The 576,716-nt window shown below is 43.5% G+C and overlaps 2 protein-coding genes and 1 pseudogene across 2 annotated transcripts; 1 reads left to right on the top strand and 2 right to left on the bottom strand.

Annotated features, from left to right (window-relative positions):
* Nucleotides 1-106,868: 106,868 nt before the first annotated feature.
* TMEM167A (transmembrane protein 167A) lies at nt 106,869-132,068 on the bottom strand. The gene is made up of 4 exons (XM_083151843.1): nt 131,910-132,068; nt 114,760-114,869; nt 110,267-110,301; nt 106,869-107,277 (listed from the first exon to the last, which is right to left on the bottom strand). The coding sequence occupies exons 1-4, from the start codon at nt 131,910-131,912 to the stop codon at nt 107,207-107,209; spliced, it is 219 nt and encodes a 72-aa protein (XP_083007969.1). The 5' UTR covers nt 131,913-132,068; the 3' UTR covers nt 106,869-107,206.
* A 36-nt stretch (nt 132,069-132,104) lies between these two features.
* XRCC4 (X-ray repair cross complementing 4) lies at nt 132,105-473,021 on the top strand. The gene is made up of 8 exons (XM_083151842.1): nt 132,105-132,255; nt 205,530-205,693; nt 214,877-215,067; nt 303,658-303,824; nt 305,099-305,242; nt 307,863-307,972; nt 358,561-358,720; nt 472,555-473,021. The coding sequence occupies exons 2-8, from the start codon at nt 205,552-205,554 to the stop codon at nt 472,664-472,666; spliced, it is 1,026 nt and encodes a 341-aa protein (XP_083007968.1). The 5' UTR covers nt 132,105-132,255; nt 205,530-205,551; the 3' UTR covers nt 472,667-473,021.
* A 22,664-nt stretch (nt 473,022-495,685) lies between these two features.
* On the bottom strand, nt 495,686-495,821 carry LOC146045069 (U2 spliceosomal RNA; annotated as a pseudogene).
* Nucleotides 495,822-576,716: the final 80,895 nt, after the last annotated feature.

The following is a 576,716-nucleotide window of genomic DNA, read 5'->3' as shown; positions in this document are numbered from 1 at the left end:
CGCCCCTTGTGTTGATCTTTGTTATTAGACCAACATAGCCTTATGATAATTTCTTAACGCATATAAAATAAAGTCCATAAATTTTCAAATATTTATTAAAAAGTCTCTTGTTCCACACAATGGGGCAGATGTATTAAGCCTGGAGAAGAGATAAACTGGAGATAAAGTGGAGATAACTTCGAAGAGTTAACGCACCAGCCAATCAGCTGTGTTTGAAATATGACAGTTGGGATCTGATTGGCTGGTGCGTTATCTCCTTCCACTTTATCTCCAGTTTATCTCTTCACCAGGCTTAATACATCTGCCCCAGTGGTAGCAGTTGTTCCAGAATATAACAAGATGTACTTTGTTGGTTTCAGGTACTTTAAAATAGCAAATGTGAACACCCAACGCGTTTCGTCCCCTCGTGGGATTTCATCAAGTGTTTTGAAACAGATTGGGAATTATTTCGGACAGCTTTCACAGGAGGAGTGTATTCACAATAAGGTAAGAGGGCCTTTTATAAAATTGAGGTGCTCTATTACTTTAAATTTCTCATTTGGATGATGAGTCAATGATTAGGGCCCATTACTTCTCATAAGTGGCCATATCCCATGTATTATCATAAGGCTATGTTGGTCTAATAACAAAGATCAACACATGGGGCGCCATCTTACGACTGTACTCCATACTTCCTCTATCCCCCATCCAACAGGGGATCTTGTAAGTTAGGCAGCCTCCACAAAGTAACTGTTAATTCTGTGGCGCGAAACAGGAGTCTGTTCTCGAAACATATATAGATATACGCAAAGAAGTTCCGCACTCTCACCAACACATGTACAATAGCGGGGTGCTTCCTCTAAGTTGACAGCAGGCTGTACCACAAATAAACATTTTGTATGGCCAATGTTGGTCCAATCAAGGGCACTCACCAAATATAAAGTAAATGAAAAAAGTTTATTACCAATCCATCTGTTCAATCACAGAGATTCAGTCAGGGGTTGACGTTTCGGCCACGTATGGCCTTTTTCAAGACAATACAGCAATTGGCAACTGTTCAGCTCCAGAGACCAGGTACCCTGGTCTCTGGAGCTGAACAGTTGCCAATTGCTGTATTGTCGCCAGAGGGAGTCTCCCCTCTGGCGAGCGCCGATGGACAGGGGCTACACTGAACTGGGACGCGCATGCGTCTCACGCGCACACGCGTCCCAACACTCTGTCGGTGGGTCAGCGGCATCCTACCCGTCTCCACTTCAGCGAGATAGGCAGGGTTGGGGGGGGCGGCGAGGGGGACCAGCGATGGCGGCGGAGACCCGGGGGAAGCTTTGTTGACACGGGGCGTGCAAGCGTCACGTGCAAACTGGTGGCGGGAGCCACTGCAAAGTTTAAGCCGGCTCTATCTGTACATGCTCATTGCCAGGGGTTCAATGCTCGTTGCCATGTGGGATTACATGCTCATTGCCAAGGGGGAATACGTTGCTCGTGGTAACTGGGGGACAGCTGCCACCGGGCAGAAATGACAGCCATTGACAGCCAGGCAGAGAGCAGGGGGCTGTATTCAGAGCACTGCAGGTCCCGGCTATTTGAAATAATACCCCTTTCACACCAGAAAATGCAGGGACTGGCCCCTTTTACATCAGCCTAGTCCCTGCATATTCTGGTGTGAGGGGGACAAACCCCCTCTTTAAACAACCAGCTGTATCTTCGGAACCAACTGACCCATTTACATGTATCTTATTGAAAAACGTTTAAGTGGGCTTCGAATGATTTTGGTCCAGAGAAATCTGTCCTCAAACAACATGAACAGCCATGAAAATACATTTCAGAAATGAAAAAATCGGTTTACCCGCAATATCTCTAGAACCAATGAACCCATATGGACCAGCCTGGTATCAGATTGAAGGCCCAGCTATCTGGATTTGACTGAGATCAACCTTGCTTCTGTGATGCTGGAGGGGGAACTGGCAGCCATTGGAACCGGGTGGGGGTGTCCCATGTTATGGAAAAACATTCCAGATTTGCCTGGCGGTATCTCTGGTTGCCAGGGGGCTAGCAATGCGAGGCCAGGCTCATTGGAAAGCCCTGGTCCTCAGCTACAAAATGGGCATATTTGTATAGTGGGCCTGGAGCTGTAGCTGTTAATCTGGTCCTGGGAATTAGTACTTACAGACAGTGAGTGTCGCTACTAATACAGGCTCAGAAATGTTTCACTGTACAGTAAAAGGGAGCTGTTGCTGCTGAAACTTTGTACACCACTATAACTGTAATCCTGGGCATTCAACAATATTAGCATTATCTTTTGAGTCCCAAGTGAATGTGTCAAAATAGGTGTGAAAATTGCTAAGCAAACATTTGTATTCATCACAATGACCTGTAGGGGGAAATTTACTAAAGGATATTTGTAAAAAATAGGTGTGTTTGTATCCAGAAATACAATTATTTTTGACATTTACTATCCCGAAAATACGTCAATTCGTATTCGTATTGATAGCACATCTATACGACTATGAATTGCCGTATTTTCGGAATAGTAAATGTCAAAAATAAGTGTATTTCTGGATACAAATATACCTATTTTTTTTTTTACAAATTTCCTTTAGTAAATTTCCCCCGTAATGTTTACCTTTTATAGGAAATATAGGGTGACATTTAATAGGATAAGAGATTCAGAAAGTGAGAGATTTGGTAAGAAATCTCCATTTTTTTTTTTAAAAGCGGCAATCATTTACACTGCAAAACCAGTTTTATTTTGTGTAATTAAGTGCCGCTTTAAAAAGAATGGAGATTTCTTACCAAACCTCTCACTTTCTGAATCTCTCCTCCTATTAAATTTCCCCCATAATATTTTTTTACACAACATTTTTTTATTTGAATATATAAAAATAATTGTGAGTGACGCTGGCATTTTTTTAAGGATATTTTGCACATCTCTCACAGAGCTGTTGGCACTCATAGGGATAAAGAAGAAATCTCTGTGCCTCCTAAGAATTTCTGAGGAAGGACACCAATATTTAACACATTGTTCTGATGCAAAAGTCTCCAGTAAGAGACACATTATTGTAGGAGCTCTGGAAGAACTCTCCCATTTCGTGAGAAATACATTGAGATAGAATGAACAGTCTGCTGTTACTCTACATATGTCTGTTTATTATGTTATTCACCCAATCCATGTTATGTTTATGCTCTTGTTCTCCAGAACCCTACAAGACCTGTCTTGCTTTTTTTTAGAATCCGGTTATGTTAATTTTGATTAAGCAATTTATAATCTAATATATTATATATACAGCACCTTCACAAATACTTCTATTCTATAAAATCGAAAATTGTATTTTGACATCTGTTGTAAAAAAAAAAAAAATGAATTGTTTTGCTAATTTTGATCAACTCTTTGGATTCAATGGAAAAATCCAAACACGTATTCACTATACTGCAGTTTTCTAGCAGAGAAATAAGACCATGCAGCTTCCGTTCATGTCTACTGAAATAACTATTTCATTTTTTAACAATGTGTTGTAATTACCTTTTATGTTTGTGCTTTATGTGTTTATTGCCAATGGCAGAATAACTTCGTCTTATGCTCTATTTTTAAAATAGAATCATTTTGTGTTCCAAAGCAAATTTAATAACTTTTAGGATAATTGAAAGAACAACTAGGTATATGTGTCACCTAAAAAGGAACTTGTATATGAGGGTCTCTAAACCAGATGTTCTAAAAAATAGTTTTGAGTGAATATGTTCCATCGCATGCATCATTGTCGGAACTCATGCCTTTCATCATGGTGGATAAAGGATGTTCTGTAAGTTGACACAAGATAGAACATAATTCTTTTATGAAGAAGGATCTTACTGTTCCTTTAAGTACGCATATATATACAAAGCCTTTAGTGTTTTACATGGCTTACCTGCCCTCCTATTATATTACTTTGATAAAGCTATGAGGGCATTGCAAGGATTGGGGATAATGGTTTCTATCTATTTATCTATATTTCTATATCTCTATATATCATCTCTCTTCGAATGGCTAAACAACTATTATCTTTGAGTCCTAGTGGCAAAATGAAGAATAAAGGAAGAATCAAAAAATTATTGATTGATTGGGTGATTGATTGATTTACTTGATTGTGGCAGGCATTGCCAACTGTATGGTCCACTAGAGTAGAGAATAATATTAAAGTCTTTGTGAGGCCTATTGGCAAAAATACAATAGCAGAAGAATCTACAAATGATTGATTGAATGATTAATTGTGTTAGGTATTGCCAACTATATGGCCCTTATTCTCTAAGAGGTGAGACCTAGTTGCAAAAATACAATAAAATGAAGAAAAAAAAATAAATGATAGACTGATTGTGGTACGAAACTGTATGGACCACTAGTGTAGAAACTGACCAGGTTCGCGGCTGTGCTGAAAACCCTTTCTGAGTACACACTGGAGCAGCTTAAGTAATGTGAATCCATTTTGTACATGGGCCTCAAAAGTGCCTTTTCCTTCCAGTAGTCAAATGGACTATGTTACATCCCAATTTGTATGCTGTAATTTAAATAATCCTCCACCATACTTTGGATGTTGACTGTATCAAATGGAGTTATGTTAGATGTGTCACTAATTTTGGGTAATTATTTTAGACCCAACCAGATGTCAGATTGTTGTGTTTACTCCTCAGCATCACTACTGTGTATCTTAGGGAAATATTTTCCCGGCAGTAGCAGTTACTGGAGAAACGGAAGGAGGAGAAGTGGTTGTGTCATGGAGGACTTGCTCTGTCAACTTGCTCACCAGGAGCTCCTTGCACCTCTTAATATTTGGGTCAGTTGGAAAGAAAGACAAAACATATAACATAAACCTAGGATCAAGCACAGTCACCAAAATGTAGTGATCTAATTCAATAGATTGAGAATCCTCAGATCCTGGTGAAGCGGATAAAGGACTTGAAGTACAAGTGTGACATACTTAGTGGAATTGTTTCATTTAATCTCCTCCAACTTCTTGAGCAAATTCTCAAAATGCTAATTAGGGGGCACACAGGACAGTGTCTAAGCTCACTTCACAGGTGACTATTTTGAATGGTGAACAGGGGTGTAAGTATGGCGGTACTGGGTGGTACGGTGTACCGGTAAACAAATACCCCCCGAACTGTGTAATGCGCATGCGCGCATATGTAAGTTGCCGGGGTGTGGCCTCCGCCACCACGCCACAGCTGATTCCCTTCGGAGGGGAGGGGTGCGCATCGTCCGTCTCTCCTTCCCCTCCCTGCGTCACTGTGACTGGGCTGTCAGCCCATTCACCGCTGTCAGCCCAGTCACCGCCGCTGCACAAGCCCAGACAGCCTCTGCAATGGACTGGTCCCGGGCGGCCTGCCTCTGCAATCAGCTCAGTGTAGCAATGACATCACTGGGAGCCTGGGTGCAAGAAGAGGTACAGTAGGACTGACTAACTGCTCATATGAACCTTCTCCATTTGCACAGAGCTGCCCTTTGGGGGTGTGGGGGGAATTAATAATTGTACCCATTTTACTACAGCACATTGTCTGACAACCCTACTCAAGGTGAGTGTCAGACGTTTTAGAATGCCTGCCTGCTGCTTATCCTCATGTCATTGTGTTCTAAAGTTTTGTCATGTAGTCACTCCCCCTAGTGTCATATGACCACGCCCCTGACCATGCCCATTTTGCACAGTACCACTGCCGTTTTTCCCTACTTGAACCACTGATGGTGAATGGTTCTAACACCTTGCAAAATACGGAGTAAGGTACAGTCCCCCTGCTCTCCCAATTTCATGGCTTTTTCTGTAGCTTTAGTTGGCTTTTTGGACATGGAGTTAGTGCTGACCTATTGGAACTATATATAGATGTAGGCGCATTCATCCAACTCACAACACAGCCACACAGGCACACATGCCGGGAGCGTGACTGTGACTTGGCATGTGAGATTGCAAGATATCCGCACCCTTGACCAAGGGCATAACTACCATAGGTGCAAGGTGTGTAGCTGCTATGGGGCTGAGTGCTGAAGGGGGCCCATCTTTACTGTCTAAGTAATATGTTTTACATACTGTACATGCATCACCATCAGTTGCTAACTAGGGGGCCCTTAAAGACTTTTGCTTTGAGGCCTACGAATATCTATTTATGCCTCTGCCCTTGAATGCATCATAGGAAGCCTATGGGGTGCATGCGTAATTATAAATATGTGCACATATACATGCACGCGACCCGCACTAAATGGATCGTGGGTGCGCCTAGATGCAGCCAAGCTGGGTATGGCTCTGCAGGTATGTGTGTGTGGCTAGACAGATAGATAGGTAGACAGGCGGTACTTCATTTTATGACTTAGCAGCAGATCACAAAACCCTATTACAGTAACGTTGTGAGTACATAGATGGTTCCATTCATTAATCTCTGAATCGGGCCCACCTTTCAGAAAATATTTTTAAAACTTAACTGTTCATGAGAAAACCAAATAAATAAATATATATATACATATGTCTATGTACTTTGTTTGCTAAATCCGAAAGCTTGCACTTCTGGCGTTGACTTGATTCCTTGCTGCTAAAACCGATGGGTGCCGCCCTCATGGACTGGTCTGTATGAATATTTGGGGCTTGTGCACCGCGGTAGCTGTGAATACTTTATCCATTAGGAGGGTGCCGGCTAATTGGACTTCTATATATATATATATATATATATATATATATATATATATATATATATATATATATATATATATATATAGCAGTGTGTATAGCTCGTAGGACAGGCACTGGCTTATTGAATTGGTAATTACCTGTAACGTGTGACTTTGAAAGGTCTTTTGGGTATTTTTGGTGTCAGATCTGCATGACCCCTTGAAAACGGCCCATGCAGAGTACACATTAAACAGGTATTCCAGGGAGTTATTTTGTAGTAAAGCATATTTCTCAGAATTCAGGCTCCCTAGAAAGTGTTAAAGTTCATAAATTACCCAATAGCTACAGGCTGCATATTATTCATTATGACCCACATATATCACAAAAATTAGGCTACACTGTAGTTTATGGAAACAATCTGAGACTTCAAAGGCCACGTCCCCTCCAGTGATACTAGAAGGAAGTAAGAGACATGAAAGACGTGGAAGCTATAGAGAGGCAAGAGGAAATGCAGTGCAATGGGTCAATGCAAGGTCCAATGTAATTCATTTAAAACTTTTTTTCTTTACTTGAAGCATCTGAACTCTATAACAGCTGTGCATGAAATCAGATACTTCTCAAATAACTGATGAGCGTATCAGTTTCATTTAATCTTATAGGTCTTCTGAAAACATTAAATAAGTGGGACTGCTTGGAGAGGTGGACCGAAACAGAATTTGACTATTTATTGAAAACATAAGTGTTAACTCTATCAGTGATTAGAGCGAGCTTAGGGGGATCTGGCGGTCGTGAATTGCTCATTGGGTCTTTCTGTTATCTCACAATCTTTGTGCAGCTGAAAGGGTTTAAGATATTGCAGTATTTGTGCCTGACCACAATGTTAGAGTTATTGCTAAACATTTTCATACACAAGGGCAAAGCTCAAAATTGTTTAATGGGGATGCTAAGATAATGTCATGCAGCATCTCAGCTTGAATCATTTACTTGCTGGAGGATAGAAAAAAAAATACATTTTGGATAATTTAATGTGACTCACCAAGCTAACTAATGGTAGTGGAATTAGGAATGATATACGTATAGTATAAGCAAGCTATACTGTATTATTACTTAGTCCCTATCTGCTCCTACCTCCAATCTCTGTCTTCACAGGTCACTCTCTCCATATCCAGCAAGTTTGAAACATATAGTTTTTTGGTGCTTGTCTCCTAGCACTGCACCCGTCGGGTCCCATCGTATACCTTAACTTAAGGTATGCGATGGGACCCGACCGACACGATTTTCGGGCTTTAAAGACGTTTTTAATACAATTAAAAGATCGGTCGCATCGCATGCCATTATAATGGAATGCAATGCGACGCGACCGACCCGATTTTTACATTGGACCCAATGTAAAAATGGTCCCTGAGACCCGATTTTACATTGGACCCAATGTTAAATGCCCACCCCAGACCCGATTTTGTATTGTAAACCCACCCTGATGGTTAATTATTATGTCAAATGCCCCCCCATTGTTAATGCAATGCCACGATCAACGTGAACCCAAAGCGTGGCGAGCGCAGCGAGCCCACGAGGGGCGGCGGTACGCGTCCTCCAACCTTTTCATACCCCCACTATCCACGTCAGCATGGAGTCGATTTTATATAGTGTGGCGAGCCCGGAGCGTGGCGAGGGGACGCATAATACGTGTGAAGTAATGCGCTGGGCTCGCCACGCTTCGGGGCTCGGTGGCTTGCTGCGCTCGCCACACTATCTAAAGTCAACTCCACGCCGATGTGGATAGTGGGGGTATGAAAGGGTCGGAGGACGCGTACCGCCGCCCCGCACGGGCTCGCTGCGCTCGCCAAGCTTCGGGTTGACGTTGATCGTGGCGTTAAAAATGGGGGGGCATTTCACATAGTAATTACCCATCAGTGTGGGTATACAATTAAAAATGGGGTCTGGGGGGCATTTAACATTGGTTCCAATGTAAAAATCGGGTCGGTCGCGTTCAGACCCGATAGCATACAATTGGTGGCGCCGTGCTAGGAAACAAGTACCCATTTTTTTTTTCACTTTCTGGTAAGGAGTAATTTGGCCCATCTAGTTGCCTCTAGTGGTCACTGGCGGTACTTCACCTCAGAGGTGAGGAGTATTTAGCCTTTTATATATGGGTGTGGTATGGGTATATGACAGTCGGGATTCTCTGGTGCCAGGTTTTTATTTTGTGAGGGTGAAACACTGTAAACAATGTTGTGGTTTTTTACACACACACACACACACACACACACACACACACATTGTCATCTGAATAAGGCTCACATAATCAAAACATTGGAATAAGTAACTGCTAAAATGTACAGTATACAGTTAAGAATCATCACTATCTACTGCATTCATGCAATCAGTGGGTCTGCATATAGTGTAGCCTTACAAATTCATTTAGAATGACATTGGACGCACTATGGAGCAACATACAGTAATGATTACATACAAAAGGTTTAATAGGGGATCCATGCTCTTAAGAGTCCTGCCAAATGCCATTTCTGGGTATTAGAGGTACCTTAAATGGGTCTTCTGATAAGCCACATCTTAAATGCTTAATTCTTCATTCTTTCTTTCTTTGCAAAGCATAGTTTGTCATCCATTCTATGCACAGGACATTCATCAAGAGCACCCAGGCTGTGAAAGGATACTATGTTATGTCTCTCTATGTTCAGTGACATTCAGCATGTTGCTCCATGCACTGCCCTCCATCCTAACCATACCACAGAACCTTCGACACTGCATGATCCATTGCTGCCGTTGACCTTGTTGAGTAGATGAGGAAAGATTACTTAGTGCTGGTGGATCCCTATTCTAAATGACCATAAGCTATGAGTTTCATAAGATACTGGAACATTAAACACACCTTCAGAAGTCCTTGTTGCCAACAGTCCAAAGGACTTCCTGAATGTTATGAACCAGATAAACACAGATTGCAGAACACTGTAAACTGTACTGTATATAACAGTACTCAGAATGGCATAAATGTCCTGGTTTCAGCAAATGCTGCAATGTTTCATGGGCCGATCATGCCAAGGAACTGCTCACTCTATATGACGTTTCTGACCTCCCTTGGTCCATCGTTGCTGTAGACCTCTTTGAATGGAGGAGTAAAGAGCATTATGTCAGCGGATTCATTTTTCTGTACAGGGTATACCACACAACCTGCTTACTGACAATGCCATGTAGTTCATGAGGGGATACGGCCATTGGGTCTACAGCAACTAGGTCGACAAGCATTAGGTCGACACCACTAGGTTGACAGGCAGCAAGGTCGACGTTGGTCTAGGTCAACATGGGTCAAGGTCAACATGGGTGTAGGTCGACAGGTCATCAGGTCGACACAAGCATTAGGTCAACATGGGCTAGGTTGACAGTCAAAAGGTTGACATGTAGTTTTTCACTGTTTTTTGAGTCGACATGTTCTGACAGGTAGTATTTCATGCCCTACCATCCACTAGGGCATGGTGGGAGAATACAATAAGCGAGGGTATGCGGTGCACTTCAAACTGTGTCCATGTTGACAGTGTTGACATTTGAGTAAAAGAACAGTGAAAAACCCCATGTCGACCTTTTGCCTGTCTACCTTGCCCATTTCGAACTAATGTTTGTGTCGACCTAATGCCCTGTCGACCTACACCCCTGTCGACCTAAACCCATGTTGACCTAGACCCATGTTGACCTTGCTGCTTGTCGACCTAGTTGCTGCAGACTGAACAATCCCAACCCGTTCATGAGTAGCGAGTTCCAGCCTTTCACCGGTGAATGGGGCATCTCACATGTCACCAGTAGTCCTCGCTACCCACACTCCAAAGAACTAAAACTAACAAAAAGGTACATTCTGCCAAAAAAATGGTATAAAGGTGGTTCTTTGTCTAGCAGCCACTCCATCATTCTCTTCACCCAATAAGAAGGTGGGGAGGCTTCCAAGGAAACATGAGTCCTTCCAGCCAGGAAATCACTATTATAAACCATCAACTTAGCCGCAATACTCCACCATGACCTTTCATAGGGCTACACAAATCAGACTATATAATGGGGACACCCCTTTCATTGTTAACCCTTCATCCTCAATTATTTTGAAACAGCCTAGTGCAGAGGTTCCAAAATGCATTTCTCAAGGCACCCCAACAGTCCGTGGCTCAAAACAGATGGTTCAATTAAATTGACTGAGGTACTGATGAAGTCACCTGTGGCCTTGGGGTGTCTGGACCGTCGTTAGGGTGCCTTAAGAACCGTGTTTGGGACCATTTGGTCTAGTAGTTTGAATTCCAAAAGGCATATAAAATGCCTTCTGTCTTACAAACACATTGTACAATAAAACATATAAAAACATTTGGCTAGGTCAGGATGGACTCTTCTTGCATTTAAATCAATTTGACACTTCAGAAACATAATACGCTCCTAAAATGCCTGTCCATTCACTTGCATACAATTCTAGGAAAACCTCGGATTTAATACCGATGAGGGCTGTCTGATTTTCCAAGTATAAGACTAATAAAAAAAAAGACAGTGGCGTCATTGCAAAAGAGATCAAATATATTTCTGAGAGTAGCCTAAAAGTATGAATTTGTGAATATCTTTTTAGGTACTTCTTTACTTTCACGGCGCCACTAGATCGGATATCGCGGTCATCGCGGGCATTGAATGCACTAAAAAACGGCCGCGACGCGACCGACGCGATGCCCGCGATTTCCCATAGAGATCAATGTTAAATTTCTCAATTGACCCGATTTTACTGTTAAATGCCTCAATTGACACGATTTTTCCATAGGAAACAATGTTAAATGGACCACAGAGGCCAAATAGTCACCGTAAAGTGTGAAATGGCCCCCACATTTTTTAACGCCACCCCACGATCAACGTGAACCCGAAGCGTGGCGAGCGCAGCCAGCCCGCGAGGGGTGGCCGTACGCGTCCTACGACCTTTTCATACCCCCACTATCCACTTCGGCGTGGAGTTGAGAATAGAATAGTGTGGCGAGCGCAGCGAGCCACCGAGCCCGAAGCGTGGCGAGCGCAGCGAGCCCCGCGAGGGGACGAGGATACCTGTGAAGCCCGCGAAGGGACGCGTTTACCTGTGAAGGTATCCGCGTCCCCTCGCGGGGCTCGCTGCGCTCGCCACGCTTCGGGCTCGGTGGCTCGCTGCGCTCGCCACACTATTCTATTCTCAACTCCACGCCGACGTGGATAGTGGGGGTATGAAAAGGTCGTAGGACGCGTGCCGCCGCCCCTCGCGGGCTCGCTGCGCTCGCCATGCTTCGGGTTCGCGTTGATCGTGGGGTGGCGTTAACAATTGTGGGGGCCATTTCACACTTCAGGGTGGCTAATTGGCCTCTGTGGGCCATTTAACATTGTTTCCTATGGAAAAATCGTGTCAATTGAGGCATTGAACAGTAAAATCGCGTCAATTGAGAAATTTAACATTGGTCCCTATGGGAAATCGCGGGCATCGCGGGCATCGCGTCGCACCCGATTTTTAGTGCATTCAATGGCCGCGATGCCCGCGATTTCTAGTGGCGCCGTGAAAGTACAGAAGTACCTCTTTTTATGTAAACCATAATGTTGTATAATATAATTAGGTATATGCTTTATTATACTGAATACAGTGCCACTGTTGGTATCATTTCCCTTTTACTTCATGAATATATAATAGTTTCAGCAGTCTGTTGCCTTGTGCTGGTATCCATCATTTTTAATAGCACTGTTGCTGTAAAGTTCTCTGTCCCTGATGGGGATAAGAGGCTACAGCAGTATAACCCAATGTACCTCACGTTTGTCCTGTGTTATTGATTGTGTGCATTCTAACAGACCCCACTTTAAGTTCTCATCTGGAGAGGATTGCAGAGACCAGCTTTTTACAGCGAGCCCTCAGGGACAATATGTTTGGCCACAAGAAGTAACCAGGATGTTTTCTTAGCCAGATGATCAATGACACATTCAGCGGGAGCATGCAGGGAGCTTAGAAAATGGAAATGCAAAGGAGATCATTACCTCAGAATTATTCTATGCCCTTGGGTGGCGTACACTACAAATATGGAATCAATAGAACTGTTACATACAGTATGTCTTCATACCATTTACCATTACTTATTTTCTGAAGGAAAACTGCTCCCTGTTACCATTTAGTTCAAAGACTGTTCTTAGATTTTATTTGTAAAAATCTGAAGAACAAAACTGAGAGTTTCCCATAGACTGTAGTTCAGCCTAAGGCACTGTGTAGTTCATCTTTTCTGCTGTTGTGCGGCTAGTAGCCTCTGCATGTTGTGCGTGCAGTTTACAAAGCCTGCTGTGACTTGTAGTGCAGCAACTGCTGGAAAATGATTGCTATCATGACATCAGTGCCCGCCCCGAATTGTCCATCTCCGGCCAGAATAAAAGTCAGTCTAGAGCAGATTGGCTTTTATTAGTGAATGGGAGCCACCATCGAATAATTTGGTACTCTTTACCTAGATGGGCGCCCGTCGTGGTGATCGCGGGTACATTTATGTCTGGCCGCGACGCGACCGACGCGATGCCCGCGATTTCCCATTGAAACCCATGTTAAACATGGAAATCGCGTCGGTCGCGTCGCGGCCGTCCATAAATGTACCCGCGATGCCCACGACGCGATGCACCCGATTTCCCATAGGAATCAATGTTAAATGGCCCGACCGACGCGATTTTACTGTTAAATGCCTCAATGGACCCGATTTGGCCATAGGAATCAATGTTAAATGGGCCACAGAGCCAAAATAGGCACAATTAACCCTTAAATGTCCCCCCAAATTTTTAACGCCACCCCACGATCCACGCCAACCCGAAGCGTGGCGAGCGCAGCGAGCCCGCGAGGGGCGGCGGTACGCGTCCTCCGACCTTTTCATGCCCTACTATCCACGTCGGCGTGGAGTTGAGAATAGAATAGTGTGGCGAGCGCAGCGAGCCACCGAGCCCGAAGCGTGGCGAGCGCAGCGTGCCCCGCGAGGGGACGCGGATACCTTCACAGTTATACGCGTCCCCTCGCGGGCTTCACAGGTGTCCGTGGCGACGCGGACACCTGTGAAGCCCGCGAGGGGACGCGTTTACCTGTGAAGGTATCCGCGTCCCCTCGCGGGGCTCGCTGCGCTCGCCACGCTTCGGGCTCGGTGGCTCGCTGCGCTCGCCACACTATTCTATTCTCAACTCCACGCCGACGTGGATAGTAGGGCATGAAAAGGTCGGAGGACGCGTACCGCCGCCCCTCGCGGGCTCGCTGCGCTCGCCACGCTTCGGGTTGGCGTGGATCGTGGGGTGGCGTTAAAAATTTCGGGGGACATTTAAGGGTTAATTGTGCCTATTTGGGCTCTGTGGCCCATTTAACATTGATTCCTATGGCCAAATCGCGGGCATTGAGGCATTTTACATGAAAATCGCGCTCAATCAGCCTTTTTAACATTGTTCCCTATGGGAAAATCGCGGTCATCGCGGGTAGCAGATTTTTATGTACCCGCGATTTACCCGCGATGCCCGCGATGCCCGCGATTTTTACCCCCGACGCCCGCGATTTCAATCGCTGGCGCCCATCTAGGTAAAGAGTACCAATAATTTTTCTCCATTGCGGCCACTTGCGAGCAGACGTGTATGCGAACACATCCGCGTGCATTATAGTGAGTGGATTTTGGCGTTCAGCCGGGGCGTTACCTGCTTGCTTGGCAGCAAATATACGCTGCTTAGCTAACAGGTCTGAATCAGGCCCAGTGTTTGGGTTGCAGTCTCCTTCACCCACTCCCTTTCAGTACAATCTATCCTGCCACTTATACATAGGGTCTGAGTAATTCATTTGTTGCTGGAAAATTACAATGTATATTTCTGGTACTGGGCTCATTATAACCCCAGCAATGCAGTTGTATTTAAATCCTCCCCTCCCCACTGGACCTCTATAAATCCTTCAAGGGTTTATTACAAAGCCTTTGCCAATGTTTTCTTGTGTTCCTCCTGTGCGCACTGCACAACTCCTTCATTCTCACTCATAGTTGCAACACCCATGTTCTGATCATTCTGGTTACTTAACATTCTGTTATTTGGGATTTTCAGGGTGAGTTGTCTCACAAGGTGGGATCTGGTTGACTCGCAAGGATGCAAATTTGCATCCAAGTGAATTAACCAGAATGACCCCCTTATTCTCTGGGGGGCTCTAACTCTTGGTTCCCTCCACCCAGTGTCCTCCTTCATAGCAAGGGTGTTATTGATGAGGAACAGCCAGCCAACCAGCAGAGGTCCTCTAACTGCACCCATGAGCAATGGAACCTTCTGGCTGTTGGGTACAATACATGCATAAAGAGTGCATCAATGGCCATAGTGCAAAGGGATTTGGTCAGACTCCCAACAGTCAGTGAGACCCCGACAGTCAGAACCCTAATGGATCTCAGAGAAAAATGCAGGTGTGGTGTTAGTGTTAGTCACTAGGGGGAGGGTTAGGTTTAGGCTTTAGGAGAGGGGCGATTAGAGTTAGGATGCGAGAGGGATGGGTTAGGGGAAGGATTAGGGGTAGAGTGAAACTACAGTACTTACCACAATGTGTTGTGATTTCGCTGACTGTCGGGATCCTAACTGCCAAGATTTTGACCGCATCCCTTTGAATGAAACGATGACTCTTTGCTCTTCGGGAATGACTCTGGGGCCAAGGAGGATGTTAAGTTGTTTAAGGCAAAATCTCCAGAGAAGCCAGGATTTCATGCCCAACCCATTTCAAAGACTTTATATGCAGCCCTTAATACTTTAAGTCAGGGGTCACATACCCACCACAAGAGATCTAATGTATAACAGAAGTTATTTTGATGTAGCACTTGAAAATGGGAGAAGGGCCTTATTCTAGTTCACTCTTTCTGACAAAATCCTTCTTAGATGGACAAAACCATGTGCACTGCAGGTGGGGCATATGTTACTTGTGCAGAGAGAATTAGATTTGGGTGGGATTTTACTTCAAAGTGAGATCTATATTGCAGTGTAGAAATAAAGTAGTCAGTATTTTCCTTGCACAGAAACAAAATAGCTCTCTCAAATCTAATTATCTCTGCACATTTTACATCTGCCCCCCTGCAGTGCACATGGTTTTGTCCAGCTAAGAAGGATTTTGTCAGTAAGAGTGAACTAGAATAAGGCCCATAGACACAGAGGGAAGGGGGTTGTATATGTCTGGCATAACATATTGACTTATGATCATACAAGAGTGAAGCTGGAATATGAAGATATCCTGCAAAATGAATTAGTCCAACAGGATCCAGGTGCCCTAGGCGAATACATGTGTAGCTCCCCATATAATGCTGCTTAACATAAGGACTCACCGGTCATACTGCCATGTGCATATAATGAAGGATATACAACTGGCATGTAGGAATGAATGCTTGAATGCTTGTGGTGTGTGAAGGAGGCTTTGGCTTTAGGCTGCCTAGCTTGCGCTGTAGCACAATGTACATAAAGTAATAGTTCCATCAGTAAGTTGCATTGGTACAGCCATTTGGAAGTCAACTTAAGAACTTTATCCCCCACAGTACATCAGGACAAGTGACAGCTAACAAGCATGGAATAAATTAGGCCTTCACTTAATTCTTCAGCTGTCACCTGCAAGGCGCTACACCTGCACTGTTGCTACAGTGTAGCATAGGCAAATGCAGTGGGGGTTGCCCCTCATCTTGGCGAGCAGATCGAATTATAACCACAATAGCAATAGTAAACTGCAAAAAATTATTACTAGATCTAATAGGCGTGCGCAGCACATTTTATTAGGGGGTGCACTGTCAAAGAGGTGTGCCTAGCACCACCTATTGGGTGTGTCTAACACTGACAATCAGGCGTGTCTACTGAACCATCATCTATTGTCACTCGCTACAATATAAAACATCTCTCAGCCACACCATTATATCCTGCCTATTTCAGCCTTAATCTTCTAATTACCCTGTGTAACAGTACATGAAAATAAAGTCAAAACATATATGGATGACGCAGGTACAGTATGTAGTGATATGACAATAGTCTAGTACAAATAACAATGCAAAACACACATAATTGATTGATGGGCGCTTCTTTTAATGGAATACAGTTCTAAAAAGCAAAAGTCTTTGGTAAAAGGTAGCGGCAGGGAGGTGTTCATAAGGGTGGGCAAAGCATTTGGGGTGCCTGTGCACCCCTAACACTCAATGTGCGCACACCTATGCTAGATCTTCCAGCACAACATGCACTTTGAACACAAGTAGTAGCAGCTTTTTCTACCAAGTTTGCTGTGTGTGTATATCTGAGCTCATAATCAGTTCATTGGACCGGAGAGTAGTTGCCAGGAAGAAGAGACAGGCACCTTTCCATGAGGTGGGAGAATATGTGCTTAGAAAGTGTAAGTCTGTCTCCTACCAGTTCTGTTATTTTTGTGTATTTATTTATCATGGGATGTTTAACATTTTGCTAACTACTTATGTTATATATATTATTTAAATATGTTTTGTATAGCTTATACTATAGACCATCTATAGTTTTATTAATACTGTATTCCATACACTATCCAGTGTATAAAAATACCAATTTGTTATTGACATTGACATGCATTAACAACCCACTGAGTTTAATGAAAGTACAAGATTGGTAGGCAACCAGGATAACTTTTTACTTTGTTGCAACAATGTTCTAGGTAGCTGTATAACATATTGTTGTCTAAAACATTGAAACAGCATGGACGGTGTAATAGAGGCATGTTCAAACTATGGCCCTCCAGCTGTTGTGAAACTCCCATCATGCCTTGCCACAGTTTTGCTATTAGGGAATGCTAAAACTATGGCAAGGAATGCTGGGATGTGTAGTTTCACAACAGCTGGAGCCATGCCTGGTGTAATGCATTACTGCCTCACAGCACTGAGGTCATACTGTAGGTTTGATTCCCACCATGGCTCTAACTGTGTGGACTTATTGGAGTTGTGGAGTATATTCTCCCCTTGCTTGCATGGTTTTCCTCCTACAATCTAAAAATATACTGGTACTGAAGGGTAATTGGCTCCCAACAAAATGAACCATATAATGAATGTGTGTGCATTCACATGGTGAAGGGAATATAGATTGTAAGCTCCATTGGGGCAGTAAATGTTCAAATATCCTCTGTAAAGTGCTGCGGAAAATATGGGGAGGGGGTGCATGTTTGCCGTAATAGCCGCTGTATTGCACACTGAAAGGGGAAGACTTTTACAAAAATTAAACAGCGCAAAAATAATTTTGCCTTGAGCTCATGAAGGAAACTGGTCCTGGTCTCTACATTAAAGAATCTAGTGAAAATGAGTGAATACTGTGCTTTATCTAAACACATACATGGCCTTATTCAGAGATGGTTGCAGAAATGCATGCAGCAATGTCTCTGGGTAGGATAGCCATCTGCGACTTCATGCAAATGCCACTACACAGTCCTTCCCTTACTAACATGTGCTGTACACTCAGAAATACAGATTGTTCTGTCCTTTGACGATACCTTCAGTTGCACCACCAAAACTTACACCAGCCCCATGCAGTGGCTATAGTCCTGATTCTATGCTATGCCAGTGTATTTACAGGTAAGCAATTTTTTTGCTACTGTGCATGTTTGAAAAACCAAGGAAAATCTCACTGCGCATTTGCAATATCTCCTGAGAAGAGTTCTGTCATGCATGAGCATTTGTGGGTGGAGAGAAGGAGGTGGCTGAAAGTCTTTGCAAAAAGAGACTGGTCCGTGGGTTTGTTATGAATCTCCCATAGCTAGCACATCCATGAACTAACCTCTTTTTTTTTCAGGGGTGTGTCTGTGAATGTGGCTGCATTCCAAATCGCAGAACCACAGTCTCAGAAACCATTTTTAGGTAGAAAGTTGAACCAGAATTTGTGCAACTGAGGACTTACTGGTAATGTTATGTCGATATTGGCGTGTTTTCAACCCCAGCGGATCTCCGCACAAAGCAGATTAGCATAGTATGAGTGGCAACGTGCACAGTCTGCAGCACACTAGTTCCAGTTGAAAGTCTGTAGGCAGAAATTAGTATATAGCAGGGTTGCCGACTTTTTCTGTCTCCTCTCCGGGAGAAGCCCGGAGAGGAGACTTCCAGCTGCAGTTCGGGGGGTGGGGCTTGAGCGTTACATCATTAAGCCCCGTCCCCAGTATGTAAAAAACCCAATTCATGGATCTCCGTGGAGGGGGCGGGGCTAAAATGACACGATTGTGGACATTTTAGCTCCGCCCCCTCCTCTGAGACCCGCGGATTGCCGCATTTAAACCCAGAGGTATGGGGGAACATGCTCCAATCGGGGGGTGGCGTAGGGGTCACCCAGACCCTCCGGGAGGGTTGCCCACTTTTCCGGACCCAATTTTTGGGATCCTCCCGGCCATTCCGGGAGGGTAGGCAACCCTGTTATATAGTATACAGTATATTAGAACTCTGTGCATGTGGTCATTTGCAAACAATCTCTTAATTACTGTATACGATGATCGCATTGCTGCGGCTCAGAACAGAAACATGGTATTGTTAGCTATTTCTTTGCATGCTTAGGTCCGATTCTACCTGGGTTGCTATTAGCATGCAAAGGCTTGTTCAGATTAATTCTGACATCCGATTAAATGTTGCCGAAAATCATGTCAAACTTTCACCAATTTCTTTTATGCCTGGAAAGGAGATGCTTCATTATACAGTAATACAAGTTTGCCTCCTTGGCAATCCGCTGGTAAATACATAATGCTGGCAAAGTGGCATATATTGTAAACACATGGGTTTTCAGACCATCAAGAGGGGAACGTCAACTAAAGTTTAAAGTAAACATTTACGGAAAGGAAAGCGCAAGAATAAAACAGGAGGTTTTGTAAACAATCCAATCTACATGTACTCATATTTATGTCATTAAACCTCATCTGAACAAAAGATGCACTTTTTCTTCATAAAGAACCCAGATGGTTTGGAAACACAAGATACATCATGCTTATTTGCTTATTTAGTGACAGTATATGTTTAAACAATGCAGTTTTGTTTTACTTTTTGAGATTTATTATGGTAGACATCTGCTATTGACTTATGGAAGACAGACCTAGCGATAGATTTTTATGAAACAAAGCTGTAATGGTTTAACACTTTCCTCCAGGACCCAACCCATAGATGAAAAGTACACTTATTTAGAAATACAGTGATCGATAATTAATTATTAGGAATACAGTAGGCAAGCCAGCAGCTAGGGCTGCTTGATCCTTCGACAAAGATTAATCAGATTAATATAAGTATCTCATTCTAACAGACAGTGGGGTCAGGAGGTGCTTATAGCGGGAGATAGAGTTTATGTATTTCTACTATATTTTTGCCAAATACACTACAAGACAGATTCCTAAATACTCTCATGGCCAGACTAAGCTGCAGAGAAATGATGTATCATGTCTGACCATCATAATAATGTCAGCAGTTGGAGTGAAATATTAATGGGAAGGGCCTGGAGCACACATGCCTTTATACTGCAGGGGAATAGGGATAAGTCTAAATATATTTTCCTGTCTAAATAAAACAGAAAATAACTGGAGCAAATAAGAAAAGGAATAAAGGGCAACAACAATAATACTAATCATTTTAGAAGTAGCAACAACAAAAATAACTGGTGTTATAAGAAATAATAATATTAATAATAACAAATACAACTATAACAACCACACCAGAAATAATAATAATAATAATAATGACAACAAGAAAGCCCCCCATACACGGTCTGTTAATCGGATCCGTTGTGTGCTTAAACAGCACACATCGTATCGGATCACATCCCTTGTGCATGCTTTGTGCATGCACTGCGATCCGATACAATGTGTACCTAGTACAAAAAGTATGTGCAGCACATACTTTTTGCACCGTACTATGGCCCTTATTCAGATCTGATCGCAGTACAAATTTGTTCTCAAAATGGGCAAAACCATGTGCACTGCAGGTGGGGCAGATGTAACATGTGCAGAGAGAGTTAGATTTGTGTGAGTTATTTTGTTTCTGTGCACGGTAAATAATGGCTGCATTATTTATACACTGCAATTTAGATTTCAGTTTCAACACACCCCACCCAAATTGAACTCTCTCTGCACATGTTACATCTGCCCCACCTGCAGTGCACATGGTTTTGCCCATTTTGAGAACAAATTGGTACTGCAATCAAATCTGAATAAGGGCCTATGTGATGCACGGGTGCGCGCATCGCATAGTACAAAACGGAGCCGGACACAACGGAGCATCTATGTGCTCCTTAATACTAATTTTAGAAGTAGCAACAACAAAAATAACAACTTTAACAACGACACCAGTAATAATAATAATAACAAATACAACAACCACTCCAGAAATAATAATAATAATAATAATAAACAACAACAATAATACAAATTTTAGAAGTAGCAACAACAATAATAACAACAACAACTTTAACAACAACACCAGCAATAGTAATACCCCTTTCACACTGCACTTTTAAAATGGTATATTGCCGTTTTTTTTTTATTTTAAAACGTTTAAGGCTGCAGTGTGAAAGTGCCAGAGTTGATTTACCGGTTAAAGTTAACTGGTATTTCAACACGTTTAAAAAGCAGAGTCCTACACGTTTCAAAGCCGTTTTTTAGGCAGTGTGAATGGCTCTATTTCTATGGCTTGAAACGTGTCCCTTGGGGGTTAAACGGGTTGAATGTGTGAATGGTGTTAAATGCTTTTTAAAACGGTTTTCACCTGCAATGTGAAATGTCTTAAGGTTCAGACCCGTTTTAAAGTCCCATTTAAGAATACAGGGTCAATACCCGTTTCTGCAATGTGAAAGTAGTATTATAGTAATAAAAATAATAATAATAAAAACGACAACAATAATACTGCTTTCACATTGCAGAAATGGGTAATGACACGGTATTCTTAAATGGGACTTTAAAACGGGTCTGAGCCTTGAGACCTTTCACATTGCAGGTGAAAACCGTTTTAAAAAATCATTTAATACCATTCAAACATTCAACCCGGACACGTTTCAAGCCATTGAAATAGAGCTGTTCAAACTGCCAAAAAAACGGCTTTAAAACGTGTAGGACTCTGCTTTTTAACCGTGTTGAAATACCGGTGAACTTTAACCGGTAAATCAACTCTGGCACTTTCACATTGCAGCCTTAAACGTTTTAAAATGGAAAAAAAACGGCAATATACCGTTTTAAAAGTGCGATGTGAAAGGGGTGTTATACTAATTTTAGAAGTAGCAAGAACAAAAATAACAACAATTTTAACGATGACACCAGTAATAATAATAATAATAATAATAATAATAATAATAATAAATACAACCATAACAACCACACCAGAAATAATAATAATAATAATAATAATAATAAACAATAATACCAATTTTAGAAGTAGCAACAACAATAACAACAACAACTTTAACAACAACACCAGCAATAGTAGTAGTAGTAGTAATAATAATAATAATAATAATAATAATAATAACAACACCTATAACAACACCAGAAATAATAATAATAATAATAATAATAATAATAATAATAATAATAATAAGTATGACAACACCAGTAATAATAACAACTATAACAACGACACTATTTGTTAAAATAATAATAATAATAATAATAATATTTTATTCTTCCCCAAAATAAAATATTATTTGGTTAGAAAGGACGCTTTTGAATCTGCCAAATATTTTTTTATATAGATAAACACACTACAATGTGGTTAAGGACACACCCTAATGGCATTATCAAACTAACAGGAGATGTAGCAATAGTTCCATCAGCCTCTCCATTACCAGTAGAAAACATGCATCTGTCAACTGGTATTCAGAGAAACTGCCTAAAATTTGTGTGAATAAGGAATAAAGCATCTTTTAATAAATCAAAGGAAATCTTCCACTACGTTATGCAGCCAGTTGAATCCCATACAAGAAGTGAAAATTTGCCACACACAACCTTTTCCAAAGAATAGTATACATGAAATCAAAGAAAGTGTGTGATGGCTAGACAGTGCTGGAAGAGTGTGGGAATTACAGAGCAGGAAAATAGGGTGCAAAACTATATACATATGGAGTGCCTCTCAGCCAGCGTCGGGCTCGCCAGATCGCCCCCCTCTGGTGAGATGGTGCTCCATCTTACTGGGTGGCAGGGACTCGAACCCTGCCAATCTCCACTTCTGGGAGATGGGAAGGGTTAGGGGGGTTCAGCGTGGAGCATTCGGGACCGGCGGGGAGCTCCATTTGAAAGGCAACTTCCGGCCGCTGGTGGGGGCTCGCGGTTGACGATCTGACCTCCAGCCCCCGGATGGAAGAGACCTGCTCCATCTCCATCCATACATGAAATCAAAGTAAGTGTGTGATGGTCAGACATTGCTGGAAGAGTGTGGGGATTACAGAGAAGGAAAACAGGATGCAAAACTATATACAGATGGAGCACCTCTCAGCCAGTGCCGGGGCTCGCCAGATTGCCCCCGCTGATGAGATAGTGCTCCATCTGAATGGGACACGTGACCGTCCTACACGCACACACGTCCCAGTTACTGGACACGGGGGACGCGAACCATGGCTGTTTCCACTTCAGGGAGATGGGCAGCGTTAGGGGGGAACGGGGAGGTGGGGGGCAGATGTCAGGGACCTGCGGGGAGCTCTGTTTGAAAGGGAGCTTCCGGCGGCTGTCAGGGGCTGGCGGTTGGCAATCTGACCGGCTCCATCTGAATAAGAATTCAGCTCCATAAGTAGCTGAGGACATTTTTGTTATAGGCAACAGAAACTCACGCTGCAAAATGCAGAGCATCAACATCATATGGCAGACGCTCTGCCTAGGTGGCACTTACCAATGTACTCAAATGGCAGAAAGAATAATGCTGCTGCTATTAATATTGCAAATGGATTTAATTGATACCTACCACTTACAATTTCATTTACCATTTTCTAACAAGTTCATTGAAGAAATAAGGAGAATAAAGGTCTACCATAAAGCATCTCAATTAATATTGCCAAATCAGTAGTGATTATACAGGCCACCAAGCTTCCATTGGATCCAGGCCAGAAGGCAAAGTCTTCCTCCACCACATCTCTGAATTTACCATGTCCCAACAAAATCATGGCTCCCTGCTTTTTACATGGATAGCAAGGTTCTAAAGACTATAACCCATCTTCCTATTGTTCTATAGACTAGCTGCGGAAGACAGAGTCACACGAATTTAGCTGCCAACTTATCTTTGTGGGAAAACTACAAAATATTTGTGAATCGTTAAAAATCGGGATTGGTAATATTCCCTGATCCAGGCACTGCAATAATCCATCTAATAATCATAACCGGTGATACAGTTTCATGTAAGAAATAAGTTTATCATGGGTTTGCAGCAAAGACCTCCATTAAGAGAATCCCGAGCTCTCACTGTTCTAAATATGGCTACTTATGGATGTATCAAATGTACAGAATCCTGAAGATGGTCTGTGATATAATGGTCTGTGCCTCATAAACATGTACAGTGCTAACCATGTGTGTAATAAACCGTAAAGTATATTAATTAATTCCCTTTTCCTTTCCACTAGCAGGTAAGTGTATTAACTGTAGGAATGTCCATGGCAATGTTTCTTTCTTTTATATATCAGGTATTTTATTTTACAAGTTAAAACATTAAAAGATATATGAAATAAACATTACTTTAATACAGTAACAAAGATAGTTACGATTATGACGGACACAAACACAGAACTATAAGTCAATTTATATATAGATATTCAACATAGATATACTGTTACCATTTTCACTTGACATCAAAATGACAATAATATCACTATTATATGCTTAAATACTACTTTATTATTGCGCAATAATATACCTGCTGCAGCTGTAAACTTTTACTTAGTCTCTCTATTTATTAGGTAGTGATTATAACCAAAGCAGCTATGTCTGTTTTGTAGATTGGAGTCCTGCACTGAGTATCCTGGCAATGGGCTTACTGTATTTGTAATCCACAAGTGAAGGTGAATCAGGTAATAATTGCTGGCTCTCACAATGTAACAACACTGTAACAACACTGTATATATCCTCTCTCCACTTTTCTTCATATCCTTTGCCAAAGCATGTAAGTCACTGTAACATGAAGCCAGCTGTATAAAGTTTTTACACCATATTGCTTATTACAGTCACTATTTATCCATCAAATAATATTAGTCAGGGAAAATGACTTCTTCTCTCCTTCTGATGAGGAAGCACAAAAATGTCTGCCTGTTGTACAGTTATCCTCTGCAGTAACCGCAGTCTCTGTGTTACCCCTGCATTAGGGTGTTAGTGTCTTTTAACCTTCCTGGGATAGTACAGTACATCTTTCAATATATACATTTGGGTGAGAGAAGCGCGTATTACAGCCTTTCTAAGGTAAATGTCTCTTTTCTGTCTGCAGCTGTATATAACCATAGATTACTGCAGCCTTTCTGAGGTAAATGTCTCTTTTCTGTCTGTGGCTGTGTATAAAACTTTAGTTCTATGAGGTAAAATCTCCTTTTCTGAGGTAAAATGTCTGTAAAATGTATACAGCTGTGTAGGTAATTATAAGAACACCTCTTTCCTGGGCTGGTACAGGTATGTACTGTATGTATTTTGGGGCTGGACTCACCACACCTCTCCTTTTATCATTTACAGTCCGACAGGTGACAGCAATAACTTGAGAGGGAATCCCAGCAACTGATGAGCCGTCTCTGCATACCCCCAGTAAGTATAAGCATCCTCCATGCTCCCTCTGTCTGCCACACTCTTTCTGCCTGGACCTCTCCACACCAACTGCCCTGTCCAACTCTTCAACCTCCTTCTGACATAGGTCATGTGACATGCTACAGACTTTCTGTGCAGCTGCCGAGGATGCTGGGAATTATTCACCACTCGAAGAAAAAAGAAGAAAAGGATTCCCAATTCGAGGCACTCATTCAACTGATATCAAGTGTATTAATTCCCGTTGAGAGTATCCACCGACAAGTTCAATGTTAAAATATACCTTTTATTTATATTGATTAAAAATAGCTGCAAGCCAGCGAAATATAGACAAACATATATAAGTGCAAATTCATAGAAAATAAAGTGATTAAAACGTTGCACTGTGTTATTGTTGTATTTTGTTCTGTCTATCTTAGTATAACCTGTGAAGGTTTTCTGGTATTGTGGTTGTAGATGAGGTTACTGTATGGTTGAAACAATGTTGCTAAATGTTTGGTATCAGACCATTGCAATACATTGTAACCACAGTGTTTTAACTATATGTGGTAACCTCTCTTATCCACTGTCTGTGTGATCTTGAGTATAAATCGCTGCAGACCCTCCAATCTAATATGTTGGTAGGTGGCTCTATTGTGCTTGGTTGTACTGTAATTTACAGCGCTATACTTAATAATGTATATTCTCAGCAATCAAGATGATTGGATAATAGGTGTAATACCGCTTGGCTGAGTGAGTATATTAATTGTAAGTGTGTATTGTAAGGGGAATGTATAGTGATAGCTATAACGTATGTCAAATATGTTGTCCCATTTTATGATTGCGCAATTACCAAAAGCGCACCACACTGGACTCCTGTGAAGCAGGCTAATGTTCACCTAAGTGCCTCTAAGGACACATGTTAACATTGCTTGCAAATATTAAAAGGTGGACTGTTTGTAAAACCTTTTATACTGGTGTTATATACACACTGTGCAATTTAATATTGCTTGTTGTAACCTTGGAGTCAGTTATGATCTCGGCGATCAGGACAGTAAAAAGGATTGGTATAATACCACTTGGCTCAATATGTGTAGTAGTTATGCCTGTGTATTCATAACTGGAAATACACTATGATGGCTGCATCATGTATCAAAGGTTTAATCCTTTCAATTATTGCGTGTTTAGCGAGACCACAACGCATTGAACTCCTGCACACAGGTTGATATTCACCTAAGTGCCTCTAAGGACACATATAGACAATAATTGTAGTAATTGGAAGGTGAACTATTGGTAACACCTTTAAAGCTGGTGTTAGATACACACTGTGCGATTTGATATTGCTTATTAAAGCCGTGGAGCCAGTTATTGTATATTACTAGCATCAAACGGCGAACTGGTACACACTAATAGTAATAATAACAGTGTGAGTTGTTGGTGCTCTTATATCTTAGCACAAATATATCTATAATGCCTTTATTAAATCAAGCAACAATTTATTTATTATTGAAGTTCATATACGTGTGTGCGCTATTTAGCGCAAATTGCCATTCAGTTGATGCTGCAGATCTATATATATAGCTCATGGCCCCATATACATATTTAGTACTGTGGTAATATATAATTGTGCTATCACTAGTACCTAATGGTTTTACCCTATATACACACCATACAATTAATTGATTGCACGTGCAGTGGAAAGATCTCAGTATAAACTTATTCTGTCAATTAGTGTTCATTTTGCGACTTAGGTTACCACGGCAGGAAGACACAACATAATGTACATATACTTGGGATAATCCCATTATAACACAGTGCAATAGAAAGAATTTTTAAAATGAAAGAGAGAGAAAGAGCAGCATCACTCCTTGGATCGTGGAGTGAGCTGCCTGCCAATGCGCATTTCGCGTCAGCTTTTTCAAAGGCCTTTGAAAAAGCTGACGCGAAATGCGCATTGGCCTTTGAAGGCCTTTGAAAAAAAGGCCTTTGAAAAAGCTGACGCGAAATGCGCATTGGCAGGCAGCTCACTCCACGATCCAAGGAGTGATGCTGCTCTTTCTCTCTCTTTCATTTTATATTTTATATAAGGTTGCATGTGTGTGTGTGTGGGGGGGGGGGGGGGGGGGGGGCTCCAATATGCATCTTGCCTCCTGGCAATTGGTACAAACTTCCGCCACTGATGGGAAGAGATATTAGGGGGGATAACTTAATTCCACTGAGTCACTAAGTTAAGGTGCCCATACTTACTTACAGATTTATCTTCAGATCTGGCTGGTTGGAACAAAAACATGGTTATGGATGAAAGACGGTTTGTCAGTTTTCCAGCATTTCCAAGCAAATGGTCAACTGTCTCAAAAAGATATAGAAAAGTCCCAAGGCACAATCACAAAGTCCCTGCTGCCGCAATATTGATGGAGATTCACTGCAGTTTCTCCCTTGTAGAATTTGTAGAAAATAATAATACTGAGGGCGCTTGACTCCAATGTATAAAATCCACAATGAGGGACATCCTGACGGGAACACATAAACTACAGATCCCGTCATAAAGAAACCAATATAGGAGTCCATATACTACTCCAACTGTGAGTAAAAGTACGCATCTTCGCCATCTTCTTTTGTATGGATAATTCAGTAACTTTTTGAATAGAGATAATTTACACATTGTCCTATACATTCTTTTCCATAATTCGATCCATCGACATCGGAGTCAAGCGCCCTCAATATTATTCTTTTCTACAAATGGTCAACTGTCATTTGCTCTCATCCAGTGGCGGCTCATACCTTATTTGGGGAGGGGGTCTGCCTCTGGCCGCAGCGGGGGTACCACGACTCAGGCACCCCCTCCCATTATTGCTGCCGCCGCTGCCACTGCTTCCTCTAGTCCCATCCCCGGCGCCTGTGCTGTGATGACAGACGTCGGGACTGGCGCATACGCAGTACAAATATGTCTACTGCGCATGCGGCCAGCTTCTATGGGCTGCTTGGGCAACAGCCCATAGAAGCAATCTTGGTCCCGGCGCCTGTTCAATACAAATGACAGGCACTGGGACCAACACGTGCGCAGTACCGATATATGTACTGCGCATGCACAATCCCTGTTTTTGCACATCAGCCCGCACAAAGGCATTCCGGAGAAAGGGAACAACTTCCAATCGGACTGTCTTTGTGACTGGCAGGTCGGACTCCAAATTGGAAGTCACTGCCAGTCACAGGGAAGCCAGTGCTGTCTCAAAAACTGCATCTGGCTTCACTATAGTGGCAGATTTTACCTGGGGGGGCTGCAGCCCTACAGCCCATAGGTAAAAACCGCCACTGCTCTCATCCATAACCATGTTTTTGTTCCAACCAGCCATATCTAAGATAAATCTGCATGTGTATGGCCACCTTTAATTACAGGCAAAAGTTGATAGAAACACTTGCCAAATTACACGAATGGTCTATCATACGTGAAAGCTTTCTTCAACAGATCTCTTATAGTAGGTGCTTTTCTAAACCAAGGGCTTAATTCATGTCTGTTCCCAATGGGCCATTATAACACATTGGAGTAATTATCGGTAGATGTGCATGCTCAGAGGTATGTCACTAAGGCCCTTATTCTGATCTGTGCGGCCAGATCAGAATATGCGGCCAGGACCGTGCAGGCGAATCCCCGCCTTCCATACGGATCGCCACCTCCGTCCGTACGCGGATATGTGGCGGTCCGCATGAAAGTGGACGGGGATACGCCTCCTCCATCTTTGGAGCAGCCCCTGCATTCGATGGTCGCCGAACATCGAATGCAGGGCCGCACGCTCCACCAGCGCCCGCCACCCTAGACCACACGGACACGTATAAAATCATGTATGGGGGCGGGCAGCTGACATCCGGCGATGTCAGATGCCCGCCCCCTACACATGCGTCACGGCTTTATTACCATGCATACGCCCTGCGTTTGCATGGGAACGCCCATGAAACGCGGGGCGTATGCATAGGGTAATGAGGCTAAGTAGCCCTTCACGCCCCTCTCCGCCCCCTGTGCGGCGTCTAAATAATAGGTACGGCGAAACCGCCTGCACATGCGCAGAGTGACCTCTGCACATGCGCAGTCGGAAACCATCGGCGGTCCGACCGCATGCGGAAAAATCCGCACCGATCAGAATAAGGGCCTAAGTGATCAACAGGAATTCACCATTTGGATGTATCAACTGGGAGATTAAGGGGAAGATTAATAAAATGCAGGCGTGTTGTGGCCCTTTTCGTGAAGCATTTATGCTATTAACTGCAAGATTGTACATGCTAAAACATAGTACAAAATAGTATGTGTGCCTCTATTGCTATCAACCCTTAGCTCTGATGTTCCTTGTTTTTGCATGTAGGCTGCAATTGAATATGCAGTTGAGAATGAGTTTGCTTAGGTGGGTCTCTCGAGTGCTCAGATGCTACCCGGCATCCCGGCATTAGATTGTGCATGCCGTCTAACCCTTATAATCCTGGGATTGGAAACTCCAATCCTGGGATTGAAATACCATTTTGGGCATCTTGGGGCCAAATCCCAGGAGCCCACCAATCCAGAGATTGGCCACCCTACTTATGACCAGTTGCATTAAGTCAGGCTTGCCTACCCTCCCGGAATGGCCGGGAGCCTCCCGGAAATTGGGTCCTTCTCCCGACCCCTCGGGAAGGTGGCGAAGTCTCCCACATTCTGGTAATTGCCCCCGCTCCCCCCCCTTGCCCGCTGGTTTAATTACCTGAAATCGTGGGGTCCGCTGAGAGGGGGCGGGGCTTAAATGAAGCGATCGCATAATTTTGCGTCATTTAAGCCCCATCCCCTCTCCACGGCCCGCAAATCACTGAGTTTTCCGGCATGGGAGGGGGCGGGGCCAAGTGATGCCCCGCCCCCCTGACGTGTTGCCTCTCTGGTCTTCTCCCAGAGAGGGGAAATTGAAAGTAGGCAAGTATGCATTAAGTGCATGTGTTACAAAAGTGAATTCTCTCTCCTGGCAACAATAAATATGTAAGGAACACTTTTAGATTAAAGAATGCGGGTTAAATTAAAGGACCCCATACACCATGAATGCTGGATCGGCAGCTTACTACAATATTATATAATACAGTGCCATACTGCAGCATTTTCACTTATTTACCAGATTTAGATTTATATCTAAATTCAACTTTAGAATATTAATCACCTTAACATAAACTTTCATTCTTCCATGCTCAGGAAAACTATGCATAACCAATGCCACATGAAACTATGCTGACTACGTGTTAGCAAATTATTTTATACAATATATTGTAGAATTGCTTCCAGCAGAAATGATTTAAATAATGCAGCGGCCTCTGAGACAGATCCCCAGCCCATCATTTCAGGCTTATAATATTGTTCCCTTTCTTGAAGAAAGGTACAGGTTTTGACTTCCATTAATCTTCATAAATAAGTAAAAATAGTGATCCATCAGTTGCTGAACTTGCTACCTGTTTCCTTTTGAAATATTTTGTCAATCATGGCATTTCTATGATGAATTTTCAGATAGCATAGCACTCTTGTTTAACTACAGTGGTTGCCTTTCATTATTAAACATTTTGTGCCTCATAATGTGAATGTAGTTCCAGACTCTCGCTGGGAACGCAATGTGACTGGAATGCTGTATCTACTATCCGTCAATATTGTGAATATTACAAAACTATAATATAGCACTGCCCCACTACTCTGTAAGGAACTCTGTAACCATAATCATTCTCTCACCTACTCAGAGGCAGATATACACCTCATGGTGTCACAGGTAAGACTGGATGAGGACTCGAAAGAGCTTGGAGTACTGACTTTGAGGTTACAATGACAAATGTAGCAGGTTTAAGATAAGTTTTATCTTATGCACAATAGAAAGTCACAAACGGTGGGCTGCGGAGGCCAGGCTGATACGCATAAAAGTGAAAAACATTCCCCCATATGCTGGGACTTGGCGAACCACAAGTCCCAGCATGTGGGGCATTAATGGGCCCCCTTGGACAGGACGGAGGCTTGCTGCATGCTGCATAACATTTCCCTGGGCCAAGGCAATTATGCTGAGGAAGGCATTCTAGTAGTCCTGGAGGAAGCTGAATCTACACAACCTAGGGGAGTTAGAGTGGGGATGTGATTCGTGATGAGCTGATATGGAAGAATTTCTCAGGTATTTAGATTTATTACATTTTAATATAATAATTTATTATTAAAACATTTTTATACCATTAATGTACATTATAAAAATACTTTAACATTTTCCTAATGTTTAGGGGAATTAGGCCCACCCCTAAGAAGTTCTGCCATACCCGATAGTTGATATCATGCATACATCTTGGTAAGTATGTTGAGTGTCAGTGTCAGTTTGCTGGTATGTAGGATAGGATTTGAAGCTGGTAGCCATCTTTACCAGTTGGTTGTCCATTCTTTCATCACCTTCATCCATTCCTCTTTGCCTTATTCTTTACTATAATCTCTGTTCTTTGGTGGGGCACAGTTAGGGTGGAATGAGCTACAAACCATGCTCAAGCCTGTGGTCTATGGGTCATGGTGTGACACTTACCCATTAAAAGATGGTTGGCATGACCTACCTCTGCTGGAGGACATTGGGTGCCTGTCTCTGTGGACATGCTCATACTGTGCCATAGGAAACAGTGGTGTGTCCTTCATATGGCAATTTACACCTGAGACACTATTTTAATCACCACATATTTTTTTATATTTTTTATTAGATTTGGCTGCAGCTGAGCATCCTATAGCATCCTTCTTTGCTACCCATAACGGAAATGGATATTCATTGTCTAAAAATAAAAATAAAAGCTTTGATCTTTAATACAAAGCAGTTGGTGTTTGTGTGTTTATTTCTGGTTTGATAAGCTATGGTACATTATTCTCACATATAGAACAACCACTGAAAGAAACTCCAAGATTGACTTGATTTTTTGTTCCCTTGTAAAGCAATAATGACTAGTGCTCCCACCAAGCTGCCTGGCCTGGAATGAGAGGGAGAAGCTTCTCGTTAAGTGAAATTCAATTAAACCATTGCAAAAAGATCACTTTTTTGTTGTTGCAGAAATCCAGCACAGATCATTTTTACTAACATGTTTAACCCTATCATTTCTGATGGCTCAGTGACATTGCCCTTATTCTGGTTGGCGAATGGCAGTCCGCCCACCCCCCATTCGCATGCCGTGCACGATCGCATGGCTTGCGAATGGATGTTTTACATAAACATCCATTCGCAGGCAGAGGGGAAACTCTCACAGCTTTCGATGGTTGCCGACCATCGAAAGATGTGCATGCATGCATATATAAAGTGACACTCAGGTCACTTATATATGCACAATTGTGAGGAACTGGGCGGGCAGCTGACATCCGGTGTCCATGTCACCCGGCGATTTCCATGGGAAATTTTCATGGGAACGCCCACAAAATGCTGGGTGCTCCAATGGGCGAGTACCCTGGACCGCCGCCCCATGCTAGCCCCCCCCCCCTCTGCCCACCTTCTGCAATGTTGTGTGCGTGCACCCAGTGATCAGTCTGTTCGCCCTGGCCACACGCACCCTGCATCTATGCATGCGCAGACGCCCAGCATCGGCCCCATGCGAACAAAGGAGAGCTTGCGAACGGACCAGAATAAGGTCCTTTGAGTATAGCTAAACAATGCAGAACAGCTATTTACTGTATGTAGAAATGTCCACAATGAAAACCAATGACATAAAGGTAAATAGTTATTTTGCTCTGAACCTGAACTTCAAGACCAAAGCTTCGACCAAGACTTGGTTTACACTAAAGTAAAGCTTTCAATTATCTCCTTTCAAGTGGCCGTGAGAAATATACTCATTATATATCTGCAAGTTAAGACTAACATCAGTTCTTCCTGCTGAAGTCATTGTATATAATATATTGTTGTCTGTAAAATCCTTACATTGATCAGATAAGAGGCTTCCACACTAACAGGCGTATCCATTCTCTCCACAGTTTACAGAATATTATCCCACTATGATATCCATTACAGAGCAATATATACCTGTCAGCTCCTTTCCTAATCAGCCTTTTTTCATCTGATTTAATTCATTACAATGTCCGATTTTATTTACATAGCCCCAACTTCCAAAATGTGGTTTTCAAAATGAAATCAGACACTTTGTCTAGAGTGATACGATGACAGTCGTTACCGCAAACATATGGTAAAAGAACATCAGAATGAAAATTAAATATCATTTCTATTTAAATGTGTAGACAAAAATGTATTAGCTATTGCACATGGAAAAAGTTCAATCCAAATGTAGACTTTTCTTTTTATTATTATTAGTATTATTATTATTATGCCTAAAATGTGTTTCTATGCAATATATGAATGGTCATCGGGCTATGTAACACGAGCCTATTTTTTGGTGGTTGGGGGGGAGAAATAGTTCTGTTTTATGTGATAACACATGGGATCTGAGATAATGTCTTGAACCCAAGTGTTATCATGGATCCGCAGGCTGGTTATAAGGGAATATGATTCGGTAGCCTGAAGCACCCGAAGCATAATCCCAGATACATGCCGGGCTATTGGGCCTGTGGATGTTGCAAATTGAGAGGAGGAGGTACTCATAAATGAAAAGCCTGATCAAGGGGTACAGGAAAGAAAAACAGGTTGGGAACCACTGATTTAGAGGATAATAATATCCCCGTTGGCAACCAAGAAGCAAAGGATTCCCCCAGTGGAACTATGCATAAACTGATGTTTCAGCTATATGGAATTTAAGTATAGATTTAATATGCTTTAATACAGTTTGCATAATTCATTACATTTGTATTAGTTTCTGGATGGTAATAATGTGAATAATAGTGTTACATAGCCATGTGCATGACCTTCCAGTTAGTATATATGTGGTGGTAATCATGAGGTTATAAATAAGTCATGTTGTAGAAGAGCAATGCAGCATTTTACAGTCATTATTTTGCGCAACTTATTATAACTTACTGCAGAAAACTAATGATAAACACACAAATATTTATTATTGCCTTGTTCTTTTTTTATTGTTTGCCGCTTACTGTATATGTGCAGTGCAGTGGGAGATGTGGGCAGGGTCAGCGGGCGAGGAACGCTGGGGAGCTGCAGGGGGAGAGCTGCAGGGGGATGCTGGGGAGCTGCATGGGGGGGGGGGGGGGCGGGCATGGTAAGTTGATAAATAGGCAGCGGTGCTGGGGGCCGCCGGAGAGCCGGGCAGGGGACACAGACGCAGCACACGGGGGACGCCGGTGAAGCAGCGAGGGAACGAGGGAGCTGGGCAGGAGGATCAGGGACTCACTCTGCAAGGAAAATAAAAACAAGACAAATGAATGGCCAGCCAGTGATTGGCTGAGAGCTCTCTCAGCCAATTGCTGATTGCGCATCGGGTCGGACAGGATGTCTAAACATGCAATTTGGGCCGATTTCACAGCCAGATTCATCCGAATCGGGTGAAATCGGGCCCAAATCGCATAGTGTATGGGGGCCTTAAGGCTAGAGGAGAGGATGTTTGCCACCCGGCGAATTAAAGGTTTCTTTATAGTAAGGGCAGGTAACTTATGGAATGCTCTGCCAGAGAGGGTTGTGATGGCTGACTCAATGGATACATTTAACCCCTTCCTGACAGAGCTAGTTTTTGCGTTCCTGACAGAGCCATTTTTTTCAAATCTGACATGTCTCACTTAAGTGGGGATAACTTTTTTTTGCTTTTACTTATCCCAGTGATTTTGAGATTGTTTTTTCGTGACACATTGTACTTCAAATTAGTGGTAAATTTGGGTCGATACAGTCTGTGTTTTTTTGTGAAAAATACCAAAATGTCGTGAAAAAATGGAAAATTTAGCGATTTGCAAAATGTTAAATTTTCTGCTTGTGAGACAAATAATCATACCACTCAAAATAGTTAATAACTAACATAGACCATATGTCTACTTTATGTTGCCATCATTATTTCAACTTCCTTTTAATTTTTTTGGACACTAGGAGGCTTACAATATGAATAGCAAATTCTCAAATTTTCAAGAAAATTTCAAACACTGATTTTTTTAGGGACCAGTTCAGTTCTGATATGACTTTGAGGGACTTGTATGTGAGACACCCCCATAAATGATGCCATTTCAAAAACTGCACCCCTCACAGTATTCAAAACAGCATTTTGGAAGTTTGTTAACCCTGTAGGTGTTTCACAGGAATTAAAACAAAGTGTAGGTGAAATTTCAAAATTTCATTTTTTTTGCAGATTTGCAATTTTAATACATTTTTCTAAGGAACACAGTACATTTTACTAGAGAAATGTGACTAAAAATTGATTCCCCCAATTCTTTTGTTTTCAAAAATATCCTATATGTGGCCCTAGTGTGCACGTTGACCAAACCACAGGCTTCATAATAAAAGGAGCACCTACTTGATTTTGGAGCCTCCTTTTTATGAGATTATTTTTTAGGCACTATGTAGGTTTCTAGGCACCATAAGATGCTAAAATTTAGGAACCCCCCCACAAGTTACCCCATTTTGCAAACTACACCCCTCAGGGAATTCATCTAGGGGTATAGTGTACATTTCAAACCCCCAGGGGTTTCACCAATTGTGGTACAACTGGGCAGTGAAAATGAAAAATTACATTTTTTACACAAAAATGCAGTTCTGGCTCAAAATTTTTCATTTTCACAAGGAATGAAGGAGACAAAGCACCCCAAAATCTGTGCCCCAATTTCTCCCGAGTACCGCAATGCCTCACATGTGACCAAAAAATACCAGTTGGGTGCATGGCAGGACTCAGAAGGGAAGGAGTGATTTTTGGATTTTGCAGCTCAGATTCTGGTGGAATTTTGGTGGGTGCTATGTCGCATTAGCAAGACCCCCCAAGCACCAATACAGTGGAACCCCCCCACAAGTGACCCCATTTTGCAAACTACACCCCTCAGGGAATTCATCTAGGGGTATAGTGTACATTTCAAACCCCCAGGGGTTTCACCAATTTTGATACAAGTGGGCAGTGAAAATGAAAAATTACATTTTTTTACACAAAAATGCAGTTCTGGCTCAAAATTTTTCATTTTCAGAAGGTATGAAGGAGAAAAAGCACCCCAAAATCTGTGCCCCAATTTCTCCCGAGTACGGCAATGCCTCACATGTGAACAAACAATACCAGTTGGGTGCATGGCAGGACTCAGAAGGGAAGGAGTGATTTTTGGATTTTGCAGCACAGATTTTGGTGGAATGAATGGTGGGTTCTATGTTGCACCAATACAGTGGAACCCCCCCACAAGTCACCCCATTTTGCAAAGTACACCCCTCAGGGAATTCATCTAGGGGTATAGTGTACATTTCAAACCCCCAGGGGTTTCACCAATTTTGATACAAGTGGGCAGTGAAAATGAAAAATTACATTTTTTTACACAAAAATGCAGTTCTGGCTCAAAATTTTTCATTTTCAGAAGGTATGAAGGAGAAAAAGCACCCCAAAATCTGTGCCCCAATTTCTTCCGAGTACGGCAATGCCTCACATGTGACCAAAAAATACCAGTTGGGTGCATGGCAGGACTCAGAAGGGAAGGAGTGATTTTTGGATTTTGCAGCTCAGATTCTGGTGGAATTTTGGTGGGTGCTATGTCGCATTAGCAAGACCCCCAAAGCACCAATACAGTGGAACCCCCCACAAGTGACCCCATTTTGCAAACTACACCCCTCAGGGAATTCATCTAGGGGTATAGTGTACATTTCAAACCCCCAGGGGTTTCACCAATTTTGATACAAGTGGGCAGTGAACATGAAAAATTACATTTTTTTACACAAAAATGCAGTTCTGGCTCAAAATTTTTCATTTTCAGAAGGTATGAAGGAGAAAAAGCACCCCAAAATCTGTGCCCCAATTTCTCCCGAGTACGGCAATGCCTCACATGTGAACAAAAAATACCAGTTGGGTGCATGGCAGGACTCAGAAGGGAAGGAGTGATTTTTGGATTTTGCAGCACAGATTTTGGTGGAATGAATGGTGGGTGCTATGTTGCACCAATACAGTGGAACCCCCCCACAAGTCACCCCATTTTGCAAAGTACACCCCTCAGGGAATTCATCTAGGGGTATAGTGTACATTTCAAACCCCCAGGGGTTTCACCAATTTTGATACAAGTGGGCAGTGAAAATGAAAAATTACATTTTTTTACACAAAAATGCAGTTCTGGCTCAAAATTTTTCATTTTCAGAAGGTATGAAGGAGAAAAAGCACCCCAAAATCTGTGCCCCAATTTCTCCCGAGTACGGCAATGCCTCACATGTGACCAAAAAATACCAGTTGGGTGCATGGCAGGACTCAGAAGGGAAGGAGTGATTTTTGGATTTTGCAGCTCAGATTCTGGTGGAATTTTGGTGGGTGCTATGTCGCATTAGCAAGACCCCCAAAGCACCAATACAGTGGAACCCCCCCACAAGTGACCCCATTTTGCAAACTACACCCCTCAGGGAATTCATCTAGGGGTATAGTGTACATTTCAAACCCCCAGGGGTGTCACCAATTTTGATACAAGTGGGCAGTGAACATGAAAAATTACATTTTTTTACACAAAAATGCAGTTCTGGCTCAAAATTTTTCATTTTCAGAAGGTATGAAGGAGAAAAAGCACCCCAAAATCTGTACCCCAATTTCTCCCGAGTACGGCAATGCCTCACATGTGACCAAAAAATACCAGTTGGGTGCATGGCAGGACTCAGAAGGGAAGGAGTGATTTTTGGATTTTGCAGCTCAGATTCTGGTGGAATTTTGGTGGGTGCTATGTCGCATTAGCAAGACCCCCAAAGCACCAATACAGTGGAAACCCCCCACAAGTGACCCCATTTTGCAAACTACACCCCTCAGGGAATTCATCTAGGGGTATAGTGTACATTTCAAACCCCCAGGGGTTTCACCAATTTTGATACAAGTGGGCAGTGAACATGAAAAATTACATTTTTTTACACAAAAATGCAGTTCTGGCTCAAAATTTTTCATTTTCAGAAGGTATGAAGGAGAAAAAGCACCCCAAAATCTGTGCCCCAATTTCTCCCGAGTACGGCAATGCCTCACATGTGAACAAAAAATACCAGTTGGGTGCATGGCAGGACTCAGAAGGGAAGGAGTGATTTTTGGATTTTGCAGCACAGATTTTGGTGGAATGAATGGTGGGTGCTATGTTGCACCAATACAGTGGAACCCCCCCACAAGTCACCCCATTTTGCGAAGTACACCCCTCAGGGAATTCATCTAGGGGTATAGTGTACATTTCAAAACCCCAGGGGTTTCACCAATTTTGATACAAGTGGGCAGTGAAAATGAAAAATTACATTTTTTTACACAAAAATGCAGTTCTGGCTCAAAATTTTTCATTTTCAGAAGGAATGAAGGAGACAAAGCACCCCAAAATCTGTGCCCCAATTTCTCCCGAGTATGGCAATGCCTCATGTGTGACCAAAAAGTGGCAGGACTCAGAAGGGAAGGAGTGATATTTGGAGTTTGCAGCACAAATTCTGGTGGAATGATGGTGGGTGCTATGTCGCATTAGCAAGACCCCCAAAGCACCAATACAGTGGAACCCCCCCACAAGTGACCCCATTTTGCAAACTACACCCCTCAGGGAATTCATCTAGGGGTATAGTGTACATTTCAAACCCCCAGGGGTTTCACCAATTTTGATAAAACTGGGCAGTGAACATGAAAAATTACATTTTTTTACACAAAAATGCAGTTCTGGCTCAAAATTTTTCATTTTCACAAGGAATGAAGGAGAAAAAGCACCCCAAAATCTGTGCCCCAATATCTCCCAAGTACGGCAATGCCTCACATGTGACCAAAAAATACCAGTTGGGTGCATGGCAGGACTCAGAAGGGAAGGAGTGATTTTTGGATTTTGCGGCTCAGATTCTGGTGGAATGAATGGTGGGTGCTATGTGGCATTAGCAAGACCCCCGAAGCACGGTGAAATTATGAACCTAATATTCCATAGATGTGTGGTATATTTTAAAACACTCCTTTATACATAGGCCGGGTTTGTCGGGGCAAGTGTCACACTGGAAAATAGTTTGCTTTCTTATTCCCTTTTTATAGCAAACTTTGCACCTTTTTTGTGTCCTGCCCTTTTTTCCAGTGGAGGGGATTTCATCAGGAAAATGCTGCCCTGGTACAATACGGGGGCCAGTACTAGAAGTACTGGGGCCCTCTGCCTGCTGGTTCCCAAATATTAGGCCCTTTATGACTTCCTCTTGAAAGTGCATAAATGTCCCCCTCTGGCCGGTAGAACGGAATAGCACGTAAGCGTTATACAGTGCCATCTGGATGATATACACGGCCACCTTCTTGTACCAGATTTTTGTTTTCCGCAGGGCACTGTACGGCTTCAGTACCTGATCTGAAAGATCCACTCCGCCCATGTACCTATTGTAATCCAGGATACAATTAGGTTTTGAGGTGTGGGTACTGGTACCTCGTACAGGGACGGAGGTGGTACTGTCTCCGTGAATTGTTGTCAGTATAAGGACATCCCTCTTGTCCTTATATTTGACCAACAACATATTTTCGTTGCATATTCCCCTGCTTTCACCCCTTCTCATTACTTGGGCAATGTGCGTTTTTGGGAGGCCTCTTTGGTTCTTGCGCACAGTACCGCAAGCTGCTGTACCTCTTGAACCAAGGGCCTTAAACAGGGGGATGCTAGTGTAAAAGTTATCCACATAGAGGTGATAACCTTTATCCAGGAAGGGGTGCACTAAATCCCAGACAATTTTCCCACTAACACCTACGAGGGAGGGGGGGCATTCTGGCGGTTCAATTCTTGAATCCTTCCCTTCATAAACCCTAAACCTGTGGGTGTACCCTGAGGTGCTTTCACACAGTTTATACATTTTTATGCCATACCTTGCCCTCTTACTGGGAAGGTACTGGCGGAATTTAACCCTTCCTTTAAAATGTATAAGGGACTCGTCGATACAAATAAATTTTTCAGGGATGTACACCTCTTCAAATTTGGCACTGAAATGATCAATGACCGGCCTGACTTTGAATAGCCGGTCAAAGGTGGGATCATCTCTGGGTGGGCACTGTGCATTATCGGTGTAATGTATAAATTTAAGAATTGTCTCAAATCGAGTCCGGGTCATGGCCATACGGTAAAATGGAGTACTGTACAGAACATCTGTACTCCAATATTGCCTAATTTCTGGCTTTTTTACTATGCCCATATGAAACACCAGACCCCAAAACGTCATCATCTCTACTGCATCTACAGGGGTCCACCTAGCAAATGATGACGTGGGGTTTTGAGCAATAAACTGCTGGGCATATAAATTAGTTTGGTCCACCATTAAATTTATAAAATCATCAGAGAAAAATAATTTGAAAAAGTCAATTTCTCTGAGACCTGTGGAATCAAATTGGATTCCTGGCATGGCCAAAAACTCAGGAACCTGGGGCTCAAAATTGTCTGGTGGTGGGGTCCATACGAGATCAATTGTTGGGGGGGGGGTCTCAGCTGCTCTACGGGGGCGTCTTTGAGGGGGTCCCTCATCACCAGAGGAGGAAGAGGAGCTTAAGACGAATCCTTCAAATTCCCCGCTTGCATCACTGGCTGTGTCAGAGTCAGAGGCAAGCATGGCATATGCCTCCTCCACTGAATACATTCTCCTGGATGACTGGGAGGACATTTGGGAGGACATTTGGGAGGACATTTGGGATGCCATTTTTATTTTTGTGTTACTGGTAGTGAAATGTTTCAACACGTGTATAGTGTAGGGGGGGGTACAAACTTTATTTCAACCTGGGGGGAATGTAGTGTGTAATGTGTATGTAGTGCAGAAAAAAAAAATACTTTATACCAAAAAAAAAAATTGAAGGGGTTAAAAAAAAAAAAATTGAAGGGGTTAAAAAAAAAAATTGAAGGGGTTAAAAAAAAAAAAGGTCCTGCGCCAAAAATTGAGCACAGATGTTGGTCAGTAACGTCTGTCACTGAACAGCGCTCAAAGGCAACAGGAATTTGATCAAAAAAAAAAAAAAATAGATCAACCCTGTGTCGAAAAAGCTGATCAGTGATGTACGTCACTGATCAGCGCACAGTGGCCACAGGACACCCACAAAATCACAGTGTGTGTAAAAAAAAAATTAAAAAAAGACCACACAGCACCCACAAAAAAAAAAAAAAGGTGATCAGTGATGCGACACTGATTACCAGTGAGGGGCAGCAGGTGCACAACCTTTGGTGCAACTGGCAGCAACTGACAGGTATATATAAAAAAAAAAACCTCTGCGCCCCCAAAAAGTTGCTGATCACCTCAGATATGGTGATCAGCACAAAAGGCGGGGGTAGCAGACACAAAATATACACTCTCTATCACTCTCTGTCACTATCTCTCTCTATCTCTCACTATCTATCACTATCTATCACTATCTATCACACTGCAGCAGCAGCACTGACAGTTATATGTATAAAAAAAAACCTGCACCCCCAAAAAGGGGGGGTAGCAGACACAAAATATACACTCTCTATCACTCTCTGTCACTATCTCTCTCTATCTCTCTATCTCTCACTATCTATCACTATCTATCACTATGACACTGCAGCAGCAGCACTGACAGTTATATATATAAAAAAAAAACCTGCACCCCCAAAAAGGGGGGGTAGCAGACACAAATCTCTCTATCTCTCACTATCTATCACTATCTCTCACTATCTATCACTATCTATCACTATGACACTGCAGCAGCAGCGACAGTTATTTATATATAAAAAACCCCTGCACCCCCAAAAAGGGGGGGTAGCAGACACAAAATATAGCTCTCTCTGTCACTATCTCTCTATCTCTCTCTATCTCTCTCTCTCTATCTCTCTATCTCTCTATCACACTGCAGTAGCAGCAGGAAGTCTCAGGAAGTCAGATCCAGGAAGCGTCCAGCACGCTACAAGCAGTGATCAAGTGATCAGGTAAGGTATTTGCAAGGATCAGGTAAGTATTAGCAAGGATCAGGTCAGTATCACGGCAGATAGGCACGGTGACCGCTCTGCACGCTACTCCAGACCGGAATGGCGTCTGCAGCGCAGTCACCGTTAGTTTAAATGTCGCGCCTTGGCTGTGATTGGTCCGTGGGTCCCACGGACCAATCACAGCCTTGGGGGCAGGTGGGGTGAGGGTGGGGTGAGGTGTCATCGTCACCGATGACCCCCTCATGCCCCCTGACGCCCGGCGGTGATTGACACCTGTGTTACCGAGCGTCTGATTCGCTGGTAACACAGGAAAACGCTGTAATTGGCTGTTCACACTGAACAGCCAATCACATCGATCGCCGACGGGGGGGCGACATCGCAGCCCCCCCTGGGCATGCAGGGACATGTCTGCTGTCAGGGACAGCAGACATCGTCCCTCTGTCACTGCGTCTCGAGACGCAGTGACAGTTTAAAGTCATGACGTACATTTATGCCATGTGTCGGGAAGTACATCCCGGCCATGACGTAAATGTACGTCAAATGTCGGGAAGGGGTTAAAAAAGGGTTAAGGGGTGTGTCGATGCCGCGGCCATCAATATATATTCAATATCGACGGCCGCTGTGAACCAAAAAATGGTCACAATATTCCTGTCTTTTTCCCGCCACTCCTTGTAACCACTTCCAAATTTTTCTGATTGTCAATCACTTTGCAAATAAATTCTTACTGTGACCACCATGGCAAATGTGGCCAATAACTACTCAACCGTAGAAAATTCTGTTTGGGTTCATCTCTGAATCAAGCTCCCGGTGAAGCAGTATGATAACGGTGTACACAGACGCATCACCTGCATGCAATTATTTTACCACTGCACCACAACATCTCCATGGATGATTTTTAATCTTGCTGGAACCACATCTGGACTATTACAAGGACTTTTTCTCATTAAGGACTGATCTAGGCACTCAACTTGGGACTCCAGGTGAGAGCAGCCAGGTTGGCACAGCTGAGGAACATTACGAGGCGTGAGCCATCACATGGGGCGGGATGGAGGCAGTATGGGAGAGTGGTGACTGCAATCATATCATCATAGCCATGCCCCGATTATACAATACAGATATTGCCGTCATTATACAGTGGGGGTGTGGCTAAAATGACACATGTCATTGGCCACCCGGATCGCCCATTTTGGCAGCTGGTCAGGGGCTAGAAGATGATATCGGGAGACTTGTCTGTTCTACCAGGGGGCTAGAAGGGCCTACCTACCTACCTATTTTCTGGAGCCTCACGCCAATTTGGGGAGAGTAGGCAAGTACTGCATGTGCAGGCATTTGGGAGTGAGGTGGAAGATAGTGCTTCCCGCAGAAAACGGTTCACATGTTACATTTGCCTCACCTGCAGTGCACATGGTTTTGCCCATTAGAGAAAGACTTTGCTTTTGCGATCAGGTCTGAATCATGCCCATAGCGGGTGTTTTTTTTTCAGTTGTTTACTTTTATAAAAAAAATTCTCCATGCCATTTTTTAAATAGAATAAACATTTCAACTATGTACTGCCATTATATAATGTTCAGGGTTTTTATGTTTTGTGGTGATGACGAATCAGCAAGCCAGGAGTTTATCCCGTTAACAAGCTGTCCCCATATTCCTGTGGCATGACTCCAAACCTGATAAAAACTGTTGGTGTTTATTACCTTTTTACATTTTTTCCTGCTGACTCACGGCAATTCCTTCTATTTCCTTAACGGAATTGTTTGCTAAATGTGCAAAAGCAATACACTATACCAAAGGTGCACTTTGTATGCTTGTGATCATAAGTAACCACAAAAAATGTTGCTTATATCCTTTAAAAAAAAACAGCAACGGACAAGGTCTGCCTTCATGTCTTCACTAGCACAGCATTTTTTTCCTGACTATAAAATCCCCGGGTGTCTCAGTGTATATTAATCCAGGACAAAGTGTACAAAGCCTGTGTTACAAATGTAACTGTTGGAGTGTTAGTACTACATTTGCTTTGCCAGAAAAACAAGTGGCACACAGTAGTTAAGCAAGACATTGGTTCCCCCAGCAAACTGAATGCTATTAGTAACCAATCTTGAACACTACATGATAATCGAATTCAGAGATATTGGTTACATATACCTGCGCAGGTGTATGATATGCCCCCAAGCCACGTCAAGGCTTCTCTGTATATTGGGGGCCCTAGCGCTATATCTAGGTGCAGGGTGCGGCACCCCAAAACTATCATAAGCTAGGAAGCCTAGTGCGGCATGCCAGAGAGATACTATAGTGTTAATAAAAAATAGTGATAGGAAGCCGAAGCTATATATATATATATATATATATAGAGAGAGAGAGAGAGAGAGAGAGAGAGAGAGAGTAAGTAAAAAATGAAATGTAATTAAAATGAGAGAGATAGTGTTAGTGAGGGAAAAGTGTTAATAGAATGTAAGGGCATGCCGCACTAAAGCCACCCAGCCCAACCAGTCCAGGGGCACCGCACCCCACACCACCGTTACCCTAAATTGGGTCTACGATTAACCAGCAAGGAGCCACATGATAATGGCTCCTTACTTGATCTATCTGAACTAAGAGCTGCCTATCTTGGAGCAACCCCAGACTACTCCATGTGGCATATCAGGACCCACATCTCCTCCTAATATGGGCTCCCTTCTGCCTCGAACAACACACATACAGATAGTGGTAGATGCTCAAATTAGTTCAGTAATACTACTCAGGTGCATGAGGGAGGGGTTAATACTGGTTAAGTAAAACAAGATATTGGTTACATATACCTGCGCAGGTGTATGCTATGCCCCCAAGCCACGTCAAGGCTTCTCTGTATATTGGGGGTCCCTAGCGCTATATCTAGGTGAAGGGTGCGGCACCCCAAAAACTGTCATAAGCTAGAAAGCCCAGTTGCAGCATTGCATGTGGACCAGAATAAGGTCTAATATCCTCATATCCAGAAGCTGCTCAGAGAAAGTCACGTTACTGACACAGTTTGCATGTGGCCGCACAGTGCAGCATCTCAGCATGAGAAGAAATTTACATATTTGCAATGTTTAAATCAAACATTACCAAGAAAGTAAGAACTGTGCTTGATTTGTGGCTCGGGGGGACGACAACGGGGGGGGGGGGGGGGGTACTGTATGCTGCTTTGTGCAGATTGCACAGATAATTCTGTTACTCCTTACAGTTATGCTGCATCAAGTGTCATTAGAAATACTGTATATAACACGACTCATATTAAAGGACTTTTCCCTAACCCTGGGGGAAAGAAATCAAGCGTTTATAAAGGAATGCCTAATGTGGAGAGCTGGCCCGGTGAGAAGCATTGCCGGGAAGCAGCAGCAGGGGAGCATGAGGTGGAAGGAAGGGAGCACCGAGCACAAACTTTAGGGGATGTGTCTATGAATGGGGGGAGCAGGAGAGCACACAGTGTAGGATGTGGTTGGGGACAGGTTAAAATGAATTCATTGTTCAACCAGTGCCTCTCCCTAGTCACCCTCTGTCAACCCCCTGTGGCCCCTAGCCAGCCTCCATTACCCACTGCCTTCTTGTCACTCTCTGCTATCCTTTGTAACCCACTGCCACCCTTTGTCAGTGAGGCAGTGATGGGATGATGTCACTGAGGCAGAGATGTACTGCTGCCACTGAGGCAGGGGTGTGCTGCTGTCAATGAGGCAGGGATGTGTTGCTTTCAGTGAGGCAGGGGTGTGCTGCTGTCACTGAGGCAGGGGTGTACTGCTGTCACTGAGGCAGGGGTGTGCTGCTGTCAGTGAGGCAGGGGTGTGCTGCTGTCACTGAGGCAGGGGTGTGCTGCTGTCACTGAGGCAGGGGTGTGCTGCTGTCACTGAGGCAGCGGTGTGCAGCTGTCAGTTAGGCAGGGGTGTGCTGCTGTCAGTGAGGCAGGGGTGTGCTGCTGTCAGTGAGGCAGTGGTGCACTGCTATCAGTGAGGCAGTGAAACATCTCTGCGCCTCTTCAGTCCGAGAGCGGGTACCACAGCAGCCGGGAGCAGCGCGTCTGCCGGAGAGGATGCCGATGTCGTCGCCGGGGACCAGGTGAGTAGGATTTCCTTCCACAGGTACCCCTGTGGACTTCATCGGACCAGCCCCGGAACCAGGACCAAGGCCCCGGAACCGGACTCTTCAGCCCTGGAGCCCCGGAGCCCCAGGACCAGCCCTGGAACCAGGACCAAGGCCCCAGAACCGGACTCTTCAGCCCTGGAGCCCCAGAGCCCGGACCCAGGATCCAGGGACCGACCTACGGGCTCAAGGTAGGTAAGTATCAGTGTGTGTGTGTTATGTGTGTATTAAACTTATTTTTCAGGGTGTCAGTGTGTTTTATTTAACTATTTTTTGTACTGTAGAACTACAAGTGCCAGCGGGCCCTTTAATGCCCCGCATGCTGGGACTTGTGGTTCTCCAAGTCCCAGCATGCGGGGTAGGCTTGCTGGGACTCATAGTTCGACAGTAGAAAACAATAGTTTTACTTCTATTTTTTACACTTTACATCAGTCCGATGCCCACCGCCCAGGGGCATCGGGGACAGCCCCGGACTTTCAGCATGGGCTGGTAAGTCCTGGAGGGGGGGGACCCCTTCTTTGGGGGGGTCCCCACTTCCCCAGGACCCCTGCCCATGCTGACCAGCCAGGGGGTTAATGCTTTGGCCGCGGGACCTTATATTATAAGTGTCCCCCAGCTGTGGCATTACCCTGCTGGCTGGTTGGGTCTGGTGCTGGTTCTTAAAATACGGGGGACCCCTAGTCATTTTGTCCCCCGTATTTTGGGAACCAGCGCCGGACCTTGAGCCTGGTGCTGGTTTCATTAAATCAAGGGAACCCCTATTTGTCGGGGACCCTGATTTTATGTCACCAGCACCGGCTCAATGAGCCCGGGGCTGGTTATGCTCGGGCGGGGGACCCCGCGCTCGTTTTTTTTTTAAAATTTTAACTGTTTAATTTTTTTTTAACACCAGAACCCTGCACAGAACATTGCGATCTGTGCAGGGTTCAGGCTAATTCGCCCATCAGAACCTGGTCTGATTTTTGGGCGAATTATAGACACACTTTATACAAATCGCATAACATTAAATATGCGATTTGTATACTTTTTCATGTGAAAACATCTGGATGCGATGTGCTGCGAAAAGCAGCCATCGCATTTCCAGTGTGTCCAACTTGTTGGCCAAAATCGCACTTTTTTCACATTTTCGCAGCTCATTAAATATGCGAAAATGCAAAAAAATGCGATTTCGGCCGTTTTTGCGAAAAAACTCGCAAAAGTCTAAACTTCTCATCCCATAGAATGTCACCCAGTATGTCAGTAAGACATTGCCATACCCATACACTTTGCTTTTAATAACTCACTAAGGGGGAAATTTACTAAAGGAAATTTGTAAAAAAAAATAGGTGTATTTGTATCCAGAAATACACTTATTTTTGACACTTACTATCCCGAAAATACATCAATTCGTAGTCGTATTGATGTGCTATCAATACGAATACGAATTGCCGTATTTTCGGGATAGTAAATGTAAAAAAATAAGTGTATTTCTGGATACAAATACACCTATTTTTTACAAATTTCCTTTAGTAAATTTCCCCCTGAGGTTGAGTATTCCCTTTTTATTTGCTCCATATATTCTCCAAGTATTCATAAATAAAAGACTTAAATCCCTCCTCCACACAAATCTGCCACTGATATTTAGCTAATTACAGATTACTCTGTACTGCTAACTACAGATTTCCTCAGTGGTATGGATGAGCGCATGTGTTGGTCCAGCCTTTGTAGAAGTTGTTATTGTTTAAGTGAACGAGAGGGAATATTTACTTAAGATCGTATATCTTTATATTGCATTATAATGAACATTTCCTGCAACTGTTGATTAATTATCCTATTTTCTAAATAATCACTTCCTGATTTCTGAGCAATGGCAAAGGCTAGAAATTACTTTCTAATTAATTTCAATTGTGTGGGCTTTAAGAGTCAAACAACGTTCCCATATAGGGAATACATTCACTAATTACATTTTAAAAGAAACACATATTAATGTAAATACATGTACTGTAGCACATTTGATATATACAAGACTATTTCCTCCTTTTAATTGGATTCTTTAAATATTTTACCTGAAATTGGAATGCTTTCTGTTTTTTTTTTTTTTTTTACTTTATACAGGAATCTGAGGATATGTTTACATAAATATATACATTTTCAGTGGTGGTGGTCAAGAAGAAAAAAAGCCGGTACTCTTTACCTAGAACGGCGCCCATCGCGACCATCGCGACCATCGTATGCACTAAAAAATGGGTGCGATGCGATGTCCGCGATGGCCGCGATTTCCCATAGGGATCAATGTTAAAAGTCAGATTGGACGCGATTTTAGTGTTCAATGCCTCAATGCCCGCGATTTTTCCATAGGAAACAATGTTAAATGGGCCACAGAGCCCAAATAGTCACCCTAAAGTCTGAAATGGCCCCCACAATTGTTAACACCACCCCACGATCAACGTCAACCCGAAGAGTGGCGAGCGGCGGCGGTACGCGTCCTACGACCTTTTCATACCCCCACTATCCACGTCGGCGTGGAGTTGAGAATAGAATAGTGTGGCGAGCGCAGCGAGCCCCGCGAGGGGACGCGGATACCTTCACAGGTAAACGCGTCCCTTCGCGGGCTTCACAGGTATCCGCGTCCCCACGCGGGGCACGCTGCGCTCGCCACGCTTCGGGCTCGGTGGCTCGCTGCGCTCGCCACACTATTCTATTCTCAACTCCACGCCGACGTGGATAGTGGGGGTATGAAAAGGTCGGGTGGCGTTAAAAATTGTGGGGGCCATTTAAGACTTCAGGGGGACTATTAGGGCTCAGTGGCCCATTTAACATTGTTTCCTATGTAAAAATCGCGGCCATTGAGGCATTTAACACTAAAATCGCGTCCAATCTGACTTTTAACATTGATCCCTTTGGGAAAATCGCGGGCATCGCGGGCATCGCGTCGCACCCGTTTTTTAGGTGCATACGATGACCGCGATACCCGCGATTTTTTTACCCCCGACGCCCGCGATGCCAATCGCGGGCGCCGTTCTAGGTAAAGAGTACCAAAAAGCCAACTACTATATTGTGCAATGTTAAGTTAACCACCAGAGGCAGCATTTCTCTTGTGCATAAATGTGTGTTGGTTTACCTGACACTGATGTTAGAAAGTTAGGCCGATAAATTAAATTTTCGATAGAGAATGTATTGTGCTTCTATGCTTTATAAACAATTACATGTGACCCACATAGGGTTGGAATGGCCCATAGGAGCACAGAGGAAACCACCATTGGGCCCCACCAGTGGCTGATTCTTAGTAAACGTTGTTTGGCACAAATGTGGGTAGAGGGTGACAAACTGGTGATATGGGTGGCTACTTTTTGGTAATTTTTCCAGGGCCTCTTTAAATCTCAAATCAGCCCATTCCAACAGGGAAGGTCATTGTAGTGGAATTATCAAAAATTCACAGACACAACTCCAGGAAAGACACAAGGATGGCTGCAACCATTTCCAGCTCAGAATCCTATGTGGGGGGGATCCTTCCCCTTTAACAGACCCCACCTCCTCAACAGACCCGCCTCCATGAAGGCATGACGGTTGTTGAAACTTCCCGGACTGGTTTTCCGACCCAATCCGGCCCTGGGCCCACTGCCTGTGGGCCCACCTCCACCTCTGGGTTCTATACCCTATTCTAGTGCACCTGAATTAAACATTATACATGTGAGATATAATTCTGCAAAGGACTATGGTGCATTTTGGCAGTGCATTGCTGTTATTAATATGACACATTTTCATGCATACACTAGTAATGTCTGCTAAATATATTTTTATCAATGGGCCCTCACCATGCACTCTCCGATAGGTAAATAGCTCTGTGGAGGTTGGTCACTCCCCACTGGAGACTGGCCACATCCTTAAGTAGAAGCCTCTACCACAGCATTCCCCTGATGGCCCCTTTATGTCCCAGTCTGACACTGGGCCCACGCACAAGCAATGAGAAGAGCAGATTTCTTTATGAGACATACAGCCACTGGCAATCATTATACTATTTTAGATCTACAGGGGGAAATTTACTAAAGGAAATTTGTAAAAAAAAATAGGTGTATTTGTATCCAGAAATACACTTATTTTTGACATTTACTATCCCGAAAATACGGCAATTCGTATTCGAATTGATGTGCTATCAATACGAATACGAATTGCCGTATTTTCGGGATTGTAAATGTCAAAAATAAGTGTATTTCTGGATACAAATACACCTATTTTTTACAAATTTCCTTTAGTAAACTTCCCCCACAATGTCTAGGTCTACAGTCATATGGTTGACCACTAATGGTCAACAGTCAAAAGGTCAACAGGGTCCAAAGGTCTACAGGTTCCAAAGGTCAACAGTCAAAAGGTTAACAGGGTCAAAAGGTCATCATGGAAAAGGTCGACAAGAGTTTTTCATGTTTATTTTATGTCTATGTCAACATAGGTCGACATAGACACCGCCTAAGTGTACTGTGTCCCCATGCATGGCTCACCATGCTTGGCACAGTATTATATTCTCCCTCCACGTCGTAATGGATGGTAGGGTATGAACAAGAATGCATGTCGCCATTTTCCATGCCAACCTTTTGCCCATGTTGACACTTTGACTATGTTGACATTTTGGCTGTTGACCTTTTGTCTGTCGACCTTTGGACCCAGTCGACCCTTTGACCCTATCGACCTTTTGACTATTGACCTTTGGACCCTGTCGACCTTATGACCATCGGCCTTTTGTCTGTTGACCTTTGGACCCTGTCAACCTTTTGACTGTCGACCAATAGCGGTCGACCTTATGACTGTAGACCTAGAGTCAATCTATCATGAGTCCGGATACCTTGTGCATAGGCCTTTAGAATGAGAGAACATGCCAACATTTGAAAATTAGAGAGATTGTATTGAGGTATTCCAGTATCAATATCAATAAATGTTGTAACAGCAAACATAATAAATGAGTTAAAAAAAAACCTGGATGCATTTATGGACACAAAGGGAATGTTACAGTTATTTGCTAGCGTGATATAAAATTAGATAACTCGATTGACTAATATATATTTTTCAACCTAAATTACTATATTACTATGTAATATTGATAGTAATAGATACTTCGGGCGATACCCGTGGCTTCTGATGTCTGGTGTCTTACAATCGTCTGATGCCAAATGAGAAAGTGCACATAAGGAAGAGAGGAAAACAATATTTAAGATTTATGAGCATATGTTCTGCAGGGGCGGATCCAGGAGAAAATGACAGGGGGGGGCACCATGAGAGGGAGGGGATGGGGGGGGTACCAGTGTGCCCGCTCAGAGAGTGAAGAGAGAGAGAGGAGGAGAAAAGCGAGAGGGGGGAATGATATTATACATAGACCCTGGCCTTTAAAGTACACAGGCCCAACTTGCTGTCAAAAGTGAAGGATGTAGTAGTGTGTCTGCCGAAGGTGTGTGCGCTACGGAAAAGGGGGTGTGACCACGCAAAAGTGAGTGTACCTTGAGTGTAGTGTACCACTCCATATACCACTTCTACACATTATGCAACAAAATAGTAGACCCCATTATGCTTGCCCCTTACACATGATGCCACATGGATTGAGCCAAAATTCACATAATGCCACATGGATAGAGCTAAAATTCACATAATGCCACATGGATTGAGCCAAAATGCACATAAATTACACAAACAGGGACATTGTGCTCCAAAGGCGCGTGTCAAAAATGTACACCATAATGCCCATTACCGTTAAGCCACACACCATAATGTCCATTACATATTATGCCAAACACTGTACTGCCTATTACAAATTATGCAACATAAATGCTGCTTACCTACATGTTCGTTGCCAGGGGTTCCATGATCGTTGCCAAGGGGGATTACATGTTTGTTGCCATGTGTGATTACATGCTCGTTGCCAGGGGTTTTATGCTTGTTACCATGTGGAATTAAATGCTTGTTGCCAAGGGGGATTACATGACCGTTGAAATGGGGGTTACATGGTCATTGTCATGGGGGTTACATGGTTGTTGTCATGGGGGTTACATGCAATGTTCCCTCTAATTTTATGAAGGCTGTGTGCGACAAAAGATTTTGGCTGTGCAACTTTGGAAGGAAATTTAAATTTTTGTGCGTCACTTATATATAACTGGAAAATGACGTTCAGCATTTGTGTTAACTTTACTTCAAAATGATATTAAACATTTTAACATTCAAAACACAGCACACAATGTAGTTAATGGGTGAAACACACATTAATTGAGTCCACAACTGCAAAAAGGGACCACTGCTGCTTTGTGCACTCTGTTGTAATGTCTGTGCGCACGCTCGTCGAGTTGTGTGCGCGCGCACGTGCGCACAGCTTAGAGGGAACACTGGTTACATGGTCATTGCCTTGGGGGTTACATGGTTTTTGCCATGTAGGAATAAAACAATGCTGGTTGCCAAGGGGGAATATATGCTCCCAGTGATGGGGGACAGCCGCTGCCTCCGGGAAGAACTGTATGCACTGACAGCCAGGCAGAGAGCCAGCGGCTGCCCGGCTGTATTCACAGGGCTGCAGTCCTCTACTCCTGGCTAATTGAATTCCCCTGTCATTTCTGACACACATTCCCTTCTCCTAAGGGCGGCGAAACCCCACACGGCCAAGAAGCCATGCCGCACACAGAAGTTTACAATGGTGGGGATGGCCACAGCCCGGCAGCCATCCCTTCCAGTGGTGACGTCCGGCTGCAACCGGGCGGCTGGGCCGTGGCCATCCCATTTCAATGGACACAATCCTGTCCATTAATAACTACTGTGTCAGGCATGGCTTTTGGCCGTGCAGGGTTTCGCCGCCCGGTGTCAGCCGGAGCATGTGAAACAGCCCTAACAGGGACAGCCACCGCAGGGAAAGATTGTATGCACTGACAGTGACAGCTGGGCAGACAGAGAGCCAGGGGCTACCCAGCTGTATTCACAGTGCTGCACATCCTGGACTCCCGGCTATTTGAAATCTTTCGCTGCCGCTGCAGCAGCACGAGATTTCAAATAGCCAGGAGGCTGGGACGTGCAGCACTGTGAATACAGCCAGGCAGCCTGGCTGTCAGCACAAACAGTCGTTCTGGCGGCTGTCCCTGTTAGGCGTGCTGGGTGCCCCCCCCCCCCCTAAATCCGCCCATGATGTTCTGTGAAACTACATGGATGTCCTTTAATGAACTAACCACAAATGAGTAAAGTATGACTTTTTAGAAAAGAAACAATTTAAAAGTGTTTCTTTGTATGTGTGTATGGTTGAGCACTGATCCAATAGTTCCTCTGTTGGATTGCAGTGCTTATTACAGTGGCATACACTATTGTATAATGCAGTGGTTCCTAAACCTGGTCAAGTACCCCCAACAGTTCACGTTTTCCAGGTCACCTGTGGATTTTTAAAATGTGACTGTTGGTGATATACACCCAGCTGGGTGACTTGGAAAACCTGAACTGTTAGGGGTACTTTTAAATATTCACATTGAAATGAAGGGGCGGCCATTGATTGGCTAATAAGTAGTTCCCCATCAACTTCAGGAGGTAGACTTATGGAAGATGGTGGCCTCCACCACACAGGAGACAATGCCAGCCCCATACTGCCAATATTGCTGGCATTGCCAGCACCCCCACACTGTCAACACCAAGGAAACCCCTACACTGAGTACACTCCAGCAGAACCAAGACCGCCGACACCCCATGTCACAGTGAGTACAGTATTGGTGTATCCGACCTATAACGTGTCCAAGGCACAATGTATCTGACCCACACTGTATCCGATCCGCATGGTATCCAGTGCGCACTGTATATAACCCGCACTGTATCCAACCTGTGCTGTATCCAACGCACACTGTATACAATGCACACTTTATCCTGCACTGTATCAAACCCACACTGTATTCCACACTGTATTTGATTCACATTGTATGCAACCAGTACTGTATCCAACACACTCTATATAAAACTCACACTGTATCCTACCAACATGTATCCACCCAACACTGTATCCAACCCACACAGTCAGTTTCATGGGGGTGCCAGTGGCAGGGACTGCATCAGAAGAACCAGTTACTGGCAGTCAGATAATGCAGGGCTGCTAAGAGGTCACTTGCTGTGTCTTTGTTGAGTTGGAGTAAAATCTTGTGAACTGCAAGGGTGCAAATACTCATTTTTGCTTGGCTTGCAGTCCTGTATGTTTTCACACACTGCATGTACCTACTGGTAACTCTATTATTATACTGCATTTCTGAGTTGGGTTTGGTTGCCTTTCAATAACCAAAAATTATCTATTGCATTTTTTTATTTTCCCTCTGAAAAATAGAATGTTTTTCCTGGTGTAACTTGCACCTGATTAGCTTCAATTATGGGGGCAATTCAGAGCAGATAGGTCAGGACCACATTGATTCCCCCCCCCCCCCCCCTCCCCGCGAATATGCTCATGTGCAAACCTCCTTAGCCAATACCCTGTATGAGTTTCACACTCGCCGGGTGCGGTCGCACACTGATGGGCGGGCAGGGGCCGGTAGGGGGGTGGATGCAGGAGACCACCCAATGTTTTATGGGCATGCCCTCAAAAAGGTGGTGGCACCCATGGAAACGCTGGGCATACCCCTGCAAAAGCAGGCATGCCCATGCATCCTGGTCACATGACATCAGCGTCTGCCCTTAATTCGGCGGATAGCGGCCATCTGAAAACTAAGTATAGACATTTGATGGTGAGCGACCATGGAATGATTTTTCCTTTGTGTGGCCGCATGCGAGTGGATGTGCATGCTAGTGCAGGGTTTGATCAGCGGGGGGTGGGTTCTGCGGGGCAGAATTTAACTATGTCGTGTTGGAACCTGAATTGCTGTCCAAGGTACTGTATAAATTGATGTGTTAACAAAAAGAGGTTTAATATTTGTCCTGTATAGTCATAGCTTATACAGTTATTCTTGTACATATAGTGCAAGCAAAGGTTCTATCTTCTTCTTGTTGTAACCAGCGGTGCAGCCAGACAAGTCTCCATGGCAAAAATATGAGGGAAAAGGGGGGAGGAGGGATAAGTTCCGCACTGAATTCCTTTTGTTCGCCTCTTATAGGCTGTATCTGCTTTCTCTATTGATTTTTTAATTCATTAAACTGTTATATTCAAAAAGAAGAAAGAGATGTGGTGCTACCCGTCTCTAAATTTTAGATATGCGTAAAATGGGGAAGGGAACAGTAGAGATGGAGTGGGTGCACACTGCAGATATCTATATAAGGCGTCCAACTAATAATAAACACTATAAAATGTAACTTTTATTTGATATCTCTTTATATATATATTGATTATTTATATCAAATAAAAGTTACATTTTATAGTGTTTATTATTAGTTGGACGCCTTATATAGATATCTGCAGTGTGCACCCACTCCATCTCTACTGTTCCCTTCCCCATTTTACGCAAGTCTCCATGGCAACCCAGCATCTCTGGGAACATCCTCAGAATGATGAAAATAAGGCCATGCCCCTTTTGGTATATGCTGCGGCAGTGGCGTAACTATAAATTTTGCTCCCCCCTGCCAAAAAGTTTGTGGCGCCAAAGACCCACTCCCCCCTCCCCCCCCGGCTCCTCTCTAGCGTGTGATGTCGTCACGCACATAACGGAGAAGCTAAAGCAGAAGACCAGCAGACACTGCTGCTTCCCTTGGATCCGACGCATCCCATTCCGCCCTAGCACGCACATCCGCCCGCCCATCCTGTACACAGTAGCCAATAGCCGGCTCTGTGTACAGTCAATTGAATCAGTGGGGGGATTTGTCGCCTCAGCCATGACTGCACCCGCGCTGCAGCTGACTCGCCTCCAGTGCTCGGCCAGTGGGCAGCGGCAGGCAGCAGCATGTCAGTGCGTCGAGCGGGTGCTGGCGCCCACACAGAACCCGCTGCCACTTGCTCCCCAAGCGACAGCTGGGGCTGCCTTACAGTAGTTACGCCACTGTGCTGCGTATATTCATTGTACTGGTTGTCATTGACCTCAGTGACATTTCTGCTGGCCAGAATCTCCTAGTTACCCTGGCATTCATTGATTCTTTTCACAGCTTGTTAGCCTTTAAATAAATTGGTCACTCAGCTTATTTTTTAATGCAGCAGATGCTCAGGTGTGTCTAGCGGCTGTCTGTTTAAAGCCACCAAAGTGCTGCAATACAAGTATCGGATGTGATAAATCGGCCCTGTGAGCTTTGATTCACTATGGTGCAAATGATTGTACATTTACAAGAATAATGGTAGTGCAATTTGTAAATTCACCCCACTTATAATATTAACACAGTGCCAATTTCATAGATCTAAGCATTCAGTTTTGCAACATCTGGCAGTGACCACAATACTTATGGCCAATATGTTACAGCCTGCAAGTTGCCAGATCCATCACGATTATGGCCAGTATATTTACATAATAATTTGAAAAGCAAAACAAGCTTGGTTTATTTTTCTTTAATTATGCTGCTGCATTAAATGGGCTAAAATGCTGGAATCACTCCGGTTCCGGCAACTCAATCCCTAGAACATTTGGATTGTAGCGGAACCCTTTGCCATTATTCTTGGTTTTGTGAAATCACTTACCAAATGACCTCGGAAAATAATAGACATTTACAGTAGGTCAGTATTTTTAGGGCTGAGGCTAGCATGGGTTTGCCAATGTCAGTGAAAGCCAGTCGGAGAAATTGGCAACACCAGAAAATAGTAAAAATATTTTCTACTTAACCACTTAAGTGGGTGAAGCACTTGTATCTAAACGGGACACATAGGATATCCCAGTGGTGGGAGCCAGCCCCCCCCCCCCCATACTCACCAATGGGGATGCTGTCTGTCTGTAATCTGGCATCAGCATCTTGATTCTTTCTGAGGTTTCAGTACAAGTCTTCTGACAGCAGTTGGGATGCCAGCGGCGGTATACTGACCACGAGAATGCTGCCCCCATCCCATTTAAACCTATCCAAAATGGTTTTATTAATATATTTCTATCTCGAACATTGGAGCTTCAGATCATCACTATCAGAAAATTGGTAACATTGTTAACATCACAACTTTAATTTTCCCATGTCCAAACTAGGGTGGCGTTGGAAAGGGGGGCTTAATTTACATTTCCACAGTGTTCTGCTAATGTCGACATCTGCTGGGTGGGGGTCCTGCCGTGTTGAACAATCAGCAGAGATTGGCAGTACAGCAGACACAGGGGGAGGGTGCAGGAAAGCAGAGAGAGTGGGAAGGACCTGTGAGAGTGGGAGGTAACTGTGAGAGGGGGAGGTACCTGTGGGAGGTACCTGTGAGAGCGGCAGCTGTGGGAAGATCCGCTTTCTGCAGCCACCCTGTTTCTGACGTGGTGCCCAATGCATTTATCAACTGCATTCTATTAAATGATAATTAGAAGTTGATTGATTGCTATAAAAAAATTCCCCATTTGTCCAAGTCTCCACTTTTTAGTGGACGCTTGACCCCCCCATCACCAAATCCCCTTAATAAAAATAAAATGATTTTTCTCCCCTTCGGTAATAAAGTCAGTCAAAACTGACTTTTATTTATGCAGTTGAGCACCGAATATGGGTTGCCCACCCCTAGCAGGCAACGCCACCCCTACGTTCCCAGGGGATGCCTATAAAATGCTGGCAATTCCCCTGCTCCCGCCCCCTATCCACCCCATCTGGAGCAAACAGCCTGGCAGGTATGAAACTCGCCAAAGCCATTCGCTCCCGGGGTATACGGATGCACATAAACATGGATGCTCACACCCCAAACATCGGGGAAGGGACCAAATTCAGCCCGCTTAGTCTGAATAGGCCCCTATATGTCTATGCACAGTGATTCCCCGTATTGGCTGGTTCCCCACTGATATCACAATGGCTCCGCCTTTAGGGTGAAATTGCTGACTGTCCTTTGGATCCATATCACGGTGCTCCTGGTTCATTTCCAGTGACTGAAATACATATTGCCACTGAAATATACTCCTAGGTTTGTGCGCATTCTCAATTCCAGCCCATCCCAATATTCGCCCCCGCACTATTAGTTCCGCACATCTGCACTTTATTTGAAATGTGTTCTACAAAGTTAATATATAGGAAATAAAATGAGAATTCATTTTGTAAAATCATGTTATAAATACTGGATTATATCTAAATATCAAACAATGCAATCTGAACTGGCGTACAGTACACTTGGCACAGTACACAAGATGCCACTTCTCATTAAATACTTACATTTGGACTTTGCCATAAGTTTTTTTTTCTATCACATTTCCACCTTTTATTTTTTTATCATTTTATTTGGCAACAAGATCAAAACAGAAAATCAATGCAATCAACCAAATTCAGAACTGATCCCGTGCCAGGGTGGTCTATTACACCGTATTGAGGTTACATTATGTGATTCAAGCGATATTAACTAAATGAAATTATAATACGACTTGGAGAAATATTCAGTAGATGCATGCAGATTTTTCTTTTGTCTGTAGAAGTCCTAAGAGCCTATTTGAATTTAATATGACAGAATACGCCACAGGATTTACATATCAAAACACAAAAGAACATGTATTCTGGAACTGAGCAAATCCACCTTTAGGAGAACATTTTTCCTCTTCTTGTGTGTCCAGTACTGCGGTGAGACGAAATGTGTTTCCTATTTTGTGTTGGCTAAGGATGTATATGCAATACAATTTCCTATGGGGATTTCAAGTCTAGGATTCATGTGAGAAAGATATTCAAGTGTTCTAACTTACTTTTTTCTGGTTCTGGAATATGTTGGCAGAACAATTTCTGGTAAATGCATACAATGCTGCAATGTTACAATGTACAATGTATGCAACCATTTAAGAGGCCCAGTGTCAACCCATCTCTCCAAAACCCAGAGAGGAGCATAGAAAGAAAGTGCTAATTAGCACGGTCATTGGAAATATTATCCCAGAGGATGAAATGATGCACATTGATTGGACAAAATTTCCACTTAAGTCAAAATACTCTGTCTGTATTTTATAAGTTGTAGCACATTATATCACTTGTTTGTGTTGGACCCTTTTAAAACATTGGGGTTAACAGTTAAATAACTTATAGCGCATGTGGTATGAGTTTACAGAATCTACACATAATGATGTTTGAAGCCAAATGTTTACATTGTACAGAAAAACAAATTATATCTAAAATGCTTAAGGGGGTCAGTGAGTTTTAGCACACAAGGGGGCTGCAGGGGTGGACACACTTGTGACCAAAAAATAATCTCTAAAAAGCTGCATGTAATACAGGTTGAGTATCCCTTATCCGAAATGCTTGAGACCACGATCACTTCGGAAAAGGGATTTTTCCATTTATTTCTACATACTTACCTGGTTCCCCCCCGATGGTCCCCAGGCGTCCACGGCGGCCTTCGGTGGTCCCAGGGGTGCATTGCACGAGTTTGCAGGTGCGCTGGTGACATCACTGACATGCCTGCGCACTCCTGCAATACACCCCTGGGACCAGAGATGCCGCAGAAGAGGTTCCTAAAGCCCGCCGTGGATGCCGGTGGACATGGTAAGTATCAAAAAAGGGGCAGGGGAAAAAATATTCTGAACCACCACAGTTTTTGGAATATTTCGGTGTTTGGATATTCAGATAAAGGATACTCAACCTGTAATGGCATATTTACACCTGGATGCTGACTTGAAGGAAACTTGAAGGAATGAACCTCGTAATCTGGGTATATCTGCACCAACTCTCTGGGACCCACTTTGGACTGCAGTATGTATTATGTACAGTAAATAAAACACTTAAATAAAACAGCGCAGTTTATAACTTGGCAAATTTAAGTTTCCAAACTGCGCTCAACAAGGTTCTACCACTGAAACACAAAAAGATTGGAACTTTTAAATATTGAGGCGCAGGGTATACTCAGAAATTGTTTGGAGTCTTCTTCCTTGATATGGTTTTTGATCTCCATTTTTCAAGTGTAGATGAATATCCGTGAATAAAAGATATGTAATAAAGATAATAAAAATAAGTTTCAGCGTGTGTTCAAGTTATTGTGAAATCTTATAGTGCCACACTGTTAGTGCTTTTCAGTGATAATAGAATTAATCGTGCGTACCGGACTCACGTTTAAATGAGATGGTACGAAACATATAAAGGTATCTTTTCATGTGATAGTGAATCAATGGTGTTCCTCTCTTTGATCTGAGGGTTACTTTCTCCGATGTCCTCAAACAGAAAAGGAAAAAATACAAAAATGTGTAGAATTGCAATGTACAGAAAGTGATTTGATTTGTGAGGTGCCAAGAACATTAGCGTACCTCACTCACCAAAGTGTATATATATTACACATATCAAGGTATCTTTTTTCAGATATGGGCGTACCCCTACTCACGAAGTTATTTGTGGTATTCAAACCCTGAAAGGTTTCTTTAATAGTCCCCCGTTTTCATGTATCCCTTGTTGGTTCACTTTTCCAGAAGTTCTCGGAAAAAAACAATATATCATGTATCAGAATAGTTGTGATAAACGCATAAATGGGGTAGAGGTTCTTTACCCCTTAATAGTGGTAATATTTATAAAGGAAGATTTGATGGGCGTACCCCAACTCACACTTGAGTATGTAGCAGCCCGCTCATCAAGGTATCTTATAGTGTTCAAAAATAAGTTCAAACCTGTCATTTGTAGTCTACTCTTGCTTACTTCTGTCATTGATGATGATGATGTGCATGAAGCTGTAGTTCAGTGACTCTGTGTTAACTCGGCAGACAATCTGTTGACTCTCAGAATCTTGTCTTCTGATTCTATTGTGGTTTGGGATCTGCCAAAACTGTCTGTAAAAGTTATCTCCAATTTCTAAGTGCATACTGATGGCATAAGGAAATTCTACTCACTGTCTCCGTGGCTTTCTTTGCTAGTTCTCTAAAGGTAAGACCAACATTTTTGGCATTATAATGGTCTGTCTATTTTCATTTTCTTGCCATTATGATAGCAGTATACAGCTTTCTGTTCGATTTTCCCAAAAATACTTCCGAGAATGTAATAAAAATATGTTCCAATACTGTTTTCATAGAGACAATGGGTTTGTGCTCCATTAATCATAATGAAAGACAGGAAAACGGAGAAGGGCAGAAGGATAGAGATGAGAAATGGAGGAGGGGGAAATGGGGGAAAGGGACAGACATAAGACAGGAAAAGTGGGAGCCAGCACAGGGTCAGAGATGTGACACAGGTGTGGAAACAGATATAGAAGGGTGGGGTAAAGGAACAGATGAAAGTTGGGGAGAACAGAGGGGGTTATTCTGGTTCACTCCTTCTGGCAAATTCCTTCTTAAATGGACAAAACACTGCAGGTGGGGCAGATGTAAAATGTGCAGAGAGAGTTAGATTTGGGTGAGTTATCTTGTTTCTGTGCAGGGAAAATACTGACCGCTTTATTTTTACTCTGCAATATAGATCTCACTTTGAAGTAAAACCCCACCCAAATCTAACTCTCTCTGCACAAGTAACATCTACCCCACCTGCAGTGCACATGGTTTTGTCCATTTGAGAAGGAATTTGTCAGAAGGAGTGAATCAGAATAACCCCCAGAGTGAGGGGACAGATTAAAAGTAGGTGGGACAGAAGTGAGATATGTGGGTGTGGATGACAGAGATGAGAGATGGGGATTACACACCTGCAGCTCCAGGAATGATAATTAGTGACCTGGTAAATGGCGAAAAACTTAAGGATTTCGGAAGTACAGGTTGAATCTCCCATATCCAAAAAGACTTGGGACCAGAAGTACAGTATTTGGAATTTAGTTCTATCTATATGTTGGAATATTTACATAGCATAACAAGAAATCTCGGAGATGGGACCCAAGTCTAAACATGTAATGCATTTATGTTTCATATGCAGCTTATACGGTGCATATAGTTAGTATACATCGAACCATAAGAAAGCATCTCAGTCCCTATCTCGGTCTTTCACACTATATTCTGAATTTCGTAATATTTTGGATATCAGATTTCCGGATCCACTTGCATGCATTTTAAGAGATTTCTGAAGAACATCATTAAATTCCTCTAGCAGACTAAACATTGTACAGGGAATGAAAAATGAATAGCTGAGTATATTCAACAGGAAAATAGCCAGTGCTTAGATTGAGAACAGCATATTCAGGGTTGAACTGAAGTGTTTGGGCGGATCACTAATGGGAACGTCACATACCCTCTCCTCAGATGCAGAATGCGAAGATTACAGGAATTGACTACTACAGTTAAATCAACTGGTACTATGCAGCTAACAATAAACAAACAGAAACTTTTAAAAATCACAAGGGATGTCTGAGAGCAGTTAGTTTAGGAATTGGTGGGCGCGGTGCTTTCAGAAAGGGGAAAGCCTAGGAAGACACTCACAATAACAAAACTGCTTTTCATTTGAAAAAAGGGTAAAAGATTTAAAAAATATATGTAAAAACAAAGACGTCCTTGGATAGCTAAATACTGTTAATACTTGGATGCTGTGTAAATGTCTGCGGGGCTAGCAAACCTAAGTTTCTGGATGAAAATATTATCTAAAAAGTACTTAGAGATAGGATGGCATTAAAGTGGCCTTTAATCTATAAATCAAAATATTCCAAGAATAATAAAGTAAATTCAATATACAGAGAAGTGATTTCTATTTATTTATTTGGAGGTAAACTTGGAGGTATATTAATGAAAGATTGTATTTTTCAAACATACAGATTCTCTGCTGCTTTGAGGGTAGGATTTAACCCCTTCAGTGGCAGATTTTTTTTTAAGGAGCACTCCCCCAAAAAACAAACAAACTGTGTTTCCAGGGGCCGGGCAGTGCCAAGCACTAGATCAGCCGCTGTCCGGCCCTGCCCCTGGATACCTGGCCGTGTGCAGCATGAAGTTAGCAAGGTCATGCCGCACACTGCTGGGGGGGAGGAGGCGGGGCCGGGCCGGCAAGAGGGAGCGCAAGCAGTGGCATTCCCGAGGATTTTTCAGGGTTGCCAGGCTGGGCACTGGCGCATAGCCTGGAAAATTCTCGGGAGTGCCAGCAAAGGGGTTCAAATCCATGCCAGATTTTGTGTACATTACTATTGCAATTGTATATCCATTCCTAAAAATGCTTAGAAGCAGCAACCTTGGCCCTCAATCCATGCTATCAGTCCTTGAAGTATAGTATATTCATGCTTTAGCACAAGTTACCTACAGCCAATAGCAGTTCAGTCATTTTGATTTAACAGTCTGTACTCAATCATGTATATTCTTAATTCCTGGCCTGTTAGGGGGAATTTACTAAGAAGACCAATCACGGCTGATCCCGCGCTCGAACGGGTATGACTAGAATCAGTCATGATCTACCCAAAAATCCAAATGGAGAATACGGCTAATTTACAAAGCTGACATTTTCTACGGATTTGTACTCTCCGATGTTGAAGTGATTCATATTTGGCTGCAGAGTTTCCCGGCAGCCAAATTACGGACGAGCCGAAGCATTGCACGGATCAGTAAGATCAGTCAAAAAATAGAAAAATAAATAATGATAAAAAATGGCGTGGGGTCCTTCCCACAAATACGGGAGTAGGGTTCCCTGTGTTTCGGAAACCAGCAGCAGCTCAAACAGCTAGTAGTGTCATGCTACAGCCAGGGGACACTATTTGCATTAGGTCCCCTGCCAAAGCATAAGCACCCGGGCTGGTCAGACCAGTCTGGGTATCTGGGAAAGTGTGACACCCCCCCCAATAAAGTGGTCAGCAACTCTGGCTGACCACAAGGTCACCCCCATTGAGGGCACTTGCGGTCAGTATGAGTTGCCGATTCCCACCATCGCCCTTGTACGGGAGGAGGGCGGGTAGTTGACATCAGCTGCCCGCCCCCTGGCACCCGCATTGTGGTCAAATTACCCTGGGAACACCCAGCATTTTCATGGGAACGCCCAGAAAAATGTTGGGCATGACCCATAACTATGCAAGTCGACGCATCCATCGCACAGATGACCTGCACATGCACATCACCATCACTAACCGTTGCGAATTTCCAACAGTGAGCATCAATCACAATGACCTCCTATATGTAAATAACATAAGATGAGATGTAAATAAAATTAAATAAATTAAAATGAAATAATGAGTAAAGGTTACACTTTTCTGTAATACAAGAGGTGGTTTTGCAAGAGGTGGATCACAACAGCTGTCATTACTAACTGATGTCGTGAAAAAGGCTCTCAAAAGAGCCGAAACGTGTTGACAGGAGACTCTGCTGGATTTTGATGAGGTAAACTTTTAAACAATTCAATAGTCAACAATATTTTTGTGCTTGGATGTCTGTTTTGCCTCTAGTCTAAAAAAAAATGTCTAAACCCTTGTTGTTTGTATGTATTTAACTTATGTTTTTGCTTATGTGAACAAATAAATACTTTTTATCTGATATGGTATATACTGATACCCGTTTTTTCTGATTTTGGTACACTGTATATGGAAACACATGGGAAATAATATTATGGTACTCTTTACCTAGCACGGCGCCCACGATCTTGATCGTGGGCATCGTGAGGTAAAAAATCGCGTCGGTCGCGTCGTATGCGGGCTAAAGATGCCCGGACGCGACCGACACTATGTACACGATTTCCCCATTGAAAACCATGTTAAACATGGACATCGCGTCGGTCGCGTCGCGGCCGGCCATAAATGTGCACACGATGGCCGCGACGCGATGCCCACGATTTGCCATAGGAATCAATGTTAAAAGGCCCGATGGACACGATTTTCATGTTAAATGGCTCAATGGACCCGATTTTACCATAGGAAACAATGTTAAATGGGCCTTAGAGCCCAAATAGTTACCCTGAACTCTGAAATGGCCCCCCCAATTGTTTACGCCACCCCACGATCAACGTCAACCCGAAGCGTGGCGAGCGCAGCGAGCCCGCGAGGGGCGGAGGTACGCGTCCTCCGACCTTTTCATACCCCCACTATCCACGTCGGCGTGGAGTTGAGAATAAAATAGTGTGGCGAGCGCAGCGAGCCACCGAGCCCGAAGCGTGGCGAGCGCAGCGAGCCCCGCGAGGGGACGCGGATACCTTCACAGGTAAACGCGTCCCTTCGCGGGCTTCACAGGTGTCCGCATCGCCATGGACACCTGTGAAGCCCGCGAGGGGTCGCGTATAGCTGTGAAGGTATCCGCGTCCCCTCGCGGGGCTCGCTGCGCTCGCCACGCTTCGGGCTCGGTGGCTCGCTGCGCTCGCCACACTATTCTATTCTCAACTCCACGCCGACGTGGATAGTGGGGGTATGAAAAGGTCGGAGGACGCGTACCGCCGCCCCTCGCGGGCTCGCTGCGCTCGCCACGCTTCGGGTTGACGTTGATCGTGGGGTGGCGTCAACAATTGGGGGGGCCATTTCAGAGTTCAGGGTAACTATTTGGGCTCTAAGGCCCATTTAACATTGTTTCCTATGGAAAAATCGGGTCCATTGAGGCATTTAACAGTAAAATCGTGTCCATCGGGCCTTTTAACATTGATTCCTATGGCAAATCGGGAGCATCGCGTCGCGGGCATCGCGGGTACATTTATGGCCGGCCGCGACGCGACCGACGCGATTTCCATGTTTAACATGGGTTTCAATGGGAAATCGCGGGCATCGCGTCGGTCGCGTCGCGGCCAGACATAAATGTACCCGCGATGCCCGCGATGGGCGCCGTACTAGGTAAAGAGTACCAATATTATAAGATATGTATGAAGATCCATAAAGATACCTTGACACGATTAAACCACACCTGTTCTCCTGTGAGTGTGATATGCCATTCAATAAAACATTTTGAGAAAAACAAAGATACCTTGATACCTCTGTCTTTAAGATTAAAAGTGTGAGTTGGGGTAAGCATTCTATCTGATGGTCCCTAGACACATATCTGGAGAACCTAAAGATACCTTTATACACAGGTGTTTACCCTAATTGATGCAAGTAGGGTACACACATCTCTCTCATAGGAAAAAAACCTTTTCATCTCTTTTTAACTTTACAACAATACTGCACATTGCAAAATGTCTTTTCTCCCCTTCACGTTGAATACACTGATGGAAAATCTCAAGTTAGTAGGGAAGGGACACATACCAACGTAGAAAAAGATACCTTTATGCTATATCCATCATACCTACCATGAGTCAGGTACGCAGCCCTTGAATCCTGGATTGTAAACTATCCCTTCACTTAAAGATACCTTGATGGGTTTTACACAGAAGAATCATATGTGAGTCAGAGTAGGACTCAGTCACCCCTATCACTATAATGAGAAGTTTTCATCACGATAAGAAGTTTATTACAGAGACATTTTCCATATCACATCTACATAATAATTTTTTTATGTTTGTAACGATTCACGATCGTACTACACATTTGTGTTTAATAATTTTTGTTCATTATTCTATGGAGAGGAACCATTGCCAAGGAAAAATGAATCTTCACTTCTTTTCATATTTCATCTCCTTCCATACAAGCAATGTATACATATATATATATATATATATATATATATATCTCCTATATATTTGGCTACATCTGTCACTCAAAGTGGGTGTCTGTGTCTATAACGCTCTGTTCCTGGACTTTCCTCTTAATGTGTGATTGCCTTCATCTGTGCTGAACACCTTTCTGAGAAATTAACCTGTTTAAAACAGGTGATGGCAATCATACATTAAGGGGAAGTCTAGAAACAGAGCATTGTGTCCCTCCTGGAGAGGGTCATGTTGGGAGGTATGTGACAGAGAACCAGCCCAGTGAGCCCACAGACAGTGCCAGACACCCACTGCCTTCCCATGTTGCCCAGCACTGCTACTCCACAGCCACCAGGTGAGCGCCCCCCTCCCGCGATTTGCGGCAAAACCTCCCCCCCCCCGTGCGCCCCCCCCCCCTCCCGCGATTCGCGGCAAAAACACCCGCTCCCCGCGACCCCCCCCCTACCGCGATTCGCAGCAAAAACACCCCCGCGACCCCCCCCTCCCGCGATTCGCTGCAAAAAGAACCCCCCCACGACCCCTCCCGCAATTCGCGGCATAACCACCACCCCGCGACCCCCCCTCCCGCGAATCGCGGCAAACCCTCCCCCGTGACACCCCCCCCCCGATTCGCGGAAAAAACACCCCCCCCCCGCGACCTCCCTCCCGCGATTCGCGGCAAAAAGAACCCCCCCCTTGCACGATTGCCGGCACCCCCCCTGCGACCCCCCTCCCGCGATTCGCGGCACCCCCCCCCCCGCAATTCGCAGCAGCCCCAGGATTAAATGGCACATGCAGAACACTGACATGGCTATGGTCGACAATGAAAAAGGTTGACATGAGTTTTTGAAGATTTATTTTAAATTTTTTAAATTTTTTCATATTCATTGTCATGTGTCGACATGGACACCAATGAAGTGGCACACTTATGTCAACATTTACATGTGTTGACCTTTCTGTGTTGATTTTTTTCTTGTGGCGATTCGCGTCACCCCCCCGCAACCCCCCCCCCCTCCCGCAATTCGCGGCAACCCCCCACCGGAACCCCCATGAACCCCGCTCTCCCGCGATTCGCGGCACCCACCCCCCGCAACCCCCCCCCCTCCCGCAAATCGCGGCACCCCCCGCGATTCGCGGCAGCACCAGGATTAAATGGCACATGCAAAACACTGGCACGGCTATGGTCGACAATGAAAAAGGTTGACATGAGTTTTTGAAGATTTATTTCATTTTTTGAATGTTTTCATATTCATTGTCATGTGTCAATATGGACACCAATGAAGTGGCACACTTATGTCAACATTTACATGTGTTGACCTTTCTGTGTTGATTTTTTCTTGTGGCGATTCGCGTCACACCCCCCGCAACCCCCCCGTGATTCGCGGCACCCCCCGTGACCCCCCACCTCCCGCAATTCGCGGCAACCCCCCACCGGAACCCCTGTGAACCCCGCCCTCCCGCGATTCGCGGCACCCAACCCCGCGACCCCCCCTCCCGCAATTCGCGGCACCCCCCGCAATTCGCAGCAGCCCCAGGATTAAATGGCACATGCAGAACACTGACATGGCTATGGTCGACAATGAAAAAGGTTGACATGAGTTTTTGAAGATTTATTTTTAATTTTTTAATTTTTTCATATTCATTGTCATGTGTCGACATGGACACCAATGAAGTGGCACACTTATGTCAACATTTACATGTGTTGACCTTTCTGTGTTGATTTTTTTCTTGTGGCGATTCGCGTCACCCCCCCGCAACCCCCCCCTCCCGCAATTCGCGGCAACCCCCCACCGGAACCCCCATGAACCCCGCTCTCCCGCGATTCGCGGCACCCACCCCCCGCAACCCCCCCCCCTCCCGCAAATCGCGGCACCCCCCGCGATTCGCGGCAGCACCAGGATTAAATGGCACATGTAAAACACTGGCACGGCTATGGTCGACAATGAAAAAGGTTGACATGAGTTTTTGAAGATTTATTTCATTTTTTGAATGTTTTCATATTCATTGTCATGTGTCAATATGGACACCAATGAAGTGGCACACTTATGTCAACATTTACATGTGTTGACCTTTCTGTGTTGATTTTTTCTTGTGGCGATTCGCGTCACACCCCCCGCAACCCCCCCCGTGATTCGCGGCACCCCCCGTGACCCCCCACCTCCCGCAATTCGCGGCAACCCCCCACCGGAACCCCTGTGAACCCCGCCCTCCCGCGATTCGCGGCACCCAACCCCGCGACCCCCCCTCCCGCAATTCGCGGCAAACCCTCCCCCGTGACACCCCCCCCCCCCCCGATTCGCGGAAAAACCCCCCCCCCCTCGACCTCCCTCCCGCGATTCGCGGCAAAAAGAACCCCCCCTTGCACGATTGCCGGCACCCCCCCTGCGACCCCCCTCCCGCGATTCGCGGCACCCCCCCCCCCGCAATTCGCAGCAGCCCCAGGATTAAATGGCACATGCAGAACACTGACATGGCTATGGTCGACAATGAAAAAGGTTGACATGAGTTTTTGAAGATTTATTTTTTATTTTTTAAATTTTTTCATATTCATTGTCATGTGTCGACATGGACACCAATGAAGTGGCACACTTATGTCAACATTTACATGTGTTGACCTTTCTGTGTTGATTTTTTTCTTGTGGCGATTCGCGTCACCCCCCCGCAACCCCCCCCCCCCCTCCCGCAATTCGCGGCAACCCCCCACCGGAACCCCCATGAACCCCGCTCTCCCGCGATTCGCGGCACCCACCCCCCGCAACCCCCCCCCTCCCGCAAATCGCGGCACCCCCCGCGATTCGCGGCAGCACCAGGATTAAATGGCACATGCAAAACACTGGCACGGCTATGGTCGACAATGAAAAAGGTTGACATGAGTTTTTGAAGATTTATTTCATTTTTTGAATGTTTTCATATTCATTGTCATGTGTCAATATGGACACCAATGAAGTGGCACACTTATGTCAACATTTACATGTGTTGACCTTTCTGTGTTGATTTTTTCTTGTGGCGATTCGCGTCACACCCCCCGCAACCCCCCCCGTGATTCGCGGCACCCCCCGTGACCCCCCACCTCCCGCAATTCGCGGCAACCCCCCACCGGAACCCCTGTGAACCCCGCCCTCCCGCGATTCGCGGCACCCAACCCCGCGACCCCCCCTCCCGCAATTCGCGGCACCCCCCGCAATTCGCAGCAGCCCCAGGATTAAATGGCACATGCAGAACACTGACATGGCTATGGTCGACAATGAAAAAGGTTGACATGAGTTTTTGAAGATTTATTTTTAATTTTTTAAATTTTTTCATATTCATTGTCATGTGTCGACATGGACACCAATGAAGTGGCACACTTATGTCAACATTTACATGTGTTGACCTTTCTGTGTTGATTTTTTTCTTGTGGCGATTCGCGTCACCCCCCCGCAACCCCCCCCCCTCCCGCAATTCGCGGCAACCCCCCACCGGAACCCCCATGAACCCCGCTCTCCCGCGATTCGCGGCACCCACCCCCCGCAACCCCCCCCCCTCCCGCAAATCGCGGCACCCCCCGCGATTCGCGGCAGCACCAGGATTAAATGGCACATGTAAAACACTGGCACGGCTATGGTCGACAATGAAAAAGGTTGACATGAGTTTTTGAAGATTTATTTCATTTTTTGAATGTTTTCATATTCATTGTCATGTGTCAATATGGACACCAATGAAGTGGCACACTTATGTCAACATTTACATGTGTTGACCTTTCTGTGTTGATTTTTTCTTGTGGCGATTCGCGTCACACCCCCCGCAACCCCCCCCGTGATTCGCGGCACCCCCCGTGACCCCCCACCTCCCGCAATTCGCGGCAACCCCCCACCGGAACCCCTGTGAACCCCGCCCTCCCGCGATTCGCGGCACCCAACCCCGCGACCCCCCCTCCCGCAATTCGCGGCACCCCCCGTGATTCGCGGCAGCTCCAGAATTAAATTGCACATGGAAAACACTGACATGGCTATGGTCGACAATGAAAAAGGTTGACATGAGTTTTTGAAGTTTTTTTTTTTCATTTTTTGAATATTTTCATATTCATTCTCATGTGTCAACATGGACACCAATGAAGTGCCACACTTATGTCAACATTTACATGTGTTGACCTTTCTGTGTTGATTTTTTCTTGTGGCGATTTGCGTCACACCCCCCCCACCCACCCCCCCACAACCCCCACTCCCGCGATTCACGGCACACACACACACACCTCCCCCGCGATTCTCGGCACCCCATCCCGTGACCCCCCCCTCCCGTGATTCACGGCACACCCCCGCGACCCCCCCTCCCATGATTCGCCGCAACCCCCGCCCCGTAACCCCCCCTCCCGCGATTCGCGCCACCCACCCCCGCGACCCCCCCTCCCACAATTCGCGGCACCACCCCGCGTTTCACCCCCCCCCCCGCGATTCGCGGCAGCACCAGGATTAAATGGAACATGTAAAACACTGGCACGGCTATGGTCGACAATGAAAAAGGTTGACATGAGTTTTTGAAGATTTATTTCATATTTTGAATGTTTTCATATTCATTGTCATGTGTCAATATGGACACCAATGAAGTGGCACACTTATGTCAACATTTACATGTGTTGACCTTTCTGTGTTGATTTTTTCTTGTGGCGATTCGCGTCACACCCCCCGCAACCCCCCCCGTGATTCGCGGCACCCCCCGTGACCCCCCACCTCCCGCAATTCGCGGCAACCCCCCACCGGAACCCCTGTGAACCCCGCCCTCCCGCGATTCGCGGCACCCAACCCCGCGACCCCCCCTCCCGCAATTCGCGGCACCCCCCGTGATTCGCGGCAGCTCCAGAATTAAATTGCACATGGAAAACACTGACATGGCTATGGTCGACAATGAAAAAGGTTGACATGAGTTTTTGAAGTTTTTTTTTTTCATTTTTTGAAAGGTTTCATATTCATTCTCATGTGTCGACATGGACACCAATGAAGTGGCACACTTATGTCAACATTTACATGTGTTGACCTTTCTGTGTTGATTTTTTCTTGTGGCGATTCGCGTCACCCCCCCCACCCCCCCGCAACCCCCACTCCCGCGATTCACGGCACACACACACCTCCCGCGATTCACGGTACACCCCCCCGCGACCCCCCCTACCATGATTCGCCGCAACCCCCGCCCCCGTAACCCCCCTCCCGCGATTTGCGGCAACCCACCCCGCGACCCCCCTCCCGCGATTCTCTGCAATCCCTCCCCTCCTGCGATTCGCAGCATCCACCCCCCCACAACCCCCCCTCCTGCAATTCGCGGCACCCTCCGCGACCCCCCCTCCCGCGATTCGCGGACACCTAAGTTGCAATACAGGGCATCTTTCATACAATTCTAACCATATTTCTCATATACAAACGTTCACAAATTAAGGGGGCGCAGCCCCTTACGACGGTGTGAAGAGCGCCCGTAGGGCGCGATGAATCACCTAGTATATATATATATAGCTTCTGTTTGGAGGTGCGGCACTCGAGGCATAGGTAAAGAATCAAGTAACTTGATTCAGTGTACCGCATTTTCTTTACCTATGCCTCGAGTGCCGCACCTTCAAACAGAAGCTATCTACTATCGTAGTGAGGGCACCGGGTGAAGTACTGCAGTGTGAAGCGCTACGGTGCCGTCGTGTGTGCCGGACTCCTGCTCCCTATATATATATATATATTTACACGGCTTTTGTTGCCAACTCGGAGTGCTGCCCGTATGCAATTTTATATATATATATATATATATATATATATATATATATATTTACAGTGTATAGTGTCATAATCCGTGTTTGTTTTTGTGTGTAACGCAGATGTTGTGTTTTACAATTCAACTCTTCTGGGTGGACAGGAGGACTGTCTATTTTTCAGGAGCCTCCAGGCCATTCCAGGAAAGTAGCCAAGTATGCACTGTGCAGTTATCTATTCATACAAAATAAAAACCCTGTGAAACGTCACTTCAAAGTAGAACTTTGGGACTAAGGGCCTTATTCTGGTTCACTCTCAGAGGCAAATTCATTCTCAAATGGACAAAACCATGTGTACTGCAGGTGGGGCAGATGGAACATGCCTGAGAATTAGATTTGGGTGAGTTATTTTGTTTCTGTAAAGCGTAAATACTGACTGCTTTATTTTTACACTGCAATATAGATCTCACTTGAAGTAAAACCCCACCCAAATCTAACGCTCTCTGCACAAGTTACATCTGCCTCCCTGCAGTGCACATGGTGTTGTCCATTTGAGAAGGAATTTGCCAGAAGGAGTGAACCAGAATAACCCCCCATGTATCTGCACTCAGTAATAAATTACTGTTCATCAATATAATCCATGTGATGTCACTTTGGATTTCATCATGGTAACTATGGAGGTTATTTTGGTTGACTCGCAAGGCTGTGAATTTTGCATCCTTGCGAGTCCACTAGACGCCGCCGGCATGGTCACCCGGCCCCTCGTATGCTGCAATCCCCTGCAGGCATGCAAATAGATGTTTTGCATAAACATTCATTCGCAGCCTTGCGCGCAAGGACAAAATCATTCGATGGTCGAATGATTTTACAATCCCTCGCAGATATGAGACACCTTTGTGGTGTCTCAGATCTGTGGGCGCCCTGTGCGGGAAGTTGGCCGGCAGCTGACATCCACTGCCATCAGCTGCCCACCCCCCACACCCGCGTCATCGGGGACTTACCATGAGAACGTCCACCGTTTTCATGGGAACGCCTATGAAACATTGGGCATTTCCATGCGGGAGTCCCCAAGACCGCCTTCCCATGCCCACCGCCCGCACTTGTGTGCAAGTGCACCGTTGTGTGCAAGCTTCTGGCGAGTCATCTATTTGCCGTGGCTGCTTGTACACAGTGGCTGCACATATGCATAAATAACTATGCGCAGTTGCAAAAAAACACTCCCATGCGAGTACACGGAGGGGATCGTGTTAATCAGAATAGGGGCCCATAGCAATTGTCTGGCAGGATATTTAGAGTGATCTAATTCTGACAGTATTTTGCATTGAATTTATTAGTAATAGAGGTGTCATAGTAATAGAGGACATACAGTAAAATTTGGTATCCATTACCTCTATAGCTCATGCAGGCCAACTACAGTAAGTGAGTCTTTGTGTGACAGCGAGCAGAAGCGGACCTGCAAAGTGAAGCTGATACAGTTGCTAATAGGCGTATCTATGGAACTGCCTTAAGGCAGTTGCAAATATATACCAATGATGTTGAAGGTCACCTTTGATTCATTTTTGAGGCTGCTTATACTGTGCAAACTTTTTCTGTGTGTATTTTAAATATCTGATGTCTTTGCTGTAACAGGGTGGGCCCCACTCCCTAACCCTTTGACATCATGAGGTCACATGAAAGGGGCCTGGTGGCCGTCTCTGGGAAACAAAGCATGGACTGCTTTGGGCATCTCTGCAGCTAATGACTACAGGGGTCCCATGCCCCTTTCATGTGACCTCAAATGGTTCTGTCTGCTGTACAGCAACTTAGAAATGACTTCTGAATCATAGCAGGACCTCCTATAATCATGCATCATACATGGAGCTAAGAAGGAATTTCTAAGCAATAGAACCCCCCACACACCACCTGTTCTGATCTATGATCGAGGCCAATTGCGAGAGGTAAATTTATTAAACAGAAGGCCCTGTCTATATACAATATATCCTTTTGCAGTGAGAGCAATACTATATGTTTTGCTGTCCAAGGTATAAAATTTAATTATTTTCCTCAGCAAAAAAGGATTGTTTTGAAACAGCATAAATAACCACGGAGTTTAGCCTTTGGTTGAAGTGTGAATTTCATATGTGCAGCCAACAGCGATTCACATCATCTTGTCTACAAACGGTGTCAATTAAAAACATTACTTGTGGCCAAGGGCTGAGTAGCATGGATTTTTTATGTTGGTATTGTCCAAGAAGAGAGTCTCAGAGTCTCAGAACACCCAGGCCTCAATGTATTCAACAGCCCTTCTTAAATCTTCTGCTGTATTTACAGAGCACAAATATGAACTGCAAAGACAAAGAAATGAATGTTTGCCTACTAACCCGGGATGCAGCCTAGATGACTTCTTTATACGGTGAAAATCTCCCTGTTTCCCAAGAGACTCTTCTCCTGGCAGCTCTTGCCTACCATACGGTGGGGCGTGGACCGCCATCATACCCATGGCACTCAGGGGGTTATTCTGGTTGATTCGCTTGGATGCGTATTTGCACCTTTGCGAATCGACCAAACCCCGCCTTGCGTCCACCCATTCGCAAGGGCGACTCCTTCTCAGGGGCCTGCGAATAGATGTTACACCGTAACATCCATTCACAGGGCAGGGGGAACCTCCCACATTTTTTGATGGTCGCCGACCATCGAAAAATGTGGAAGGTGCAGGCATATGTAAGGTAGCTCTGTGCAACCTTACATATGCGTGCACGTTCAGGGGGAAGTGGGCGGACAGCTGACATCCAGTGATGTCAGCTGACTGCCCCCCAGCTGTCTGTTATGCCCGCATTAGCATGAGAATGCCCAGCGTTCTCATGGTAACTCCCATGAAACGCTGGCTGTTTCCATATGCTAATGGTGCTGGCCCGGTACCCCACGCCCCTCTCTGCCCCCCCCCCCCCCGCACGCTGTGTTGGGTGCGTGCAGAATGTTCGCCGTGGGTGCATGCGATATGGGCTTGTGTACTAACACAACATTGGTCCCAGTGCGAAGGAAACGGAATAAGGTTCTCAGTTTGGAGCTGGGTTTGGCTTAGAATTTAATTTCCCCATCAATATAATCAAGTCCTGCCCTTCTCCTATTTTCTTCAGTCGGAACATTAGTATGAAGAAATGTAATGACATCATACAGTATCTGCACTGTATATTATTTGTGGGGTATCCAAGAAGTCCTGTTTTGTATTGTCAGGGTGTGGGAATAAAGTAAAGGCCATCATACACTAGTGCGATATGGCCACTTTTAATACATTGCTGCGATGGATTGCATAAAAAGTGGCACATTGCATGTCATTAACCTGCGATTGCGATGTGAAGCGAGTTCCCATGCGCCTCGAATAGCAGATCCTACCATGGGCTGCCATGAATATTTGTCATAGCCCATAGCCCCTGCTAGGATTGCATAAAATACATTGGGGTAGATGTATGAGTCAGCGATAAGGGAGGAGAAGAGAGCAAGAGGAGAAGTGGCCCATGGCATCCAATCAGTTGCTCTGTATAATTTTATATTATGCCAATTATAGATGTTACTTCAGTGCTGATTGGTTGCCATGGGTCACTTCTCAACTGGCTGTCTTCTCCTCCCATATCACTGCTTCCTACATCTACCCCATTGTATGCAAAAGGACCACATACAGGGCCTTATTCTGATTGGATCGGTGAAACGCGCGTACGGTCCGTCACACCGTGCGTTTTCCGTACGCTTACGGTGAACGCAAGTCCGCCCACAGAACAGCCGCACACGGACGGTCACAGACACCGACAATGGGGAGTGGCGTACACTTGAGCATACGCCACCGTGCACGGACGGATCTCCCTCTTAGCCACCGATACCTGGCGTATATCTGAGCGTACGCCACAGTGCACGGACAGATCCAGTCCATTTTCCCACCGACACCTTCCGTATATCTGAGTGTACGCCACAGTGCACGGACGGGTCTCTTGCCTTTTTCAATGGAAAACTTGGGAAAAAATATACAGATTGTATGCAAAATAGTGGCCATGGCCTTAGGACATTGCTCCACCATCGCAAGTAGAAATTGAGTCCAAAAACATCATTGTTGCTCTTAGACATGTTTATGTGTCTTTTTCATAGTAAAAAACTGGTATGTTTGTGTTACAGTGAAAAAGTTAACACATGTCGACTCCTGTGAATTGAGTGTCCTGCTTTTTAAAGTAAAAAAAAACACTTTCTGAATGGGTGTAGATAGTTATAAAATAACTACAGATGGGGCAGGCCTCTTCCTTGCTGGCGAATCGCCAGAACGTCAGCGCTGGCGATCCGCCAGCAGCCTGCCTCAACATCTGACTGAGACGCGCATCTCAATCTCCGTCAGCAGGGCGACGGGAACCCTGTCCGTCTCCGCCTCAGGGAGACGGACAGGGTTGGGGGGGGGGGTGCGGGCAGGTGGCGGGGACCCCGGGTTACCGCCGACAAGCCGGCGGTGACCTAGGGGAGCAGCTGGAAGTGCCGTCGGAAGGGGACGCTCGCGCACGAGAGGCTATGCAGATGGCGCTGGCGGGGGATGGCGGCTGGCGTCGCCATCGCCATCCCCTGCCAAGATGGGACCTGCCCCATCTGTACCTGGACATATATAACCAGGTATTAGAATGAATATTACCTAAAATACACCAACTTTTACATGTTGAGAAGTGTAGAAAGATACACTTCCAATGTGTTTGAGGGCTGTGTGTGGGTTGCAGGTAGTGAAATCATGGTTTTCACTTAATAGCCTGCATCATTGCTTATTACATTCAGGTGTATGTGTTTGACTAGTAATCAGCGTTAATTAGCAGACCCAGGCGTCCGCTCTCATACGGTATCTCTAGGGGTGGTCTGGAGCACTCTTTGGCGTCCGCCTGTTTTTGGGCCAAAATGCACGGTGCATTTGCCGATCGAGGCGGTTGTGGCACCATGCATTTTGTGTACACACCCCCGTGTACGCCCATGTTTACGCCCAGTATTCCTCATTATTCTGGCTGCTACCATAAAAACGCCCACATGCCGCCCACAATGACTACGCTCTTGCGGCAGGTTTTTTTTAGCACGGAGAGACCCGTCCGTGAGCGGTGTGCGGTTGCCGCACATGCGCATTGCGAAAGATACACATGCGCAGATGAAAAAAAAGCCAGATCCGACCGTGTACGGTCCTACCGCACCAACCAGAATAACCCCCACAATGTATCTTATGCTGCCGGCAGCTGTCGGGTGAGATCGCATGATATACTGTACCTCACGGTAATGGATGGGGGCCTTAAGTGAACTTCACAGCCGCCTACCTTCATATGACTTTATTGTCTTGTCATGTGCACATCTTACAGCAACTTTTACTTAATATATCAGTTTCTCAGGCAACTCTATAAAAAAAAAAGTAATTTAATTTATATATTTCTGAATGTCTTCTTAAATTGTGTAATTATTAGCTGAAAGTCTTTTAATTGCCATGGCTCCCGCTCAGTTCAGTTGAAAGAATTGAAAGAAAGAGCAAAGAGTAGTAAAATACCCTATTGTGCTGGTTTCACAAAGCGGTTCACAGCCAGCAAGTAAGCAGTATGATGAAACAATAGCTTCAGGCCCAAACAATGCGGTTTACGTGCGGAATTCTCAATGCACAACATTAAATAGCAAGGCTTCTCATGTAGTAATAACCCAGTCAGTCAGCCTTAATATTAAAATCTAAAAATGCACTGAAACATGTAGCATTTTGTACTTTTAAATAAGTTTGCATTATTGATTTTATAAAAGTCAAACAAAGATTTATGCATAGAAAAAAAAAAATTTTTATAGCGAGCTCCAGAACAACAAGATAAACGGATAACTCAAATATCATCCATATTGACCACCAACTACAGACTAGGGGCGTACACACGGAGCGATTTTGTGCTATTTTCTAAGCAATCTGACTAGATTGCTTAGAAAGTAAGCACAGATCTCTCCTTGTGTGCCCCAAGAGATCATTTATCTCTTGCTAACTACATACCTCCCAACTTCCACAGAGACGGAGGAGGGACAGATGGATGCACGCCGGAGACGCGCCGAAAATTTCAGGGGCGAGGTCACGCCCCCGTTTTGACCCTATGGGGGCATGACCCAGAGGCTCTGTGAGCCTCTAGCCATGCCCCCAGCCCCCTGGCTGCGGGAATAGACACTGTGCGCATGCGCACAGCATTTATTCCCTGCTGCTCAGCAGCAGACAGGGGGACTCCCAACAGCCCCCCCCCACCCCTCGCCGCGGAACACTGCCAGTCGCGGGAGGGACGCGAGAATGTCCCCGAAAACCGGTAATCGGGACTGTTGGGAGGTATGTAACTAAGGGCCTTATTCTGGTTGGTGCGGCTGGGCCGTACGCGTACGTTCCGGGGTTTTTCATGATCTGCGCATGCGTACAATCGCCAATGCGCAGGCGCAAACACTCCACAACGCTTACGGACGGGTCTCTCCGTGCGAAAAAACCTGTACGCGAGAGTACGGGCATTGGGGGCGGCATAGGGGCGTGTTGAGGGGAGCGGCCGAAATAATGAGGGAAAATGGGCGTAAATATGGGAGTACACGGGGGTGTGCACCAAAAATGAACGGTGCTACTACCGGCTAAAGCACCGTTCATTTCGGACACAAAACAGGCGGCCGCCAACCGCCAGCTCAGACCACCCCTACAGATACCGCATGCCAGCGTGCGCCTGGGTTTGCTAATTTACGCAGATTACTACTCAAACACATACACCTGAATGTAATAAGCAATGCTGCAGTCTATTAAGTCCAAACCATGATTTCACTACCTGCAAGCCACACACAGCACTCAAACACATTGGAAGCTTATCTTTCTATACTTCTCGACATTTAAAGGTTTGTTTAATTTAAGGTAAGAATCTTTTTAAGACCTGCTTATATATGCTAAGGTAGGTATTTGTTAAAGGTATACACATTCACTACGTGCTTTCATAGACTTTACACAGTAGCACACTCAATCTACACAAGTCGACATGTGTCAACGTGTTCACTCTAATACAAACATAGGTTTTGTATTTATGATACAATAACATAAACCACATCTAACACCTACAAAGTATGTTTCAGCAATGTTTTAAGCCCATGCCCACTATTTTGCACACAATCTTCAATTGAGTTAATAGAAAACAATAATTGAATAACAATTACAATAATTAATTAATTGTCAGAATTGTAGTTGAAAGGCAAGATTTGCAGGTCCATATATGTGAAGGGTATGCCAGCGTACACGGACGTACGCTCACTCTCACGAGCGGTGACATAAGCTGAGTTTTCCATTGAAAACAATAGCGACCCGTCCGTGCAAGCTGGCGTACGCTCAGATTTGCGCAAGAAGTCAGCGGGAAGACGGACAAGAGACGTCCGTAAACGGTGGCGTACGCTCTGTTGTACGCCAGTTGTCGGAGTCTAGGGGCTGATCCGTCCGTGTACGTTGGCGTACGCTCAATTGTACGCCACTCCCCTTCGACGTTGTTTCTGGCCGTACGTATGCGGCTGATTTGTGGGTGGACTTAACCCCAACGGCCGCGTACGGATAGCGTACGTTAATTGTGAACGTACGCACGTTTGGCCGCTCCGATCAGAATAACCTCCTAAGTCAGTACATGCAGTCAGAATCTAGTCAAATTGCTTAGCAAGTGACTGCAAATCTCTCTGTGTGTACAGAATGAGAGATACTAATCGCAATCTCTCATTCTGAACCACTGCCGTGCCTTTTTTTGCTTAAGCAAAATTGCTCAACAAAATTGCTAAGCAAAATCGCTTAGAACAAATCTCTGCACCAGGAAATTGCCTACCCTAAATAACTTAGCAAAATTGCTTAGCACACATCTCTGCATGTGTATGCCCCTAAGGGGCAGATTTAACATTGTGTGATACTCTGCTATGAATTTTAAATGATGCTCCATCTAACACAGCTCCTAACTGTCATGTGTTTGGAATTTGTAAATAAATCATCGAACACTCACATCGACCTTTTCATTGTTGACCTATTGTATGTGTCGACTATTAAGCATGTCTACCTTTTTCAGGTGTTGACCTCTAGCATCTGTTGGGGAAGTGCAGCACGTTCCCCAACAGGTATAGCGTTGGGTATAGCGTTACCCAGAATTGCTGGATTACGGAAATGCTTGCAATGAGCAAGAAACCTTGTCAACGAGCAATGTTACAACTGGCAATAAGCATGAAACACCTGCCAATGAGCATGCAGGTAAAAAAATAACCCCCATAGCCTGAAAATGACATGTGAACTTTTATTACCTCAGAAAGCTACACCTACTCAAAAATAAGTTACATAATGTACCACATGGAAATATTATTTTCTAAGTATTTTCATTGTTATCTAATTCCCAAATTTTCTTGTTACATCACAACTATTGGCAGCTCCTGTCCACAGCTGATGGAGCCGTTACATAACCTTCACACACTGTAGGCAACCAAGTACAGATTATCCTCCTACGTATAAGGCAGCAGTGAATGGCACACACCATAGACTGGCACATATAGGGCCAGATGCACTAAGCTTCAAAAGTGGTAAACAGCCAGCCAATCAGCTCCTACCTGCCATGTCACAGATTGTGTTTGAATAATGTCAGGCAGGAGCTGATTGGTTGGTTGTTTATCACTCTGAATTGTATCACTTTTGAAGCTTAGTGTATCTGGACCATAGCATTATCAGATGACCGTACAGAACAGTATGGCACATAAGGCGTTGCTAGCTACAAAAAAGTGTTATCACTACCACACAAACAAGAGACACGATTATGTAATAGTTAAAAAAAATAGAATCAGCTGCTTATTATTCAGCATTTAGCATGATTGAAACACACGATATTCAGTGTACTGTATACAAATGTTTAGCTTTCAGCACTTCCAGATCAGCAAATTCTAGTGAGCTACAGTATTGCTGTTGGGCTGGTACACATATGCCAGGGTTAGGCAACCTGATAAACTGCTAGGGTACATGGACAGTCACGCTAACCTTCTCATCAGTAATACATTGCTACTATTCATGTAAGCAAAGAAAAAGAATACTATTTGTAATAACATAACACTAACATTAGGCATTTTGGGCAAGTGCAATAAATCAGGGTAGCCCCCCCCAGCCTCCCGGAAAGGTGGGCAACCCTCCCGGTTTCTGGGGGACCCCCGCTTCCCCTCCCTGTTCCCGGCTATCTCACCCCTGACCACAGTGTTTAAATAACTGGATTGGCCGATCTCCGATGAGGGGGCGGGGCTAAAGTGGCAGAATCGCTGCTTTTTAGTCCCGCCCCCTCTGCAGCAATCAGCAAATTGGGTCATTTCCTTAATGGGGCGGGGCTTAATGACATCACGCACAAGCCCCGCCTCCCGAACGCCTGCTGAAAGTCTCCTCTCCGGGCTTCTCCCAGAGAGGAGATTTAAAAAGTCGGCAACCCTGCTATAAATTAGAAAGCAAAATGATCTAATAAGAATGGAGGCAAGATCTAGGGCTGCAGGGGAAGAGAGATGGACATCACAGGCCTACAGCATGCACTTTGGGCCTGATTCAGACCTGTTCACTAAGCAGAGTATGTTCACAGCCCAGCGAACAGGTAAACGCAGCCTGCCCAAAACACCCGCCACCCCCCTGCCAGTTGAAAAAGCATTTGATGGTCGCCGACCATCGAATTATTTTTTTTCCAATTCACAAATAAAAGTCAGTCTAAAGTGACTGTTATTTCTGACGGAGATGACAGAAAAGGGGGCATCCATCCGCCTGTGTTCCCAGGGGAACACCCAGCGTTTTCACAAGGAAGCCCATAACATGCTGGGCGCTCCCTTGCACCACCACCATCTGCCCGCTTCCCTCCCCGGCCCGTGCGAAGGCCTCGGCGAGTGTGATACTCACCGAAGGCGTTCACACAGGGGGTCTGCCCGTGCGAATATTCATGCATGCGCTGACTGATCAAACCTGAATCAGGCCATAATATGTAAAATATCACACTTTCCAATATAACTGTAGCACAGGAGGGGCTGTGGCCAATGCTACTCTGCCATTGTGGACCTGGAGTTATAGGCTGTAATATATTATATGTTTTCCACAAAAAAAACGGACCCGTCCATATTCACACCACAACCTGGACCCGTGCTAATAGCGGGTCTTCCTTTTGCCAGAGTTTGTTTACATAGACCAGCTACCACAGCTCCACTGCTGAGGGCGGGAAACGTCAGTTGAAAGACAAAGACCGTGGCCTCAGCGCTCCCACATAACAGAGACCATCACCTCCCCCTCCCTGCCCCCAAAGGGCTGCTGACTGTCAAGCACGTGATGTCTGCAACTTCACTGCATACAGGTCCGGCACATGTGCAATATACTGAACATCAGTACATGCCTGATTCACCACAGTGCGACCGGACCTGAATCCGACCCCGGTTTTCAGCCTTAAATGCATCAAGTTCTACACATACAAAGAAGAGAATAATAAAGTGGAGGGAGATAAAATACTAACCAATCAGCATCTAACTGTTATTTTACAGGCTGTGTTTCTAAAATGATAGCAACTGATTGGTTGGTACCTTATCTTTTTCCACTTTTTCTCTCTCGTTTGTCAGATACTATGGCTGACCAGTTATGTTATTATAGTACATCACAAGGGACAGGTGGGCCATCTGGCAATTCTGTAGAAGAACCATTGTCAGATAGGCCAGTTCGGCTGTGAGAAGGCCAGGCCAATCATCTCCATTTACCAGTGCACTGGGGCATTGGAAAGTTATTTAATTACCTTGAATGTGACATATTTGTTTGCATTTTTGTTCCCTTGCCTTAATAACATAGCTCAAAAAGAATTTTGTTTTTAATGTTGGAACATGTAATTTCTCTTTCCTAAAATATTATTTTTTAGTGCCAAAGTTGGCTGATACCATAGCGGTTTACAAAATGCATATTTTACAAGCATATTTTCAGGCCATGATTTCTGTGGCGGTATTGTGGTGAACCCTACAAAACACAACTGCATTCCAAAAACGATAATTAATGTTAAAAATTGCAATATCTGAATACCATGCAACATCTTCAGGAAACTGTGAATTCATCCCGCACACTTCCTTAAATTCCTAAATGGACAAGTAATTACCTAAAGCTGAAACATCATAAAAGACAACTCAACCATAAAGAGTTACATAATCAAACCAGAATTCACAACATCCTTACTTAGCACAACACTGAAATTGTTGTTGGAAAATGCTTGACACTAATTCACTAAATATAACACATTGGGCCTAATTCATGCGCATAAATGCAATTGCGATTTACTAGGCTATGGAACCGCTATTGTTGACAACCGAAGCTGCTGCTCAGGAATGAAAGAGATGCCCACGAAAGCCATCATAAACTTTCACTAAGCATGTCTATTACTGTACTGTAGGTCCCAATAATACCGGCCCTTTCACATCAGAAAATGCAGGGACTTACCCAGGAATACAGTCCAGGGATCAAGCGGGAACATTCCTGGGTTGGCCCCTTTCCCACCAGCCTAGTCCCTGCATTTTCTGGTGTAAGGGGGAGAGACAGCGCTGGGAGGGCACCTATGTGCAGCAGCGGGTCTGGGTAGGGGGTGGCGGGCAGCGGGGATCTGGGCAGCTGGGAGCTTGTAGCGCTATTTGCCAGGCGGCGGGGTGGGAAGTGCTGCTGAATTTTAAAACTTTTTTAATAGACTGGCAGGACGCTGATTGTCTGAGAGCGGCCAGCCAGACTTTTCAATATGTTTTCAAATTCAGCAGCGCTTCCTGCCCCGCTGCCTGGCAAATAGCGCTACAATCTCCCAGCTGACGCTGCCCAGATCCCCTGTGCCCGCCACCCACTGCCCAGACCCCGCTGCATGCCACCGGGGTCAGTACCTTTCACACCAGCCAGTATCCCGGGCTAGCAGGGTTGAAATCCTGCCAAATTTTTCCGGGAATTTGGCCATCACCAGTGCTAGTTGTGGGTTGTTCCCTGGCCAAGCTAGGAATTTTGACTGGTGTGAAAGGGGTATAAGAGATATTGAAGAAGTACCGAAGTTTAAATGATGATGTTAGTTTCAGGATTTACAGTTGATGCAGTTTGTCGTTCATCATGTTCCAAATAGCAAAATCAAGGTCTTAAAAGCTGTTATATACAGTAAATGACACACTCACTGCTGGGGGGCGGTGTTAATGCTTTGGCTGGGGTGGCCATGTCAAGTGTTGCAGCATTACCCCCTTGCTAGTGAAGCCTGGTGCAGGTTATTTAAATATGGGAGATCCGTACATAAAAAAATGTCCTTGTATTTTTATACAAGCACGGTCCGCTCTTTCGCCTGTTGTATTGTAGACCCCACACATTTTTTGTTTCTGATTTTTATCTCTCCTTTACTTTTACATACAGAGAAGAACTGCACACAACCCAACTTATCTGTTCTGGCTTCTGCCAAAATGCTGCTCACAGGCACAACTTTTGCACTATTAAACGCTACTAAACTCGTCTGCATACACCATCGGCAAACACGATTCAGTCAAAAAACATTCTTAGTCCATTTGAGTGCTTTATCTTGAAAAACTCCCAGCGATGCCCAGCATGTTTAAACTCAGAACAAACTCAATTCTTAGGAAATATACCCACTCGGTTTGAGATTCTTCTTTCCAGAGATTCTCTAGTACTCCAGCCACCACTAGTATACTGATGTATATTAGTTCACATACAGAGCTGTATACATCTCACAACGTGACCACCTCTGTGAGCTTACCTGGCCTGCTACTAGTCATCATCAGTGTATATTTATACACAGGTGTCCACATACATCTAGCCTCCTTGCACTTTAAACAACCCTTCTAGTCACACCATGCCATGGCTTGACTTGGTAGTGCCATCTGTTCATGAGACTTCTGCCATTAAAAAACATCTTGTATTTGCAAACAAAATGCTACACTAAAGTGTTTCTCTAGAGAAACTGTAACGTAGCATTTTGGATTCAGATACAGGCATGGTCACACACAGAATAGAATATAGGCATGCTGCATATCATTTAAATCAGCAGAAGCTGCTTGTGTGTCTTAGTCACATTATAGAAACAGAGTTTTATAAGCACACACTCATGCAATAGGCATCTCCCACTCCTAATTACTCTTTTGGGTTAATAAAATAGCTGGTGCAAGTTTCCTCTTATAGTACCAGATGTACTAAGCTTAAAAGGGATAAAATGGAGAGTGATAAACCACCAACCAATCAGCTCCTACCTGCCATGCAACAGGCTGTTCTTGAAAAATGATAGGTAGGAGCTGATTGTCTGGTGGCTTATCACTCTCTATTTTATCACTTTTCAGTGCTTAGTACCATCTTGCCCATAATGACAACGGGTGTGGTATAGCACACCGACAGTCGGGTTTCCGACAGTCATTACCCCAACGTCGGAATCCCGACTGCTGGGACTCAGAGAGCGGGGTGAGCGCAACGAAGCCCCATGCAGGCTCACTGTGCTTGCCACTCTACAGGCACAGTGTGTCGCCACCTATCCTATTCTCCCTCTATGGGAGTCCTGGACCCCCACAAGGGAGAATAGCCGCTGCCCACCTGTCGAGGTTGTTACAGTTGGGATTCTGACGTCAGTGTAAGGACTGTCGGAATTTCGACTGTTGGTCAGTAAAAGTAAAACTGTCTATGGGCGCATGTATGCTTTCAGATCCATACATGCAATACAGGAGAATTTGCATCTTACTTCTGTTCAACTATGAATCAGGTAACGAAGAGGCGTTTGGTAATAGCTGAAAAAGCAAGGTCATTTATAACTTTAGTTATGCTCTATTAACTGTATGGAAATCCATTATCCAAAATACCTAAAGCAAGAAGTGTAGTTGTAAGGTTCCTTAGCTATGTAAGGAAAATGTTAAATTGAAAACGATTTGTAAATAATTCAGACATCTCATCTATTTTACGGTATTTTACTTGAAAATACCAATGTCTTTGAAGAAACCCTAGCTGACATTAAATTAGCCGCATGAAAAGGAGAAGGCCAGAACATTAAGCATAGGTTTGGAGCCAAGTCTCACATCCTTTGTTGCCGCTGCGTAAAGCACATTATACCATGAACAAAATAAAATGTGTGTTGAGCTCCAATAAAGTATTTAATCCTCAGCGGTTCTGGTTACTGGAAAAGCGGAAGGTGGACTCTGCTTCAATAGCTAAACAGGCTTCATTGTGTTATATACAAACTGACTTAGCCTTCACATTATAGATGTGACTGAACATACCGTAAGAAGGGAACAGTATACACAGGATAATGGCGTTACATGTCATATGTACTCCGAGTTACAATTATATGTTGTATGTATATGTGGAAAGTTATTGAAATAATGTTTTTGCTAGGCGAGCGAAAGTGGACTTTAAGGCTGTGTATGGGAGACCCCACAATATATTCTCGCCAACAATATCCTGCTGTGTAACAGACAGAGTCAGATTTAGACCTCAGGGAGCCCCAGGCAATATAACAGTTTAGGCCCCCTATATCAAACGCGTGTGGTATATGGTCCCGACAGTCGGGATCCCAACAGTCATTAGCCTGACGTCGGGATCCCGACTGGCCGGACTCAGACAGCATGGCGAGCGCAACAATGCATTTAATGGTAACCAGCTTGGCTGCAGATGATTCTACCCTCTGTCCTAGATTGATTGATATTGTCGTAGGTAACCAGCTTGGCTGCAGATGATTCTACCCTCTGTCCTAGATTGATTGATATTGTCATAGGTAACCAGCTTGGCTGCAGATGATTCTACCCTCTGTCCTAGATTGATTGATATTGTCATAGGTAACCAGCTTGGCTGCAGATGATTCTACCCTCTGTCCTAGATTGATTGATATTGTCGTAGGTAACCAGCTTGGCTGCAGATGATTCTACCCTCTGTCCTAGATTGATTGATATTGTCATAGGTAACCAGCTTGGCTGCAGATGATTCTACCCTCTGTCCTAGATTGATTGATATTGTCATAGGTAACCAGCTTTCTACATACTTGGTCTGGCTGGGCTGCAGATTATTACACCTCAGGTGCTGGATGTATTTAAATGCTTTGGTAATTGATCATTCTGCACACTGCTTTAGATATCAGAAATGTGTTTTTGACTAACTTAATTTTGCAAGTTAAAAAGCAAATCTCTGTTGCCTATGTGAAGGGAGGAATATCTTATAACTCTTAATGACACATGCTATCTTGGAATGCATGGATGTTTATGTAAGCCCTTTTATTACCATTCATTGTAGTAGGGGGGTTGGGATTGGGTGGGGAAAGTCCAATTAATGAGTGCAGATGCATTTAATGGTCATTACATAGGCTGTGGCCGAATAGGCTGTGTGCATGGTTTAGCTGTGTGCATAATAGTTTTGAAGTGCATCATTTTTAAAGTGCGGCATAATTTAAATATAACTGTGGCATTATACTGGCGTTACACTGAAGTAAAACAGAAGGACAGAAGCAACAACTGAGAAAACCAAAGACTGCTTTGAGTGAGTTTAATTTATTCTCACAACATACTACCTGTGGCTGCTTAATTTGGCAATTCAACCATAATATCATCATTTTTACATCTGCAAACAACTTTTACTATCACTGTTAATGCTTGTATTTGCACTGTCAGTTTTGAAAATGCCAAGCTGTACCTCTAATGACCTCACCTCTCCTGCTCTTCCATTGATTTTAGGTGTCCCCCAAAATTTTATTCTTGGCCCTCTTCTTCTCTTTCTCTATACGTCCTCTCTGGGTGAGCTTATGTGCTCACTCGACTTCCACTATCACATCTATGCTGATAACACTGAAATCTACCACTCCTTTCCTAATCGCTCTCCCTCTATCCCCACTCATATCTCCAACTGTCTCTCTGCTGTCTACTCTTGGATGACCCAGCTCTTTTTTAGACTTAAAATATCAAGGACTAAGCTGACCTCTTCCCACCCTCCTGCATAAAACCTGACCATCTCTCCTACTAACCTGTTTATGCCCATTTCTTTCCCTTCTGTGTCACCCCTGTCTGTCTAACCCTCCCCTTTAGAATGTAAGCTCTCACGAGCAGGGCCCTCTCTCCTCATGTGCCTTTCTTAGAATATATAAACCACTGCCACCCTGATGATTGCTTCAGTGTCCTGTCCCCTGATGCAACTATCCATATTAACCATGTACTTGTCCTAAATGGTCTTGTGCTGTAATTTGTTATGTGTTTTTGCTAATAGCTATGCTCTGTAAAGCGCTGCGGAATTTGTGTGCGCTATATAAGAAACTGTTAATAAATAATAAATAAATAAATTGTGGGCTCGCTGCTCTCACCACGCTGCGGGCACGGTGGCTCGCTACGCTCGCCACCTATTCTATTCTCCCTCTATGGGGGTAGTGGTCCCCCACGAGGGAGAATAGCCGGTGGCGCTCAGGACCCAGAGTATTGGGTTTTGACTGTCGGGATCCCAACATCGAGGAAATGACTGTCGGGATCCCGAGTGTCGGGAAACTGTCCGGCACCCTCTCAAACTATCCATAACACTACATTTTTGTTAGTGATTCATGTACCTTACATTGGGGCAGACGTATTAAGCCTGGAGAAGAGATAAAGTGGAGATATGGTAAAAGGAGATAAAGCACCAGCCAATCAACTCCCAACTGTCATTTTCAAACACATTTCATTGGCGGTTGCTTTATCTCCTTTCACCTTATCTCCACTTTATCTCCAGTTTATATCTTTTCCAGACGTAGTACATCTGCCCCATGATTTGTAAACGATATATCAGTCACTCAGATGAACGTCCAATACTGTATATCAAAAGTGTGTACCCAGATAAAATGACTATGTCTGACTTCCCATGCATACTGTACTCTATAGATACTATTAGAGATAACCCCAAATACTACACTACAGACACTCTACAAGGTAACCACAGGCACAGCGCTAAAGATACTGTGATGTATATATAATAGGTTGTGAGTTGCTGGACTCCGTGCGAGATTGCCCATGGGAATACACACAGATGATCAGCGGTGGGGATGCCAACAGTCATAAACCCAACACTGGCATTCAGATAGAGGGAATCCTGACTTGGGTCCGGTAAGTATACAGTATGTACCTTGCTCCCCCTATCCCTCCCTTTCTACAGCCTAATCCTATCCCTCCCCACTAGTGCCTAACCCTTGTACCCACAGCCCTAAGCCTCATACCCCACAGCCTAAATCTACCTGCCATGCCACACAGTCTAGCACTCCCTTCTAAGTGCACAATCCCGAGGCTTACAATGTGTTATTACCTTTTATCAGTGGTAATAAGGAGCACGGGGAGACATTTCCAATATAATTTTTATTATTTCAGCAAATATTCCAGTTATATTTGCTAGACAGCGTATTATATAATATAATCTGATGGACCACAGTGTAGAGGGTATAGTAGCCCGACAGTCGGGATTCCAACAGTCATTAGTCAGACGTTGGAATCCCGACTGCACAGCGTGGGGAGCGCAATGAAGCCCCTTGCGGGCTCGCTGCGCTCGCCACGCTGCGGGCACGGTGGCGAGCTGCGCTCGCCACCTATTTTATTCTCCCTCTATGGGGGTCGTGGACCCCCACGAGGGAGCAGTCGGGATTCCGACGTCGGAGGAATGACTGTCGGAATCCCGACTGTCGGGGAGCCGTCCGGCACCCTCAAGGATTTCATGAAAAAGAAAATAATTAAAATATGAATAAATACAGAAGAAAAACAGTGACAGTGCAAGGGCAGGGCAGCTCATTAACCAGATGATAGAAATTCTACAGTTTTATTCTTTCCAAATATTGATGAAAGGGCAAATGATTTAGCACCAAACAGGTCTGAGATGATTAATCTGAGAAATACACACGACCACTCATTTAGATACCCTGGAAGTAAAAAAAATAGGAAATGAAGATGGACATGAGTTTAATAGGTAAGATGGTACTTGTGTATTAGCAGGGCACCTGGCTAGGCTATGCTGACAACGTACCTTAGGCTACATTGTCAGCGTAGCCTAGCCGGGCGCCCTGCTAATATGTGTGTAGTGCATTATACATACCTAACTTCCTAATGTCCCTGGCGCCAGCGTTCCCCTCCGGCATGCCTCTTCCATGATACCCCGGCGGCAGCGTTCCCCTCCTCCGGCAGTCACTTGTCACTCTCCGGCATCAGCAATGTACGTAATTCAGCGTACTGCTGCTGGGGGAGCATCACATGGTTTCCCTGCTCCCCAGCGGCACTACGCTAATTGCATACAATGCTGCCGCCGGGGTGTCATGGAGGAGGCTGCCAGAGGAGGGGAACGCTGCCGCCAGGGTGTCATGGAGGAGGCTGCCAGAGGAGGGGAACGCTGACACCGGGGTTTTATGGAGGAGGGGAACGCTGGCGCCGAGGACATCGCTGCGGGGATCGTGATGGATGTTAGGTAAGTATAATGCACTACATACACACTATCAACACACATTTCACCCACTAACACAATCATATCCCCACTATCCACGTCATACCCCCAGTATCCACGTGGGCGTGGAGTCAATTTTATAAAGCGTGGCGAGCGCAACGAGCCACCGAGCCCAAAGCGTGGCGAGCGCAGTGAGCCCAAAGCGTGGCGAGGGGATCAGTCAATTGCCACCACCCATCAGTGCCCACAACCATGCCCAAAGTGTAAACTCTAATCAGCACCCAACACCCACATACCTGGGAGGACGGAGCAGTGGAGTATCAGCTGCTCTTAAGAAGCTGGTAATCCCTCCAGCTCCACCTGCTGGCGCCTAGAGGCAGCTGCTTCTCAGTAAGAATCAGAAGATGCCGACAGTGTTTGTTCCCTCATGCACATAAGGGCTGGATATCTGGGGGCCCATCCACGGGAACCTTGGGTCCCGCCAGGCCCTAAGCAGAAGCCTAAATTACCTAGTGATAAATCCGGCTCTGGTAACAAAGTATACATACATAAAGAATTCCAAACAATGCCTTTATTAGCCAGTATATATATTTCCATTTTATTATATTTTTTCATAAACAACACTAGAGGAGTTAAAAGTATTTAAGAATAACATGGTGGTATATTTACTAGCCTGCATGATTTCAAAGGCACCACTTTGACGGATGATTTTAAATACAGCAATTGGAATAAATAGTAAACAAGCCTGGTTTAGTACATATTACTATTGCCATTTTAAAACAATCAAAGCTGCAAATAATCACCACTTTAGGCAACAAACTATTTTGTTAATGAAACCCATAGTCAGTTGGACTTCAACAGTTTTTAATGAACTTAAGTGATATAATTATAAAAGCATACTTTTTTAGCATGCTGATGATATACCTATTCATTTTGCACTCAAAAAATGGTAAAGAAACCTCCTTTTGTGAAAAAGATGCTTGTAAAGCATTTCACACACTAAGGGCCTTATTCTAGTTCACTCTTTCTGACAAAATCCTTCTTAGATGGAAAAAAACATGTCCACTGCAGGTGGGGTAGATGTTACTTGTGCAGATATAATTAAATTTGGTTGGGGTTTTACTACAAAGTGAGATCTATATTGCAGTGTAAACAGTGGTGCAAGTAAGATTTTTTTCTTGGTGGTACTGATAGCCTCCACCAAAAATGGGCGTGGCCATGTGTCATGAGGGGGCGTGGTCACACAAAGCCAGAGGAGTGACTAAATGACAATAGTAGCATGGCATCAGGAGACAAGGAATGAGAAACAGGGAATGACTGGGGGTGGGTTAGCTCTTGCTTGGGGGAGAGCAGGACAGCTTGTGCTTACAAATGTGGAGCCTGCTCTTCATGCTGTCAGCACCGCTGATGCCTGTCAGTGTGACAGGCTAAATCAGCAGTAGCCGATAGCTGCATCCATCACCAATCATAACGCTGGGTGGGCGGGCTGCGGATGCATTATATTTACTTAAAATAAAAATAGAATTGACAGTGGGTCAGGGGGTAAGTGGTACTGCGTACCTGCAACATATTTCTTACAGGTACTCCGTACCACGCCGTACCCCCTTACTTGCAGCACTGAGTGTAAAAATAAAGCAGTCAGTATCTTCCCTGCACAGAAACAAAATAACTCACCCAAAACTAATTATCTCTGCACATTTTACACCTGCCCCCCTGCAGTGCACATGGTTTTGTCCATCTAAGAAGGATTTTGTCAGAAAGAGTGAACTAGAATAAGGCCCTAAGCTCAGTTCAGGTGCAGTCATGTTCGGCTATTCTGCTGAACTCTTTTCATATAGCCACAAGCTATTATAGTAACCTCCAACCATGCTTTGATTTCTTTTTTTTTTCCAAAATAGTTTTTATTAAAGGTTTTGTTCCGTTAAGAACGGAAGGGGAGGGGGGTACAGAATAAAGATGGGGGGAGGGGGGGTACAATCCAAGGTACATTGACATATATAAGAAAAAAAACAACACTGAATGTTATAAGGAACAATAATATTGTATGGAACGGCAATGGAAATAATAACAATAATATGATACATTTTCTAATATGTATACGTATACTATAATGATTCTCCAGTAGGTTAGGCCATATCAAATAATAGACTTGCCCCTTCAGTTGAGGATATATAATCCTGCCAACAAGACCATGCCCTCATTGTAGAAGAGGGTTTAGCGGAGGAGGGTAGGCCCATTGTTTCCATTTGGAATGAATGGTGAACTTTCCTGACAATTTTACAGATTGGAGGGGGTTCCGTTTTTTTCCAATCCTGGGCTATTGCCGCCCGTGTGGCTATGAAGAGGTGGCCTAATACATAACATTTGAGGTGGGGAATATCTGATGGATAAACATGGAGTAGCAGCGGGAGAGGGGACTCTTGGACCAGGACCCCAAGGATTTTTGAGGCAAGGTCGAAGACTCTCCTCCAGAGTGATCTTATTTTCGGGCAGGCCCAGAAAATGTGGAAAGTGTCTCCTATATTGTTACATTCTCTCCAACATAGATTTGAGATTGAGGGCCAAATTCTGTGCAATTTAGCAGGGGTAAAGTAAAGGTTATGTAAGAGTTTAAAATGCATTTCTATGTGGTTGCTGCATTTAGATATCTTATGTGATGTAAGATAGATTTTTTCCCACTGTTGGTGGGAGAGCGAGAGCGCCAGGCTCTCTTCCCATTTTGTTTGTATAGAGGATTTAACCTCAGGGGTATCGACTTGCAGCCCAGAATACCAAAAGCTTATTGAACCCTTGGAGTTACCCATAGCTAGTTTTGTTAGGATATTTGGGGGGGGGAGTAGTATCGGCCCTGAAAGTCTTATAACGCTCTTAATCCAATGTACAATTCGATTATAAGAGAATAGTTCCCTGTCCGGGATGTTAAATTGAGTTTGGAGCGATCTAAATGGGGTTATGGAGACACCGTCTACCAATGTAGCGATAGAGTCAATGCCGCAGGCCATCCAATTGGATAGGTTTATATTAGACATTAATTTCGATAGGGCCTGTAGGGAAAGAGTGCGGGGAGGGAGGGAGATATGTTTTGGGGATATCACTAATGTGTCCCATGCGGAGAGAGAATCGGAGATAGATCGTACTTTAGTAATTAAGGGGGGTCTTAGTTGGGAGGGGGTCCATAGTAAGTCCATTAGTGATATTTGGGAGAACATCTGGCTCTCCAGGTCCACCCATTGTTTTTTGCCTGTGGGGAGGGACCAGTCATTTATTTGGGCCACAAGGCAGGCTTGTTGGTATTTCCTTAAATCCGGGACTTCCAGTCCCCCTTGTCTGCGCGGTCTAGTTAAGCTCTTGTATGCTATGCGGGGGGGTTTTTTCTTCCAAATATATTTCAAGATTATTGAGTAAATTTGATTAATGGTTTTCTGGGGGACTTGATATGGAATCGCACGGAAGAGATACATTAGTCTTGGCAGTACCGACATCTTAAAAGCAGCAATCCTGCCGAGCCATGATATCTCCAAGCTATACCAAGCTTTTAATAATGTATCTATCTGGGATATTAAGGCGGAATAGTTGATTTCTGTAGTGGTGGCTAAGGAGTTGGGGATGTTAATTCCAAGGTATACGATGTAATCTTTCTTCCAATTATATTTGTGATTCTGTTTAAATTTGGAGAGTTTATCAGCACTCAAATTGAATGGTAGGGCCTCGGTTTTGGTCGTATTAAGTTTATAATATGATGCTGAGCTAAAGCGATCAATTATGTCATGGAGGGCAGGTAGGGAGGTATCCGGTTTTGTTGCTAACAGAAGAATGTCATCAGCAAATAAGCTTATCTTATGGCTGGAGGAGCCCACTTTTATGCCGGGGAAGTCTAGGGATTGGCGGATCTTCATTGCGAGCGGTTCAATTGCTAAGACATACATGATAGGGGACAGGGGGCAGCCTTGTCTTGTTCCATTGGAGATCTTGAAGGGGGACGATGTGAAGCTGTTACTGTGCACAACCGCATTTGGCGAACTATATAGAGCTAATATAGAGGAGAGGATAGGTCCATGAAGGCCAAACCTTGTCAAGGACTCGGTGAGAAAGCCCCAGTGTAGCCTGTCAAAGGCCTTCTCGGCATCTAATGATAGGAAAATCGCTTCCTCTCCTTTATGAGATACGTATTCCGCTAGGTCGAAAACCCTTCTAGTATTATCGGTAGCCTGGCGGCCTTTAACAAAACCTACTTGGTCCTGATTAATCAATTTGGGTACCAGGGGGGGCATTCTGTTTGCGATTAATTTAGAGAAAATTTTTGAATCAGTGTTAAGTAAGGCTATTGGTCTATAATTTTGGCAGAGTGAGGGGTCTTTTCCCTGTTTATGTATTGTGATAATACGGGCTTGTAGCATTTCATTTGGGAGGGAACCAGTGTCTGTAGCATAGTTAAACAAGGTGGAAAGGGATGGGGCAAGCTCATTAATATATTTTTTATAAAATGTGTTGGAAAAGCCATCTTGGCCAGGGGCCTTCGCCCGGGGGAGGGATTTGACTACTTTTATAATTTCTTCCTCTGACCATTTTGCGTTAAGGGTTGCCAATTCTTCTGGGGTGACTTTGGGAAAATTTAGATCTTCTAGGAATGAGGATATTAGATTTGGGGTGGGTTGGGGAGTATCAGGGTCTGAGTTGAGGTTGTATAGGTTGTTATAAAATTTAGCGAATGCTGCTGCAATATCAGAGGGGTTTAAAAGTTTCCTTCCGTCTTGTGTTTTGATAAATTTAATTCTGTTTCTAGTTTGGCGGAGTCTGAGTTTATGAGCTAAAAATTTGCCTGATTTGTTACCTAAGGAGTAGAATTTCTGTTGGAGTTTGGAGTACGCATACTTCATGCGAAGTAGAAACAGTTTTTGAAGTTGATTTCGGATAGACACTATTTCTCGTTTCAAGGCCCTAGATGGGAGGGATCTGTTAAGGGACTCAGCCTGAAGTAGTTTCATCTCTAACTCCTCTTGGTTTTCTAATCGTTGCTTCTTTAACCTGGCTCCTGTTTGAATGATAACCCCTCTAAGGACTGCTTTTAGTGCGCACCAGTGGGTGGGGATTGAGGTGTCAGATGTGGAGTTAAATTCTAGATATGAGGAGAGAGTTTTTGAGATAGTTGCCAGGGCCTCGGGGGAGTCTAAAATATAATCTGGGAGTCTCCACGGTTTAGGAAAAAATTGGGCAGGGTTGGGGTTCCATGTCCAGGAAACTGCAGCATGGTCAGACCATGTAATTGGCACTATATGCGATTTTACAGTGTGTTGTAGTGCCCATTTATCCGCTAGTATTAGGTCAATACGTGAGTACGTGTTGTGAACATGTGAGAAAAAGGTGTAGTCCTTAGTTGAGGGGGATTGTGTACGCCAAACATCATAAAGGTCGAACTCATTAAGTAGGCGACTAAAAGTGAGAGATGTACGAACACCCGGGGGAGGTCTGGACGAGGCTTGGGATTTATCAAGTTTTTCATCTAACACCAGGTTAAAATCACCCATAACAACTACCCGGCCCTTCCGGGCTCGATGGATTGTCTCAAAAAGTTTTCGTAGGAAGGTAATTTGGTTAGAATTAGGGGCATAGAGTGAGACCAGGGTAATCTCCACGTCATCCAATTTCCCCACTAGGATCAGATATCTTCCATCTTTATCTGAGTGTTGGGACTCTACTACGAACTGAACAGAGTTATGAAAGAGGAGTGCAACACCGTTTCGCTTAGCGGGGCCATTTGAGAAATAACCTGTGGGATAGCGAGTGTTGTGAAACTTGGGAGGGGCAGAGGCCAGGAAATGAGTTTTCTGAAGGGCTATTATTTTGGCCTGTTCAGCATGGAAGGTTTCTAGGGCTTGTCGTCTTTTATTTGGGGAGTTTAGGCCGTTTACGTTTAAAGAAAGAAATTTAACCATTGGGAAGTAGAAACCAGCTAAGTCTTGACCTAAAGGTGGGTGAGAGAAGCTTGTACCCCATACTAGGGAGGAGGCATGGGGTAGGGGTAATACAGGGGGAGGGCAAGGGAACAAAAAGACAGAGAAAGAAGGAGAGGAAAGAATAAGCCCTGGGCCCAGGGCCACATTGTTTGTCACAAGGAAAGGGTGGTGACAAAACAAAGACCATTGGGGGGGTGACCTCCAATGGGTCTCACACAACTTAATACACAAAAATGGCAGATATAGATATATATCAACTGTGATTAACGAGCGGGAGTAGTTTGTGGATCTATGGGAGCCTCGTTAAATGGTAAAGCTCCATTACACACAAACATACTTCAGCTAACTATGAAAAAACAGCAGTAACATAAACCAACTTGCAAAAGGTATAACAGTTAACGGTCCTGGTGGGCGGCTCACACCCCCAGGCGCGAAAAACTGCCTAGCCGGGGGGAAGGCAGCCGGTCCCAGTAAGGAACATACAAACGATATGAAAGGGACAGTTACCACCGGTACATCTAGTATGTGATCGGTGCTACCACGGTCTTACGTTCAGGTCGGTGACACTTGAGCTGGAGCTGTAGCTTTGGTTTGTGCGATCTGGATGTCCCATTCTTCAAGAAGTTTCACTCCGGCCTCAAATGAAGTGATTACGAATGTTGAAGAGTCATAACGAACAATCAATTTCACCGGAAATCCCCACCTATACTGGATATCATTGTCCCTTAGAGCGGTGGTAATTGGACGATATGAGCGTCTCTTATCCAGGGTGTATTGAGAGAAGTCGGGGTATATTTGTATACCTCCCAAGGTGTCGGAGGTGTCCATACTTCTAGCTGCCTTGAGGATATCTTCTTTCACGTGAAAAAAGTGGACTCTTAGGAGAACGTCTCGGGGAAAGGAGGTAGAGTAGCCACTCCGGGGTTTGGGTAGGCGGTGGACACGATCTATGATTAGATCTTGCGAGGACGCCGAGGGGAGGAGCTTCTGGAAGAGTTTGGTGACATAGCCTCTCAGTTCTGAGGGTGCCACTGAGTCCGGGACTCCCCTTGTCTTGAGGTTGTTCCTCCTTGACCTGTCTTCGATATCCGCTATCTTTTCACGTAGAGAGGCTACTTCACTTTGGGTCTCTGAGTGCGATGAAAGGAGTTCATTGTGGGAAGTAACCAACTCCTGCATTTTGTCCTCCAGGTTTTCAGTGCGACTTGTGATGCTCACTATATCAGCTCTGAGGGACTGGACGGAGGAGTCCAAGCCTGAAAGGATATCTGTACGGAAGGCTGAAAACAGTTTAAGCATCGTGTGGGTCGTTAGAGGAGCTTGTGGATCAATATCCACGTCCATATCCGCTGATGTGGCGGAGGTCGAGGATGTATGCATAGTTGTAGGAGTGGGGGGTTGTGCTGGAGCACTCGAGGAGGTATTTCGAATCGGGGTCGGGATTTTGGGGACTTGTATAAGCGCTGGTATTTTAGAGGCCCTGTTTCCTCTTTTTGATGGCATTATAATGGAGCTATGGTAAATCGTAGAGGTGTGGGTCCCAGAAGGGGAGGGGTCTGGGGTCTGCTGGCGAAACTGAAGTGTTATAGAGGACCCGGAGAGAAGTCGGAGATTAGCCGCCCATGGAATACGTGGCGTTGGTTATGGTGTGAGACCCATTTAGGCAGGTGGATCAGAGAGCCATCAGTAACAAAGGCCTATTCATCAGCCTGAACTTCTGCTGGGTGGCAGCCCGGCCTGCGGCGCTGCCCAACCAGTAATTGCTGCCTGATACACTGGTGGGAAAGGCGTGGGGTCGTATGTACTCTGTGGGGGGATACCGGTGGTGTTGCACAGGTTTTGGGGTTAAGTGTAGCTGTGGGCAGCAGGAGGGGTCTCACAGCCTGTCTGTCCCAGTTGTCTGCTTGGGCACCTCCCTGGCTCTGCACCGCTCATGCACTGTATAAGCTGGGGGTAGGTTGGTATCAGGGTGGGTCTGTGGTCTCCCACCTAGACCTGTTGTGCCCAGTGCATAGGGCTCAGTGCCTCCTTATAGTGAGGTGGACTAAAGCTCCTGTGTGCTGCTGGCCGGATCCAAGATGGCCGCCGCTGCAGCTATGAGGGAGAAGCGCTTGGAGCTCCTCACTCCTTATAGCCCTCCACGGGCTCCAGGTCAGGGGGGTGTCACTGGGGCAGGGGGTCACTGGTAATCTGTGCGGTCTGAAAGGTCCAGAGTGATTTTACAGTTTCCAAAAAAACCAGTTTTTTTGGAAACAGTAAAAAAGCAGGGTCCTACCCGTTTCAGACCCGGTATTTTGGCACCAAAATCGGGTCTGAAACGTTATTTAGGACCCAGCCAATAGTGGTCCGCTCTGTGCATATCTAATGAGCGGACCACTATTGGTCCCCCACCCCCAATTGGGCAGCGCACGAAGGGAATGATCGCACTGGGGGCAGGGGGTCCCTGCAATGTATGTTAGATCAGTGGATGGGAACTAGTAGTACTAGTACCCCCAGCGCGATCATTCCCTTTCCTGCGCTGCGCAGGTAGGAGAGGGGGAGGGGGGACACACAGCCCCCCCCCGGCTGCTGCTTATCTCTCAGGATACCCATCTTTTACAGCCCATATCCAGGAATAGGCAGCTGACAGATGGCAGCCGGGTCCAGCGCTTCATGCACTCCTAACTGCCAGGAGGGGGTTTAAGCTCCGAGTCACAGAGCTGACATGGGCGGTGCACCTGCACGCCGGGGGGGAGTATCACTACAAGCATCCTCTGTGATACATATCTCTGTGAGACATATGCTGCGAGACATATCCCCAGCCCCCCCCCAACTGCTGCTTATCTCCACCAGACCACTGGTTTTGACCCTGTATTTGAAAACTTTCCAAAAACGGGTCTGTAAAAAAAACCGGCATTTAAACGGTAATATACCATTTAAAAGATGCGGTGTGAAAGGAGTTTTACCTGGCAGACCCCAATACTCAAACACTCAGCGAGCATCTTCGTCCGCATACTCATCTCCATCTTTGGCCACCAGCCCCTTGTAGTACATTGATCACGTCCTCACTATTAACATCTAAGCTGTAGTGTGTATTGAATTGTGGTGCCTTTTTTACCTGTACTCTATTTTGTTAAATATTTACTGTAATGTTAAGTTTTGACTCTCTGTACTGCTCCATTGTATTGCCATTGTGCAGCACTGCAAAACACTTGTGTTGCCTTCTAAATAAAATATAATAATACTGCCACAATCTACTGTAGGCACCTCAGTCCATGCTTGGATTTCCACTTCTACTGTACACTAAACATTTTTTAATGAAAAACAAAATTTGCAGCCAACTGCATCACCTTAACCAGCCCTCCCAACATGACCGTCTCCAGGAGGGACACAATGCTTTGACTCTTAATTTATGATTGCCATCACCTGTAGTGAAACATCTTTCTTATCAATTAACCTGTTCAACACAGGTGATGGCAATCATACATTAAGAGGGAAGCCCAGCAGAAGAGCATTGTGTCCCTCCTGGAATGGGTCATGGCGGCCTTAACCCAGGGATAGCCAACTCCCATCCTCGAGAGCTACCAACAGTTAAAGTTTTCCAGGTCTCCTCACAGAATCATAAGTGAAGTAATTAGCTCCACCTGTGGACCATTTATAATGTCAGTAATGAGTACACCTGTGCCCCAGCTTGGTGATTTATAAAATGTGAACTGTTGGTAGCTCTCAAGGACATGAGTTGGCTACCACTGCCTTAACACCTATGCAACATATCCCAGCCCAAAATTGGAGCCGTTACTTTATAAAGCAATCCTGGAACCCGGCATTCATCTGAGAGGCAGGTGGAAAGTGATATTCGAGTTTTCTAGAATTTCATGTTGTTTGTCCTTCAATATTATTGTATTAAAAGGGACCTGTATTTACTGTACACTGGGCCATTTGTCAGGCCTTGCTACAGTATCTGTACATTGTATTCTGTAGTGTCATATCCATCCATGGCTACTCAGCCTTAGTGAAGGAATTGCCCCCCAGCAGTGAAGCAGTGTAATTACATGCTGTTAATCCTTGTATGCTAGTAATAGCATGATTAGGATACCTGGATGGCTTGACTGCAGCAACAATGAGCGAGGCTACATCTGTTAGAGAATGAATCTAGTGCAATCGAAACCAAGACTACAAGTTCCTTCCATGTGCTCTGCATTGCTTGATGAGGCCGCTTGGTGCGAGCGTGGTAATTTGTATGGTAATTTGCCAATGATGCAGGTGCGGGGGGAAGGCAGCTGACATCAGCTGTCCGCCCGCTTCCCTCACAGGCCGCTCACAGATGTAACACATCAGAGAGGTTTCTTTCATCTGTGAGCGCTGTAGCAATCATTCGATGGTCAGTGACCTCCCCGCATGCAAGCTGCAAATGGATGTTTATGTGAAATATCCATTTGCATGTGTGCGGACCTTCGTGCAGGCGGCGTTTGGTTGACTCGCAAAGCTGCGAATTTTGCAGCTTTGCAAATCAACCTGAATGACCTCCTAAATGTGGTTATTGTCCATCTGCATGTAAATCTCAAAAATGTGAAGCCAGATAGAGCTAAAATGGCTTATTGATCATCAGAACTGCAGTATGTATGGGCAACCCCAAAAAGCCCAAGCACCTGTCTAATCAGATCATCTTGCCCTTCGCAATGGATTACTATACTGTATAATAGTATAATGTATGCAATTGGAATTTGGAGAATTTACAACATTTGCTGAATACAGGAATTTAAAGTACAATTCTGTACCTGGTGAGAATGTCTATTTTGAGTATACTGTATTTCCTCTTTTATTTGCATTAGAGTCATTTATGACTATTTGGGTAGAATGTGCCATTCTACAGACTTTCCCATTATAAAAAGGTCTTCTTTCTGGATACCAAAATACACACATATGCCATAACATTAAAACCAAGCATCTACTATGGACTCTAAAGTTTCAAGTGCTCTTACTCCCCCATTCGCCTGTACGGACCACTGCAATATCTCCACACTGCAGAGTTGCCTATGCTCCGGACATTTAGAGATGCTCTTCTCCTTAGCTTGCCAGGATCTAGCTGTTTAAAATACCTTTTTCTCTCTCTAAATGAATCCCCTGACTCTCTTAGGGCCTTATTTTGGTTCATTCTTTCTGACAAAATCCTTCTTAGATGGACAAAACCATGTGCACTGCAGGTGGGGCAGATGTAACATGTGCAGAGAGAATTAGATTTGGGTGAGTAATTTTGTTTCTGTGCAGGGAAAATACTGACTGCTTTATTTTTACACTGCAATATAGATCTCACTGTGAAGTAAAACCCCACCCAAATCTAATTCTTTCTGCACAAGTAACACCTGCCCCACCTGCAGTGCACATGGTTTTGCCCATCTAAGAAGGATTTTGTCAGAAAGAATGAACCAAAATAAGGCCCTTAGTTCTCCGGGAGGCTCACAGAGCCATCACCAGGGGTAAAATATTTAGTATTGCCTCTGCAAAATGGAAAGAGAATAGGGTACTTATTGAGCTTTTGAAATGTCATCTTCCACTTGCTCATTCTTCAATGCCAACGTTTGCTTTATGGTAGCAAATCTTTCATTGACTGCCTGACAATATGACTGCATGATAAAATCCTACCCCCTTATGGTGTCTAACTTTCTTCTTGCCTTCAAAAAAAAAAAAGGGGGGGCCCAGTTTCCACTTGGCATTGGTTTATGAAAAAAAAAATGTATACGTTTAATAAATTAAAAATAAAAACCCACCTTACGAATATTGTGTGGACCCCCTTTGTGCTGCCAAAACAGTTCAGACCCATCACAGCATGGACTCCGAAAGAGATCTAAAAGGTGCCCTATGAAATATCTCACCAGGGCATTACTAGAATATCCTTTAAGTAGGGAGTTGGAGACTCTATGGCTAAGACTTTTTTCCAGTACATCCTACAGATTGAGGTCTGGGTAATTTGGAGTCCAAGTTAACCCCTTTAAATCTTTGCCATGCTCCCCATCCCATTCCTGAACCATGTTTGCCATGTGGCAGGGCACATTAACCTGCTGAAAGAGGCCACTGCCATCAGGGAATATTATTGCTAAGAAGAGGTGTACTTGTCTTCAGCAATGTTTAAGTAGGGTTATACATGCAAAAGTAGAAATCACATGAATGCCAGGCACCAAGGTTTCCCAGCAGAACATTGAGTACAGCATCATATTCCCGTGACTGGCTTGTCTTTTTATACATAGCATTCTGCTTTCATTTCTTGCCCTGGTAAACCATGCGCACACAACTGGCAGATCACAATGTAAAAGATATCACGCGTCTTTAGACCAGGCCACCTTCTTCCATTGCTCCATGGTATAGTTATGATGCTCCTGTGCCTGCTTATTGTAGGTGCTGTCAGTGGTGAACAGGGTTCAGCATGGGCACTGTGACCGGTGTATAAAGCACTATGTACTGTATTCTGATACTATTCTTTCACAGCATTAACTTTTTTAGAAATGTGTGCTACAGTAGCTTTTTGGTGTGATAGGACCAGACAGGACTGCCTTCGTTCCCCATGTGTATCATTGAGTCTTGGCCGCCCATGAGCCTGTCCTCAATATAATGGTTATCCCTCCACTGACCAGTTCTGGTAAACACTAAACACTGTAAACCGGGAACACCTCACAAGCCCTGCTTGTCAAAGCCACTCAGATCCTTCAACTTGCCCATTTACCCAACTTCCAACACCATGCCAGTGGTTTTACTGTTATGGCTGATCGGTGGTGCATTTATTATGCTATAGCTAAGACCATGTTTGTGCCATGGTAACTATTATACGCTAGTTGATTTAATAAAAGACCAAACTAAAACAAGCAACATTTGCAGTATGTTGTAATTTTTCTCTGAGTAAGCACGTTGGGTTACATGGACAGCTTCTATATCCCAGTGGGCATATGTTCCCATATAAAATTGATTTTAAACTCCTCCACATTTCAAGCCTCACCAACAACCAAAGCCAAGATCCCATAAGACAAAATGAAACAAGTATAGTGTTGCCTTTGGAATGAGAGGGAATTTCTATTCCAGGGTCTTATTTTAAGAGGATAGGGTTTCATTGCAAATCACATTCTTTATTGATATCATTGCCATGTCACCACAAATCCACATCTGCAGTATGCAGTGACTTCATTTGTTTACATCCAGCACTTATTACATGGCATATAACATTTCAAATGATAAGAGTTACAGCAATTAGGTTGGGGGGGGGGGGGGGGGGGGGGGATGGGTGAGGACTACACCCCCATAGAGGTGAGATCCCAGTTTAATGAGATGACAGAAAAGCAGGACACACAGTATTTTCGACCGATCGGATTGACCAATCGTTTAAAAACTTCCCGAGTGTGGGCATGATCACAATCCAATGCAGGTACCCGCCAGTCGCTCAACTAGTTTGTGGATCCCTTCAGAAGGCGGAGGGATTAACAACCTATCATGCACTATTTGGCAAACAACGTTCCATGTGTAGGCATGATAAACGATCTGGCAATGAAGGGTTACAAGATTTGCTGCTGACTCATCTAGTTATCTGATCGTTTACTCTCAATCTGTGGATGTGCATGATATTGTTTGGCCAGGGGTGTTCTGGATTTCAAGGGAAATTGTAGAAGAGATTTGATTAGTCATAAAATCTATCCATGTATGGGCACCTTTAGAGATTAAATCTTTTAGAGCAGATGGAAGAGTCACAACATAATATGCTACATAAATGATCTTTATAGTTCACTAGTCATTACTCTGCAATACAGTACATGTTTAGGTAGCCTGTAGATAAATTCTTATTGCCTGGAAATTAAGTATTGCTAAATCCATGAAATAGTTTTTCATTACATAGTCTAAAAGGTATTAAATTAATAAAACCCTATGTATATAAACATTTCACTTTAGATATTGGGGCTTATGTAAAAGTCTTCGAGCTGAAAGCAAGTCTGCCTGTATTTTTAAAGCAGCAATCACTTAAAAAGCACAACCAAGTCTGTTGTTCCTTTCAAATAATTGATGTTTTTAAAAAGCCTATATATAATAACAACTCATCTATACTCTCCATACTAATAAACTATCACAACTGAGAATCCCCAATATGAACTTCACCACCTCCTTTTGTTTAAATGGTGGAATCTGCCAATTAGAACTTAAGTTCTCTCACGAGCAGGGCCCTACATTTTTTTGAATGCACTTTCGTCCCCTCTTCATCCACCAGTTTTGGGTACAAAGGCTCTAACACAACCCACTGTCTGACACAATAATTTTGGTAATAAAGCTGGATTAGCTTAGATCAAATTTACCTTGTAGATATTTATAAAGGTTTCTTTGCACCAATTCAATTAACTCCTCTGGCAGAAGTAACAACCACCAAGAACACTACCTTCTAGGTCATCCATCTCAAAGCAACTGCAAACAGTGCATCCATCAGAGCATGACGCGTGAGATTGAGGTCACGGTGCCACAAATGCTTGGGAAAAAACAAAATGATCAAATCTTCTGAGGCCATTTGTCTCCAACAAAACACAGTGCTTGTTTTTGTACTTCGAGTGAGGACTTACGTAGTTCATCATGTACAAACAAAAGAACATAGGGAAGAAGGCTAAATTATGTTCCATCTGGGGCATTTTTTCATACATGTATCTCTACCAAATTTATGCGGTAATGAATATCATTAAAGGGGGAAAACATAACAAAGAACAAAAACAAACCAGCCAGTAGGGAACTATATGACAACTTCAGTTATGGAACTGTGGATTAAAATAATAATAATGATCTGCATCTCCACACTGAAGGCTCTAATTCATCTATGGTTTGCATACAACTAGAATGGGTCCCGCATCGCTGCCTGCAGTGTCCATTAAAGCAAAACCTGTTTGACTAGGGTGCATGTTTCCCCCTGTTTTTGGGAGTGGAGAGCTCAGGGTCTACATCAGGCATGTCCAACGTTGGCCCTCCAGATGTTTTGAAACTACACATCCCAGCATGCTTTGCCAGTTTTGCTATTAGAGAATGCTAAAACTATTGCAAAGCATGCTGGGATGTGTAGTTTCAAAACATCTGGAGGGCCAACGTTGGACATGCCTGGTCTACATCTTCCAATGCATATTTACATGCCTAGCTGGGGCAGATGAGGTGGCCACACTGTAGGGGCATTATATATTGATATTATTAATAGACTTGTTTAAATATATACCATATTACACTATAGTATATTTCAGCAACCAAGTTCCACTAAGCTGGCTTGTTCTTTAAAAGTGTGTTGATGCTGCAAGATGTAGATATAGTATAATATATCTACCAATTTATTATCATTTAGTACAAGGCCCCTGACTCCACTTCTGTGATATGAGCAAAGTGCAGTTTTAACTTACACACTCCACTACATAAACCCTGATGCACCTAGTTTCTGCTTTTAAGCCTTTCTGGTCTGGTTGGGTGTACTTTTATTCTAAATTGGTAATTGGACCATTACAGGGCATACACATGAGGACATTTCTAAGCGATCTGACCAGATCACTTCGAAATGAAGCACAAATCTCTGTGTGTGTGTGTGTGTGTATGCCCCATAACGATAACGATTCACGGCCCCATGCAACGCTATAGCCAGGCTAGATATTTCAAGCATGCTTGAAATATCTAGTCATCGCCCAAGTTCTCTCTATTGATAACACGGGCAGTGACAGATCGCTCAGCACACATCACTGGTGAGCTAGGCGATCTCTGCTGAGCGATTCTAGATTGCTCAGCATTAATTCGATCTCAACATCAAATGTAGTCTTGCCTAGTCCTATAGGGAATCTGTGTTTTTAGGCATATAACCTGATGGAATCCATCTAACGTTAGTAAAATTAGCCCTATGGATAAAGTTGGGTGAACTTTCCTTTGCATTCTGTGAAGAGAAAAACCGTGACAAGTTTCTATTTACTTTGACCCATTGCCTTCTGGTTTGTCCATAATATCCCTTATTTAAGGGAAAGTTTGAAAATAAAGCAATTACTATCATTTCGTGTTCTTGACTAAATTGCGAAGGTCTTTGAATTTTTTTTTTTTTTTAGATAACATCGGACAAAACAGACAAGAAATTAGTTTCTAAAAACAGGTTATCAGTTTGTTTTTATTAAGTAAATCAATCTGTGGTAAATGGAAAAAAAAAGGGTTTATACAGTTTTGAATAATTTACTGAGGCTTTCTCTAATGGTGGTTTCTTTCACAAGAACAATTTGACTTTCATATTTTAAAAACTATAAGACTTTAATTGTGCACTGACTGCAAATGTTCTCCAAATCCTCTGTAAGACCATCTTGGTCCCTAAACTTTCATACTCTCAGCGCTTCAAACGAGAAATTCTTTATAAGCATAATGGTCATGAAGATACAGAATCCACGAGAATACAAACAAGAATACAAGCGGAGGTCCTTCGGAGACTATTGCATGAAGAGTATACTGAAAGCCATCACAACACAGCATACGGCAACGTATGGACTTTTCCGTTCACCTGGGAAATAAAATATACAAGAGAGAGAGATGAAATAAATTGTCAAAATTTAACCCCTTCCCGACATTTGACGTACATTTACGTCATGGTCGGGATGTACTTCCCGACAAATGTACGTCATGACTTTAAAATGTCACCGCGTCTAGAGACGCGGTGACAGAGGGACGATGTCTGCTGTCCCTGACAGCAGACATCTTCCCTCATTGCCCAGGGGGGGCAGCGATGCCCCCCCCGATCGGCGATCGTTGCAATTGGCTGTTCAAATGTGAACAGCCAATTGCAGCGTTTACTGTGTTATGTATATAACTTTGACTCTGCTGCCCCCTAGTGTCCAAAAAAAATAAAAGAAAGTTGAAATAATGATGTAATAATAAAGTTTACATATGGTCTATGTTAGTTATGAACTATTTTGAGTGGTATGATTATTTGTCTCACAAGCAGAAAATTTAACATTTTGCAAAATGTTCAATTTTTTTACGACATTTTGGTATTTTTCACAAAAAAAAAGACTGTATCGACCAAAATTTACCACTAACTTAAAGTACAATGTGTCACGAGAAAACAATCTCAAAATCACAGGGATAAGTAAAAGCAAAAAAAAGTTATCCCCACTTAAGTGATACATGTCAGATTTGAAAAAAAGGCCTCTGTCAGGAAGGCAAAAACAGGCTGCGTCGGTAAGGGGTTAAAGGCAAGTCATCGCGCTACTGTACCTTTTATGTTGCAGAAAACTATTCAATTTACAGAAGACAGTGTAAGCTTTAGACATAAAAAGCCTAGTTTTAATAAAAGTGCCCAGGTCAGCACAAATGGGGAGACTTATTCAAGATTAAAAAAATGTTTTTGACATGTGAGGTCACCTTGAAATATATCATGTGTATGTCGTTCCCTTGTGTGCGAGGCGGCATGTCAATCAGGGCGATAAACATTATGATACATGGCTATAAAACCTAGTGAACTAAACAATCTGTGATGAATTTAGACAGGCAATGGTATGGTGTCGAGCCAGACTGTGTTTGAGGATATTTATTCAGAATTCTGTTTGAGTTGGCAGCGGTACATTGTTCTAATGAATGTGCCGATTTATGAAAAGCAATTCTGGTCCATAGATCATGCGTGTCAGACCAGTGCTTTGGGGGCTGCATGTGGCCATCTACTTTCTAGTTTGCTGCCCCTGGCAGCCTTCACTACTTTTAAGTGAATGTGATTTTCACCAAGTGAAAACGTTTAACGTTATCTATTTTAGGGATCTACCAGCTGCTCTACCAAGACTGAGGTTTTCAGATGGTTTTATTTAAAACTGTGGCTCAAAATGTCAACATGTTCTAATGTAATATGGAAAAAGTCAATCATACCAAATATAAAAAGGTAAGATAACACACAAAAAAATAATCTGTTCAAAAAATGTGCACAATCCTACTATAAATCAGGTCACACAGAACTATACACTGAAGGCACGTATGGGTGCATACCGGATTTATAACTTGTCATACGCCAAGTATATATTATATATTATTATGCTGTTGGATTAATTTAACCCCAACTGTGGTAAACCCATATCTGTAAATGCATCACTTAATAATATATTCACCACCCTCCATCACAACCACTGTTTAATATATATATATGCACTACCACTATATGCCATAAGAATCATGAAATAGCATTCCAGGTAAAAAAAAAAAAAGGAATTTGCCTCTGCGAGGGAACCAAAATAAGGGCCATAGTGTATAAGTGCTATTAGATCATTGTTGTGTTGTGCTATGGTGAGCATTGAAGGGTAAGAGCTGGGTAAATATGCAGCATTTATATCAGAATAAAACTTTAGAGTGTGTTTTTCTAACAAAGTTCAGCTCTAATCTCACTGTATTGAAGAAACAAGATTTGGTACTTGTGTATTATCACAGCGCCAGTTATGTAGTCAGGGTAGTGTCCCTGTCAGAATCAGCGTAGTGTTCCCGCGGCCAGCGTAGTCAGCGTCCCTGTCAGTATCAGCGTCGTGTTCCCACAGCAAGCGTAGTCAGTACGTTCATGGCTAGTCAGAGCTTACGCAGTTAGCATAGTCAGTTAGCGTTGTGTCACCGCTTATTACATTGTGTGGAAACCATTGATAATTTTTACCCTGCCTGACATGACAGGTGTGAATGTGTTCCTGAAACACCCCCACTATTCACGTCATCCTGAAGTGTGGGGAGCCCTGCGAGGGGAAGCGGTACGCGTCCTCCCGTCCCATTCATACCCTCACTATCCACGTCGGCGTGGAGTTGACATTATAAAGTGTGGCTAGCGAAGCGAGCCCGAAGCGTGGTGACCGCAGCCAGCCCTGCAAGTAGACGTATATTACTTGATGTGTATTCCGTGTCTGCTCACCACGCTTCGGGCTCGGTGGCTTGCCACACTTTACAAAAAGTCAACTCCTTGCCGACGTGGATAGTGGGGGTATGAAACATTTGCCTGTATGTAACATAGTGCACTGGCAAATGCGTCCTTTATTGTGCATGAGACGCACTTGCACACCGCACACCCCCTTTTGTGAACGAGACGCATGCGCTACCGAACCCCTAACCCTGTCCGTCTCCCTGAAGCGGCACACGGCAGGGTTGCCATACCCTGCCACAAGAATTACTGAGACGCTTATGCATCTCAGGCAGATGGAGCGCCTCTCCGCCGGTGCCCGCATGATCGCCTGTCTGCCAGTGCAGGGGATCTGGCGGTTACCGGCGCTGTGTGAGAGGCACTCACTAGGCTTGCCAGGGACAGTACGGTGACTACGCTGCCTGACTGGAACACTATGCTGATTATGCAGGGCTGCCGCGGGGACACTACGCTGACTACACTAGGCAGTCGTTGGGCTACGCTGACAACGTAGCTTAGCCTACGCTGAAAACTTAGCGTAGCCTGGCGCAATGATAATGCACAAGTGCCCAAAATTTTGCAGGATTTGACCCTGTAACTACCCGTAACAGAAAAGAAGAAAAAGATGACTTACCAATCCGTGCGCACTTCCAAAATATGCCAAGCACACTGCAACAAAACAAAGGAGAAGATGATGTAGAACTGTAGGTGGGGCAGCAGAGACCTTATGAAAGACCTTATGTACTGAAGCCATTGCGTGCCATAAAGATTTTATACAAATGGCGATTGATAAGCAGCCAGGAGTGACATGAAAGATCAGAAAAGGAATACTGTACATAAATAAATGTAATCGCTGCACTGTAACATGTTGGATTATACACGTTTTCCAGTAAAAAGTTATGTCTCCATACTCAACACATGTGCAAACCTGCGTACATTCCCCTCAGCACCAGCCCTGGTGACTGCCTAAATCAGAGCTCATGTAGCCCTTTGCTCCAATCCATAACCTGCTCCTCCTCCTAGGGTGGTGCTTTCCAGATCCAGCCATCAGGGCACCCTAACAGTGCATGCTTTCTGTGTCTCTACTCCGAATAGGCTCGCACATTAAAAGAGCAGGTGGTTGTTATTACTTTCTCTAGGATTCCACGAAGCCTGGAAAACATGCACTGTTGGGTTGCCATGAGCACTGAATTTGGGGAGCACAGTTTTAGAGGGTTCATCTTTAACCTCCACCTTTTTTGTGTTAATTAAGTGATCCTAAATCTCCCAAGTGGAGCCCTGGTTTCTAACGACTTTTGGTCTTTCGAATTACCAGTCCGAGCCTAATAAGTTGGAAATAAAGGAAGGATCCCAGTAATGTATTATATCCACAATATTTGCTTTGGTTTTTCCTTTAAGCTGTTGGACCTACACACAGTGTCGGAGCTAGAAATTTTGCTCCCCCAGCCAAAAACCCAACACACACACACAAACTGCACATACCTATGGTTTGCCCATTCCAAAAAAGGGTGTGACCTCAATGCAAGGCCTGTTATGCTCATTAGACAATATGTCCCACACCATAATGTCCATTACACATTATGCCCCACACCTAATGTCCATTACACATTATAGCATACATCGTAATGCCCCTTACACAATATACCACCCCCTAATGTTCATAACATACTATGCCACACACCGTAAAGCCTATTACATGTTATGCTGCACACTGTAATGCCCATTACACATTATGACACACTGTAATGCCCATTGCACATTATACCACACACCTTAAAGCCAATTACAGAATTAATGGATGGGATGGAGCCGGAGTGGGGGTACCTTTTGCCGAGGAGAAAGCGAGGGAGCTGCCCAAAATGATCATTTTAAATACCTTTTTTTCACCCTGGGAGCGACCTCTCGTTGAGAAGGGGCTACAGACTGTCGCAGACTGACACAGACAGTGTACCCAGCGGGCACGGGCTGATCAAGATAAAATGGCTGGGAGGGGGCACTGTGATTAGGTGTAGCATGGATGCCGTTGGGGGACAGGGTGAGCTGCAGAAGGGGAGAGTCAGGCTGTGGTAGAGGAAAGTTAGGTACTAAGCAGAGGTATAGACTGCAGAAAGGTTATGGTTAAGCACCGGGAGAGGTTTAGGTTGCTGGAGGGTTAGAGTAAGGTGCTGGAGACGGTTAGGTGCTGGAGACGGTTAGGCTGCGGAAGGGTTAGGTACTGGGACGTAGGGTTGTTGGACTTAGATATGGCCACGGTCTTTTATCCCACCTAAAATTTAACTCAAACCTTAGTTTATTAGAGACAGTGTGCAGCAGCATCATCATAACTGCACATCATACCCAACAGAGGCGCAGCACAAACATGATCCCTGTACTGGGGATGTCACTGTACATGGGTGTATGCAATCACAGCACAGCCATAGGGTGAATAGCCACTACCAGGTCTACATGCCAGCCAGTGACCGGACAATGCGGAGTGTCAGACTGCCGGCACTGTCCAACACACGCTCGCCCAACATTGCCCGCCCCCCCTCACCTCTAACTGCTCAGCTGCATCATCTTGAGGTGTTCCAACGGCAGCTCCGTCTGGGAGTACCCAGCCTGGTTGGTTACTAGGAGGGGAGGGGGTCTGGATGCTCCGGCCATGTGGTGTTGAATCACAAGCCAGTTGGAGCTTGCAGCCTGGCAGCCAATCAGGAGCCCCTGCTGCCAGACTGCAAATTCCAATTAACTTGCAGCCAGCGCCACATTTGAAAAAACCCTGGTCCGTTACGGCTGTCTGTATGCTGGGCTGCCCAGCGCCCTGCTTTCTGTAGCGCCGTACTCGGCTACAGGGACTGGTCTCTGCTGCTTAAACAAGCAGCAGCTCCCGCGACTGCATGTCGGACCTGCGCTCCCCGCAGACTCCGTCAGCGCAGCTTCCCCAAAGCCCCAAGGTGTAAAAATGGGTCTGCGGACCCATTGTTATGCCACGGTTAGGGAGTCAGGACTTAGCAGTCGGAGACGGCAGCTGTCAATCACACAACAGCAGGGAACCAGGAGTGCCGTGCAGCACTGCCTGTCCCTGCAGCAGCGACAGAACAGCCTCTTTTATACTTCACCCTGCACGCAGTCCGCGTCGGCTGGATCCCCCAAGCCACCGTGGTGGTGCCTGGCTCACTATTGTTACACCACTGCCTACACACCACTGATAGCTGCATGATGTGAGATTGGGGAATTTCAGCCTCCATCACCATCAATGGCTCAGAGACACAACCCTGCTTCACCTTCCATACCTAACATTCTTTCCTTCAGAATGACTGCTTTGAGGGTCAACTGCACACCTGTCTAGCCATATCAGACCCCTTCTGGTTCTCTCTTCCCTAAAGCTCTCTTGTATTTACTGTGCAGTAAAACTTGTCCCAGATCATATTTCCATTTCTTAGTGGTAACTTCTACATGGTAAGTTATAAGGAATTATTTTATTTATTATAGTTTTTTAAGCCACAGGAGCTCAAGGGTACTAAGCCATAAAAAGTGATAAAATGGAGAGTGATAAACCACCGACCAATCAGCTCGTACCTGTGATATTTTAAACACAGCCTGTGACTTGGCAGTTAGCAGCTGATTGGCTGGTGGTTTATCACTCTCCATTTTCTAAGCTTTTCTTCAAGCTTATTACATCTGGCCCCAAGTCTTAACAGCAGATCAGGAATCCGATCATTGTCCCAATAATCATATTCCCTTCCATGTAAAGTTTAAGTGTATGCTGCTGGCACTGCATTCAGAATAACTTCCCAGCTGTTTGGGCTACATATGAAAGGTTACTATAGTAATTATTATCATATCGTTGTACCCCCTTGATATTTGTTTTAATGATTTTAAATAGCTATTGGTTTATATATGCTTGTGCACCGACCCTTCCAAAACCAGTACAAAATTCAAGTTCCAAACAAAATCGCCAAAAGGCGGGGAACATATATATATATATATATATATAAAAAAAAAAAAAAAAAAAAAAAGGGGGTTCACAAAGTAGGCCTCAATTAATTTACATATTAAGCTGGTGTACAGGTATAAGTCCGGATCTCTACAGCATCATCGGTGTCTCACTGCTGGTTTGCAGGAACGCCATTTAATAAGAACGAACACCAAATTAGAGCTGCCAGTTAAATGTTAAACTCTACAGATGCCACTATGCATGGCTTAGGGCATGGGTCTTCAAACTGTGGCCCTCCAGATGTTGTGAAACTACAAATCCCAGCATGCCCTGCCACAGTTTTAACACTCCTTTATAGCAAAATTGTGGCAAAGCCTGCTGGGATTTGTAGTTTCACAACATCTGGAGGGCCGCAGTTTCAAGACCCATGGCTTAGGGTTTCATCATAATCCAATAGTACACAATGGACCTCATTCAGATTGGCTCGGTAAACCGCAAACACCACAACTTAGCGAGCCAACCTGAGACGCCTCCCGGCCGAATACACGCCCCCCAGCCGAATCTCCTCGCATGAGCCGCTAGCAGGAGAAATCATTCAAAGGTTGCTGGCCATCGAATGATTTGTCCTGCCTTTGAAAATAAAAGCCAGCCTCAACTAACTTTTATTTATGAGCACCGGGACAAAGACAGGACACTGGCTTGCCCGCGTTCCCAGGGAAATGCCCGGCGTTTCCATTGGAACGCCCATGAAACGCTGGGCGTTCCCCTGTCCGGAACAGTTATCGCCCCAGCCATCCCTCGCTGCAGCGAACAGCCTGGCAAACGTGTTACTCACCAAAGCCATTTGTTTTGGGGTTTGCATCTGCGCAAACCCGACCATTGGGGCTGGGCCGAATTAGGATCGCTGCGACTGATCCTGAATCTGCCCCAATATTCTCATTTCAGGGACATTAACAGTTATTGCTTTTTGCCTACAAGTAAACCAGGATAAGGTAGACCTCTAGTACCCGCTTTCAGCAGAACATAGGAGTGGGCAGATTATGTACAGGGAAACCATCAAGCAGAACTGAGGACAATGAGGTTTAGCTTCAGGATGTGTTGATGTAATCAGTGAACAGGCTTAAAAGATGGAGTTGAGGAATACAAATCAAAGAAGCTTTTGCCATTCACAGAAATCAGCCTACACTGAGGCGACATTCTAGCTCACTTACCCAGTTTTATTTTTGTCTAGTAGGTTGGGAACCATGGCTCGAAGATAGGCGCACGTGCAAATCAGCAGCAGAATCACTGTCAACAAGCTCTGGAAGTTAAAGATGGCCGACTGCCAAAAATAGAAGATTAAAACATTAGTAAAATAAATGACCATGGTTCCACATGTAATCTGACAGATATATTACTATACATATTACATTTATATTCGTTATAGCTTTTATCCAAAAATGTTTCATCCAAACTTTTTGAAATGTTGCAACAAACAAGAAAGTGGACAGAAACAGTGCCACCTGCCTTTCACATTTCCCACGCTCCCCAGTCCCAGCAAGGGACCAACACGGGTATCATAGTTGAGGGGGAGGGAATGAGGCACGGGTTTATAAAAGTTACTCTACTATAATTTAAACTTTATATAAAAGGCAGACAGTAGGATTACACCTAAAATTTCAGATAACACCCAAATGAATAAACAGAATACGGACTGCTCTATTAAAGTACTATGGGCCAGGTGCATTAAGCTTCAAAAGTGATAAAATGGAGAGTGATAAACAGCCAGCCAATCAGCTCCTACCTGCCATGTCACAGACTGTTTGAAAAATGTCACACAAGAGCTGTACACACATTAAAAAAATCTTAGCAAATTAGCAGTGGTTCCTTATCACTGCAGCTGAAATCCATTTCTAAAATAACAGGACGTTAACTAATTACCTCCTAATTTATACATTCTATAACCGCAGAAACCCATGTTGTGAGGGTTAATATGAATCTGTAACAAAAGGTATAAGGAGTGTTAAAAGGTGATCACAAGTAACAAAGATAAAGGACTATCCTTTTCACGAAACAACCTAGAGGTCAAAGATCTAGAAACACGAGATAATTCATGATTCTCCACAGCCTGACTGTACATCACTGCACTCCAGCATAATACCTTGCAATTACTGGTCAGATATATAGGCCCGGGGGAAGCAGATCACTTTCATTTTGACTTTGTTTGACCTCACTTATACTGCGCTAGAGGTTTGAAATGAAATTTAACCATTGGATATGCTCCGAAGACAAAACATTAGCATTGCCCCAGGCACCGGTTGGAAAGTTGTCAAGGCTATGGATACTAGAAGCCAGCTATCAGGGCCATTTTTTCAGAGGCCCAACCAGGTCTTTTATCTGATCAAGGATAAATATACTTCTGGATTCCATCTCCATGCCCTAATGTATCTTTCAACACGAACCAGCACAGGAATGTGCATATGGTGGATGTTATCAATAGATACCCTCCTCTGCATATTTAATTCCCATATTAGCAAAAGAAAGAGAACCTATGTGTACTAAAACACAACGCGGTTCTATTAAAGTAACTACTGTAGGAGGTAAAGGTAGTCAGAGAAACCCAGGGGAGGAAAAACATTATTTTGCAGCTCGTAAACTATATGACGTCTGTAGTAAAATAAAATGGTGCCCAGATTGACAGTTGTGTTCAGGTAAGTTAGTTAAAAGGTATAAGAAAGTGTAAGCCAAAATGAACAAATGTGTTTTTTACAAATCAAATACGACATAAAAATAATAATTTCTAAGGAAGAGAGAGGATTAACAGTTATTTGTATAGCACAGGCCTGTTCTAGAACGCTTTCCAGAGAATCTTTCACACATTCACCTCAGTCTCTACCCAAGTGGTCCCTACAACCCATTTTCCATGCCACAAGTACTGGACATATAGCACTCACTACAGAACCTACCAGTAGGTGTTAGAAATGTGGGAGGAAACCCAAATGATTTCTACCCTAGTTGGTATTAAACCCATGAGCCCAGTCCTGTGCCACCATGCTGCCCAATCCATACATACATGTTGTACACATTGCAGGGAAAGAGCTGTGTAATGTGATATATGTCAGCAGATAAATATTATCAAAACGCCATTTATGTTTTCTAAGGGATCAGGAAAATCAGCATAGGGTACAGAAGTGTGAGATGCTGGAAAAATGTGGAATCCTTCCAGGCTTCAAGAGAAATTGTGGAACAGAAAGCATAGTAATCCGCCGCATTTGATGATGTTGTTAAACAGATTGGTCCAGCATGTAAAACGTTTCCACATGGGGACTTCTTAGAACTTTTTTTTACTTCTGTACAGTGAGATAAAACGGTAACCTTGTTACTGTATGTTCCCATGTCTCTAGTCCTATAGACTGTAAGACTAAACTTTGGCTACAGCGCTAAACAGTCTAAACAAATAAATCCGCTACCCAGAACAAGTGACTGTGGGTACATGTTGGGGTATATAAATGGGGCCTGATTCAGACAAGAACGCAGATTTGTATTGCTATTCAGTGATTTTCACAGATCTGCGCATGCTCCGGCTTTGAAGCTGTGATCATATGAGATTGCATTTTCAGTGCTTGCCAGGGGCAGCAAAGCAGCATTGCAGGGGGGGGGACATGGCGTTTTGTGGGAGCAGTCCGAACAACGCAGGTGTGTCCAGACCACTTGGGGGAGGGGCCATGGCAGCTAGGCTATGCAGAACAAGGGCTGCCATTCAAGTGCGAGTGCCCACAAATTAGGGTACATCGCAGGGAGGGACCTGGGGCAACCTTGCCCCTGCAGCATAGCACTGCCAGTTTGGATTCTGAACTCTGAATCAGGCCTAGAGGATGGCACTCAGAGAAGGAGGCATTTGCACAGCAAGTGAATCTTTAAACGCAGCTCCTGTGCGAAAATATGCTAATGCGGCGGGATTCTTAAATAGAAAGACATCAGCTGCCAGATCCCAGTGCTGCATCCAAACACTCCATGCCGGATCACCATCCCATCAGAATGGCTGCCACCTGACCACTTGCGTGACCAGTAAATCCGGACTGAAGGACACACACTGGCCTGACAAGTCCCAGTTTTCTGGAAACGCAGGCAGAAAGAACCCCTGCTAGCAATGGCTTCAGCATGCCAATGCCCATAAAACATTTGGTTTACATACATCTCTGATTTGGGGAATGAGAGGGGTATAAAATGTACTAACATTTACAATGACTGCAGTTTTCAGCCGTCTGGCACGTAACTGGTGCGCATTGTGCATATCAATGTACATACAGATACAGTGTCGCGGGACTTCTATACTCAGAGTACTTTTTAATGACTTTTTCTTTCATTTAGCTTATGGAGTTCTAAGCATCTAATAATAGCATATGAATAATTATATTGTGACAGGCATATCGATGCCTGTCACAAGTCGCTCGTATAGGACCTCTGTCTTTTGCCTTTTCACCGTCTCATGAATTAAATCTCTACTAGCATACTGAGTACTTAGGATTAGTACTTAGAAGCAAATTAAGACATGAATTTAAGAAAGTCAAAGACATCTGTGATGCGCTAAAGAAATCTTGAAAAAATCCTGACAATACTGTACACAATCATTTATTTATACAGTGAATGACCCAATAATCTAATCTTCTGCAGAACTCTTATGTTTCCCATATTCAACTGAGGCCTCACATATCGCTCTCCAGAAAGCTTTTAAGAGTCTCTCAGTTTCCGATCACTCTCCTTCCAACTTCATTGCTCATCTCACAAACCTTCTCCCACTTCAGATTCGTACGTGTGTGCCCAGGAAGTCGTGCAGCTCTTATCATGAAAAGGTCAGTGGGAAACAACAGTCATAGGTGTGACCAGACAAGACACCTCATACATATATATTTATTTGTGCCAGGAAATGTAACACGCACAAAGCTTTGTGTATATTTATAACTGATATAGGCACTACATTTTTTGGTGCACCTTCAGTCACTACAAAAAACTTTAAATAAATAAAGGCCCCCCCTGTACAATGCAGTCTTAAGAACAACCACAACCCCCCACCACCACCATATATAGAAGCCCCCACCCCCCTGTTGTTTGGTGGCTACATTCCACCATTACCAGAAGGGCTCAGGAAGTGGCAGAGTTTGCAAAGGTGACCACAGTGTTTTTGTTTTCTTTGTTGGGTTTTCAAAGCTGGCGGTTTCTAGAATGAACACTATTGAGTGTGGAATTCTTTATGGAATAACTGCAGAATGTACAATAATAAAATAAAGATAAATAATGCTTCACAAGTGACATTAGAAAGACGGGTTGGTTCGCCCTTAAAGCATAGATGTAATAGACGGATAGTGTGACTTGCAGAGTTTGTATCTAGTACCTGCCTAAACAGCCTCTCCTATGGGAAAGAGGGCTATACGCAGAAATACATGATGTGCACTTCCCCCCTTATAATCACAATCGGCCTGTGGACACCGGGGTTTACCTTGCACAGCAGGAAAAACATTTCACACTGGATCATTTAAACCAAATGACAATGTTGATTAAAGTTGCAGTAGGGACTTGCTAGGTGTGTAGAAGAGTACTGTAGATATATCTAGGTGACGATACTATGATAATAGTTCCTCAATAGGAAACAGCTGGAATAGCAATTTATATAATTATTTCCCACACGTTTTGGAGCACACTAAAACAAAACCCCTTTAACTCAATCCACTATTCAAAAACAATGACTACAGTACAATCCTGTTAGCATCAGATGTGAGAAGGGGGGTTCCTAAATATTTTAAACATATTAAAGACTACATTAGCGTGCACTGCAGTTTTATGAAGACATAATAAAATGGAAGAAAAATTGCCCATTCTGCCACCATTCATCAAAGTGAACAATGTCATTTCAGAAATAAAAAGAAAATAAGCCTTGAATGAGACAATAAACAGATGTACAAGTGTGCATTGTGTATCTTGTCATCACACCCACTACAGCTGGTGATAGGTGGTATTACATATGATCAATTCATAGCATCTAGCCACATTAATGAGGAAGTAGCCGAACTGTAAACCCGGCCACATCAGCATCATTACAGAGCTCTCTGGCTCATGCAGATAAATTGCAGAAGCTTTGTCCCTGCTAGCAACAAGGCTTATTTTCATTTAGCGAAAGGTTGGAATAGCGCTAATAAATATTTTACGTATAGCACTATATATGAGAAGAAAAGATTGGCAGCCTCCTCCCCCCTCCCAGACGGGATGCGGTCACCACAAGAAAGGTCAACACTGGAAGGTTGACAGGCAGAATGTTGACAGGGTCCTTAGAATGACTGGCGGAAGGTCAACACAGGTTTTTCTTAAATTTTTCCCCCTATGGTTCCAGAACAGGCGGTAGTTCATGCCCTACCATCCACTAGGGCATGGAGGGAGAATAGAATAGTCCTAAGCTTTGTGCGAGCGAAGAGAGGGGCTGCCGTACACTTAGACAGTGTCCAGAACTAGACGCCTACAAAAATCTAAAAATGTGTCAACCTTCTGCATTGTCGACCGTCAGCCGGTCAACCTAAGGACCCTGTTGACTTCTGGTGTCGACCTAACGATCCATGCCCTCCCCGACACAGCAGCCACTGTCCCTCCACACTCTACAGTACAATGCAGCGAGCAACCAACTAATAAAAGGACGCTGCTTTGACACTCGCATAAAAACAGACATTCCAGAGATTGCAATTAACATCATAATATATTATTTGGGATTTGAAATGGTATAAATTACATACACTTTCAGGAACCCAACAAGTTACTGTAGTTATACTTTGCTTGGCTGTGCCTAGTTCTGCAGAAAATAAGATTATGTTAACCACAAAAGACATAAAAAGGCAATCTGGTTGAATTATACCGATATCAATTTAATTAAAACAGTCTGTGATTTAATACAGCGCATAAGGTTTACAAATAGTCTAATGTAGATTACACAATAGCAGCGGCATTCATTGAAAAGATGAGTTTAGTCACCACTTTCCCAGACTAAAGGCCAAATCTCAATCGAAGTGCTGTCATAGTGACATAAGAAAGTGCAAAAGTGATCTTATCCAGACTTGTAATTTAGCCTGTGTCACAATACACTAACAGATTCATGTTCCACATATGCTATATTCAGGTATCAATTGAAATTACAAAGTCCCCAGCAATAAAACTTTATTATCACCTTAGAAGTAGAACAGTGAATGTTGCATAATGTGCTACAATGCTTCACCTTCCATCCACACTCCACTACCACGGGCGCCACTGACTAGACATACTGGGGCCAATTCAATTAGGAATGAGGAGGACACATTACAGTTGTAATGGTGTAGAAGCACTGGCAACAGAACTGGCAATCCTTGCGGCCCAATCTTTCCCCAGCCTCGTATGTTTTTTGTACGTAGCTCTATGACCATATAGCCACGCTTACTTGCCATTCACTCTTCTCTACTGCAGCCACCATGAACTAGACACATTCACGGTCTACTGATACACCATGGTCTAAGACCAGGGTTGGGGATTCTTTAGCCCTCCAGTTGTTGTTGAACTACACAACCCAGAATGCCCTTCAATCTCTTTAGCATGGCTGAATAGCAAATCTGTAGCAGGGCATGCTGGGGTGAGTAGTTCAACAACAGCTGGAGGACCAAAGGTTCCCCATCCCTGGTCTAGACTCATTCACTTACCTCTACTACAGCCACCAGGGTCTAGACACAATCACTGTCCTCTTATGCAGCCACATTGATCTAGACACTCTCCTCCACTTTGGCCACCATGGTTTAGACATAATCACGCTCTTACGCTAGAGTCCCCATAGGCTAGATGCACATTCTCAGTGTTCTCCCCAGGACCTTGATCACAGAAACACTACAGGTGCGTACACACGGGGCAATATGATCGCCACGTGTTTACGCACCTGTAGTGTTTCTGCTCAGTGTCCCGATTTCATCTGTGACCAGATATGGTCGCAGATGAAAATGTCACACTGCCGGAAGAAGAGGCAGGGTAAGCCGCTGGTCGGAGGAGCATGCTCCTCTGACCAGCGACCATTCAGGGGCTGAAAACAGGAGCACGCAGTGGGCGATTTATCGCCGGTGCACACTCCCACCGCTGGCAATATGATCGCTCAGCGAGCATATTTCCAGCGATATTTGCAATAATCACCCCCGTGTGTACGCACCTTAACTAACATCTTCCCAAACTGTACAGCTGTTAATCCATTTCAGTGTCCACCCCTTCCCCTCCTCACCAGATCTCTAGCACTCACCTTCCCAATCCTCATTAGATACCTTCCATACACTGTCCATCCTGTTCTGAGTTAATCCCTTATGTGCAGTGTGACAGCAGTAGACCAGCAGAAACATTACTGTGCAAAATTAGAGAGTGCAGATGTGCGCTTCGTAACTTATGCTGCATATGCACATCTTTTTCCAGGTGCACACTTTGGGGCATATGCAATAGGGTGAGAGTGTGCCAGAGGTGCGGGATGCTGCCTGATCTCTGACTTTTATAAAGTGACAATCATTTTCGCCTGGTAAATGAATGGCGCTTAAAAAAAAAACACACACAAAAAAAAAAAACAGGGTTTGGATGGCAGCCACACGTCCGGCAAACTCGAACTGTATTACATCCTGCCGATGGTGTAAGAATGTAATAGCAAATTGCCAAATCAGTGGCCAGTGAAAAGTTGCAAATGTTGCTTGCTGTAGTGGCCCGGTATGCAGGTGCAAACATCCTGGTGTAAAGAGCACAATGATGATGATGATGATGACCGATTGGCGGCACGCAGTTAAAACACCTGATAATTCAAAACCAGTAAAAGTGCGGTAACAGTGTTTGAAAATTCACGTTAATAAAAAGTATGCCCCATACTCAGTTGGGAAACGAGAAGGCTGTAACTATATTCTAAAGTAATGTAAAAAAACAAAATTAGAATTGCTTATTTACGACTGCTTTGCTTCACGGTACATGGCACTTGCGTGCTTATATAGGCACCATCTAACCAGTAACTGTAATGGTTTCATTGCATAGCACTTTCAGTACTCAGAATAAAACCATGGATATAATGTCATAGGCTGCGATACTTTGAGCCTGGAACTTTGTGCAGGAATTCTTAAAGCGTCAATCATTTACAAGACAAAACGATTGCTGCTTGAAAACTATTTTAGCTCAGTGCATTTCTGTTCTTGGTTTAGTGTGGTTTACCTCCAGAACCTTGTCTCCATACAAGTGCATTTACTTGTTTGGGCTTGCCTTAACAACATGGTTTTTTTTTTCATTCTTGGGATGGATCCACCAGTGGATTTGGTGGTGAATGATAGGGAAAGAATCCAAACAAAGGAGAAGATAGTGTTCTTAGTGGAGGGGAGACACAAAATTCTGCTTGAGGAAGGAGCAGGGCTGGGCTGCAATGAAGAAAACCGTTCATCAATCGTGCCATACACACTGAGCAATGGTGGATGAAAAATTACAGCTTTTTTGGAAAACATACTTAAAAAAAACAAGGCAACGGACTATCTCGCTGGCAACGATGGGGGATCGCGCATCATCGCTCGTTGTCCGTCGCTGGGGCATAAACACTAGGCAACTTTGAGCTCCAAACAGGTGATAAAACGAGCGATTTTAAGCTCAAAATCACTTTGTGTATGTATGGGCCTTAAGGTTTACTGATAAAATAGATATACTACTGCCTTCTGATAGAAAGTGCCAATACTATAAACTGCTTTCAAAGGATAATTCTTTATCGTGTCAAAAACAAACACATTTTGCTGACACTAAAGAAGAATTTGTTTGTCAAAAGTTTTTATACTACCCATATTTAAAAAAAATGAACATTTCTGCATTGAGCGCACAAAAGAAAATATTCATCCATCAACGCACCAGCCGTAACACAAAGTGAGCACAAAATAACTGACCCAGGGTGAGCTCGCAGCCCTTACAGTGACATCTGGCAGATATTTCACTTTCTGCAATTTCTGCCCCCTCATCCTTCCGTTGCTTCCTGCTTTCGTGAGATTTCAAATACCAATAAAACGTAAACATGCATGCAAGTAATAAAACTTAATGTTAAGTTATTGCCCATTTGTACATTGCCATCCTACAAGCTATGCCTTAGCGGGCCTCCTCTGAAATTACCCTTATCCACCAAAGCAGATAAACAGACTTCGCTTCCCCAGTAGTAAGAAAGCCACACTGATTTCTGTAAGATTTATAGCTTATAGGTAGGGGGTGCTTCACTTTGCTTCTGATCACAAGAAAATGAGCAGGCATTGCTGACTATGAGGAGTCATACATTACTAATCCATCTAGGTTACTAGCAACAGCCTTGCCTTTCCCACCAAAGACTAGCCTGCGACCCCACCATCTCTTCCAAGGCAGCCTCGGGCCTCATCTAGCTTTGTTAATGCTGTACCATAAATATAAAGATTGCGGGCAGTATTCAATGCTCACGATTCACCGTTTTTTCTTTTCTTTTCAGTGAATCCGGCTGTTTTCACTCCTTGTGGTGAATCTTTTTCACTGAAAATCTGATTCACCCTATTCAATGTTCACCGAAAGCGAACCGTGAATGCCGGCCAGTTCTCCATTTCATGCTTGCTGCATTTCGCTGGTGTATTTCAATGGGGTTTTCACTGGGATTCGCAGAGAGTGTATTCAATGCTAGGATGGAGAACTGCTTTCAGCATGATTTTCGCCATGATTTACCGTTTTGCATTCAACATCTTTTTAAGGTGAACTGGAAAGTGATCTTTTAAAATAAAGGTTTTTTTTTTTTGGTGGGGAAAAAAAAAAAAAAATCAGTAATTTTATTCTGCAGCACATGAATATAAATGATTTTTTTTTACACATTCGCCAGCAGGGGGCGGGGGCAGCTTGTGCTGCCTGTGTCCCTGAGAGCCCTCCTCCCCCCACATATTCCCGCACAGGCAGGGAGGCTTCCATCTCACCGGCCTGCCGCCGCCCCCCGGCTCCCTGCAGCGGTTAAAAATCACCGTCAGGGGCAGTGAGCCCCTGCAACGTTGAATAGGGTGACAAGGAGGGCTGGCAGCGAATGCTCCAGCCCTCCGGAACACGGCAAATGTGCAGCGAATCCTAAACAGGATTCGCTGCACATCGCGATAATGATCATTGAATACTACCCTTAATATTTTCTCTAGAGCTCACCGCTTTACTGCTAAAAATTACTTCCGCAACTTATGCCAAAATGAATCACAACCTCCCTTGTAACCTACTTCACAAACTTGGATACTTATCTTGTCCATATTTTAATCATGTGTGCCAAATATGTTATCAATGAACTCATCTCTATTCTTAACTCTCTCCTGTTGCTACATAACCCTCAAACATTAGTAATAGCCATGCTACTAGCACTATTATTTATGCATCTAAAACAGGATACTACTCATCGCATTTCCACCTGTTTTATTGTATATTCACTTACTCCTTTTGGAATTTCTGATCTGAGGAAAGCTAAACTCCCTTTATATGACTTTATACGCCCTGCTGCATCACTGTGCTGTTGAGGTCAGTAACTCCTGCATTGTCCTAGACTGCTCATTTACCATTTTCATACGCCACTGTTCCTTGTTCAAAAGATCAGAAGAAGCGACCAATGACCAGCAGTAATGCGCTTAGACATTGTTATAGACCATACACACTGGACGATTTGAAGGATTTGTCATTAGGAACCCATCAGAATCAGATAAATTGTTTAATATCTTGACTAACGTGTAAATAGCTTAAGGGACTTCCCATTCTACCTTCAAACTATTTGATCACACTGTATTCTAACGTCAACATACTGTATCCTCTCCTCTGAAATATCTACCTGCCCGTGACTGAACCTTCTATGAGAGATAAAAAACAAACACAAATGGATTCTGAGCGCAGATTGTCGGATTATGCACTGCAGCTGTCTCTAATTAAGGGGAATACCGAACCCCTTAGAGATTATAGAAAAAAACACAAAAAGAGAATGGAGGCAGCGCTGTGCAAAATCACTTTCCTTGTTTATTAAAAAGTAACATTAATACTTTAAAAATAAGAAATAAAATAGTATGACTATAAGTCAGCAATATTAGCAGCCATCAACAATATCACAAAATTTCACAAACTAAGCAATCCCCTTCAGCTGATTAGTATCATGTGGTTAGTTGTATGCATGCAAAAGCGTTTAGAGTGATCACTATATGGCGTTTTTAGGATGGTTAGTAAATAGCTCAGTCCAGTCCCACCAATGTGCACATGGTACCTTGGATATGACCGCATTCATTTGGAAAGCACCAGCGGTCGGAGTGTGACACCTGGGTCTGATAGCCCTCTCTCCCCCACCCAGCGCCTGGACTACCATAAGTATACTTAAAAATCTGTTATACCATGTGCACATTGGTGGGACTGGACTGAGCTATTTACTAACCATCCTAAAAACGCCATATAGTGATCACTCTAAACGCTTTTGCATGCATGCAACTAACCACATGATACTAATCAGCTGAAGGGGATTGCTTAGTTTGTGAAATTTTGTGATATTGTTGATGGCTGCTAATATTGCTGACTTATAGTCATACTATTTTATTTCTTATTTTTAAAGTATTAATGCTACTTTTTAATAAACAAGGAAAGTGATTTTGCACAGCGCTGCCTCCATTCTCTTTTTGTGTTTTTTTCTATGAGAGATGTATCTAAACTTACACCGTTAGAAAGTTGGAAACAACCTCAATTGTATTATACAAGACTTGGGAGCATCACTATCCTAGAGTAGCAAGGAGAGCCCTCTAACTAATTGAGCACAACCTACTTACATTTAATATATCTGTAATATCCAAACAACACCTTTGCCTACATTTGCCCTCCTATAGATGTCCGCAAAATAAATCCTCATCTTTGTCACTCTCTGTTGTGATGTTCTTGAAGTACCACAGCAGACAGCGACACCCCAGGGGGAAGGAGGAACTGCAAGGATTTTACAAGGAGAAGGGTGCTAGAATGAACACTACATAAGAGGCCATGCATGCTTTGCTGCTAGATGCAAATGGAGTTCCTACAACTATATATCCAAATGGAATAACTTTACTACTGCCCTAGACTTGCTCACGATTATCTGTTCCCCTCACCTGTTTTCCACATTTAAATTCCCATCTTACTTTATTCCAAAAATAAAGGAACTGGAAATCATTGAAAACTTAGTATTAAAATAAAGTAATGATTTGGGTTTGTTAGAAACTGCTAGCATAAGTGATTGTACTATAACTTATCTAGAAGAACAAAAAATAAAAAATATAGTCCTTGCTTATGGGTGATTTTAAGTGATAATTAGGAAAACAGTCTAATAAAGGAAAATACTTTAGGCTGCTTGGAATTAGTGTGGCCAGCTTGAGACCAATAAAGCAACTTGCTCAGGTAGCATACACCCTTTTGTGTTTAAGGAAATAGAATCATAAATAAAATCGGCTACAGTACAGGTAGTAACTGAATCCAGCCTCATGTCCTTTAATAAATGCATACATTTCTGAAATCTGTTTGTGAATTTTATATCAGCACCTTATACGGGTGCCGGACGGGGTCCCGACAGTCGGGATTCCAACTGACAAAACACCGACAGCCGTCGTCTATTTTCCCTCATGGGGGTCCATGACCCCCATAGAAGGAGAATAGATGTCTCGCGTAGTGAGCCACCTTGCCCGCAAGGGGCTTTGTTGCGCACGCCATGCTGTCTGGGTCCGGCCAGTTGGGATCCCGATGTCCGGATAATGACTGTCGGACCCCTATACCACACCCCCTTATACTGTATGGTAAGAAGACTACAGCGCTTTAATGCTGTGTACATACTTTGAGATATTGTGCTCGATTTTGACTATATAGTCAAAACCGAATGGACATCAAGGGTGAGATTTAACAGGATGAGAGATTCAGAAAGTGAGAGATTTTGGAAGAAATCTCCAGTTTTTTTTAAAGAGGCAATCATTCACACATAAAAATCAAACTGGTTTTGCATTGTAAATGATTGCTGCTTTAATAAAACTGGAGATTTCTAATGCTGTGTACACACGGGGGCGATAGGGGCTGAAATCGCTGGGAATATGGTCGCTGGCGACCATATTGCCAGTGATGGGAGTGTGCCCTGGCGATAAATCGCCGGGTGCGCGCTCCCGTTTTCAGCCACGTTCTAATCGCTGGTCGCAGGAGCCCTTCTCACTCCCATTAAGTGTACAGCCAACAGTAAAATAGACTGTGCAGGCAAGACTATATAGTACAGATCTGTAGTATATAGCCCAAAATCGAAAGCATTTTGTTTGCCATTCGATTTGATCCCAATAGAGCATAATCTCTATGTACAGTGAGATTTGTTGGATCAAGCAGCACTTGCTGGGGGAAACATACAATACATTGTACGCTAAAGGACCATATAAAGCTGCCGGGAAACCACCACAGGCACTTGCTGGGGAATCACATGCGAGGCTGCATGAAATACCTCAGATTAGTGTAGGGGGGCCTTAAATGTCCATATGCTCTGTATTTGAGAACAAGCCTATAGGCAATTCCTGGGGCCCAGGCTGGGAGGGGGTTAAGAGTCTGCTGTCAGAGAATGAGGTGAAGGGGACCGCTTCACTCACATACACGATAACCTGTATGGCTATATAATGTGTGTGATGGATGGTCCCCCGGGGATCGTCAGCTCTGCATACATCGGGTGCCATGTGGCGCCTGGGGATCATTACTTGAATGTGACAGTGTAAGTAAAGATGGGCTTGAAAATAATACTTAGGGGTAAATTTACTAAAGTTTCTAACAATGAAAATAGGTGATTTTCCCATAGCAACCAACCTGATTCCGTCTATCATTTTCTAGAATGCAATAGAGAAATTAAACAGACTCAGATTAGTTACTATGGGCAACATCCTCTCTTTTCATTTTTAGAAGCTATAGTAAATTTGCCCCCCATGGCTGGGGTGGCCACACCGGTCCTCTAGATCTACCAACAGTTTCTTTACTGTAGTGTTCACGCTAGCTATTTTTTGCAGGATGCCACAACCTGCCCATTTTTTTAACTTGTTAAACCACCCTGCCCTTTAAATTGATTTAATGTGTGCCATTCTGCTGCCCCCCACCGCCGTGCTGACATGCTGAGAGCAGTGGGGAACAGGATGTGGCTGAAAAGATGACAGCTGCTGTGAGCAGAGGAGGTGAGCGGCCTGTCAGCACGGCAGAGGGAGTAGTGTGTCAGCTCTTCCAGCCACATCCTGTCCCGTGCTGATACCCCGCTCACCTCCTCTGCTGAAAGCGGCGCATCAGCTATTCCAGATACCCCCCCACCACTTCACATAAATCATGGGGGGTTGTTGGCCCTAAAAAAAAAAGCTAGAGTGAACACTGTACCCATCTGATGTCTGGCTACACCAGAGGCAAAAATATGCAAAACTGGGTAGTAAGGACCGACATTTCTAAACGGTTACCCTCTGGAACGCAAAGCAAACCAGGTAGATGCTATCGTTGTACCACTTGCAGTTCGATGGTGCAGTCAAAAACATTTTTCCACAATCACTCAATGTACAAGAACTTATGTTGTTTATCTGCCAAATGCCCATATTCCCTTTGATTGCTGTCCAACATTTGCCAATCCCTTGCTGTCTGCTCCGACAGCTCAGTGTTAATTGTATGTGCTTTTTATATTGTTGTCTCTTGGTGTTATACTGCAGTTTGTTTATGTGTTTACCCTTCTACGTAGCGTACACCGCTACAGTGTTACCTAGAAACTATCGTGACTGAAGGGAAACCCGGATGTATGAGTCTCTGAGAACTCCATCACGTGATCCATCATTCCAGGAGCGCTGGTCTACTACTGGCAAGCGGCGTGTGGAGACGCACAGAGTTCAGTTCCCATGATGAAGGTATTTAGGGAAGTGTTTTTTGCCTTGAAAACGGAATAAAATCCTGAAAACGTAGGCTGCACCTAGTATGTTTGAGTCACTTTTTGGAATCTGGAGAGAGTGCCACCTATATACAGTATGTGTGTGTGTAACAGTAGCGCACGCAGGGTTCCTTTGGAATACCTAGACACCACCGACATAGGAGAGACAGGGCACAATATTATTAAACCCTGAGAATCCATTAGAAATGCATAATTTCTGGGGGCTTAGTAACATCACGTCTGCTCTCCATCCCATTTATAACATGCTGCTGTAGCTATCAGAGGGGGTAGATTTATTAAGTGACGATCAGGGGAATATGCGCTATCCCCGTGCCTTATGACAGGGGATAGCGCTTCCCCTGATCTATGACACCCGCTGAGCGGGTGTCTAGCGTGCGGCGCTGTGGGGCAGGAGGCATAGTGCAGCTACGATATTTTGTATTGCGCGCCTGCCTCCTGCCTGATTTATGAACGGTCAGCATCGCTGACCGTTCCGGCGCCTGCAGCTATCGACTTCGACAGCTGCAGACGGCGATGTTCTATGCCCACAGCAGGGACAGCGCTGTCCCTGCTGCTGGCTCTGGGGATCTCGCGTGAGTAGCGAGCTCCCGCGCATGCACAGTCCATCCGGCCAGGGAGAAGCAGACAGCGCGTCAGTGTTAACTGACGCGCTGTCAGCTGGACGAGGCATCGCCGAAGGGGGGAGTTAGCGCTCCCCCGCTTTGGCGGCAAGAACTTAGTAGATCTTGTCGCTGTCCCCTCCTGCTTTGCCTCAGTAGCGAGAAGTGTTATAGCAGCGCTTTTAGCGCCGCTATAATAAATCTACCCCAGACTGTGTATACAGTATGTAGTATATGTTTATATGTATGTAAGTGCAATGTCCTGCATTTCACCTTCCTCCCATCATAGTGGACTGCACTTAGGGGTAGATTTATTAACAAACGATCAGGGGAATATGCGCTATCCCCGTGCCTTCTGGCAGGGGATAGCACTTCCCCTGATCTAGGACACCCGCTGAGCGGGTGTCTAGCGTGCGGCGCTGTGGGACAGGAGGCATAGCGCAGCTACGATATTTCGTAGTGCGCGCCTGCCTCCTGCATGATTTATGAACGGTCAGCATCGCTGACCGTTCCGCCGCCTGCAGCTATCGACTTCGACAGCTGCAGACGGCGATGCCCTATGCCCACAGCAGGTACAGCGCTGTCCCTGCTGCTGGCTCTGAGCTGCGCTGGGGATCTCACGTGAATAGCGAGATCCCACGCAGTCCAGCTGGCCGGGGAGAAGCTGAGGCGCTGTCAGCTGGAGGAGGCATCGCCCGAGGGGGGAGTTAACGCTCCCCCGCTTCGGCGGCAAGATCTTAGTAGATCTTGTCGCTCTCCCCTCCTGCTTCGCCTGCTACGCCGCTATAATAAATCTACCCCACAGCTACAAGCACAGCATACCTTATGTAAAACTAAATCCGCAGGATGAAGTAAAATATATCACTCAGAAATGGCTTTTTGAGCAATATATCTTTACTATTTATTTTAGGGTGTGCACTCAATATTGTTAACGATGCGTGTGCCCTCGAATCATTAAAGACCATTGATGTCTGCTGAACATGCCGGTTAATTTGGCTATATAGCCACACAACTTGTATGTTCCCTGGGTCCCGGTGATATCACTGAACAATATATAGCATTCCAATATCGGTCAGTGTTTAGTCAACATCAGCCACCCGTGGCTGCGGATGATATTATTAACTATATCGACAGTGTCCAGGGTCACCTAGTGTGTATGGGGCTTGACACATTAGGCATGTCATTATAGCTGGATAACTTTGGCAGCCCCTGTACAAGGTACACATTTATTGGTACTTCCTCATCTTTGCAGCCACCGCTTATGCCAGTTACGTTAGCCTATTTCAGAATAGCTCTGCTCGCCACAATTTACTAAAGGTGGAGTGGACACAGGAGGGTGGCATGGACCACCGTACGCTACGCAAGTACTGTAGCGTAAACGGTGGTCGCAAAGATGAGGAAGTGCCCATTTATTGTATCACTACATTTGTGAGAAATGCAGATGGTCAGACTCTTACAAGTAACCTTCTGAATGTGTGAGTAACTTATGGATAGTGACAGATGGATAGTGACAGATGGGGTTGGATCAGGAACTTTTTCAAAGCAAATACTGGAACATGGCAAAGCACAGTGCAAATAATATATACATACTACAATATCAATTTAAATGAGCAGCCGTGGCAAAACATATAATAGCCAGCACAGTACCTGATGACCTGCTAGCTACTAGTGTATCCTTTATCACTTTAGTCATAGTCACACCTACTAAATAAATGCCACTGGTGTACGCACTGCTGTAATGATACTAAATGAACCTCACTGCAATGCATAGAACAACCTGATATACATTACACTCATCACGGCATATGCACTTACAGAAGCAACAACTTACCATGGTGATCCCTTCACAGCCACATCACACACTTCCAAGAGAGTCGCTGCCGTGATGTCACCTCCGTCTCTCTTCGCTGGAGTCGCCGAAATAGCCGTCTCGGACGGCCATTTTTCCGTAGTCCAGTTGTCACGGACGCCTAGGCAGTTGGCGCATAGAAAATGGACGGCGCAGCAGACGCGTTATACAGTATTACACTCGGATTCGTTAGTCTGCTCTCTGTTGCTATGCGCTATGATGTCACATATCTCATGGAATTTCTGATTAGTCAGAAGAGCATTAGGCGGCTGCAGCTGCCCTCCCCGGTACCCGGAAGTGGGACGTTGCGCCGGTCAGTCGCAGTGAGGTAGGGGAAACGTGTTGTTATACAGAAGCCGGCGTCGCCGCTGTCATTGTATACCGGTGGCTGCACGGCATGGGCATCCCGGTGCTAGTGTTTTAGTGGTATCTGGGCATGCTGGGAATTGTAGTTTCACAGCTGCTTCTCATAGTTCTAGCATAGTGTTTTAGCTAATCATTCCGAAACAAAGAGACCCTGATCTGCCCACAGGTCTATGTTACACATCGCCATCAATATTCCTAACTGTAGTCCTCTATCTATTCTAATCATACCTGTGATACCAAAGCATTTGGTTATGATGTTGCATACATGCCAACTATTTCAAACTCCTTCCTGGTAAATTAGGAAAATAAATGTAGCGATTTGTGTCTCCATGAAGGAGTGATGCCTAAATTATGAGATTTTTTCCATCTTTTAGCACCATCGACTCAAAACAGAGACACTACACCACCCAAATCGTAAAGTAGTGTACGAAACTAGTGTGTGATACATATATTTATTTGTTTTGGCAAATAAAACATGTTTTGCACTGCAGACTTTGTTTACAAATAAATTGAATTAACATTTCCTTACATTTTTTTTTTTTATCTCTTCATAATATCCACCCTTAAGCTCCGCACACACTGAGCAATATGATCGCTGAGCAATGTTGGCTTAATATTGCTCAGCAATCATATTGTTCAGCGTCCTGTTTTCATCAGCAACCAGAGATGGTCGCTGATCAAAACAAGACTCTGCCTGCGGAATCCGCTGGTCGGAGGAGCATGCTCCTCTGACCAGCGTCCACCCAGGGCTGATCGCGGTAGCACGCCCGCAATAGCACGATATAGGCTAGAATTGCCCCATGTGTACGGGGCTTAAATCCTTTGAGTGCCAACGTTGCTGTGAGAGATGTGCAAAATATCTGCTAAAATGCCAGCGTTGCTCACAGCAACTGTTCTTTTTTTTTAGCGCATTATTCAACAAAGCTTCAATTAATTTAATTTTCCGGCAATAACTTATGTGATTCATATACCTCGACTATTACCCTGGCATCTTTAGCAGATATTTTGCACATCTTTCACAGCAAGATTTGTCTGTCCAATCTTGTGTAAACAAAAATCGTTACTTATGTATTAGAAGGGGGCCCATTACGTAGTTTGCGTAGTGGTGTATTGAAAATACCAATACACCACTATGCTGGCTACGTAAACTACGTAACTTACGCAAGCTACATAAGTTACGTAAACTATTTAATTTACGTAGTTGGAGCTGTGCTAATACATAATGGTTCATATCCCCACTATCCACGTCATACCCCCATTATCTACTTGGGCGTGGAGTTAATGTTATAAAGTGTGGCGAGCCACCGAGCTCGAAGCGTGGCGCGATCCACGTCCCCTGCATTATACTTACCCTCAACGATGTCCCCTTGGCTCCCCGCAGTCGCGTCCTCCATGACAGTCTCAATGTACGCAATTAGCGTAGGACCGTTGGGGGAGCAGGGAAACCATGTGATGCTCCCCCAGCGGCAGTACGCTGAATTACCTACATTGCTGCCGCCCAGCCAGGGGGCGTCTCCCCCTGCCCCCCTCCGTCCGGCCGCCGCTGAAGCCCTGCCATCTGCCCTTCATGGAAACAAAGATGGGTTGGGCTGAAGCGCTGCCTCTATGTATAATAGTGTAATAAAAAAAAAAGTGAGGAGAGGTGATTTGTAAGATAAATAAATAAATGCTTTTATTTGAAAAATGTGCAAATAATCACTGTAGAAATGGCATGCGTGATGTGAAAATGGTGTTCCCAGTCGTAACTGGAATGTCTTTTCTTCAAAGTGAATACCCGTCTGTCTGTCACTGTTTAAGAGCCCCGAGGGGAATGAGGGTGTCAACGGACCCCTTTAAACCATAAGCCCAACTGGGCTTATGTCTCTTTAGGCAGTTAAGTAATGACAGTTTTCTGGGTCAAGGGTGGTAAAGTCTGGCACAAAGGTGCTTAGTTTGCAGAAGTGTGGTATAGTCTTGCACAGAGTGCTTTAGGTATGCAGGAGTGTGAGGTAGGTACGTAATGGGATTCAGCGAGGTGCGGCGTCCCGCTTGCTCGCTTCTTACCCTGTGTGTCCTGTAGCTGGAATAGCCTTCCGTGCTCCTGCTGTGCTGGGCTCTACCCCTCTGTATGCGCAGCTGCGCAAGATGGGGGAGCCTGTCCGTGGGTCTGGGGCGACGCCGCAGCGCTCAGGTCCCCGTTTGTGGATGTGTGCCTGCCCGGCTCCACTGGCGTCCGTCTGGACGCGACTTCCGGGTCTCAGATCTCGCGAGATCAGCGTTGATACCCGGAGTGACATCAGACAGTGCCGGTGCGCTCGACTCGCGCCGGAGGAGACTTCGCCGTCGTTCTTTGATCTGCAGGGGATGTCGCTTGATGTAAGGTGCTGAATGCCTTGTGTCCAACGCGTTTCGGCCAGTAGGACTTTTTCAAGGATATCATCTGCCCTTCAGCCTGCCAAGACAGCCGCAGGTCAAGCCCCCACCGCCCGCCCTTCAGCCTGCCGAGGCCGCCGACAAGCCCGCCGCCCGCCCTAAGTAAGTATAGCCACATATTAGCAGGGCGCCCCGCTAGGCTACGCTGACTACGTAGCCTAAGGTACATTGTCAGCGTAGCGTAGCCGGGTGCCCTGCTAATACATAAGTACCCCCAAATCTTGTAATGTATGGAAGCAAATAACAGTCAACCAATCACTCCCCTATGCTGAAAAATTGCTAAAAACGATTTCTCGGATAAATACATTTAACCAGTTTCTCTGAATGACCATTGTCTGTTTTCCAGTGTTTGAGTGCGAATGTTCGATTCTCATATGCTGCCATGCATTACCAGATATTTGTTCCCACCAGACAGATTGGACAGATACATCTTTAGGGGGAGGGGTTGTAGTAAGATTGTTGTAGTAAGATTAATGAGCTGCAGTGTATCTACCCATCACTCACCTGGTAGTGGGTGGGATGCAGGCGCTTTGTCTATTCTTTCAGTGGGCGCCGGGAACTACCTAAAATATATTGGGTGAGATTTAATAGGATGAGAGATTCAGAAAGTGAGAGGTTTTGTAAGAAATATCCAGTTTTTTTAACGCGGCAATCATTTACACTTCAAAATCAAACTGGTTTTGCAGGGTAAATGATTGCCGCTTTAAAAAAACCTGGAGATTTCTTACCAAATCTCTCACTTTCTGAATCTCTCTTACTAATTTTATTTTCATATTCTGCTGCTGCTGCTCACTATGGGCCTTATTCTAGTTCACTCTTAGAGGCAAATTCCTTCTCATATGGACACAACCATGTGCACTGCAGGGGGGCAGATGTAACAGGTGCAGATAGAATTAGATTTAGGTGAGTTATTTTGTTTCTGTGCAGGGTAAATACTGACTGCTTTATTTTTACACTGCAATATAGATCTCACTTTGAAGAAAAACCTCACCCAAATCTAACTCTCTCTGCACATGTTACTTCTGCCCCCCTGTAGTGCACATGGTTTTGTCCATTTGAGAAGGAATTGCATCTAAGAGTGAACTAGAATAAGGCCCTGTGTGTTCTGGGACAGGGAGCTCAGCAATTTGTACTAGCAACTACTCAGTTTGAAAATATAAACTACAGTATGGGGTCCATTGAGGATGCAATAGAGAAATGATAGACACAATCTGTTTGGTTGCTATGGGCTATATCACCTATTTTTCATTTGTGGAAGATTTAGTAAATGTAGACCTCTTGCTATAGTTAGCCTGTCTTTTTTGGCCCTGCTTTTAGCTGTATGCCTCTAGGGAAGTGATTTCAACCTTTTTCAACTTGTCAAAGACACATCGTCAGTCCCCCATGTGGAAAAACACACACATTGATCATGACGGGGTTTTTTTTTTTTAAAACACGCACACATTAACCCCCACAAGGAAAAAACACACACATTCACTCCCATATAAAATAATGATCATGCATGATGGCCCCCACTTAAAACACATTGTTCTCCATGTGAGAAAAATCCCATTGGACCCTAGGTGTACAAAAACACTCACATTGTGCCCCACATAACCCCTCCCCCCCCCTTAAAATACATTGGCCACGTTCAACTTCCTCACCACGGTGTAAGTTGCTTCTGCCCCTGGAGTAGCACTAATAACCGCCTAGACTCAGAGGGACGAATTACATTTTTTTTTTACATGGCCGCTACTAGAAGGCACTCTATTGCAGCAATTCTATTTGGGCACCAAATTTGTGTACAAACTCTGCACTTCTTTCATCCAAACAGTAGTTTGGATGCCCAAAGCAGGACTTTAGATGAGTTAAGTCATTTTACGTGGCTAAACCTTCTCTCTTTGGGTGTGATGTGTTATATTCTTGTGCACCCAAACAACAATTGCATTGTAACATCTGTTAAAGCATCTAAACATTCCTGTTTGGACAGGAAAATTAGACATCCAAAACAATTGAATTCCTCCCACAGCTTCTGTCCCATCACTGTGCAGGAGATACCAATGCTTCCTGGGCCCAAAGTTAATTGTACAACTAGCTATGGTGTTCTGAGTGGGCATTGCTGTGTCCGACAGCACAAATGAGAAGTCACAGTGGTTGAAAAACGCTGATCAAAGACTTACTAGGACTTAAAGTTCATGGTAATTATAATGTGTCACAGAACATCTCAGAATATAGTAATTTTGCTAAATTTTTGAATAATTTGCTAATATTATGCAAGAAAACCCGCCAACAAGGCATAATGCTGGAAGGGGAAGCTGCTTGGCTGGGCAGGTCTATTAGAACATCAGTCCATCTGGCATTTCCTGAACTGCCGGACGGCTAGACCTTACATGGTTCTGTGCCATTTTTACAGAACATAATCTTAAGTAATATAATTAGAAATTATTTAGCATCCTGACTTGCATATAAAGCTCTGTGTGCATGCACTGTTCATTATTTAAAACATTTCTATTTGTGTACTAGCATGAGCTTAAGCCAGCTTTTTTCAACCAGTGTGCTGAGGCACACTAGTGTACCTTCAGCTGTTTTCAAGTGTGCCACCAGATCTAGGGATGTCCGCACCAATTTACATTCACCATTGCCAGTTCAGCTGTTCACCAGTCTCGTGAGGGCCATTGTATTTTATTTTTGTTACCTGTGGGGACCAGTGTGGTTGTTTTTTCATATGGGGTCATTTTGTTTGTTTGTTTTTTTCCCTGTGGGGCTTAATGTGTTTTCCCCTGTGGGGGTCTGATGGTGTGCATTGGCAATTTGAAAATCTTATTTGTGTGCCGCTATAACCAAAACAGACATACTGCAAATCCTGGATTTTTTGTGTGCGTACTTTAAACTGGGTTCATTCAACAGTTTACTGAACAGAAATGAGTCTCAAACTATTTTGTATAGGGATTTTGAGAAGGTCGCAGTGCAGCTTTGTCTATAGTAATTGATCAGTCTATAACTACATGTGACAGGAGCTGACTCTAAAGGTGCGTACACACGGGGACGATTTTGTGTAATATCGCGGGAAATATGGTCGCTAAGTGACCATATTGCCCGCGATGGGAGTGTGAACCGGCGATATATCGCCGGGTGCGCCCTCCCATTTTTACCCCTGTAGTGATCGCTGGTCGCAGGAACATGCTCCTGCAACCAGCTGATTACCACTGCCGGGCTCCCCCCGGCAGTTTCTTTTTCATCAGCGACCATCTCTGGTCGCTGATGAACAGGAGAAACTGAGCAATATATCTCCACCGTGTGTATGGGGCTATGGAATTACTGGCTAATATACTGCAGAGAGGGCTGTCATTACTATCCTGGCTTTTGCAGCCTAAGCAAAGTTCTGCTCAACAACTTGTCATCACAGTGAGAACCACAGCCCACCACAAAATTTTTTGTAGGTGCAGGACATTTGGGGTGAAATGTAATAGGATGAGAGATTCAGAAAGTGAGAGATTTGGTAAGAAATCTCCAGTTTTTTTTAAAAGCGTCAATCATTTAATCAAACTGGATTTTGCAGTGTTAATGATTGCCGCTTTAAAAAAACTGGGATTTCTTACCAAATCTCTCACTTTCTGAATCTCTCATCCTATTACATTTCACCCTTGTGCTGCACCAGGGCCAATATACCTAAAGTTATCTGCACTCAAGACCACTCACACCAATAATTCCATTAAAAGTACACTTTCGGTTTTATTAGAATATAGCGGACAGTAATCTGTTGTCCACAAGATGCCAACAGTGGTATTAATTCATATCCCACTGTAACCCATTATTCAATAGATATTCCTGATTTCTAGTTTAGGAAGTCTTCAAGGTTTTTCAACAATTGTATAGAAGTGCAAAATTTCCTTCATTGAAACCTTACTTTTAGTTCTAATTTATTTATTCTTCTGTGTGGTACTCCGTGTGGTTAGTGTCCAACTTAATGCTATTGTTATTCACAAATATAATTTCAATATTGCAGTATAATTAACAAAATATTATTTGTAAAAATCTTGAATGGATATGAATTTACCAATACTGATCTAGGACTAAATTCCAGAGGTGCAGGACTTTTGTGCGAGTCTACCCGTTGTTCTAAAGCAGCAATCATTCACAATGCACAACCAACCTGCAACACCGTTACCTGCCTTCATGCGTTCCAATGCTCCTTGTAATTGTAAAATATCTCTGTATATAGTACATTTGTCACTAACCACCCATCTCCTCCTAGATGATGGTAATTTTCCTTAGTATTTGGCGATGCAGGTTGAGTATCGCTTTCAAAATATCCCTTATCCAAATTATCTCAATGTACTTTTTTTTTGTTGCTAAAAACCTACCTGGGACATGATATATAACTGGCACTAAATATGTGCAAGAAAGTGATTGCTTGGCATTCAAATTCAGTACCGGAGATAAAACATAAAGTTTGTGTACTAAAACCTTGTTTCATGCACAAATAAAATATATTTTTGTGCATTTCATGTGTTTGAAGTGCTTATACATCATAGATGCAAGATACTTCATTGAAGAATAATCCGTTACCCAAAATGCTTCTGGTCCCGAGCATTTTGGATAAGGGATACTCAACCTGTAATGCCCTGTTTACACATATCAAGCGAGACAGGGCCTGTACTATTTTGTTATTTCTCCTTTAAAAATTATGTTGTGTAATTAATCTTCAATGTTCTATTTCAATAGTATTGTGAAATGTTACAAAATTAATTGTTTGAGTGCTTTAGACCCAGGCATGTCTCAGCCTTTTAACTAAGGGTCCTTACCTATGTAAATAGCAGTGATCCGTGATGCCAAATGCGACCTAGCTGGAGAATCAACAAAAATGCTGTAATTCTAATTGCAACTGGTAGTGAGTATGATGTCATTGGGGCCTATGTGCTTGAATCCCAGACCATTTTCAATGCTTTTCAGTAACATTTGGCTGTCTGCCTGAAAGTGGGATGCTTAAGGTCCACACACACAGTTGGTGATTTTGAGCTCAAGGTAGCTCACTTTTCCCATTTTGAGCTACTTTGTTCTGAAAATCGCCTAGTGTGTTTGGCCGGGTGACGAGGAATGAGTGCTGATTCCACCTTCGGCTTGTTTGACACACCAAGTTAATCACTTTACATAGTCTCCTACTATGGAAAGTGGTTTACCCCCGTGAAAATTGCTCAGTGTGTATGCACTGAGCAATTTATCGATTTTTTAATTTTTTTATTTTATTACATTGCTGATGGGCAAAATTGTCCAGTTTGTAGGCGCCTTTACTCATACTTGCAGACTTTTAAAATAGCCTCTCCCGGAGAAGCCTGGAGAGGACAGCCGGATCTCCTGGTCAGGGGGTGGGGACAAGACTGATAACTCAAAGCCCCGCCCCCAATCTATGCAAACACCGCAATTCATGGGTCTGTGAGTAGGGGCAGGGCTAAAATGCAAAATGACGCGATTCAAGTTATTTTAGTGCAGCGGGACATGCAGGAAGACCTGCCCACCTTCCCGGGGGGGGGGGGGGGGGGGGGGGGGACGACCCGATTTTTGGGAGCCTCCCGGCCATTCCGGGAGGGTAGGCAAGCATGCCTTTACTGTGTGTGCACTATGAAACACGTAATTTCCTGCCATTGTTTGGATTCGTCTGTGATTTGTGGTGTTTTATGATACTGTATCTCTTCATACTGGATTAAGTTATATTTATTGCTTAGTGACCCTTTAAGGACCTATTTTGAAACTTTGCTGTATTCTGCGCAATATATGAAGAAAGATCCCAGCATGAACAGGTATACTGAGTCATGCATTCTGATCTCATGTCTCCCATTCTGACGGCAAGGAAGAACCAGATGAGTCACTGTGTATGATGATAGTGAGGTCAGATTAAGTTTATTAGTGATATATAACTGTTGGATGGCTTGCACCAGTGAGTGAGTAATCCGCTGATGTCTGGAATTTTATACTACGCTTATTAGGATGTGCACTTGAACCTGGAAGATTTCCTCAGTAAACGGCATTGTAGATTGGGAAATCTGGATTTTTTCAAATTTATAATCTATAGCAATTGTTCACTAGCTGCAATAATGGATATTAAGATTAATTTAAAGAATATATTATTGTGAAACTTTTGTTCTGTGTTATCACACAAGTTGGTACTTATGTAGTAGCCGGGCGCCCAATTAACATACGTACGCTTGCTCAAGGAAATCGCATCGCATGTCCCGTTTTAGTGCCGTGCGATCCATGCGATGTGATGCAATCTCAGTAGTTTATATGGGTGGAGTATGGATGGACATTTGTCAGTTACCATAGCTATGCTTTCAGAATAAGCATAAGCTATGGAAATGGCGTAGTCAGTCAGAACTTGCGTAAGTGTTCCAGGTCATTGTCAGAATCTAGTGTTCCCTCTAGAAATGAGGGCGGGCAGGGCGCCGCAGCGCAAGGGGGGCAGACCGGGCCCGCCGACGTCACAATTGTGGGCGGCCCCGGGCAGCGATGTCACGAAAAGGGGCCTGCCCGGGCTGTGACGTCACAAAAAGGGGCGGGCCCGACCGGCTCCGTCACTAAAGGAGGCGGGGCCGGCACCGCCGAAGTTACCGTGCTGCCGGGGAAGCCCTGGGAATCACTGTCTAAGGCGGCGCTGCGCTTCCTCGTGCACACAGCCAGGGCAGGCACCACGCTGTTTTAGCGGGGCGCTGCTAGCAGGGCAGGGCGCAATTTGCCCTGTAAAAATCGGGCAGGGTGCAGCGCCCCGCTAAAACAGCCTAGCTGGAACACTAGAATCATTCTGAGGTGATTAGCTGACAGAGATGGCTGCTTCAGTCAGTGCCTAGAAGGTGACAGAGGTGACAGGCGTGGCAGGTGAACGACTGGCCATGTTTACCTTGCCTAATTCTGAGGAGGATGCTGTGCTGTTTTTCCAGCGACAGCAGCTGCTGCACGTTACGCAGAATTGCGTGAACGGCCATACAATGCGCCTGTCAATGAAGGAAAGCACGTGGCGCTGGCACATAAAGTCATGCAGGGGAAAGGTCAGTCTTCAGCGGACCACTGGTTCCCGGAGTGCCGGTTACCCTTCGTGACCCTGGTCTGCTTCATATACTCCTGGGCAGAGGAGATGACCAGTGTACTGTACTGCGAAAGGGAGCTGCAGGTGTTGATAAAAACAACTGTGCAGTACAACAATATGATGAGGGAGGCATGTGCCATGGATTTGCTGTCCCAGCCGCAGAGGCAAATTGGCGGCCCTGGCATGATAGTGGAGGTTGACGAGAGCCTCTTCGGCAAAAGAAAATACCATGTTGGGAGGATGCTGCCTCAGCAATGGGTGTTCGGCGGTATCTGCAGGGAGACAGGCGACTGCTTTCTAACTGCAGTGGAAAGGAGAGATGCCACTACGCTGATGGCTGCAATCAACTTACATGTGGCTCCCGGGTCTGTCATTTATTCCGATTGCTGGAGGGCGTATAATTCAGACCAACTACAGCAGGCAGGTTATGAACATGCCAGGGTCAATCACAGATACAATTTTGTCGACCTAGACTCAGGGGTACACACCCAAAACATAGAGTGGCTGTGGGGGGCCTGCAAATGGAGGAACAAACAACACAGAGGAACCTCCAGACAACACTTGGAGTCGTACCTCCATGAATTTATGTGGAGGAAGAGTTTGGGCGCTGACAATCCCTTTGGCCGTATTTTGTACGCTCTGACCCTCCTGCCAAAGAAGAATTCAGTGGCTTCACAGTGACTGTTATTTTTTGGTTCTTTCATCTTTCATTATCTTTATTATTGTTATTTATATTGATTATCGTTTATATATGGCATAAATTTTTTGTCTTTCATTTTTCATTGATTAAGCATTACTAAGTAAATTTACAGTTAACCGTTACACATGTCCTCATTACTGTGTCAGATGTGTTGTATGGCTGGTGTGAATGTGTTCCTAAACCCCCCCCCCCCCCACTAAACACGCCACCCCAAAGCGTGGCGAGTGGCGGCGGAACGTGTCCTCCTGACCTTTTCACACCCTCACTATCCACGTCGGCGTGGAGTTGATTTTATATAGTGTGGTGAGCGAAGCGAGCCACAGAGGTCGAAGCATGGCGAGCGGACGCGGTTTACTTTACATGTTTTCAGTGTCCCCGCACTGGGCTCGCCACGCTTCGGGCTCGGTGGCTTGCTGCGCTCGCCACACTATAGAAAAATCAACTCCACGCCGAAGTGGATAGTTGGGGCATAAAAAGGTCGGGAGGACAGGTTCTGCTGCACTCGCCACGCTTCGGGGTGGCGTGGATAGTGGCGGTTTGCTGCGCTCGCAACAGTTTGGGGTAGCGTGGATAGTGGGGGGTGGCTAAAAATTGTAGTACAGTTAATGCCATCGCACCCTAAAAAATTGCATGCAATCGCATGCGATTTTTGCATGAGGTATAATGGCATGCGATGCGATAAGCCCGCGGCAAAAGAGCAGTGAATAAATGACTTAGTAAGATCGCATTGCAGTGCATCGCACACATCATATGGCACTTAAAACGGGTCATGCGATGCGATTTCCTTACGCAGAATAGCCCACTAAGCAAATTGCTTAGTGGGCGCCCGGGTACTACATAATTACCCACAGGTTCTATTATTATTATTATTTATTTATTTATTTATATGGGGCCACAAGGGTTCCGCAGCACCTAACAATACATGACTGCAGATACAAATAATGAATTGCAGTACAAGACAATCTAGGATAAGTACATGGTAAGTAAAGACAGTTGCACCATGTGACAGGACACTGAAGCAATTAATAGGGTGGCGTTATATATAGCATTTTTGGTCCTGACGACGGGGTAACACTCGAAACGGCGTTGACCGCCTCACAATAAATATTTATTTAACTTAAGACCTGGAGTGACGCCTTACCAATCCTTTCGTTATATATATATATATATATATATATATATATATATATATATATATATATATATATATATATATATATATAAGCACATGAGGAGAAAGGACCCTGCTTGTGAGAGCTTACATTCTAAGTGAGAGGGACAGACCGATAAGAGTCACACAAAAGGGGTAGAAGTGAGCATTACAAGAAGGTTAGGAATAGAGATGGCTGGGTTTTATGCGTGCTAGGAATCAGGGTGTGGAAACCCAGTTGCGGATGCCCATCGGTCGTGTTTACCTCCTTCAAACTAAGGCTTCACCTCTAACAGCCACGTTTGTTTAGGTCCGCCCGAATCCGATGCCGTCAGGTCTTATGAGGAACAAGACTGCTGTAGGAGCCCGAGCACCTTAAGGAAAAGTCGGCCCACACATTGACCCCTCAGTACATGGGGAAGTATGAGCCCACAGTGCAACAATGCACAAGATGATACCTAGGATTCACAACCCCAAGAATACTGGTGGTGCACGAGCTATTACTAGTATACACACAAAATCACTGCTGTCAGTGGCACAGGTGGTCAGTAAAATAACCCCAGCAGTATTAAGTCCCTAATGTAGGGAACGCAACAATGCATACAGATGATATAAGCAGTAAATAGTACAAGCGCTTGTAGGAGAATATTCCTGACTTATCTGATATAGGTGGAAAAGAGAGCTCTAGGACAGGCAGAAACACGCTGTGATGGAGAGACCAGCAGGACATCGGGAACATGCTGAAGAGACAAAACTAGCTAGAAGCTATAAACAGCGCCCGTCAGCAGGGAGAGCCGGGTTTTATTCAAAAGAAAAAAACGCCCTCAACTGATGTCAGCCAGAGTCCCTGCCATCACACGGAAGACAGACGTTTAGGTAGATGCTTCCTTCCTGCGGCCTAGCAGCCGCCAGAAGGATATGGCCGCCGGAGGACCCTGCTGTTGAGGCACCAGCTTGGACACCACCCCTGGATCCCCAGGCACCAACAGGCAGCGGTGGGGGGACCAACTGCCCTCTAACAATGTGTGAGAGTGGGAAGATGAACAGCTCAATCTTAGACATGTTTAGTTAAAGAAAGCATTGGGTCATCCAAGAAGAGATATCAGAGAGACAGTTGAAAATACGAGTTAAGGTGGCCATACATCTACAGATTTATTGTCCGATATGGCTGGTTGAAACACAAACCTGGTAATGGATGAGAGCAAATGCCAGTTGACCATTTACTTCGAAATGCTGGAAAACTGCCAAACTGTCATTTAGATACTACCAGGTTTTTGTTCCAACTAGCAAGATCTGACAATAAATTTGTAATTGTATGGCCAGCTTAAGGTGAGAGGGAGAGGAAAGGTAGATGTGGGTATCATCAGCATAAAGCCGATGCTGAATTTGAATGAGTGAATTACTTCACCCAGTGAGATAAGAAGAAGAGGACCAAGAACTGAACCTTGGGGAACACCCACTGTCAGTGGAAGTGCAGGGGAGGTAGAGTCATTAGGGGTACACCTGTGCATTTCAAAACTGACAGTACAAATAGAAGCATTGATGGTGATGGTGAACGTTTTTGCTGTTGTTAAACAAGGTGTTATTACGGATGAATATTCTGATTAAGTAGCCAGAAGTTGCATGTTGTAGGGTTAAAGTGAACTGATCCAAAATAGTAAGTTGGTTTTCAGAGTTGTGGTTGATATTTGTCCTGTTTCACTACGTTTTCAATTATGCACCACTAAGCAATTTAAAATAATTTAGTCCAACATATGAGGTGGAATACTCTGCTGCTCAGATCAGTATATACATTACATGGGAAGAATTCTAGATCTTGATGAAGTTTGAAGATGTTTCACTTCAGTTGGTAGCTGGTTTCCTTCAGGCTGCAGTTATGTAATTGTTATCTTCCCACTACTATCTAAGACAGAATTGTCACTTGTGACTTGAGTTATTACTTACATAGTTCCTAAACCACTATGTAAATCTTTTCATGTTTAAAAATTTTGTTATGTTGCGCCTAATAAGTAAGTGTGAGGGTGATTTACTGTGATACAATCCTTTATGCAGATTTTTACATACTGCAGGATACACAATAATTTTTTTATTAACTTCTAGAAAATGTTTCAATGATGAAAGGCGTGGCTTTGCAGAGAAAGCAGCATTCAACAACGTTTTTGGTAATCACGCTTGCCGAGGTTTTGCGTGCAGTGACTTTGCAGCTGTAAAATATCTTCTAGTTGTAAGATGGATAACAGCTGTTAAAGGATGTTTAGCATACCCTTGAGAACACCACTGTAAGTGTGTCTTAATGCTCTGCCACACAAACAAACTATAAAACCTCTTTGCAGGTTAACAACATTGTGATAACAGACTGGAGCTCATTTTCAGGCCATAGGTTATTAAATGGCGGAAATATGCGGCACACCATCTGTTAGGCAGAAATTCTTCATCTCTGCTTGTTCAACCTTGGGGGAACTTCAATAAATGCGTTACACTTGGTTTGTAGTGCCTTTGCATACTCACCCTCTATCATTGCCTGAGTCCCCTCTGGCTTTCCAGCAAATATTGTTTTCCCATGTATTTAGTTATATATTTATTTGGCAGAACAGAATTGATATTTTAGCAGTTACTCATGTCAAAGTATAGGTTAAAATAATAAGCTTAGTCTCCTGTATACAAAATGTATTATTTATTTAGTAACATTTTCTTATACTAGCCTCCAACCTTTCAAGCGTTCCCTGAAAACTCACCTCTTCGGGCAATCCTATCATATTTAAGTACCACACGCATAACCCTCTGAGGCACTTATGTATTATACTTTTGGACCTGCAACTTGGTGGGACTGCTATGCTATTACTGGTGCCTGTCCTTGTGTTTCCCTCCTATGTCCCTATGGATTTTAAGCTTGCAGCAGGGCTCTCCTACCTCCAAGTCTGTCTGTTGTTACCCAGTTTGTTTTATCACTGTCTACTATTGTAAAGCGCAACAGAATCTGCTGCGCTATGTAAGAAACTGTAAATAAATTATAAATAAAGCTCCGCAATTTCTGTCACGCTTTACAATTAGCAACATTGATAAAACTGGGTAGTTACAGACAGTGGCCGGGTGTGTACTGACGTAATATCACTTCCGGTACGGACTATTGTGACTGGGAGCAGATTGTAAAGGGTCCGACAGAGACCCTATAACTATGCAATAAACCTATTCAGGTACTTGTATGTATAGAAGCTTGGGATCATAACAATGGTTCTGTATATTTATATAGCTGCCGGTAGGGGAAGTTTAATATGGGGCACAATGTGCCCCGTAAGATAGGTTCCTAGGTACAATATCACCAGGATGGCTTCCACTTTTGGTGGAGATTGATGTCATTTAGGTCTGTTTTGATACTGCTTGGCTGTATGAAGCGCTACATCACTTCCCATCACCTGACTGGGGTAAAATAATAATATAAATACAAATTAGAAAGAAATATTTAGTTTTAAGGAATTATAAGGGTTTTTAAACCAGAACCTCTCTTTTATCTATAATGTGCCATTTCCCTATACATTAAATAATGTACGGATTTGATTATATATATATATATATATATATATATATATATATATATATATATATATATAAATAAAAACAAAATAAGCTCTGTGACCCGGTTATGATTAGCAGGGTCAGAGTGCATTACAGCTTTTGAGGACAAATGAACATTTATACAGTGTTTAATTGAAATTCTTACATATATATCATCTGATATTTTTATTTGTGGTCTGTCTCCATATAATTATGTGCAATATAGTTTGTTTTAAATGGGTGAATCAATTAATTAAGCTAATTAGTCCTGAAGGACTCTGGGTATAAATAAGAATCCAGAGCCATGAGCAGCATACCTTGATAAAGCTGGTGTTTAGTCGAGTGAAACGCGTCAGTATTTCCCCCTGACTCCTGCTTACCACCATTGGACCTACCTGCTCAGTGTTCTGACCACTTGGACCCCACAAATATTGGATGTCTTTGGCTAAATCCTCCTGGGACATTTGGATACTATTTGCTGTGAGGTTGTAGGTTGGCTACAGTCACCAACAAGCCACTCCCTCAGGCAGCTTCCAGGATATTTTACTGAGAGGTTGTAGGTGGGCTACAGTCATCTAATAGCCACTCCCTCTGACAGTTTCCAGTAATATTGCCGTGTGGACTCCATCCAAGATTGGGACTGCTGCTAAATGTGGACAGTGCAGGTTATTATTGGTTCATCATTTATTATTTTCAGGATCAGGAAACCTTTGCTGCTATTGCTATTTTAGGTGTATATTGTTAAATATGTTTTATTAAAATTTTATTTTTTATCTGAATTGATTCACCCTTTCTATCATTTAAGCGCTGCTATCAAATCTTTGTCTTTTTTGTGTACTTCTAGGGGACTGACCATCCCCTGTTTAGCAGCTGCTTTTAGGGATGTAACCTGTGATTTTAGCTTTCTGGTTTTCTCAACCAAGTGTTGAGACCACTTTCTTTTTCTAAAAAGGTAAGAGAGCCCTGCTTCCAAGCTTGCAATATATGGGGAAATAATAATTGATACAAAAGGATATGTGTTCTTCACTGTAGCAAGTCCACCAGATTGCTAAGGTTCTTGGTGGGCTGTATGATATGTGACCCAGCAATGTTGACCAGGGGTCAGGAGGATGGAAGGTGAGAGAAAAAATAAGTGAGCATGTTTGTGCTGTACAGTGGGGATGTAATCGGACAGGAAATGTTTATGATTTGACAAGCCTGTCTGAAAAGCTACGTTTTCAGGGAACGCTTGAAGGATTGGAGACTAAAGGAGTCTTATTGTGCATGGGAGGACATTCCACAAAGTGGGTGCAGCCCAAAGAAAGTCTTGCAATCGTGGATGGGAGCAAATGATGCGTGTGGATGAAAGCTGTAGATCTTGTGAAGATGGAAGAGGTCTGGTTAGGAGATTTATTGAGATGAGAGAAGAGATATACTTTGGTGTAGTCTGGTTTATTGACTTTATTTTATATTGAATATGGTAGAATACACATAGCCAATGGAGGGGCTGACAGCAGTTTTGCAGTTGATGAATGTCTGGCGAGGAAGATTAGCCCGACAGCTGCATTCATGATGGACTGTAGTGGTGAGAGTCTGTGTAGGTAGGGTAGGACTAGTAAGGAGACCATTGCAATAATCAATGCAAGAGATGGTGAGAGCATGGATTACAGTTTTAGCCGTGTCTTGTGTAAGGTATGGTCGTATTCTGAATATGTTTTTTAGATGCATGTAGCATGGTTTTGAGACAGATTGAATGTGAAAAACAAAGGATAGTTCAGAGTCAAATAAGACACTTAGGATGTGAGCTTGTGGAGTAGGATTCATTGTCATATTCTCAACAGTGATAGACCTATCAGGTTGGTAACTACTATTGGTTGGTGGAAATGTAATGAACTCTGGTTTTTAAAATATTCAGTTTATGGTGGCGAGATGACATCCAAGATGAAATGGCAGAAAGGCATTCAGTAAAATGGACCAACACAGATGGAAACAGGTCTGGGGTGGAAAGGTGGATTTGAGTATCATCTGCGTACAGACTCAAATCCAAAAGAGCTGAGTAGTTTGCCAAGAGATGTGGTATAGATTGAGAAAAGCAGAGGACCTAAGACTGAGCCCTGAGGTACACCAAATGATAGAGGTAGTGAAGAGGAGGTGAAATCAGAGAAATGCTTGGGAACAGCAGTATTTTGGGATTTTTTTTCAAATTCTGGAATATGTGCAAACCATAATGAGATGTCTTGGGGAAGTCTAAGCACAAAATGCATTTATGTTTCATATACTGAACACCTTCTACACACACAGGACCTTATTCAGGTACGTTCGTACACCCACCCCGTGCGTTCGCATATATGCGTGCACCTTTGGCATCATTCGATTGTTGGCAGTTCCCCCTAGCCTGCGAATGGATATTTATGTTAAACATCCATTCACAGTCAGTGTGGGCGAACTCGCGGTGTGAAGGGGGGGCGGGGTCTGGTGTACTTGCAAGGCTGCGAATTTAGTCTTGCGAATCAACCAGAATAACCCCCCTCCCCCACAGTCTGATGGTAATTGTATACAGTTTTTAAGTGAAGGTAATGAAACTAATAATGCTCCCCTTGTATATGATGAGCTGATGTTTTTAAAATAGACAGCCTTTATCTCCTCAATTGAGAGAGGGGTGAAATTAAGTGATAGGTGTTTGTGTAGAATAAGCAATTGACTGATACCTTTGTACATTAAGTTATAGCTGGCAGTAAGAGTGTTTGTACGTAGTACTAGTGCTGGTGTGTTAACTACACATTATGGGCAAAATGTACTAAGCCCTGAAAAGTGAGAAAATGGAGAGTGATAAACCAACAGTCAATCTGCTTCTAACTGTCATTTTCAAACCCAGACCGATCATGGAAGCTAGGATGTGATTGGCTGGTACTTTATCACTTTTCAAGCTTAGTTGGCTCTCTATAAAAGGTGTGGGGGTGTTCTCTGTACAATGGGATTTATATCACAATACGGGCCAGATGTATTAAGCTTCAAAAGTGATGAAGTGAAGAGTGATATACAACCAGCCAATCAGTTCCTACCTGTCATTGTTGAAACACGGCCTGTAACAAGGCAGGTAGGAGTTGATTGGCTGGTTGTTTATCACTTTCCATTTGATCACTTTTTGAAAATTGATACCTCTGGCCCTAATAGCTTATGAATACAATGATATAATGTGTCCTGGAGGCTGTTTGCTACTGTATGTGTGATAAGAGTAGTGATTTGTTGCATGATGATGTAGTAAAGGATTAACAAGAGCACTGAGAGAGCTGCCTAAATTAAGTCTATATATCCACTAGCAGTGTAATGAATCTCTAAACTGTGATGTGGAAATCAATATGCATTTTTTAATATCTATATAAAGAATTATAATGATGTGCTCACAGTATATTACCAACAAATTAGCCTAAGCCTCTCTTGTACAGTAAACATAAATTGTATTTTGAAGAAGGTTCAAATCCTCATCCACTGGTGACTGAAAGCTTATAAATGTGCAGCTTAATAAATTATAAATCAAAATCTCAGTATGAATCCTGCTATTGGTCTCTCAATAAATGTAGGTTGATGTGAAGTGTGTAAGTTATTCCATCTGAGAGAGTTGCTGCAGGTTTGTCAGCTGTACTTTCCTCTTGCAAATTTTCCATTCCTCCACATCCTAATGGTGTTCTACTGGATTGAAATCTAGTAAATGTGGAAACCATTCTAGTGCACCATATTCCTTGTCATGCTCATGGTTCCACTTTTAGATTAAGTACTTTGTGATATGATTGGTAGACTTTAGCCATAAGGCCATAAAAATAAATAATATTGTTCAGGTTAGTATAAAGTGGCTTAATGTGTTCCATTTGCCACACATTTATACCCACACCAACAGCCTGATTCGTTGACGCAAAACAAGAAGGCTAAATGTGTTCATTTTATGTAAGCCAAATTCTGGTGCCTCCATTTGTAGATCACATCAGAAGTGGAGATTTGTCAGATCAGTCAACATTATTTACAATTTTTAACTGTCTAGTTTTGGTGAGCTGAAGATCATGTCCGGTTCCATGAGTCTTTGCTAGCACAAGAAGTGCCATGATGTAGTGGCTGTTGCTTTTCTCCAAGTTCTGTTGTACATTGTATACAGACACCTAGCCCTTGAGTTGTTCCACCATGTGGCTTGCTTGATTATTATGACTGCTCATGTAAGAATGTTTGCAAACCATGTTTATGTTCTGAAATGTTTTGCGTTGCAAGTCCCTTTAACCTTGTTTTGTTCAAACTGTTTTTGTTCGTGTAAGGTGCAGCAGACCTCTTGTGGCGCCATATAATCATATATATTATTTATAGAAGGTGATTTTTCGTGATCCTCCCTTTATCTCCCTTCATACTTAACCAAAATCTATAAATGATTTACCATTTGAAAGATTAAGTTCTCCCTTTCTGATGAATTTATCATATTTACGCAAGAGTGCGCATTACTAACGACAGCCCTTTCTGACCATTATTGTGACCAATATCATCTAGTGTGTATGGGCCTTTAATGTTGGTCTTTTTTTAAACTAAGGGATCATAGTTTTCATATAAAAAATAGTTTTAGATTTAAATATTGATTTCCTAAATTTCATAAAAATCTGAGACAGTCGGGTTGGAAGCTGTGATGGTTTGGCATGGAATGACTCCACATTATCTCTTGTTAAGTCTTAAAACTGTGCATCTGCCCCGATGTGTTTCGGCTGAGAATGGCTATTATATATAATGTAAGAAAATGCTGGAGCTGTTGGATATGTGCAATCGGAACTTGTTTCCTAGCACGGCACCCACTAAGCTATTTGCGTAGTGGGCTATTCTGCGTAGTGAAATCACATCGCAGGGGCCATTTTAGGGCCATGCGATGTGCGATGCGATTTTCCTATGTCATTTATTCACTGCTCTCTCAGCACTGGGTCTCCGCATCACATCACATCTGCCGCAAAATCGCATGCGATTTTTAATCGCATTCGATCGCATGTGATTTTATAGGGTGTGTGATGCCATGACATTAGCTATACAATAATATGATTGTATGTCCCAAAAATAGTTTTAACGCACCCCCTCACTATCCGCGCCACCCCGAAGCGTGGCGAGCGGCGGCGGAACGCGTCCTTCGACTTTTTCATTACCCCACTATCCACGTCGGTGTGGAGTTGATTTTATATAGTGTGGCGAGCGCAGCGAGTCGAGCGGATGCGGAATACATGTAAAGTAATCCGCATCCCCTCGCGGTGCTCGCTGTGCTCGCCACGCTTTGGGCTCCGTGGCTCGCTATGCTCGCCACACTATATAAAATCAACTCCACGCTGACGTGGATAGTGGGGTAAAGAAACAGTCGGAGGAAGCGTTCCGCCAACCCTCGTGGGGCTCGCTGCGCTCGCCACGCTACTGGGTGGTATGTATAGTGGGGGGGGGGTGCTTTAAATCTATTTTTGGGACATACAATCATATTATTATATACCTAATGTCATGGCATCGCACACCCTATAAAATCGCATGCGATCGCATGCGATTTTGCGGGACATGCGATGCAATGGGATGCGATATAGTGGTGTACAATGGTAAAAAAAAAATACATGAAAAAAATCGCATGCCGCTATAATGGCCCATACGATGCGATTTCCCTACGGTGCCGTATGTAGAAAATCTGGGCGCCGTGCTAGGAAACAAGTACCGTGCAATATTATACTTTCTTATACGTGTATCAGTCTTTTCACAGAAAGTAAACAAAAATAATAATACAGTGCAGCCATCATATGGTAATGTACTATTTGCGTACCCATGTCCATTCTTAACACATCCTTCATTAATAACTATTTACTGTCAGAATTTGTACAACAATAATTGAATAAACTAAAAGTGCATTTCTAAAATTTGATGCAGCATTGCTGGCAATGACTGCTAATTGTATTATATCTTCTGATTTCACTCAGCTAATGTGGAAGTCTCTTTCCTACTGACAAAACTATAACTATTTCTGAGCCTGTAAATATTCATAGGGGGAATTTAATTAAGGTGGGGGTTTTTTTTGGGCTAGCCCAAAAAATGGACTCTCTGTTTTCAGATGATTTTTAGTCCTGTTTAGCTGCAGTTTTCCACTTTAAAAAAAATATATATATCAGCGAAACATGACAAAAACATGTGGAGCAGCAAGTATTTTTCAAATGTGCCGGATTTTCCAACAGTCGAAATATTCATTGAATATATTGAATGTAAATTTCACCTAAAAAAAGATGTTGTTCTACCCGGATCCTTATCCAATTACTGATTGGAATGGGCCATCACTGCCCACTGTTTATCTAAATTGTGTCTTTTAGATGTACAGTATGTTGTGGACAAGATCTTACAAGATAAGTAGTGTATTCACAGTGAAAATGGAAATCTATTTATTCACAGGAAAAAAAGTCAGCAGATTTACATGCATTAAGGGACTTTGCAAGGCTCACAAAGGGTATACTGTTTGCAACACGATGACAGACATTAGAGGTCATAATCTGAGAAAAAGGAAAAGGCCAAGGCTAGGTTAAATGATGTAGAGAATTATTTATAGAAAACCCCTGAATATTTCAGTATTGGGGAGTTAGGTAGGAGTTAAAATCAATGTGTTGGGTTTTTTGAGTGCCAGCTGCTTCTGGACCAACAATTTGACCAGTCTATTTACTAAAACTGGAGATAAAATAGACGGAGATCAAGTACAGTACCAACCAATCAGCACCTGTAATTTTATAAACCCAGCCTGTAACGTGGCAGTTAAGAGCTGATTCGCTGGTACTTTATCTCCATCCAAGACTTATTGAATAGGCTACTAGGGGCCTTATTTAGAGTTCATCGCCAATGCAAAATGTTTCTTAAATGGGCAATACCATGTGCACTGCAGGTGGAGTAAATGTAACATGTTTAGAGAGTTAGATTTGGGTGCCTAGCGACACACTTTTATGCATAACTTATATGCATAACTTGACTTGGAGGATAGGTGTATGTGGACACATCTGTATTTTAATATAGTATATAAAAATCTTACAAAATACAAAGTAGAACATACTGTACTATTATATTGTTGCTTAATGGTCTAATTCAGTAGAGGACACTGCTATCATCAAGGAGATGGAAATGTAATCCTGTCCCTGTGCAAGCGAGGCAGAAATACAATACGTGACTTAATACAAATATTACAACAGCAATTTTATTATGTAGTGTACATCATCTCTTGAGTCCATTAAATTTGGTGTCAAATGATCTTTGCAGAATATCTCCCACTGTTTCAATTGCATAATATCATAACAGTGCTCATACATTTGCTGTAGATGTAGAATGTCAGAATGAAAATGTATTTTCCAATTGCGATTTAATTTTATATTTTGAAATAAATTGAAATGAGAATATCAGTTAGGTTCGTGTTCACATACTGTATTTCCTTAATTTTATTCTTATGCATTTATTTAAAATACATTATTTTAATAGTGTCGTTTATATTATTGTGTTCTAATATCTTATTATTGACTGCATAAAAATAATTTAATTTGTACAGTAACCCGGGAGTGAGCCACAACTTCCCCTACCCCTGTAATAACTTCCATTCTAATGACCGGAGCCTTGCTGACTTCGCTGTGGTACTCAGGGTCACTGCTCGCAAGTGGCCTCCATCTGCCCCATGTAACTTCTGGGAAACAGAACATTTGTTGAAAGTTTAAATCTGCTGAAAGCATAGGTTGAAATTCTTAATTTGTTCCACAAGTTCCTCTGGATAGTGCTGAAAATGTAGACTTTTTTTTCCCCACTACCCCCTGGCTGGGGATAGATTGAGAAACAAAGGCTTTAATCAGGATGCTTTTTTTTATTATTTCTCAAATGGATTTTTTTTTAGATGAGGATTAGTAACATTAGATTTGACCACTGGACAAGATGTTCTTTTCTTTTGTCAGGTCTGTGTATTAATAAATTGGTAACATATTTGATAGAGTATTTGCTTTGCATGGTTGATATAGTAATTATGAGCGTAAACCCATAAGGAGCATATCATATATTGGGTATCCTGCTCCAAAGAAGCTCCTGGATACTGTAATATTCAGTGTTGCTAATAGTCACATGTGGCAGGAATCACTGTACATACACACAGCAGTACATGTAGATCCCGGGGGAGCGCAGCAACAAGTACAATCAAGCGCAGATGCTTGATGTAATCAGATGAGGGAATTACATACAAAAGGACAGGTAATTTGTATTCTAACTTTCTGCTTTATTGCTCTACACTATTTTCAGCAATAGGGATCATTACGTAAAACCTGATGTACAGTATATGTACAGGTAAATCTCCAAAGTTTTTGTACTTTGCATCTTTTCTATCGGCACAGAAGCTGCAATGCAAATGTACAGATCTGGGGCTGCAGTGTCGCTCGCAGTCACCCAAACACTGCAGCAGAATTTCTAGTAAATGAGGGTGTCAGACATGTTTTCTAGGCATGCTATAACCAGTGGCTGTTTGATTTAGCCGGACATCCTTAGTAAACTGAGGGTTAATGAGGGTAATGTCTGATGTTCATGCTTCATCCTCAGATGCAATGATGTATCAATGAAACAGCAGTGATCATCTTTTAACTCCGCACACTCCTTGCGGCTTTTGCATATATTTTAGCACAGCTGCTGTGTACAAACATGAGTACGTCCACGGTTGTTGCATACTTTCCTTTTTACAGCCACCCTGTTACCTCCACCCAATGTTCACTACCTGTCACTCACTCTGCGAATAAATCCTCACTACTTTCTCCTTCACTAAACAGTTGCCACGTGTTTATAGTGCAACAAGCGCTCTACATAAAAAGTTGCTCAACTATTCAAAGGTCTATACCGCGTTCAACTCTGAGTCATACCTGTCTCCTTCACCCAAGGGTACTCACCAGTATTGATGAGCACAGTCTGTTCATTTGATATCACTGATATGTATTCCTAGTTGTTGACTGAAGTGACAGTGTTATGCTTAAGTTTGTGCTTATCAATTGTAAATATGAGTTGCAAACATACAGTATACAGATGTACCCTCTTTCTTCTTGGCATTTAATAGGATTAACTAAGAAAGACCAGTCACACTAATCCCCTGTTAATCCCCTTGCAGTATTGTTCTCTTTATTGCATTGCAGCTGAGAACAATAGATGAAAGGTAGCATTTTCTGCAGAAACTTAGTCAAGATGAGCCTGCTCTATCTGTATATATGAGTAGCCAGCATTGGCTCCTTCCTTCTTGTAGGAGAGGTGCTGCCCGTAGAGGAGACCGCCAGCCACTGCCAGCCAGTTCCCAGCACCTGAGCAATAGATCTGGCAGACGACAGGGCCTACACATGCACATAACTAGTGGTTATGCATTGGCAGCTGCCCGTAATAGCCAGTTAGCACAGACAATGAGACAAGGACTGGCTTCGCACAGGAAGCCAGCTTTCTGTTTGGGCGGTGGCTTTCTCCATGCAGTTCCTCATTCCTTTCTAGAACAGAAGTAGTGAATTGTCTCTCAGGAGATAGGAATGACATAACCATGCAAACCAATAGCTCCCAAGCCCAGGATTGCTGCACTGAATGTAAGCTCACCATGCCAGGCATCCAAATGTTTCTTCTCTATGGGTTAACAAGCCATACTGAGAAGGGGGCAAGGCACTTGTGTAGTTTCACGGCGCCGGAAGTGCAGAGGCTCGCGTGCCGCTCTAGCTATGAAACTTGGCAGCCTGCCAGGTAGCGTAGCGCTGCGCGTGCCAAATGTAATGAACAGACAAACGGGGCTTAAAAACAGACAAACGGGGCTTATAAATCGCACACCCCGGCACATCGCACACCCCGGCACACCGCTGGTGTTCCCAATGTAGACTCTAACTTGTTTAGACGCGCGCGGACAGCGTTACGTAGTCAATCAGGGAGCTACGCAGTTTGCGTAGTCAGTCAGTCAGCAGTAGCCCTGTATGAGACACTGAGGTGAATGTGTTCCTGAATCAGACTCACTATCCACGCCCACCTGAAGCGTGGCGAGCGCAGCGGTACGCGTCCTACGACCTTTTCATAGAGTTGAGAATAGATTAGTGTGGCGAGCGCAGCGAGCCACCGAGCCCGAAGCGTGGCGAGCGGACGCGGATACCTTCACAGCTATCCGCGTCCCCTCGCGGGCTTCACAGGTGTCAGCGGCCGCTCGCCACGCACCGAGCCCGAAGCGTGGCGAGCGGACGCTGACACCTGTGAAGCCCGCGAGGGGACGCAGATAGCTGTGAAGGTATCCGCGTCCCCTCGCGGGGCTCGCCACGCTTCGGGCTCGGTGGCTCGCTGCGCTCGCCACACTAATCTATTCTCAACTCCACGCCGACGTGGATAGTGGGGGTATGAAAAGGTCGTAGGATGCGTACCGCCGCCCCTCGCGGGGCTCGCCATGCTTCGGGTGGGTGTGGATAGTGGGATTTACACGGTCCACAGCTGTGGCGTCCACTAGTGGCACTGAGGGTGGGTTTCAATAGTGTTCCCCTAGGGCCACCTAATTTTCGATGCTTTTGCGTCTAAATTTAGATGTACCCCTTCACCTAAGTAAATCCAGACGCATTTGGGTCTGGGTTTACAAGCCCCAACACCTTTGCGGCTTGCAAGGCGCCTGTATTCTAACGCTTTAGCGTCTGAATCCAGGCTTTCCGGCTTCTTAGCGGCTATCTATGCGACTCGAGATTCAGACGCAGTTGCGTCTGAATCTGGCGTACAGTTTAGAAGCCCCGGCATCGCTGTGCCGGTGTGTCCACTTTAACATACCCCCGTTGTCAGCGCTGCCCAGACGCTGCCTATTTCACTGTGGAACTACAAGTGCCACAGTGACAGTGACCTCTCAGCGCCTGGGCAGCGCGCTGCTGCTGCCCGGCGCTACGCTGTCAATACAGCTATACGCTGTTTACGTAGCTGTCAATACAGCTAGAGCGGCGCGAGCACACTCTGTCTGAGCTAGAGCGGCACGCGCACGGCTCTGGCAGGCTGCCAAGTTTTATAGCTAGAGCGGCACGCGAGCCTCTGCACTTCCGGCGCCGTGAAACTACACAAGTACGGGGGCAACAAGCTCTATCTTTTACCTCAAGTATATTCTCTTCAGCCTTCATTATGCACCCAGGATAACAATTGCAGCTTAGGAAGGTTGTGGATCACAAGGTCGACGGTGTCTAGGTTGACCGCAAAAGGTCGACATGCACAAGGTCAGTATGGGAAACACTTTATGACAGTTTGTACATTTGAGCACAGGTACCCCCACTTAATGTACTGTGTTCCCTAGCATGACTTGCTACGCTCGCAATGCTCCGGCCAAGGTGCCTTGCTTTGCTATGGCTGCTCTTGCCACACTTTACTGTTTCCAGTCCTAGTTCACGTGGGTGGTTAAGTATGACGGCTCAAAAAATATGAAAATCAAAAGTTTTTCATGAGTTGACCATTACCACATCAACCTTTTCGTTTTGTTGACCTAATACATAAAGGCAATTAGTGGACGGCCTGTTGTCCTAATACATGTCAACCCAATCTCCTCAGGAGTCCCCTAAACCAATCCTTCAAAATAATATGCTCAGTAATCTGGACACCTGTGTGTTTGTGGGAACTCTGAAAGCAATGTAATACAAGTCTAGAGCAGATCACTGCCAGTAATCTATTAGATTAAGTGTTCCCTGGTCTGATAATGTCTAAAATAATCTGCTATTTAAATTATAATAGCGTTAATGAGCAGGGGAGAGCCTATGGGAAGAATTTTGGACAAGGTTTTATTTTTCGCTTTACATTTCCCCATATTTAATGGTTGTAATATAAAAGGTAATTTATTGTAACAACTTTTTTTTTTTTGGTAGCATATAGTTGACCTGGAAAAAAAAATAAGATGAAATGTTAAAAAATCCAAGACAAAAAAATTTGAAGCATCTTAATATGTGAAAATCGTTAGGGTCGTGAAGGGGGCAACATTCTAGGATGCTAGGAGCTAGGGTGTACAAAGGATTTACACTGCATTTATTACGTTGTGCAACTGCAGAGACCATATACCCCTCTCCAGTTAGACCTTGTGCCTGTTAGGAGACTGACAGATTTGCAGATCCTTATGTGTTTAGCATTACAGGTCTGCTCTCAGGGATAGCTCTGAAAAAGTAATTGAATACAAGGTTCCTCTGTAAGTATCTGATTACCAGAAATTTATTATGAAGATTTGCAGAGGGAATACAGTTCACAAAATACAGGCAATGATCCAGAACACTTCTAGTCTCATGGACCTTATAACTATTTCCCTTCAACTTCACAGGTCTCTTGCTGCTTCTGTGTGGCCAAACAAATAACTAACCTGTCATCGCATAGGGGAAAGTGAGTGGGGAAGCTATTGCCAGACTTTCTGTCTATTCAATTGCTGCGTTAATGAGTCTCATAGCCCAGGGGACAGCTAAGAAGTAACGTTACTATCCTTCTAGGTATCGGAACTGAAGGTCGGAGAGCTTCTGGCTCTTTTTGAAATACAGCAATATTGAATTTCCAGTATTCTTCTGGTGGCACTTCATTATTTCCTACGGCTATTAGCAAAACGTGCTCTGTTCACCTTATAAATAATGTCTGACTGTATAACATAAAATATTGCTAACCAATTTAAATATCCGTGCTTCTATTAGAGAGAGCTTGGGCTTAGTGCACAGTAAATGAGGAACAGACCAAACTGGGTGTTGGACAGCGACTATGTTTTTATTCATTGTGAGGAGTGTCCGAAAGACAAGACTTCTACAGATACTGAGCTAGGGAGCGACAGAGAGGCCAAAGGGTAGTGGTGCTTACACCGATTTCCAGAGGGCGTCTTGCATGTTTTCACCAGGCTTGTGCACCGTAACCAAATCTTCGCAACTCTACACAGTGTAGAGTTGCACTCATTTAACTTGCTCTCCGCTTGTGACTGAGTAGGCATACTAAGCAGATGCAAGAGTACCCTTTATAATGATGGAGGCTCTGAAATTCTATGTTCATATAAGGGGCAGTAAAGCTACAAAATGCATACAACTTGCGTTAACTCAGTATTTATCTGAATTGTCTAATAGGTCTCAAATAGGAATCTGTATCTCTTAGTGTATTATTCAATCCCGGGACACAACTGTCGTTCCGTCCCGACAGCCATGACCCTGCCCCGTTTTCATTTTGCTCGGCAGCATATCGCTAGGCGGGATTTAATGTCCCACCCGACATGTGCCGATAGGCGGTATTTCATGCCCTACCATCCACTATGGCATGGTGTGAGAATAAAATAGTGTGCCGAGCACAGCGAGGCACCATGTTCGAAGCATAGCGAGCGGCTGCAGTTGACTATATCCATGTCGACTGTTGACATTCGGGTAAAAAAACAGTGAAAAAACCATGTCGACCGAATACATGTCGTCCTAACGCATTTGTCAACCTAAACCCATATCGACCTAGACACATGTCGACCTTCACCCATGTCCACCTAGAACCCCGTTGACCTTGCTGCCTGTCGACCCAATGGTGTCGACCCAATGACTGTCGACAATACGATCCACACCCCTCAAAAGCCAGTTTATTTTTGCAGTGCATGTTGTGGCCCCTAAACAACTGCCCGGCCTAGGTAACCATTAGTCCCTGGGTACCCATTTCATCTTCTGTTGTCTACTAGATTTTTGCATATTCCAGCTAAGCATGTGCACATTACAGTACTATGTAAATTATACAAGGAATGGTGCTGGGTTTAATATTATAAGGTTTTTTCCATCAATAATGAGTCTGTCGGACATCTGTTTCCCACATTGTAAGTAGATAAATGGTCTCCTTTTACAGGACACCTCTATTTGTACAGTATCATTACATACACAAGTTAGTCTTTTTTATTTGCACATTATATAAATTCAAATAAACATTCTGGTCTGTGCAGTTTTGTATATTTCCGATGCAGGTATGAAGTTTTACAATTGTTTGTTATTTCATCTAAAATTAACTATGGTGATTTCTGGGGACAACTAAATGCGCCATAGTTACATTTACTGCTTTTAATCCTCAGACTAGTGTGATGCAATTTATTAGGATTAGACTGTTTAGTAGTTTTTTTGACTCGCTTAGTATATAGAAAGCAATTAATTACATTTTTCATGTTTATAGTTTGTTTTACTACAGTATATTCATAGTCTGAATGATATGGCAGCTCCACCGTAAATGTAATATAAATACCACCTGTGCCCTGCAGGTGGGGCAGATGTCACATCTGCAGAGAGAGCTAGATATGGGCGAGTTATTTTGTTTCTGCGCAGGGTAAATACTGGCTGCTTTATTTTTACACTGCAGTTTAGATTTCAGTTTGAACACACCTCACCCAAACGTAACTCTCTCTGCACATGTTACATCTGCCTCACCTGCAGTGCAGCATGGTTTTGTCCATTTGCAAACAAAATGTGCCCTGCGATCAGGTCTGAATTATCCTTGTGTATGGTGCCAGCAGATTCAGATAGATTAAAGCAATCTGAATAATGTATGTATTTTAAAACTGGTTGTTTCAGGAATGAGTGCTACTGTACTGCTATAATGTTGTTTCAAATGAAAATGATGGGGTTCCTTAACATGCTGTTCACTAGGCAGGACAAAGGGAGCGTCATTTATAGTGGACTATACGAAACCTTGAATATTATGGGACTATTGGATTATTGTGGTCATTTTTGCAACATGTAATCAATATTATATAGCGGACTCATCCCTAAATGATACAGCTAATATTTGAGACAGATAATAAGACAGGGTATCCGGTCCCTGTGTCGACAGTCACTAGGTTGACCACTTATACAGTGTCCATGCCGACATATGTTGACCCAGACACCAAAACGTGAAAAACTTGCGTTGACCATGCCCATGTCCACCTTTAGCGTACATCTACCTTCTGTCAATGTCGACCTATGGTATGTCAACCTAGCCACTGTTGATTCAGTGATCGATTTAGTAACTGTTGACCCCCTATACCAGGGGTACTCAAACTATTTGCTCTGGGACCCCGTCAGACAATAAATATTATTACAGGACCCCAGCAAGTTACCACAGAATGGCCGCCACATGTGTGGTCAGTGAAGTGAAGTACCCGCTATTGTGACAGGGAGGCAGTGGGTAATGAGGGGATGGAACAGGGGGTAGGGGGATAGAAGAGGGAAGCAGTGGGTGTTTACTTAATGAGTTATCCCCTGTCTCCCCTCAACAAACACAGTCTGATGGCCAGCAACATGGAGTCGTGACCCCATGCTGAGGTGGTCGGGACCCACAGTTTGAGAACCGCTGCCCTATACCATAGCCCTAAGGCAGATCTAATGCTGTTACTGGAAGACGTTCAGAAGGCAGTAATCATATTGTATGTGTGTGTGTGTGTGTGTGTGTGTTTTGGGTCTCTGGAAACAGGGAGCAACCTGGATGTCTGTTTCAATTGTTTTTCTGTTGTGTAATTCACGAATAGAAAAAAAAACGAACTTTTTTGGTATTCTGTGTTTTGACCCAGAGGTGATCTTATTGTTTTTTCATTATTAATTTCAGACATGATCTATGTGAGACAATGTACCTATATAAATTAGTAGGGCGTGACATAAACAATGACATGCAAGGAAGACAGATAATGCTATTTAACTGATAAAATCCACATACACTACACAAAAATGAAAGGGAGTATACTTAATATTCACAGGATCTCCACACTTTGTCAAAAATATATTACTTTCTGTTAGGATGCACCGTGACAAAATACCTAGACTACATCTGGAACATCCCCAGCTGTTTGACAAATGTTTTTCTTGGTACTCAAGGGGTCAAACGGAGAATTCATTGATGACCATACACAGTATAGGAACATCATTACATGAGAGCTTAAGATGGACTACAGAGACAGGAATATAAGAAAGGAAAACCTGGGGTTTTAATAAGACAAAAAAATCTAGGATGTTTTTAGATAAACCCTACAACAGAAGAGACTCATATAGAAAGGAAAATAGGTGGAGATGCGATAAGGTACTGTATATGAAAGATCCATTAGGGATAAAAAAAAGCATACAAAAGGTTTACATTCCCATGGAGAAGGTTCAGTTATCAACACAGACAAAAAGAGCTGTAATTGAGATATTAAAGAATAATGTCAATTGAGAACAACATGGATAAAGAGGAGAAGGGAAGTGCAATACATCTAAATCTAGATCTGTTCAAGTGGCTCATAATGCCGCAGATGGTAAAATGGAAAGAGAAATATTTTCAATTTAAGATCCCATACAATTTACTAACATTGCAGACTATGGCCCGGAAATACAACCTGAGAATTCGGCAAATATACTAAGCTGACGAATTTAAGGATTCACATTTTCCAATGGTGAAGGCATTCGTATTTGGCTGCAGAGTTTCCCAGCAGCCAAAAAACGGTGTGATCCCCCCCCCCCCCCGAGTATAAGCAGCCCTGGGCTCTTTGAGTTGATGGTTTCATAGTAGAACTACAATTCCCAGTGGCCCATTATTGCCCCGCATGCTGGGATTTGTGGTTCTCTACAAAAAAAAAATCAGCCGAAGATAGCTTTGTGCCCTGGGGGGGGGGGGCACCTCTTTATTAGTGGGGTCCCCAGGGACCTTACTGGCTCTGGCATGGCAACGCTGGCTGTTGGAGCCCAGAGCTGGTTATTAAAATACAGGGGACCCCAATTCTTTTTGTCCCCCATATTTTTGTAAAAAGGACCGGTCCAAATGCTGATTATAGAAATATATGGGACCCCCTAATTGGTTTTCCCCTGTATTTCTGCGACCAGCACCACCTCAAAGACCCCACAGCTGGTAATACTGGTGAGGGAGACCCCATTGTGTTTTTTATTATTATTATTTATTTTTCCTTAATTTTTACACAGAGACGCCTGCACGGATCTGACTGATCCGTGCAGGCTTCACCTAAATACAGATGGAAAATGTTTTGCATTTTCCATTCGTATTTTCTGCCAAATTCAGCAGTATGAATGTTAGTAAATGAGCTGACCACCATAGAACTCATGGCCATATACGGCGAGTTCTATCTATGGCAGGGCTGGGCAACACCGGCCCTCCAGATGTTAATGAACTACACATCCCAGGATGCTTTGCATTAGTTTTGCTATGTGGCCATGCTAAAACTGATGCAAGGCATGCTGGGATGTGTAGTTCATCAACATCTGGAGGGCCGGTGTTGCCCAGCCCTGATCTTATGGTGTACTAATTCATAAAAATTGCAAATCACTCAAATTCGGTTATTAGTAAATTAGCTGGGCACGGGGTCCCGGGTGTATTTTTGCTTGAATGGATGCATTTTTACCCATTCAAGCTTAGTAATTTTCTCCAATGGTTTCACAAGAAATTAAGATATGAGAGAATGGAATAGAATTTAACCCCCCAAAGCAAATTGAACCAATTTGATACTTATATACTGTAGATGTTAAAAAAATATGTGTACTAGTTAAAGCTCAAAAGATACTTTGTAAACCATAGGGGTACATAGTGAGGATAGTAGTAAATGTGCAATACCTGAAGGAAAAGAAGGATCAAAACAAAGAGATTTCCCAGATGTGGATCTTTTATGGTATGTAGATCACATAATGATCAAAAACAAATTAGAAAAATATATTTCTAGTTATTCAGTAAATTCTTATGTTCTGAATTTATGACATACAACAGCAATAATTGAGTTTAAATTAGTGCTATTGTGGCTTCCAGTATATTGGGAGAACCCCCCAAAAAGCATAAAGATAGGTGCTGTGAATATCTACAAAATCTAAAGAAAGGGTTTGAAAATACTTATCTAAACACTTTAGGACAAATCTGTCAGCTCCATTAAAGGAATTAGTAATATTGTAGGTATAAAAAAGGTAGGGGGCAATTGGAGAACAAAAGGCATTGAAAGTACTTTAGCCGGAGCAGAAATTAAGTTTTGTTTATGAAGCAAATACAGTATAACTGGCAAGATTGAATAGTGGTTTTGAGTTCAAATGTTTTTATTTAGGTTTTTTTATTTTTATAAATGCCGGAGTCCTAATTTAACCTAACCCTTTATTTTCCTCACCAGTAAAAATAACATATAGCCCCATGATATTTAAAAAGGGACTTGTTTGTCTTATTTTCATTTTTCCAGGAGATAGTTTTAATAAGGTATATATCACTCTTTGGTGTATTGTATATAATATATAGCTATAATAGGGGTAAATCTAAGTTTTTCACTAGATATGTCATCTGGCATTTAAAGAAGTTCAATATGCTCCCCCTCTCTCTTTTATTATTGACAGTCTATCTCTTTATGTTGTTTTGCGATGTAACGGCTTCCATTCCACGATATGGAATGCATAAATGCTCATGTACTGAACCACTTCTGGGAATCTGTACAATAAAGAATATTGCAATGATGTAGAGTGCTAAAATATTTAACGTTGGATCAATTGAATAAAAAGGAAAAAATAATTGTTTTAATTATACAGGTTATAATTATATATATATATATAATAATATATTATAACCTGTATAATTAAAACAATTGTTATAACTTTTTATTCAAATGATCCAAGATTTAATATTTTAGCGCTCTACTCCTCCCGTTTCCTACTTTTGTTCATATTAGTTGGAAACTGACCTTCCCCTGAGTGAGCAGCTTGACAAACACCCCTGCTGGCGCCTGATTTACCCATGGTAAATTTTTCTTGTGCACTATATAGCGACTTGTGTTCCAATCTATTTCTAGGCACCTAAACAAAAAAGGATAATGCAATTATGCCACTTCCGGTGGAAACACTATGGGTTCCAAAAGGTAGAACTCTATAAATGGAATGTGTTCCACACTGATGAATTCAGGACATCTGTCTAATCATGCTCTAAAGGCAATTTCTTTCTAAATAGCAGTTTCTAAAAGGAAGGGAATAGAGTATATACTCTATTCCCTTAGAAAAGAGCACAATATTAAATAAAGTTATCACTATTGTTTTCCATCCAATATTATATTTCAAGGCCTATCCATGTGTAAGCAGCAACTCTGTCCAACTGGGAACAGGAAGTGTGGGTAATAATTGCATTAAGGAATAAATATGTTGTTTGGGAACCACCTTAATACACCCTGAGGAAGACGCTTGCAGTTGAAACACATTGGTGGATTTGGTGACTTTCTGTGAGTAGAACCTGATGTTTTAAGATCTTGTTACCCAGGGAGAGGTTTGATGCCCAGACCTTATATCTACTTCTTTCTAGCATACTATTGTGCCTTTTCAGTATGCCTCACATTGTACTAAGATAGTCTATTGTTTGTTGTGTTTTTTATCATTGTTGTGTAGAATAAATTTAGTAGTTTTATGCGATGAAGAACATTTTGATATTGAGAATATGTCACTACCCCCTGTATTGTCACATTGGCCTAACTGGGGCCAAATAATGGTAAAGAGTATATATGGGTGTGGAAGATGGAGCCGCATTCAGTTTTCCGGTGATCAGTACACCAACAACGGTTTCCCGACTGTACAATGCCCTACAGTCGGGATCTGGACTGACAGAGGCTAATCTCCCTTGTGGGTGTCCAAGACCCCCATAGAGGGAGAATAAAATCGGTGACAAGCAACCAAGCACATAAGGGGATACGTTGTGCTCACCCCTCTGTTGGAATACCGACTGTCAGACCAGCATGCCACTCTTGTATATACTACCATTAGAATATTCTATCGGTTTTTCTTTGATGTGTACCCACTGATCTGCACCATGAGAATTGGTCTTTATTTTAAAGTAATCAAGGTATTCAATTGAAGCATGGAGGAATTTCTGATTTGAAGAGCATTAGGAAACATTTGGGACATGGATATTTTTATAATAAGTTGAAAAAACGTAAAAAAATAGGTGCTTAGGCACAGGACCATTGCAAAAGCATTGAGAATTCCTCAGAGCTCAATGCAGCCCATTGTTCAGAATAAAAAACTTATAAAGTTACCGCTACACTGCTATATGAGGTTGCCAATCTAAACTTCATTGCTGGGTGAGAATCGTTCTCCTTAGAGAAGCTACTTTTAGGCCAATAGTACCATAGATCAATGGACAATGTAGAAAAGTCTACAAAGATTTCACCCCTAAAGCCTCTATTCAATTCCGTGCCAGAGTTTTGTGACAGTCAAAAAAAGATACTCGTCTCCATTATTAGGATACATTTACATTTGACCTATTCATTGAAAGTGACAATTTTTTGACTGCTCAAAAGCCTAGCACGGCCGAAAAAACACATTGATCCACGCGTTTTCGTTGAAATTGCATCAGTTTTTGACTGTTTTTAATCACGTTTCGCTGATGCAGTTTCGACTCTGAAAACATCCGCACTTGAATACTAAAGCCAAAAAAAACCAGACTTATTTGAATACCATACAAATACCCTGCTAATGGCACAGCTGCTGACTTAGCGTTGCTGGAAATCCAAAAAACACTTGGGTTACTCAGGTCCAGCAAAACTACTCTGCCATGGTTAGTGAAACTGCGCCTGGGCAGAAAACGTGGCTGTTATCTGAAGTACTTCTGTTTGCCTTACCCAAATGCCAGCAGCATGTCTTTGTTGCTTTTGAATATATATATATATATACACACACACACACACACACACACTCACACATTTTATTCTAAGAGAGGAAAGAGCACATGAGGAGAAAGGGCCTGCTCTTGAGATCTTACATTCTATAGGATAAAGATTTTAAGTTATACCAAAGCCAACCATGTGCTGTACTTAAAAATTCATTCTTTGGGGTGTATTCAATGCCGCGGCGAGCGGGTTAAACAGCGAGGATTGCAGAAAACCAGCGATCCTCGCTGTTTAACCCCTGCACCGGCCGCTCGCTCTATTCAACGTTCCGGGGAAATCCTCGCCGTCACAGGACAGCGAGAATCCCCCAAAACAGCGAGACCCGCGGCTAGTGCAGGAAACTCGCTGTATTTAGCCGCGAGTCTCGCTGATTCTGGAGCCGCATACGCCAATTCCCCCTTGCTCAAAAAATGGAGCGAGGGGAAATTGGCGTATGAGGGGGCTGTGTTGAATACTGTCAGGGTGAGTGGTGACAGCGAGCAGGAAGCTCTGCTCGCTGTCACCACTCGCCCACAGCATTGAATACCTGCCAAAGTGGTAAAATAAGAGAAAAAAAAGGTTCCCAACTCATACACAGTGTTTCTTTTTCTTCAGCTATTCAATCATCATATCGTGAATTGTTTTGAAACAAGCATATTTTTCTGCATTTTTTAATTTTCTAACACTTTGATGAGCTTTGGTCAAACAGTGGAATATATATATATGCGTGAAAGCGATTTTTCTGCTTTTGGAATTACGTATTTCAAGGTTATGAGAGCAAACTTTGTTTTAGAAATATTTTACGAACGAAGTTATTTCCCAGCTACTTTTATAATTTAGCAAAAATGTAATATCTTAAGAATAGAACAACATCAAAGCTCACTATGTTTTCTGATAACTTTTTAGAACTTCTTAATTGATGGAACTGCCCTTTCAGACACTTTAGTAGTGAAGATTCCCCTTGCTCCTTGACCCCTATTAATGCTATGTCACGGTGATCCAGGACAATATTTCATGAACATTGAAGATCGTTATAAATGTAGTTCTTGACCTTTTGGCACCTCCTAATATCTCCAGCCTGTTAACAGATTTTCTGCTTTTCTGTAAAATGCCAGTAATATATAGAAGCATTGTTTAAATCGGTAATGTATTTATTATCCTATAGATGACCCATGGTATTTAAACGAGTCACTAGGAGACCAAGAATATTGTGAGAGGTGTGCTTTTAGCTGGAAATTACTTGCCAGTGAGTCCCTTCACTGCCAAATCAGTGTGGGTATTGCTGTGTTTAGGAATTCCAATCCCTGGGCATTTTTTCAATCCCAGGATTACAGGGATTGGCCTCCCTAGTATTAAAAAGAAAACCCCAATCTACCTGCCCCGCACATTTACTTACACCGGTGATTCGGTAGTTGGGGGTGGGAGTGGCAGAGCAGACAGGACTCCCTGGCGATGAGGCCGGACCTGGAGAGTGGCCAGAACTGGTGAGAGGCATCATAGGGCGGTCGGCCGGCTGTGCGTCATGAGCTCTGAACACGTCACACAGCGCGCAGCCAGGCACTGTGTTAGCGAGAGCCGGCAGTCTAATCCCGAAATGCCAGGATTGGCAACTCCAATCCCAGGATTCAAATCCTGGCAATGTTGGGGCCAAATCCCAGGATCCCGCTGATCCCTGGATTGGCCACCCTACCCTTGCTGTACAGCAGCCTGAACTTTTTTTTGTTGGGTGGGGGGGTATTTATATGCAGCACAGGAGGGGGGTACCACACACACGGCAAAGCCTCAAAAAACATACGGATTAAAAATAATCCTTTTATTTTGGGGTTATTTATTATATACAGGTGGTACAGGAGAAAGTACCACATACACGGCATAGCCTAAAAAAATTAGACAGATTAAAATAACCCTTTTATTTTTATTAGAGTGTACACTGGACTGTCACTGGACTTAATGGCTGTACCACTGGACTTAACGCCAGCACTAGACAGCACGGTACCATTGCATTGGATTTATACAGCAGCACAGGACACCAGCAGCAGACGGCACAGTACCACAGGAGTGGACTGCACAGGACACCTCACCAGCCACACAGAGAGACAACCTCCCTCAACCCTCTCCAATGCCGTATTGAAGATGGCGGTGGTTACATGGGACTTATATAAAGTTTGGATCTTGCAAGAATCTGACGCCAGGATGATGACATTTTTGCCTCATTCTGCGAGCCCAGCTTGGCAGGAAATGCCGAACGGTAATCGGATCGCAGTTATTTTCCCTGCCATTCGGTATGGTCCAGATTTCAGAAATCCAGAAGCACTCATCTCTAGTTATAATATTAGCTAGTTAAGTAGTTAATTCAAGTTGTTTATTCATGAGAACTTATATTCATTCTAACCTTGACTAGTACCTGGTTAATATTGACTTTCTCAAAATACAATTGTACCTGCTCATCCTGCAGACAAGTTATATTAAACGCGACTCGTGAAGGGAATATTGTACGTGACTATTTGGAGTCATGTGTATGCATACGCTCCCATTGAAATCAATGGAGTGGGCGCACGCTGCGAATAAGCACGGCAAGTTGCATATGATCATTGCCACATGCATACGCGCAATGACAGGTAATTGAATATATGTACAATGAACTGGAACGCATCTGTATGTTAATAGTGAGAGTCTACTGGGAATATAAGTTTAGTATAAGGTGACGTTCAAAAAGATGAAAAGGTGTTGCAAAGAGTTGTAGTCTGGCATCTTCCTACACAGGCTCCAGTCTTCATGTGTATGACTTTGCAGAACATCTTGGCAAAACTCTAATTCTTTTGAGTGATCATTTTTGTTTCTTTTCTAACCCTATTACTTTTACTAATTTAATAATTGACAATGTGCTTTCAATTACCTTATATAACAACATTCAGGTGAGGCTGTGCTGTTGTGGTGGAGGTCTTTCTCTCCTAAATGCTTTCCGTCTTGGCGCTGTGACCACCCATGAGGTTCAGCTAAAGATTTATTGTTTCTTATTCCTCAGATTCTAACTTTTTAGAGAGCCCGTAGTACCTGTCTCTGAGCCAATTTTTTTCTTCAATCTATCTAAGCAAACCACCTTTTATAAATCTTCCCTGTTTGTTATTCAATGCGTACTGGCACTTTGAGATTGGTGTTCTATATTTTGTTAACATTCATCATGCTAACATTCACAATGTCGACATGGTCACAGTTTCAGCACTCAAAATGTCAAAACGAATAAAATGTTGACAGGATTAGGATGTCACCAAAAACTTGAAATGTTCCTGTTGGTCTAGTTGTGATTTATCTGTTCTAGATGCTCCAGTGATGTTTTCTGGGCCTGGCTGATGTGGTTTTCTGGTGGATCCTGCAGAGCTTCCAGCAGTGAGAATGGCTAACCCTAACCTTAACCCTCCCCCTAATATCTTACTCTAACTTCCCGTTCTATAGGCTAACCTGCCACCTACGGGGAAATTTACTAAGATGTGTATTCTACTTCACATGTGATGTTGCTATGGGCAACCAATCAGATCAGGTCTACTATCTTCTAGAGCAGTGGTGGCCAACCAGCGGCTCGCGAGCCGCATGCGGCTCGCCGCGCTGTAAATTGCGGCTCCCATCCCGTCTGCAAAGCGGGGTTTTGAATTTGGCGCCAATTCGGCTGCCAAATTCAAACCGCTGCATCGGCGGCCAATAGGAAACGGCCGCGGCGAGCCAATCAGCGCTCGCCGCCCTTTTTCCGCCCTGCCCCCGGCGTCTGACATCAGACGCCAGCGGGAGGGCGAAAAGTCTTCTCCACGCCGGCGGAGCGCAGGAGCGCTCCTGAAGACGCGAGAAGCCGCCGGAGGATGGCGCAGAAGACGGCGGCGGGGAGAAGAGTTCCGGCGCCGCTGAAGAGGCCAGAAGACGCCGGGATCTAGACAGAAGATCTCCGGCGCCTTCTGCAAGAAAAAAGAAGATGGCTCCCAGAGAGGCCAGCGGGGGTGGGAAGCAAAAGAGCTGACGAAGCTCCCCCCAGCGGCCTCTCCCAACACCAGGTAGGGGCCTTTGGCCTCCTACCCTCCATCCACCCTAGACCACCGGGTGTCGGGCACTAGGCCCGTGGGCAAATTCAGGCCCTTCTGGCCTGTGTGCGCATTAGTCGGGCCCTCTTGGCCCGTGGCTCATTTGTTTGTTGGGCCCTCCTGGCCCTTTAGTTAGGAAGCTGAGCCCTCCAGCATAGGTGTTGCACTGTGGGCAACACCTGTGCTGGAGGGCCCAGCTTCCTAACTGTGGGGGCATATGTTTGGCACTGTGGGGGCATATGATGTTTGGCACTGTGGGGGGCATATGATGTTTGGCACTGTGGGGGGCATATGATGTTTGGCACTGTGGGGGGCATATGATGTTTGGCACTGTGGGGGGCATATGATGTTTGGCACTGTGGGGGGCATATGATGTTTGGCACTGTGGGGGGCATATGATGTTTGGCACTGTGGTGGGCATATCTGGCACTGGGGGCATAAAGTTTTGTCATGTGGCCACTCTCCTTGTGTCATATGACCACGCCCCTGACCACTCCCCCAATCACGCCCCTTTTTGGCGCGCGCGCCTTCGGCATGATGTTGATGTTGGCTCTTTGGCTTGACGACTGATAATTTTCGGCTCTTTACCTCTGACCGGTTGGCCACCCCTGTTCTAGAGGGTGCTAAATAAATAATAAGTAGCTTCTGATTGGTTGCCCATAGCAACATCACATGTGAAGTAGAATACACATCTTAGTAAATTTCCCCCCAAGTGTTTAACTCTATCCCTCCACCTAGTGTTCCGTGCAGAATGTTGACAATAGGTTCTGACATTATAACTTTTTGACTGCATCCCAGTTGGGACCACATTTATTTTGAAACGATGGGGCCATTTCAGAACCTTGTTCTTGTCCGAATTCAGCCCAGTCTCGATGGTCTGCGCATGTGCATAGGCTGTAATGTGCAGACCCTCGCAGTGAGTGCCTTTGGCGACATTTATGCTCGCCGGGGCGTTCAAACAGTGATTGGTAGTCAGGGGGCATTCTGGGGTGGACATCTGGTGTTTCATGGGTGCACCCATAGAAACGCAGGAATTCCCTGGCCTGCTTGAGGTGGACTGATGGCGTCAGTGTCCGCCCCCAATTCGGAGAAAAGTATCCTGGGCTACTTTTCTGGTGCGATCAGAGAAGTCATTGGATGGTGAGCAGCCACCAAATGTTTTCTACTCTGTGCAGACGTTTGTAAGCGCGGATGTGTAAGCGTACACATCCGCTTGTAGTATAGCAAGGGGATCCCAAAGGGGGGGAGGGGCACGCGTTCACCAGGGCGGCGTTAACATGCTCTGAATATACGCAGCCTAGCGAGCAGATCTGAATCAGGACCAATGTCCATCGCAGTCTTGACTGCATTTTTTGACCCTGAGGTGGCAGCATGTTAGATTGTAAGTGATTGATATCTGTATGATGGGCTTAATTCTGCATGCATCGCTAATCTGAGAGGTTGCAGAAAGATCATGCTCAGACAGAAAGACAAAATGCCCCATGCTTATTTGGGAATGGATTGCAGATTGCTACCCACGCACAGACATAAACGCAAATCCCAGAACATCGAAGAGTCTTTTGCCATCTGTGCAAATGTGAGTTGTTCTGAGGCTGCTACTAACCTGTGACTGAGACCAGTGGGGGGGAGGGGGGGGGGTACTATTTGCCTGGATTTGATAGAGAAGCCCAAGGCATGCTACCCCTATCCCCTGTTGCTGAGAACCAGGCTGTAGGATAGAGGACAGGTTGCCATTTTTTAAAAAATGCTATAGAGTAGACCATTATACAGTATGAGCCTTTATCTGCAATTCTGCAAAATAAAATGTAGTGACTTTATTAGGATTTTATCTAAAATATCAGCTTGCTCCATGTACACACTCAAAATCAGTTGTAATTGTAAGCAAGATAATAATTGTACAGTATGGTGCAGATGTGATGCTGTGATCCAAGTACTGTATTTCACTTTTCTCACACAGAAATGTGTCACAGACCAATTTTTTTTTATCATTTCCAAAATATGCTGTCCTCTACTGTTTTCTAATACTGTATATATAGTTTTTAAACCCTTCTAACTCTCTCCCTATCACCAGGAACATATGATTTGTCACACATTCCCTGTAATTCATCACACATCCTCACATGTAGCCATCAGTGTTCTGGACAGCATTGGCCATATTCCTTATTTTTCTCCCTAGTGTTTTGGTGTGTCCACTGTCACTCTATCTCTCCCTCTGTGTTCTCCAGTCTCTTATTACTCCTCCTTTCCTTAATTACTGTCTTTTGCTCCCCAATTGCCTATTTTGCGTCACTTCCTCTTTTATTTCTCTCTACCTCTTTTTTATGTCTTTTTTTTTTTCTCTTCCCCATTTCAACACTTTTCAGGTTTCTTTCCTTCGTCCTCTTCTTCAACGTCTCAAGGACTACCTGTTGGGAGAGGGAGTCCTGTGTGTGGGTTACAGGAAGCTGAGGGCTGGCATGGGGACGGGACAAGCTGTTGGGCGAGGGTCTTTGTGCAGGTTGTGGTGGACATAGGGCAGGCTGTTGGGGCGGTGCTGGACTAGAGTGCAGGAACTATTCCTCAGACCTTGAGCCTCCATCATTTCTTCCTCAACATCCATGACACAAGAGGAGGCTTAAGTTCAATTGCAGCAACAGACTTTTAGTCCCTCTCTGCCATAATTGCGTCTCAAGCTTTGTGTGTCTGCCTGTCTGTGTGTGTGTGTGTGTGTGTGTGTGTGTGTGTGGGGGGGTTATTTAAATCTGAGACTTGATCCTAAGCCACCGGCCACTCCCAGGGCATATTATCATCAAATCTTTGCACGCTTCCTTAAATGTACTGAATCTATTAGTGTTATTATGCACAGTAAGATAGGCTTACGTATTAGATAAATGTGTGCATGTAATAGCCAAGAATGCCAAGATTATATTTAGCCAACTTCCTGTGGCTTCTCTGCACTTGTCCTGGACAGACAGCTACCAGGGTTATAGTGTAGACTAGATAAAAGTGATATTTCTATGTTGTGATTGTGATAAAAAAAAGAATAACTTACTGGGTGTCTGTCATGTTTGGTAGAGTATTTTGTCATATGGGGCCTACACCTGGGGCGATTTCAGGGCATTTTCTAAGTGATCTCACCAGGGGGGCAGATTTATTAAGCTTGGCGAAGTGATAAAGTGTCTGCTTTTTATCACCAGCCAATCAGCTCCTGTCTGTGATGTTACAGGCTTGGTTTTAAAAATATCAGGTAGGAATTGATTGGCCGGTGATAAAAACCAGACACTTTATCACTTCACCGAGCTTAATAAATCTACCCCCAGGTCGCTTATAAAATGCCCCTAGATCCTAGTGTGTAGGGGCCATAGGTATGCGTGGCCTCGCTCATGACTGTCACCCAATGATTAAGATCCTGCATGCAGGATAATGGGGCCTACACATGGGGAGATTTTGCTGAGTGATCTGAGCAACTCAGTGATGTGCCAGCGCTGTGTGCTGAGTGATCTGTCAGGGTCATTGTTCTCCGGTGAGAACACTGGCCCTGACCGGCGATTTGAATTCGATTTATCCAGCATGCTGGATATTAACTTTAAGGCGATATGGCAGTGCATCGCTATAGCTATGGCCCCTACACACAGAGTGATGTAGGGACATTTTATAAGTGAAGTCAGAACTCTTAGAAAATTCCCTGAAATCACCCCGTGTGTAGGCCCCATAAATCTAGTGAGATCACCGGTCAGGGCTGCTGTTCTGTGTGTTCAGCGATTTTGCTGAGTGATCTACAGTACATTGCTCAGATTGCTTAGTGTATAGGCCCCATTAGTGACAGTATGCTGCAGCAACTTCGTCTGCTATCTTCATACCGATAGCTCGCATGCATTTAAACAGAATTGAAAAAGCTTGGTCTTCAAAAACTATTTCCTGAAGCTATAAAACTGGGAGATTCACGTAAATGACTAAAGCGAAGGACAGTAAAATCTTTTACTTCAGCACAGTGCCCCATTATGGTGTAGCAGATGTTCCTGGATATCCTGTCCCTACAAGTGAAATATTTTGCTCTGTTTGTGAAAATTAGAACCCTCCGTATATAGTATGTTCTTGGCACCTATTGTTTTGGATGGCCCTGCTGTGGATGTTCAGCGCAAGATCCACTAATGTTTTGATTTATGGGCCTGTAGTGAGCGTAATGCACACATGTGTGATACCGGCTCTGTGCTTATTAGTGTTTGCACAGCAAGCCTCATTCGAAGAGTCTTCTAGGGTCACGTGTCAATATTCAGAGCAAAGTTGCAGATTTCGATCGTCACAGGGGACAATTTTTTGGGGGACAGACATATTGCATGTCAGTGTCAGTCAACACATGGTGGAGACACTTTTATGCATGATTTAGAATTCTTGCATCTCAATTGACTTGACTATGTGTCAGAAGATCTTAGCTGTGCGTTTGTTGGCTTGTCACAATTCTGTGCATTAGCGCTGTGGGCCTGATTCAGAGGTGAAAGCAATCTCAATCGCGATGCAGTGGATGGATGTTTTACTACTATGCATGCACCAAAGCTGAAATTCGCTCGAGCAGCGATGGATTATCAATGGTGTAAACAATGCGGATTTATGAAGGACAGGTAGTGGGCCATTGTTGGAGGTAATGGGGGGGTTTGACTAGAAAAACGCAGACATGTCGAGACTATATTCAAGGTTTGTCCTAATCATCCACCAATGCGACTTGGTACGCAGCTGGAGAGGCCCGGCGTCTGGTGAGACAATCATTCTGAGGCAGCACTAGGGTTACTCAGAGTTTTGATTATGTGCCTTATATGCTGCGCCAGATTTCTCCAATTTTGTACATAAGCAGCGTCTCTATTCAAAAGACAGTGTCTGAGACATATTTTCACAAGTCTTTGCGTACGAAATTGCAGCTGCGTATGCAACGGTGTGCACCCCTGAATCAGGCCTATACACAAAGCTTAGTGCTTCGGCAGGCATTCCCTAAGAACTCCATTATATTTTGTCAATCTGTAACAACTGGAAAGGCAGTAGGCACATTTGACACAAAGCATGTCCAGGGGTGTAACTAGTTATTTGTAGGCCTCATAGCAACAGTTTGTAAGGGCCCCCTATTTAGCAAATGACTGTGATAAATGTATGTAAAACATGTTACTTAGAAAATAAAGATGGGCCCCTTAAACTCTGGTCCCCATAGCAGCTGCACCCCTTGCACCTATGGTAGTTACGCCCTTGCATGTGACAGAAAACATTGGATTAAATTGCATTTTTCGATCCCTGGTGTCCAAGAGCTCCTGCACGCCTTTATTTTTTTATCATCTTTTATTTATAAATTTTATAAGAAGAAGAATAAGATATACATACAAAAAAAAAAAAAAAAACATAAATAAAAAACAAAATACATAGATACATAAATAAATATCACAAAGCAATAGTTGCCTAATAGACAAAAACATTCAGTCGAGTATACTAATATAGTTAAGCATATTTGGATTGGAGCATGGAGAAGGTTATTTATGGTTGATTGTAAGGAAGTAGCCCTAAATATGATTTTGATTATGCTATCCAAGGCCTATCTCTATGGTATAACCCCGATACAGGTTGCACGTCTTAACACATCAGTGAGCACGCAAAAAAGGGAAAAAAAAAAAAAAGGAAAGAGGGGTGCATAAGTGTAATAAAAGGGAGAAGAAAAAAAAAAAAAGAGCATGTTACCAAAATTGCACCATCCTTCTACTTGTCAATATTGCATATAACATTTCACAAATTGTCAATAGTGCATATAATATTTCACATAACGCATAATCCTCCCGTTTACCTATATTAGAATAATATGTGTAATATTTTTCCCATTATAAGTGCATTTCTTTGTGTTTCTTCATTCTAACCATCTATCATGTGAGTTCTAAGTATACCTTAATTAAACGACTTACAATATTGCTGCTTAATTGTGTAGTTTAAGTGCTAACCGTTCATCTATCGAATAAATATTACTTGCCGGACAATATCCGGGCAGACACACAAATAAAATATTAAAAAAAAAAAAAAAAAAGGGGAGGTGCAATAAGTGTTATATAAGGGAAAGAGCACATTTTACCAAGATTTCTCTTTCCTTCTAATTACCAATAATGATATTACACATATCTCATAGTCACCATAATTTACTCTATATACATAATAAGTGTTAAGTGCAATACTTTGAGGCTCTCCATTTACCCCATATTGCATTGTGTTTACTAAGTGCACCTTGATTAATCGACAAATAATATTCTTGCTCAATTGTGTAGTTTACTAATGCTAACCATTCAGCTATCGGTGGGCCCGTGTTTGCCATCCAGTATCTGGAAACTAAGACCTTTGCAAGAGAACACAAACTACTTATATATGTTTTTAGCGTTGTCTCAATTCCATCAGAATGCAGAACATTCAAAATACAGCATTTACTAGTCAAAAGATCCCGTTCCACCCCAGTGTGGACAATAATATTCTTCACCTTCTCCCAAAATTCCAACACGGGTTGACATTCCCATAGTAAATGGAAATAAGTACCTGGGGAGGTCTTACATCTATTACATATTATTGAAGATACAGAGCCAAACTTGATCAGTCTAGAAGTAGACATATATGCACGGTGTAATACATAAAGTTGAATTTGTTGCACTTTTATGGAGGATGGGGCCTTGGCATATGTTGACAGCGCAACTCGCCAATCATCCTCATCCAGGGGACCCAGGTTCTCTTCCTGCACGCCTTTATTAGTGCCCGTTTACCACACGCGTGTGTGAGGCCTTCCCAGTATGACCAAAACAACTGTGGCCTAAAACAGATTCAAATTCTGTATGCCAGCTTTCATACATCTGCCAGTAAGATAAGAGGCTATCTGAGAACATCCTGCAGCTAAGCCTTTTGTGCATCTATGTTCAAGTGCTCCTGCTTTTTGCCCCTTATTTTATCTTAAACTTTTAGTTTTTTTTTTTACTCCATATTTATCAGTCACTTTGCACATACTAAAAAGGGCTTAGCATCGTCTTATCACTGGCCCGAGTGTCTGCAGAGGGATTCTCTTTTTCATGATCTGTCAAAACCGACCTTTCAAAATGACTTGTATCCTGTACTGTATTGTATGGAGGAGGGCATTCCCCGTGAGGACAAAAGATCTCTGAGAGAGGCCTAACATCCTACTGGCTCGTCTAAACCTATCTTCATGATATCCTGGTATAAAGGAGGCTAATACAGAGCAGGCACAAGACGTGTGTAATAACGCGATAAACTGTGCCACATGGGCGCTTATTATATAATGTTGTCTTAGTGGTGACAGAAGATTATGCTGATGGATGTGTAGCTCACTTGACTATGTACAGTCGGGGATGTATAGTCACTGATGCTAAATATAAAGGTGAAATTAGACATGGCTGAGTTTCTATGGACAGCATTTGTTTCTTTTTTTTCTTAACCATTTGTGTGCCAGCATTGCTGTGCGAGCCTCAATATATCGGCTAAAAATCCAGCATCGCTCACAGCGACTGACCTTTGGGTGCAATATTTCACTAAACTTCAATGAATTGTCTTGGCTGTATTTGTATTTATTTATACTAGTGTTCATTCTAGCATCCGCCATCTTTGAAAATCTATGCAGTTCCTCTTCCTGGGGCGTCGCTGTCTGCTGTGGTGCTTCTAGCACAGTGTGGTCTGTATATCAGCACTGATATGCAAACCAGACCTGTGCTAGAAACACCACAGCAGACAGCAACACCCCAGGCAGGGAAGAGGCATTGCATGGGTTTGCAAATATGGCGGATGCTAGCATGAACACTATATACTAAAAGAACACTGGCATTTATAGCGGATATTTTGAGATTCTCTCACTGCAACGTTGGCACCCAAAGGGTTAAATATTCCCCATTATGTATCTTAAGCCACTCTTTCTATTACCGGAACCTCTCTACAGACCGATGCTAAATGTAGTGTGTATTGGACATAGGCCTTATCATAGAGCAGGCTGAGCAAAGCATTCTGGGACTTCTAGTCCCATAGTATCTGAAGCATGGCCATAACCTTCCATAGAGCCATGGGAAAGTAATGCTCTTCTGTAATATATGTAACTCTTTTTATTCCTTATAATGATGATCACTTGCATGAGACAATCCAGTTTTGTCCAAGTACAGTTGCCATTTCATTCTACATCTGCCCAGACACTGGATGAATTGTCCATTTTGCTGTAGACTTTGTCCTCTGATAAATGGCCATCTTCATTGCTAAATTCCGGAGCCCACTTCCTGCCTTTGCCATGAGATTCTGCGAACTCCTGCAGCCACTCCAGTGTCTGAGGCCCGACTTGTAAGTGTCACAGACATGTCTGACAATGCCTTGTTACATTGCCACAGCCGTGATACAGGAAGCCCGTGATACATCCATCATTTACATATCGGTTGTATTAAACAAAAAAAATGGACACAAAAAAGTGCATATTAATGAGTTCCTTTGTTCACCTCATTTACATAGTGATCTTTGTGGGTTTTGACCTATTCCTAATTAGCTGTTTTCCTGTACATTACAAGGGAGTGAAAGGAATTTTTATGAATGGTTGAAGCTTAATGATAATATTTATTTATTTATTTACAGTTTCTTATATAGCGCAGCAGATTCCGTTGCGCTTTACAATAGTGATATTTAATAATATTTAAGTTATAAATAATAGATCAGCCTTCACCATATACCGTAAGATAGTTTTATATTAAGTTATGATGAATACATTCGTGTAGTGATATTCTACAGCAGATGTCTGCAAGAGAACCAACAGTTTGGGAAGAGCATAAAGCGCTTTGTTCCGTGTGGAGCAGAGGTCACATAACCTATCAGCACTTCATATAAGAAGGAGACTCTCTTAAGATAGTGCCTGCAGGTGGGAGCGCACTAGCCCTATCCAGTAAGTGTAAATCACCAGCTTATTCAATCTTTCACATATGAAGATTGGGCTTATCTTCAGAATTCTGTATCTCTTTTTTTCTTTTGGCTCGCGTAAGCTAAATTAAGTAATGTTGCAGGCAAAAGGAAAAAAAAAATCAGCTGTTAGCTGATTTGCAATTGACAGAGGTTTCAGCTGAGAACAATTGCCTTATACAGTGTCTTCTGAATAAACAAGACATGTTTTAAGTTACAAAGAATATTCTATCTTCCAGTGAATAGCCGCAGGGTAGTGCGGAAGCCAGCACTGTAAGATCTACTGCAGCTATGTATAACAAAGTGTCATTGATTGCAAAAATTAGTTTTCTTCATTAATATCCCTTCCAAATTGCAATGGCTGCAGGTGTCTCGGAACCTCAACATTCAAACATGTTCAAGGCTGCCGCTTAGAAAGGGCCAACTGTATATGTGTAATGAAGCAATCAGCCTGGGGTTTCTTTATTTGTCAATGCTGTAGGGCAAATATTTGAATTTAAGAATTGTGCAATAGTATATATGGATAAAGTGTCAAGTGTATATGACTTCGCTATATAATGCAGTGTCATAATTATTAAAACATCTGTAGCATGTACAGTAGAATGGTATTTCCCCAGTTGTTGTAAACTGAAAAGTCTACTAATTACACAGAACATAAATCCTATTTAAGATCTGAGGAAAGCACTTAACTACCAGTGACGTAATAATGGAGCTAGCATGTACAGGGAGTATTAAGGAAGCTGATGTTACAAGCACTTAATATGCCTAGAAGAGGTGTCTGTATTAAATAGAGTCAATTTGTGCTATTCATTAATAAGAGTAACCAACATGATTAGATTGCTAATCCCCTTTCACATATAAAGGCCCCCATACACTACAGCAACAGATCGGGCCAAGAAATCAGCCCAAATCGGACGCATTTGATGTCCCATCGGGTCCAATGCGCGGTCATGTGTGCATAGCACCAAAGTCGGCGGTCGAACCTGAATGCAGGTCTGACCTCCGACTCGGACTCCCCTCCCCTCCCGGCGGCGGGGAACAAGGGTCTTGCGCGATACATGACATGTGAAAGGACCACATAAGATGTATTGCATGCGATCCTTCCACCACAGAGGATCGGATAGCCACACTGCTGCGATACGTCACAGTAGTGTATGGCCAGCTTTAGACTAAACTCTTGCTTTTGAATGTGAACGTGCCTCGACATGGGTCCGGCTTATAAGCCTAATTCAGAGATAGATGCTAATATAGATATAATTGTGATTTTCTCTGCAATGTTACTGCAGATATCAGCGAGTGAAGCTGCCACCCAGAAATGAGAATAGTTGCCCGCCAGAGCAATTGCAAATCATCTGCAAATGTGTACACATTTGCAGGCAATACACAAGTTCAAGGAACATCGGGCTTAAGGGTAGACCTATGGATGCTGGCTGTGGCTGTAGTGATGCAGGCACCATGTTTCTCTGCATGCATGTTTATAGTTGACATCATATACACGTCCCGAATACAGCTATGGCACACTTGCATTTTTAAAACTACTCCCCATTACCTCCCCCAGGTGGTCACTTCTTGTCAATCACTGTGCAAATAAATCCTTGGTGCATGTGTAATGCGAATGCAGCACATGTGCAGTGCACAGATAATCGCTCAGTACATTGGCATTGCATACCTCCCAACTTCCGTCCGGAGGAAATAGGGACACGCGCCCGAAAAGGGGGGGGGGGGGGGCGTATGCAAATGAGGGCGCGGCTTATGCTAATTAGCCGCGACTTCATTTTCATACGAGAATAGACGCTGTGCGCATGCGCACAGCGTCTATTCTACTAGATTGGGGGGTCTCACAACTGCCACCCCCCGCAGCGGGACAATGCCTGCCGCGGGTGGGACAGCGGGACAGGACCCGAAAATCGGGACTGTCCCGACGGAATTGTGACAGTTGGGAGGTATGGCATTGCATACTTTTATGAATAAGGACCTATGTCTGAAAGGGTCTACCCATATTGACCACAACCCTGCTCTTTTTTCAGGGTTTTTCCAAGGACTTTGGACCCGGGCCAATGTCCCAGCTAAAGTCTGAAATATGTGAACTGGGTCTTAATGACCTGGGTCAGGCTTAAAAGAAACAAATTGGTCAGGGCAGCAGCGCTTGGATGACATCATCTCCAAGTGCCCACTGATTACAGGAAGGCCTGGATGACTGTAAGACCTGGGTATGGTGTGATGTGTGAAATCATGGGAATAACCTGGTTTATTACCCATGTGTGAAATGGACAGCCCTGGTCCTAACTGGATTGGAGCCAGGATTTTATATTAGATCTAATATTGTGTAATGATGTGTTGTGCAAATAACTTCTTATCATGTATTCACAGAAGTTGTCTAGCTAATTAGGGGTATATGTCCTATTAGCAGTACATTCAATCACTATCAGTGATGCCGTCCTGTGTTGCCGCTCATGTTCGCTCATGCACAAAAGCCCTTATTCAGATATGAAAACCATGTGCACTGCTGGTGGGGCAGATGTAACATGTATATAGAGAAAGAGTTAGATTTGAGTGTTATTTTGTTTCTGTGCTGGGTAAATACTGGCTGCATTATTTTTACACTGCAATATAGATTTCAGTTTCAACACACCCCACCCAAATTTAACTCTCTCTGCACACGTTACATCTGCCCCACCTGCAATGCACATGGTTTTGCCCATTTTGAGAACAAATTTGTACTGCGATCAGATCTGAATTAGGGCCAAAGTACAGATAATCAGTCCTTTACTGCATGGGACAAGGCGATCGGACCTGAAAGACGTATATTGATACTTATGAGACCTGGACCTCAAGGCTTAGAACTACAAAGAATCCTTACAGTCCAGGTTTTAAATATTTCTATGCTTGAACATAGAAATCAAAATGTCCGAGGCAGTAATTGTCACCTGTGCTCAAGCATTAATATCCTTAATAACAGGGCTGTCAGAAAACATTGAGGACTGAAAAACTGCTCTGAAGTCAGCTATAAAAATGTGCCATTTCGTTACCCAATCCCCGAACTCAATTTATATGATTAAAATACCCCAAAAAACTTTTCTTGGGGATGTGTAAGTAGAAGTCTTTTAGAGAAACCTCTATTTCGATGTGCAGATGTTAGTAAACCCCCATCTATAAATGCTAATGAACCAAATGATTACTGCCACTGTATAATGAAATGTATGGATGTACAGGCCCATTGTGTGTTACATAGATTTGGCAATGGAAGGAGGTTGCACTGAATGGGTGATGACAGACCAGGATATGCTTTGTAGTTTTATAAGGCATCGTGAATCTGTCTCTGTGCAGACAGTGGTTGCAGTGCAGACGCCTCTTGCAAGAGGCAGTAAAGTCAGTGCCAATATCATCACAGTCACATGAAAAGCAGTGCTTGAATGGAGTTGTAATGTGTATCGACAGGAATAAAAACTCATGACTGGGAATAGATTAATAGTTATAATAGTTAACTACATCTTTAATAAATATAATAATTAATGTATTTTGAATCTTACGTTGCACCAGCGGGATGCAGCTAGTGTCCCGGCGGTCGGAATCCCGTCGGTCAAATCCCGGCCAACCGAAAACCCAGCACTTTGTCATTCTATGGGTGTCCACGACACCCATAGAGGGATAATAAATTAGTGTGCGAGCCCGCAAGGGGGGGGGGGCGATCCATGTCCCCCCCTTGTCGGGATTTCGGTGGTCGGGATTTTGACCGCCGGGATTTCATGCCGATCCCGCACCAGCATATATAGAGAATCCTTACTTTAAACCATCTATTTCTTATTATTTTAGTTTCGTACCTTGAGCACGGATATAAACTCCTTGTCCCATCGAGCAAAATTGGTGCAGTTTAAGATCTGAATTATTAGGTACTTGTGACTTATCTGGGCGCCCGATGTTGAAATTGTATGCCATTACCCTAAGCATGCGATTTGACGCGATTTCCCTTCAAATTCCCTTGAAGAGAAAATCGCGTTGCATTGTATGCTATTGTATTGCATGCGATGCGATTTGATGCGATTTTAATATGTACAGGCACCCAGATGCCTGTTTCATATGTGAAATGGCCCCCCAGACCCCATTTTTAATTGTATACCCACCCTGATGGCTAAATTACCCCCATTGTTAAAGCCACCCCACTATCAACGCCAACCCGAAGCGTGGCGAGCGCAGCGGTACGCGTCCTCCGACCTTTTCATACCCCCACTATACACGTTGGCGTGGAGTTGACTTTATATAGTGTGGCGAGCCCGAAGCGTGGCGAGCGGACGTGGTTACCTTCACAGCTATACGCGTCCCCTCGTGGGCTTCACAGGTATCCGTGTGCGCTCGCCATGCTTCGGGCTCGGTGGTTCGCTGCGCTCGCCACACTATATAAAATCAACTCCACGCCAACGTGGATAGTGGGGGTATGAAAAGGTCGGCGGACTGTTATTTAACAGAATATGTTGGCATTGTATTGTTAATAAATCCTACATAATAAAATAAAAGCTGCTCCTCCCTTCTATGGGGGGGGGGATTTCAATTGTGCCTGCCGGCGGACGCTAGATGCCGCCTGACAGAGAAGAGCGATTCAGTTGTTGCTCGATTCTGGCACGCACATCCACTGGTGGTGACATTTACTTGTATGTTGTTCCGTCATTTTCACAGACTGGTAACTGTTAATATATAGAATCAAAGCCTGAGATAAGCACCCTGGAATGAAAGGATGGACAGAAAGGACCATAGTTTCTGACTGTGGGTGGGACAACACTGGAGATATACTGTAGATATTTGAGAACAAAGATGGTGTATTGGCCTGCTCTGATAGATTACAGTTTAGAGGAGTGGGAGGTGAACAGGGCAGCTATGAGGGGGGGGGGGGGGTGTAAGAGATATGACATTAGTTAAGAGTGCAAGAGGGATAGGGTAAGAAGATATATGCTCCCAGCTGGCTCTGTGACTAATAATATTCTTTAGATTTTGCATTTAGCCACTTAGGTTTTTGCTCTGAGAACAACTGACTGGTTCATGGGGAAATTAGAGGGGATGTTCTTAAAAGAGTTCTCAGCAGATGAAATAGTAAAAATTCTTCAGCTTGATCCTTGCAGACATCAAAACGATGCCACTTTACTAGTTGAGGGGGGAAAACATTTAGTGGGAGGACATCTTTAATAGAACTTCTAACTTATTCCGCAACCTTTGAAGGTATTAGTCTCTGTGGGGCTCCTCTTCTAATAATTCTTTTTTTTTGAACGTTGGATTCTTATATGTGGTGGAGTCACAGTGAGCTTAGGTAGCTTCCAAATGTATGTATGTATGTATGTATATATATATATATATATATATATATATATATATATATATATATATATACAACCTAGATGTGTACAAATGTGTGACCTCATTAGGCAATTGAGTTCTGTCTGAAAGGGACACAAACTGTATAAAAACAGTCCTTTCATTCTATTTTGTAAGTACAGGTTTAGCCACCTATATCTCATAAACACTTGAAGTACTTAGATGAACCCTTAGATTAAGAATTTATTCCTAACACAAGTTTGGCATGACCTGTTTACTTATACCCTGAACTCGCTCATGTAGCCTATTCATTTATGTCATCAGAACGCTCTACACCTTATTGTGTTCATTTGTTTAGAGTTTAATCACAGTGTGTGCTCACAGTTGGTGATTTTTTGGCCATGGCTAAATATGGGGTTTCCCTGTGACTAGCAGGGGCCTCTTTTTGGAAGTCCTACCTGCCAGTCACCTGCAGGACAGGAAGTCCCATTAGAAGGGGTTTCCTCCCTCTGCGGGTTGTGATTAGCAGAGAGCTGGCTTTCTACGGGAAGCCAATCCCTGAAAATCGTCAGTCCATTCCAGCTTCTATGGGCTGTAGCCAATGCTGCTTGTATCAAGCGGAATCTGTCCCAGAGGCTCCAGAGTCTTTCCACCACTGTACGTAGGACCTGCTCTGGTGATGCTGCCTCATGGAAGTGAAGGATGAGGAGGATCACATAGCAGACAGGCAGGCATTAGTGACAAAAGTTGGAGGGCCCGGCTGTTTTAAGTGGCTCGGGACCCCTAAAGGTGTAAGAAGTGTTTTTTATTTTGCCCTTGCACACTGACCACATCATGGGCCTAATTCAGACCTGATCGCTGCTGTGTGAATTCACACAGCGGACGATTATCAATATACTGTGCATGCGTCTTTGCCGCAATGTGCGTGCGTGTCACCTGCTAGCAATATAATCTTGCTACTTTTTTCCTTCACTAACCATTTGCAAGGTGATTGAAGCCGGCGTTTCGGGGTGGTAACCGACGTTTCATAGGAGTGCCAAGAAAAGACGAAGGCGTGACTGAATAAACGCTGACGTGCTTAAGTGTTTTAGGGCAGGTTGTGTGACATCAAGTCCAGCCCCGATTAGGCTGATCTCATTGCAGCCGCCCAGTTAGCCCAGGGCCATGCAGTGCTTGCAATGAGTGGTGACCGGTGGGAAAATATTTTGAGATTGAGCATCTAACAAATTGTTTTGTACATGTGTGCTCAGCTGTGAATTCTCTAGCGTTACACATCTATTCGCACACTGTGCACATACATCGCAAGGAGAGATTTCACTACAGCAGGGCGGCGTCTACCTGATCACTGCAAATTCGCTGCCGTGCGATCATGTCTGAATTAGGCCCAATGTTATGATAGGGGGGCATTGGCTCTAGCACAGGGAAGTCCAGCACTGCGTGGAGCATCTTGAAGTCACTCGGGGTGGGATGTACCAACCACTTGCGGCACAAGCCACCAACTAACCTATGCGATTAGTAACCCAAAGGGCAGCTCTCCCGATAAAAGCCTTTTGCGATGGCCGATGGCCCCTGGACTTCCAGGTCTGTGATACGGGAGTCCCTCTTCACATGCACAGAGTGATGCCGGTTGCTTTGTGAGATGCTGGGAGGGTTCCGTGTCAGCTAGCTCACACAGCACTGCGGAGAGAAGCCCATAGACTTCTATGTTGTAGCTCAGAGGTTGCCAAACCGGTCCTCGAGATCTACTAACGGTCCATGTTTTCCAGGTTACCTAGCTGGTGCACAGCTGTAGTCATTACTAACTGTCACATTTTAAAACATGCTGCATTCATTCCTACTATAGATCCACAGGTTGCCTGGAAAACATGCACCGTTGGTAGATCTTGAGGACAGGTTTGGCCACCCCTGTTGTAGCTTGTGCTATCTCCTGCACCAGAGCGCTGGCGATGGCCTTTAGTACATTCAGAAATGTTTAAAACCCCCCTAAAACTTGGATTCTACCACATTTCATCTTTGGTACATTCCGCCCTCAGACAGGCTATGCAGTCACAAACAGCCCAGAGCCCTCTCCTAGTAATAGTCTTATCCATTCCTACTGCCTTCCTATATATACTGTAAGCATGGATAAGTATGGTTACAGTATTGTGTAGAAATTGCGTGTATTACATTAATACACATACGTAAATGAAAATACCGTTTTGCTTTCTATGAAAAAGAAGCCATCCAAAACTAACGGAACTATTATAAACCAAACTGTATTGTGATCCTAGAAGGCTCCTTTGTGCGGCTTCATGAAATACTTATCCAGCTTTCAGCTCCAATGAAAGTAAATACTGTTCCCACAACAGCTTAACTGGTTGCATGTTACAGCAGGATTTAAGGAAATCTGTTTATGTTGAGCATCACTGAGATTATAATATAAACACTGTTGCTTTCTGTGAAGCAAAGGAAATAAATTGGATGTATTTTCAGTTCATTCAGGACATTTTTACTTAGTCTGCCTCGCAGCCACCATGACTTTTGTTAAATGTGTAAATCCTGTTAAATGCGACAGGTCATCCTCTCGGGTCATGTGTGTCCTATGTTCCTAGGAAACACTGTTTTCTTTATGTTTGTATGTATAACTGTCTATTCCCGTTCTATGCTGTAAACTGTGCAAAGTTTTGCACCTTTGACCTCTCAGCTATGTGCCACTGTATGTGATTTATATTATTCTTCCTATCTAATGAATCTTTTATTATTGTAAAAATACTTTTTGTCTCCAAACTTACGTTCTTCTTCCAATTCCTCCACTTTACAGAGGAACAGGAATAACTGAATGTGATGCCTCACATAATTTACGAGGCTGGATTGAAAAGTAATGCCTCCATCAGGGCAAGTAAGGGGGGGGGGGTCAAAAGGGGTTAGTACCCCTGGGCCCCCCTCTATCTAGGGGCCCCCTGTGGTTGGCATGTATTTAAAAAATATATATATATTTTTTTAGCTAAAGGTTTTGTGCATCGTCGTGGGGTAGTGCTGCAGCTTCACCTATCTGCCAATGTGACAATGATTAATGGCGCTGAGCATCGGGAGCCAAGGCACACTGACTGCACAAGTGTGCAGTTCATTACTGGGAGTTGGCTAAGTCTCTTGAGACTTTGCACAAGAGGTCAGAGGCTGATAGGCTTGTGCTGAGCTCTGCTTGGTCCAGCTCATCATATGCTTCTCAGGCCCATGGCGGGCAGCAGCAGCCTGGTCATGGGAGGGTTTTTAATCAGAGGCAGTGCTGAGCTGAGACTTGAAGTGTTGACCCTTAAGGTGCTCTTTCATCTTTGGGAAGAGGTGAAAGCTGCAGGGCTCAAGGTCGGTGCTGTACGATGTTTAAATGTGTTCAAAAATAAAAAGAATTATAGCCATGGAGGCATTACTTTTCAATCCTGCCTCGTACATGGATTTGCAGTATATGTGCAACAAATGTTACCTAATAACCAGCATCCCTCTATATACCACATGCTTGGAGTAGGGGATAGTGGTGGCAGTAGATTGGGTGGTGGTGAGTGAGGTTGTGATTCTCCAACGACAGAAATGAGGATGGTGCAGAGAGGGAGGATATTATAATACATGTAATGTGTTTTGTTTTCCGTGAACATTGCTGTTCACTATAACATTTTAACAGTGCTCAGAGCGACTGTTCTTTTAGTATAAGTAAATACAAATACAGCCAAGTCAGTTAATTGAAGTTTAGTTAAATATTGCACCCAAAAAATAGAACAGAGGCATTGAGCGAGGCTGGCAATTTTTGCGGATATTTTGTGGATCTCTCACAGCAACGTTAAACTCTTAAACATGAATTAACTTTAGTTTACTTTCAGATATATTTAAATATATTTATTTGAACAAAATAGATTCCTTGTGTACCCCCTCCCCCCACCCCCATCTCTATTTGCCACCATTGTTCGTGTTACTAATGTAGAGTTGGAAACAAATTGTATGTACAATTTTTTTTATATTTACTAGTATTCAATGTTATACATGTTATATAGTGTTCATTCTAGCATCCGCCATCTATGAAAACCCATGCAGTTCCTCTTCCCTGCCTGGGGTGTCGCTGTCTGCTGAAGTGCTTCTAGCACAGTGTGGTCTGTATATCAGCACTCATATGCAAACCAGACCTGTGCTAGAAACACCACAACAGACAGCGACACTTCAGGCAGGGAAGAGGAACTGTATGGGTTTTCAAAGATGGCGGGTGCTAGAATGAACACTATTATATATATATATATATATATATATATATATATATATACACATATGGCTGCGTATGTAGCTGATTTGCTTCTAGTGGTCTTCATCAGTGCTCCCTTGTGCCTGACCTGTACTAGGTATAACAGATACACCAGGAAACAGGCATATTAACACTTGCATCATACTCTGCATAACCTTTCTCTTTCAATGGTCCTGGTGACACAGCTTCACATTGGGATGTAGGAGGGTCCGCAGGAGCCAGGCACCTATCCTAAAGCTTTTGGAGGGTAGGCTCCTCCCCTACTGCATCTCAGATTCCTCAGTTCGTGTTAGGTGCCCACTGGAGTGGGTGCTATTCTAAAGGGCTGCTGGAGCAGCCGAAGGAGTAGAGTTAGTTAGGATTTTTATTATTTTATTAACTTCTACACTAGCTAGGTAGGCACAGTGTGAGGATTCTCATTAGCGAATCCTCACACTGCTAGCGCAGCAGGAGCTGACAGAAACGAGTCCTGTCAGCTCACTGTGCACGAGGGAGACGCTGTCTGGCCTCCCTGTGCAGCGCTTACAGCTTCTTTTAAGAAGCTGCCTGGGCTCCGGAGCGCTCTGAAACCGGCTTCACGCTAGGTGGGGATCATGGGGGACAGGCGCTCCGTGATGGCGGCGGCCATTTTCTGCGGAGCTTACACACTGAGCTCCTATACTGAGAGGACAGCAGTGTTGTTACAGGCATGTTCCGAGTGGTCCCCAGCTGAGGGGGAGATACTGGAACGAGGAGATCCTACAATGGGAGCGGCTGTCTGGGGGTAGTTGGCGCCAAAAGTCACAGACCCCGCAGCAGCAGGGACTTGGTCCCTTCCCTCACTCTGTTTTGGCGCCATTCAGATCGCTTGCAGCGGAGCTGAGCTGGCTTACTGATCCTGACAGAGTGATTGGATTTCCTGGGCTTCGCTTTCCCCATTCTGAAGACTACAGAAAGCTAAGTGACTGAGTACACTGTATATAATGTATGTACATTTAATGCTGTGACTGTGTTATTGAGAACATCATGTCTGAGCAACAGTCTGTGGTTTTGGGGGAGGGAGCCTTTAATGCATTGAGCGCTTGCAGTGGTTGTACACTGAAATTTGTCCCTAAGGGGGGCTTTTGTATTTTATGCGCTGCTGTGAAACCCATGGGGAGTGAACCCCAGAGGGTAGTGCATCGGACCTTGCGAGGGCTGAGTCCCTGAGACAGGTCTGAAAATGCTTTGGTGCATTACTGGACAGGCAGAGTGATGGCTGGTAATTTCCCTAGACCAGGGCCATTCTCTCAGCAGTCCGTCCAGCTCTTTGCCTCGGACCCAGACAGATCCTGACTTATACAAGTCATGCAGGATACTGCTATGGGAATCTGCAGGTTTAAATTACTTGTTTGACAAGCTTTATGGTTATTCTGGGGGGACCCCTAAAAGGTCTTATTCAGTGCCATTATTAGCTGCTGATGAGGAGGGAGAGTACACAGACATACCCTGGGTTCAGGGTGATGTTTCTGAAGAGTCCTCACCCTCAGGGGTGGAGGATTTGATTACTGCTGTAAACAGGCATTGAATTTGTCTGTGAAGTAAAAACTCCTGCTAAGGTTGTTTTTAAGAGACAGCGTGAGGGAAATGATATCTCTCTGCAGACAAGGGTTTACAAGATTTATTGGAAAACCCCTGACAAAAGGCTTTAGATGCCAAAATAGATGGTTAAGCCTGTATCCCATGCCTGAGGATCATGCAGACCTCTGGGAAAATGTTCCAGTGGTAGAGGCTTCTGTGGTATACTTGTCAAAAGCCACTGTGCTACCAGTGCAAGCCTTCAAGCAAGCAAGTCCTCTGATTGGCTTCAGTCTGGGTCTCTAAGGCCAGGATTGGTGGGTCAGTGACCTGTGCTCTAGTTGACATACTGTTTTGTGTGTGTTGTTACTATGCAGAGAAGTCTAATGCTGCTGCAGAAATGTGATTCAGGCTGAGCAGGAAGCTCTCAAAATGGCTGCCAGAGTTTCCTCAGTGTTTGGAATGCCAGGAGAGTGCTCTGGCTTATAGCTTGGAAGGCTGATAACAAGTCTAAAAAGGCTTAGAGGCATTTGCTTTTAAAGGAAAGCTGTTATTGGTTTACAACTGAAAGAGATTAATAAGCAGGCCACAGGTGGAAAAAAGCACTTTCCTGCCTACCCCTGCAGCCAAAGCAGACATCAAGGTTTTCTGCTTTCAGGCCATCCTTTCGGCCCTCCCCTGGAGGAGGTGCGTCCTTTTGAGGACAGTCTTTTAAGGGATAGTCTCAGTCCTCCAGGGGCAAGGCCCCAAAGTCAAAATTTGGTTCTTTTTATAAGAAACCAAAGGAGAGGAAAAATCCTCCGCATACTGCCAGGGGTTTTGCCCGGCGGTGTTTAAGGAGGGGGGACGTCTGTCACTGAGAGACGCAGGGGCACTGTTAGACCGGAAGGCTTGGGTTAGAAATATAACCCAGGGTTAAAAGATTCCCTTCAAAGTTCTTCCACCGAGAAGGTTCATTCCTACACCACTACCAAAGGAGGCTCGGCTCCGTACAGCTCTCTTGGGAGCGGCTCATTCTCTTTTAGAGAAGGGTGTGGTAGTCCCGGTCCCCAGAGCGGAGGGAAAAAAGGCTTTTATTTCACTCTGTTTTTGGTGCCCAAACCAGACGGGTCTTTCAGCTGATCCTAAACTTAAAGGCATTAATAGCCATTTGTGGGTAGACCATTTCAAAATAGAGTCTCTACGGTCTGTGCTGCTAAGCCGGGACCAGGGAGAATTTTTAGCGTCCATGAAGGTCCAGGACGCATACTTGCAGGTTCCTATCCACCCGGAACATCAGGCACTATTGGGGTGTGCAATAGGAGACCTTCTCCTGTAATTACAGGCGTTGCCTTTTGGTCTGGCCACAGCGTCAAGGGTATTCACCAAATAATGTCAGAAATGGCGGATGTGCTTCGACTGAGGGAAATCATGGTTATTCCATTTTTGGACGACCTGCGGTTTAAAGCGGAGTCAGCAGACAAGTGAAGAGTCACTTGGCAGAAACCATCAGGTTTTGCAGATTCACGGCTGGCTTTTAAATTTACAAAAGTCTCAATCGGTGCCGTCACAGAGACTCCAATTCTTGGGGATTGGTTTGGATACCCAGTTGCATTGGGTGTTTCTACCAGAGGCATAGGCCAGGGATCTGGCTGCCTTGGTACAGGAGATCCTAGGGTCTCAGAGCACAGCAGTATGGAGGTGCCTCAAACTGCTGGGGAAGATGGTGGCGTCTTTCGAGATGTTACAGTTCGCCAGGTTCCACTCTAGAGTGTCCCAGTGGAGCATTCTGACAGGCTGGTCAGGGAACACTCAGACCATGAGGTCAGAACAAATGGTGTTGTTTTCAGAAACTCGATCCTTCCTAAAATGGTGGATGGAGGTGGATTCCCTTCAGGGGGGTCGGTCCCTGCAGTCCTGGAGCTGGTTGGTAGTCACTACCGACGCCAGTCTCAGAGGCTGAGGGGCAGTAGTCGTGGACCTGCGTCTGCAGGGCTTGTGGACTCTAGAGCAGAAAGACTGATTCTTTACAGTCTGCCTTACTGATCAACATCGTGGAACTGAGGGCTGTGTGGAAGAGGTTTTCTCTGGCGGGAGAAAAGATTACAAGAGCCCCTTTTAGGCATTCAGACCAACAACGTCACAGGTGTGGCGTATCTGAATCACCAGGGAGGCACACACAGCAATCTGGCCATGTGGGAGGTGTCCCGAATCTTCTTGTGGGCGGAACAGAATGTTCTAGCATTATCAGCAATATTCATACCAGGAGTGGAGAATATAGAGGCCGACTTCCTGAGCAGGGAGAAACTGATGGAAGGGAAATGGAGGCTGAATCCACAAGTATTCCACTAGATTACAATAAGGGGGAAACCCCGGATAGGGACCTGAGGGCATACAGGTTCAACCATCAGGTACCCAGGTTTTATGACAGGACGTGGGATCCACTGGCAGAAGCAGTGGATACCATGACTATCCCCTGGGAGGGGAATCTTCTTTATGATTTTCCGCCAGTTTCAATGCTGGCAAGAGTGTTGAAAACAATACAGGCCCAGACAATTCCAGTAAGTTTAGTGGACCCAGATTGGCCAGGGAGATCCTGGTACTCGAGGCTTCAGAGATTCTCTGTGGACTCGTGGCGTCTACCTCTGAGGTCAGACCTTTTAAAACAAGGACCGTTCAACCAGCTGGATTCAGCTAGATTAATTTTGACGGTCTGTCTGTTGAAAACGCCATTTTGAGGAATATAGGATTCTCAGAGGCGGTGGTTAACGCAATGAGGAAAGCCAGAAAGTCAGTGTCTTCTGTAAATTATTTTGGGGCCTGGAAGACCTATATTTGGTGGTGTGTAAGACAGAGGTCACGCACATCGAGATTTAAAATGGCTAAATTGTTGGAGTTTTTTACAGGAGGGCCTTTCCTCTGGGTTAGGCCTTCAGTCACTCAGAGTACATATCTCGACGGTGTCAATTTCTTTCCAAAGAAGGATTGCGTTAGAACCAGAAGTACAGACCTTCCTGCAGGGGGTTTCTCTATTGAAACCTCCCTACAACCAACCAGTAGCGCCAGGGGAATTATCTCTGGCTCTGGAGTACCTTAAAGAGGCGCCTTTTGAGCCGTTAAGGTCGGATGACCTTAGTTTCCTTCCTTTCAGGGAAGCTGGTATTTTTGTTGGCGGTGGCGTCAGGAAAAAAAAAAAAAAAAAAGAGTATCGGAGTTGATAGCTTTGTTCTACAAGTCTTCCTCCCTTATATGTCATGATGATAGGGCTGCCTTTCGGACAGTACCCCTAGATTTTTACCAAAAGTAGTCTCTGCTTTTCATCTAAATCAGGAGATTGTTCTGCCTGTGTTTCAACCCCCAGAGGGTTAATAGGAAAAGGGACAAATTGAGGAATTTGGATGTTGTGCGCGTATTGCGCGTTTATGTGGACAGAGTTAAGAGTGTCAGAAAGACTGATACTTTACTGGTTTGTATGACATACACAAACTTAGTTGGCCTGCTTCTAAGCAGACCATTGCTAGGTGGTTGCGCTCTGTTATTGCGTTTGCATATACTAAAGTTGGTAGGCCTGTACCGGCCAGGATTAATGCGCATACCACCAGGTCGGTTGCCACCTCTTGGGCGGTTCGACATGGGGCAACAGCTGAGCAGGTTTGCAGGGCTGCCACTTGGTCATCTGTTCATACTTTTGCCAAATTCGATAGGTTCCATGAGTTCGCGTCGGTGGACGCATCATTCGGGCAAGCAGTGATGAAAACTGCAGACCTGAGCGTACCCACCCAAAAGGACCGGCTCTGGAACGTCCCAATGTGAAGCTGTGTCACCAGGACCATTGAAAGAGAAAAAGGGATTTTTGTAAGAACTTACCGTTCGAATCCCTTTCTCTGATATGGTCCTGGTGACACAGCGATCCCTCCCTTACGCTCAGTAAGTATGCCAGTGTTCATGATGTTTCATGTTATAATTGGTTGAAAAGTTAAATTTAAAATTGTGCATATAATATGTGCAGGTGTTTGTACTGAGTTAATGTATTCCAGTGGCTTTGAAAGATTGAACTGAGGAATCTGGGATGCAGTAGGGGAGGAGCCTACCCTCCAAAAGCTTTAGGATAGGTGCCTGGCTCCTGCGGACCCTCCTACATCCCAATGTGAAGCTGTGTCACCAGGACCATATCAGAGAAAGGGATTCGAACGGTAAGTTCTTACAAAAATCCCTTTATACTTGAGCTGTTAGTAACTCCGTAAACTTCACCTAATACCCCTTTCACACCAAGAAGCAAGTTACCGGGCTAAAGCTTTTCAACACGGTAATTTGCTGAAAAACCCTGGGTTTTTCGGTGGTGTGAAAGGGTCAACACAAGTCTTAAATCCTGCCACTCCGACCCTGGTCAAGAGCATGGTCGGAGTGCCAGTATTTAAGACCCGCGATGACCCTTTCACACCACAGAAATTACTAGGTTGAAAAGCTTTAACACGGTAATATGCGGGTGGTGTCAATGGGGTCCGATTGCAGCCGGCAAAATGACCCGGGACTCAAAAATGCCGGGTAATTGCCGGGTGGCCGGTGTGAAAGGGGTATTAGTGAGTACACCTCATTGCCACCCAGTTATGCCGCCCATTCACATAAGTGTACATAAGTCAGAGTAAATATGACTCTGCAAAGCCTCTACTTGTATGCACATTGTTTTGGAACGCTCAATTCTATATCAGCCCTCATGAGCCGGACAAATGTGTATTGATAGGATAGATCATACAGATCTCTGGATATAGAGAGATATTACATAGGGTCTATTTACTAAGCCTTGGGCGGACATAAAGTGGGCAGGGCATCAGCCAAACTGCTCCTCACTTTCATGTTACAGGCTGTGTATGATAAAAGACAGCCACCCCTGCATACGCTGTTTCCTCCTCGCTCCATAGAATAGGGTGAGCTGCCGGCGAGGGGGTTAAACAGTGAGGATCGCTTGTTTTCGGCGTTTAACCCCCTTGCCGGCTGCATCGAATACACCTCTTAGTAAATAGACCCCTTAGTTTCCTGTACCTGTCTCCTACAGTACATATCACTAGTATGCATTCAGGTCCCGTCGCTGGTGTGGCGCATGCCCTAAAGTAGCGATGTTCACTACTATTTGCATGCGCAGGACTCGTTCTCAAATGGATACTGTGATGTAGGAAGCAGACCGGCACCAGTGATTGACAGTGTGATGGCATTTCCTGGGTGATGATGGTCTACATTTTTGAAAAATGGAGGTGTGGTATTGCCGTTTACTGAGAGCGAAGAGGAAAAGGATCTTTGTTTCTTTGGTGGAGATTTCCTGTGATGGTTAGCTTATGGGTGCCGCAATCCACCTGATGGTGAGTCAGTTATCAGAGGAGGACTACTTGTAATAGATGCCTCCTTATTTTGCCCTACAAAGCAATGCATTAATATACAGACCACAACTGATTTAGGCCCATAGACTTCAACTTATATTTCAGTGACCTCATTACATAGAAGGAATATAAATATGGATTTTACCCCCCAAAAAAGTTATAAAATGGAGAGTCATAAACAGCCAGCCAACCAGCTTCTAACTGCTATGTTACAGGCTAGGTAAAAAAAAAATGACAGAGCTGATTGGCTGGTCGTTTATCACTCTCCAGTTTATCACTTTTTTAAGCTTGATACATCTGGCCCATTATCTCACATATGTTACACATTATCAAGACTTTTACTGCCATACACCTGACATCTGATTCTGTTTTTCCAAAACATATCACACATCTGATCTTTCTGGGTAATCAGAAAATCTCTTCGCTCTGTCTTTTGATCAGCCCAGTAAGTTGAATTGACTTTATAAGAAGAGTAGCATTGTTTTTAGAAGATAAATTACTTTCACAGATAAAAAAAGAAAAAAAAAACATGGTATATCATGTGAAAAATATTTTCGTCATTTCTATATTTTTTGTTATTTTGTAACAATAGAGAATGCTACTTGCTAAATTTTGTACAAAACATATGTTTTCCTGCAGACCATTATGGTACTCTACTCTACAATGAGAAGCCTCTCCTGATTGACTGCCTGTATATATAGCTTGGTAAAGCTTGACTCATTTGGGACTAGCGAGTTAACCATTTTTGATGGGGCCTGGGGTGTTTTGTACGTGTTTTTTTTTATTTTTATTTTTTAAACCGACTGGACTACGCTTTAAACTCGGCACAGAAACCTGAAAAAGATGAAAATTGACTAAAAACAATTCTATATTGATGGACGAATCACACATGCTATTTCCGCCATATCAATATACCACTATATTAAGGGCTTGGACACATGAAACATTTACAGAAAGGGGAGGGTTAGGATCATGCTGCGGGAGAGAGGTTCGGGATTAGGGTCATTGTCTAGAGAAAGGGCTAGGCTTAAGCTATGGGAGGAGACAGTTAAGCTTTAGGCACTAAGGGGAGGTTTAGGGTTAAGCTAAGGAAGGGGAGGGTTAAGGTTATGCCTTAGGGGGAGGGTTACAGTTATAGTACAGAAGGTTAGGCTACTTGAGGGGATAGTTAGATACAGGCACTAGTGGTTGGGCTTTGGTGGGGGATGTTAGGGTTAAACACTGGTTGAAGCATTAGTTAGGCTATGAGAGGGTTAAGGTTATGCACCTTGGGCAGTGTGAGGCTTATGCTGTGGGAGTAGAGAGTTAGGCTATGTTTGGGAGGGTTAGAATTAGGCTACGTGAGGTTTACGCTATAGGAGGGGTTTTATATTTTTAGGCTTTGAGAGTGTTGATACAGTATAATGAATGTCAAAAAGGTCACTGTTAACATACTACATGTTCACTATTCTACTAGGTCAACATGATGAATGTCGAATATCACACCCATGTTTTTTTTTTTTTATTCTTTTTTTAATTTGGGATGTTTTACCCATTTTTTTCCTTTAAGTTTGAATATGATGTAAAGAAAATTGTCAAGCGCCTAAAAAAAAGGGCACAAAAATAAAGAAAAAAAACCCCTTTGTGTTGAGTGCCTGAAAGAAGCCTTTTGTGCATATGAGGTTTCTTGTAGCTTTTAAGTAGGGGTTAGTATTGTGATATTGAGTGATGAGATTAAACTCTTCCTACTGGTCTCTGAGTGATGAAACAATTGTTCCAAAGTAAAATAAATATAGTAAAGGAAAGTCTTTACACCAGAAGTGTTGGAGTCTTGTCGTCTGTCCCTTGTTTATTTGTGTGATATTCAATACCCTGGTAGAACTGTTCTCAAAGTCATTTAAAGACGCCTGGGGATCAAATTGCAAGACACACAGTTGGCCAAGATTATATATTGACCAAAAAACGTCTTTTCACACAAATCACTGTGTATGATTATATCCTGTCAACCCCTCTCAAATATATCAAATCACACAACCATAGCGAACAAATTCTAGCTTGATAGTCTAATCAGTAGCTCATTCATTTAATCTTCCTAAAACATACACACTGTGCTGTCACATATAAGCCCAGTATTGCAGAGCCTGTGACCCCTGAGCAATTGTAATATTCACAGTGATCTGTGACAATAATATTTATTTAATAATTGATCTGATTTTGGATTGGGTGGTTCTATCAGCGTACTGGTACACCACTTTAAATAACACATTTTTGGGGGTATTCAAACCCAGATGATATTACTGACAGGCAGAAATATTGTCCGATTCCAACCAGATTAGGTTGAATTGACATGTGACCTATTCAATATCCGTTTTTCCGATGTTGGAATGCATTCTGACAATAATTTTTTTTTGTGAAATGTTTTTATTGAGACATCAGGTGCCAAGTCCACAAATAATTGAAATAATATAACAGTACAAATGTTGAGAGTTCTAGGTTATATAGACATTGGGCAGTATTCAATGACAATTTACGCTATGTGCAGCGAATCCTGTTTTGCAGGGTTTTGGAGGGCTGCAGCATTCGCTGCCAGCCCTCCCTCTCACCCTATTCAACACCGCAGGGGCTCACTGCCCCTGATGGCAAATTTGAACACCGTAGCGAGTCAGGGGACGGCGGCAGGCAGGGAGATGGAAGCCTCCCTGCCTGCCCCAGAATGTGTGGAGGGAAGGAGGGCACCCAGGGAAACACAGGCAGCAGAAGTTGCCCCCCCCCCCCGGAGAACTGGCAGTGGACACAGGTAGGGAGCCACTGCACTGCTCCCGCTCCCATATGTAATGAGCGGGAGCACTGCTGTGGAATGTGTAAAAAAAATTACAAAATTTTTGCTTTAAGCATGCCCCTTCACTGAAAAGATATTTAGATTTTTTTTTTACACCAAAAGGTCACATTCCAGTTCACCTTAAAAAGATGTAAAATACAAAACGGTGAATCATGGCGAAAATCATGCTGAAAGCAGTTCTCTATCATAGCATTGAATACACTCTCAGCGAATCACAGTGAAAACCCCATTGAAATACAGCGAATTACAGCGAGCATGAAACGGAGAACTGACCGGCATTCACTGTTCCCTTTCGGCGAACAGTGAACATTGAATAGGGTGAATCACATTTTCAGTGAAAAAGATTCACCGCAAGGAGTGAAAACAGCCGGATTCGCCGGAAAAAAACAGTGAATCGGGAGCATTGAATACTGCCCAACGACATAATTTATCCTTGTGATGACAACAGAACCACAAATTAAATTACACATATCACTTCTTAAAAGAAAAATTACACAATGTACAGTAAATGTTTGTCATTCACATTTTTTTTTCAAAATTGTTTTTATTGCATAATATGGAGTATAGCAACAAAATTTATCATTGAACAACTTTATATAATGCATACATTTTAATTTTTTTGTTTCCATAAAGCCAGCAATGAGTACGTATAAGGAGTCAACATTTATATAATAAAAGATTTGAGTATGAGTTGTCAACAATAATAAATGTACAATAAAAATGTATAATAATATACATACAAGAAACAATTTGTTTAGATATACAATAAATCAGTCATGGCTGATGGAACATATAAGAAATCGGTACTCTTTACCTAGAACGGCGCCCGTCGCGGGCATCGCGGGTACATTTATGTATGGCCGCGACGCGACCGACGCGATGCCCGCGATTTCCCATTGAAACCAATGTTAAACTTTGAAATCGTGTCGGTCGCGTCGCGGCCGTCCATAAATGTACCCGCGATGCCCGCGACGCGATGCTCCCGATTTCCCATAGGAATCAATGTTAAAAGGCGCGATGGACCCGATTTTACTGTTAAATGGCTCAATCCACCCGATTTGGCCATAGGAATCAATGTTAAATGGGCCACAGAGCCCATTAACCCTTAAATGTCCCCCCAAATTTTTAACGCCACCCCACGATCCACGCCAACCCGAAGCGTGGCGAGCGCAGCGAGCCCGCGTGGGGCGGCGGTACGCGTCCTCCGACCTTTTCATGCCCTACTATCCACTAGGGCGTGGTGTGAGAATATAATAGTGTGGCGAGCGCAGCGAGCCACCGAGCCCGAAGCGTGGCGAGCGCAGCGAGCCCCGCGGATACCTTCACAGGTAGACGCGTCCCCTCGCGGGCTTCACAGGTGTCCGTGGCGAGGCGGACACCTGTGAAGCCCGCGAGGGGACGCGTCTACCTGTGAAGGTATCCGCGTCCCCTCGCTGCGCTCGCCACGCTTCGGGCTCGGTGGCTCGCTGCGCTCGCCACACTATTATATTCTCACACCACGCCCTAGTGGATAGTAGGGCATGAAAAGGTCGGAGGACGCGTACCGCCGCCCCTCGCGGGCTCGCTGCGCTCGCCACGCTTCGGGTTGGCGTGGATCGTGGGGTGGCGTTAAACATTTGGGGGGACATTTAAGGGTTAATTTGGCCTTTTTGGCCCCAAATCGGGTCCATTGAGGCATTTAACAGTAAAATCGCGGTCAATCTGCCGTTTTAACATTGTTCCCTATGGGAAAATCGCGGTCATCGCGGGCATCGCGGTCATCCCGATTTACCCGCGATGACCGCGATGACCGCGATCACCGCGATTTTTACCCCCGACGCCCGCGATTTCAATCGCTGGCGCCGTTCTAGGTAAAGAGTACCAAGAAATCTTTAATAAACAAGAGTAAGGACATAAACCATGGTGTGTCTGTGTTGGGTTTTTTTTGTTTTTGTTTTATTTTATTATGAAGAGAATAGATTCAGATAATCTATCCATATGTATGTACCATGGCATTCACAAACAATGAGACAGAAAGAAAAAGGGGGAAAATAAAATAAACTACAGAAAATAAAGCTTTAGGAGGAGGAGGGGGGGGGGGAGGGGAAGGCCATGCGTGTTCGGGAAGACTTCCCCACATTACTATTGAACAATTGGTAGATCCTGCAGAAGCAGTCTGGTCTCCTACCAGCGAGTTGTGTGGAAGCACTTATGTATTTGTCTTTTAGTTTCCACCAGCAATGTGTCTATATAGCTTTCCCACACCTCAAAAAAAGTTTTGTATTGTTTTCCTTATGAAGGGTTGTTTCGGTCTATTCTAGTTTGAATATTTGAAATAATTTTTCTTTAAACATAGAGATTGAGGGACGTATGACAGATAACCACTGCTGTAATATACATTTTCTCACCACTGAAGAAACATACAACAACAGCTTCTTACACCCGACCCAAATCTTTGGAGTGGCTGGCTAAATCCCAAAATGGCCCATTCTGGTGTTAACAATAAGTAATTTATCAGATGATCTTTTGCAAATTGCCAAACTGCCAACTAAAATCTTTGGATAGCTGTACATTCCCATAAACAGTGATACAAATTTGCATCAGAATGGCTGCACTTAGGGCATGTTGAAGAGTCGGTTAAGCCCATCAAGTTACAACAGTGAGGAGATAAATACCCCCTATAAAATATTTAAAAAAACCTATCTTTGTAAGAAGTGGCCGATATAGTTTTTGTAGAGTACAATAAGGTCTTTAGAATACTCTTTTCTTCTAGATTGGGAAAGTATGTCCGCCACTTAGTGATACCTGTTCGGAATTGACCATTATAATGAGGTCCTTTTAGTATTTGGTAAAAGTAAGTTATGGCTCTCCTAGAGTAACCTACATTTAAAAAAGCTTTATCAAGTTGGCTATCCCAATCAGCGTCACTTAAAAATCTTATTACCTTTTTGATAGTGTTGGGCCTGAAGAAAAGCTAGATTACACGGTGGCAAGAAATCATAGAGGGATTTTGCCTGAACATAAGTGTATGGCTTTTTTCTTTCTTGATTTGCGAATTGTCGGACAGAGCACAATCCCTGGGAGCACCATGATCGAAATGGTTGAGCAAAGTGGACATTGCCTAAAAAAGGGAGATGTAAAGAATATAAAGTATGTAGTTTAGCTTTATTACGTATCATATGCCATGTAGACCATGTAGACATAAGGGAGGATTATCTAGCATTTGTTGAGGCACTTCATATTTAGGCAGGTATAAAAGAAACGTTAAATTTAAATTAGGAAGAAGTTGCTGTTCCAATTTATAATTAGAATATTGGTCTTTATGATGGAGCCAGTATTTGATGTATCTACATATGGCTGCCTGATTGTATAGTTTAATATTCGGAAAATTGATCCCCCCGTACACTCTAGATATTTGCAGTATTTTTAAGTTAATCCTCAACTTTTTGACCATATGAAATTTCTGAAAAGATCCGTAATTTTTTTTTTTTATCAGATAAAGTGAGTTGGAGTGGAAGGACTTGGAGTGGGTACAGGAGCTTTGGAAAAGTAATTCATTTTTATCAAATTGGCCCTACCCAAATATAACAATTGGAAATGTTGCCAGCCCTCTAATTCTGCTGTTATTTTTACAATAAGTGAAGTTATATTTGTGAAATAGATATTATGAATATTCTTGGTTAGTGTTATTCCCAAGTATTGTATTTGGGATGAAGCCCATTTCAGTCCTCCAAGAGAAGCGCTTGGGGTACTCTTTACTTAGAAGGTCGCCCATCATGGCCATCTCGGGCATTGAATGCACTAAAAAATCGGGTGCAATGCGACCGACGAGATGCCCGAGATTTCCCATAGGGAACAATGTTAAATGTCTCAATTGACCCGATTTTCCTGTTCAATGCCTCAATTGACCCAATTTATCCATAGGAAACAATGTTAAATGGGCCACAGAGGCCAAATAGGCACCCTGAAGTGAATAATGGCCACCCGAATTGTTAACGCCACCCCACGATCAACGTCAACCCGAAGCGTGGCGTGCGCAGCGAGCCCGCGAGGGGCGGCGGTACGCGTCCTACGACCATTTCATACCCCCACTATCTACGTTGGCGTGGAGTTGAGAATAGAAAGTGTGGCGAGCGCAGCGAGCCACCGAGCCCGAAGCGTGGCGAGCGGACGCGGATACCTTCACAGGTATCCGCGTCCCCTCGCGGGCTTCACAGCTGTCCGCGTACCCTCGCGGGGCGCGCTGCGCTCGCCACGCTTCGGGCTCGGTGGCTCGCTGCGCTCGCTACACTTTCTATTCTCAACTCCACGCCAACGTGGATAGTGGGGGTATGAAAAGGTCGTAGGACGCGTACCGCCGCCCCTCGCGGGCTCGCTGCACTCGCCACGCTTCGGGTTGACGTTGATCGTGGGGTGGCGTTAACAATTTGGGTGGCCATTATACACTTCAGGGTGCCTATTTGGCCTCTGTGGCCCACTTAACATTGTTTCCTATGGAAAAATCGGGTCAATTGAGGCATTGAACAGGAAAATTGGGTCAATTGAGACATTTAACATTGCACCGATTTTTTAGTGCATTCAATGCCCGAGATGCACGAGATTTTTTACTAACGATGCCCACGATCAAAATCGTGGGCGCCGTTCTAAGTAAAGAGTACCGCGCTTGGCTTATATGGATGACTGCCCAATGCTATGGCTTTTGATTTTGAGAAATGAATCCCAAATTCCGAAAGTAAACCATAGTGATTGACATTCACATTTCTAATAATTGGTGCCTCGCCCTCCGCCCACCACAACCCCCACCCCATACCTGCCGACTTTTTAAAACTCCTCTCCGGAAGAAGCCCGGAGAGGAGTGAAAGGGGGGAAGAGGCTTTGTTTTGGGGATGGGGCGAGGCTTATGTCACCAAGCCCCGCCCCCATGACAGGCAGCCGCATGAATTTGTGGGTCCGTGGATGGGGGAGAAGCTAAAATGACACGATTTGCGACATAGCCCCGCCCTCTCCCCGTGGACACGCAAAATTCAGAGTTTTATACTGCGGGGAACGAGGGAGCAGGGGCTGAGGCGAAAATGCGGAACTTGCCCACCTTCCCGGCCATTCTGGGAGGGTAGGCAAGTATGCCCCACCCATGAAATATAGAATATTGAAGATCAGATCTCTTTCTCCCTCAATATACAAGTGAATTGGGGAATTATTTACTGCTAATTGTATCATATACCATCATGAATTTTTTAAGCTGTCATGTATTTGGGTTTTCAAAGGAGTTGCCTATATAGATTTACCACATTTATTTATTATAGCGCACACATATTCCACAGCATTGTACAGAGAATATTTGAACATTCACATCAGTCCCTGCCGCGGTGGAGCTTACAATCTATATTCCCTACCTCATGTACATGCACATGCACACGCACACGCACACATATTCATCATAGTGTGTAATGGTAGAACAAGTAAAAGGAAGAGGGAGTCCTGGTCACCAATGGTTGCAGCTAGTGTATGTATGTGGCCTGTATTCTCCTGAATATATGTCTTTTTTTTGTTTCATACAGATATACTTTGTAATCAAGGGACATGGAGAAAAAAAAAGTGAGAAAAATCACTGTCACGTCTGACCCAGAAGCTACTTATTTTCTAAAGATTGGATGGGAGGAAGATTTGGGCAAAGGATTTGATGTGACACTGTGTGATGGCCACACTGCATGGGTTGGTGCAGGTAAATCCAAACCATAAATACTTTTATCAGACATCAGCCATTCAATATACTCTCAGTACGTTCTAAAATGTATTTCGTTCTTGTTTTCCATTAATTTCTTTAAATTTGAACCATTGGTAACAGATCAATTTCACTGATGAAGATAATAGTTAGACGCTGATGGGTTGTTATGGACAACATCCCTGCTTCAATAGAACTCACATCTTAGTAAATGTACCCCTATTTTCAGTATATCCCCGTACACTTGCACATAATTTTTTGTGCCTTCATAGACAACTAAGGATACTTGCCTCACAATCTATAGGCAGCCGTTACTGCTGCCCACAAATGGGAAACGGGATGCAGTTACAATCCCGGCGGTCAGAATCCCGACCGCCGAAATGCCGACACATTCTCCCTCCGTGGTTGTCCACGACACCCCTGGAGGGAGAATAAATTAGTGTGCCGAGCGTAGCGAGGCACCGGGCCCGCTGCGTGGCGAGCGCAGCGAGCCCGCAAGGGGGGGCGATTCACGTCCCCCCTTGTCGGCATTTCGGCTGTCGGCATTTCGGCTGTCGGGATTCCGGCGTCGGGATTCTGAACGCCGTGATCCCAACCGCCGGGATTCAATACTGAATCCTGGGAAACACATTGGGTGACATGTAATAGGATGAGAGATTCAGAAAGTGAGAGATTGGTAAGCAATCTACAGGTTTTTTAAAGCGACAATGGTACTTATTTAGTTTCATGGCAGCCGATATTTTGGCCGATCCGATTTTTTTTATCTGTTCATAACCCCACTATCCACTACGCACCAAACTTCGGGCTCGGTGGCTCACTGCGCTCTCCACACTATATAAAATCAACTCCATGCGTAGTGGATAGTGGGGTTATGAACAGGTAAAAAATTGCATCGGATCAGATCGGCCGATATATCATCCGATATTGCATCTGATATATCGGCCGATATCGCCGTGAAACTAAACAAGTACTGCGGCAATCATTTACACTTCAAAATCAAACTGATTAAGCAGTGTAAATGATTGCCGCTTTAAAAAAAACACAAGATTTCTTACCAAATCTCTCACTTTCTTAATCTCTCATCCTATTAAATTTCACCCATTATGTAGAAGTCCAATTTACCGTACTTCAGCAATGACTGGCTTCACAGTGCTGATGGTTGTATTTTTTTAGGGATTGTAGGTTTACTGGAGTTCATTAGGAAGTATGACCTTAGAATTGAGAAAGAGGTCACCAGTTCACTGAGCCAATGAGGTCTGCTATGACCCATAGTGGTATCATGTGACCATGTGACTTTGCAGGCCTGCTATCACTTATGTGACAGATCTCTTAGTGTACAGACCTTCCCAAACTGGGTATAGGTCATGGATTTCTTTAGTTGCAAAACTATCATTCCTTTTGCGTTCATTTTTAAATATCTTTTCCAGTAAAAAAAAAATCCCTTTCACGTAAAGCTGAGTGAACCTAATCATATTGGTCAAGGTCACTTCAAAACTTTCTGAGGAAATCATCACATAAACATAGATGGGCTATAAAAGGACTTTGACTTATTACCCTGTCATTTTTCCAGGTGTGGAGCAAAAGATCGGCATTGATTAGTTTGACCATCATTAGTTCAACACCATGAGCTAAATGTAATAGCCTTTGAATTCCAGAAGGGGTATGACTTTTGTGCGAGTCTGCGTTTTTTCCCTTTTTTTAATAGGCCATCCTGGGTTTGCCTTATAGATGATTGCTGCTTTACAAAAATGGTAAAAGGTTGACAGGGTCAAAAGGTCGACATAGAATGGACAACGCAAGATTTTTTTCTTCTTTTTTTGTGTCTTTTTTATATTTAAACATATCTAACACACTCACCATGCTTCGAGCAAGAATACTATTCCCAATCGTAGTCCAGATGATAAATGATGAAAAAGTTACAATAAATACAATAAAAAGCAAAAAAAATCATATGTGTTTCGACCATTGTCATGTCAACCTTTTGACCTTTTGACCTTTAGTCCTTTAGTCCTGTTGACCTGTCAACCTATCATCTGGAATCCCACACACCACATTGACCAGCTTCACCACAACATTTAGAGGTGACCTTGACCAAGCTGGTTAGGTCCACTTATCTTGTCCTAAATGGAGATTCTTCGCTGGCTCAAACATTCCTTCAGTGATTACCACACAAACCGCTACCCCTTCACAGGGGTACGCCCAATGTTGCTATGGGCGCACCCACCATTTTTGTGTGCATGCCCAAAAACCGCTGAGCAGACCCCAACGACTGCCCCCTGCCTGTTCATCATTTTGCAAACAACCCAGCAAATGTAAAGGTACCTATAGACTTCAATTTCGGGCCGATTTTACCCGATCCTGACGATTCGGGCCAAGAAATTGCTTCTCTGACACCCTGCCCTCTTCGCTTTCAGTACAACTTTGGAAATGCTTCGGATGTACGACCTGGACCCCCCAATTCAACTTTAACCTGCACTATCCCCACCCACCTGATGCTTTAGCTTGCAAATGAATTGTTCATTATTATTATTTTATTTACCTGCCTGGTCTGTTGGAATTTTGACTGCTGCCTTTCTTTACTCAATTGTCTTGTTTTGGGTTTTGAGTCTACCTTACAGTATTTTTTTTCTATTTTTCTTTTATGGTCTCCATTTTACTGAATATCTGTATTGTGATGTAGATACTGTATGCAATTATCTGTTTACATTTTCGTATCTCTATGCAATATTTGTATCCCCAGTATCCCTTCCCAAAATGTCCCAAAAATTTTGGGAAGATGATGTAATTAATAGTGATGTGCAAGTTCGGATTGGGGGAATTCAGAGACCCCCGGACACCCCCAATCCAGACTCCCTCTCTGAGCTTGTTCGGGAATTCCTTCCAGACTCGGAGTGCGGGTCCCCGGACCTCATGAGATCCTGCTGTCTGATCTCCTGAGATCCAGACTCAATAAAAGGGCGGATGGCTGGGCGCCATCTTCACTCCAGTCTAGGAGAGTGAAGAGGCAGCATCCTCTCTGCCTGCCTGCTTGCCTCTCCGCCCACCTGCCTGCTATCCCGCCTGGCCATCCTGAAAAGTCCAGTGAAAGTGCTTATAGTCCCGTCCAGTGATAGTGCTTCTAGTCCAGTCCAGTGATAGTTCTGTATAGTCCAGTCCAGTGATAGTTCTTTATAGTCCAGTCCAGTGATAGTTCTGTATAGTCCAGTCCAGTGATAGTTCTTTATAGTCCAGTCCAGTGGTAGAGTTGTATATTCTAGTCCAGTGATATTGCAGTATAGTGCAGTCCAGTGATACTGCTGTTTTGTCAAGTACAGTGATAGTGCTGCATAAGTCCAGTGGCACTGCCATTAAAGTCCATTGGTACTGCTGCATAAGTCCAGTAATTTTGCCATCAAAGTTCACTGATACAGCTGTATAGTCCAGTCAAGGGATAGTGCTGCATAAGTCCAGTCCAGTGCCACTGCCGATAAAGTCTATTGGTAATGCTGCATAAGTATAGTAATACTGCCATTAAAGTCCAGTGATACTGCTACAAAAGTACAGTGATACTGCTGTAAAAGTCCAGTGGCACTGCTGCATAAGTCCAGTAATACTGTCGTTGTATAGGCTACTCCAGTGATAGTGCTCTATAGGCCAGTCAAGCGATAGTGCTGTATAATCCAGTCCAGTGATACTGTCTTTAAATATTAGAATGTGTATAGTTGCCTGCACTCACTGCATGAATTATCACCTGCCCTGTGCCCTCAGTGACCCCCCGCTCAGCTGGCACTGGTGATGTATATGTGTATAAACACTGCGGCACTCGGGACTTTGACAAAGAAAACAACAGATAGCTGAGCTACTGTGGGTTTTGAGTCTACCTTACAGTATTTTTTTTCTATTTTTCTTTTATGGTCTCCATTTTACTGAATATCTGTATTGTGATGTAGATACTGTATGCAATTATCTGTTTACATTTTCGTATCTCTATGCAATATTTGTATCCCCAGTATCCCTTCCCAAAATGTCCCAAAAATTTTGGGAAGATGATGTAATTAATAGTGATGTGCAAGTTCGGATTGGGGGAATTCAGAGACCCCCGGACACCCCCAATCCAGACTCCCTCTCTGAGCTTGTTCGGGAATTCCTTCCAGACTCGGAGTGCGGGTCCCCGGACCTCATGAGATCCTGCTGTCTGATCTCCTGAGATCCAGACTCAATAAAAGGGCGGATGGCTGGGCGCCATCTTCACTCCAGTCTAGGAGAGTGAAGAGGCAGCATCCTCTCTGCCTGCCTGCTTGCCTCTCCGCCCACCTGCCTGCTATCCCGCCTGGCCATCCTGAAAAGTCCAGTGAAAGTGCTTATAGTCCCGTCCAGTGATAGTGCTTCTAGTCCAGTCCAGTGATAGTTCTGTATAGTCCAGTCCAGTGATAGTTCTTTATAGTCCAGTCCAGTGATAGTTCTGTATAGTCCAGTCCAGTGATAGTTCTTTATAGTCCAGTCCAGTGGTAGAGTTGTATATTCTAGTCCAGTGATATTGCAGTATAGTGCAGTCCAGTGATACTGCTGTTTTGTCAAGTACAGTGATAGTGCTGCATAAGTCCAGTGGCACTGCCATTAAAGTCCATTGGTACTGCTGCATAAGTCCAGTAATTTTGCCATCAAAGTTCACTGATACAGCTGTATAGTCCAGTCAAGGGATAGTGCTGCATAAGTCCAGTCCAGTGCCACTGCCGATAAAGTCTATTGGTAATGCTGCATAAGTATAGTAATACTGCCATTAAAGTCCAGTGATACTGCTACAAAAGTACAGTGATACTGCTGTAAAAGTCCAGTGGCACTGCTGCATAAGTCCAGTAATACTGTCGTTGTATAGGCTACTCCAGTGATAGTGCTCTATAGGCCAGTCAAGCGATAGTGCTGTATAATCCAGTCCAGTGATACTGTCTTTAAATATTAGAATGTGTATAGTTGCCTGCACTCACTGCATGAATTATCACCTGCCCTGTGCCCTCAGTGACCCCCCGCTCAGCTGGCACTGGTGATGTATATGTGTATAAACACTGCGGCACTCGGGACTTTGACAAAGAAAACAACAGATAGCTGAGCTACTGTGATGTTTCAACCTTTATTAGGCTTTTTTCAAAACTATTATGGAGAACTAAAATTTGGAGGATACACTAGTGAAAGAACAAGAACTTCCCCCTAGTGCTGATGCTGCTGCCACTAGTCATGATTACATACTATAGAACATGAAATGCCATCAATGTCATCTGCCAAGGCCAATGCCCAATGTCATCGTAGAGGGCATGTAAAATCCAAAATTCAGTAACTTGAAGAAAAAATAAATGTAAATCGTTTGAAGAGAAACGTAAGCTTGCCAATATGCCATTTACGACACGGAGTGGCAAGGAACGGCTAAGGCCTTGGACTATGTTCATCTTGACTAGTGGTCCAGCTTCACACAATGATCTAAGCCCTCCTCCTCCCCCCTTTAGAAAATTAAAGAGAGTTACAGTAAGCTGTCATCAAATACACTGCAAACAACTGTGCCTTCTAAAGACATGGTATCACAAATCCCCAATGAGGGTGTTGGTGGTTGTGATGCCTGACCTTCTCATCACTGTATGGTAAGAGGTGGTTCCTTCCACCATTTGCACGCACTCTACATATGCTGGAAGGAGTACCCACAGTGCAGTTCCTGATATTGATATTGAAGGTGTCACTGTTGAAGTACACCAGCAGGAGGATATTGATGTAGCTGAAGCTGAGGAGGAAGTTGACAAGGAGGATGCTGATGGTGATGTGGTTTACTTAAATGAGGCACCCGGCGAGACAGTTGTTGTCCATGAGATGCAAAAGGCTATGCCTGAGAAGAAGACCAAAAATTTCACCTCTTTGGTCTGGAATTATTTTTATCCAGATCCAGACAGCAATTGTCTTGCCATATGTAGCTTACTGTATGTTAAGCTGCAATAAGCAGAGGTATGGCTGTTGGCCACCTAGGGACATCCTCGCTTACACATCACCAGAAGTTTGTTCATAATTCACTATTTAGTTCAGAAACTGTGGCCAGAACCATACGCAGTCCAGGGACACCTAAATCCCTTGATCCTGTTGTATCCAAGTGCCTGAAAACCACACCAGCAAGTCACTCCTCGTCAATTTCCTCCTCGATCAGATCGGAGGTAGTCCTGCAGGCCATGTCACTTCTCATCAATTTCCTCCTCGATCCAGATCGGAGGTAGTTCCGCAGGCCATGTCACAACCAGCCTGACTCCTCTTCTATCCAGGATTCCTCTGGAGCATCCTACTGTTGCTGCTGGGAGTCGTTAATCATCCCCGAGGGGAAGTGGGAACACCGCTGCAACTTTCACTAAGCAATTGACTGTCCAACAGTTTGCGATGAAGATGAAGTACGACAGCAGTCAACCTTTCTCAAAGCAGATGACTGCAGCCTTGACATCTATGTTGGTGTTAGACATGCGTCTGGTATCTGCCATCAGTGGAGTGGGATTTAGATGCTTGATGTAGGCATTGTGTCCCCGGTACCAAATCCATCTAGATGCCACTTCACTAGGCAGGCGATAACCAGGATGTACAGAGATGTCCGAAAAAGTGTCCTTAGTTCCCTGAAAAACGCAGTTGTACCCACTGTCCATTTAACCAGGGACATGTGGACAAGTGGTACAGGGCAAACTAAGGACTATATGACTGTGACAGCCCACTGGGTAGAAGCATCACCTTCCGCAGCAGCAGCAGCACCAGTAGCAGCATCTCCAAATTACCAGCTCGTTCCAAGGCAGGCAATGCTGTGTATCACTGGTTTCACTAAGAGGCACAACACTGACAACCTCTTGGAGAAACTGAGGGAAATCATTGCACAGTGGCTTACCCCACTTAGACTCTCCTGGGGATTTGTGGTATCAGACAACACCAGTAACATTGTGCGGGCATTACATATGGGCATTTTCCAACATGTGCCGTGTTTTGCCCACACAACAAATTTTCTTAAAAGTGACAGGGGCATGCAGGAGATGCTTGCGGTGGCCCTCACTTTCACCATTCTGCTACTGCCTGCCAAAGACTGGAGCACCAACAATCCTTCCTGAACCTGTCCTGCCACCACCTCAAACAAGAGGTTAAGATTCGGTGGAACTCCACCCTCTATATGCTGCAGAGGATGGAGGAGAAGCAAAAGGCCATTCAAGCCTACACAGCCACGTATTACATAGGCAAAGGAGGGAGGATGCACCTGACTCAATCACAGTGGAGGCTGATTTCCATGTTGTTCAAGTTTCTTCAGCCATTTGAACTTGCCACATGTGACGTCAGTTCCGACACTGGCAGCTTGAATCAAGTCACTCCCCTGAGCAGCTGGAGAAAGTGAAGGAGGAGCTAAAGCATGGGGATTCGTGCCACTCTTAGATGGGCCACATGTTTGTGCTGCCCACTGGTGTCGCTTAGCATAGTCATCCAGCTACCTCAGTGCAGCCTAAAACCAACATTGTGAGGTATGAGGTATTCAGGATAGACTGGAAATGAGAATTAATGTTATTGAGGTTAATAATAGTGTAGGAATAAACACCCCCCCCCCCCTCCCCCCAATTTCTGCAATTTTTATGTTTTTAAAAAAATAATAATAATACAGATCCGAAACACGAAAGGGTGGTGTTTTGGAACAGATCCAGATCCAAAACACGTCCGGAGATAGAGACCTAAAACACAGAACACTAAAAGTGGGCAGTGCTCATGCCTTGTAAATAAGAGCTCCGGTACTTTAATCAGTATTCATTGTTATGTCATTACCACATTTGCATATTATTTATTATATTAGACTTTATCTGGTTTAAATAGCATTTTATTTACATCATTTGAAAATAAGAAAAATACAGGTAGACCATTTTAGAAACAGTGGGTAACTATAAAGGCCGTGGTAGAATTTTTTTTTTTTTATATATATTTGTGTAGGGGTTGAGGAACCAAAAGTATATCACGTGTCATGGCAAAACCATTAGTAATGCCAAGTTTACTATTCACTTTATGCCAAGAAATGCCAAGTTTACTATTGTCGGTATTCTCTGTGTGTAAATGAAAAGTATAATGTTTGAATAGTGATATAATGTGGTATAATGTTTTAATTGAGACATTTCGAAATGAAAGATTTCAGCTATCCACAGTTTCTTAATGCCACTGCTTTTTGGACTCTAAGAGGGGAACGATAAAGCGCGCAAACACTGAACAATATCGTTAACTGATGTCACCCACTGCTATCATGCTTCGTTGACGATATTGGATATGCGACACAGACCGTGTTAACCATGCGCAAGAGCACACCTCGTTAATGATATTTAGCATACACACTAAGGGATTTTTTAAAGGATATCGCTCAGACGTGGGTGGCGTGTCTCAGGTCCCAGGGAAAGTCCCAGTGATTTTTCCTAAAATTAATTTTGAAGGGCAACACATTTTAACAACAGTTTAACAACTAGTCCAATATCATCCATAAATTAATAATGTTTGCAATTCACCATGTACTGTACAAACCAGTAGACGTAAGTATGAGCACCGTGTAAATACTACTGTGGTCCTTGGTAACATTATCTTTTACTTTACAGTAAATTGTATATTGGTACATTTTCCAACATGTATTTAAGCATTAATGTTCCAATTCATCACAGCAATCCTTTTGAACCAACCATATAAGTATAGTTCTCTTTCACATAGCTTCTAACGCTTGTTTTAGTATAAATACAGAGAAGAGATTTTATAGAATAATAGAAGGATATGGGAGAGGAATCATTTGCAATAACATAATATAAAGCTGTATTCTCTGTGCTTTATGCTGCAGTTTGCCAGTATTTACGTTACGGAGATGCAAGCCATCTGAGCAGCGGAAGTATGACGCAAGTTAACCTACATGGTAGAAGAGTCACCGCTCTTGTTTTCTTTCCTGTCTATGAATCTTATTGCTGTAATCAACGTTAAAGTGATTTCAGAGCACCTACAAAAAAAAAAGCCTTGTTCTGTGAGCTAGCATTATACAAACGAATATGAAATTGATGCAGCATGCAAAGGACCAATGGAAAAGAACCAAAAATGAGGGTTATTCACAATGTTCCAAGATCACAGAATAATGGATTGCCAATTTGCTCACATCTGGAACTCTTACCTCTTGAATGTTCTTTTTGTCTTTTCAAAAAGCGTCGGAGGAAGATGTGTCCAGGGAAGCAGCGGATATGGAGATGGAGCGGCCAAAATATGTTGAAGAGTTAAAGAAGGCCCTGATTACTGCGGCACAGCCGGCTAACAAGTACAGCTTTGATCTTGTAAGAGATGGAGACGCCCCCGAATTGTATTGCTTTACGTATGAGAAAAAATTAAAAGATGTTTCGGTAAGTAAAACATTCAGTAGTAATAGTAGTATGGTCCAAAAATGGGACTTAGATTATGGGACCATACAGGCTGGAGCAGAAGTAGACATATGTGGCCCATGCCTAACCTCATCTCTATGGGGTCTATTTCTGACCGCCACCTCACCTTTACCCTGGCCACTTCTCACTCTTGCCTCCTCTGGCACTCACTCTCTCACCTGGTCAAGAGGTCTACTAATCTCCCTAGCTTTAATTGTGTCCTAAATATGCACCCTTTTTATTAATGCTTTACAGTCCACCAATAACTCACCAGCCTTATCCTCTACCCCTCCACCGTGTATCCTTCCCACCGCCCCTTAACTCTTCACCCTTCCCCTTAGTAAGTAAGCTCTCCCTGGCAGGGCCTTATTTCCTTGTTCTGCTCCTAGCACTATCTTTGTCACCAGTGCTCTGCTCCAATGGTGCAACTTGTGGGTTGTGGTCCCAGGTGCAAAAAATATAATTTGGGAACCCGTCCTTTACCCCAACCCGAGTTGAAAATACGCAACACGGCAGTGGGTGACAGGGATAGGCCTAGGGAGGCAGATTGTGACAGATAAAAAACTTAGTCCTCAGGGGCCCCTGTGCACTGCACCGACTGCACCAATGGTAATTCCACCTTTGCTCTGCTCCCTCCATCTGTTAGTCACCCATATGTTGGGTACAGGGTGTCTCACCAGTGTATTCTTCTTCAGTCTACAGCGAGTTGCGGTACTTTTACCTGTTACTTGTCCTACACAGTCTGTGGTGTTATAGTAATGTTTTGTACCTATGCTATGGTTAGCTGTTGTGTATTGTACTTATACTCTGCTATTCTGTTATACTGTGGTGCCTTGTAAACAAAATATGATAATAATATTATGTAGTTGAATGGTTGCTGGAAAGCCAGAGGCCGCCTCTTTCTATCACATGGCTTTTCTAATCCGATTTTATGCCATAGCTTTTTGGTTTGGTATTTATTCAAAGAATATGTACAGTCCAAATTGGTGAGGCAAGCGGTAACAAAATTAATGATTCCTTTAATTAGTCAATAGAACAAGGCACAGAAATGTACAACCAGTTCAGAATTTCCATCTGTATCAATTGCTGGAAGGAATTACCTCGTCGTCAGATGTAACGCCGATTCCAAGATTAGTCACAACTGGGGGTGTTTTGGATATTGTCCCTGTTGTGTTGTAATCAGAACGAATTCTACCAAGTATAATCACCAATCTGAAGTAGCATTATTTCTTGTAGCACTTTGGTTGCTTTGTGTTATAGTTACATATGAAGTCGTTTATTGCAGAGATTGGTGCACCATGGCAGGAAATTTGTTTCTTTGCAATTAACGTGAATATAAACCCAGAGTGAAAGCAGAGAGACTGGCGCTGAGTTGTACAAATAAACTGTAAAAAAAACACACAACCACCCCCCCCCCCCCAACTTCAATAATATGTTCCGCTGCTGATTCTTAAATGAGGAAAATGTCTTAATCCTCAAATAAGTAATATCAGAAAGTGGGAAGAAAGCAGCGCTGAGTTACATACAAATAAATAAATTCATTAGTGACCTGGCCTCACATAACAACCCACCATTTATTACATAATATATCACAAAAGTATTCCAGCAAAACGGGTAGGGATCATTAGGTCACCACAATGTTGATCGACAGTCATTAGGTCAACACCATTAGGTCGACATGGAGAAAGGTTGACACGCATGAGGGTCAGCATGACTGTAGGTCAAGATGGGTTAGGTCCACAGGGTCATTAGGTCTACATGGGTTAGTTCAACAGTCAAAATGTCAACATGGGTTTTTTTAAAAAATACAAAATTTGTCCCGAATATCGACCCAGTCGACATGGTCACTGAAACTTAGCACCGCGTCCCCTCGTATGGCTTGTTGCACTCGGCACACTATTTTATTCTCCCACCACACCTTAGTGGATAGTAGGGCATAAAATACAGTCTGTCGGCACATGTTGACTCAAACAAAATGTGAAAAACCCCATGTCGACATTTTGACTGTCGACCTAACCCATGTCCACTTAAATGCATGTTGACCTAATGACTGTTGACCAACATGCTGGTGACCCAATGACCATATCCCAGCAAAAACTGGAGGTATAATACTGTAGATCCATTTTTTATTATTCCACAACCCTAAGGAACTTTGCACTTGTATTATTAGTAGACATAGAAATTGTCCAACAGTGCCATCCCTATACTGAGAATACTGACAGGCTTCCCATAAGTACCCTAACGTGCTCTACGTGATGCCTAGCCCCGGCTGCGTTTTCTTTTCCTCACACTGTAAATTATCTGCTAAAGCAGTTTAACCTATAAAATCCAGGGAAAGTGTCTAGAGCTATGGGTTAATGTGTTTGGCCCATGCGTGCTAAAGGCACTTACTGCCTGAATTACGATGCCTCGCAATTGTGCAAGTTCGTCCCCTTCCCAATGTATTGGGGATTGCACATGCGCTATTATGCACATGTGTAGCCACCTTTGTGAATGGCTTCGGCGACTTGCAAAGTTGCCGAGCTTTTCGCAATCATCGGGGTGGGCTAGGGGCGGACAGCGGGCAGGCGCATGTGTGTCCACAAAAACGGTGGGTGCGCCCAGAAAAACGCTAGACATCCCCATGCGAAAGCAGGTGTGCCGATGCCTGTCCCGTTCTCAGTCGCATGCCGCAAATAGTGGTCAGTCAAGACTGACTTTTATTTGCGAACAGGGGATAAAAATCATTTGATGGTCGTCAACTTCGCTGCATAGCGAGCTTTACTGTATTAGGGCCTTAATTCGGATAATGGGGTATCACGGATGGTGTAATAGTTAGCATTACCGCCTCACAGCGCTGAGGTCATGGGTTTGATACCTAACATGGCTCTAACTGTGCGGAATTTCTATATTCTCCCTGTGCTTGCGTGGGTTTCCTATGGGGTACTTTGGTTTCCTCCCACAATCCAAAAATATACTGTTAGGCTAATTGGCTCCCAACAAATTAACCTTAGAATGTCTGTGTGTGTGTGTGCGTGTACATGTGGTAGGGGATATAGATTGTAAGCTCCACTGGGGCAGGGACTGATGTGAATGTTCAAATATTCTCTGTAAAGCGCTGCGGAATATGTGTGCGCTATATAAGAAACTGTTAATAAATAAATAAATATCTGCTCAGTCTTAAACAAAAATTTACATTAATTAACTGACCAATTGAATATGGCCCTATGAAGCTTAGATTGCCTTCTAGTTGCGCCATGTCTTAGCATGATTCGGTAGCGCTGTGCATCTTTGCATGTGACTTTTTCTATTACAATGCATCTTATTGTGAAACTTGGTGACTAGGATGCTTTTGCTGATTAAAATGTCATGCAGCATTCTTATATTCTGTGTGCGGCCGCTGCTGTCGCTGCATATGAAATGCTACGTCAGTGTTTTCCATTAAAAAGTATGCCTATACAGACGCGATCACACACCGAATATAGGCATGATGCATATCATTTTTATCAGCAGAAGTGGTGTGTGCATACTATGAGCACTGGTTCGCAATAAGGCAATTTACAGCGGACAAAGTTGCACACAAAGACAAGTCACACTGAGCTCACATGTTGTGTTACACCAGTTTACCACTATACAGTCATCCCCTACTTTCTGTATAGTGGGATCTGCAACATACTGTTCTTACTAAGTGTATTTAATGTAAAAATATAGTAATCTGCCATATACTAATAGAAAATAATATTCAACAATTATGATTATTAATCTCAGACAACTACAGTATGTAGTAACGCATAGTTCCGCCATTTGTTTGTATAGCAACAGTAACACAACCGAGCATTGTCTACACAATGGGGCAGATGTATTAAGCCTGGCGAAGAGATAAACTGGAGATAAAGTGGAAGGAGATAACTCTCCAGCCAATTAGCTCCCAATTGTCATATTTCAAACACAGCTGATTGGCTGGTGCGTTATCTCCTTTCACTTTATCTCCAGTTTATCTCTTCCCCAGGCTTAATACATCTGCCCCAATGGGCCTTATTCTGGTTCACTCCTTCTGGTAAATTCCTTCTTAGATGGACAAAACCATGTGCACTGCAGGTGGGCCAGATGTAAAATGTGCAGAGAGAATTAGATTTGGGTGAGATATTTTGTTTCTGTGCAGGGTAAATACTGGCTGCTTTATTTATACTGTACACTGCAATATAGATCTCACTTTGACGTAAAAACCCACCCAAATCTAATTCTCTCTGCACAAGTAACATCTGCCCCACCTGCAGTGCCCATGGTTTTGTCCATCTAAGAAGAAATATGCCAGAAGGAGTGAACCAGAATAAGGCCCAATATCTCTGAAGTACTGTGTAGATAGCGTGCACCATGTGTCCTGAATAATGGTCCACTCTTCCTTAATATTTGCCAGTGGTGGAACCCTGGCATTGATGGCACGATAACATGCATTTCACATGTCGTCTTTTGTGTTCAAATCTGGCAAACGAGGGGGTCAGCTCATGATGAAGATGTCAAGCCCAGAAGAATGCTCCTCCTGCCATAATCATATAGCTACATGCCTCTGGGGGGTGCATTGTCTTGAGAAATGCATGACATGAATGGACCAAATGATCTGTCAGGAAGGTTAGGAAGCTTCTGCCAATCAGTGATGTCTGCAGATGCATTAGTTGTCCTTTTATGTGCCAGCTGAAAACGACCCACGCCATAACTGCGCTGCCGCATACCTCCCAACTTTAGAAGTTGGGAGGTCGGGACGTTCGCGCGGAAAGGGGTGTGGCCTCAAGAAAAGGGGCGTGGTCTCACGAGGTGACGCAAACTCCGGCCACGCCCCGTTTTCGCCGCTCGTCGGCGCTGAATAGACGCTGTGCGCATGCGCACAGCATCTATTCTTGGCAAGCTGGGGGGCTCCCAACTGTCCCCCCCCACGCGGGACAATGGCGGCCCCGGGCGGGACGCGGGAACGTCCCCGAATATCGGGACATTCTCGCGGTAAGTGTGACAGTTGGGAGGTATGCTGCCGGCTGCTATACCATTTCAGAGCCCCTGTCCCTGCTTATGCAGGGACATACATGTGACCAAAGGGTTTGCCTACTGCAATGTGATCCTGGGTGGTAGATCCTGCCCAGATCGCAATGCATAGGCAATAATTTAGTAAATAGGCCCCTTTGTGACCGTTGTTTACAGAGATATCATCCTATATGAAGTACTTAAGTTATGGAAGAGTTCCTGTACTGAGAGGGTCTGGTAGATCTACAGTGTCTATACTGTAGTTATATCCCAAAAGGTTGATATGCAATAGGTTGACACGGCCAAAAGGACGACATGAAAAATTGGACACATGACAAGGTCGACATGAGTTTTTTTCATAACTTTTTTCTTGACCCGACTATACATTTGGCTTAGAGGGACAATATAATAGTGTTCCTAGCATATCGAGACACCGCACCCGAAGCATGGTGAGCGTAAGCGTTACAATAATTGTGGGTCCATGTCAACAATTGTCGACATTGTCACCAAAATTATTTGAGAAAACCAACTCAAACTTTTCATGCGTCTACCTTTTTCTTGTCAACCATTTGACCTGGTTGACCTTGCCTATGTCCACATTTTCCATATCGACCTTTTGACTATGTTGACCTTGACCCTTTCGACCTTGCCCGCATCCACATTTCCCATGTCGACCTCTTGACCCTGTCGACTTATTGCATGTGCAGACCGGGAGCCAGATAGCCAGATTTATCTTCTAATACCTTCAGTCCCATATTGCACAACATGGTCTGGATGCCCAATGATTTGGTTCCATCTTTTCTCCGCACCGAGAGGTCATACAAGGAGAACAACGAATTCATGTTTGTGAACATCATATTTCCCATAAATGACTGACGCTGTTGTACATCTTGATTGCATGTCACAAATGAACATGTAACTGAACGATCCCGAAACGCATCCCTTTCTGGTTATTTTCCCTAGAACATTTCTTTGTTCACATGAATTACAATATAAATAATCCACAGGAAATGGATGTACGGTATTTTCTTATTGTCTATATTTGTTTACTTGCTACATCAGAAAACAAAGAAATCCAGCATGGGGTTCTGCTTATGGTTTAACATATGTTTCCCATGAAGATGTTCTTATTCATGCGCTTGCACTTCAGATGCGTAGAAGGATGATGGTTTAGTAACCTATATATATCATCTGTAAGAAAATGAAAGATCTGTGGGCTTAATATTAATTCTGACATTATAGAGCTCTCCGGATTAACAACTGTCTCTTTTTCCACCACTTGAGTAACACTGAAATATAGAACTCTTCGAAACCGTTTCAGTTTGTTTGCTTTGTAGTTTGGTAAGAATTCAGATGAACCCTTTTCGGATGTACTGTCTTCTATCATGCTTTGTTATGACCATACTACAGCATTTGAAGCCACTATACAGATACATATCTTGTACTGCAGCTTCGGGTGCAATGTGCGTAAGACAGTAGCAGCTACGATATGTGCAAGCGTAAGTGTACATCTGTGGCACAACATTCTGAACCTCTGGGTATTTTTTAGATGCTCTCTCATCTGGTTACATGCGCTACCCTGCAACAGGTAGCCTTAGTTGTTAACATTCATACAGAAAAGCGTCTCTCTTCTATTTTCTGCCCTGGAAGGCTATGAGGCATTCTCTCATCCATCGTATAATGCCCCTGTGGCAAAGATTGGAAAGCAGAAATTGATAACTACCGATTACAGGACACATATTTTTTTCACTGGCATACACTGATAACACGCACCAGCATACTGTATGCAGACAGCTATTATATGCACCACAGTGCACTAACATTGCAGTTTTTGCCTATTATCAAGTATTGTGACTCTGCACTGAGGGGCAGATGTATTAATCCTGATGAAAAGATAAAGTGGAATGTGATAACGCACCGACCAGATATGGCCCCATAGTGCCAGATACACATATGCCCCCACAGTGCCAGGTATGCCCCCACAGTGCCCGAAATACATATGCCCCCACAGTGCCAGATTTACCACCAGCAGTGCAACTCACCATTGTTGTTGCTGCTGCTATCACCATCTGCTGCTGCTGTTGTTGGGGAAGGGGGGTTGAGGGGGAGAGCGCAGTACGCGTCTCTCCTGCCTTCACCCCCTGCTGTCTGTCTCTGCCGCTGACCCCACCAATGCTTCTGAGGAGACGAGAGGCTACTAGCGGATCGCATGCATCTCCTTACCTCACTGTGTCCACTGTCCATGTGACTGGGCCGTCGGCCAATCATACAGATGGGGCGCGCGTGCACAAGACGCTCACGCGCCCCCTGGGCAACAGAGCCTTCCTCCTGTCCCTGCCATCGCCCTCGCCGCCCCTAGCGCCCCCCTAACCCTGCCCGTCTCCCTGAATCGGAGACGGGCAGGGACGCGCAGCGTCCCCGCCGAAAGACTGGGACGCGCGTGCGTGTGAGTGAGTTGCGCTGCTCATTACGAGCCGATCCCTCAGCCTTGTGGTGTACTTACGGCTATAGCCAGCCAGACAGAATTGTAGGCGCTTGGATTCACTTAGTGTATCGGGTGTATTGACATAAGTAGGAGATAATAACAGGTGGTTGGTTGGTTGGAGTCCCCAAATTGGTGTATCAGGTCACAAACCCCTTCTCCGCATCCAATAGCTGGCAGTTTCATTCAGAAAGTGAATTGATGTGATTCTCAGATCAGTATTTTAAAGACCAATGGCCAATCATTTGTTCAATCAGGTACTTAATGGTTTGTTCCTTCTCAGCAGGTTTTAATGTATAGTGCAACCCTGAACACTTATAAAGTACATACAGTATATAAAGATTTCTATAAAACCACCTTCTATTGCATACAAAAAATATATAACAATACTGTACATACAAAATCACAAGAAATCATGGCATCCCCTAAAGCAACACTACAAGGAGTAAATACACTTTTGTTTATAAATAGACTATCAAGTATAAGTCAGTCTTTGCTAGAGAATCCTCAGTATCTTGAGCCCCCTAGCTCAATGGCTAAGCACACGAGTCTACACTGCAGCACGCAACCTTAGCACCAGATAAAGACCCACCATCTCCACATAACAATTTTTATTTTTTACTTTTTTTGTTATGGTAATTCAATTTAATAGAAGAGTTGTTAAGTATATAAATTAAATACATTTAAAATAAATGTTGACATTATTATATTTTATAATATAACCAAGAACTGCATCTGTAGAATCCCATAGAAAATAAGATTATGCCTTTATTTTCATTGTACATTAAGAACATTCCCCCCTAATCAGTTGAATTTTAAGGGTCTCCCCTTTTGTAAAAGGGGCCGCCTATAATTGTACTCACTGTATTCAGAATTAATCTATATATAAAAGGCTAACTGTCACATGCCACCGTGGCAGGACACGGCGGGTACGGTACTCACCCGTCCGTGTTCGCCATCGGCTGGCATGCATTCCGTGGGTGTCCAGGGGCCCGCGAGGCCGGGGACACCATCTTGGATCAGGGCAAACCAGTGATTGGCCAGGTTGTGGAGGTTTCCCATTCCACTGTTCAATGGGCCTATGGCAGCAACCCTCTTGCTATAAGGAGGGCCTGCTTAGGGCCTTCTGGGTCAGTGCAAAGTGTTCCTATGGTAGTTCACTTCCTGGAAGCCTCCTGACTATCATAGTGCCTAAGCTCACAGCCCTGTTTGTCTGGTTCTGCAGCACTCTTTCAATCTCCAGCATCCATTCTGTCTGACCGCTCGCCTAAAGCCTTCCTGGCCTTGTTGGACCCAGCAGCATTCCTCTATCTCCGGTAAAACCTTCCTTCTCCTCCCAGTGCCTCTCTCACCACCGTCTGTTTATATTTTTTCAAGTAAACCTCACAAGGACATTGCCATTATTTTTGTTACAGACTGTATCCACTTTCCTCCAGGTTCTCAAGCAAAGACTGCTCCTTTACGTTTATCGTTATTATTATTATTATTATTTATTTGTCAAAGAAGTATTTGACATATTTATGTTATCCCTATATGAGTTTTGTTTTTTTATTAAACCTGCACATTTCAAACCTCCATCTTCTGGTCCGTCCTTAGTCCTTGAAAACCACTTAACTCCATCAACATCACCAGTTGTGACAGCTAATTAATCCTTACCTTTTTGAGGTGAAGTACCACCAGTGACCACCCCACTCAATGGACCAAATTACTCCTTAACAGAAAGTGAAAGCAAAATGATCTGTTTCAAACTGGCTGGATATGGACAGAGTGAGCTTGGAGGTAGGAGCCGATAGGGACTAAGCCGTCATTTTGACAGGCTTTTAAACTAGTGAAGTATAAAGAAAATACAGGAGCCTGGCACCATAAAAGTGAGTGTCAGGAGGAGTATGTAGTAAATTTGCTGTAGACAGCTAGTGTTACAGGTATTGCCACTGTCACTATAATGCAAGATTAGAAATTAGAGTTTGGAATAGAATCGGTACTTGTTTCCTAGCACGGCCACAATCGCGGGCATCGCGGGTAATTTTTAATGGTCTGCGATGCGACCGACGCGATGCCCGCGATTTCCCATTGAAATGCATTGAAAAAGTCAAAATCGCGTCGGTCGCATCGTATGCGGCCAAAATAAGCATAAGATGGTACCGATGCCCGCGATTTCCCATAGGGAACAATGTCAAATGCCACAATTTACCCAAATCAACATAGGTAACAATGTTAAATGGGCCAGAGACTCCAAAAAACCCCCCTGACCAGTGAAATGGCCCCCCAAAAATAGTTAATGCCACCCCACGATCAACGTGAACCCGAAGCGTAGCGAGCCCGCGAGGGGCGGCGGTACGCGTCCTCCGACCTTTTCATACCCCCACTATCCACGTCGGCGTGGAGTTGAGAATAGATTAGTGTGGCGAGCGCACGCGGATACCTGTGAAGCCCGCGAAGGGACGCGTTTACCTGCTCGCTTCGGGCTCGGTGGCTCGCTGCGCTCGCCACACTAATCTATTCTCAACTCCACGCCGACGTGGATAGTGGGGGTATGAAAAGGTCGGAGGACGCGTACCGCCGCCCCTTGCGGGCTCGCTGCGCTCGCCACGCTTCGAGTTCACGTTGATCGTGGGGTGGCGTTAACTATTTTTGGGGGGCCATTTCACTGGTCAGGGGGGTTTTTTGGGGTCTCTGGCCCATTTAACATTGTTCCCTATGTTGATTTGGTTAAATTGAGGCATTTTACATTGTTCCCTATGGGAAATCGCAGGCATCGCGTCGGTCGCATCGATTTTTTAGCCCGCATGCGATGCGACCGACGCGATTTTTTTACCTGCGATGCCCCAGATCAAAATCATTGTGGCCTTGCTAGGAAACAAGTACCCTAGAATCTTTATTTACATTTCTGCCATTGTAGAAATGTTGTTGATAGTGCTGTTGCTATAACTGTGCATATAGAGGGTTAATGTTCTTCAGTTCGGTTCATCAAATATATTTGTTTCCTATTTACACACCAAAGCAATGTATATTTGCAAATATGCAAAAAGACATGTTCACAGCGTATTATAAATTACGTCCATATGTTTTTCTGCTCTTATCCTATAATGAAGAAAAGGCTCAGCATATAATTAGGGTGAGTTTGTTTTAAATAAGTGCATGTGCCATGAAGACAACTTTTATTAATTAACCTTTTTTTTTATGCAACAATTTCATATTATACCGCAATTACAGAGAATATTTAATCATCTGTCCCTACTCAGTAGAGCGTCCATTCTACAGTCAAAACCACATGCATACCATGTAACTAGTTGGCCTACGCCAGGCATGTCCAAACTGTTGTGAAACTACACATCCCAGCATGCCTTGCCATAATTTTACCATTCCCTGGTAGCAAAACTGTGGCAAGGCATGATGGGACTTTCACAATAGCTGGAGGGCCATAGTTTGGACATGCCTGGCCTATGCGTATTGCAAATAAATATCTTTACACATATCAGTCGTGTCACAGTTTGACTGAAAGGAAGCCAGCTTTTAGGGTGGAATTATGGGGTTTTCTGGATTTGTTTCTGGAAACAAAGGAGCTTTTGGTGTGGGTCTCTGGCGTCAGTGATGACCAATTCCAGCCTGTTTCCTTAGTAGATTAGTGGAAGCTCTAGATTTAAACTCTTCAATGTAACGGTTTTGGTGAATGGATCTGCGAATGCATCACTATTTACAAAGCATTCGCAATTTTGCAATAAGCGTTTAATCTTTCTTTCTGGGCGGTGACTTTTTGATTGCAGGCAACTGCTTTTTCTCTTATTCGCAATCCATGCTGAATGTGTCCCTGTATGTGTTGGTGTGTCTGAGGCAACCATTGCACCTGGATGAAAGCTATGCTAATATGAGGCATACTGTACATACAGGCATGTTACTAAGGTGGCTGTAGGTCTGGAGGGAAACAAATAGTGGCAACAGTAAGAACAATTCTAATATTTCTGCAGGCTGCCTACCATGAGTTCACGGGCTGCAATGTGTCAGCGTATAATTCTGTGGATTGTATATCTACACTGGTTTTATATACTGTAGGTTACAGAAATGTAAGATACTTTCTATGTGCAGTATTCCTGTCGCACCTATTTGCAGCAATGGTCCAATGTTTTTTGGCACCCTAGGCAAAACTACTCCTACAGCCACCCACACACCAATACAGACTTTCTAGAACCTCAGGTGAAAGTGTGGAGGTGGAGGCTTACAAAACTTCGACAAGGATTCCTCTCAGTCACCCTTCATTTTGGGATAGTCAGGTGCCCTCTAGATTTTGTAGCCCCTGGGATAATTTGCCTAATGAACACGGAAATGATGACATCAGAACTAATTGTTTATGCCACATAACTGACCCGAAAGAAAACAGGTAGGTGCAACTGACCGAGGGCCATATTTACCAAGCTTCAAAAAGTGATAAAATGCAGAGTTGTAAACAACCAGCCAATCAGCTCCTATCTGCCTGTTACAGGCTTGGTTTGAAAAATTACAGGTAGAAGCTCATAGGCTGGTTGTTTATTTCCACAACCAGAAAATTTGGGACCCATTGTTTTTCCAGGAGTCTTTGGGCCAGATTCTCTAAGCTTCAAAAGTTATAAAATGGAGAGTGATAAACAGAAAGCCAATCAGCTCCTACCTGCCATGTCACAGACTGTTTGAAAAATGTCAGACAGAGCTGATTGGCTGACTGTTTATCACTCTCCATTTTTATTAAAATACAGTAATAAAAAGAAAATACTTATGACACAGAATATGTGTCTTAGGTACAGTATATTCTTTGGGGAGTATTCAATGAGGTTTTTCAGGATGTGCAGTGAATTCTGTTTAGGATTCGCTGCACATTCGCAGGGTTCTGGAGGGCTGGAGCATTCGCTGTCAGGCCTGTTCAACGCCTCAGGGGCTTGCTGCCCCTAACGGCGATTTTTAACCGCTGCAGGTGGGTGGCAGCAGGCAGGGAGATGGAAGCCTCCCTACCTGTGCCAGAATGTGGGGGGGGGGGGGAGGGCTCCCAGGGACACAGGCAAAAAAAAAAACATTCAAAATTTTATATCAATCAATCAAAATAGCATGCCCCTTCACAGAATAAAATTACTAATTGTTTTACACCCAAAAAAAACCCCGAAACCCTTTAGTTTAAAAGATCACATTCCTGTTCACCTTAAAAAGATGTCGATTGCAAAACGGTGAAATCATGGCGAAAATCATGCTGAAAGCAGTTCTCCATCCTAGCATTGAATACATTCTCGGCGAATCCCAGTGAAAACACCATTGAAATACGCCAGCAAATTGCAGCGAGCATGAAACGGAGAACTGGCCGGCATTCACTGTTCGCTTTTGGCGAACAGTGAACATTGAATAGGGTGAATCAGATTTTCAGTGAAAAAGATTCACCGCAAGGAGTGAAAACAGCCCGATTCGCCGAAAAAAAAACGGTGAATCGGGAGCATAGAATACTGGCCTCTGTATTATTTTAAACAAAATTGCAGGGGGAAGCACTGCCTACCCTGCCTCACCTGACTGCACGTCCCTGGTAAAACTTTTATATTGTTTTTTTTTTCATAATCTTTTAGTGTTAGTATTCTCTTAGCTTTATACTGTATAATACAATAATTTCAACAAATTTCACTTTTTATTAAAAAAAATCCCATATCAGATACAGTATATGACACTTTTTTTTAATCATGTTTCTTCATCTTGCGTGAGAGTTCATTTATACAAAGCTTTGACGGCAGCTGTGCTGGGGCTTCAAAAATGCTTCCTTGCCAGATTTGTTGTGTCTGATTTTGTGATTTTTTTTTTTTCCCTTAAAAAAAAAAATACAGATTTTGGTATACTGATAATTACTGTTATTTTCCATAACTACGCTACCATCCTGTTATTATGAATTTTTTTTAGCTGCTGCAATAATATATATATATATATATATATATATATATATATATATATATATATATATATATACTGTATATTAGGAATTCTCAAGCTGGATATTAAAAAAAATAAAAGTGCATTATACTATAGCACGAAGGGTATGTATGTACGTAGTTACTATTTTGATGTGAACATTTTACAGTTAGGGTAAATTAGTTTACATGCATAATGCCGACATCTTGAACGTGTCTGCATTATGGAAGAGTCAACATTGCAAACCTTAATATTGTGACCCTGTTGCGTTGATAGTGGGGGTGGTACAGCCTCAAAAATGCCAGTTGGGGGCCATTGAACATGTTTAATACTAATTCCAATGCATTTGGATGCTTTTCAGTGCAAAGTCGTATGCGATCGCATACGATCAAATCGCATGCGATGCGATCGCATGCAATGCGATTGCATATGATTTTGTCAAAAACGGCCAAAATCGTTAAAAATCATATCGCATGCCACTATATATGGCATGCGATGGCATGCGATGGGAGCCCTGATACTCCACAAGTACCGATATTTGTATGCCCCATAGCAAATAAGGGCCCCTGTTTTACTACCCAATGGTAAAAAAATGTATATATCACATGTTACTTTGACGTATAAGGTAAGCCCCTTTTAGCTGTGGTCCCCATAGAAGCCCCACAGAAGCTGCACTCCTTGCACATATGGTTATACCCTTGCATTATAGGGCCCTTGTGACCTGGTGGGCCCCAGACAGGCACCTAGGTTGCCTTGTGGAATATCCACCTCAGGCCATATTAACATTCTAGTGTCGACATTCTGAAGATGACAGGAATGCCCGAACTGAGGGGACGATTCAGACACATTCATTTGGCTCCAAATTCGTCCCCAAAGAGTGAACGGGGAGTTTCACACTCGCCGAACCCTTCATTCTGGGAAGGGATGAGCGTGGGCAGCAGCAGCAGAGGAATTCCCAGCATTTTATGGGCATCCCAACAAAAACGCTGGGCGTTCCCAAGTGAACGCAGGCGTGGCGATGTCTGCACAGGGCAGATGGCTGATGTCACATGACTAGACCAGGCATGTCCTAACTGTGGTCCTCCAGCTGTTGTGAAACTACACATCCCAGCATACCTTGCCATAGTTTTAGCATTCCCTAATAGCAAAACTGTGGCAAGGCATGGTGGGACTTGTAGTTTCACAACAGCTGGACATTCCTGGTCTAGAGTGACTTTTATTCCTCGTGTCAATACACCTTTATCTGGTGATGTCAGCTGCCCGCCCCTGAGAACGTCTATGAAACACTGGGTGTTCCCATATGCCAATGGGGCCGCCCCTCTATGCCTGCCACCCATGTACTGAGTGCGTGCACCTGGCAGTCTGTTCGCTGTGGGTGCACTCGCCCTGCGTATGCACATGCGCAGAAATGCAAACATCGGTCCCTGTGCGAACGGACCAGAATAAGGGCCTTTATCGCCATATTACTCGCCAAGGATAGTACATCTACAGTACCCCTTTATACCTCACTGTATGTGTATGATCATGCAGTGTGGTTGTGTGTGGAGCTCTTTCATATGTGATTGCTTCCCTACTGGGAGTAAATACCACCCTCTCGCTATATAAAACTATTCTGAAAAATGATTTAATGCAACCAGTTCAGGGGCCGGTACCACAGACTGCTTTATTGTGTTCAGTTGGTGTGCAAAGGGCATGTCAAGGTTGTAAAAGCACCACAGATGTACTTGTAATTATTGACCGGTGGCATAACGCTTGACATATTTATTATCTGCACACTTAATAGACTTAGGGGAATACACAATAAATTCTGCAAAAGTGAAGACAGTTTAAGCACATCTTTTGTGTAAGTGCTTCATCTTGTTTGGATTTTGTATGGTGATAATTTAAGGAAATAGTATAAATATTTAAAATAAACTTTAAAATGTACATTTCCACACAGGAAACCTAATATTCATTGTTCAGTATTTCCTAGAATCCCAATGTTCCCTTACCTTCCTGTATTTCTGTGTTAAAAAGTAATAATCTCACTGTAAGTATACACTGCATTTAGGCATAGTTGCCTACTTTGATGGTCTCTCTGGGAGAAGACCCGAGAGGAGACTCTCTGCAGATGTTCCCGGGGCGGGGCCTGCGGTTATGAAGCCCTGCCCCCATTCTGGTAAATGCTGTGATTCGCGGATCATAGGGGAGGTGGTACTAAATGACGCAATTTGCATCATTTTAGCCCCGCCCCATCCCCCGAAGAGCCATGAATGCCGGCATTTGACCGGCAGAGGGAGGGGTGCGGAGCTGGATGTGGGGAGGGGACCCTGCTAATTGCAAGAGTTTTGCCCACTCTTCTGGGAGGGGGACCTAATTTTTGGGACCCTCTCAGCCATTCCGGGAAACTAGGTAAGTATGCATTTAGGGGGTAATTCTGGTTGGTTTTCAAAAGCAAACTCCTTCTTTAATGGACAAAACTGGGCACTGCAAGGGGGGGGGGTTTCATGTAACGTGCAGAGAGATTTAGATTTGGGTGTTATATTGTTTCTGTGCAGTGTAAATACTGGCTTCTCTATTCTAACACTGCAATTTAGATTCCAGTTTGAACACACCCCACCAAAATCTTACTCTCTCTGCACGTTACATCTGCCCCACCTGCAGTGCACATGGTTTTGTCCATCAAAGAAGTGGTTTGCTTTTGCAAACCAACCAGAATCACCCCCTTAGCTCTTGATTAGATCTGATTTAGGACAATATGCCAATTCAAGCGGTTAAGATGTTGTGACATTGCCGCCCTTATCTTTGACTCAAACAATGGGCATAAATCAGTAAGGATCACAGTTTAGGAGGAACATTGCAACCATCAGTCATGGTTTCACTCTGCAACTGCAGTCTGAGTATGTCTAGCCTTAAGCCTGCATAAGATTAGACATACTCAGACTGCAGTTGCAGAGTGAAATTTCCCGTGCGGGGCCACGGAAATTGCACCACTGTTTTCAGAAATCCCAGCCACCTCCGACTTGTCTCTCCCCATGGACAAAAGGTCGGGGGGAGTGACAATATGTCACACAAGAGCGCTGATAATAGTTTTTATATGGGGGATCCTTTTATTCCTCTGGGTCCGAATTGCTGCCCCCTATGATCAGAGGTTTTTGTGGACCTCTAGAGAAACTTTTTGGGGATAGGAGTCGGTGAGTAAATCACCAGCTCCCAGTTATAGGAGGCGCAGCTATACCTAGGACAATAAGTACAATTCTATATTCAAAACACAATAATATTTATTTTCATACATGTCATAAAAAAAAAATTTTTTGAAGTGCACTTCTAATGCTGTGTACACACGGTCCGATTTCCTTTCCGATGTTGACGATATAGTCAACATCGGATCGGCATCGGATCAACATCGGATGCAGATCGCAAGGGTTTTAACCCTTGCAAACCCGATCCGATCCTGATGTGCGTTCATGTATCGGAAGCCAGAAAGTCTTGGCTGCCTTGTCTATATAGTGCAGATCTGCACTATATAGTCAAGATAGGATGCAAATCGGATGTGCCTTAAGATCCTATGCACGATCCTATCTGATCAGATCGTGGATAGGATCTTAAGGCACATCTAACGTGTGTACACACCATAACACAATAAAATAGTCTGTCTTGTGTGTCTATTTTATTGTGTTAGAAGTACACTTCAAAAATTGTTTTTTTATGACATGTATGAAAATGATTATTGTGTTTTGAATATAGAATTGTACTTATTGTCCTGGGTATAGCTGCGCCTCCTACAACCATGAGCTGGTGATTTACTCACCTGTCGATCATTTAAAATGTGAATAATGAGTAACCCTGTGCACCTGACCGGTGACCTGGGAAAGGTGAGCCGTTGGGAGTACTGAAGGACCGAGGTTGTGAACCATTGCTCTAAGGTAAAAATTTGACTTTTCATGTACTTAATTGACCAGTAATATTGCGCTTTAAATATAATAATATATATATACTTATTAAATGCCATATATTACAGTGCTGACTAATGTGCTTGAAGCACACCTGAAATGTACTTTAAGAGCAATGTGGGTTCTCTTTTTTTTCTGTTATATTTCTGCTTATATAGTAGAAATGTCATATATTGATAGGACACCTTATTTAATAATTTGGTGGAAATGCTGACTTAATAGGAGAAGACTTGACAGGTTGTCTTTCCGTGTGTTCAGAATAACAAGTACAGTGACAATCACACTGCTAATGCTGTCAGACTGACACACGTTTTATCAGGCAGCCTGTAACCCAGCAAGTATCATGAACATACGCTGTGAGATATCTCGGTGTGCGGTATACATTGGCCATGTAATATCTGGGTTCCTTCACAGTGTAGGAGACATTTCACCATTCCTCCCATCTGAAGGAGAAGGGGAAATGTCCGTTGGTTTATCTGCTCCTAAAATAATTTTTTGTTTTGTTTTTTTGGTGTGTCCATGCCTTTTCCCCTTGCTGGGATTTAGACATTTGCTTTTCATTGACATAAAGAACTATTTTTTGAACTTTGAAATTGGATGTGCTGGCATATATAGATAGATAGATAGTAACCAATGAGCTTCTGACATTTTGAAGTAGCTGATTGGTTACTATGGACAATGTCTGTTTTTAGAGCATTTCAAAGTACACTTAGATTAACACAGATGCTCGATCTTGAGAGGTTTCAGTATTATGTTACAGTTTAGGGGAGATGCTCGACGGGCCCTATTCAATGCTGTCTTCCCCGACAGCATTGAACAGGGTTTCCCGGCAGAACGAGCCCGACATCTCTAGCTGTCTGGCTCGTTCTGCCGAGAACAGCCGGGAAGTGACGAGCTGCCGGGTGCAGCTCGTCACTTCCCGGCCGCAACCCGCGGCCACGCCCCCTTCTTGTCCCGCTGCAGGCGGGACATTGAATCCCGCCTGCATGTTCTCGGTCGAGCTGACCGAGAACGAGACAGGGTCACGGCGGGCGAGCAAGCTTGCCTGCCGTGACCTGAAGATTGAATACCCCCCTTAATCTCAGGTGAAAGAGTACTGCAAGTGGATTCATGCACAAGTTGGATTGGTCGAGGAATGGATAAAGTAGGACGTGATGTCATCTTTGCTACCATATTTTTCCAAACTGAGTGTATACAGTATCCAGATGTTGACACCAACATTTTAACATGCACAACTTCGACAGTGACAAAAGGTCAACATGCACCAGGTCGACTGACAAAAAGGTAGACTTTGACAAAAGGTTGACATAGCATTGGTCAACACATGAAAAGATCGACATGGATTTTTCATTGTCTTTTTCATACTTTAACATCAACGTAGAAGCTGATTGGGAATGATACAATAGGACGAGTACAATATGTCGACCTACTGAATGTTTTCCTTGTGGTGTCGACCCTTTGATCCACACACATGTATACGCTATGGATTTATTAACAGAGAAGAATGATGGTCATCCTTTGTTTGAGGCACCAGATGTTCAGCAGCACCATGCAAGGCACAATACAGAACACATTTGCATATACAGTACGCATAGTACTTCCCTCATACAAATACGCATACGAGAGGCAAACAATACACAAAAAGACATGAGAAAATATCACTCGTAGATCATAGAAAGCAGAATGTAGAGTGTTACATGAGGACAAGGAGGAGCGGGCCCTGCTAGTGAGACCTAACAAATGAGGTGATTGAGGGATAAAATACAGATGGTGACTGTGGTGGAAAACAAGTCTATTCTTCAGAGGGAGAATAGGGAGAAGGTTGACTAAGGATTGGGCATGGTAGGCAAAGCATAAGAGGATAGTTTTCAAGGATCTCTTGAAAGCTTAGGTGAGGCGGGCAGCTTGGGCAAAGTCCTTCAGGCAGGAGACGAAAGTAATTGGCAGAGCTGGATATGAAAGGTTGGAGATATTAGATGGGTGGAGCTGTAGAGAGCTTTATAAGGGAGGTAAAGCAGTTTTTGTGAAAAGGGGGAGCCTGCAGGGAGTCAAGACAGAAGACAAAGATTAGTAATGACCCCACATTCAAGATAGACCGCATGTAGGACAAATATGTCCGTTGAAAAGCCGAATCTGCATTCACAGAAACAGATGCTAAATTTTGCAAATTAGTGAACGTTTCTGCGGAAAAAGACATGGATTAGGGAGCAAGATTCAAAGTGTGGCCGAGTGGGGTATTGGAGACCTGTATCCTCCTGGCATGCGCACATCCATGGTAGTCTGATACCACCCTTGTGCTTGTATGCCAGTGACTGTGTTTGGAGCTTTGCAGGGTCAAATTCAGAATAAGTTGACAAACAAATTTTGGCCTCATCTTCTAAATATATTTTTAATTCTGCCCCTTTTCATAACAAACTACATAACCATTCTAGAGACCTACAGTAGCATATTGTGTTGCTCTTAGGAATTTTGAAGGACTGTTTAGTCACTGGGAGTTGTCTTTGACATCAGCCAGTGGCATTACTAATGTACAGCATAACATACTCATGTACGCAGACATGACATTTGGTGCTGAGGGAATCGGTGGTTCGGTGTCAGCTAGTGTTCCACAGACCTCAGAATCTCATTCCGTGCACAAGCACGTCTTACTTACATAATTGTGAGTCCACTCCCAGATACAGTCACCATTCGTTTGAAAAATAAAAAGCTAAATAAAATATTTTCATACTGTTATGAATTACATCTTTCTCCATTCTTGCTGTGATTCCCACTATTTATACATTATGGATTTTTAAAGGGAATAACAAATTGGGTAGAAGCATACAACTCATAAATTTGTATTCATGTAACACAGTTTATGTCTAATAACTCCTGTTTATTACATAATGTAATAAAGAGTTGAGGTAAGAACTACTGTACTTTTTGTTGAGGGTGCATCCATCTATGCTTTTTGCGCACTTATCTCGAGGTGGCTGGTGCTACCGACTGGTGGTTTCTATGCTCAGCTTTGCTACTCTTCCCTCATCTTTGAGTCTTAATACACTTCTAGATGTGTCCTCATTCATCTTTGCTGCAAATACGGCAAACAGCCCCTCTTTGCATGCTAGGTCATGTGGGAATCTTCTAGTGTTAGGCATTTTTTTTTTGCTTAAAATGCATCTTATTCGTAATGCAATGCGATTACGATGCACAGGGAGACATGTACTGATTAATTTGATACACAGTATCACGCTATAATGTATATCACAGAATTACAGTATATCTGTACGCCACTTAGTCTCTGAATCTGCATACAAAGTGCAACAATATAGAAGGCGTAGGTTTATTTTTCCCTATACACAATCTACAGGTGTCATATATTAAATTAATCAGCTCAGTCTCCTGTTTTCTCCTAGTCACACTTCTAGTGAAAAAAGATGCCTGATGTTAGCAGATGTACATGTGACCTGGCAGCTCACTTGCACCAGGCATCTTTTTCTGTCTGGCATGATAACGCTATATGTATGAAGATGTATCTGATAGTGTACTTAGAATTAGTTATTTGGGGAATTTATGTAACAAAGGAATTGGCATAAAGTTGCAGATAATGCATACATTGCATGGCGCAGGTCACTTGTATCAGACCTATATTTTTACTTTTTACACTTTTCTGTTAGTTTTGTTACTCTTTCCTCATTTTTGCAGGATGCTTATAAGGCCCCTTTAGGAAAATTTAGTAGACATCATCAGCATAATTTGACTAATCTGTTGGAATTACACTATTACCAAGCATGCATATTATATGCAGAGATCACTAGAATATGGAGCCTTTTGTATAGAATATACAGTAACTAGTGAACCTAAAAGGAATAATACTTGCTTTTGTTTTTGTGATATTGGAGATTATGAACTAAATCTAGCAGAATATATCTGTCCTCCTTCCTTTTTCCTAATTTAGGGGACTCTCATTGCTGACAGTCCCAGGCAGAGTACCCTTGCACTGGGTCAACTAACAGGGGTGCCACTGGGTTCTGCCAGCAACAGCAGATCCCTATATCTTCTTTCACTTACCCAATAAAGACCCCGCCAATTGGAGGAGAACCTCTCAGACCCGTTCACTGTCCTTAGGACACACGGCTGAGTTTAAAAGGCCCACCAAGGGGAATTGATTGGTGAGCTGCATTTATCTATACTTTATTTTGATTCTCCGATTACCCCCACACATGACTATATGAAATACTCTATTGAAGAGGGTCATGATTACAGGTACCCCCATCAGAGCAAGTAAAAATATGTTAAAACTTCGCCATTAAGTTTTTAAATTGCATTAGAAAATTACAAAAAAATTTTTTTTATACTCTATGATTTGTATCATTTGCACATAAAATTCAACTGGGAACCAAGAATGTCTCATAGGGTGTATTAGCCCGCAATCTGAGTAACATCAAACATCCCGGCTGATACATTGATACATTTTTTGGCACGTGGTCAAGTGTTTAGCTGGCAATATTGGTGCATCCATACTGTATACAGCTGTCAACTAGAATGTCTTAATACATAAATTAGTAAATTATTTAAAGAGTGCCCCAAAAAGAGAGTCATCTTTTTCCTTCGTGTTTTTGTGTAAAGGCCCCTATCATAGCCCGATATCTGTGAATTCGCAGCCCTGACGATTATCGGACGACCGGCGCATGCGCACGGTACGCTATGCACATGCGCAAGCCATCCGTATGAACGGGACCAGTGAAGGCTATCGTTTGCTGGCTGTACGCAGGCTGAATGACACTCTTTGACCATTTGGGGGTGGTAACCTGGCGTTTTCTGTGAGTGCCCCAGAAAATGCTGGTGCTCTCCAGCCATTGGGAGGGAGGGCCACTGACACCATCAGCTGCCTCCTTCTCCCCATGGCCTTTGCAGCACTGAGACTTACTCAACACTTACGAACAGTGAGGAATCCATTCAATGGTGAGTGCAAACGCATTCCCAGCTGTGTTCATGGGCGGGATTTCACTTGTACTGGGCGTGGTGGGCCAGCCTGTACCTGCTCACAGGGCTCCAAACACTCATAGTGTATCTAGTTACAATACTTATGTTTAGTATTTTTGTAGTAAAGGAATTTACATAAAGTTGGAGATGAAGCATAATGATGCATGGTGCGGGTCACTCAAACCGGACAGTTCTTTCATCTTCGTAGCCTACAGTTTGTTTTATTTTTCCTCAGTTTTGCTACTTTGTACTCCATTGTGGTACTCTTTCCCCAAGTTTGCATCTTATTCTTCGTATTCGATGTTGGAAGATATTTCTGGTATTTCTGATACTGAAATATCGCCCAGAACCTATTCAATCCCGGCCGTTGAAAAGCTGAATCTGTATTCACAGAAACAGATGCTAAATTTTGCAAATTAGTGAAAGTTTCTGCGGAAAAAGACATGGATTTGCCAATAGTCATCTTTTCCCGCTTTCACGTTTCCAAAAGTACCAAAAAAGAATAACATTGAATAGATCTTATGCAAATTCAATCTATTCTACATGAGAATGGACAATACTGTATTTCCAAGGATCAGAATTATCAGCTGGGATTGAATACCCCCATAGTGTCATAAACAATTAGGAGTAGGTCATTGTCACAAATAAATTACAAAGTTTGTTGCTTGCTAAAGAGGGCTATTTGGTGCAATTTGATGATAGGTGTTTACTCACTTATGAAAAGTTTGTTAACATCTTGTTACTTACAGTGCAGTGTGTGTGTGTGTGTGTGTGTGTGTGTGTGTGTGTCTAGTGTACATGAGTCTCCAAAACACTGCCATCTGCTGGCAGATAGTAAAACTACATCCCTTTCTCACACATGCACAAACACAGAAGGTAGCAGACTAGCTTTTAAAGCTTTTGCTTTGAGCGGGCTCACTAGTATTTTTATAAAAGCTAACTACATATATTGTACAAGCAATCGATGAATTGTTTTTAATTTTTTCCTTTTTAGAACCAGCTACTAAGACCACATGTGGGGCTTGAACGTGCTCCACTAAAGTGGTCCTGCAGTAAGGACACTACAGATAATTAGCCTGAATTGTCTCCTCTGTGGGAACTCTCAGTGCTCATATTGATATCCTTTTGGTATTACACTTTGAGAGGCAGGATGAAGCTATTTAGTAATTATTCAGTCACAAAAAAATTGTTTCAATTAACATAGAGGTCAAAATGTAACACAAATATTTATTTGCAATGAACCACGGAACTACTATTCCCATAGATGCCGACTTTGTGACAAACTATTTTCCTTATTATAAATTGTTTTGCTGCAGGCAAGAAGTGCTGCTATTAAGGTAATTAGGAGAGCACAAGTTGTAAAGTGTCACATTGAAACAACAATGGCTTAGGCACCTTGGGTACACAGGAGTTCTAGTGTGTCAAGCCAGCTGCGAACTAGGCCACACACACTACTCTGTGAGGGGTCATTGAGTTTTTGCCAGCTAAACTACTGCCACCTAAGCAAACAACGTCCTGAAGGCAACTGTTTATTTCTTGATCTTAGTACATGAGGAGATGTATTTGTCCAAGTACACAACTGCATTTAGATCAGTGATTCGGGCTTATTTTACAACATGTGAGGCAAGAGCATAATTGAGACAGGATCCAGCTTTAAGTATTGCCCACTTTTTGTTAAAACGATGTCATCGGAACTCCTAGTTTAATCAAATAGGTGGAAGTCAATAAGATACTGTAGATGTTTATGGAAACTCTCATTTTTATTGATAATATCCATATCATTAACAACAGACGGCCAGGACTGTTGTCGCCCGAGACCTCTTTACCCCCTTTTTGTCCTGTCTCTGGAGAGTCCTTCTTACCTCATATTGTAATTGCATTAAAGACATACCTCTCTTTTCAGTTTTTAAGCAGTATTAGCGTTTATGTTAATTTGGTAAGTTGATGGAAGTTTATTCTGCTGACCCATACAATCTGCCACTCTGTATGGGGCCTTCCCACAAAGCTAGGCCTGAAAAAGAACTTTTTTATTCTGTTTCCCAAGGGTGTGAGCATTTTGTTGTTGACAATTTGAATACACCAAAAATAGAAGGCCTTATTCAAAAAGCACATTCTAGTTGTAGAGCTTAGTAGTCACTAAAGTGCATGTTATATTCTAGTTTTGTGGAAGGAAATTATTTAATTTTGCAGAATGACACTGACTGAGATAAAGGGGTGGACCGGAACCCAGTACTTGCTGGACAGAGTCATTTGTGAGATGGCATAACCTCATTTTTCTCAATGAAAAAAGAAATCATCTTAACAACTGGTGATTCATTTATTTTATATTTTCAAAAAAACATTCATAAATTGTCTGTTTTTTTATGATTGAATTATGTTAAGAATAATTTATCCAGTTACGTTTGTAAAATATCAGTTTTTTAAACATCAGAACATAGTGATCGCCAGTAAACCATTGGGACCTTTGCATCTTTGTTTTCCCACAGACTACTCATCTGAGCAGCAGCCAGGTACACACTGCAGTGCTGAGGGGTGTGTGTGTGTGTTACCATACAGAGTGGCTGCTCCTCTGTGCAGGAGGGTTCTGCCATTCTGGCTAATTAGTAGGGATCGCTACTTGTGGAGGGAGCAGAAGGGCAAGATTCTGACTGGCCTAATTTAGTAAGTGGTGGAATTTTTTGAGTGCTTGCAAAACTACAACCTCCTGGCGGAAGCAGCGTGGGGGGGGGGGGGCGTAGCACAGGGCAAGGCTGCCCCACATGCAGGGTCCTGCACTATAATGCAACCCCAAAATGTTGCTGCAAACAGTACGGACATGTGTGGGTTGTCTGGACTGCGCTCCCACAACACTGAGTCAAAACCCCCCCCCCCCCCATGAGCAGATTGACAAAAATCGTCGAATATTGATATTATATGTTACCAAGTGTAACATTTTAAAATGTCAAAGGCTACCTGCAAAACATGAATTGTATGGGGTCCTGAGGACCACGTTTGCGAATCTGTAGGCTCTGTGGTTTCAAGCAGGAAGCTGCTTGCACATTGCCGTCCCTCCCCACTGCCGGAACGATTTACCATTTGTATCTGCATTTGTGCAAGAGATCTGTCAGAAACAGGTTTTCAGGCTTATAAAGGTACAGAACTCTAGCAACATGCCCAAGTGCCATCCATCCATAGACATGGTGGTGGTAGCATGGTTGAAGTAGTGACTAGTATTACTTGAGAATCCTGGGTTTAATTACCAACAATGCCCTATCTATGTAGAGTTTGTATGTCCTCCTCGCATTTTTGTGGGTTTCCTCCATGTATTCCAGTATACTCTCACAGACCAAAAACATACCGGTAGGCTTCTGACAAAAGAATTAACCCTAGTGTGTGTGTGTGTGGGCACATGTGAAAAGGAATATAGATTGTAAGCTCTACTGGGGAAAGGGCTGATGTGAATGAATATTCTCTGTATAGCGCTGCGAGTAGCTGTGTGTTCTATAAATAACTGTTAATTTAAAAAGAAAGTAACTTATAAGTGAAGTGTTAAAGAGGGGATGCTTCGCAAGCAGCGAGGATCACCGAAAGGTCAGCGTGTTTCCCAGGCTGTTTAGTGACCACCAATACAAAAGTGAAGACAAGTCACACATTGATAGCTAGATGATTAGACAAGGTCTGGACTATGTTTAACTGGCTACCTGGGGGTGCAGTAATGTTTGTTGTAAAGTATTTACATTTTATATATATGTATATTAAGCACCCTACAATCAACATTGTTTACTCTATTTGACAGTCCTTTCATCATCTGAAGTAGGGAAATTGATTTCTTTAGTCTGGGGCCTCTATAAGGAAGCAATGTTGGATTGAAAATCTATAGTGCAGCGTGATAACAGGTCTGTTTTGAAAAATAAAACAATGTACCGATGTGTTGTCATACACTATTGCTGCCGTCGTGCCAAACATCCCTTTTCAGTGCTCCCGGCCAATGTTCCTAGGCTTGCACCGAATGTTCTTTTTGCTCAAATGTGAATCTTAGGCGTGATTGGATGTGTCAAAACCCATGCCCTCCAACACGACCCATTCCTGTAGGGAGAAAATGGTCTGTTCCTGGACTTCCTTACCAGTGACAGTTGCAGAGGTGGGGCTGCAGCACAATTCAAAATTCAGAAAGGGGAGCTGCACCCGCTGCCAGTGATAGGACTGGGTTAAGAGGGGGCTATAGGGGATCAGTACCCCTGGCCCCCACTCTATATAGCGCCTCCCTGTGGCTGGCATGTGTTTTTAAAAAATATATATCTATTTTTTTTTTTAGCTAAAGGTTTTGTGCATGGGACTCGGGTAGTGCTACAGCTTCACCTATCTGCCGATGTGATAATGATTAATGGTGCTGAGCATCGTGAGCTGAGGAACAATGTGTGCACAAGAGTGCAGTGCGTTACTGTGAGTTGGCTAAGTCCTATGAGACTTTCAGTAGCGCACGCAGGGGGGGTTTCTGAGTACCCAGAAACCCCCCAGGAGTTTAAGGGCCCTCACCTGAAAGCTGAGGGTCCCCTCTTTCCATGGGTATAAGAATTGTAAAAATCGGCCCTTGGGAACCGGAGATATCTGACTTCAAAGCAGTGGTCCCCATCCAAGCCTGTTAATTGTTATTCCCAGTCAGATATTTCAGGTTCTGTCTGACATAGAGTTTTTTTAATGGTATATTCCAAAAGCTGTGACTCTTCCCCTTTGAGGGACACTAGTAGCTTGTCTCTACTGTACCCAGAACCAGAGATATTAGCCTTCCAGCAGCTGGTTACTGCTCCAGCTCCACACACCTGGTATGTAGTTTTATATTCTCGTGGGCAGATTGCTTTGCCTCCTGAACTCTGATCCCCTAGTCCCCAATACCATTTGGTAGGTGGGATTCTCTAGTTTTTCCATTCTAATCTAAGAAATCTATTTCTGGGAACTGGAGATATCTGCAGTCGAGCAAGCTGTCCTCCCACCAGAAAATTATGAATAATGAGCCCACTCCACTATACACCCCTCCTCTGCATATTAAACATCCTCTACCACCCTGGAAGTTATATATGAGCCCCTTCATTCAGCCCAATGCCCCCTTCTCCCACTCCATCTCCCACTCCATCTCCCACCATCTGTGCAGTAAAGGGGTAATTAGTGGAAATTACTGATCCAGGCCCTACATGCAGAGCGGTTGATATAATACCCCCTACCACCTGCAGGATATCAAATCTTCCTCCACCCCTACCGCTGGAGGATCGGTAGGGGCCCCAATACATTGCTATGCCCAGGGGTCATACACTGCTGTTGACACCCCTGTGTATATATATATATATATATATATATATATATTATTATTTATATACATTTGGTCTATCTATAATACTTTAACTGACCAGGCATATACTGGGTCACCTAAGTGTCCAACTCCGTGCTTTGCTCCGCCCCTCTGGAAACCCCCTTCTGAAAATCCTGCGTTTGCCACTGACTTTGTACAAGAGGTCAGAGGCTGAGAGGCTTGTGCTGAGCCCTGATTGGTGGACCTTATGACATGCTTATCAGTTCCATAGAGGACAGCAGCAGCAGCAGCTTTGCCATGGGAGGGTTTTTAATCAGAGGTATTGCTGAACTTGTGAGGTCTCCTTCAAAGCAAGGTACAACTCTCTGATGCCCTGACTAGCATATCTATGGGGTTTACTTGTACTCTCCCAACAACTTTGGAGTTTACATTTACTCTCTTAGTGCAATGTTCCTACCTTTTGCTTTATAATATGTCCTTACATTTGAACCTGCCTCCTAGTTTAATTGAACTTGTCAGTGATATTATATATGATCTACATGCAAGGCTTTGCTGCTGATATTGCCACTTGCTTTTGTCTGCTGTTTTAGCAACTGTATGGTCATTAAGTTTATACTGAATTTACTCTGTGTTTTGACAGTATTCTGACAGTAATATTCTCCGGTGCAGTTTGCAGCCAGTAATGACAAGATGGAAAGGGCCCCCCTGTCTAAAGTGACCCGGGCCCCCCCAAAGGCTTAATCCGACCCTGGCCAGTGAGTCCCAAATGGCGATGCTTGGCTGTGTTGCGGTGACCGTTGATGTGACTCCCCTATTTGAATTTTGAACTTTGCTGCAGCCGCACATCGGCAGCTGGCACTGGCAAGGAAGTCCAGGAACAGAGCACATTCTTCCTCCTGGAACGGTCATGTTGGAGGGTATAACAAAACCACTGCACAAGAGCTGATCGATTTGATGCACACATACTGTAGATGAATCTGTACATCAAGCATTACAATGCAGTGGTCACATTTTTTTTCACGTCCAATTTTGTTGTGCACATTTCAGCACTACAAATAAAAGATGCATTTCACTCTGGGTGTACATTTATACAGTATGACAGCTTTTGTTATAAATGTGCACTATTAGTATGAAGAATGGTGTCCAGCACTTCCCCACTCTCTCTTTTGGATAACGCATATTAAGCACAGTTAACCCCTTGTGTGCCAATGCCCATGTTCCTTAATTTACGGCTCACAAGCTGTCTACACTGCTTAGAAAAAGTTGACACGGTAAATCTGGGAGGTACGGGAGAGACGTCATCATGCTGGACGATCACAGTTCTTTTTAAATTCAAAAACGATGGGGCACCTACAGGAAACAGACAATGTATTGATGTATAACCATTGCATGTGTCCCATTGAAAATGTTGTTGACAACAAAGTGTCTGTGCTACATGGAAGAATGTAGCAAATACACTTTGTATAACACTGCTCAGTGGGTTACTTTTCATGTGTTCTACAAGATGTTTGCTTAATGTGGGGTAAACTACAAAACAACCAACATTTCTACATTTCACAGCTGGTAGAGATGGAGTTTATATGTTTACATCCTTTCTTCTAGAACTGTGCCCCCAGTTCAGGGAAAACTTTCCCATTCATGGCCTGCATTATATTATATTAACCCTTATAAATAATATTGCAGTGACACCAGTTGTAAATGCTTTAGGATTACAAAATTGTGGTTTTAAACTTTGAGTTCAAAAGTGCTGTGATGGCATTATTGTTAATTTATTCTTATGCTGCCCATCCACTTGTGAGATATTGCATGCAATCATTCGATTTCGAACACATAAAATGAATGTATGCATTTTTAAGGAACCATTCAATGCGAAGCGCAGGCACGCAGTTGAATGTCGCGTCCACAGATCTTATGTTCTGCACATAAAATTTGTCGAATTGCAGGAGTGATCGCATGTGGTTTTTAACAACATGCAAGTGCTCTAATGCAATCCGGGGGTGGGGGACGGAGGGAATGCTTTCGGCAGTGTGGGGTTTGGGGAAAGGGGACCGGACGGACCGCTAGTGGCGTGGGAGAAGGCGGACAGAGGGCGGCGGAGTAGCGAAGCGCTAGAAGTAGCACTAGTGGACAACGGGGGTCAGCGGTGGTGGAAGAATTGTTAAAAACACTGGACAGCCCTCTGATGGGCTGAGCTCTCTCAGCCCAACAGAGGGCTGCCCAGTGTATTAAACACTCTGCTCCCACCGATGACCCCCGCCGCCCGCTAGCGCTACTTCTAGCACTACGCCACAATGCCGCACTATTCCAGCACCCAATGTGCCATCTCAAGATGGTATGGGACATTGGGTGCTAAAAGGGGGCACTCTTTGCACCACAATATGTGATTGGATTCAATGGACATCGCACTTCAATGTGGCATCGAATACGCTCACATACTGTAAGTGTATGGGTAGCATTAGACGCTGTGCTCGTAATCAAATCATAAATTGTATGCTCTTACAAGTGTAAAAGTGTCTGAGCTTGGGGGCCAATACGTTTGATTTGTCCCCATCCCCGATGTTTGGAGTTTGCACATTGCACGATTATGTGCATGTGCAAACCCCAGGAGCAATCGGCTTTTATTAACGAAGAGGAGAAAAATCATTTGATGGTGTGCGACCATCGAATGGTTTCTCTTCCGTTCGGCCGCATGCACGGGGATGTGTAAGCTAACATATCCCCACGCATTGGAGTGTTCCTCTGGCGTTTAGATGTTAAATAGTGATGTTCCTTAATCTCTCACAAAGGGATGGTACCCAAAAAGGAAAAAGAAAAAATACAAATAGTGTAATACTGTATACAATTGGTACAATACGATGAAAACACTCATATAATCCGCACCAGAAGTATAGGTCTACTTATGAGGTAGACATAAGCGTATGATGGAGGGACAAATTCCTGTCACCAAAGGCTTCCAACTTCTCTACATCCACAAGCAGGTAACTCAATTAGGAAATATAAAAATATAAAACCATCATAGTGCAATATGGTGTTTAATAGTTAAAAATAGAACAAATGGTACAGAGGTACAAAACAAGGGGACTCTCACCAAATACTTTTGTCCACAAATAAATGCAGACCAAAAGAGCGCAAGATTGTACACAAAGCAGGCGTCCCTGGAACCGCTGGAGTAAGGCTGGAATCCCAAGTGAGTCCCTCTGTAATCCACAAAGTACTCCAGCAGGCGTTGTGTACAATCTTGCACTCTTTTTGTCTGCATTTATTTGTGGACAAAAGTATTTGGTGAGAGTCCCCTTGTTTAGACTGCAAACAAACACAGTCTAGCAAACAGGTCTGAATCAGGCCCATGGTGTTGACACAACTATCTTAATATACGTAGACCATGGGTCCTCAAACTGCGGCCCTCCAGATGTTGTGAAACTACAATTCCCAGCATGCCTTGCCACAGTTTTAACACTTCTTTATATGAAAACTGTGGAAAGGCATGCTGGGATTTGTAGTTTCACCACATCTGGAGGGCCGCAGTTTGAGGACCCATGACGTAGACTATTGCTGCAGGTGCACATGGTCTTTTTTATCTCTTAAATGTGCAACTAAATCGTAATGCGATGCAAGAAATACTTCTTTGATGTGCAGCATTTGTAAGTCTGTGTGCAAATGAGCAAATGAGTCTGTATATGTATACTGTATGAAGTGCTACAGTGCAGCGGCCATAGCTTTTTATTTGCACCAATATTTGTATCTAATCCCTGTGTGGTTAAAGTCGCAGCCGGTGCCTCTGGTACATATTGGGCCTTATTTTGGTTCATTCTTTTTGACAAAATCCTTCTTAGATGGGCAAAACCATGTGCACTGCAGGTGGGGCAGATGTGACATGTGCAGAGAGAATTAGATTTGGGTGGGGTTTTACTTCAAAGTGAGATCTATATTGCAGTGTAAAAATAAAGCAGTCAGTATTTTCTCTGCACAGAAACAAAATTACTCACCCAAATCTAATTCTCTCTGCACATGTTACATCTGCCCCACCTGCAGTGCACATGGTTTTGTCCATCTAAGAAGGATTTTGTCAGAAAGAATGAACCAAAATAAGGCCCATTGAGTGGTGTCTCACTGTATCTGCCATGTGGATAAGATAGCCCTACGCTATACGACCCAGAGCGGCTCACTTGTACCACATGGGGTATTGTGGATAGTTGTACAATATCTGTCTAGACTTCATTCTAGCAACCTGCTTCTTTATAAAAATCCATTCAGTTTCTCTTTCTTGCTTGGGATGTCTTTCTCTGCTGTGGGGCTTCTAGCACAGTCTTGTCTGTATCTTTCTGCTGAAATACAGATTATACTGTGCTAGAAGCAACGCACCAGAGAGCGACACCCCAGGCAGAAAAGAGGAACTGCATGGATTTTGAAAGGTGCAGGGTGCTAGAGTGAACATGATCTGCCTAGTTGGCACCAGGGAGATGTTGCACATGCTTACGGACATTATGTTATCCATTTATTTAATTTGCAATAAACACAGTATTAGGCATCAGTAAAACTGCCAAACCTCTAATACAGCAGATACAACTCTAGGTATTGTATACATAAGAAATGTGTACACAAAAGCATTGTATATGCTAAAACAATGAAGAAATATCCAATCAGCGGCACAAGCAATCACAAGCAATTTGCTAGAACTGTAAACTGTTGTCATCGTTATCAGCCACTATTAAAACCTGCCACATGCAAATAATACAGCTTCTTAGTCTGCCTGTGCAACACAATTATGCTAACAAACTTTTACTATAAACAGTACCACCTGCATTACCCATCCTGCCTATCTACGCAAGCAGACATGAATGGCAGAAACAAAAATGTCTGTAACAATATATAGACTGCTACGTCTCTGGTCATGTAAATAGCAAAATCACACTGGCATAGTACTGTGCATCAGCTTTATTATGTGGCACCATATAACAAAGTAGTTGAAGTAGAGCTTATGGGGGGGGGGGGGGGGTGTATTCATGGTTTTCCCTTCCTTATGATTTTCTGAAATAAGGGGATTTGACTATTCAAAATTTTCGAATTAGTGGAAAAAGACGTGGATTCACTTTTTTCCAATTTTTGGATTGTTTCTGAAAAAAAAATAATAAAAGAAAGAACATTAAATAGATGGAATGCACATTCCCTTTCTTTGTGAATATTTACTTTTTAATATGATTAATTTTTTTGATATGGTAATTTGAGAGATGTAATGGGTGCACATTAAAATATGTCTCCTGTTCCATTGAAAAGGTGATATATTATTTATTTATTACCAGTTATTTATATAGCGCACACATATTCTGCAACGAATAGTTAAACATTTACATCAGTCCCTTCCCCAGTGGAACTTACAATTTATATCCCCTACCACATGTACACGAACACACAGACATTCTAGGGTTAGAAGCCAAATAACCCCAGTATAGATTACAATCTATGGGGCAGATGCATGAACTAGCGTTAAGTGCATTTCTGCACTTAAAGTTAGTTAACGGGGGAAAATTACGTACATTTAGTACATTCGCATGTACTAAAAGCGGACTTAACGTGCACTAGGGACAGCCTGCCGAGTAACGCTCGGCGGGGTTATCCCCTGCAATCCCCCCTAGTATTTAGCAGCAAGGGTGATGTATTAACAGCTGCCTAGGCGTTAAATCCCGTTGTCCTATACCCACTGCAGGGACAGCGCCAGCCCTGCTGCTGGCTCCGGGCTGCATACGAGAACTTGCAATAATAGTGAGATCTCGCGCATGCCCAGAGAGCTCCTGGCCGTTAATTCTGGTCATAACGGCTCGGGGGGGGGGGGGGAGGGGTTTAATACATTCGCCCAAAACGGGTGCCCGCTTTTCCTCGTTATGCAGGAGAAGCGGGACCCATTCTTTCTAAAACCTTATGCCCAATTCATACATCTGCCCCTATATTCCCTAACCCATATACACACACACACATTAATTCTAGGGTTAATATTGTTGGGAGCCAATTAACCTACCAGTATATTTTTGGATTGTGGGGAGAAACCGGCGGAAACCCATACAAGCATGGGGAGAATATACAAACTCTGCACAGCTAGGGCCATGGTGGGAATCAAACCCACAAGAGCGATGTGAGGCAGAAATGATAACCATTACACCATATATCTGTAGTGCATCAGGAGGTTGTACAACTGTCTTTGAAATCTGTAGTTCACAAAAATATCCGGTCGGCCCTAGATCACAGCTGATAATGATATATTTTGCAGTTATTGGGGGTACCCAAAAAAACAGTAATTGTGTTCTAGAGGGCTTGTAGTACCGGTTTCTGCCGCTAGGTGAATATTTGTGTATGCCTTGTGAGTCAGTATGCCTGCAAATGTTGCGGGGTAAGGTGAATCCAGTGATTTGTTTTTCAACAGTTTATTCATTCTGACATTCACTGAATGAATGAGTTTAAAAAAATATTTTGAGCAGTGTAAAAAACAAAAAGTGTATGAAGAAGTGTAGAGTACTGACAGAGACTAGTTTCAAAATGTACAAATAAATACACCTATTTTTAAAATAATTTATCTGTTGCTTTTGGTACCCCCCTCGTATTGGCTACCTCTCCTATCGGCATGTCTGGCTGTGTGTACAGACAACCCTTCAGCCACTGATTGGCTGCAGGGACTGACATCACAGCTGATTGGACAGATTAAAATGCCAGCACAGTTCAGGAGGAATGCTTTGACCGGCTGATAGGTAAGTGTGTATGCTTACCAAATCCGCTGCAGTGTCGGCTAAATCCGTCAGCATAATGTGTACCCAGTCTTAGATGTTTACCGTCACCTTCATACTTGTGTTGGACTATAGATTAGGGATAAATTGAAAAAAAGATGATGATGTTCAGTATGAGGATGAACCATATATACAGTTTGTCATTTAAAAAAGACAAGAACAAAAAAACTGTACAGCAGTCATGTCAGAGCTCAGTATAAGAGTTGTTTATTATTCCCATGACAGGTCTCAACAGGAAGTTTCCTGATAGGGGAGTTTGCTGTAGAAAAGCATCTGGAAAACAGGCGTACAGTTAAAAAGTTTTCCGATCCTGTAACTGTAGTGCAGAATTAAATATTATTCCTAAATGTATTCTTACATCATGTTCCCTATTAAACAATATTGAACCCATCCTGCATTTGTAAGTGATCCTAAACATGTGAGGGTTAATTACTGCGCACGTTTTTGCTGTTACATACCATTCAAACTTTAAGGTAGACCTCACTGTGGTTATATGGCAGCAAAAAGATGGCTTCTGAAACCGATTTAAGCATTTCATTTTTTTTTTAACAAATGAATGGGGCCAGTAAACCCAAGAAAATTGCGTTAGTGTACCTAGTTGAAGAGCCACAGACCTTATTTGCAGAGTGTATTGTACTTATTTATGCATACTGTGTATATATATATATATATATATATATATATATATATATATATATATATATATATAACAATTTTAACATTCAGCTCAGGTGCTAAAACTTTACTAATAAATAACCCAAAGCAAAGGTGCTTTAAGGGAGAAGGGGGCCAGTGGGAAGGCTCCAATTGGGCCTCTCCTCTCCAGCGGTGCATTAGACTCTGGTATTATGCAGCTGCACAGCCAGCACCGGACTGGCGGAGAGGTGAGTATAAATAAATGGGTTTGCAGAGAGTACCCCTGGACCCAGTGCACACCTTGAACCCATTATAGATATGCCGGTACTTGTGTATTATCTGGACACCCGATGTTAAAATCGCATGCCTTAACTTAAGGTATGCGATCAGATCCGACCGACCCGATTTTTGGGGTTTTTAAGAGGTTCCCGTACAATTAAAAAATCAGTCGCATCGCATTCCATTATAATGGCATGCGATGCGACGCAACCCAATGTTAAATTGTACCTGAGACCCGATTTTACATTGGATCCAATGTTAAATGCCCCCCAGACCCGATTTTTCATTGTATACCCACCCTGATCGTTAATTATTAGATCAAATGACCCCCCTTTATTAACGCCACCCCACCATCAACGCCAACCAGAAGCGTGGCGAGCGCAGCAGTACGCGTCCTCCGACCTTTTCATACCCCCACTATCCACGTCGGCGTGGAGTTGATTTTATATAGTGTGGAGAGCGCAGCGAGCCACCGAGCCCGAAGCATTGCGAGCGCACGCGGAATACGAGCCCGTAGCGTGGCAAGCGCAGCGAGCCCCGCGAGGGGACGTGGATGACTTAACATGAATTACGCGTCCCCTCGCGGGCCGCGCTGCGCTCGCCACGCTTCGGGTTAATATTCCGCGTCCCCTCGCGGGGCACGCTGTGCTCGCCACGCTTTGGGCTCGGTGGCTCGCTGTGCTCGCCACACTGTATAAAGTCAACTCCATACCGACATGGATAGTGGGGGTATGAAAAGGTCAGAGGACGCGTACCGCCGCCCCTCGAGGGCTCGCTTCCCTCGCCACACTACGGGTTGGCGTTGATGGTGGGGTGGCGTTAACAATGGGGGGCATTTGACCTAATAATTACCCATCAGGGTGGGTATACAATGAAAAATGTGGTCTGGGGGGGATTTAACATTGGTTCCAATGTAAAATCGGGTCTCAGGGACCATTTAACATTGGATCCAAAGTAAAAATCGGGCGCCCAGATGCGATGCAACCGATTTTTCCGACCCGATGTCAAAATCGGTCGCCCAGATAATACACCAGTACCGATATGCCAGTATCCCTAAGCCAATTAATGAAGTCATACTTGCCAACACCCCCTGAATGTCAGGGAGGCTAACAGAAAAAAGTAACATTCTCATTGACTCCCTGTAGAGTGAAGCAATCTCCCTAATATCACCATAACCCCATTATGCATTATCTGTTATATATACTTAAAAAAAACTAAAATAATTTCCTTGCTTTAGTTAGGCACAATAGTCCCTACAGCACAGCTACATGGCAAATTGGGCATTTATATACAGAATGTGCCTAACTATAATTGCTTGGGGGCTCATTCATATTTGGATGCAAATCAGTTTTATAACATGCCCGTCTATATTCGTCCACGTTAATGCTGCGTTCAGATGGTAAAAGTCTCACAATCCACCTGAAATGCTTTCCAAAAGTAGTTCAGCGATAAGACAATCCCTACAAAGGTGGGTGCTGTTCTTCTGGCACCTGGTCTGCTAGAAAAACAAAAAAGAACAGACTTTATGAAAAGTGCAAACATAATATATAACTATGTCCTAGATTTGAAACGTTACACAAACATTGATTAAACAAAGCTTACTGGAATAGGGAGATTTCTGAGATAAGAGATTGTGGTTGAGAGTTACAGTGTATTAGTGTGAGTAGCATAGTTGGGAGTAGATAGAATAAAAATATATTTTTTCTCTCCGAGCATTTAAAGATTTGTAGGGTGGAGGGGTGGTTTACAGGGTATGGTAGGAAATGCCATAAATTACTGGCGGCATAGGAGATTCTTGTAGGTATGTGGGTATCAGAGACCAGGTGCAGGTCAGAGATAGAAATACAGTAGGGAGACTTCTCCCCATGAAGAAGTTGCTCGTGATCCCCCCTTGAGCCGCCTGGGACCTTCCCCGGTGGCAGGATCACATGTGGTTCTTTTGCATGCAATATATATTATGTTATTATGTGAGTCCAGCCAAGCCTGTCCAGCTTGGAAGCAATCCAACAGATTGCTTCTGCATCCATAGAGTGGCCAGATAGGAAATCACATGTACACGAGTATTCACAGCCTTTGCCATGAAGCTCAAAGTAGAGCTCGGGTGCATCCTGTTTTCACTGATTATCCTTGAGATGTTCCAACAGCTTAATTGGAGTTAACCTGTGGCAAAATTCAATTGAATGGACATGATTTGGAAAGGCACACACCTGCCTATATAAGGCCCCAAAATATCTGCTGCTTTGAAGGTCCCCATGAGCACAGATGCCTTCATCATCCCTAAATGGAACATTCTCAACAACTAGGAATCTTTCTGTCTGGCCGATCATCTAAACTGAGTGATCTGGGGAGAAGGGCAGTAGTCAGGGAGGTGACCAAGATCTCGATGGTCACTTTGTCAGAGTTACAGCATTCCACTGTGAAGATAGGAGAACCTTCCAGAAGGAAAACCATTTCTGCAGCAATCCACTAATCAGGCCTGTATGGTAGAGTGGCCAGATGGAATCCACTACTTAGTAAATAGCACATGACAGCCCACCTAGAGTTTGCCAAAATGCACTTGAAGTACTCTCAGACCATAAGAAACAAAAGTGAAGCGCTATGAAAAATGTATTTTCCGGATGCACTGTATTTGCAGAGGTATGCTTGCCTTTAGACCTACAATTGACTTGCATTTCCATATACTGTTATTTGTTTGATTTATAGACTATTATTAGTTTATTGACCATATAAGCTATAGGAAACGGCTTCCGTTTTGGAAAAGTAGAATATTCCTAACTATTTAAAAACCAATACAGTGAAACTGTTGTTTTTTTTTAAGTACAAAGTCAGCACTGATTCTCCTTAAATAGATCCCAAGAATTAGTCAGGGTACACACTTTTCATTCAGGTTGTACTGTGCCAGTGATTGCGCACTCCTGTGGTCATTAACAAAATGTTCTAGGAGGCCAATGCTGCACGATCAATTTCAAGATATATTTAAAGATGCAGTGCTGCTAAATTATACGTGCCGCCATACCACTGCATCTTGCAGTGTGGATAAGGTCACTAGGTCGGCCCTATTTAGGTCGAGATGCATTGGGTCGACCACTGAAGCTCGACAGGGTTGGGAGGTTGACACAAGCATTAGGTCAACAATGGCAAGGTAGACATGAGTTTTTCACGTTTTTTGAGTCGACGTGCTGACGGGTGGTATTTCATGCTCCACCATCCACTACAGTGTGGTAGGAGAATAAAATAGTGCCCGAAGCATGGAAGGTGCATGCTGTACACTTTGACTGTGTCTATGTTGACAATCGGAACAAAAAAAAACATGAAACCACATGTTGAGCTTTTGACTGTGAACCTAAAGCTTGTGGGGACCTTCTCACCCTTTCGACCTTAGCCTATTTCAGGTGTTGACCTTCAGTGGTCGACCCAAAGCATCTCTACCTAAATTGGGTGGACCCAATGCAGTGTTGCTGGGCTGTATGATATATCATCCAGTAACACACAGCTCTGATGTATAGCCAGCCTTACTAGCACTTGGTAAATATTTATTGTACATCTCAATGAGAAAAAGAGATCCACATTTTAAACAACAGGAGTTGTATACATGTGTTGCATCTGTTGTTTGGAATTTGGTATCGATGAGATGCAGAATTGCGAGTTAAGTGGGTTAGGAGATGCCTATCACATGGACCATACGTTATATGATCTGGCCATGAACCACCTATCTGTGGCATCCATTCAAGTGCCCCATGGCTCTCAGTTTGGGAACCAGTGCGTTATACAAGGATACAAACATGGAAACATGGAAACCTTATCACTAAATCTCAGTGGCCATCGGCTTTATTAACAAAATTCAAAGAACGGTTTAGTTGAAGGCTGTATTTAGATTTATGTTGCCATTTGCAGAATATTTAGATAAAGTATTTAGTATTATAACTAATAATTAGTATTATTTCTAATGGCATAAGGTGGTTGCTCAGCTATCGTTAACCAGTTACAGTGTAAGAATTATTGTATGTAGACGTTATCATTTATTTATTTATGAACAGTTTCTTATATAGCGCACACATATTCCGCAGCGCTTTACAGAGAATATTTGAACATTCACATCAGTCCCTTCCCCAGTGGAACTTACAATTTATATCCCCTACCACATGTACACGAACACACAGACATTCTAGGGTTAGAAGCCAAATAACCTACCAGTATATTTTTGGATTGTGGGAGGAAACCCACACAAGCACAGGGAGAATATACAAACTCTGCACAGTTAGGGCCATGGTGGGAATCAAACCCATGACCTCAGTGCTGTGAGGCAGTAATGCTAACCATTACACCATCCATACTGCACCAATAATCATACAAGGTTTCCAGTGTATAAATAGTGTGGAACCCACATGGTTAACATGCATTAAGCCAACATAGTCAGACGCTCGACAAGTAAAAGCTCAACTATGTTTATGGTCGACAGGTACAAAAGGCTGACCTACAATGGTTGACACAAGGGAAATGTATCCAACAAGGGAAAATCGAAGACAAGCAATCCCAATCATTAAGCATATATATATATATATATATATATATATATATATATATATATATATATAAAAAACCATGTAGAGGACCCTGCCATATGAGCTTACAATCGAACGTAATCGGAAACATGAGACAGAAGGTTAAAGAGAATGCATAGCTCATCGTGTTTCTTTCAGATCACTACGGGGGACAGCAATTCCCAAGTCCCGGTTTTCCATTTCTCATTAGACCTGTGTTCCACTGACTGGTGTTTGTTCAAATTGTAATTTAAATCTAATTTTATGGCTTCTTGGCTAGATTCTTAACATATGTTTTGTAACTTAATAACGACCACTGTGGAGCAGAACAAAATGATGTATGCTAATATGATGACCCCGTACTGTATTTTGGATTTATACAATGCTGGCTGACATGTTGAACATCCTTGGCTGAAATGTACATGTGTACACAGCCGATCCTGGTCTAAAATCAGAACTTCATAGGTGTTTCAGGATGCGCCAACATTGAATGCCATAGTAACATGTTCTGTGTTATTGGGAATTTGCAAATACACAGTAAGGTTGAACAGTAAATCAACTTTTGTATATTTGATCAGAATGCTGAAAAAAATGCGTAACTCAGTGTAAATGAACTTGTTTTCCAATTGTGCAGTTTATATAAAAATGATCGAGTCAGATGTCAAGTTGGCTTTATGCTCTCCCACGTGTGGTCATGGAGATGGGGTACTGGTCCATCCTTTCTAAATTTATAGCATACTGAATTTGAGATATTTTATATTTGGGAAGATGTCAATTAGCCTACACTAGTACAGATAGGTATGGAAAGGTTTGGCACAGAGGTACTCTATAAACTAATATACAGATGGAGCCATCCTCACCTGTCCCTTTAATAGGATTAAGTGAGCCAGAGCTGTCGGAATTAATCCTCTGCTTATCCCCTGATGTATTGTTCTATGTATTGTATTGCAGCTGAGAACAATAGCTGATAATAAGCCATAGAGCTATTGCTCACCAGAGAAGGCTAGTTGAGGAAGGCTCCATCTGTATATATTATATATACAGTAGGTAGAGATATCCAGTGCACTCACAGTAATTCTCCAGTGCTGGGGTGCTGCTGTAATTTCCTATACAGTATATGGCTTTGTATAGAAGACAGGGCACTCATCATCCTTCTTTTGCAAAATGACTGCATAGTAACCAGCATTTCGGTCCCCACATGGACCTTGGTTAGGGCACAGTCCATCACAAGAATCCCATTCGCTGCTTTAATCAAATAATTGTAACCCAGCATTTACACTGTAGGTCCATAGGGAAGAATCATTAGGATTGGGCAGTACGGATGGTGTAATGGTTAGCATTACTGCCTCACCGCACTGAGGTTATGGGTTTGATTCCCACCATGGCCCTAACTGTGCGGAGTTTGTATATTCTTCCCGTACTTGCGAGGGTTTCCTCCAGGTACTCCGGTTTCCTCCCTCAATCCAAAAATATACTGGTAGGCTAATTGGCTCCCAACAAAAATTAACCCTAGACTGTCTGTGTGCGTATGTACATGTGGTAGGGAATATAGATTGTAAGCTCCACTGGGGCAGGGACTGATGTGAATGTTCAAATATTCTCTGTAAAGCGCAGTGGAATCTGTGTGCGCTTTATAAGAAACTGTTAATAAATAAATTAGGAGGTGGTGTGTGTACAATGATGAACCCAAATTCAGATGGGAGATACTAGCGGATGACATATCAGAAAATAAACAATTTGATGAATCAAAAATACATAAAGAAAACCACATGAACACATAAAAATAATATACTATAACAAAATAACGAATCAAGCACTGGCTAAATCAAGAGATGTTTATGTAAACAAACACTGACATACACAAGATGAAAGCCGATGCTGCTAGTAGGCTGACAAACCTTTCAACACATAATCATATAACAATAGTCTTCTGATCTTTGCCATAAACGTAAATAATGCTCTGTTTAAAGAATAATAACGCTGTTGAGGCAGCCAAAGCAAAAGTGCCAGCATCTGGTGAAGAGCATGCCGTCATCAGGGGAGTCCATTAGCAGCTGTACATTACTGCTGCTAATAGGATATCCCTTATACTGTGAACTAAGCTTTCCTAAAATTTCCCCTAAACCTACCCCCTCCAGTTTCAGTGCACTATGGGGCAGATGTATTAAGCCCAGTGAAGTGACAAAGTGGCTGGCACTTTATCGTCGGCCAATCAGCTTCTGTAATTTTTCAAAATCCGCCTGTAGCTTGATAATTAGGCGCTGATTGGCCGTTTATAAAATACCAGCCACTTTGTCACTTCACCAAGCTTAATAAATCTGCCCCAGTATACAGTATCCTTTTTTGTCCCACCTTCTTATCTTAATGGCGTCCAGAATCCCTGGACTACTGGACACTCCCAAAGACAGTAGTTTAGAGCAGACTCCACCCTGACACCTCTAGGGCAAGTATGATAATATATAAGCCCATTCTATACAATGTGTTGGGGGGGGATAAGTCCTATGATACACATTTAAGAAAAGCTAATTATGGGCGATGTACTAAGTCTTGAAAAGTGATCAAATGGAGATAAACCACCATCCAATCGGCTCCTAACTGCCATGCAACAAACTGGTTTAAAAATACCATTTGGGGGCTGATTGGCTGGTGGTTTATCACTCTCCATTTTATCACATTTGGCTCTATATGAACTAGCAGTCAGTCTCTGCAATCCTGTTAATAGGTAAGCGATAGAAAGATGGGAATTGATGGGATGGGAATTTTCTGACTGGCCAAGTCATTATTTAGGTTCTCAATTAGAAATATATAATAGCTAGTGATGGCCTTGCATAAGAGTATTGATCCAGAAAGACATTGGTCTAATGATTTATCCCAGTCGGCATCTGAGAGCCCCTTTACCACGGAGGCTGTTCAGTGTTGTGCCTGAAAGTAAGCGAGGTAATTAGCCCTTAGAGCATACTTGCTTACCCTCCCGGAATGCCCGGAAGGGTCCCGCAAATTGGATCCCCCTCCTGGCCCCCGGGAAGGGGGCAAGTCTCCCGCATTTTCCCCACAGCCCCTGCTTCCCCCTTCCCCGTGGTGTAAAACGTCTAATTTTGTGGGTCCGCGGGGAGGGGGCGGGGCTAAAATGATGCGATTCGCATAATCTTAGCCCCTCCCCCCATCCAAGGACCCGAAAATAGATGTGGCTGTCTGTCATGGGGCGGGGCTTGGTGACATCAGCCTCGCCCCACCCCAAAAACAGAGCATCTTCCCACCCCCCTTTCACTCCTCTCCAGGCTTCTCCAGGAGAGGAGTTTGCAAAAGTTTACAAGTATGCCTCAGAGTCAAAATGAGCAGTTTCCTCCTTGTTAGTGAGGTTTCATCTTGCATTGGAGTCTTGTAGATTTTTTAACTGTGAACCCCATCCACCATACTGTAAAAGGGTAGGCCATCCCGAAATTATGAGTGGGAGATGAATCAATTTACATGACTCAGGATGAGCCTGAGGCATCTAAACGTCGTTAGTAAGGGATTGTCGAGGACCTCTGACAGAACTTACTTTTAGAGCCATTGTAGTTAGAAACTATGAAGCAAGGGGTATTTTAGTGTAAACTTCTAGGTTTTGCTAGCAATCAGTCAAGAATCTCCTCAGTGAGGCATGATTATAAACCAGAATATTGGTCAAATAAATCCTGCCAATAAACTTAGGTTAATGCTGCTTCCTGAGGCCAACAAGAGCCTGCTGCCCTGCCATAGAAATGACAATTACCGAAAACTCAACCAAGATATAAGAGGGTCAAATATGTCCAACCTCTGAGCTCCTCAGTGATAATTTTGGTCATCCGATGTACATTCATTTCATATAATAGAGTTGGCTTCTTGGGCAAGAGAACACCTGTCCCTACTCCACTTCCCACAGACCAATAATCAGTATTAGCGACATGAATGAGTGGAAACCGTGCTTGAATAAATGTTAGTTTTCTCTTGTACAATTTTCCCAAACTATTTATTTCCATCTATGTAAAGCAGATGTAGTCAACTTAAAAAGGCCAAATAGTTTTTTTTTTACCTGTGTTATGGGATCTATTACTTCAGTCACCCAGTCACAAAAGTCAGTAAGGTTTTATTTGGCATGATCTGCCCTCTGTAAATCCATGATGTTTGGGATCCTGCAAATTGCTGGATTTAAGACATTACATTTTCCTACTACTGGTGTAACTCTCACTGGCTGGTAGTTACTTGCCTCTTCGTTGCTTCCTCTTTTGGGCAGTTTTACACATTCTCTCTTTTCCTGTCCTCTGGAATTTGTTTCTATAGCTAGAAATTTAAGTGTGGCTGAATTATACTTTTAATGGTGTTGCCAGCACTTTTTTAAAGCTGGAATATCAAAAATTGGACAGTAACCCGGCGCTGATTTAAATGGTGAAATGTGGCTAGTAGGTAGGTATTTTCTCTGTTTCTCAAAGGATTTTCTGGGGCTTTAGAGGATTCCTGTTGGACCACTCTGACCTGAGCGTAGGTCCCTATGTACAAATAGCGTTTTCTTTATCCCATCACTCCCACTTCAACAATAGATCTGCATGCAAGGCAGTGAATTACGTGACTGACCTGAGAACTGGTCCCTAAATTTGCATAAAGGTGATGCCCAGATGGTATAGGGTAAATAAGGCACCCTGAGGAAGGACGGTGACATCAAAAAAACGTTGGTGTACAGGGACGCTGGACACAGGAGAGACCAAAATTTTCCCTATACCATCTGGGCATCACGACTTATTCCAACTCATTCCAGAAATATCCACCTCTTACATCTTGATTTAGGCCCTTATTCTGAATCGGACGGTACGGCCCGTGTGCGGCCGTACCGCCGATGTTTTTAGTCTGCACATGCGCAGAGGTCAATCTGCGCATGTGCAGCCCCATTCGCCGCAGACGTATTTCGTCCGCCGCAAAGGGGGCGTATAGGGGCGTGAGGGGCTTCATACCCTCATTTCCCTATGTATACGCCCCGCGTTTCATGGGCGTTCCCATGCAAACGCGGGGCGTATGCATGCTAATCAGGGTATGACGCCACTGATGGGGGCGGAAAGCTGACGTCGCCGGATGTCAGCTCTCAGCCCCTATACAAGCTATCACACGGACGATTGTCCGTGTGGTCTCAGCTTGCGGGAGCTGCTGTGGCGTGCAGCCCTGCCTTCGATGGTCGACGACCATCGAATGCAGGGGGCAGCTCCCACCATGGTGGAGGCGTACGCCCCACCATTTTTATGCGGATCGCCAGCCGTCCGTGTACGGACGGCCGTGGCGATCCGTCTCGTGGGCGGGGATTGGTTTGTGCGGCCGGAGCACCGTGTGCGGCTCCGGCCGCACCAACCAGAATAAGGGCCTTAAGGAGGATTCAAAAGTGAAAGTAACTGCTACGTGAACATAGGGACCTTTGTACAAATCAGTCTGTTTCCTACATGTGAATAGTGTGGTCCACTTGTTGGTGTTGTGATTCATGTGAAGATATACTCATCTTAAAGAAACCTTTATGCAAATTTAGGGACCAGTTCCCAGGTCAGTCACATAATTCACTGCCTTGCATGCAGATCTATTGTTGAAGTGGGAGTGACGGAATAAAGAAAACGCTATGCGTACATAAGGACCTACACTCAGGTCAGTGTGGTCCAATAGGAATCCTCTGAAGCCCCAGAAAATCCTGTGAGAAACAGAGAGAAATTACCTACCTACGAGCCACATTTCACCATTTAAATCAGCGCCGGGTTACTGTCCAAATTTTGATATTCTAGTGTATATAGAGAAGTGGTGCTCATTGGACAGAAACCAGGCAGCAGATTTGGGAGCACAGTGAAGCTGGGAGATTTTTATCGTATTGTCAAACCTTTTTAAAGCTATTCTAGTAGCCTTGGATGTACTCCATATGGCTCCATTGATACTGTAGATCTACTTATAGTTTTCACATCAATACATTTTTTATTGAAAAATCAGTTTTACATGGGGTAAGGAAAAAAGAAAAGGTACATTGGCGAAAAAGAAAAATAGGGGTGGGGGTTAGGGTACACCCAGAGTCCGGCATAGGGGACAGCAAAAATAACAACTCACATGAACAACAATAAAATACACAGCAATCACATTTCGTAGATCACAAGGGTTCTGCACTGAGAGACCCAGTAATGTCATATGAGAGATTAATATAGATAGTGGAATGTGAAGCATTGCAAATATAAAACCTGTATGGGTGGTCAGTGATTAGGTAGTCGAAGTCGAGTAATACGAATCACTTTAGTCATTGCCGGCAAATGATCTGAAGTCAATTCATTAAAGCTTTGTTAAACATTTCGCCAAAAAAGTAACAGCCGCTGTGAGCGAAAGTGGCATTTTTTAGCTGATATTTTGCACATCTCTCTCAGCAACGTTGGCACTCGAAAGATTAACAATGGCGATCACTGTGAACTTCATTTGGCAGTTATATAATCACCGCATTTTAATATGGAATAGTATCAATAGAGTGTATGCATTTCTCGTATCCGCTCTCCTGTACACATCAAATGATTGATATTTATGAGGCCACTATACACAAATATAGTCCGCAGCGGCAAGGAATCTGGCTGAAGTTTGCATAGAATCCTTACGGTGAGCGCTCACGAGGCATAATCCGCTCCAGAAGAATAAGCTTTGTGGCTATGTTGCAGTCTCAGGCATGTGGCGTTCCTCTTGGACGTGGAAACCCTTTTTTTATTATTTCTAAGGATTACTGACCTTATAAAAGGCACTTGCACATTTTTCATATCTCTGCTCCTTAAAATCTGACATTGGTTTATCCAGGATATTGTTATGGTAACTGGTAGGGCTGCTAAGGAAAAACAAATTTGTCATATTCATCTGTGGCTATTAATTGGAGTGGATGTGCGATAATAGAACATAACAGTGCATGCACTCGCATAGAATTACCTCGCTTTTCCTTTCGACAAAATATTGGGCAGGTTCCGCATTTTAGAAAATGATGTAGATTTAATTGAAGTCATACCAGTCCTGGCTCTTACACTAATGTAGCTGGAAAATGTTTTAACATTGAAGTCCTTGAAATGTATTGAGCGTTGCACATCAATGTGTTTAGTATAAACATGTACATTGCTGGGGAAACTAGACAGTAGATAGCATTGTACTGTAATATTATGTGCAGGGAGATTCCTACATTCCTGAGTGCATGACGTGGTCATCTATAGGCTTGTGCAGTCCAAGATGTATTACTTTACTCCGCATAATGAACAAAACAGAACAATCATTTTGTTGCTCAGTGGTAAGCAGTTTCAGGCTAAAGATGAGCAACACTTTCAGGGGCGATTTGTGGAACAGTTCCCTCATTTTGCATTTGCCCATAAAATCTGGATGTTTTTTTCTGAAGGGATTGGTCTTAAGAGTTTCTGGTTCTACCCCATACAACCCACACAGCAAAATGGAAGCACCGCCAGTGCTTCAGTTCATACAGTAAATAGAGTGAATCGCCATTTTTCTGAGAATGGCCATAGGGTGAGCAAATGATTACAATAGAATAGACCAGGCCTTGATTTTGAGTTGCACTCAGCAGCGTCTGTTGGTGGGCACCCTTCTTGTTTTTATGCAAATGGCCTACAGGGAAATGTACTAAAATCAGATTTGCACATCGCCAATGTTACAAACGGGTGAATTCAGCCGCGTTGCCATTTTTACGAATGCCACTAGGAATGGATAGACCATTGACCACACACCGTAGAAAGTACAATTTTATTAATATACAGTACATGCACTCACAAAATACATACATTTACTCACCTATGTTGCCATGTAGAGCCTTTCCCCTTGTCCAGTAGAAATTCGTTAGGGAGCTGTGTAAAAAAAAATATACTTGCCTAATTCCGGTGTAGATTATATCCTCTTTGGTCCAAGTAGACAGACAAGGAATTAAAAAAAATTTGCTGAACCAAACCACTGGACTGAGGAGCTTTGTCCTGATTGTCTGTTTGCATCTCATAGAAGCCTATGTTACAAAATAACATGGGCTCCTGTGGTGGTTCCCAGCGTAGGAAGCAATGTTATGTAAATAACAATGGCTTCTACAATGGGATCCAGCAATTCAGCCTGACCACAAAGCTAATTGAAGGTATGTAGGGATGTAGTGTAGGGTATGAAGGGGTCAGGGGTCTAGTGCAGGGTGTAGATGGATCAGACATGTAGTGCTGGCTATAGAGGGATTAGTGATGTAAAGTATATAGAGGTCAGTTAAAATACTAATGATTTTTTTGTAAGGGGTGGCACAATATCTTATCTCCAGACAAATGCAGTGAAGTTACGCTAATGACTTTGTCTCAATAGAAACGCACCTGAAACTTGACATGCCAGAGTAAGCTAATATCTTACAATACACAGCAATATTGCAGAGTTTATTGCACGTACTGTAAGTATCCTGTTCTGCTTAGAACAATACATTCTGGTATGGTAAGGTCCATATACACTGGGCTTTTCAATAACAATGATATGGAATAATGCTGGGCTGAAAAACTCAGTACATATACCCACTTTCGCCCGTTTTAGCGATTTTCCCCAGGGTGGCCAACTTTTCATAGCAGAATGCTATGGAAAGCCATCCACTTTGCCGCTCATCTGCTGGCAATGCCAGCAGATGAGCGGCCGGCCGGTGATGATGCCGGAGCGCTCATCAGCGCGAATCACTACCATGTACTCACTGGCTGGAAGCTGCTCAAAGTCGCCCAGTGTGTTTGGGCCTTTAGTTTAAACCATGCTCCTGCACTTTGGTTGTATCTTTTATTGTCAAACACTACATTGCAGCACCTTTCCATACAGTTGATGAATCAAACCACGCAGTTTATTTAGTTTGGTGATTACTGTACGGATTGAGCAGCTCCCATTGGAGCTACTCCTGGTGATAGAATTGCCATTCGTCAGCCGCTGCCAGACGACAGAAAGGGGGCATTCGCACAAGACACTTGCGCGCCCCATGCCATTGGAGCCCTCAGCAGCTCCCCTGCAGCGCTGCCCCCAGCTCCCCCCGATCCCCGCCGCCGTGCTGACGGCGACACGCGTGCATGTGAGACGCTCACACATCCCCATCAGATGGAGCACCTCTCCGCCTGCCTTCGCCAGCTCTGGGAATCTGGTATTTCCACAGGCTAGCTGGGAAGCGCTCCATCTGTATATTAACAAAAATACTACAGTACGTAATACTGTTTTAACACTTCTAAAAGATTTGAATTAAGTTGCATAGTGTAAATACATTTTCAAAAGGTAACAGGTACTACATCATATTGTTTAATTCTTGCAGATGTGGCTACTTAACGTCTGTCAGGACCACCCCGGTGAAAGGTCAATCAGCCTGCTAAATAGGCAGCTTGGGGGATTTTAAAGGAAGTATGGCATAATGCTGGGGCCATAAACAAACACAGTATAAAGGAGCTCCGGTGATTATGTTAAAGCAGTATGTGAGCGAAGGAACACACTGAGAGAGTTTGTAAAAGGGACAAAAAGTTTTATAAAATAAACAGTTTAATGAGTGAAGTGACAATGGTACATTGTTTTCCACGAGATCAGTATCCACAGCACCTAATTTACAATGGGCAATAGCATCCAACTGCACAGATTTATTTCCTTTTATCAAAAAGTATTTTACATTAAAAGTGACAAATGTTGCATTTAAATTTTTTGGAAACTAAGCAGAATGTTTCATTTGCTTTGGACGGCACAATAAACAAACAAATGGGATATTGTAAAAGAATCATAAAAAACTTATAAAACCATTTAGCACTGACCACTTTACTATGTTCATTCAGATACTGAGGCATAATAGCCCACTGTATTTAGCAGCTATTATCAAATGCCAGATAATTTAGCTTTGTGAATTTATCACGGATTGTGTTTTTGCCCAAAAATATCTTTTTTCTCATTCAGCAATATCTGGAGTTTATTGGATAGCCACATCCCAAAATTGTGAGAAATGGGAATTTTTCATGCCCAGAAAAATATTGTGCCTAATGGAATTCCTTCCTATTGCCCTTTTTACCTCAAGCTAATTAATCTCCTTGGGCTATACAATTAGCCCCAAGGTGGCAGCCATGGCAGTTATTATCTGGGCTCTGAAAAACTTGCCAGGTAATTAGTCTTTATTCACAAATCTGGAAACAAAAACCTATGTCCGTGAATTTATTACAGATTCTATGGGGGGTTTTTAATCTGGGATTCCGACTGTTGGAATGTCTTCACAGTCGGAATCCTGGTACGTACTGTATACCGTATATACTTGAGTATAAGCTGACCCGAATATATGCCGAGGCAACTAATTTTACCACAAAATACTGGGAAAACTTATTGACTCTAGTATAAGCCTAGGGTGGAAAATGCAGCAGCTACTGGTAAAATAAAAATAGATACAGCCTGGCATAAGGCATCCGTCCTCCGCCACTGTGCTGCTGCAGAAGATGGGAGGATAGAAGTGCGGAGCTGCCACTGTGTTCTTGTGTATGGTGGTGCCAATGCTCTGCTGGCGGCGGGGAGCTTTCAGGTGCTGCTGCCAGTCTGCACAGAGGGGGAGAGGAGAAGCAGCTTTCCTGCTTGGAGCTGCTGCCAGCTAGAGGGCCGCTTCATGGCTCAGTGGGGACGGGGGAGAGGAGGCTCTGCTTCATGGCTGGTTCGGCGGGGATGGGGGAGAGGAGGCTCTGCTTCATGGCTGGCTCAGCGGGGACAGTTGGTGAGGAGCCACAGCTTCATGGATGGATGGGTATTGGGAAGAGGAGAGTTAGCTTTCGGGCGGAGGTGGGACGGAGGCATCGGGAGGAGCTTCCATGCCAGACAGAGGGAAGATGGAGCTGCAGTGCTAGGCAGGGGGGACTCGCTGGGTCCCCTGATAACTTCGGCTGCGCTGGGTCCCCTTCTCCTGCATCATCGCCGAGTCTCCTCCAGTCGTGTCTGGCCCCTCCTCTACAGCAGCCGTCCGTGGATCGGCGAGAAAAAGGCAGCTGATTGTCGAAATGGCAGTGGATTCGACAGTCCATGTCCGCTTCTGACAAAACATATCTGACACCCTTCAGTGCTGTTGGAAAATATTGGCACTTATTGAATACCCCCTAAGTGTTTGCACCCGAAAATACCCTGTGCAAACACCCCCCTAAGTGTTTGTACCCACAGTGGAGCGCCGTACCTTCCTCTGCATATATATGCATATATATATATATATATATATATATATATATATATATATATATATATATATATATATTAGACTCGAAGGTGCGGCACTCTTAGCAACTCTTGAAGAACGTGAAGCAGGAACCGGTGGCTTTACAACGTTTCAAATTTTATTTCATTTGTCGTCAGGATACAATATAAAACACACTGACCTTTATTTATACCCCACACCACGAGGAAGACACTTCAGATGGGTTGGGACAAACACCCGCCCATCCGTCGTGTTGTGGCTGACGTCATCAAGACGTTCAGCAAGAAAAGCATCCCATCACCATGGAAACCCCAATGCAAACAAAATGTAACGGGAAACAGCCTGTAGAGAGAGAAAAAAACAGAGTAACATAAGTAATGAATATGCGAAAGACATATTATACAATGCTGCTATATGCAGAAATTTTATATACAAAATTAATAATGCATGAGTTTATCTAAAAGCGGCAAATGACATTTGTTCATTTAATCCCCGCGGGAACATGACATCAAGACGGTGTATCCACCGTGTTTCTTTTTGCAATAATAGACGGGATCTATCCCCACCTCTTTTTGAGGGGGGGACCCCATCAATCATCCTGTATCTCAAACTAGACAGTGGATGTTTTTTCTCAAAGAAATGTCGAGCTACAGGTTGCTCGCTCCTGCCGCTCTCAATCGCTAACCTGATTGCATATCGATGTTGGGTCATACGTTCTTTGAACTTACAATCGGTTTTCCCTATGTAGCTCAAACCACAAGGGCAAATAATTTGATACACCACGTGGGTGGAATTACACGTAAATTTCTGTTCAATTTTAAAGGGTTTGCCAGAGTGTGGATGCGCAAACGTGTCACCCGTCAAAAGAAATTGGCAGGTGACACACGTGCATTTAAAACATCCCATCCGTTGATCTTTAAGCCAGGTGGTGGGTCTGTCAGTTTTGACAGAAATGTCAGTTTTCATAAGTAGCTGCTTGAGATTACGACCCCTGGAGAAACAGGGCATCAAACGCTGGTTGGCAAAGGGCAGGGTTTTATCACTCTGGAGAATGGACCAGTTATTTTTAACAATGGAGGTGATCTCATGGGAAGCTACATTAAATCGAGTCGCCCAAGGGAGAGTATTGGGTCGGCTATTCGCTTTATTAGAATTATGTAATAAACTATTACGATCCAATTTGAGAATGCGCTCTTTGCATTTCAGTAGCTCCGTTTTTTTGTAACCACGCTCCAATAAATTGGAGATGAAAGCATCCAATTGTTGTGTACAGATTGTATCATTGCTGTTGATACGTCTATAGCGTATCATTTGCGAATAGGGCAGGCTATTGATAAGTTTTTTGGGGTGGCAGCTTTGGGGTTGTAACATCGTGTTACGGTCTGTGCTTTTGATGTATACACTGGTGACCCATTCCTCGTTGAGGCGGTCAATTTTTACGTCCAAAAAGTGTGAACTCTGTGAATCAATTTCAAACGTGAATTTGATCGCATTGTTAGTAGAATTGTGTAATTCAATGATCTCTTTAAGTACCAGTTGGTCCCCCTGCCACAACACAAATACATCATCGATAAATATATATATATATATAGATACGGGGGGACCCCTTCCTGCGCTATTAGAAATAGAAGCAGCACCTCTGAAGGATCTCCTGTTAGACAAGATCCAAATGATAGAAATGGAAAACAAGGGGGGTATCAGAGTGCGCTAGAATACAACAATGGTAGATTTAAACAATCAATGTTTAATAAAAAAAATATAAAATGGTACAAATATAAAAAGAGCCCCTATAGTTAGGGGTATCTTAAAAATACAGTTTGATGAACAGATATGATTGTTGTTCAATTCAAGTTGTCTTGATCACAATTAGCCCAACGCGTTTCGTCAAAACATGACTTCATCAGGGGCGGATATGATAATCAGCAATAACTGTAAAATTATAATACATAATATCAATGATACATTTATGAACAATTTCATAGAGGATAAAAGACGAAGAACAAATGGAAGAGATGGAGGTGGAGAGAAAAGGACGAAAAAATGGACAACCCAAGTATTTCTGGGCATGGATACCCATAAACACCACGTGGTGAAATAAACGGTACATACCCATATAAATCACAAAAACAATAAACTTGTCGCTCAGCAATCTCGAGTCACTTTTGATGTGACAACAGCAATCTACATAAATTTTACAAAGGATTGTGTCACAAACATACCAAAAGAATATTTTTGGCGGAATAAACTTCAGAGATGAAGATGTTAAACATACCGTGAAGAGACAGGTGAAATGCAAATTCTATAAACAAAATTCAGTTTTCATCGTGATGTTCTCAGTAACATTCCAATAAGATTTCAGCGGTCTATATAGATTTTACAAAAAATAACAATGTATAGTATTTACCTCTACAAGAGGGATTTTTTCAAAAAAATCATACTTAAAAATTAGGAATGTTCAAAAATGTTTTACATACCACAAATGCAGGATGTTTCCAAAAAGAAATATCAAGAATAATTGCCAGATGTATGAAAATCTAGACAATAAAATTATCTTAATATTAGTAACAGTCCAGAATCACTATGCAAATTCGTTTCATTGGTCATACCCAGAGAGTAAAATGGTACTTACTATCAGAGAGCTCAAAGTCTAACAACCAGTCAGCTAGGGTTCACCAGTGCAAGTGAAAGTCCTATGTGACCGGTGGATATATATAGCAAATGGATGGTGACATCACTTCCGGTATAAAAATAGGTAAAAACTTTGGGGATAGAAATGAGGGATAAAGAGTGCTTAAATATTGCTATTTTACAAAGGAGTGTGTTTATAACTCCAAAACGCATGTTAGTCCTCCGTTAAAGAGTAAAGGCAAAGTGCTAGACAATGTGACAGCGTGTATATGCCGTTGGAACGCATAATTCACTGCGTGCGTTCCATTCGGCGGCCATTTTAGATAAATCAGGAAGTAGGTAAGAAGGAGCGCTAATGTGTTCCTTATACAAGTGAAGACTAATGACGGCACAAATACAGAAGAATCACATTGAATAAATGTGAGTGTGATAGTAGTGTGAGTCTATACATCCAAAATAGGGCGCATCAAAATGTGCTCCATTCTGTGTATAGACGATAATACGTGAAGCGCATATGCGTTCCAAAGTCCAGGAAGTGATGGACCTATCATGGACTGCGTTCCAAAGTCCAGGAAGTGATAAACCAATACATGTCTATTACACCTAGTGAAAAGATTCTGTGGAAACGGAATTAATTCCACTGTGAGTGTGTCCTATCGAAGATGTAAATAATTGATTAAGTGAAAGACACAAATGTTAGATTATAAATCTTATAATGTGCATATGTTGTAATACAACTAATATATATATATGCTCCATCTAGTGGTTAATATGTGTATTACATTTATAGTGGTAGCTATAATGAGAAAAGTGGTGTGCTTATATTAAAAAAATGGAAAGGAGAGTAATGAATAATTTTTATGAAATGTGGCTCCTGGAGAGCAAATAAAGAACACCAGAAAAAAGGTGTGTTTTTATAAGGAAGAGATAATGAATAATTATAAGAAATGCGGCTCCAGAATGGGCCAGTCTAAATACATTTAAGTCCGAATGGGAAGCGGCCCATTGATATGTAGCCAAACACAAACTTACTAATTACATATATATATATATATATATATATATATACACATATATATATATATATACATATATATACACACATATAGGTATGACCATCTAGAAAGGAACTTGCATTTACATAATAAACTCGGAATATGGTACAGTGTTACAATATAATGTGAGGGAAGAGAAAAGGTGGAGGAAAGTACTGGAATGGTCTAATGGTCAAAGGAATGCCACTACATCAATGCCCTCATTAAGGCCTTTGGGTTTTAAAGTGTCAAGAGTGTATATCCAGTAGCTCTCTCTTTTTATTAGTTGTTGACCTCTATTTCCTCCTCTTGGGTTCAAGGGAATTTTTTCCAAGATGGTAAAAACGAAATTTTCCTTTGTGACTGTAGAGTTATGTCTTTCTAAATAATGTCTCGGCAGACTATGTATTTTAACTTTATTCTTAATGTTCCGCATATGTTCTTGAATGCGGATTTTTGTTTGTCTGATTGTTTTTCCGATGTATTTCAAGCCACAGTCACAGGTAATCATGTAGACTGTGTGGTCCGAATTACATGTAACTGCATCTTTGATGGAGTACATTCGTCCGTTTTCAAGAGTATGTTTAAAAGGTACTTTATCTAGGAACTTGCAACAAATGCACTTGTTGCATGGTGTTACTCCTGCCTTTTTGGTCAAAAAGTTGTTCTGGGTGTTGGTCTTTTCTTTGGTGGTTGGTTTCAGCCTACTAGGTGCCAGTATTGATTTTAAATTCTGGGCCCTTCGATAGATCACATTTGGTTTTGGTGGAAGGTGTTGACCCAAAATTGGGTCCCTTAGAAGCGTACTCCAATGTCGTTCAAGAATCTTCTTAATGATTTTATTGTCACAATTAAATTGCGTGATGAAAGGTCTGGTATTTATAGGTTTCTTAGTTTTGGGGTTTTGTTCCAGCAGCTGGGTTCTTTCTTTAATGGCCGCATTAGATCTAGCCGTATCCAAGGACTCTTTTTTATAACCTCTTTCCAAGAATCTGTCATAGAGGAGTTCTGATTGTAACCAGTAATCTTCCACAGTGCTGCAGTTCCGTCTGATTCTTAGAAATTGAGCGTAAGGTACGCTATTCTTCCATGAAGGATGGTGACAGCTTTCAGCAGGGATGAAACTATTGGTGTCCACGGTTTTAAAAAAGGTTCTCGTCAGAATTTCCTTTTCGGGGATGCCTTCCAATTCGAGGTCTAGAAATTCAATCTTCTTCCGATCAGCTTTATGGGTGAACTTTAAATTGAAGTTATTCTCTTGAATACACGAGATGAAATTGGTGATGCTTGTTTCATCGCCCTGCCATATGAGGAGGAGATCATCTATGTATCTCCCGTAAAAAATGATGTGAGCTTTAAATGGGGAATCAAAGATATGGATATCCTCCCACGCCCTCATGTGCAGGTTGGCATAGGCCGGGGCAAATTTGGTCCCCATTGCCGTGCCTTGTTGTTGGAGGAAGTAGTCCCCATTGAACTCAAAAAAGTTGTGACTGAGTATGAATTCTATACTGCCGATTAAAAAGGAGATTTCAGCACCGCTCATGTTGGGATCTGTTTTTAAGATGTTACCTACTGATTCGAGGCCCTTAGAATGGGGAATGGAGGAGTAGAGGCCTTGGACATCGATAGTGAGCCAACTATAATTTGAGGACCAAATTTTTCCTTTAAGATGTTGAAGGACCGCAGTGCTATCTTTTAGGTGTGAACGATTTTGTAATACAAAGGGTTGTAAGCGCAAATCCAAATAGTGAGAGAGATTGGCTGTGAGGGAGTTAACTCCGGCGATTATTGGTCGTCCGGGAGGCTGCTCTTGGTTTTTGTGCACCTTCGGAATGTGATAAAAAATTGGGACCGTTGGAAATCTCACCATCATATAATCATATTCGTCTTTGCATATCACTCCCTTTTGTAAACCCGTGTGGAGATGACAATCTAGTTCTTCTTGAAATTCGGTAGTGGGGTTTTTGGCCAATTTCATATATGTTGTGTTATCACCCAGAATTTTGTTTGCTTCTGCTAGATATTTAGTTCTATCTTGAAGGACTACAGCCCCGCCTTTGTCTGCGCTTCTGATGACGGTGTTTTCATCCTTTTTTAAGACCTTGATAGCTTTATTTTCTTGGGGGTTCAGATTTTTCAGGGAGAATTTAGATGGTTTAATTTTTCTGAAGTCCTCTCTTACGGCTTCATAAAACACATCGAGGTGACTGCCCCGTGATTCAACTGGGTAAAAATGTGAAGGTAGCGAAACACTAGGTTTATCCTTGGTCTCTTGATTGGAGCTAGATTGATTTTTTTAAAAATGTCGCTGGACTGTTAGATTTCTGACGTATTTGTTTAAATCTATGAACAAATCAAAAGCATTTCGGTGGTTGTCGGGTGCAAATTTCAGCCCCTTATTTAATACCTCGACCTCGGCCGTAGATAATTTTTTGTTGGAAATATATATACACACAATATCTCCAATAGACCGGCACACTCACTGCTCACACGCTGGGAATTACTTTGCTGGGTGCCCCCACTGAAACGAATTAGACAAACACTGCTGGATGGTGCGGCACTCCCCGCATATTCATGACAGGAAACAGGTTTAAAAGGCAACGTTTCAATGTCCTTTATTGGACATTTTCATCTAGCCTGATGAAAATGTCCAATAAAGGACATTGAAACGTTGCCTTTTAAACCTGTTTCCTGTCATGAATATGCGGGGAGTGCCGCACCATCCAGCAGTGTTTATATATATATATATATATATATATATATATATATATATATATATATAAAATGGTGACTGCGGCACTCACCCTCCAATCCATGTTCAGAAATAGTTTTAAAATACTATAAATAAATAAAATAGGTTCACTCCAAAGCTGCAGCTGACAGCAGAGCTGGAGCCTGAATAACAAACTGGTGACGGTGGCACTCAAAATTAAACAGAGCCAGAGGCAAGATTACCAACGTTTCAAAGCATGTTACTATAGGCCCGATTCAGATCTGGACACGTGGCTACGATTTTGCACAGTGGCCGATTATTGATGTACTGAAGTATAGCCCGTAGTACACATGCGTGAGGTCTGCTATGAAGTTCTGCAACTTTTTCTAATTGCTGGCCATATGCAAGGTGATTAAAAAACATGTGGAGTTGAAACTGCCCATTTGCTGGGAGTGACAGGGAAAACATCCTGTTAGGGGAGGGAGTGTGAAATCAGCGTCAGCCCGAATTTGCCTGTTTTTCATTGCAGCTCAGAGTAAGTCTTGGGTTAGGCGGGTCTTCGATGAGTTGTGGCCAGTGGAAAAACCATGCATGTTATAAAGGACAGTTTTGGACTCTTATGTTTCCCGCGAAGGCGAATCCGCCCCTGGTTGTCATCATATTTACAGTTATTGAGTTACTACCAAGTAGGTTCAACAAGCACTGTTTTTTCAGTCGACATGTGCTGACAGGTGGTATTTCATGCCCTACCATCTACTGGGGCATGGTGGGAGAATAAAATAGTGTGCTGAGCGCAGTGAGACACAATGCTCGAAGCATGGTGAGCGTAGCAAGCCATGCGAGGGATTGCGGTTCTACGTTTTAGTGTTTATGTTGACTGTGTCGACATTTGGGTGAAAAACATTAAATAAAAAACCTTAACCATGTCAACCTTTTGTCATGTCGACCTTTCTACATATTTAACTTAAGTCATGTTGACCTTAAGTCATGTCGACCTACTGGTGTCGACCTAATGCTTGTCGACCTACTTGCTGGTGACCTAATGATCCATACTCCTTGCAAGTGAGCCGCCAGATCCCATGCAATTCTGCTAGCATCCGGCGTTCTCTTTTTACCAAAATGCCTGTTAGTTGAGGTGTGAATAGGGCACACAGTGAGATTGATTCATTTGATGTGTGACACCTGCAGATTGTGTGCAACTGAGAAAGCTGCAGCTGCTACATATCAGCACTTCATATACAAATTCAGAGACTCAGTCACCCACAGATATACAAGTGTTATAACAAACTAGGCGTTCTTCACACCGTTGTAAGGGGCTGCACCCCTTAACCTGTCAATGAGGGTCAGGTGCAAGGGTGCTATGTGTGGGGGTAGGTGCTTGGGGGTGGTGTGGGTGAGTGAGTGGCTGGTGATGCTGGCACGGCATTGAGGAGGTGCTGGCTTCACTGCCGGGAGAGGGGGGTGTGGGTGCAGATTTTGGGCAATAAAAAAATATCTATATATATATATATATAGATAGATAGATAGATAGATAGATAGATAGATATATATATATATATATATATATATATATATATATATATATATATATATATATATAATAGATATATATATATATATATAATCTATAGATATATAGGTGCTGAGTGACGGCGCCACTCGAAGAAATAAAGTAACCAGACAACTGGATAGTGACCAACGTTTCAAGGCTGGTGCAGCCTCTTTATCAAGGTGCAGTAAGACAATGTTAAGAACAAACACCACATACCTTTATCCCTGCTCTGTGCAACTCAGCGTCCGTGGCCACGCCGCCTCCCGGCGCTCAGTCGTGACGTCATCGCCCCGTTGTGGAGGGGCGGGCATTGTAGCGAGTATGCCAGAGCTAGGGAATGATACATATTATTTGTATTTCATATAAAACAGTATAATCAATTACACTGTTTTATATGAAATACAAATAATATGTATCATTCCCTAGCTCTGGCATACCCACTACAACGCCCGCCCCTCCACAACGGGGCAATGACGTCACGACTGAGCGCCGGGAGGCGGCGTGGCCACGGACGCTGAGTTGCACAGAGCAGGGATAAAGGTATGTGGTGTTTGTTCTTAACATTGTCTTACTGCACCTTGATAAAGAGGCTGCACCAGCCTTGAAACGTTGGTCACTATCCAGTTGTCTGGTTACTTTATTTCTTCGAGTGCCGCCGTCACCCAGCACCTACATATCCCGGGAACCTACCGGGTATCTACACGGGGGGCACCATGTTGTTATTGTTACAGCTCTTTGCAAAGACAGCGGAGTGCCGCTCCATCCATTCTCTCTCTCTCTCTCTCTCTCTCTCTCTCTCTCTCTCTCTCTGTATATCTATATACATATATATATATATATATATATATATATATTAGTTTTTTTATTTATTTAACAAATCCGGGCATCATTTCCTGTAGCCCCCCACTCACGCACTCACCCATTGCAGAGAGTGAGTTCCAGGCAGTGGATCCTTAGTGTTGTTAAGAAGGACAGGAGGGAGTGGGTGAAGCAGAGTACCGGCAGCATTAACACCAAGCTCCTCAGGCTGGAAAGACTCTCAGCCTCTGAGCCCATCTCCCCCACATGTAGCGAGAGCCGGCAGCCGCACACACAGCACCTTGTCCTTTCCTGTGTGCGGACAGGGGACTGAGGAGGTGCCGGGGACAATTCCGGGAGATCGAGCGCGCATTGGGGGAAGGGCACCGGGGATGCTGCCGGGAGTTTGCGGAGGGGGTGTGGGGGCATGGGACTGAGGAGAGGCTGTGGACACGGAGAGGAGATCACTGGGAGGAGGGGTGTGCGATTGGGTGACTAAGGAGGTGTCGGGGACACTGGCAGGAGATCGCAGGGGTGGGTGTATCCGGGGTTGCACCTCCTCATCTTGCTCATCACAGCCACTTACAGGGAAGGAGTAGCCAGACACTGCTGGTGATAGGGTATTCGCCCCATCTGTCACTCTATGGCTCCGCCCAGCGCCCATGCACACACACTCACAGACTGACAGATCAGGGCTTTTTTTTATATAAAAGAGATGAATAAGCCCAGTCTCCTGGTGCAACATAGCCATCATCACATTGCGACTTACAGTAGATTCAATTTCGGCAAAAAAGACTCCAAACACTAGCAGAGCCTCATGGGATTGCACTGACAGTGGTTGTTTGGTGCCACTGCAGCAGTGATGTATGGGGGCACATCTAGAACTCTAGAAAATGCACTGAATTATCCTTTAATAGTTGTAGGAACTCCAGTGCACACAAATGAAAAATGTTTCCCCCTCTAATCACTGCTTAATGTCAAATATGTTTATTCTGGTAAACCCGTAAAACTTTGAATATACTGTACATGTCAACGATACTAGAATGATTTTATAAAATTGACCGTTATTAAACAACCGCGCAACTGCATTGTTTATTGGGTCATTTACTTATCCAAATCAATGGCCGAATGCAGGCAATAAGATGGATCCCATCTGTGGACTGTTAGCAATGTAATTGCCTCCGTGTGGTAGAAGTACGCAGCATTTGTTTTACTTGGAGTTAAATAACGGCTACTTAAAGCTACATGAACAAAGAGTGGTATTATTACTGATAATAAGTTATATCTGTACATCAACATTACTTAGCCTGTGGAGGATGATCTGCTAAACGTCCGCTATAAACACTGGTACATTGATTTACTCTCAACATAACTGCATTACTGGAGATGTTATTCATTGTGCCCCATATTATGGTTATGATGGGGGAGCTCTCCCGCTGGTGTCCCAGCTACATTTTGTTTGTAATTTCAGTTTTCTCTCCCCCAAAAAGCCAGGATTGGTTTGCAAGTGTCTACAAGTAGAAAAAAATACATGGCCATTTTAAAATGGGGGAGTGGAGTGGACCAAATAAAGTTAATTATAAATTGTGTAGGTTTTGTGTTGTGCCAACTTCAGTCACTCTGGCTGGAACAGAGCTGGTGGCTAAATTGATAATGATACTAGTTTCTGGGGGGTTTATATAGTTTAATAACTTGTGGGTAAATATATATATATATATATATATATATATATATATTTTTATATATATATATATATATATATATATATATTTATTTACAGTTTCTTATATAGCGCAGCAGATTCCGTTGCGCTTTACAATAGTAGACAGGTCCCAGATATCAAATAATCGATATCTAGGAGGGAACAGATCCCACTTACTATAGTAAAGATAGTGGCTCCAAATAAATACTGCTACCTGCAGACTCACTATAATTCATCAATACTTGCAAAACTTATTTTAATGTACGATAACCCCATGAAAAGTAATGGATAGAGACCCATGGATAATTATCTTTACAAAACGTTTTTTTCTTATATTTAATCCCCTAGGTGAATTAACCCGTATTAAATACAAATTAAATGACAAGAATCAATGAAATAGGGGTGCATCCCCCTAGCTAATGAATATGCATGAGGCATGGTATAACAAGGACTCCCGGACGCCCGTCCGGTTGGCCTTGAGAAAACTCAGTGCGAAACGCGCGTCGGCGTTATCACATGAGCAGGGGCACTTTGTCCTACCTTGTAATCATGATTTAAATGTAAAAATTGTATGCTTAGATGGGTGGAGTGCGCCAAATATTGGCAGCCCCCGGGCGCCGAGATAGACTTCCAGCGGACGTCGGCTGTGAATGATCTCAGCAGCCACGCCGCACTGAAATCTCCTGGTGTGTAGCGGCGCTAAGAGATATCTGGGCGGCAGCACAGGGGACAACCAGCACATCGTGGTCTCCCCGTCACGCTAAAATAGTGTTATTCTTTTGTGATTTACCTGGTGTAACTATTTATTATATAGAGAATGGAGCGGCCAGGACACTGCCCACACTGCTTCTCCCCTCTATTTGTAACGTGACAAACACACTTTATATTTATGTAACAATATGTTACCATAATTATTTCTGTGCTACAGTGTGTTTCATACATTATAAGCACCCACTTCTGACATCTTTATACTACAGAGGTATTACTGACAAACGGTCCCCTGCCATGTTAGGATTTATATCCTTTTTAAATGTGTCCATCAGTGTGTAATTGTTGTATGTGTATTTTCATAAAGAATTCGCAGTTCTTAATCGAATCATTAAAAGTTAATTTTTAGAAATATTTTTTCTTCTTTGGTGCACCCAACACGGACATAATTTTCTTTCCAAAACCCTCTTTGCAAAATTTCATGTCCAAGGGTAGCACGCCTCTATAAATAAAATACACTAATTTGTGCTTTATTTTAAATGAGAGGCTCACCCTACAATTGTTTATTCAATTGACCAGTGCGATTGATATCCCCCTTGTTTCTCTGGATCTGAGAATTATTTGGTACTTGTGAGTTATCTGGGCGCCCGATGTTGAAATTGAATGTCAGTACAATAAGAGTACGATGCGACGCGATGCGACGCGATTTCCCTTGAAATTTCCTCGTATCCAAAATCTCGTCGTAATCGCGTCGCATTGTATGGTATACAATGCCACGCGATGCGACGCGACGTGATTTTAACACTGAATGATATTGGATGTTCACAACCAGGCCACTATCAACGTGAACCCGAAGCGTGGCGAGCGCAGCGGTACGCGTCCTCCGACCTTTTCATGCCCTACTATCCACTAGGGCGTGGAGTGAGAATAGAATAGTGTGGCGAGCGCAGCGAGCCACCGAGGCCCGAAGCGTGGCGAGCGCAGCGAGCCCCGCAAGGGGACGCGGATACCTTCACAGGTAAGCGCGTCCCTTCGCGGGCTTCACAGGTATCCGCGTCCCCTCGCGGGGCTCGCTGCGCTCGCCACGCTTTGGGCCTCGGTGGCTCGCTGCGCTCGCCACACTATTCTATTCTCACTCCACACCCTAGTGGATAGTAGGGCATGAAAAGGTCGGAGGACGCGTACCGCCGCCCCTCGCGGGCTCGCTGCGCTCGCCACGCTTCGGGTTGGCGTCAATAGTGGAGTGGCGTTAACAATGGGGATGGGATTTAAGTTTTGTCACTTTTTGTGGGTTTTGGCCATTTTTACATTGAAATTAATGTAAAATCGGGTCTCGGACCATTTTACATTGATTCCAATGTTAAAATCGGGTACACTGCTAAAATCGGGTGCTGATCTCGTCGCGTCGCATCGCATGCCATTTGGTTAACACGCGATGCGACGCGATCCGATGGTACCCGGTCTAAAATCGGGCGCCCGGATAACTCACAAGTACCAATTATTTTATAAAATTCGACTTCTCAGATGCTCTGCCCTCATCCGAAGATGCAGCATTGTATCACCATTGGGACCATTGTGTGGGCCACCAGACATCTATACAACCCTATGGTTGATCAGAATGTCCAGCTCACGAGGCCAGTGTGTCTGATTTGGACGACGTAGTACCTCTCTTCAGCATTCCTCAAAAATAAAGGCAACACACCATTTTCAGGGCTGCTCTACACCACAGCCACCAAACACCTGCAGCTTGTCAATCAGGCTGCGTCTAAATCCACACTGTGACCGGCAGCGCATACCCACTGAAGCTCCAGCGCATGCACTGTAATAGAGAAATCGGTCAGCTGCGACTTATTCAGGGCTGTTCTCGATCTGAGTCAGACTTCTGAGTGGTGCTTGCAGATTCATGATACAAATACATTGCAATTTGCTGATGCAGCTGTTTTCTTCAGTACACTTTTGTAACCTCCTCCTCCCATCGTACAGTATTTATTGTACACTACAGAAAAGAGAGCAGAGATCACAGTTAATCTTTTGCTTTTCCCTGGAAAGCTATGGAAACAAAATCTTGATATATGTAGGTTTTTAACAGTAATATTTTTATCCTTAATAAATACACAGTGAAATATTGGGGTTTACAAACAGAATGAAAGTCCAGTCTCGGTTCATAGCAGTTCTCAGCACTGGTCTCATGTAAATCACTTTCCAATTCTGCTTCAGGAGACACATTTAATGGACTCTACAGTATTTCAGCATGGAAAGACACACAATCACATTTACATGTCATACAAAATGACTATCACATGTCCGTGCCTTCAAGATGAATGATGCGGTTTAAATAATTTACTCTCGTCCAGTTGTATTCTGTGATTAAATGGCAGCATTGAATATTTCCACCGTGTTTTGAAACTGAATGCGTTATTTTAGAAGGACGAACATGAGCATGCATAATATAATGGTCATTTATTTGGAGTAAGTGTTGGCACCACTTCAGCATCAACAATCCTAATAAGAAAGCCAGTTATATCCGCTTAATTTCCCCCTACTGGATATTCAAACATAGTCATGAATTACTGTCTCTGCATATATCTGAATAAAGAACGTATTTATCTTAGCAAAGGTTCCCATCTCTTTGTGTCTGGGGTTAATTTTACAGCAAATACAATTTGGAATATAAAGAACCAGCCGACATAAAAATAGATAGTTTTGTTGTCAGATTGCTGGCAGTATTTCCCGAGCCTCGGTAGGGAAAGCCATTTTTTTACCCAGATTATTCAATTTGCAAAGTTTGGTGGTTGTTTCTCAAATTTACGAAACAATAAATAAATCACCAGCTATCATTTTCTATGCAAGTATGTCGTTAATGATTTAACACCTACCGTTTTAACCCATTCAGGTCCAACGTCTAGTCCGGCTCAACAGCCCTAGCGCCAGCAGCAGATCCAGTAGTGAGCCACTTTAAAAGAAGTACAATTAACATTGTTCAACATTCAATGTAGACCATTTTTGAATAAAAAAAAAAAAGACAATTAAGTTAAACCAGACTGTTTGAATTGAAAAAAAAAAAATTGGACTGCAAATGGTTAATTCTTTTTCAATAGTTTTTGCTTGCTACTTACTGTGGAGATAATTTCTGTATTGTAGGGGGTACATTTACTAAGATTGGAGTTCTATTGAAGATGGGATGTTTCCATATCAACGAATCAAATTCTACTTATTTATTTAGCACCTACAAGAAGATAATAGATCGAATCCGATTGGTTGCTATGGGCAACATCCCATCTTCAATAGAACTCTCATCTTAATAAATTTACCAATAGGTGTCCAGATTACCTCAAAATATTTTGCCTGCTCTTCTGGGGGTTGCGGGTGTGTAACCAAGAAATCGTGAGACTCCCAGAGAGGAACGGAACAATCCAGTGACATAAGTGTACACACTTATGGGTCTGTTTGGGTTTCCTGATTTTTCTTCAGGTTTAAATATTTTTTGAGATGACCAGGATTGAATGAAACCATAGATCATGTGAAGGGTGCCAGGTTACTCACCGACAGTCGGAATTCCGATGGTCATTTCTCCGACAGTGGAATCCCGACTGTCAGTAGCCCGACAGTCAAAATCCCAACTTACATGAGCTATTCTTCCCTCATGGGGGTCCACGACCCCCATATAGAGAGAATAGAATAGGTGGCTGGCGCAGCTCCACAGCTAGACCGCAGAGGTCAGAGGTCGCATTGGTTGAGAATCGACAAGTGTGTATGCAGAGTAAATGTTGTGGCAGTGGCACTTTAGGAGGCTGGTGGGCCTGTATTCAAGGACTACTAGAAAAACCCCATTCATTAACAGCTAGCACTGAATGGAGACGGTTTCTTTCTATGATGCTGTGGTTATAACACCTTTATATGTCCTTGGCTAATTGGAAGGTTTACCTCATACCATTTTGTTTCCCTAATCTATACAATAGTAAATAGGTAGAAGTATAATTATATGACCATACTTCAGGGTCATTGCAAATTGCTAGCTCTGCTTTTCCTCCCTGTAATAGTCTGTTAATAAGGTGCTATTGCTGTTAATAAGGTGCTATTGGAAAAGCTGGCTCAAAACATATGAATTCCTGAAGACTTTTATGCATAAATGTTATTGTTATGATCAGCCTAAAACCGTATAGTAATAGCCCTCAGGCCAGGACTCACTCCTCTGGATTTTATGCACACACCAACCCACGGCAAATCTCTGATTTAATCTGATGAACTCTATTCATTAGTCCCCAAACCACACAAGCCGCGTCACCGAGCCAAATGTTACTGCATGTGAAAATACACCTATGGCTTGATGCTTACTGTCAAAACATGTAAACTGAAATGTTTTACAAGGCAAATAAATGTCAATGTATAATTAAAACGCTCATAAGATATTGAGAGTTGGACAATTTGTGTTTTCTCCGCGAGATGCTTATATAATTACTGGCTTCACAAGGTGGAGTCTCTAAGCAGTTTCAAGAACAGTAGAAGGAATACAAGCAAACAGCCCATGGCTTGTTCACATTAAATCCACAGTATTACTCATTCTGGAAAATTGTTTGTAGTGCACACTTTGGTAAAACTTTTATTTTTCCTCCGTCTAGGCATTATCTCATGCTTATTCACATGGGCATACAGCTTAGTTTCCAAGCAAAGAGAGAAGAAATTACTACGAACAATTCCCATTAACCCTAAATCCGCGTATTTAAAGATCTGCTAATGCATGGGCTGTGCAAACCGCATTGGAGGACATTTACTAAGATGTGTATTCTACTTCACATGCGTTGTTGCTATGGACAACCATTCAGAATCTACTACTTATTTATTTAGCACCCTCTAGAAGATAGTAGACAGGATCTGATTGGTTGCCCATGGCAACATCACATGTGAAGTAGAATACGCATCTTAGTAAATTTCCCCAATTTTGTCTCATTTCAGTATAAAGCAAGATGGCAAGTGACAAGTAAGGTAGTTGGTTGACAATGACTGAAGGTTGACGGAAATAAAAGGGGAACATGACAATGGCCGACACGGTTAAAAACTGTGAGTTTTTCACTGTTTTTTTTTAATGTTTTGGACTTTTCCCATACTTTACCATCAACTTGGACTACAATTGGGAACAGTAAAGTGACCAGAGGACCAAAGCATGGCAAACGAACAAGTACATGTTGACAAGTGTCAACATTGATATAAAGAAAAAAATTGATATTGACCTTTCCATGTGTCGACGTTTTCCATGTCGAGCTTTTGACCATGTCATCACATTGCATGTCAACATGTTGTCTGTGTTGACATTTTTCATGTAGACCTTTAGGTGTTGACCTATTGGACTGTCTACTTAGTCACTGTAGACCTTTCAATCCACATCCCCTGTACAGGCAGTCTGCAAACAGCCCATACACACAGCGCGATGTTCCGATATATCTGTAGATATATCGGTGCAAAATCCACCTGCTGATATATATCGGCTAGCATGCAGCTGGCATAACTCTATGGAAGGGTAGCCTACATTTAAAATCTCCTCTCTGGGAGAAGTCCAGAGAGAGGAGACTGTCAGCAGCACTGTAATTTGCATCTTTAAGCCCGCCCCCTCTCAATAAGCCTGCGATTTGCATCTTTAGCCCGCCCCCTCTCCCCCAAAAAGCAGTGAATCACTGGAAATTCACCGGTATCCGGAAGCGTTGTCCACCTTTCTGACTTTTGGGAGCTTCCCGACCGTTCCGGGAGCGTAGGCAACCCTGCTCTATGGTCACGCAGAATACCGGCAGGAACTGAGTCTCTGGCACCATATTTTTTGTGTACGAGATCGCAGTTGTAAGCTGAAACAGTCAAGATATACATGCATTTTTGCTGCCATTGCTCCAAAATAGTCTCTGAGTGTCAGTCCTAAGATACCTTGGTACATGTGCTTGCAACTGTAGCACAACGGATAATCGCTAAACCGCATCAATAACTAACCACTTACAATATGCTAAATATGCGGATTTCCTGCTAAAGCTTATACCGTAGCTATATTTTTGCATTGCCCTAGCATTTATTACGTTATTATTTTGTTGGCATGTTTTAGCAGTTTTTTATTTGGTTATGGCTAATGTGTATTTTTACATGTGCTGAATGTTAACCTGGCACATATGCTACTGGTGCGCATGCACTTGGGGTATGTGTTATAGGGTCAGAGTCTGCCGGACCCTACATGTTCTACGTTATATCAATAACGTAATGTTCATTCTAGCACCTGCCATCTTTGAAAACCCATGCAGTTCCTGTTCCCTTGCATATCAGTGCTGATATATAGACCACACTGTGCTAGAAGCACTACAGCAGACAGTGACACCCCAGGCAGGGAAGAGGACCTGCATGGGTTTTCAAATATGGTGAGTGCTAGAAAGCGAGTACACTAATAATGTATATAAGACTTTTATCATGCATAAAGGTATATAGTAATGTAGTTAATTACATTATTTTAATCAGTAGTAGTAACCTTATGCTGGTGAGTTGACTAGGTCTCATTCTTAAACACATTACTATTGTATGTTAGGCTACTACAGTAGGAGCCCATCTCATCCATCTTCCTTAGGCCATGGCTCAGCGTGGCTAGCCATGGCTATCCTATTGTTCTCAGCTGCAATACAAGACATAGAACAATACAGTAGGGGATTAGCAGAGTATTCCAAATACTCACTTAATCCTATTATAGAGATAGATGGCAGTGGCTCCATCTGTATGTTTGTCCTGTGAATGTGCTGGCAGTCATGTAATAGTAGCTTGCCTGCCAGCTTCCCTACTGCATTTTCTGTCATAATGAAGGTAGTGTACATAGGGTCTTCTTTAGGGGTATTCCCCTGTGGCTTCCTAGACCTCTCACTTTAATGTAAAACTATTATAATAATCCTGGCTATTAGCGTAAAAAATCTTCCTTATATGGTGGTCAGTAATTAGTGATGATTCAGGACATATGATAGAAGGCTTAATATGTTCTTGCTCACTGGAATACTGGAGGACCTGCCAGGCTAGCTATATCACCTGTGTCTACACCACACTCTCTACATAGTGGAGCATAGTGGATACAAAGTTAGAAGCAGGCCCAGTTGAGTGATGGTTCCCATACACGGTGCACTTTACTCCATGCTTTTTAGTACTAGATTGCATCGCATCTAGTACAAGAAGCATACAATGTGCTACAGCACCAAACTTTTTGTACTAGATACGATGCAATCTAATACTAAAAGCACGGGCAGCACATACGTTATGAGATGTGCTCGGGAGCGCGCATCTTATCGCACTGCCCCATCGCACCGTGTATGGGCAACTTTAGTCTATACAGTATATTTTGTAGATCAGCTTCCCTACTAACTAAAAGGCCAGACTTGTGATCAGTGCAGGACTAGGGCATGAAGGGCCCACTGGGAGGGGGGATGTTTAGGGGTGTAGCCAGTCTCCAGAGAGGATGTATCCAGCTGCCACAAAGGCCTAACCAGTCACACACTCTCTCCCTGTCACCCCTGCTTTACCTGTCACCCACTATCTCCCTTTCACCCCCCCTATAGTGATGTAACTCCTGCCTCGCCAGTCACACACTATCTTCCCTTCACATACTATGTTCTGCCTCACCAGCAGGGCTGGCTCTACCATTAGGCACTTTTAGGCAGCTACCTAGGATGCTGGGATCTGTAGGGGGATGCCACTAAATCTGTCTAGCACAAAATGAAGGATGTCTATGAGGAAGACATCCCTGTTGTACTTAATGCAGATGGCAGCAGTGGAACAGCTAAGACTCCTCCTCCACACTTGCATTTGCGGGGCTGGAAAGTTGGAATTGGTGGCAGTGTGGAGATTGGAGAGGGCGTTAGATTGAAATTTTGCCTAGGGTGCAGAGAAGCCTTACCCCAGCCCTGCTTACCAGTCACCTACAATCTCCCTCTTACCCACTCTCTCCCTGTCACCCACTATCTACCTATCACCCCTGCTTCCCCAGTCACCTACTATCTCCCTGTCTCCCACTATCTCCCTGTACACTTTGAGGTACTATTGTGTGACCACGCCACTTTTCCTGCATACTGTCCCTTTAACAAGCTTCAATAAAAAAAAAAAAAAAATGTGTGGTTCTTTCCGTGGTCACTGTGGTTTCCACTTGCTATCGGGTCAATGGGAGAAAATGGCACCTCAATACAAATGCTCTGAAAAGTAGTCCTGAGGTAGTATTCTAATAGAAGGTCTGTGCACAGTCTGCCCGCTTGCCTCTCCCCCTTTACTCACGAGCACACTTTGCAATCACTGAGGATGGGTTTTGTATCCATAATTGTGTGTAACGTGCAGTGTATCCTGCTTGATCTCCAAATACCATTCACAGCAGTGATATGTTTAAAGACTGATATTCTGTAAAGTAATATCTACAAAACAATTTGCACATGTAAGACTAAATCATAACGGGGACTATTTCTCAAATAATATTTGGCATATCCCCTGAAAACACCTAGCAGCGAAAAGAAAGAATGATCAGATCTAAACCCTGATCATTTGTAAATATGCCCCAAAGAATAGTTGATGTATTTCTCATTGGTTGGAGGAAGGGTGTATTAAAGGGTAAAAGTTTATAGCCCTATTCTATTTGCAGCTCTGCATGCTGGTCTCGCCACACTTGGCATTTGGAGAATAACTAAAGATGAGACTCAAACTGTCCTGGCAAAATGCACAGCAACACAAGTCCTGCTTGTTCTTTCTTCCTACTGGAAGACCTTTGCCATACGAGCTTACAGATGGCCTTACCAGTTAAACTGTAGGCACCCTAACAAATCAGTAGATATCATCTAAACACTGTAATTTGTTTCTACTAAATATTGTTCAATTATATTTAATTTCACACAGAAATAGGTCTCTTTTTAATGAGGCAGCTTGTCTGCAATTACAGTTTACAATCCCTTCTGCCAGTACACAGTTCTGCAGTTTTTGGCAGAAAATGTAGTCTTACTTTCCATATTTTGCCGGTAAATAATATAAAACTAGTAGTGCTTCTGTATTTCCATGACAATGTAGCACTGGACTAGAGTGGTTACACACCACACCTATGGACGTCATGGTTACTCTTGCACAATTTCCCTGGAGATAATGGTGGCTTAGCTTTAAAAAAAAAAAACAAGAGCTTTCATTGACTGATTAAAGAACTAAGAAATCTTAATGTTTTCCAGACTAAAAACTGTTAGAATAATAGTTTCTCTGTGTGACTAGCAGATTGTCAGTGTTGCTCAATGGCACGTTATTACTTACACCACAAGTGGTCTCCTGATGAACAGTGTCCACTTAGTTTTGTATATTTTAAACAATGATGGATTTGTTTCTTCTTGTAATAATTTTGTCCTATTTATCTATCTCATTGTGGCATTCAAATTATACCTCTCTCACACTGCGCAAATATCCCGAGTCCGACCCGGGGTTTTGCATCGTCGACCTGGGTCTCTGTGTGGTGTGAAAGCACCATTTTGAAAATCCCGGGTCCAGCAACTGACCCGGGTTAGAAAAAGGTTTTCACCCAGGTTGAAATGCCGGGTTGCTGGGCAGTCTGAACCCGGGTCCTGGTCAATGCTATGGAGGAGGCAGCAGCGTCACTTCAGTGCTAGCTCCCCTGCATGACGCACGAACGGTCCACCCTGTCCCCCCCAGGATGAAGTCCGCAACCCTGCAATATGTGCAAATGCTGGATAGCTCCCAGTACACAGCCATGTCCAAATCTAAAGGGGTACAATAGACCAGGGTGGATCCTGCATACTGTACGTTAAATCAGGTCACTCATTGGGATCGTACAGGAATTTGTTTATGGTTGAGAGAACATTGTAATCTTAGAATTTGGTTGATATTGTTTAGAAATTATATGTTTTATGTGGAGACATAAGCTTTAATGCTTTCCCAAGGTGGTATATACAGCTTTAATTGCACACGTGGAATTGGAGGCCAAAGTATATATTTCTTGCTACAAGGAATTTTATCTGCAGAATCAAATAAGTAAAATTTGTTCCGAAATTTCACTCACAGTCTTGATGTCTAGCGCTGCAGGTTTAAATTCTGTTTATACATTGAAATACAATATTCCCAGTATGGACCAAGTGCTACATTTCCCTCTTGTACTTTGATATAACAGTTCTCTATAATGATTGAGTGAGACAGGCTAGCTATATAGATATCTGTGCTCTGGAAAAATCAGAAGTCCTCTAATTCCTCATCCTTTCACAAATCCAATTTTGTCGTTTGTCAGAATGTTTCCATAGGGATTAGACCAGTTTTTCTAGCTGTGAGCTTCTGTTACAGTACAGTTCCGCAACAGACGTATTTCACAGTGCACTGTGGGAATACCGATGGTAATGCACTACAAAACCTTCTAAGCAAGCATGATGGCAGCAAAGCGGCTGACCGTGTCTTCTACGTGGTTATAGAGCGGCAGACCTATAACACAATCTACCTACCGTTACAGCTCGAATGCCTTATGCAGCATTTAATATTCTAGACGCCACTGTACAATCCTTTAGCCAAAGGGTGGACTCCCTGGAATCTGCCAATAGCTGGATTACATTTTATCATTGCTAGCAAAGTAACTTGGAAAATGCATTTTTTGTCTGCCAAGAGAATTCAGTGTACGTCAAAGTACGATTGCTTGTTGTTAGAAATGACCCATCTAAACGAGAACAGTGTCAGTAGGTTGGAGATGTGTCAAATGTTCTAAAGTGGAGTGGTTGCTCATAGCAACCGATCAAAGTCTTAACTACTATAGTTGATCCACTGTATTCTATAAAATGGTATCTAGAGTCTGGCCAGTCATTTAAAAATATTTAGCAGCCGCATCCTGCCACGCAACAAAATGCAGCTACAAGCTTCAGCCCCCGCCGCCGCTTGGACAGACCACGCTGCAGGCCCCTACTATGAGCTGCCACACGGGGAAGGAGGTCCCAGGTCGGGTGGTCGGATGGCCACCAGGTCCGACCACCTGCTCGGATCCGATGTGCACAGGACCACGCATCGGACCTGAGAGGACATCAAATTGAGCAGATTTCATGGCCCAATTCGTCATAATTTGCCAAAATTGGCTCAGTGTATGGGCACCTTTAGGGTCATACATACTAAGAATTGGAGAGAGGATACAGTACCAGCCATTCAACTCCTAACTGCCCCGTTACAGACATGTAATGTGAGCTGATTGGTACTGGTACTTTATCTCTCCTTTCTCTCCATGTATTAGTACATATAATTCATATAAGCATAGAATTTAACTTATCCTGGATCCCATGTGTTATCGACCAAAAATGCTCCTTAATCACAGCTTGGTGTATGGAGCTGCCAACGACGGAGGCTGCAAAGGGTAGTAAAATCAGTGGAAAAGATTGTTGGAGCCGACCTCCTGCCTGTCCAGGAACTATATACAGTACATGTCCAGGGTCAAGAAGTGTGCTGGAAAAATTGTGGTGGATTAGCTGCACCCTGGCCACAACCTGTTTGAAGCGCTTCCATCAGGAAGACTCTAAAGGGCCATCCATGTGAAGTCGACCAGACCACTAAAAGCTTCCTCCCAATAGCTGTCCGTCAACTGAATAATGTCAAATGCATAATATATGTCTAATATGTTGAGTCCTACTGTATGCGCACTCATAGATACTGTAGATGAAGTGTCCCCTTTGATTCTGCACATGTAATGCTTGTAATGTGTGTTACAGATGGAGTGCCTCTCAGCCAGTGCCGGGGCTTGACAGAATGCCCTCACTGGCGATCGCGAGCATCACACACGCATGCGTCTCACATGGTGGTGGGGGACGTGAACCCTGCCCGTCTCCGCTTCACGTAGATGGGCAGGGTTAAAGGGGGGGGTGAAGAGGCATTGGGGAGCTGGCGGGGGCTGGAGGTTGGCGATCCGACCACCTGACCCCCGCTGGATGACAGCGGCTCCATCTGTATGTATTGTCCCCTACATAGTTTTGCTTGGCGATGAACTGTTACCGCAAAAATATCCTACTATATGCGAGTACACCTGCCCAATAAAGCTGATTCTGATTTACTATTTGGGGTTGGGAATAATCATCATCATCACTTTATTTATATGTAGTGCACTTTGTAAAATAGGACTCAAGCCGCTTAAGGTTGAGGTTATATAATCGGTGATGCACAGTAAAATATTGTCATTATGAGAGCTATTTTTCAGACGGAACACACTAAAATGCTACTCCTGACATTGGGGGTTATTCAGAGGTAATCAATCGATTATCGAACGCCTGTGCATGCTCGGAGATCGTAGTGCACATGTTTGAGACCAAGAGGTGACAAAAATCACTGATGACTGTTTTTTTGCAATCCCCTCGCAATTTGACAGACAGGAAGTCACCTTCGGTGGTGGTAGCCGGTCGTTTCCTGGGAGTGTCGGAAAAACCAGATGTGCCCAAGCATTGTCAGTTGGTGCGTGTGACGTCCGCTCAGGCCTCGATCAGCCTGTCTCTGTCGCAGAGTTGTGGATGTGTCAGTTACGCACACTTGCCCAGACTGGGAAAATCATTAGCTGGTGAGTGAGTTGCGTATATATTTGCAGCTGTCATTCACAGACTTGCATAGGGTGGGTTTCCACTATGTCTGGGTGGCGACTATCTGATTGCAGGGCTCTGCAAATTGGCACAGCAGCGATCAGGTCTGAATAAGGCCCATTATCAGTACTGGTATCCTGGAACTACCCGTAAGTACGGTGTTTAGTTTGTACGAGCAGATGTTTGAATTTCCCAAGAGACTTTTTTTTTTCTTGTATGTTTATCTTTTGGCAACTAACTGAAGGTACATATAACATATTAGATGATGATGTCTTATTTAAGTTTAAATGGTGGCGGTATCTATCGAGTCCACCAACTTTGCTCAATGTACAGGATACACCAAATTGGTTAAATTTGTAATTGGGTTGTATTCTGCAGTAAATCTGAGTTTATATATTCATCCGTCCATAAAAGCTAGCCAGGATCACTAGACTGCTGTTAGTTATTACTACTAAGGAGATGTGCAGGCATTGACTTCACCCTTGTAAAACTTCTTTGGGTATCCCAGTTTAACTGTTATTTTCTTTTCCAAGAAATCAGTCACCAACATATTTTCTTGGAAAGGTTTATACAGTATGTGTGCCCCCCCCCCCCCCCCCTCCCCCAAAAGGCTTTCTGACTTCTATTTCTATAACAGAGCATCCTGACTCCTCTGTTAATGTTCTAAACAGCAATGCTTGATACTCATTGACATAGATAGAACAGAAGTGTTTTCAGTAGTTCTTTATTCAATTCTCCAATGAATCTATTTCATTATATGGGAGTGCACCTTTGTGGCATTATGCTAATAGGGCACTGTTCAGTGTCATTATTTTCGGTGCTTGTTTCATTCATTAGCAGCATTCGGCTGACGGATGGATATCAGAGGATTTCTGGGAAAGGTGCAACTGCAGTAGACCACTGGACTGAATTACTAAGGCCATTATCTCTTCTGATGGAGACTTTCCAGAGCCTTGATAGGGGGTGCCGGACGGCTCTCTGACAGTCGGGATTCCGACAGTCATTCCTCCGACCTTGGAATCCCTACTGCTCCCTCGTGGGAATCCATGACCCCCATAGAGGGAGAATAAAATAGGTGGCGAGCACAGCGAGCCCGCAAGGGGCTTCATTGCGCTCCCCACGCTGTGCAGTCGGGATTCCGTCGTCTGACTCATGACTGTCGGAATCCCGACTGTCGGGCACATATACCACACCCTTGGTAGGAGCTGTGGCGGTAGTTTTGCATAACTCTTTGAGTAACTCTGTCAAATGTAGCAGGTGATCTGATTCTGCACCCTCAAACACAGCACTGGATCACAAATACAAGCAGGAAGCGTCTACCTATACCAGACACCACCTTCTGTATTACCATATCTGTGCACCGCTTTGGCTTCCATTTAAGCAATAGCCATACACTCTACCCCACATCTGAATTAGGCATGTGGTGCAGCTAAGAAGTACACAAGACAGCAATAGTATCTGTAGACAAATCCTGGCCTATGATGATTAGTGTATTACAGATACTGGCAGCAGACACTGAAGAACAGCATACTCAGTAGTGTTGCCACCTCAGGCATCTTCGATTCCTGGAAATTCCCCCCCCACACCTTCATGTGTGCATGCGCTCCCGGAAAAGTGGGCGTAGCTTTGTAAAACGGGCATGACCTCTAATACAGACATGTATTGAAGTCCCTATTGTTACATTTAATAACACATTTCCCCTACTGACAACTCCTCCACAGAGATACCTCCCCTCACCCTGACACCAGTGACAACAACTTCACAGCAACCTCCCCCACCCTCTCACTTCTCTAACATGCATATCTGCCCCTAACACTGACCGTCCACACACACAAATCCCCCCTCCACACTGGCCTCACCATTTCCTCGCCTGACAGCACAGAGGGCTCTGCCCTGGGACGGATACACAGTAGCAGCCGGCTTATCTCTCCTCTGAGGCTCAGTTTGGGAGGAAGCGCTGCTGCCGCATCCTCCGCTGTTTGCTGCACAGTGCTCCTCTGTCTACTCCTCTCCTGCGGCCCAATTTAAATATTTCTGGAAGTAGAGGGAGCTGTGGGGCGAGCAGCTACTTGCAAGTGTTGGAGACGCACTGTACATGCCCTGTGGCCTTTCTGGCGCCCGCAGCTCGCGCTTCACTGAGAACCACCCTCCCCTGACCGTGAGCACACTCAGTTGGGAGGCTGTGCAGGCTTTCAAAGTCACCCGGATTCTGGGAGAATCCCTGCAAAAATGTCCTGGAGGGTTGCCACCAATTCAGGGAGAATCCAGGAAATCCTGGAGAGGTGGCAACCCTAATACTCAGGCTTAGGCCTGAAAACACAGGTACATACAGAAAATAAGCAAATGAACATAAAAAGCCCCAGCACTCCTTGTGCTAAGCAGGCTGTCTGCTGTAGCGGTCTGCAGCCACAATTACCTGCTCTTATTGCACAGCCCTTAGTCCCTGGTACCTACAATCACTTTTTTTTAAATCTTTTATGTATTCAAAGAGAAAACATTGATTTATAGACAACAAAATGCATAGATAATGGCATAATATGGAATATGTACATGTCTCTTTGCATTTTCATTGACTTAAAACAAATATAGAACAACAAAGAGAACAAACAAGGGTAGAGGAAAAAGTGGACGGGATGAAAAGTAGGGGTCAAAGACAGGTCAAGTGTCTAAAGAAGGGGAGACATATAGATTGCAGTATATGTAATGGGAAAACGAGAGAATGTGAACAGTTAAGGTGAGAGACCACCCCTCTCACCACAATACATACATAAATGGTCAACTAAATCATGAGTTCAATTCCCAGTCATAGCCAACCTTTGTGGAGTTTTTCCCTCCCTGTGCATGTGTGGGTTTCCTCCGGGTGCTCCAGTTTTCTCCACACTTCATAAATACTGGTAGGTTTAAAGGTTATTTAACTGCTGTCAAAAATGGACCCAAGTGGGAGTCTGTGTCCACATGTTTGAAAAGATCCACTTTCCAAAATGGTAATCTCCACTGGGCAGCAACTGAGGGCCTGATTCGTGGATTTTCACGGATATAAGCAAATTATTTTTGTACTGTGCATAAGTCTGCACTGCGCGTGTGCCGTGATGAATTAGCGAGGCGGTCTTAGGGAAGATTTGGACACAGTTGTTGACAGTCAAGTGAGCATGTTTTGGGAGGAAACAGGGATAAGAAATCAAATGCAGGTGCATGCCTTAGTCTAAAACTGTGGGGGATATTCTGGTTGATTCGAAAGGCTGAGAATTCGCAGCCTTGTGAGTCCACCAAACCCCGCCTTGCGAATGTTTGCCTGGCCGCCACCCATTTGCAGCGTGTGTTCGCATGCACTGGCTGCCAATGGATGTTTAACATAAACATCTATTCGCAGGCTGCGGGGGAACACCCATATCTTTCAATGGTTGCCGACCATCCAAAGATCTGGTGCGTGCATGCATATATAAAGTGACTCTCAGGTCATTTATATACAAGCGTGCAATTTTGGACTGAAATGGGCAGGCAGCTGACATCCGGTGATGTCAGCTGGCCGCCCACGTCACCCGGTGATTACCATGGGAACATCCAGCATTTTCAAGAGAACGCCCATGAAACACTGGGTGTTCCATGGATGTGTACCCCAGCCTGCCACCCCGCCACCCCCCACAATACCCGTCGTATGCACATGCACAGAAATGCGGCTCGATGGTCCATTCGGTGTGCATGAGCAGGGGTTTGGAACAAATTTCAACGGCTGTTACATTCCCATATTTTGACGTCTCCTGAATAATGCCCCATACACACGGTTCAATATGGCCTATATTTGTATTCGATTTTGCTTATATAAATAAAATGTAATCGAAATCAAATGGACATTGAGCGTTTTTTTCAGCCACATTCGATGCCAATTAGATCCCGATGCGCAGAATTGAAATTGAATAGAAAAGTAGACTGTACACGCAAAATTATATAGTTCAAATCGAATGCATTTTGCTTGCCATTCGATTCAATCTTGATTCGATCCCAATTAAATTGGGATCGAATTGCAATTTGAGAAATAAAATAAAGATTCCTCTTGTTCTAGTGAATTTGCAAGAATAAATATTACAGTTCATTAGGTTTCAATCCAGTTTGCTATCTATTCCCATATGTTTCAGTTTCTTTTATATACAGTAATATTAATCAAGTCTGCTGAGTTTGGTTTTCAAACCATTCATGTTTCCCAACCTGGAATTACTCAGGCTCATGTGGCCATTTACTGGATGCAGATAAGGATATTGACGAAGGTGTGGCCATTTTGGAGTCCAGGTCAAGGATGTGGGTCACCAACAGACCTCAGCGAGCCGGTGGGAAGATGAGTGGATGCATAAGCAAATAGCTGTCTGTTTCTGATCATTGATGTGTTCTGTGTTCACTACATTGTATGGTGCTATGGGCCATTTGTGGCACCCTACAAATAAAAGATAATAACATTAGTAACCTGGGCCAGGAAAATATTCCCTTACAATCTAGGAGCCAATAAATCTGCAACCCTAGAATTATATTAAACTATACAGGCGGATCCAGCCAGCACTGATTGTCAGGATCACTGTCTGATGTGACCATATATGCACATGATGAAACTAGATGAGTACTAGCCGATTATAGTCCAGGTCAAGGAGCTGGATCACTTTCAGACCACATTACAGCCCGTTAGTGCTTTAGGAATACAAAAGTAAACACAGTAGCTGTCTGTTCTGATCAACATAAATCCACGAACAATCTGAGCAATCTATAATGCACACTGTGCTTGTTTTGGGCCCATATGCAAGGCAGTATTGCTTTATCCTGGGCCAAGACAAATTCTTTTATAATCTAATAGCCAATAAATCTCCAGCCTTAATATGACAAAGCAGAGGGAGGAACTAGCGACTCTCGGGGGATATTCTGTGGACATTTATATCATCAGCGGTACAGGAGACGGAGTTAAAACTTTCAGCTGACCCTATTCATTTAAATAAATCCATTTCTTGCACCATTATTCTATACCTGGGGACACAGGTTGGCAGGCACACATTACTGGTATACGGTATTACAGGGTCCAGTTGGCAGCGTAATCCACCAGTGAATGAGAGGAGGACCACTAGTTCGCTTATAATCTAAGGCAGCGCAACAGTGTTCATCATTTGTTTTTGTACAGTATGCTTGATCTTTGGAGATCGGTAATTCTAGGTGATCACAGTGCAGCAGTCTTGGGGCGCGGTTATCTTTGATATCCTTTGTTTTCTAGATAGCGTGCCTTGTTGCGCTCGGCACACTATTATATTATCGCTCTATGCCCATTTAGAAAGTAAAGTATGAAAAACCACCTAATGACCATGTTGACCTATTTCATGTGTCAACCAATGACTGTCGCCCTAAGGCTTGTAGACCTAGTGACCACATCCCGCGTATACTGCATACGTACTGTAGACTTGGGTTTTTCTTTGAGTTGCTACCTGGAAAGTGCCCCAACCTCGTGCAGATTGCCACTAGATGCTTGTAGTTTATTTTGCAATGTTACCATAACTATTTTTATTTTAGCTTTCTTTTACTAGAACTATTTTTGGACCAAATCTTTCCACAAGTAAAGATGTAAAATAAAAGTTCAACAAACTCTTCTAATAGCAATCATAAAACATTCCCGGCTTCTATGGTCAGCCGCCGGCATGACATAGAGTTCACAATGCATATGCCACTGTCTAGACTGTATTGAAACTCGTTCTGCTTTGTCTTGAGGTTCTATTACTACCATTTATGTTAATTCTACTCATTTTCTATCTACCAGTGAAACGTTTTTGTTTTGCACTAAATGTTCTTTATCAGAACACAGTGAGTGCCCATGTACCACTGCAGTCAGATGTTTACTCATAATGTTGTTTGGATTTTCTTTATGTACATGCCAACACACCTCAACATGACATATTATACTTTTTATACTTCCAAATATTTAGATTTTGAAAGTTAGAACATAACGTACAACTATACTTCTACTTTCATTAAGAATGATTTTTGGGTTGGGTTTTTTTTACTCTCATAATGTTTCTCCAACAAACTACACCTAAAAGCAGAAACGAGTCAGTTCTCAGGCTGTGGAGTGAGGATTCTTGTTATGTTTCTATTCTGAAAATTGTATGAAATGCGTGTGTGTGTGTATATATATATACAGTAGGTATTGGTACTTTGGTGATATACTGGTGCACTGTCTTTTTCTTATCTCCTGGGCCCGGTAAGTTCAGTTGTCGTGGCTGTTAATGGCTCTGTTCTTTCATTGGTTGTCTGAAGCCCACTTAGCAGCTGCAGATATTTCCCACTGGCAGGTCACAGAGAGTTTCTTCTGGAGTACACTAATTTCCACAAGTGCCACTGCCATATGGTGTCCCATAGGGTTCTATATTATCTCTTTTGCAGTATACATGCTGCCAGTTATGGTGAAATAACGTCATGGCCTGGTCTAAAACTGCTATGCACAATGGTACTGTACCTGACCTAAGCTCGGGCAACGAGACGCAATAACAACCGTAAATGGCAGTCTACAGTAGCTGAGCTCCAGGAACTGATAAGTGCCATTTGGCTGCGAATGAGCCCTTATAAAACAGAGGTCCTCATGATATGCCGTAGGACAAGACCTCAGCATAGCGTACCAACAGGACTTACACTTGGAGGTTCAAAGTGACAAAAAGCTGAATATGTGTGCGGAATGTTGGTGCAGTCATAGATGGTAGCTTCAAACTTTGGGGTACTGATCTAAATGTGTTCCAGGGCTGAAGCATTAACTTACTTAATAGTGTAGCCTGTTGCTGATTGCAAAAATACAGGGGACCAAAATGTCTGTTTTTCCCCTGCATTTCTAGAACCAGGAGTTGAGTTGCAACTGGACTGGAACACGGCGCTTAGTAAATTTACCCCTTAAACTGGTAGCTTTCTATGTATTAAGATTAGATGACTAGATTTGTTGGGTTCAGCGGCATATTTATAATGGTTGCAGTGTCCACAGTGCATACGGGCCCCTTAGTCCTAGGGGGGCCCACACCACACACGCTGCACCCATGTTTGATACTTACCTTCCATAGTACAGTACAGAGTGCAGGAGCACTGCTGAAATCACCGGAAAAATTACGTGGCGGACATTTTTCCAGAGATCCACGCATGCGCAGTCAGAGCGCACTTGTGCTCAGACCCTACTACATGCTGCATGGCTCTCGGCATAGAGAAGGGGGTCCGGCCGGAAAAGGCTGTACACAGGCCTCCTCCTTTCTTAAAATGCCCCGGTTGGGTTTGTATAGCAAGTCAAAATAGTGTTATAATAAAAATGAATAAATGATTAAATAACACTATTGCATGGCAATGTTTCTGTTTTGTTTGTAATGCAACTTGTGAAATATTGAATTGCTGTAGTGGTATGTTATCTTTTATATGTTTGTACATTCTTAAGACCATAGTAACAGATGTGGAATGTGGAAAGAACTAATTTTAATTCCCCTTGCTTGGAAAAAGGTTTATTCAAATGTATGGTAGGAAATATGTTGCAGTATTTTGTCATGTAAATGTCTCAAGCTATTTACTGATAAACTAAACATTCTCCAAATAGCCAATATCCGAACTGTACTCTTCATTGCAATATAATCTATAGGGCTCATTTGGAGTTAGAAGTAGATTTGACTGGTAATATCCAAAATTCATCCGTACTGTACCTTACACAGGACACTGCAAAAACCCATGCACTTATTATTTCACGCATTGATTATTGCCTGATCTTCCTGGCTAGACGCTCAACATCTGCTGATCCGCTCTGTCAATCTCACCATTGGTTGCCTTTATAACATCTGCTGATCGGCTCGGTCAATCTCTCCATTGCTTGCCTTTATATTCCTGTATTCAATATAAAATACTTCTACTTACATACAAAGCCATTACTCTGACTACACTGACTTATATATCTTCGCTTATCTCAAAATGTATCCCCACCCGACCTCTCCGCTCTGCACAAGATCTGCGTCTCTCATCGACACTCATTACTTGTTCCATTTACACTTACAGGATTTTTGTCGGGCAGCACCGGCCTTATGGAATGCACATTAAGACACTCCTCTAGCCTCCAAACTTTCAAGCGTTCCCTGAAAACTTACCTCTTCAGGCAAGCTTATCATATTCCAGAAACCCCACATAACCTCCAGTAGCATTCATAACTAATTGCATCACATCAGGACTGTCTTGTAATCTGGTGGGACTGCCATGCTATAGAATCCTATCCTTATGTATCCCTCCTATTATCCCTATAGATTGTAAACTTGCGAGCAGGGCCCTTCTACTTCGATGTCAGTTTGTTACTATCCAGTTTGTTTTATTACCGTTGTTTCCATTTGTAAAGCATAACGGAATATGCTGCACTATATAAGAAAATGTTTTTACTTGCATATCTCCTGACTGTCCCTATTTTCATTGGACAGTCTCCATTTTGGGACTGTTCCACTGTCATACCCAGGGCAGCTGAGAGGTATGTCAACCCCCGGTAAAAAAAAAAAAAAAAAAAAAAAAAAAAAAAAAAAAAAATGGGTGTGGCCTAATTACGGGAGGCGTGGCCACCTCCTGGGATTAGGCCATGCTCTCAAAATGTTTAGGGGGTGAAAACACACTTCAAAGTCGAGGGGGTGTTATTGTCATCCCCCCCAGCAGCAGCACATGCTGTAGGTGTGAGCTGCCTGGGAGGGACAGCGGTGGTACGGGAGGGGTCTGACCAGGGCCCCTGCTGGACCCCTCCAGCAAGCCTGTGACCGGGTAATTAGTACCTGCTCCCCCCCCCCTGCCCTGGTCATACCTGGGGGCTAGCAGTTTCCCGTAATGGGGGGGGGGGCAGTTGGGAGTCCCCCTGTCACTTGCTGCTGGCCATATCCCAATAATGATTGACAGTGGAAAGGGAGGCTCACAGGAACGCCAACCCCGCAAAGCCACATGCCTTTGGTTGGGCTACACCTCCTTTTGGCACCGGGGTTCCCGCTTTCATCAGGCCCTATGTTGGGAGTTACAGATGGAGCCGGCCTGGCAAATTGCCAGATTGTCTCCGCTGGCGATCCGCTCCATCTGACTGAGACGCGCGTGCGTCTCACACGCACGTACGTCTCAGTTTCCGGGCAGCGGGGCGACAGGAACCCTGTCCATCTCCGCTTCAGGAAGACGGACAGGGTTAGGGGAGGCGGTGGGGGAGAGCGGGGAGGCGGTGGGGATCCCGGGGGAAGCGCCGTCGGAAGGGGACGCGCGTGCATGTCGTGCGCGTGCGTCCCCTTTCGCAGATCAGATGGTGGCTGGCGGGGGATGGCGGATGGCGATTCTTCCGCCATCCCCTGCAAAGACCAGGCCGGCTCCATCTGTATGTACATGTGATGGAAGCAAATGCATTTTCATGTGGTATACAAATACTATAATCTTATCCTGTAATTTAAAGGTGGGCTAGAACCTGCTTCTCTTTCACATTTTGCACATACCCCTCACCTCCCATGCAGTTTGGGCAGGCACGGTTAATATGTTGGAAGATCGTCCAACCGCCCCATATGGAAATCACAATTTGAATTGTGGATGGGAACGGGGCTGGGGATGTAGAGAATTATTCCACTGCAATAACAATCTCAGTAGGCCACACCTTTTTTTTTTACATAGTCACGCCCCCAGCCTGCCACATAACACATACCTGTACCCATCTTAATTTTTCCAGCTATGTCATATAGCTTTGCCATAGTAAAAATATCTCTATTTATTACTAACCCTTCTATTTCAGTAAGCTTTTCTGTACGATTTTTCAGACTACTTTAAAGAGGCAATAAAAAAAAAAAAAACCTTAAATTAAATACAGTGGCTAAATTGACTAAAAATAGTCACTTTTGTCAAATTGGGATCTAGTATTAATTGGCCCTGTGTTCTCAGTTGTGTTGTGTATATATAAAGAACCACATAATGTCCTGAGAAAGGTACAAAACACATGGTGTTTCAAAATATTTATTTTTGTTTTGACCTACAGTATCTAACTTTTTATTGACCACATTTAAAATAAACCTATGTCCACATTTCCTAGGTGCTTTCAAATAGATACAGTACTCTGTACATTGTTCCTGACATGGCATGACATGAATCTCTGTAACACTACAACTGGCCATTGAATCTGACCTGCTAATGGGATTACTGCAGATTTCATCGTTGTGCTCTGCCAGTCTGCATACCCCCAATGATATGTCACCATTAGTTCATACAGTCACCTCGGGACATTTCCCACTATCACTCATACACAGATCTGTCGTGTCTGAAGTTATTGGACATTTAATCCTTCACTTAATTTGGGAGATTAGAAATAACCACTTATCTGTCCTCGTGTATTTACACAGCTAGTTTGTCTTAAACCAGCGTGTGGCATGAATTTTTTTATCCCTCTTGAATGAGTGTGCCATGCAGGTGTTGAAAACCGGTTTCCTCTCCACAAATGGTAATCTTTGGTAAAGCCGTTAGATAAATGATAAGGCTGTACCTTGTCACTACTGCAACTTACACCCTACACTGACAGACACATCTTTTAGTTGCTGAAATCTGTTTAACTGGACAAGTTGCATAAAAAGTAAATTTTCTTGATTTGATGTCTCTACTTTATCATGATGTCCAGCACAAATTGACATTTCAGTTGTTGTATATAAAAGTTTTTAATGTTGAAATGTTTGTTTTCGCTGCTTAATGTATTAACCATTTATTATTTTCTGTAGAGAATTGTGCGAAGCCAAGTTTATGTATTTAATAACACTATTACACAGCGGTTTCCAAACTGTGCGTCTAGGGACACGAGGGTGTCATGGTGCGCTTGCAGTGGCAGGGTCACCGAGAGGGAGGAGCGGGTACTAATTACCCGGGCCTGGGGTTGCTGGAGGGGGCAGGCGGGGGCCCTGGCCCGACCCACCCCGCTTCCCCCTCAGTCCCTCCCGGGCAGCACAAACCTACAGCATGTGCAGGCTCAGCATGAGCATCTCACTGACAGCGTGTGTCAACACAGCACATACTGTAGGTGTGTGCTGCTGCTGATGGGGGGTGACAATGACACCCCCCTCGACTTTCTTTAAAGTTTTTTTTTTTCACCCCCCTAATTGTTTTGGGGGTGTGGCCTAATTGCAGGAGGTGGCTACGCCTCCTGTGATTAGGCCACACCCCCAAATTTTTATCGGGCCCAGTATACCTCTCGGCGGCCCTGTGCAGAGGTGCCTAGGGTCGGTGGTCCAGAAACAAATCAAGGGCCTTATTTTGGTTCATTCTTTCTGACAAAATCCTTCTTAGATGGGCAAAACCATGTGCACTGCAGGTGGGGCAGGTGTTACTTGTGCAGAGAGAATTAGATTTGGGTGGGGTTTTACTTCAAAGTGAGATCTATATTGCAGTGTAAAAATAAAGCAGTCAGTATTTTCCCTGCACAGAAACAAAATTACTCACCCAAATCTAATTCTCTCTGCACAAGTTACATCTGCCCCCCCTGCAGTGCACATGGTTTTGCCCATCTAAGAAGGATTTTGTCAGAAAGAATGAACCAAAATAAGGCCCCAAATCACAACATATACGGTCAGAGTGATAGGCAAAGCCAGTGTTAGTGGCTGCCAATAATACAATATGGGGACCATCAGAAGCACAACTGTACACCACTGCCATATAACTATACCTAACGAAGAAAGATAGACAATTTACTTAATTAAATTTATGTTTATTTTTTTAAATTTAGCAATGAAATACTTTAATACTTGCGGTACCATGAAGGAAAAGCTGATACTCTAGGACACTGGGCTTCAAAAACGTTTCTGAGCCATTGCTATAACAATCCACCCTGTGATATATCAAAGAATGTTTATTATTGTGCTTAATAACACACCGATTTGTACACAAAAACGTATCCACAAATTGCACCAAATAACCCATTTGGTGAGCAATGGACGATGAATGCTGGGGACACACTGGAGAGATTCCCGTGGCCGCCAATATAATTAACTATATCGGTTATGCCATGGGAGAACAACACAGTGCATACACACTGACCCATATTGTTCACGATATTGGTCAGTGATATCACCCACCCCTGAGCTGCATGTACAGATGACAGAAGTGGTCGTAAATGACTTGTAGCTGCATGCGTTAACGGTATTGACCATGCACACTGGATGATATGCAGGCAATATCATTAACGATGTATCACCCAGTGTGGTCCCAGCTTTATTTAAACCATGATTTTTAAAAATTTAAATTAGGAGTTTTCGTGTTATGTACGTAATACACTATGATCTACTTAGTATAATATCAAATTAACACACAATATTTCTGGCCTCCATCACTTTTCTTGTTAGAAAAACTGGAGTTACTGTATTGCAATATTCACATTTATATTTTGTTAAATTTTTGAAAATTTAATTGAGTTTACCAAATGGATTAGAAATAAAAATCCTTGGTTTTATATAGATTGCAGCTTAGAATGTTCATAGTAAAGTATTTGGAGAGTGCAGAATCTCTTGTGTAAACTCATGCACGTCCAAGTCACTCGGCGGCGGGGAGCAGAAACCCTGCTGGCGGATGGCGGGGCTGGCAGCTGGCGATTCTATTGCCAGCCTCCGGCTGAACGAGTCCCACTCCATCTGTATATTTCTAGTGATGTTACATATCAGACATCTTATCACTAAAAGTTTAGTAAGGCAAGGTATACATTATTTGTGATGTAGCATAAATGAACATTCAATAATTCAATAAATAATTAAAATCCTTATGGTGGATACTATAACTTGATGTCTAAATGAACTGAGCTTTTCCTAAAAGCAGCAATTAAAGTCCTTCCATTTACTGCCATTTATCAGACCCAAAGGTGTATGGCAATAGAGTCAACTGCCTCCGGGCTCCAAGCCCTGAAGGGGCACCTGCATTTACAACTGTATGATTCACAGCGGAATCCAAGGTGCTGCTCTTTCAATGGAGATTTGTGGTGTACCCGCTGCTGCATAGTTTATTGGCTCTGTCCTAGGACCCCCAAAACCTGCAATAGGAGGCAGAATAGCTCCCGCCTGATACCGCTCAGCCTGTGCTGCAGAAAGGGATGGTGCACCAGCCGCTGCTGCACCGTGAGATGGGACCTGCCAGTGAACATTGATTCTGCATGTTGCAGACGGCTGAATGTCGTGAGTCCCGGCCATTGTCACACAGCAGAGCTGGAGCCCTACCAATTCACTGTGAGCTACAGTCGTTTGTTGTTGTTTTTTATATTGGTGGGGGGAGGACCAAATTCCAACTTGCCTCAGGGCAACTGGGATGAACGTACGCCTGTGTTCAGACCTACTATAAATATCTCACTCTCATTAGTATCTGTGACAATAGAATTTAAACGTGTCATTTTAGTTTATTAATGTTTGTCTGCAACAATGGTTACAGATGATGCTGAATAGTTGTCAAATTTTTTCACCATACCTGCCAAATGATGGAAGCACCACCTACAGTATTTCTGAGTCTTCAGCTGCCACTTACAGGCAGAATTCCCTCACTTTTGAATGGATGCTCACAGAAGAGTGCAATCTACAACAGTTCAACAGTTTAAAATGGGCACGCCACAAGAGTAGAAAAAGACGATTACAGCCGTTGATGCAGTGTTCTATTTGTGGTTTATGCTGTACGCAAAAGTGTTGGTTGTTCTTCAATCAACTGGTTATTAAAATAGCCTACTATATGAGTTGACTGTTGCTTTATTTACTCAATTTGATTTGTCTCAATTTAAGCACTACAAAGAAATAATTATTTTTTGTAGTATAATCTTAATTTTTCTGTAATGATAAATACAAAATATACCTATATGAAAATAGTTTAGGAACTCTCTCTAAAATAACCTTTTATTGTCTTTACAGTTTAAACTTGGATCACTCAAACTGAAGAGTGCCCCACATCCGGCTGAAATCATCAAAGAGTTAATTAATTATTGTTTGAACTGTACAACAGAATTACTTAGTAGAAATGAACATCTGCTGAAGGAAAATGAAAGACTCCAATGTGACTGGCAATACATTCATGACAAGTAAGGAATTATAACTACTATGGTACAAGAGCTAATTTAGAAGTAAGATGTAAATGAATGGAATACTATAGTTTCACAAGCAAATCACTATTGGAAGTGGTGGTAGGCATACCAAGTAATACCGGTCTACCTTAATCACTGTGTAGAAAGAATCTGTTGGTTCCGTACATAATATGACATACAATACACAATGTCCAAGAATACCAGCCTTGCTAAGTCATACACAGTATAGGTATTTATAGCTTTCCTATAATCAACCAGCTGCCTGTATGTTAACATATTTCTATCCCATTAGCATTTCAGAAGTAGCTGTTTTGTAGTATTAACCAACACTTTATATTTGTCCAATAGGAACCAGTGATTAAATTAAAGGAAGTTGCACAAAGATACAAGAAAAGCAGTTTCAGCTGTAGAGGAAGTTAGGATGTAGCTTATACCTCTTTCACATCGCAGTACCAGGTCGGACTGGTCCGGTGCTTTCACATTAAACCCGGTTCCCCCATTGTACAGAAGGCATCCTGGGTTTAACCCTTCTTAACCCATGTAGACTTGCCGGGTTTGGATTTATTAATAAACAAGATAATTAAAATGTAATAGCATGCATAAATTATACAATGAGCCTCTAATTGGTACCAATTAGAGGCTTGTTGTATAATTTATGCATGCTATTACATTTTAATTATCTTGTTTATTAATAAATCCTTGTTATACCTAGCTGTGTTATTGTTTTATACATCAGTATAGCACCAGCGCTGTTCCATATCTCTATTTTTATTTTTATATATACTATTGGGGACTAACACACCTCTATTTGAACAGCTGCTAATTGATTGCGCCAAGGTCTAATTTCTCTTTTTCTGGAATTGCCGGGTTTGTCGACCCAGGTTATAAGCTTTGGTGTTTTCATGCCTTACCTCGACCCGGGATGACATGCCACAACCCAACAATTACCCAGGTCCGAAGTGCAGTGTGAAAGAGGTATTAGTGATGTTAATAGTTCCATGTGAAATGGAAGACCACATTATTAAGGATATTAGATTAACTCACAATATGGATGCCTATGCACTCAGTGACTGCGTATTGGTACACATTAGTGCACATGAGTGAGCTGTTTTGTGTGATATACTGTAGAATTAGTCCTTCACAATATTCTTTCTTTTTTTTTTTTGTATTTCAAAACAAGTAACTTTTTACTTATTGTGAAATGGGATCTTACTGTAACATACTGCTATAATGAATAATATGGAAGACAAGAGACTATTTTTTCTTTCCAGGCTTGAAAAATTTGTAAATAGTAAGGAAGAACTGGAGCGTGATCTGTATACTAAATTTACATGTGTGCTTAATGAGAAGAAAGCAAAGATTAGGGGTCTGAATGAGAAGCTGACAGAGGCTCAGCAGAAGGTGCAGGAAAAAAGGTATTTACTACTGTATATTAAATTATTTCAAATGAATTCATAAATTAAATTCTTTTGACAGCATTGCTAAGACATGGGGACAGGGATGCTTGGTGACACAACCAAAAAGATCCAAAACTTTGGTGAATATGCCCGTCAGTGATCGAAACATAAAAGTTATAATGGAACTCCACACGAAAATAAACATACATACATTTTACCCACACAAGATCCAAATTTTCTTAAATCTTTGTATGGCTTTCTACTCACTAATGGTTTACAAATCAGATACATGCAGGCGGATCTGATATATATAAGGCACCAATGTGGTTACGAGTGGTCGCCTTCTGACATAGAGACATCAAGTGGTGGATCCAGAGGTGGGGCTGCAAAACAGTTAAAAATTCATATGGGGAGCCAAACCAACTTCCATTCCAAAGTGACTCACACTTGCAGCTGGTGTGGCTGCCCTAACTGTGCTGCAGCCCCTCCTCTGTAGCCACCAATGGAGAAATCCCTTCACTTCTTAGTTCCAATTCTATAGTATGCCATTTTGGAAGTATTATACTCTTTTCAAATCATTAAATGTGGCATACAGTATGTTTTGTCATTTAAATGTAAGTATGGAAATTAAGCTAAAACAGGTGTATGCCTAAAAATGTCAAATACGTACACCAAACAGGTATAATTCATAATTCATGGCATGGCAGGAAAATCTCCAACATTTTTACTAATCACAGATGGAACTTATAATTCTCTATAGACCAAAAGGATACTTGGTTTTTGAATATCTTGGCAAAGTCAGCTTGTCATCTGTTAACGACGAAATTCACCATAGAGATGAAATGTATACTTCGATTGTGGACATCCACTTTCTAGTCTTAAAACACTTAGGGGGGTATTCAATGTGCCGCCGGTATTCCCGACGGGGGAAATAGCGGCGGGTCCCTATTCAATGCTGTCTTTAGCGACGAAACTGAGATTTTTCTATAAGCTGCACTTAAAGTTGTATCATTTACTGACATGTATCTAACCCAAGGGCGAAACTCCCAGAGGCAATAGAGTCACCTGCCTCTGGGCTCTAAGCCCTGAAGGGGCACCTGCATTTAAAACTGTATGGTTCACAGGGCAATTGAAAGTTAAGTGCTGCTCTTCCAATGGAGATTTGTGGTAGTTTATTGGCTCTGTCCAAGGAGCCCCTGGTCAGACCTACTATGAATATTTCACTCTAATTAGTGTCTGTGACCATAGAATTTAAATGTGTAACTTTATTAAATTTTGTCTGCAACCATGGTTACAGATGATGCTAAAGAGATATTTTCATCATACCTGCCAAATGGAAGCACCACCTACAGTATTTCTGAGTCTTCAGCTGCCACTTACAGGCAGAATTCCCTCACTTTTGTATGGATGCTCATAGAACAGTGGAATCTACAACAGTTTTAATAGTTTGGGGCATTACAAGGTACTTGTAATGCCCCAAACAATTCTGTACATACCAGTGCAAAATTCTCAATTCCCCTTTCCCTGTTTTGCCTATGGTGAGTTTTGTCATTCACAGATGGCAAGCTGACTTTGCCAAGATATTCAAAATCAAAGTTGCCTTTTGTTCTATTGAGAATTATAAGTTCCATCTGTGATTAGTTGGTGATTTCCCTGCAATGCCATAAATTATCAATTATACTTGTTTTGTGTATTTGACATTTTCGGGCATACTCCTGTTTTAGCTTTATTTACATCCAGTGGCAGTGTTTACCTATGGGCTCCAGGGCTGCAGCCCTCCAGGTAAAATCTGCCACTGTAGTGAAGCCAGATGCAGTCTGTGAGATGTGGCTTCACTGTGACTGGCATTGTCTTCCTATTGGAAGAGCGGCCTGCCAGGAACCGAGGCAGTATCATTGGGAGGTGTTCCCTCCCTTTGGGACACCTCGCTATGGGCTGCTGAGCGGCACCCCATAAAATCTGGGGATTGTGCATGTGCGGTTCCTACGTGGCTACTTCGGTACTGCAAATGCACCGGTCCCGGAGCTTTTCATCCGTGTTATACAGGCACCGGGACCATGATATCCCTTATATGGGCTATTGCCGAAGCAGCTTTTAGAATCTGGACGCATGTGCAGTAAAGAGGTTTGTACGGCATATGCGCCAGTCACGGCGCCTATCATCATAGTACAGGCGCCAGGTACACAGCACCTGTGTTGGGACCAGAAGGAGCGGCAGCGGGGTGGGATGGGGGCTGCTTCAGGACCAGCAGTAGCCCCCTCCTGCCATGAGGTACGAGTCGCCACTGTTTACATACTAACATTGAACTTGCAAAATACAGTGTATGCCACTTTTAATGTTTTGAAAAGTATATGATACTTCCAAAATGGCATACTGTAGCATATATTAAGTTACACCTCCACTTACTGATTTTCACCATGGGCAGCTGTGCCCTTGAACAGTCATAGTTACTGCCACATACAGGGCACACAGAACTGACAAATCACACTGTGTACCACAACGTAAACCCAAGTTGGATATAATTCTTATGTTGTACCTTGGTCATGAATTCTTATACTATGACTATATTCTACCAAAATTCATGTAATGTATTTTTTTACTTTATTTATTTATTTATTTATTTATTTTGTGTGCGCAGCAGTAGCTCCATTCCATTTGATACTGTTCCTGTTGCTGACCTTACCACTGATGACTACAATGTCTCAACTGATGACGACAGTAAAATCCCAGAAGTCACAAAGGAGATTGGTATGAAACAAACCCTCAATGATTGAGAAAGAAATGTGTATTTTGTAAAAGAGGAAACATTATTAAGTAGTTTATACATTTACTGTGGTAAAAGGTCAACAACTATCAACAATATCCTATTAACAGGCTTGCTGGAGATTAGCGCCGATGAGCTGGCCCCTGAAAACAGCCCCGTTGTACAGCCAAAACAGGGGTACGGCCGCCAAAAACACACAGGTTTCAATAAACCTGTGTGTTGTTGGGAGAACTCATGCTTTGATCTCAAGCGATGTTGCAATTTAAGCTGAATCTATATATAAAAGGCTAAAACTCCTCATGTCTGAGGTGAAGTACCGCTTGCGACCACTAGAGTCTACTGGACTGACCTAATTACTACTTTAGAGAAAGTGAAAGCAAAATTATCTGTTTCAAACTTGTAGGAGCCGAAAAGGACTAAAGCCCCATAGGGTGATTCGGCTCTTCACATGTTTTAGAGATGCCCACCGCAATGCTGTGTGCTGGGCAATTTTTTAATAGGCAAAGCCCCATGATCTAGGGAAAACCAGGGCAAGCACTGGCTTTCCCGGCTATCGCTGCAGGGCATATACACGGAGTGATCAGTGCTTCATTTCAAATTAATCTAGTCAGATTGCTTTGAAATGGGCTGAAATCGCCAAGGTGGGAATGCTCCTTAAGCTGGCATATTGACGGGCTTTTAACTAGCTTACAATAAATAATACCAAAATCAATAAATTCTATGAAGGGTTTTACAATTGTTACCTGCAAAGTCATCTCTAGTTCTTCCACATCCAACAAATGCAGAAGCCCTGGTCTTGCAAAGAAGTTGCACCCTCTTTGTGCTGTGGAAGGGGGTAAGCTACTCTCTAAATACCCGCATGCAAACTGCAAATACAGTATATCTAAAAATACTCTAAAACTATTGTTTGACCATGACCTTCCAGGGTGGTTTTTTCCATTTTAGTTTAATGGATGCTGGGTCAGTTTTCATAATTAATTCAAAATGTATTTTATAATCATAAAAAAATTAAAAAATGTAAAGATATTTATAACAAACGGTCGTAATGTAAACAATTATAAAGTTGACACCATAATGTCAACAGTTATATTTTTGACATTTTTAAAATGTTCACATTGTACAGGTCAGCATCTGCAGAATGTCGACAGTGTTGATATGAAATGTTGACATTCTGCAGGGAGTGGAGAGTTGGGATGAGTCTGCAGGGTGGGAGGATCAGGGTTAGGTTAGATCTGGCAAATAAGGCAATCAATAACTTAATTAACCCTTTGAGTGCCAAGTAAATTTGCCAAAATAGGTGTTTGCAGAGCAAGCATTTTTATTATAACCATTACCGTATATAGGAAATATCTATTTTTACACTGCATTTTTTATTTTTTTTTATATAACAAATGTGAGCGATGCTGGCATTTTTAGAAGGTATTATCTATCACATAGATGTTGGCACTCAAAGGGATAATTTCCTTCATTTACTCCTACGACTAGTTTAGAAGTACTACTGTAAGTTGCCGCTCACAGACTAGAGATGTTTTAGCAGAAATAAAATGATAGAATTTGAGATTGAGTTGACAGGAAATAACTATCTGGAAAAGCGACTCAGTCTGGTGAATCTCAACAGATAACATCAGGTACACAACACAACAGAGAAAATCTTAAATTCCAGTAGATTCTCTGTGGGTTTTGGGCAGGGCCGGCGCCACCACTAGGCAGCTTTAAGCATTTGCCTGGGGGCGCTGGCCACTGGAAGGCGGCACTTGGGAGCAGGTCTCCCCACCCCGTGGAGCCAGGTAAGCGGCACCCGGCCCGCCCACTTGTGGACCGACTCGGCTGCATCCCCCCTCCTCCCCCGCCGTAGAACGGGTGAGCGATGGGGCTTGTCTGAAATCCCCCCCCCCGCTCTCGTAGAGCGACTCGGCCGGTGTGGTGGACCTGTTTTACAACCCCCCCCCCCATCCCACGGTGGAGCGACTCGGCGGCCGCAGCTCTCCCCCCTGTGACGGCGGCCACATCCCTCCTCCCCGTGGTGGCACCCGCCGCATCCCCGCACCCTCCCTGGCGAGCGGCTGGGCGCCCCCCGCCTGGAGCGCTGCGGCCCTGGGTTTGGGGGAGAAACATTCATTGGAATACTAGGGTATCAGAGGTCCAAGCCATAAGTCGCTCTAACAGCACCACCTGGTCCCTAATGAAGATACCTAGAAAAGGAAAAGGACCACTGTACAGCTTGTGTATAACACAAGCTAGACATAATCAGTTCTTACTCATTGTCAACATTTTGGTAATGTCAACAAGCTGCATGTTGATGACTGTTGACAAGTCATACCAGGGCCATATCAGCTGCCTACTGCTCGTCAGTCCTCTGAATGTTCTTAGCCGCAGATGCTGTACTATAGAATTACATATGAACAAATTGATAGTGTGTCATAATTTAGGCACACCAATTAAGAGCAAAAATGTATATTCAACATACAGTACAAAACAAGCAGTCACTTATTTTTTCCTGCCCCGATGCCCACTTCCCACCATTGTGTAACATCTTGGCAGCTTGCGAAGCGTTACAGCATTTTCAGTTGACCGTATTTAGCAACATGATTTAGTTTTCCACTGTACTTTTATTAGATCGATCCAGTGTAAAAGTGTAATTTGTAGCCTGTTTTACAAAAAGGAGCAGATATTTTGAATGACTTGGCATGAGCACGTTATTGCAATTACCGATACAACCAACGGGAAGTCTCTCTTGTGCAATTTTAGTCTGGCAACATCGCAGGAAGCACAGTGACAGCTCCTCGCTAAACTGTGAACCTTGATGAGCGATATAAATACAACTCTACACCTGCTTCCTTTGCAAACTGTTACTATTACTTATCCATGCTGGAAAGAATTTGTGTATAGTTTCTAGAAATATATTAAACATTTCCAATGCAGGCCAGTAATTGTGCACTTACAGTATATTGAACTGGTGATTATGTGCAGACCAATGGAAAGAATGATTTCATGTCACTGTTTTATAGCACTCCAGCATCGTAGGATTTTTTTATTTTGTAAAAATCCTGGATTGAAAGTTTTTTTACTTACATAAACAGGCAGGCGAAAGTTACTCTTTTTATTGAATTTTCTTATTAGGAATTCACCAAAATTTGTTAAATTGAGATTAAATGAATAATTGTAAAATCCATATGTACCATTTTAGAATTGGAATCTGGATGCTCCAAATTAATCAGCTGAGCAATATTGTGACCTTCTATAGTTTTCTTCTCTTCGGAACACTAAAATGAGGTTGTGCCTAGTAATGTGGGTGTGGTATGGCTGCCCGACAGTCAGTATACCGACATGGGAATCCCGACTGCCGGTGCTCCGACACGGGGGCGAGCACAAAGAAGCCCCTTGCGGGCTTGACACAGGTTCTATTCACCCTCTATGGGGGTCGTGGCAAAGGGAGAATAGCCCCGTCAGTCAGGATCCCCCCTGTCGGAGCACCGGAAGTCGGGATTCTGATGCCGATATACTGACGTCTTGGAACTGACGTCTGTGACCTGCGTCTTTGTACATGATGAGCAAGATGATCGAGATTTGGACATACAAGTCCATAGCTCCATCATGTACAGTGCATTTTAGTTAATGTTAGAAATGAAATAAAATACAATAAAATAATATATAAAAATCTAATTGTGCCCATACATGGTTTATTTTGCCGCTCCCGCACACATCACATCGCACAAAAATGTGCAGCACATACTTTTTGTACTAGGTCACATTGTACCTAGTACAAAACGTATGCTGCTGTAGCACATCGCATGCGTTTTGAACTAGATGCGATATACTTCAAAACTCACGGAGAACATAACTCGTGTATGGGCACCATGAGTCCAGACTGTGTACGGTACATTGTATTTAATTTGTACAGGTTGTAGTAAGGCTCTAATATACAACCCTCGTTTAGCAAGTATGTGTCTAATGTAGCCCATACACTTATGAGATATTGCATGCAATCATTCGATTTCGACCACATCTGTTCAATAAATAATAATAATGATTGTATGCACATTCTATGGATTATGCAACGCAATGAGTGGACCCGGCGGTCGAATACCGCGCCGATAGATAGTATGTGCTGTACATAATATTTATAGAACTGCAGGAGCAATCGCATGTGGTTTTAACCACATGCGATCGCTCTAATGCAATCCGCGGGTGAGGGGCGGAGGAAACGCTTTCGGTGGCGATGGGTTTGGGGAGAGGGGGGGTAGTTTAGCGCTGTGTAGGGGATCTAGGGGGGTCAGCGGTGGCGGCAGAATTTGAAAAAACTTTTAAAACACTGGGTGGCCCTCTGATTGGCTGCACTTTCTCGCTGACCCCCGCCGTCCTCTACGCTACTCTGCCACCGTCTGCCCACCCTCTTCAAGCTCCCCATGTGCCACCGGGTGCTGAAAGGGGGCATTGTTTGCACCATAAAATGCAATCGGATACGATGGACATCGCACTTCGATGTCGCATCGCATAAGTGTATGGAAAGCATAAGAGCTGTGTTGGAACATTTTATTTAGGATGCACAAGTTATTAAAAGGCTTTTCCACCATACTGTAGCTGCGTACCCTCCTGCATTCTGTAGGAGACTCCCTGAAATAGCAGCAATCTCCCTCATTAGTCTAGCAATCTCACCTAGCCCACATTACACTTACATTTTTGGGGAAAAAAAGGAACGAAAGATACATTTACTTGGAATCATCAGCACCATTTCCCAGCACTTTATTAAGTATAGTATCTCTTACTAACTGCATTTGGGCTCATCTACATTTGGATATAAGTAATTTTAAATTACACACCCACCCTTCTAGGTGCCACGTTCACAATCTCTTTACACAATCTCTCTATATATGGAACTAGACACGCCCTTTGGGTGGAGCATGACAAAATTCTATTACCAACTATAATCTCCCTGAAACTGGTTTTCAAAAGTAGGCAAGTATGTTTTACACATGACTTTTATTTAAAAAGAGTGTGTCTAATAAATTCCCATTGGTTTCTGTATATACATATACAGTATTTCCAGAATGAATAGGTTTAGGTGGGCATGAGCTGTTTTTATTGTTGGATTTCTTTGCGAAAGATAAAGCCATGCGGAAAATGATATCAGAGATCTTCTGCATTAGAATTTAGTAAAGTTTAAAACTCTCTTATTGGAAATAAAACAAGACTGATATGAATAAAAAAAATCACAATTCTTTGAATTAATAATTTTTAATAAGCATAAGAATGTTTAATATATCAAGAACATCACATGCACATTATCTATGTGAGGTGGATCAATAAAAAAAAATCCTCCCAAAAAGAACTAAAAGATTTCAGTTGAATTCCACATCAAATAATAATCAAAAAAGCACATAATTCCCCGTCCTATGGAGCTGGGATCAGGTCAAATAGTATCTGGGGTAAGCGCAGTTTGTAGCCTGATCTCCACTGAAGGCGATGCGGTCTGCAAATAATGACCTCTGCTACTGCTAGTTGGCAGAGGGAGAAGAGCGCATGAGCCGCTGCCATCCAGCAATCATCGGTATAGAGTGTGAAGCAGCTGGTCAGCTGCAGACCTTCAATCACGGCCAATGGTAGTGACAGCGGTAGCTCTGTAAAGGCAAAACGATCCACGGAGGGTCCGATAGTGTGCCACCGATGCCTTTCGCTCTATCTTGGGAGTTTTATCAAAGCGTGCACTCTATTATCACTAAGGGACAGATGTACTAAGGTTGAAAAGCCAATCAGCTGATAACTGACATTTCACAGACTGGGTTTGAAAAATGACAATACTTAGTACATCTTGCTTTAAAACTCTAGTACAGGAATAGATTGCAGCGCTGAAGACACACGTTCTAATCACATCAGATCTGTGGGCAATAGGTCAATAACGTGCAGCACCTGCTATTACAGATCCTGTCAGATTGTCGATCCTTACTATGCTAATTAGCTGGAAGCATTTCCCTAGCTATTGAAGGTTTGGCCACAGACATATAGAGATGTGAATAAAGGACATGCATATCATTGAAGCATTGATTTAAGGGTTTGCTTTTTTTTCACCATCTAATTAACCAGATGTGTGAAGATTTTTTTTTTTATATGACTGGAAACATCCTACATATATCAATGGAGATCATCGACCAAACTATTTTTCCTGGCTGTTGGATCAAATTTTGTGGATTGGGCCACATAGTGTTCGGTGGAAATCAACAAATTGAGCAGCTGAATTCTTAATGGTGGGATTTGCTTTAGTATAATCCAGGCTAAAGCAGTATATGTTTGCTGTTAAATAACTTTTGATTTATGTGCAGTGAAAAGCTGTGTTACGGTAGTAACATAAAGTACCAGCAATCTGTTATCATCCTGAGGAAAGATCTGCTTAATATTTATTGTTGAAAGCCGGAGTAGGCACATTTGGACATATTCTTTATAGTAAGGAGTCTTTGTGAACGTGTTCTCAGTTCTTGATCCTTTTCAGCAAAATACTGTATGCTAACTTTCTGATCATGCTAATTGCTCCTGTACAGTGTATACTTTGAAATGACACTAGCAAAGTTTTCATTCTAACGGGGTGATTATAATGTACATGTTCCCTTGATGTGTGCAGGAAAATTATCAATGTTGCACTGTCATACCTGCTGAGGATATGTGCAGCCGAACATCACAAATTGTTCCTCAATCCGTTATAAGGGAGTATTCAATCATTTTTTTTGACAGACGAAAAAACAGAAATGATTCGCCAACCAGTGTTCAATCACAGTCCGGTCTCCTGTCAGGTTCCAGTCCGGTCTCCTGCAGCTGCTTCTGTATCCCACAGCTTCATGAGCTGGGTTAAGCCTCCCCACTCCCTCCATACATTGTGCATACTTGCCTACCTGGCCCTCTCGATGAGCGAGAAAATGCTCTGTATATACAGTACTTATTTCTGCCATACATGCACCATAACATAGTGCAACACTTCTTTTTCCTTTTGTGCCAAATTTTAGAGCTGACATCTTGTGTAACAACAGGGTCTTAATGTATTTTGGCTGTTAGCTGCTGTTCAGAAAAACCTATGTTTAACGATTAATTACACCATTAGAAGCATTAATTAGCGCCTTATCAATAAGTCTTATTCCACAACAGCCATTAGGGAGGCAGCTCTCCGTATGCAGAGCTCTGCGTACACTCCCAATCTGCCAGAGGCAGTCCAGTTCCAGTCTGCTTGTCAATCCAGTTCCATTCTGGTCTCCTATCTGGTACTAGTACAATTATTAATCTGGTTTGTCTGGTCTTCTGTCCAGTTCCAGTCTGGTTTCTTCTCCGGTTCCAGTCTGGTTTCCTGTCCGGGTCCAGTCCGGTCTCCTGCCCCGGTCCAGTCCGGTCTCCTGCCCCGGTCCAGTCCGGTCTCCTGCCCCGTCTAGTCCGGTCTCCTGCCCCGGTCCAGTCCGGTCTCCTGCCTCGGTCCAGTCCGGTCTCCTGCCCCGTTCCAGTCCGGTCTCCTGCCCCGTTCCAGTCCGGTCTCCTGCCCCGTTCCAGTCCGGTCTCCTGCCCCGTTCCAGTCCGGTCACCTACCCAGTTCCCTTTCCAGTGTTAGTTCTGTCTATTCCAGTTCCTGTACAATAATGTTATCATTGCTTTCTCCTGAGACTCACCTTCAGGCTCACCTCTGCTTGAGCTTCTACACTACAGTCCAACGCACAAGTCTGCAGCTACTTCTGTATCCCACAGCTTCATGAGCTGGGTCAAGCCTCCCCACTCCCTCCATACATTGTCCATACTTGCCTACCTGGCCCTCTCCATGAGCGAGAAAATGTTCTGTTCCTGGACTTCCCTGGTAATGTATGATTGCCATCACCTGTAGTGACACACCTTTCTTATCAATTACCTAGCTCCCCACAGGTGATGGCAATCATACATTAGTAGGGAAGTCCAGGAACAGAGCATTTTCTCCCTCATGGAGAGGGTCAGGCCACTTACACCTTCCCAATCCAGACCCTAACTTCATGCATGACAACTATCATGTGATTAGCCATCTCATAGACAGCTGGGATCATTAGCTCACCTTTGCTGATTAGTGCTAGTTTACAGCAGGGAAGCAAGGGGGATTCTTTGATTTTTTGAAGAATGTTTGCGAGAAACTAATTATTCAGTAACTTAAGTGGTTTAAGTATACAAAGACAATATATCACTTTCCTTTAGTAAGGGAAGTCTGAGCTTTGTTCTGTGTCTGTTGCTACTGCAGCAAGAAGTGTAGCCTTTGTGCAGGACAGCTACACAGTGATAATAAATTCTAGCTCTTTCCTGTAAACCGCAGCCAGACAAATCATATACTGAGCTGACATTATACAGGAGGCAACTGTTTGTCACTTGTGACCACTGCTTGCAAAATAAATTTAGCATAGCCATACAGACTATAAGAGTAGCCCCTTTAAAAACACAACAATGTTTTTTATAGACAGAAATGGTCTTGGCCTCACTTATGATATACTATTTACAGTACAGCATGGACGGTGTAATGGTTGACTCACATCGCTGAGGTCATAGGTTCTATTCCCACCATGGCCCTAACTGTGTGGAGTTTTTATAGTCTCCCCGTGCTTGCGTGGGTTTCCTCCAGGTACTCCGGTTTCCTCCCACAATCCAAAAATATACTGGCTTCAGTCCTTTCTGGCCAGCCAAACACAGTTTCATCATTATTTATTTATTTACAGTTTCTTATATAGCGCAGCAAATTAGGGAATGGCTGTATAATAGAAACATAGAATTTAAGGGCATGTAAGAAACAAATGGCTCATCCAGTTTGCCGTAATCTGTGTCCTCCTTCAGCTCTTCCCACCACAAGGGGCCACATATATGCTTTGTAGATCTCATGTCTGCTATAACCATATAGTAAAGTAAAACAGCAGTGACCTACACTGCGCCCATTTCCAGCTCCTCCTACCACAGGGAGACACATAATACACTAAGCAAATCTCTGGCCTGCTATAGCCATATAATAAACCGGAAGTAACTTTCTCTGCACCTGCCCTCCACTCCTTCCACCTTCCACCATGCAGATCTCTGGCCTACTTTAGCCAAATAATAACCCCACATTGACCTACCTTGTGCCTGCCCCTAGCTCCTCCCACCACAGATAGCCCCATATACCCTATGCAGATTTCTGGCCTGCTATAGCCAAATAACCCCACAGTGACCTACTTGTGCCCGTCCCTAGCTCCTCACACCACAGATAGCCCCATATACACTATGCAGGTCTCTGGCCTGCTATAGCCAAATAATAACCCCACATTGACTTACCTTGTGCCCGCCCCCAGCTCCTCCCACCACAGAGAGCCCCATATACACTATGCATGTACAGTGTCTGTTTCTTTATCACTGAATATCTGCAATTAAAAATGCTCCAAACACACCAAAAATATAATAATACAGCTGAAATCTGGACAGTTGGCATTTTGAAAGCAGAATCCTAACAGATCCTGCCGGTAAATTATGAGGATAAGATCAAGCACTAGAGGGAGGATTAGTTTTATATTGAGGGTGGGGGAGTTTAGGGTGAGACTGAAGGGGTGGTTAGGGTTAGGCTGTTCGAGGAGTAAATGGAAGAAGAGTTTAGAATAAATAAAGCAATCAAAGGGATTAAAAATAAAGAACAATAAATCAAATAGTGTTCTAATTGTGAATAACTGAAATGGGATAATTTCCTGCTGTGTATCCAAAAAAAACACTGTCCTTGTAGTGTCTGGTTCTGGTGATTTTTCCAGGTGACTCAATGTGCAGTTGAATGATTCAATATTGTTCCAGATCAGGAGTATGGAAATAAAACGTGAACAACAATGTGTAATACAGTTTAAAGAAACACAAAAATTAAAAGTGTTCATTTATTTTCTTCTGTTGGTGAAAAGAGGCATACTGCACTCACACTGAATCAAAAAATTATAAATGTTGAAAGGTTTCTTTTAGTTCTTCTGTAAAAGCCTCTCTCCCTCCAGCATTCTTGGAGAACGTACTCTCACTCACATATCAAATATTAAGATGAAACATGTAAACATGTAACTGGTGATAATTGGTACTTACATATAACAATACCTGATCTGAGTTGGGGTGAAGTTGAGCAGTGCTATGCTACTCAAAGTGTCCGAAATGTTTTGAATATGTATTGCAACACTCAGAGATAATATATTTTCTGGGTGTGTTATGGGAGTGTCTTACTCAGACTCACATTATCGCTCACATTGGAGTCCATACTCTGGCAGAGAATCTTCACTTAGCATGGGGCTGGCTCAACTTTGATGGTGCAAATGATGGTGGAGAGAGGCTCCAAGTAATATAGAAGACTCTAAAGCTGGTTAAAGTGGGCATCTCAGTCGTTGCACCTGCAGGAGCACATCTGTACTCCAGGAATGAGCTTGTAGCGGTACTTGTGTAATGTGGCAGAAACAATACCAGGAAAATATGACCCCCCCCAAAAAAAGGGGGAAAAAGAAAGAATGAGGAGGGAGAGGTGGACAGGAGCTCCGGCAGCAAGCAGTGCAGACACTTGCTGTAAAATGATATGTAATATATGATGACTGTCTATGCTGTGCTCTATATATGAGGTCTCACTTGTATATACCATACAAAACTAGTATATCAAATTGGTTTTCAGTATGGGGAGGAGTTTGGTGGAAGCCCTAATAATGATATATATACATGGGCTGGCGGTCGCTGGGCCAACACGATGAAGGGTTAAGCTGGGTACACACCAGGACGACTAGGGCCCGATCCCCTCAATCTAGATCCAATTCCAACCAATTGGATGTAGATTGTAGGTAGATTGGGCCCTTTTTTTCCCTGTTCTGGTCCGATCCCGAGCCGATGCGCGGCCCCGCGGGTCGGTCGTTATTCAGATCCTACCTGCTGCAGGTAGGATCTGAAGAACGACCATACAGCCGGGTGCGGGTCGCCATCGGATCGGACCCGCTCACGGTGCACATTGTGAGCGGGTCGTGCCCCCCCGCGTCACCGTGAGCGGGTCGGACGAGACACTGACGACCCGCTCACGATGTGCGTCGTGAGCACCTACATTAGGTCTCCACATTAAAAAAAGTCAGCATGGCTAAGGTCGTCAGTGTCGGAAGGTCAACACGAGCATTAGGTGGACAATGGGAAGGTTGCCAGTTAAAATGTTGACGTGAGTTTTTCACATTTTTTGTCTTGAATGACGTCGTAAATCAACATGGACACCATATCCGTGTACCCCGTCCCCTCGCATAGCTCGCTGCACTCGGCACACTATTATACTCTCCCTTCACACCCTAGTGGATGGTAGGGTATGAAATACCTCTGTCGGCACATGTCGGAAAAAAATGTGAAAAACTCATGTTGACCTTTTGACTGTCAACCATTGTCAACCTAATGCTTGTGTCGACCTTCCGACCTGTCAACCTTAACCATGTCGACCTACAGGTTTTTCATGTATTGACCTAATGTAACCTTCATCGCGTCGACCTAGCGATTGTCTCCCACTTGAACATCACTAGAATCCCTTATTTTTGGTTTAATGAGCTCCTATCCATAACACTGCATTCTCATCCCAACTGCCAAGTCTGTACCTTGGAAGCCGAACAAGGATGGAACAGGCTAACGAGAATACACAGAAGGGTTCACTGTATGTGTCAGACAATCACAGTATCAACATTAGGACTCGTCAACTTGTTCAAAATGTTGACAGCATTCAGCATTTTGGGACTGATGTAATGTCAACATTGTTAGAATGTGAACATGCTGGGTGACATTTAATACAGTGAGACATTCAGAAAGTGAGAGATTTGGTAAGAAATCTCCACTTTTTTTAAAGCGGCATACATCACTTCAAAATCAAACTGGTTTTGCAGTGTAAATGATTGCCGCTTTAAAAAAACTGGAGATTTCTTACCAAATCTCTCACTTTCTGAATCTCTCATCCTATTAAATTTCACCCGCTGTTTTTGTTCTCATACTGCTCCTAATCCAAGTCGTAGCCCTAATACTAAAACTTGGAAATGACAACATTATGACAATGTTGGATTTGCGATGTGAATAATCTGCAAATGTTTACATTTTGCTGGTGTAGATGTTAATTGTGTTGACATGTTAACCCTGTCGACATAATTATTATGAATGACAAGACCATGTTCTAAACACCATGTGAATGCTATTGCTGGGAGATGCATTCTCTCTATGGAGTTTCCTTTTTCATACTGTAACTGAAGTAAAACCTCATTGCAATTGAAACGCACCTACTGTAACATCAATTATTTTAGCCAGTGCATTGGCTTTGACAGAGATATTTAGTTTTCTGTTTGTGCATTTTTTGGTCTTTTTATTACAGTGCCCTCTAATTGAACCACCTGTTTAGAACATCACCCTTGCTTCTGATAAATACAGTAGGTAGTAAATGGTATTTTGTATAAATATATACTGTAAAATGTAAATTCATGGTGTGTCAATAAAACATTTAATTAAAAAAAAAAGAAACTTATATAGGAGAGGCCATTGTTTGTCAGGTGGTCCTTGGTTATCAGATTGAATTTATGGACTCTACAGATCTGTCCCCATACACCTAGCCTCAATATCCCATGCAGTGCCAGACTCCTGGCACAAGCTAAAGACCCCAACCTGTAAAGCATCTTTTTTTTGCTGAAATGTGCATCTTAGGGCCTGATTGAGAACCTCAGAAGGCACATTTTTTTCTCAAATGGACAAGACCATGCTGCACTTCCGGTGGGGCAGATGTCACATGTGCAGAGAGAGTTAGATTTGAGGGATGTGTGTTCAAACTGAAATCTAAATTGCAGTGTAAACATAAAGCAGCCAGTAATTACCCTGCACAGAAACAAAATAACTTGCACAAATCTAAATCATGTTATATCTGCCCCACCTTCAGTGCAGCATGGTTTTATCCACTTGAGAAAAAAGGTACCTTGCGAACAGGTGTGAATTAGACTCCTAGGGCCTAATTCTAGTTCACTCTTTCTGACAGAATCCTTCTTAGATGGACAAAACGATATGCACTGCAGGGGGCAGATGTAAAATGTGCAGAGAGAATTAGATTTGGGTGAGTTATTTTGTTTCTGTGCAGGGTAAATACTGGCTGCTTTATTTTTGCACTGCAATATAGATCTCACTTTGAAGTATAACCCCACCCAAATCTAATTCTCTCTGCACAAGTTACATCTGCCCCACCTGCTGTGCACATGGTTTTGTCCATCTAAGAAGGATTTTGTCAGAAAGCGTGAACGAGAATAAGGCCCCTAGTCACAATGTGATGCGACAAAACACTTCAAGAGACTGCACTGATTAATTATATATACACAGTATATTAGTTGTACTTCTGTGTGCCACCGAGTCGGTGACTATATACGATGGAACGTGGCATAAAAAAAGCTGCATTACTTTAAGCACATATAAATGAATCCTTGTGAATTTGTTTCAAGGCATTGGGACTAATATGCTCATTCCGAGAAGATACAGTACACATAAAAAAATGCATGAAAATAACCAAATGAAAGAATGAACCCTCTTTAATAACTTTGATATTTTGAAAGTTTTGGAAAACTTTATTAAAATGTTAATGTAAGAGACAAACCATTTATGCTGTTGTGAGGGTTTTGCATAGTAATGTAAACATAGCAGTGTCCTCATAATTGGTCTCAGGCATACCCTGTCTAGGCGAAAAAGATATCAACTAAGTTGGATTAATGCAACTTCGAGGTTGGTCTTTTCTATTTTAAAATAAAAACTGCCTCAGTGTTCTTGTAACTATACCAACTTTGTATATTTTTACATCATTTACGAACCTTGGCTGCATGATTTAAAACAAACAGCTCACACTCTGTTCTCATAGACTTTTTAAGTAAGTTAATTAAAATGAAAGCCAGACATGTTAAAATCTATTTTTAATTTAATTTAGTTTGCAAAGTTAAGGCTGGACCATGCATGGCGGCTTCAAGGGCCTGTGCAGTGGTCATAATTTTGGAAGAAAACGTATTCATTTGTTTTATTGTTGTTAGAACTGTTAACTTGTTATACTAAATGTTTCATAACTATTTTTCTAACCATACCATTGGCCATACATAGAAGAAATTAGCAAGCTCTTGTTATGGAAGTGAGAATGTAGTTTGACTCAAATGGGATATGAAAAAGTAAACTTTGCATGACGTACACTTTTTGGGTTGCAGTAAAGGAATTTTAATTGTGGCTTTCTTAGAAGTTTGCGTATTTGTTTTGGAATAAAATCCAAAATTATTATTGCCCTTTGTCTGTGTTAGTCTTTTATAAACAGTCTTTTTATAATAAAAAGGCAAACCATAAGTCGAATTACCACGCAGAAAACTTTGAAAATATACATTTTATATTAAAAGGATACTGCACTTTTTATGAATTTTGAGTTACAGTATTCTTTTATTTAATCTATGTCAACTTTTTCATGCATTGTTGGAACCAAAGAAGTTTCACATGGGACCTCAGTAAGGACTGTGCTTGATGCACACAGCAAAATACATTATTCCCAGTATTACAGGTGGCTCTGTTGTGTGTTTTAAAGCTTTATTTTTAATTAATATAAGTAATCTTGATCCACTAAAAGTTATTTATAACATTTTCTTAATGAGGTGTAAATGTATGCTCAACTGCAAACTCATCAGCCGTGTACACACGGCAGCGATAGGGGCTGAAATCGCTGTGAATATGGTCGCTGGCAACCATATTTCCAGTGATGGGAGTGTGCCCTGGCGATAAATCGCCGGGTGCGCGCTCCCGTTTTCAGCCCCATTCAAATCGCTGCTCAGCAATATATCTCCCCGTGTGTACGCACCTATGGGGCTTGCAGTACACCTGCCCCACTAGATGCACATTGTGCTTACCTCCCAAGAATCCTGATTTTAGCGGGACAGTCCTGCTATTCCCGACGGTGTCACTGATACAGTGTCCCGAGGTTGGGGGACTTAAGTTGCGGCGCCGGTATGGGTAGTGAATGGATACGGTGCATGCGCATGGTATCTATTCATCAAAGAATGGAGGCTGGGGGCCGCAGTGCAAGGCTCACCCCAGAGTGACATAAATGGGTTGGTCAGATGGGCACGCCCCCAAAACTTTGTAACTCAGTGGCATGGCCTGTAGGGGACCAAACTTTGACCCCTCGGGCACTCACCATCTGCAAACAAAAATTTGGTGAGGTATACATTATATGCACCCTTAATCATAATCAGTGTGAGCTTTTCTCTTTTGACAGTTTTTTTTTACCATAAATGTCGCTGGTTGCAATGCCCTGATACAGTAGCACTTCCCATTGTTATTTATATAGTATGCTAGGCAGCACAAGGTACAGTGTAGGCAGAAATGTACAAGAGGTAGGACTAGGAATTTGGGTAGCTCAGGATTTAAAAGTTAAAAAAAATCCATTGTAAATGGAATATTGTACTCGCCTACAGATGTGTCCTCATACACCTTCTGTCTACTACTACTCACAGCAGCGAGATGCCTGGTGCGACTGAGAGCTGCACCGAGAGGAGTAGCATACCTTTTAAATTTTGCGTCTTATACACAAAGCAACTCGTAGAAAGGCTGGTCTGCAACTTGTAACATGCAGAAAATGGTTTTACTATATACCAAGTAGCAGTGGAATTCAGAGGTCACTGCATCATAGCCCTTGTTATACATATTGAGGTTTAAGATGTGCAAATGTTGCATGGCAAAATGACAATGACTCTCATAAGAGCGACCCTGGCATCCTGATAGTAAATATCCCAACAGAGGCTCAGAAGGCAATTTAACATCATAGCCCCTCCATAGCCTGACCCTCTCCACTCGTTTCTTTCCCTAATCTCCGCAAGCTGCTGCCTAAACCCCAATGTCTAACCCTAACCACCCTTTGTAGGTGACTAAACCTTCCCCTCCCCGCAGCCTAGCCCTAACCTTCCCCTCCCCGCAGCCTAGCCCTAACCTTCCCCTCCCCGCAGCCTAGCCCCAACCTTCCCCTCCCCGCAGCCTAGCCCTAACCTTCCCCTCCCCGCAGCCTAGCCCCAACCTTCCCCTCCCCGCAGCCTAGCCCCAACCTTCCCCTCCCCGCAGCTGAGCCCTAACCTTCCCCTCCCCGCAGCCGAGCCCTAACCTTCCCCTCCCCGCAGCCTAGCCCTAACCTTCCCCTCCCCTCAGCCTATCCCTAGCCTTCCCCTCCCCACAGCCTATCCCTATCCTTCTCCTCCCCGCAGCCTATCCCTAACCTTCCCCTCCCCGCAGCCTATCCCAAACCTTCCCTTCCCCTCCCCACAGCCTAGCCCCAACCTTCCCCTCCCCGCAGCCTAGCCCCAACCTTTCCCTTCCCGCAGCCTAGCCCTAACCTTTCCCTCCCTAGAGCCTAGCCCCAACCTTCCCCTCCCTGCAGCCTATCCCTAACCCTCCCCGCAGCCTATCCCTAACCTTCCCTTCTCCTCCCCACAGCCTAGCCCCAACCTTCCCCTCCCCGCAGCCTAGCCCCAACCTTTCCCTCCCCGCAGCCTTGCCCTAACCTTTCCCTCTCCACAGCCTAGCCCTAACCTTCCCCTCCCCGCAGCCTTGCCCTAACCTTCCCCTCCCCGAAGCCTAGCCCCACAGCCGCTCACTTCCAGGCTCTCCACATATCATGTACTCTATGTGCTGGCTGTTGCTCGCCTGTCACTCTGAAGCTGCTCATCATTTGTTTTTGATGTGTAAGAGGCGGGCATGGGCGGGGGTGCCATCTGTCCCCCAGGCCAGTATAATTTATGTGTTGCAGGGCCGCCCACCTGACTACCAAAGGAAGGTACATGTCTTGATGCTCCGTCTTGCTTTCTGCTGCTCCCCATGCCACGGCCGATGCTCAGCTATGTAGCATGGGGCTAACAGATAATGGCCGCCCCCAAAGCTGGCTACAAAAAGATGGCTGCCTTTGACCAATGGAGAGCCAGGTTTCCTCTCTCAGCAATCCAAGAGGCCAAAGAAAAGGGGGCAGAGCTTATCGGGGTTTGCCGCTAACTGTAATGGAAAGAGGAGCAGCATTAAAATAAACCGCAGGAGAGAGAGGGCAGAGGTGAGGAGAGACTACTACTCCACTCCTTTAGAAACCAATGGGATGGGGCTGGCTGGGTTTACATAATTATATATCTATATATATCTATATATATATAGATATATATATATATCTATATATATATATAATTTATTTGTGTGTTTGTATACAAGTTATATGTGTTGGTCACTTTGTTTTTTTTTTTCTTTGGTTTCCAATTAAGAAAAATTAGTTGCATTATTTTTTTTGCAGACTTAGGGCCAGAAGCACTAAGCTTCCAATGTGATAAAATAGAGAGTGCTATTATATATATAGTCAGCCAGCAGCCTGGTTGCCAATGGTGTGTGGGGGTGCAGGGTGGTAGTGTGGTGTACGAGGGAAGCAAGGACAGGGGAGTGGCGGTGGTGTAGTTTGTAGTTAGGGGTAGTGTTTCTGTGAGTGCAGGGTTAGGGGTGGTGTAATGTCTGCGGGAAGCGGGTGCAGGGTAGGGGTAGTGTAGTGTGATCAGGTACAGGATTAGGGGTAGTGTAGTGTGTGTGGGGAGCAGGTGCAGGGTTAGGACTGGTGTAGTGTTGATGATTAGGGGTAGTGTAGTGTGTGAACAGAGTAGGAACATGGTTAGAAATGGTGTTGTGTGTGCAGGGAGCAGGTGTAGGGTTAGGGGGGTGTTGTATGAGCGGGTGCAGGGGTAGTGTAGATTAGGGGTAGTGTGTAACTGGTGCAGGGGGGTGGTGCGTGCAGGGAGCAGATGCAGGGTTAGGGGTGATATAGTGTGAGCGAGTGATGGATTAGGGGTAATGTTGTAGTGTATGCGGGAAGCAGGTGATGGATTAGGGTTAGTGTAGTGTATGCGGGAAGCAGGGTTAGGGCTAGTGTGTGTGTGGAAAGCAGGTGCAGGTCAGCGGTAATTTAGGTAGTGTGTGTGAGGGACGTGGGGTTAGTGGTAGTATAGTTTGTGTAGGGAGCGGGTGCATTGTTAGGGGTAGTACCTGTCCTGTGCCCGAGACATGGAAGCTGCCTGCAATGCATGGGAAGAGACTAAGCTAATTGGAAACTTTTATTTACATAATTGCGTGCCCAGAGAGGCCAGAGCAAGTGCTGACAATTTTTTTTTTAAATATGGATTTACATTTTTATTGGGCTTAAAGAAAACTGAATATCACACTTTTTGCACATACCGGTAAACCCCACATGTGCCTATTTAAACCACACCCACATTACACAAGCAACTCCCTCAACATTATTGTCCTGGCTATTTCCCTTGAAAATCTGGGCCACTTGCTTGTGTCTGTCCCCCAGGCTGAAAGTTGCCAGCCAGCCCCTGGTAACGTGCCATATCATGTGCACCACCCTTCCTTGTTGTCATACTGAGCTATGTGCAGGCAAGACATTTTTATACTTGATGGTAGTGGGGAGGTGCATTACTGATGTATGGCACAACTGGATGATAAAGTTCTACTGATCATCCACCAGGCAAGGTGGCTTAGCTGGTGGTAACCTGCAAAATCACAATTTACCTTGGGGGGCCAGGAGCAAGATCCACCCTTAATCTAGCTCTGCACAACAGAAAGTTTAGTCTGACCACAGCAGGCCTGGAGAACCTGTGGCTCTCCAGCATTTGTGAAACTACACATCCCAGAATACCCTGCCGCACTATTGCTATTAGGGAATGCTAAAGCGGTGGCATGGCATGCTGGGATGTGAAGTTTCACAACAGCTAGAGATCCACAGGTTGGCCATAGGGGTTCATTGCAGACTGGAGACACAGGACTCTTGAATTGTTCTCTATAGATATATCAAAAGGATGTGGAGAGAGGCAGCAATGTAAATCAGCGGGATTACCTGCAGATGTCTGCTATCTTTATGAATTAAAAATTTCCTTCCATTTTTGTTTATAGTATGGTTATAATTTCTGTAATGCTGATCATATTCCAGAGCACCGTATAGAGAATATTTAGGCGTTCCTATCAGTCTCTGACCCGTTGGATCCAACAGCCCAAATTCTCTCCGGTCTGTGGTGAAAAAAACGGTCACTTGGTAGAGCAGCCCTAATTTAAAATGGTTTCTTTTCCTACTCATTTTATTTATTTATGTATAGTTTCTTATATAGCGCAGCAGATTCCGTTGCGCTTTACAATAGTAGACATGTACTCAATGGAAGCACTCCCTTTGTTTATTACAACAAAATATTTTTTAAATATAAACAAGTAATTCAGACACTTTATTTGGGAAAAAAATTACAACAGTTTAAATCAAATGGCGGAGTGGGACTCCCAGATGTGCAACTATATAACTGAGCTTCAATGTTTAGATACTTGTCAGACTGGATACATGAAAGTGAAAATTATGCTAACACTTCCTTAAAACGGGGATTCCTTGATGTTGGTGACTTAATTTCACTTCTTCATTTACATGACCAAGAGTTTTCGGAACGAATTAAGGATAACCCCCTGTTATGGAATACAAGGGAAATATGGCATAACGTTAGGAAACAAGTAGGTGCTAATCCACATCAACCTTATTTCTACCACTTCTAAACATCCCAGATTTTCAACAAGGTAGAGCAGGGATGGGGAACCTTCGGCCCTCCTGCTGTTGTTGAACTACACATCCCAGCATGCCCTGCTACAGTTTTGCTCTGTGGCCATGCTAAAACTGTTAAAGGGCATTCTGGGATGTGTAGTTTAACAACATCTGGAGGGCCAAAGGTTCCCCATCCCTGAGGTAGAGCAATGTATGCCTTTACTATATGGCGTGCAGGAGGTATTCCACATATTGGATGCTTAGTAGATAGAAATAACGGCAAAGTTCTGACTTTTGGGGAAGCAGCCTGGGAAAAATATGGCTCAATCTCCGGCTATCCTCTGGCTTTCTCACAAGCTAAACATTATTTAAACACGGTTGTCTGATCGTTTTCAGATATAGATTTGAATAACCATGTTGATGCTTTATTATCCGATCCGCCACTAGTAAAGAAAGCTATCTCTTACTATGATAATTGTTTTGGAAAAAATTAAATCCTGAATCCTACTCTAGTTGCATTACCCAATGGCTTCAGAGTTTCCCTGACTGTACTATTATAGATTTTCTGTGGGCTTTTAATGTCTCTTGAGGGTTAATCACTTCATCCATGTACAGGAAAATGTTCCTCAACACACCGCACCTACCTATCACCTCATCAAAGTTTTTTGACCACCATGGCTCTAACTGTGTGGAGTTTTGTATATTCTCTCCGTACTTGCGAGGGTTTACTCCGGTTACTCCGGTTTCCTCCCACAATCCAAAAATATACTGGTAGGTTAATTGGCTTCCAAAAAAAAATTGTAAGCTCCACTAGGGCAGGGACTTATATGATCAAATATTCTCTGTAAAACGCTGCGTAATATGTGTGTGCTATATAAGAAACTGTTAATAATAAATAATAAAAGGGGAGGCCAACATCACATACATGTTACAGATGTGCTACTGAATACGCAGACTTATTTCACTGTCTATAGTCCTGCCCAATAGTTAGAGGCTATTGGCTTCCAATTAAAGGCTGTGCTAAACCTCAATTAGTTAATTATATACAATTGAATGTTGCATGGGCAATATTTGGAATTATTTCCATGGGAGCCAAGATTACAGGTGATGTCTGCTGACAGCAATAAGTGCTACCACCAAAAAAAAAAAAAAATCTTCACGAGTGGATATCCACATTGCCATCCCTCTCTTTATTTAAAGCAAAACTGTTGAATTTATTTAGCATATAATGGGTGGAGGTTTCCTTGGGAAACCTATATTGTCACATTGTCATCAGAAATTAGACATCAAATCCATTCAGGTCTACAAAATACCTCATGGTACCTTTTTATGACTCATAGGCAGATATCCGCCAATAGCATCTGACAATATTACTGGTTAGGGCCATTTTACTCAATTAGATGGTGGTTGGTATGGGAGAGGGGGAGAGAGGGACACATTTTTCTTTTTTATTGTTTATCTATTGTCAGTATATTGCTGCATTGTGTCTTGCAACTGCTATTGCCTGTTATTTCCATTCAACCTGTAATTGTAAGATGATCTGTTCATTGTTTATATGGATGTGACTCTAGAGTTCTATACAATGTTTTATGCATCCGGTGCTTTAATAAAAATACTTTAAAAAAAACAAAAAAGCAGGTCTCTCAAAAGCCAGGCAAACTTCAATAGGTAAGACTTGGTCAGATTTAAATCAATGACTAAAGCAATGTGAAGTTGCGATGCTAAACACTTTGCAACCAATCTGCTGTATATATTTGTCCGTCTTAGTACCACTTTTCATTTAGGTTGTAATTTAGTTACAGTATGGTGGTTCTTTTGTAGTTTTTAGAAAACAGGAAAGTGCCTTAAGTCCTATTGGAGAAGAGCATTCTATAAATAAATGTATTTTTACTATTATTGATAAAACATACAGTGCAAGGACAAATTAAATAACCATGGTGGTGAACTTGAGTGTAAGGATGGGTAAAAATCAGAACAACCTATTCCCGGACAATGGCCCTTATTCTGATCGGTGCGGCCGGAGCCGATTATGCGGCCAGGACCGTGCGTGCGAAACCCCGCCTTCCATACGGATCGCCAACTCCGTCCGTATGCGGTAAGAAGCTGGCCGAACGGACCGCACGTGTATTTTTCACGGAATACGCCTCCTCCATCTAAGGGAACCTCCCCCATCATTCGATGGTCGCAGACCATCGAATGCAGGACCGAATGCTCCACCAGCTCCCGCAACCTCAGACCACACGGACATGTTTCCGTGCAAAAGCAGGGATCTGGGCGGGCAGCTGACATCCAGCGATGTCATATGTCCGCCCCCTACACGTGCGTCACGACCGCATTACCATACGTACGCCCAGCATTTTCATGGGAACGCCCATGAAACGCGGCATATGCATATGGTAATGAGCCCAAATAGCCCTTCACGCCCCTCTCCACCCCCTATTCGGAGTGTTCACATATCATGCGGGATTTGGCCGTACGCCCCGCTCGCACATGCGCAGAGACGCCTCTGCACATGCGCAGACACAAAACATCGGCGGCCCGAACGCACGCGGATATATCCGCACCGATCAGAATAAGGGCCAATATGCTGACCTTCATATTGTATTGCCTGTAAACACTGAAACGAATTCATGAACGACTAAATGAACCCTCATTAAACTGCACTGTGCCACACACAGTATCTTCTGATTGGCTGTGCAGCACGGGCAAACAGAAGATAATACATGTGACCCACTCGAGCGCACAATCAGGCACACACACTGCCCAACAATAATAAGCTTTATTGGCACGACATATCGTGCCAATATCTGTGTAGTGCATACCAATCCCAACTCAGTGAAAGTGAAGATGTTCCTTGTTATCAGTGTACAAAGTAAAAAGGTGTCTTGGAAGAGATTTGCTAAAACAGAAACAGAAGATAATACATGTGACCCACTCGAGCGCACAATCAGGCACACACACTGCCCAACAATAATAAGCTTGATTGGCTGGAAACGACATATCGTGCCAATATCTGTGTAGTGTATACCAATCCCAACTCAGTGAAAGTGAAGATGTTCCTTGTTATCAGTGTACAAAGTAATAAGGTGTCTTGGAAGAGATTTGCTAATAGCGACATACTTTAGCCGCTAGAAGTCAAAAAGCATGCATTTTCCAGCGAACTTGGCAAGACAGGATCTCATCAGTAGAAGTAAAAACACTTGGTGTGTAACGTCTGCTAATTACAAAAATGTTAAATATTTATGTCTCAAGCTCACCTAGCATAGCGTGTAATTATAAATGGTATTATTCCAAATCCATTTGTCTGATTCATGACATGGAGATGATATGCAAATAAATAGTATACTCTGTATGGGTACACTGTGTAATCCTTAATAAACAACTGCTTGCTGTCCTGATGCAAGTGAGGTGCCAACTTTTTGGTAAAACTTTTAAGTAGTAAAACTACTCCATTATTAGGTGCTCAACAGATATTGTAAAGAATTTGTATATCATTATGAAAATTTTGTGCAATACGTGAGATGTTGGCTACAGTCACCTGGTACAAAGCTTTGCTACTATAATAATAATAATATCAAAATTAGGTTTACTTGTAAAGACTAGTATACCCACTGGGTGATATTGAGCTGAAAGATACTCAAACTTGGTGTTTCGAGCGGCTTTCAGCTCAAAGCAGTGTGTACAGCACGGCGATGAGCGGTGATGCGCACTCCCGCCTCATCTCTGGGAAAGCTCATCTGCTGGTATTACCATATGTTGGCTTCCATGGCTTGCTTTGCTGGTCATGAAATAAAAAAAGAAAACCTAAAGAACTCATGTCAACTTTTTTCATTTTAACTTTAACTGTTTTGCTTCTTGACTTTATGTCAATGTTGACCATTTGCATATGAGTAATGATATTGGCTGTGCCGCATATTGTATAGCGTGTACCCAGCTTTACTGGCATTTTAATCCGCTAGAATGCAGCATTTTGCTGGGACACTGGGACAACTCCACGATATATAGTTGTCACAGTGATGTAATAACTAAGATTTCTGGAACTTGATACATTCAGGTCAGATCACATACAAACCTACAGTAAAAATCCTATATATTTGTATACTGAAATTTTGTTTGTCAATTTAGACTGTGTACCAAAACATAATACATGGTCAAAGGAACTCTCTATGCAAGTGAAACAGGACATCCTTAGGCTGAAAAAGCAAAAAACATCAGAGAGACAGCAGGAAACCCTAAAAGTGGCCAAATAAATGATTTGGTATTTTCTAAGGAAAAAAAAGTACACACTGGTGAACTTGGCAGCACCTGACAGATTAGGTCCACCAGGTACTGAGGTGCCGCCAGGTCTTAAGGTGGGCAAGGCTTCTACGGGAGGCTGGGCAAGACCAGTACAGAATTCTGTTGGGACTGCCATGCTATGGAATTCTATCCTCTTGTATCCCTCCTATTACCCCTATAGATTGCAAGCCTGCGAGCAGGGCCCTCCTACCTCTACTGTATGTCGGTTTGTTTCTACCCAGTTTGTTTAATTACTGTTGTTTCCAATTGTAAAGCGCAAAGGAATATGCTGCGCTATATAAGAAACTGTAAATAAAATAAATAAATAAATAATACACAGTGGAGGCATTGTTTATGGTAAGACATAAACAGCCAGATGAAATCTGAAGTGTATAGAGATATACTTAAGGTGCGTACACACGGGGGCGATTTTGTACAATATTGCGGGAAATATTATCTCCCAGCACCTCAGCGCCTCAACCCTTCCACATGTATAATACACACAAAATAGTACAGAAGTTCTTATCTTTTTATGCTCCAATTGATAGGGAGCATTCCAAAAGCCTTGAAAAAGACCACGGACGTGGTCGAAACGCTTCGGCCCTTTAAGGAGAATCAGAGGGAACCTACCCCAGGTACAGGAGTGAGGAGAAGGATACGCTGCCCGGTGACCAGCTGCAGAGGTCCAGGACTAGCGCAGAGTCGCGCATACTGCCTACGTGAGATTTCAGTGGCCCACTGAGTCTCCACACCATCTGGTAACTTGCGATTGACATTTCCTTTTCTTTATGTGGTGTCTGAAGTGGATGTCCTTCCATTAACTTGCTTTTATAAGAACTGTTTGATTATAGTTCTCCATCTTTTATGGTACTTGTGAAATCCTGTGTGTGAGGATTTCTTTTTTAATTGATTGTGCATTGTATGTGAATAAATCTGTTTGCGCTATGATGGTTTTTTTGTATCTCCCATTCGCATGATATTAATTGGAGAGATCTGAATGAGGAACTTTGCCCTATCAATTGGAGCATAAAAAGATAAGAACTTCTGTACTATTTTGTGTGTATTATACATGTGGAAGGGTTGAGGCGCTGAGGTGCTGGGAGATAATTTTTCTGTTTGTACTGTATTCTGGGAGGATTGTGGAACTACCTCCAATTTATCTTACCAGCAGACTTGCTGCCCACCTGGGAGCGCACTACCTGTGATTCTGAAACCTTTCTAGAAATTGCGGGAAATATGGTCGCTAAGCGACCATATTGCCCAAGATGGAAGTGTGCACGAACGATATATCGCCGGGTGCGAGCTCCTGTTTTTACCCCTGTAGAGATCGCTGGTTGCAGGAATATGCTCCTGCGACCAGCTGATTAACCACTGCCAGGCTCCCCCGGCAGTTTCTTTTTCATCAGCGACCATCTCTGGTCGCTGATGAAAAGGAGAAACTGAGCGATATATCTCCCCCCGTGTGTACGGGGCTTAAGATTCACTAATTCTGCAAAGTTGATTAGTTAATGCTTCACAGTACAAATGGACCCAAAACATAGTGCAAAAGCAACCCAGAGCTTTTTCAGGACAAAGAAGTGGAATATTCTGCAATGGCCGAGTCAGTCACCTAATCCAAATCTAAACAAGTCTCTATCAATCAATGAAGGTAATACTTAATTTAAAAGCAGAAAGGACTTATGAGCAAACAACAACTTAAGGCCAGTGGCGTAACAATGGTCCAATCGGTCACTTGGGGAGTCAGAGCTTTGTGGGGGCGATTCCAATGGGCCATCAATATGGAATCTGCTGAAAATGGCCACCGCCTTGGAAGAGACAGATGCTGGAGGTCCTACTTTACAGATGCTAGAGGTCCTACTGGGTAGCATATATCGCTACCCGGAAGTTACGGTTTAGTGCACCTGGCTGAACATGTAAACCCCTGGCAACGAGCAAGAAACCCTAGCCAAAATTTCTGCAGATGCAGTATAGGCCTATAATAAGGAAGGGAAACCAGCACTTGGTGATGTCCGTGATTACCAGACTTCAGTCAGTCATTGACTAGAAATGGTTTGCAGCAACATTTTAAAGATGTACACTTTATTTATGATTGTTAATTTGTCCAAGTACATTTGAGTCCCTGAAAAAAGGGGACTGTGTATAAAAATGGCTGAAATTCCTAAACGTTTCAAACAATATTTTTGTTCAGCCCCTTGAATTAAAGCTGTAAGTCTCCACTTCAGTTGCATCTCCTTGTTTTATTTGAAAACCACTGTGGTAGCTTACAGAGTGAAGATCAGGAAAATAGTGTTCGTGTCTAAATGTACTGTATATGGGCCTAACACTATGTGACTATGCAGAGGAATGCTAAGCATATACAGATGTGTCCTAAATGTGAACAGTCACATGAAAAGACGCTCAGCGCCACCGTTTCACACCACAGCATGGTGCAACTGGAAAGGCTGTTTAACATGCAAGTGTACTGGATGTATGTGGACACATCTCTATATGAGGCATCCTAATGTTAGCTTTATGAGATTTTACCACAGAAACACTTAGATATACAGATGGGGTAGGTCCCATCCTTGCCGCCAGGCTGCCATGGCGGAGGTTCTGGCGCTCCGATATTCTTCTTGCGCCGGCGTCCGCCAAGGGGCGTGGGTGCACGCCATGCAATTCAATCCGCCACCACTGGGTGGCTAATGCTCCATCAAGCTAGAGTCGGAGTGGTATACTGCAATGTGCCAATGGAAACCCGCCATTCGCCATACGGAGCGCGCTTACAGTATGAGACACTTGTGCGCGATGAGCTGCTCATAGGAAATGAGACGCTCGTGCAAATGAGTAGCTCGTGAACATCGGAGCGCGCAAAAGGGCTGCGTAGTGTCATGATCCTATACAAGCATTTACCTTCACGTTCACGTAGCAGATGCTGAATATTTTGAACTGTTGGTACTGTGTATGCAGCTGAAGTCAATCGCCTCCTCCCTTTCCAGGGGTGGAGGGGGTCGACTTGACCTGAAATACAGTATAGTACATTACATCACATTACAGCGCTAATTCATTAAAGGACCGTACCAGACGCTGCCGGGACTCGGGTTTCGCCACTAGGGGCTGCGGATGCCACAGATTATTATATCAGCACTCTACCGACCATACACATCACTGTGTTGCGTAGTGTAGTGGGTAGCTGTGCGCGTCTTCATGCTGGAGACCCGTGTTCGATTACGGTGTCAATTTTTTCTTTTTTTTTTCTTTTATTCAAATATTTTGTAGAGTGATATTTCTTAAAGCCAAACCATGAAATGTAACAGTTTTAACAAAACTAGACAAATAAAACAGTTAATGTTTTACAGGTCTCCTCACAGAATCATACTGTAAGTGAAGTAATTAGCTCCACCTGTGGATCATTTATAATGTGTCAGTCAGTAACGAGTACACCTGTGCCTCAGCTACTGTAGGTGTTCATGAAGTGTTGGTACTGTAGAGTAAGAGGACTTGATTTGGCTACAGTACAGTACCATTGCACTATTGTCTCTTCCAGGGAGTAATGTGTATGCAGCTGAAGTCAACCGCCTCCTCCCCTCCCCCCAGGGGTGGAGGGGGGTTGAACTGACCTGAAATACATTACAGGACATTACACTACACCATCTCCTGCAGCGCTAATCCACGAAGGGGCGGGCCGTCTCAGACGCTGGATTTCGCCAAGGGGCGGGCCGTCTCAGACGCTGCCGGGACTCGGATTTCGCTACTGGGGCTGCGGATGCCACAGATTATTATATTAGCACTCTACCGACCATACACATCACTGTGTTGCGTAGTGTAGTGGGTAGCTGCGCGCGTCTTCATGCTGGAGACCCGTGTTCGATTACGGTGTCAATTTTTTTCTTTTTTTTTTCTTTTATTCGAATATTTTGTAGAGTGATATTTCTTAAAACTAGACCATGAAATGTAACAGTTTTAACAAAACTAGACAAATAAATCAGTTAATGTTTTACAGGTCTCCTCACAGAATCATACTGTAAGTGAAGTAATTAGCTCCACCTGTGGAGCATTTATAATGTGTCAGTCAGTAACGAGTACACCTGTGCCCCAGCTACTGTAGGTGTTCATGAAGTGTTGGTACTGTAGAGTAAGAGGACTTGATTTGGCTACAGTACAGTACCATTGCACTATTGTCTCTTCCAGGGAGTAATGTGTATGCAGCTGAAGTCAACCGCCTCCCCCCCTCCCCCCAGGGGTGGAGGGGGGTTGAACTGATCTGAAATACATTACAGGACATTACACTACACCATCTCCTGCAGCGCTAATCCACGAAGGGGCGGGCCGTCTCAGACGCTGGTTTCACCAAGGGACGGGCCGGGACTCGGGTTTCGCCACTGGGGCTGCGGATGCTACGCTCGCCACACTATCTAAAATCAACTCCATGCCAACGTGGATAGTGGGGGTATGAACTATCCACTTGGCATGGAGTTAAGTTACTTTATTTTAAATAGCTTGGCGAGCGTACCCAACCCAGAAGTAGCACGGCGCCATGCTGGTGCCTTGAAACTACACAAGAACAAAACAAAGTTTTGGGACGCATGATGAAAGTCATGTGTCGCACACAGCGTGTGTTACTAGGACGCCCGCTCCGCCATTTTTAGCCTACTGCACTGTATGCTGTACAATGGCGCAGCGCTTGTCTTGAAAAAATGACAGGTACTGTACAGCACAGTAATGTACTGTACTACAGTATACAGTAGCAGCTGATTGACCACTGATAAAAACCAGACATTGTATCACTTCAATGAGCTTACTGTACATGACTGTAACAGTACTGTGTGTAAAAGTAAAATGATCCCTATAGGAATCATTAACTTACTGTGAATGTCATAACACCAAAATGTGGCGACCGTTAGAACATATACTGAGACGCATTAGCGTCCGTGCCGCTCCAGTATAGTACCAGTATAGTACCCGTGCAGACGCTCAAGCGCCCATGCAAATTTAGACGCCAAGAAAGCCTTATTGGTAACCGGAATTTTTTAGGTGTGTTAAAACTACAATACTGTACTAGCCAAAGGCCAGCACCTTTCAACAAAACCAATGAGACGTACAGTATAATTTAATGTAAAGATTCTGTACGCAATGCAATGTAATTTTATTTATTAGTGTGTGATTGTTAGTTTTATGTATGAGCAATTACAACAATAGCTAAAGACTTGTAAATTTACTCATTTACACAATGATTTAGTAAATGTATATTACATAGCCATGTTCTGTACATTTCATGATCTATGGCTTCAGTCTAATAGATTACATGACACTTGAACTTTTTACCTCCATACTTAGATACATTTTTCCTTTTAGCGGGAACATTAGGCATGAACTGAGCTATTTAACGAGTGGATCATGTAATTAGATAAAATGGCTTCAAAGAGGGTTAATCAGTTCTGTATGTTTGTTCCTTGTAAATCTGTGGTTTGTGTTATCCGGGAAATAAGTCGTGCTGTCCATGCTATAAACAAGCTTTATTACTTAAACTTCTACGTCATTTACAGTGCGAATTGCATAATAAAAAAAAAAAATATTTTACAAGCACAATCCTCAATGATAATCCCTACACCCAATCTGATTCATCCTCTTAAACCGAACATGAGACTTAATACACATGTGTTTGATACATGTCTGTAATGCTGAGTTTATGATGGGACTAACACATGTTAGGACTTTGTATAATTGTATTCACAGACTTCGAGATGCAAAGATTTAATTCAATCTTTCCACATTGTATCCACAAATGTAATATAACAATTGTACCAATGTAGAAAATCCCTCACATCTGCTTCTCATTAACCTTCAGGTTAACGCCATTATTAGAACATGCTGTATTTGTTATTAGGATTATAATTAATATTCTTCTTATATGTAACTTTAACCATCAGATAAGTTGGATACTTTGGTTTTCCAACCTAGCCAGGCAAACAGTCAGTGTCAGACTAGGGAATAAAGGGCCCACCAGGGGAAATGATAGGGGTGTGACCAGTCTTCAGAGGGGGGGTGGTCAGCCATCACAGAGGCTTGGCTACCCATCAGAGAGCCTTAATAAATATATATATATATATATATATATATATATATATATATATATATAGTACATACTACTAGTGTACAAATGATAAAGTAACAGATTAACTACAGCAATGCACTGTAGAAAATAAACCCTAGTCTTGTTAAATAAAAACAATTTACTGTATGACTTTGAAACGTATATTTTAAAAAGAGCAAATTAATGAAAGTAAATGACTGCATGTGTATCAAACGTGGAATATTAATTTATTAGTTGGGGCAGTACGGATGGTGTAATGGTTAGCATTACTGTCTCACAGCACTGAGGTCATGGGTTCAGTTTCCACCATGGCCCTAACTGTGCAGAGTTTGTATATTCTCCCCGTACTTGCGTGGGTTTCCTCCGGGTACTCCGGTTTCCTCCCACAATCCAAAAATATACTGGTCGGTTAATTGGCTTCTAACAAATTACTCCTAGAATGTGTGTGTGTGTGTGTGTGTGTGTGCGCGCGCGCGCATGTGGTAGGGAATGTAGATTGTAAGCTCCACTGGGGCAGGGACTGATGTGAATGGTCAAATATTCTCTGTAAAGCGCTGCGGAATATGTGTGCGCTATATAAGAAACTGCTAATAAATAAAATAATAATAATAAATTCGTTTACTCACACCAATGACAAAACCAGTTGCACATATTGCAACTCGGATGGAAATAATACATGGGACAAATATTAATTTACCAGTTAATAGCCCATCAAACTGACAGCTTAGTCCCTTTCTGCTCCTACCAACAATCTCTTAACAGCTCCTTCTCTCCTTATCCAGCAAGTTTGAAACAGATCTGTTTGCTTTCACTTTCTGTTAATGAGTCATTTGGTCCATCGAGTGGCCTCTAGTGGTCACTGGTGGTACTTCACCTCAGAGGTGAGGAGTTTTTAGCGAAATATATATTGGCACCATTTACACTAGAACGTGGTATATTCTTTACTGAGCTATTGAATTTAATACCACATGAATTGCTGCATGTTATCTACAACATTATGTGTTGTGGAAGCTGTAAGCTTGCTGCAGCTGTATGCAGAGATGGCAGGCATTTCTTCATTGTTTAAACAGTTATATAGAGGCAGCAATGTTCTTGGATCTTTTGCCCAAATTAATATAAATGACCTAGTCCATAGCACCTGGATGAGTTTGAAAATGATGTACGACTTCTGTGATATGTGAAAATTGACCCCTGGAAATATTAATGCACAATAATAGACATGTTACAGTAAAATATTCTATATTCTGTGCTTACACTACATACTGTATACATGCAGGTCCTGCTATCTGAGCCACCCTGATATGAGCGTACAGGAATGTAAGCTTGCGCTGCAGTCAGAAGACACTACCTAACTTACAGTGCAACAATGGAAGCATTATGTCCTGCTAAAACAGGGTCAAAGATAGAGGCCCCAATTATACAGCCGGTGAAAGCTAAGACGTTGTATTTCAGTTATCTGAGCCCTATTATCCACTAAAGTGGTTTTCCATAGTTTATTATTTATAGAATCTTGACAGATTGAGCGGTAATGTTGGCATACTACATTCTTGCTTCTTTCTGGATTAGCCATGTACTGCCCCAATTGTTCCTTATATATGTTTTGTTTTGCTGTGCCATATTATATTTTCCCGTGTCTAATTAGTGTATTATTATAGTATAGTTATGACAGTTTGATAGTTGTACAGTACATTATGTTTGGATATTCTCAGCACTGTGGGAAAATTCTACTCAAGAACATAGTGACATACAGTAAAAATGATTTACATGGTGTTTATTATCAAACCATAGAGAGAGTCTGCATGGGTTCCACTTGTGCTGTTGCGTTTCTATAATGGGTGCAATGTGTGCGGAGAACATGGGCCACTGGCTGCAGGGGGGCCCAACTCACCCACACACGGCACCCATGTTTTATTACTTACCTCTATGGAGTTACTCATCAGAGCTGTAGCCACGATAAAAATCCCAGCCAAAATGGCCACCCTGCATGTGTAGTATGGATCTTGTCTCTGGAACATGGCAGATGCCATCTTTCTGAGGACAAGCGCACTATAGATTGTAAGCTTGCAGCAGGGCCCTCCTACCTCCAAGTCTGTCTGTTGTTACCCAGTTTGTCTTATCACTGTCTACTATTGTAAAGCGCAAAGGAATCTGCTGCGCTATATAAGAAACTGTAAATAAATAATAAATGTGTAGTATGCCAGAAACATTGCCAGAGTCTACTGCACCGTGAATAGGAGGGGGCCCACCCGGAGTCTGAACACTGGCCCCTTACTCTGTTAAATTGCCCCTGCACTTTATTAATATTATTTATATTCAACTTTTTATTTTATTTTACAATCTATATGACATTACTTATATGGATATTAAAGCATTTTCTTAAAATAATCAATCTGAATGGCTTTATTGTTATAAAAATCAGTCTACACCTTATCTACATGGATAAAAACCAATTCCAAGTGATCGAAGCTCATGAAACAATTTATTGGACTATAAGCTATTTATATAAGACCAACGTTAGATAAATTAATACTAAATAGGGCCCTGGTGCATTTAACATAGAGTAACCTTTTCTTTTGTTCCATACGGTTTATATCAAGGCCACCTGTGGCATTGTTTTGCAATCCTCATAACCTGAGAATCAGACACTCTCAAAGTTAATTGACATTAATGAAAAAAAATAGTATTTACATTGAAACAGATCTGTAATGATTTTTTGTTACTACTCCCATGGCAGAGACTTGCAATATTCATATGTTTTTCATTGGTGCTTTTTATATTTAAATTTTCCTTGGTACTTGTTTCCTAGCACGGCGCCCGCGATTTTGATTGTATTGATCACGGCCGCAAAAATCGCGTCGATCGCATCGCATGCCAACCAAATCGCATGCGATGCGATCGACGCAATTTTTGCATTGGAATCAATGTAAAATGGTCCCTGAGACCCAATTTTACATTGATTTCAATGTAAAAAGCCCCCCAAACCCCCATTTTCATTGCAAACCCCCCCTCATGGGTGAAATGGGCCTCCATTGTTAACACCACCCCACTATTGACGCCAACCCGAAGCGTGGCGAGCGGACGCGCATAACTTCACAGGTATACGCGTCCCCTCACGGGGCTCGCTGTGCTCGCCACGCTTCGGGCTCGGTGGCTCGTTACGCTCGCCACACTTTATAAAATCAACTCCACGCTGACGTGGATAGTGGGGGTATTAAAAGATCAGAGGAAGCGTACCGCCGCCCCTCACGGGATCGCTGCGCTCGCCACGCTTCGGGTTGGCGTCAGTAGTGGGGTGGCGTTAACAATGGGGGGCATTAAGCATACTTAATACCCATGAGGGGGCATATTGGCCCATTTCCCATTGTTCCCTATGTAAAATCGTGTTGATCGCGTCGATCACATCGCATGCCGTTATAATGGCATGCGATCGTCGCAATCAACGCGATTTTAACTTTAAAACTCATTTAACATTGTTCTCTATGGGAAAATTGCGTTGATCGCGTCGGCCGCATCGCGTGCCATTATAATGGCACGCGATGGATGCGATCAACGCGATTTTCTCTTTACTGGCAATGGAAGCTGGTAATTGACAGAAAATAGCATCCATTGTGTCGATCGCATGCCTTAACTACCTTAACTTAAGGCATGCGATCAACCCCGACGGGTGCCGTGCTAGGAAACAAGTACCTTTTCTCTTTTATTACATGGTATACCAAACAAATAAAACCACAACCTTAACACAACAGAGCATAGGCACATTTATACATAAACATGTTATGAAAATGTCAGTAAATGTAATGAATTGGACTTGAATTGAAACAGTTATATAGAGGCACACACAGACTAACTTTCCTCCAACCATCCAACTAGTTGGTTGGATGGAGTAAAAACCTGGTACTGGATAGGAGCAAATGATATTTGTAATTAAGTCATTTGTTTCCCAAATCGGAAAATGGACAACAACTGTCACCCAGACAATGTACTGTAGTTGACCCTATTTGATTTAAACAATTTCACTGAATGTTTTTGTCCATTCTCCTGAGTTTGTGAGCAAATTGCTTAATGACATTTGCCCCAATACAGTACCAGATTTTCAGTCCAACCAACCAACTAGTTGGATGGTTGGAGGAAAGTTGATCTGATGTGAGGCCAGCTGTAAATGCAAGCGATGTACTGTTTTTAAATATGGCTCATCTCTGAATTAATGTAAAAAGTTGGGCTTGCTATTTTGCAAATCTGGTTACATGTTTCTATTGTGATGCCGATTTTTTTTTTTTTTTGTAAGTGGGGATTTTGGATCTTTATAATTTAATCATAATGACACTATTTTCCTTTTAGTGGGAGAGTACCATCCTTTGAGCATATTTTGAACAGCTATATATTTATTATGAATACCAATACAACCTTCATTTGTGCAGCATTATCTATACGTAGTATATATTTTCTTAACTTTACTCACTTTCGATGTGTGTTTGTTGCACAGCACTCTGATATGATCCAAAATGTATAGACCCTGGTTTTACCTTTAGTACCCACTCCGTTTGTTCTTCAATGAAAGGGGATTTAAAAAAAAAAACATAGCGGGGGCGCCTTGAATAAGGGATAACATTACATGGTGTGCGCAAGAAAAGAACTGAATTTAACACAAAGATACATCACGTTAAGTAAGTACAGGATAAATTGTTGTTTAAATGTACATAAAACACTGTTCCTTTTCCCTTTTTGATAGCCTTGTTTTATTATGACATTTTTATGGCTCTACCCCTAAGACTGAAAGTGTTGCATTTCTAAAGAAATCTCAGGTTACACTAAACACAAGATGCTCAGCCTTATTAAGAAGCCATCCCCAGCTGTGTTGGTTGAGTGGAGTTGAACTTTTTTTTCAGACCACTGTAAATGCAATAGCCCATTTATGACATGGCTGGTAACTGAAGACCAGCATTACACAACCTTGTATACAGTCGCCTAAAGTGCCATTTAATCTGTAGTGAAAATCTGGAAATATGCAGCTCCTATGTCAGCCATTCTGTTTTGCAATTGTAAATTAAATAGTTTATATCTATAATTTATACTACCCTTGTAAATGTTTATAGCTAATACATTTAATCTGAGACCTTGACTAAAAACAATTCAGGTAATTTATGAGTCTCAAACGTGTGAATGAAGTAATGCACCTACTTATGGCTCTGCCAGGAGGGGTTGGGCAGGCGATTATTCTTGTTGCAGTGTGGGGTTATTCTAGAATGAAGTAGAGGAGAAGGGTGCTATTACCGGGGTCTCCCCCTATTTGCTGCAGGGTACTGTACTGTGACTTTTGCTTCCCTCAAACAGATTTGTATTCTCCACAACCACCAGAGGTGGAAATTATATAATCTGATGAGCATTTGCCCGTGGTTTCGTTCGCCGGTACTGGCATCCCCCACCACACATTAACTCTGGTAGCCTGCTGCTGGACCCCGTCACGGCACATCCACACCCCACCACAGCTAACAGAGAGAGATGCTGGCGGCGGGCAGGAGATTTCAAATGAATAGGGTGGCTGCCTATTGGCTGAGAGTGCTCTCTCAGTCAATCAGTGTTGGTGGCGCATTCTGGATTTCAAAAGAAATTGGATAGATATCAGATTGATCCGATATCTATCTGTGTGTGGGCACCTTAAGAACTACATTACAATAATGAAAATACAATCGAAATTCCTCCAGTAGTTTTTGCGTGATACCCGAATGAACCAACAGACAAAATTTCTGACAAAATATTTGTCTCCACAGTTCATAAACAGTCGCTAGCAGTATATTTCTCAAAAACAATTCTATTTACAGATGTGTCTTTCATCTTGTTTCAATGCACCAAGCAGCGAGATATGCATGGTGTCTGAGCTGACAGGTTCTTAACATTTCCACTAAAGCGGGCATCTTTTTTTATTTGCTGGAAAACAGAAGCATAGCACTTCAGATGCAGATAGGCATGTTGAATATTTTAAGCAGCTTGGGTGCCCTATTTGCATATGTATTGTGAATAAGATGCATTTTAATGGAAAAAGTTGCATGAAAAGATGCACAGCATGGTGCGACAAGAAATGCAAGGTAGCTGCTCTTTCCAAAGATTGGCCCATACACACTAGACGATATTGTTCACAATATCGTTCAGAAAGGGCTTTCAGGGCGATGTTGTGAACAATATTGTCCAGTGTGTATGCTGTGCATCGTTAACGAGGCATGTTCCCTAACGACTCCCTCGTCCAAGCATGTTTGGATGAGGGAGGACAACGTCAACAATGGCCATGCTGCAAGCATGACCGTAGTTCCCCCTCATGTGCAGCATCCTCGAGTGTGTAGGCACCCCCCTGCCAGGTCCCGCCGCCGCCACCAGTATCGGGGTCTGCGTAGTCTGCACTGCCCTTTAGTGGGACAGTAGTAGGTTTGTATGGTTATGGGTGGTTGTTGAGGGAGACGTTATCCACCCATTATTCGGGATGATAAGTATTTGTTTATGTGTATACTATTTTGTAGCCGCATAGCTGACACCCTCTACCTTTCACATTTCCACTGGGTTTATGCAATTCCTCTAGATCCCTGGCATGAGTGAGCCACCAGGTCCTGCTAATTTATTCATTTTTGGGGGCGAAAAATATGTCTTAGCTGCAACACACCAGCATCTATTTACTAGTGAAGGTTTACAAAAGTGGAGATGTTGCCCATACTGTAGTTGCACGTGTCGCTTATCTAAATAATCTGATATTCTACTGAAGTATTGGGGGAAGACGCAGGCTCAATGCATTGGCTCCTGCATACGTATAGGATGGGATGCAGTTACGATCCCGGCGGTCGGGATCCCGGCGTTCAGAATCCCGACGCCAGAATCCCGACCGCCGAAATGCCGACACTTTCTCCCTCCTGGGGTGTCCATGACACCCCTGGAGGGAGAATAAATTAGTGTGCCGAGCGTAGCGAGGCAACGGGCCCGCTGCGTGGCGAGCGCAGCGAGCCCGCAAGGGGGGGCGATCCACGTCCCCCCCTTGTCGGCATTTCGGCTGTCGGGATTCCGGCGTCGGGATTCTGAACGCCGGGATCCCGACCGCCGGGATTCAATACTGAATCCGTATAGGATATGTCTACCTTCAGTTAAGTACCCATATGTATAAAATAGACCATTCTCAGCATTCCATGCACATGACTTGAACGCTTATATGGAGCTCTTTGCTCCTGCCTAGGAGCCTTGTAATTCTAACTGTATGCAGCTAATTATAATTGTCAGTTGAAACCATTACAGTTGCAATAGTTTAAATTAACAATTGCAACTCGATTAATAAAGTAAAGCCCCATACACACTAGAGGATATTTTCAAAGATATCACTTAGAAAAGGCTTTCTGAGCAATATCTTTAAAAATATCTTCTAGTGTGTACACTCAGTATCGTTAACGATGCTTGCTCCCACTTATCGTTAATGAACCTTTTAGTCTACTTACCGGTTATGGTATTATGGATCTGACTGTGGTGTATGAGCTTGGAGTTTTTATTGATCAGGTGCACACAAATCACCGTTTTACTGATAGCTTGCAATTTATGTGTATGTATATGTTATAGTATGATTGTTGCAAAAAGTTTTTTGTTTAAATCTGCACAGAAATAGATTATTGTAAATATCGATATTATTTATTTATTCACAGTTTCTTATATAGCGCAGCAGATTCCGTTGCGCTTTACAATAGTAAACAGTGATAAAACAAACTGGGTAACAACAGACAGACTTAGAGGTAGGAGGGCCCTGCTGCAAGCTTACAATCTTTAGGGACATAGGAGGGAAACACAAGGACAGGCACCAGTAATAGCATAGCAGTCCCACCAAGTTACAAGTCCAGAAAGGAAGCTATAAAATACATAAGTGCCTCAGAGGGTTATGCTTGTGGTACTTAAACATGATAGGCTTGCCTGAAGAGGTGACTTTGCAGAGAACGCTTGAAAGTTTGAAGGCTAGTGGAGAGTCTTATTGTGCGTGGAAGGGCATTCCATAGGATGGGAGCAGCCCGATGAAAGTCCTGTAATAGTGAATGGGAGCTAGTGATCCATGCAGAAGAGAGACGCAGATCTTGTGTAGAGCGAAGTGGTCGAGATATTTTGTGATAAGTGCAGAGATATATGCTGGTGCAGTATGGTCAATAGCTTTATATGCGAGTAGAAGTGTTTTATATTGAATACGGTAAGATACAGGCAACCAATGGAGGGACTGACAGAGCGGAATAGCAGGCGATGGGCGTCTTACAAGGAAGATCAGCCTAGCAGCAGCATTTAAAATGGATATAGCCAACATTAATTGAAGATTGATACTATCTAGCCCAAAGTGCCAAATATCATAACAGCAAGGAATTGCAGTAAAAATCAGATAATATATTAAGCCTATAAAGATATTTTTCATTTTTCAGGGGGATAATTATTTATACATCAATTAGTTATTTGTACTTACTTAATTAATTAACTAAAAGGTAGTTACCGCCCTTTGATCCAATTTGTACAGATATTGGTTATAATATAAAAAATCTGTCCATTATCATTAAGGAGTGAGTTTTCTGAAAATACTGTAAATGTAATTATAATTGTAATCGATGGTTATGTTGGTGATGCACGGGTATTATAGTAACTGATATATTTTTATTATTTTCTTTTGATCTCTGTAGAATTGATATAAATATATATATATATATATATATATATATATATATATATGGATCTGTCAAAAAAGAGGACAGGAGGGGCGCTCCATAGTGCATAAATGACAGTTTTATTAAAATGATCATAAAACCACTTTAAAAAAAAGAGACAAACAATTGCTTGTACCATAAAAAAGAACGCTGTGGGCTGGATACCACAAGGCTTTTGTATATACAACACGACCCGGCAAACTCCTACCAGCCGTCCGGAGCACTATCGCCAACCAGGATCACCCACTGGGAACACCGATGGTGAGAACAGCGTGTCGTTGGAAGCCGTAGGAACAGAGGCGTGCAGGGGAGCCGGGTACACACACAGCAGACGTCACAGGCCTCACCCTAACTAGTTTCGTAGTAAAACTTCATCAGAGGGCTTTACTACGAAACTAGTTAGGGTGAGGCCTGTGACGTCTGCTGTGTGTGTACCCAGCTCCCCTGCACGCCTCTGTTCCTACGGCTTCCAACGACACGCTGTTCTCACCATCGGTGTTCCCAGTGGGTGATCCTGGTTGGCGATAGTGCTCCGGACGGCTGGTAGGAGTTTGCCGGGTCGTGTTGTATATACAAAAGCCTTGTGGTACCCAGCCCACAGCGTTCTTTTTTATGGTACAAGCAATTGTTTGTCTCTTTTTTTGAAAGTGGTTTTATGATCATTTTAATAAAACTGTCATTTATGCACTATGGAGCGCCCCTCCTGTCCTCTTTTTTGACAGATCCATTGCTTACTCCCAGAGTCCAGGGAGTTTGGAGGAGGCTGCAGTCCTAAAAATTGGATTTAGTGCTGACTTGCTAAATCAACCTGATTACCAAGTTCTTCTAAATTGGCTGGAGTAGTTGCACCTGTCAGCGCCGTTGGTCCACTACCTGCTGTCATATATATATATATATATATATATATATATATATATATATATATATATATATTTCGATGTAGCCGGCACTAGCAAACAAATAAAGCATCCGCTTCAGGTGCCTTCAATTTCACTTGTTTTAGCACAAGGAATGATATAAATGGTAATGTTCAGCGGCACTCAGAAGACTGAAGTTAGTCACGTAATAAATACAACAGACTCAAATGGAGCTTTCAGCTGAAAGCTCCATTTGAGTCTGTTGTATTTATTACGTGACTAACTTCAGTCTTCTGAAAGCCGCTGAACATTACCTATTATATATATATATATATATATATATATATATACTAGGTGATTCATCGCGCCCTACGGGCGCTCTTCACACCGTCGTAAGGGGCTGCGCCCCCTTAATTTGTGAACGTTTGTATATGAGAAATATGGTTAGAATTGTATGAAAGATGCCCTGTATTGCAACTTAGGTGTCCGCGAATCGTGGGAGGGGGGGTCGCGGAGGGTGCCGCGAATTGCAGGAGGGGGGGTCGCGGGGGGTGCCGCGAATTGCAGGAGGGGGGGTTGTGGGGGGGTGGATGCTGCGAATCGCGGGAGGGGAGGGATTGCAGAGAATCGCGGGAGGGGGGTTGCGGGGTGGGTTGCCGCAAATCGCGGGAGGGGGGTTACGGGGGCGGGGGTTGCGGCGAATCATGGTAGGGGGGGTCGCGGGGGGTGTGCCGTGAATCACGGGAGGGGGGGTCACGGGGTGGGGTGCCGAGAATCGCGGGGGGGTGTGTGTGTGCTGTGAATCGCGGGAGTGGGGGTTGCGGGGGTGGGGGGGGGGGTGTGACGCAAAACGCCACAAGAAAAAATCTACACAGAAAGGTCAACACATGTAAATGTTGACATAAGTGTGGCACTTCATTGGTGTCCATGTCGACACATGAGAATGAATATGAAAACATTCAAAAAATGACAAAAAAACTTCAAAAACTCATGTCAACCTTTTTCATTGTCGACCATAGCCATGTCAGTGTTTTCCATGTGCAATTTAATTCTGGAGCTGCCGCGAATCACGGGGGGGTGCCGCGGGGGTGGGTGCCGCGAATCGCGGGAGTGCGGGGTTTACAGGGGTTCCGGAGGGGGGTTGCCGCGAATTGCGGGAGGTGGGGGGTCACGGGGGGTGCCGCGAATCGCGGGAGGGGGGGTTGCGGGGGGTGTGACGCGAATCGCCACAAGAAAAAATCAACACAGAAAGGTCAACACATGTAAATGTTGACATAAGTGTGCCACTTCATTGGTGTCCATGTCGACACATGACAATGAATATGGAAAAATTAAAAAAATTAAAAATAAATCTTCAAAAACTCATGTCAACCTTTTTCATTGTCGACCATAGCCATGTCAGTGTTTTGCATGTGCCATTTAATCCTGGGGCTGCTGCGAATTGCGGGGGGGGGGGTGCCGCGAATTGCGGGAGGGGGGTCGCAGGGGGGGTGCCGCCAATCGTGCAAGGGGGGGTCGCGGGGGGGGTTCTTTTTGCTGCGAATCGCGGGAGGGAGGTCGCGGGGGGGGGGGTGTTTTTTCCGCGAATCGGGGGGGGGTCACGGGGGAGGGTTTGCCGCGATTCGCGGGAGGGGGGGGGTCGCGGGGTGGTGGTTATGCCGCGAATTGCGGGAGGGGTCGTCGTGGGGGGTTCTTTTTGCAGCGAATCGCGGGAGAGGGGGTCGCGGGGTTGTTTTTGCTGCGAATCGCGGTAGGGGGGGTCGCGGGGGAGCGGGTGTTTTTGCCGCGAATCGCGGGAGGGGGCGCGCGGGGGGGAGGTTTTTCCGCAAATCGCGGGAGGGGGGCGCTCACCTGGTGGCTGTGGAGTAGCAGTGCTGGGCAACATGGGAAGGCAGTGGGTGTCTGGCACTGTCTGTGGGCTCACTGGGCTGGTTCTCTGTCACATACCTCCCAACATGACCCTCTCCAGGAGGGACACAATGCTCTGTTTCTAGACTTCCCCTTAATGTATGATTGCCATCACCTGTTTTAAACAGGTTAATTTCTCAGAAAGGTGTTCAGCACAGATGAAGGCAATCACACATTAAGAGGAAAGTCCAGGAACAGAGCGTTATAGACACAGACACCCACTTTGAGTGACAGATGTAGCCAAATATATAGGAGATATATATATATATATATATATATATATATATATTAGGGCGGAGTAAAAAAGTTGAAATTGAGATATTCGAAATTGTCTAGTGTGGAAAAGTTGTGACTTGACCTGAATTAGAAAAGTGCAAAAGCATTTTGCTCTAAGTCATGATCTTCTGTTCCGGCAAGACACCTACAGATAAAAATAAAAAAATGTATGAAGAAGCTCCGATCTAGTTAAGTGCATATCTGCATATCTGCACTTAACGCTAGTTAACTGGGGAGATTTTCTTTTTTTTTAAATGTATCACCAGTGCACCTAACGTGCACTAAGGACAGCCCGCCGAATAACGCTTGGCAGGGCTGTCCCCTGCAAACCCCCCAACAATTAGCGGTGTTAATGAGGCGAAGCAGGAAGTATTATAGCGCTGCGCTAAGCTCCGCTATAATACATCTGCCCCATTGTATCTATATGAAGTAGCAGATTTTATAGAAAATTTTAACTTGCACCAGACTTGCAGTAAATGCACTTTATTAAATTAGGCATTTTATGGTTCCAAAAAGTATGATTACAGTTAAATCCATGTTTCTGTGTTATTTCAGGAAATCAATATAATTACACAATAACCGTTTTGCTTATGTTGTAAGCAGTGCGTTCTATGCCTGCACATAAATATAACATGTTACAGTGCTTACCAACAGCCCATAATTCAACAGAGTACGCAGAACTAATCATGGCTTGTTTACTTCTGCCTAATGTTCAAAACATATGCAGCACTGGTTTCTCGCATCATAATACAATCAGGGCGAAGTAAATTACTAACATTCTGGAATAGTGTTTTTGTTTGGATAGCGGAACTTCAGAAATACAGCGGGGGAAAAAAATAAGGCACGCTTTCTTCCTAATTTTCTTTTTAAATAACATTACAAGAGACTGAAACTTACTGAATTGTAATATGAATGAACAAGGGGAATGTATGTGGAGGTGGTGGTGGGTGTACAATAGTTATGGTCTCATACTGGTATATATAGTAGGGCCAAAGGGGTCCATTTGCTATGCCTGGGATAAATAATATATAAAGTGGATGTAGATACTAAACAGCTCCTACAGGAACAGTAAGTTTTCAGCCAAAATGCGAGATGTATCTATCCAGAGTTAGCCAACTCCAGTCCTCGAGAGCTACCAACATTTCATGTTTTCCATGCAACCTAGTTGATGCGCAGGTGCATTCATTGCTCACTGAAACATTTTAAGATCCACAGGTGGAGCTCATTGCTTAACTTTCTTCTGTGAGAAGACTTGGAAAACGTTAAATGTTGGTAGCTCTCAAGGACTGGAGTCAGGGGCGTAACTAGATATTTGTAGGCCCCACAGCAAAATTTTGTAAGGGTCTCCTATTAAGTAACTGATGGTGAATTAATGTATGTTAAATATATTACTTAGACAGTAGAGATGGGCCTCCTTCAGCTCTGCGGCCCATAGAAACTGCACCCCTGGCAACTATGGTAGTTACGCCCTTGACTGAAGTTGAATACATAAAGCCAATTAAGGCTAAGATCTCTTCTGCAAAAAACACAGCAACAAAATATAGAGACAAGGTAATCAAGTCCAACAACCACATTTTTAATCCCTAAACACACTTTCTTGTCTTTACGGTGCACAAGCACCCCACCTTATATGTGTGTGTAAATGTATGTCGTAAGCTTTTAACCTCTACTCAAATTCACAATGAGCGGAGCGGACCATGACCTGTGATTCCACACAACGGAAAGGAACACAGACATCAAGGCCCCCTCTACCCTTTTAAAAATAAACCAATAAAAGTTAAGTTTTAAGCAAAACAGAAATCAAACTTTCTGGTGTGCATCCACCGAGCAAACTCTTTTCTTTCTTCGTACTACTGAAGTTGAATACCCCCTGTACTATGCCTTAAAACATGAGAAAATGGAGAATGATACACCACCAGCCAATTAGCCCTAACTGACATTTTTAAGCTGATTGACTCCTACTTTCTCTCCATCCACTTTCTCTCCTAGGCTTAGTAATTAGACCTTTAATATGTATCGGCTGGAGAACTGGTTGATTCAAATGTTTTCCCCAACCCATCATTTATGTTATAAGGGTAATTTACAAATGTGCAAAATTCACTACTGCAGTGCATCTGCCTTTTTGTACATTCCCTTTTTTTTATTCTGAGCAGGTGAGGGCAGTGGAAGATAAATCTTGGCTGGGTGTATGAATATGTAATACACTATACAGTGGATACACACAGGAGGCTTTGTGCACTCCTTGCCTAGAGTTTGAGTACTGTATCTCTTCAACAGCTGGGATCTCAGGCATTGGACTTCAACTGTTATGTGTTATTGATTGAGGAGAGTGAAATAGAACTGTGGGTAAAAAAAAATCTCTGTGCCAGTCATCTAACTGTGCTACCACTAATAGGGCCAGAAAATGGAGGATTTAAAAAAATGTTTTACCTTTTTTTATTTTGTTAGGCCACGTGTCAGCAGCACAGTCCCAAAAAAACTCAGAATCTGCAATACCAACATAAAAATAGTTCTAAATAAATATGGAAGAAGCTTTGCAAATGTCTATTAAACTACATACAAGCTACTTGATGACTTATTGCTGACCTATTTAATGCCTAACAGGATAAGTTCCCAAATGTCATTGTCCCCCACACTCAACAGCTCATGTTTTCAGGATTTATGTTTGTAGAAACAGTAGGTTAATCAGTGACCCGACAAAGTAGACTAAGGGGTAAATTTACTAAGCTACAAAGCTGCCAATGATTGGTGATTGTGGCCAATGAATTTCACAGAGCAATAATAATTAATGCTAAATCAGGCTTGTTTAGCAGTGATTACATTTGAAATCCATCAGTCACAGCCACCTCTCATAACAGACAGAAAGCTGGGTTGAAACACGGAAGTTCATTAAGATCAATGTAGAGAGTAGTAACACTGAGGCACAGACAGTAGACGAGCACAGAAGAAGTTTATATGGGCTGTCAAATTCTTGTTCAATACTGAGTCACTAGTCACCTGACCAAGTACCATATAAGGTATATAGTACTGAGTGCCTGCCTCTAGATGGCACACCAACAGTATACCAAGGGGCTGCAGTTATGCCGAGGACAGCTGGGATCTGCCATGGCAGTTAGCGGAGTGGGAAGCTCAGAGGGGAAGATCTTTTGACCTATTGGACAGCCGGGTTAAATTGGCCAGCTAAATCCTCGGAGGCTTGGAGCCCTCCAGCCAACAGTCCTGAAACTCTTGATCATCTTAAATTGGTCTTCCTGCCCCTGTATTGGGGATTTATGTTGTTCAGCCAGGTGCTGCTGGCCTTTAATCTGAGCTTGTTGCACCTCCTGCAGCAACTGCACCTGAGCTTGTTGCCCCTGTATCTGGGTTTGTTTCCCTTGGAGACCGTTTAGCCAACATATTTAAATTGCCCTGCTATTTTCAGTCAGGCACAAAAAGGGGTGGTTTAACAGGCCAGACAAAGAGCCACACCACAATCACACCCAAGCCTGCTGCAGAATTAGTATAGATGGAGCCACTCTTATCTGAGAGGTGATTGGTAGATGATCGAAAGCGCGCTTGGAGCTCCTGTTGCCTGTGGTTTTATTGAGGATTGGACATTGGATCTATTACCGATTAGCCTGGACGTGGAGGTACATCCCGGGTACCTGCCTTCCTTTCCATGCGCTTTAGAGAACTTGGTTCGTCCTAGTTCTCCACCAACTTGGTAATTAGCCACTGTCTACCTCACTTATTGTATTTTTATGCTCTTGTTGAATAAATGGTATTACTCTATGTGCCATTTTATATCCATTTTTTCCGGTATCCATAATCGGGGAGGAAACTTGGTTACCTTCGGGTGGTCCAGGAACACACAATCATTTGGTTGGTCTGTCTGATACGGAAAAGAGGACCCCCTTCCGATCAGAAGGAGCGTGGCGGTATTATATAATATCTCACATTAACGGAGAAGAGGATCGTCCCTTTATCTACAGGGATGTACTCTTCTTATTAGGGCGCCACTTGGGAATAACATCTGCACTCTGTTTTTGTATCTTTACCAGGGTTCCTGCCATTTTGCAATGTGACAAGGAATCGCATACACAGGTCTGGTTCTTTATTCTCAGCAGGTAGATAGCATTCCAGGATAACAGATTGGCATTTCTTAAGTTACAGCATGGCAGTTCTCAGGTTACAGCAATGGCGGTTCTCACAATACTTTCAGACAATCGCTCAATAACCCCCGGACCCCAGCAAGCCCAGGAATTAACTGCCATTGGGATAGCCAACTTTCTGTCTTGAACACACATATAACAGGAAGCACCAGGTGCTGCTAATCAGCCAGTGATTCCCAATACATCCTAGGAAAACCCAGGTTGGATCTCCCTAGCCCTGCAGCTGTTGCTGTTCTAAATCCTGGAATGGATCTTTCACATTACCCTCCAGTATATATACACGCACATATACGCACACACAAACACATGTATACATATAGTTACATAAGGTGGTGTGTGTGTGTGTGTGTGTGTGTGTGTGTGTGTGTGTGTGTGTGTGTGTGTGTGTGTGGAGGGTAGGCAACTATGCTTTATTCTGGTTTTGGAATTACCATATACTCTGCATGGGCTGAAATGTAACTCTGGCTGGAACCAGTAAATCTTCCACACTTCCGAGTTTAGCCAAGTACACTTTGCCACCTCCCATTTTGTCAACCTTTTTCACGTGTTGACCATTTCCAAGTTGACATTTTGTTTGTGTCAACCTTGTACATGTTGACCATTTGGTGTTGTGCTAGACACCATCGACCCTTCCAACCAAAACCCATTTTTTTTTAGCCACTTCCAAGAATGTGAAAGTACTTTTTAGTGACTTGAAATAAAAGCGCAATAGAAAACCATAAACCATTTGCAAGAATGTTGTCATTTCATCCAACTCCGAATCAAGACCTTATTGGATACAATAAATTTAATTGCACGATAAAGGGCTATAGAGTTAGGCTGTTCCTTTAATCACATATAATACAGGTTTGTCACAATTCCACAGCTTCTTGTTTTTCACTTTTCGTGCTCACATCATGTAAACTTTTTCTCTATTCGGCTTCAGTGCTTTCAACACATGTCCCAGAGAAATAGTGAGATAGAGGAACAGGATAGGGTGCACTAAAGGAAACGAGAGGCCAGATAAGAGGAAAGGAAAAGCGGGCAGCAGCCACCCAGCACGTGCCCTGCATATACTCCTCTCTCTACTCAGTAAGCATCTGTATACTCCTCTCTCTATTCTAGTCAGCATCTGTACTATGCATTCTAGTTTTGTGCATCGTAACCATGATCCAGAAAAATGCTCACAAATGTCACATTTCAGTCTCTTCCAGGCATTAAGTATCCTTCTGCCAAAGTGGTGTGTGTTTGTGTGTGTGTGTCAGCAGATCTCAGCAACTCCCCTCCCTCTGAGTCTTGTTTCATCTGTCCACTTATCAAAGCACACAAGAAATCCATGTGCCTCCTCCAAGAGGGAAGTTATCTTTAGGGAAGAAGATTAAACAGGACAAACTGTCAGTTAACGAGTGGGGGAGAATGGTTTGTTTCTGAACTTGAAAGATTATTTCCGATTAGAATTGTAACTCATTCGGTAGTAGTTACCATCAATAGATATACAGCAGCCAAACAGTACACCCCCCCCCCCCCCCCCTAGTGTTCTAAGCCCTCAAGACGCCCATCATCCACTTTTACCATATCTCAAGCCTTTCTCATAAAACAAGCGTCTGTCTGGAAGTGTCTTCTTGGAGCTTGTCCTGGGAAAATACGGAGCCTGGAAAGTGCAGCATGGTATATATATATATATATATATATATATATATATATATATATATAGAGCAAGGATTTGTTCGGCACTCTCGGCTATAGCTGGGACATCCACTGGGGTGCCTTCCTAAGAGATTGGTATAGGAGTTTTACTCCAAGGCAGGAAGCCCTGGAAATGAAGAAGCGGCACTCTCCGGGTTTGTGAAGTCAATAATACTTTAGTGCATCACAAAAAAGTTACAACATGGTCGTCAACGTTTCAAGGCTGGTGTGCCTTTTCATCAGGACGAGATAAAGTGCTGCTAGTGCTGTGCAAATAGAAGAATTCTTCTATTTGCACAGCACTAGCAGCACTTTATCTCGTCCTGATGAAAAGGCACACCAGCCTTGAAACGTTGACGACCATGTTGTAACTTTTTTGTGATGCACTAAAGTATTATTGACTTCACAAACCCGGAGAGTGCCGCTTCTTCATTTCCAGGGCTTCCTGCCTTGGAGTAAAACTCCTATACCAATCTCTTAGGAAGGCACCCCAGTGGATGTCCCAGCTATAGCCGAGAGTGCCGAACAAATCCTTGATCTCTCTTTCTCTCTCTCTCTCTCTCTCTCTCTCTCTCTCTCTCTCTCTCTCTCTCTCTCTCTCTCTCTCTCTCTATATATATATATATATATATATATATATATATATATATATATATGGTACTTGTTTCCTAGCACGGCCACAATCGCGGGCATCGGGTGTCATTTTTAGTGGTCTGCGACGTGACCGACGCGATGCCCCCGATTTTCCCATTGAAAAAAGTCAAAATCGCGTCGGTCGCGTCGTATGCGGCTAAAAAAGGCTTAAATGGTCCAGACGCGATGCCCCCGATTTCCCATCGTAAACAATGTTAAATGCCTCAATTTCACCAAATCATCATAGGGAACAATGGTAAATGGGCCAGAAACCCCCAAAAAGACCCCTGAACAGTGAAATGTCCCCACAAAAGTATTTTACGCCACCCCACGATCAACGCGAACCCGAAGCGTGGCGAGCGCCGCGGTATGCGTCCTCCGACCTTTTCATACCCCCACTATCCACGTCGGCGTGGAGTTGAGAATAGAATAGTGTGGCGAGTGCAGCGAGGCGAGCGGACGCGGATACCTTCACAGGTAAACGCGTCCCTTCGCGGGCTTCACAGGTATCCGCGTCCCCTCGCGGGGCACGCTGCGCTCGCCACGCTTCGGGCTCGGTGGCTCGCTGCGCTCGCCACACTATTCTATTCTCAACTCCACACCGACGTGGATAGTGGGGGTACGAAAAGGTCGGAGGACGCGTACCGCCGCCCCTTGCAGGCTCGCTGTGCTTGCCACGCTTCGGGTTCGCGTTGATCGTGGGGTGGCGTAAACTAATTTTGGGGGGACATTTCACTGTTCAGGGGTGTTTTTGGGGGTTTCTGGCCCATTTACCATTGTTCCCTATGATGATTTGTGTAAATTGAACCATTTAACATTGTTTCCTATGGGAAATCGGGGGCATCGCTGGTAAATTGAGGCATTTAACATTGTTCCTTATGGGGAAATTGCGGGCATCGATGGCCGCGATGCCCCCGATTTTTACTCACGATGCCCACGATCATGATCGTTGTGGCCGTGCTAGGAAACAAGTACCATATATATATATATATATATATATATATATATATATATATATATATATATATATATATATATATATATTACTCTGAGCACAACTAGAACATAATTATGACTACAGTACATATTGTACTAAATGCATCATCATTTTCTTAACTGGTTTGTTGGGGTCCCAACTAATAAAATTGTCCATATGACATACTGTACTAGGGACGTCATTAAAAAAGGATAATGTGCAAATAGTCCCTGCATCACAAGTGTTGTTCCTCCCGTTCACTTTATACCTCACAGATACAACAGTCCACATACGGTATGTTACAGTGACCTCAAGCTGGTGATCTAGATCTGTGTGGGGCCCATTGTCACCTTCAGGTTAATCCAGTCCTGTTAAAGTGGTACAACAAATACATAATTACGTATGATTTTCTTAATGGTTACCGTACATTACCTAATATAATTGAATAACCTAATTAACTGAACACCGTAAAATACGAATATGTTAAGTGTGTCTAACAGTGAAGAAATATTTACCTATATTTTTTAAATATAATAAACAAATTAAGCTATTTTATTTGTGACGTCTGGTACAAAATTGTATGTACAGTATACTTATTTACAAAACAAGAAGGAAGATCAGTACCATTGATAAGTAAAAACTATTGGTCATCAATTGCATAGTTTAACACTATCAAAGGCCAGGTGCGCTATTGCCAGGCAATGGCAATGATGGCCATCTATAATAAATACTGTAAAACACTGTATATTGTAATCCTTACCCGCTTGCAGCACAAATCATGCTTGTCTACATTGATTGTCTCCTCTCCAGGAGAGGCCCGGAGAGGAGACTGTGTAACTCTCTCTGCACATGTTACATCAGCCCCACCTGCAGTGCATATGGTTTTGTCCATTAGAGAGTGATTGTGCCTTTGCGAGTGAACCAGAATAACCCCCTCGAACCAATTGAATCAGGGTCGAATTGCAAAAAAAAAATCGCACTGTGTAAATACCACTTAAAAAATGCTTTCAAAAACAGAATTTAAATAGTTTATTTTTTATCAATTAACAAAATGCAAAGTGATTGAACAGAAGAGAAAAATCAAATCAATATTTGGCGTTACCACCCTTTGCCTAAAACTTGTTACAAATGATCACATTTCTGTGCTCATGGCAAATACGGGGCTATACAGCTATTGCTGCTTCTGATCACACAAATGATTACAGTTATTTTACTTGAAGGCTATTGTTTTACTGCAAATCATAATTGGTCTTGCACTCGAGGCATTATAATGTACAGTACAAAAGGAATAACACTGCAAAAATGGAACCGGAACAATCCATTGATAGATATGTTAATATCAAATGGCTTTCTATCAAATTGTTATGTATGATCATGTGTCTATGGTTTCCTATTGCATACTGAAAATGTACAAGTATAACGCTTTCACAAATAACATATAAAAAAGTATAAATAACGTGAAATATTTCAGGGCTTTTAAAAAATATATATAATTCTCTTTTTGTAGCTTCACAACCATCATCCAAGCGTCGATCTTTTATCAGCACCCCTGATGATTCTCCAGATATTGCTCCAAGCAGAAAGCGGAGACATCGGAGGGCAAATGTTTCCTACTACACAGAAGTAAAAGATAAGATTTCACAACCGGAAGATGAAGAAAAGCAAAGGTACCGTATTACACATGTACAATAACCAAGCCATTGCCAGTAGGAGTGGGAGACTTGGTTAAACCATGGGCCTGATTCAGAACCGCTTGCTAAGCAGCATTCTTTTGCAGCGTCGGACCAAATGAATGCCCAAGCCGGCATAGGAATGGATATGTACGCTTACACATCCGCATGCAGGCGTACGGGTGAAAAATCATTCGATGGCTAACTTTTGTTTAGCTTGTAGATATCTGAATTAGGGGCTGGCGCGGACATCAGCCATCTGCACCATGCAAGCTTTGACCCGCCTGCGTTGGCATGGGGACGCCCAGCGTTTTTCTGGGAGCACCCACCATTTTCGATAGGCCCTTTCCCGCCCTTCCCCCCCTTCTGTGCAAACGCCTCACTGCACCAAAACACATGCGCAGACCCACATCATCGGTCCCCTGACCGAATTTGGCCCTAAAGGAGCGGGTTTACCATCAATAGATATACAGCAGCCACACAGTACACCTCCCCTAGTGTTCTAAGCCCTCAAGACGCCCATCATCCATGTCTGCTCGTATTGATGGAGATTTTGAATGACATCCTCTATGGATATTTCCAGTAATCAGGGTCTTCGCTGAAATAATCATAAAGGGTCTGACACTGAGATGCTTACAGTAAAAGGTGCAAATTGCTAGCTGAGGGCCGCATCACACTCCCCCCTCTGGTACATATGATGGTTAGCTGCTGCTGATCTGCAGCTTGTACGTTCCCCTCTGAAGCTATCTTCATTACTCATTAATATATTAGATGATATAATGAGCATGTATTAGCAAGTTTTATATTTGCACATGCACAGGGATAGTTGTACATGCTGTATGCAAATATGTTCAACTCCGCATAGACTGTGCATATATAACTGAGTTTCACATACATTTTTTTTTTTTTTTTTTTACTGAAAGAGAGCAACTCTCATATAAAGCCTGTATTATATCCATAATTATACATCACGTCTACCCTCTTATCTAAATCATTGTTTTGGTTTTTGTATATACAGTATATTCACTCTCTACCCCACAGTATGTCTGTCATTTAACTGGTTTATTTTATTTCCCCCTAATGTCTTGTCACTGATAACACTGCTTGCTGCCTACAACATGAAAGGGTTAAACCATTGAAGTAACAATTCATGCAGAATATTCTTTATCTTCATTTTGCTAGAATATGTGTTCCTAACATAGGGCCGGATGTAATGAGGTGCGAGTCTGGCGGCAGTGCGGGATGCCGGTCGAACTAAGAGATTTATTTTTATTTTTTTAAAGGGGCGCTCATTTACAAGGCAAAACCATGTCTTGTTCTATGCTGGGACATTGTTGTGGTCATTGAGATTGTAGTGCTTGTGACTTTCTGATGGCTGTGAGGGTTACCCACAACAGGAATGGTTCTGGCTGTTTTGTTTGTATCGTGTTGGTCTGTGGAAGTACGTGTAGAGATGGTACTGAGAGCAGACTTTTCAGCCTTCCAGAAGAGAGCGACATTAAATTTCAGTTAGCCATGTCCTCGTTCCTCATACACATGTTTGCTGGTTCAATGTTCAGAGGCACCTGGCCCTCAGCACCTGCTCCTGCACATACTATTGGCATCACCCATATCACAATCAATATTGTCCTAGCATACGCTGACTGGCAGCGGATCCCTGCAATACCCCAGCAAGCTATTCCCTACTGCTCATATACCCTCCTCCTTAAGCTACCTATACATTAGATGATATTTTAATTGATATGCACAATAACAACCAGTCATATACTTTAGGACACCATAATTCAAAAAAGTTTGGGAACCACTGCATTGATAAGATTTATTTTACCCCGGAATCGCGATCCTAGGTCCCACCTGGCTCTGACCAGGGTCCAGCACTTTCACATTAAACCTGGGTCGTATTATACATTGGCTATTATAACCCAGGTTTAACTTTTCTTATATCCCGGGTCAAATTTCTTTCACACCGCACCTTGACCTGGGTCGACCGGGTAACAACCCAGCAATAACCCGTGTTTGAGGTGCGGTGTGAAAGAGGTATACTGTAAATGGGGCGTTTTCTTTTGCAGCTTTTTTGGATGGTTGACAGATCTTCCAGCATCAGGACATTTTCCTAGTGCTAACATACTTACACAGTTATGAGCAGGTCTGTGCAAAAGGCTTTCATTATTTTAGCCAAATATTGCACAAGTTATGTCCTGCATAAAGAACAGGATTTTTAATACTTTTATTCTTTTTATTCTTTTTTTGGTACTGATTGTCTACTTTGCATATGGTTTGCTCTATGTTGGGGTGACCTGGAGATGGATATAGGGGATCTTGTGCAAATTAACCTGGGTCCATGTCGACTATGTCGACATTCAGGTGAAAAACCAGTGAAAAACCTTGTCCCATGTAGACCTAGACACCGGTCGACCTTGCGGTATGTCGAACCAATGGTGTCGACCATCTTTGGGTCGACCAACCCATCCACACCCGAGGAGCCTACACATGTGTGCATGTGCTATTTCCGCACATGGGAAACATGTAAGATGCATACGCTTCTGCATAAGCAGCACAAGTCCTCATCGAGCCATGTTATCTTGCTCTTTCCTAACCGGCACATTTATGAATCTTTGCTGTCCCGAAGCTGCATGAACAAGAACTCCCTGAACTTTCGGATGTGAGAACATAACCGCCCACCCGTTTTGCCTCCTCGGTTGCATGGACTCTGCATGGTCACTGTTGCTTACTTGCATTTTCTGTGCATGCGCAAAGTGAACTCATACAGGTTAAATTTGCACCGTGTACCCTTGAATGCTTGTGTCGACCTAGGCGCCTGTCGACCTCGCAGTATGTTGACTCAACGGTGCTGACAGAAAGGTCGACAACCGTATCCCGTCTTCTCTTGCACGATCAGTACTAGTGCATGACCGCCAGTCACTGGCTACAGGTGCATGCACACACGCGCACATCTCCAATAAAATCTAGGTGATTGCAGTTGTGTCCTCAAGGTAAGTATAGAATTTGGGTGCAGGGTGATTGGTGTGAACTCCCCTTAATTCAGGGGCCTGTAGGCACCGAACACCCTTTACCCATTATATATACAGTACCACAAACCGGTTGGCCCTAAAAATTTAAAGTGGCACTAACACCCAATGATGATGAGGTTTACACTTAAACTGAGTGCCGCTTTAAATGTCCATCGCTTAACTGGCTATGGCTACATGGACAGCTACTGATATAGAAGTGGCTATGGCTATATATTTGTCCTTTATCTGCCCTCATTCTTCCACCGCCTTCTCTCTAGTGCATTATTATGCTGCGTATAAGTACCATTAGAAAGCCTTGTCTGCCATCATGGCATAACAGGAAGTAGAACATTACCACTCATGTGAGAGTCTGTGTGACCACATGAAATGATTCTACTGTTTGCAGTTTACTCTGTAGAAGTGATTTGTTTGCTCTGTCACTTAGGAATATCCATAGGGTAGCAGCAATTCCAGTGGCCAGAAGAGTGACGCACATGATATCCCAGGATGTTCTCGAGTAGAATTACATTTCTTCCTGGTAGAAAATGTTCTCAGTAATTCAAATAAAGGCCGCAATGTAATTTTGCTACATTATAACTCTACATAACAGCCCGTGTCCTGGTGAGTGAAATGGCAGAGTCTCCGGTAGCGGAGGATAATAGAGAGAACATTTGGCACACACGGGCATCTGCAGTACAGCAGGCTAACAAAGTGCTTCATCTATTTCACATTCCGACAATTGCCTCATGAATTCTAAATATCATCTCCGAAGCTTACAACTCTTTCCCTTCCAGCCACGTTGCCGTCCCGTAATTTAACTCTTTAGCTACTTCCCACTCCTCCAAGGTCACGTAAGGTAAATTATAGATGCTGTCATTGATCGGTTTACACAAACTGTCAATCATCTAACTTGTCAACACCCTTTTTTTTCCTCCTAGTTTTCATCTCGATGTTTGTTAGGGTCATCCAGATGTTTAATTTTTAGCCGCATTCCTATAGAGTGTGGAAGAATAAAGTCATTCTGCCTGTAATTTTGGGCTGAGGGTACATGGAAAGATGTGAGATTAAACAAGACAGCACTCAACATTTCAATGTAGTATTAGCCCATTTCCTAACCGCATAGCTGTGTGAATAAATATCTCTGTAGCCAGATCTCAGCGTTACAGACCTCATCCTGTAATTCCTTTCACAGAACATAATCTCTTCTGATTTTTCAGTCTTCAGCTATTGCTGCTTTGCTGTAGTTTTTTATGCTGACACTGGCATTTTTCACAGATGGTATAGAGAGCGCTTCATCGTTCAATGTACAGAGGACAAACTTGGTTGTTATAACTTTTTGTGAACTGGACATCCTGGTAGTCTTTACCATCTGACATCATTTGGGAGATATGTTTACTGCTCCATGCTAATCTGACACTGCAGAAGTCTGAGGTGTCTGACACTGCTGGAACCCTGCTGTAGATAGCAGCTGATTGGATGGTTGCTACCAACCAGCGGTGGCTCCTACCTCCGATGTCGCCATGCTCCTGGTCCCAGTCCCCGCCGCTGCTGCACGCCTGTCTTGGTCCCCGCCGCGGGGACGGCGCATGCGCTGTAGCTTCATTGGTACTGAGCATGCGCTGGCCCCCAGCCTCTATGAGTTGCTTTTGCTGCAGCCCACAGAGGCATATTCAGGGTCCTGGGTCTGGCACATTTGCAGCATCGTTCTCGTACTGTACATACAAAGGACTAGGTTTTAATGGGCTGCCGCTCAGCAGCCCATATAGAGGTGTTCCGGAAAGAGGGAACACCTCCCAAAGGGACTGCCATGGGTGACTGGCAGGTTGGACTTCCAATGGGAAGTCACTGCCAGTCTCACAGACTGCATCTGGCTTCACTTAGAGAACAGTGGCGGATTTGACCTGGGGGTCTGCAGCCAATTGGTTAAAAACCGCCACTGCTTCCAACACAAAAATGTCTTCTGATATGCAAAAGGCTACTGCCAGCTGCAACAAGAGAAAGGCACCTTCTAAAGGGTGGTGGTGGTGGTGGGGGGGTGTTATTGTAATACATAACGGTGTGGTTAAGGGCTTCTTTAAAGGTATTGCTCATCATTACAGTTTGGGAGTGGATCATGGGGTCAACATGCATGAGGACCATAGTAGAAAAAGGCCAACACAAGCAAGAGGTCAACATGAAACGGTTGACACCTGGGAAGGTCGGCATGAGGTTTTTTTTGTGTCATTGTTGACACCTGAGCATGTGGACCTCCAATTAGTGTACCGCGACCCCTTGCTTCGGTGCCTCCCTCCACTTTACCATTGCACTCAGCACACCAATCACAATCGTGGAAAAGTTTGAAAAGTACAAAGAATTTAAAAAACTGTGAAAAATGCATCCGGGTAACGTACAATTTAGTTCCTTCAAGGCACAGCATTCAGCATTCAGTGTACACTGTTCTGTTTTTGTATTCTCCACATTTTCTAAAATGTACTGGTAATTTAATTCACTTCAAGGTAAAGTGACCTTGTTATTGCACCTGAGATATGTCATTTAGATTATCAGCTTTACTGGGTCAGGAACCCCATTTGCTTGAATGTAAAAGTCTCTGATGTGACAGCGCTGTGCAATAACGATAGAATAATTATAGTAGCAATATAAATTGGGATAATGATAGTAGCAAAAACAATGACCTGACTTCCTAACCCCAGTCCACATTGCTCTTTGGTGAATGAAACTGTAATGGATTCCTAGCATTGTGGTGAACACATGTCAGGCCGCCTTGTACAGGTTGCTGATGGTGTTATATAAATCCCGTTCCTGCACAGGCCACGTTATGTGACCACGTTTCCCTTCTCTATGAATGTAGAAGGGAAAAGGCAAAGAAATCAGAGATTTTTCTGAATTTTTCAATTTTGTATATCTAGAAAATAAGTTTACTGTACCATACCTTTATCTAAGACATTGGGGGAAAGCTAATCCCTAAGTTAAAATATACAGAAAATGTCTGGATGAACTGCCAGTGAGTCAGTAATGCTAACCATTACGCCATCCATACTGCCCTGAAACACACTAACTTCTCCATTACTTCGGACTGGCTACTGCTCCTCCCTCTAGGAGCCTCTGCTGGCACCCTACCCACGCACAAGCCCCGCTAGTTCCCCCCTAGCTTCACCCATGTGTCATTTTTATATACTAGTTGCTGCTTTGATCTGTTTTTATTGCCTTTATCTTTTTGCTGAGACATTTTATTTAGGTTTGAGGCAATTAGTCGTGTAAAAATGATAAACGAGCCTACAGCGCTTGCTGATTAAAACAAGTAAAAATTGTATTAGTTGTCAGAAGATGAATTCCCATGATTAACAGGCTCAATTTTCAGCCAGGCCGCGAAAATCAATTTACAGATCTGCTTTGTTTATGGAAGCAATCATTTTGAACATGCGTTCGGTATTGTGCTGTCTGACATATCTCAATGAGAATGCCCGCTTAGCCAGATGATCTTCCTTTTGGGATGTTTTATAATTAATTATCTGTTATCTATGTACTTTGCCACTTATCAACTTAAACAGCAGCAAATAGAACACTAGGAGCTGGCACTCACTGCCTTCTCGCTGTGATTTATACCTAGCTCTCGGAATTGCAGTTGGCCGAAGAGAGACCCTTGAGAGGAGTGTGAACAGATGAATGTACACAAACATAATATAAACACATCTTATTGCAATGTTTCAGACATCACAAAGCATGCAGGACAGATGTATCTAAAATGTATTCTGATCTCGCAATAATAAATAAAATATGTCTAGTAGATTAATAATTATTAGAAGAGAAAAGGGAGTTTGAGGGTAACAATTGTATTGAGCAATAATATCTGTCATTGTGGCTTGGAAGATACCTGTTCAATCATCTTCTGACCACAATTTTCAGCATGGCCAATGAAATAACAATGATTGTGATCAGACTTTGTGCTAGCTAGTAATACACAGAATGGTAGTTGCTGAAATAGGTTTATTGGTCCATCCCCGGTGCATTCAAGGGAGGGGTGAATCTAATATAGAAAGAACAAATTACCCCAGCACACCACAAGAATCATAGATCCTGCACGATAGGAGAAATGCAGAGATCTCCGTCACATACATTTGCAAACATGATACGGTAGTACGCCAAGGTGTCTCTGCCCTGGTGGTCCTATGCTACATGGTTTAAGCACCTAAGGTGAAATTTAATAGGATGAGAGATTCAGAAAATGAGAGATTTGGTGATAAATCTCTAGTTTTTTTAAGCGGCAATCATTTACACGGCAAAATCAAACTGGTTTTGCAGTGTAAATGATTGCCGCTTTAAAAAAAATTGGATATTTCTTACCAAATCTCTCACTTTCTGAATCTCTCATCGTATTAATTGTCCCCCTAGTTTCGGTCATACTCTACATTTATGTATTTCTAAACAGAGAGTTATCAGATTTCAAATGTGTTTCTTGTTATCACTGATTATTAGTGGTTGGCCTAAGCATAATTTATAGAACTATTTTTAGTGTTTGTTATTTGTATTGTTATTACAAGTGCTGATAAATGTAGGGAAGAATATGAAGTGAACGCACCAATGGATTTATGGAATTGGATTATCATATACAAATTTGAAAACCCATGTTTCATTTTCCAAGGACAAACAAATAAGGATATTTCCAGGCGCTATTGATTAAAATAATGAACCAATAATATAATATATCAATAATTCAAGCAGCAAAATATTATTTTCCTATATGCTTATGAACATTAACTTTATATACTGGCTCTTGGCCTGTATATAACAAACTAACACAGAATTTGGAGTTTTGCGCTATTACTGAAAACAGATCTGATATCTGAATAAACTATTCACTATAAATATTGAAAATTAAAAAAAATATATATAACATTTATAGTGTATGGTTCATTTAGATATCAGACCCCAGAGTAGTTTCAGTAAACTCTCTATATTCTGTGCCTGTTTTATATTTGCCAGATTTTGCAGTTGTAATTAGTGAACAAAATTTAGAACTGGCCGATGAAGATGCTTCACTCAACTGCTGGATCGTTGTCAGATTTGTCCATAGATACAAGCCAGACATTGAACAATGAAACTCGATGATGGATGCACAATGGCTACTTACTGTATGATTTAGCTATCCACCCTAACCAAAGCCTCATCTCCCATTGTTATCTTTACATTTGGATCTGCAGTCTTTTTACAGCTTGTGGCCATTTGGCACGTATCCGTTTGAGTGCAAGTGAATTTGTATTAACAGGTGTGAAACTTGCCAATCAAACATTTTTATTCATGATAATGACCTGTATTATTTACCTTATTTAAGAAATATCTTTTATTTACTCAACATTTTTTATTTGAATTTATATAACAAATGTGAACAACGCTGGCATATTTATTGGCTATTTAGAACATCTCACAGAGATGTTGGCACTCAAATGGTTAAACAACTCAATTGTATATATTAATTGTCTGGGCATCTTATGTTTTTTTGCAGCTCATGTATAAGAAAGCTAGTCAATGTAATGTAAATTAAAAGTAGAACCTTATATATAATATATACATTTTTAAAATAAGGCATTTTTGTTTTAACCTTTATGGTTAAACAATTGCAGCATGGCTCAATGTATCATTCCTTGCAGTTGGGGTTTGTTTTATGGTTCTAGGTATAGTGATTCAGGTAGCGAGCTGGGAATGCAGCGTGGCATACATGTGCGAGTTTTACTGTCTGAGCCATGGAATAATTGCTTCCAGTAAGAGTTGACTTGGATGAAACCTGATTCTTTCTAATATGATACAATCACTTTTCTTCACCCACAGGGAGTATTAAGTTTACACCAACCTTGCTGCTTTACTTACCTTTTATTTTAGCACATGAATCCTAAAGTGTCCCTTGGTTTTCAAAACACATGTAGGAACAACTGATCTTTACTTTCCAGATGGCCCACAGCTGATATTTTACAAAACATTGACATTTATAAAAGCAGCACGACTGATGATATTACTTGTGTTCTGCAATATTGATGATAACAACAAGTTGTGCACACTAGAACGTCATTTTCAAAAAACAACATGGACTGATATACAAACTTTCCGAAACACAAAGAGAAATAACACAAAGCTATCCATATGATCTCACCTATAGATCATTGTGCTGTTTATACACCTGTGCAAGACCGGTGCTGGGTTTTCCGGCACACCACCACCACCCACACACCAATACCGATTTTACACAAACTCCTGTCGTTTGCATTAAATTCAACAATGTCGCCTCTCTGAGTCCACCTCCATTATGTGATATTAAAGATTTAGGGGAGCCCCCCTGATTCTGGAGTTGCTAGACAGCTGCCTAATGATAGATCTGGACCTGAGGTAGGCAATTATATTATCCAGATTTACTGATAAGATGATTGCACAGATTTATCATGAATAAGGACGAGCAGTACTGTTATAAATATAGTGCAGCAGTGAGCTGTATGTTGCCGTGTTCACACTGCCAGTGTGAACAACATGGCTTTTAGCCGGCATTTTAATAACGTAAACTGCAGCGCCGGACCCCGCTTTCACCATTAAGGCAAATTCCCGGATGAAGCAGTTCTACCCGGTAATTTGCCTTTTAACACAGGTTATTTCTGCAGTGTGCACGGGTCATCCTGGGTCTCCAACCAGGGTATAAAAGCAGGGTTGGAGACCAAGGAATTTACTCACGGGTTGAACCGTTCACTCTGAAAAAAAAGTGAAAGGCAAATTACATGGTAGACCCGGAAATTTGCCTAGCAGTGAGAACGCGGTATGAGCCATCTCCAGCGTTTTACAACAGTGGTTATGCTCCAGAGACAGAAATGTGAAGCTGAACAATAAAAGGCACTAATTCAAATGCAGATATTAGGCAGTTTAAAGAAAGAAATTGGCACAGTTTTGGTACCGGTGCTGGTATTCTAGATGTAAAGACCCATACATTACACACTAGGCGATATTGTTCACAATATCGTTTAGAAAGGGCTTTGTGTACACTCGCTGTCATTAACGATGAGCACTCCTGTGCATCCTTAACGACCCCCTCCCTCATCCAGCATGTCAGGATGAGGGAGGTTATCGTTAACAACCGCCATGCTGCAGTGGCAGCATGGCCGCCAACCCCCTGCTGTCGCTCACCTCAGATCCTGCACCAGCAATTGTGCATGAATAACACCACCCTAGGGTATCAGCATTTTTTTTCATGGCACCCCTAAGCCAAAAGATTATTATAGAGATATTCAGCAAATATAATTTGTGCTAGTGGCTATCACTTTGACCATAAATTTGATTTGGTCCCTGACCACTAACCCATGACCCCCCCTGCAAGTACTTTTGGAAACTGGGGGCAATGTTTCAGTTTGAATGTGATATGGGGGCGATGCAAGGGATGCGCCTTTGTGATGACATTTAAATGCTGGCAAAAGCACATTACACCCCTGCAGCCACCCGTTTACATAGTGAAAGTGGACAGGACAATTGCACGTTTGATAAATTTCATCATCGTAGCCCTGCTCCCACTCTATAGTGCTGGTAATCTAGGTATAGTTAAGTGGGGGGGTGGGGTCACAATTGCACCACCACGTCTCAACACTGCCCACTTATACAGAAGCCAAGTCCTGAGGGAGGCTGCCAGAAAGTCAACCGTCTATAAAATTGCAGAAACTGATTGACTAGAGCAGTTAGAAGCATGTGGAAACTCTCTGATGGCTTAGTAATATTAATACTGTACATTTTATTTATAAGCAGCGGCAGCCCCTACCTGTGAGTAAGAGGAGGGCCATCCCGCTGGTTCTGCGCCAGTCCCTGCTGCTCCCGCCTGGTCTCCACTGGTACCCATCAGTCCCTACTGCCAGAGTCCGGGTGCCTGTACAATACAGTTGCCAGTCACCAGCACCGGGCCCGGTACATGCGCTGTACCAGCAGCAGTACTGTGTAAATACCTGGCTTCTCTGGGCTGTGCCAGATGCAGCCCACAGAAGCCAGCTAGGGCTGCACAGCAAGGCAGAGAAGGGATGCCTACAGGAACCCAGTTCTCTGTCTATCACAGCCCAGACTGGCAGTCTCAGAGAGAGGGTACAGAGATGAATGGTTACAAATGAGAAGAGATGCCCGTATAAATGGTTGCTGAGTAGAAGTGAACTGTAGTGTTAAAGAAGGCTGTGATAACAGGAGGAAAGAGAGCCCTGCTCCAAAGAGCTTCTAAATAGGCATAGGGTTCAATCAAGTGATTGCAATAGGTGGGGATTGCTGTTAATATGGCATTTTAATGCTGACAACGGTACCAGATCTCACACCATTTGCTGGCTGGTTTCATCCTGAATCCACACGAAATTGCTCTCTGCCCCATAGAGCACAGAACAATTGAGTGCAAATTTGTGTTGCCGTAAAGTGCGGCCGCTGCTGCCATGATTCACATCTGCAATATCATCGCGGCTAGTAGACTTAACCCCATAGAATGAATGGGCATTCAAGAGGAAATGGCAGAAATACATTCCGCAGTGTAGACATGCACTCGCATATAATAGGATATTTCAGATTCATTCCACAATCAAAATCATACTGGTGGTTTAATTGGCTTCTGACAAAAAAAAAAAAAAAAGTATAATAATCCTTGTGTGCACGTGTGCACGTGTGCACGTCCCATTGGAAAAAGAGACGGATGTGAATGACTAAACATTTCATGTACAGCGCTGTGTTATATGTACATTTTATAAATAACTGTTGCAAATAAGTCACATTTTAATACAGTATATAAAATTTATTAAAGCTTACAGTTTATTGCTAGTCTACCAGTTTTTACTATCTCTAGTGCTGTCACTTATCTAGATGTATCTAAAATCCATCTCCCATTCTACCATTACTTCACAGTTACTAGCAGTAGTTTCTCCAGAAGTACATAAAATAATTAATTCTCCAGAAACAATTGCAGATCTGATTGTTGAATACATACAAATCTTGTTAGTAGGTCGTTTCTTACTTCTTAATCCCACAAAACAAATGTTATTTTGTCTAGGATCATGTAGGCTTATCAGATGAGGGATGACTGAAGCTTTAGGTTCATCCGTCACCTTGTTAATCTTACCCTAAAGTATTTCCCCAGAGTTTATATAGGGTTACATATAACCTGCAGCTGTGTGTTCCCGTCAACCACGTTTTCCTACCAGGACACTAGTAGCAGGAGTTCTGTATACAAAGTATTATACAGCATGGGTGGCTACTAAACCCACCAGGAAGGGCAGTTTAAAATCTCCCAATACTTAATTTTATGTGCCTTTAAAACAATAGTGCACCTGTGTTTCTCACTTTACAAGCATTATATTCCCTGCGTGTAACTGTGTACACTCCACTACTGTAACAGTTATCCTAACCAGGTCTTGTTTGTGGACACCGTCGCTGGCCAGCACACAAACGTTTTGTAAATGAATACTCCGAGTGTTTCTTGGTAAATAGTATGATTGTATTCTTGTGGTGGATCTTTGTGTGCTCCATAAATGTTAGGGTGCATACACACTGTACAATTTTTTTGACCAATTTGGTTGAAAGACATTTCCATTGAACCCAGTGTCCTGGACTAAAGATGTTGACGAAAGATATTGACGACAGACGAAAGGAGAAAGGTCTAGCTACAGTTTATAGGCTCTTTTTGAAAGATATTCAAATTGAGCTGCATGCACAGTTGATGAACAATCTTGATGAACAACTGGCGGGTATGCGCATCATCATTCATTGTTTGTTTGTTGACAATATCTTTTGTCAACATCTTCCGTCCAGGACACTGGGTTCAATGAAAATGTCTTACAACCAAATTGGTCAAAAAAATTGTACAGTGTGTATGCACCTTTAGTTCAGTGACTATGGGGCATTTCTTTTAATAATTGTAGGTGGCCCTCTGAAAATAAAGATTCATTATTGCCACAGTTTGCTGTATTAACCTAAGTGTATTGTACGGTGGTACATGTGCAAACAGACTGCATCGCAATAATGCGCACTATGTAGTTTGGTATATATACAAGTTTAGCACCCGGAACGAAAACAGAGAGATCACAGCCAATATTCTAAGAAAGTCTTCTTGTTACTGGAGATGCTTAATGCAGAGGTTCTCAAACGCAGTCCTCAATGCACCCCTACGGTCCAGATTTTAATTTTATCCATGGCACAGCACATTGTCAGAGGTACTTATTAGATCACCTGTAGCCCAGCTAGGTCGGGTGTCTAGAGGACCATGTTTGGGATTCTTAATTTATTCTGCGGATACTTAAATTTTGTCAGTGTTGGACCTAATGTATGTTGGCCTTCATAGGAGAGGAGATGGGAAGAGAGGATGGGTCAGGCTACTGTAGGTGAAGGCTTCAAGCACTGGGATCTGTTGGTCTCAATCATGACTGCAAGGATTTTATACCCAACCCATGACAAAAATACCCCAAAAGCACAGTACAGTACAAGAGACAAGCAAAGAGACAGCGCTTTCATGAATAGGACTCTATTCGAGATGCTACTTTTAGTGGATGTATGTTGTTTCGTTTTGTGTTCTGAGTTGCGTTTGATTGAACTTAAACAACTGTTATTTATGTGGTATCAACAAAATATCAGATTATTTTAAAATTGCTTTTTACTGTGATTATATTTATATTACTGAGGTACATTCAGCACAAGTATTTGTGTAGTTAATAACTCGGCTAATAAAAAAATTCCAAACTCGTATTCATTTTTATTGACCTCTAATTCGTAATCTATGACTATTTTTAGAAAGGAAAAAAATTAGATGTATTTCTTTGTTGTAGTGTTATAAACATACCTGCCTACTTTTTATAACTCCTCTCTGGGAGAAGCCTGGAAAAGAGTGAAAGGGGGGCGGGACAAGGCTACGTGAGGGGGGCGGAACGAGGCTGACATAACCATGCCCCGCCCTTATGACAGTAAGCCATGTTAATTTGTGGGTCTGCGGATTGGGGAGGGGAACCGTGAAAATCGTGATTTTATACAGCGGGGAAGGGGGGAGCTGGGGCTGTGATTTGCGGGACCCTCCCGATCATTCCAGGAGGGTAGGCAAGTATGGTTATAAATTTGTACTGTATGTGGTTCTTATCTAATTAACTAAGATTACAAAAGTGCAGATACAATTGGGGGCGTGGCTTGGCCGAGCATGTGAGCAGAAGCGTTCACACGGAGCTCCCCCATTAATCCTGCCACATCCTAAATCCTGGGCCACCATTAGCCCTAAGAGCCTCCATACCTCTTCTGTATCCCCCCTGGACCCTGCTGCCGCGACCCGGGAGTCCTTTCTGGCTGCGGGTGCCTGCTGGTGGGAGGTCTGGTTCTCTGTCCGGCTCCCTCGCGCCCGCCGCCATCTTGGAAGACGGAGGAAGGAGGACGCTGCTCCCTGTGCCGTCTCCCCTGTGTGACCGCCGCGGCCCGGATAGCGGCTGCACCCACCTGCCGCCCACTGTCTCTGCGCCCTCTCCTCTATTTGCACGCCGCGGCCGGGTGCGCGGCTACACCCGCCGCCGGCTGACTGGACATCTCTGGACCTGACGGATCCGGCGCCCGGCACTGACGCACGCGCGTGCGGCCTCGTCCCCCCGCCCGGTACTAGACACCAGGAGGCGGCGGGCTGGACGTGGGGACCCGGCGCCTCCCAGCTCCAGATCCATCGGGAGGTGACGGTCCCCCCCCGGAGGCACAGCAAAAGGGTGAGTCAGGCCGGTGTGTCCGGCAGGGAGGAGCAGAACGGCGCCACTCTAGGCCCCCCCATACTACCTGCCTAGGAACCTCCATCAGCCGCTGGGGCCACAGCCTGCCCCTTCACCACCCTCCAACACCTGGGCGCAACTGCTGCGTCCAGGCTTGAGAAGTATGCCCGTGGCTCCCAACCCCCTCCCCCAGCACAGTCTGCGCAATCCTCCAACTCCTCACAATTCCCGAATGAGGGGGAAGACTCCCCTCCTGCCGAAACCTCAGCCCAGTCCACCCAGCAAATTCTTATGGCCTTAGCAGCCACCGAGCAAAGAGTCATGGATAAAATGGGCCAGGTGCAATCTGACATTTCCCTTATCCGACATGATATGCTAAAGGTTCGTGAGCGGGTGGGGGAGGCTGAACACCGAATATCTGACCTAGAAGATGTGACTAACCCCCTAAAAGCAGCAGTGGCGGATCTCACCACGCAAATGGCATCGGTCAAGTCCAAAATGTCAGATATGGAGGGGCGTTTACGTCGCAACAACGTGAGCTTTGTTGGCCTCCCGGAAAGGGCGGAGGGCCCCTCCCCCGAGAAATTCCTCGAGAGATGGTTGCTAGAGACATTCTCCCCTGACGAGTTCAGCCGACAGTTTACTGTGGAGAGGGCCCACCGACTGCCCACTGGAGCCCCACCACCGGGGGCCCCGCCACGCACCTTTATTGCCCGCTTTCTACACTATAAGGACAGAGATTCTGTCCTCAGGCTTGCCCGAGAACGCGGCCCACTTAAGATCGACAACCAGGTGGTGGCGGCATATCCGGACTTTGCAGCTGACGTCCAGAAGACCAGGGCCCAATTCCTACAGGTCAAGCTCAAACTACGTGACAGACAGGTGCAATACTCTATGTTATTCCCGGCACGACTCCGCGTGGTGGCGGATGGCACCACCCATTTCTTCAACACACCCCAAGAGGCCGAGCAGTGGCTGGACCACAGACCACGGCACCCGAACTGACATCCTTATCGTGAGCAAAATGATCCTAATATCCCACTGGTGGGACACCTAACCCTTTTTACTTTTTCTTTGTCTGGCTCTGTTGCTTTATAAATCTACTTGCTTAGCTCAGGATGTACTCCACAAAGGAGCTCAATATATGCTCGGAAAGAGTTTCATCTTTTATAGTAGACCGTTAGTCTCTATACCCCTTAGTTAACACAGTTCATAGCCTAATCGGGCAAGTTTAGTTCTAACTGTTATTGGGATCCAAGTATATCTAATGTTTGGTAGGTATACCGGGTGGGATGGGATGTTGGGATTTTCTTTGATGTCTATGTCTTTGTCTGTCTTTTACTGCGCTTTCTACTCTCTATCTTCCTTACTGTTTATAAATGCAAGGTTGTGTACGCTGACACGTTACCCTATTTCGATTAAATGTCTGTGCTGTGGCCGGGTTGATCTGAGGGTGGGGGACCGTGGCTTTATCTCCACCAATCGTTTCTGGGATGGGTCGTGGGTGGGTGGGACCTTATTCCAGAGCCAGTGCCCGATATTTTGTATCCCCCCGCTTTGGCCGGGAATGTGTGTGTCTGCCCTGTGCCCTGATGATGAGCGCTCCCCCTCCTTTTTCCCTGTCTCTTCTCTAACCTATGCCTCCCTCTAATGCTGTAGCGGGCCTCCACATACTCGGCTGGAATGTGCGGGGTCTCAACGACCGTATCAAACGCTCGCTGGTGTTGGCTGAGATCAAAAAGCATGGCGTGGATATAGCCTGTCTCTCAGAGACACACTTGATGGGCACTAAAACGTTGTCTCTTAAGAAGGCCCAACTTTTGAGGGCTCCTTTGCCGAGTGTGTGGGGTCCCGTCTCCCCCCCTTCAGTTTCTTCTTTCCTCCCCCTTTAAACCTACTCTATCCCCTCTCTTTAGGCAGGCGCTACTCATCTGGCGCCAATCCCACAAAATATGCGGCTGGGATGGGGTAGATGGGGAAACTCCCCTATGGTTCAACAGGTCGTATCCGGAGTTCAAACAGCTCTCCTCCGATGGTTTCTGGTTGAGGGCAGGCCTCACATCAATCTCACAGCTCTTTTCTACTGGCATTATTAAAACATTCCAACAAATCTCAGGGGAGCTCCAGATCTCCAATAGATCTTTTTACAGATACTTACAACTCAGACATGCGGCCCGGACTCAGTTCGGTGACTCCCCCCCCTCTACATCCGACTCCCCAATTAAAAGTCTCCTCCAGTCCCTGGCCACCACAAAGCAAGTCTCCACCATTTATAAATGTATTATCAGCCGAACAGACACTAATAGCCTTGACCACCTTAACCCCTTCCTGACAGAGCCAGTTTTTGCGTTCCTGACAGAGCCCTTTTTTTCAAATCTGACAGGTATCACTTAAGTGGGGATAACTTTTTTTTGCTTTTACTTATCCCAGTGATTTTGAGATTGTTTTTTCGTGACACATTGTACTTCAAGTTAGTGGTAAATTTTCGTCGATACAGTCTGTGTTTTTTTGTGAAAAATACCAAAATGTCGGAAAAAAATGGAAAATTTAGCAATTTGCAAAATGTTAAATTTTCTGCTTGTGAGACAAATAATCATACCACTCAAAATAGTTAATAACTAACATAGACCATATGTCTACTTTATGTTTCCATCATTATTTCAACTTCCTTTTAATTTTTTTGGACACTAGGAGGCTTACAATATGAATAGCAAATTTTCAAATTTTCAAGAAAATTTCAAACACTGATTTTTTTAGGGACCAGTTCAGTTCTGATGTGACTTTGAGGGACTTGTATGTGAGACACCCCCATAAATGATGCCATTTCAAAAACTGCACCCCTCACAGTATTCAAAACAGCATTTTGGAAGTTTGTTAACCCTTTAGGTGTTTCACAGGAATTAAAACAAAGTGTAGGTGAAATTTCAAAATTTCATTTTTTTTGCAGATTTGCAATTTTAATACATTTTTCTAAGGAACACAGTACATTTTACTAGAGAAATGTGACTAAAAATTGATTCCCCCAATTCTTTTGTTTTCATAAATATCCTATATGTGGCCCTAGTGTGCACGTTGACCAAACCACAGGCTTCATAATAGAAGGAGCACCTACTTGATTTTGGAGCCTCCTTTTTATGAGATTATTTTTTAGGCACCATGTAGGTTTCTAGGCACCATAAGATGCTAAAAGTTAGGAACCTCCCCCACAAGTGACCCCATTTTGCAAACTACACCCTTCAGGGAATTCATCTAGGGGTATAGTGTACATTTCAAACCCCCAGGGGTTTCACCAATTTTGATACAACTGGGCTGTGAAAATGAAAAAATTTAATTTTTCATTTTCACAGCTCAGTTGTATCAAAATTGGTGAAACCCCTGGGGGTTTGAAATGTACACTATACCCCTAGATGAATTCCCTAAAGGGTGTAGTTTGCAAAATGGGGTCACTTGGGGGGGGGTTCCACTGTATGGGTGCTTCAGGGGTCATTCAACCAGAATCTGTGCTGCAAAATCCAAAAATCACTCCTTCCCTTCTGAGTCCTGCCATGCACCCAAATGGTATTTTTTGGTCACATGTGAGGCATTGCCGTACTCGGGAGAAATTGGGGCACAGATTTTGGGGTGCTTTGTCACCTTCATTCCTTGTGAAAATGAAAAATTTGGAGCCAGAACTGCATTTTTGTGTAAAAAATTTAATTTTTCATTTTCACAGCTCAGTTGTATCAAAATTGGTGAAACCCCTGGGGGTTTTAAATGTACACTATACCCCTAGATGAATTTCCTGAGGGGTGTAGTTTGCAAAATGGGGTCACTTGTGGGGGGCTTCCACTGTATTGGTGCTTTGGGGGTCTTGCTAATGCGACATAGCACCCACCAAAATTCCACCAGAATCTGAGCTGCAAAATACAAAAATCACTCCTTCCCTTCTGAGTCCTGCCATGCACCCAAATGGTATTTTTTGGTCACATGTGAGGCATTGCCGTACTTGGGAGAAATTGGGGCACAGATTTTGGGGTGCTTTGTCTCCTTCATTCCTTGTGAAAATGAAAAATTTGGAGCCAGAACTGCATTTTTGTGTAAAAAATTTAATTTTTCATTTTCACAGCTCAGTTGTATCAAAATTGGTGAAACCCCTGGGGGTTTGAAATGTACACTATACCCCTAGATGAATTCCCTAAAGGGTGTAGTTTGCAAAATGGGGTCACTTGTGGGGGGATTCCACTGTATGGGTGCTTCAGGGGTCATTCCACCAGAATCTGAGCTGCAAAATACAAAAATCACTCCTTCCCTTCTGAGTCCTGCCATGCACCCAAATGGTATTTTTTGGTCACATGTGACATATATATATATGTGTCTATATATATATATATATATATATTTATATATATATATATATATACACATATATATATATATATATATATATACACACATATATATATGTCTATATACACACATATACACACATATATATATATATATATAATTCAGTGTGTCTTTTATTTATTTTTTTACTTTTACAGCAGCTCATGCTGCTGCTGCTGAGCCTGGCGGGGGGGGCGGGAGGGGGGAGCGCTGCGTGCGCTCAGCGCTTCCCCTAGTGAGGACCTGCCGGGCTGCCGGGTGAGTGGGTGGGGGGGCTCCTGCTCATCGGTGGTGATCGGTGCTGTATTTAACAGCACCGATCACCACCGTTTTCTGTGTTACCGAGCGGCTTAGCCGCCGGTAACACAGGAAACGCTGTGAATGGCTGTTCAGATTTGAACAGCCAATCACAGCGATCGCCGACCGGGGGGGGCATCCCTGCCCCCCCTGGGCGGCGAGGGGGGATGTTAGAACTCATGACGTACATTTACGCCATGTGTCGGGAAGTCCTTCCCGACCATGACGTAAATGTACGTCAAATGTCGGGAAGGGGTTAAAGCTAAATGGGAGCTCAGTATTGGGGAACTGGATGGGGAACAGTGGACCGAGATCCTTGACTCAGTCAGGTACGCTATCCCCTGCTTGAAATACCAGCAAGTGTCATTTTACATATTACATAGAGCCTATAGATCCCCAGTCTCCATGCTGCGAGCGGGGCTTAGACCGGATGACGCCTGCCCCAGATGCGCGTCACCTGACGCTGACTTCTGGCACATGTTATGGTCTTGCCCACCGATTTTGGCCTTCTGGGAGGCGGTCTGGGTCGACGTACTCCTCACTGAGCCGTCTCTCCCCCCCTTTGACTCTAAATACTGTATGTTTGCTTTGGGACTTCAGGAGTCTCACTCACCCCCAGTTTATAAATATGTCCTCTGCCTTACTGCCCTTGCTAAGGTGCTCATAGCCAGGAAATGGTTCGACGTGTCATGCCCGAATATTTACCACTGGAGGGCGCTTGTCAATGAGGTTGTGGGCCACGAGAGGTTTACCTAAAGGGCAAGGGGCTCGCTCGTTCCTTATGCTGCCAAGTGGGATAGATGGACCTCCTCTAGGCTGGCCCTGCCCGCTGACCCCACAACATAACCATACAGCTCGATGATCATCTGCGGGCGGAGCCTTGATGGTGCCCGCTCTCCCCCCCCCCCCCCCTCCCTTTGTATCACGACCCGTGTCACGGCATCCTCGTCTACCTCAGCACAATAAGAATGCCCCCCTACCTGGGATGCTGGATGACTATTACACTACACCCTGCTGTTTTCACAGCGGTTGGCGTGCTACTTGCCTACACAACTCTCTCTCCTAGGTATACTTATTTATTTTTATTTTTTTTATTCTCTTCTTCTTTTCTTTTTCTTTTCTTCTTCTCTCTATTTCTTTTTTACTTGTTGGTGGGAGGGGAGATGGTACTCAAGACATGAGTACCGGGATAGTTTGTTAGGGGAAAAAAATTTACTTGACAGATTCAGATGTACATCTGTGCTACCATTGAACATTCCTCGACATCACCTATGGACGCTTATCCTTGCCACAAAGAACACCTAGAGACTGATTCGTATTGAAATGTTTGCAAGTGTTTTATTGTTCCTCTATGCATAAATCGATGTAATTTATAAATGACAATGCTGCCTGTTAACAGTACAGATGTACATTCATCTTCATTTGTTTCAATAAAAATTTACCCAATTAAAAAAAAAAGATTACAAAAGTGCAACCCTTCAGTATACTACAATCCATCACTACACTCCTTTGTAAAGTATTCTATTAAAAAGCTGTTATTATCAACCATTGTCCGACATCATAAGAAAAGAAAGGACACAAATGGGTTTGCATTCTTATACATAGATTCATGACTGTACGTCTAAGAAATGGAGGGATAATATAGCAAATGCATAGCACAATGATTACTAAAGAATCTTTGTGGCTTTTCACACAGGTTTAGAGTGAAATCACACAGTACTTGTAGAAACAGGTCCTATTCCTAATATGGTCTTTTTATTTTCTATATGGTGACCTGCAGAGAAGCAGTTAGTAATTGTCTACCTGGAATACATCAATGGCTGGCTGAATGTTCAGAAGGAGTTGTTAATGTTCTGCGGTGACACACATCAATCAATGTCTGCCACACGGTAACCGCTGTCTGTTAAATCTGAGTTTACTTCTCAGTAGGTAGAAAACGACTGACACGGTGTAATGAAAATGCCAGGAGTCATTATTATTACCAGTTATTTATATAGCGCACACATATTCCGCAGCGCTGTACAGAAAATATTTGAATATTCACATCAGTCCCTGCCCCAGTGGAGCTTACAATACAATCTATATTCCCTACCACATGTAGGGAATCAGTCAGCCATCAGCAAGCCTTCCTGATCGCCAGAAGGCTGGCTGCTCCATCTGACAAGGGCGCACGAGCATCTCACTCGCTCGCGGGTCCCCGTCATCAAGGCAGGTGTTGTTACATGGCTCGCTAAGCAGTGAATCTTCTTAAGAGTCAATTAGAGACACATCCTTGTCCTCATGTAAAATTACTTTGCTTCTGTAGGCAGAGAAAAACCTTTACATAGATTGAACTTTTATATAATAATCTTACTTTAGAATGTAAGCTCTCATGAGCAGGGCCCTGGGTACTTATGTATTAGCAGGGCGCCCATTACGTAGTTTGCGTAGTGGTGTATTGAGAATACCAATACACCGCTACACTGGCTACGTAACTTACGTAGACTACGTAATTTACATAGTTGGAGCTGTGCTAATACATAATGGTTCATATCCCCACTATCCACGTCATACCCCCATTATCCACGTGGGCGTGGAGTTAATTTTATAAAGTGTGGCGAGCGCAGTGAGCCAACCGAGCCCGAAGCGTGGCGAGCGGACAAGGATTCACATCCCCTCGCGAGGAGCTCTGCGCTCGCCCCCTTCGGGCTTGGTGGCTCGCTGCGCTTGCCACACTTTATAAAATTAACTCCACACTCACGTGGATAATGGGGGTATGACATGGATAGTGGGGAAATGATTGTGTTAGTGGGTGTTGTGTGTGTGTGTGTGTGTAGTGCATTATACTTATCCTCAACAATGTCCCCGGCGCCACCGGCACTCGGCTCCTGCAGTCGCGTCCTCCATGACAGTCCCAATGTCCACAATTAGCGTAGTGCCGCTGGGGGAGCAGGGAAACCATGTGATGCTCCCCCAGCGGCAGTATGCTGAATTACGTGCATTGCTGCCGCCCAGCCAGGACACGTCTCCCCCGGCGGCTGTTGGTGTCCGCCGCCCCCCCCCCCTCCGCCCAGCCGCCACTGAAGCCCCACCCGCCGGTCTAGCCCCCGCCGCCGCCGAGGCTGCCGGACAAGCCCCGACGCCCACCGTAAGTGTAACTGCACAGCCACATATTAGCAGGGTGCACGGCTAGGCTATGCTGACAACGTAGCCTAAGGTACGTTGTCAGCGTAGCGTAGCCAGGCGCCCTGCTAATACATAAGTCCTGGGCCCTCTACCTCATGTGCTTTTCCTTCTCTTACTTAAACTATCTTTAATTACACCAAGTCCTGTGGCGTTCTGCCGCACTGATACTTATTCCAGTGTCCTCTGCTGATGCAGTTATGTGTATGTGCCCTGTACCTGTCCTCTCTATTCAAATCAATGTTTTGCTTATTCATTTATGTAGTCTGTAATTGTCGCTGCAGATCCTTTGTGGCGCTATATAAATAACGTATAATAAATCATAATACAGTGATATTTTTATGACATTACTTCTACCACTGTTGACTGCTTTATATTTTTCCTTTCTTCTATTATTTTTTGTTGTACTGTACTGTAGCTGCTGTATTTAGTTTATTAATCCTTTTCTCTACCCATATCCTACATTAATTGCTGCAATAATTCACATTTACCTAGGGAGTTATTTTTCTGAAGTCATTAGGCAAACCATATGAGTGTGGAATCTAGATGAGAGCGTAATGGCAGATAAACTCTTTTGGTTTTAATGAAAATTTATTTGCAATAATACCTACAGTATGCTCAGACTTAATGTATCTGCCTGCTCATTAACATCTGCATGAACTACAGAATACAGAATACAGTAGCTTAAGGAAACGCATATAGTAATGACCCTTGATTTATACCACTACCTGCCCTATGCATATAGTTGGCGACCCTCCTGGATTTAGCGGGAGCCTCCCCGCTTTTTAAGTATTTCTCCCGGTCTCCCGAGAAGTCACCGGATCCTCCCGATTTCTAGCTGCCCGGCAATAAGCTAACATGAGGTCTTATGGTGACCTTGCTCCCATCCCAACCCTATCCCGTCCTGACGGCAGAACCCCCCCCCCCGCGCCTCACTGAACTGGCTCCCAGAGATAGCAGCCAGGAAGTAGGCAATCCTGCCTATGCTTCATTTGTAACTATTTTTATTCACATATGAAACATATTTTGGTGTCCGACCTACCCCCCCCCCCCCCCCCCCTTAAGCTTCTGCTGTAAACCTTTGAGGAGTTATCTCTCATCTCAGGAAGAGGCTATAACATTGATTCATCACTGTGGTTAAAGACACAACTACTCAAATGTGCTGCTATGTACTTATTGCTGCTAAGTATTTAAATATGCCTTTACAGTGTAACCAACTTCCTCATAATAATATTCAGACGGTGCATACTGTACATTTCTTTCTGAAATTACAGTACTTATAGAGTTGGAATTACTGTACTTATAAATGGGGAATGAATGTACATGTATTAAAAAGATGCTAAATCTGATATAAAATCGTATAATATTTATACATTACATTACAAAGTAATAATTATATATATATATATATATATATATATATATATATATACACATCAACAAAAAAATATCACTAAAAGTTGCGCTAGATATAGGAAACGGTCACCAATAACACTAGACCCCCTACTAGAGGAGTCTACACAATCTAATACACAACCCAATAGTGCTATTCAGCGCCCATAAACAATTTTATAGTGAATTCAGTCTTTCAACAATTTGTACAGTTATAAAATTTTCAACCAAGATATCTTCTTAGATATAAAATATTTATTATAAAACATATAAAACACAAATGCTCTTGTAATAGAAGTATCCTCTAGGGATTGGGATCCCAAGTACCCGACGCGTTTCGTCTCTTTGTGAGACTTCATCAGGGGTTTTGATACTTATAGTATGAATCTTTAAAGATGTTAGAATTCCCAAAAAATCTAATGAATTTTTCACAGTGGTTTTTCTCAATGGGATGATGGTATTTACTCCAAAAGTGAAAGTGGTCACTTATTGACTTTTAGGCTTAAACCATGAGTAAAAACAGGTATATGGAACCTTAATTCCCGCCTCAAAACAAGTGACATGATCACACTCTAATATTCTTTGGGGGATTGGAGTTAAAATCTCCTCAATGTGGCCTGAGCATGTGCACTCTACAATGTCCAATGTCACTTGCCTTTTGGACATTGTCCTGTGGAGCTTATATATATTTTTATACCCTTTGTTTACATCATTGTTTTTAATATTCAGCATGTATTCATTGTACTATGAGAATTCTCATTAAAATGTACATTTCAATATAATATGTTTTATTAAATGTATAAAATATCTTTTGTGGTCGTGTACATTCCTTCAGTATAAACCTAGCGCTGTACATCCATATCTCTTGTTTGTGTTTCTTGTTTGTTTGTCTAACGGCAGAGGCCAGAGACATTGGTCTAGCCTTACGACGTTGATGCATAGGCGGTTAGGTTGCAAACCTATCCGCAATACCTTGGTTATAGTTAATGTTTGGTTTATTGCGACAGATTTGCATTATAGCGGTAAAGGCCGCAAATCCTGTGTTCAGTCCTTGTCTGCAAGGTTGTATATTCTAGTCCATGTTCATGTGCAGAGCCTGGTTAATATTTGTATGTCTAGTCAGTTCATCCTCATACTAGTACCCTGACTAGATTGGGACCTTGTGTCACTGCGAAAGACCAGGTGGAATCTGAGTACAGGGTGGAGCTACCCTATAGATTGTAAGCTTGCAGCAGGGCCCTCCTACCTCAAAGTCTGTCTGTTGCTACCCAGTTTGTTTTATCACTGTCTACAATTGTAAAGCGCAACGGAACCTGCTGCGCTATGTAAGAAACTCCTAAATAAATAAATAGTCTGCCCTGGAAAGGCGGCTATTAGTGGCAAAGTCTAAGACCTGCGCAGGTGCCAGCCGACCCATGGTATAGTAATAAAGTCAGGGTCAGGCTCAGGTGCTGCTGTGGCTTTATCCACCGCGGTCACAGAAGCACAATTCAGGCTGTTATCAACATCTTGCAGACCTGCTAGTCAGAGTGAGGGTTAACTCCGAGTTCCCCCCCAGATAATCATAGCAGAAACATTATTGTAAAACTGGCTTATAGGGGCACACTTCTATGACCGCTTTTGCCATAGCTGCATCTGTGACTATATGCTAATGCTAGTATCAGTCCTTGCCTTGCTGTGTAATTCCTCAGATGGCCACTTTGAGCATCTTATGATGCTAGTAATGCCGTAATATCCTTTGGTGCATCTGTGGCAGGTGCAGAATTTTCATCTGAGTGTGGCCTCCAATCTGAGCAAGCATCTGTATGTGCGACCACCTCAGCAACATGCACATTGCACTCCCAAAACACGCCAATGAGACATCTCTGTGCGCCTGAATAGCCATCTCCCAGTCACTGGCCAAGAATCCCCAGCACGTTTCCAACACATACTGTACTGTATGTCTCAAACACACCAGGGCCTCTGTGCACAGAAACAGTGTTACACATGCACCGTATGTGCTTTTTGTGCTGTAGCAGAAAACGCACAACTCTGAATATCTGCATTGCATGCTACTGAGAACCAGCCCCAACATGGATTTAAAGGATGCATAGTTTATGTATGTATTGTATAATCATAGAATCTGGCCTTCCAAATAGAGGTGGAAAATTTATAGGTATACCTCCAGCTTGTTGCAATTAGATTTAAGTCCAGTCATTGTATACGTTATCTCACATTATATGTGCTACTCCCTCTCCACAGCAACTTGGAAGAGGCTACTCCTGTAAATCTGTATTTAAGTATGCAAGCTTCTGGATGCAATCTCTGTTATTTATGGACTATAACCATGTTCCTCTGTGCACATCAGTAGGTGCAGAGATTTTTTTTTATTATTGTTCATAAAATCTCTAACCTTTGAAGAAGTTTTCCTCAATAGACCGCAAACCTTACTGTATATAAATCAAAGTTAAATGGGATGTCTCTGTTTAAACAGCTGCTGCCGTGAGGTATACGAGAGCAGTGGTCAGGTAGTAATTGTTTTCAGATCCTTAGGTTGACTTTAGTAAAAAAAAATCTTTCCAGGTATTGGAAACTTATTTTAAACACCTACAGTAGGTGATCCAGTCTTATTTATTTGTAGGGGTCCATATTTCCCTGCTTTCAGATTGCAAACCCCTGGGTCTGACCCTGTACTTTGAACCCGGGGGAGACCTTTTCACCCTGAAACCATGTCACCCGTTGTAAACACTGCGACCAATGTTTAACCCTTCTTTTAACCTGGATGGAAATGCCTGGTTATTTCACTCAGTCCAGGTTAACCCCGGCAATATTTATTTTATTTATTTATTTATTAACCATTTCTTATATAGCGCAGCATATTCCATTGCGCTTTACTATAGGAGACAGCGATACAACAAACTGGGTATTTACAGACAGTCATAACTCTGTATTTGCGTGTTTGCCTATCGTGTTTGCAGATCGATGCTTGGGAAAATTGCTGGACTGAAAATCGCTCAGAGCATACAAACTGACCAATTTTCACCCGTACAAGTGATTTTCGCAGGGGTGGATGGCTTTCGATAGCAGGACGTTAACACCAGCAGATGAGCGGCGGTGGCTGGTGATGATGCAGGAGTGTGCATCAGTGCTCACAGCTCATTGCTAGCCCGTACACGCTGTGCAGCTTTGGAGCTGAAAGTAGCTCAAACAGCAAAACTGAGCTGCTTTCATCTCAAAATATACCAGTGTGTATAGGCCTTAACAGCCATTGTTAAAGACATTTGTGATCTCTGCTGTTCAGTCAGGGCTGGTGATAGGGTGTTCTGTGCCCCCCTGCAAATTATAAATTTGTGCTCTCCCATACTTTAGAATGCAACAGCGTGTAAAATGCCCATAGTAGGAGTGCTTGTACACACGGGAAAATTTACTAAGAATACGAATTTTGGTATTCTGAATACGATTGCATAAGACTGGTATAGCCGTATATAAATTCATATTCCGGAGGGGAATTTACAAAGCAGTCGTATTTGACTGATTCGTATTTTCCAATGGCATGTGGATTCGTATTTTTGCCGTTTTGAATTCGTATTTTAAATACGAATTCATATCAGCAGCCTGCACAAATCAGTCAGATCCGTGCATGCTTCAGTGTAAAAATAAAGGATAAATAAATCATTTTAAAGAACGCCCATTGGCATAACCAGCCCCAGGCTCAAAGAGCCAGTCCTGGTTTGAAAACATCAGGGAACAAACCGAGTAGGGGTTCCCTGTATTTTTCAAAACCAGCACCAGGCTCAAGGGTTGGTCCTTGTTCCCAAAATACAGGGGCACAAAACAGCTAGGGGGTCCCCCGTATTTTAACCCCTTCCCGACATTTGACGTACATTTACGTCATGGTCGGGAAGCACTTCCCGACACATGGCGTAAATGTACGTCATGGATTTAAACTGTCACCGCGTCTATAGACGCGGTGACAGTTTCAACATGTCTGCTGTCCCTGACAGCAGACATGTCCGTGCATGCCCCGGGGGGGCTGCGATGCCGCCCCCCCGTCGGCGATCGCTGTGATTGGCTGTTCAGTGTGAACAGCCATTCACAGCGTTTTCCTGTGTCACCGGCGAATAACGTTCGCCGGTGACACGGGATCAGAGGTGATTGGTGCTGTAAAGTACAGCACCAATCACCGCGGGGTGTAAGGGTGACACTGGTGTCACCCCACCTCACCCCGCCCGCCCCCAAAGGCCGTGATTGGTCCGTCGGACCGACGGACCAATCACAGCCAAGGAGGGAGATTTAAACTAACGGTGACTGCACTGCAGACGCCATTCCGGTCTGGAAAGCGTGCAGTGCGGTCACCGTACCCCCCTGCCGCCATACTGACCAGAAATACTTGCTGCAATACTTACCTGATCGCTGCTGATTGCTTCCTGGATCCTGTGCAATAATTGTGCCATACTGTGATATTGTGCTGCTGCACTGTATTAGTATTAGCTAGATAGATAGAGAGATAGATAGAGATAGATAGAGAGAGATAGAGAGAGATAGAGAGAGAGAGATAGAGAGAGATAGAGAGAGATAGAGAGAGATAGAGAGAGATAGAGAGAGAGATAGTGTCAGAGAGTGCTATATTTTGTGCTGCTGCAGTGTGATATAGTTATAGATAGAGAGAGAGAGATAGAGAGAGAGAGATAGAGAGAGAGGCCTACTGACAGAGTGCTATATTTTGTGCTGCTGCAGTGTGATAGTTATAGAGAGATAGAGAGAGATAGAGAGAGAGAGATAGAGAGAGATAGAGAGAGATAGTGACAGATTGTGCTATATATTTTTTATATAACTGACTGCTGCCCCCTCCTTTTGTGCTGATCAGTATAAATTAACTGATCAGTAACTTTTTGGGGGCGCAGGTTTTTTTTTATATATAGATATACCTGTGAGTGCTGCTGCTGCAGTGTCATAGAGTGTTAGATAGTGTTAGATAGTGAGAGATAGAGAGATAGAGAGAGATAGTGATAGAGAGTGCTAAATTTTGTGTCTGCTGTCCCCGCCTTTTGTGCTGATCACTATATCTGAGGTGATCAGCAACTTTTTTGGGGGTACAGAGGTTTTTTTTTTTTTTATATATACCTGTCAGTTGCACCAAAGGTTGTGCACCTGCTGCACCTCACTGGTAATCAGTGTCGCATCACTGATCACCTTTTTTTTTTGTGTGTGTGCTGTGGGGTATTTTTTTAATTTTTTTTTTTACACACACTGTGATTTTGTGGGTGTCCTGTGGCCGCTGTGCGCTGATCAGTGACGTACATCACTGATCATCTTTTTCGGCACAGGGTTGATCTATTTTTTTTTTTTTTTTGATCAAATTCCTGTTGCCTTTGAGCGCTGTTCAGTGACAGACGTTACTGACCAACATCTGTGCTCAATTTTTGGCGCAGGACCTTTTTTTTTTTTAACCCCTTCCTTTTTTTTTTTTTTAACCCCTTCATTTTTTTTTTTTTTTAACCCCTTCATTTTTTTTTTTTTTATTGGTATAAAGCATTTTTTTTTTTTTCTGCACCACATACACACTACACACTACATACCCCCCGGATTGAAATAAAGTTTGTGCCCCCCCCTACACTATACACGTGTTGAAACATTTCACTACCGGTAACACAAAAATAAAAATGGCATCCCAAATGTCCTCCCAAATGTCCTCCCAAATGTCCTCCCAATCATCCAGGAGAATGTATTCAGTGGAGGAGGCATATGCCATGCTTGCTTCTGACTCTGACACAGGCAGTGATGCAAGCGGGGAATTTGAAGGATTTGCCTTAAGCTCCTCTTCCTCCTCTGCTGATGAGGGACCCCCTCAAAGACGCCCCCGTAGATCAGCTGAGATTCCCCCCCCAATAATTGATCTAGTATGGACCCCACCACCAGACAATTTTGAGCCCCAGGTTCCTGAGTTTTTGGGCATGCCAGGAATCCAATTTGATTCCACAGGTCTCAGAGAAATTGACTTTTTCAAATTATTTTTCTCTGATGATTTTATAAATTTAATGGTGGACCAAACTAATTTATATGCCCAGCAGTTTATTGCTCAAAACCCCACGTCATCATTTGCTAGGTGGACCCCTGTAGATGCAGTAGAGATGATGACGTTTTGGGGTCTGGTGTTTCATATGGGCATAGTAAAAAAGCCAGAAATTAGGCAATATTGGAGTACAGATGTTCTGTACAGTACTCCATTTTACCGTATGGCCATGACCCGGACTCGATTTGAGACAATTCTTAAATTTATACATTACACCGATAATGCACAGTGCCCACCCAGAGATGATCCCACCTTTGACCGGCTATTCAAAGTCAGGCCGGTCATTGATCATTTCAGTGCCAAATTTGAAGAGGTGTACATCCCTGAAAAATTTATTTGTATCGACGAGTCCCTTATACATTTTAAAGGAAGGGTTAAATTCCGCCAGTACCTTCCCAGTTAGAGGGCAAGGTATGGCATAAAAATGTATAAACTGTGTGAAAGCACCTCAGGGTACACCCACAGGTTTAGGGTTTATGAAGGGAAGGATTCTAGAATTGAACCGCCAGAATGCCCCCCCTCCCTCGTAGGTGTTAGTGGGAAAATTGTCTGGGATTTAGTGCACCCCTTCCTGGATAAAGGTTATCACCTCTATGTGGATAACTTTTACACTAGCATCCCCCTGTTTAAGGCCCTTGGTTCAAGAGGTACAGCAGCTTGCGGTACTGTGCGCAAGAACCAAAGAGGCCTCCCAAAAACGCACATTGCCCAAGTAATGAGAAGGGGTGAAAGCAGGGGAATATGCAACGAAAATATGTTGTTGGTCAAATATAAGGACAAGAGGGATGTCCTTATACTGACAACAATTCACGGAGACAGTACCACCTCCGTCCCTGTACGAGGTACCAGTACCCACACCTCAAAACCTAATTGTATCCTGGATTACAATAGGTACATGGGCGGAGTGGATCTTTCAGATCAGGTACTGAAGCCGTACAGTGCCCTGCGGAAAACAAAAATCTGGTACAAGAAGGTGGCCGTGTATATCATCCAGATGGCACTGTATAACGCTTACGTGCTATTCCGTTCTACCGGCCAGAGGGGGACATTTATGCACTTTCAAGAGGAAGTCATAAAGGGCCTAATATTTGGGAACCAGCAGGCAGAGGGCCCCAGTACTTCTAGTACTGGCCCCCGTATTGTACCAGGGCAGCATTTTCCTGATGAAATCCCCTCCACTGGAAAAAAGGGCAGGACACAAAAAAGGTGCAAAGTTTGCTATAAAAAGGGAATAAGAAAGCAAACTATTTTCCAGTGTGACACTTGCCCCGACAAACCCGGCCTATGTATAAAGGAGTGTTTTAAAATATACCACACATCTATGGAATATTAGGTTCATAATTTCACCGTGCTTCGGGGGTCTTGCTAATGCCACATAGCACCCACCATTCATTCCACCAGAATCTGAGCCGCAAAATCCAAAAATCACTCCTTCCCTTCTGAGTCCTGCCATGCACCCAACTGGTATTTTTTGGTCACATGTGAGGCATTGCCGTACTCGGGAGAAATTGGGGCACAGATTTTGGGGTGCTTTGTCTCCTTCATTCCTTCTGAAAATGAAAAATTTTGAGCCAGAACTGCATTTTTGTGTAAAAAAATGTAATTTTTCATTTTCACTGCCCACTTGTATCAAAATTGGTGAAACCCCTGGGGGTTTGAAATGTACACTATACCCCTAGATGAATTCCCTGAGGGGTGTAGTTTGCAAAATGGGGTGACTTGTGGGGGGGTTCCACTGTATTGGTGCTTTGGGGGTCTTGCTAATGCGACATAGCACCCACCATCATTCCACCAGAATTTGTGCTGCAAAATCCAAATATCACTCCTTCCCTTCTGAGTCCTGCCACTTTTTGGTCACACATGAGGCATTGCCGTACTCGGGAGAAATTGGGGCACAGATTTTGGGGTGCTTTGTCTCCTTCATTCCTTCTGAAAATGAAAAATTTTGAGCCAGAACTGCATTTTTGTGTAAAAAAATGTAATTTTTCATTTTCACTGCCCACTTGTATCAAAATTGGTGAAACCCCTGGGGGTTTGAAATGTACACTATACCCCTAGATGAATTCCCTGAGGGGTGTAGTTTGCAAAATGGGGTGACTTGTGGGGGGGTTCCACTGTATTGGTGCAACATAGCACCCACCATTCATTCCACCAGAATCTGTGCTGCAAAATCCAAAAATCACTCCTTCCGTTCTGAGTCCTGCCATGCACCCAACTGGTATTTTTTGGTCACATGTGAGGCATTGCCGTACTCGGGAGAAATTGGGGCACAGATTTTGGGGTGCTTTTTCTCCTTCATACCTTCTGAAAATGAAAAATTTTGAGCCAGAACTGCATTTTTGTGTAAAAAATGTAATTTTTCTTTTTCACTGCCCACTTGTATCAAAATTGGTGAAACCCCTGGGGGTTTTAAATGTACACTATACCCCTAGATGAATTCCCTGAGGGGTGTAGTTTGCAAAATGGGGTCACTTGTGGGGGGGTTCCACTGTATTGGTGCTTGGGGGGTCTTGCTAATGCGACATAGCACCCACCAAAATTCCACCAGAATCTGAGCTGCAAAATCCAAAAATCACTCCTTCCCTTTTGAGTCCTGCCATGCACCCAACTGGTATTTTTTGGTCACATGTGAGGCATTGCCGTACTCGGGAGAAATTGGGGCACAGATTTTGGGGTGCTTTGTCTCCTTCATACCTTCTGAAAATGAAAAATTTTGAGCCAGAACTGCATTTTTGTGTAAAAAAATTTAATTTTTCATTTTCACTGCCCACTTGTATCAAAATTGGTGAAACCCCTGGGGGTTTGAAATGTACACTATACCCCTAGATGAATTCCCTGAGGGGTGTACTTTGCAAAATGGGGTGACTTGTGGGGGGGTTCCACTGTATTGGTGCAACATAGCACCCACCATTCATTCCACCAAAATCTGTGCTGCAAAATCCAAAAATCACTCCTTCCGTTCTGAGTCCTGCCATGCACCCAACTGGTATTTTTTGGTCACATGTGAGGCATTGCCGTACTCGGGAGAAATTGAGGCACATATTTTGGGGTGCTTTTTCTCCTTCATACCTTCTGAAAATGAAAAATTTTGAGCCAGAACTGCATTTTTGTGTAAAAAAATGTAATTTTTCATTTTCACTGCCCACTTGTATCAAAATTGGTGAAACCCCTGGGGGTTTGAAATGTACACTATACCCCTAGATGAATTCCCTGAGGGGTGTAGTTTTCAAAATGGGGTGACTTGTGGGGGGGTTCCACTGTATTGGTGCTTGGGGGGTCTTGCTAATGCGACATAGCACCCACCAAAATTCCACCAGAATCTGAGCTGCAAAATCCAAAAATCACTCCTTCCGTTCTGAGTCCTGCCATGCACCCAACTGGTATTTTTTGGTCACATGTGAGGCATTGCCGTACTCGGGAGAAATTGGGGCACAGATTTTGGGGTGCTTTTTCTCCTTCATACCTTCTGAAAATGAAAAATTTCGAGCCAGAACTGCATTTTTGTGTAAAAAAAATGTAATTTTTCATTTTCACTGCCCACTTGTATCAAAATTGGTGAAACCCCTGGGGGTTTGAAATGTACACTATACCCCTAGATGAATTCCCTGAGGGGTGTACTTTGCAAAATGGGGTGACTTGTGGGGGGGTTCCACTGTATTGGTGCAACATAGCACCCACCATTCATTCCACCAGAATCTGTGCTGCAAAATCCAAAAATCACTCCTTCCCTTCTGAGTCCTGCCATGCACCCAACTGGTATTTTTTGGTCACATGTGAGGCATTGCCGTACTCGGGAGAAATTGGGGCACAGATTTTGGGGTGCTTTTTCTCCTTCATACCTTCTGAAAATAAAAAATTTTGAGCCAGAACTGCATTTTTGTGTAAAAAAATGTAATTTTTCATTTTCACTGCCCACTTGTATCAAAATTGGTGAAACCCCTGGGGGTTTGAAATGTACACTATACCCCTAGATGAATTCCCTGAGGGGTGTAGTTTGCAAAATGGGGTGACTTGTGGGGGGGTTCCACTGTATTGGTGCTTGGGGGGTCTTGCTAATGCGACATAGCACCCACCAAAATTCCACCAGAATCTGAGCTGCAAAATCCAAAAATCACTCCTTCCCTTCTGAGTCCTGCCATGCACCCAACTGGTATTTTTTGGTCACATGTGAGGCATTGCCGTACTCGGGAGAAATTGGGGCACAGATTATGGGGTGCTTTGTCTCCTTCATACCTTCTGAAAATGACAAATTTGGAGCCAGAACTGCATTTTTGTGTAAAAAAAATAATTTTTCATTTTCACTGCCCAGTTGTACCACAATTGGTGAAACCCCTGGGGGTTTGAAATGTACACTATACCCCTAGATGAATTCCCTGAGGGGTGTAGTTTGCAAAATGGGGTCACTTGTGGGGGGGTTCCTAACTTTTAGCATCTTATGGTGCCTTGAAACCTACATGGTGCCTAAAAAATAATCTCATAAAAAGGAGGCTCCAAAATCAAGTAGGTGCTCCTTCTATTATGAAGCCTGTGGTTTGGTCACCGTGCACACTAGGGCCACATATAGGATATTTATGAAAACAAAAGAATTGGGGGAATCAATTTTTAGTCACATTTCTCTAGTAAAATGTACTGTGTTCCTTAGAAAAATGTATTAAAATTGCAAATCTGCAAAAAAAAAGAAATTTTGAAATTTCACCTACACTTTGTTTTAATTCCTGTGAAACACCTAAAGGGTTAACAAACTTCCAAAATGCTGTTTTGAATACTGTGAGGGGTGCAGTTTTTGAAATGGCATCATTTATGGGGGTGTCTCACATACAAGTCCCTCAAAGTCACATCAGAACTGAACTGGTCCCTAAAAAAATCAGTGTTTGAAATTTTCTTGAAAATTTGAGAATTTGCTATTCATATTGTAAGCCTCCTAGTGTCCCAAAAAATTAAAAGGAAGTTGAAATAATGATGTCAACATAAAGTAGACATATGGTCTATGTTAGTTATTCACTATTTTGAGTGGTAAGATTATTTGTCTCACAAGCAGAAAATTTAACATTTTGCAAATCGCTAAATTTTCCATTTTTTCACGATATTTTGGTATTTTTCACAAAAAAACACAGACTGTATCGACCCAAATTTACCACTAATTTGAAGTACAATGTGTCACGAAAAAACAATCTCAAAATCACTGGGATAAGTAAAAGCAAAAAAAAGTTATCCCCACTTAAGTGAGACATGTCAGATTTGAAAAAAAGGGCTCTGTCAGGAACGCAAAAACTGGCTCTGTCAGGAAGGGGTTAAGAACCAGCATCAGGCCCAACCAGCCAGCAGGGTAATGCCACAGCCGGGGGGACACTTATTATATAAGGTCCCGTGGCCAAAGTATCAAGTCAGTCAGCCTGGGCAGCGGTCCTGGGGAAGTGGGGACCCCCCCCCCCAAAAAAAGGTGTCCCCTCCTCCAAAACTTACCTTTCCAGGTTGTTTAAATCCTCTTAAAAACTTTTTACCCATATTTATCTGGCACATACAAATGAAAGAAGCTGCAGAGAAAAGTCCTGTCATTTAATCTTCCAGTTCCCCTTTTGCTTCTTCTGTCTACAAAAATATATTTTTCCCTCTATTTGAGACTTCACATTTCTAATTATAGCAGAGATGGAATTATTTGATAACGGGGGAGACCAGAATAGCTCCCCCGGGGAGACCAGAATAGCTCCAGAATTGCTGTCTCTCCAGCAAAAAAAGGGTTTATCCGCCCCAGCTCCAAAATGTTGATAAAATAGTGCACACTGATATAGATCTCAAACAACTTGAATGTACTGTATACCTGAGGTGTGTTACAGGAGCTAACATGGGGTTTGAAACTAAGCAGCCACTTTGGGAGGGACAGTCAGTCCCCAGAGTACAAGTAAAATACAAAAATAAGAGCAATGTCAATAAGTTAAAATAAATTGCATTTAATGAATTAATTGAATGAGTTTTATGAAAAACATAATACAGTTTCATTAAAAGAGCCATGTCTCATAATGGTATAAATTTCTCATTCGTTCCAATGTGATCCGTTCCTTTAGTGCCACTTAATATGCAATTGTCCACGGTGAATAGAGTGGGTCATAAACCGGAAGTGGTCTCTGATATTTACCACAGATGATACCGCTGGAGTTGGCTTTTCTCAGAGTCCATGTTATAATGCATCTTTGTGGTAAGGCAACAATGTGGTTAGATATATGTGGCTGGTCCAGACTGATGAAGCGGAATATCAGAGATGATGAGATGGTGGTTGATGGGAGCCCTTAACACGTTTTGCTGTCTGCAGGATACAGCTTTTTCAAAAATCGTCATCTCTGATGCTCCACTTCATCAATCCGGACAGCCACCAATATCTAACCACATTGTTGCTCAATCGTGAAGATGCATTACAACAGTCTTGGACTCTAAAAAGCCACCATCTAGTGGAGTTCCTTTATGAAAGTTGTGGGAACTTAACAAACGCGTCAGTTACTACAGCGTTAATACAGACTTTTTGGACACCAGCTACATGAATTGGTAACTTCCTGCTTGAAGCCAGCTCGTCATCACCTCCTATTATTCTGTGAGTGACTAATGGAAATATAAACAGCTCAGTAAAATTTGGGGACACCACCACCTACCAATCCTTGGAATCACTTTCCGCAACATTGAGAGGTAGCTTCACAAGCCCAGGAGCCTAACATCCTCCAGCGGTAACTGTTACCAAGTAAGGTCAATGGACTCCCCTGCTGTTATTTCTCACCCACCACTTACTACATATATTGGAGGCCATTTCTACAGAGCATAATAGGAACAAAGCCGGAATAATACAAGTATTACCAACGTGTCCAATTTGTATTACTTTTTAAATAAAGTACACAATTATTTATATATTTTTATACTCATTATAAAGTATATGTTAATAATTATGTGATTATATGTATTTTTCAAATAAATATATTCTATATACCCAATTGATCTTGTTGAAGAATTAATTCTAGCCCTTCACCTTTCCATTATACATATTTATGACCCCCTATGGGAATTGACCACTCCCTTGTGTCAGCAGCTTGACAAAGCACCTCTGTGTGTGTTTATTTACTTTTTGGTAATCTACCGTATTTTTCGCTCCATAAGACGCACCTTTTCCCCCCAAAAAAGTGGAGTGAATACTGCAAATAAGAGTTCACGTTGGGGACCTTAATGCAGGGCTCAACAAATACCAGGCACCAGATCACCTACAGCGCCGCCCCAGCCAATAACTGCAGGCAGCGTCTTCTTTCATTTGCTGCCTGAGACCTCTGACCTTTCTACCCTGGCTGCCGTCTGCATCATCCTGACAGACGCCGGGCAGTCTCTGGCTACCCAGCTCAGCGAGGGGGACAGCGGGTAGCTACTTCCCCCGCTCTGCAGCCACACCTCCACTCTCTGGGGCACCGTGTGCTGAGCCCCCACCGCTTCTTGCTGCTGGAGGAGCCTGGCTTGCAGCATGCAACTCCTGGCAAACAGCATGTGGGACAGTACTTTACTTAAGCCCACTTATCCCTTTTGTTTGGTTCTGCTACCGGGGTGATCACTTCATTGGTGTATGGGAAGGTCTCCCCACTAATTTCTCAGTTTGTGTTCTTGACAAAGTTCACTCCATTTTATAGTGAGTATTGTGAATTTGCATTTCTAACTGCATTGTGTGAATTTTTGTGTTTTACACTATTTGGTTCAGAATATTTTTTTCCTGTTTTCCTCCTCTAAAAACTATGTGCGTCTTATGGAGTGAAAAATATGGTACTAATTTCTACCTTCTAGTGGAGGACCTCTGCTTGTGTGCTTCCTTAATAGGATTACTCCTCTAGTAGAATCATCTGTGGTAAATATCAGAGACCTCTTGTGGTTTATGATTTACTCTTTTCACTGTGTGCCATTGCATATTTTTTGTACATATGAATGAAACCCTGCAGACTCCAACCTTAGCCCACACAAGTATCTCTCCAGCCACTACATTTACAGTACTGTCTGCCTGTCTCAGCTGTGCTGAATCGCAATGAAGAATAAACATGTCAGCCCATTCAGTCTCCATTGCCAACTTCCTCATCATCAACCTCCTTATTAGTGATCAAAAAGTCATTTGTGAGGGACCAAACAAATCTAGCACTTCAACCACAAAGGTGACCGTCTCTGTCAATGAAGTGCTTGGTTTGTTAAACTGTGAATTTTATTTAAATATACATTTTAATGGTGCAAAGCCCAAGGACAATTCCATCTTGCACCATCCATTTTACCACTGCTGTGTAGCAATATTTCATAGATTTAATATAAACTGCTGCGTGTTTGTGCCACTGCTCTGTCCCTTGGGAACCAGCCAGGATGTTCCAGCCTTCGGGCTAAAATGGATGAAAACCATATTACGAGCTGTGAGGTGGTAAAAATTGACTGGAATTAAATGTTATTTAGGTTAATAGTTGCTATTTGTAGAAAAAAAATTTAGATCCAAAACATGGGGGTCACCACACATCTCTATTCTGTTGCATGCAGCATCATTCTCACCAATACTGATTTCATGCTGATAAATTATTTTACAGTTCTCAAATGCTAGCAATGTTTATACTAAAGGCTATATTACAATATATTATCATGAAATATACTGTAGGTCTCAAAAAATTTTGAGAGCTAGAACTGCCTGTAATAATGCAATTATTTTCAATGAAAGATGAAATATAACCACTAAATATAGTTCGGACAGTGCACCTAGTGCTTTCAGTTAGATCCCTGTGCTGATATTATATCCATGCCTGAGGGGTGTAAGGTAACATAAACATAAGCACATTATAGGACTGTGATCATGTGACCAGGATCTACAGCAATTCAACAGATGATTCTTGTTATGCCGAATTTCACATAATGTACCATCAAAGCTTTAGGTGCACTGAAACCATATACCTGGGATCATCTTTCAAAGAGGTCATTTTCAGATACCCCACAAAGATAAAAATGTCAATTGTTTTCATCAGCCTAATTCAACAATGATGTATTTATGAAAACACTTTCCATAATGCAGGTTTCTTTAAAGTTACTAAACATTTACATCTGTGTTAGCCATTCGACCACACCATCATACAAACATATTATTAATACTATGGTTCTATATAATCATGTTTTTGATTTACTACATAAGAAATCAGCATGCAATAAACCGTATGAAAAGTTACACAAAATAAGGAAAGTGCAATTGTTTTTTTTTATTGTTTTTTATTCTAAGTAGCTGCAAATCAAGGGGATATTTTTTAGTGTTTTACACCACGGGGGGAAACATAATGAACTTTGATATGTCAAAATCACATATTTTTGCAGCATGATTTAAAAGGGTGATTCATTTAAGGAAACATTGGCTGGATTTGCATTTAATAATATCACCCTTTTAAATTCCTCCAAAAATTAACCATATCCAAGCCCATTATATTTCCCCCCCCGCTTGTTCCTTGCCAACCCAGCCATTAACTGCTTGTGTGTGCAGCTGATTATATGCAGTGCCTGATTAACCAATAGGCTTATTAGGCTGCAGCCGAGGGTGCCAGGACTGGGGGGAGGGGGGCATCTTGCAGGTAACCGACTAGAATTAAAATGAAGGCCTAGTTTATTCTTTGCGATCACACTCTCGCACGTCCCCGTCAGCAAGGCGGCAGGGAGCGGCTTCCTTGCCCGTCTCCTCTTCAGGGAGATGGGCAGTGAGTGGGGGCAGCTAGTGGGGGCTGCAGGGGACTGGCGGTGGGCAGCTCCGACGGAACGGGGTGCGCATGCGTTTTGGGCGCACTCACCCCTTTCTGTCGGCTGGTACTGGGCGGGGCTTGGCAACTCAATTACGAGGAGCAGCTCCATTGAGAGCTGCAGCATCTGTACCAATCCTTATCTAGGTCTGTGGATCAGCCAGGCTGTACCCAGCTTGGGAGGATGTTATGGCTTTAAAACAAATGACAGCCATGGAATCTGTCCTCAAGTAGGCAAACAGAATACCACTTCTTGAATAAACTATACGTCATATCAATGAAGTTCATACATAAAAAGAATCAATGCTCTTTTCACCAATCTTTAGGGCGTATCAAAGCTTGGAGAGAGATAACTAACTCTCCTCCAGTGGTGGCTCCAGAGATGGAATCCACAGTTCAAATAAGGGGGTCTCACCAACTGCCATTGAACCTCAGACAGCGATGTCTGGCAGTTGGTGTCACTCCCCTATCTGGGTTTTGGACTGTGATACAGCCCCACCTATGGAGCCACCGTCACTCTTAATGCTCTTGATTTTAAACACAAAATGACATTTAGAACCTGATTGGTTAGTACTTAGCTGCTCTCCACTATCTCTCTCTCCGAGTTTTGATAAGTCTCCCTATACGGTATGTGAGATATGGATTACCGGTAGCACTGCTTTTCGCCATTTTGCAAAACTCCTTCATTTCTTTATGTAATTACTAATTTTATATGAGGCTGCAAAGTTTTAAGTAGGAATTTAATAAAGTGTATAAACTTCTAACTAGGTTTGGTATAAGTGCAGCTGAGAGGGATATATTAGCAAATGGTTTATTTAAGTAGCAAAACTGGAATCGTTTAATCATTTTTATTTTCCAAAATTACTGCATACTTCGTGACAGATTATCAGTAATTGCAAGATTGAGCTAAGTAGAAACTCATTAAAGGAGAGCATAACATATATTAAATGCATATTGCTAAAATAATATTCAAACAACGTTTATTATGCTATGCAAATGAATCACAACTGTACCTGTCCTTTGCACCAAGTACTGAGAACCCAGTGGCAACCCTAAATGGCTGTCTAGCTAAGCCCCAGGAGTGGATGAGTGCCAGTCTGTTAAAATAGAGTGCAGCGGGTTGACCTCTAGGGGACTGGCAGGTGCTGGTGATGGTTCAGATCCCAGCTGCTGTGCAAGGGTGGGGTAGTTAGTCCCACCAACAGAAAAGGAAAAAACAACAAGAGAAGCACAGCGCTGTTTGAGGAGGAATGATCACCATGGGATGTGGAATTACAATTAATTTATTATAAAACACATAAATCTTATACATTCACTGATATTGAATAAAGTTCAAATAAAATATAAATATAAAAAATCTCACTGTCAGGAAGGATGTGGAGCCACCAAGATTTGGGACTTGATGGTAAGTGCACTTTACCTTGGCCAATGAATTGTATTTCCACTGTTTGGAAGGGGTGGTGCTGAGAAGTTCAGACAAGGCAGTCAGAGATGGATGGAGTTGAAGTGGTGAAAATTGGGGGTCCAATCTCTGCGGGGGGATCAAGGGCCAGCCGTGGCTACTGGGATGGAGCAAGATGGTTTATGGGGATCACCTCCTTGGAATGGCCATGGTGGTCTTGCACCTGAAGATGTCCAAAGGTGATGGTGGTCCTCAAAGTTGCCCGGGGGGGGACTTGACTCAACAGGTGGCTTGGTTGGATGTGCCTACCTGGAGTAATCTCTGTCAGTGGTCCCATGTTGTACTCCTCAATGGAGGTTGTGGCAACAGATGGCTGGGTAGTCCTCAGAATGGCCCAGGGGGGACTTGACTTGAACAGGTGGCTGAAGGTAACAGCACTCTTCCGCTTGATTACTGTTATCTGTAGATGAAGGACATTTAGCAATACCTAGAATCTCCCGTAATTGATCTGGTGGGGGGTTCAAGCTTCTAGCCATGCAAATCTGACTATGGCGCTTGCTTCCCCACACAGTCTTCAAAAACAGACTTAAGACTTTCCTATTTACTCAAGCATGTCCTTAATGTCCCTTTAGAATCTCCTTGCTCTCTGTATTATAAGAAAACAAATTCTGAACTTTATTGATTCTGTACTGTATTATGTTCGTTGGGTCACAAAGCAGAAGTGACCAGTCCTTCTCAGAAGAGCGCTGTCTTACAGGTAACCAGTTTGTCCAGAGCTCTGGTCAGCACATGTTTTGAGATTCAAAAGTTTGGCAGCTCTTCTTTCACTACAGAGTCCGCAGCTCAGTTTGTAACCCTTTAGTATACAGAATACTCTAGTTCGCTCCAAAACCGGCAATGGTTACAACCATGACCATGTGAGTCAGCTAACCTTCAATAGGGAGCCAGTCTGCTTTTATGTGACACTCCCAGCCTATCCATATTCAGCCAGGGATATAAAGCAAGCTCATTGAGCACTTTCTAATCGCCAATGCTTTGTTGTCTTCAGAGCTCTAATCCTGAATAGCTGGTACTAGTCAGTATTCCAGCATCCTTTCCTGAATAGCTGGTCCTGCTCCGCATTCCAGTATTACCCACTAGTTGTTGTCTGTGCTGCTAGTCTTGACCATCAAGCACATGAGGAAGAGCTACTGTATACTAGACCACCCATCTTTTGCTCCAGTTTTTCAGATCTAATCCCGCAACACAGCCTAGTCCGGATTCCCAATCTAACACATCGGTGACACATTGGGGGAAATTTACTAAAGAAATTTGTAAAAAAATAGGTGTATTTGTATCCAGAAATACACTTATTTTTGACATTTACTATCCCGAAAATACGGCAATTCGTAGTCATATTGATGTGCTATCAATACGAATACGAATTGCCGTATTTTCGGGATAGTAAATGTCAAAAATAAGTGTATTTCTGGATACAAATACACCTATTTTTTTACAAATTTCCTTTAGTAAATTTCCCCCATTCTGTCTGGTAAGTGCCTTCAATCCTATTGTAGTATGAGTGCTATATAAATAAAATTATTTTTTTGGTAGAATACCTTTTCACAACTACAGCTTATTTCTAACTTGACTATCTGCAACAGGACATTTTACAATATATACTGTACATTTTCAGTTGTGCTTATTTACAGGGAATTGAGTCTCTCCCAGAGCAGGAATCAGGGGTGCCCGGACTGATTTCCAGGCTGGGCCTCTCCCAAAACACCCAACAAACCCCCCCCCCCCCTCTCTCCCTTTCCTTCACTTACCGCCCGACTCCTGCTTCGAGTCCCTCATCCCCAGCAGGCATTTCTCGAAGCACAGGCTTCTTCAATGCAGGATGCCAGTGGCTAATTAAAATGCAGCACCGGCTGGTGAGTTAATCAAATCTTGTGTACCGGCAGCCACTCTGATTGGCTAACGGTACACAAGCTCTGATAGGTTCAAAGCCGGTACAGCATTTTAATTGTCTGCCAGCATCCTGCATTAAAGAAGCCCTGTGCTTTGGGACCTGCACCGGATGCAGCGCAGCAGCACAGCGGAGGCAGTTGGGGGGGGGAGGGGAGGGGTTGCGGTGAACTGCCCAGGACAGCTGTACCCAGAGCGGCCCCCAATAGGCGGCCCTGGCAGGAACTTCTCCTTTACAAGACCTTGCTTTTCTGTGAAGCTGTTTCCTTTGAACCTCATATATTCCTTCACATCGAATTAAAGCAGTGTAAATATAAATATATAATTGCCAATAAATGTTAAAGATGTTAATTAGGTGCTTCTAAACTATATTGGAGATTGAGAAACTTTTAAAATTGTAGATATGACTAGATTACTTAACTTTCTCCTGATTAAACATTTTAAATCCACGGAGCATTGCGCAATCAGCAATTCAACTGGCATGATTAACTGGAAATCTATTTGTTGTAACTGGGTAAGGGCCCAGAAATCATCTGTTCCATTGACTAATCCCTCCCTCATTTTTTTTTTTTTTTTGAATAAATTTTTATTTCCGGATAAAATGAAAGGAATACATGTAATATACATAATGCACTGTGATATAATATAGATATCAAGATACAAATCAGAATTACACATCCTCGAACGTTTAGCTCAAATTCAATTGACAAAGATATTAAAGCTCAGTTACAAAGGGAGCATTTCAGTATTCATATCAAATTCTGTAGATTATCAACATTTCACAGTATTTTCATTACCCGGGGTTTTCTAAACTATCTATCTATTAGATATAAGCAGAAAGACAAGAAGACGTAACAAAACAAGACAAGACGAAAGACGGGATGGGTAAGGGAAAGACGGTGGAGAGAGGGGACATATAAAATACTTATTCAAATATGGAATGTTAAGCATTATTTAGAAAATGGAAGGAGCTAGTAGGGTTAGAGTTAGGGATATATCAAATACATCAGAGAGTCAGGATATATGAAAAAAACATTTTTTAGTAGTGTTTTAATAGTGTTCGAGCCGGGAGCCTTGCACTGGGTGTATTGAAACTTATTTCACAAAAATAGAGAGTTTTGGGCATCATCCAAGGTCTCAATAAAAGGGGACCATTTTTGACGGAATTTCCTTGGACCTCTCAACGGGTCTACACAAAAATTTTTCCATTCAAACAGAGCTGACTGCAGTAGCATATGCTTGACCATTTCAAGCCGAGGGGCATTGGGTGTGGTCCAGTGTTTTAGAATAGATTTCCTGGCCACTGTAATTATGATTACGATAAGTGGAAGAAAATTAGTATCTATTTTATTAGTGGGCCATTTTGAAAAGTTAAGGCCCATCAATGCTGCCGGTTCGAACGCAAAAGAAACATGAAAAAAAACATTAAGATATGACAATATTTTATTCCAGAATTTTCTTACTCTATGACAACCCCACATACAGTGTTGAAAGTCTGCTTTTGTCACAGAGCATTTGGGGCAAATACCGGTTTCAGAGGTGACCATATGACGTCTTCTATAGGGAGAAATATAAGCTCTATGAAGCGTATAAAAATGGACTTCTTGGTAGTAAGATGCCATTAGGGCTTTGTGTGAAACAGATAGAAGAGCGGTAAAGTCCTCCGAAGAAATCAACGAGGGGATGTCTTGCTGCCATTTGATTAAGAGGTTATTAAGCTGGGTGTTATTGGAGATATCAGGGTCAACAACAAGTTTATATAGAAATTTCAATTTATAGTTTCTGAATTGCAAATAGTCGAGTAATGAGTCAATGTTCGTGACTTGTGAGATAAGTTTGGTTTTTCCAAGAGGTTTGTTAATGATCTGGAAAGACTTAAGATAGTGGCATATTTGTAGATACATAAATCTGTGCTTCTCCGGTAACTTGAATTTAGTAGAAAGGGTTTCAAATGAAAGTAGGCAGCCGCCTGGGTCGAAAATTTTTGAAGATGTGTCGAGGCCTTTTGCTTTCCACTGATAGAACCATGCATTTTCCAGGGATGGGGCAAAGTTAGGGTTACCCCACAGTGGTATAAATTGTGAGCTGTGAGGATTTCTAGATAATTTTTTATTCAGCAACAACCATGACTTATAAGTATCGGTAAATAAGATATGTGAATAAATTTCCTCAGGGATTTTAGATCGTGGAGATTGCAAAAGAGCGGCTGGGGAGTATGGGGAAAAAATAGCGTGTTCAATTTCTAAATCTGTATAAACTTCCTTATTGAGTAGCCAATCGCTAGAATACCTAAAAAATATAGCAAGTGAATAAGATAAAAGATCTGGAATCCCCAATCCACCGTTCGCTCTAGAAGACCTCAACCTCGTTTTTGCAATCCTAGGACGTTTCCCTTTCCAAATAAAATTAGAAAAAATCTGCTCTAAATTTTTAATGTCTAGTTTTTTCAGGGCCAAGGGTATCATTTGCATGCAATACAAGATCTTGGGAAAGGCAATCGATTTAATAATGGCTGCTCTACCCAGTAACGACAGAGGGAGGGAAGACCATGATTGAAGTTTAAGTTTAATTTCAGAGATTACTGGTGGGAAGTTAAGAGAATACATCTGCTCTAATTGGGCTGGGATTTTAATACCTAAGTATTTGAAATGTTTATTGTTAATCAAAAAGGGAATTTGGATAGCTTCCAGAGCTTTTGGGTCATAGGCGCCTAGTGGGACTAATTCCGATTTTGTCCAATTAACCTGAAATCCTGATCTTATTCCAAAAGATTTTATTAAATTTAAAATGGCCGGGATAGTCTGGGTGGGCTTAGAAATAAAAATAAGAGCGTCGTCCGCAAAAAGGGCTATCTTAAGTTCTTGTTGTTTAATAGTTATACCTTGAATCAGGGGAGAGGAACGGATCGCTGCTGCTAAAGGCTCAACGGCCAAGTCAAAAAGGATAGGGGAAAGGGGACATCCCTGCCTTGTGCCTCTTTGTAGGGTGAAATATGTAGAACATAGGCCATTACAATTAACTGAGGATCTAGGAGTGTTATATAAGATTTGAATTATTTCAACAAATTGGTCTGGAAAGCCAAAGTTTTTCAGGGTTTTGTAAAGGTGAGGCCAAAGGACCATATCGAATGCCTTCTCTGCGTCGAGAGCCAAAACCATATTGGGTAGGCCATCTGACGCAGAGAAGGCACCCGAATTCTTAATAGCAGCCACTACTCTTCTGACATTAGTCACGGCATGCCTCCCCGTCACAAAGCCCGACTGATCTTTATGTATCAGAAAGGGAAGGATGGGTTTCATTCTTTCCGACAGAATTTTTGTAAAAATTTTAAAATCAATGTTAAGAAGAGAGATCGGTCTATATGAGCCTGGGAGGCTAAGATCTCTTCCCTGTTTAGGAATGACCTTTATGGTCGCATCAGAAAAATAAATTGGGAGGGTGCCAGATGTTATTATAAAATTAAAAAATTGGGTTAGAGGGTGGGAAATATAGTCTGAGAGGATTTTAAAAAATTCTGTTGAAAAGCCGTCAGGGCCCGGGGCTTTGGCTTGTTTTAGTTGATTTATCGCCCATTTCACCTCTTCGATTGTAATTTTGGATATCAAAGTCTCCGAATATTGTGCAGGTAATTGAGGCAAAGGTAATAGGTCCCAGGAAGTTTGTTCAGATGGAAGGGAGTTTGTATTGTCATGGGTTTGTGGGGTAGAGTAGAGCTTTTCATAGTAGTCTTTCATGGTTTCAGCAATCTGTTCCTCGTTCCTAGTCAGATCACCACTGTCTAGGCGCAGAGGGTGGATCGTATTTATCTGTCTAGGTCCTCTTAGCAGATTAGTCATCATTTTACCTATCTTGTTCCCATGGGCATAAAATTTAGCATCTACGTTAAATTGATATTTATCCCCATGTATTTTTAAATATTCTTTAAGGGTTAGTTGCGCATTTTGGAGGTTTTTCCTATTCAAAAGTGAGGGGTCAAGTTTAAAATTTTGGTAGGCACAACTAAGGTTATTTTGTAAGGAAATATAGTCCTCTTTATATTTCTTCTTTAATTTACTGGAGTAAGCTATCAGATCTCCCCTTATTACAGACTTAGCAGTCATCCAATAAATGTCTGGTTTGGAAGTTTCATATTCTTCATTGGTTTTAGCATATCTTTTCCAAAAAGATATTAATTTATCTTTAAAGGAGTGGGATTTAATTAAATGGGATGGAAATTTCCATGAGGGAGGTTTCTTTAAACGAGGTTCAAGAGATAGAGTAATTGAAATTAAACCATGGTCTGATAGCAAAGGGGGGAAAATTTTGGGGTTATTAATTTTCGTGATTAGATTTTCCGCAATAAGGATATAGTCCAATCTAGACCATGTTTGGTGAGTAAGGGATTGACAGGTAAACTCAGAACCTGTGGGGTTCAGGGTTCTCCAGGAATCGAGAAGATGAAGGGATTTCAAAATATAAGGTATTCCGACTCTAGGCGAAGAAGGGGGACGTTTTGGAGTAGGGTATCTATCTAACACATAGGATGCAACGAGGTTGAGGTCTCCACAAACTATTAGGTTTTCCTGATCATATCCTAGCAATATCGAAATCAGATTAGTAAAAAATATTCTGTCATATTTAGTAGGAGCATAAACATTAGCCACTGTTAATACTACATTACCCAGCGAAAGCCTTGAGATGACATACCTGCCCCCAGAGTCGGCTTTAAGTAAGTCAGCTGTCAGCTGGAGATTTTTACGTGCCAGTGTAATCACACCACAAGATTTTGATGTGTGGGAGGCCGATCCAACAACTTTCCAGCCCAGTATATTTAATTTTTTAACCTCCTCTGGAAGCAGGTGTGTCTCCTGTAAGCAGGCGACATCCACATTTTGTTTCGTTAAATAGGTCAGAAGTTTACGGCGTTTGGCCGGAGTGTGTATACCACGAATATTTAAAGAAGCAATATTAATAGCCATATTGTCCTAAGTAATACAAAATCAATACCTTCCATTTCTTTGCATAGGTGATATAAAAGGGAAACACATTAGGGAGAGGGTAGACATAGACAGAGACAAACATAAAAACAACATAGATGCAGCAATAATCAAAAACAGTAACTTTTGGACTTCCTACATTAATAATGTCACAGTAACACCATGACAGCATTATATTAATTATGTCATAAAATGACAAGTAGGAGGGCATCTCTTCGAAAATATGAGATGCTCTCATGTCAGGGGCAGCAAAGCTCCATTTCCAGAGGGGGGGGGGATATGTAGGGTTAACCTTACAAAGCGGCAACTTAGGTTGAACATCAAAACTTATTATTAGTTCTTCCAAAGCATTTAGGAGGGAGGAAGAAGGGGAAAGGTTCAAATAAAACCGTTAGTAGGAAATAGCAAGGATATTTTCCTTCAGGTGTGAGGTGTATCAGAAATATCTTCCTGTAGTTCCCGAGTTGGGCCTGATGAGAGGAAGCTTTCTGCTTTTTTGGGATCCTTAAAATCCTTAAAACCCGTAGGGGTAACGATCCTTAGGGTAGCAGGATACATAACGTAGAATTTTCTTTTTTCATTAACTAGTTTAGTGCACACAGGGGTGAAAGCTCGTCGAGCCCTGGATATTTCCATTGAAAAGTCCTGAAATACCCTTAAGGGGTGTTGTTCCCACATAATAGGTTGAATCTTGCGGGAGGCAGACCAAATGGCTTGTCTGTGTAAGAAATTTAGCACTTTGAAAATAACCACTCTAGGTTTCAATGAAGTGTTTTCCTGCGGAGTGGCGGGGCCCAGTCTGTGGATTCTTTCAATAACGAGGTCGGCACAGATTTGCTCTATTTGTAATATCTTAGGCAAAGTGTGCCTGACTAAGCGCTCTAGTGCGGATCCTTTGACCGACTCAGGGATCCCTGCTATACGCAGGTTATTGCGTCGCAGTCTATTTTCAATATTTTGGAGAGAGTCAGTAAGTCGTATGTTTTCTTGAGAGATAGTGGCTACTGTGCGCTTCAACTCATGGATGTCATCAGAGTTGCTACTAATGCGGGATTCCGCCTCAGAGACCCTGGTCGTTAGACCTGAGATTTGCGCGGTGATATCTTGTACTGCCTGGTTTAGCAGTGGGGAGACGGTAGATTGTATAGCGGCAATAAGGTCCCTGTAATGTAGCGCAGCTAGGCTAGCGCTGTCTGAAATACCTGTGCCCTTCATTCTGTCCTCGGGAATTGGCTTCTTAGACGCTGGAAGGGATACTGCGTCTTTCTCCTCCGCCGCCATGTAATCCCTCCCTCATTTTTAAACAGTTTATGTTTGCTGTAAAACATGTAAATATGGTTACAGAAGTGAAGATATAATTCACAACAAAAGTCTGCCTATCTGTACCCAATGGACCATTGATTGTTGTGTTATTGGCAGGCTAGTATTGAAGATATCAAAGTAATTTTGTGAAAAAATACAGGCTAAGATTTCTTGCTATCCTATGCTGAGTAGTAAGGGCAGCCAACACTTTAATATACAAGCAGGGGTGTTACCAGAACTTCTTGGGCCCTATCACATAACCTTAGTGATTTCATTATAACTTCTTCAAAGACTGGGTTCTGGAGCATATATTAAAATAAACAAGAAAATACCACTTCATTTACAAAAAGGACTACAGTGCTTAGTTACAAAAAATATAAAAATAAAATAGTGACATAATCCTGTCATAGACATAAGTGTGAGGCAATTTCAAAGCAGAAAGGAAAAACACAGACTTACATTGATTATTCCTGGCTGGGGTGAATGGCAGGAAATGCAGATCCAGGCTTCAAATTACAATTGATCCCCCAAAGTCTGGCGCAAAGCAAAAAAACGCTCCCATACATCAACTTTTTCACTTCACAAAATGTGGGGGGTGTATTCAATGATTTTTGCTAGCTGTGACAGCGAGCATTCTTGACTGCTCGCTGTCACAGCTCGCAGGGTCAGTATTCAACTGACCCCTTGCATACACCGTTTCGCCCTCGCTAGGTATCGTAGCGAGGGGGAAACGGCGTGTGCAGCCGCTAAAACAGCGAGGCTCACGGCTAAATGCAGCATCTGAGTCAGATGCAAAGTAAAGTTGGATATAAAACACTGGGCTTACTAATATTTGATACACTGCTGTCTTCAAAAGAAGGATTAATTGGGTTTACAGACTCTTCGATCCGGATGTCAACAGCCGGTGGGTGCCGGCATCGAAAAGGAGGGAGGGACGGACGACGCATTGGGATTGAATCTGCAGCCAAACACTGTTCAATTTCAATTCAATTTTGATTTAATTTTGCTTCTTGAATCAAAAACATGTCAAAATCGAAGCGTGTGTACACCCATAACAGTGATCCACTCAATAATAAAAAATAAATAAACAAATAGAAGGCACTTTATATTAAACACTTTACTAAAATAGCTTTTTCTATGAGTTTTTAATAAATAGTGTGACACACAGCACCTTTTATTGTTTATCAGATGCAAAGTGACAGCATAGATGCTAGGTTTACTATCTTATGCTCACGTGAGAATCTGTACCACCCACTGATTTTGCACCAATCATCGCAACTGTCCCCATTGAGTATATGCGCTTGCACAAGCCCAATTGAGTCTGAATAGCACAGAGTTTCAGATACACGCCCATGACATTCACATGATGCAACCACAAGACAGATCTCTAGGATAATGCCACCCTGATTCAGCCCAGTGCACTTAAAGTGAGATCTGCCAATGTCCAATCTGGCTCAAAAACAATTGTAGGTACCCAAATCTGTCTAAATTCACTTTTGCACATGCTTCCGGTGACATCTGTCAGACGTGTTCAAGGGTCTATAAAATCGCCTTTCCGGCTTTATTCCAGATGTATTCCGGTTGTTTCACTTCTATTGATCTATGTTAAAGATGGTATAAAGACTATGATTACTGCTGGAGTCTAATAACTACATAGATGTTGTTGTTCATTCTAGCATCCTACATCTTCCAAAACCTGTGCAGTTCATCCTCACTTCCTGGGATTTCCCTCTATTTCTTGCACAGTCTGGTCTATATATCAGTTATAAAATACAGACCAGCCTGTGATAGCAGCACCACAGCAAAGAGCGACACCCCAAGCAGGGAAGAGGGCACAGGTTTTGGAAGATGCTGCATTGTGTGATTTGCCCTTAGTAAATATTTTCTTTCTTTGTTTACTTGACTTTCATGCAGGTCGTGGTTTATTGTCTTATGAACCATTGGACCAGTATTCTGTAATGCTCAGCTGTTATACTAACCCACATGATAACAGTTATGTATTGAACTCTTTACATGAAAGTACACTATAGATTACTAATCAGGCTCTTTCTGAAAGCTGGGTAATCTTTTTATTCATGCATTGGTCTGACATCCTTCAAGTACAAAGGTGAAGTCTGCGATTGATGTAAGAGCTAGCAGGATGAAATGCTTGAGGAAATGTTAATGGTTCCTATGTTTACCTTCTGAGGCATGGACACCCTGTCGCAGTATAATGGAGTATGTACAGGGCTGGGAAGTATGGGGCACGTCAGAGAGAGAGAGAGATGATGTCTCTTCCATCACTTTCTATGCCGCATCTGGGAACTAAAAACGTGTTCCCTTATAATGCTACAAAGCTCTTAGCACAAACCTCCTCAAACCACCGCAGAGGCGCCCTGACCATTCATTTTATTTCTTTAAAGCTAAACAACAATATTGCTTAATGGCTCTGACAGGGAGAGAAGAAAGGGCACTCATTAATGCTTTATTTGTCTTAGCTTAAGAGCAATTGAAATTTCTTAAACAAGAGACAATTTCCTCATTGTTTCCACCATTTACACGCTGCGTTTTTCATCTCAACAACTTGGAGGCACAGTCCTGCAGTCTGCTACGGATCAGTTACCAGTTCAATATCCTGTTGCTCCAAAATTGTAGAATCTGCAAGTCTAATATCTATTATCCCTATAGATTGTAAGCTTGCAGCAGGGCCCTCTTACCTACAAGTCTGTCTGCGGTTACTTAGATTGTTTTATCTCTGTTTACAACTGTAAAGCGCAACGGAATCTGCTGCGCTATATAAGAAACTGTAAATAAATAAATAAGTGGTGTTTTTTTGTGCAAATGATACAAAGGTGGTAGCAAGGCTGATAGACCAAAGACTTAAACATATTGTACAATAGAACAAATAAAACAGAAGATTGATAAGCGTACATGTTGGCACAAAAAAGATCTAGAATCTGAATACAGAATGAATGGTTATTTTTATTTTTATTATTATTAATAACAAAGGAAAGGACCTTTGAATTATAGATTCATATTTTATGATGACAAACAAGCAACAGGAGAAACCAGTAAATTTTGTTATTTAAGAAGATGTATTCTTTGTGGAAATAGCAAGTTATATTGCATGCTATAGATAATTGGTAAGACCTTACCTTGACTACTGTTCTCTGAGCCATGGAGGCAATTATCATTGTAATAATGACATTTTCTGTAGCCTTTAGTTTTCTACCAAAGATTAATTTATCTAGGGCCACACCGGGTCCTGCATCACAATGTTCCTGTAAAATTTTGCTGATCACGTTGCTATTTTGCCAGCGCTTCGCTATACATCAACGCACTCACGCTTTACTTGCTGCCAATGGACTGTGCAGCCTACAGTAGGTGAAAAGGCAGACGCAGGACGGCCATGTTTGGGGTCACAGCGACTGCATGTAGTGTCACGCAGCCGCTGCAGCCTTCCCTCTGAATGGTCCAGACACGCATACACCCTGAAAATGCTCCTTCGCAACCCCCACAACAGTCTGTCCCCATCGATCGCTGCCCCCTGTCACTAATGCTGCTGTCGGAACTTTCAAAAAACTGTGGGGATTGTTGAATTAGCCCCATAATGTCCTATAACTATTGATAATAACTGGGTACTCATTATACCAAACCAAGGGGGAGATTCTCTAAAGCAGAAATGCGGTAAAAATGCTGTTATCTGGGTTTTTTAACGCATTTCTGTATGCTCTGTCCCCCCTCCGCAGTGTCACCGCTGCAAAAGCTGGCGATTCCCTGCAGAAGCCTATGGGCTTCTTAGCGCAGTGCTGTTTGAGGGATCCGTCACGGATCCCTCCCAGCATGCCCTGCGGCCGGCTCCGTGCTCTGCACATGCGCAGATGGACTGCCCAGACTCAGACCCGGCAGTCCATCACCGGCACCGCATAACAAGGGACATCTCTTATCACAAGAGCTATCCCTTGCGTTAATGATCGCATATGTTAGGGCATATGTGATCATTAAGAATGCGGTGGACGGCGAAGGGGGGTGATAGACGTCTGCGGATGTTAGAACATCCCGCCCCAAGATGTCTGAGAGACTCCTGAATACCATGGAAGTCCCCTGGATACCCAGAAGAATGGATGACCTTTCCACATACTGCTCACTTCCTACAGTAATGGGCAGGACGGGTAGTAGAATGCTGCACAATGAGAGCCTAAGAGAAGGAGGAGGGGCAAATAAAACATTATTTCCGCCAAAGCACCTCTTCATAGACCCACAAGTCACAGCAAAACGGGGCAGGGCCTAATGATAAGAGGTGCCCACCCCCATCTGTGCTGAGTTGCCTGTCCCCTCTGGGAGAGTAACAAAGTTGGCAAGTAAATATAATGCTGAGATTTCTGTTTTTATGGAAGTTATATCTCTTATATCATGTAACTACCTCCTGAAGTCTTTAATTTACAGTATGCTTTTAAAATGTCATTCTACATCAAAAGCAGCTTTAGATGACCGTTAAAGGATTTGACTAATCTTTATTTTATAGCTTTTAACACAGTGTAACAGAGCTTTCTCTTTGGAAATGCAGATACACTTCATGCAGACGTGTATATAAAAACATCAGAGACGCACACCAAGGTTACACACACTAGGTCCAGCTGTTCGGCTCAGTCACCAAACATGTGGATATGGGTCTAGTACATATGTGTCACTGCTTAGGACAGATATGAGCAGTGAACAGTCAGGAATACAGTATGCTTTACATTGGGCTTCATTATCAAAATCATGTTCATCAAGCATTGACTAGAAGGAGCTCATGTACAGATTCAGTAGAGCTTAGCCTTGTCACAGTAGGTGGCTGTTGAAACCTCGAACACGTTTGGGACAACTTGGTCAACAAAACCTGCATGTATTTTACCTGCGTAATACTTGGCTAAAACCTAAATCTTTTGTCACCTTGGTTTCCCTGATGCTTTATGGAAAGTATGAACTGAAATGGCTAGTCTAACTCATGAATAATAGTAACCCTTGGTACTTCCTCATCTTTCCGGCCACAGCTTACACCAGTTACGTTAGCCACTGCAGAATAGCACCATTGTCCCCTTGTGGGCTCGCTTTGCTCACCATGCTTCGGGCTCTGTGTCTCGCTTCGCTCGTGGACACAAGAGGGTGGCGTAGACCCAGGGTGGTGTGGGTTACGCTACGTAAGTTCCGTAGAGTAAGTTGTGGCCACAAAGATAAGGAAGTACCTATCCCATTTGGGGGGTATTGCATCAAACCTTAAAGAGGGGTAAAGTACAAACCAATCCGCTCCTAATTGTCATTTTTTCAAGCACATCCTGTAAAATTACATTTATTAGCTGATTGGTACTTTATTTCTCTCTGAGGTTTGATACATCTCCATCAACGTGTGGTACTCTAGGTAATTGGAGATTATTACACATTTAGCTGCACCATTTTCCTGAAGGTTTTTTTCTGAAGTGACTACAACTGCAAAACAGGTTAAGTATATTGAATGAGTGTACTGTGTGCAGAGAGAGAGAGCCCTCTGGACCATTGCACACCCTGTACTCATTATCTATAAAGCACTGGCTATGATCATCACACTGGATCATGCAAAAATCTGTAAGGGCATGACACATACTACCAAGTTAGTAAACATTTCTATGCTACTGCATGAGCTGGAGGGACAAGCAGTTACTACTGGATGATGCAGACAGCACACTGGTGGTGGTGGTGGAAATGCTGATTACAGCAGAAGTAGATAGTGAAGTCCAGCTGACAGTGGAGAGCGCTGATGGAGATTGAATCACCATTGACGAGCACTCATGTAACAAATGTGAGCCTCTTAAGTTGCAGGAGCTCATCAACTGGGAATGGCTTCTACCACAGGGGACCAGGTGTCCCAGGAAACTTAATGTAATTGCAAGGTATAGGTGACCAGAAGCAGTTTAAATAGAGTGCTTTAGCAATGGATTGGGTGCATAAGTCATGTGAGTGTGAAGATGTAATGTATGGCTGGAAAAGCTCAGCTGACCTTAGGCAAGATGGCGGCTAGGATAAGTAGGTTCAAGAAACTTTTTTGTGACTCTAAGATTTCTTTTGATCCTTAACACCGTTCCCACCTTGCCGGAAGTACTCTGTACTGTTGGGCATTATATAATTTGGTACAAGATTTGAGTTAAATATTAGAGTAGACAGAAATACTCTCCAATACTCTGTTTTAGACGGCTGTCTCATTTGTATCATCAAATTCTGTTTTCGGCTTTGATCACGTCATATAGTGAAAAAGGTTTTGGTTGCAATTTTCCAGGTTGCGTCATTCAATTTAATGTTAACATCTTTTTATCATATTTTTTGCAACTTGTTTAAATTACGTAACAGTTTGTATATTCCAATAAACAATAAGACTTTTTCCTTCACAGGCCAGGTCAATAATGGATACAATTCAGAGAAAATTAGCTTAATGACATGCTTTCATTACTAACAAACACCAGATGAAAGTGAGATTGTTGTGTGTGTGTTTGTGACATGTAGTAACATGTGTTTTGTCAATGATCCAATTGGCCCAGAGAAAACAGAACGACACAAAAGGCATTTGGGTGAAATTCCGGCACTTAGGAAGTAATTACTACGTTGCAGGAATTCTTCCTAACTTAAATTATGATGTGTTTAAGGTGTCAACCAAAGGAATGTTAATAAGAAGGTAAATTTGTAGATTTGTACAACGTTCTATCACAAGCATGCTTACACTAATTAGAAAACTAGGGGTAAATTTATTAAGATGTGAGGTGTATTGAAGATGAGATTTTGCCCATCAATCAGATTGTATCTATTATCTTCCAAAAGGTGCTAAATACATAAGCAGTAGAGTCGAATTGGTTGCTAAGGGCAACAACTCATCTTCATAGTAAATTGTACTCCTTAGTCTTTGCATAGAAAGTAGTGTCTGATTTATGAGGCTCTATACCTAATTATTACATTTGTGTTTTTAATAAACTTTTTGGATAAAGCCATCTACAATTTGTCTATGATCATGTCCGTTTCTGTATCACGTTTAACCAACACAATGAGGATTATAAACATTATAATATGAGTGATAATTGCAAAAAAGATTTCTGAATTTTATGTTACTATTTTCTCATTAAATCATTTTTTTTTTTTTCATTTGGAAGCTTTGAGAAAACCGTTCCATTGTGTTGTAGGGATTAAAGAAGGAAAACAAGGCACGGGGGAGGGAGCAAAGAACATCTTTGTCCATAGCTAAAGAGAAACAGGAGTTTAGCATTTAGGACAGTCATTGATTAAGTACATTCAGCTGTAAAGGGCCATTAAAGATCATCTATAGAACTAGGAAGAGCTTTATTGCAGACTGAATGAGGCCACAGCATAATGATGTAAAGGGGACTTTGAATGACCCATGCTCCAGGCCAGAGTCATCGGTTCATAGCCCAAACTGTGAATTTTGTCAATGAATTAGAGACATTGCTTTAGATATGTTCAATGCTGTGTTATAACAAATGCCATGTGTTAATCTAGCTACAGTACATGCTACACTTGAAATTCCCAGTATTGGCACTACACACTAAACCAGTTTCTACGTTTCCTAAATCCCACCATTACAGCCCAAGTTTTAAGGATATCCTTCCTTGAGCTCAGGTGGGCCTTATGAGTACCTCAGTTTTCCTCTGACAATTGAATTTAAATCATGTGGTCTTGAGCATGAATATCTTTAAGACCTGGACTGTAATGGTGGTTTGGGACAGTGCACTAAACAATTTTATTTTGAAATGACTGATTTTCTGCCACACTTAACTGAATGTGAATGTGTCTGCCCACAAGGAGGATGAGTTAATCAGGATCATCAATTGGAAATATGGGCAGGTTATTGAGAATGCCCACACATTGCATGATACCGGAACCCTTTGGCCGATATCCTCCGGCAAGTGTGAACAACTTGATATTCATAACAGAGTGTTACTGGCTATTTGGACTGTTTGGCAAAAACTGTGATGCCTACACACTGGACCAAAATACAGATTAATTACCTGATTATATTGGCAAAATGGTCCAATAATTGATCAGTTGAAAGCTTCATTTTTTAGTTTCACCTATTAAATTATAGTTCAGATTTAAACATTTTAGGCAAACAATGTTCTAATGTATAATTTGTTCATCATGGTTTAGGTATTAAATTTTGTATTTTAAATCTAGTATTTTCCGGCAAAACAGCATGCCCAGTATGTAGGAGGTCCGGTATGTAGGAGGACAAGTGAACTCTGTGCAATAGATCAAGCAAGCAGCAATCTGAGTTAGTGAAGGGGTGACAGGATTCTTAAGCTGCATACACACCTACAGATTTATCTGACCAATCTAAATTCTGGTAATGTATGGGAGCATATGAGAATCGAACATTTGCTCCTAAACAATGGAAATCAAACAATAGAGATTCAGACAAATTGGTTACATGCATTTTATTTAGCAAAATTTATATGAACAATAGTTTTGGTCCATCTTCCAGCATTTGGGAGTGAATGGTTGATTGCCATATGCTCCCAGAAATGACCAGATTTTTGTTCTCACCAGACAGATTGGACAGATAAAACTGTAGGTGTGTACCCAGCTATACTGTTAGGATTTGTCAGAATCAGTTTTTTTTGTACGTGGGCACAGATACTGGGGCCACTGGGCTTTATAGATGATGCTGGGAATGAGAATTGATAAATACTCTAACAATGTTACTCGCTGGAGAAGACTCTGGGGTAATAGGCTACAGCTAGACAAATAATCATGCTGGAAGTCAGTAACACTGGAAGCTCGACTGGTACCAGTGATGAGATGACTGATACCAGAGTTACTAAACTCCAGGCTGGGACTGGTAATATTAGATTTAGGAATACTCAAACACCAGGCTGGTACTGGTGGGACTGAACACAGACTGGAACTGGTGGCATGGAGACTGTATACTGGGCTGGAACTGGTGGTACTATACACTGGCATGGAAACAATTAGTACATGGACTGAACATCTGACTGGGACCAGTGATACAAGAGGCTGGACTGTGATTAGTCGGGCTGGAACCAATAAATGTAGTAGAGCCTCCGAACACTTCTATATATGATGCGATCAAGGTTTGGCTGATTAGCGGTACCTGTGGCTTTCTGTTATATGTATGCGTCCATGGCTCCCAATGCTGAAAAGCAGCAGGGTGATAGGCGGTAATGTAATATTACGTTAGGCTTTAGTCAAATAGATTCACAGGGATCACAGAAATAATCCTAGCTTGGAAAGTTATCTGCACCTTGAAAAGATACTGAGACAAAATCCAGCAATATTGGAACACTGGAATCGCACTAGAAAATGCAGATCTACTTCTAAACAGTACATATCCTAATACTCTTCGCCTCTGAGTTTTATATTTTAATGTTATTAGTGGTATTTTCTCTGTTCACATAATGATGCTGATTATTAGATGACCCTTACAGTAACTATTATACGGATCTCCCCTGTGTGCACGTTTTCCAAGAAAAGTTTTAGTCTTCACTACTGAAAATCTATAACACATAATGTTCCTTTTCTATGAATACAGGCTCTTGTATTGCCTGGATTTATGGACTTTTGGGAAAAGATTTTAATATCTGTTTAACATATCACGCTATGCATTTTATTGATGGTGTAATGTTTATTACACTGTTTTACGTTAAAGAGAGAAAAAAGCCTTAGAAATATTGGAACTGCTCGTCGGTGAACACCTTTGGCAACTCTCACAAGAAGAATCTGCATATTAGGTGCTATGAGTAGTGGAAGTGTTGGACTATCTTGCTTTCACCTTTTCAACTTTCTGCCATGTAGCCCAGACAATAAACCTGCCCATCCATTCTGCAAACACAGTTGGCTTGGAGCAGGAAAGACAATAACTCTATTGGCCAGAGGAATTTATAATCTTTCCTGCTCAGAATCCAAAGGGCTAAACTTGTTTGATGCTTTGACCTTGGTTCATATGGGGTTATGTAATGGGGTCAAAATGTAAGGAACTGTCATATTTTCCACAAGTTAGTAGCTGAATTAAAGTGACCATTGGTTATAAGACAAAATCAGCCTTATAACTAATTGCAGCTTGAAATATAAAGGCAAAATTGCTTAATACCTGTTAATTTTATCTCAGAACCTACTACATTACCCCCATAGTGAATGTTCAAATATTACATTGAATATTTGACCATTCACATCAGTCCCTGCCCCAGTGGAGCTTACAATCTATATTCCCTACCACAATTACACCGTCTATGCTGCCATGTACAGTTTAATCCCCCTATTAAGAATCCTGGAATTGTAGGGAGTCTTCCACATTTAACTCAGTAGAGTACTTTACTATACAGTATGTCTTCTTTGCAAAGCCGCAAATAGATTTTATAGGGAAAAGGTAATTAATGCTAAACCACATTGATTTAGCATTAATTACTATTGCCCTTTGATTGTCATTGGTCAAATAGGCATTGTAAACACAATGCGGAGTAATCTATCTACCCCATGTCTCGCCTTTTAATCTCCCAAATATAATCTAATTAAAAGAACAGTATTTTGCATTAATCCCATCACCCCTGCCTCAGTTGTACTGCGAAACTGCCATGTGGCTCCAAGCACTCTGATTGGTGCATAGCACTGCCCATTCACCAGATATAGTGTAGGGAGTTACCGCTCTGTTGAAGTCCATCAGATTGTTTGTGCTGACAGTTTGCTATGACGGGTGTGGTACAGGGTTCTGACAGTCGGGATCCCAACAGTCATTAGCCCGAAGTTGGGATCCCGACTGGCCGGACTCAGACAGCGTGGCGAGCACAACGAAGCCCCTTGCGGGCTCGCCACGCTGGAGGCACAGTGGCTCGCTGTGATCACCACCTATTTTATTCTTCGTGGACCCCCATGAGGGAGAATAGCTGGTGGCCGTCGGGGAGCCGTGCGTCGGTATTTTAACAGTGGGGATCCCGACGTCAGGTAAATGACTGTCGGGATCCCGACTGGCACCTGCTATGACCACTTGCTGGCATTCATTCAGAGGGTACAGTGTTTCAGTCAGGAAGTGTTCGTTGCTACCAGATGTATTCTGTTACCTGCAAAGATACGAGGTCTATATTATATATCAAAACCATGTACTACCAGAGATTTGGGTCTAAGTTTTAGGGACATTATATACTATGGGCCCATTGCAGAGTTGACTAGAATTTGGGCATGTGTTCACCCACACTGCATCCTAGAAAGAAAACAATACATACGGTACATTTTTGGGTATGTAAGGTTCTATGCATCTTGTGATTCATTAATTTAGTGGGGTCACAAGGGGTGCCTGCCGAGTGGTGACATTAAAGTGCCAGATATTACTCATTGACTGGGGCCAGGTGCTGCACATAATGTTAAAGTGCAACTGCTGGCACTGCAGTCTCCGGAAGTAGCCCCTGAAAGTGACGGAAATGGAAAAGTCTGGATGCATAGCTATGCCCTGTCCTGTTAATTCATGCCTCTTTAAAGCTGCCACACCTCTGATCCAAAAAGCCACACCCCATCCCACGAAGTGGCTCCTTTTATAACAGCCGCCGCACTGGGTGTTCAAGCCTTAAGTGACACCACTGTATACGATCTCTTGTGCGAGACTAGTCATTATAATCATTATCAATGCACACTTGCAGTCATCCTACAATGATTCAATAGTAACCCTTCCAAACAGGCAGTTTAAGGCTTGTGTCCAAATCTGCATAACCTGCAGTTGCATTAAGATGCCCTTACTTAACTTTGTCTACAGGAAGATGCCCCCATACAGTACACCCCAGTTCTGTCTCTTAAATTGTAAATTTGGTGACAATTGAGTTACCATAAAAACATGGTTGGTTTGTTACACTTTGATAAAGGGGCCAGAGAGCTCTGAAACGTTAGTGGAAGAAGTGGTCTCCAGTCTCTTCATTTGCGAGTGCCACCGTCTTCCCCCACCCATTTTTTACAGTGTCAGGAGTTCCCTGACACAAAGGAGGGCACTGCTTCATTGGAACATTTCCATCTACAGCAGGGGTGGCCAACCTGAGGCTCTTGAGCCACATGCGGCTCTCCCCCTGTTAAAGTGTGGCTCCTGCTCCCACTCAGCTGCCCGCCGCCCACCCCAGTCCCCCATCCCTCCATTACCCGCTGCTGGTTCCCTTCTCCCTCTGAGGGGAGGAGAGAGTGAGCATCGCTCATCTCTCCTACCCCTCACTGTGCATTCTTGTGACTGGGCCATCCGCCAATCAGAACTCACGGGCCGGCAGCCAATCAGGAGCCGGCCTGCGAGCTTTGATTGGTGGACGGCCCAGTCACAGTGAGGGGGGAAGGAGACCCGCGGTGTGCTGTGCTCTCCTCCCCTCAGCGACATTATAGGACTGCAGGGAGATGCCAGACTGTCCTCTCCAGACTGTCCTCTCCCCGCCCGGCAGCAGCAGCAACAACAACGGTGAGTGCTGCTGCTGGGAAATTAGCACTGTGGGGGCATAGCAGTTTGTGAAACTGTGGGGGCATAGCAGTTTTTGGCACTGTGGGGGCATAGCAGTTTGTGGCACTGTGGGGGCATACCAGCTTTCTGGCATCGTGGGAGCATATGTGTATCTTTCACTATTGGGGGCATGTGTATATATGGCACTGCACTATTGGAGGCATATGTGTATCACACCCACCCAAGGGGTCCAAATAGACCATGCCCCTTTTTTTGGCACGCGTGCCTTCGCCGCGCGCATGTTGTTGGCTCTTTAGCTTGACTACAGATATTTTTTGGCTCTTTACCTCTGACCGGTTGGCCACCCCTGATCTACAGCCACCATTTATTTGGAGTGCCGCCCCTACAGATATATATATATATATATATATATATATATATATATATATATATATACATACATGTAGTTGTTTAGAAATGTTGAGTTATTTAGCTAACAGTATTCACATAGCCACTACTAACACTTATGTAATAAATTTTTTAAAAAATTATAAATTCATAAACTCACATCACATATTTTATGTAAAGTAGTAAACTAAGGAAAATAGAAGTGGCAAATTCCTCTATATTCTTGTAAAAACTTGTTCCCGTGCAATAAATAGTTATGCAGCTCTTGAGGTATCATTTCAAGTATTTAACATCTGAACTTATGGGATTCTTTAAAAGAATCCATTGAACTTCTTATTTTTTTCTCTTGCTAACACTTCTAAGACATAACCATTTTCCCCTCACATGGTTGTCATAAATGAGTATTTAAAGGAGAACAAATAACATTATAGCTGACATGCGTTTTGACCTTGAGGATGTCTTAAAAATCAGAAGGAATGGTGGCAAATCCCTAAAGACCTCATTTTCGCAATGCGTACTGAAGGGTAACAGATGGGATCTTTCATCAACGGGAGACATGATTGTATTACGAACATGATGTAAAAGATTAAATCTAACTACTGGTGTGTTTCATTTACTCTCTTTAGATGTGAATTAACACCTAGAAATATAAAGAATTCATGTCACGTGAAATATTGTGTGCGTCCAGTCAGCGGTAATATTCTTATATTAAACATATGTTTTCCATGATCACAAATTATAAAAGATAAAGGTAGCCTTGTCTAAGATTTGGGTTATTGTTTAATATTCTGATTACAGTAGCATCACAAATATTTGGTCTATAGGTGTGGGGTCTACAGTATTATCTGGGATGCTTGGAATTTCTGCATTAATAAATATGTTTCTGAGGTGGACACTCACAATGTCCACAGTGATAATGTTGACCTCACAATGCCGTACAGCATTTTAGACATGCGGGTGTTAGAACTGTAAATATGCTACTTACTGATCGTACATACCTAGAGTAGTTTTCTCCTAAGATGTAGTTGATCGCTAAGTTGGTAGGACAGGCTACTCGCATCATTTAAGCCGCTGCACCCTTTCAGTATTATCTCCCCATACTGCTCACTTCACTAGGATGTAGGTGGAATGCGGGAGATCTAACTACTCTTCTGGGAGTTCAGGGGATTACCTGAAATATCTGGAGTCTCCTGCACTTTCTCGGCATGTTGCTGGCATGTTTACAGACCCGTACAATTACAATGCTGTAATTAGCATTGCCCTCTTGTTGGAAGCACAACACCAGCATTGTGAGGACATGCTGTAATATTCACTGTATAGTGAGTTTTGCCTCCCATACCAAACCCCTGCATAAGGGTATTTTTTTATCATGGTAATCACTATACTTAAAATATATTTTTTTACATTTCAAATTTTAGCAGTGGATATATAATTATATTGACCTTCATTGCTGAAAAGCATATATTTTTTACAATATTTAGTGTTTGTCATAAGAAAGCCCATACTTGCATTATATCATTGCATTATGGGTTTTATATTTTTTCTTTATCATAGATGGCATGCATCTTTCTGTTTCAATTCAAAAGAACTCTTCTGAGAGTACAGTAGAGTTTGTTAATAGATATGAAGGCTCATAAACCAACAATCTGTGTTTAATTCCTTTCTTCTTGAATTGTGCATCCCAAACACTGGCATAGAATTAATATTTTTAATTTATATACTTAACTAAATAGTTTCACATAATATTTATACATACAGATGTAGTGCTGGTCAGCAGACGGTGGACTGGCTGACTGGGATGCGCAAGCGTCTCACTCGCTCACGCATCCCAATCAGCAAAATGGCAGAGAGAGGTGATTGGCAGCCTCCTTGCCAATTTATCATGTGATAAAACTCGTTGCGAATGATGCAGAATGAAAAATTCACAAATTTTATCACTCTTTGATAAATGGGCCCCATTTTGAACTCTGTCTATAGACACACTTTTCAATCCAGGATTTAGCTGCACAACCACAAAAAGCAGTAACCAGAGAAAAGGCAATCTTGTAACAAGACAGCCATCATGAGATTAAAGACAAAAGGCAAGGCAGAGCAGTAGTCTGAAGATTAACTAATATTTGGACAGGATGAGTCAGAATTGATGTCTCAGCAGAGAAAGGGTCAAAGGGCGAACTTATGGCCGGCAGCAGACAATATGTGAAAATAAACCAAGTTTTGCACCTATGTGTCACTACATAGTGTCACCACAGAACCATTCAGACGAGTCCAAATAGCATATGAGACGCATGTGTTAAAAGCAAGATACAAGGAGTCCTCATAGAAGCATTACTATTTAGGTTTTTAGGACATTAATCAGATTTTCGGAGAACCTGACTTAATGAAACCTAAATTCTCAGATGAGAAGACAGAAAAAACAATGGGCCTGATTCACACATGGATCCTTTTCTGCTGCGTCTCTGGATAAGAAATATTGTAATGCTGCAGGAGTCCTGTGAGGACAAAAGACTCCCCCTGACAGCATATCAGCATCGGCTAACTCAGAATGACCAATGGAAATGCTTAGGCCAGGAAGGCTGCATCCATAGACCAAGACCCTTGGCTTGCCACACCTACAAGGCAAAGCTAACAGGCCCTTGTTTTGCCACCTCCTAAAGACTCAGCATTCCATTCATGCCTGGGCTAGGGGGGACTGCAAGCGACCGCTCAGAAGCAGACAGGCACTAGTTCTATGTAACAAAGGATTAAAGTCCATATTTTTGTTATTTTTAATTCACAATGATTTCAGATATTTTGTGTCTAGCACCATGAATCGTTGTGAAATGTCTAATACGGCAATTTGCAGCATTATTCAACGACGCAAGACCACTGTAAATTAAACCATAGCGAAATCCATCATTGAGTCTCAGAATTGCCCACTCATCGGGACGTCCGTTCTACTCTCTTTTGAGCTTCAGAATTCTGGAGTCTTTCAGGATGTCCTAGATTGCACTACACTTAACAACACAAAATATGTCCACTGAACTTTTATCTGCATTATTACATTCTTCTACATGTCACCCATGCCCTCAAAATTTTTACTTAATTATTAAAATAAAACTTCTTGGAAAGGGAAACAATGGGTACATCTTGCCAAACATTATATGTATCCATTTTCATGGCTTACACTTTTTTTGTAGCCTTTTTTCTTGTTCATATTGCTTTTGTTAAACACTTACTTGTAAACATAGATTATTATATTAAAACACCAATGTGCTTCTTCATTTTTATCTGTACTTGTTAGCCAAAGCAGTAATGAAAAGGTTGTGCGCCTTTAGAACAAGCATTGGCTGCATTATCAGCTCCAGAGATGGCTTCAGTCATAAAACATGATGGTAAAAGCTGAATGTAATGATAGGCACTTACAGTGTGCACGGTTCTTGGAAGCTCATTACTTTTAATGTATATGTGCTACCATGGCTTCGCTCTGGATTATGTAATGGCTTCCATTATATTACCTGGAGTGTGCCATGTGTAAAATCTTGTTAAATGTATCTACAGCAGGTTTTTTTAGAATGTAAATGTAGCTTTCAGAATTGATTGTGTAACTGTTATTTTGCCAAGCACAATAGTGTAAATGCATGCATTGTAGTGAAATGCTAAACCATCTAACAAAATACAGCTAGAGGTATGATGTCAATTACAAATTGAACTTTCCTGAGCAGTCACAGTGAACCTTTAGGGTTTATGCCATGAAAATAAAAGTAATATTTGATTTTTTATGTATTGCTAGAACACATCATAAAGTTTTTACTTCCTGTAATATTTGTCACACTATATTCCTGCTATAGTACTATTATATTAATGTATGACATATTAATGAGAGTTATACTTATTTACATGTGCTATAGGTGCTACCGGTCGGTCTTTGTTTTTTATACGGAATGATTTAGTTTAACTTTAAATTCGATTAGTATCAGGTTATGGCAGTGTACATGCCGATTTCCTCTTTTGGCTTGTGATATATCTTCAAGAGGCCATAACAATTTATTAAGTTTGCTCTCATATAATAATGTATACCAAAAATGATTTATTAGGGCCAGTGCTTTAGCAGGATGTAATATGTGTCTCGTTGTATACCCAGCACCAGACACACATTACATCATAGAACAAGCGCAAGGGAGCAGGAAAGTTGCGATTGGTTGTGCCCAGTGCCAGATTAACAATGGTGTGGATGGAGCTGCAGCTCCAGGGATCCACATAGAAATACAGATGGAGCCCTCGTCATTCAGCTGGGGGCTGGCACCTGCCAAAAGGGGGCGCGCACGAGATGCTCACGTGCCCCGTGCCGACAGAGCTCTCTGCCACCTTCCATTGGTCCCCATTGGTTCCCTGCACCCCACTGACCCTGCATGTCTCCCTGAAGCAGAAACAGGCAAGGTTTTTGCTCCCTGCCGCCGAGTGATTGGGACGTGCGTGTGTGTGAGACACTCACGCTTCCCAGTCAGATGGAGCGCCTCTCTGTCGGAGCTCCTCAGCAGGGGCATTCTGGCGAGCGCTGGAGATGCATGAGAAGCATCTGTAGGCCCATCATCATGACAGTATGATAATCCCCAGCTGGCCACAATAAATTGCATTTGTATTTTCCACACAAAATTTGGCAATTTCTGTACTTTTATATATATTTATAAAGACACTGCAGGTTTTAGTGTATGCGTTCTACATGCCCACATGTCTTAGGCCTCACCTCCTCCACTTCTCATAATAGACCCTTGAACATTTTCAGCTCCAGGCCCATGAGGCCCTTAATCCCATCCTGGTTGTGCCCTAAGGTTGTTTCCTGAGGACATCTTTGTAGTGCAAAACCACTCTACAGCCACCCTCCAGCCACCCTCCAAGCTGGAAAATTGTGTCATCAGAAAAGGAGGCATGGTCTCGCAGATGACTTTGGTGAGCATTGTCAGGCAGCCCAGAGACAGCATTTGGGTGTCACGCCTGAGGTTTGGCCAGAACCAGAATCCGCAGGTGAAGGGGCTGACTGATAATTTGATCAGGGAGCCTTGTTAAGGCTCTTGTACTTATACAAGGATATGGTCACCATTAGGGTTGCCCGGAGGTGTGACCTGCACGGAGGAGATGGTGTTTGTAGAAAAAAGTATTTTATAATGTTCATAGAAGATGGTACAGATAGCGGCAGTTGTAAATTGGTATCACAGGATAATACAAACAGTAATCACATGCATGAGATCAGGAACAATACTATAGAGGATAACATTGATGGTACATATCAATTGGGGTTTCAGTGTAGGAACACTGATGAAGTCACAACAAATGATTATCTCCTCCTAAGTCTACTGCTTATTATTTAGTACTTCATCCGTATATTCACACTGCACCTATATTGCATCTCTGCCAATCATATTTGTTGGGACTTCATCAGCAGATATGCAAAATAAGTGCAGTGTTACTGACCGCTGGAGAGTTAGAAGATACTGATGATGTAGTTCTCAATGAGGGAACACAGATCATGTGGAGCAATCAATGGTGGAACACTGATGGTGTGGAGATATCAATGGCAGAACACAGATGGAGCTTGCGATCGATGGCAGAACATCAATGAAGCAGAGTATCGCTGGTGGAACACCGATAGAGGTAAGTATAGATGATGGAACACCAATGGTACAGTAGCGAGTATGGGAACTGGCCCAACCTATATAAAGCATAACTGCTGTATTGCTGTTCTAGAAATTGCACAACCATGTAAGGCTCGTGAAGGTTCCGCTACGGGGAAGCGTAAGAGATGATTCTTCACATGGCTGTGCTGGGAGAAGTGAAGATGTCAGAGTGCAGACAGACCGACACAACTTAAGTTTGTTCATGTACCTGGTTAAAGCTTGTTTCGCATACGTCGTAAGCAAGCACCATGTTTGATACCAGAGAGTATGTATAATAATGTGTGCTAACACTGCTGCAAACATAAAGCTGACAACCATATGCAGTTAGTGTATAGCCTAGGACAAAACAGAACCCTTTTCCTCTCCACCTGCAGGGATGTAAGAAGATAGAATGCATTGTCCTAAGGTCATCACAGACATAAAATAACCATCTGGTTCTCGCAAAGAATGCGGAGCAATAAAATGCAGAAAATGTATTGTATTAATAATCATTTTCATTTTGGTGGTGGGGAGGATAGCTGCAGTGTGTAGACTAAATACGTCCTGAATGGCGTTATGGCCAGCAGTGATACATATGTAATCAGGAAGGTTTTCCAGCTCTGGCATAGGAGAGATGCAAAATTATTTTATCTCCTCATTATTATTATTATTATTATTATTATTATTATTATTATTATCGTTTATTTATATGGCTCCACAAGGGTTCCGCAGCGCCTAACAATACATAAATGAGCAAATAACAAAGAAACAATGAAATAACAAAGTACAGTACATAGCAATTTAAGACAAATACATGGTAAATAAAGATAGTTGCGTTAGGACAAGGACATTAAAGCAATTATTAGGGTGGCAGAAGTATATATATATATATATATATATATATATATAGTCTAAGTAAAGCACATGAGGAGAAAGGGTCCTGCTCGTGAGAGCTTACATTCTTATTATGTTAATGATTGTTACTCATGTCACACATGAGAACATTTATGAGTTCTCTTACCTGGAAATATTGTGCAGGTCAGTGACGGAGAAGAGCCGTGTAAAGTTGGGTACACTTTGTGAACGGTTTTGCCGTTTCCGATGGATCGGAACGACAAATCACTGACAATGCATGCTCTCACACGTCGTCAGCAACATCCCCCATCAGCCCTGCAAGCAGGACCGATGTGACACTTCACTAGTGAGGGCCATGCTGCCAAATACAGCATGGCCCCCCGCCATCACTGCCGATGCTGGCTTCCCCGCTAGGTCCCGTTGCCCCTGGTGTCATGCTGGGTGCACCTTTTCTAAAGTTTACCCAGCTGAAGGGATGATTCAATTAGGCATGTGGTTAATGCAATATTAAATAAGCAATGGTTTACCCACTGTGTTATCCAGAACTGAGTGATAGGGGCGATCTCCTCATATAATCATGTAGAAGCCTGTATTTCTATTATAACTGGGCCTATATATACTAACATACACCAAGGTAAACATGACAATAACATCAATGCCCCCTGTGTGCTAGGTGCTCCCCATTTCTCACAAAATACCCTAATCCATACAATATGGCCCACTGTATAAAAGTTCACTCATTTTCCCATAAGCCTCTGCTTCCTATCAGTACCAAAGTCATTGTCAGTGGAGCTTTTCCTGGAAAACAGGACAATTATTATTATTATAATTTTATTTATAAGGCGCCACAAGTGTTTCGCAGCGCCGTACATACTGTAAGTCTAGTTTCTAAGGGCCACAACTGCATGTTCCTGTAATTTGTATTATTTTTTATATTTAGCTTTCTTTACTTGGATACATGCTGCATTAATGAAATATAATGTGTTTGAAGATTTAGGAAAATCCCTTCAATCTACTGGGAATGCTATTTGAAGATAGGACACACAGTAGTAATGAAATCCAATCTCCCATATTAAAGTACAGATGTTACATGGTATTTCCAACAAATGAGCTGTCCTGGCATAAGGTACTGTACGATGGCGTGGAGGAAATGCACCATATTGTGCCAAGCTGGAGTAACTGAGTTGATACAGAACAGGTCCTTCTAAAGCCTGCGTCTTCTGAACCTTTTATAGTTTATTTAAAAAAGTTAATACTAAGATTAAAATTGACACTATGACGTAAATCCTCCTCTTCCTCTCCAAAGAGTCCCCTTGTTTTTTCAATTCTTGCTAAGTCAGAGGATGTGACCTTTTTAGGAGTCTGAGTTAATAGTCAGGAGCCAGATCTAGTGTGTTTTATAGGAACAGTGCCATGTGTGTCTACGTCCAGTGTAAACACTGGCTTGACCTTTGCTACACTCGATAAAGGGAATTGGTTTCAATTTTACGGCACACGTGGCATATTTTAAACAATAATGTGCAAATGTTAATTATTACAATTTGCATGTCCTATCAAACAAATCAGTCACATAATTTTATATTATATATATATATATATATATATATATATATATATATATATATATATATAAAGTGTGGTTCAGAGTGCGCTCCCAAGAACTAATCCACAATTGCAAAAAAACAATACAATTTAATAACAAAGAGCCACAATGGAGTAATATCAACCTGAGAAATTGACAAATATACGCTGTAACAAAAACATTTTTTATGTACTATTTGTTGCCCATTGTGGCTCTTTGTTATTAAATTGTATTGTTTTTTTACAATTGTGGATTAGTTCTTGGGAGCGCACTCTGAACCACACTTTCTTTATCTCTAAACCAAATTTGGGTCCTGTCTAACAGGGGACCTTCAGAGGTGCCACAACCCTATAGGTGTGCGCGGTTCGGGTACTCTTGTTCTTTTTATATATGTGTATATATATATATATATATATATATATATATATATATATATATACACATACATACATACATACATACATACATATGAAAAAAAACTAAAATAAAGTTATCTAACATGTTTGTAAGTGTATACAATTTTTTATAATTAACAGCAAGAATCAATTTTATCATACATGTTTGCGTATATATATATATATATATATATATATATATACACACACACACGCACAAAAGTACCAACATAGTCGCCATTCCTACGAATGGGGTGCAAACAGCACCCACTTCCCAGGGTGGGGTGCAGTGGCCTGTGACCACACACTCTAGTAAATACAAACACAGGGGGTGCAGCACTCACTACAACAAACTAACTCACCTTAACATTCAAATAATCAATTAAATAAATGATGGGGTTTTAGTTCATGAATTGATCAATGCATTTAAGCTTGCAGCCCATCACCAAGGGACCCCATTTCACTGCAAGTCCTACACTAACAACTTGTTTTCATGGGAACCTAGGCAACTGCTGACACATCATACTGTAGCTAAAATGAACATGTGTTTTTTTTCCTGGGTTAAAGCTCAACTGCCAAGTACCTTATGGCTTTTAATGGTGAGACAATCCCAAACACAGCACCTGAATTAGTATTAAAGGGGCAGCTATCACAGATTTCAGTTAAATGAGCTTATCTAGGGCGCATGTGAAAGCTATGATCACAGTAACAGAGGTTAATTAAAAATCAACCCAAATATATAGATACAGAAGTACCAACACACTCGCCATTCGCCATAACAGGATAGACATATAGAAGAGGGCCCTGCTCACCACTTTGCTCCCCCATCCCACCTTTCAAAAGTGTAAAGGTCCATACACACTGTGTGATTATCCTCAGTCTGTTTGGACAGCGATGACCACTGTCATCGCAGGGGGGAAAGCCGCTCAGTGCATACACACTGAGCAGCTTTCCCCCTACCCAGCGATGTCAGTGCGGGAGTTGGGGGTGGCAGACAGCTTTGTATAGCGCAGAGCTATGCAAAGCCGTCCACAAAGCCGCTCATCTGATGGTAATACAAGCAGATGAACAGCTTTCCCGGTAAAGATGCGGGAGCGCATATCACCGTTCATCGCCGGGGCATACACTCTGGACGGCTTTGAGCTGAAAGCCGCTCAAACTTGGTGTTTTGAGCGGCTTTCAGCTCAAAATCGCCCTGTTTGTATGGGCCTTTAGCTGCAACATGATAACCATTTTACTTAGGTTTGAAGTTGTGAGATGTTAAAACCAATGTGTAAGGGTGGACTATTTGGGCAGTACAGATGGTGTAATGGTTAGCATTACTGCCTCACAGAGCTGAGGTCATGGGTTCGATTCCCACCACTGTGCAAAGTTTTATATTCTCCCTGTACTTGCGTGGGTTTCCTCTGATTTCCTCCCACATTCCAAAAATATACTGGTAGGTTAATTGGCTCCTAACAAAAATGAACCCAAATAATTTTTTTAAATACATAAATAGTAAACATTTAGTTTAAGAAAACATAGGCCCACTAACTGATACTAGTGGAAAAAGTGTTACTGAGGACAAGGGAAAAGCAAAACTGTTAAATGAGTTCTTCTCATCAGTATTTACTAAGGGAGAGCAGACTGTGGAACGAACATTTAACACAAACGGGACAAATAAGCCAGATCTCATTGTGGATTTCACGCCGAAGGAAATAATACTGAGGCTAAGCAAACTCAAAAAAATAAATCACCAGGGCCAGATGGGATTCATCCAAGGGTATTAATGGAATTAAGGGATGAACTAGCTACCCCCCTACATTATATCTTTAGCAAGTCACTATCGTCAGGTATAGTACCAGAAGATTGGAGAATAGCAGAGGTAGTGCCAATATTCAAAAAAGGAAAAAACGAAGATCCCGCTAATTACAGACCCGTTAGTTTAACATCAATTGTGGGTAAACTATTTGAAGGATTTTTAAGGGATGGTATCCAGGAATATTTAGATCATCACCGTCTACTCAGTACTAACCAACATGGGTTTGTGAAAAATCGATCATGCCAAACTAATCTACTAGGGTTCTATGAAGAGGTTAGCAAAAACCTTCATAATGGAAATGCTGTAGATGTGATTTTCCTAGATTTCACTAAAGCATTTGCTACTGTCCCACACAAGAGATTGATTAATAAAATGGAGAACCTAGGATTGGGTGAAAATATCTGCAGATGGGTAGGGAATTGGCTATGTAATAGAGAACAAAGAGTGGTTGTGAATGGTGCCGTATCAGATATGATACCGGTACTAAGTGGAGTGCCCCAGGGTTCGGTTTTGGGGCCCATTTTGTTTAACATTTTTATTAACGATATTGGGATAGGGTTACTCAGCAATGTATCCATCTTTGCGGACGATACAAAACTTAGCAAAGTCATCAAATCATCAGAAGATGTCAACATGCTTCAAAATGATCTTGCAATTCTAGATGAGTGGGCAAAAAAATGGAAGATGAGGTTCAATGTAGATAAATGTAAGGTTATGCACCTTGGGAGACACAACCAGTGTGCAAGTTACAACCTTAGCGGAGAGGAACTGGGTAATTCTATACTTGAAAAGGATCTAGGAGTCAAAATAGACAGCAAACTGGGATGTAGTGCCCATTGTAATGTAGCTACAAAAAAAGCCAACAAAATTCTGGCATGTATTAAGAGGGGAATGGAAACTAGGGACTCAAGGGTAATTATGCCACTATATAAAGCATTGGTGAGACCTCACCTCGAGTACGGAGTACAGTTCTGGGCCCCACACTATAAAAAGGACATCATAGAATTAGAAAAAGTCCAAAGGCGAGCAACAAAGCTTATTAGGGGAATGGAGAATTTAAGCTACGGGGAGAGATTAAGCAATTTGGGACTATTTACATTAGAAAAGAGACGTTTAAGGGGGGACATGCTCAACATGTACAAGTATATCAAGGGCCAATATAAGGAACTGTCACACACCCTCTTTTCTACTAGAAAGGAATCTAGGACACGAGGGCATGAGTATAGATTAGAGGAAAAAAGATTTCATTCAGCTAGTAGAATTTCTTTACGGTCAGAACAGTCAAACTCTGGAACTCTCTTCCCAGAGAGGTGGTAACGTCTGGCTCATTAAATGCGTTCAAGGCAAAGTTGGACAAACATTTACTGGAGAAAAACATTCATGGGTACAAATAAGAAATATAATTTGTCTGTAAAATACCAGAACCTACCAAATCAGCAATGGATATCTATACCAGGTTGAACTAGATGGACGCAAGTCTTTTTTCAGCCTTACCTACTATGTAACTATGGCCCTTATTCTGATTGACGCGGACTTTACCGCATTCTTACGGATCGCGTCTTTTCGCCGTCTGCGCATGCGTGGAGAACGCAACGCGCATGTGCCACGCCTAGACTCCGTACCAGTTCGGCAAAATCCCGTCCAAAACTGTTGGCCGCAATCAGTCGGGAAATATGGGCGTATTATGGGCGTCATGCGGAATGGCACATGGGCGTAGTTTCAAAGTGGGCAAAACGGGGCGGAAACATGGGCGGACACGGGGGAGTACACTTATGTTGGGGGGCGTACATTCGGAAACCACTCCGAATGCACGCGATCAAAAAGGCCAGAAATGTGCGGTGTCCACAAGTGTACTATTGCTTTGCGGACACCACTCGTTCATGCGGTAGGCGAACGTACGCCTAATGACTACAACCATTAACACCTGAACCCAATAGAATCTACTCCTTTACTCATTACTCACTAATAGGACGCTTGTCAGTGCTTTAATTGAAACCATTGCTGCTTCAAGGAACCCGTACTAAACACCCACAGGATCCATGAGGATAGGTAATTGAATAAGTGGGTCATGTGATGTATAGCAGAAGATACTTCATAGTGGGTTGTTTGGCGTAAATACTCCGCTTACGTGCGGTAGCACCGCTTGGCTCCCGTTCGGATGCGGTATTCCCGAGCATACTCTGTAATACTCTGTAATACCGTGCCGAATCGGAGTGTTTCTCCCGCACACGCATGGTTTGTATGTCGTCCGTAAACACGCCCTGTTCTTAAAGAGTGAGTCCGTCCGAATGCGGAGGACACGTGGGCGTTTCTACGGACGATGGCCGCACGCGGCAAAACACCGTGGCGTGCGGACCGCACCGTAAGAATGCGGGAATATCCGCACCGATCAGAATAAGGGCCTATGTCTGTGTGTACATGTGGTAGGGAATATAGATTGTAAGCTCCACTGGGGCAGGGACTGATGTGAATGTAAATGTCTCTGTAAAGCGCTGCAGAATATGTGAGTGCTATATAAGAAACTGTTAATAAATAAATATCTAAAATATGCAGTGTTTTATTAAAAGTTGGATATGTACTACACATACAATAGCCAATTTAGTAATTATTCACTTTAAAACTTAATAATAATAATAAAAAAATGTATGTGCAACTGCTGATGTCTCCACAATAGGGTCTAGTACACAATGATATCACACTGGGGAAATAACAACCACAGCAAAAATGACAGTAACAGCAATTCACAAGAACTCTGTATAGCAAAATACACATATGAATCACAAGGTAATAAATAGGAAGATTGATATAGAATCATGTGCTTCCTTTTTGCTGTTCTACATGTTTATGGGGATGTTACTACAGGGTTTCCATAAAGTGTGGCAACATTGCTGTGTTCTGCCCTAAGTCTCAGACATGAAGCATAAAAAGTATTAGCAGCTGGGTAGGCTGCGCGGTATGGGCATACTACTAATATACTGTATAAGTACTGTAGTTGTTCTGCTGGGAAGAATGGAGATGAATGTTATTATGGCGAAACAGCAGCAATAAAATCACAAACCAAGAGCTAATTGGAAGCTATTTCTCCATGCTTAGATCTCTGGGATCACAGTCGGCAAATGAATACGAGTTTTATTGTGTATTTCTAATATACTGTAATGTATTTTCCTCTTATTAACATTACATATTTTCCTTTTGGAGAACAAGCCATTTGTATCCCTATTTCCTTAAAATGGGTATTTTATTTAAGCATGTTTTATATAAAGCATTCTAGATTATTTTTGTGATTAAAGTTTATGTAGTGCCAATGTGTTACACAATCGCTTTAGATGGAATGTTTCTGTCAATGACATAAGTTTGTCTTGACTATGTACAGGGGTTAAAGTGGGGTGCAACGGAGTTCCACCACTTGTAATGGTAGGGGGAACTCAATTCCACCTCCATTACAGCCCTGCACTGTAAGTACAAAAGAAAAGAAAGTCTCAGCGGCTTCCTTTTTTTGGCACGGCGTATGTGATGTCATGCCGTCTCCGTCATTGACGTGAACAAGAAAGGAGAGGAAGCTGCTGGAAATACAGAGATATATAAGTAAGGGCACTTACTGTGGATATTTTGTGTAAGGGGTACTACTGCTGTGGGCATTATGTATATAGGTTATACTGCTGTGGGCATTATTTGTAAGCAACACTACTGTGTGGCATGCATGTACTGTATAAGGAATACTACTTTGTAGTTTAACTTCAATAAGGGGCACTGCTGTGTGTCATAACATGAATAAGGGTCACTTATTTATGGTGTAATATGAGTCAGGCTCACTATATGTGGTGTGATGTGAATCTGATTGTACTACTGTGTGGCATAATTTGAATTGGGGATCCTATTGTGAGGCCACTGTTCCTTTATACAGTATGGAAGGTAGGGCACAAATTCTGTAGTTTGCAAGGGGTGCTGAAAACCCTAGCCCTGGCACGGATTCCTCCTATTGTGTGGACTGGGAATGGGGGGTGGTGCACGGTGGCAGAGGAAATGAGTTCCACCACCTCTCCAGGACCATTTTAATCCCTGACTAAGAACCTCCAACATTCTCTAACCAAAAATGATCTGCCCAAACCACGGATTTACACCACAAAGTGATCCATGCAGAATCAGTATATTAGATTTACATCGGCCAGGCAGTGAGACATTTAGACAGAAGGAACCGGACCAACTTGTACCCACTACTGCCAACTTCAGCTGCTCCCCAGACAGGGGGCTTTATTTTGGTTCACTCCTTCTGGCAAATTCCTTTTTCGATGGACAAAACCATGTGCACTGCATGTGGGTCAGATGTAACATGTGCAGAGAGAGTTAGATTTGGGTGGGGTTTTACTTCAAAGTGAGATCTATATTGCAGTGTAAAAATAAAGCAGCCAGTATTTACCCTGTACAGAAAAAAAATAACTCACACAAATCTAATTCTCTCTGCACATTTTACATCTGCCCCCTGCAGTGCACATGGGCCCTTATTCTAGTTGATTCCGTCGGATGCGTATTTTCTGACAGGAACTGAGTGTTCTTAGCCCCGCCTTCCATACGGATCACTCACACCGTCCGAATGCGGTAAGATGCAGACCGAACGGACCGCGAGTGGATTTTTTAAGTGAACACCTCCTCCGTCTGTGGGAACCTCCCCCATCATTCGATGGTCGCCGACCATCGAATGCTGGACCGAGTGGTCTTGCAGCACCGAGTGCTCCAGACCACTCAGGCATTTTGCCGTGCAAAAGCAGAATTATGGGCGGGCAGCTGGCATCCGGCTATGTCATATGTCCGCCCCCCACACGTGCGTCACGGCCAGATTACCATACGTACGCCCAGCGTGTTCATGGAAATGCCCATGAAATGCGAGGGCGTACGCATATGGTAATGAGCCCAAACAGCCCTTCATGCCCCTCTCCACCCCCTGTTCAGATTGTTCCAACCGATCATTTTTTGTACAGAATTCACACCGTATTTGGACGTGCGCGGCGTTCGCACATGCGCAGATACGCCTCTGCACATGCGCAAACACCAACCATCGGCCGTCCGTCCGCATTCGGAGCCATCCGACTCAATCAGAATAAGGGCCTTGGTTTTGTCCATCTAAGAAGGAATTTGCCAGAAGGAGTGAACCAGGGTGCTCACACCACATCTTTTTGGAAACAGTGCAAAAGCCAGAACAACAGTTAAATACAGTCCTATGGCATTTTATAATCTTTATTTTAGTGTTTTTTAGTATTTGTACATGCAAATGAAGCAGTGTTTTATACTATGGCCAAAAATCTGCTTACAGTTGTCCACAGAGCTGGTAATTAAGCTGCGTCTTCACCACCATCTGTGAACAGTTTATCTGCAACATGTGACAGTCCCAGTCAGTATAACCGACATATGGAACAGTCTTAAGCTCCCCATAAAGGGCACAAGTGGGTAAGGTGCCAATTGCACAGGACAAATGTAGGGAATGAGGACCCTCAGGATGAATGTGGCACAAATATGTATGCTATGGACATAGAAATGTAGAAGCATATATATAGAGAGCGAAGTTTGTCCTTGATATGATGCACCTAATTTATAAAAAAAAAAAATGAATAACCATTAAAAGGCTGCGAAATATACTTAAAAGAACATATACAACATATTGTGATACAGGTTGAGTATCCTGTATCCGGGCATCCATTATGCCCGGATACAGGATCCTGTATCCGGGCATAATGCCGCCGGTGACGTCACCGGTGCGCGCGCACACCCGCGCAATGCATTCCTGGGACCGCTGGAGACCCAGAGAAGATGCCGGAGGCCTGCTGTGGACGCCCGGGGACTGCGTGGACGCCGAGGGACCACCGGACACTAAGTATGGCAAAAAAAATGTATTCCAAAAACCGAAAAATTCCCCTATCCGGAATGCTTGTGGTCCTGAGCATTTCGGATAGGGGATACTCAACCTGTATATAGACAAAACAGAGACAGTGATAGTGTTTAAAAGGATGAGGTGGCGAGCAGGTGACACACTTTAGTTAAACTTTCATTTTTACAAAAACAGTTGTGAATCTTGGATCAGCATGTTTGTGGTTAATCGTTCAATGTTTAGTGTTTCCAGTACTTTGCAGTGTTTGTCCCATAATCTCAGCTAAATAGCATAGGGTAAATTTCTACACACAAAGATACTGTGTATCACGTTTGGTTTCAAAGAAAGATCGAAACATTTAGCTTTTCAGGGATTGATTGACAAGGGAGTGTTCTCTCTGCCCTGTTAGTTAACAGTAATAAGTTGCAATATGTAACAAAGTGACACTCTCTTCACTAGTCTGCAGTGTGCATATAATTACATGGAGATGTCAGTCCTTTTTAAATATCATTACTAGAGACAGGATTATATGCAACATAAAAAGCTTGAACTATGCATGAAAAATAATTAAAATATGCATGAAAAGTGTTAAAATATGCTACATTAAATAATAAAAAAGTAATTTTTAACTTATTTATTTAAAAATCAGCATACAATTAGTTGCAAATAAACCTCAAAAATAGGCCCACAGCATCTGCAGATGTCTAGTGCTGTACACAGGATTTTTTTTCTTCCTGGCTGCTACAGCATACTGCAGCATCCAAAGCTCTTGTTGCATCAACTACATGGACCCTCAACTCCAGCGCCGATGGATCAAATGTCAGCATAGCGTGTGAGGGCAGCGAAGTGGAAGGCTTCCTCCCTGCGCCGCATACTCACTGTGACACGGCATTTCCTCCACGGCACGTGATGTCACAACCATTCTGCCTGCCTCCTCTGCTGCAGAAGTCTGTCTCTTGGTGTAAAGTCCCAGGCCAGGGGCCGGCAAAGGTTCAGGAGCTTCGTAATGGCATCCACCCCGACTGACTTTTATCAACATGGATTGGCAGCCTAGAGCAGTGTCAGACATATCGTACATCCAAGGTTCCCCACACTGCACACATATTGCCCAAGCCTGCACACTCTACCACTACCTGGCCAGCAGCAGCAGGGCAAAGCAGTGCTGTGACTCGCGGGTGGGAAGAGGGCAGAGCCTAAAATATGCACCATCACTAGATTTTAGGTAAAATATGCAATAACCAGTGAGAATGGGAAAAATATGCAAATGCATATGCAAATATACAAATGCATATAATCCTGTCTCTAATCATTACATATTCTTCGACTCCACTTATGTGCATATGGTTAGGAGCAGTAATATAAAGTCTGTTTCCTACCTCTATATTGCACGTGGTGGAAGACGCACATTTAATGGCAACAATGCTGTAGTGGCATATGTTATAAAAGTCTGACACTACTATAATATTATCTAGTGAGAGTACAGGACAGATTGTACGTTGTGCATGCAGGAATGTGGGCACAAGTGCGATGCCAGCTTATTTCTGCCCTGAGTTGGGCTATGAAGCGCGAGGCAGGCTGTACGCTGTGTGTGCAGCGTTAACTATACAGGTGCTAAGTCCATTCCCTCTGCCCTGAAAAGGTCTGTGAGGCATGGAGCAAGCTGCACGCTGTGTATGCAGCGTCAGATGCACAAGTTTTGTGCTGGGTTCCTCTGCCCTGACCACGGCTGTGGAGACCACGCGTAGCGGCTAATCAAAAAGCAATCACATAAACCATCTAAACCATTTTAGTGTAAGTGTGTCACACTGCAAGCGTACTGCTAGCCAGCGTACACTTTGCAGAATAGCTTTTTCAAAGGCCAAGCTCCCCATACACTTACAGTATGCCATTTGAGTCCAATGGATCAGGTTGAGAAATCGGATGAAATCATCCCAAATCGCATGTGCGCATCGGATCAGAGTCAGAGGTCGGACCTGCCTGCAAGGCCGAACTTTAACTCGGCAATACAGCACATGCACAAGGACCATATGCAATCTATTGAATGCAATCCTCCCATCCGTGAAGATCCCGAGTGGCTCAAGGTGGATCGAAGGCCATACACTGCTGCAACTTCTCGCAGTTCCACAGTTCTCGCACAGTTCCACTCCACATTTCAGCCATATGGCACAGTTCCACTCCACACTTCAGCCATATGGCACAGTTCCACTCAGTATAACAGCCATATGGCACAGCCTCCGTCACTAATACACTATTATCACTATTACAGTACATTGTTTTGTGGCTCCACTACATTACAGCGGACCACTGCTTGTGTTTTTGAATGAAACTGGAAAATACACGTACAAGTAAATTTCTGAATAAGGAGGTCATACTGTATATACTGTATGTGGAAAGGCTTGGTTTTCACTTCATTCAATGGGGGAAATGCAGCATTTCCTTTTTTGGCCACATACCACATATGCACCAAGCCCTGAAATGAGGTGTCTATGGACTTCTATCGCCAATTGTCCGGCACAGCATGCTGATCAGCGGACACATGCACTGATAGGACGCCAACAGGGGCTTGCTTGCAACTTTTAGCCTGGGGATCAAATTCAAGCAAGGGAACCTGGCTTTCCACAAACACATGGCAAAGAAAAAATGGGCATGAGCTGGGCATTTGTGTCAGATCAGAGCTAGAAATGACCAAAGGCATAGGGGCTGACTGGTATATGAATTGGTGTGCCTTGATAAGTCTACTGCGCATAACCAGGAGGCACCCAGGACAGTTAGAGACAGAACCACAATGTAAAAAGCACAAGTCATTATTAATACCACAGATGGTACAGATGGTAACTGGTGAGACTTGAGGGGAATATGGACGGCAACAAATACAACAGGATTCAGTACCATAAGATGAGCATGAAGAACAATAAGAGGTGCAGCATAGGAACGCTGATGCAGTCTATGAAATTACAGAAGGCTTGGTAGTGAATGGAGCGGTGTAGCGCACTGATGGAGTCCTGATGAGGTGTAAAGGTGCCCATACACGGTCCGTTCGTTTTGTACATTGAGTTCCACGCTCCCGCTGCATCTCATTGTACAGTACAAAAAGTATGTGCTGCACATACTTTTTGTACTTGCTTTTCATCGCATCACATTGCATGCTCAAGGCATGCGATGCGTGCTATATAAGTACAGAACGGATCCGATATCGGATCCGATAAACGGACCGTGTATGGGGACCTTAACACAGATGAAGACAGGCAATTGGTGCAGTGTGAGACACTGAGGAAGTCCATACAATAATAATGGTAGTGATGGTATTGGTGCAGTGTAAGAACACTAATGGATTCCAGGTAACAATAATGACAACAACTGTAAAGATATTGGGGTATAGTGCAGTGTAAGAACACTGATGAAGTCCAGATAATAACACAGTCTCAGGAAATGCAATATGAAGAAACAGCAGAGTGGTACTAACCCTCGAAGACATGGAGGAATGCCGTGGAAATTGGGTCGAGATAATAATGCACAAAATACCTGAAAAATATTCAATGAACCCTACCGGTGGTGGAACGTCGATAGCGCTGATGAAACTCGAGGGTCACCGATGTTGCAGGAGAATCACCGATGGTAGATATAAATGAAGAATAACGAAGGAGCTGCAGAATCATTGATGGTGCTTGGAAGTCACCGATGGCGAGTACAGATGGTGGAACACCGATGGAGCTGAGGAAATATTGATGGCGATTGGAAATCAACGATGTTGAGTACCGATGGTGGAACATCGATGGAGCTGAGGATTTACCAAAGGTGCTTGGGAGTCACCAATGGTGAAACATCGACTGAAACATCGACAAAGCCAGGTGAGCTGCACACTTGGAGTACTCATGTTCTGGACCTGGATGGAATACTCTGGAGAACGGCACCTGGAAGCAACTAAGGAGAGAGAGAGAGCACACACCATACAGGTAGCACAATCTGATCAGTAGCACTGTCAACTGGCTTTACTTACCCAGCACCTATAAAGCAGCAGGGGAGTGGTGATTGGCTGGGAAATTAGCACTGCTGAGAGCCTCACAGGATAAGGTTGGGAAATACCATGTGACCAGGAAGAACATGGCTGCTTCCATGTTCAGGAAAGAAAGGAAAAGCTGTTTCTACAGCACATGGAGCATGGCTTTGGTAATGGCGGTGGTGTGGAAGGCGCAGGAGACGGAGGCTGACCAGACTGGCATGGATTGGTGTTTATCTGCTGCAGCTGCCATGCTAGGAGACTGCTGGATTGCTAATACAGATGCTCCCTGTGAGTGCTGGATCCCTGCACTGCGGGCAGAGCGCACACAGCGCTGATGGAAGCATGTTCTGGAATGCATTGACAGTCTTGCTAAACGCTTGGGGCGATTAGGATGCGATTTTATAGCATTTTCCCAAATTGCACCATATCACACTTTTTTAAAATTGCATTTTTTGCCGCGAATTCGCATATTTAATGAGATGCGAATTTACGGCAAAAAGTGCGATATGTTGCGATTTTTTTAGTCATGAAAATGTGAGAATTTGTTTAAAAAAAAAAAGAAGAAAAAAATGGCTTATTAAGCCAAACCTGGTTCCAAAAATACGGGGGGGGGGGGGGGGGAGGAAGCGTAGGGGTCCCCCATATTTCTGAAACCAGCCCCAGACTCTTGGACCGGTCCTGGTTCCAAAAATACAGGTGACAAAAAAATTGGGGGTCCCCCGTATTTTGGAACCAGCACTGGGCTCCAACAGGTCCAGCTCAATCAGCCTGGGGCTGGTTATGCTCAGGAGGGGGGATCCACACGCCATTTTTTTTTTTACATTTTAACTTTTACACATTTTTTAATTATCTGTGCATGGTTCTGTCAAATTTGCCTGTCAGAACCTGGTCTATTGTTTTGTCGATTTTTGGTAACATTTACCTAAAATCGCACCCTATTACATCTGCGAGTTGTATACGTTATAATGGGAAAACATCTGGATGCGAATTGAAGTGTGACTAATAATCGCCATTTCAAAAGTGTGATTTTTTTTACCGCAAATCGCACCGTTACATGTGCGATTTTCGGAAAACATGCTATTTTGGCCGTTTTTTACCAAAAATCGCCCCCTATAATATTTTGCCCTTGGAAGGTAAATATACCGGTCTTAATACTCTGGCCATGATAATTAGTACAAGTCGCAGGTAATACAAGCCACTTATGGCTGAAAACAGTGGCATAACTAATAATTCTGCGCCCCCCCTAGAGTAAACAAATCCCCCCAGCCCGCCACCCCCATGCGGCCGTTACCTCAGCCGCGATTGTGCTGCCAGTGTAGGGGAGCCGGGGTGTGGGGGGGTGCGGCGGAAGGGGGGGGGTTACCTCCTGCCGCATCCGACCGTCTGCACCTGGTCCAGGTTCTCCCGGCTGCTGCTGCTACTGAGAAGTGAAACTTGGAAAATGGCTGCCCCCCATACAGCAGACGAAAAACTGTCTGCAGTATGGGGGCACATATTTTCGAGTGTCTCTTTTTGTATTAGCAGCGCTGCAGCAGTAGCCGGGATAGCTGGGACCCAGCACAGGGAGAAGGCAGTAACTAATAATAGTCCCGCAGCCCCCCCCCCCCGGCGCCCACAAACCCTCAGCGCGGGGGCTGCGGGGCATTAGTTACGCCACTGGCTGAAAAGTATAAATGTGCTGTAACAGGCAATCTCATGTAGATAAAGCTCAGTGAGTACATGCAACTTTCTAAGCACACATGGGCCAGAATTACGCTTTCTTTAAGAAAAAAATAATCAAAACCAGGCAAATTTAAGTGTCATTTTAGAGTATTTGTCTATTACTTTTACTACCAACTTCATATGAAGTAATTATTTTACGGGAAATAAAGGTACATGTGATGTGATTATATTAACACAATTTGTATTCAAGCTCACAAAGCTAACAAATCAATTAGAGGTTGAGCGGCCTAAGTTTCCCCAAGTCTACAACAGAAAAGAACACTTTACTGCTGAAGTGATGTCAGCGTACATTTCTCTTAACCAAGCCAGAGCAGCGACCACGGAGAGGCCAGGTGAAACATGCTGTCCACAACCTGAACACTGAAGTCCATTTTATATGGCTTCAGTATGTTTCCACCTTCTCACAGATGTTCATGGCGTTATACGTAATGTCTAAAGATGTTTTTTTTTTTTATCAGTTTAACAAACTTTTGATTGGACCATAATGTACTGTTTGTATTTAAAGATTTTGCACATCAAACTACTTTATTATACTACAGTCTTATTATATTCTCTGATAGTATATGGTATACACTGTATAGATTATTCCTTTTGCCATAAAATAAAGCTATTAACAGGTATCAGGGATTTCCGTGATCATTGCAGAATTCAGGTTTGCATTATTTCTTGAGGACTAATTTAATATATTGGAATACTGTATATGTGTTTAGCACATTTTGTTTTAGCATGTATATTTATCTGTTGTGGTAATACAGGTTGAGTATCCCTTATCAAAAATGCTCGGGACCAAAAAAATTTTGGATAATGATTTATTCCGTATTTTAGAATATTTTATATTTCAATGATGTATCTTGAGGTATCTTGCATTTATGTTGTATAAACACATCAACCACATGAAATACACACAAATAAATTTTATTTGTGCATAAAACAAGGTTTCAAAACATGAGACAAAGTTTGTGTACAATCTCTGATACTGAATTTGAATGCCAAGCAATCATTTTTCTGCACATATCATGTCCCCAGTAGTGGCAGTTACATATCATGTCCCCAGTAGTTCCAGTTACATATTATGTCCCCAGTAGTTCCAGTTACATATTATGTCCCCAGTAGTGCCAGTTACATATCATGTCCCCAGTAGTGCCAGTTACATATCATGTCCCCAGTAGTGCCAGTTACATATCATGTCCCCAGTAGTGCCAGTTACATATCATGTCCCCAGTAGTGCCAGTTACATATCATGTCCCCAGTAGTGCCTGTTACATATCATGTCCCCAGTAGTGCCAGTTACATATCATGTCCCCAGTAGTGCTTTTACAGATGTCCCCAGTAGTGCTGTTACATATCATGTCCCCAGTAGTGCCTGTTACATATCATGTCCCCAGTAGTGCCTGTTACATATCATGTCCCCAGTAGTGCCAGTTACATATCATGTCCCCAGTAGTGCCAGTTACATATCATGTCCCCAGTAGTGCCATTACATATCATGTCCCCAGTAGTGCCAGTTACATATCATGTCCCCAGTAGTGCCAGATACATATCATGTCCCCAGTAGTGCCAGTTACCTACCATGTCCCCAGTAGTGCCAGTTACCTATCATGTCCCCAGTAGTGCCAGTTACCTATCATGTCCCCATCAGTGCCAGTTACAATTCATGTCCCCAGTAGTGCCAGTTACATATCATGTCCCCAGTAGTGCCAGTTACATATCATGTCCCCAGTAGTGCCAGTTACATATCATGTCCTCAGTAGTGCTGTTACAGATGTTCCAAGTAGGTTTTTAGCAAAAATATATGGTTTTCAGAATAATATGGATAACGGATATTTAGATAAGAGATACTCAACCTGTATATTATCTATTTGTCTAATAATATATGGGTCAAATTACTGCATGTGGTATTGGCACTGGTATGGTTTCTGCTGGATGACATTAAGCACCAACCAATAAGCTCCTAGCTGTCATTATGCAAACAAACCTGTAAAATAATAGTAGCTGATTGGTTTATGTCTCTCCAAGGTTTGCTATTTTGGCAGGAGCTGCCAACCCGCAGCCTTTGGGTTTTTATGAACCAAGTGCATGCGTTTGCATTTTTCGCATTAATACGTGGTTGTCGTGTTCTTGGCCATTAGACATTTGAGTAACCCTCATGTTACTCTGGATGTCCAGAAAATCTTTGCTTTGATGCTTTGTACACACTGGGCGACTTTTGAGCTGAAAGACGCTAAAAAGACAAAACTAAGCTGCTCTAAGCTCAAAGTCACCCAGTGTGTATGGGCCTTATAAGCTGGTGAGGGGTTTGAGGCACAGGGATCATATTCAATATTTATATCAGCTTAATGACTAGAGGCCAGATGCACTAAGAGTGATAAACAACCAACCAATCAGCTCCTGTCTGACATTTTTCAAACACAGTGTGTGACATGGCAGGTCGGAGTGTGATTGGCTGGCTGTTTATCACTCTCCATTTTATCACTTTTGAAGCCTCGTGCATCTGACCCCAGGTCTTCTAATGATTTCAGTGGTACAGTGCTGCTAACCAGTCCTCTACTGTTTGAAACAGGCAGCATTGTTCTCACCATAATTTGTACATTTATGTGATCAGGGATCTGATAGGGCAGATGCATTCTCACACACATGTTTTTGGGAAACTATTTAACTTTAGTAAACATGGGGATTATAGCGTGGAGTCCCAGAAATCTAATGGTTAAACTGCACTGTGGCCAAGTATCATTTTATGCTGCATGGTATATTAATGAACGTGGCCCAAAAATAAATTATTATCCGCATCCGACAATGTATACTACTGTAATGGGAGCTGCATTAGATTAATGGATGAACTACGTCATCACATTCTGTTACTGTGCATTGCCCTTTACTGCAGACAGCGGACGTCATGGGATGCTATGGGGGGGTAGAATCATCCGGCAGGATCTTGCATCACATAAGATAATACAGGTTTGTGCTATCTCACTTAGCAGTTGATTCATTGCTGTGTTGCTTCATAGACTGGAGAGACTTTAGCCTATGAGATCTGTGTTTCCACTTGGATTAAACAACCCTCTCTCTGTATTTCTTGGACACTTAAGCAATTCTAAAGTCATTCTCATCCAGTTCCCAAAAAATACAAATAAACAGATGGACCTTAAATAATTTGTCCTGTTTTCTAATAGAAAAATCTGATGTGTGTAATTATATTATTCGTCCGTATAACACTCTGGGATATCTTACATTAGCAGCATCTGTTTTCAATGTGTCCCAGTGGTTGTTGAGCTGTGATTGACATCTGCAGTGGCCTAATAATGCTCCTAGTACAGATGTAGCATCAGGACTGCTCTGTAAGCCTGTGCGGACACATGTTCCTGTTGTAGTCTATGTCAGAGAATGCGCTGCTGCGAGTCATACTTTCCACTAAGTAAGTACGTTGTTACTTGCAAACAATCGGCCAAATTCGAATTTCCCTTCCACTGACCAATGCCCTACTTTGAAAGAAAAGAAAAAAGTGCAGATGGAGAGCCAGAGATATTGTTGTTCTAATTGACCAATTGTAAGTAGGTTTGGTTGCTATGAGTTATGTGTCCGCCACCCTGCGCCCAGGTGCTTCTGCAAAGTGAGTGTCACGTATCCTGTTCTTGAGTGTACAAGGAATAAATGATGTCACTCACTCCTCTGCTAGCGCTTGGCAGATCTCCATGGAGCTGTTCTACTTCTCTTTATTCCTTTTTTTTTTTAGCAAGAAAATGTTCCTGAGACTAAACATTTCATACTTTCTGCCTCATTTGTCAAATTCACATGTGCCATTTACGCCTCTGACATGTACCCATGAGCGCATACTGTATCAATCCACAGGGCTAATTCTGACTTCACTTCTCAGAAGCTCATCAATGGTTTTATTTAGGAGCTAGAACTGGTCTCGGGTGGTTTGTTTGTTTTATGATATACATATTTCTGTTTATGTAAATGTGACCTGTAATTCAGATCATGCATGTCATTAAATTAAAGAAATGGGCAATAGCTCCTGTTTAGAATATTACTTAATATTAGCCAAATTGAGGCGTGTGATCTGCTGCTGACTTTGGTGCTGTTCTGCCTAAAAGCTATACCATGGATTCAGTGCACCTCACACCTCATCTCTACCCCTAGCAGCTAATAACACGGAGGTGTAGGAGGTCAATCCTGAGGATTTATTTTGGATTCAGGATTGAAAAACTCTCAATCCTAGGATTACTGGGGATTGGACGCCACACTGGGAACTGCTGGGAAGCACTCTTTAAACAGGCAGGAGGGAGTGGATGGGGTGCAGCACCGGGAAAGAGTGCGACTGCGTAACGTTGCATTATGCTGTGTAGCCAGAGCCGAATTTCCCATTAGGCACCTGAGGCACGTGCCTAGGGGCGGCACATGTTTGGGGGCGGCACTTGGATGCCTGTAATGGCACTGTCAGCCCAAAGTGTACCAATAACTGCAAAATATCCACTGTACTGTAACGTATTCCATCTTAAATAGAGTGTAAATGGATAGGACATGCAGATACTGCCCCTGTAAACTGTCCTACTTAGTAATATGTATACATAATAAAAGAACGTCACAGTTAGTGGCTTTTTTTTAATAAATCCATTATATTGGCTATTATCAAATGAGGGCTTATAAGTAATCAATAAAAATAATATAATTATACAGGGGGTGGCGTTATTGTTGTGCCTAGGGGCGCCGTCATCCCTAAATCCGCCCCTGTGTGTAGCCGCACGACCTGGTTGCTCAGCGCTGCCCAGGAAAAAAAGTCAAATGCGCATGAACATTTTGATTACAAAATCATGGCAAGTTTGGCCCTAAATCCCAGGATGATGCTGATCCTGATCCCAGGATTGGCTTCCCTACTGCGGTGTGTACAATTGCAAGGGCTGCACCAACTGCCGCCCTCTGATTGGTGGAATCTACATCAGCCAATAAGAGAACATTGGTTTAGAGCAGATAAATTGTTACATTTCGGCTTTTGAAATATTTTTTTTTATTCCATCTACTATTTATACAGCTCCGTTCCAGAATTGTTCTTTTTTTATTTATTTTTTTGGTCTGACTTGAAGCCAACCAGCTTTCTCAGAGCCAGGGACAAGTTATCCTCAATTGAAATGATGGGAAAACTCCCCGAACTGGATGAAATGCACATACGTCTCGAACACACAATTGTTTTGTTGTGGATTTGCTTTGCTCACGGTTTACTCTTACTTGGCAGGTACTTAGGGGTGATGTGATTTAATACTGTGACATGAACGCTATGCAGTGACAAGCAATCGCTACGATGACCACAAAAATAGATTTAATGCAAAAACATTATTTAGTGTGAAACCAATGGGGGAGGGACAGTTCACAGCTCTTCAGCCCATTGTGCCTGGCAAGCTTGCAAAAAACACATGTTGTACGTAATAGTAATACATCCAGGGGAGCTGTTTGGGTGTGACAATGAATGCAAAGGCCGGCTTACTAAAGGATCTAATTACAGCTATACGGTTGGGTACAATACAGCTGTAGTCACCAAAGGATACTTACATACAGTATTGTGTTCTTTAACGTTAAATATTTTCCAGCTACATAGGAGGTTCTGATTCACTCGGAAAGGCACAATCACTGTCTAATGGACAGAACCATGTGCACTGCCGGTGGAGCTGATGTAACATGTGCAGAGAGATTTAGATTTGGGTGTTTTATTGTTTCTGTGCAGGGTAAATACTGGCTGCTTTATTTTTACACTGCAATATAGATATCAGTTTGAAGTACACCCCCCACCAAAATCTAACTCTCTCGGCACATGTTACATCAGCCCCACCTGCAGTGCATATGGTTTTGTCCATTAGAGAGTGATTGTACCTTTTTTCCGAGTGAATCAGAATAACCCCCATAATTTTTGCATGCATTTTAAGTTTAAGCAGCATTTGAATTAATATAAGTAATGAAAAGTATCATCTGAAGAAGAACAGTAATTATGTAGCTGTATCATTAATAATTGCTGGCACATACTAGATAGATAAAGTGATTGGTATTATGGGAAGACTTTTACAAGTCTCATTGGCAGTATTTGTACCACATCAATACCTTTTCTGCTATTGCTGAATTAGGAATATAAGTATCTAAAGAATTACCTTTGGTATAGAACAGCGATTCTCAAACTCCTCCCTTAGGAACCCAAACTGTTCATGTTTTCCTGGTCATCCGGCAGGTACACAGGAGTCCCAACTGTCCGATTTAAAGATCCCACTAGTGCTCTGGAATATCCGAATTGTTTGAGTCATGAGCACCGAGTTAGAGAACTGCTGTTATAGGACAAGGGGCTATGGCCTGATAGAAGGCAGCTCTGCCGACATGATGTTTAAATCAGAATAATATATAATATACAGTATAGCACCACCCTCTCAACCACCCCTCCACTCAGGGACAGTATGGACGGGGACAAGTCCTCCCACTCAACCAGCAAACTAAACGCAAAAGAAGATTATTAAAATCATGAGTTGGCAGATGGCACACCTTGGCACATACTCGGAGGCAGGAGTAATAAGGGGATTTCCTGTGTAATCAGAGCATCCCATATCATCCACATCTGATGACTTCTGATGTTGTCTGTGTGCGGTATATGTAGTAGTACGTTTATTTATAAGGCGCAGCAAAGTGTCCGCAGTGCCTAACATAGCAAACAAAAAACAAATGACAAGGTAACGTACAGGGTGTGTTGAAAAATACAGTATAAATAGGGGTATAGCTGGTAGAAATAAAATCAGCATCAGTTCAGAAGTAGGTGTCAAAATTGTCGAGGAGACTGAAGAAGAAGTAGAGGAAGGGAAGAACAGGACAGGAGGACAGGTGAGGTAAAGAGGTAGGGTGAGTACGTGAGGCAGGAGGACCCTACTCATTAGAGTTAACATACTAAAAATAGGTGGGTGGATGAACGAAAAACAACAGGATAAGTAGGAACGGAGGGGAACGGAGGCAGGATAGGAGGATCAAAAGAGGTTAGGAGGAGGGATAGGCTAGTCGAAAAAAGTGGGTTTTGAGGGAGCGCTTGAAGGAGGTAAGGGAATCAGAAAGCCTGATGGGTGGCGGGAGGTTGTTCCAGTGCAGGGGGGCAGCGCGAGAGAAGTCTTGGACACGGGAGTGGGAGGAGGTGATTAGATGAGAGGTCAGTCGGCGGTCAGCGATGGAGCGATGGAGCGAAGAGGACGGGAGGGAGTGTGGATAGAGATCAGTGAAGAGAGGTAAGGAGCGGTGGAGGAGAGAGCCTTGTAGGTGGTGGTGAGGAGTTTAAAGAGAACTCGGAAAGGAATGGGGAGCCAGTAAAGAGATAGACAGAGGGGGGAGGCGGAGGTAGAGCGGCGGGAGAGGAAGATGAGCCTAGCGGCAGTGTTAAGAATTGTTTGGAGAGGTGCGAGGCGGGTGAGAGGTAGCCCAGAGAGAAGGATGTTGCAGTAGTCAAGGCGGGAGATGACAAGAGAGTGAATGAGAATTTTGGTCGCGTCAGTGGAGAGGAATGGTCTGATGCGTGAGATGTTGCGTAGGTGAAAGCGGCAAGACTGTGAGAGAGCATGAATGTGGGGGGTGAAAGAGAGGGAGGAGTCAATGATGACACCGAGGCAGCGCGTTTGGTCGGTGGAGGTGATCTCGGTTTCACCAATGCTGATGGAGATAGTGGGAGAAGAGGGGATGTTTGGGGGATGGAAGATTAGAAGTTCAGTTTTAGCCATGTTTAGTTTCAGGAAGTGTTGGGTCATCCAGGCTGAGATGGCCGTGAGGCATTCGGAGACCTTGGACAGGAGTGATGGGGATAGGTCGGGGGAGGAGAGATAGATTAGTGTATCATCAGCATAAAGGTGGTAATGAAAACCATAGGAGCTGATGAGGGTGCCCAGAGAGGTGGTGTAGAGGGAGAAGAGGAGAGGGCCAAGGACTGACCCTTGGGGAACACCGACTGGCTGCGGGGTAGTAGGAGAGGAGTAGCTCGGAGTGGAGACGGAGAAGGAGCGATCGAAGAGGTATGAGGTGAACCAGGAGAAGACCGTGCCAGTGATGCCAAAGGAGCGGAGGGTGTTGAGCAGGAGAGGGTGGTCAACAGTGTCAAAGGCAGCCGACAGATCAAGCTGGATGAGGATAGAGAAGAGGCCTTTGGATTTAGCCGATAGTAAATCGTTAGTGACTTTGGTCAGGGCAGTTTCAGTGTAATGTAAAGGGCGGTATATGACTGGGCATGGTGTGGGTGCTTGGTGGCCTCAATGATGCATTTTAGTTTTAAGAGCCACTTGACCCATCTAGTCTGCCCCTTTGCCTGTCTAGTCTGTTAAATGCATCCATGGCGTAAATTATCCTAGTTGCCCGGAGGCAAGATAAATATTGGTGCCCCCCTAATAGCTTAATCAGTAAGGTGTCTGTCTCCAGTAAGACAGGTCATGTGTTCTAATACAGGGTAACCCTTGCAAAGGAGGGGGAGTCAGCCACAGAAGTGATATTGAAGGCTTTCAATTGACTGACAAACTCGCAGGGGAGGAGAGGTGCCCTCTTGGGAGCAGGAGCCCGGCTGCAGATGACTCCTTGCCTCTGTTTGGGTTCATTACCATTCTGAAATTAAATAGCTGCAGCCACTTTCCCCAGGGGAACAGACTGTATATATCACCCCCTGGGGAAAGTGCCCTACTGAATCTGCAGTACATTTTCTATATGAAGTAATGCTAGGTATTTCTGATTAGATTTATTCAGAGTAATTCATGTTTAAGCCTTTTATCTCGGAATAATCCATTTAGTAGCTGTTATTCTTAGTCTAGTAATACAGTAAATGCACATAGGGCCTGATTCAGAGTTGATTGCAAATACTAAATCTTTCTCAAATGGACAAAACCATGTAAACTGCACATGGGCAGAGTTAGCCCTCATGGGGCCCTAGGCAAGAGATCCGTTGGGGCCATTCTCAAACAATCCATAGCAAGTCCTTGAAAAGACACTCAGGAGCATCGAAACATGTTGGATTATTGTTCTTAGAGGCCCCCACGTACCCTGATTTTGCTGGAGACGCAGTAGGAACACCCGAGTTTCATCTGAGTTAAGCGTCGGTTGATTTATATAAAAATAAAATTCAATATGGAATATTATATAGCTGAGAACGTTTACTAATGCTTTAAGTGTTCCTTATACAGTAGCCAGCTGATGGGGCTGACCCTAAACCGTGGACATAGGCGGTTATTCTGCTTGATTCATTCGGATGCAAATACGCATCCTTGTGAGTCAACCAGAACCCGCCCTGTGAATGGTGCTACGCCAGCCCACCATTCACACGGGACGTACATTCGCATGGCATGTACATTCGCATGGCATGCGAATGGTTGATTTACATATACATCCATTCGTATGACAGCGCCCATGTCACCGGGTGACTACCATAGGACCACCCAGCGTTTTCATGGGAATGCCTAGGAAACGCAGGCCATTCCCATGGGCGGGTACCCCTGGCCGCCGACCCCCGACACACACACACTCACCGGCTGCAAGGTTGGGTGTGTGCACCCAGCATACAGTTTGTTCGCCGTGGGCGCACGCACCCAATGTCTGCACATGCGTAGAAATGCATCTGTGCAGACGCTAAACATAGCGCTATGCGAACGCATATGGATTCCCGAACCGACATGAATAAGGTCCATACTGTGCAGGTTATGGTATATTCTGTTAAGCATTGCTGGGATAGCATTTATATACTGTTAATTCCAAATTATACAAATATAGTTATTAACCCCTTACCGCCGCAGCCTGTTTTTGCCTTCCTGACAGAGCCCTTTTTTTCAAATCTGGCATGTATCACTTAAGTGGGGATAACTTTTTTTTGCTTTTACTTATCCCAGTGATTTTGAGATTGTTTTCTCGTGACACATTGTACTTCAAGTTAGTGGTAAATTTTGGTCGATACAGTCTGTGTTTTTTTGTGAAAAATACCAAAATGTCGTAAAAAAATTGAAAATTTTACAAATAATCATACCACTCAAAATAGTTAATAACTAACATAGACCATATGTCTACTTTATGTTTCCATCATTATTTCAACCTCCTTTTAATTTTTTTGGACACTCGGAGGCTTAAAATATGAATAGCAAATTCTCAAATTTTCAAGAAAATTTCAAACACTGATTTTTTTAGGGACCAGTTCAGTTCTGATGTGACTTTAAGGGACTTGTATGTGAGACACCCCCATAAATGATGCCATTTCAAAAACTGCACCCCTCACAGTATTCAAAACAGCATTTTGGAAGTTTGTTAACCCTTTAGGTGTTTCACAGGAATTAAAACAAAGTGTAGGTGAAATTTCAAAATTTCATTTTTTTTGCAGATTTTCAATTTTAATACATTTTTCTAAGGAACACAGTAGATTTTACTAGAGAAATGTGACTAAAAATTGATTCCCCCAATTCTTTTGTTTTCATAAATATCCTATATGTGGCCCTAGTGTGCACGTTGACCAAACCACAGGCTTCATAATAGAAGGAGCACCTACTTGATTTTGGAGCCTCCTTTTTATGAGATTATTTTTTAGGCACCATGTAGGTTTCTAGGCACCATAAGATGCTAAAAGTTAGGAACCCCCCACAAGTGACCCCATTTTGCAAACTACACCCCTCAGGGAATTCATCTAGGGGTATAGTGTACATTTCAAACCCCCAGGGGTTTCACCAATTGTGGTACAACTGGGCTGTGAAAATGAAAAATTACCTTTTTTTACACAAAAATGCAGTTCTGGCTCAATATTTTTCATTTTCACAAGGAATGAAGGAGACAAAGCACCCCAAAATCTTTGCCCCAATTTCTCCCGAGTACGGCAATGCCTTATATGTGACCAAAAAATACCATTTGGGTGCATGGCAGGACTCAGAAGGGAAGGAGTGATTTTTGGATTTTGCAGCACAGATTCTGGTGGAATGAATGGTGGGTGCTATGTCGCATTAGCAAGACCCCTGAAGCACCAATACAGTGGAACCCCCCCACAAGTGACCCCATTTTGCAAACTACACCCCTCAGGGAATTTATCTAGGGGTATAGTGTACATTTCAAACCCCCAGGGGTTTCACCAATTTTGGTACAACTGGGCTGTGAAAATGAAAAATTACATTTTTTACACAAAAATGCAGTTCTGGCTCAAAATTTTTCATTTTCACAAGGAATGAAGGAGACAAAGCACCCCAAAATCTGTGCCCCAATTTCTCCCGAGTACGGCAATGCCTCATATGTGACCAAAAAATACCATTTGGGTGCATGGCAGGACTCAGAAGGGAAGGAGTGATTTTTGGATTTTGCAGCACAGATTCTGGTGGAATGAATGGTGGGTGCTATGTCGCATTAGCAAGACCCCCGAAGCACCAATACAGTGGAACCCCCCCACAAGTGACCCCATTTTGCAAACTACACCCCTCAGGGAATTCATCTAGGGGTATAGTGTACATTTCTAACCCCCAGGGGTTTCACTAATTGTGGTACAACTGGGCTGTGAAAATGAAAAATTACATTTTTTACACAAAAATGCAGTTCTGGCTCAAAATTTTTCATTTTCACAAGGAATGAAGGAGACAAAGCACCCCAAAATCTGTGCCCTAATTTCTCCCGAGTACGGCAATGCCTCATATGTGACCAAAAAATAACATTTGGGTGCATGGCAGGACTCAGAAGGGAAGGAGTGATTTTTGGATTTTGCAGCTCAGATTCTGGTGGAATGAATGGTGGGTGCTATGTGGCATTAGCAAGACCCCCGAAGCACCAATACAGTGGAACCCCCCCTAAGTGACCCCATTTTGCAAACTACACCCCTCAGGGAATTCATCTAGGGGTATAGTGTACATTTCAAACCCCCAGGGGTTTCACCAATTGTGGTACAACTGGGCTGTGAAAATGAAAAATTAAATTTTTTACACAAAAATGCAGTTCTGGCTCAAAATTTTTCATTTTCACAAGGAATGAAGGAGACAAAGCACCCCAAAATCTGTGCCCCAATTTCTCCCGAGTACGGCAATGCCTCATATGTGACCAAAAATGGCAGGACTCAGAAGGGAAGGAGTGATATTTGGATTTTGCAGCACACATTCTGGTGGAATGAATGGTGGGTGCTATGTTGCATTAGCAAGACCCCCGAAGCACCAATACAGTGGAACCCCCCCACAAGTGACCCCATTTTGCAAACTACACCCCTCAGGGAATTCATCTAGGGGTATAGTGTACATTTCAAACCCCCAGGGGTTTCACCAATTGTGGTACAACTGGGCTGTGAAAATGAAAAATTACATTTTTTTACACAAAAATGCAGTTCTGGCTCAAAATTTTTCATTTTCACAAGGAATGAAGGAGACAAAGCACCCCAAAATCTGTGCCCCAATTTCTCCCGAGTACGGCAATGCCTCATATGTGACCAAAAAATACCATTTGGGTGCATGGCAGGACTCAGAAGGGAAGGAGTGATATTTGGATTTTGCAGCATAGATTCTGGTGGAATGAATGGTGGGTGCTATGTCGCATTAGCAAGACCCCCGAAGCACTGTGAAATGATGAACCTAATAATCCATAGATGTGTGGTATATTTTAAAGCACTCCTTCATACATAGGCCGGGTTTGTCGGGGCAAGTTTCACAGTGGAAAATAGTTTGCTTTCGTATTCCCTTTTTATAGCAAACTTTGCACCTTTTTTGTGTCCTGCCCTTTTTTCCAGTGGAGGGGATTTCGTTTGGAAAATGCTGCCCTGATACAATACGGGGGCCAGTACTAGAAGTACTGGGGCCAGTACTAGAAGTACTGGGGCCCTCTGCCTGCTGGTTCCCAAATATTAGGCCATTTATGACTTCCTCTTGAAAGTGCATAAATGTCCCCGTCTGGCTGGTAGAACGGAATAGTACGTAAGCGTTATACAGTGCCATCTGGATGATATACACGGCCAGCTTCTTGTACCATATTTTTGTTTTCCGCAGGGCACTGTATGGCTTCAGTACCTGATCTGAAAGATCCACTCCGCCCATGTACTTATTGTAATCTAGGATACAAATAGGTTTTGAGGTGTGGGTACTGGTACCTCGTACAGGGACGGAGGTGGTACTGTCTCCGTGAATTGTTGTCAGTATAAGGACATCCCTCTTGTCCTTATATTTGACCAACAACATATTTTCGGTGCATATTCCCCTGCTTTCACCCTTTCTCAGTAATTGGGCAACGTGCGTTTTTGGGAGGCCTCTTTGGTTCTTGCGCACAGTACCGCAAGCTGCTGTACCTCTTGAACCAAGGGCCTTAAACAGGGGGATGCTGGTGTAAAAGTTATCCACATAGAGGTGATAACCTTTATCCAGGAAGGGGTGCACTAAATCCCAGACAATCTTTCCACTAACACCTACGAGGGAGGGGGGGCATTCTGGCGGTTCAATTCTTGTGTCCTTCCCTTCATATACCCTAAACCTGTGGGTGTACCCTGAGGTACTTTCGCACAGCTTATACATTTTTATGCCATACCTTGCCCTCTTATTGGGAAGGTACTGGCGGAATTTAACCCTTCCTTTAAAATGTATAAGTGACTCGTCCACACAAATGAATTTTTGGGGGATGTACATCTCAGCAAATTTGGCGCTGAAATGATCAATGACCGGCCTGACTTTGAATAGCCGGTCAAAGGTGGGATCATCTCTGGGTGGGCACTGTGCATTATCGTTGTAATGCAAAAATTTACGGATCGTCTCAAAACGAGTCCGGGTCATGGCCATACGATGAAGTGGGGTGCTGTACAGAACATCTGTACTCCAATATTGCCTAATTTCTGGCTTTTTAACTATGCCCATTTGTAACACCAGACCCCAAAATGTCATCATCTCTACTGCATCTACAGGGGTCCACCTAGCAAATGATGACGTGGGGTTTTGGGCAATAAACTGCTGGGCATATAAATTACTTTGGTCCACCATTAAATTTATAAAATCATCAGAGAAAAAGACTTTGAAAAAGTCAATTTCTTTGAGGCCTTTACTATCATATTGGATTCCTGGGTTGGCCAAAAACTCAGAAACCTGGGGCTCAAAATTGTCTGGTGGTGGGGTCCATACGAGATCAATCATTGGGGGGGGGGGGTCTCAGCTGCTCTACGGGGGCGTCTTTGAGGGGGTCCCTCATCACTAGAGGAGGAAGAGGAGCTTAAGACAAATGCCAATTCATCGCTTACTTCACTGGCTGTGTCAGTGTCAGAGGCAAGAAGGGCATATGCCTCCTCCGCTGAAAACAGTCTTTGCGATGATTGGGACATTTTTATTATTTTTAAGTGTAGTGTTTCAACACGTGTATAGTGTAGGGGGGGGGGGGTACAAACTTTATTTCAACACGGGGGGTATGTAGTGTGTATGTAGTGCTTTAACACGTGTAAGTTTAAAAGAAAAAAAAAAAAAAGCCTTCCGCCGCAAATTGAGCACAAAAAAAAAAACCACAGCACTCTCCAAAAAAAAACAATTAAAAAAAACTGCAGAAAAAAAATTATATCAACCCTGTGCCAAAAATGCTGTTCAGTGATGTACGTCACTGATCAGCGCTCAGCGGCCACAGGACACCCACAAAAGCAACGTGGGTGTAAAAACAATAAAAAAAAAAAAAACCACAGCACTCTCCAAAAAAAAAACAATTAAAAAAAACTGCTGAAAAAAAATTATATCAACCCTGTGCCAAAAATGCTGTTCAGTGATGTACGTCACTGATCAGCGCTCAGCGGCCACAGGACACCCACAAAAGCAACGTGGGTGTAAAAACAAAACCCCACAGCACTCTCCCAAAAAAAAAAAACTGCTGATCAGTGCAACACTGATTAGCAGTGAGGGGCAGCAGGCACACAACTGTGGGTGCAACCTGACAGGGTATATATAAAAAAAAAAAAACCTGCACCCCAAAAAAAGGTGCTGATCACTTAGTTTATAGTGATCAGCACAAAAGGGGGGCAGCAGGGGGGAGCAGATACAAAATTATAGCACAAAATAATATCACACAATTTAAATCTCTGCCTCAATGACGCTGCTGCAGCAGCAGCATCAGCAACACAAGGAAGTCACAAGGAAGTCACACCAGGAGCTGGCAGCACGGATGCCACCAACGATCAGGTCAGTATAGGGCACAGATGGGCACGGAGACCGCTCTGCACGCTGTTCCTGACCGGAATTGCGGCTGCAGGGCTGTCTCCGCTACCTCATTTGAGGTGAAATGGCTGTGATTGGTCCGTCGGTCCGACGGACCAATCACAGCCTTTTGGGGGCAGGTGGGGTGAGGTGGGGTGACACCAGTGTCACCCTTACACCCGGTGGTGATTGGTGCTGTACTTTACAGCACCAATCACCACCGATCCCTGTGTCACCGGCGAATGTTATTCGCCGGTACACAGAAAACGCTGTAATTGGCTGTTCACATTGAACAGCCAATCACAGCGATCGCCGAACGGGGGGTATCGCTGCCCCCCCTGGGCAATGAGGGAAGATGTCTGCTGTCAGGGACAGCAGACATCGTCCCTCTGTCACCGCGTCTGTAGACGCGGTGGCACTTTGAAGTCATGACGTACATGTACGTCATGTGTCGGGAAGTACATCCCGGCCATGACGTACATGTACGTCAAATGTCGGGAAGGGGTTAACAAAGTGTTTGGATGTTTTATTATTCCACTGATGCTCTCCTATCATTCCACTAGATTGAGACTCTTGTTTTAGAAAGCAATGATTACATATTATTATAAGTCACAAACTATAATAATATGGTACTGTAATGACAGACAATAATTGGGTGTAAATGGTCATTCACATAGTTATTAATGAGCAGGGTCTTAAATGCTGCTGTTGGCGGATTGACCTGCGTTTTCCAGCTGTACGTTTCCTTTGGGCTATCTGACCTTTGCATGCTTCACTTGTCAAAACTATAATGCAACCATTGAAGTCAAATTTGTGAAACATTGTACCTAAGACAGCAAATTCCATTCCAAGGTTTCATCACTTTCATTTCTATAGAGTAACACAGGCCTATAAATACTGACCCGCACTTGTTTCACATGATATTTTCTTATAACATGAGGGTCCCACACACTACAACGATTTTGCACAATTTCATTCGGTTTTGATGTTTCGGTCCAAGATATTGTTTGTAAAATGGCAAATCGTATATGTGTTTTCCATCTGTTCCGATGTGCGGTCCCGTGAGTGTCGCATAGGAGCCCCTAGTTTGCTCATACTAAACCATTCATTGATCGGAATCGGATGGAAAATTTGTGCATGCTATATATCGCAGGACATTTGACTGATATTTTCAGTCCCTCTAGCTCTTTAATCCAGCCCATCAGATATCGCTTATATTACAATTGTATACCATAAGATAGTTCTCATGGGATGTATCTAGGCTTGATCAATTGCATGAGATATATCTTATGCAAAAGAGACACCAAAGTACAACATCGGATGAAATCACTCCCGAGAAGGGGGAGTTAAAGGGATTTTTACATCCAACTTTAGGGTCAGACATATCATTGTAGTGTATGGGGGCCTTTAGAATCAAAACTGGGTTATTTAGAATAATTTGCCCCCCACAGCAACTACTTTGAAATATAAAAAAAGTGTCTACAGGTTCGTGAAATAAAATATAGGGCAAATGGACTGAGAAAACTATACATAAAACTTGGAGGAATAGATCCTGTAGTCTGCATTAAACCTATTTAGGACAATATTTACATTCTGCAGTCTGCATTAAACCTATTTAGGACAATATTTACATTTCAGCAGGATAATGATCCAAATCGTACAAGAACATGCTACATACACATTAATTGGCCTAACAGCTAATGACCCACCATTGCCTCCTGGTTCAGTTTAAACAGCTATAAACCATATACTGTACTTTACCGTGATGTAAGTAAGAAGGCAAAGTAGAGAACAGTGAATTAAATGTCTGAACAACGTATTTATATCCATTCATTGGGGAACAAACATATTTGTTTTTTTTTACCGCAATTTACGGTGAACTCACCCGGCGGAGTAGTGTTCCTGAAATCCTGTAGCTGACAAATTTAAGGACGGCATATCCCGTACTAATACAAATATTATAACTTTACAACTGCCGTCCTACATAGAAGACAAATGCACCCACATACCATGTCATATCAAACCTAACTATGGAAGTGGAGGAAGAATTAAGGAACAAAAATGGTCTGATGACAAGTCTTCAGTAAATAATATCCCAATACCCTTCCCCATAAGCCTTCTGCAGGAGAAATGGGTAGTCATGCTGTCAATCAATCAAAATCTCAATCAACTGGGTTTAAACACCTTCAGGATTATATTCTGCCTTCTGTTATGGAATAATACCGAAGCATCTTCTTGTTCCTTTCTGTGTGTAGATCTGTTAAGACAACCACTGTTACTTGAGTAGCTATATATTTAGACTCTATTGTTACATTGTTGACAGATTTATGTTATAATGTACAGTAAAATGCCATTCAGATTATAGGTGAAATATAACTGGGAGTCAAACTCTAGTGCTGCTTTCAGATCGCATAACTGGCTTTGACCCTGTATTTGAAAATGTTTCCAAAAACAGGTCTGCCAGGTAAAACCCCTTTCACACCGCATCTCTTAAACGGTATATATTTCAAATACAGGGTCAAAGCCAATGCGGTCTTAGGCAGCCCCCCTGTACCTGGACAGCCAGCCTGTAATTCAGGCAACATGTGTCCATGCCTCGCTGTGGACAGGGGAGCTGGGATCAGATGCTGCAGCAGGGGAGACGATACCTCGGTCCAGGGGTGATGATACGGGCTGCAGGGGGCAAGCACTCCTCCATTCTCTTCCCTTTCGGGGAATGTGAAATGAGTGACGGGGTCCCTTCGGTGGATCCAGTCTCCCCAGTGCCACACAGCGCAGGGTCCCTTTGGGAGGGCTGCCTTAGACCGAGCTGCCCAGGTACCAGGGGACCAGTGTAGGGTCCTAAATACCGTTTCAGACCGCAAAAAAAACGGGTCTGAATTGGGTAGGACCCGGCTTTTTTACTGTTTCCAAAAACCGTTTGTTTTTTTTGAAACGGTAAAATCACTCTGCACCTTTCAGACCACACAGATTACCGTTTTAAAACGGTTAAAAATCGGCAAAACACAGTTTTTTTAGTGCGGTCTGAAAGTTGTGAGTTTGTCCTGCAAATTGTAATACAGTAGCTTGTAAATTTTTGCGTTCAAGGCTATTACAAGTTTGTGTCCTTGTGAGTTTTTTAGTGGTTAAATTGGTGCAAGTTTGACAGAAGAATGCACAGATCACTGAGATCTGTGAATGTTTCTGTAAATTTTAAGATAATAGAGCCCTCACTCCAGGGCATCAAAGGCCTGTGCTGAAGCCTGGGACAATCCGCAGCACTCTTGGGCTGTGGGTGAGTTGATAGCTTTCAGCGAGTTTTGTTTGTAAAACCATAGTTTTTACAGGATGTCTACAGGTCCCAGCAAACCTACCCTGCATGCCGGTAATTGGAGAACCACAAGTACCAGCATGTGGACATTGAATGGCCTGCTGGGACTTGTACAACCAGTAGTGAAAAAAAACACAGACACATATGAACAGTAAAACTTTATTACATACTCCAATCATCCACTCATACATTACCCATGGGTCCACTGATGGTTTGTCCTCTTCTCCATGTAGAATCCATTTGGAGTCCTGTTGAAAGAAATCATACTCAACCGCTGTCTTCTGTGCTTCTCTGGCTCCACAGGAACACTGTACACACACTGCGATCCTATGGCTCCTATTGCTTGTGGATCCTATAGCCCCATGTAAAAAAAAAAATATATATATATATATATATATATATATATATATATATATATATAGTAGAATGGTGGGGCGGCACTCCAACAAATTAGCTGTGTCTCTGTCTGATTAAAGCGGTGCCCTCCGTGAAGAAACCTGAAAGGACCTCAGGACATATAGGACTGTGTGGCAGCGGCACTCGACTTTTAGGAAGAAATAATGACCAGGAGCCTGGATAAATTCCCCAGAATTTATCCAGGCTCCTGGTCATTATTTCTTCCTAAAAGTCGAGTGCCGCTGCCACACAGTCATATATATATATATATATATATATATATATATATATATATATATATATATATATACCGAATCCAAATAATGGCACTCAGGAGGCAAAAACAGGATGTGTATTACATGATCCTGCTCCTGAAGAAGCTGGGTGTTTTGGCCCAGGGAAACGCGTTGAGCCTTTTTATCAAGTAGACCATTCTACCTCCAGCACACCGCTACAACCTGAGTTTATCCACACCAACCAGGACATCTACTTGTGCATTGCACCATCCCATCCGGACTCATTATCCGAGGCAGACACGGAAATCATCATATCCTCCAGGTTCTACCATCTTTCCCATCAGAGACACCTAATTCTCCATCTGGACTCTGTTTTGGGATCGCCATTGGCCACCTGGTCACCTGCTATTATGGGACTACACCTTCAGATGTCAGTGTGGTAATATGCAAATTATATGCTATACTCTAAACTATAAATTGTGCTGAGAATTGAATGTCCACAGGTTTACATTTTTATACAACATTGTAACCCCCTTTTATGACTTGCAAAATTTCATATGCTATTACAGCTTTTTAAATTTTATCTTTAATAAATTCTATATTGTAAAGGATACCGTTCTGCAAATTTTTGCTCATTATATTCTTTTCAGCCCGCGCTGGTACACACACCCCTTTTTTCCTATACGTTTTGAGGACCTGACAAGTCCTAGTACCAGCTGCAGATAGTAGCGCACTGATCACCTCCCCCCTTTTTTTGTGTATTACATGAATGCTAAGCTTTCGGGGTGTAACCCCCTTCATCAGGACACAATCCTACAGCAATTTGCCAATGCAACAATCAACATTTAAATACCCCACCAAGTGACACTTACCATGTCTCCACGCTGTAAACGCGCTGACTGCGCTGACCGGAAGTCGTCACCCGGAAATGCACATCCGGGAGTACAGCGCTTCAGAGTTGCTAGGCAACTACTGAGCTTGCGCTCCACGGCAGCCATTACCAGGGATATCCATAGTCAGGCGCATCCATGCTCATAACAGCGCCAATAAGGGGACCAGGTTAACATAGCACATGTCAGGCAAATACACACTATCCGGACACACAACCCCGCTTCAGTCAGGCTCAAGTGTTGCCATGCAACCACCTATAGCCTGTACTCGGCGGTGAGTGCAACCCAGACAGTGCGCAGCCGCACATAGCCAAGCTCACACCAGCCTTAGGAGAATCATGGACATAATACATATACATAACCATCAATCACAATACAAAAAAAGGAAAAAAGATATATACAGAGAAATGCAAATACATATACAGAAGCAGAATACCATTTTACATAAGCGAATTTCAATTAATTTTGTCATTCAATCCTTTAGGATAAATGGTATCCAGGCAGTAAATCCGCCTGGATTCCAACAATAATAGACGCTTCGCTCTATCCCCTCCTCTGGGGGAGTCCTGCACCTGATCAATCATGAAGTATTTTAATGAGGACAAAGGGTGACCATTCGCTTTAAAATGACGCGCCACAGGTTGATCAATGTCACGTCCAGAAAGTGACAGATCGATGGCAGACCTGTGTTGCGCCATACGCTCGCGGAATGTCCTAGTGGTTTGACCCACATAGTAATATCTGCGAGGAAAAACAATGATATAAACCACAAAAGGCATTTTACATGTCAATATAGAGCGAATGGTATATTCCTTGCTACTATGCGGATGTTTGAAACTATTACAAGCAACCAAGTACCTACATGTGGCACAATTGTAACAACCCAGAGGCTTCACATGTACATTGGGGGCTCTAGGACAGTTAAGACCAGTAACATCGGTCTTCATTAAGCGGTCTTTGAGGTTCTGCCATCTTTTAAATGCCGCTACTGGGCGTACACTCCGGAAGACAGGCAAATCAGGGTCACTTTTAACAATTGGCCATAAGGCCTTGGAAGCGTAGTGAAGGACAGGGCTGGCAAAAGAATAGGTAGATGTCCAGGGTAAAATGTCTGCAGAGCTTTTATAAGACAGGACACACACACCATGAAAGTAAAATTTTATTTCACATACAGTATACTCACCTATCCAGTAGAATCAATGGTACAGTAGCTGTAAAAAATAAAAATGCCTTTTACACTTCTCATTTGTAGTTTACAGTACTTCCGCTTTGTTCTATGTAGGCATCCAATGGGCTAAAAAATAATGAACCGAACACCCAAACCTATGCACTGAGGAGCTGTATAAGTTAAGACATACAGCTCCTTTTCACGAATGCTGACCTCCTGATTACTGTCATTAAGAGTTTCAGCAGCCAATCAGCATCCACTTCCATTGGAGTAGACCGCTGATTCGCTGTATGATGCCAGACTGTCAATCACCGCTTCCACCATTGAAGTCCACGGTGAGAACGGCTTCTATGACCTTAATGATGGCACCTGATATATTGTAGTCAGTGAGGGGAACTGCAATGTTATTGGAGGTCAAACTCATATTTCAGGGACAATTTTGATTTCTATAAGCTATCCAAAACAAGTTTTACAGAAAAATTATTTTTAGCTTCGTTTTGAGATTTAAAATTCGCAAAAGAACTGAGTCAAAACCAAAATCGAACATTGTGAGTTTACACACATGACATTGGCCAAGTTTTATGTTTTCTCAAGTAAAAATGCGAGCTTGGCCATTGTGAGTTGCGTGATTATGGCAACCGGGCCAGTTTGCAAGTTTTTGCACCCTATTACATTGAGCGAGTTCTCAAAATATGTAGAAATGTGCAGAAACTTGCACATGTTCCAAATTCAGAACCTATTACTTTTATCCCAACACGTTTCACTGTCTGATACATACCGCCATGGACAGCATTTCATATATTGGGCCCCAGCAAGAAATACTTCATCATCTGGACTTTTCCCGAAATTACAGTAGAACTATTGTTAATTATAGTAACAGCATACCTTTATGTAACTGTGTAGTCTCTTTAATTACATCTGTATATGAACAAGCTGTCTCCTGACTATACAGATGTGTGAGTGTTTCATCTCCTAAATCTGAGCATGAGAACTGAAAATAATAATTGTTACCACATGAATATCACCACCGGCCATATCTGTTCAGGTGATATATAGCAATGAAGGATGTCCAGCACTCTTACATTGAGGACTTTAATGTTTTAAAAAAGTAGGTATTCAAAATCAGCCTTTATATTATAATATAAAGGCAGAATATTGCTCTTTTAAAGCCAATTTCCCCTACATATTTACATATCTCCGTAATCCAGGACAGGCTTGTGTATGCGTATTCACATTAGGGGTGACATTTAATGGGATGTGATTTTTTAGTAAGGTTTAGAAATCGAACATTATCGCATTTTCTGAAATCGTGAATAAAAAAAAAAAAATCGACTATTTAATGGGATGCAAATTTGTGGGTGAAAAGTGCGATATGGTGCGATTTTTAGTCATGAAAATGTGCAAATTTGTTTTTTAATGAAAAAAACCCGGGCCCCTGTGCGGTTGGCACTGGGCTGATGTTTGTGCAAAAAAATAGAACAAACTATTGTGTATTGTTGTGGAACTCCAAGTCCCAGCAAGCCTGCACTGCATGCAGAGACTGGAGAACAACAAGTCCCAGCATGCGGGGCATTGAAGGGCCTGCTGGGACAAACAGTAGTGAAAAAAAAACACAGACACGTGTGAACAGTAAAACTTTATTACATACTGCAATCATCCACTCATACATTACCTATGGGTGCACCAATATGGCCTGTCCTCTTCTCCATGTAGAATCCATTTGGGTTCTTGTGGAAAGAAATCATAATCAGGCCCTTATTCTGGTTGATTCGTTCGGGTGCGAATTCGCATGGGGGACCGATGTTTTGTGTATGCCCATGCACAGCAGCATTTCTGCGCATATGTAAAATCGGTGAAAAATCTGTCCGCCAAGTGCAACGCTGGGTGTACACATGCTAATGCTTCATGACGCATGTGCGGGGAGGCGGACAGCTGACATAACCGGATGTCAGCTGCCAGCCCAATTCTCTGGAAATCTACATGCAAATGTTCAAGTGGTCTGGACCACCCTTATATCTACATGCACCTTCACCATCATTAGATGGTCGGCGACCATTGAAAGATGGCGGAGGTTCCCACTTGCATGCGAATGGATTGTTATGTAAAACATCCATTCGTATGCCGGGTGAATGAACCTGGCGTGTGAAGGTGGGGAGGACGTACCACCATTTGCAGGGCGGGTTCTGCTTGACTCGCAAGGGTGGGAATTCACACCCGAGCGAGTCAACCATATTAAGGCCCCCTGTCTACTGAGCTTCAGAGTACTAATGGACAGCTCCAGGGCTGCCACGAGGAATTGATTTCTGATGACTGATATCCAGTCCAGTACCCCCCCTATCCCCCCTCCCCCTATCCCCCCTCCCCCTATCCTTAACTTACCGCCCAACTCAGCAGGTCCTGAAGCACAGGCTTCTTCAATGCAGGATGTCGACGGCCAATTAAAATGCAGCACCGGCTCGTGAGCCAATCAGAGCTTGTGTACTGGCAGCCACTCTGATTGGCTAATGGTACACGAGTTCTGATTGGCTCAAAAGCTGGTGCAGCATTTTAATTGTCCGCTGATGTCCTGCATTGAAGATATCTGTGCTTCAGGACCTGCTGAGTTGTGAGGACCGAACGCAGCGCAGGCAACACAGCGGAGGGTTGTGGTGGGAAGGACAACTGTACCCACAGCACCCCCCTGTCAGTGGCCCTGGACAGCTCAGGTGCCCTACCCAGTATAAGTAGTGCATGCTGGAAGATCCTTACTGCAGTTATTGTGCTTCTATATCTCCTGACCTCCCACAGGAGAGCTCTCACCAGTAGCTGTTGATCAGATTAAGGAAAGATCCTGCAGCCATCCGCAAATTAAACAAAACTGATTTTGGTCTAATCTCTGCATCCTTTAATGATAGGCTGCAAATCTTAAATAACATATTTCTGGGGTTTTTATAGGTCTAAGTATTCTGCACGGTGGATAGGATGAGCAGCGAGAAAAGGTCTGTGTTTTTATTTAGGGGTATATGTCTAAACATCTACTTACAGCAGCCAGATTTTCTGCATGTTTTGGTAAGCTGCTTGTCTCCAAGAGATAGATTTCATTTCCCTTCCAGAAACGAGTTCCAAATTGGCCAAGTAGAAGATTAAAAGCAGATTAGAAGTATACAAGTGCCAAAACCTATTTGAGCTTTTAAGTGCTCTGTGATTTATCATTTTCATTTAATCTATTAGTATCTGCCCAGAGTGCCGCTGGCTAACAAAGGCTGCCTCGTCCAGGATTGGCTGCCTCGTCCAGGATTGGCTGCCTCGTCCAGGATTGCCTTTTACCAGTTATATTGCAGGCTAAGCTGCATTCCCTGATATCCAGTAGTTTATTAAATGCTGATATATTTTTTAAGGAATTATTATTGATATATAGTAGCACACAATGTTTTCAGACAATTTCCTGACCAGTGAAGGGAATGCTAATGGTTTTAAAAGTATTTTACACAATTAGGGCTAATTCAGGTCCGCTTGCTAAGCAGCGTACATTCCTTGCTTAGCGCGAATGTCCCCACTGGCATGCAGATGGACGTGTACACGAACACATCCATGCGCATGCAGGGCAAAAAAATCATTCAATGGTCACAGACAATCAAATTAAGTTTTCCACGTTCGCAAATAGAACCTAGTCTAGGCAGACTTTTATTTACGAAGGACATGGCAGAGAACAGGGCGGGTTCTGGCTTCCTGCAGGCTTTACCTTGCCTGTGTTTGCGTGGGGACACCCAGCGTTTTTGTGGGCGCATCAAATGCTGGGCATCCCCATGTGGCAGCCCCCTACCTGCCCACTACCTGCTCCGATTTTTTGCGAACGCCTCGGGGACTGGTATAGTCGCTGAAGGCGTTCGCACATTGGGTCTGCCCATGCGTATATTTGATGATGCGCATGCGCAGATTTGAAACATCGTTCCCCGCAGCTAATTTGCAGGGGACCGAGTAAACCTGAATCAGGCCCTTTGTGTTTATTTAGATGAAACAGTCCTGCTTGGTGTGTCCTTAGATCAGACGCGCCATCCAAACTTCTGCAGCACCTGCTGTGCAGATTGTGCGACACATTGTGTCCTCCTGTGTAAGCGAGAAAGTGTCTGAGACCACTGCAATCACACCCAGTTATGTGACGTGCCAATATCATACCCACAACACCCGCATCTCTGTGCATGTGCATAGCCACCTCCCAGTCTCCACCCAGTAATGTGAAGTACATTTCCAATAGGTTATCCAGACTGTGCATCTCAATCACTACTATAATGCGCATATAAGGTGCAACTTTGTAGCTACTTAGACCAAGGGCGCAACTCCAAGAGGCAATGGAGACTTCTGCCTCTGGGCTCCAAGCCCTAAAGGGGCACCTGCTGGTTCGCAGTGAGATCCAAGTGTGATCATAGCTCTTGCAGTGGAGCTTTGCGGCCAACCCTCTGCAATAGAGGACAGGACAGTTCCTGCCTGGTACTGCTCAGCCTGTGCTGCAGAAAGCATCAGTGCACCCTCCGCTGTTGCTGACTTGGGACCCACCGGTGAGCGCTGATTTATGCTGCTGAATCTTGTCTGACCCTGCCTCGGCGGCCATTGTCGCACCTTTTTTAGGGGGAGAATGGCACCAAATTTCAACTTGCCTCTTAGCAACTGGGATGAACTTATGACTCTTAGACAAATGCACAATTGAAAAACATCGAAACTTTGTGTGAATAAGGCATTGCATCTAAACTGCATTAACGTTGGCAATTGTGTCCTAAAGTTCAGTAAACCAATAATTCTGCATATAAGTCAGTAAGGGGCTTGTCATAAATCTGTACAGGTACGGGTGCATGCTTTTTGCTGTGCAGCGTGTAATGAAGTCATCTATTCTCAGTAACTGCTATCCCAGCATGGGTTTACTGGGGGAAGATCATGTCAAACAAATCTTATTGACTTTTTTGATTGGGTGACTAAAGTAATGGATGAAGGAGGGCCATGGCTATAGCATATCTAGACTTTAGTAAGGCTTTTGACACTGTCCCACATCGCAGACTGTTAAATAAACTTGAAAGCTTGGGATTGGATTCTAAGATAGTTGAATGGATAAGAGCGTGGTTGCAGGACAGAAAACAGAGAGTTGTAGTAAACAGAGGCCCTTATTCTGATCGGTGCAGTGTTTTCCGCTTGCGGTCGTACCGCCGATGTTTGTCGTCTGCGCATGTGCAGAGGTCACTCTGCGCATGTGCAAGCGGTTTCGCCGTACGTTTTTTTTAGACGCCGCACAGGGGGCGGAGAGGGGCGTGAAGGGCTACTTAGCCTCATTACCCTATGCATACGCCCCGCGTTTCATGGGCGTTCCCATGCAAACGCTGGGCGTATGCATGGTAATGAAGCCGTGACGCATGTGTAGGGGGCTGGCATCTGACATCGCCGGATGTCAGCTGCCCGCCCCCATACATGATTTCATACGGACAAGTGTCCGTGTGGTCTAGGGTGGCGGGAGCTGGTGGAGCGTGCGGCCCTGCATTCAATGGTCGGCGACCATCGAATGCAGGGGCTGCTCCCAAAATGGAGGAGGCGTATCTCCGTCCACTTTCATGCGGACCGCCACATATCCGCGTATGGACGGAGGTGGCGATCCGTATGGAAGGCGGGGATTCGCCTGCACGGTCCTGGCCGCATATTCTGATCTGGCCGCACAGATCAGAATAAGGGCCAGAGTACAGTCAAAGGAGGGAAAGGTTACAAGTGGAGTACCCCAGGGATCTGTACTTGAACTGGTGCTTTTTAATATCTTTATTGGTGAGATTGCAAATGGAATTGAGGGTAAAATGTGCCTTTTTGCAGATGACACAAAGGTATGCAACAGGGTAGACACACCAGGAGGGGTAAAACAAATGATTGAGGATCTAGGTAGATTAGAGAAATGGTCAAGAGAATGGCAACTACAGTTTAATGCCAAAAAATGCAAAATCAGGCTCTTGGGTCTCAGAAATCCAAAGACTCAATATAGTATAAATGGCACTATAATGGAAACTACTGAGGAAGAGAGGGATCTAGGTGTCACTATTTCAGGGGACTTAAAAGCAGGTAGGCAATGTAACAAAGCAATGAAGAAGGCAAGTCAGATGCTTGGTTGCATAGGGAGAGGTATCAGCAGTAGAAAGAAAGAAGTAATAATGCCACTGTATAGGTCATTGGTACGACCTCACCTAGAGTATTGTGTTCAGTTCTGGAGGCCATATCTCCAGAAGGATATAAATACATTAGAGACTGTACAAAGAAGAGCAACTAAATTGGTGCATGGCCTACATCACAAAACGTACCAGGAAAGACTAAAAGATCTTAATATGTATACTTTAGAGCAGAGAAGGGAAAGGGGGGACATGATTGAAACTTTCAAATATATCAAGGGTTTTAACAAGGTACAGGTGGGAGACATTCTTCACAGGAAGAGGAGCAACAGAACACGAGGACATGCACTGACACTAGGGAGGAAGATTCAGGGGAAATGTGAGGAAGAATTTTTTCACAGAAAGAGTAGTAGATAAGTTGAATAGCCTCCCATCAGAGGTGGTAGACGCAAATACAGTAGTACAATTTAAACATGCTTGGGATAAGCATATTGATATCCTTACATAAAAATAAGGATCAAATATGGTTTGAGGTAACATGTTTAAAAAAAGGTGCAGACTAGATGGGCCAAGTGGTTCTTATCTGCCATCAAATTCTATGTTTCTATGTTTCTAAACAATTTTTTATAGAGAGTAGGGTTTTCCATTGAATAGTTACCATTGATGGTGCCATCAGTGCTTAATATTATTGGCATGAAGTCAACTAACAGAGAACAGCAGATGGTTTTGACCATCGATGGCAATCCTTGTTATGGGGCACGATTTACAGTGGAGCCATCTCTAGTACAGAGCACAATTACCGGCACCGGTGTCTCAACAATGAGGAACTGCAGGAAAATACTCAAACGACAGCAGCTACAGATCGAGATTTCATATACATATTATACATGGATGGTGTAATGGTTAGCATTACTGCCTTACAGCGCTGACGTCATGGGTTCGATTCCCACCATGGCCCTAACTGTGCAGAGTTTGTATATTCTCCCTGTGCTTGCGTGGGTTTCCTCCGGGTACTCCGGTTTCCTCCCACAATCCAAAAATATACTGGTAGGTAAATTGGCTCCCAACTTATTAACCCTAGAATGTCTGTGTGTATATGTGGTAGGGAATATAGATTGTAAGCTCCACTGGGGCAGGGACTGATCTGACTGACCAAATATTCTCTGTAAAGCGCTGCGGAATATGTGTGTATGTGTGAAACTGCTAATAAATAATAAATAAATGACACAAACAAGGAAACTCTGCACATATTTAAATGGGTCATTGGGTCAAGAGCAAGTTGATTGACAATCATTAAGTCGACACCATTAGGTCGACATGGTTCTAGGTCGACATGGGTTTAGGTCGACATATCATTAGGTCGACACAAGCATTGAGCTGACATGTGCCGACAGGCGGTATTTCATGCCCTACCATCCACTAGGGCGTGGCAGGAGAATAAAATAGTGTGCCAAGCATAGTGAGGCACCAAGCACAAAGCATTGCGAGTGATGCGAGGGGAGGCGGTGCACTGGAAACGGTCGACATTCGGGTAAAAAAAACGGTGAAAAACCCCATGTCTACCTTTTGACTGGCGACCTAGACACTGTCAACCTAATGCTTGTGTTGACCTGTCGACCTAGAACCATGTCGAACCTTCCCCATGTCGACCTAAAGGTGTCGAACTAATGACTGCCGACCAAACGATCCCAACCCATTTAAATGCGCCAAAAGATTACTTTGATTTGCTGTAAATATCTTCACAATGTTTGCCCTATTGGTACTTGTTTCATAGCACGGCGCCCATCGCATACCATATTTAGTGGTGTGCGATGTGATGCGATATTCCCGTTAAATTAACAGGAGTGCTTGTACAATGAAATATCGCATTGCATCACATGCCAGCAAATGGCATGTGATGCAATGCGATTTTTAATTGTACAAGCACCCTGATGGGTGCTTAGAATGTAAATGCACCCCCATTGTCAACACCACCCCCACTATCAACGCCAACCTGAAGCGTGGCGTGGATTTGACTTTAGATAGTGTGGCGAGCGCAGCGAGCCACCGAGCCCGAAGCGTGGCGAGCAGACGCGGAATACGAGCCCGAAGCGTGGCGAGTGGACGCGGAATGCATGTAAAGTAATACGTGTCCCCTCGCGGGGCTCGCCGCGCTTCGGGCTTGGTGGCTCGCTGCGCTCGCCACACTATCTAAAATCACCTCCACGCCGACGTGGATAGTGGGGGTATGAAAAGGTCGGAGGACGCGTACCGCAGCCCCTCGCGGGCTCGCAGCGCTTGCCACGCTTCGGGTTGGCGTTGATAGTGGAGGTGGCATTGACAATAGGGGTGCATTTAACATTGTAAGCACCCATCAGGGTGCTTGTACAATTAAAAATCGAATCGCATTGCATGCATGGCATGCCGCTATATTGCATGCGATGCGATAAGATGCACTTCGATCAAAATCGGGGGCGCCGTGCTAGGAAACAAGTACTGCCCTATTAATTGATGATGCAATATTGATAAAGAATAAACTGTAACCAATCTCCTCCTTCATTATTCTTGCAGATGTAAAGCAGCCCCTTCAAAGACAACTGGCAAGAATCTTTCATCAGAAAAAACGCCTTTACCAACATCAAAAAACACTCCAGATCCTGATGACCTTTTCAGTGACATTTAGCTAAGCCCTTAATCCACTCCTGCTTAAACAAACAGATCTGGGGAAATTATTTTGTGATAAATGTGTAGCGTTTCTACAAATGGACCACTTGTCCCAGAGACAGGCTGTGGGCTGCAGGGTGACACTGATCTCATTGATATATTTGCAGTTTTTTAAAGGCTTAGATATTTTTCTACCATTAGGGTAAATGTATGGTTTTTTTTCCAGTGTGGATTCCTGCTTTTATACAGAAATCTAAAATAAGTGCACACTCTTAGCTGACTCTCCCCCCCCCCCTCTCCTCCAAGTATTGTAGTCATTTAAAGTGACAACATAAGAAATGCAAAGCTACTGAAATAAAATTGGGAACAATATATTTCTGCAGATACTGTAATTCATGTAGGACTTTGATATTTTTGTGAATTTTGCAATTGAATCATATTCTAATGTGTCTCTGGGCCTGATTCAAAGGTGGATGCAAGTTGCATTGTCAGACGCTAGTGGTCAGGGGCGTAATTATAACTCAGTTCCGTAGCAACATTTTCAAAAGGCCCCAGTTGTATAGAGAGGGGAGGAACACGTGTAGGGGCGTACAGGGTGTCACACACACACACACACGGGTGGAGGTGTGCATAATGTCATGCACAGGAGGGAATTGATTGGAAGGTAGAGGGTGCCACACACAGGGGTAGAGGTGTGCATAATGTCATACACAGGAGGGAATTGATTGGAAGGTACAGGGTGTCACACACAGGGGTAGAGGTGTGCATAATGTCATACACAGGAGAAATTGATTGGAAGGTACAGGGTGTCACAATTATACACACAGAGGTAGGTCACACACAGAAGAAGGATGTAGTAGGGATGGCCATCGACACTATCAACGTTGATGGTTGCCATCGATGGCCATAATGCAGATGGCCTCGATGGTAGCATACAATGTGATGTACCATCAATGGTTTTAGGGCCATCCCTTTTATTTGTCTGACTAGCCCATGAGCCAATCAGAACCTAGAGGACCATGGGCCATTTGGATGTCAGGGGTTAAGCTGTGCTCCTTGTCCCGGCCACTTGGGTAAGGAAAAATAAATTGGTTATGCTTTGACATCAATTGAGGGAAGCCATCTGATTCTCCGCCATCGATGGCAAAACTATTGTACATCGGTCATGAACCATTGATGATTTTGAATCATTGGTCAATGGCAATCCCTAGGATGTAGGGGGGAGAAAAGATTCCACACACAGGGGTAATGGGCTATGGGGTGGGGGTGGGGGGTTAAACGCACAGAGAAAGGGGTCATACACTGGGAATTAGGGGGATAGGGGAAGGTTTCTTGCACACACAGGGATTTAGGGTACAGAGGTCCACACAGAGGAAAGATGTAGGGGGCAAGGAAGGTTTTGCACACTGGGGTTGTCAGATACAGGGAGTCATACACAGAGAAAGTGGTACAAAGGGTCACACACCAGTGATTAGGGTGGTAGGCAAGACAAGGTGTCACAGGTATGGAGGCATACACCAAGAATGATGAGGGTCGAGGGGATCAAAAACAGAGAGAGAAGTCAGGGGGTGAAAACATATAGGGGGTTATTCTGATTCACTCTTTCTGACAAAATCCTTCTTAGATGGACAAAACCATGTGCACTGCAGGGGGGGGGCAGATGTAACATGTGCAGAGAGAATTAGATTTGGGTGAGTTATTTTGTTTCTGTGCAGGGTAAATACTGGCTGCTTTATTTTTACACTGCAATATAGATCTCACTTTGAAGTAAAACCCCACCCAAATCTAATTCTCTCTGCACAAGTTACATCTGCCCCACCTGCAGTGCACATGGTTTTGTCCATCTAAGAAGGATTTTGTCAGAAAGAATGGACTAGAATAACCCCCATAGTGAGGTAAGTACAGGGTTCCCCAAGAAATTACCAATCTGTGGGGTGGGAGGCCCGTGGACCCAGGTACAGGGTGTACGGGAGGCCAGCAGCAGGGGTATTGCACTTCAAGATGGTGCCGAATGGCCGGAAGCACGGAGGAGTCGTCCCTGGTTGGGCCTAGCACTGCTTCCCCTCATGGTTCGACTGCTGAAAGAGCCTTGTATGCTGGGTCAGGTGAGAGGGCTTCTCAGATTTCTGGCATCTGGGGGGGGGTGTGGAGTCTGCAACATGCCTCAGTCACACTGCCGATGATTACTGCTCAAAAAAGCAGATGGTAATTGCACTCAGGCCCTTATTCTGATCTAAGCGGTAACGGCCGCTTGCGGCCGTTCCGCCGATGTTTTCGCTCTGCGCATGTGCAGAGGGCACTCTGCGCATGTGCAGGCGAAATCGCCGCACATTTTTTTTTACCGCCGCAAAGGGGGTGGATAGGGGCGTGAGGGGCTACTTAGCCTCATTTCCCTATGCATACGCCCCGTGTTTCATGGGCGTTCCCATGCAAACGCGGGGCGTACGCATGGTAATGAGGCTGTGACGCATGTGTTGGGGGCGGGCATCTGACATCGCCGGATGTCAGCTGCCCGCCCCCATACATGCTTTCACACGGACAAGTGTCCGTGAGGTCTATGGGTGCGGGAGCTCGTGGAGCGTGCGGCCCTGCCTTCGATGGTCGGCGACCATCGAATGCAGGGGGCTGCTCCAAGATGGTGGAGGCGTATCCCCCGCCATTTTCATGCGGACCGCCACATGTCCGCGTACGGATGGCCGTGGCGATCCGTATGGAAGGCGGAGATTCGCCTGCACGGTCGGAGCCGCATATGCGGCTCCGGCCGCACCAACTAGAATAAGGGCCTCAGTGAGATACAGTTTCAGTGGGCATTTCTGGGTGGAGCAGGGAGGATTGAAAGTGTGACGAGCCAAACACGGATGTGACGCAGTTGTGCTGACACAGACAGCCAAGTTCAGAGTCTGTGCCTTTATAGGGCTGGCTGGACAAATTGTCTAAGGTGCGACTGATGGGGCATCTTAATATGCCGCAGCCAATGGGCCTCTCATAGAAAAACCATCAGTCGTGGATTAGCAGAAAGACACAGCCCAGACGCCATTCTTCTCTAAGTCAGGCCCTGTGTGTCATTGGGCCTAATTCAGACCTGATCGCACGGCAGTGAATTAGCAGCAGGCAGCGTTCGGGTAAATGCTGAAATCCCACCCTAGCTAATTATTGTGTTTGCTTTGTGAATAGATGTGTGCGGCTGCGAATATACAGTATATCTCCAAAACTATTCATAAGCTACTCACCAGCGAATGATTATCCCACTGGTCACCAGTGATCGCAGGCTCTAAGTAGCCCTGGACTGTGGCTGCAACAAAATCAGCCTAACCGAGGCTGGAGCTGACGTCACACGCTCTCCTCTAATACGGTTGGGCGCGTCTGCTTTTTCCCTAGTCATGCCTGTGTTTGTTCTGGCAGGCCTGCATTTTTTAGCCCGCCCATCACCGGCTTCCTGTCAATCTCTAAAGGTCTGAATTATGCCCAATGTGTGCAATGATGATGTGTTTCCTGTTGCTTCCATGGACTGCTGGGTTTAGTCACGTATGTAAAAAAGAACTTCCACAAGCTGCCTACCATGAACACCCATCTTTCCCTTCACAAAAACTGTGCATCATAGACAGCCAGCATTCCACTACAAGTCCGAGCAAGCATCCTTGCTGGTGCTTGTAGTTCCACACCAGTTGTAGAGACACGGACAGCCTATCAGTGCAGACCATCCTAAACATTAAAGGCTAACACTGCTCCTCACCTCAATGGGGGAAATTCAAATGTTTTGTATTAGCCCTGACATGACTGTTATGTTGTTCTGTCATTTTGATGAGCTGATAACTAGTACATAATAATAATTGATTTTGCTTGTGTTTCTCTTATGTGACCAGCAGACTGAATCTATTGCCCACCTAGCTCATTCTATAACTCTCACCAGCTGTCAGTCATCTTCCTGCCATATTTTTTACTCCTCCCCTGCTGAATTTCAATCTGTCGAATGCATGTCGATCCTATCACTGTCCTTCCTCATGGTGAGGGCCAGCCCTTTCTGATCCCCCAACTACACACCAAGTAGAAGCAGTGGTACATGTCATCATTATTAATATTATGCTTATTAACTTTTCAGTTTAGTCATGCGAGGTTTGAATTTCCGCAGTTATGTGAGCTCCTGATGGCTGCAAACCCTGCAACAGGAATAAAAAGGAATAAAGAGTGTGTGTCTGTGAATTAAAAGTGTGAGGAGACCTGGTAAGGGTAAGCTGTACTAAAAAGGTGTATTTTTAGGGCACTTTTAAATCTATGCACAGTAGGCTGGAAATCATTCCAATTGGACAGGGAGTGAATATAGGAGAAGGGGAGCACACAGAAGAACTCTTAAATTTAGGAGTGTGAGGATATATGCAAGGCAGCAATTAGAGGATGAGTAGAGATAGTTATAAGGATTGGGGATCGAGATGATGTCCAAGAAGTAGGAGAGGGATGAGTGACTGAGTGCTTCAGAATTGAGAAGAAGGAGCTTTAACTGGTTTCTGTAGAGTAAAGGTAGCCATACATCTACAGATCGATTGTCAGATTGGGCTGGTTGGAACAAAAACCTGGTAATATCTGTATGACAGTTTTTGGCAGTTTTCCAGCATTTCAAAGCAAATGGTCAACTGTCATTTGCTCTCAACCATTACCAGGATTTTGTTCTAACCAGCCCAATCTGACAATCGATCTGTAGATGTATGGCCAGCTTTAGGGTAGCCAGGGAACAAGATTTTAAATCAGAAAGACCAGACAAGACGTTGAGCAGTGGTATCGAGGACAGATTTGAAAGGGGAGAGAGATCAGAGGGTAGGAGGTTGCAATAGTCCAGATGAAAGATGATAAGGATGAAAATGTGTGATCCCTACATTGTTGTATTGGTGAATAATTTGGAGATAGCATAAATGTTGGGGTGCGATGGGGCATCCATGAAGAGTAGGAAGAGAGAACTTGGAGATGAGATAGGGTGCATGTAGAGATGGCAGGAGAAGAGCAGTAGATTTGGCTATCATCATCATAAAGATGGTTTTGTAGACCGTAAGGGGCTATTGAGATTACCATTGAGGAGGTGTTTAAAGTAGAGAATGGAACCAAGTACAGGGCCTTAGGGAAGATTAAGAGATGGTAGGTAGAGACAAAGAAGGAATGTTTAGAAAGGTATGTGGGCAGCCATGAGAGATGAATTGAGGTCTTTTAATAACAGATAGTTTTCATTAGTGTCAAAAGCCTGTTTACAGGTCAATGGAAATCTGACCCTTAGATTTTGGCTAGGGCAATGTTCATGAAATGAAGAAAGCAGAAGACAGATTTCAGTGGATAAACAGGAGACTGGAAGGAAAGAAAGGTCTACAGGTGTTGGCAGGCAAGTTGTTCCAAAAGTTTGAAGATAAGTAGAAGTACAGATATGGAATGGTCATTATTGGTGGAGTCAGGATACAGCAAGGGGTTCTCCTTAGAATGAGGTTTACGTTTAAAGGATGAATGGATAGTACCAGTAAGAGGAGAGATGTATAAGAGGCATGTGAGGTGGAAGCAAGCTTCAGTAGAAACGGAAGGAAGGAAGACATGTTGGGGGAAATTTACTAAGATGTGTATTCTACTTCACATGTGATGTTGCTATGGGCAACCAATCAGATCCTGTCTACTGTCTTCTAGAGGGTGCTAAATAAATAAGAAGTAAATTCTGATTGGTTGCCCATAGCAACATCACATGTGAAGTAGAATACACATCTTAGTTTATTTCCCCCATTATGGGGTTGAGGGGCCAGGTGGAGGGGGATGATGACAGATTATATTAAAAAGATCATGACAACATGAATGTTAAGGGAAGGTAGTCATTTTTCTAATGCTTATCTGTGGGAATGTGTATGGGAGGTGCATGCTATTGCAGCAGTGAATAATATGCAAGTTTAAGTAAGTGTATAGTAGAGCAACAAATGTACTGAACTGAAATTCCCAACATTAGAAAATGTGGCATACTGTATGTACCCTTGGGTCAGATATATTGTATCCAGGCAGTTGCTTCTGTGACTCTAACTTCTTCCTACCTCAAGAACTGAAGTGCAAGTAGATAGGTTTGCCTAATAAACAATGTGGTGTAATCACTATTTACAGAATTCAGCAAGTCCATGGTCTACATTTTTTTTGTATGTGGCTTAAATACAGTCTAATTTTGCATGTAGCCCACACATACTGGTAAGGACTATTTTTAGACGAACTTACTTAGACTTAATTGTCGTTAGTTGGTCTTAACATTGGATGTTTTAATTTCTTCTAATTTGGAAACGTTTGAGTATTATTAGGTTGTTTTTAAAAATTGCCCATAATTCTGAACTACAATTTAAAGTAAGAATGTTTTAACCAACGTATCAAACACTTTCATTTGTTTGGCAATGTTAATGCCTTTTTGGTTCCAGAAGCATTGTGTCAGTGATGCAAAGGCAGCGGTGGCACAAATTATATGAAACGTGAGGTCACTTGTAGTGGCTATATGTGGACCTAGGAATTTAAAGGTATCCAGTTATTCAATGTTTCCATCTAGGTTTAGCTGCACAGGCATGGTTCCAGTAAAAATTGACTGTTTACGAATTTATTTGTAAGCCAAGCTTTGCTGCATTTGTTTGGAGCTTATATAAGATGTACTGGGCATGTTGTCAGCCAGGAAAACAAGATTAATGGAATACACTAGATCTGCGAGGATTGTATGTTTGCCAGTTTGGTGCCCATTTCATTTAGCAAAGTTATTCTGAGAGTCCAGTCCCTAGATATGTTGAAGTGAATGGGCAATTCTACACTGCTTCATGCCAGGTCAGGGTGTGAATGGTTGGGACATTTTAACTTTGTTTGATCCATCATTGTAGAGAGCTTGAAGCTACTTAAGGATGTTATGTGTGATGTTCTCCACCTTGAGGGTATACCAAATAGATCTAGGTCCAAACTTTCAAGGACACATATAAGAGAAACTAAAACTAGAAAAAGTTCTTTCTTTGATTGTAGGCATGATTCAAGTGTTTGTCTGATAGCGGAAATATGGTGATTGTATCCTCTATAGGGCTAAATCCAGCTGGTTGTTCTCTGCAGTTGCTTTCTCATGTTTATAGTATACTTGAGTGTATGTTTGATGTTACTTTTTTTTACAGTTTGTAATGGTCAATATTTTTGTAAATGCTTTTGTAAAGTCTTCTAGCACACAGGAGTAGTAGTAGTAGTAGTAGTAGTAGTACGTTTATTTATAGGGCGCCGCAAAGTGTCCGCAGCGCCGTACATAGCAAACAAAAAAAATGACGAGGTAACGTACAGGGTGTGTTGAAAAATACAGTATAAATGGGGGTATAGCTGGTAGAACTAAAATCAGCATCAGTTCAGAAGTAGGTGTCAAAATTGTCAAGGAGACTAAAGATGAAGTAGAGGAAGGGAAGAACAGGACAGGAGCACAGGTGAGGTAAAGAGGTAGGGTGAGTACGTGAGGAAGGAGGGCCCTACTCATAAGAGTTAACATACTAAAAATAGGTGGGTGGACGAACGAAAAACAATAGGATAAGTAGGAACGGAGGGGAACGGAGGCAGGATAAGAGGATCAAAAGAGGTTAGGAGGAGGGATAGGCTAGTCGAAAAAAGTGGGTTTTGAGGGAGCGCTTGAAGGAGGTAAGGGAATCAGAAAGCCTGATGGGTGGCGGGAGGTTGTTCCAGTGCAGGGGGGCAGCGCGAGAGAAGTCTTGGACACGGGAGTGGGAGGAGGTGATTAGGTGAGAGGTCAGTCGGCGGTCAGCGATGGAGCGAAGAGGACGGGAGGGAGTGTGGATAGAGATCAGTGAAGAGAGGTAAGGAGCGGTGGAGGAGGAGAGAGCTTTGTAGGTGGTGGTGAGGAGTTTAAAGAGAACTCGGAAAGGAATGGGGAGCCAGTGAAGAGATAGACAGAGGGGGGAGGCGGAGGTAGAGCGGCGGGAGAGGAAGATGAGCCTAGCAGCAGCGTTAAGAATGGATTGGAGAGGTGCGAGGCGGGTGAGAGGTAGCCCGGAGAGAAGGATGTTGCAGTAGTCAAGGCGGGAGATGACAAGAGAGTGAATGAGAATTTTGGTCGCGTCAGTGGAGAGGAATGGTCTGATGCGTGAGATGTTGCGTAGGTGAAAGCGGCAAGACTGTGAGAGAGCACGAATGTGGGGGGTGAAAGAGAGGGAGGAGTCAATGATGACACCAAGGCAGCGCGTTTGGTCGGTGGAGGTGATCTCGGTTTCACCAATACTGATGGAGATAGTGGGAGAAGAGGGGATGTTCGGGGGATGGAAGATTAGAAGTTCAGTTTTAGCCATGTTTAGCTTCAGGAAGCGTTGGGTCATCCAGGCTGAGATGGTTGTGAGGCATTCAGAGACCTTGGACAGGAGTGATGGGGATAGATCGGGGGAAGAGAGATAGATTAGGGTATCATCAGCATAAAGGTGGTAATGAAAACCATAGGAGCTGATGAGAGTGCCCAGAGAGGTGGTGTAGAGAGAGAAGAGGAGAGGGCCAAGGACAGACCCTTGGGGAACACCGACTGGCTGCGGGGTAGTAGGAGAGGAGGAGCTCGGAGTGGAGACGGAGAAGGAGCGATCGGAGAGGTATGAGGTGAACCAGGAGAATACCGTGCCAGTGATGCCAAAGGAGCGGAGTGTGTTGAGCAGGAGAGGGTGGTCAACAGTGTCAAAGGCAGCTGACAGATCAAGCTGGATGAGGATAGAGAAGAGGCCTTTGGATTTAGCCGATATTAGATCGTTAGTGACTTTGGTCAGGGCAGTTTCAGTGGAATGTAAAGGGCGGAACCCGGATTGGAGGGGGTCGAGAATGGAGTTAGCAGTAAGGTGGTTTAGGAGACGATTATAGGTCAGACGTTCTAGGAGTTTGGAGGCAAAAGGGAGGAGGGAGATGGGCCTGTAGTTGGATGGGGAGTTGGGGTCCAGATTTGTTTTTTTGAGAATTGGGGAGACAAGAGCGTGTTTGAAGGAGGAAGGGAAGATCCCAGAGGATAGGGAAAGATTAAACAGGTGAGCCAGGTGAGAGCAGACTGACGGACTGAGACGACGGATAATATTGGAGGGGATAGGATCAAGCGGGCAGGTGGAGGGAGAAGCGGATTGAAGGATAGAGTGGACTTCAGCAGCAGTGGTGGGGTAAAATGAGGACAGGGGTTGGAAGGAGGGGAGTGGGGATGTAGGAGGGGAGGAGGGAGAGGGTGGGGTCATGGCAGCAGTGATGGCAGTCCTGAGAGAGGAGATTTTGGTTGAAAAGTAGGTAGCAAAATCAGCGGCTACGATGGAGGACGGAAGAGCTGGAGGAGGGGGGGAGAGCAAGGAGTTGAAGGTGGCGAAGAGCCTGCGGGGATTGGATGATTGGGAAAGGATGAGGGACTTAAAGTAGGATTCCTTGGCCAGAGCAAGGGCAGAGCTGAAGGAGGAAAGAATGAATTTGAAATGGAGATAATCCGCGAGGGAGCGTGATTTCTTCCAGAAGCGCTCAGCAGTGCGAGAGCACTTTTTAAGGAATCGGGTGATAGGCGAGTGCCACGGTTGGGGGTTGGAGCATCGAAGGGGGATAGAGGATGGAGGGCAGGCAGAGTCCAATGTCGAAGATAGGGTGTCATTATAGAAGGAGGCGGCGAGGTTCGGGCAGGACATGGTGGTGATTGGGGCGAGAAGAGGACACAGCGTGTTAGAGAAGGCAGCAAGATCAAGTGTGTTGACGTTATGCCGTGAGACAATGCGCTTGGGAGGGGGAGTGGGAGAGGGGGAAGCAGTGAGGGAGAAGGAGATGAGGTGATGGTCAGAAAGAGGAAAAGCCGAGATAGTGTAGTCAGTAAGGGAACAAGAGCGAGAGAAGACGAGATCGAGGGAGTGTCCTTGGATGTGGGTGGGAGAGGTAGTCCACTGAGATAGGCCAAGAGAGGAGCAGAGAGAGAGGAGTTTGGAGGTGCCAGGATCAGCGGGTTTATCCAAGGGGATGTTAAAGTCACCAAGAATGACAGATGGCAGGTCAGAGGAGAGGAAGTGTGGGAGCCAGGCGGCGAAGTTGTCAAGAAATTGGGAGATAGGGCCAGGGGGGCGGTAGATTGCAGCAACACGGAGGTGGTAGGGGTAGTATAGACGGATAGAGTGAGACTCAAAGGAGGAGAAAAGGAGAGAGGGTTCAGGGTGAATGACACTGTGGGTGCATGAGGCTGAGAGGAGAAAACCCACACCGCCACCTTGGCGACCATCCGGCCTGGGAGTGTGAGAGAAAGAGAGGCCACCGTGGGAGAGAGCAGCCGGAGAGACAGAATCAGAGGTGGAGAGCCAGGTCTCGGTGATAGCAAGGAGGTGGAATGCTCTAGAGATGAATAGGTCATGGATGGCAGGGAGTTTGTTGCAGATGGATCTGGCGTTCCATAGTGCACAGGAAAGAGGGGGGGTGGGTTGTGTATTTATGTGGATAAGGTTTTTGGGATTGCAGAAGCGAGGGGGGGTCGTTGGGAGGGTGGGGGTGCGGGGGCGAGTGGTCAGGATAGGTATGGGATGGGAGGGGGGAGGAGCAGTTGGAGAAAGTGAAGTTGAGAGATTAACAGCCATGAGGAACCGAAGGTGAGAGGGTAGGTTAGTGAAATCAGACAGAGGGATTTGGGAGGACAGACAGCGTCTGTAGTAGATTTGGTAGAAAACAGAGTGAGAGAGAAGGTAACAGGCAAGGAACTACTGTCAGAGAGGAGACAAGTGGGTAAAATCAGGTTGATTGAGTAATCCAATTAAGTATGAAACAGCAACAAGTGAGAGGATGAAGGGAACAGAGAAGGTCAGAAGTGAGGCAAATGTGAGCAGGCGTGAAGAGGGAACCAGAGTGCAATAAATGTGTGGCAAAGATAAGAAGATAATAGTGAATGAGTAAAATGAAATACAATGTTGGAGAAAATATAGATAAAAATGAATTAAATGTCAAAATTGAGCAACAGGTTGCAATACGATAGAAAGAAGATGAATATAATACAATAAAATAGAAGATGAAAATTTAGACTGTGTTCAAACTCACCTTTTTCAGTGTTCTAACTCACCTGCTTCAGTTTCCAACTCACTTAAGTAATCAAGCTTCACTTTAGTCAGAAAGCTTCCCTCTCAATGAGCCCTCAAAGGAGTCTCTTTATGTCTAAGTTGGTTTACTATTACTACCTCTCCTCCTGCTTTTAACGCTTCTGCTGGGACGTTATCACTGCCTGATGCTTTTCCACTCTTCAGCTTTTTAATTGCTCATCTAATTTGGTGTGCATTTCGGGTGCTCTCTGTTTTGTCACTACAATATTAAAGTCATTGTTTTTCAATAACTCAAGGTCTAAGATTTCAACCCTGGGGCAATGTATTAGGTGCGTAAAGTGTTCTTGCCATCTCTCAAGTTTTTCGCTCATTGATTTAATATATTGGCTACTTAGATCTTTGATTTTTGTGGTGGAAGTTCTAAATTTTTTATTGCAGCTGCGTAATATGCTGTACGGCAACCGTGAGTCATGCATTCTATCGGCCTCTTCCATTTCTTGGCCTTTACCTTTCCACCGTGCTTCTTTGTCTTCTCAAAAACAGATTTACTCTTAGATTTCAGTTAGGACACACTAAATCTGCACATGTTACATCTGCCTCACCGGCAGTGCAATATGGTTATACCCGGACACACAGTTACTTGATTGTTCTTACTTTATTTCCAACTTGGAATCAGTTGCTTCATCATCAATATTCAGAACAGATAAGCATTTATTAACAGAAGATTATATAAAGATGAACACACCGGAACAACCTTTACAGTGACAGGATCCTAGCAAGGAAATTATGTTTGTGTTCCTTTAAATACAATGTCATATATCTTTGAAATTCTAGTTACACCCTTCAGGGGCACTTTAAGAGAGGAAGGGGCCAGTGTGCAGGCTCCGATTGGACCCCCTCCTCTCTGGCGGTGCAGTAGATTGTGGCACAATGTGCTGGTCTCTGGTAACATGGTGCACGATGACACATCTATTGCTCATGCACAAATCACTGGAAAAGGTCCATTTTCCCAGTGATTTTAGACACTGCACTGCTGGTACCGGACTGTCGGGCAGACGAGTATGATTAAATGGGCATATTGTGTGTCGGGCCCCCTAGACCCATGGGCCCAGGTGGACTGCACACTTTGAACCCCTTCTAGATATGCCAGTGATGGTTGTGGTAGAGATGTTGGTCATTCACACTCAGATTGGTACCCTATCCAGATCTGATGGACCCAACACTAAAGCAGATCTGATTTTGTTTAAATTAGGCGCAAAGCTTTATATCTTTGCCTATTCTGCTTAATTTAATTTGTAGGTAGATGAGTTACAGTAGACCTCTAGAATTAGACCATCTGTCATTTCCCAATACATATGTATACTGTCATAGGTGCCGATTTATGTTTTTGCTAGTGGGTGCTCAAGCCAAAAATATAGAGGAGTGGCTTCATGGGGAAGGGGTGTGGCCACAAAATAATACCAATTTATATTACGGAGCACAGTTGTCACCAATATTCAAATTACTGCAACAAAGTTCCACATACATAAATGCCCCCACAGTGCAAGTAAATAAATGCCCTCACAGTGCAGGTATATAAATGCCCCTACAGTGCAGGTACATAAATGCCCCCACAGTGCAGGTACATAAATGCCCCCACAGTGCAGGTACATAAATGCCCCCACAGTGCAGGTAAATTAATGCCCCCACAGTGCAGGTACATAAATGCCCCCACAGTGCAGGTACATAAATGCCCCCACAGTGCAGGTACATAAATGCCTCCACAGTGCAGGTACATAAATGCCCCCACAGTGCAGGTACATAAATGCCCCCACAATGTAGGTAAATAAATGCCCCCACAGTGCAGGTACTCCGCGGAGAGAATACACTCTTCCCGGCATACTGTTTCCCAGGTAGCGGGTCCGGTAATGTGGGTACTGCAGCCGCAAATTAGCAAGTTAATATGGCGGCCCAGCAGCGGGACTCGGGCCCGTGGGTGCTCATCAATTTCCGTGGGTGCTCGGGACCTTGAGCATCCACAGAATCAGCACCTATGTATACTGTAGAGGTCGGGTTCCATACTTTGTGTTTATTATGCTGTAACATACAGTAGTCATTTACATCCGCATCAGTCATACAGGCGTAGGTTTGTTGCTACAGAGTTGTGTAATAAACTCAAAAGTACCAACGTTGCTTCACAGTCTTTTTGCTTAGATCGCCTTTATCTGTTCCTTATGGTATTGCATTATTTAGGTAATAGGGCATATATAATCATTAGGTTGGTCCGTTTTTGCACCATTAAAATGTAAAAAAAAAAAAGGAGTAAAACTATTTCCACTAGAACATACCGAGACAATCAGTGATCACAGTCAAGTCACAGATGAAAACACTTTTTGCACACATGGATTTGCTTCCAAGATGTTAATAAAATCCATGATTCATGTACTGAGTCTACATATGTATGTGTTTCAGGGTTTTGGTGATGCTTATTGTGTCTATAAAATAGTTTTCTGAATTTATTTAAAAGATATCGCTATGGCAACCGAGCGTTAGTTGATCCGATGATACTGATCTGAAATAGTAATTGAAACAAACCACTTAACATGATGTTATTCTGCGCATCCATGAGCTGACTCGCCAGCTTTGGGGTTTCAGTATCATTAGTTATAAAGACAAAGTTAAAGTGTATAAGAAATAATACAAACGAAACCGCACATACAGTAAGGGATTAGCACACTGATGGTCAGAATGACGACGGATCTTGGTGCGTATTTTAGCCCAGACCCTAGTCCTCCTAACCTATGCACACTGCAGTCTAACCCTAAAATGAACCTTTATACATACTTTTGGGATTCCGCTGCTGCAATTTTGAAACATCCCATATGTATATTTATATAATACATTGATTATTGTATCCGTGTTTTTACCTTATTTATCAAACATCATGGCACAATTTAAATAAACCCCAAGTTTCTCTGCTCCCCCACAGTCACACACAAGGCTGCCCGGGCTGCAGTTGCTTCTCTTTCACCGCGGCACCCAATAGTTCTGCCAGCCAAACACTAGCGCTATCCTTGCATATATGTAATGCACATAGCATGTTCTAGCAGCCACAACACCTTGATCCTATTGTAAAACCCTCAGCTACACTGAAGGAAGCATCTGTGCAACCCTGTACTGCCAGGGTTACCCATTTGCATTGTATTGGAAGACTGGATTTGGGCTTCCTGTAGCAGTTTCATTGAAAAAAAAAAGTGATCAGAAAGAGGTTAAGAAAATAAGAAGAAATTGAAACAAACTATATGTGAAAAATAAGTATTATTATTATTATTATTATTTTAATAATAATAATCATTTTGTTCTATGGATTGTCTTAACCATACTTGGTATGCAGTGGGATAGGAGAAAAGCGTGTGGTACATTTAGAGCTCTATCAATGGCAACAGAAAAAAGGGGGATGGTCATCCGCACAGGATCCTCATTGGATTATTGAGGAAAATAGGACCCCCCTAAATAATGATAACAAAATTGGCGTGAGCCTAGAGTATATCAGTTTACTGCAGGAGGTGTGCTACCTCTGGACAAAAAATAGTAGGCTTTATGAAAGAGAGAGAGAAGGTATGTCCTTGTAGGGTGCACCTATGAGGTCCTTAAATAAGGTAAAATTTAACTTTTATTAGATAATAACTAAAACTAAGCGAAATATGACAAACACACATGTAACATTGAAACGTGAATACAAGGGAAGGGTAGGTGTGTTTATTAAAATCGGTGGCCTGCTCAATTCGCACTATTATTATTACACAGGTTTGTCTATGGTTTCAAATATATCTGTACGTCAAGACAATAAGTATGTCTCAAGATTCACGTATTCATATGCTCCTTGAAATAAATTTCTGGATTGGTACCGTGTCTGTTTACTGGCTCTTAAATATAGGTTATATCAGTGGCCTTGCAGGTTGCATGTTCCATCTACTGCAAGGCCACTGATATAACCTATATTTAAGAGCCAGTAAACAGACACGGTACCAATCCAGAAATTTATTTCAAGGAGCATATGAATACGTGAATCTTGAGACATACTTATTGTCTTGACGTACAGATATATTTGAAACCATAGACAAACCTGTGTAATAATAATAGTGCGAATTGAGCAGGCCACCGATTTTAATAAACACACCTACCCTTCCCTTGTATTCACGTTTCAATGTTACATGTGTGTTTGTCATATTTCGCTTAGTTTTAGTTATTATCTAATAAAAGTTAAATTTTACCTTATTTAAGGACCTCATAGGTGCACCCTACAAGGACATACCTTCTCTCTCTCTTTCATAGAGCTCTATCAATGGTTACCACTTGGCAACAGCCATTGCCATTTGGATGGCTTGTTAAAGATATCCCACTGCTTTTTCTATTTCTCTGGTAGGCTCTTTGTATAGTATGACGGTCACTAGTATGCTCCCAGTATTGTATGTCAGTCATTAGAATCCTTTTGGTATTATATATAGATCCATGCAATTCTCACTTTTGAATATTTAATTTTTGCATTGTCAGATGAGTTTTTTGTAGGTAGGTTTGTTGATAGATCTTTTCATAAGGTGCATTTGCTATTCAAATTACAGCCACTCTGAGACGGTCCTTACATGGATTAGTGCTGTAATATAATGTATTGTACTTTTGTGTACTGTAGGTCAAGTCTGGAAGGGGAGAAGGCGGTTGCCTTCAGCTGCATACACATTACTGTATGCACAGTACCAACAGTTCAAAATATTCAGCATCGGCTACGTGAACGTGAAGGTATTGTAGCCCTTTTGCTCACTCCTACGGCCACGAGCGTCTCATTTCCTACGAGCGGCTCATTTCCTACGAGCGGCTGATTGTGCACGAGCGTCTCATACCATAAGCGCGCTCTTTACGGCGAATAGCGGGATACCACTGGCACATCACTCCGACTGTAGCTTGATGGAGCATTAGCCACCCAGTGGTGGCGGATTGTATTACATGGGGTGCTCCCACGCCCCTTGGCGGACGCCAGCGCCAGGAGAATATCGATGCGCCAGAGCCTCCTCCATGGCGGCCTGGCGGCAATGATAAGACCCGCTACATCTGTAAATCATGCAAACATTGCAATGTGCTGGTAGAAAAGCTCTGGAGACTTGCTTGAGTTTGCTTCCCAGGCTGAAAGTTACTAGCTAGCCCCTTGTGCAAGTCAATGAATTGACGATGGTTTGAGTTTGGGTGGCCCTGCCTTATTTAAAAACATACCAAAATCTTTGCTGCCAAAGTCTGGTCTTAACTACAGTGTTTGTAAATGGCTGTCATACCTCAATCAAAGCCATTTTCTCATGATCTCCAAAAAGAGTTGCCAATGCTCAATAGAATGGAGAAGATTACAAAACAATTTATAAAGACGTTAGCCTTCAGCAATCCACTGACAGGCACATAGTGAACAAATGGAAAAATCTCCGCAGGGTAACGTCCAAGTATCTTTAGGCTTTTCTTTCTCTGATATTGCAGTGTTTATGAGTCCACCATCAGGCAAACTCAGGACAAGAATAGTTTGCATGGTTGATAGAAAGCATCAAGACACTACTCTCCAGGAGAACATTGCTGCAGTGTAAAGTTTGCTAAAGACCAACGCTTTATACTGATCTAAGAACCTCATCCCAACTGTGAAAAATAGAAGTAGGAGTATCTGTACTTGGACCAGTGCTAATATCTTTATTGGTGATATTACAAATGGAATTGAGGGTAAAATATGCCTTTTTGCAGGTGACACAAAGGTTTGTAACAGGGTAGACACACCAGGGGTAAAACAAATGATTGATGATCTAGGTAGATTAGAGGAATGGTCAAGAGCAAGGCAACTACAGTTTAATGCCAAAAAAATGCAAAATTATACACTTGGGTCTCTAAAATCCAAAGAATAATTATAGTATAAACAGCACTGTAATGGAAACTACTGAGGAGGAGAGGGGTCTAGGTGTCACTATATCAGGGGACTTAAAGGCAGGTAGGCAATGTAACAAAGCAATGAAGAAGGCAAGTCAGATGCTTGGTTGCATAGGGAGAGGTATCAGCAGTAGAAAGAAAGAAGTAATAATGCCACTGTATAGGTCATTGGTACAACCTCATCTAGAGTACTGTGTTCAGTTCTGGAGGCCATATCTCCAGAAGGATATAAACACATTAGAGACTGTACAAAGAAGGGCAACTAAATTGGTGCATGGCCTACATCACAAAACTTACCAGGAAAGACTAAAAGATCTTAACATGTATAGTTTAGAGCAGAAAAGGGAAAGGGGGGGGGACATGATAGAAACTTTCAAATATATCAACGAGTTTTAACTAAAATTTTTTGTGTTTGCTGTTTTATATTTTGCAGCCAGACAGAAGAGGTGTCAGATGACTGCCTGACAGGGGGGATCCCAACAGTCAGTATTCCGATCACTTCGCTCATCACGCTGCAGGTTCAGTGGTTGGCTTCGTTCGAAACAGGTTCTATTCTCCCTCTACGGGGGTCGTGGACCCCCACAAGGGAGAATAGCCCCTTTAGATCAGGATCCCCCTGGCGGAGCACCGGCAGTCGGGATTCCGACATCGGAATACTGACTGTTGGGATCCCCCCTGTCAGGCAGTCATCTGGCACCTCTTCTGTCTGGCTGCAAAATATAAAACAGCAAACACAAAAAAATTTAGTTAAAACTTGATAATAAAATAAAACTGGAATGTTCCTCAATCTCTGGGCATTATATAATAGTGACGTGATATTCAGAGAAGTAATGCTTTAACAGGAAATGTTCACATGAGAGAATAGGGAAGGTGACAGATTTATGGTGCCCAACGCTTTGCCCGGACTTTTTGTACTTTAGCAACTTGTCCACACTGTAGTCATAGTAAAAAAAACATATCAGTGACAATAAGCATCTAAGGGCCTGATTCAGACTTGATCATTGATGTGCGAACTCACAATTTGTTTGAATAACCAAATGCATGCTAGATCCAAAATAGCGACGGAAAAAGCAAAAATATCTCATCACCATCCCTTTGCAATTTGAATGACAGGAAATCGGCGTTGGGGGTGGTAATCTGATGATTTCTGGGAGTGTCAGAAAAAACACAGGCGTGCCCAAACATTTTCAGGGAGGGCATGTGACGTCAGTGCCAGCCTCAATCAGCCTGTCTCTGTCGCAGAGTTCGGGTAGGGTCAAACTAGGGTGGCCAATCCCAGGATCGGCGAGATCCCAGGATTTGGCCCCCAAAAGGCCGGGATTTCAATCCCGGGATTGGATTCAATCCCGGGACTGCATGCGCAGTCTAATGCCGGGCAGCGTCTGAGCACTCACTCAGACGCTGACCGGCTTCTCCCAGGCAGAGCAGCACTGCTCAGCGTGACCTCTCAGCGTGACGAGTTCAGAGGTCACGCTGTGCAGGCAGGTCACGGCCGGCAGTATGAAGAAGCCGCGCCGCTCGTCCGCCCGCCCGACTAGCCAGCGCACCAGCCAGCCGCAGCATGACCCGGCTCCTGAAGGTGACCGCCCATCCACCCACGCACCCGGCAACCCAGCTGCACCTGCATGTAAGTAAATGCGGGGCAGCCAGGGTGTTTTTCTATTAGGAAAGCCAATCCTGGGATCCCGGGAATCCCGGGATTGAGCATTTTTCAATCCCGAATCCCGGGATTGAAAAAATGCTCTGGGATTGGCTTCTTTAGGTCGAACGTACTCACATTTGCACAGACTTAGAAAAATCATTCTATGGTGAGTGAATTGCATATGGATGTGCTACAGATTAGCGTAGTGCGATATTTTTGCAATTCACTTCCAGATTTACACAGGGCTGGTTTTCCTTCTGTCTAGGCAGTGGCTATCTACCCGCAGTCACCTGCAACTTTGCAGATCAGTGATTGGGTCTGAATCTGTCTCTAGTCCTGATGCCGGAAGATAAGCACACCTACATGTTAAGAAATGCCATGTTTTGTTTCGAATGCGTGTGGGAAGCTGACTTGGACGGGAGACTTGACAGCGAAGACTGGATGGAAATCAGAGAAAATGTTGCGATCAGTTCAATCTGTGTAAGATTACTAGCACATTACTGTAGTATACTGTACATTGTAATCAGGGGATAGCTAGAAACTTATAGCCTGATGGGCAAATGCAAGCAAGTGGCCCTGGTGCATGGCAAATGAAAAATGGGTGGGACAAATACCAGTAGGAGATGTTTGTCTAAAATAAGTATTATTTAGAATTAGAGAAGTGCGTTGGTGTGGTTTGGTTTTAGTTCTGTCATCATCGTATTTTGGTTTTGAAAAAAAAAAACACCCCCAAGTATTATGGTTCAGACTGAGTATTTGGTTAGGTTTTGGTTGTCTTTAATATTGATAAAAAACTATAAAAAAAAAAAAAAAAAGTGATTCCGAACTGGATCACAATTCGACTTGGAACCACAAAGTTCAGGTGTATTCATATTTCAGGAAAACTTCAACTGCAAACTGCAAACAGTATCTCTTTGTAAAAATATGGTGTTAAAGAGCTTTACTATACAACACATACTGTAACAGCTCCTCCTGCCAAAGCATAGGGTAGCAAGCCATGAACGATAAAGACAGACTGGTTTAGCGGAACTCTTACCATAGCCGCCGACACTGATTCAATATCGCGTCCACCGGGACCCGGCTGGGTGCCGGCATCGTCTGGCAGGGAGGAACGGATGGTGCGGTGGGGGGGAGCGGGAACCATGCTGCATGGCCTTTATTCCGAGATAGTAGAAATAAACATAGGCACAGTCTACAGTAATTCTACATTCGATTCCGATGCCGCGGGGCCAAGCATCGGGACAGAATTGGGATCGGGTGCTGCACAGCACGGTGCGATTTGCAGTACGTGCTACGCGATTTTGACTGTATCGTCAAAATTGCTGGTGCAAATTGCACCGTGTGTCCACAGCTTAAAATAAAACCATCATATGAAGTCAAAATGCATAGATATTTTGGCAATAGCCTGTAGCAGACAGGAATTTTAGTGATTAAAATAATCATGGATATAAAGTTATCCTGTAAAACACAATAGTAAGGGTCTGTTTTGATAAAGTAATAATCACACAAAAAAAGAAAGATGCATAAAATCTAAAAAGCCTGATTATCAAATGCCACCATCCAGCAAAATAATGACTAAGGGGAAAAATCAGTCATAATAGAAGTAACCATTAGAAAGGTCTTCCTTTATAAATATATCCTGGTGTAATCAATAAGACCCCGTACAGTGAGTCGGTACATGTGCTAAATAAATATCCTAGCTATATGTGCTTGCAGTAAAAATAGCGTATTCGCAGATCAATTTTAAAAACCGACCCCATCAAATAGTTTGATTTGTTCCAGTCTAGGGCTCCCACTAATCCGCTTAAGTATCAGGCTGGAAGTGGTCATCGATGACATCAGAGACCCACCTGGAAACCGTCTGGGCACACCTGCGTTTTTACAACTACACCCAGAAAACATAATGTTTTCACCCCTAAATGCCAGCTGCCAATAAATCAATCTGCGACTTCTATTGATATTTTTTTACCTATTGTCCCCTTACATGCACATTTTGAATGCTGCACAACGCAACTCAATAATCCTTTGATTTGCGAATACTCTGATTAACGATCCATCTGAATTACACCCGGTATCGGATGTTCACCTGTGCTCCCAATTGGCAGTGAACGGGTGAATGAGAGTACCAAGGCAGAAAAAGCAATTAAATCTCCTTTCATGGTGGTGTCCTTCAAGGGACCACCCCAACAATGAGAGCTCAAGGTAAAGGGATAATGGAGCAATAGGTCTCTGAGAAAGTTCTTGCTGTACACATGAGACAAATAATGATATAAGGTATAGTGAAGGTGGGTGCAATATGAATGAATGCGGTGCACTTCTCTACTGATCAATATTCAATACTTGAGCCAAACTTATGATATTATGATACAGGAAGCATTTAAGTGACAATAAACAATACAGTGACCCATATACAATATAGGAAGAAATCCATAGATACTAAGTGCCAAATTTACTCCGATCCTTTGTACAAATGGGTATGACCAGGATCGGCCCTGAGTATTTAAATTTACTAATGGTGAAGTCATTTGTATTTGGCTGCTGAGTTTCCAGAAAGGCAATTCAGGCTGACCGCAAAGTCAGTTGTGGCCAGCCAGAATTGCCGGTTCCCACCATAGATGACCATGTTAAAACTTATTTTTGTAACCAGGACCGGCCCAAAAGAGAACCCCTATTCAGTTTGCTCCCTGTTCTAGAACCAGTACTGGATCAAAGAGCCCGGGGCTGGTTATACTCTTGGGTGTTTTATTGATTTTTTTTTTTTACACAGAGAATCCTGCATGGATCATACTGATCCGTGCAGGCTTCAGCAAAGTACGGATGGAAATTGTGTCGTGTTTACAATTCGTATTTTCTGTTGAATTCACAGACAAATTCAGCAGTGCGAAATTGTAAATTTTGCAATCACATAGAGTTGGCGATCGTATATGGCCAACTCAATGGCCATATATGTCCGAGTTCTATTGACGGTGTACTCATTCATACACCCAAATTCAGCTGAGCTTGCTGTACATAATATAATATAAAATACTGAATTTACTATCAGACGATCCATAGGGGGTCCCAGACGAATTTAACATCAATTCGGTACAAATGGATACATTCGTACCCATTCGATCTTAGTAAATTTCCCCCCAAGCCTTACAATATCTACTATAGGACTCCCAGATGGGACACTAAAGGATCAGGATCATTCAGTTATACATGTTGGAGCTGTCCTATGCTTTCAGGTTTCGGTCATGAAGTATCGGAACAAAAGTGCATTGTGTACGCATGTTCGATCGATATACTAGCCATTCTTGCAATGAGTTTGAAGAAACTCAGGGAGCCCGAGGTGTGCTCCCACCACCACCAGTGACGTGACTAAACGCGTGCACAGGGGGCAGCCGTACAGAACTTGTGGCCCTCTCCCAAAGGAGAAAGGCCCCATGGTTCCCCTGACCTCCCTCAGCCATAAGGCCTAGGAAGGAAAAAAGGGATCGGTGGGTCCTCTTCGCCGAAGCTTAGAGAGACCCGCGTTTCCTCCACCCCCGGAAGGGTTTCGGACGGTGGGTCCTCCGCACCCGAAGGTTTGGAGGGACCCGCTTAGGCTTCCCTCCGCCTTGCGGCTCGGGGTTGCCCTCGAGGGAACCGGGACTCTCCCCAAAAGGTGAAGAGTCCCAGTCACGTTTGGGGAACGGAAGGCCCGTTAGGGACAGCCGCACTACCCAAATGAAAAAACGTGACAAACTAACGAAAAACGTGAAGTGCAAAACGTGCAAATCATAAAAAGAAAAGAATAAGGCCCTAGCCAGAAGGCCGGGGGGGGGGTGTGAAAAATTGTCCTACCCCATCCAAAAGGACAGGGTAAGGACGTGAAGCGCTAACCTAAAGGGAAGTGCGCAGTGCAAGTGCCATTCGTGCAAGGTGACTTGGGATCACCCGTGCATGTCCGGCACCCCCGAGTTTCCCCGGGGGCACAGTGCAGCCTCGGACTCCAGGCAGCCAGCCAGTCAGCGTCCGACCAAGTGTTTCTCCGTCTCACCAGCAGGTACTTTCCAGCCCCCGGCATGGGAATGGGTACTCCACTGGGCTTTTCGAAAGACTCCCTTAGGGGCTGCACCCCCCTCGGAAGAGCAATCTACTCAGTCCCAGTGTTTCTCCGCTCCCAGGGTTAAGATACTCGGCTGAGCTTTTCGCGGTCTCCCCATCAGAGGCTACGAACCTCTGGAACAGGAGCCATCTACTCAGTCCCAGCCTTTCTCCGCTCCCTGGGAATGGATACTAGACTGAGCCTTTCGCTGTCTCATCCTTCGGGGGCTACGAACCCCGTCAAGAGAGTCAAACTACTAAGCCCAGTGTTTCTCCCCCCCTCCTACCAGTGGGTTTACGGAGCCTCCTACCACTGGCAGAGGTGAAGATACTTAGTGAGACTTTTCACTACTCCCGGGAAAAAACAGAGGGGTCCCACACCCTCCGCCCATCAGAGCAGCTACTCAGTCTCACCTTTCTCTATTCTCTGCCAGAGGCCAGTCCATACCAACTGATAAGAACAGATACTACACTTGATCTTAGCCAAAAGGCCGAGAAGCGATACTAGCCATTCTTGCAATAATACACCAAAAGCAGGAATGTCCACGTGGGCGTTTACTAGCCGCTTGGTCTCTCCTACAGCATTGAATGTAAACACCATTGCATTCCTCATTAAATTAACTTTTTTTTCTGCCAAAAAATATGTAATACAGTATATATTTAAAGAACACACTGTATTCTTAAAAATAATATTTTACATATGTATACCTTCATTCCTATAACATTACATTTTAAGGAGTATATATTAAATATATCTGATAAATAACCACCTCAGATTTTACCCATGCTTGTAACCCAGCCCATTATGGTAATTGTGTTTACATGTGATGTGACTGGTAATCAGAAGTGTGTGTATGGTGGCACAATCATTTTCTTGCGATAGTTTGGACAGGAGGAGATCGATTGTCGCAAGTGAAATTGTATAGGTGTGTACGCGCATATCAGCTGTAGTTTGTAGATGTTTAATTGGGCGTAGGGTCGTTCAAACGCTCAAATGAAAACCTAGTTGTATTTGTTTGTACCCACCTCTAGTCACTAATCTTTAACACTCGTTCACAGATTGCATAATAATGATTATCTTACTCTACTTAAGTCTTCTGACACCAGCAAACCTTTCCACAGTCTCGTCCTTTTATGCAGTATGCCATGCCAACCCCCATCTCCACCATCAAAACCAAAAAGGTCAATGCTGTCATTTGCATATTGACCTACATTTTTTGCCTTTTGCTAATTGTCTGCTTGAACATACATCTGTGATCTGACTGTGGTTTTGCTCTCTTATGTACTGTATTATATTATATAATGATTACTCGTAATTATGCACTGGTCACCCCAGTCTCTGCCCCCATCTCTCAGACATGCCCCTTCCTTGCTCTGCCCTCTCTGCTGCTTCTTTGCCTCACACGGCTCAAAAAAATCTGACTCCATCCCGACTGCCCTTCTTCGCATTGTCTCATCCCCCTACCTCTGCTCCCATACATACTCTGGTGGGTGATCCTCATCTTCCAGCTCTGCCTTCATTGCAGTAGGAGCCATTGGGGTACGCATGCAGGCTTCCACTGCGCACGCCTTGTGGAGACAGGGCGGCGTTACACAACTCTATAGATGTTTAACCACCAATAAATTAAGTTTTTTAAAAATGGCGTGCCTTATCCTGTGCTTATTTTTAATTTTCAAATATATGATATCTAAAATAATAATACAGTAATAATAATAATAATCTAATATTGATGCTGTAATAAAAAGATTACATTTATATTGGCTCCTTATTCAAATAAGTTGTTTGTATTGGCTGATAAAAAATAAGAGAATGATCGATGTTTCCATAACTACTAAGTCAATGTTGTCTCTAATTCGTTCTCATCTTTAATTTTTTCAGTGTGACGTAGAGTTTGCACAGCTGTGTAACAATTAGGATTTAAGAACCGGTGCTTTGAAGCAATGTGGTTTGTTGCCTTTAGAAAACCGTTTACAAACCATAAAACTTCTATAAACAATACATTTATAAATCTCCCTGATATGTCACTTTAAAGTCCACTCTATACGTTACAGTTGCACTTTTTTCAATAGCCAATAACAAGATGTTATCAGTGAATTTAGTATGAGGCACTATTGAAATCTTTTGTTAAACCAGCCGGTTATGTATAATGTGTCCAAGTATAAAAGGAAAATACGGTGTCTGTAAAGCAGGGAATATCCACTTATTGTAACAACCCCCCCCCCCCCCTTTAAATAATATTTATAATAAGTTACATATGTGCTGCTGCCAGTTTTGCTTTTATATTGTTAATGGCACTAGTTTTTTCATCACAATCATAGAATCCAGAGGTGAAATGATAATGAAGCAGCTGTCTCTGGCGTCCATAAATATTTGGATAGAAGAGATGTGCAACAGGCAAAACAATATCCCTGATATAGAATGTGCGGTTTTCTTTCCAGTGGGGGTATTGATAGTCTCCACTGGCATTTGTCACAATGGGACTCATCAGTTGACCACTCATGGGGGTCACAAATTGTGTTGCCACCCACCCATTGCTCCTGTCATCTGGGGAACAATTCTAGACTTACTCAGTCATTTTTTTTACATGGAGCAACTCTGTTAGAATATATATTTGATCATTTATTTCAATAAAATATAATGAAGAAATTGACTGTGGTTTATCCACTTTATGTGATTGTTCTATTGTTCTATTACAATAGTGCATTAAATGTTGGGGCTTACCTTATGTCAATTATTGCTGGCAATTACTTAAAAAAACCGCCATGAAACTACACAAATAACTACCGTACTGTTGCCAGGAACTCCAGGCTGGCAAGCCTAGTGAGCGTCTCTCAGACAGTGCTGGCACCCGCATGATCCCCTCTTCGCCAGAGAACGGATCATGCGGGCGCCAGCGGAGAGGCGCTCCATCTGTGTGAGACGCAGGAGCGTCTGAGATGCTCCTGCATCTGAGTATCTACTGCGGCAGGGTACATCAACCCTACCGACAGGGTTTGGGGTTCAGTAGCCCGTGCGTCTCCTGCACAAAGAGGGGGTGCGGACGCAAGTGCGTCTCATGCACAATAAAGGAGGCATTTGCCAGTGCTCCATGTTACATACTGGCAAATGCCTCCATTTGATACCCCCACTATCCACGCCAGCCCAAAGTGTGGCGAGCGGATGCTGTAGCGTCCTCCCAACCTTTTCATACCCCACTATTCACGTCGGCGTGGAGTTGATTTTATAAAGTGTGGCAAGCGCAGCGAGGACCGCGAGGGGATGCGGATTACTTCACATGTGTTCCGCTGCACTCGCCACACTTTATAAAATAAACTCCATGCCGACGTGGATAGTGGGGGTATGAAAAGGTCGGGAGGACGCCTACAGCTGCGCTCACCACGCTTTAGGCTGGCATGGATGGTGGGGGTGTTTCAGGAACACATTCCCACCTGCCATCATACATCTGAGACAGTAAGGACAACATGTGTTAACTGGTAACTGATTTTTAGTTAAGAGTAAGAAGAGGAATAAAGGAACTTATCAAATTCCAATACTATGAAAATGATGAAGAATAAAGTAAAAAAATTGAAAAGGTCATTCTTCAGAAACAGCATTGGCAGAAACAGCATCAGAAGTGGATGCATTTGTCTCTGCCTCTGTGCCGTCGCCTTTCTCAGCCTGGGGGAGCAGGGTTAACGCATGGAGGATTCGTTCAAACACATTTTCACAGTCTTTCTCCATATGAACTCGGAGTCGAGCTGATGGCGCGCAGTGTCCCTTTGCCGTTTATTGTGCCACTTGCAGGATCCCCAAAGCCACTCGATGTTCTGGGTGTGAACCCCAGTCTCCGGATACAAGAAGTTGTACCAGTTGTTCACCCGAGCGTGGTGGTACCCTGCCAGCTTCAGCTGCTCTGTGTTGTAGGCAATCCGAATAGATGGTCATCCCCGGTTCGATGTGCCTCTCGATGGCGGCCATCAGCGTGCTGGCATCACATATTTCGACAGCTGTGATGAAGCACTCTCCGGTCTCCCTAGAAATGCATCCAAAGAGCCACTGTTGGGGCAGCATACAACCAACATAGCTCTTCCTTTAGATGAATAGGCTCTCATCCACCTCAACGATCTTGCCTGACATGAGGTCAACAGTGCAGGCCTCCCGCATCAAATTATTGTACTGGACTGTCATTTTTTATGAGATCGACAGATTCCACTCACAAAAGCTGATGCTGGTCAGCTCCTCTGTCCAACAAAACACGAATCTGATGAGTGTGACAAAGGTCAGATGGCACCCACGGAACTAATGTGCAGCCCTAACACTGACCTTTTTTCCGCAGCTTCTGATGTGGCAGCGCCACATCTGCTCCCTTACATTTAGCCTCACAGGGTGGCCATTTATGACAGGTCTTGGTGTCAGGCAGGAATTTGTGACTACTACTACGCTGGTCGCGGGAACACAGCACACTACTTCTGACTGACTACGCTGGTCAACGCCGATTCTGAAAGGGACCCTACACTAACTACGTAGCTGCTGCCGTGAAACTACACAAGTACCTTTTGTTCTTCAGTTACTGTTATGTTTAGTTCTGTGTTCCCTGTATTGTTTCTTATGTGTGCTATATGTACGGCGCTGCGTACCACTTGTGGCAAATTATAAATAAAAATGTAATAATAATAATAATAACCTAGGAAATTGCATGAAGCTATATTCTTCTTGACCAATATCTGTCTTAAAAGTAGTATAAAAGGAAATAGATCTAAAAGCAACACATTTAGAAATATACAATATTTCATTTAGCAGCTGCAGAGAAATGGTCAGACGTTCTAGACCCTAATAGTTAGGGGCTGCCCGGTAGCCTTTGAAGAGTGATATATGACTTCACATCAAGTGAACCTGTGAATGGATCTGCAAAGGGCACATCTGACTTGACTTTCCAGCTTCTCCTGCAGATGGCAGATATGGAAGACTTGCTGTACTGCAATTTGCAAGCCCTTGATTTCTATCTGGAGTCACTAAACTCTGGTGTAGAGCTGTAGTACTTCCTGATGGATGATTTCTACTTTCCCAGCCCCCAAAGGTAGTATCACACAGAGAGCTCCGTATGATCAACTGAGTTCAAAGGCTGCTTATTTTGCTATGTTTTTATTTGGGAAGGGAAGTGGCAACATTTAGTTAGGGGAATACCGACAGCTAAGTGACTCCCTGTTCTGCAGCATTGGCCAATCATATGCGTGAAAACTTCAAATTTCTCTAAAAAATTATAATTACCTCGCTCCTCGATGTATTTTTTATCAGGTAACCTATTCAGTGTGATCATTGCTCCCATTGACATAGCTTCATATCCTACTGTTACTATTTAACAACATTTGTGCCACAAAGAATGTTAGTTGCCTATACATTGTGGCACTGTGCATGCGTACAACACTTGTGTATATATTTTGACCTGCATGTACCGTAGCTTGCACTGGTGACTCCTGCTACAGTAGGAGAACTTTTAAGTACAATCCTGCAAAACCCGCAGCAAATACCACGGCCTTCAGAGATGTGTGTGATTTTGACCTATACTGTATGTATATTGCGGCTACTATATTACCAGTTATTTATATAGGCATGCCGGCCTGTCATTATACTGGCATCGGAATCCCGACCCCCCCGAGGAAGATTAGCCCCTGTCAGTCGGGATCCAGATGTCAGTATACTCTCTAGTGTTCACTCTAGGATGGAGACCAGGCAGGGCGCCGGGGGGCGGACCGGGCCACAGCTGGGGGCGGTCCCGGGCCGCCGGCGTCATGAAAGGGGCGTGCCCGGGCCGCCGGCGTCATCAAAGGGGCGTGCCTGGCCCCCTGGCATCATCAAAGGGGCGTGCGCGGGCCGCCGGCGTCGTCAAAGGGGGTGGGACCGGCCCCTCCAAAGCCACTATGCTGCTGGGGAAGCGCCGGGCATCGCCGTCTACGGTGACGCTGGGCTTCCCCATGAGGCTGTTTTAGCGGGGCGCTGCGAGAGGGGCAGGGTGCATTTTGCCCTTTAAAAATCGGGCAGGGCGCAGCGCCCCGCTAAAACAACCTAGCGGGAACACTACTCTCCATTGGAATCCTGACTGTCGGGCCATTATCCGGCACACATTTATATAGCGCGCACATATTCCACTGCTCTTTACTGAGAATATTTAAACGTGCACATCAGTCCCTGCCCCTGTGGAGCTTACAATCTATATTCCCTAGCATTTATACATACACACACACATTCATTCTATTTTTGGATTGTGGGAGGAATCCAAAGTACCCAGGGAAAATTCAAGCGAGTACAGGGAGAATATACAAACTGCACAGTCCGGGTCATGGTGGGAATCGAACCCATGTGGAATGCAGTGGGAGAGACCAGCCCCTACTGAAAAAGTTATGTAAATGGTGCATGTACAGCTTCAGACACAAACTGCAATGGACTACCATTTGCATCTATGAGTAGTGTGTCTTTTGTGGTAAACAGCAAATGATTCAGGCAATCAGCTGGATAAAGGGCAAAGATGCAGTGGCTGAGACAGCTGAAGTGTGCTGTGAGATTAGGTGGCTTCTCCGTGGCTTGGCGGCACCAACATGCATAGTGGGATGCACTAACATCCGCCGCCCCACATTGCCTGCATTCACCGGCTACCGCATTGTTAATAATCGCATAATCACTAATATATGTAGTTATTAATGCAAAGGACATCTTTAAGAGCTGTCTTTTGCTAAGCGGTCCCGGGCAAGCCCAGAGTGACAGCGCCAGCCGCGGGGCATGCTGGGACCGATCCATGACAGATCCCTCAAACATCGTGGCAGAGAGAAGCCCATAGGGGTTTCTTCGTGCTCGCCCCCCTGTCAGAGCACCGGCAGTCAGGATTCCGACCATTGGGATCCCCCCTTTCGGACCGCCATACCACACCCGAGAGAGGGCGATATTTATCGAGCTTTAAAAAGTGATAAAATGGAGAGCAATAAACAGAAAGCCAATCAGCTCCTACCAGTCATGTTACAGGCTGGGTTAGAAAAATGACAGGTAGGAGCTGATTGGCTGGTGGTTTATCACTCTCCACCTTGGCCCAGAGTAACATGAGTAGTGGACAACAACATATTCCTATTGATTTGTTAGAGCCGTAGCTCATACGGCCTGATTCGGAGATGAATGGAAATTGAATGCCTCTTACACACCCGCTCACATGGGGCCACACAGAGGAAAATCCTTTGATGGTCGCTCACCGCTGAATGATTTTTCCTCCCTTCGCAGATACAAGTCAGCCTATAATTACTGTTATCCTGCATGGTGATGGCCGAAATGGGGGCGGACGCTGACATGATGTGATGTCAGCCACCTGCCCCGAGCAGTCATGGGCACGCCTGCATATCTAAGGGTACACCCAGTGTTTCTATGGATGTGCCTGCCATATTTGTGGGAACGCCCATAAAACATTGAGTGGATCTCTGCGACCATCCCCCCCCCACCTGTCCAACATTATGTGAACGCCCTGGCAAGTGTAAACCTCACCGAAGGCATTCGCTCCGGGGTTGTGCACAAGCGCATAATCACTCCCCCACCATCGAAATCAGGGCCGAATTTGCTGCTCACCATGCAGGTCTGAATTGGCCCCATAGTACTAACCAAGCAGCGTATAACTTTCAAAGTGCAGGCTGAAATCTGAAAGGAGCTGATTGGTTTGGCACTTTATCTCTCTCCGCGGTTTGATACATTTTCCCAGAGTCTGATATCTTTTCGGGGGAATAGTTACTGTATAAACTAGTAACCCTACAATTTGCCTGGATGTCTGCTTCATTTCTACTGTGCCTTGCTTTGTTTATGAATGTGGGACAATGATAAGCACCAGTAGCGGCTCTTACTGTTTTGGAGGAGGGGGGCTGCCGCAATGTGTACCCCCCACCGCTGCCACTGTCATTGCCACCGCGCTCCACTGCTGCTGGTCCCCTACACGGGGCCAGTGCATGCACAGTAACTTCATACATACTGTGCATGCACTGGCCCAAGCCTCCGGGGGCTGCCTTTGCAGCAGCCCCCGGAAGCTTGATCGGGTTCCTGCCCATGCGCAGTATGGTCCGCGATACTCCGCATGCGCAGAACCCGTTCCGGGGTCTGCCGCGCATTTGCGCAGAAAGAGGCATCCCGGAGGGAGGGAACACCTCCCGATGGGATGCCTTGAGTGACTGGCAGGTCGGACTTCCAATAGGAAGTCACTGCCAGTCACAGTGAAGCCGGTGCAGTCTCACAGACTGCATCTGGCTTCACTTTACGCAGATACAGTGGCGGATTTTACCTGAGGGGCTGCAGCCCTGCAGCCCATAAGTAAAAACCGCCACTGATAAGCACCTACAGTATGTAAGGTCACACCGGTGACTTATTTACTCGTGCTATAGATTAATATGAATCAAGATAGAGATCAGCCATTTTTGTAGTTCGTTGTTTCCTGTGTGTTCTGTTTTACAATTGATTTTCAGTTGAACTGAAATCCAACAATCTTCACAATTGCAACAATGCCGCAAATTAATTGTTTTGTGTAAACTTTTTAATCTCGTCCATTGCTTAATTAGAGGAGCAATCGATCCACCTATCAACAGATCTGAATTGATTATGGGCAGGGAATGCAATTTGAAATAAAGGACACATGAAGGTTTTTCTAGTTTGGGTGATTAACCCCAAGCGGAATAACCACATACAATCATGTAACATCACATTATGGGCCAGATTTAGTGTTGTTTGTAATACCGTCTGGTGCATCTTTAGATGGTTCCATCAGTCGCATCATCGAAACTGTGAGTGAGGAAACGTCTGTGGTTGCAAACATTTTAGCAATGCACCCATGCACAGGATTGGCCATCTCCTGAGTCTGTTTCGCCACCTCCCGTTCACCTCCTGATCACTACACAGCACTTTCCTAAGACATTTTTAATACTGTGCACCATAATTGCAACATTTTTTCAATTTCTGCATAAATGTGACCTAAAATATGTTCAGCTCTTCATCTATCATTAAAAATAAAACAAACTCGAAATAACACACAAATGGACATACTATACATTTTCATTCATTTATTGATTAAATAGCTTACGAAAAGTTTAGCCCCGTACACACGATGAGATATTGGCTAATGAACAATTTTGACTTGATAAAGAGATTAAGAGATTTTAATGATAGTCTATGACCTAGTCAAAATTGCACAGTCAATCTATGCTAGACAATATTGAATAAACAGGAGAAACACTGGGAGATCTTGGCTAACCTTCTAGAAGATTTTGAATATGTAGTCAAAATCTCCTGCCAATACTGTATCTCACGGTGTGTACACCCCTGGTCTTCAGCTGGAAGTAATGATTTCGATCCACTGCCAATGATACTCTCTTCAACAGCGGTCATCCATCAAATAATAATCAGTACAAGAACAAGGCATTTAATATTTTTGTAAATCTCAAATAGTCCTAGGGTAATACGGTAATATCAGGGCCTCAAATAGGTGTGTGTGTGTGTGTTGGGGGTGGGGTAGGGGGTCACATTGCCTGGGTGCTGGATGTGATACCAATACATGCATGCACGGATGGGTAGATGAAACAACCCAAATTACTGCCTTGCCCCGATTGGTGAAAATCCAAGTTTCAGCCCTGGTAATACTAAAGGATCTGCAGACCTGAATTGCACTATTGTGAGGGTTTATGAATTAATCATCAGCTAAACAATGAAGACGAACCATATGCATGGGATCATATCAAGGTGGAAGCCATCACTCTTCAAGAAGCCATTTAAATCTGCTAAAGGAAACCCAGATGAACCAGAAGGCTGTTCAAAGCAGGGGTGGGGCCAGAGGCGTAACTAGAACCTTGTGGGCCCCATATCAAAATCTTGAATGGGGCCCCCCTCCCACCATATTCACAAAAATTATCCAGGGGGGGGGGGGGAGGAAATATTGCGTGTGTGTGGGGGGGGGGGGGGGGTGAGAGACATGGAGGGTGTCAGAGAGCAAGAGAGTCTGAAAAAGGAGTTAAGAGATGGTTCTGAGATAGAGGGAGATAGTAAAAAAAGAGTATAGAGTGGGGCATGGAAAGAGAGTGAAAAAGACATGAGAGAGAGGTGAGCAGTAGTGAGAAGGGGAGGAAGACAGGGGAAGAGAAAAGACAGAGGAGAGAGAGAGAGTAGGGGGTTTAAAAGGCTTGAGACATCCCTTTATGTACCATATATCTCCAAATTACCCCCCCCCCCGCAGTACAGAGTGAATTGTCCCCCCTCCCCCTCCGCAGTACAGAGTGAATTGTCCCCCCTTTCCTCTCCACAGTACAGAGTGAATTGTCCCCCCTCCCCCACCGCAGAACAGAGAGAATTGTCCCCCCTCCCCCACCGCAGTACAGAGTGAATTGCCCCCCCTCCCCCAGTTGCATAACTATGGTGGGTGCAGGGGGTGGGTACACAGTTAATTGTCCCCCCTCTCCCCTCAGCAGTACAGACAGAGTGAATTGTGTATACTTGTCCTGAAGAAGTGGTGGAGAGTTCCTACTCAGCAGGGTCACGCTCACTGGGTCTTCACCGCGTTACCCAGCGCAAGCACCTTTTATAATCTCCCTCTTGCCAGCGTCAGCGGTGTGATCACGGGAGTGCGGCGCTGCTGGTGGGGTCAGCGCAGAAGTGCAGCGCGGCTCTGCTGGTGGGGTGAACTGGAGTGCGACGACGCTGCTGTTGGGGTCAGCACGGGTGTGGCGCTGTTGATGAGGTCAGCATGGGAGTGCTGCGCTCGCTGCTGGTGGGGTGATCATGGAACACTTGCGCCTCTTGTACATTTTAACGTCAAAAGGGTGCAGGTGGTTGCTTGCTGGGCCTCGGGCCCCCCCAAACGGCTGGGCCCCTAGCAGCTGCACCCACCATAGTTACGCCACTGGGTGGGGCTACATGGCACTGTGCAGCAGTTAGTTGCCCGCAGAATGTGATTGAGGGGTGGAGCTGCTGCAGACCCAGAATAATAAGGGGCACTGCTTGTATTTATGTATATATAACTGTATATGTGATACGTGTGCGTGACTCATAGGTGTTTCTATAATGGCTGCATGGGGAAAATGTTCCAGGTTTGCCTGGCGGTATCTCTGGTTGGGGAGTGATAAACCAATCAACTCCTGCCTGACATTTTTCAAATAAAGCCTGTGACGTGAAAGGTAGGAGCTGATTGGCTCTCTGGAGTCTCAGCACTTGAGACATAAATCACTTGGATATGTCCCCAGGAATAAGGCGTAGGCACCATGGTCCTTGAGACCTGCCAGAGTCTACTCACCATCAGAGAGGAAGGGGCCGACAGCGGAGGCTGCACGCGGGTCCTCTCCTCTCTTGATACGCCCCTGGTGTGATTGTATATCTATCTATAGTATGTGTGTGTGTAGATATATGTGTATGACTATCTTTGTGTGTGACTTTTTCTGTTAAAATGCTTTGTATATAAAAACATAGCAAACATATCTAGTATACATAAAAAACAATTGCTATCCTGTTTAGAGCAATAAGCATGAAAATCACTTTTATTGTCTCTAACATAGAATAGATGGAATCTAAGGGCCTATGGATTTCCTGCTGTTTGGAAGCCTAGACTTACTTGGTGCTGTGAAGGCCTTTGAGGATGACATCGGCGGCCAGCGAACCTCTGCGCAGACAGCTGATATTCACACGTGCTGCAAATTTGCAGGTCTGAATCGGGCCTTAAGTTAGGGAATTGTGACATTTTCCTGGTAACAGATGTTGGCTTGCAATAGATAGCCTTCAAATTAATTAGAAATGACACTTTGTTGACAGTGGTAATACATTTATACCCCTTTCAGACATACGTGAAAATCCCGTGTTTTTTAACATGAACCTGCCCAAACCTGGGACTAACGTATGTCTGAAAGGGTATACCCAGGATTTCACTCCCGGATACTGAGCACCTGTAATTGACCAGGATTTTTCCCGGTATCTTACTGTCTGAATGGTATTTTATGTCTGAATGGTATTACCCGGGTTTTTCAGTTTTTAACATGTGATGTTGCTTTTTTTTGCTGCCGGGGCGTCTTCTGATGAGGTCATCAGCTGCAGCTGAGGAAGACGCCTCAGGCACATGTGCGGAGGTGCTTGCAGAGGCAGTGGCTGCATGTTGCTCCTTTGCTCCCTTTCCAGCAACAGAGTGCAGACTCCTGTGGGAAGTCAGGTGGCATGGCACATCATTGGAAGGAAGAGGAGGTTAGGGAGCTGTTACATGTGCGTGGAGAAGAGGAGATCAAAGTGTGCGTGACTCATAGGTGTTTCTATAATGGCTGCATGGGAAAATGTTCCAGGTTTGCCTGGCGATATCTCCAGTTGAGGAGTGATAAACAACCAACCAATCAACTCCTGCCTGATATTTTTCAAACAAAGCCTGTGACATGACAGGCAGGAGCTGATTGGCTCTCTGGAGTCTCAGCACTTGAGCTGTTACATGTGCGTGGAGAAGAGGAGATCAAAGTGTCCCATTTTAACGATGAAACACTGAAATGCTTGAAAAGCCTGGCTTATGTGTGAAAGGGCTATACACAGGTTTTTCCTGGATCTGAGGTGTAGTGTGAAAGGGGGTCTGTTACTAAAATCCTGGGAGTGACCTGGGTTGAAAATCCCGGGTAGCATGTCTAAAATGGGTATTAGTGAAATACTAATCCACAGGACATGGCAGTGTCATTACTGGTCTTAAAAACAAGATTTTGCAGTGTAAATGATTGCTGCTTTAAAAAAAACCCTGGAGATTTCTTATCCAATCTCTCACTTTCTGATTCTCTCATCCTATTACATTTCTCCCTATAAATTCAAAGGACAGATGCTGGGTATTGTGTTTAACCCTTTGAGTGCCAAGTAAATTTGTCAAAATTGACAAGGAAAAATATTCATCATAATGACCTGTAATGTTTAACTTATATAGGCATTTTTAAGCGGATATTTTCAACATCTCTCACAGAGATGTTGGCACTCAAAGGGTTAAATAGACCCTGGGGGTTAATGATTGTGCTGTTCAATCTCTCTCTAATGGTGCTTGCACATGGGCCCTTATTCAGGTTCACTCGCTCGGGTGAGAATTTGCATGGGGACCGATGTTTTGCATATGCGCAGCAGCAGTTCTGCGCATGTGTATACCGGGTGTTCGCCGGGTGTATGCTCCCAGCCTTGTGAGCAGGGGGTTGAGTGGGGCGTGGGGTGACAGCCTGGGCCATTAGCATATGTGAACACCCAGCGTTTCATGTGCTTTCCCATGTAAACACTGGGCGTACAACATTTATTCTGCCCTCAAGTACATCAGGTCCTTCTTTTTTTAACTCCCCCTCACTCAGTAGCTACTGTAGATAGGGGTGCCGACAGCTCTGCCAGTCTCCAGTAAAATAAGGGGGCATGACCACTCCCCTGTAAAAAATAAAATAGCAGGGCCAGAGGCGGGAGGCAGGGTGCGGGTGTGATCGCACATCACTGCAGGGAGAGAGAGAGGACAGACTGCAGCTGCCTCTCTCCCCAGCTCAGCACACAGCACTGAGGCGTGTGTGCTGAGCAGGGCCGTTTCTAGACAATTTAGCACCCAGGGCGAAGGAAAAAAAATGCGCCCCCCCCCCCCCAATGAAATACATTACATGGTACTGCGGAAATTGCGCGCGCCGGAGGCGCGCGTCGAAATAGGGGGTGTGGCTTAATTTAAAAGGGGGGTGTGGTTTAATATAAGGGCGTGGTCTAGCAGGAAGACAATTACCTTACATCACACATTTGCATCCTGCATGACCAGACATTGGTTACCGCAGGAATTGTCATTGTCCTCCCGCACTCAAATTGGCCGGCTGAAGGCCACACAGCGACTTAGTACACCTCACAGATCAAGGCCAAACAATGACAGGCTACTTAAATCATTATACACTATTTATCCGTGATGACAATTACACATTACGCCGCACACCGTGATGACAATTACACATTATGTCACACACCGTTATGACATTTACACATTATGTCACACACACCGTGATGACAATTACACATTATGTCGCACACCGTGATGCCCATTAGACCCCACACCGTAATGGCCATTACAAATTATGCCCCACGCGCTGCTGACGCACAACTGATGCCGTTTACTAATATGCCCCCACAGTGCCAGATATGCCCCCACAGCGCCACACATATATACCCCCACAGTGACAGCTATGCCCCCACAGTGCCACACATGCCACCAGTGCCAAATATGCCCCCACAGTGCCAGATATGCCCCCACAGCGCCACAAATATATACCCCCACAGTGCCACACATATGCCCCCACAGTGCCACAGATATATGCCCCCCACAGTGCCAGATATGCCCCCACAGCGCCACATATGCCCCCACAGCGCCACATATGCCCCCACAGCGCCAAATATGCCCCCACAGTGCCACATATGCCCCCACAGTGCCACATATGCCCCCACAGTGCCACACTTATGCCCCCATAGTGCCAAACATATGCCCCCACAGTGCCAAATATGCCCCCACAGTGCCACAGATGTATGCCCCCACAGTGCCAAATATGCCTCAACAGTGCCATAGATCTATGCCCCCACAGTGCCAAACTCACTGTTTCTGTGTCTCCCCCTGTGCCATCGCCTCTGCTGCTGCTTCCTTGGGGAGTGCTGCTGCAGCGCTGATTCCTTGGGGAGGGGAGCAGAGCGCATCGCGCTTCTTTCCTTCCCCTTCACTGTGTAGTGTGTACTTGTCTGTCCTGAGCCGTCGCCCATCAGCCATTCATACCACGCGGGCTGGCTCCTTATTGGCTGCCAGCCCGCGAGCGCTGATAGGCTGACAGCCCAGTGACACACTAAGCGAGGGGGAGGGACAGACGCGCGATGCGTTCCCCTCCCCTCCCTCTGCTTGTGTGTGGACGCCGGGGAGGAGGCTGCTGCGGCGCCTGCGGCATTGGGTAAGCTGCAGGGCGCCCCGGCTGTCAAACAGAGGCGGACAAGCCGTGCGGCGCCCCGGGCTGCTGCACGGCTTGTCCGCCTCTAGAAACGGCCCTGGTGCTGAGCTGGGGAGAGAGGCTGTGCTCATTCTCTCCACTGCCCGGCTCTCTGCAACAGGGGACCTCCATCAGACCCAGGTAAAATGTACCTGCTCCCCCCTCTTTGGCGCCACTGTCTGTAGATAATCCTTTCTGCTATACCCTCCTCTACCCCCTCCCCCAGTCCTCTCTACCTCTTCCCCCTCCTGACAGTCTCCTTTACCTCCCCCGTATCATAGGGAACATATTTATAAACTATTATAAAACCCAGTGGTTCCCACACAATCCTCAATGCACCCTAACAGTCCAGGTTAGAATAGAATAGAATAGAATCTTTATTTATCATAAAACGTCCACATACAATGAACATTAAACGAAAATAAATTGTAAACAGTACAATACAGAAACATTAAAAAAGAGGTACACTTGACTACAGGATTGTGCATAGATCATGAATAACCCTAAGCATTTAAAATATTTAAAGTGCGAATTGCTACTGGAAAAAAACTCTCCCTATATCGTTTGGTTTTACATAAGACTGAAGACTGAACGGTATCACCTATTTGAAGGAAGTAAGGAGAAGAGATCACTATTTGGGTGGGTGGGATCCCTCAGGATACTATTAGTCTTAGAGAGAAGTCGCTTTTTAAAAATGTCTTGTAAACTTGGTAAGACAACTCCAATCGTTTTACCTGCAGTTGACACCACCCTCTGTAAAGACTTACGGTCAGCTGCCGAACCGGGACCAAACCATGCCACAACACCGTAGGTGAGGACACTCTCAATCACACATGAGTAAAAGCTCACCAAAGTTCTCTCACTCATGCCAGCCAAGCGCAGTTTCCTAAGAAAAAACATACGCTGGTGGGCCTTTTTGACGGTATTATTGATATGAGTGCTCCGTGAAAGGTCCTTAGATATATTTACACCCAAAAATTTAAAAGTATTAACAGTCTCCACCTGTTGACCATTTAAAACCAGTGGGCAATATGTAATCTTGTGTGATTTTCTGAAATCCACAATCATTTCTTTTGTCTTGCTCACGTTCAGGATCAAACAATTCTCACTGCTCCATGACTCCAATTTGGACACTTCCAACCTATACTTTGACTCATCATCATGAGAGATGAGACCCAGTATAGCAATATCGTCCGCAAATTTAATAAGTTGAACAGAATCGGAGCTGGCAGTACAATCATAAGTAAGTAATGAATACAACAGGGGGCTCAGAACACACCCCTGGGGGACACCTGTGTTAACTATCAATTTACCAGATACCTGGTTCTTCACCCTAACGACCTGAGGCCTGTTAGATAAAAAATCCAGAATCCATCCACACATGGGCCCGCTTAATCCGATACTGGAAAGTTTGCCCACTAATGTGAATGGAACTACAGTATTAAAGACCGAACTATAGTCTACAAACAAGATCCGGGCAGAGGATCCCTTTGAGTCAAGATGAGCAGAAATCTTATGAACTAACATAAGCACTGCATCATCCGTGGATCTATTAGCCTTGTAGGCAAACTGAAAGGAGTCAAAGCCAGGAGGAATGCTTTCCTTAACGTGAGCAAGGACCAATCTCTCAAACACCTTCATAATTAAAGATGTTAAGGCGATCGGTCGGTAGTCGTTCAGACTATCAACTTTCCCTTTATTAGGAACCGGCGTAATAACTGTAGATTTAAAGCACTTAGGCACATAAATGGCACTAAGAGACAAGTTGAAAATAAAGGTAAAAATCCCAGCAAGCTGCTTCGCACATTTTTGCAAGACCTTCCCTTGTATCCCATCAGGGCCTGCAGCCTTTCCTACTTTTGTCCTAGAGAGACACTTCCTAACAGACTCTTCATCTAATTGTAGAAAGGCCCCATCCTCACAATATCTCTCCAGTGGGGGCGAAGACATGACTTGTTTATCAAAACGGGCATAAAAGGTATTCAGATCATCCACTAAAGCGACATCGACAATAGAGTTTTTGTTTGCCTTATAAGGTTTTAGGTATATCCACCGTGGCGTAACTATTAATTGGGCAACCCCCCCACCTGGCATTTCGACCGCCCATCCCTTAAAATAAAGGCAGCCTGCCCTTCCTTAAAACCCCGCTACTTACCCCTCTGCTCGCCGCCTCCGGGACCAGAAGATCTACTTGTCTGCGGTCCCGGCTCTCCTCCTGGCAGGCTTCTGTTAATGAAAATGGGCAGTGCCAGATTAAGGTCTAAATGGGCCTGGACCTGAAAATTATCAGGGCCTATTATACACAATAATAGGGGTTGTGGCCAGAACCTAATAATGTGGGGGACGTGACCAGTGTTCTGTTTGGGTGGTTTGCTCATGGGTGTATCTCTATTTGTGTAAATACTTAAGTAATATCTGGGCGCCCGATTTTTTCATCGCATCGCATGCAATATAGTGACATACAATTCATGTGATGCGATTTTTCATTGTTAAGACCCGATTTTTAATTGTATAGTCACCCATGGGTGATTTCATACCCCCACTATCCAACTACGCATGGAGTTGATTTTATATAGTGTGGCGAGCGCAGCGAGCCACCGAGCCCGAAGCGTGGCGAGCGGACGCAGAATACATGTAAAGTAATCCACGTCCCCTCGTGGGGCTCGCTGCGCTCGCCATGCTTCGGGCTCAGTGGCTCGCTGCGCTCGTCACACTATATAAAATCAACTCCATGCGTAGTTGGATAGTGGGGGTATGAAATCACCCATGGTTGACTATACAATTAAAGATCGGGTCTTAACAATGAAAAATCGCATCGCATCGCATGCCTTAAGTAGTGGCATGCAATGAAAAAATCGGGCACCCAGATAATACATAAGTACCATACTTTCAACTAATTATATATGCCTGGAAAAGGCAGGGAGCTGGCATAGGAAAAATGCAGGGAGATATATTGGCGGGTGCCCTTCAAAGGTGCACCCGCAGGATGCCGATGTCCTAGGATACCTGCGGAGTGAGGCGGCACTCCAGTCATAAATCTACAATCTCTAGATTGTAAGCTTGCAGCAGGGCTCTCCTACCTCCAAGTCTGCCTGTTGTTACCCAGTTTGTTTTATCACTGTCTACTATTGTAAAGCGCAACGGAATCTGCTGCACTATATAAGAAACTGTAAATCAATAAATAAAAAAAATACTCAAAGCCGAAACTTGGTAGACAACATTTCAGCACCTAAGTTTAACACACCATCTACCCCTTAAACAAATCATGCAGCACAATAGTAACCCCCTTATACCGTACTTGCCTCTTACACATTATGCCACATGGAATGAGACAAAATTCACCCCGACTGAGCCAAAATTCACACTATGGCACACGGATTGATTTAAAATTCACATTATGCCATACAGATTAAGGCAAAATTCACATTTTGCCACATGGATTGAGCCAAAATATACACTATACTAAACAGATGGAGAAATAATGCACAATATGCTTGATAAACAGGGGCATTGCTTGCCAAAGGCACGCATTAAAAATTTACACCATAATGCCCATTACATGTTAAGCCACACACCATAATGTCCATTACGTATTATGCCAAACACCATAATGCCTATTAAAAATTATGCTACATAAATGTTGCTTAATTACATACTCATTGCCAGGGGTTCCATGTTTATTGCCATGGGGGAATACATGTTCACGGTAACTGGGGGCCTGCCACCGCCGTGCAGAAATGACAGCCATTGACAGCCAGGCAGAGAGCAGCGGGCTGCCTGGCTGTATTCAGAGCACTGCAGGTCCCGGCTATTTGAAATAATACCCCTTTCACACCAGAAAATGCAGGAACTTACCCAGGAATATGATCTCAGGATCATGCAGGGACATTCCCGGGCTGGCCCCTTTTACACCAGCCTAGTCGCTGCATTTTCTGTTGTGAGGGGGAGAGAAAACCACCCCCCTCCCCTTTAAACAAACAGCTTTATATTCGGAACCATGAAACTAGGCTGTTTGGTTCCAGAGAAATCTGTCCTCAAACAACATGAACAGCTATGAAATTATATTTCAGAAATTAAAAAAATCGGTTTACCAGCATTATCTCTTGAACCAATGAGCCCATATGGACCAGCCTGGTGTCAGATTGAAAGCCCAGCAATTTCGGTTCGACTGAGATCCTCGAGCTTCTGTGATGCCGCAGGGGGAACTGGCAGCCTTTGGAAACGAGTGGGGTCGGAATTAGCGGGTCCCATGTTATCCTATGGGGAAAATGTTCCAGGTTTGCCTGGCGGAATCTCCGGTTCCCGTGGGCTAGTGACGTGGGGCCAGGCTCATTGGAAAGCCCTGGCCCTCAGCTCCTATTTGGAGAGTGAGCCTGGAGCTGTAGCTCCATCAGGCCCATTGTTAATCTGGCCCTGAAAATGGCTCTCACAAAATGGCCACCCCCTAACAGCAGACCATTTTTGAGGATGCAGAGGGAGGCCACCGCCAGACAAGATACAAGTAGATCTGCAGTTCTGGCTGCGGCGGTAAACAGAAGGGCAAGGTTGAAGCGCATGATAGCTCTGCAGACCCCCGGCGCCCACACTTAATCAGCTCTTCCCTGCGACCGCGGGGTCTGCGGGGCTATTGTTACACCACTATATATCCATACTTAAGCACAGATAGAACAAACAGATTTACTGAGGTACTAATTAAGCTGCCCATATACCATTGATTAGCTTTCAAGGTCTCATGCAGATTGCAATCACATCGGGCGTATTACCAGGGTAGGGACAAAAAAAGGAGCCCATCCCTGTGATGTGCAAGTATAGTGCTGACCGCTATGCACAGCAGACATTACCAATGGAGGGTTCCCCATACTTTCCTACTCTCCATGAAGTTGCGGAAGACTCACAATTTTTGGGGTAGTCCCTCGCAACCCCGCAAGAGTGGCTGCTCCTGCCACATCCTTCCGCTTCCTAGGAAAGCAGACCCGATATGTAGATAAAGCAGGAATCACGGGTCCTCACAGGGGGCGAGGCTAAAATGGCAAAAATTTCTAATAATGCACCCGCTTGGCTCCGCCCCCGAAGATCGCAGCTGCTTCACCTCCCCGAGCTTCTCCTGAAAAGGTGTTTAGAAAAGTAAGCAAATAGAGTGTTCATGGGGAATTGTTGGGACCTCGTTTGGAAACCACTAATATAACCATACATTTACATTGCAATTAAGGGCCTAAAACAATTGCCATGTTAAATAGTGGTTTCATAATAACCTACCCTAATAAGTTAACTACAGTAGCTTGTTATTTTTCTGTTGTTGAACATACTCTTCATTATAGAGTGAGATCATTAATGTATATGTAACAAGGGACGTAACTAGATATTTATAGGCCCCATAGCAAAAGTTTGTAAGGGCCCCCTTTTAGCAACTGATGGTGGTAAATGTGTGTAAAACATAATATTTACACAGAATAATGGGCCCCCTTCAGCTCTGGGCCCTATAGCAGCTGCACCCCTTGCATCTATGGTAGTTACGCCCTTGTACGTAACTGTAGGCTCTTTATTAAGGTGGCAGAAGCCACGTGGGAATGCTTCATGAATTGTACCGACTTATCCACTTTATATTCCGTTACTATAATATACTTCTTTGGCACATCATTACACTAAGATGTTATGTACACTGAGAGAGAGCCTGTGAGAACCAGAGACATGACAACCTCCTACTCTAGTGCACTGACCCTCCCCCGGGTCTCCCACTGCACACACACTGATCCTGGCTGCTGGACTGCACTGCTTCACTCTGACCTAATGTAATGAATACCTAATCAGCAGACCGGCAATTATACAAGTATTATGAGAAAGGACATTTCAAACCATTTTGCTTCTTAATTCTTGTTTTTGGTTTATATTGTTTAATATGAATATGTAACATGAGAGTATTTATAAAAAGCATTTAATGTATAGAGTCATAGGGGCTTATTTACTAAGATGGGAGTTCTATTGACGATGGGATGTTGCCCATGGTAACCAATCTGAATCTACTTCTTATTTATTTAACACCATCTAAAAGATAATAGAATTTGATTGGTTGCCCCATAGCAACATACCATCTTTAATAGAACTCCCATTTATATAGTGCTTGATTCTGAGTCTTCACTTCATCCTTTACTTGTAAGAGGTTACCGCTGGAGATAACATCCCTGTCACTGTCTAAGTATTTTGGAGGTACCTATACTGTTATAGCCTTATCCAGAAACCAAAAATTTTTATTGTCGCAATAAATATATAGTTTTTTCAAGATGTTTTTTTTTTTTAAGCTTATTGCAGATATACATTTATAATGCTTAGTGGAACTATAAGCTGGAATGGAGAACGCTGAACTGGGTATATAGAATGCGCTAGAGGGCAAATGCAGCAAGAACCCTACATGAACAGGCACCCAAACAGTAACTGCTCCTGATGTGGCTTGTTGGAACTAAGTGGGTGGCCTGTGCCTTGGCGATAGTTGCGGTTAACCAATCACACATCTTTCTCTTCTGTCCGGAATGCTTTCAAGTGTTCCATCAAACAAAGCAATGCTGACTTATAGGACTTCCACTGACGCTTATGGTTGTCCCAAATTAAATTACCATGAATAAATAAAACAAGTCTTCTTTTCTGTACTACTGTATAGCAAAGAAACGGTCAGGCAATGACTGATGGTGCAAGTGACCCAAGGGTCCAATTGGAATGGAAATGTTTGTTGAAAGAACCCATTTGTTCTGTTTGCTTTGTTACCGAGACGTTTCCAATGTATACTTAGGTAAACAACCATGTGTGTACGTGAGCAGATCTTATATGCTCAGCCCAGAACATAGATCACTAAAACAGATGTCGGTACTAAAAAAAAACTTTTAAATGCCAATTGCTCCCTTGGGTGTTAACATGCACTGTGGGACAATGATGTATTCAGCCTTATCAGTGGAAGTCTTCAGGAACTAATAATCCATCAATCACGTGCTGGGATTCAGTGAATACCATAAGGCTTCCCATGTGCTGCTTCCAACTGACATTAGCTTCAAATCTATTTCTTGGAAATTTACCAGTTGAAAGTGGCAACTGGGATTTATAGCCTGACTCCCGGAACCGTTGCCATAATCTTGGTGCAGCTGGATATTTCACTGCTTGGAAAACTTTTAAGAGCAGCTGCCTCCTATAGACAATGGTGGCTGCCATAACCGAGAATAAGGCTTATAGGGATCTATATGAAACCTTCTAAAATGGAATAATTACCCATGGTAACCAATCAGTATCAAGCTTTCATTTATCAAGTGCTTTGAATAACATGATAGATAGAAGCTGATTAGTTGCTATAGGAAATATCTACTGCTATATTTAGAAGGTTTTCTACATCCATACCTCATAACTGTCCATGAGTTCTATGTTATAAGTCTTGGGGCCAGATGTACTAAGCATGAAAAGCGATAAAATGACAGGTAGGAGCTGATTGGTTGGTTGTTTATCACTCTCCATTTTTTGACTTTTCAAGGCTTAGTAAACTACCAATCAGCTACTATTATACTTCAAACACAACCTGTAACACCCCAATCCTAGTACAACCTGTAACATGGCAGTTTGGAACTGATGGGACTGTACTTTATCTCTCTCTCTCCATTTATCTCCCCCCAAGACTTAGTATATAGACCTCCATAAAGGGGCAAGACAGTTCAGTGATAAATGGGTTCCAAAGGTATCCGTGTAAAAGGGTAAAGGTGATTGGGAAAGACAGAAGGGTGTGAAGGAGAAGGCTAACACTTTTTGGTACTAGGAATAACCCACACCCCTCAGTATTGCTAAAATGCCGTCTTTATGTGATTGCGCTCCCTCCATCCCTCAGTCCCTCAGTCTGTTTCAGATGGAATGTTGTTATGAGCAAACAATCAGAATCTACTTCTCATTGGTTGCCCATACACCTAGGTCAAAGGTTGAACTTGATGGACATATGTCTTTTTTCAACCTCAACTACTATGTTCATATATTAATTCTTATTTATTTAGTGCCTTCTAGAAGATAATAGAGAGAATCTGATTGGATGCCCTTAGCAAAATCTCATCTGAAATAAAACTCCCATCTTAGTAAATGTAACTGAGTGTTGGGAGCGTTGGTGAAACAAGACCTTTGTGGGCCCGAAAGCAAGATTTCTAAAGCTCTCTCCTGAGGGAGCGTTGGGGGTGCTGGTGGGAGTTTGCTTTCTAGCTGATCAAAGCAGCATAGAGCAGCCTGACAGTGGATGGAGGCAACTAGCCAGCAATTGCTGGCAGTCACCCACTGTATGGAAGCTTGGGACAGCAGGGGGGGGTGTGTGATTATTTTTTCCCAGTGCATTACTGTGACCAGGCTGTGAAGATGCCATTGACTAAATTACAGTATTAGGTCTTCTTCATTTGGTACATTTCTAGTGGATGCCATGTGATACTGGGCTCACAGTTCACAACGATTCCCATAAGCAGCAAACACTGGCCCTTATTCAGATCTGATCGCAGTACAAATTTGTTCTCAAAATGGGCAAAACTATGTGCACTGCAGGTGGGCAGATGTAAAATGTGCAGAGAGAGTTAGATTTCTGTGAGTTATTTTGTTTCGGTGCAGGGTAAATACTGGCTGCATTATTTCTACACTGCAATATAGATCTCAGTTTCAAAACACCCCACTCAAATGTAACTCTCTCTGCACATGTTACATCTGCCCCACCTGCAGTGCACATGGTTTTGCCCATTTTGAGAACAAATTCGTACTGTGATCAGATCTGAATAAGGACCATTGGGCCTGATTCTGGTTCACTCGCAAAAGCAAATTCTCTCTTTAATGAACAAAAACCATGTGCACTGCAGGTGGGGCAGATGTAACATGTGCAGAGAGTTACAAGTAAATACTGGCTGCTTTATTTTTACACTACAATATAGATCTCAGTTTGAAGTACAAACTCCACCCAAATCTAACTCTCTCTGCCCCACCTGTAATGCACATGGTTTTGTCTATTAGAGAGAAAATTTGCTTTTGCGAGTGAACCAGAATCAGGCCCATTGTGCGCCTCTGGGATTGTCTCTCATACATTGTATGAAATATAAACATAAATAAAATTGTACACAACATTATAACAATAATTATATAACGAGAGGAAACCCAGAGCATGACAAATGTTTTTGCTCATCTGCAAATAGAATTAGATTTACTGTATCAGTTTCAGATAATCTGTGACATATATACGAAGTTACATGTTTAATATGGATCCTAATTAAGCTGGGCACTGGGATTCTTTCCCATCCGTTCGTATTTAGCTCTGGCCGTGTTCACAGATGTTAAACAGAATTGTCAGGAGACCCCAGATTCCCCAGTGAGGTACTTTTTCAACACTATAAAGTGACTTAGATGTAATGACGTCCAGGGGGATTTGAATGCTTGAAGGGAAAGGCAAACTTGGAGCTTCCTTCTGTTGTCAGCTAGGGCTGTCAGCTGGTGTCACTGGGATGAGGTCCTAGCGTTGTTGTCATGGGCTGCATACACTTCTACCCATGGCTGCTGTATGGCCTGGGACCACGGGTTTGTCAGACATCCTCCATACAGATTTTTACTGTCTGACAACATCTCTTGTTGGAGGGGAAATCAAACAGACAGGTCTTTGCAAATAAGCGCATTTAGTGCAAACAACAAGAACACAGTTTACTTAAGAGGCTGAGGAAGATAAACAGTAGGAGACAGCTGTTATACAGAACGCTCCTCTAAAGTCTGTTTGACAAAAAAGTGTCTCAGTTTCCTTTTCGAAATAGGAGAGACTATTTACAGTACATTCATTGAGTTTCAGGGAAGTCCATATGGGCAAGTGGCGTTCCTTTACAAGGAAATTAGAAATAGAGAAGTGACAAATTGAGTCATTTTACACTTTCGTTTCTACGCCGCGGTTAGTATTTCCCTGGCCTCTTCCAATCTAATTTCCTCCAGCAGAACACCGATGCTGGCTATTGATGATATTACAGAACAGAATGATAGCTGTCTAAAGTCTTTTATTTCCCAGGGTACACAGCATATTGTGGCTGCAAGCACAAAACTGCAGCCAGATCTGGGAAAAAGTATAATCAATACAATAAGTATAACGAATTCCCAGACATCTGAACTACAATAGTTTTTCTGATTATTTTGTTTCCATAAATTTACGCTCAGGATTCTGAAATACATCTATGGGAGAAATCTTACACGCCACCGCCTTGCTAGAACTTATCTATATGTATACTGTAGGTTATACTGAGTTTTGCTACACGGTCTCACACATTTTTTGGTACTTGTGTACTATCACGGCGCCCCCGATTTCCATTGCAGGTCATTGTACAACCACACGATGCAATGAGACGTGATTATTTTTAATTGTACAGGCACCCGGACCCGATTTTACATTGCACACACACCCTGATGGGTACTGACAATGATAAATGCCCCCCCATTGTTAACGCCACCCCACTATCAACACCAACCCGAAGCGTGGCGAGGGGACGCGTAATACTTGTGAAGTAATGCGCGTCCCCTCATGGGGCTTGCTGTGCTCACCACGCTTTGGGCTCGGTGGCTCACTGCGCTCGCCACACTATATAAAATCAACTCCACGCCGACGTGGATAGTGGGGGTATGAAAAGGTTGGAGGACGCGTACCGCCACCCCTCGCGGGCTCATTGCGCTCACCAAGCTCGGGTTGGCGTTGATAGTGGGGTGGCGTTAACAATGGGGGGGGGGCATTTAACATTGTCATTACCCATCAGGGTGGGGATACAATTAAAAATCGGGTCTGTGTGGTCATTTAACATTGAAATCGCGTCGCATCGCATGCCATTATGATGGCATGCGATGCGACGCAATATTAAAATTGTACACTCATCCCGGGAAAAGCCTCAAATCGGGTCCATTGCATGCCATCGCATACCTTAATTAGTGGTATGCGATGCGAAGCGACGGGCGCCGTGATAATACACAAGTACCAATTTTTTGGTGTATTAGCAAAGATATTGGCCATTGCTATTATCAGTGTTATGAAGGTTATTCACAATCTACTGAATGGATTCCTTAAAAGAAATGTGGCATTACAGCTAAAAATCTGCCAATAACATAAATATAGATTAAAATGCCCAGATTAAAAAAAAAAAAAAAAAACCAAATCGAGACACTTTGAAAACTGTTGCACAAGTGTCAGCAGCAAAAGTGTCATTACCCAGGGCAACCAAACAGATATTGCCTTTCCTGTCTAACTTGTCACAGGGAATATAATATCTGATTGGTTGAACTTGTCACAGGGAATATAATATCTGATTGGTTGAACTGGGCCTCAGTCCCATTTTCAGAACTTTTACCTATGGAACAGTTTTATCCCTGGCAATGGCGACAGCAGAGAAACCGAACAGCGCATCTATTCTTCCCATTTCGCTTACTCATGGCTTATTTCCAGGAGAGATCTGTGCATGTTTAAATTCCTTTAGTGTTTTATTTCCAAAGACATCTGCTGGAAGTGCATCCCAAACAAACATCTACTGTCTGTATCATCACTAGAGGAAGTGTACTTGTTTCATTCATAATCAGTAATAAATTTATCCATTAACAGAGGGGAAAATAAAATGTTTCCATGTCCAATCCCTGCTCAGGGAGCTAGGGAACAGGAGGAGTGAGGGATGGGAGGAAGCTGATCTTTTGTCTATTGATATCAGATGAGCAAACAGAAATCTATTGGTAAGAACGAAGACGTTTGCGTCATTATCTATTGAAAATATTCCGATTACTGCTTAGCTTCACTGTGGAGCATGTATAAGAACGTGGCTGAATTGGAGCAGCAGCATAATTGCTTTTTCATGCCCAGCGTACACTTGTAGACACCCTGCTGATCAAAGCTATGTTCTATCTCTTCATATGTGTATTATAAATACATATGAATGTGAGAATGTTCTGCCTTCCTCAACTGTAAACCGCTGAGTACAGCCGGCTTATACGCACATCTCTTCATTCATATAAATGTCCTGTAATATTCTGCTCAATTGACTGTGTATGCTTGAATGAATCATAGAGAACAGATCTCCTGATAACTGCTGTCCTTGGCAATGATAGCCAAGGGCTTCTGGGATTTTGACCTAGGAGTTCTATTTGCACATGATTCAGCTGACCCACACACCACAAGAGACACTGGGAGGGATCTGAGTTTATCCCATACTTGCCTACTTTTGAAAACTAGTTTCAGGGAGATTATAGTTGGTAGTAGAGTTTTCCACAGCATGTCATGCTCCACCCAAAGGGCGTAGCTAGTTCCATATATGGAGACATTGTGAAAAGAGATTGTGATTTTGGCACCTAGGTGCGTACTGCAATATCTGAGAGGAATTTTTTAAATGACTTATATCCAAATAAAGATGAGCCCCTGAGCAGTTAGTAAGAGATACTATATTTGCTAAAGTGCTGGGAAATGGTGCAGATGATTCAATGTAAATGTATCTGACTCTCGTTCCTACCCCCCCCCCCCCCCCCCCCAAAAAAAATGCAACAGTGTAATGTGGGCTAGGTGAAATGAGGGAGATTGCTAGACTAATGAGGGAGAGAGGGAGATTGCTGTTATTTCAGGGAGTCTCCTGCAAAATGCAGGAGGGTAGGCAAGTATGGTTTATCAATCTCAGTGCACATCGCGATAAGACCCGTAGGTCTCTACAGATGGTGTTACCTACCTGATCCAAGTGTATCTCATTCAGGAGCTTTTACAATATCTAACCGAAATGTGGACAAACTCCAAAAAGGGCATTTTCAGAAGTTTGACTGCACAATGACTATTGGTGAATCGCTCTCCATAAACCCCTAAAATAAACAAACAAATTGTATTTCCTTTTTTATATTCATTTGATATGTGCATATATTAGCTACTTATTTCTACTAACACAGGGAAAGATATGTGTTTGGTACTCTTGGTAAAGTCCTGCATTCCACCAGTGCGGGATCACAGTGCTGTCTGGTAGAGGAGCCCACCCGCATGGCCATCTTTCCGCATTGTTCATTCCCGATATGCCCAACTTCCAAGCAAATCCATGAACAGTGCGCAATTCTGTCCACTTGCAAGTAGATCTGACGATATTTAGAAAGTGTGCATATAGAATGTTGGATCCTGCGTATACAGCGTTGAGCGAGTATGGGTAATTCTTATGCATCTCAGCTGCATCTCCACTTGCGGCTCAGCAGGAGTAACTGGGTGAGAATACAGTATGTGCGGGTTATTCATTAAGGCGTGTATAGAGAGCTTTGTCTGATTCCGTCACAGTATTAGGGCAGTGCAAACACTATGAATACACATGTATTTCTGAGCTTTTGAATGCTGTGATTCAGGTCCAGATGGATCAAGCTTCAAAAAGTCAAAAACAACCAGCCAATCAGATCCTACCTGTCATTTTTCAAACCCTGCCTGTAACATGACTGTGAGGGCTAATTCACAAGCTCCGGCTCCTGCCGGGTGGCGAAACCCTGCACGGCCAAAAGCCGTGCCGCACACAGTAGTTAATAATGGACACGATTGTGTCCATTCACACGGGATGGCCACGGCCCGGCCTCCTGCTTGCACCCGGATCCCACCACTGGAAGGGACGGCTGCCAGGCTGTGGCCACCCCCTCCATTGTAAACTTCTCAGTGCGGCACGGCTTGGCGATACTAATTACATATGCTATTAGTATGATTGCGATGTGTGGCGGGATGTACCTCAACTGCTTGGTACATCCCATCCTGAATGCTGTAAAATGGGCAATACTCCTTCTCTAATTCAAAATGTTAGTGTCTATGTCTACAGATGTAAGCAGATTTCTGGTGCACTGTGCCAGAAAGAGAATTGGTACCCCCACCCACCCTCTTCTTGAACTTGTGAACTATAATACAGGAAAACCAACGGAAGAACTGTCGTGGTAGATACCATTGTGCCTGTGATTGTGCCCTACGAGTCTGGAATTCCCACCTTTGTGTATTGTGATCAATTTGTTCCTAGGAAGGGCGACTGGCAGAAATTGTGGAAGACAGCTATTATGTAAACAGGCATTTAGGGAACGATTAAGACCCGATGGCGCGACTGAGAATTCGTAGCGGCCAGCGGTCAATTAAGCCACCGCCCCGCTAGAGTGAAATACCTCCGTGCGTATGATAAAAGTTGCAGGATTTCATCGCAGGATATCCTCGCGCATGTGTACTACGCATGCTCAGTGTATTGATAATCGCTGCAGTGCGATCAGGTTTTATTCCGGCCCTTTCTCTGAGACGGAGCCCTCTATATTACCCACGTATTCCACTCTACAGCCCCACCAATGCCCGCTGGATAGATGTGAGCAGGTTACTGAACGCACTATGTGCCAGTCAGATTAATGAATCCCTCTTCCTACTCAGAAAGCTGCCTGTCTGCCCTTTCAATCACCCTCAAAATTAATAAGGCAACAATTCCCACTCTGTGCAAGAATAATATTATGCCCTCATTTCTAATCTAATCACATGCACGAGAAATGGAAGGGGAGCGAGAAAAGAAACAGTGACCCAACTTATGTGCGTTACAAAAAGTGTATTGAATTTATTCAGAAGGCGTGCGATAAGAAAAGCAGCTGCTACATCCTGCATGTTGCAGCAACAAAGATCGCTCTATAAGGCAGCTCGCTGCACTCGGTCTCTGGAGTTTCACCTCGACTTGTTCATTACCAGACATTTCATTATTCTCACATTGCTAAATGGCATCTGACTCCAAGGGGAAAATGTAATAGGATGAGAGATTCAGAATGTGAGAGATTTGGTGAGAAATCTCCAGGTTTTCTTTTTTTTTTAAAAGTCAAACTGGTTTTGCAGTGTAAATGATTGCCGCTTTAAAAAGAATTCTTAACATATCTTATCTGAATCTCTCATCCTACTACAATTCACCCCAAATATAATTTATTTCAGGTGTCAGTAACAGTAACACATATTACTGTAATATTAGTGTATAGATATAAAATATAAACTATCAGTGTTCGTTCCTTGTCATATATAGGCACATGGATATACCATAAAATAAAGTTGTACTGTATTTGGAAGGTGAAAGGTTCTGTACGGACAGAGGATAATGTACAGTAGCGGCAAAGGCCCTTATTCTGATCGGTGCGGATATTCCCGCATTCTTACGGTGCGGTCCGCACGCCACGGTGTTTTGCCGCGTGCGGCCATCGTCCGTAGAAACGCCCACGTGTCCTCCGCATTCGGACGGACTCACTCTTTAAGAACAGGGCGTGTTTACGGACGACATACAAACCATGCGTGTGCGGGAGAAACACTCCGATTCGGCACGGTATTACAGAGTATTACAGAGTATGCTCGGGAATACCGCATCCGAACGGGAGCCAAGCGGTGCTACCGCACGTAAGCGGAGTATTTACGCCAAACAACCCACTATGAAGTATCTTCTGCTATACATCACATGACCCACTTATTCAATTACCTATCCTCATAAAAAACTGCTTATTTGGAATTGGAATCAATTAGATTCCAATATATCCTTACAAGCATGCCTAACACATGCATTGCACACATTAACCCTTACAGCAATTGAAGTGCAATGGTTTCAATTAAAGCACTGACAAGCGTCCTATTAGTGAGTAATGAGTAAAGGAGTAGATTCTATTGGGTTCAGGTGTTAATGGTTGTAGTCATTAGGCGTACGTTCGCCTACCGCATGAACGAGTGGTGTACGCAAAGCAATAGTACACTTGTGGACACCGCACATTTCTGCCCTTTTTGATCGCGTGCATTCGGAGTGGTTTCCGAATGTACGCCCCCCAACATAAGTGTACTCCCCCGTGTCCGCCCATGTTTCCGCCCCGTTTTGCCCACTTTGAAACTACGCCCATGTGCCATTCCGCATGACGCCCATAATACGCCCATATTTCCCGACTGATTGCGGGCAACAGTTTTGGACGGGATTTTGCCGAACTGGTACGGAGTCTAGGCGTGGCACATGCGCGTTGCGTTCTCCACGCATGCGCAGACGGCGAAAAGACGCGATCCGTAAGAATGCGGTAAAGTCCGCGTCAATCAGAATAAGGGCCAAAGTGAGATTCAATACTGTGATTTAGTAAATAGATACAACAGCACTTAGAGCATGCACTTCTCCTGCCTAATAAGCCCTATCTGCTGTGTGCTGGAGCATACAACGCTTTTGAAAAAAAACAAAAGTTGATGTTATCTGTAATAGAATAATAAGTAACATAATACTGGTTGGAAATGTTCCTCAGAGGGATTCTCATGTGGTGGCTGATGCAGAAACTGAACGTGCTCCTGTATGCTGATTTGGACATAGTGCGGGACACATACAGTATGGATAACAGGAGGTAGGGATGGCCATCGGCACATACCCCATACCCCATCAATGGTTGCCATCGATGGCTTCTAGAGCAGGAACCATCGATGGCTATAAACCATTCTACCATTCTACCTCACACCATCGATGGTTCCTGCCATCGCTTAGCAGCGCATGTGCAGAGCAACGGGAGGGGTCGCTGCGGGCAGCCTGCCCGGCCGGGATCCGTGAACATGCGCAGAAGAAACTTTAGCCATCATCCAGTTTACGCAATGACACTCCCCCAGGTACCCTGTCCAGGGCTGACCAGCCAGGGTGATCATGGTTCGGCCGGGGGACTTTGCATAAAAAGTGTCCCCGGCTGTAGCAGTTAACGGTGCTGGTTCCAAAATGTGGGGGTCCCCCAGTTTTTTATCCCCTGTATTTTTGGAAGAAGGACCAGTCCAAGTCCCCCCTGTATTTGGGAAACCAGGACTGGCGCAATATACGCATGGGGCTGGTTTTGCTTGGGAGGGGGACCCCACACTATTTTTAAAAAAAGGTTTACACAAATCTGCACACTTCCATGTCTTAAAACTGCACATGTCTAAATAAAATTCACACTTTCGTGACTAACAATCGCCAGAAATCGCATGCTATTTCTGACTTTGCCTAAAAAATTGCACCCTATTACATTTCGCCCATAGTCTGTGACATACACACATGCATAAGGCATAGTTGCCTAACCTCCTGCATTATGCAGGAGACTCCCGGAAATACAGGGGTGGGGTCCTGGGGTGCACACCAATTGAGAGGTGTGACCATGCGGAGACCTTTCAGTAGTACTGCATACAAAGACAAGGTTGCAGGTGCACAATTCAAACTCCCAATTTATTAATAATAAATATTGCAATTAATTTTTGCATTTTTTAGCGAGGTTCTTCACATAGTTATGGCCATAAGCAACAGCTTGCCCACCGCGTCCAGGTGACCTCATTAGTCCCTAACAATTGTTAGGGACTTGCCTAACTAATGAGGTCACCTGGACAATCTGATAATCACTCCATTCCGTAAATCATCGGCTTTGGGTCCATCTCTGAATCAGACCCACAGTCGTATGTTCAATTGTGCCCAAGATGGCTGCCTCACCTAGGGGCAGATGTATTAAGCTTTAACAAGAGATAAATGCAAGGGTGATAAGGAGAGATAAATGTCCAGCCAATCACCTGCCATGTTACAGCCTGTGTTTGAAAAAAGTCAGTAAGGAGCTGATTGGCTGGACGTTTATCTCTCCTTATCTCCCTTGCATTTATCTCTTGTTAAGGCTTAATACATCTGCCCCCTAGTACCTTGTGAGGGTGGAATACATTAGCTGTGGAAGTTATTATCCAAAAAGTCTGCCAGTTGTACAGAAACAAGTTGATTGCACCCATCCTGCTAGTCCCCATTCATGTTCTGTTAGCGCTTGCCACGCTAGCATTGTACTGTAAAAGAAAACAAGGTTTATCTTGACGAATTGGATGGAGTAATGTGTGACGCACAAGAAATATCAAGTGACACACTCATATAGAATCTAAATAGGAAGTGAGAATCTGCAAGGGAAAACATAAGCACTTTTTTCAAGGCAAATGGTAACTATTAGGCAAACAGATGATGATTTCAACATGTGTCATCATCATTATCAATGAGAAAGTGCAGCATCTCCCAAGGCTAGAAAATAAACTAAGAATAAACTAAGAATTGAGATACAGTATGAAAATTGGGCATTTCCATGCAGTGATGGTGCTAAAAGTGAGTATCAATCCTGTCAGCCCTATACTCAGGCCCAGCAATGTTCCAGGTGAAAATATATAGAAACAATTCCACCAATCTCTGTTATCCATAAGTGATGTTCCCTCTAATCTGTGCAGTGGAGAATGGAAAGTACACATCTAATCTACTAGTAATCTACTACTGCTGCATGTACAATCTGTAGAACTCTCTGCACTTTGATATTTAGAGTTGGGCAGTACGGATGGTGTAATGGTTAGCATTACTGCCTCACAGCACTGAGGTCATGGGCTTGATTCCCACCATGGCCCTAACTGTGCAGAGTTTGTATATTCTCCCGGTACTCGCGTGGGTTTCCTCCGGGTACTCCGGTTTCCTCCCACAATCCAAAAATATACTGGTAGGCTAATTGACTTCCAACAAATTAACCTTAGAATGTCTATATGTGAGTGTACATGTGGTAGGGAATATAGATTGTAAACTCCACTGGGGCAGGGACAGTGAATTTTCAAATATTCTCTGTAAAGCGCTGAGGAATATGTATGCGCTATATAAGCAACTGATAATAAATAATAATAGTTCAGTTTATCTGTATTTCTTTCTCTTACTAAGATGCATAGGCATGCGCAGCTGACTACATTAGGGTGTGCAGTTTAGGAAAAACTGTTCTAGCTGTGCGTGGGGGTGTCTAGAACCAGCTAGGATGTGATTCTAGCATTATCTTAGTCATTAATTGCGGTGTTTGAGTGATGTTAAGCCACACAACAGTATTATCAGAAATGCTGGTTTTTAGAGCATTCATAAGACAACAATAGTAAAAGGCAAACGAGGTTCTGCAGCAGCAGGAGATTCACACACAAAGCAGACATTACTTGGTAAGCATTGCTTCAATGGTAGTAACCCCTTCAGTGGTGTTTTTTTTTAGGGACTGCTCCCCACTGGGCGAGTTTTTTATGGGGAGTGCTCCCTAAAAAAAAACACACCACTGTCTCCCCGGATCCAGGCAGCGCCGCTTACCTGTGAAAACTGTGTCATAAGCCGGCGCCATAGGCTGCAATAGAACAGCCAGAGGGGAGGGGGGAGGAGGAGGCATGGCGGAGGGGAGGGAGCCAGACACCCAAAAAATAGGGACTTCATGGGGAAGGGGCATGGCTACATAATAGTACCAATTCACATTACACCACACACCATAATGCCCATTACACATTATGCCACACATTGTAATGCCAAACACACATTATGCCACACACGGTAATGCTCCTTATACATAATGCCCCCACCAGTACTCTTAACAATTAATGCCCCCACTTGACTCAACACTCTAGGCCTGCCTCGAACGCTGCTGCTGGCCACTGGTCATCCATGAGGTACCAAACTGCAGGGTGCTGCCTGCAACCGAGAGTCACCCTTCGGAGGGGAGGCACCATGTCTGTACCTGCTGCTACGTTGCTTCAGCTACAGGGCCTGCATTTAAAGTGCAGCACCGGCTAGTGAGCCAATCTAAGCTTGCTGATTGGGTGACAGTCCGCGAGCTCAATTACATGGCAAAATAAACCTGTTTTTTTAAGTGTAAATGATTGCCTATTTAAAAAAATGGGAAAATACTCCCCAAACCTCTTACTTTCTCATTCTTAATACCTGATACACTTGGCCCTTGGCCTAAATGGGTGTATATGCATAGATGTAGTAGACGCCTGAAGCTGCTGGAATAAATGTAACATATCTAGCACATTGGTATAGATAATGGTAAGTTCAGCATAGAATATCAGGTAGATAGGGTAAATAAAGCCACATACATACTAGATGATTAGGGGTTCCGCCGATATAGTTAACTATATATGCAGTGCCGCTGGTCAAACTATATAGTGTGTACACACTGAACAATATCGGTTACCAACATCGTTCAGTGACCTCACCCACAGCCACTGAACATGCAGATCATTTGCTACATAGCCAAAATTTTACCTGCACGTTGCAATGACGGGGATGTCGTTATCGATATCGAAGCGCATGAGCGTGCATCATTAATGATATTAAGTCTACACACTAGATGTTGTTTTAAAAAGATATTGCTCAGGAGGGCCTTTCTGAGCGATATCTTTCAAAAAGTCTTCTAGTGTGTATGGGGCTTTAGTCGCCAAGTTAACTCAGGATACCAATGAGAATTAAACCTTATATCACCGTGAATATATATTCGTGCCCCCACAGTTGTAAAAATGGGGCGCGGCCTCACAGAGCATAGCCATTATAGACCATGCCCCTTTTTGTTAGGTCATGCCCCAGATTTTGGGCGCAACTTTGACGCACGCGAGCGTCCCTCCTCAAAGCTGGGAGGTATGTGATATGACGCTACCCAGTACTTGTGGTAATAAGTAAAAAGTGCCATTAAAATGCTACCAAATAGGACTGTATAGATTCTCTGTATATTACAAATGCACACATTACATATGTACAGGGACATACAGTACCATAGCATGCACTCGTACATGAGAAGTCATGCATGTACAGTATACAAATCCATGCAGTTATATGTAGTACTTGTATAGAGAAGTAATTACACTATCAGACATAAATTAATAACTAGACACTTGTCTAGACATTTACTGCAGCCCAGCCCAGTGGCCCCAATGTGGTATTATTATATTTTTGGTGTAACTGTTTCTGTGATGTGATTTTATTTTATGACAGTAATCCATTGCCCTTTGCGAATAAATGAAAATGGATCCAGATTTTTTATTATAAATAGAGGAACATTTGAATTCTCTTATTGTTCCTGCTGTCCCATAATCCTCTCTTCCTTGACCTGCAGCTGTACCACATGACCTTGTATTCCAGCACGTTTGCTTCCAGAAACGAGCTTCCGTCTTGTGGTTTGCTAAATCCATTAATGTATTTCAGATTTCTGCCATCTCTTCCATCTCCTCGCTCTCCTCCACAATGTGCTCATTAAGATCATGCAGTACAGTGCAGTGCCAAACCATGGACAAGGCTGCTGGAGACAGGGGTGGAAAATCTAGGCTCCGCTGAGTGAACTTGTAAGTGGCCGTGACTTCAATCCAGACTAAATTAGCTTGAAAATGAAGTAATGTTCCTCAGTACAATTTCTAGATAGTTTTTTTTCTTTGTCAATCTAGACATTTGATTAGGACCTTGTGTTTTTTCCACATACCCTGAGGGTAAGCTTAGCAGTGGGGATTTAATCAGATTTATCCGCTGAAGCCGAATGGGTTCTACACCAAAATGTCGCCATGCATTAGGCCGAAATTGACAACAGGTCAACACAAGCAAAAGATTGACATGACAAAGGTTGACATGATTTTTTCACCTTTTTTGGATTTTTTCATTCCTACTCCCCCACGGACACCGCCCAGGGCTGACCAGCCACGGTGCTCATGGTACGGCTGGGGGACCTTGTATAAAAAGTGTCCCCCAGCTGTGGCATGACACCGCTGGCTGTTGGAGCCAATTTCAGAAATACGGGGGACCCCTACGCTTTATGTCCCCCCCCCCCCCGTATTTTTGGAACCAGGACCGGCTAAATGAGTCCGGGGCTGGTTTAGCTCAGGAGGGGGGACCCCTAGCCATTTTTTTTTTATTATTACCAATAAAAACGCACATTACCATGTGTAAAAAAATTAAATTATGAAATAAATCGCACAATTCAGTTACCAAAAGTCGAGAATTCCATGAGAATTCCATTTCTACCCCTGAAACCGCATTTAATTACATTTGCGATTTTGGACAAAACATGCGATTTACTGCCATTTTGGAACCTTACCAAAAATCGCATTCTACTACATGTTACCCCAGGTGGCATTGGAAACCCTTCCATATTTCCTACTAAAGTATGGGGCCAATTGCAAAAATTACACCTGGGAATCACCTACATTAGGCAGGCCTGCCACCAGGAATTCTGGGGCCTGGGACTGATTTCTAGTCTTCACTTACCGCCCAGCTCCCCCATAACCCTTCCGGCTTCTTCATATCAGGACGCTGGCGGACAATTAATATGCGGCACCTGGTGGTGAGCCAATCAGAGCTTGCGTACCGGCAGAGCTCGCGTATGCTAGCCAGATTGTAGCGTGTACAGTATGTGCAAGGCCAAACAGCTACAAAAACAGCGATTAGAGTTTTTTCCGCAATCCCCTCGCAACTTGTCAAACAGTGTAGGTGTGCCCAGGTATTTACAGGTAGGCAGTGTGACATCAGCTCTGGCTTCGATCAGCCTGTTTCTGTTGCAGAGTTGTGGAAGGGTCAGAGCTACGCACACTTGCACAGACCGGTCAAATCCTCTAATGGTGAGTGAGCTGTGAATGGATATGCAGATGGGAAGCGATCAGCGATCCATTCACAAACCATTTCCAGACTTGAATGGGGCAGGATTTGACCCTAGGTGGCGGCTATCTGATCGCAGACTCCTGCAAAATGGTGCAACAGCGCTCAGGACTGAATCAGGCACAGGCTGCCTCTTGTACTTACTCAATTGTCTGTAGGTCTGCTTCCCTAATGAAGAAGCATGTGGTTCCTTTAAGATCTGCAACTTCCTAGTTTATTTCTTCAGATCTGACCGCTCCACCCTGTGAGTAATACAGTGTGCCTGGATGGGCCTCTCAGTGACTCGTTGGGGAATGTTCTTCATTGTAGATTGTGAAAGCATATCTAACATAAAATGTCTTTTTGTTGTTACTATCATGTCCATAGTTACCAGGCGAGTTTTCTTAGTAATGATTGTGACTAATTAATTTGTAACTTACAGTAGTAACATAGTATCCCTATGTATATATTCTGTGGACTATTTATTGAATGACTCGTTATCTGTTGTGAACTTTACATGACTTTTTATCATTTCCTAATAGCAAAACTGATATTATGGCATTTTACATTTTCTGTCTGCGTTTTATGCACAGTATTGAGCTCAGTGAAGATATGCAGACTTTAGGTCAACGGTCAATGGTCGACCACTACTGGTTAACATGCATTTGGTCGGCAAGGTCAATAGGCGGATATGGTAATGGTTGATAGTGAGCATATGGCTGACATGAGTTTTCCATGTTTTTTTTTACATTATTTTAATTTATTCTGGAGTGCACTGTTTCCACATTGGAAGGGAATAGGGCTGTGTGTGGACAAGAAAAAGGAAAATTTTACTGGAGGACGCCCCCATCATGTTGTTGCCACGGGACCCAAACAAGCCTTAATCTGGCCCAGCACATGGACTATGATTGGGAATGGTTAAGTGTACAAATCCCTTGCTGACATATCATAATCCTCCATTTTGAACAAGTTGATTGAACATAGCGGGGTACTTCCTTAGAACCCCGGTGATTTCCCCTCTCCCAATTCTTCCTACTGTATATTCGCATCCCCTCCTTGGTCTTACTCCATCTTTTCTCCTCTTCCCGTTCATTGTCAGAGTGTATAGATTAATCAGAGTTAGACTTTCTGTGTACTCCTGATCTAGCTGATAGACAATGACTGTTCTTCTGTTGTGTATCTTTTTTTAAAGTTTAAAGACACACGTCTATTACCATGCAGCTTTTTCTTTATTGATATTTCAATTTGCCTTGTTATGCAGATACCTTTGTTAAATGCAAGAAACTTTAATAAATACAGAGAAAATAAAGTAAAAGCAGCGCTGTAAATGATAAGAACGGGTGAATCAATTTAAAATCCTGCATAAAAAAAAAAATTGACACCCCAAAACCCTAGAACATACAATTTGTCGACACGTGCAAAGTCAATTTACACAGCTTTTAATGAAGCTGAATATCTGGATACTCAAGGGTTTATAATCTTATTGGTTGCTATAGACAATATATTATATTAATATATTGATAGCCCCTACCTAACACCCATTACATTAAATGAATACTCCCCAATACATTTAAATAAAACTTTGCTCGTAATCTTTGTTTATACCATGTAACTACATTTACTAGCTCGGCGACTCTAGTCCATGCTCATTAGCCCATCCCTGGGAACATTAGGCAGTTAAGTGACTTTGATCTGTGCAACTCCTATGTGTCTTCTCTCCTAGAGGGTGGTACTATCTGATCGCTACTGTGGGAAATTGCAGAGTCATGTGATCAGACAGTCTCCGCCCAGACAGAGTTAAAACCCGCCCTGTGCAAGTCTGTGAATAGCTTGTGAAAATATTGCCGACTGTCATTCAACTGGAAATCCATATATAACTCACTCACCGTCAAATTATTTTTCCAGTCTGTGCGTAACTCTGACCCTTCCACAAGTCTTTGATAGAAACAAGCTGATCGAGACCGGAGCGGATGTCACATGGCCTACCTGAAAATGCTTGGGAATGCCTATGTTTGTCCTGACACTCCCCGAAAATGGCAGGTTACCCACAAATGGTGACTTCTTGTCATTTAAACTGTGACCGATGCTGTAAATAACAAAATTGCAGAATTTTGCCGCTGGTTGGCATCGCACATGTGGGCTATGATCGGAATGCACGCTGATTTTTTTCATTTATTTATTTAATTTTATATTTTTTTTACACTGAAGCCTGAATGGATCTGACTGATCCGTGCAGGCTAAAGCCAAATACGACAGGAAAATAAAGTGTATTTTTCTGCCGTATTTGGCCGGCCGTTTCACGCCAATTTTCAATACGGTTGCTTAGTAAATCAGGAGTCACCATTCTTTTGAATGGTGATTCCTGTTGTATTCTAACGATGGTGTATGCATTCGTATTTGTAAATACAAATACGAATGTCCCATCAATATGAATACGAATATTTGTATTTTTGGCATAGTGAATGTCAAAAATACAAATACACCCAAAAAATTCGTATTTTCCTAAGAAAATATGAATTTTTTTCCACAAATTCATATGAGTAAATTTCCCCCTAATTCATTATTTTTAATTAAGCAAACAAAACAATCCTCTGGTAAAACGATGAGCAATACCAACATTACTGCTCATATTACTGCTAAGCAGTTATTGTCATCACAGGGTCAGCTCTGTTTAAAGGTATATAAGTAAATACCTACATAAGTAAGTAAGTGCCGGCGCCCCCCCCCCCCCTCACACACAGTACCCCCCGCATGGCTGTGAATGGATGATTTACATAAAACATGCCTGCGCATGTGCAGACGCAAAACATTGGTCCTCCGTGCGAATGCCTGAAGGACCGAAAGGATCTGAATAAGGTCCTATATGAGAGCGATTCTTATGTTCTAAATCTCACTATTATATCAGAACACAGTCAGGATGTGTAAAGCCACATACACACCAGGTGATATCACCCATTTTGGCACTGTTCTAAGCCATATTGCTGTATTCTGTATAAATCAAACTGGTTTTGCAGTGTAAATGATTGACTCTTTAAAAAAAACAACTGGTGATTTCTTACTAAATTTCTCACTTTCTGAATCTCTCATCCTTTTCATTTTCACCCTTGGACACTTTGAATATTCTACAGCATTGTCAGTAATTAGTTGTGGAATACCCTGCTCCAGGTGATGCCTTTAATGTTGTTGATGACAGCAGATCATGTAGCCTTTAATTAATATGCCCTTTATCTATGTAATGTAGATGTATTGTTACCTACAGATAAACTGTCTCTAGTTTTATCATCAATAATTTATTACATATCATGTAAACTGTGCGGCTAACAAACAAAGTGGTGCTAGGCATGTTAACATAGATATACCAGTAAGGTCATTCTTGTCTGGGTCAGGTTTAGCTGTCCGCAATGTAAAAAAGCTTCGGAGTGGTCTAGGGGGCGTCATTCAGAGTTGATTGCTGAAAGCTGATCCATTATTAAACAACTGTTCATGCGCACAGATTGTAGCATGTGTGTGCGAGCCCAAACATCGACAAAAATAATCGATTCATTTTTTTGCAATCCCCTCGTAACTTGACAGACAGGAAGTCGCCGGTTGGGGGTGGTGGCTGACCGCTTTATGGGAGGGTCAGAAAAAGCGCAGGTGTGCCCAGGTATTTACAGGTAGGCAGTGTGACATCAGCTCTGGCTTCGATCAGCCTGTCTCTGTCGCAGAGTTGTGGAAGGGTCAGAGCGACACACACTTGCACAGACCGGGCAAATCCTCTGATGGCGAGTGAGTTGCAAATAGATTTGCAGATGGAAAACGATCAGCGTTCCATTCACAAGCCATTCCCAGACTTGCACGGGGCAGGATTTGTCTCTGGGTGGAGGCTATCTGATCGCAGACTCCTGCAAAATGGCGCAACAGGGCTCAGGTCTGAATCAGGCACAGGCTGCCTCTTGTACTTACTCAATTGTCTGCAAGTGTTCTTCCCTAATTAGGAAGCACGTGCGTTCCTTAAGATCTGCAACTTCATAGTTTATTTCTTCAGATCTGACCGCTCCACCAGGGCCGGCGCTACCCACTCAGCAGCTCCTGCAAAACAGGGAGGCGCCATGCTGAAAAGGCGCTGTCTCCCTCCCTGCTCTGATAAAGCTGCCTCAGCACTCACTGTCACTGCCTCCTGCACGCCGCCCACAGTGCCTGTCTGACAGCGGGCGTGCGGCAGTATAAAGAGCTGCACCACGCCCGCGCGCACACTGTCCTCCTCCTGCGACCTGCCCCCTCTTCCTCACAGACACTTGTGCTGAGGCATGTAGAGCTGTCTGTGAATGCCTGGATGACATGTCATGTCCGGATCCGCCCCCTACCCATTGCTCCCTGCGCCTGTTAGCTGTCAATCAAATGACGAACAGGCAGCAGCGCCGCCTCCACTTCCTTCCCTCTTCTCAGTGTGCTGTGGCAGTGCCACTGCCAGTCCTCAACACTCCGTCCCCTCTATCTCCTTCCCTCTTCTTCCATCTCCTCCTTCTCTTCCCTCCTTTCCCCCTCAGTCACAAGTGCTGCTTTCGGATCGCTTCAAACACACACATTGCATTCATGCCGTGCAGTGGCGTAAGTTCATCCCAGTTGCCCGGAGGCAAGATGTGTATTGCCTCCCCCCCCCCCCCCCCATACACACACAAAACCTTATATAAAGTATATACTGTATATTCTGTATGTATGTTATGAAATATAACAGGCATATATACAGTATATCTATAGAGAGAGAGATAGAACACATATTTCAGAATTCTGAAGTAATATCAATGGCTTTCGATTAATGGATTTAAAAATGCAGGGGAGGAAAGGTGCCCCTTGAGAGCAGGAGCCCGGCGGCAGATCACTCCATTGCCTCCCAGAGTTCTGCCTCTGATGCCGTGTGATGCGATGCAATCTAGCCCATATTGTATGTGATTCTCACAGCGTGTATGGGCACCTTCAGTTCCTGCAACATTTTGGGGACACAGCACTGAGATGGTGTATGCATACATGCACATGCACCTGAGATCATCCATAGGATCGCATGTTGCATACACTCCCACAATTGTGCTGCAGCTTGTTGCAATGACAATGACAATGTGAAAGGGCGCAAAATGTATGGTTTGCAGGAGGGCGCCGGACACCCTAGCACCGGCCCTGGCTCCACCCTGTGAGTAATACAGTGTGCCAGGATGGGTCTCTCAGTGACTCGTTGGGGAAAGGTCTTCATTGTAGATTGTGAAAGCCTATCTAACATAAAATGTATTTTTGTTGTTATGAATGAAAAACAAATAGTTGTTACTATCATTTCCATAGTTACCAGGCAAGTTTTCGGAGTAATGTTTGTAACTTACAGTAGTAAAAAAATAGTGGGTGAATGTACTAAGAAGGCCGATTACAATACAGTATATCAGTGTGTATGCTCTGCCCAACTACCCTTTGCACGCTTTTGCAGGTCGTTAAAGACCCCTCTGTCATCTTTGCATGTACACAGAGGGAGCCAATCATTAAAGAATGCCATGCTCGCCCACCAGTATCGGTATACAATTGCCAATGCCGGCACCCATTTGGTTCCCAAAGCTGCCTTAATCGGCACCAACGGGGATCGGCAAGTGTTTACGGACCTTAACTCTGGCACTGGTTTGTTGTGTTGGGGAGGTCACATATCTAAATTATTTCACGGTTTGTTTAAACATATTTATTGGAAATTACATTTCTATGTAAACATCATCAACAGATAAAAATACAATAAAAACTTCCCATCTAGCCAAAACATTAAGATTCAATTTACTAAATTGTATTTTTATTTATTTAGTTGTATCCATCAATGTCTGTTTCTGCATCTCTTGTGCTCATTAGCTGCAGGGCCAGCATCAGGAATCTTGGGGCCCGATGCGCTCATTTTTCTTCCAGTGTGCCCCGCCAGGTACAGGTTGGCAGGCTTGAGGCTTGTCTTACCTTTCTTACTTATGGTGTTTTTTTGCAATAGGAAACCTCTGAAGGAATGGATATTTCCCGGGAAGTTGATAAATTCACTAAGCATGTACTGTAGGTAATCACACAGTCCCATAGATGTCTGTTTATGTAAGAATATAACCAATGTCTTCATCATGTAACAGATGTAATATATTTTTGTGGCTTGCTTTTCTATTTTTTTTTTTTTATGGAATTTGTGTCCCAGCCCTTCTCTGCTAATGTTTAAAGTTGCAGAAAAATCTCCAGCCCCTTCCCTCCTATGTATTTCCTACAGTCTCATCCCTCTATGTAATGTCAGACGGCTCAGCCTTCCCCTCTTTAGCTTCCACTTCTTCAGTTGCATCTGTCCAGTGGCTTCAGCTCTTCTACTTTGTCTCTACAGCAACAACAGTTTACCCCTTGTGTCTCTTCATAACCTCAGTTCACCCCAGGGCCATAACTAGGGTGGCTATGGGGTCATGTAACCTATGGCTATGGGGCCATGTAATTGGTACTATTATGTGGCACAAAATGTCCCCTTTTCTATGTACAGTTGAAGCCCCTCTGAACTTTGTTCCTCAGGTCATGGCTCACCATGGCTAGCCATGGCTATTCTATTGTTCTCAATACAATACATAAAACAATACAGTAGGGGATTAGCATAGTAATCCTATTACTCACTTAATCCTATTAGAGGGCTAAATTAGGAGGGCTCCATCTGTATGAATTGATCCTTCACCCACATTGGAGCTCCACCCACAATATCCACATTGAGGGGTGCTATAATCTATGTTTGCTTACCAAAAAATATTAAGCTCAGGCCGGCTCTGCATGTAAAGTAAACTGCTTGCCCACGTACGATGGATGAAACCATTTTGTTTATCCAAATATTTTTTATCCTGTCAAAGAACATCAAACGGACCTGGGGCTATTTCACACGCTCCGGCTCCTGCCGGGCGGCTAAACCCTGCATGGCCAAAAGCCGTGCCGCACACACCAGTTAATAATGGACACGATTGTGTCCATTCACACGGGGACGGCCACGGTCCGGCCGCCCAGTTGCAGCTGGATCTCACCACTGGAAGGGACGGCTGCCGGGCTGTGGCCATCCCCACCATTCTAAACTTCCTTGTGCGGCACGACTTCTCGGCTGTGCGAGGTTTCCAGGGCCGGCGCTACCCGCTCAGCAGAGGATGCAAAGCAGGTAGGCGCCGGGCAGGAGAGGCGCCACTGTCCCTGCTCTGCATCCCCTGCTGTCTCTGACTCTCTGAGGCTGCCGGCTGCTGCTGCGCCTATCACACTGCAGGGCACGCAGCAGCGCCGGAGGCACAGAGAGTTTGATGGGGCTGCTATGGGGCAGCGCACGGTGAGCGCAGCTGCAGGTTGGTATGGTATATATGTATGTGTGTGGGGCAGCGCGGATTGTGACTTGTACATCGCACGATTATAAGTAGTGTGTCCAGTGCTGTACAGTATGTGCAGCTGCCGCCGCTGATGTGTGCTATACTTGCACTAATGTCTTGTAGTTCTACTATACAATGGTAGCAGTACGTACTAAAAGGGGCGGGGCTACACGGACGGAGGGGGCGGGGCTACACGGACAGAGGGGCGGGGCTATGATGACTGAAGAGAGACACAGGAGAGACTGAGCTCCCAGGACAGCAGACTAAAGTGTGAGTGTACTAATGTTGGCAACTGGTGTGGGCACGAGTATAGGCAGGCAGCATTACCAATGTCAGCAACTGGTGTGAGCATGTGTGTAGGCAGCATTACTAATGTCGGCAACTGATGTGGGGATGTGTATAGGACTATAGGTAGTGCTACTAATGTCGGCAACTGGTGTGAGCATGTGTGTAGACATCGCTACTAATGTTGGCAACTGATGTAGGCATGTGTATAGTCAGCGCTACGAATGTCAGCAACTGGTGTGGGCATGTGTGTAGTCAGCGCTACTAATGTCAGCAACTGGTGTGGGCACGTGTATAGTCAGTGCTAGTAGTGGCGTAACTATGGAGGGTGCAGGGGATGCAGCTGCTATGGGGCCCGGGGGCTAGGGGGGCCCGAGCCAGCAGACAATCCCACTGCACCCTCTATAAAAAAATCAATTGTCTAATTTGCCATTATTGCTGCCGCTGCCATGCTGGATTCGGTCCCCTGCAGTGGTCTTACAGCAAAGAAGGAGCAGGCAGAGGCGCTTCAGTATCCTGAGCAGGGGCCGGAAAAGACGCACACTGTATAAGCACAATCAGTGCGCGTCCTGTCTGTCAGCCGTGCAGCTCCGGCCCCGCATGTCATCTGGCTGCTAGTACCCCGTTGCAGTGGCCCGCCAGCCATCGGCACTTCAGTGTTAGTGATGCAGCGGCTCGTGGAGCAGTGACTGGTAGCCGCTGCAGGAGCCAGAGGGACTGTAAGTATCTGACCGCACTGCCACCACAGTCTCGACCCTGCTCGGACCTCACTGTTGCCACAACAGTTAAAAGAGTGGCTGAACAATTTTAAAGGTGAGGTAACACCAAGGGTTTGGGCACTGCTATGCTTGGGGTGGGAATATAACATATATTTAAATAAGATCGATATTATATAAATTTTATATGTGGATATGTAACCCTATAGGATGCCTGTGGTGAAAAGACTGACTCTGGCATCCCAATAGGTGCTTCATAGCATCTTAACCCTCTTTCTCTATCCCCTAACCCACTCTCTCCGCAACCTAACCCTAACCCCCGAACCCCCCGCCTAACTTTAGAGATTTGTTAGTATAGTTAGAGGATCCAGCCATGTCCGTCTATTTCCTATTTGGTTCTCTATCCATCCATTTGTCTGCCTATGCCCCCTCATGTCTGTCTATGTGCCCATATGGTGTGCTGTCTACCCATCAATGCTGCCAGCATCCGTCTATGCCTCCATCCACCCATGCCCCTCCCAGTCCATCCCTCTGTCTGTCTATGCCTCCACCTGTGTCCTGTGCTGTAGTCAAGTAGTGTCTCTCCTGCTCACTCCTTCTCCTCTCTCTCGCTCTCCTACCTAACACTCGCTCTATCTCTTGCTCCTCTTTTCTCTCTCTCCCTGACACTCTCTTTCTTTCTCTCTCCCCCCTCTCTCCTGCCCCAAGAGAAAAAGGCTGGGGGGGGCTATCAAGATTTTGCTATGGGGCCCACAACGTTCTAGTTACGCCCCTGAGTGCTACTAATGTCGGCAACTGGTGTGGGCACATGTATAGTCAGCGCTACTAATGTCGGCAACTGGTTTGGGCACGTGTATAGTTAGCGCTAATAATGTCAGCAACTGGTGTTGGCACATGTATAGTCAGCGCTACTAATGTCGGCAACTGGTGTGAGCATGTGTGTAGACATCGCTACTAATGTCGGCAACTGATGTAGGCATGTGTATAGTCAGTGCTACTAATGTCAGCAACTGGTGTGGGCACGTGTATAGTTAGTGCTACTAATGTCGGCAACTGCTGTGGGCACGTGTATAGTCAGCGCTATTAATGTCGGCAACTGGTGTGGGCACGTGTATAGTCAGTGCTACTAATGTCGGCAACTGCTGTGGGCACGTGTATAGTTAGCGCTACTAATGTCGGCAACTGCTGTGGGCACGTGTATAGTCAGCGCTACTAATGTCGGCAACTGGTGTAGGCACGTATATAGTTAGCGCTACTAATGTCAGCAACTGGTGTGGGTACGTGTATAGTCAGCGCTACTAATGTTGGCAACTGGTGTGAGCATGTGTGTAGACAGAGCTAGTGATGTCGGCAACTGGTGGGGGCACATGTATAGGCAGTGCTACTGCTGTTGGCAACTGGTGTGGGTATATGGTTGCACAGTGCTATTAATGTCGACAACTGGTGTGGGCATATGGTTACATAGTAGCGCCTTGAGTCCTGTTGGAGAAAGTGCGCTATATAAATTCTACTTACTTACTTACAGTGCTACTAATGTCGGCAACTGGTGTGGGCATATGGTTACACAGTGCTACTAATGTTGGCAACTGGTGTGAGCACTACGTATAAGCAGAGCAACTACTTTTGGCAACTGGTGTGGGTGTTCTGAATAAGCAGCCCTTCAAATGTGGGTATATCCAGGAATATTCGGAGCATTTGCATTACTGTGTGTGGTATAATGTGTAATGGGCATTGAGGTGTGAAGCATAATATGTTATGGGGATTACAGTGTAATTGGTACTTTTATGTGACGATGCCCATTCCCCATAAAGCTACGCTCCTACATTTTTGCGCGCTCCTACGGCGCAAACTCTCCCTGTTTTTTTAACTCATGGCACCAAAATGGCTAGTTACAGCTGTGTAAGGTGAATAATATTGTGCTACTATGTGGTGTAATTTGGAGTGGGAGTATTATTGTGTGGCCATTCCCCTTCCTTGAGAGATCACACATTTTTCTTTTGGTGTGCGCTGTCCCTTTGTAAAGCTTGGGTGGGCGCAAATTTATAGTTTGCAGGAGGGCGCCGAACCCCCTAGCACCGGCCCTGGAGGTTTCGCTGCCCGGCATGAGCCGGAGCGTGTGAAATAGCCCTTAGGGAGTGTGGGCAGGTCCATGTGATGTCACAACATCTCACGGTAGTCGTGCCAATCTCCTCTCTTAACTTTTTGGAAGGCCAGGCTATCTTTAGGCAGCCCCTTGAGACCTGCTGGACCCTAGACAGGCGCCTAAGTTGCCTTGTGGAAAATCAACCTCTTATTTTAGGTGCTGAAGGGTATCCGATTGATAGGTCAACAGGCATTAGGTAGAAACATGAAAAAGGGCGACATGGTCTAAGTCGACATTGACAAAAACTCTACACACACAAATGCTGAAATGTTCAAAAGGTTGAAATGGTCGACATGTGTTTTTCATGTTTTCTTTTACCGACTTGCCCTTACTTTACGTTTCAGTTAGAGGTGGAATATAATTGTGTGTCAAATGCAGAGAGGCACCGTGCCCGAAGCATGGTCAGCGCAGCGGTATGCTTATACTAATACGTGTCCATGTCACCAGATGTCAACATTTCCATGCACAATTAAAATAAAAAAAAAATCCAAATTCCCATTACATTCCCCAAGTTATTATCTTAATAAGGATTAAAAATATGGATATATTCAATAATAAAAAAAAAAGAGTACAGTACGCAGCATCTCGGGATTACAGTAGCTACAAGATTGTAACAATAATCATAATAAGCCTGCTTACATAATTAGGTTATACAGGGAGAATGAAATAGAATGAGCAGCAATTGAAAGCAATTTGATAAGACCGCTACATGCAGCCCGGTCGTAAATCATTGCGTGCTTGCAAAGCTACTTCAAAGCGTATAAGTATGATTCTGGGTTTGATAGGATGGTCATTATGTCATCTGCACTCATCGTGTCCTGATGTTAATGGACGAGTTAAATATACATTAGCCATAAATTGTAGTCGAATTATTTTTATAGTGATGAGTGGTGTTGCAAATATTTGTATTTTCTAGAAGCGATAGAGAATTTCCAGTGCGGCATTTGTTATGTGCTTATACTGGGCGTCGTATGGATTAGTTTTCCGTAACATAATCATTACTTTCTTTCTTATACCAGTTTCTGGAATTTGCTGATGCAAAAGGACAATCTCGGACATGGACAGAGAGATCAGTAATGTTCACTGTTTAATTTAAAAACATTAAAACGCAATAAAATGTTACACAATAATGGGAAGTGTCAAACACAAACTGCAAAATGCGAGCTGCAAAGTCCAATCTACAAATCCGAATCAGGCTAAAATGTCTACACCAGCCCTGCATTATCGGGGGTGGATGGGTTGGTCGACTATAAGATGTTCGACAGTCATTAGTTCGAAACCGTTCTGAAAGTTCGACATGGGACAAGGGCGACAGGGGTCTAGGTTGACACATGCATTACGTCGACATGGGTTAGGTTGACAGTCAAAAGGTCGACGTGGGGTTTTTGACTGTTTTTTTACTCGAATGTCGACACAGTCGACATGGACACAGTTTTAGGTACACCGCGTCCCCTCTATGCGCTCACCATGCTTCGGGCACTATTTTATTCTCCCACCATGCCCTAGTGGATGGTAAGGCAATAAATACCGCCTGTCGGAACATGTCGGCTCAAACAACAGTCAAAAAAACCATTTCGACCTTTTGACTGTCGACCTAACCCAACACATGTGTCGACCTAGACCCCTGTTGACCTTGACCCATGTCAACCTAGACCCCTGTCGAACCTTCCAGTATGTCGACCCATCAGTGTCGACCTAATGACTTCGACCATCTTATGGTCAACCCATCGACCGTATCCTGTATTATCTTTCTGTGCACTCTGTTTTCTTTTTATGTCTGTGTGGCTTGTTTATTTATGTATTAATTACAATGGGCCTGATTCAGATTTTGCAAAACTTCAACCTCCGGCTGCAGTCTGCAAGGGCACCCAGTACAGGGTAAGACCGTCCTTCAGTCCAGTACCCACTTCAAAATGTGTCCGCAAAAATTTGTGGGCACATCACTAAAGTGTGATGCTTTGCTACTAGAGATGCCAATCCCGGGGCATCCCTAGTTGTCTCAGGCGTGTCTCATACCCACCCCCACACCGGCCGACCCGCACATTTACTTACATTAGTGGGTGGGAGGCTGAGGAGCAGAGGCGGCGTGCGGAGGAGAGTGAAAGGGGGCGGGCACAGGAGAAGGCTGCATCAGACTGGGCGGTGTGGCCTGCACAGCATGACCTCTACTGTCACGCTACGCAGGCCACATGCAGGGGTCAGGATTCGGGAAAAGCCAGGCTGCATATGAGCAAGTGCTCAGACGCTGCCCAGCATTAGACTGCGCATGCGCAGTCTAATCCCGAATTCCCGGGATTGAAATCCCTGACTTTTTGAGGCCAAATCCCGGGATCCCGCCGATCCTGATCCAGGCATTGGCCACCCTATTTCCTACACTGACAAGCGCTTGCACATGATTTATTGGCTGCGCAGCTTAGCTGCAAAGCCAGACACAGACCAGTCATGTTTCAGACCAGTGGCTGCATGTGACATCTCACACCTGCCGTGTTCCCTTCACCCGGAGTGGCCCAGACACGTCAGCTTTTTACTTGCAACTCCCATAGAATGGGTTTGTCTGCCCCAATAATGCAGATTAGCTGTCCCTGACACTGTCCCCTGTCGAAACTTAACAGTTGATCTCAGTTTAAGTGTTGCTACGTCCATGTATAATGAGTACTAGTATGTAGCAAAACTTAAATAAGGGGCACTACTTTGTTGTGTAATATGAATCAGGGGCACTACATTTGTTTTAATGTGAACATGATTGTGCTACTACTGTATGTGGCGTAAATTGATTTGGGGGTTCTATTATGTTACCATACCCCTTTCTTGTGAGACCACTGTCCCTTTACAAAGTATGGAAGGTAGGGCACAGATTTTGTAGTTTGCAGGGGCTTCTAAAAAGTTGAACCATGGCACTGGCCTGCGCTCTGTCTAATAGGGGGGGAAAGGGGGATGATGGCAGGGGAAATGGGTTCTATCACCTCTCCTGGAACACTTTAAGACCTGGAGATTGCTATACTCTCTCAGAAGTCCAGGAGATAATCCACTATTTAGGAGATCTACAAATGTATCCTAGACTACATAAATGATTAAAGATAGTGAGGGATTAATAATTATGTGACTGACATGTTGCATATCTTTATTACAACATACCTCCCAACTTTGGAGGTATGTGAAGTGGGACTCCTGGTAAGGGGGCGTGGCCTCTTTGAAAGGTGGCATGGCTTAGAGTGAATGATGCTTCTGTGAGGCCACAGCCCCCATATCAACGCCTTTGGGGTATGACCAGAGCTCTGTGAGCTGCTTGCCATACCCCCTGTCTGCCATGAATAGAAGCTGTCTGCACAGTGTCTATTCTTTGCTTCTTAACTCCACCCCCCCCCCCCACCTCAGGACACTGCCTGCCCCAGGCAGGATGTGGAACCACCCCAATAAGAGGGACGGTTCTGTGAAAATTGGGACAGATGAAAGGTATGTTACAAGCGTACTAACATGATAAAATATCACAAAGTGCCACAACCCAGCCCTCCCCTCCTCCTTACCTCTGCTATCTTTGATCACTGTACAAAGCAGTAACTAACTTTACAGCGCCAGAGCTCCTAGCAGCATGAACTCCCAAAGACTGGAAATGCTATGTGCCAGTAGCATGCACAATACCAGTAAATGTCAGCAGGAATGCCAAGAAGTAGCTGTATCTGTATGACATACAGTATGTTAGCCAGTAACAGAGCTGCAGGGACATACAGTAAAATACCCTGGCTGTGCTCAGTGACGTATTGTGTGACTGCTGCTAGATTACAGTACTTGCTGTCAGACAAGTAACATAATGCCAGCACTAGACATGGAGTGAATTAAACATCCTCCATCTGGGTGTCACACTGGGTGCATGTGACTCGGGGACCCAATAGGGGCATAGGTCTGGTGAGGTTGACTGAGTTAATATGCAGGAAGAGGAGGAGACTTCCTCTTCTTTCTGCTGAATTCCCCGCCCTCCCTTCCCTCTGGTTAATAGGGGTGGTGGGTTTAATTGCGTTAGCTGATAGGCGGGAAAGAACGTCAGTTTTAGTCAATTAGCTCACACTACGTGTTAATGTTCACGTTTTATTGGCCTGTTTTCCGGTGCTCTCATCTCTCATTGGCTTAGGCCTTCGCTGGATCACCCGTTCGGGGACAGCGACCCCACCCGGCTGGGTGGGTAGTCAATGTGGTAGGTGTAGTTGGATACCGTTGGTTTTTGAGTTAGGCCAATCACGTTTGAGTTGGGGTGGAGTTATAGTTAGCCGTTCTTTCTTGGCCACCATTAATTAATTTAAATAAAAATAATCAATCTAGTTTAAAATTTTGCTATAAATAAATCAGTTAACAATTTCTGCCAAACCTATGCCTCCGAGTCTTTATTTCAGGTTTAATTTATATAAGCTAAGATTATATAAGTATGACATGCTCAAGGTACACATGAGATGCTGGGATGTTTAAGAATAGAACGTAATTTGTGGATGAATGCGAATCCAGGAGCTAACGCAACAAACTACTTTCTAACAATATTACCAACTCTATTATGGAGCTCTCTCAGTGAGATTGTGCATTATTGTCTACAGTATATTGGTTCTTGGTACCACCATCAAAAGCATTTTGCTCTATATTATATATATGAAGTGTTAGCTGCTATCACTACTGATAACACAAGTAACCTTCCTTTGGTGCCTCACAGCTGCATTACTATACAGTATATTTATTGCACTGTGCTGGTGTATTATAGCTGTGCACCAGCTTCTCTGTCCAGCCTCCAGCCAGTAAACACCTAGTAGTTAGGCTCCAGAGGCTCGTCTACTATGAGTAGGCCTAAATAAACATTTCTACAATTTAAGAACCAGCCAAAATAATTATCTGCTGCCACACACTAACCCATATGTGATGCCAGCAATAACACAATGGGCTACATCTGGGCCCAAAGCTCAAACATAATATAATGCTTAAATAAATACCTGCTGGAAAATATACTACAGAGCTAGTCCGTATAATGAACCAACTCTTGAATGGTGCTAAATATAACCTTAAGTCTATTATGTATCCTGATAGGTTGTACAGTATTCCCAGTATTAAACGCAGGCCCATATCTGGTAACCAGACCAATAGGCAGAGCAATTATCTTCTACAGGGTGTGGTATGGGACTCCGATAGTCGGGATCCCGACAGTCATTATCCCGACGTCGGAATCCCGACAGTCATTATCCCGACGTCGGGATCCCGACTGCCCGGAGTCAGACAGCATGGTGATTGTAAAAAATCCCCTTGCGGGCTTGCTGCGCTCGCGACGCGAGCCACCTATTTTATTCTCCCTCTATGGGGGTCATGGACCCTCACGAGGGAAAATAACGGGTGGCCATCGGGCACCCGGCTGTCGCCGTTTTGACAGTCGGGATCCCGACGTCGGGTAAACGACTGTCGGGAACCCGTCCGGCACCCGATCTACAGTATTATCCGTTTGCCTTTGTTGTTGAATTTATATAAAGGGTTCTTTATAATACATCTTCAATGCTTGTTTAGTTACTTTGTATATACAGTGCAAGTCTATTAATTGACCTAACTGTGTGAAACTTTTCTCTCCCAAGTCTAGTGTAACGTACACAACAGTAAGTGTCGTTTTTTTTAATTGAAGGTCTGGTAGAGTTTCTTCTTTAAAAGCCAGTTTACATAGTTATAAAAGTATTAGTAAGCATGAATGACCTCATTTTAAACCTCCATCCGTGCCAGGGGATGTCCTAGTGGCATTATTATTGTGATGTCATGGGATTTTTCCTTTAAACAAGGAAGCAGCACCTTGTAATGTCTTTACATGCCATGTACCACTATCAGGGAACAGTTGGAGTGACAGGATTGCTCCCATTTATGTCCTGGCCCCTACTACTTGCCCCAATCAGAACACATGGCATTGACAGGGAACACTATGTGCTGCTTTCTTTGAAGGGGAAATTTTGTGACATCATAAAGGTGGGGTGCCAGGAACTGAATGAGACGGTTCCTGGCACTTTCTCTAAATCTTCTGACTCATTGAGAGTCATGGGACTCAGACGACTGCGGACACCATTTTAAAAACAGCCAGTGGTTACGACAGAATAATAATAAACAGCCATGTACATTGACGTAGGGACAACAAAAATGTTTATTTATTTAAAGTTCTCACCTTGTAAAGAAGAAAAAAAACTGAACGGTAAATTCAGAGCAGTCATTCTTTACCAAGTTCTAGGTTACCACCAGGACCAGATGTACTAAGCCGTGGAAAGTCATGAAGTGGAGAGTGATGAAGTATCAGCTAATAAGCTCCTAACTACCATGCAATAGGTTGTGTTGGAAAATGACAGTTTGGGGCTGGTTGGTTGGTACTTTGTCACTTTTTAAGGCTTAGTACATCTGGCTCTCAGCGGCACCATCCTGTTAGACCTGCAATAAAATTGCACTTCATTGTGAAAAAAAGTCAAATCGCTGCTAGTAATTCATCTTTTACCTTTCATTTGAGACAGTCAAAATTCAGAATACAGTGTTCCTTCCCTGGTAAGACACCACACCATGATAATCAGTACCTACTGTATGGCACAGCTGGTTGTCATTTTGCTGCATTCGGTTGACTTAATGGATATTGTGAATGGAAATTGGGAGTTCAACAGAGTTTATTGCAGTTGAATGATTTGAAAAAGCATTTCACTAGGGCAGTGATCGCTAACCTTCACATTCCAGTTGTTGAACTACACATCCCAGCATGCCCTGCTACAGTTTTACTATTTGGCCATGTGAAAACTGATGCAGGGCATGCTGGGATGTGTAGTACAACAACTGCGGGAGTCTCAAGGTTAGCCGTCCCTGGACTAGGGCATTCCATCCTTGCCTTTCCTCCATGCTTCTACCTCTGTTTCTCTTCATCCAGTAATAGATTGCATCACCTAGATCCACAACTCTACTTTTCCTCATTGACAAGAAATTGCAGATCCCTGTCTCTTGTATACATGAGATATATTTCTATAGAAGCTCTCTACACTTTGGCATATATATGCGTGGAAAGTATAATTGTATAGAGGCAATTCCTATACAAAATCCATAAAATGACTATGTTCTCAGTGGGTCCTTGGGCTCCTGATATGTTCTATCATGTCTCTTTACAATTGAGGGCACACAAATAAAACATAACAGACAATGAGGTAGAACTCGATGGACTTGTGTCTTTAAAAAAAACAACTCACAAATGATGCTACTATGTCACTATGTAGAGATGCTACATATTGCAAATAGTCAAGACAAACATCAAATATTCTTAGTTCACTATATGGTCACACAACACAGTAATAATAGTAGCAATTTTACCCTGTTATCAGAGGGTTGTTGGAGAATGAAAAGAACACATGGAAATTTTGTTTGAACTCTGTAAAGGGGAGGTAATTGAGAAAAGCAGGTTTTCTGAGAGGTTCTGTAATTTCATATGCTTACAAGAAGAGGTGAGCTTTTGGGGACATCTTAAATGATTGTATTATAGAAAACAAGCTATTTTTGTGAGGAGGACTTTCCACAGAGTGGGTGCAGCCAGGAAAACGTCCTGTAACCATGAATAAGAGCAAATAATGATTTTGGATAAGAGGCACTAGGAATAATGCACCGGTCGGTGTGAGTGTTGTTATTGTGCAGAATTGGAATAGCCTCATTAAAGGGGTAGTTAGTAGTGACTGAACAGGATGGGGATTAAAAAAGGATTTAAAAAAAGCTGTGCGGTTAGCAGGGATGACATATAGGAGGTTATTCTGATTCACTCGGAAAGGCACAATCACTCTCAAATGGACAAAACCATGGTGCACTGCAGGTGGGGCTGATGTAACATGTGCAGAGAGAGTTAGATTTGGGTGTTTTACTGTTTCTGTGCAGGGTAAATACTAGCTGCTTTATTTTTACACGGCAATATAAATATCAGTTTGAAGTACACCCCCCACCCAAATGTAACTCTCTCTGAACATGTTACATCTGGCCCACCTGCAGTGCATATGGTTTTGTCCATTAGAGAGTGATTGTGCCTTTAACATCTGAAAATTGGGGGAAAAGGACACAGACATGGAATGGTTAAGTCGTGGTTCAATTAATGGGGAATAAGAAATGTATATACAATGTCAATAATTCTAATTAGGCCTTGAAGGCGTATTTAAGCCACTAAGTAGCTAAATGGTTTTGCTTTTAAGTTGCTGGTTTTTATTTTTAAAATGTAAATAGCTTTAAAGAAGAAGAAAGCAGGTACAATTAAACTGCATGCCACCCACCTTTCCAGCAGCTGTATATACAGAGCAAACAGAGGGAGTGCATGTAAAAGGGATGTCCTAAGTGGTACTCTGGCACAGGGACTGAGAGTTCCCACTGCCTCCTACAGTCTAACATTTCTCCAAGTGTCTCCCTCACCTCCCTTTACTCAGGTTACAAGGTAAACTTCCAGCTATTGCTTTCATGTTAACTCTTCAATGCGGGTCAATGCTATCCCTGTCTTTTCCATGCTTATACATTTGTTTGTTTTTAGATTATTTCCACAAATGTTTGATTAGAGACATAAGGGTAAAGGGGCATACACACGGAGCGATTTTGTGCTATTTTCTAAGCAATCTGACTAGATTGCTTAGAAAGTGAGCACAGTTCTCTCTGTGTGTATGCTCTGAGAGATTATTTATCTCGTGCTAACTATGTCAGTGCATGCAGCTAAAATCTAGTCAAATTGCTTAGCAGGTGACTGCGAATCTCTCTGTGTGTACTGAATGAGCGATAGTGATCGCAATCTCTCATTCTGAACTACTACGCAAAATCACTTAGCACAAATCACTTCATGTGTATGTGCTCGGGGGATAAGTTGCAGAGCAACAAAAAAACGGGCGCTAGCTAGGGGTGTGTTGCGAAGCAGCTACTTAGGAGGGGTGAGTGACCCCCCAACAGGAAGATAGGAAAAGGAAAAATAAAAGTAGCGCTACTACACCAATGAACATGTAAAATATACCATTTAATAACATATAAAACAATTTAAAACACTTCAATTATTGAGGAGGATCCGTTCCTATGTGCACCGCCAATGATGTCCACATAAACTCCAATGTTCCAAATCAAACTCTGGATAGATGAAGTAACACAGTCCCCATATGAGGGTGGTAGAATTTTATAGTTACCACAGTGGTTGTCACCTGGAGATTATGTTCCTAATTGGATTGCATGCAGCATGACATTCTCCAAACATGGGTGATGTGGTCCAGAGATGGTAAGGAGGGTGGAAGGGTGGCAAGAAAATCACTGAGGGCGGCTGGTCCGGATCCAAAAGATGGTATGATAAAAGTGCTGGGTGAAGTGTCCAGGGTATGCTCCTGACGCGTTTCCCTGCATCTAAGTGCAGCTTTGTCAAAGGAATGTGCTCCCCATGGGATATCTGGACACCAGGAAATTGCCTACCCTAAATAGCTGAGCCAAATTGCTTAGTACACATCTCTACATGTGTATGCCCCTTAAGTTACTGTATTATTGAGCAAGAAAACTATTCCTTTTGTGCTTATTCTGTACAGAAGCAACCACTCACACTGTTTCTAGATAATCTACTATAGAATAGATATTTTAAAAATGTAATATTTGCATGCACCCAAAAGGTACCCACCTTTTGGGTGCATGCAAATATTACAAAGCTGGAGTGGGTGTGGCCTTGCAGGAAAAGACTACCTTAAACCTACACAATAATGTCCCTTTCACCACAGAAATACCCCTGATGCCATACTATGGTGAATAAAGTTATTTCTATTGCATTATATAATACCTCCCACAGTAATATCCCTTGCCGCCGCCGCCTCCTCTAGAATCCTAAATAATTGTTTCCTCTGAAGCGATGGCCATTTTGGGAGGGACATTTTCAAGAGTTCCATACTGGTATGAAACTCTGTATACAGCATTGGCCGCGGCCGCAGCAGCCCTATGCAATTGCACAGTTCGCACGGTCTAGTAACAGCCCTGGCCATACTAAAGGTTACAATTAAAACGTTATATCTTATAACTTATAAGCCGCCCGCCCCATCTTTGTCCAGGTGCTTGTTAATAAAAGTCAGCTGTGACTGACTTTTATTTGCAAAGGCAGGAGAAATCATTCATTGGTCAGTGAGCATGGAATGATTGGTCCTGCTAGCAGAGGCATGCAGGGGGTGTGTTCTCGTTACACATCCCCTCACATGTAACGTAATGTATTCAGTAAAATGGCAATAAGTCACTACAAGCAATAAATGAACATTATCCATGTGGACAAGGGATGTGACTAGTCATTTGTTTTCCAAATCACAGTCCATAGGTTCAATTCCATGTGGAGGATGCTTGCTGGGCCTTGTAGTTCTAATACAAAACTCAATATCTTATTGTTACTTTTGTTAACACTTTAAATTCCATCAGCCAGGGGTCCACCACCCTGGGGCACCGAGCACAGCCCTGGGATTCAGCCCAGGCTGGGGGTGCCCTGGAGGGGAGGACCCCTTTATTGGGGGGTCCGCACTCACCCAGGGTCCCGGCCAGGGCTGAACAAAAGTTTTTCCTGGCTGAGGCATGACACCGCTGGCTGTTGGAGCCCGATGCTGGTTTCCGAAATACTGGAGACCCCTACTGCTTTTGTCCCCCATATTTTGGGACCAGAACTGCTCCAAGAGCCCGGTGCTGTTTATGGAAATACAGGGAGACCCCAGTTTTTTTGTTCCTGTGTAATTCTGGCAACTTTAGGCCTGGGGGGCAAGTCCAGAGCACTGGCCCATGAGAAACAGCGTTTGGCTGAGAAAACCCCCTGCTCTCCCTGTACAACAACAACTCCCGACACTTTCTCCCTCTGTGGGTGTCCACGTCACCCACAGAGGGAGAATAAATTAGTGTGCCGAGCGTAGCGAGGCACCGGGCCCGCTGCGTGGCGAGCGATCCACATCCCCCCCTTGTCGGGATTTCGGTGGTCGGGATTCCAGAGTCGGGATTTTGAACACCAGTATTTCGACCGCCGGGATTTCATACCAATCCCACAACAACAGTAGCAGCAGGACCCTGCAGGCTGCTCCTCTACTATAATAATAAAAAAGGACACCACATGCTGCTCCCCCTGCATAATAACTGGACACCACAGTCTGCTCCCTCTGCATAATAATGACACCACAGTCTGCTCCCCCTGCATAATAATGACACCACAGGCTGCTCCCACTGCATAACTGGACACCACAGGCTGCTCCCCCTGCATAATAACAGGACACCACAGGCTGCTGCTACTGCATAATAGCACAACACCACATGCTGCTCTCGCTGCATAATAACATGACACCACAGGCTGCTCCCCCTGCATAACCTGACACCACAGGCTGCTCCTCCTGCATAATAATGACACCACAGGCTGCTCCGCCTGCATAATAATGACACAGAGGACTGCTCCGCCTGCATAATAATGACACCACAGGCTGCTCCCCCTGCATAATAATGACACCACAGGCTGCTCCCCCTGCATAATAATGATACCACAGACTGCTCCCATGCATAATAATGACACCACAGGCTGCTCCCCCTGCATAATAATGACACCACAGACTGCTCCCCCTGCATAATAATGACACCACAGGCTGCTCCCCCTGCATAATAATGACACCACAGGCTGCTCCCCCAGCATAATAATGACACCACAGGCTGCTCCCCCAGCATAATAATGACACCACAGGCTGCTCCCCCTGCATAATAATGACACCACAGACTGCTCCCCCTGCATAATAATGTCACCACAGACTGCTTCCCCTGCATAATAATGTCACCACAGACTGCTTCCCCTGCATAATAATGTCACCACAGACTGCTTCCCCTGCATAATAATGTCACCACAGACTGCTTCCCCTGCATAATAATGACACCACAGACTGCTTCCCCTGCATAATAATGACACCACAGACTGCTCCCCCTGCAAAATAATGACACCACAGACTGCACCACCTGCATAATAATGTCACCACAGACTGCTTCCCCTGCATAATAATGACACCACAGACTGCTCCCCCTGCATAATAATGTCACCACAGACTGCTTCCCCTGCATAATAATGACACCACAGACTGCTCCCCCTGCAAAATAATGACACCACAGACTGCACCACCTGCATAATAATGACACCACAGACTGCTCCCCCTGCATAATAACACAACATCACAGGCAGATGCTGTTACCTGAGGTAGTGAGGCTGAAATCTTCACTGCCGCCGGGCAGACACCACAGGCTTCTCCTCAGTTTCTGCTGCAGTACTAGCAGGGGAAGGTGGACGGCTGGACGCACAGGCCGGCCGCCGGAAGTAGGGTGCCGTGTGATGTTCGGCACAGGCAGGCTGCTTGTTGCTGGCTGGTGCTCTGGCCTCTCGTCCTGCCCACAGCTCCGCCCCCTAGCGGCCTCCTGCACTCTCTAGACATGTCCCCAGTGCAGGAGGCCGGCAGGCATTTTCTTAAAGCCCGGGCAGTGCAAATGAATAGAGGACGTGGCCACTACTAACTGGACCACCAGCTGGCGCTCAGTACAGATTGAGCGGCCCGGGGGGGAACAGGGCACCCTGCTCTCCGGCCCAGCCCGCCCCTGGGGAGACCCCATGCTGTTTTTAAAATGATTTATTTTTCTCTTTTTTTACACAGAGAAGCTGCATGGATCTGACTGGTCTTTGCAGGCATCAGCTAAATACGGATGGAAACTGTGTCCTTTTATTCGTATTTTCTGCTGAATTCAAAGCTGAGTTCTGCAGTACGAATGTTAGTAAACCATAGAACTCATGGCCATATACGGCCAAGTTCTATCGATGGTGTGCTCATTCGTACACCTAAATTCATCTGAATTTGCCCTGTATGTCTATAGAGAGAGTGGAAAGGGGGTGGGTGTGAGTTAACGTGCCCATACTGTACATGTTACGATATGGGGTGAGATTTATTAGGATGAGATATTCAGAAAGTGAGAGATTTGGGAAGAAATCTCCAGTTTTTTTTAAAGCTGCAATCATTTACACAGCCACGCTTCGGGTTGGCGTTGATAGTGGGGGTGGCATTGACAATGGGGGTGCATTTAACATTGTAAGCAACCAACAGGGTGCTTGTACAATTAAAAATCGCATCGCATACCATTTGCTGGCATGCGATGCTATGTGATATTTCATTGCACAAGCACTCCTGTTAATTTACCGGGAAGATCGCATCGCACACCACTAAATACGGTATGTGATGGGCGCCGTGCTAGGAAACAAGTACCAAAAATATTTCTGCAATTTATAGTAGATTTTATTTCAATAACATTATTTATGCCTGATCTACACTGATTCCTTATTTAGAAAACAATAACTTACCAAAAACCTTTCTTGTAAAAGAAGTGAAAACTGAAAGTGCTCACTTGCTTGGAGTACAAAAGAGCGTCAATCACTCAATCATGTACATTAAAGCTAAAAACCACATCTCCATCCCTTTTTCCATCTGAAATGGGAGTGCCTGTATAATAAGCTCTGTCACATTGTAAAAGTGGTGCGGTCATTTTAAATGGGTGGAAAATAAGCATAAAAGGTTTGTTAAATTCCTCCTTTCTTAGAGTGAACTCACGGAGGATTTTATGCATCACTAACACATAAAGCACAGATACTAACAGACAGCATTGGGAATGCATAAAATGAACTCCTGGGTGATCTCTGCAATGATTTAGATTACCAGGTCAAATTCAGATGATTATCTGGCACAATATGTAACAGGCATTAGCATCACAGAGAGTTTGGTGGGATTTATCCTTTTCCAAAACGATAGCTTCATGGTCTGGGAATCTAGTTTAGGGCTAGCGATGTAAGGGAGTTAGAAACATTTTATCCAGCTATATTTCTAGGTGGGACAGAGTTGAATCACAACATGAGTAAGTTTTGTGGTTTCTTTCATTGGTATTTCTTATAATTAATGAGCAGCTGGACGTATTCCTGAATATTAGACTGAAATGACAAAAATAGGTCTCTTAACAGACAACAGGGGGGTTAGCCGTTTGAAAGAACAAAGTGTGTGTTCGGTAAACTATTCCTTTTATAATTTCCACAACAGAAATTGCCAAATGCCTAAAAGGTTATTTTGTAAACCTTAAGAAACTACATATACCTAACCCTTTCAAGTCCAACGTCTAGTCAGGATCAACAGCCCTAGCGCTAGTATCAGATCCAATAGTGAGCCACTTTAAAATAAAATTCTATGTAGACCAGTGATGGCTAACCTTGACACTCCAGCTGTTGTTGCACTACACCTCCCAGCATGCTTTGCATCAGTTTTACTATTTGGCCATGCTATAACTGGTGCAGGGCATGCTGGGATGTGTAGTTCAACAACAGCTGGAGTGTCAAGGTTAGCCATCACTGATGTAGACCATTTTTGAATCAAATAAAAATATTACATTAATTTAAACATTTAAACCAGACTGTTTGAATTGTAAAAAAAAAAATAGGACTGTTAGAGGTTAATGTGTAGCAGAACTTTGCACTGTCCAAACTTGTACTGCTTAAATATTTAAAGCAGTGTTCTTAACAGTGTAAATGATAAAATAATGTAGCATTATAAATGGATCAGCTATTTCCTTATTACAAATTATTATTATTATTATTATTATTTTATTTATAAGGCGCCACAAGTGTTTCGCGGCGCCGTACAAAGGAACAGTACAGGGAGACAGAACTTGGCATAACATTGAATAAATAACAAAAATACAGTACAAATAAAGAGCGCCACAGTTCAATACACATTACAGCTTAAATGTAAGTAGTGAGGACCCAATAAACATACAACTAGGGGCTTGATGCCAATGATGGAGATGAGTATGCAGACGAAGATGGTCACTGAGTGTTGGAGTATAGGAGAGCTGTGAGTGAAATGTGTAGAGAAGAGGGCTTTGACAACAGTAGGGAAGAGGGCCCTGCTCGGAGGAGTTTACAATCTAGTAGGAAGGGGAGACAGACAGATTACAAGAGGTGCAAGCAAGTGGGTGGTAGCTAGATAGCCGGATGTAAACAGGCAAGGGGTCGGAGATGTACAAATCCTGCACATCTCACCCACTTTCTCCTACACTCCCCAATTCAGATTCTGTACTTTATCTCCAGTAATCGAAGAATTGGGGGTATTCAACGCGGGATTCCGACAGTCGGAATCCAAGGCCATTTTCGTTACATTCGACTGTAACTCACCAGCAGGAATTAAATGTTCTGGCTGTCGAGTGTCGGAAAAATGGACGCAGATTGTGGAAAAATGGCCATGAATTAGAGAATCCGCATCCGTTTCCACCGAAACAGATCCAACTTGTTTTAAAGTTGAATACCGGCCTAGGTCTATGCATTCATCTCTTTTTACCTTGCAGTCTGACAAATCACCCCTACCGCATTGTGTATTCTAACTTCTATCACGACCTCTGTCCAGAATATTTCAATGAGTGTGATTAGTGATAAGTAATCAATCATTTACCACAGCAGTATCGGAGTAATTTCTCCATACTCATTGTAATGCACCTGTCTGGTGCTTTAGACACTGGGAATCATCCTCTGCTACTCCACACACTTTATTCGAATGGCCTCTGCAACATCGCTCTTTCCTGGTTCACATCCTAATAGTAAAACGGCTTCTATAGTGCCTATACCTCTGAATCTTCCTCTCCCCCATCTTAACAAAAAGAGCCCAAACACCTATCATGTATCGGGACAATACTCCGATCTCCTAACATCATACCGGGGGAACAGGAATATTAAACATGTCTAAAAATTCGGTTCCTGGTGAGGATTGCGGAATCTGGACTTTTTTTCACAAGCTTAATGTTCATGATCAGTTGAAGATCTGTCGATCCGACGATCAATGATCAATGATGCCCCATCATCAGGGCATCCGAACGGCAGATCACAGTTTCCAGCTGATCGTAAGATCATCCTCCACTGGTGTATGGTCACCTTTACTGTTAGTCCCCTGCGTTCCTCACTGTACACCTCTCCGCTTATTGAGTCAATTTCTTATTCATCCTCTAGTGCTGACAACACCCAAATTATATCTCCTCCTCTTAACTTTCCCCTTCCATGGTATTTTTTGTAGTCAACTTCCAATGCTACCCAAAGGTTAACATAATCATAAAGAACTTATCTCATCCTCCCACAGGTTGTCAGACTTCTCTCAAATCTCTCTAATTGTCAGCAAAATCACAAGTTCCATGACTACTACAACTTCCAAATTCATTCCACCTTAAATGTGACTGTAAAACAGATCTTCCTGTATGGATGCACCACATCTGGAGCCCCATTCTGCAAATGCCTATAGTGGCTCCATGTGTCCTCCAGTGAAATGCTCTCACTTCCACCCTCTTCAATCTACCTGTGACCTGCTTCCAATCTCATCTCTAAACTCCCATCGATAAGACTTTTCTGTTACTACCAGAATGTACTTCCCTAAAGCGCCCAATCAAATGCTACCATAGGCTTCATATCTTATATAGCTCCCTGCAAACCATTTATTTTATTAGCACTTATCCTGCTTCCACATTAAAGCACCTTCACTCAGGACTGACCTAAAAGCATTGTTAGCTGTGAGCAAAGCAATACATTTTGGGCCCCTACACACCCATTCACAGGAAAAAGTGTAAACAAACAAGAAATCATAACATTCCACTCCTGTGGTCCTGTGCCATCTTTCCACATGCTTCCTGATTGGTTACTGGCTGTCAGCACTTTGATTAGTGGATAGCCCAAGCCATCCACCAATCAGCATGCTGAAAGCTATTCACTGTCTGGCTGAATGCTGGATGGCAGGTAGAGAATGCTGGACTCTGATTGGTGGATAGCCCCAGCCATCCACCAATCAGCATGCTGAAAGCTATTCACTGTCTGGCTGAATGCTGGATGGCAGGTAGAGAATGCTGGACTCTTATTGGTGGATAGCTCCAGCCATCCATCAATCTGTATGTTTACAGCATTCACTGTCTGACTGAGGGCTGGGAAACAGAAAGAGAATGTTGCCCGGCCTTTCTATTTGTATGTATTTCACAATCAGAGCGACCAGGCAGCATTCTCTACTGCTTCCAAAGAAGCACAGGAGGCAGATGCTCAAAACCCAAACTACCACAGCTCGAAGGCCCCTAGAACTAGGGGGGGGGGGCCTTGGGCCATACGTTAAGATGGCCCTGCTTCCCTACTGTAAACTCTACACCACTATTGTTCCCGTTGCTCTGTACCAATTAGAATGCAAGCTCTATAATGGGATGTACTATCCTTTGTTTTTATGTCTTCATTTATTTTTTCTACTTTGTGCATGTGTTCACGGGACTAAGTAAAAAGTGGACCTGGACAAGACCCCGGAATACTGGACCGGACATCAAACTCCACATTCCAGAGCTTGTAGTGTCCGTCCCTGGGGGTGTCTTGTCTGGGGGGGATATCTGTGATAGCTTTTACCAGGGACATGGGGAAGGGGAGATTACAGCCTCCCCATGTGGTCCGGACCATTCCGGTTTTTGCCACATGCCAGGCCATACAGGGAGGCTTTATTCTCCCCCTCCTCCTCTTCCTGATGACAGCTGTCATAGGCAGCACCCACCGGACAGGACACCCCCGGACTGGACACTACAAGCTCCAGAATGCAGAGTTTGATGTCTGGTCCGGCATTCTGAGGTCTGGTCTCGGTTCGGGTTTTACCCATACCCTTTGTTCCCTCTGGTCCACTGCTGCAGAGCATAGTAGCGCTTTGCAAGACAACAAGAATAATTGTAATACAATAAATCAACATGCAGATGTGTCCTATTTTAATTTAGTCAGTCCGGCCAAACAGCCCCTCTCAGTACACCAGGGACCCTGCTTATTTGTATATATGTAAAACTAATTCCTCTGTAGTTATTGCTACAGCTAAGTGTAGCAGCTTTCTCCGTGATGTGACTACTTCAGTTGTTATGTCTGTAGGAGCATATCAGTCGCACCTAGCATCTGGCGTCATATAGGACTTTGCAGGACTTTCTTCGGGCTGCACCCACCCTATGGAATGCCCTCCCAAGCACAATAAGACTCTCCTCCAGTCTCCAAACCTATAAGAGTTCCAAGAAAACTCATCTCTTCAGGCAAGCTTATCAAATTCCAGAACCAAAAACTTAACCTTTATATACCATTCCTATATTTTCCATCCTCCTGACCCCTGGCCAAACCACTGGGTCACCGTATCTTACAGCACACCAGGAACCTTTTAATTCTGGTGGAAATAATGCAATAAAGATTACAATATCTATCCTTGTGTATCAATACCTATTTCCCTATAGCTTGTAAGCTTGAGAGCAGGGCCCTCCTACCTTTTGACTGTCTGTAAATACCCTGTTTGTTGTATCATGGTCTCCTTTTGTAAAGCACAATGGAATATGCTGCACTATATAAGAAACTGTTAATAAATAAATATAGTGTAAAGATGCCCAGGGTATGAGGACACATCCGTATGCCATCAATCCAGTAAAATAAAAAAATACAAATAGCAATTTCCCTTATTTATGTGTATACAACAGTTACAGTTACTCTCTGCTATGATCTATCTTTTATGTGACAGAGGTAAATTTACATTGTACAAGGTGACCTTATACCCAATGTATAATAAAATCTACATTACAAATATTACTGCTTTAAAAAAAAAAAAATGCTACTCAGGAAGAAATCTATTCCTTTTGTTAGAACATGAAATAGAGAATATGATGATATGTGGCTTTAGTAAGGATGCCTTCACATTCATATTTCCAGGAAAGAAAATGTTCCGCCTGGGTATTAGGAGGATTTCCTCTGGGAACGGCAGCTAAGATGTGGTAATACGTGAAGTATTGCTGCTGGACTTCAGTGCAGTCTTGAGCGGATGGTAAGCATTTACAGGGAGGAAATGGCAGCTGCTCCCTGACTTTGTCTGCGCTTTGTCTGGAGCAAGCAGCTACTCTTTGGCTCTGTAAGAAAAGCCACGCAGATTAGATCAGTAACGGTTTTTGGAGCAGATCTCATCCAAGGTTATGGAGCAGTTGGTACTCAGTCTCAGTGGCAGCAGAGGTTGACAGTATGACCCAGGTTCATTGGTGATGGAGTGCAATCATCCGCCTGCCTTCTGAGCATTCTGCGTCTCCTTCTTTATCACATAAACAAGGGCAAATAACAAACACTCACAATTCATAACGTATATGTCCAGGCTTCAGGGGCAGATTTATTAAGCTTGGAGAAGAGATAAACTGGAGATAAAGTGGAGAAAAGGTAAAAGGAGATAAAGCACGGCCAATCAGCTGTGTTTGAAAAAGACAGTTGGGAGCTGATTGGCTGGTGCTTTATCTCCTTTTACCTTTTCTCCACTTTATCTCCAGTTTATCTCTTCCTCAAGCTTAATAAATCTGCCCCTCAGACACAATGGCCCTTATTCCGGTTCTCTCACAAAGGCAAATTCCTTCTCAAATGTACAAAACCATGTGCACTGCAGGTGGGGCAGATGTAACTTCTGCAGAGAGAATTAGATTTGGGTGGGGTTTTACTTTAAAGTGAGATACTGTATATATTGCAATGTAAAAATAAAGCAGTCAGTATTTTCCCTGCACAGAAACAAAATACCTCACCCAAATCGAACTCTCTCTGCACATGTTACATCTGCCCCACCTGCAGTGCACATGGTTTTGTCCATTTGAGAAGGAATTTGCCTTTGCGAGTGAACCAGAATAAGGGCCAATATGAAGCTGTACAGTGGAGATGGAAGAATATTATTAGGGAATTCTTACTTCCTAATGAGTTACAGAATGAGGTCAGAGGGCAACTCCAAGTTCTCTGTTACATATGTTTTGTTTCCTGCAATAGGCTTTAACCAGCCTTATCACCTGGATTTCATTCAGTATTCAACCAGACAGCAGTAAACCCATGGGGCTAGCTCATATCTGAATGTTATGCCCCCAGTGTCCTGGACTCTCAGGTTCAGATAGATTCCATATTAGTGTCACATAACTGACCTGCAATGACTTATCCAATCAACTCCAGCCAGTGTCTTGCAATGGACTCCAGTTAACCCTCAGTGTTCTAGCTCGGGACATGAAAACCATGTGCAATGGGGGAAATTATTTTTGTAATCCACACTGTTTAATAATACCACTTAAAAAAAAATGAATCTAATTTTAGTCTATTTTATGATTGATTTTTTTTATTTGATATGATTGATTATGTCCAAAAAATTGTGTACAGATACATCCGCTGTCATTCAGGCGGGGTCTGGCGGTCGGATCTCCAACCGCCAGCAACCGCTAGCTGCCAGAAGGGGATGCGCGTGCACAAGATGCTCACGCGTCCCCTTCCGACGGAGCTCTACCGGTCCCTGCTGCCTCCACGCACCCCCTAACCCTGCCCGTCTCCCTGAAGTAGAGAAAGGCAGGGTTTGCTCCCCCGCTGCCTGAAAACTGGGATGCGCGCGTGTGTGAAACTCACACGCATCCCAGTCAGATGAAGCACCTCTCCAACGGCGATCGCCAGCGGTAGCATTTTGGCTAGCCCCAGTCTTGGCTGGAGGCGCTCCATCTCTCTGTCCATAAAAGCCTGATTTACAGTACTACCTTTTGCTAATGTGAAAATCTGTAGGATAAATGCAGTTCCATAGGACAGAAATGCACATAAAAGCATAAATTTGCATAAGTGCTGTATGAAATAACTTGACATTTGCGTCTATTTGCAGAGATCCATCCACCTGCCCAGATGTAGATTTGCTACGAATAGTTTTTTGACCGAGTTTGCCCGATTTGTATGGATGCATAAGTTTTTCATCAAACACAGAAATTTACTATGTACTGTGTTTTCCAGAATCGAGTTTCCTATGTGGTATGGTTTCTTGATTTTGAGCCGTGTCTTCATCGAGAACGCTCCCGGCAAAAAAATCCGAGTGAACATGGAAGCCTCTTTCACTTGTTTTCATTGATTTTACATATCACATGTACCAGTATCATGCCAAACTCAAATACATATGCCCCAAGCGGAGCATACCTTGTGGATTTCTTGATAAGAGTTGAGAGAAGTGGCGTAGTGATGTTGGTAGTGGATTGGAGCTTATCTAAAATTTCTGAGTGCTGTTTTGTGAGTGTAAGCTGTCCTTTGTACTTGTCTATTTTTAATCTTTCCTAGTTTTTTGTCTATTTTTATTTAAGCCCAGTCTATGTGTGGGAGTGGAGGTTTGCTGTTTTTTTTTGTTTTGTTTTGTTTTTAGTGTTTGTGGAAGGATAGTTAGAAGAGCAAGTCTAGGACTGAGGAAGGGCTGCTGGAGAGTGAGTTTAGGACTGAGGAAGGGCTGCTGGAGAGTGAGTCTAGGGCTGAAGAAGGGTTGCTGGAGAGTGAGTCTATGGTTGAGGAAGGGCTGCTGGAGAATGCGTCTAGGGCTGAGAAAGGGCTGCTGGAGAGTGCATCTAGCACTGAAGAAGGGCTGCTGGAGAGTGCATCTAGCGCTGAAGAAGGGCTGCTTGAGAGTGAGTCTAGGGCTGAGGAAGGGCTGCTGGAGAGTGAGTCTAGGGTTGAGAAAGGGCTGCTGGAGAGTGGGTCTAGGGCTGAGGAAGAGCTGCTGGAGAGTGCATCTAGCACTGAAGAAGGGCTGCTGGAGAGTGTCTCTAGGGCTTAGGAAGGGTTGCTGGAGAGTGAGTCTATGGCTGAGGAAGGGCTGCTGGAGAGTGAGTCTAGGGCAGAGGAAGGTTTGCTGGAGAATGAGTCTGGGGCTGAGGAAGGGCTGCAGGAGAGTGAGTCTAGGGCTGACAAAGGGCTGCTGGAGAGTGAGTCTAGGGCTTAGGAAGGGTTGCTGGAGAGTGAGTCTATGGCTGAGGAAGGGCTGATGGAGAGTGAGTCTATGGCTTAGGAAGGGCTGCTGGCGAGTAAGTCTAGGTCTTAGGAAGGGCTGCTGGCGAGTGAGTCTTGGGCTGAGGAAGGGCTGCTGGTGAGTGAGATGGAGAAGGCAGCATGTTTGGATCCCCATAACATAGCCACTGGGGATAGTGTTCTTTTGCCCAGCCAGAGGGGCAAAACCAAGACAGGCCATAACATTAAGTTCTCTTTTTTCAGAAGATATGGTCTTGGTGCATAGGTCATGAAGTATGAAACCTCTTTTTGAACGTCAGGCAGCTCAAACTCCAGTTCAGAAAGAACAAGATTCGGAAAATGATTCAGCTGCTTTGAACACTGAGGAGCCCATGCAACATAATGAAAAGACCTGAAAAGAGATTTTCATATAATAGGTGTGAAGGCCAAAATGGTGAAATAAGCGAACGTTGTGCAGCAGCCAGGGCCAGGCGCACCGTATGAGGTCATCGGCCACCTTCATGTCTTGGAAACGAACCCTGCTAAGATTGTTATAGCACATGCTAAGATGTGTATTTCTTCAGCAGATGGGGTTACATTTTTGAGCGCAGAAGACTTGACCCAGTACTTAATCTTATATGAATGCATGCAAGATTCAGTTGTTCGTTATATATGCTTCCCAATTAATTAGCAATTTAGTATTGCAGACCTAATTGTAATACACCATTTGTACCCTGGGCCAAGCCTGGGCCTTCTAATTGTAACTCACTATTTGTACCCTGGGCCAAGCCTGGGCCTTCTAATTGTAACACACCATTTGTACCCTGGGCCAAGCCTGGGCCTTCTAATTGTAATACACTATTTGTATCCTGGGCTGTCACACTGGCCAATGGATATATGCCGTCACACTGGACAATGGATGTATGCCGTCACACTGGACAATGGATATATGCCGTCACACTGGACACTGGACACAGCCGGTTACACTGGACACTGGATATAGTCCGTCACACTGGACACTAGATATATATGCCCTCACACTGGACACTAGATATATGCCGTCACACTGGACAATGGATATATGCCATCACACTGGACAATGGATATATGCCATCACACTGACCAATGGATAAATGCCGTCACACTGGACATTGGATATAGTCCGTCACACTGGACACTGGACACAGCCCATTACACTGGACACTGGATATAGTCCATCACGCTGGACACTAGATATATATGCCCTCACACTGGACACAGCCCGTTACACTGAACACTGGATACGGCCTGTCACCCTGGACACAGTCCCTGGACAATGGACACAGCCCCTGGACAATGGACACAGCCCCTGGACAATGGACACAGCCCCTGGACAGTGGACACAGCCCCTGGACACAGCCCCTGGACAGTGGACACAGCCTCTGTACACTGGACACAGCCCCTGTACACAGCCCCTGTACACTGGACACAGCCCCTGACACACTGGACACAGCCTTTTGTATTATGGACACTGCAGCCCCTGTACACTGAGTGTACAGTCAGCAGCACTGCAGCCCCTGCGTGTGAGCACTGCAGCACCTAGTTTACAACAAAATAAAAAATCAGTCACTAAATAAATCACAGCACAGGGCACAGGGCACGGAGCACGGAGCACAGAGCACGGAGCAAGGATCCCAACTACCCTCTCCAATAATGGAGTGAAGATGGCGGGGCGCGCGTGCGTCTTATATAGAATCCAGATCCTGCGAGAATCCGACAGCGCGATGATGACGTTTTGCCTCGTTTTCGGTCAAGAATTCAGGTGGAAACTCCCGAGCCGGCTCGGATCCTGACTCGGATCACCATATTCGGATCTGCCGGATCCCGGAGATCCGGACCCGCTCATCTCTAATTAAGCCTTAACAAGAGATAAATGCAAGGGTGATAAAGAGAGATAAACAACCAGCCAATCACCTGCTAACTGCCATGTTACAGGCTGTGTTTGAAAAAGTCAGTATGGAGCTGATTGGCTGGATGTTTATCTGTCTTTATCACCCTTGCATTTATCTCTTGTTAAGGCTTAATACATCTGCCCCATTGCTACTTATACAGGAATTAAATAATCACTTCCATTATAATTTTGTAAGATTAAGGGATTCCTAAACAAATGCCATTTGTGACTTTTAGGCTACCATGCTTCCACACAACATGTGGAACATTTAGCTGAGCATAATGATAGTACTTCAGCAGACAGCACCTCCCAAACAGTGGTGCCAACACCACCCTGCATCAGAGGAGGGCCTCAGCAGGCCTGGGGTGACAGGTTTGCAGTTAGCCTGAGACAGTAAATTGTTTCATCAGTTTTTAAAAAAACATGTAGAGCCTAATTCAGGTCATTGACATACTTCTCACACTTCTGTGCATGCTTAAACTTCGACGGCATTTTGTAAGTCACTGGGGGGGGGGGGGGGGGGGGGGGGGCGTTCCACATAGCTCAGATGTGTCTGAACCATTTTCAGGGTGGTTCTAGGTGACTGCATTATGTCACACAAAGCTGATGCAAGACAAAACATACTGGCCCTGCGCCTGTGTGATCCCATGTGACCATGTGACCATTTATAATGTTCATGCCATTATTGCATTGCAACAGGCGATCCCATTGGAGGGATGTATTACTAAGAAACTGCAGGGACAGGGCCTTCCATTGAGCTTTGAAGGCTGCCGGGGGAAATTCTGCATATGCAGTAGCAATGATCGCACTGCTTCTGTTTGTCCACATATTTTATGATATTTTGGGCGAAATGTAATAGGGTGCGATTTTTTTCGTAAGAAAAAAATCGCACCTTTAAAAATCGAGTTTTTGCCGCGAATTCGAAAATGTAATGAGATGCGATTTTGCGGCAAAAAAGTGCGATATACTGTAGTGCGATTTGTAATTGTAAATGTGCGATTATCAGTCATGAAAATCGGCACATTTTCAGTACAGTGCGCTGTGTTGAAAAAAAAAAAAAGAAAAAAAACGGCGTGCGGTCCCCCTCCTAAGCATAACCAGCCCCGGGCTCAAAAAGCCGGTGCTGGTATCATAAAATCAGAGGGACAAACAAATAGGGGTTCCCTTGATTTAATGAAACCAGCACCAGGCTCAAGGTCCAGCGCTGGTTCCCAAAATACGGGGGACAAAATGACTAGGGGTCCCCCGTATTTTAAGAACCAGCACCAGACCCAACCAGCCAGCAGGGTAATGCCACTGCCGGGGGACACTTATTATATAAGGTCCCGCGGCCAAAGCATTATCCCCGTGGCTGGTCAGCATGGGCAGGGGTCCTGTGGAAGTGGGGACCCCCCAATGAAGGGGTCCCCCCCCTCCAGGACTTACCAGCCCATGCTGAAAGTCCGGGGCTGTCCCTGATGCCCCTGGGCGGTGGGCATCGGGCTGATGAAAAGTGTAAAAAAAAAGAATAAAAACTATTGTCTTCTACTGTAGAACTATGAGTCCCAGCAAGCCTACCCCGCATGCTGGGACTTGGAGAACCACAAGTCCCAGCATGCGGGGCATTAAAGGGCCTGCTGGCACTTGTAGTTCTACAGTACAAAAAATTGTTAAATAAAACACACTGACACCCTGAAAAATAAAAGTTTTGTCTATTGCATTGCACAGAAATAATATGAATTGGTCCTGGACCACCAACCCATGGCACCCCTGCAAGCATCCCGAATCACCCCAGGGTGGGAACAATTGCACTAGATGATTTTTTTTAAAGACATCTGTTAGAGTGTATGCTCAATAACCCCCCCCCATCCCCAGTCACCTGTGCTGCATCCTGAATGTTGACTATACTGTCAATGAGTCATGCTACAGCAAAGACAGGGGGCGGATGATGTCACTGATGATGTAATTTGCCAATATCGTTCAGTGTGTACAGTCAATATTGAAATATGCTCTGCATTTTTCCTTGTGTTTATAATGATTTGCTTTCCATTTCTACATACAGCTCTGTTGTGCTCAGGAAAATCCACCCAGAGAGCAAAGGTTATCTCGAATACCTTCTGATCTGATAACATTTTGTGACTACTAGTAGTTGGTCCATTTAAAACCACTTAAATTGTGAGTTAAGGTTTCCTTTAAAGTCAACCTGTCACTATGAATGAACTTTTCCCAAGCTTTAACTTAAGCTCTCATACTAGGCAGCGTAGTACTGAGATCTGTCTTCAGTTTTAAGTTGTCACATGAATAAATAAATAAATACATAAATCAATATATGTGTTAAATAAACTATAATGTCAAGAGACTGGGATCTTTTGAATTGTAAATTGAATTACAAACAATAAACAGTAAAATATTAATAACAAAGTGTTTGACCATAAAACACCTTTAATTGTGAAATTAATAAAACATGCAAATATTCATAGGCGAATCTAGAATTATGGTAATGGATGGGCCCAGATCCAGACACAATAGCAGGGAGACCTTTGCCCGGCGTAGCCGCACGGCAAAAATGGGGGGGTGGCCTCATGGGAAGGAGGCGTGGCATCACAAAAAGGGGTGTGGTATTACACTTTAGACCATACACAGTAATGCCCATTACACATTTTAGCAAACTCCGTAATATAATTACACATAAAGCCACACGCCGTAATGCCAATTACACATAAGGCCACACACCATAATGCCCATTACAAATTGTGCCACACATCATGATGCCCATTACATACTATATAACAAACCGTAATGCCCATTACATATTTGCCACATAAGTGCTGCTTACCTACGTGCTCATTGCTAGGGGGTTCTTGCTTGATGGCACCATAGTACCCATTACACATGATGCCGCACACCATAGTACCCATTACACATGATGCTGCACACCATAGTACCTATTACACATGATGCTGCACACCATAGTACCTATTACACATGATGCCGCACACCATAGTACCCATTACACATGATGCTGCACACATAATGTTACTTACACATGATGCTGCACACATAATGCTGCTTACACATGATGCTGCACACCTTAATGCCCCTTACACATTAAGCCGCACATTATGCGTAATGCCCCCACATACCGCCACTTGTAGCGTCCCTTAAGCAATGCCCCCAAAAGTGCCACTTACTGTAAATTTTTATATGCGCCTTCACTGCTGCTGCTGCAGGGAGAGATGGAGAGCGGTGCAGCTGCTTCTATGGGGAGAGGAGCAGAGCGCAGGGCAGAGCATGCTCCCACTCCCCTCCTGGTGTCCCCTCTAGCCAAGTGGACATTTGAAATATTGTGCGCGCTGTTGTTGTGCGTGACGTCGGGGGAACATGCCGGGCGCCGGCACCACAGGATTAAAGGGGTGGCGGGCTGAGGTGAAAGCAGGGAGAAGAATTGGAGTGGAAGCTGCAGGGGTGACAGTCATTGACAGCTGGGCAGAGAGCAGGGGGCTGCCCGGCTGCATTCAGAGCACTACAGGTCACGGCTGTTTGAAATAATACCCCTTTCACAACAGAAAATGCAGGGATTTACCCGGGAATATGGTCCCAGGATCATGCAGGGACATTCCCAGGCTGACCCCTTATACACAAGCCTAGCCCCTGCATTTTCTGGTGTGAAGGGGAGAGACAACCACTCCCCTCACCCTACTCCCCTTTAACCAAGCAGCTATATCTTCGGAACCAACTGACCCATTTACATGAGACCAGTATCATATTGAAGAACTTTTGAGTTGGCTTTGAATGATTTTGGTCCCGTGAAACTTAGCTGTTTGGTTTCAGAGAAATCTGCCCTCAAAGAACATAAACAGTCATGAAATTACATTTAAGAAATGAAAAAACGGTTCAACCTCAATATCCCTGGAACCAATTTACCCATATGGATCCAGCCTGATATCAGATTGAAGGCCCAGCGATTTGGGTTCGACTGAGATCAAACTCGAGCTTCAGTGATGACGAAGGGGGAACTGGCAGCCATTGAACTGGGGGGGGGGGGGGGGGTCGGAATTAGCGGGTCCCATGTTATCCTATAGGGAAAAGGTTCCCGCTTTGCCTGGCCGGATTCAGTACTGAATCCCGGCGGTCGGGATCCCGGCGTTCAGAATCCCGACGCCGGAATCCCGACAGCCAAAATCCTGACAAGGGGGGGACGTGCATCGCCCCCCCCCCCCCTTGCGGGCTCGCTGCGCTCGCCACGCAGCGGGCCCGGTGCCTCGCTACGCTCGGCACACTAATTTATTCTCCCTCCAGGGGTGTCGTGGACACCCACGGAGGGAGAATGTGTCAGGATTTCGGCGGTCGGTATTCCGGCGTCGGGATTCTGAATGCCGGGATCCCGACCGCCGGGATTTTAACTGCATCCCGCCTGGCCATATCTCCGGTTCCCAGGGGGCTAGAGACATGGAACTGGGCTCGTTGGAAAGCCCCATCCCTCAGCTACAACATGGCCTAGATTTGTCTATGCAAATATTTACCACATTACTGAATGCTTTAAATATGTAGGCAATTTATTTGTCATATGCAAGTGACTTGAGAGTCACTTTTATATGTGTGCACCTTCCACATCTTTCGATGGTCTCCAACCATCGAAAGAGGTAGGAGGTCCCCCCTGCCCTGTGAATGGATGTTACTGTGTAACATCCATTCGCAAGCCTCTGCGAGCGAGTCGCCCTTGCAAATGGGTGGGGCCAGCCAACCATTTGCAAGGCGGGGGTTGGTGGACTCGCAAAACTGCCAGAATAAAATCCAAGTCAACCAGAATAACCCCCTTTATTTCTACTCCTATTCTTTGGATTCCAAAACACTGTTTATTATCAGCTAATAAAGGGAGTGATAAGATTTTTTTTCTAGTGTCAGCTATCAATTATCATTATTTAACCCCTTCAGTGGTGGGTTAAATTAAAAAAAACACCTCTGGGGGTTGTCTTTTAAATTGTGGGGATTGCAGGGAGGGCTGCAATGGAGTTAATGTAAAAGGAGTGTTTGAAGAATGGATACATTAGTTTGAAAAAGCTAAGAGTGCTGGGGTATATGTAACAGCGTGGGAGTTTGCTGGAGGTGCTGGGAGCAGGCTAGGTTGCTTTTACCTTAAATGATTGCCGCTTTAAAGAAAGGTTAGAGATCAGACCAGAATCCTGCACCTTCAGCAAACTTACCCCAAAAAATTATTCCCAGACAGATTTTCTTGGCCTTGTTACTCTCATGTATAAGAAAAATACAAGGTGCAGATGCACACTTGTGTGCTGCCCTGGGGTGACTGGTCTATGCCAACATTTTTGGGGTTCCGCGCCCCAGATTCAAACAGTATTGTGCCTAACCCACCAGAAATGAGGCCACCGTGGGGGCACAATGAAGGTAAGACCTAAAATTGACATTAATTGCTAGTCTTGGGGATGGATTTGGGGCGCGGCTCTCCTTGGGTTGGTGTGGCTGAGTTGCTTTCGGGTTGGCACACCCTAACATTTATTTAGCACTATTTATTTTCCACTAATATATTCTACTTTCTAGCACTTCCCTTTTTATCCTCTAGCTCCTGCTTCTTTCTTAATAATACACTTATACTGTAGCTTAGTTTTTCACTTGTGTGCTGCCCTGGGGTGACTGGCCTATGCCAACCTTTTTGGCGTTCCGCGCCCCAAAATTCAAACTTAGTATTAGGGACCCAGCAGAAATGAGGTTACTGTGAAGCTGGTTGGTGGGCAAATATTTCTTGGCCAAATAATATACCAAGAGCCTCTATTATTGATGAATAATATGGAGTGTGCATCTGCACCATGTATTTTTCTTTGCAGAACTACAAGTCCCAGCATGATAGCACCTCATGTATATAGGGTGTGCATTCTAAGATCCCCCCCCCCCATAAGCTAATATTGTGTACACATGTACACCTGAAGGTTGGGACTCCTTCAACTTAGAGTAGCACCCCACCCCCACCTGATTTTAATATTATTTTACCAGCTTGGTCCCTGGTAGGCACAGACTGCAAACTGAGGGCACAATGTAGGTAAGACCTAAAATTGACATTAATTGCTAGTCTTGGGGATGGATTTGGGGCGCGGCTTCCTTTGGGTTGGTGTGGCTGAGTTGCTTTCGGGGTGGCACACACTAACATTTATTTAGCACTATTTATTTTCCACTAATATATTATACTTTCTAGCACTTCCCTTTTTAACCTCTAGCTCCTGCTTCTTTCTTATTAATACACTAATAGCTTAGTTTTTCACTTGTGTGCTGCCCTGGGGTGACTGGCCTATGCCAACCTTTTTGGGGTTCCGCGCCCCAGATTCAAACTTAGTATTAGGGACCACCAGAAATGAGGCCACCATGAAGCTGGTTGGTGGGCAAATATTTCTTGGCCAATTAATATACCAAGAGCCTCTATTATTGATGAATAATATGGAGTGTGCATCTGCACCATGTATTTCCCAGCATGATAGCACCTCATGTATATAGGGTGTGCATTCTAAGACCCCCCCCCCCCCATACAATCATGTATAAACCTGTTTTTTTGCGGGTACCATTTAATAAAGCTGCCAGTGGAGGACCTGTGAGGCATCTATTTTTGAGACTCTAATGTACTTGTATTCTTGCTCAGTTGTGCACCGGGGCCTCCCACTTCTCTTTCTACACTGGTTAGAGCCTGTTTGTGCTGTTCTCTGAAGGGACTAGTACACACCATTATAGGAAATGTTCCGGTACTTGGCAATTTCTCAAAATAGGTTGTCAAGTTTCACATGAAAGTTTTCTTTTTCAGGCCATTTTGAGAGTATAATCGAACTCAAATATGTGATGCTCCAGATACTAAACTAGCTCAAAGGAAGGCCAGTTTTATAGCTTCCCTAACGAGCAAACCTGTTTTAAGTTGTGCTAACATAATTGCACAATGTTTTTGATGGTTGCTCGAAATGGGCCTCTATACACCTACAGATGGAGCCGCTCTCATTAGAGCAGCTCCCAGTGACATGATCCCCATTCGCCATCCCCCGCCAGCCTGCATCGCCCCCACCCCATCCGCCAGAATAGGACACACGCGCACGAGACGCTCACGTGCCCCATTCACGGCAATGGGATGCGCAAGCGTGTGAGATGCTCGCTCATCCCCATCTGAGCATTAGGGACTGATGTGAATGTTCAAATATTCTCTGTACAGCGCTGTGGAATATGTGTGCGCTATATAAATAACTGGTGATAAATAAATAAATCATATACACCTGTAGTTGGTTTGCCATCAGATTTACTTGCCGTGTCTCTCCTGGTTCTGTACATTGATTGAAGCAGAACCTGAATATAGTAATAAGCATTAACCAGAACACAGATCTCATTACTGAACATTAGTACATTTACTAATTAATGATAGCCATAAAAAATATTAGTTTGTAAAGCACTTAATGATCGCACTAGTTTTATTTATAGTTATTGCTGTCTCAAGAGTGCCATAGACTTTACATTATGTCAGCATATTGTCAGCGCTACTAGGAAATAGGAAGTGTATTCCATCACCTTCATTGTAGTGTTCTCCTCATCCAGCACCGAAGTGGTGAGACTACGCAGTGCATTCATAGGTGTTCCTGGATTCAGGGACATCGTGAACTGCCAGGCTTTGAGATAAGATGATCGCATCGCAGTAACCTTTCATGAGAATAACCAGGCAAATACAACACACAGAATATAGTATTGGTTTCATTAATTAGTGAAAACAAAGATTGTAGTCTTTATTCAGTATGGAATCTTAAACATATAACAAATAGCTGAAGTGATCTACAAGGATCTTATCTACATGATGAATAATTTTCCTCTCTTTAATTATCACTTGGACAACAGCAGTAATATAACTTATACAGTTTGTGTAAATGCTCTATGGCACTCACCTCTGGAGCTCCAGTCCGCCTCCTCTAAGGTAATATGTTGAGTCGTTATGTGGACAGAGGCCGCTGTACATGGTGGTTTTGTGTGAAGAAAACACTGTTGACAGTTCCATCACAGCTTAAAAGTAACTGGGTTCTAGATCAATTATCTGATTAAATAAATGATCACATCCATTTAGGTTATTACTTCCCAGATAGATCCTGTGCTTACTACATTCTGTAGTCATGGATGAACATCTCCTCTTACTCTTGTCAGGCGCATAACTCACATACGCAATGGCCTGCCTTTGTGCCCCAAGCCCTGAAGGGGCAGCTGCATGTAGAGCAGCACCTAAGTGGTTCACAGCGGGGTCCATGTGTGACCGCAGCTCTTCCAACACAGCTCTGCGGCACACCCACTGCTGCTGATTTGTTAATTGGCTACGTTTACACATATAATAGGGGATAAGAAGGCTTCAACCTAGTACCGCTCAACCTGTGCTACAGCAAGCAGTGGGACACCCACCCCACTGCTGAATGTGAGAATGCTGAATGTGAGATGGGACCCACCGGGAAATGCTGATTCTGCATGCTGCAGACAGCTGAATCTTATGGGCCTGACCCACCAGCCAATGTCACACAGCAGAACTATAGCCCTGCCAAGTGAACAGGTCCTAGTAGTGTAGACTAGTTCTTAGTGCGATCTATATAATTCCGTAAGTCATTTGCCTTTTATTTTTAAGGAGGGGCACCAAACCCCAACTTGCCTCTGGACGAATGGAAGCCTGGCTCCAGAACATAGAAGTGTTTAATTACTCATTCAGTCTGGTTTTTAGCACTGATAGATCTACAATACAGTGCATCTGGAAAGTATTCACAGCGCTACACTTTTTCCAGTGTTAGTGTTAGGTTGTGTGGAGGTTAGGGTTAGGCTGCAGGGAAGGGGGTTAGGATTAGGCACTTGTGGGAAGGGCTAGGGTCAGGCTGACGGTCATCCCCATGGTTAGATCATATACTGTATGTCAGCAGTAATGGTTGCATACCCTACAACATTTGAAGATAAAAAATCGGTACATATTCGTGAAGGGGGCGTGGCCATGAACAAAGGGGCGTGACCACTGGAAAAAAGGGTGTAACCACGTCCCCTTTCCGTATGTGTACTACTGTATGCACCAATTACTACAGTACACACATGCTGTAGCTCATGTCACATGATGGCTTGGTGGGCTGCTGGCTATTAAAAAAGTATATTAAATATACTTATTTAATATGCCAGCAGCCCACCAAGCCACCATGTGACATGAGCTGCAGGCAAACAGGTGCGACAGGATGCTGGATAGAAGAAGACAGCTGTAGTGATTTAGTGCAGCCTGCCAGACTGAGCACCTACTTGCTGCACTGTAATGACAGCTGCAAAGACGTCCAGGAGATCATCCCTCACGCCCGCCGGGGCATGAGAGCCGCCTGGGATCTCCTGCCATAGCACACCCCGTACAGGACAGCGATAACTGGGAGGGAAGCACGCACAGCTGCCAGCTCTCCCCTGTGTAGGGGAGAGCTGGCTCTCCCTCTCCCGGGGAAGCTCTCCCCTACTCCCGGGGAAGCTCTCCCCTACTCCCGCCAGCTCTCCCCTACTCCCGGAGAAGAGGCAGCCCAGCAGCTCAGCCGCACTACTGCTCCATACGGCACTGCCGCCAGCCAATCACATCACTGCAGCATCAGCCAGCCAATAACAATGCTGCACAACTAACAAATGGAGAACCAGCCAATAACATTGCGCCCACAGATGGCAGCTGACGAATCAAGTCTTAGTATATGGTACAGGCTAGAGGCTGCAACGCCACGTCATTTCTGGGAGTAGTGAAGCTGTGAAATCGGTACATTCGGTACAAACTGTATTTGCCGGTACAGACTGTTAAAAAACGGTACTGTACCGGCAAATTCAGTACA

This window comes from Crinia signifera, chromosome 1, assembly GCF_055691185.1.
Source record: "Crinia signifera chromosome 1, ASM5569118v1, whole genome shotgun sequence".
Taxonomy (NCBI): Eukaryota; Metazoa; Chordata; class Amphibia; order Anura; family Myobatrachidae; genus Crinia; species Crinia signifera.
This window is presented reverse-complemented; position numbering and strand designations above follow the sequence as displayed.

Coding starts and splice junctions, on each gene's coding strand:
- XRCC4 (XM_083151842.1), top strand. CDS start 205,552: ATGGAGAAAAAAAAAGTGAGAAAAATCACTGTCACGTCTGACCCAGAA. Junction 215,068..303,657: donor AAAAATTAAAAGATGTTTCG/GTAAGTAAAACA, acceptor TTGTCTTTACAG/TTTAAACTTGGATCACTCAA. Junction 303,825..305,098: donor TGGCAATACATTCATGACAA/GTAAGGAATTAT, acceptor TTTTCTTTCCAG/GCTTGAAAAATTTGTAAATA.
- TMEM167A (XM_083151843.1), bottom strand. Junction 110,302..114,759: donor CTAGACAAAAATAAAACTGG/GTAAGTGAGCTA, acceptor GTTTTGTTGCAG/TGTGCTTGGCATATTTTGGA. Junction 107,278..110,266: donor TTGGAAGTGCGCACGGATTG/GTAAGTCATCTT, acceptor TTTATTTCCCAG/GTGAACGGAAAAGTCCATAC.